Source organism: Trichosurus vulpecula, chromosome 2 (genome assembly GCF_011100635.1).
Source record: "Trichosurus vulpecula isolate mTriVul1 chromosome 2, mTriVul1.pri, whole genome shotgun sequence".
In the NCBI taxonomy this organism is placed as follows: domain Eukaryota; kingdom Metazoa; phylum Chordata; class Mammalia; order Diprotodontia; family Phalangeridae; genus Trichosurus; species Trichosurus vulpecula.
This window is the reverse complement of record NC_050574.1, coordinates 106,009,693-106,586,408: the sequence shown is the minus strand read 5'-3', so window position 1 is coordinate 106,586,408 and position 576,716 is coordinate 106,009,693. Positions and strand designations below refer to the sequence as shown.

The window sequence follows — 576,716 nt, the reverse complement described above, 5'->3', positions numbered from 1 at the left end:
CGGCTCCATTTGAATTATAATGAACTTTATCAAAGCCTGATTTTTCAGAGCAGTATTTCAAGAAATCATAATGAAAACTACATGAGATAAAGGGTTAATTATCCCAGTTTTTTTTTGGGGGGGGGAAGAATAAATAGGGAAGAAAGAAAAAACAATCTAGCCCCCAAGGTAGCTTGCAAAATATGAGCAATCAAAATTTATATTCCTTTGGGCAGTGCTTTTAGCTCTACAAAGTACTTGACATCTTCTGAGAGTCCCAACAATCCTGTGAAATGACTGCTAAATTTATCTCTATGATGTGACTTGCCCAGGGTCACACAGCCAGTAAGTGTAGGAGGGCTTATTTGAACCTATATCTTCCTGTCTTTAAGTCTGACATTCTGTCCTCTATCCAGAGGCTCTTAACCTTTTTTGTGTCACAGATCCCTTTGGATAACCCAATGGATCTGTGATCCATTCCTGTGGTACTCCCACCAATGATGTAGCTTGCAAAGTCATCCACTTGCGCAACTGGTGAAGCATTCATCCAGACCCTCTCATAAGTTCACCACAAGGGGGCAGGAGCTTGGGGAGACATGATGGCTGTCCTCAAGTACTTAAAGGATTATCATGTGAAAGAGGGAATATTTGGCTCCAGATGGCACAACTATAAGCCATAGGAGGATATCACCGAAAGGTAAATTGAGGTTTGATATTAGGAAAAACCTCCTAACAATTAGAGCTATTCAAAAATAGAATTGGCTGCCTTAAGAAATGGTGGGTTCCCCCTCACTGGGTGTTTCAAGCACAGGCTGTGTGACTACTTGCTGGATATGTTGTAAAGGAGACACTTGTCCCACTCTGGATTGGACTGAAGCATAGCTTGCCTAGACCTAAACTCTCTTTGTGGCTACCCATTCTCTGCTCCCTCATACCCATCCATGTCTGCCCTGTTCTTCCTGTATCACTATATCTCTTTACTCTACATTTCCACTGTGACCTCTGAACCCCCATCTCCTACACATACACGCAAACATATTCTTTTATTGTTAACAAACTGCCCTTCATATTAGACCTGTGCCCTCTCCCCAGAAATTACTTTATATCTGTTTGTATCTGATTTTCTATGTGCACATTATTTCTCCTGTAAAGGCTGAAAACTGCTATCTGAGTATAATTGGACAGAAAGAGGAAATAGATGAGTTTGGAAAATAGATCCTAAGTCCTGTAACCGAAGCACAATGTCTAAGTATTGTACTCAGATGACAAAATTGATTCTGTTTTTCCCTCCATCGAACACCTTCTCATGTGTAATACCAGCTCTCCTCCATTCTCTTTTACCTGTCCTGTTTTTTTTAACAAGATATAACCATCCACACCTCATTAACCTCAACAAGTCTCAGTGATAACTATGAGGTCAAATTTACCTCTTTGTTTTAGCGCTTCAAACTCACCTCCCATGTTGTCTGAACTTTGGACAATTTTACAAAGACATCTGAAGCCATGAGCTTCACTACTGACTCCACTGTAGCCATTAACTATGGTATCTAGTCTGGTGTAATAACATTAGCAGTGTCCCCCCTCCCAAACCTCTTGTTTCAATGCTTTGGATTATATTTGTAAGACACAAGGCAGATGCATTCCTATCAATGTGAACTATTATTATTACATTACTAATATGCTTTTGGATGGGGTCCATCAGCTTGGGGAACATGCTGGGTGCTCCACCAAGGCTTACAGGCAATGCTATGAGCTGGAAACCCTCATTAAACCTACTAAATGTGTCAGAGCACTTGAATCTAGTTTTCCTTCCCGTAAACAACTCAACCCTAAATTTGCCCTCAGTCATTCCCAGACTTCTTGTCTCCTTCCCAGGCCACTTGTACCAAACCACTTAAGCTGGGTCCATCCAGCTTTGAGGGTCTGTAGGAAAAGGCAATGGGGCAGTGGAGAATATCTGAACTTTACACTTTGCAAAAAAGAAGAGACCAGTTGTGCAGATTAGAGCCAGTGATGTGAAAGTCAGGTCTGGGGCTCACTACTCAGCTGAAAGACTTTTTCTGTTCTGATCAAGGACAGGAATTGGGTCAATTTAGAATGGGGAGGCAGGGGAGTGAAGTGAAAGGGAATTCTGTATTTAAGAATGATTTTAAATGCTGTTTTTACCTGGACAGAGATACAATTCAGGATTAGAACTACTGAACCAGAGGGGGCGGAGCCAAGATGGCGGCTGGTAAGCAGGGACTAGAGTGAGCTCTGTACCCGAGTCCCTCCAAAAACCTATAAAAATGGCTCTGAACCAATTCTAGAACGGCAGAACCCACAGAACAGCAGAGGGAAGCAGGGCTCCAGCCCAGGACAGCCCGGATGGTCTCTGGGTGAGCTCTATTCCACACGGAGCTGGGAGCTGGGAGCTGGGAGCTGGGAACGGAGTGGAGCAGAGCCCAGCCTGAGCGGCGTGGACGATCCAGACCGGAAGCCGGGCGGAGGGGGCCCTAGCGCCCTGAATACGTGAGCAGTTACCAGACCCCTCGACCCACAAACACCAAAGACTGCGGAGAAGGTTAGTGGGAAAAGCTGCGGGAGTGGAAGGAGTTCGCGGTTCGGCTTCCAGCCCCGGGGGCAGCGGAGGTGGGGCAGCTACAGCTGTTGTTACTTCCGGCTCCAGGCCCACCTGGTGGGGGGAGTTAAGTGGCGGATCACAGCAGGGGTGCACAGCCTGCCGAAGATCTGAGCCCAGTCTGGACTGGGGGTCCTTGGGGAAGGAGGAGTGCGGCTCTGACAGAGCTGGCACCTCCCCCCCAAACGTAGAACATAGAACTCTGTAATCTACAAGCAGTCATACCCCACTGAAAAGCTCAAGGGTCAAGTTAGTTGGTTGGGAATATGGCCAGGACGCGAAAACGCGCCCAGATTCAGTCTCAGACTTTGGATTCTTTCTTTGGTGACAAAGAAGACCAAAACATACAGCCTAAAGAAGACAGCAAAGTCATAGAGCCTACAACCAAAGCCTCCAAGAAAAACATGAACTGGCCCCAGACCATAGAAGAACTCAAAAAGGATTTGGAAAAGCAAGTTAGAGAAGTAGAGGAAAAATTGGGAAGAGAAATAAGAAGGATGCGAGAAAACCATGAAAAACAAGTCAATGACTTGCTAAAGGAGACCCAAAAAAATACTAAAAAATACACTGAAGAAAACAACACCTTACAAAATAGACTAACTCAAATGGCAAAAGAGCTCCAAAAAGCCAATGAGGAGAAGAATTCCTTGAAAGGCAGAATTAGCCAAATGGAAAAGGAGGTCCAAAAGACCACTAAAGAAAATACTACTTTAAAAATTAGATTGGAGCAAGTGGAAGCTAGTGACTTTATGAGAAATCAGGATATTATAAAACAGAACCAGAGGAATGAAAAAATGGAAGACAATGTGAAATATCTCCTTGGAAAAACCACTGACCTGGAAAATAGATCCAGGAGAGATAATTTAAAAATTATTGGACTACCTGAAAGCCATGATCAAAAAAAGAGCCTAGATACCATCTTTCAGGAAATTATCAAGGAGAACTGCCCTGATATTCTAGAGCCACAGGGCAAAATAGAAATTGAAAGAATCCATCGATCACCTCCGCAAATAGATCCCAAAAAGAAATCTCCTAGGAATATTGTTGCCAAATTCCAGAGCTCCCAGATCAAGGAGAAAATACTGCAAGCAGCCAGAAAGAAACAATTTGAATATTGTGGAAACCCAATCAGAATAACCCAAGACCTGGCAGCTTCTACATTAAGAGATCGAAGGGCTTGGAATACGATATTCCGGAGGTCAATGGAGCTAGGATTAAAACCTAGAATCACCTACCCAGCAAAACTGAGTATCATGTTCCAAGGCAAAATATGGAGTTTCAATAAAATAGAGGACTTTCAAGCTTTCTCAGTGAAAAGACCAGAACTGAATAGAAAATTTGACTTTCAAACACAAGAATCAAGAGAAGCATGAAAAGGTAATCAAGAAACGGAAATTGCAAGGGACTTACTAAAGTTGAACTGTTTTGTTTACATTCCTACATGGAAAGATGATGAGTATGATTCATGAAACCTCAGTATTAGGGTAGTTGAAGGGAATATGCATATATATATATGCATATATATATGTTTATGTATATATATAAGTGAATGTGTATGTATGCATGTATCTATGTGTATATGTATGTATGTGTATGTATGTGTATATATATATATGTAAAAGAAAGAGAGCAGACACAGGGTGAGTTGAGGATGAAGGGAAGATAGCTAAAAGAAATAAAATGAAATTAAGGGATGAGAGAGTAACTTACTGAGAGAGGGAGATAGGGAGAGATAGAATGGGGTGGATTATCTCCCATAAAGGTGGCAAGAGGAAGCAGTTCTAGGAGAGGAGGGGAGTGGGCAGGTGAGGGGGGAATGAGTGAACCTTGCTCTCATCAGATTTGGCCTGAGGGGGAATACCATACATACTCAGTTGGGTATCTTACCCCACAGGAAAGAAGAGGGAGGAAGATAAAAAAAAAAAATAAAAGGCAGGGAGATGATGGAGTGGAGGGCAGATGGGGGTGGAGGTAATCAAAACAAACACTTTGGAAAGGGGACAGGGTCAAGGAAGAAAATTCAATAAAGCGGGATGGGTTGGGAAGGAGCAAAATGTAGTTAGCCTTTCACAACATGAATATTGTGGAAGAGTTATACATAATGATACATGTGTGGCCTAGGTTGAATTGCTCAACTTCTTAGGGAGGGTGGGTGGGAAGGGAAGAGGGAAGGGAATTTGGAACTCAAAGTTTTAAAATCAGATGTTCAAAAACAAAAAAACTTTTTGTATGCAACTAAAAAATAAGATACACAGGCAATGGGGCGTAGAAATTTATCTTGCCCTACAAGAAAGGAAGGGAAAAGGGGATGAGAGGGGAGGGGGGTGATAGAGGGGAGGGCTGACTGGGGAACAGGGCAACCAGAATATACGCCATCTTGGAGTGGGGGGGGAGGGCAGAAATGGGGAGAAAATTTGTAATTCAAACTGTTGTGAAAATCAATGCTGAAAACCAAATATGTTAAATAAATAAATTGCATTAAAAAAAAAAAAAAAAAAAAAAAAAGAACTACTGAACCAAAAGAGACAGGGCTGAAGGGAAAGCAAAGACAAAATCAGATCTTCTTTGTATTCAAGAGGTTCAATCAGCAAAATTCACTGGTTGTCCCTGTCCTTGGAGCACTAGGGAAACCACAGCCTTTGGAAGAGAAGAATTAGATAATGATAATAATAATAATAGCTCCTGTTTATAAAGTTTATAAAGTTGCTCAAAGGCCCACCCATGCAGTGCATGGTAACTTTTTGCCTGTAATTTGGGTGGCTACAGATGCCAGCCCTAAGTTGGGGCCTGAGCCATCAGCAAGCAGATTTTGGCTTCTGCTCTTCCACAAAGCTGGGAGGTTTATAAAGATTTTTGCCAAATAAAAATAATTTTGCCTAATTATAGTTGCTCATGGGTGTTTCCAAACTCATCTATTTCCTCTTTCTGTCCAGTTATCCTCAGACAGCAGTTTACAGCCTATACAGGAGAAATAATGTGCACATAGAAAATCAAATACAAATAGGTATAAAGTAATTTCTGGGGACAGGGCACAGGTCTAATAATTTTGCTCATTTAGTGTTTTAAGGTTTGTAAAGTGCTTTTCTGGGAACTTAGTATGAATATTATTCTCAATGACAGATCTATGGGCCTATAGTTTCCTCCATATGGGGAACTCCTAATATGGAAATTTCTTCCATTGAAGCTGACTGGCAATTCTTCTAACAGTCTGAGAGTTGCCTGGGGCAGGGAGAGATTGGCTTACCCATGGTCACACAGTATGTCTTTGAGGCAAAGCTTGAACCCCTGTCTTCCCGACTCCAGGTCTAATTTTCTGTCCACTATATATTATTAACCAAATTTGTCAGATGAAGATGTTGAACTGCCTTGTTACTGTATATTTAAGTAATATTTCATACCATAATCCCAGCTTACATAAAATCTCCCCGTGCAAAAAAAAAAATAGAGATAGAAAAAAATACCTAATAAACATTGTGGGACTGGGGTCTGAGCAAATGGTGGTGTAATACATCATTGTGCTTACATGGCACTAACATTGGCAGAAAGTGAAAAATTCAGTAGACTCATCATTCTGTCTACAAAATATTGACTGGCTTAACTCAGATCTATATAAAATTACTTTTTTTACTGAAATTGCTGAGTTTTTAAAAAAATTAAATATTAGGTTTACATTGATATTTTATAATTATGTTTTAATTAAATATTTAGTAATGAAGTCTTTTGATTGTAATTCCAGTGTTCTTTCCATTAAACTACATAATACTCCCCAAGGTAGTCAGCAATATTTAAGTTTAAATTTCTACTTAGCCTCTCCCTTTCCAGACTTTTGATATGGCACACCTTAAATAAACCAAAAGAATGATATCAATCTTCTGTCATCTCATTTAGTACCACTGAGCAGAAAAGGAGGTAGGCAGCTCAAATAGTAAGAGTAAGGGATGGACAGCCTGCATGCTCAAATACCACCTTCTGCAAGAGGCTAATCCTGCTTCTCCATCCCAAACACTTTACCCCTGAAAGGGGGAAAACACTTGAAGTTGGTGGGATGTCAGGAGAACCCCTTCATATAGGCCTATAGTTTATGTGGTCATAGATAACCCTGCTCATGTGGGATAATTTTTAATAGTCTTTTTCCCTCCGATTATATGTAAAGACAATTTTTAGCATTCATTTTTACAGGATTTTGAGTTCCAAATTTTTCTTCTTCCCTCCCTTCCCTCCCCTCTTTCTAAATGGTAAGCAATTTGACATAGGTTATATACATGTAATCATGTAAAACATATTTCCATATTAGTCACAGTTGTGAAAGAAGAAACAGAGCAAAAGGGGGGAAAAGCATGAAAAAAATAAGGCAAGTGAAAATAGTATGCTTTGATCTGCATTTAGGGTCCATCAGTTCTTCCTCTGGATGTGGATAGCATTTTCCATCATGAGTCCTTTGTAATTGTCTTGGATCATTGTATTGCTAAGAAGAACTAAGTCATTCATAGTTGATCATCACACAATGTTGCTATTACTGTGTACCATGTTTTTCTGGTTCTGCTTGTTTCACTTTGCATCAGGTCATACGAGTCTTTCCAGGTTTTTCTGAAATCTGTCTGCTCTTCGTTTCTTATTGCACAGCATGTGGTATAATCTTGAGGGATCACTCCCAAGCCATCCTGATTCATGTATACTTGGGCAAAAGATCCAGATCTGCTAAAAAGAATGAGATAATCCTGACCCAAGAATTCTAACCCATGACTCAGAGTTCAAGGGTTTCAAAATACTAAAGTGGGTTATTATAATAATAGTGCACACTTCTATAGTACTTACAAGTTTATAAAGAACTTTCCTCATACCAACCCAATGAACTGGATAACGTCCCCATTTACCAATGAAGAAACAGGCTCAGAGAATCAATCATATATAAACTTTCTGCGTGTTTGGGGTCCACAGCAACTATCCTTCCCATCAGTGACATCAATGAGTGACACAGGAAGTCCTCAATATTATTTGTTTTCAGTTACCAATATTTTGGAGGATGTCACAGAATCACAGGGCTCCTGGGAGCTTATTTCTTCATTCACCAGGTTTCCAGAGAAGAAGATAATTGGAATCATCACAAACAAATGAGAATCTGCACTATTTAAAATTTCCATTCTTGGCATCTAGTACAGTGCCTGGGACACAGTAGGAGTTTAATAAATGCTTATTGAGAATTGAATTGCGGATGTCACTGATAGAAGGAATAATTGTCATGAACACCCAACATACACAAAAGTTTTATTTGATCGATGGTATAAAATTTTGAAAAGCATACCCTTTGACAAGAGTCATAATAACTCTTATCTCTAAGGTTTTAAAATCACTTTCCTCATAGAAACCCTGCAAGGTAGGTAGTATATATTTGAGTATCCCCATCTTAGCAGTGAGAAAATTAAGACTCAGAAGAGTTAAATGTCTTACCTAATGTCACACCACAATTAAGAGAAACCGAAAACTCAAACCTGAATCTTTTGATTCTAGGACCAGAGTTCCATTGGCTACAACAGCCTGCCTTCCAAATCCTAGAATAATGGAGATGCCTGGATTTGGCAGATGAACCTAGGACTCTTAGTTCTCAATCAAGCTCACTCTCCATTGTACTCCAATGAGGATTTCCTAATTTAGGATTTAGGGAATCCTAAAATGAAATGTATATTTGTGGGAATGGAGAGGGAGGAATGTGTAGGATAAATCCTTTATTTGGGCATCCAACATAATAGTTTGTCAACAAATACATGATTACTCTGTATCAACAAATAAATACTTGATTGGCTCAGGAGTGAAGATCATAGAATCATAGATCTAGCTAGCTAGCATTGACATAGCACTTTAAGGTTTGCAAAGTGGTTTATGTGTGTTATCTCCATGTCTTTGCCCTGCTGTCCCCTAAGCTTGGCATGCATTCCCACTTCAATTCGATCTAATAGAGCCCACTTCTTCTTTCAAGATACAAATCCGGGAGCACCTTCTATGTGAAGCTTGTCCCACCCATCTACCAGTTCTCCCCCTCCCTAACCACCCTGTATTTCACAGCCTTGTTTTTGTATTATATGTAATATGATATGATATAATCAATATAATAATATAAAAATGCTATCACCCGTAAGAGAATATAAACTCCTTGAGAACTGGGATTGTTTCATTTTTTCATATCACTATTTTCAGTGCCTGGCACATTGCCTGGCACATAGTAGATACTTAATAAAAGCTTGTTTCTTATTCAATTGATAGCAACAAAGAGTTATTGTTATTATTATTAGGGACAACTAAATGGTGCAGTTGAGAGAGCACTGGACCTGGAGTCAGGAAAATCTGAGTTCAAATTAGGCTTCAGATACTTACTAGCTATGTGGCACTAGGTTGCCTGCCTCAGTTTACTCATCTGTAAAATGTGGGGTAATAATAGCACTTAACTCCCAGGGTTGTTGTGAAGGTTAAATGAGATAATAAGCATTTTAAAACCTTAAAGCACTATATAAATGCTGACTATTATTTTGGTTGTCGCTGCTGTTATAATTATTGAAGTATGACATGACATAGACAGAAAAATCTTTTTAAGATAGTAACTGTCTACATAAAAAAACCCAAGTTATAGAAACACTACTGAGAATCCTGAAATACCTCAGAGATCTGTGACTGCATCTATATGAGTGAACCTTCCACCAGGACAGATCTCAACCTTTCTATGGCCTCGTGGGTGGTCTACATGAGTTTTTCTAGCCAAAAACCATTCATTGCTTGCTGACCTCACCCTCTGGTGATGAGCTTAACTGAATGCAGCAAATGCTCAGGCAACCAATATTCAAACCATTGCCCAACCCTTGTAAGACTGTCCAGGGCCTGGATTCCACTGGCATTGCCTTACATCACAGAGTTCCCTCCAGGCTACAATGAAGCATCAGGGCAGGGCTTTGGTGGACAGCTAAGGAAATCAAACCTCATAAAGCTGGTGTGATCAGCAAAGCTGTTTTCTGCATGGTGAAATGTTAGGAGGTGCTCCTGGAACTTGTATGTGGGTCACAGACTGTAAATGTGATGGCTGAGAACCAAAAAGGTGGGTGGAGAGAAGTTAGAGGAGAAGGAATTGGGATTCCCCTTATAGCCTCTCAGACAGCCCAGACCGGGAATCAGCAGAGACCATGAGAACTGTGTCCTTAGCAGGCAGGGAGCAAACCACAAATTCCGCCTGGGAAATTTAGCATGGTGACTCTCTCAAAAGGAGAAGCCAAAAGAACCAAGCCAACTCTGTGACCAACAAAGTCCTGGGTCCTTTCCCTTGCTGGGACAGCCAATGAGAAAAGCAAGAATGAGGTCATAGCCCCTCATCTCCTCAGATAGAGATCATCAACTCATGGGCTGGTAATTAGTTTATAGATCAACTGTTCCATCCCTCTCACTTTACAGATGTGTAACCCAAGACCCAGGAAGAACAAATGACTTACCTAAGGTTACAGGTAGTGAATTGCAGAGATGGCATTTAAGCCCAGTTCTTCTGATTCCAAATTTAGCATTCTTTGCTCTCCCTGTTTCAGATGCTGGGAAGGCCAGGACCTGGCTTCTCCACATCGTTAAGAATAGAGAAGAAAGTGATACGTACAAAAATTGTAATCTGGTTTTAACCGAGAGAGTAGGAAACGATGGAGACAGAAAAGATAAGGAGACGATGAATTTGGCTTGTCAGTCATAATGATAATAATAATAAAATAATGATAGCACTTACAGCTAGGTCCCAATTAGTGCAAATAAAGCATACTCTGAAATGGTCACATTTAAATTTGCACTGCAAATTTCCATTAGGCTGGAACTAATGAACATATTTTCCATAATTATAACTTCAGAGAGTCCAAATTCAAATATTTGCAACCACATCAGGGGATTCTTTATTTGTGCTAATTAGGGCCTGGCTATAGCACCTTAAAGTTTCCAAGGCGCCTCACAAATATTATCTCATTTTCTCCTCAGAACAACCCTGGGAGGTAGGTGATGCTACTATCTCTATTTTAGAAATGAGGAGTATGGAGCCCACAGAATTAAACTGTACAACATCACACAAGCAATGGCTGGAAGAGTTGAGATTCGAACCTAGGTCTCCTGACTCCAAAATCCAGCATTCTTCCCACTGTACCCCACTGAGCATTCTGGTGAAGAAGGCCATGACATCCCTGGCCAGATGATCAGAGATCAGACAACGATAAGAAAAGAAAACATCTTTCCCTTTATATTTTTGGGGAGGAGGGGAGAGAAGAGGGAGGGAGAATGGATATCTCCATCTCACTCAGGCAAGAAATACAAAAGCCATTCACAGGCCCAACTGGTGATCATCAGGAAAGTTTTGACCTGCTGTTTCCAGCCCGGGTTGTTCTCCTCTTTGGAGGCAGCCTGTTGGATCTCCACTCCTGTGGGCTCACCATATTGGTGTCTGACAGTGCAGATATTCAATCAACTTTAGCCCTGCTTAGGCTAAAACTCCCAAACTCCATCAATCCATTACCCTCAGCCTCCCCAGTAGTAGGTTTCACCACATACAGCCCCTTGTATCTAATCTTAATGTTATTATTCTTGATGTCTTCTCGTCAATTTTCTAGTTAATGTGAATTAGCTGAAGTTCTAATAAATTACACTGATCTTTAATAATGATAATAGCTAATATTTATGTAGCATTTACTTACTATGTTCCAGTCACTGCAAGTGAAGGGGAGTTAGGAAACAGAGGAACCAGAATCTAAGGGGAAAAAAGCTCAAAATGACATTTGTGGAAGGAAGATGTATAATCTTTCAGCCTTCCAAGTCATCAAAAACCCTTTTGATATGTTAATATGAATATCAGAAACTACTTGTGGTTCAGCATTTCTTTGATTAAGTTTCTCTTTTTGTAAGCCATAGACTTCACTTTCTAAATGCTCCTTAAAGATTAAAAGTCTTGTGTCCAATAAAACAGCTCTTCTGTTATTTTTAGAAAAAAAGATACTCAGTTGATGATGCTCTGAGAGGGCTCTCTCCTATCTCTTTTCTAAGTGCAAGGTTGTTGTTCAGTCCTGACTGACTCTTTGTGACCGTAACAATACTGTCCATGGGGTTTTCTTGGCAAAGCTACTGGAATGCTTTGCCATTTCCACCTCCAGTGGATTAAGACAAACAGAGATTAAATGACTTGCCCAGGGTCACAGAGCTAGTAAGTGTCTGAGGTCAAATTTGAATTCGGATCTTCCTGAATCCAAGCCCAGTGTTCTATCCACTGAACCACCTAGCTGCCTTAGTTTAGTAGGAACTAAAAAGCAACTCAGTTTAGTAGGAAACAAATTTGTCTTGGCATCAGAAAATCTGGCTTAGAGGAGCTAGAGCTGGGAGAGACCTGAGAATTGTTTTCATCTGAAACTGTCATTTCACAGATGAGAAAACTGAGATCCAAATAAATCATATAATTTAACCAAAGTCACACTAATAGCAAGCAGCAAAACCAGGATTTCAACCCTTTCCTGCCACTTACAGGTTGTAGGACCCTTTGCAAATCATAGAATCACAGGATTTATGCCTGGTAACTTGTCTTTCTTTGTTCCTTCATTGACCACGAGAAATAAGGGGCTTCAGAAGAGGCAATAGTCTCTTTCAGGATGTACTTAATTTGATCTTCATTTAGACCTTTCACAATGTTCAAATCTTCCTCTTTCTAGTTTTATTTTGTGTCCTGTGTGTGTCTGTAGGTCTTTTATCTTCTGCTTTTGGACATATCACATCCTAATCTTTTCTTTCACCTTTTTGCTGAACCATCTTGGCTTGGTTGGTGATCTATATCTCCCTGATGATTTGCAGTATTTTTTCTTTAACCCGGAAGTTCTGTAGTTGGGCAGTCACATCGATGAGTGTGTTTAGTTAAGAATTTTTTTAAATGGTGAAGTATGAGTTCTATCCATTTCTCCATTTTCACTTTGTACTCCAGTTCCAATGGTTCTGGGAAGTTTCATTCTATGTTTTCTTAAAATACAATACCCAAGTTTTTTGTCTCACGGGTCCCAATGATTCTTAAATTATCTCTCCTCATCCTATTTTAAAATCAGTTGATTTTGATAGTAGACATTCTTCCATGTTCTTCCAATCCGTCTGTCTTTGTTATTTCCTATTGCATTTTGAATCTAAGTTTTGGAGTTTTATCTCCATTATTCTATTTTTTTTTCCAGGCTGTCCACTTGTTTGTTAAGGTTTTCTGGCTTCTGTTAGGAGCTCTCACTTTTCCTTCCAAGTTTTTCCTTTAAGAGCTCTCATTCAATTCCTTAACTTTTCTTTCATTTAATTTTATTTTTAAAATTCTTCTAGGAGGTCTTATATCTAACACTCTCAGAGTCCACATAACCAACCTATTTTCTTTTCTTGCACTCTATTTGTAATTTTTGCATAATTATTCCCTTCTTCTAGAGTTTTATCCTGGAGTTCTCTTAACTCTCAGTATTTTTAAAATTGTCATAGGATTTCTCTTATGTTTTCTTATTGTTTTCATCTCTTTGAATCAACACACACACACACACACACACACACACACACTTAATTTTGAACTTGTGATAGCTTTGTAACCGTTAGTGCTGTTGTCACACCAATTTCTCAGTGCAGGGGCTAAAGATCCCTCGGTTTGTGAACAGAAAGAGAGAAGCTGACAAATTTAACCGATAAAAAGTTTCTGGGCCCTCCTTCCTCAGCAAAGGCCCAGCTGATGCGGAGACCAAACAAGGAAGTCATGACCTCTATGTCCTTTCCCTTCGATATATACTACATCAGTGCCACTCCCACCTTGAAATCATGGTCCAGACCCAGATTAGAGGTTTGGGAGAAGAGTAGACACTAAACTCTGAGTACTCCTTGTGGTAGCATTGTCTTAGGTAAACAACTCCTCCGTGCAGGTTCCTTTCATTCATTTCTTTTGGTTTTATGACCTTTTCTTTGGATTGGTGGTTTCTTATTATTCTTGCTGTAGTTTGAAAGAAAACTGATTATGACTGCAACTTTTCACTATTCCATCTTTATCAGAAATCCTTTTAATTGATTCAAAAAATGACTTCAGAAGTCATTAGGACAGAGGATATCATCTGTCAACAAACATTTATTAAATTTCTACTGTGTGTCAAGGGCTATGCTAAGAACTGGGGATACCAAAAAGAAAAAAAGGAAAGCCCTCAAGGAGCTCACAATTTGACAGGGGAAGACTATATACATGCATATATACTATATATGTGTATATATATATATATATATATATATAAACACACATACATACATATATGTGTATGTATATGAAATTTATATGAAATATAGATATTTGAAAATATATATTTATATGAAATCTTGCAGTTGGGTAGGAAATGATGAAGCTGCCCTACGTACCCTCCTTAAAGGGAGGATCTTGGAGGAGATCCCCAGTGTTCACCCTCTACCTTCTCCAATCAGAGGGAGAGTTGGCTCCCAGAGGTAGGCGGTACTGAGGATGTTGAGTTTCAGAGTTGACGCCATCTTGTAGGATGATGAGTTTCTGGAGATCGTGAGGCCCAGGAGAGCAGCCAGGTGAAAAACGATGAGGATACAGATGAAGAAACCGCTATCAGTTCCAACAGTGTCTCTACTTGAGCAAAACAGTGCTAAAACAAAGAATGCCGAGACCTATAAACAAAAAGTGGATGGCAACTTGTTAAGAATGTGGTCTATTCACAGTAGTCAATGACTATAGTAATCTACTCTTTGATAAACCCAAATGGTTGAGCTTGTGGGATAAGAACTCACTATTTCACAAAAACTGCTAGGAAAACTGGAAAATAATATGGCAGAAACTGGGCAGAGACCAATATCTTATACCATATATAAAAATAAAGTCAAAATGGGTTCATGATTTAGAAATAAAGGCTGATACTATAAGCAATTTGAGAGAGCAAGGAATAGTTTATTTGTCAGATTTATGGAGAAGGGAAGAATTCATGACCAAACAAGAGATAGAGAGTGTTATGAAATAAAAAATGGATAATTTTGATTACATTAAATTGAAAAGTTTTTGTACAAAGGCAATGCAACAAAGATTAGGAGGGAAGCAGAAAATTGGGAAAGAATTTTTACAACCAGTGTCTCTGATAAAGGCCTCACCTCTAAAATATACAGGGAATTGAGTCAAGTTTATAGGTATACAAGTCATTCTCCAATTAATAAATGGTCAAAGGATATGAACAGGCAGTTTTCATAGGAAGAAATTAAAGACATCTATGGTCATATGAAAAAATGCTCTAAATCACTATGATTAGAGAAATGCAAATCAAAACAACTCTTAGGTACCACATGTCTCCTGTCAGATTGGCTAACATGACAAAACAGGAAAATGACAAATGCTGGAGAGGATGTGGGAAAATTGGAACATTGCTATATTGTTGGTGGAGTTGTGAACTGATCCAGCCATTCTGGAGAACAATTTGGAACTATGCTCAAAGGGCTATAAAAATGTGCATACCCTTTGACCCAGAAATACCATTTCTAGGGCTGTATCCCAAAGTGATCATACAAGTGGGAAAAGAATCTGTATGTACAAAAATATTTATAGCAGCTTTTTTTGTGGTGGCAACGAATTGGAAATCCAGGGGATGCCCATCAATTGGGGAATGGCTAAACAAGTTGTTGTATATGAATGTAATGGAATACTACTGTACTATAAGAAGCAAGGAGCAGACAGACTTCACAATAACCTGGAAAGAATTACATGATCTGATGCTGAGTGAGGGGAGCAGAACCAGGAGAACATTATACGCAATTACAGACACACGGTATCTGTGCTAACTGATTCTGAAAGACTTGGCTCTTCTCAGCAATACAAGGTTCTAAGACAGCTCTCAAAAGACTCCTGATGGAAAAGCTATCCACATCCAGAGAAAGAACTATGGAGTCTGAATGCAGATTGAGGCAAACTATTTGCTCTCTCTCTTTTTTTCTTCTTCTTTTTTGGTTTTGTTTCTTCTTTTTCATGGTTCATTCCATTGGTTATAATTCTTCTTTACAACTTGACTATTGTGAAAATAAGTGTAATATGAAGGTATATATAGAACTTATATTGGATTATATGCCATCTGGGGGCGGGGAGGACAGGGAGGTGGAGAAAATTCGGAACTCAACTTGTGGAACTGAGTGTCGTACACTAAAAATAAAAAATAAATTAAAAAAAAAGAATGTAGTCTATTAGCCTATATCAGATTGCACATTGTCTTTGGGAGGGAGGAACAAAGGGAGGGGGAGAAAATTTGGAATTCAAAATCTTATGGAAGTTTGTGTTGAAAACTAAAATTAATTAATTAATTTTAAAAGAATGTAATCTACTGTATTCCTGTTCAAAAACGAATCAGGATCGATCAGGGGTCAACCTTTTTATGTTATGCATTCCTTTGACAGCCTGGTGAAACTTAATCCTCTCAAAATAATTACTTTTAATTTCATAATTGAAAGAAATACTAAATTTCAGTTAGTGATTAGTAAAATTAAGATATAATTTTTTGACATTCAATTTCACAGATCTCCTGAAATCAATCCACAGATCCCTTGGGGGTCTGTTTACCCCAGGTTAATAAATCTGAACTGGATGATCTCTGAGGTTCCTTCCAACTCTAAGACCCTCTGATTCTGCATCAAAACCAGGCCCTTACTTGCATGATTTTGGAAGAGTAACAATTTTTATCAGGTTTGGTTTTGTCATCTACAAAAGATATTGTTTGAGGTAGGTGAGACAAGGATTAACTTCATTTTATAAATGAAGGTGCAGCTCAGAGAGTTTCAGTGGCTTTCCTCAGTATCTTGGCTGTGCTGCTTTCTATCTGCGTAACCTTGAGCAAGGCACTTAACCCCCAGGACTCAGTTTCTTCAACTCTAAAATAAAGAAGGTGAATGAGATTATCTCCAAATTATCCTTCTTATCCTATATCCTTAAGGATCTGTCCCATGATGCTCCAGGTCATCCAGGTAGCAACTGACAGAATCAGGACTCTCTTTTATCTGTACCCTGCTACCTCCTCTTACATATCTGTTCTGTCACAATTAGGGTCCCTCCCCAAAATATAAATTAAAACAAAATAATTGGGCATGCCTCATTCCGTTCGCAATGACCATGACCTGCCTGCTCACAGGGTACAGAAATAAACACACAGGATTTGAAGCTCCCAGTATTTGTATGTATATGCTCCCAGAAATTCCATGTGCAAATAAAAAACCCCAGGCATTTCAGAAACCTTTATTTGTTTATTTATTTGGGGGCAGGGGTTTGGAGGAGCCAAATACTTAGCTTAAATAAAAACCACTCTATGAAAGTGAGGGATCAACCCTGATCCCTCAACAATACACCCTGCTGTTAAGAGAAGGAGAATAGGGAATTGGCATTTATATGTGCCATATGCCATATGTATATGTATATTTATGTGTATTTTTGTATTTATGTACATTATTTATTTATGTATATTTATACATATACTGTGTGCCATACACTGTGCTATAGTACTTTATAATTATTATTTCAAATGATCCTCCCAACAAGCCTGGGAGGTTGGTGCTTTTCCTCATTTTACAGTCGAGGAATCTGAGGCAGACAGGGGTTAAGTGACTTGCTCAAGGTCATGCAGCTAGGACGTATCTGAGGCTGGATTTGAAATTAGGTCTTTCTGACTCCAAGTCTGCTTCTCTGTCCCCTACTAAGTCAGTGCTTAGCCACAAATAGGCAAAAACCTGAATTCTGCTTATATGAGACCATTCCCCCAAGCCCCTTGTCCTCCTTCCTCAAAGCTGAGAAGGAGGTATCCATAACCCAGGGCATTTCTGGGAACACTCCATAGTCTCAGTGCCAGTAATTATTTCACCCTCATTGATACACAAACTTGGAGAAAAGACAGTAACTTGCTGTAACATTCCTGGTGATGCTAGGAACTAGGTGTTTACATCTATGACTTAGGGAGGTCTCCTGTCTTCTGGCTCCAGAAGGAAAGCCTAACTGACCAGTTGCATTTGAGCTACATGACAGAACCTGCCCATTTGTGCAAGAGAAAAGCATTGGAATCATAAAACTGAAGGGGGAGACATTTATGACCATCAGATCAACACTGTCAGGGTTCCTGACTGGTAATTGTTATCTGACTCTCTGTGACTCCATTTGGGGTTTTCTTGACAAGGATACCAGAATGGTTTGTGAGGCAAACAAGGTTGAGTGACTTGCCCAGAGCCACACAGGTTCTGAGTGGCCAAGGCCAGATTTAGAACTCAGGAAGATGAGTCTTCCTGACTCCAGGCCCAACACTCTATCCACTGTGCCACCTAGCTGCCCCGTGATCAGGCGAGATCTCAAAGATAAGGAAGTTCCTAGGCTGGTAGCCATTTTCATTCAACTAAATTTTATTGAACATCTATTACCTACAATATTACCCTGACCACTGACAATACAAAGAAGAACCCTGGACCTCAAGAAGCTTAAGAAGGAAGCAGTAAGAAAGCCTGATAAGAGACTAAAGAAAGTCTTTAATATTTGGCTACCATGCAAGGTAGGGCTTGCCAATGAGTTCTGAGCTTCTGTAGTTAAAAAGTTAGCAGAAGCCCTCAGGCAGCTGTCAGAACAGCTATTACCCAGGGCCTCCTTGACTGTCTCACAGATTTTGCCAGCTTTCAACGCTAAGTCAACATTAACGATCCCGCCTAACTAAATATTCCCTTGCTATTTAACTTCTCATAACTCAGCCCTTGAGATTATAAAATTCTCTACTGGAACCACTGACTATTACAGGTTCCTTAGACAAAAAGAGACATCCAAAGGCCATCTAGCCATCCAGTCTGTGCAGCTGTACCAAGGAAAGGTGTCCTCTACCTTTGAACCTTATCCAGGAATAGCCAATCTTTCTTGCTTCTGAGCAGAGCTGCATAAGCAAAGCCCCAACTATCACCTGGCTCTTCCTTGAATCTCCTAATCTAAGATAGTGACAAATAAGATTTACCTGGGAGAAAAACTGTAAAATCCCAGCCACAGGCCACTTATAGGTTGGGGTAGCTGGCCATTGGGGTGCAAGGGATAAGTCAGAACATCCTCGATGTGGCCAAGTCCCAGCTGTCCACCTTTGTTCAAGTCATACACAAGAAGGTCCCATCCATTTACAAAACAGAAAGCTTCCAGTGAGCACAGCTGGGGAAACTTCAACTTGCCAAAGCTTGAAAAGAAATTTCCATTAATTGAAGTTATGACATAGACCAACAGCTTTCTCCTCCTCCTCCTCCTCTTCTTTTTTAAGTGAACAAATTATTTTAGTGTGCCTGGGAACCGACACTCAACTCTAATAGATACATATACATACATAAGGGGTGTGTGTGTGTGTCAGTGTATGAAGCATCATATATATAATATGTGTGTATACACGTACATATCTATATATGTGAATGAAGATTCAAAGCCCAGATATTCTCATGGTTCCCTTGGAGCAAGAAAACCTGAGATAAAATACTGCACAGTAAATTGAGTGTTGGACTTCCAACCAGGAAGAATTGGACTTGAATCTCACTTCTGATACTCGCTACAATTCAAGGCAAGTCACTTAACCTTTCAAAAGCCTGTTTTCTCATCTGTAAAATAGAGAAAGTAATGGTTGCCATATCTACCTGGTAAGGTTGTTGTGAGGGTCTAACTGAGATGCTGTGCAAACTTTAAAGTACTCTAGAAAAATCAGCTGTTATTTAGGGCAGAGACTCTTAGCCCAGGATCCACGACCTTTTTTTTTTAACATTTTGATAATTGTATCTCAATATATTGGTTTCTGTTGTAATTTTATGTATTTTATTTTTTGCATTTAAAAATTATTTTGAAAAGTGATCCATAGGCTTCAACATATTGAAAAATGGGTACATGACACAAAAAAGGTTAGCAGTCAGGGATAGGGAACCTGCGGCCTCAAGGCCACATATGGCCTTCTAGGTCCTTGGGTGTGGCCTTTTGACTGAGTTCGTTTTATAGAACAAATCCTTTTATTAAGGGAAGTTTACATTCAGTGAAAGGGCTGTACTGGAGGACCCAGAGGGCCATGTGTGGCCTTGAGGCCTCAGGTTCCCCACCCCTGGGTTAGCTTATGGGGGAGAAAATTAGTGATCATCTACTGGGTTGTCTGCCTTTTTATAAGGCCAGACCCTTTCCCTTTAGGCAGCTAGGTGGCATAGTGGATACAGCACTGGTCCTAGAGTTAGGAAGACCTGAGTTCAAATGTAGCTTCAGATACTTCCTAGTTATGTGACCCTGGGCAAGTCACTTAAGCTCAGTTTGCTTCAGTTTCTTCAACTATAAAATGGGGATAATGATAGTGCCTACCTTCCAGAGTTTTTTTGAGGATAAAATGAGATAACAATTGTAAAGGGATTAGGGATATAATAGGCACTATATAAGTGTTAGTTAATAGTAGTAGTGGCCCCTGAGATTTAAAAATCTGAGAATAAGAAACCGAGATTGTATGGTATTTAAAATAACTTTCAGAACAATAGTAGCTCAGTGGAAGGAATGCTAAATTTGGAGTCAGAGTCCCCGGTTCAAATTCTGGCTTTCCCACTTACTACCTATGTGACCTTAGACAAATAACTTTTCTCTGGGCTTCAGTTTTTCATCAGGTATAAAATATAATTTACTGATGTAAGCATCTGGGAACATAGGCACATATTTATTTAGGTAATCACATATTTACATACATAGGTACTTATAAACTTATTTACGTATGTATATTTACATACATAGGTACTTATAAACTTATAAACCTTAGTTAATAAGGTGTTCAAATAATTAGGTCTTATATACTTATGTAAATATGTACTTATAAACTTTGGTACTTAAATATTTATGTACTTTCATACTTACTACATAGGTATATCCATACTTTGTTGCATATCAGACTCAGAGGCTGCATCGAATACACAATCATCTGAGAACAAAAAGTGTGTACCAACTCTTCCTCCACTTTAGTCTTGGCTTGTAGCCTTTTAAAGTTAAATAATTTACTGTCGGTACCATATCTGACCTTGATGCCTTTTTTTTTTGATTGAAGATGTATGACCACATCACTGAAAACATCACGCTAAAAAGCATGAGAGTAAGCACGCAACCCTGCTTTACTCCATTGGTGACTGGGAAAGTGTGAGAGTGTTGTCCATTATCCAGAACTCATGTGATCATGTGTTGATTTTGGCCTAACAATTAACAGCAAGAAAACAGAAGCTCTCCACCAGCCAACACTGCACCATCCATTCATGGAACCAGCAGTTACAGCAATTTGAGAAATTGTAAATGCTGGATAAAAAAGTGGATAAATTCACTTATCTTGGCAGTATATTTTCCAGTCATCCATATAGATGATGAGGTTGAAGCATGCATTGCCAGAACTAGCTCAGCATTTGGGAGGCTCTGAAAGAAAGTGTAGGAGAGAAGAGGTATTAGGCTGCCTACCAAGCTAAAGGTCTAGAGAGCTTTTGTGCTGACTTTATGAGTTAGGGGGGAAATCTACCGCCAGCATGTGAAGAGCTCCCTGGCTGAATGCGCGGCTAAGAACAATTTGTTCCAACAGCCATAAAGCAGGTACTGTGGCACATTTAGAGCTTGGTCAGACATTGAAGATGCCAAGGTCATTCACTTCATCCTCAGCCATATCTAGGCCCTGACTTTTGTCTTGCCCCTGCACTCAGATGACTGAAAGAGAGAATGAGGCTGATGACTTTGTGCAACTCTGCCTCACTTAAATAAAATTCGTGCAAGTCAAGATATCACCCCTTGATATCACTGGTCCTCTTCAAAAATGAAGGACAAAGAACAGAACAACATGCCTGTGAAACCTGTACAGTACACCAGCACCATGCCAGAAAATTGAACCACTTCCATTTGAATTGTCTTAGGAAGATTCTGAAAATCACCTGGCAGGAAAAGGTGCCAGACACTGAGGTCCTTTCTCCAGCTGAACTGCCAAGCATTCAAACTCTACTGCAGAGAGCGCAACGATGGGCTGGCCACGTTGTTCGAATGCAAAATGTACGCTTGCCAAAAAGACTATTTTATGGAGAACTCACACAGGGCAAGCATTCGCGTGGTGGTCAGTAGATGTGATACAAGGACACTTTCAAGGTCTCCCTGAACTAACCACTCTCTCCTCTTCTCCCCATCTTGACCTCTTGGTGAACTAATTCAAATCTATACTCTCCTCCTCTCTTGAACCTAGACTACTTGTCATATCACCAATTCCACCCAGCCAAGCCTCAGCCTTGGATCACTCCCGCCATTCGTTGCCGTCACTCCTACACACATGCTGCCAAACAAAGTTGGAGAAAACCATTCAGACTGGGTCCACTACAAATTTATGTTACATCACCTCAACTGGGCCCTCACCATTGCTAGGAAATTATACTATACTTCCTTTATCAATTCACAATCTCACTCTCCAAAGTAGGTCTTTCAAACTTTTTCACCCCATTCAAACCTCCCATGATTCCTACTGCCCAGCTCTCCACTGAGAACTTTACCTCATATTTTATAGGAAAAAAAGAATTGAGGCCCTTTACCTGAACTCCCTTTTCTCCCCTCTTCTTCATTTCCTATCACTCAGATGCCTTCTGCCGCTATCTTCTCCCCCACCCCTGACTTACATGGTGAAATGGCCTTACCAAAGTTAACCCTTCTGCTTTTTTAAATGATCCCATTCCATCCCATCTCCAATAGATTGCCTCCTCTGTCATCACCAGTCTTTCACTGAATTTAAATCTCTTCCTGTCTATTGGCTCATTTCTTACTGTCTACAAATATGTCCGAGTCTCCCCTATCCTGAAAAAAAAACCAACCCTCACTTGATCCTTCCATCACTACTAGCTAGGATTCTATAACTCCTGTCTTTTGTAGCTAAACTCTTGAGAAAGCTGTCTACAATGAGGGCCCCCACGTTTTTCCTGTCGTTCTCTTCTTAACCCCTTACAGTCTGGCTTCCTACCTTATTCATTCCACCAAAACTGCTCTCTTCAAAATCACTAATAATCTCTTAGTTGCCAAATTCAATGGCCTTTCTTCAGTCCTCATTCTCCCTCACCTGTCCAAAGCCTTTGACACTGTTAATCACTCTCTTCCCCTTGATACTCTCTTCTCTCTAGATTTTTAGGACCCTACTCTCTCCTGGTTTTCCTCCTACCTATCTGACCACTTCTCTTCTATACTTTTGCTGTATCTTCCTCCAGGTCGTACCCTCTAACTATAGGTGTCCCTCAGGCTTCTGTGCTGGGGCCTCTTCTCTTCTCCTTCCGTACTACTTCACTTGGTGATCTCATCAGCTCCTGTAGATTTAATTACCATTTCTGTGCTGATGATTCTCAAATCTACCTTTCTTGCCCCAAACTCCTTGCATCTCCAACAGCCTTTCAGATACCTCGAACTAGATGTGCAGTAGACATATTAAACTCAATATATCCGAAATGGAACTCATTATCTTTCCTCCAAAACCCTCCCTGCTCCTATCTTCCTTATTACCATAGAGGGAAACACCATCCTTTCAGTCCCTCAGGCTCATAACCCACAAGTCATCCAGGATTATTTACTATTTGTCATCCCCCTACACCCCTACCCAAGGCCTTGCCCTGCATGCCCATATCACTTTTGCAACATCGCTTGAATGTGCCCCCTTCTCTCCTCTGACACTCCTTCTCTGGTACAGACCCTCATCACTTCATGCCTGTATGTATTGATAATCGAGGTAGGACTTTTTTTACTCTTTTCTCTTTTAGTACTTATTTAATCAAGTGCCCTTGAATGTTTCTTTGATTAAATTAAGAGTCTTTGATGACATCTTTGCCTCAAGGGAAAGCCTGGTTTGCATGGGCTTGAGTGACATGTTTATGATGCCAGAGGCTTTTAGGCCACGTGGGTTTGAGTCGCACGTTGTGATACCCTTTGACCCTGAACAAGACATATAAACCCAGAGGTTGGCTTTCTCCCTTGGAGCTCTTAGTCACTGGAAGAGTGACATGGGACTCTGGACAGCCATTTTAAGAGCCCCCCACTTGTAAACCCAGAGGTTGATGCTTTCCTGGTAACTATGAATTGTTATTTAGTCTGTTTATATTGTGTATGTTTGTAATGTGTTTGTATTTGCTCTGAAGTTCAGGTTGCTGGCTTTTCCTCCTGAACTAAGTGAATGATATTTGTGTGTTGGATTAAAGTGAGATTGTTAACCCCTTAATGTTACTTTCCTTAGTAAAGCAGATCAAAAGAACCTATGTCAGCTGCCTTTTGGGTGCTAATTGTTGGTGGTTTTACACAGCCACGGCAGAGGCTAGCAGATTGTTGTTACAATGGCTTGTTTTATATGTATGCATATATATATGTGTGTGTGTGTGTGTGTGTATACATATACATATATACACATACATATACATATATATACACATATACATATATATATTTTATATATATATATATATATATATATTTGTTTACATGTTGTTCCCTCCATTAGATTATAAACTTCTTGAGGGCAGGGGCTGTCTTTTGCTTTTATTATGTATCTCTAGCACTTAGCGCAGTGCCTGGCACGTAATGATTGCTTGATTGACTGGTAAATATATAAATACTTAATGAAATCTAAATACATATTTTTTGTTGTTCAATTATGGTATCTGTGTCTGACTCTTCATGACCTCATTTGGGGTTTTCTTGGCAAAGAAACTGGAGCAGTTCACCATTTCCTTCAACAGCTCATCATACAGATGAAGAAACTGAGGCAAACTGGGTTAAGTGACTTGCCCAGTGTCACACAGCTAGTAAGTGTCTGAGGCCAAATTTGAACACTGGAAGAGGAATCTTCCTGACTTCAGGCCTGGCACTCTAACTATTGTACCACCTAGCTGCCCTTTAAGTATATAATTAGACTTCAGAATAAGCAAAGCCAGATCATTCCAAGAGCATTTATAACTAATCTGGAAAGATAAAACAGGCAAACCAAATAAAATTGATCTTTCAGCATTTCTACAAATGCTCTATTCTCCTTACTGATGACAACAGAACCGCCACAATGGGACTCCAACAAATTAGTACTAATATGCCATGGTAGGAGAATAGATAGATGGTAGAAATGCAGAAGAGATAGGTAGGTAGGTAGATAGATAGACTGACAGACAGATGGACAGAAGGATAGATAGATAGATAGCATTTACTTAGTACTTAATAAGTGTTGGGTACTGCAATAAGCACTAGGAATACAAATCAATTAATCAACTGGCATTTTAAAGGGCGTACTATGAGTTAGGAACTGTGTTAAGTACAAGGCATACAAAGAAATACAAAAAAAGTCCCTGTTCTCAAAGAGCTCAGCCTAATGGGGGGTGAGGGGGGTACAACATATGAACAACTATGTACAATTAAGATTTATACAGATAAGTTGGAGACAATCTTAGCAGGATGGCACTGGAATTAAGAGGGTTTAGGAAAGACTTCTTTTAGAAGGTGGAATTTTGACTAGGACTTGAAGGAAGCCAGGAGATGGAGATGAGGAGGAAGAGAATTCCAGCCATGGGAGATTGCCAGTGAAAATGCTCCCAGTTGGGACATTGAGTGTCCTGTGAGGAATGGCCAGTAGTGTCACTGGATCAAAGAGTATGTGAAAGGGGAATAAGGTGCAAGACTGGAAAGTAGGAGGGGGTCAGGTTATGGGAAGATTTAAAAGCCAAACAGGGGATTTTACGTTCGATCCTGGAGGTCATAGAGAGCCACTAGAGTTTATTAAATATGGAGGTGACATCATCAAATATGTATTTTGTGAAGATCAAATTGACAAGCAAAAAGAAAGCTAGCCCATGAGTTCAAAAAGCTTCCATTACAAAGGTGGGGAGGGACATGGAGATGAGGAGCAGAGATGAAATATATAAGGAAGTTAAGAAGATGCCTCCACTTGGGCAAGGTCCAGAAGTTTTCTGGGGAGTCATGGGCTGAGCTAGGTTTGAAAGTAGAAATGATGCTTAAAATGAAGTCAGGAAAAATGGCTAGTCCTAACCAAATACATGCAGAAGAAATCCACACTGGAGACAATATAATTTTTTAAATGCTTAGAGTTCAAAATATTTTAATCAAATAAGGATAAAACAGAGATATACATTTGCCAGCATCATGGAGGATGTCCCCTGCTAATTAAAACAGATGATGATAAGAAAATAATAGATCATGCTTCTAAAGTGATTTCCAATTTACAAGGTGGCTTCCTTACCGCAATCCTGTGAAGTGGATAATAACAACTAATAACAGATATTTAGATAGTGCTCTCCATTTTACAAAGCACTTGGCATATTGTTGCCTTCCATCCTTGCAACAATCTTGTAAGGCAGGGAAAATTAATGCTGTTGTCTTCACTGTACAGATGAGGAAACTGAGGCTCAGGAAGTGTCAGTAAATTGCCCTTTGTCAACCAGCTACTAAGTGGGAGAAGTGGGATTCAAACCCAGGTCTTCCAATTCTCAGTCTAATGCCTTTTTTCACTAGGACACACTGCATATACCCTACTGACAAAATTGAGCTAAGGATTCATCCCCATTTGTGATGTGTCGTTGGGCCTTGGAAATAATCCACCGGGGATTTGAGAAATTTATGAAAAATAAATAAAGCATAATTCTAGTCCTCCCTCACCTGTGACACCTTGGACAAGTCACTTAACCTCTCTAGACCTGTTTGTTGTTCAGTTGTGTCTGACTCTTCATGATTCCATTTGAGGTTTTCTTGGCAAAGATTTTTACTGAAGTGGTTTGCCATTTCCTTCTCCAGCTCATTTTAAAGATGAGGAAACTGAGGCAAACAGGGGTCACACAGCTAGTGAGTATCTGAGGCCAGATTTGAACTCAGGAAAATGAGTCTTCCTGACTCCATGCCCAGCTCTTGATCCACTATGACACCTAGCTACCCCAAGGCCTATTTGCTCATCTATAAAATCAGAGGGTTGGACTGAAAAGTCTTTTATCTCTAAATCTATGATTTTATGGCCCAGCCTCTTTACTTTATCCACATGCCTTCCTTCCTCTCTATCCTTCCCCCAATTTATTTTGTCCTCTAGAAAAGTATTTTCTTTAACCAGCGTTCTATTATTTCAGAAGTCTTTGGCTGCTTCTCTTTTCCCATAAGTCTCTATCCGATCTCAAGTTCTGTGGTACATTAACCGTTCTGCAATCATCCATCAGCTTCAGAGAAATGACACACCTATTCCTGTCTCTCCCACCTGGTTTAAGTGGAAAATTGAGATAATTATCCAAGCAATTGGTGCAAAGGCAATTGGCTTCTTGTTGAATTACCCAGCTAATTATCTCAGGCGCTATGGATCAGCCAAAGTATTTCTGAGAGCTGATTGCCAACCCCTCCCCCATGAAATGACTCTATTGAGAATTTTGTGAATCGGAGAAACAAATCTGGTTAGTTTGAGAATCTTTCATCATTCACTCAGAGGATACCTCATTAATCATTTGGGGAACAAAATTGCTTGTAACATGCCCCTCTGCTCTTTGGACCCTTCTTTCCCTTACCTTCCCATCTCAATCCTCGAATTTTAGAGAATAATTTAGAGTTCTCTGTGTGTATGTGTCTCTTTCTCTGTCTCTCTGTCTCTGTCTATCCTTTCTTGTTGTCTCTTTCTGACTCTCTCTCTCCTCCTCCTCCCTCCCCCCTCCTTCCCTTCATCTCTCTCTCTCCTTCCCTTCCTCCTTCCTTCTCTCTGTCTCTGTCTCTCTGTTTCCTCCTTCCTTCTCTCTGTCTCTGTCTCTCTGTCTCTCCATTTGTCTGTCTCTCTCTCCTCTCTCTATTTCTCCCTCTCTCCCCTCTTCCTCCTCCTCTTCCTTGTCTCTCCTCTCCTCTCTCTCTCTGATTCTGTCTCTTTCTGTCTCTCCCCTCTAAATTCTCAATGCTTCTCTCTCGAATGAAGCTGCCATTGCAGGTAATACACTCATAAAGAGGAATGAGTAGGCTTTTATTTTTGTTTCTCTTTTTTTACTGTCCCAAGCTTGCTTTCTTGGACAAAGTTAAGTGAATGTTCTGAGCTCCTTATCTGGTCTTCTCACATGCCAGGTGTAAACCAGAGCACTGGCTCAGTGCTCCTGGCAGCATGGTTCCAGGAAGGACCTTGGAGTTTCACACTAGTTCATGGTCAGATGGGGGAAGAAGCCCATATACTAGTCCAGGCTGCTTCCATCGCTTCTGCTGTCACCATTTTGCATTTTAAGATCAGGTGTTTCAGAAGAAAAAGATAGTTCTCCATTGTGCACAGAAATAGCAATATTGTATGATGATCAGCTGTGAATGACTTAGCTTTTCTCAGCAATATAATGATCCAAAACAATTCCTAAGGACTCACAAAGAAAAATGCTGTCTGCTTCCAGAGAAAGAATTGATGGAATCTGAATGCAGCTTGAAGCATACTATTTTTCAATTTCTGTATTTTGGGGGTGTTTTTTTCTCCTTTTGTGTCTGTGTCTTCTTTTACATGACTAATATGGAAATATATTTTGCATTATTGAACATATATAATCTATATCAAATTGTTTACTATTTCAGGAAAGGGGGAGGAAAGGGAGAAAGAGAAAAAATTTGGAACGCAAAATTTTTTAAATGAATATTAAAAATTATCTTTAATACTTCTTCTACCAAAGCAGATCCACATTTAGATTGTGAGCTACATGAGGGTGGGGAGTTGTGGCCAGAGTGGCCTTTGTTTTCTTTGAGTGACTCAGTTTATCTCATTGAGCCTTGCTGGGTCCTGGGTCTGCTGCTTCTCTTCCGGGGCAGGAAGCCCAGAGACCCATGCCTGGGAGCAGAGAACTTCCTGTGTGACCTCTTCCGGGGCAGGAAGCCCAGAGACCCATGCCGGGGAGCAGAGAACTTCCTGTGTGACGATTCATGGGGCTGGCTGAGGGGAGGTGTTGACTCCAGAGCCACGCTGTATTGGGTGTTAACCTAGGGGAAGGGGCCAACTCAAGAACCAATCGGCCCTGGTCATTCAGGTGGTGCTTGATGATGTCAAAAACTCTATAAGAGGGGAGAAGATGGCTTGCAGATCCCTTTTCCTTTTCCAGTTGGTGTGGCAGTGGTGGCGAGCGTGACTCTGGGCCAGCCTGAGCTCTCGGGCTGAACCTAGATGTTGGTAACTATGAATTGTATTGGGTCTGTCTGTTGATATTTGTAATTTGTATTTAGTTCTGAAGTTCAGGGTGCTGGCTTTTTCCCCTGAAGTAAGTGAATGAATCTGTATTTGGTCTGTCTGTTGATGCTTGTCTGTATGCACCCCTGAACTAACTGAATGCTGGATTAAAGAAAGCTTGTCAACCCCTTCACCTTGCTCTCCTTAGTTAAGTGGATCAAAAGAACCCGTGCTTTCCTGGCGTGCCGGCAGAAGCGGTGGGTGGATCTTACACCCCCACAGAAGTTACTAGCCAGATTGCTAAAACAGGAGTGTCTTTTACCTCTTTTTGTATCCACTCAGCCCCTAGCATAGTGCTTGGCACATAGTGTGTGCTTAATAAATGTTTATTGATTGGTTTAAAAAATTGTTTTACATGTAACTGAGGAAAAAATTTTGCTAAATAAAATACTATTCTAAAGCATAAAAAAGAAAATAAAAAGATTATTTTCCTTTCCAAAGATAAACCTTCCACCAGTGTTTTTTGGTTTCATACCCTTCTGCCTTGTCGGATAAGGACTGTGGTGGAAGACATTATTATTTCTATCTACCTGTGTGACCTTGGACAAGGTACTCAACCTTTCTAGGCCTCAGTTTACTCATCTGTAAAATGAGGGGGTTGGACTAGATGACCTCTAAAGTCAACAGTATATTATGATCCAGCTAGGTGGAAAACTGTATAGAGAGCTGGGCCTGGGGTCAAGAAGACCTGAGTTCAAACCTGGCATTAGATACTAACTAGCTGTGTGACCCTGGGTAAGTCACTCAATCCTGTTTGCTTCAGTTTCCTGATCTACAAAATGATCTAGAGAAGGAAATGGCCAAGAAAGCTCCATATGGGGTCACAAAGAGTCAGACACCACTGAACAACAATTTCTTTATAAAGACTACATGATTTAGTGGATAGAGGGCCATCTTTGCTATCACAGAGACCTGAGTTCAAATCCTGCCTTTGACAGAGAGGATCGATAAGTCATAGATTTCTAACTATAAAGGAGCATAAAGGCCATTTAATACAAACTCTTCCTTTTATAGATGAGAGACTGAGGGCACAGAGGCTAAGTGACCTAGATAACACAAGTATTAAGTAACCAAGCTAGGATTTGAACTAAGATTTCCTGACTCCAAATCCAGTATTCCTTCCACTGTACCATCCGGACAAGTCACTTAAGCCCTTGGTGCTCCCAGACAATTCTCTTAATCTATAAATTACAGACCTTAACTGGGAGTTCTCTATACCAAATAAGACCACTGGTCTGGACTAATCACCCTCACACACACACATATACTAACTCAAATGACTATGACATTTCATAAAATAACAAAAGTTAACTCTAACCATTTAAAAATAATTATGACCAACAAGAAGGATTCTGGTACCACGGAGGCCGCATTGTCTAGGGAAAAGAAGTCTAGTTCTGGAGATAGAGGACAGAGATTCAAACCTCTACTCTTCCCTTTTCTACCCTTGTGACCTCAAGAAGGTCATTTCATTGGATTTCACTACCTGCATAACTTAAACTAAGGATTTTAATTCACCTGGGCCTCAGTTTCCTCAAACAGAATGAAATTTGAGTGGGTCGGACTCGTTGTAACCTCGAAGGTTCCTTCCATCCCTCAATCCAATCTATGGTAGGAAGCAAAGTTACTCAAACTGCAGGTTCACAGCTTTTAGTGAACTGGGTAAAATAAGAGGTATTTTAATTCTGTCCATTGTTCAGCATTCCTGGATCTTCCCCTTTTCCCTCATGTTCCTGCTTTTGACCTTTGGGGAGACTTTTCATCCTACAAAAGTTACAAATGACTCTCAAAATATCCTAAATGTAGCCTACCTGTGATGAGGGTCCCTTTTCCAAATGTCAGCTTGCATCGGCTCCTATTTCAGGATGCAAATAATTTGTGGAGAAGATAAAGGTATAGAGTTGTCCATCTCTCCTAACTGAGGAATCAAGGAAAATAGGGAGGAAAGCAGATTACTTTCGCAGGCTTCTCATTGAAGGCTCTCCTATTCTTCAGAGAGGTTTGACCCCTGTCTTCCCTACCCCTCCCCTTCCCACCCCCCCCAAAAAAGAACCAACCATACTCACTTGCCTTATTTTCAAATTAAAATGAAAATATCCGGTCATTCATCTTTGTCACAATCCACCAAGTAGTTGTGTGAGAAAATGTCTAATAAACAAGCCATCCTTTCAGAGCCTGCCAGGAGAGCTCGTGTTTATATCCTGCATAGTGGTAGCAGCCCTCTTGTTAATGCTCCCCCAAACATCTGTTCAGTCTCTCATCATTAACATCTGTCACCCATTTCAAGTCCGTGCCTAGACAAAGATATGGGTTTTTTTCTCTAACAAACTCCACTTCAAATTGTTACCAAGTGATTCCCACTCAGACTAATCTTACAGGAGAACTGAGAATGCGTCTTGCTGTATCAAATTCTCCTTGGACTAGTGCAGCAGCATCCAGCTTCCAGCCGTGGCTTGAACCCAATGACTAAGAGGAAATGGACAGGAACATACTGCGTTAGTACTGAAACTCACTGTAGAAAACATCTATACTCACAGATGGAGTCAATACTTTCTGAATGGTATCGTCCCCATTTCTTTATCTTCCCTACTCCACTTAGGTCGGCAAACATATTTGGCTTAACAACATAAATGGACTTTGCCTATATCAATGATATAGACCAATATTGAATAGTGGAGGAGCTAATGTAGTATCACCCCCTCCCTCTGTCCCAGGATTTCCCCAGTAGCTTTTAACATGTTACTCTGTACAATGGAAAATTCCAGCAATGTAAAAAGCAAAAGATGTCAATATGTGTGGTTTTTAAAAAAAAACTGTTAGCTCAGTTTTTCATACCACACAATTAGGACTAGTAATTAGTGTGGTCATTGGAAGATTTTGCAGTCAGTTTTTGCTATTTTTGTTCAAACCAACAAACTTCATCTCTCCTCATTTTTTCTATTCTCCCTCCACAAGTCATTCCTTTTTAGCTAGCTGCCCACTTCATTTTCTTCCTTACCTTCCACCATAATCCAAGGAAATCCAGAATTAACAGAATTGACAGAGGAGGCAGCTAAGGTAGACCTGGAGTTGGTGGGGTTTGGCAGCAGAGGGCAGCAAAGGGCTACCTCAGGCAACACCGTTCCTGCTGAGGTAGGGTGTATGCGAAGAGAGTGGATCTATATCTATCTATAGATATAGAGATAGATAGATAGAAGATAGATAGATAGATAGACACACATACATATACATATATACGCATGTATACATACACATATGTGTATACATATATGCATATATACGTATACAGATATATACATCTATACATATACATATGTACATACATATATATTTGAGGTTTGGGATGGGTGGTAGAGAGAAAGGATGGTAGGCCAAGCTGGTTCATACATACTCGGAGGAAGGGATGAGTAACCAGAATGGGGGTCAGGGTCCGAGTCAGCAAAGCCAGCAGATGCAAGAGAGAAATCTGGAGTCACAAACCAAGATGCAATGCAGAACATGTCAGAATGTTGCTAGTCATCAAAGAACAGGTGAGAGGATATTTGTGTTGGCAAAGTACCTGCAGTGACAGGCAGGCAGGTAGTGGTATGTTACTGATAACCTCCAATAAAAAGCAATGGACTTGAAATCTGGGGAGTTGAATTTAAATCTCGGCTAACTACTTGTTTGATCTTTTGTTTCTTCATTTTGACAATAAGGGGACTAGACTATTCAATTTCTAAAATCCTTTCCAGATCCAGATATTATGATTATTACAAGCCGTCACCTCATTTGGATGGAGTAACTTGGCACAGGTGAGCTAGATCATTTTCTGAAAATGGCAATTAATTTTTGCAGAAATAATAATACTATATAATAGTATACTAGTAATATATTTAATAGTAATGATTTTAATTATTCTATAATAGTAATAGTACTTAATAATAGTAGATCCATAATAGTAAAAATTTTGTCCTTATTTACGCCAGTAACATATGGGGCCCAGAGCCCTGCCATAGAGAGTCACATCAAGAAAGAGTATCTTAAAGCTGTACCAGAGAGGCTAAGTACAGTTATAATAATCTACTTAATGAATAAAGGTGGTGAAAGTGGAAAACCAGCTCAGGGCTTGTCAAGTCATATAAAAACGCCAACCAAGGCTTCCAGGCTCTGGGCCACCATAGACCAGAAGCAAGCCCCACACAGGAAGGATATTCTGAACATGATTGCCATTTATAATATACCTTTCTTGTTGCTATTTATTGCCCATCAAGCAGAATTCTCCCACCCTTCAGTACAACATATTGAGAGTTGTCCCCCACTTTCTGAAATAGAATCAGCACCATCATCTAGACATACCTTTGCCATATGCTTGAAATGGCACCATGACCAAGGTATTCAGGACATACATCCAATAAATCCCAACTAAAATGTCACCTCCTCCATGAAGCTTTCCATCATCTCTGCTTGCTGGTAGTGAATTTCCCTGTCAAATATCACACAAGACTTTGGTACCTCTCTAGTACACTTACCATTGAAAGTTATATATTATAGTTTTCTGTGATTGTGTCTTATCCGTCTCCATCTACTAGAATAGAAACTCCATGGGGACAAGGACTGTGTCTTATCTGAACTCCACAGTTTCCCCAACACTAAGCATAATGCTGAGGAACACACAGTAAGTAGAGATAGACACACAGATAGAGAAGGAGAGGAAGGAGACTCCTAATGTAATGACAAGGGTGGGGGGGGGTGGGGAAGAGAGGGAGAGAATTACAGAAGGAAGACAAAGAGAGAGAGGGTGAGAGAGCAAACAGGAGTAACCACTCCATGCCAGACTGTAGGAAAAGATTGCATTTATTTCTACGTCATCACTTTGTCTCCTGTGATCTGGACTGAAAGAATACAACAGTAGCTTCTTCCAATGGCCATCCTTGGGTCAGCTCTACCAACTGACTTTCTTGGCCTTTTTGGAGACTCAGCTCAAATTCTACATTCTGCAGGAGGCCTTTGCAGGTACTCACTTCTCCTGATTTCCCTCTGGGATTACCTTCTATCTACTCTGTACATATTATTATGTAGATTGTTTTTCACATGTTGTCTCCTCAATTAGACTGTTAGCTCCTTGAGAGCAGGAACTATATTATCCCTTTTCTGTATCTCCCCAGGACTTAGCACAGTTGACTGCCATATAGTAAGGACTTTTTGTTGTTGTTTAGTCATTCCTGTCATATCTGACTCTTTATGACCCCATTTGAGTTTTTCATGGCAAAGATACTGCAGTGATCTGCCATTTCCTTCTCCAGCTCATTTTATACATGAGGAAACTGAAGCAAAAAGGGTTAAATGACTTGCCAACCTGAGTGGCTGCTAGAGCCCAAGGGAAAAACTACAGTTCATTTGACTGATTCTTAAGGCCCAGATATGGGTAATCCCAATCTTTCACAAATCAGTTATGTGTTCAGCCTAACACTAGAGGGCACTTAGAAGAAATGTCAAGTTCTCTGTGCTTCTCAGAGAGCTGACCAACTCTAACCCCCTAGCTCACTGCCTCCTTTTTGTCTTATTAGTCTGACAGTATGGCCTATGTGAATTTAGACAATGGACAGAAATGGTTACATGCAGATAAAGGGAGAGAAACAGAATAGAAAATAATCCTGCTGTTACTCAAATCCCATCATGCTTATGAGATGGGCAGAAATGTGTGTGAGAACACAGAAATTTGTCAAACAATATTTCATTAATAGAAAATAGCATCTTCTTATCCAACTGAAGAGAGCTGATGGAAAACATATCTTCATCACAGCTTTTTACTTCATGATGTCATAATAATATTTTGGGACTTCCTCAAGTGAATAAAGTGGGAAGGAGGGCAAATTTAGCCTCTGGTAAAATGACAGGAAAATATTGAGTCTGTTCTGTCGATAATTCAGTCAAACAGACTGTTTGGCCCCATTAGCTAGCCTCTAAATCCAAATTACAGACTTTTGGGATAATTTAGTGCACAGCTATAAGGAGGAAGCATAAGTTCAAGACATATGCTTATTAATATTTGAGCATAATTATTAATACTCCAAGAATGGGGATGGGGAGAGGGAGAAGAGACCATGGCATCTATTTATACCAATCACAATTTTACAATTGCCAGTGTTTATGAGGGAAAAGGGATCATTCTGCCTTTAAATCAGCACTTAACCAAGAGAGATTGCAGCTTTCTTTCATGCTGACATAGAGGATATTAATAGTATTGACAGACTTCAAACATCTTGGGTTAACTAGCATCAAAGAAACATAATCCAAAATGTAACCATAACGCATCATTATAAAAAGTTCACAATCCCTAGGGGGAAAAATTACAGAGATAGAGTCTTTCTGGTCTTTCTGATTTCCAGCCCTCCCTTGTGGTCTCTCAGTAGTGAAGAAGACCCTCCTATATTTCAACTGCTATTAAATATCCCAGCATTCTTCAAAATCTTCCTCTTTCCATTATCTCATTATCTCATTAGTCTCATTAGACTTGATTCTCCATTATCTGAATGACATTTAGAAGCAGAAAATGGAACTTTGGGAGACATCATTTTTTGCTGACGACACAAACACAAATGATTCACTCACAATCACTAGATTGTGAAGTCCTTGGAGGCACGTTCTATTTTTGCCTTTCTTTGTATTTTCAGTCCTTAGAGCAGTACCTGGCACATAGTAAGCACTCAATAAATAGTGCTTGTTGGCTTGACTTGATTCTGACAAGGAAGGAAGGGGTAAGCTGTCTAAAGAGAAAGATGTGGCCACACAGGGAACTCATCAACCAACTCAGATTTTCTAAAGGTGTCTATAACTGCTTATGACAACTAAGAGGAACAGTGAATGAGAATGAATAGAAAAATAAAGCAGCCTAATGGGGACTTAGAGGAAATTACTAAAAATGCTGTTAGGCTACTTTACACGCTGAACTCTTTTTTGTTTTTTAATGGTCTAGAGCTATGATTTCATTGGTAGAGAGCAAGAAAATCCCTTCTACCAGTGCAAACTAGCAACTCTTCTGCAACTTAAAGTCTTGGAGAATTGTTGAGGTGCCAAGAAGTTAAAGGATTTGACCAAAGTCATACAGTCAGTACAAGGGAAAGGTAAGGCTTGATCTAAAGTCTTCTTGGCTCCAAAGCAGATTCTCTCTGTCCACTATGCCACATTGTCTCTGCTGTTGAGAGTTACTGATTTAAATTTAATTGTTACTGAACAAGTTTAGTTGATTGCAGTAATTAATGGTCAACATTAAAATTTAGTGAAACAATTTTTAAAAGACATGTACATCCAGCATATGGAAACAAAAACAAGTGATTGCGGATTAATAAGAGTACCATAACCCAGAACAATTGGGTAAGGGGAACAAAATAGCTTTTTAAAAACTGTGACTGAGGAAACAGAAAGATGAATGAAGGTATAATGGGGCTTCAACACATGTCCATATAGCCTAAGTTGGAGGCATCCAGGTGGAAGATGTCAAAGCCCTGCTTGTGGGAGAAGCCATTCTGTGTTCCCCTACCAAGTGGACAGGAGCAGCCTTTCCCACTGCCTTGGCTGCATTGCCAGAATTGGCTGCATCCTTAAGTATACCTGATCCACCTACACAGTAACACACTCATTCTCACTCTTACTCTCATTCTTTCCAATGGGATTCAAGGGTGAAGGTCTCATTCACCCACAGTATGGGCACCACACACTAAGCTGGGTGACCATTTCCCTTCTCTTTATCCCCTGAAGCCCAGGGAAATGGGTCTGGGTTGTTGGTCTGTTTCCTTTGTCCTTTATAGTTCTAAGTGCAAGCAGTGGACTAGCTGGATCTGGAATTCTGGGAGCCAGGATTCCAGGTCAGCCAATGCTGCCAGACCAGTAGTGAAGCTCTAAGAAGCAAGAGTGCCAGGACACAATGGGGAGGGAGGGAGATACTTGGAAACTTGTGGGACTAATAATGTGTACATACAACTGAGTTAAACAGTGAACCTAATCCTCTCCCTTCCCCAGACACTGATATGGTATGAGGAGGAATCTATCCCTCCCCAGGTGTCAGAGAGAAATGTATGTTTGTTCTTGCTATACATTTGAAGTAAATTTTCCTGTGTAAAATCTAACTGACTGTTAAGTGGGTAATTGGACCTGGGATGCTTGGACCCCTAAAATTGGGGGGACATAATCAGTGGGAAATCAAACCAACTGTAGAAGCTAGACACCTACTGCAAGCCCCTTGAGGGAACCAGAGAACCCTGGAAAGAGGGATGAAATACAGCATGCTTGGTCTTCAGGCAGTGGGGGCCAAAAGTGTAAAAGTATAAGACCAATGCTTGGAAACAGGGAACAATAATAATGGATGACAGACTCAGGTTAATTGGTGTTACCTCCAGTGGTACTAGAAGGATTTAAGGATGTGATAGCTTAGCCACTGTCAATGATCTTTAAAAAAAAGTCATGGACAAAAAACTCATGATTGAAAATCCTAACCATATCCAGAGAAAGAACTCTGTAGTCTGAGTACAGATCAAAGCATACTATTTTCACTTTGTTTTTTGTTTTTTCTTTCTTGTGGTTTTTCCCTTTTGTTCCAATTCTTCTTTCACAACACGATTAATATGGAAATATGTTTAACAGGATTGTACATATGTAAAAAAGTCATGGAGAAGAGGAGAGTTGCTATAAGATCTTAGACAGGCAAATGCTAACATCATGCTCCCCAGTTTGGGAAGGGTATTGACAAACTAGATGTCTCCAGTGGAAAGTAACCAGAATAATGGGAGACTGTGCCATAAGAGAACATCAGTTGAAACCATTGGGAATGTTTAGCCTAGAGTGGTATAGGCCTGGGGAGGTACACAGTAACTGTCTTGAAATATTTAAAGAGCTATCATGTAAAAGAAAGTAGATTTGCTCTGCTCCACCCCCAGAGGACAGAACTAAAAGCAATGATGGGAATTCTGTGGAGTCAGATACAGCTCTATGTAAGAAAATAATTCATAATAATCAGCTATCCAAAAGTGGAACAGGCTACCTCAGAAGGGGAAACGAACAACCGTTGATTAAGCACCTACTATGTTCCTGGCACTGTGTTAAGTGCCTTATAAATATTCTCATTTGATCTTCATAACAACCCTGGGGTGGGGTTGGAAGGAAGTATTATTAATATCCTCATTTTATAATTGAAGAAACCAAGGCAGAGAAAAGTGAGGTGACTCGCCCAGGGTCACAGAGCTAATAAGTGTCTGACACTGGATTTGAGTTCAGGTCTTTGTGACCCCAGGCCAACTACTCCCTCCACTGCATCACCTAGCTTCCTCATAATCTCCTTGACTAGAATACATCCTGGTATCTTTTCTATAAGCATAACATGGAAGAGTTGACCACAGGCTTGTCAGGTACTTTGTAGAGGGACTGTACAGATATGGGTTAGACTAGATGGCATCTGAGGTCACTTCAAACTGAAATTCTGTGATTCCATGTTTTAGCACTATACAAGTCAGGGCCTCAGACACAGGGCTGATGTAATACCTCATTCAAGGTCACTCAGATAGTCAGTATCCTCCATAATCTTTCCAGACGAGAAAACAGAAGTAACCTCTTGCCTCAACCAGAGGCTCTGAACCTGACCTCTGTGAACTTGGGTTTTTAAAAAACATAATTTTGACAACTGTATTTTGATAAAATTGGTTTCTTTAATAACCCTATGTATTAAAAAAACGTTATTCTGAGAAGGAATCCATAGTCTTCACCAGACTGCCAAGGAGATTCATGACACAAAAAAAGGCCAAGAATCTCTGCTCTGGATAATCTGTCCTATGTCCTGACATTGGGAGATTTATTGTTTGAAGATGGTCCAGCATTGTATAGGATTGGATTTAGAGTCATGTAGGAAATGTTTGTTCTTGCTATACATTTGAAGTAAATTTTCCCGTGTAAAACCTATCTGACTGTTAAGTAGATAACTGGACCCCTAAAATTGGGGGGACACAATCAGTGGGAACTCAAGCCCAGCCCAGCATTGGCAGCTCTCCCTCCCTCGTTTCTGGCATCTGGCATAGAGAAATAAAATAAAACAAAACTTGAAAAATAGCATAACTTTGGGAAATCATTTCACTGAAGTCCCCTGTTCACAGTTTACCCCCTGAATCTCCTAAGGAACCTTCTCTTTTACAAAGAGAAGATATCATACATAACCAAGATCATGGAACACATTGATGCTATGGCTGATATTTTATGCTATGGAGACAAACAGAACTTCAGCTAACATCCAGAAATAGACTGCTATTAATGAAATCACAGATTTGGGATCATGTTTACACTTCCATCTTGCACTGTAATCATCTGTTTAAAATAGAGTTCTCCTTAGTTCATTAAGCCATTACTGTGGGAAAGCAAGAAAGAAAAAGTAGGTGCTTACAGTTCACAAAATTAAGCAAATTGCCCACTCTCCTACCTCTAGCAGGGGGCATCCTCAGGTAATGTTTTTATCGAATGACAGTAATCAAAAAGACACAGTCACAATAGAAAAAGGGTCAAGGCTTGTGAGAAGAAATTAAAATGAACAACTATATGAAAAAATGTTCCTTTATCATATGAGAAGTGTATATTTATAATAAGAGAAAATATGCATCTAGAATATGAGAAATACAAATTAAAACAATGCTGTGGTTTCCCCTCACATAAAGCTAATTGATGAAGATGATAAAAGACAGACATAGGCAATGATGGATGGGCTGCAGAAAGACTGACTGGCATACTAATATTCTGTTGATGAAGAATAAATTGGTTCCATCATTCTGGAAAACAATTTGAAATTAGGATACAGAAGTAACTAAACTCTTTACACACTTTGACCCAATGATAGTGACTGACTGAAAAACTGAGAAAGGTCCTATATATACCAACTCTAGATAGAAGCAGCTTCTACCTTACTGTGATTGATTGGCTTCAATTCTTGAATAAGGTTGACCTTTGCAAAAGAATCCAAATGTGACCAATATGGAAAATTAGAAAATTGGCCACAGTTCTGGCTTTATCAGTTTAGCCATGTCTCTTCTGGTATCTGAGCTTAAACCAAGTAAGATACTGCCATACTCTTGACCAACAGGTCAAATCAAAGTGTTATTAGGCAAAGAATGAAAAGCAAGAAGACACGGAAGCACCAGTCAACAGTAACCTCAAGGCTCCCAGGATTTCTGAAATCTGGAATACATAGCAGCCCCTCCATGATCAGAGAATTCCTCAGCTGTGTGGCTGCCAGATACAACTTCAGGGCTGAGTGCTCCCAGCAAAAATAACTTGTCAACCTGAAGAGATGACTATAAGCGTGGGCTTTCTATATAGTTTCAAGGAACATAACTAAAAACAACTCACAATCTTACACTAATCCACTTACAGCATTAAGGAAATAGCCCAAAAGGGATTATATAGGGTGTCCCTAAAGTCTGGACACATAGGAAATCTCATTAACATCTCATTAACCATTTCACCGAAGACTCTTTTTCTGGGGTATACTAAAGGAGAAGGTGTACTCAATGAAAATCATAGATGCAACACACTTGATTGAATGCATAAAGAGTGAATGTGCTGAAATTGATGGCAATGTGGAGTTACTGCATTGAGTTCACGTGAATTTGCAAAGCACATCAACCTTTGCATCACAAATGATGGAAATCACATTGAAGATGTTATTTGTTAATATTCCAGTTAAATAAAATGTTATTGAAAATTTCATTCATTTCATTTCTTGAAAATATGTATTTTTGCCTATGTGTCCAGACTTTAGGAACACCCTGTACATTATACTCAATCAAGAGTGGACATTAAGACTTGACCAGCCATTTCAGAAGTTTAATTAGGGTTTAGTGGGGGAAGAGGAGAATAAAAAGGTAGAATGGTATCCATTTAAGATGGGCAAATATGAGAAATAATTCTGGAATTATAAAATGGGGCAGGGTATATCTAGGCCCAAGAACAATTCTGAGTCATAAAAGAAGTATCTTAAGCAAGTCTCACAGACTTTGGCAGATTCTGCTATCTAGGTTATCTGGATTACCGTACTTAATTTACTATCACTTATGTAATCATCAGAGGAAGAAAGAGTCAAAGAATACTTCTTTGAAGTGAGGGGCAATGATCCTCCTTTATACGTGCCCAGAAGCAGACTCACTAAGCCTCCATTTGGGTTGATACCAGGCAAAGCATTTTGTGAATGCTCTAAGGCAGAGGGGTAACATTTTAGAACCAGATTAAAATGTAATGGGAAATGTTTAACAAAATAAATAAATATGCAATAAAAATAGATAATATTACATTTTAAAACTGTCAATATATGGCCTGCAAAGAAGCTTAAGTATGGATTAGAGGCTCCATTTCTATTTGAATTTGACATCACTCCTCCAAGGATTGGCAGCTCATTGGTCAGTCTTCCTTGTATAAAATATACGCTCCTTGAAAGTAGTGGCTTTTTCCTTTTTTTCTTTTGTATCACTGGCACCTAGCAAAATGCCTTTCTCGTTACAGTTTTTAAAGTATTTTCTCATTTATCTTACTCAGTTCTCACAACCAACAACCAGACTTATTTCACATTTCTCCATTTTGTAAACTCTGCTTTTTAGCCACATTGGCCTACTTTTTGTTCCCTAAACTTGGGATTCCATCTCCACTTTGCACAAGCTGGCCCCCATGCCTGAAATGCAATCCTTCCTCACCTCTGCCTGTTCGAATCTTTAGCTTCCTGTAGGCCTCCATTCAAGTCATCTCCAGTGGGAAGCTTCTACCAAGTTCCCTAGTTGTCGATATTGTTTTCTTTTTCAAGTTAGCCTGTATTTATCTGTCTTTTTATATACTGTATCCTTTGTTTCATAAATGTAGAGCTGAAGTGAACCTTAAATGTTATCTAATCCAATTCTCTCATTTTACAGAAATGGAAACTGAGGCCATAGAGGTTATTTGAAATAAGGTCATAAAGCTTGTAAGTTATGTAAGTGGGATTTGAACCTGGATTCTCTGACCAGTGATCTTTTCCATTATATCATGATGCCATTTACATAATAATATTACATATGTATACATAAAACAATAGATGATATTAAATAATTTCTAGATAGTGCTATTTTTATTTTATGTGTATATGTGGGTATATACATATACAATTGTATACATACATATTCTCTCCTCTGCCTGTGTCTCTGTGTCTTTGTCTCTGTCTCTCTGTCTCTCTCTGTCTCTGTCTCTCTCTGTCTGTCTCTCTCTCTCTCTCTCTCTCTCTCTCTCTCTCTCTCCCTCTCTCCCCCTTCTTCCCTCCCTCCCTTCCTCCTATATGTGAGGTACTTGAGGGGATTAGGACAGCAAGTGGTCAATCGTAGGAATTGAGTGAACCACACTGACTCCATCTTGTGACTCAATTCTGGATCTAGCTCAGTTCTCTTTCTATTCAATTATGGGTCTAGTCTAATTTCTGTCTTGTGAGAAAACTTTATTCAATTGTGGGAATTGAAATAAAACCTTATTGTTTGAACCTAGTCCTGCCTAGGTGGGAAGTTGGACCACTCCTACCTACTGCTTGGAGACCCTTAACCAAGGACCTTGCTTATGCTGACCAAAAACCTGATCAGATTCAAAGACTGGTTTAAGGAGTTTTCTTACAATTGTACATCTCAAACAACCCATGTGTCTTATCTGAAAACTGGCCCCATGTTCATCAATCAGTTATTGTTTCCATGTCCCTTAAATTGTTGACAGACACTTGGGGGGAGTGGGACACTTCTTTTTCTGAATCCAGGGAATTGCACCTGTTCTTTCTCTCCCCCTCCCAACTTGGAAAGTCCCTGATCTTTCCTCCAAGTAGAAATCAGATTACCTAATGTTGTATTGTTTCCTTTTAATTAATTGGCCTCATTTGATTAATTGTTTTAATGTATAAAAGTCTGTCTCTCCCTATAATCAGGGTCCAGCCCTAAGCTGAGAAAGGTCCAGGTTTGTTAAGCATTTGGCATGCATTGCTTAATAAATCAATATGCTCAGAAGATCAAACCTGTTTTTTACCTCAGTCATTTCTTCTTTTGCCTGCCACATAAGTTACATATCTAAACTGGTGATTGTTGGATAGAATTTCCAACTTAGAGGCTTCTATACTGAAGAAATCATGGGCATGGAATCTCTTTAAGTTCAACAACTTGTTGGTTGAGGACATAAGTAATTTTCCCATGGTCATACAGCTAGTACATGTCAGAGATTGGGTTTTAACCTAAGTCTTTCTGACTGTAAGGCCTAGCCTCTATCTATCAGACCACATTAACTCTCAAAATACTATATAAATGTCAGTTGTTTTTCTCTGACTGATTGGCTGGGTTTGAAAAGCAAAAATGTTGAAATGTCCCCTGGATCTAAAACAGAGGTGTGCCAGGATCAGCTCTAACTTGCAGCAACTGTTAAATTTTCAATGTGAACATTTATGCTTCAGAAATCAACAATCTAAAAATCAGGCTCTGATTTATTGTTTTGTGGATTATCAATATTTAAGTAGTATAAATAATAGATAATTAACTTAAAATTCTGTAGAGCCCATTTATTAAACATTTACCAGTCTTACCAAAGGCTTTCCCCCACATGTAGCATGGGGGTGTCCTTGTGTGGTTCTAAGGGAAGAAGAATAGATACCTTTAGCTTCTTCTCCTCCCAGTTTTCTCCAAGACAGATTTTATTTCCTACCAGAAGGAGACTGAGGCCAGAAACTTGCCTACTCTGTTTCTCAGAGAGAGGGCACTGGGACTGTAATTATATATATATATCTGCTTTCTTAAATGTTATTGATCTAGGGTATGTGGTTTTCAGGTTCAAGGTAACTTCTGATTGCTCTTTCATTAGTGGACAAAACAGGAACCCAAGCTTTATATCCAAGGCTTGGCTCCCTCCCCATCATATACCAGTTCCACAATGAACACACATATCAGGTAGTAAGGAAACCCATTTATCTTAATCAATAGCAAAAGACAAAAAACAGAAATCAAAGAAAGTATGCATATGCCAGATGATATAGAGTGAAGGAGCTCTCCCATTGGGAACAAGGTAAGTCAGCTCAACCAAGAGAAAGACTTCTAGAACTTACCCAAGGGGAAGTTCCCCAAAGTCTCTGGTATAGCAAGCTGGGGATAGAGATGTGATGGAGAATGCCAGCTCCTCCCATGTTAGCTTCTTCCCAAAGTCTCTTCCTTCAGCACCCTGAAGTAGAGTTAGCATCTTCCATCTTTTCTCTCTAGGCTAGAAGCCAGAAGTGTCCAAAGTGAACACAGAGCCCAAAGAGCCTGAAGAAATTTAAAAACTTGAAGAAACTGGAGACTTCAAGAGAGCTGAAGAAACCAAACTTCTCCTCTCTACATTCTCACCCACTCCACCCCTCTCCCCATACCAACGTGGGGCATCGATCTCTACCAATAGGGAGACAGTCCCATATCAATGGGATCAGGGACTGGGTCACACCTGTATTACTCCATAAGCATTACCTGAGGTTAGCAGGCATGAAGTATGAGACTCAGGGAAGGAAACTGTCACCAGATCGGAGGCCCGGTGACAGATGACTAACAATTGGCCTTTATGTGGTACTTTGGGGACAGTTAGGTGGCACAGTAGATAGAGTGGTGTGTCTAGAGTCAGGAAGACTCATCTTCCTGAGTTCAAGTCTGGCCTCAGACTCTTACTAGCTGTATGAATCTGGGTAAGTCACTTAACCCTCTTTGCCTCAGTTTCCTCAACTGTAAAATGAGCTGGAGAAGGAAATGGCAAACCACTCCAGTATCTCTGCCAAGAAAACACCAAATGGGGTCATGAAGAGTCAGACATGACTGAAATGACTGAATAACAGCAACAACACATGGCACTTGAAGGTTTGCAAAATGCTCTGTATCATTATCTTCTTTGAGACTTAGGTCCTGGTCTCAAAGCTAAAACAGTTAAGATGCCTTCCCCTTAGAGAAAAGACCATGCTACCCCTGCAAAAACACCGGAGAAAAGGGGCTTGGCAGTAATTCCAACAGATGTTAGTGCAGTGAACAAAACAGATCCCCAAAGGACCCCAGCAATCAATGTGAAGTGGTGGGGAGAGTAATAACAAGAACATATAGTTTCTATAACACTTTGAGATTTATGAAGTATTTTAGATATAACACGTTAGCTGTTCCTCACAACAACCATAGAACATGGATGCCATTATTAGAAACATTTTACAAATTAGGAAACTGAGGCAAACAGAGCTTAAGTGACTTGCCCAGGATCACACAGCTTATAAGTGTCTGAAGCTGGATTTGAATTCAGATCGTCTTAATTCCAAGTCCAGAACTCTAGCCACTGTGCCAACTTCCTGCCACCTGATGACATCATCAAATCAGCCAATGACATCATGGCTCTGCAGGAAAGCAAGCAGCATCAGATGAAGAAGAATATTCTACTGAGGCTAGGAAAGTAAGTTATCCAGGATATGTATGTTCCCTGGACATGTATGTTTCCTCACCACACATGTTCTCTGATCAGGAGCATGCCACATGCAGAGCACTCCAGTGCCTGGGGGGAGAAGCTGTGCAAGAGGGCAAGAGGAGGTCCCAGACCCATAATGGGATGGGACCAGGTGGCAGCTTTGTTACCCAGTATCCAGTTCCAGGACACAGATCTAAGACAGACTGAGGAAGGGACTTGTGCCCAAGGGTGGAAGCCCAGGGCAAAGAACAACAGTGTACTCAGAAAGGAGTTTGCTCAGATGCCAGCAGCAGAGATATGGTTCAGATCCCAGGACAAAAGTAGGGTCTCTGTTTCAGCTCTTAGGCCAATCTTAAGCTTGTAGAGAAATAATCAGACCAGGATTATCAGACAAAGGGAGAGCCTGCAGTTCTCCAAAACCAACAGAGCTTCCTAGCTGACCGAGAAGGACTGAGTCCAGCAGCAGTCTACTGTTCCTCAGACCAGGTCAGGAACCTGCAGACTCCAGATCAGAGGGACAGCAATTAAACTTTGCCTTAGATCAAACCACTCTGGGGGCATTGAAAGCTTACAGGTTCTCACCCTAAATTGTCCTTGAAATCCTGGAATAACACACTACTTAATATTACAATAAATCAGCAACCAGACTAGCCCAGACCTTACCTCCTTCCAGAAGTGCATAGAGCCTGACCCTAACATCAAATCTGAAGTCAGAAATTGGATGGAAGAATAAGCAAACAAAAAAAGAATCCCATCATAAGAAAACTATCATGGTGGCAGGGATGCCAAAGACACAAGAAGAAGAGAATGACTACAAAACATCTACAGTAAAGCCTCAAAGAAAAACACAGTATGAGCACAAATCCAACTAGAATTCTTGTAAGAGTTGAAAGAAGACTTAAAAAAAATTTTTTTTAAATTTTTTGCCAATGAAATTAGAACGTGAGGTGGGGGAAGAGGAGTGGAAAAGAAATGAGATCTAGTGAAGAAAGAAATAGAATTAAGAGTTTGGCACAAGAGATACAAAATCTTGCAAAAACAACAAATTCCCTGATAATTAGAATGGACCAAATAGGAATCAATGACTCCATGAGAAGATTTTATATATGTATATGTACGTATACACACATATATACATATATACATACATATACGTTCAAAGTTAAGAAACAAAAATATTGAAGAAACTGTAAGGTAATTCATAGTAAAAATAACTGATCTGTAAAATGGATGGAGGAGAAAAAAATTTAATAATCCTTAGACTCAACATCTTGGCCAAAATAAGGACCTAGATAACAAGAAATTTCAAGAAATCTTTTTTAAAAAACTGCCCAAAACTCTTAAACCAGAGGTAAAAATAGAAAGAATCTACTGCTCACCTTCTGAAAGAAGGCCCCAAATGAAAAGTTCTAAGAACATTACAGCCAAAAACCAGAGCTTCCAAATCAAAGAAAAAATACTACAAGCAGCTAGAAAGAAAGAATGTAAGCAATGAGGCTCAATCACAATCACACATGTTTTAATCTATCAAGGAATGAAGAGATTAGAATACCTATTCCAGAAGACAAAAGATATAGGGTTACAGCTAAGGTAACTTACCCAGCAAAATGGAGTATATGCTACAGGGGGCAAAAAAAATATAAGAAAAGAAAGGAAAAAATGGAGCTTTAATGAAATACTGGACTTCTACGTATTCCAGGTGAAAGGACCAGACCGATATAGAAACTTTGAAGTTTTAACACAGACGTCAAGAGAAACATAAAAATGTAAACATGAAGAAATAGTGATCAAGGGATAAACAAAGATAAATTGTTTATTTTCTAGTATGGAGAGATGATATATGTCCTCACTGATCCCTACCATCATCAGTATCTACAGAAGGCCTGGAAATTGTTCTGTTATGCTGTGATGATCATAAGACAAGAATGGAAAGAGAGGGGAAGAGGAATATACTAGGGGAGGTGGGGGGAAGATAGTTAGGGAAAATTATTCCACATAACCAAGGTGAACAAGTAGATATCTATACAAATAGGGGAATGAGGATAGTGGTTGACATTTGAACCTCATCCTCATCTAAACAGGTCAAAGGAAGGGTAGGAAACATTTGCAAATAGTTTGGTACAAATATATACATATATATCTCAATAGGAAAAAGAAAGAAGGGAGAGGGGGATATTAGAAGGAGGGTAGATAAAGGGAAGGACTAATCGTAAGCAAAACAAATTCCAACGGTATACAAGAAAAAATTTGTAGCTCTTTTTGAGATAGCAAAGAATGGGAATCTGAAGGATTGCCCATAAATTGGGGAACGGCTAAAGAAACTATGGTATATAAATGTGATATAATAATATTGTGCTTAAAAAAAGATGAATGAGATGGTTTCAGAGAAACTTTGGAAGACTCATATGAACTGATTCAGAGTGAAATGAACAGAACCAGGAGAACAATCAATTTATAAAACAACAGCAATATGGTAAAGACAATTTTAAAGGAATTGGGAACTCTGATCAGTGTAATCATTAACTAGGATCCCAGTGGATTAATGATTAAATCTATTACTCACTTCCTGAGAGCAGAGCAAGGTAAAGGACTGAGAGTGGAGAATGAGACATACATGTATTTGGACATGGCCAATGTGGAAATCTGTGTTGCTTGATTATACATGTTTATAACAGGTTGTTTTCTCTTTTGTTCTCAACTGGTAGGAAAGTGAGCATGGGAGGAAAAGAGAAGATTGATTTTTGTCAACTAAAAGAATAAAATATAATTTTTAAATATTACTTCTTATTTCTGCATTGCATTTGGTTGGACAATGAGTTATCATTTACTGGGGAAATGCATTGTTTACTCTTGAGGACCATAATTTGGCTTATGCATCTTTTCTCCAGGAAGATTCAGTCACTTTGAGTTCTATTGATTATCTTTAATCAGCCAGCATTAGGCCATATTTCTTGTCTTGGTCCCATATATACTCAGGGACAGGGGAATTTTGCACATTCAGTATTAGCTATAAACAATGAAAAATCCACCTTCTTTTTATTTGCTTTTACTGTGCAAGCCTCAGCTCTTTCTATAGTGTGTCAAGCATTCTTGATAATATTTTTCCAGGATCTTGACACTCCAGCTTTTCTACATATTATTTTTTAAATTAATTTATCTGTTGAACATTTATCAAGGTTTTGCCTTTTAGAGGCACTTCCTCTTAAAACAGTATTTTCTTCTCTGTATACCTTCTGGCTTTACCATTTCATGATTCCACGAGTGTGAAGAGTTTACCCAGAGAACTTCTTTTCCAGGACTTGGTTTCTAGTTCTCCCTATATGAGAATTAGAAGGACTGGGCTTTACCTGACACATGAGGGACCCAGATTAGATATGACAACATAGAGAACTGTTTAAGGTTAGAGCTAGTTCCTAAGTGAAGCTATAGAATTACCTTCCCTGGAGGTCTTTACAAACCAGAAGAGTGATACTCTATGTAGGGTCAGCCCCAATTAATGTGTTGGTTGGTTTTGCCATACTTTTATTACAAGGGAAGATGCTTTGAGGAGGGAGTGAGGGAAGGAGGTATTCAACAAAGAATGTGATATAAAAAGAAAAGGTATCAATTTTTTTAAAGAAAAATAAAGAAATTATCAAGGATGACTCTGCCAGAAAGGTTAGGATTGGTATCCTTCAGTGATAAGCTCTTTGAGAGCAGGGTCTTTGTCATATGTACAATAGAGGACCACACTGCAAATCTGGAGACCTGAGTTATATTCCCAACTCTAACATTTATTAATTACATGACCTTAGGCAAGTCATTTTAAATTTCCCAAACCTGATTCTTCACTGGCATATGGTGTGGGGAAGGGGCGTATATAACCTTTAAAATCCCTTCTGGCTCTAAATATATGATTCTATGATCCTAAGTCTTTGGAGCTGTAAAGCTATGATTTCTAAAAATAAGAAATTAAAAGGAAAGAATGAAAAATCCCTAGTAAGAGGGACCTTGGGGCAGGGGCAAGAGATTCAAGCATTTGGAAGCAATCTAGCAAAGTCTTGGGAGTGCATATAGATATTTTAAAAGGACCATTTCTTTCTATAATTATGTCATTTTTGACAGCCAGGGTGTGCCTGGTCCTTGCAGGAAGTGTGTGTAACAAGAAAGGAATTTAATGCTTTGTCACATAAAGATGGTTACATGAAAAAAGGAAGGAGGAGGTGGAATATTATTTTTGTGTACATTGCCCAGAATACACTGGAACCCAGCCTTCTCTATTGAATATCCTTACCAGAGAGACAGAAGGGTATAAGTCAGGAGACTTGGATTCAAACATGGGCTCTGTCACTACCCCATGTGAGACTTTGGACCTGTGTGCCTCAATTTTCTCATCTGCAAAATAGTGCCATCTCAGGGGGACAGAATCTCAAGAGTTAGAAGGAACTCCAAAGACACCAAGAGATATCAAAGATACAGCCCACTGTATATTTGGCCCATTGCAGCCACAAGACTCCCAGTATAGCTGGAACCAGATTAAAATGTAACTGGGAAATATTTGACAAATAAAAATACAATAGAACATAGGTAATGTTAACATGCCTGCCATAGGTATCCTTATATACAGTTCAGTGGCCCCTATTTCTATTTGAGTTTGACACCACCAATCCAGTCCAACCCATACCTGAAAAAGATTCTGCCCTGCATCATACCTGAAAAGTGATCTTCTCCCTCCCCCTCCGGCTTAAAGAAAGACCTCCAGGAAGGTGGGCCCCATTACCTCTTGGAATTAGCCCATTCCATATTTGTATAGCTCAAATTATGAGGAGATCCCCGGAGGTCTCTTCAACTTCATAGATCCAGAACTGGAAGCAGACTTAGACATCATTTGGTCCAACTGTCTCATTTTACAGATGAGGAAACTAAGGCCAGAATTGAACTCATGAAGATGAGTCTTCCTGACTTAAGGTCTGGCACTGTATACACTGTGCCACCTAGCCATCCCAGTAAGTAGTTAGTAAGTAGTAAAACTAAGTTTCAAATTTGGGTCCTATGACTCCAAGTTCAGTTTTATTTCCCCTCAGACCCTGATGGACTCATTCCAGGACACTGAGCCAAAGAGCCTTGGAGTTGGCAGTGCTTCCAGCCCAGCATCCTCTGCCATCATCCTGAGAAACAGCCTGGATGGAGCCTGGCCACTTACTCCTGCAGGTGCTACATTTGTGGCTACCAGAGACCCGCAAAAGAAAGTTCTTGCCACCAAAGTTCTTGGCACTAGCAAGTGGTTTAGAAACATATCATTTTATCAGTGGAAATGACATTAAGTGCAGAACAAAACAACTCTTAGGTACCACATCTCTTCTGTCAGATTTTCTAACATGACAAAACAGGAAAATCATAAATGCTGGAGAAGATGTGGGAAAATTGGAACACTACTGCATTGTTGGTGGAGTTGTGAACTGATCCAGCCATTCTGGAGAACAATTTGGAACTATGCCCAAAGGGCTATAAAAATGTGCATACCCTTTGACCCAGCAATACCACTTCTAGGGCTATATGTCAAAGAGATCGCACAAGTGGGAAATAGACCCGTATGTACAAAAATATTTATAGCACCTCTTTTTGTGGTAGCAAAGAATTGGAAATCAAGGGGATGTCCATCAATTGGGGAATGGCTAAACAAGTTGTGGTATATGAATGTAATGGAATACTATTGTGCAGTAAGAAATGAGGAACAGATGGACTTCATTACAACCCGGAAAGATTTATATGAATTGATGCTGAGTGAGGGGAGCAAAACCAGGAGGTCATTATACACGATTACAGACACAAGGTCTCTGTAAGGACTAACTTTGATAGACTTGACTCCTCTCATCAATGCAAGGTTCAAAGACAGCTCCAAAAGACTCATGATGGAAAAAGCTATGCACATCCAGAGAAAGAATTATGGAGTCTGCATGCAGATTGGGGCAAACTATTTGCTCTCTTTTTTTTCCTTCTTTTTTGGTTTCATTTCTCCTTTTTCATGATTCATTCCATTGGTTATAATTCTTCTTTACAACTGGACTATTATGTAAATAAGTTCAATGTGAAGGGAAATGTAGAAGCTGCATTGGATTATATGCCCTCTTGTGGGGGAAAGTGAGGAGGAGAGTGAGGGAGAGAAAATTTGGAACCCAAAAACTTGTGGAACTGAATGTTGTAAACTAAAACTAAAAAGTAAATTTATTTTAAAAAAAAAAGAACGATTAAAAAAAAAGAAATGACATTGAAGAAGAGATATGACCATCTGTTTTACTGTTGTACCCTAAGGACCACCTTCCATATATGGTGTCTCCCTCATTAGGATACGAGCTTCTTGAGAGCAGAAACTGTGTTATTTTTCTATTTATATTCTCAGCAATGAGCACAGTGCTTTGCACAGAGTAAGTGTTTAATAAATGCTTTATTTATTCATTCCAACATACCACCCTGCCTCCTAAGCCTAACTTCCACTGGTTGAAACAACTTTGAAAGACACAGGAACTCTGCTCAACACAATGACCAACCATGATCCCAGGAGAACCAAAAAGAAGCATGCTACTTATCTCCTGACAAAAGAGTGTTATTCTCAGGGTGCAGATGAGACAAATATTTCTGGAGATATGGCCAATGTGCAAATTTGTTTTGCTTGGTCATGCACATTTGTTAAAAGAGTTTGGTTTTTCGTCCCCATCACACACACACACACACACACACACACACACACACACACAAACCCTATCACCCCTCCAGTGGGGAGAGTGGAGGAGGAAAAGAAAATCAATTTTTTGTTCATTAAAAAAAATTTAATTTTTCCAAAATCCTGCCACAACATATTCTCTCTCATCTGTCCCCTTTTACCCCTCTCAATCAAGTTGTTTGAGGTCTTCATAACCTCTCATGCAGACTATTGCAATAGCCTCCTAATTAATCTTTCCTCCTGCAATACCACCCCTTTCTAATCTATTATCCACATGGCTAGCAAATTGATTTTCCTAAAACACTAATCTGTCCATGCCACGTATGTTCCCCCATTTCTACTCAAAAATTCTCAGTGGTCCCCTATTGAATCTGTTAACAGGATTTTACTGAGCCAGTCTCTGACATGAGAAACAGCAGGCCAGAGACAAAGTCCCAATAATCAGAAAGCTGTTTAATTAATTAGTTTCATTATAAGGAACAGATTTGCAAATCAGGAATTCTCTTGATCAGAATTTCACCTTGCTAAATTTGAATTATATACACAATACTAGTGGATTGTAGGATTTAGAACTGGAAGGGATTATACACATAATTATTATATAGCAGATTATATACATAAATCACAATGGGAAGGGAGGGGGTAAAGTGGATTACAGTTGTTTCCCAAGACCAGAGTAGTTTCCTATGACAAGCCCACAAGTGGAAGACAATACAATTCTGGAGTCCTGTGGGAGCAATATTGCTCAAGTCTTTGGGGGTCATTACTGGGTGGGTCACAGGATCAGAGTTCTGTGATGGAAACAGGTTCTACAATCTTTGATTGGTTTCACTTAACATACACAGGCCCAAGAATGCATTGGTTGTGGGAGCCTTGTCAAAGGTTTGATTGATCATTTTCAAGCTGCATTGCTAATTCTAACTCACAAGCTAGAAGAGGCCATTCTTGAGAAATCTGAATTATTAGCATATTCACTGCACATATCATATCAATTAATTTGAAAATCATAATTCCCTTCACACACCTAAGATCAAAGATGACAACACCAACCTAACACCAAAAGCTTTCCCCAATCTGGCTCCCACCTACTTTTCCAGTTTTATTTCACATTACTCCCTTTTACACACTCTGTATTCCACTTCAACTAGCCTAATAACCTCCTCATACAGCATACTACATCTTCTGCCTCCGCGTCATTGCACAAAGATTTTTATATTCACCTTACCAGAGCACCAGGAATATCTGGAAGAGTGAAGATAGAAATCTCTTCCTTGAGATGTCTCTGATCCTCAGAGAATTGGAGGAAGCTCATGATGAGAAAGCCAACTCAGGTTGGCTAATAGTGAGACATAACATCAGAAAATATAATTGCTGAAAGGACCTGCCGAGATTACCTAATGGAAGCTCTGTTCATTAAGGAATTTCCTTGTAACACCTACAAAGAATCATCTAGCCTCCACCTGAAGGCTTCTGATGATGGAAAACATACTATCTTCAGATATTATCCACTTTGAGGAGGCTCTAATTTTGGGAAGTTTTTTCTTCCTATTAAATCAAAATCTGCCACCATGTAACTTCCTCCTATTGTTCCTACTTCAGTCCTTTGGAGACAAGAGAGCAAGAGATAGGGAAGTACTACTGACAAAGGGAACTCACATATAGGAAACTCCCTCTACTAATTCAGGCAGGTACTTCCATCTTATGAAAACATCGTATGAAACTTCCAGTCTTAGAGAATTGCTTAGAGCTCTGAGTGACTTGCCTAGGGTCAAGCAGTTAATTTCTGTCAGATATAGGATTTGAACCCGGATCTTTCTGGCCTTAAGGCTGCCTGTTTCTCTCTATGCCACACTGTCTCTTGCGATGCAATGGAAAGGGTGCCAAACTTGGAGTCAGAAGAAAACCCAGCCCCAGCATTTCCATATGATGTATTTGAAGACAGTGTATTTCTTTCTCTGTATCCTACTTGACCCCCAACAAATGGTCTCTTCCACACCAATCATACCAGTTTGACACGGTGTCCTTTGTCAAGTTCTTTGCTGAGAAGTTGTTTTGCCATTGCCCCTGGGAGCCAACCTATTATTAAGTTTGCAAATGCTCCAAGGGTGTAGCCAGTACAGGAGGTTGCTGGAGGCCCAGAGAGGTTAAATAATTTGCCCCAGGTCACACATCTAGTGTCAAAGGTGAGATTTGAAAGCAGATCTGTTTGACTCCAATCTCAGAACTCCACCTATTATATACTGTAATGACTCTTTAGTACTTTTTAAGTAAAATCTAGAAAAGGAGAGTTGCATTAGTTATTCAAATTATTTATACTAAGTGCTTAATAAATGCTTTTTGGCCAACTGTCTTATAAAGAACATAAACTATTTATCATCTTCAAATTAGAATACAGGTTTGGATATTTGCTTGTCATTGATCATACACTTCTCATCATTGGGGTGTATAGGGTGTTCAGGATGACTAGCACTTCTGGTGTGAGGGCTTGTCAAGTCCTTTTCAAGGCTGTTCATCCATCTTTGGTGTCTACCAGGCACTCAGCTCTCACCTGTGGTTCCATCTCAACAGATGGGCTAAACCAGGTTTAGGATAATCACCAGATCTCAAATCCTTCAGTGAGTTAGTGGGTTGTCTACTCCAACCATGGGAAGACTTCTCCCAACCACTGGGTGGATGAGAACAATTTGTTCCAACAGCCATGAAAGTGGCTAAAGGCGGAGTGCATAAAGCTTGGTCAAACATCAAAGACGCCGGGTCACCCACTGCATCCCAGGCCATTGCCAATTGTCTTGACATTTGTCTTGCCACTGGACTTTCATGACTGTGAAAGAGAGAATGAAATTGATGACTTTGTGCAGCTCTGCCTCACTTAAATCTGATTCACACACACACAAGTCAAGACATCACCCTGTGATGCCATTGGTCTTCTTCAAAAATGAAGGACAAACAACAATACTTTTCATCTAATTGAACAATAGTGAACATTAAGAATAAACCACAGACAGACTCAAAGGATGTTGGAACAAGAGGAGAACTTACAGAACATACCACCTGCTCTATAGGACCGGGGAAGTCATATTCTCACACTGGACTAGTTTCTTCAATTACAAAATAAGGGGAGTCAATTAAATGATTGCTAAAGTTCCTTCCAGCCCACACATAGTTCAAATTCTTTATTTCACAGATAAGCAAACTGAGAACCAAAGAGGTTAAGATGACTTACCCTTGAACAAACAGCAAGATAAGGACTGAACCAGAGCTAGAAGCCAGGCACCCTAGGCTCTTTCTCTGCCAGTTTCACTACAGATGTTATTTTGGGGACCTAACTAGAAGTATACAGTTGGGTTATTTTTACAGCAACTAAGAACACAAAGCAAGCTAGGAAAAGAATGGAAAAAGTGCCATCCATAAGTGTCGCTGGGGACATTGAAAGAGACAGACAAAGACAGAGACATAGACCTAAAGACAGCAAAGAGATAGAAAAAGTGGGGGAAAGGGAGAGGAAGGGGGGGAAGAAAGAGGAAGGGAGGAAGGGAGAGAGAGAGGGAGGGAGGGTTGATTGGTTGGTGGTTGTTAACCTTCATTCTCAAAGAGGACCACAATGACAAAACTATGCTAGAGTCAAGTTTCAATGTGTCCAACTGTGGCTGATCAAACCAGTATGAGCTGGGAATGCTCTACCACAGGTCAGGCACAAATAGTCTGTGTGAATATTTGGGATGGATACTCTAAATTTGTGCATCCTGCATTTCCTTGAGCTGTTTCAATTCTGCTTTGCTCATAGAGCACAGCACCTTTTCTGATGAGGGCACATCATGCTGGGCGGTTCCGTGCCAGTGTCTGCCATGTCACACAATCAATTCCAAAGCTCTTAAGAGAGACCTTGAGAGTGTCTTCGTATTGCTTCTTCTAACCACCATGTGAACACTTGCCCTGTGTGAGTTCTCCATAAAATAGTCTTTTTGGCAAGCGTACGTTTTACATTCAAACAACGTGGCCAGCCCCTTGGAATTGCACTCTCTGAAGCAGAATTTGAATGCTTGGCAGTTTAGTTCAAGAAAGGACCTCAGTGACTGGTACCTTATCCCACCAGGTGATCTTGAGAATCTTTCTAAGACAATTCAAATGGAAGTGATTCAGTTTCCTGGCATGGCACTGGTAGACCATCCAGTTTTCACAGGCATACAACAGTGAGGTCAGCACAATGGCTTTGTAGACCTTCAGTCTGGTGGTCAGTCTACTACCTCTTTTCTCCCATACTTTCCTTGAGAGCCTCCCAAACACTGGGCTAGCTCTGGCAATGCATGCATCAATCTCATTATCAGTGTGCACATCCCTGGAAAGTACACTACCAAAGTAAGTGAATTTATCCACAGCATTCAAAACTTCTTCATTTGCTGTAACCAATGGTTCCACATATGGGTGCTGTGGTGGTGACTGATGGTGGTGACCTGTGTTTTCTTGGTGTTAATTGTTAGGCCAAAATTAGCATGAGCAGCAGAGAATTGACCCATACTTTGTTGCATCTCAGCTTTAGAGGTTGCACTGAGTGCCAACCAAAGGGTGGGAGGGAGGCATAAGGAGATAGAAGGAGGGAGAGAAGGATAGAGGAAAGGGATGGAGGGAGAGAAGCATAAGGAGAGAGAGAAGGAGTGAGGGAGAAGAAAGAAGAGAGAGACTGGCAGAGAGACAGATTTCTGTGGATGGCTGTGAATAGGAAGGATAGAATCTTAGGGTATCTATGCTGGAAAGGACCTTAGCTAAGCTTTTTCTTCTAAGCCATGAGGTTTATGGGACCATGCACAAGATTAAGAATCAGGACACCTATTAAGAGGAAAGCAAAAAATTGGGAGAAAATCTTTGCAACCAGTGTCTCTGATAAAGGCATCATATCTAAAATATACAGGGAACTCAGCAAAATTTATAGGAATGTTGAGAGATGGTCAAAGGACATGAACAGGCAGTTTTCAGAGGAAGAAATTAAAGATATCTATAGGCATATGAAAAAATGCTCTAAATTACTATTGATTAGAGAAATGCAAATCAAAACAACACTTAGGTACCACATCTCTCCTGTCAGATTCGCTAACATGACAAAACAGGAAAATCATAAATGCTGGAGAGGATTGGGAAAACTGGAACACTGTTACATTGTTGGTGGAGTTGTGAACTGATCCAGCCATTCTGGAGAACAATTTGGAACTACGCCCAAAGGGCTATAAAAATGTGCATACCCTTTGACCCAGCAATACCACTTCTAGGGCTGTATCCCAAAGAGATCACACAAGTGGGAAAGGGACCCGTATGTACAAAAATATTTATAGCAGCTCTTTTTGTGGTAGCAAAGAATTGGAAATCAAGGGGATACCCATCAATTGGGGAATGGCTAAACAAGTTGTGGTATATGAATTTAATGGAATACTATTGTGCTATAAGAAATGGGGAACATATGGACTTCATAATAACCTGGAAAGAACCACATGATATGATGCTGAGTGAGAGGAGCAGAACCAGGAGAACATTGTACACAACCACAGACATATTGATTCTGTGATGACGAACTTTGATAGACTTGGCTCTTCTCAGCAATATGAGTCTCAAAGACAGCTCCAAAGGACTCATGATGGAAAGAGCTATCTACATCCAGAGAAAGAACTATGGAGTCTGAATGCAGATTGAGGCAAACTATTTGCTCTCTCTTTTTTTGCCTCTTCTTTTTTGGTTTTGTTTCTTCTTTCTCATGATTCACTCCATTGGTCATAATTCTTTACAACTTGACTATTGTGTAAGTGAGTTTAATGCAAAGGTATATGTAGAACATATATCGGATTCCATGCCATCTTGAGGTGGAGGGGGGAGGGGAGAGAGGGGAAGAAAATTTGGAATTCACTAACTTGTGGAACTGAGTGTTGTAAACTAAAAATAAAAAAATCTAAAAATATTTTTAAAAAAGAAGAATCAGGAAACCTGAATCCTAGTGCCTGCTCTGCTCCTCACAAGCCATTTGATCTTGGACAAGTCCTCTTACCTTTCTGGGCCTCTGTTTTCTCTTCCATAACATGAGGACAGTGGTCTACAACACTCTCTTCTCCTGAATCCATTAATGAAGTTAAGACTGTGCCTTCCATGAAGTATGGATGAAGAATGCTTTAAAGAAAGCAATAAAGCTAACGATCTCTTCTACAGGTGTTCAAAACAAGCAAACGTAGATGGGCTCTTTTGAAATGAAAGAAGGCAAAGTGAAACCAAAGGCTCCCACCAGGGCTTGCCCTTTGGTACCTTGCTTTGTAAACCCAGTTCCTTAGTTGGTACGATTGACTATGGCTATATGATAGTAGAAAGAATGCAAAATTGGGGGGGGGCGGAGTCAAGATGGTGGCTGGAAAGCAGGGACTAGCGTAAGCTCCCTACCAAGTCCCTCCAAAAACCTATAAAAATGGCTCTGAACCAATTCTAGACCTGCAGAACCCACAAAATAGTGGAGGGAAGCAGGGATACAGCCCAGGACAGCCTGGACGGTCTCTGGGTAAGGTCTATCCTGCACGGAGCTGGGAGCTGAGTGGAGTGGAGCAGAGCTTAGCGTGGGCAGCGTGGACCAACCAGACCAGGAACAGGGTGGAGTGTGCCCTAGCACTCTGAGTCAGTGAGCTGCAGCAGTTACCAGACTTCTCAACCCACAAAGACAACAAAGAAGGTTAGTGAGAAAAGCTACTGGGGACAGAGTGAAAGAAGGAGTTCCTGGTTTGGCCACTGCCCGGAGGGGCAATGAAGGTGGGGCAGCTACAGAACTATAGCTGCAGTTGCTTCTGGCCCCAGGCCCACCTGGTGAGAGGAATTAAGTGGCGGATCAGAGCAGGAGTGAAGAGCCTGCCGAAGATCTAAGTCCAGTCCAGGTTGGGGGTTCTTGGGGAAGGAGGAGTGCTGGTGTGGCAGAGCTGGCACATTCCCCCAAGCTTGGAACATAGGTCTCTTTACTCTACAAGCAGTCATACCCCACTGAAAAACTCAAGGGTCAAGTAAGTTGGCTGGGAACATGGCCAGGCAGCGAAAACACACCCAGATTCAGTCTCAGACTTTGGAATCCTTCTTTGGTGACAAAGAAGACCAAAACATACAGCCAGAAGAAGTCAACAAAGTCAAAGAGCCTACAACAAAAGCCTCCAAGAAAAACATGAACTGGTCTGAGACCATGGAAGAGCTCAAAAAGGATTTGGAAAAGTAAGTTAGAGAAGTAGAGGAAAAATTGGGAAGAGAAATGAGAAGGATGAGAGAAAACCATGAAAAACAAGTCAATGACTTGCTAAAGGAGACCCAAAAAATACTGAAAAATATACTGAAGAAAACAACACCTTAAAAATAGACTAACTCAAATGGCATAAGAGCTCCAAAAAGCCAATGAGGAGAAGAATGCCCTGAAAGGCAGAATTAGCCAAATGGAAAAGGAGGTCCAAAACACCACTGAAGAAAATACTACCCTAAAAATGAGATTGGAGCAAGTGGAAGCTAGTGACTTGATGAGAAATCAAGATATTATAAAACAGAACCAAAGGAATGAAAAAATGGAAGACAATGTGAAATACCTCATTGGAAAAACCACTGACCTTGAAAATAGATCCAGGAGAGAGAATTTAAAAATTATTGGACTACCTGAAAGCCATGATCAAAAAAAAGAGCCTAGATATCATCTTTCAAGAAATTATTAAGGAGAACTGCCCTGATATTCTAGAGCCACAGGGAAAAGTAGAAATTGAAAGAATCCACCGATCACCTCCTCAAATAGATCCCAAAAAGAAATCTCCTAGGAATATTATCGCCAAATTCCAGAGCTCCCAGATCAAGGAGAAAATACTGCAAGCAGCCAGAAAGAAACAATTTGAGTATTGTGGAAACACAATCATAATAACCCAAGATCTAGCAGCTTCTACATTAAGAGATCAAAGGGCTTGGAATACGATATTCCGGAGGTCAATGGAGCTAGGATTAAAACCAAGAATCACCTACCCAGCAAAACTGAGTATCATGCTCCAAGGCAAAATATGGATTTTCAACAAAATAGAGGACTTTCAAACTTTCTCAGTGAAAAGACCAGAACTGAATAGAAAATTTGAGTTTCAAACATAAGAATCAAGAGAAGCATGAAAAGGTAATCAAGAAAAAGAACAAGAAAAAGAAATCACAAGGGACTTACTAAAGTTTAATGTTTTGTTTACATTCCTACATGGAAAGATGATGTGTATGATTCATGAGACCTCAGTATTAGGGTAGCTGAAGGGAATATGCATATATATAGATATAGATATGTGTGTATGTGTATATGTGTATATTTGTGTGTGTGTATATGTATATATGTATGTGTGTATATATATAGAGAGAGAGAAAGAGAGAGGGAGAGAGAGAGGGCATAGGGTAAGTTAAAGATGAAGGGATGATATCTAAAAGAAATAAAATCAAATTAAGGGATGAGAGAGGAATATATTGACAGAGGGAGAAAGGGAGAGATAGAATGGGGTAAATTATCTCGCATAAAAGTGGCAAGAAAAAGCAGTTCTGTAGGAAGAGAAGAGAGGGCAGGAGAGGGGGAATGAGTGAATCTTGCTCTCATCAGATTTGACCTGAGGAGGGAATACCATACACACTCAATTGGGTATCTTACCCCACAGGAAAGAAGGAGGAAGAAGATAAAAAAGGGGGGACAATAGAAAGGAGGGCAGATAGGGGGAAGAGGTAATCAAAAACAAACACTTTCGAAAAGCGACAGGGTCAAGGGAGAAAATTCAATAAAGGGGGATAGATTAGGAAGCAGCAAAATATAGTCTTTCACATCGTGAGTATTGTGGAAGGGTTTTACATAATGATATGCATGTGGCCTATGTTGAATTGCTTGACTTCTTAGGGAGGGTGGGTGGGAAGGGAAGAGGGGAGAGAATTTGGAACTTAAAGTTTTAAAAGCAGATGTTCAAAAACAAAAAAAAAGTTTTTGCATGCGACTAGAAAATAAGATGCACAGGCAATGGGGCGTAAAAATTTATCTTGCCCTACAAGAAAGGAAGGGAAAAGGGGCTGGGAGGGGAGTGGGGTGACAGAAGAGAGGGCTGACTGGGGAACAGGGCAACCAGAATATACGCCATCTTGGAGTGGAGGGGAGGGTAGAAATGGGGAGAAAATTTGTAATTCAAATTCTTGTGAAAATCAATGCTGAAAACTAAATATATCAAATAAATTAAATTAATAAAAAAATGCAAAATTCTAGATACCTTGGGTGGAAATTCTAGTTCTCTCCTTTACTAGCTGTATAATCTTGAGCCCCTCTCTGGGCCTCAGTTTCCATCTCCATAAAATTAAGGGTTTGGATTACAATCCCTTCCAAGCAGTAATGTAGGAAGAACCGTTCATTTTATTATTGAGGAACAATAGCGACATCTTGTGGCTGTGTGAATTAGCAGTTCAAAATAAGCACAGAACAGAAAAGGTCCCAGGTAAGTCTTGAAGGGATGATGTTTGCCAATATTTCTTCCTCTCAAAAGCATCCATTATCTGCAACATCCCTTCTCATCTGATCTACATAACAGCGTCCTGAGTTTGATTCCATTGATTGCTCAAAAGTCATTTCTCAGCCTAGTCTGGACAAGAAGTTCATATCAGGTAACCAGATCAATCACTCAGTTTGTGAACATTTACTAATTACTTGCTATATGCTCTGGGCTATGCTAGACACAGTCAAAAAGTAAAACAGCTCCTGCCCTCAAGGATCATATGGGGGAGACAAAATATATACTATATGTATACACACACACATACTATAAATATATATATATATATAATATAGTATATGCTATATATGTACCATATATGATATGTATCACAATATACAATGTTTTCAACTATATATATGTTAATTAATATTTATATAGCATTTACTGTGTGCCAGACAAACGTGCTGTGCTTTATAATTATTATCTCATTTGATCCTCACAACAGCCCTGCAAAGTAGATGCTATTATTATCCCCATCTTGCAGATGAGAACACTGAGGCAAACAGAAGTCAAGGAACTTGACCAAGGTCATGCACTAATGTCTGAGGCCAGATTTGAACTCGGGTTTTCCTGATTCCATGCCCAGTGCTCTAAACGCTGAGCCACAAGGCAATTTAAGCGACCTCCCCACTAATAACCAAGGGGGTCAGAAAAGGCTTCAAATAGGAGATGGCATTTAAACTTACCTCTGAAAGAAGCTAAGGATTCTGGGGGGCAGCGGTGAGAAGGGAGTAAATTTCCAGACATGGAACACAGCCTGTACAAAGGCTGTGGGGTGTTGTGTATGATGAACTACACAGTGTAGCTATAGCGCATCACAGTGTAGAGAGGGGAGTAACCTATAATAATCCTGTAAAGATAGACTGGAACCAAGTTGTGAAGGAGGAGTTTCTATTTCAAGAGTTCTTAACTAATGTGTATGTGTCATGGACCCCTTTTGACGTCTTGAAATGCATAAAACAAAATGCATACAACTGTAAAATAAACCAATTATATTGAATTATAGCTACTAAATTTTTTAAAAACATATTCACAGACACCAGGTTAAGAATCCCTACTGTATTTGACCTTTAAGGTGATAGGAAGCAGAAAAGTGTCATAAGGTATATGTAGAATCTATATTAGATTACATGCCATTGGGGTGGGGAGAGGGAGGGGGAGAAAATTTGGAACTGGAAAACTTGTGGAACTGAGTATTGTAAACTAAAAATAAAGAATAATTTTTTTAAAAAAAGAAATATGAGGTCTTTGAAGGCAAGAACTGTCTGAATTTCACATTTTTATCCCCAATGCTTAGAAGTATTTAATAAATGCTTATTCATTCATTAAAAAAATAGAAAAGTGTCATAGCAGACTACTTGAAGAATATTACTTTGGAAGCTGAATAGAGGATAAATTAAAGAGAGGAGAGAGACTAGAGGCAGGGAGACCGTTGATGAGGCTATTGTCATAGTCCAGGAGAGAAGTGATAAGGACCTGAACAAAGCTATGGGAGTAAAGAGAAGGGATGGATACCAGAAATATTGAGGAAGACTCAACAAGACTTGGAAGCTCACTGGATACATAGGATGAAGGAGATGAGGAGTAGAGAAAGATTCTGAACTTGGGTAACTGCAAGAATGTTAGGACCCTTGAGAGAAATAAGGAAATTTAGAAAAGGGTTGAGATCATTGGTGCTAAGATCAAAGTAACAGCCATATTAAACTGCACGTAAAGTCTGATCTTCCACTGGAGAAGTTCAATACAGTTCAATTCTTTTGTTGCTTTGGTAAGATCTGACAAGAATCAGATCTCCAAATTTCAGTGAGGTACCACCTCTCTGTGGAAAGTAGTATTATAATGTTCTTCAATGTGTCTTTACATATTTCACATTCATGAAGTTGAAGCTCTTTCCCAACCACAAATATTCCTCACTTTTTAAAAAAGTGACTGAAAGAAAGAAGATTGTAAAAATTAAAATTTAAAAAATTAAATTTAAAACAATTAAAAGTGGTAGAGACCATTTACAAAAATAATTCTATTGGGTGGCCCAAAATTCCAGATCTAATGTGCATATGAGAACACTTATTGTTCCATGATGAGCGTGTCAAGACATTCTGCAAACCTCTTTTCCCAGATATTTTGACTTGCTAGCAAAGAGAGGATAGATGGATCGATAGATTGATTGATCGATTGGTAGACAGAGCATTTATTAACTATTAATTATGTGCCAGGTACTGCATTAAGTGCTGAGGATAAACAGTTATCCCTTCCACATCTGACTTTTCCCATCATGGTTTCCATATATAAAGGGTTGGCATAAGAAATTAAATGGGAATTTGGGGGGAGTTTTGCAGAAGCCACAGACAATATGCAAAGCAGATGACATAGAAAAAGATTAGAAATTCAGAAATGCATAAAATGTTATGCATAGCATTGTACAATATCAAACATTTAATCTTTTAATACCATAGTAATTCAGACTTCTCCTCCAGCATGAAGGAAGGGCCCAAAAAAATTTTACATGGGTTTTCCAGATCGTGGGGGCATCATGTCCCTAAGCCCCAAGGTACAGAAGGGATAACTGCACAAACTAGCAAAACAATCTCTGCCCTCAAGAAGTTCACTTTCTAATGGAGAAGACAAACCATAAAAGGGGGTTTAAAAGCTGAGGGAGAGGGAGGAAAGGGTGGGAGAATTATTCAACATAGTGGCATGGCTAAAAATGGATATACAGGAAGTGAGGGTAGAAGCCTGGAACCCAGCAAGATAAGGTCAAATCTGGCCTATCAAAACCCAGGATGTCTTCTGTGGCAGATGCCCATTGTCAGGTAGGGAGAGAGCAGAGATAAATCCCTTAGCAAACCTTCACATGTGGTTCCAGTCACTTCCTCAATCCCAGAGAAGGCACATAAGGAAGTAAGGTCACATTAGCCATTTACAGAAATTTTTAAAATCTTCTTCAGCCTTCTAATTCTTACTTAGAACAGTCAACCTGAAAAATGTTTTAAACATCAATGTCCTTGCCGCCCTCATTTAGGGAAGGAAAGTTTAAGGCAAACTAATGCCCAGGTCAGACGTAGCATATTATGCGTGGCTGATAGCATCTGTTCCCAACTGGGAGAAGTCAGCAGGGGAACAAGATGGGGAAGTTGGGGAGTTACCTAGGTTCTTCCAAGTTAAAGTTTTTCAGGCTGGCTTCTTTTTATACATTTCCTGTTGACTAAAGCCAGTATATGAAAATCTGGGTTTACCAAATAAATAAATTAATTGGTGTCTTGGGTTTTTTTTTGTTTTTGCAAACACATCCATTACAGAATTCCTTCAAACAGCAAACTCCCATTGTACATTTAAAATATTTAACTCGAATAATGTGATGAGCACTTTACAGTAAGCCATGCAAAGCAAGGTATACCTGTACGTGGTTTGAAGTGCTGGGAATACCATCCTAGAGCATCAAATGCCTTATTATCACATTAAGAATAGAAGCATATTATGAAGCAAATTCTGAATCATCATTGGATTCTCTGTGTTATTTTGGATCATCTTTACCATTACTTCTTTCAACATAGATGAACCATTTTTAAGTGGTTTGAAATTCTGAATTGTCTCAAATCATAAAGAGTGAGAAAGATGTTGGATTTGGAATAAAAGGACCTGGATTCAAATCTTGGCTTTGCCATTTACTTCTTGTGTGAACTTGGGCAAGTCAATTCCCCTCTGTGGGTCTCAGTTTCCACATCTGTAAAATGAGGGGATTAGACTATATTGCCTCTAATTCCTCTTCCAGCTTTGGATCTAGGTCTCCTTCTCCCTCTGTGACCTATATGAATTCTTACAGATTGAAATCTTTGATGATCATGTTAGGAGTCTACTGTCTATGGTCTTAGGCCCCTTCCAGCTTTAATATACTGTTTCCTCTGTTCTGTTCCATGATCCCTTCCAGCTCTGTTATTTTATAAATATAGCCCACACCAGAATGAATACTGTCTCACAGGGTCTTCAGGGAGAGTGCTCTATAACTAAAGCTAAGCAGATAAAGGGCTCAGTAGATACAGCAATTAGACTTGAAGTCAAGAGGATCTGAATTCTACCACTTAATAGATCTGTGACACTGGGTAAGTCACTTAACTTCCCAGCTTCAGTTTCCTTTGCAAAAATAGGGATAATAGCACCCTCACAGGATTTTTGTGAAGGTCAAATGCATGTCAAGTGCTTTGCGAACCTTAAGACACTATTGAAATCCTAGCTGTTAGTATTAATAAGCCTTAAAGCACTTCATCCTTAATTATTATCATCCAAGCCCTTTCTAGCTTGATAAGACTTGCCAGAGCTTTTGGTCCAATTGCATTGTCTACACTGAGCCCTCAGTCGCATCCACAGTGAAGGAAGGCATATGAGGATGACTTTAATGGAAGCTGTGTTGTTTTGGCAGCCAGTAGTCAATATCATTTTGAATTCAGATGAAATTTCCTGTGAACATATGACCTTCCTCTTTTACTGAGGCTTTCATACTGAGAAACACAGCTACCTCCTTATACATACAAACACACACACACACATACAAACACACATGCACACACATACAAACACACACACATATGCATGCGTTCACTCCTCATAGACTGTCAATCAGGGGTGTCTTAAAGGAAATCTTACTAATAATCCTGATCAGAACACTTTATTTGGTCCTTGCTTTGAGGTTCACTGACTTTCTTATCCATCCTGTTAGGAGATCCTGCTGGTGGCAATGTTCAGACACAGGATCAGAAGGTTTCAAGCTGGACGAGACGACTCATCCACAGAGGTAACAATACAAAATAATAGCAAAGCTCCAAGGTTTATAGAGCATCTTCCTCTCAACAACCGTGGAAGGTGAGTAGTGCAAGAACCCAGTTCACAGGGGTTGGAGAGACTACGTGGCTTTCATAGGATCATACAAGTAGTAAGCATCAGAGCTGGGATTTGAACCCAATTTGCCTGGCCCTAAATTGAAGTCGTTTTTTATTTTAATCTCTGATAGACTCGAGTCAGAAAGACCTAAGATCAAATCCCACCTTGGACACTAGCTTGGTCTTGACCCCGGTTGAGTCACTGAACCACTCTGCCTCAGTTTCCTCACCCATAAAATGGGAACAATAATAATAGCTCCCATTTCACAGGGTGGCTGTAAGGGTAAAATGAGATAACATGTAAAATACTTTGCAGACATTCAAGTGCTATATAAATGCTAGCTATTGTTTTAGCTATTATTAATGCAAGCCCTCAACACTGGGGCCATGGTGCCATTAACTATAGGGGTCATGGATGCTGATAAGAGAAATTGGCCTGTTTGTGACTTGCCAAACCCCCTTTCTTTCCTGGTAAAGGCTTTGAGACTGCCCATTTTCATTCCAAAGAAATAATGCAAATCCAATTTAAGGAGGACTAGAGACCTCCGGCTAATTTTAATTCAGGGGCACATTTAAATGACCTATAACAACAAAGAACAGCAGGGGGAAAAAAGAGACTTTGTCATCTCATCCTTTCCAGCTGGTCTCCAGGCAGAAGAAAAATCAGTCACCTGGGACGGAAAGTTGTTTTTTAACTAAACATTCGGCCACATTAGTCAGGAATCTTTGGGAATGTTTTGAAATGAGTGAAAATATTTTCACCCAGGGAACATATTTCCCCTCACTCTGTGGTCATCTCCAGCTCACCCAGCCTGAACACTGCCATGATAATATCCCATATCTGAACAAGAGAATTTTTAGCAGGTAAATGGGATTTCTAACACAATCCTTGTTCTTTTCCCTCTTGTCCAACCAAAAATAGTGAGCAGGGGCACGGTGTTCTCTAAAAAACACTAGATTAGGCATTAGGAGACTGAGTTCCTGTCTGGCCTCTACTACTGGCTAGCTGCAAATTACTTTCACTCTCTGAGGCCAGTTTTCTCAACTATAAAATGAGGTCATCGTTGCTAGTCACTCTTTTATAGTTTTCCTCTGTTATAGTCACAGAACCTTGAGTCTGTCTTTGGCACATGTCTTCAGAAAGATATGTTAGTTATCTTCAAATAACTGAACAGCAGCTCCGTGAAAGAAGGAGCAAGCTGCTGCTGCTTGGTCCCAGAAGACAGAACTAGAAGCAATGGGTGCAAGTTATAGGGAGGCAGATTTCAGTTCAACATAAGGCAGAACTTTTTAACCATCGGGACTATCTGAAAATGTAACTGACTACCATCTCAGACAACCAGTTCCCCATAACCATGGTTGTTGTTCAGTCATTTCATTCATGTCTGACTCTTTATGACTCCATTTGTGGTTTTCTTGGCAAAGATGCTGGAGTCATTTGCCATTTTCTTCTCCAGCTCATTTTATAGACACAAGGAAACTGAGTCAAATAGGGCTAAGTAACTTGCCCAGGGTCACAAAGCTAGTAAGTGGCTGAGGCTGGATTTGAACTCAGGTCTTCCTGACTCCAGGTCTGACACTCTATCCACTGTGCCAACTAGCTGCCCTCCCCATCAGTGGAGGTATTCAATCAAAAGTTCAATTACACCTTGTTGGAGATGTTACAGAAGGAATTCTTGCATTGAATTCTATGACTTCTTGGGACTGTTTTAGCTTTATAACTGTAATTCTATGACCTATGAAGTATTTTATTAAAAGCTCCTTGCCATCTTTCTCAGCTCTTAGCCAAGCAGCCTACATGTTACAATTTATAGTTTACAAAGCACTCTACCTACAAGAACTCTGGCAGTTAGGTAATGTAGGTATTGTGATCCCCATTTTACAAATGAAGAAACTGAGACTCATAAAGGCCTTCTGAGACCCATAATGAGAAGAAACTGAGATTCATAATGACCTTCCATGACATACCTAGTGTAAGAACTAGAATTGAAAACTGGCTCACTTGATTCCTAATCCTGGGCTTATTCCAGTAGACCATAACTTAACCTAGGGTCTCCCTTAACTAATGATATTGACTAACATTTATATAAAACTTTACAATTTTTTTTTGGATTTCAAGTTTCCTTTATTTCTCTGCTGTGTGATCATGGGCACACCATAGCTAGCTTCTCACTTTTTTTTAATTTAAATTTATTTATTTTTAGTTTACAACATTCAGTTCCACAAGTTTTTGAGTTCCAAATTTTCTCCCCCTTCCTCTCCTCCCCCCTCCCTATCCAAGACAGCATATGATCCAATATAGGTTCTACATATACCTTCACATTAAACATATTTTCCACAATAGTCAGGTCGCAAAGAAGAATTATAACCAATGGAATGAACCACAAGGAAGAAGAAACAAAACAAAACCAGAGGGGGGGGGGGGAGAGAGAGAGAGAGAGAGAGCGCACAAATAGTTTACTTCAATCTATATTCAGATTCTGTAATTCTTTCTCTGGATGTGGATAGCTTTTTCCATTATGAGTCTTTTGGAGTTGTCTTAGAACTTTGCATTGCTGGGAAGAGCCAAGTCTATCAAAGTTAGTCATCACAGATACAATGTGTCTGTAATTGTGTACAATGTTCTCCTGGTTCTGCTCCCCTCACTCAGCATAAGTCTTTCCAGGTTATTACGAAGGCCGTCTGCTCCTCATTTCTTATAGCACAACGGTATTCCATTAAATTCATATACCACAATTTGTTTAGCCATTGCCCATTGATGGGTATCCCCTTGACACAAAATGAGCTGCTATAAATATTTTTGTACGTATGGGTCCTTTTCCCACTTGTAAGATCTCCTTGGGATACAGCCCTAGAAGTGGTATTGCTGAGACTAAAGGTATGCACATTAAAACTTTACAATTTGCGGTGTTTTATGTACTTTATCTCACTTGAGCCTCACAACAGCCCCATGAGAGAGGCAGATAGGTATTGTTACCTTACTTTTACAGATCAGGAAACTAAGGATCAGAGAGGCAAAGAGATTTATCCAGAATCATTCAGCTAATAAGTGTCAGAGGTAGGCTTTGAACTCAGATCTTCCAGACTCCAGGGTCAGCACACTATCTGCCATGCTCACTGCCCCACATATGTTAACATGAGCTGATGACAGACATATTCTTGATCTGTTGAGGTTTACTATCACTATACCATTAGGGATTAATAGAAAATATTATGAATGGAAGGCTCTTTTTGTCAGAGACATAGGCCTTTAGGTGAATTTCCTGGTATATGAGAAGGGAAGGTTGAATAAAATGCCTTAAAAAATCATCAGCCACATTAAAGTGTGTTAGGGCAGCTTCCTAGACCCCAGCAGGGAGTCTATGGGGGTGGGGGGGGGGCGCGGCTGCCAGATCTGGCAGATTATTGATGCTCAATGGCAATGCACTGGGCCGAGTTCAGGGCAAAGCCACTGGGGGTGGGGAAAGAGGAAAGGGCACTAATGGTAGTTAATGGTTCACAAGCCTCTGAAGATACAGGAGGGGGAGGAGGAGAATGGAGTGAAACATTGACCAGTTCTGATTTAGATGCAGGAATGTGAAGGGGAGGCCCAGGAGAGGTCAGAGAGAGATGCAGGGCTGAGCAGTCGGCACCTGAGACAGCTCCCACGGGCAAAATTCCTTTCCTCAAGATAGGGGAGAGGGCAATAAGCTAAACTTTTAAAACTTTTTTTTTTTGGGCGAGGTGTGGGGAGGAGGAAATACTGGCTTCAAAACTGGTCTGCATTGCTATATTCCAGTTTATTTCATGAGATCCTAGATCCATCACTGAGAAAAAACAGCCCATGCAAAATTGAAAAGTGAGCAAAGCTGTTGAGATTTTTTTTGGGGGGGGGTTGTTTTTTTGGAGGGAGGGTCAACTCCTCTCCTTCACTGCATTCTGGAATAGAGAGAGAGAGAGAGAAAGAGAGAGAGGGAAGGGGAGAGAGAGAGAGAGAGAGAGAGAGAGAGAGAGAGAGAGAGAGAGAATCATAGAATGATACTGATGGAAGGGACCCTGGAAAACAGAATATTAAAACATAGAATGCTAAATTTGGAAGGGATGGTAAAACAAGAATTTTAAGATAGAGAATACAGAATGTTAAAGGTAGAAGAGACCTTAGAACATAGAATGTTACAGCTGGAAAGACCTTATAAAATTTTAGAGCTGGAAGGGGCCTTCAAAATCTTCTAGCCCAATTCCTTATTCTAGAGATGAGTAACACCCCCCAAAAACAACTTGCCCAAGGTCCCCCATTATGTTGGATCTGTCCTCAGACAATTAAACCTATGTAGCCATCCCTCTGCCCCTCAAAATCTGCTCTCAGTTCCTGGAAGGGATCTGATTAATTAATTCAAACTATTTGACTGTATTCAAGTCACTTCAACAAATATTTGTTATGGACCTATCATGTGCAAAACTTTAGGTTTGGGATAGATAGTGGGATAGAGGAAGTGAGTGTACAAAGATGAATACGTCCCAGCCCTAACCCTCTAGGAAGGGGCACATTGCTTACATAAATATAGTACAAGGCAAATGGTGTGGTGAGATCCCAACAAAGAGATATCCAGGTTCAGAACAGGTAACTGAAATATGATTAGGAAAATCAGGGAAGGTCATTTGACCTGGGCCCTGATAGTCCTGTAATCTTGGACAAGTCCTTTCAACTATCTGGATCTCTATATAGGATGAGAGGGTAGGACTAGATCGGGAATTCTTAACCTGGGAATCTACAAAGGGGTGTTGTGTGTGTGTGTGTGTGTGTGTGTGTATGTGTGTGTGTGTGTGTGTGTATGTGTATGTGTGTGTGTGTGTGTGTGTGTGTGTGTAGATTCCTTGCCCGAAGTGGAAGTGACACTGAATCTATCTATCCATCCATCTGTGTATGTACAAACACATACACACACACACACACACACACACATATATATATATATACTCACATAATATGTACTATATCATGTAACATAATACATAGTGTTACATAAGAATATAATGTCATTAACATATTATCTTGTTTTAGAATAGATATTAAATGAATATGTGTTATGTTAACTATAATATAATAGCATTATTATGTGTTTTATACATATTTTAATATTACATGTGTGCATATATATACACATAAATAAAATCTGCCAGTGAGATTGTCTAAGCAACAAAGTGAAACTGTCCCTGCTTCTTTCACTTAGTCCTTTGGCTGCCTTTGACCTTCATCTTAACGCTCTTATGGCCTTTCCTCCCCTTCTTTTCTCTCTTTGAGTTTGGTTCACTTAGAGAAATAGTATAGTATAATATAAGAAGTAAAATTATACTACCAGGATTGTAGATTTAGGCACCTTGGAGGTCAACTAGTCCAAGCCCTTCATTCTACAGGAGAAGAAACTGAGGCACAAAGAACTTAAGTGATTTGCCCAAGGTCACATAGGTGGGTAGTAAGTAGTGGGGCTAGGATTTGAACCCAGATACTCTGCATCCAAATCTATCCTCTTTGCTCAGTAGCATAATTGTTTTCCTGGGATCACAGCTTGAATGCACAGTCAGGAAACCCAAGTTTTGATCCTGCCCCCAACACTAACCGGCTCTGTTTTCCTGGGTAAGACATTGGACTTGCTGAATCTTGGTTTCCTCATCTGTAAAATAGGAATGATAATAATCCTACTGAGAGACAGTGTGGTACAGTGGAATGAGAGAGGGATTTGGAATAAAAAAGATCTGGGTTCAAGTCATGCCTCTGACACAGAATAATATATACTCATGGACAAGTCACTTCATCTCTAAGAGCATAAATTATGGAAGAATTGCTGATCTTCATAGATGGAGGAAGTTTCCTCACTGGAAATTCCCTCCATTGGTGAAATATGCCAAAGAGATGGGAGGAGGCATGAAAACAAAGAAATCCCACCTCCTTCTGAATGGCTGTTACGAGGAAAGTGCTTTGTAAACCTCAAAGTACTAGATAAATGTGAGGTATTTTTATTAGCATTTTAACCTCGTTTTACCTGGCTCCAACTATTTGGGGGGTTTTTTGGGTGGAGGGGAGAGTAGAGGGGAAGAGTTCAGGATTGGTGATTTGCTCTGGGTCTTATCCCTCCAGGACTCTACTCCTGTGCATTTGTGAAGTGGGTTAAGTGTGTTAATTAAATCAGGATCCTGTGGTTGGTTTGTCTCAGTTTAGCAGGAAATGGATTCTGTAACTGTAGAAGTTTGTAAAAATACTTGACCTTGGGGGAAAGAAAAGGGGGATCTGCTTCTGATCATGCTTTGAAGGTGAGTTTTATGGTAGAAATTCAGCTTGCAGTAAAGAAAAATGCATTAAATCGTCTGGCTGGAGACCAGAATTTATGCTTTGCATAATCAGGTTTTTTTAATGATTTGACAAAAAGAGGAAGTAGACTTTGAGTTCCTTAGGCAGAGACCAAGGCTGTTCTACACTATGTTCTCCAAGCACTGAGCCTGAGTTACTTTGAGCCAAGTGTACAGGATGGACTTAGTGACCTAACACCAGTCATGCATTCTTGGGCAAAGCCTCTCAGGCTTTTAGAGTCTCTTTTCCTGTGAGTTGGAGATGATAACCTGAATCAGCATTTAAATGCAAACAAGGGTAGCTGAATTCAGTCAAATATAATCAGTGATTTAAAAATAACTGGCTCCTACACAGCAGTTTCAATTCATAGAAACTCACACTGGGCAGGGTGGCTAGATGGTCCAGTGGATGGAGTGCTGGACTTACTAAGACCTGACTGAGTTCAAGATCTACCTCAGACAGTGTGACCCTGGGCAAGTCACTTAACCTCTCTCAGTCTCAATTTGCTCATCTGTAAAATGGGGCTGATATAGCACCAACGTAACAAAGTTGTGAGGAACAAATGAGATATATAAAGCATTTTGAAGACCTTAAAGTATACACAATCATAATTGCTAGCATTATTATAGTGTTTTAAGGTGCTTTACACACATTTTCTATATTATCTTTGATCTTCACAACAACTTGGCTGGTAAGTATCAGGGGCCAATTTGAACTTGGGTCTTCCTGATGCCAAGCCTTATGTTCTTTCCACTATGCACCTCACTGCCCTTTTACTACTAAGGGCCCACCCTCAGAGGCCATGTGGGTCATGCTGTACCTGAACCGGAAGTCCTACAGCATTTAGGCTAAATAACTACTTTGTCCCTGATGGAAGACCTGAAGATCTCTGAGATAGCCCATTCTCCTTTGGGAAAACTCTGTTAGGAAGCTTTTTCTTATGTCTGGCAGGCTCTGCTTTTCTTTAATGTCTGGCCATTGTTCATAGTCCTGCTTTCTGGGGCTAGTAAATTTCATCTTTCACTGGAAAGCTCTTCACGTACTCAGAGATAGTTATCATATCCCCACTGAGTCTTCGCTCGTCCAGGCTAAATACCCCCAGTTCCTTCAAGTGCTCCTCATATATCATGAACTTTGGAGGCTTCTGACTGCCCTCCTTTGGACATATTAGGGCTTGTGAATGTCCTTCCTAAAATATAGGGCTGAAAACCAAATGTAATACTCCACATGAAGTCCAATCAGGGCAGAAGACAGCAAAACTATCACCTCCCTTGTCCTAGTCCTGGACACTCTACTTCTGTCAATCCATCACTGCCCTTTTTGTCTGCTGTATCACATTAATGACTTGTTTAAGTTGAAGTTCACTAAAGCCTCAAGGTGTTTGCTTAGAACTATTGTCTAACTATATACCCCCCCCCACCTTACACTTGTTAAATTGTTAAGTTGCATTTTTGAACCCAAATGAAGAACTTTACCTTGATCCATCTTAATTTTCATCTTATTATATTCAGCGCATTGTTTTAGTCTGCCAAAATGCTTTTGGATTCTGTCAGTCAATCTACTAGTTATCTCTCTCAGCTTTGTGTCACCAGAAAATTTGATGATCAGACCACTTTTACCTTTATCCAAGTCATTGTGAAAAATGTTGCATCACAAAGAGTGAATTGTAGATTTCTTGGTTGCCCCTTGTGTATCCAGGTTGATATTAATCCCTTCTTAGTTCATCTATATATTTTGTTGTTTGTCCTTCATTCTCAAAGGGGACCATGACATCAGGAAGGCAATGCCATGACTTGCAAGTGAATTGGATTTAAGTGAGGCAGGGCTGTGCAAAGTCACTAGTCTCATTTTCTACTCCAGAGACATCTGGGTCCAAAGGCAAGATATAGATCAGGACAACTGGAGATGACCCCATCTAGATGGGCAGCTAGGTGGTGAAGTGGATAGAGCACAGGACTTAGGGAAAGACTCATCTTCATAAGTTCAACTCCAACCTCAGATCTTTACTACTCGTGTGACCCTAGGCAAGTCACTTAACCCCATTTGCCAGTAGCAAATGTGGCTTAAACCCCAACCTGTTCTCCTGTCTTGGCCCCCACTCCCACACTTACACCTCTCTCTCCAACACCAATTGCAACATCTTGTGAATCTTGTAGTACTCCTAAAGAAAAGAACCCAGCAGAAAAGGCAATAGAGGCACCTACTGCTATCAGCCCAACACTGAATAACAACACACAGAAGCTCAGTTGAATGAATACCATTATGAGAGCCATTTCTAAGTACTGAGGATGCCGCCACATTCCAGCCAACATTCCATATTGCCATCGCTTTGCTGATGTGGACACAGTAATAACTCATTTATTTGGAGACCTGACTCAGCAGCCTCAGCTATCTGAGGTTTCTATCAGCTATCTAATACTACCAAAAACCTGTCAGTAAGCAAACAAAAAATAAAAAACAAAGTCTTTGAGTAGCTAAGATAGGAGTCATAAGATTCATAGAGCTCATGCACTTCACTCTTTAGAAAGAAGCCACTCATGCCCTCTCTCAGAGCCCATGTGTTTATTTGGTACATGGTTTTAACCATCTTGGTTATATTTTTTATTCCATAACAGATTAGAAAGGAGAGGAGAGGAGGAATACTGACAACAGCAAGAAGTACCAACAAATGCTAAAATAGAACTACTGTAAAAAGCAGCCAGAGGAAATGAAACTGCATGGCCAGCTAGAGTAGAGACAACCAGCTAGGTGGTGCCATGGCGCACAGAACACTAGGCCTGCAGTCACAAAGACTCATCTTCCTGAGATCAAATCTGGCCTCAGCCACTTCCTGGCTGTGTGATCCTGGGCAAGTCACTTCACCCTGTTTGCTTCTGGCTTGTATCGGTAAGGCAATAATAACAATGTAGATGATAATTGTCAAAGTGCCTATATAGTTCTGTATCACAAAGTATGAGAGACTCACCATAAAGAAGGCAGAAGTATAACATTTATTCAGACACCAGAGAACCTTATCCTATAACCAAATGTTCAGCTCCCACAGCCAGTTAACCTACTTTATCATAAAAGCAAGGAACCCAAAACATGATATCACAACATGGAGCCTCACCATCCCAAAACCTCTCTGACCCCCTACTGGGGTCTTCCCCAAAACAAACTCACAGTGCAGCTAAGTCAGTCTTTCAGTTCTAACTATCACGAGGGTGGCCATTAGCAGCCATTAGCAGCCATAACTATGCTCTCTCTCTCTCTCTCTCTCTCTCTCTTTCTCTCCATTTCCTGTGACATAACTTCCTTTTCCTGTCAGGAAGCTCCTCCCACCACATGTGTCTTAGGCTTCCTGTGATGTAAGCAGGTCACATGACCTATTTATGGGTGGGAAAGAGCTTCAAATATAAATCGCGACTCTTGGCTCTAACATTCTATCATTCCTTGGTGAGAATAAGAAGATACAAGAGCAGGGGAGGAAATGAGAAGGCTAGAATGGAAGGAAATAATACCATTGACTGAAGAGAAGAGTTCCCATTTGATATTAAAATATTTATGGCTAAATTAGCAATTCCACCTAGTAAAGCTCTACATGGACATAATTATCACAATTTTTATTGAAATATTTATTTATAGCATGGAACCAATGTGGATAGTGAATGCATAGCTTTGATTATGCCACACTTCTGTTCAAAAGCCTTCAAGAACTCTTTACTGATCAAACACAGAAGAGTTTCTTAGCTCGTGTGTGTGTGTGTGTGTGTGTGTGTGTGTGTGTGTGTGTGGTTGCTTTGGCAGTCTGGTGAAGTCTATAGACCCCTTCTCAGAATCATGCTTTTAAGTTATTAATGCTAACTTTCAGTGAGAGGTTAGTGAAAATAAAGATATGTTTCCCCAGTCAATTTCATGGACCCCCAAAACCTATCAATGAACCCCTGAACCCCAGCTTAAGACCCTCTGATATATAACCTGAATAACTTACACTGGCATTCAAAGCTTTCTATAAGGTTACCCCAACCTATCATATACAGTCTAAACACCTTATCTGGTCATCCAAGGCCTTCTATTATCTGGCTGCCACCTTTTTCAGTCTTACAAAACACTGGTTCTCATTTTCTCTCTTCATTCCCAGTCAAACTGAGTTGTTGCCCATTTCTACAATTTGACCCATTTTCCTCTACCTTTGTCGTATCCCTTATGCCTGATGTATATTTCTTCCTGTCTCCACCTGAGAAATCCATTCTATCCTTCAAGGCCCAGCTGAGATGCCATCTCTTCCATGAAGCCTTTTGTGATTTCTCCAGACATAAGTAAGCTTTCTTTTGCTAACTTTGCTGCACATTTTGTTTGTACTTCTCCTATCACATTCTACTTTGTTTTAAATTTATTCTTGGCCCCATCTTCTCTCTCCTACCCCACTGTAAGTTCCTTGGGTACAAGGGCCATGGCTTTTAGGCACTTAATACAGCTGTTGAAAGGAATGGAATTTAGCTGAATGGAATAACTGAATGCCAGGAAAGCTAACGCAATCATGGATGGCATTCAGAAAGGCATAGCTTCAAAAGATAAAGAAATAATGGTCTCCTTGGATGCTGTCCTGTTCAGACTGGAGCTTAGGAAGAACATTGACAAGATGGCAAGTATACAGAGCAGAGCAAGAAGTATGGCAAAAGGTGCCATATGAAGTTAACTTGAAGGACCTATGGTATTTAATCTAAAGAGGACTTTGGAGAAATGTGATAATTGTCTTTAAGAACCTGAAGAACTCTCATTGGGAAAAGGAGTTAGATTTATTGTTCTTGGCTCCGGGAGGCAGGGGTGGGGGTGATAGATAGATGTTTAAAAGAAACAGATTTAATTTTGGTGTCCAGAAAAAATTCTTAACAATGAAAGCTATTCCAAAGTGGAATAGGCTGACTTAGGTAGTGATTCTCCTTCACAAGAAGTCTTCCTGCAAAGGCTGTAGGATCACCCAGCAGTTACGTGATAAGGAGGATTCTTCTCAGGAATGAGATGTGATAGCCACCTAGCTCTTTCTAACTCTAAAATTCTCTAATTCTATAAGAGCTAGGAGGCCTTTAAAAACATGTTTCCTTTAAGTAGACTCCATCTAGTGTATAGGATATCCCAGGAAAGTGTTTTCATTCAAGATAATCCACTTCCTATGATTCATACAACTATTTACTCCTGTTGGTGCTGTTTACTTTTCAAAGCATTTTCACACACCTCAACCCATTTGGTCCTTTCAACAATCCCCTGAGATAGGCAGCATTATAACAACCCCTTTTAACAGATAAGAAAAGGGAGTCTCACAGATGGGGAAGGGACTTGCCTACTGTCATGCAGCAAGAAAGTAGAAAATCTAGAGCTTAAAAACCAGATTTCTTGCCTAATTCTTTTTACTGTGACTCTCTTTTTGATGTTTCATTTAATATTTTATTTTTTCCTCAATTACTGGTAAAAACAATTTTTAACATTTGCTTTATAAATTTTGAGTTTCAAATTTTCTCTCTCCCTCTCTCTCTTCCCCCCCCCCTCATTGAGAAGGCAAGCAATTTAATATAGCTTATATGTATGCAGGCATGCAAAACCTTTCCATATTAGTCATTTTGTGAAAGAAAATACTGGATAAAAAAGGGTTTTCTAAAATTATGCTTTAATCTGCATTCACACTCCATCAGTTCTCTTTCTCTGGAAGTAGGCAGCATTTTCATGATAAGTCATTCAGAATTATCTTGGATCGTTAGCTGAGAATACCTAAGTCATTCACAATTGCTCATTGTGCAATATTGCTGTTACTGTGCACAGAATTCTCTTAGTTCTGTTCATCTCACTTCATATCAGTTCATGTAAGTCTTTCCAGGTTTTTCTGAAATCACCCTGCATGTCATTTCTTACAGCACAGTAATATTCCATCACAATCATATACCATAACTTGTTCAGCCATTTCCCAACTGATGGGTATCCCCTCAGTTTTCACTTCTTTTCCACTACTAAAAGAGCTTCTATAAATATTTTTGTACATATAGGTCCTTTTCCTTTTTGTTTTTTTAATCTCTTTGGGATACCCTCCTAATAGTGGTATTGCTGGGTTCCAAACTGCTCTCCAAAAAGTTTGGATCAGTTCACAACTCCATTAACAATGCATTAGTGTCTCAATTTTCCCACATTCCTTCCAACATTTGTTATTTTCCTTTTCTGTCATGTTAACCAATCTGATAGACGTGGGGTAGTACCTCAGAGTTGTTTTAATTTGCATTTCTCTAATCAATAGTGATTTAGAGCATTTTTTCATATGACTATAGATAGCTTTGATTACTTCTTCTGAAAGCTGCCCATTCACATCCTTTCACCATTTATCAATTGGTGAACGGCTCTTATTTTTATAAATTCAACTCAGTTCTCTATATATTTGAGAAATGAGACCATTATCAGAGCAACTATAAGGTCATGTCCCACATAGGAGGTGGTTCTTAAGCTCAGCTTTGAAGGAAGTTAGAGATTCTACAAGGAGGGAGGGGATACAAACATTTATGTTCTAGTAGTATGTTCTAGGCACTTTGTGAAATAATTTCACTTGATCTGCACAACAACTCTGGGAGGTAGGGGCTACTATTATCCCCTTTTTTACATTTGAGGAAATTGAAGAAAACTGGGGTTAAGTGACATGCCCAAGGCTATACAGCTAGTAAATATATGAGGCTAGATTTGAATTCAGATCTTCCTGAGTACAGGCCCAGCACTCTATCTGCTGTACCACCTAGTGACTCCAAGGCTGAAGAGAGGAAGGAGTACATTCTAGAGAGAATGTGAAAAGGCACAGAGATGGAAGATGAAATGTGTTCAAGGAACGATGGCAAGAGTCTCCTTTTGGCTAGATTGTGGAGAGTCGTATGCAGTGATGCTGGAAAGGGGGTCTGAAACCATATCGTGCACAGTTTTAAATGCCAGGGTACTTTGCATTTTATCATAGAGCTAAGAGGGACCCATCAGAACTTCTTGAGCAGGAGAATGCCACAGTTAGACCTGTGCTTTAGGAATATCAATTCAGCAGTTGTGTGGACAATGGATTGGAAAGAGGGAGTGAATGGAGACAGGAAGGCCAATTAGGAGTTCATAACTTTTCAAAAAATAGAAGACAAAATTAGAAGTAGCATGACAGAAACTGGAAGGTAAAAATATTTGGCATCTTATCTGTGATTTAATTTGTCTTTTTGGAATTATTAAGTTAAATATTTGTCCTTCACCTGCCTATGTATTTATTTAGACATATATTTACTTCCCCTCCGTTCCTAGTCTCTCATTCTTTCTCTCCTCCTCCTCTTCTCTCCTCCTTTTTTTTCTCCTTTCCCTCTTTCCTTCTATGTCTCAATACCCCTCACCATGCTGTCTCTCACAAAGCATTTGTTTACCTCAAATAAGGGAAAATGTCATCTGTCCCTAGTGCTAAAAGGAGAGAAGTCCTTCTAAATCACTGGAAGCAGAATATTTTCTTACAGCCCTTTTATTGTTGGAGTTGTTTTGCCAAGCTAATGGGAAAAGGCTCCATGTCTGCCTTATCTCAGGCCAACCAGAATTTGCCTTCAGGTTTTTTTTTCCAGTCTGGTTCCTTACAAATGTACACAGAAGGTCACTCCTGGGTCCCCCTGATAGCAGTGGGTAATCAATCATGGCCAGGATATCAGCATCACAGAAGATAACCACATGAAGGAAAGGATTTGGGGAGGGAGAGGAGAAAGGGAATGGGAGTGGGGGTGGGGAACCACTGTGTTGCCCCTACATTGTCTGCTCAGGAAAGGAAATCTGATTGATCGCTATTCTAAAGCTCACTTGGATAGGCCATGATTGAATTTCAAATCCATGATCCCTTCCTCCCTCATTTTATTTTCATTCCCAATACATGAACCAAAGATGCGAGTACTTTCCAAATGATACATAAAAATCACGCATATTTAGATAATCCCTTATTATTCTGCAGTACTTTACATCTCATGTGATCCTTATAATAATCCTATGAAGTAGACCAGCAATGTAATTATGCCCATTTCACAGATTAGGAAGTTGGATCTGCCAATTCAATTGGTTAATTTGATCAAACAATTGGATTTGAGGGACTGTTTTTTTTTTCTCTGCAATTAATTGCTTCTTAAAAAGTTAATTGTTTTAATATCATGTAATCATACTTCATATGTATGTAGCCACTGAGGCCCAGAGAAGTAAAAATTACTCACCCAAGGTCACCAAACCTAAAAGTAGAAGAGTCAGGGCTTGAGTTCAGATTATCTGACTCTTTCCACCAGACCATGGAAGGAAGAAAACAAGCACTTGTTATTAAGTGCCTACTATGTGCCAGACATTATGCTAAGCGCTTCATAAATATTTTGCCAGTTGATCCTCATGACAACTCTGGAAGATAAATGCTATCATTATCCTCATTCGTAGTTGAAGAAACTGAAGCAAACAGAGGCTATGTGGTTTGCCCAGATTCACACAGCTAGTAAGTGTCCAAGGTTGGATTTGAACCCCAATCTTCCTGTCTCCAAGCCCAGAGCTCTTTCCACAACTACATCCAACCTACCAACTATACTTCCTCCTAAGAGGCAAAATCTTCTTTCAAAATTCAGCACAAGGAGGAATACAGCCATTCTTCCTCCTGGAAGAAGACTATGTCCTTCTATAAGCCTTCTGGTGAAAATCTCTCTTCTTTCAAGGCTTAGTAGAGATGTTACCTCTTCCCTGAAGTCTTCTTTAATCCCAAGAGACAAAAATGATCTCTCCCTCCTAGGATTTTCGGAGAACACTGTCTGAATTCACCTCTCCTTTGACACTATACATTCTATGTTGAATTATACTATACATGTTCCATTGACTGTATAATTTTTCTCTTTGGGTCTGAAGCATCAGACAGAGTGCCTTGTATATACTAAGCACTTGAAACATATTTCTTAACATTTGACACATATTTCTTAAAGTGAACTAGTTTTAAACTAACTTTGAAAGCACAGTAACAGTTCAGAGGCCCAGATAATCTTGCCTCAGCATTCTCCCCCAATGGAAGTTCCTATGAGAGAGAAGAAAGATCACTGGCTCTTGATTCAGAGGACCCCAGTTCTCATCCCACTTCTGATATCTGTTATCTGTGTGACCTTGGGAAAATCACCTGTCTTCCCTAATCCTCACTTTCCCAATCATAAAATGAGAGGGGTAGACTAGATAGCCTCCAATTCCAGATCTATAATCCTTTTGTCTGGTTGGGAAACCTCTTGGGCAGAGATTTCTTGAGCACTCGGTCTAGTAATTGTTAACGATCCTCAGAAAGTCTTTACTCCTTAACTGGGGTGATGAGGAGAGGGAGGTCAAAGTAAATGTAGTCCTATCGAACAAACCCAGAACCCTCAAAGGATTAGTTTCATTTTATTATTACTATTTCTTCCATTGTTATCACTACTACAATAATAATAACATTAAGGAATCAAATCTCTGAAATGTGGGGTGGGGGGGAGGAGTAGGATATGGGTGAATCAAACAAGGGAAACTAAATGTTTACAAGAGTTTTGTTTTTCTTTAGTTTTGTCCCAATGGTGAGGGAAAGAGAAAATCAATTTTGTCATTGAAAAAAAATTTTTAAACATAATGCTCAAGAACCCTTTTGACCCTGTACTATTATTTTCATTGCAAAACAAAACTGTTGCCTAGCATTCACGTCCCTCCCTAATCTGTCTTTTCTCTACACACCCTTATTTGCCATTACTTTCTCCCCTCCCCCATCTCACTTGGACTATTTCTTAGCTGGACTTCTCTTCTTGCCTCCAATCCATCTACAAACCTGTTCCCTGATTTCATTCTGCCTTTTCTGACTTCCCAAAGTACTGGGCCCCTTCCCCTACCTGGAATACACAGTCCTCATCTCTACCTACTGAAAATCTTTTCTTCCTACCAGCTACAACCCAGGTGCACACCACTTCCCCCATTAAGACCTTCTGGCTCCTCCCAGCTGAAAGCAATCAATAAACCACATATTCATTAAGTGTTTACTATGTGCGAACATTGGGATTGCAAAGAAAAAGCAAAAGCAATCCCTGCCACAAGGCACTTAGGTTCTAATGCGTGAGACAACATGTTACACACCTACGTCTATAGAAGAGTAGATAGAAAGTCCTAGGGGTCCTGGAATAGGCCTCCTGAAGAACATGCTTCTTGAGCTCAGTCTAGAGGAAAGCCAGGGATTCTAAGACCTAAAAATTAAGAGGGAGAACAGGGAAAGTGACCTTTTCTTCCTTAAAATACTTATTGCTCCTTATTATTGGAACTCTTTTTGTTCAATCATTTTTCAGTTGTGTCTGACTCTTCGTGACCCCATTTGGAGTTTTCTTGGCCAAGATACTGGAGCAGTTTGCCATTTCCTTCTCTAGCTCATTTTACAGATAAGGAAACTGAGGCAAACAGAGTTAAGAGACTTGCGCAGGGTCACACAGCTAGTAAGTGTCTGAGGCTAGATTTGAACTCAAGAAGATGAGTCTTCCTGACTCCAGGTGCATCACCCTATCTATCCACTGCCCCACCTAGCTGCTCCCAGAAAAGTAAAAGTAGGTAAAAAGCCACTGGCCATGTGACTAAAATCAGTCAGCAATGAAGGTCCCTGGAGTCAGATCACACCTACATCTTCCCTGACAAAAGGGCCCACAGCTGGGTCCTCAGGGCAAAATCAGTGGTCCCAAGTTCTCGGCAGTTTCCCAGGCCACCACAATCCCACAAAAGGTCCTTTGGGAGCACAAGCCTCTCCAGTTCCACTTTTACCAGTGTCTTGGCCCAAAATACACCTTTTCTAATACTTATTTGTGTGCTTGTCTTATTTTCATATACTAACATATAAATTTCTTGAGGATAGGGACTCTTAGTTTTTTAATTTCTAGCAGGTAGCACAGTAACCTACATGTTATAAGAGATTAATGTTTGTTTACTCATATTTCAAAACTATATGTAATGGGGTTTAGCAGGGCCACAAGTACCCTGTGTTGAAAGGATTTACTCAGGTAGAAGGCTTTTGGATTTGGCTTACCCCATTCCATTTTTCCAAAGGAGACTGTCATTTCAGTGACCCCTTTTTCAAGATGGAAATAGGCTCAAAGAGGATGAAGCAACTTTTCCAAGATGGCAAAGTTCGACTTGAACTCAGGTCATCCAACAAGTTTTTTGACCTTCATTTCCTACCAGTATAAAAAAATTATTCCTTAAGGAGTTAAAAAAAATGCAGCTTAGCTTGATATATTTATGTACCCTCTCTGCAAGGCCTCACATTTTTTATTCTCCCTTAAAATGTAAATAGATTATCCCTAGGAGATGGGTTGGGCCCTAGAGAAACATTAATCATAGTCAGAAAAGAAGGGTTTTGCTGAGCAAGATGCAAGTCCAGCATTTTGTGCACGGATAGTTAGGATTTGTAAGCATTCCCAGCATTCAGGAGCTCTTGAAAGAGGTGCATTTGTTTTCAGTTAAAACAGAAACAAATTACAGTCATTAATGGGCTTTTCTGTATGTGCCCAGGAATGGTGTCTAGAAAATGTTCCACACTGGAGGACCACTAGGTGTCAGGAAATCCTTGTTTAACAGCCACTGATTCTCGCGCACAGATTTGTGTCTCAGGACTCTGCAAGCGTAAAAAGAGAAAATGTTCAGAACCATATTTCTAAGAGCCAGAGCGTGTCTCTCAACCGCTAAATCAGTTAAAGTGTGAAAGAAGAATTAGTCTTAGCTTATGTGGCTCCAGAAAGCAGAACTGCAAGCAAGGGCTAGAAGAAGAGAGAGATTTCAGTTCAGCAAAAGGAAAAATTTCCCCGACAATCTAAGTCATCCAGTAGTAGTATGGGTTGCAACAGAAGGTAGTGAGTTCACCATAATTGGAAACATTGAAACAGAGAATAGGGATGTCATATAGAGGATTCATCCTTCAGGTAAGGGGTTGGACAGGATGATTTCTAAGGTCCCTTCCATTAAGATTCTATGACTTTTGTGTTTAGGGCTAAAATACAATTAAAAATATTGGGAGGGGGAGATATGGGAAGGCAAGGGCAGGAGTGAAGAGGTGAGGATTTTCCCCAAGTATCTTGAAGGGAATTTTGTCTCAACTGCTTTACTCTTACAGAAAGAAACTTTGCAACTATTTGCATTTATTTTTGAAAGAGGATGTTTTTCCTGCTGCAGAATAAGTCCAGGAAATGGGTGAAGCACTCAGGAAATTAGCCAAATACTGATGTAAATCCAAGTGGAAGGCCTGTTGTTTTTTTTTTTAAAGGAAAAAGAAAATTGGAAACGGTGCTCCCACTTTTTCAGACTCTTGTGTAGAACTCCAGATTTCAAAGGAGAAAGACAAGAGTAAAGAGAAAAGCCTTGTATCCACTTAGTCATCCAGTTAGGTCCTTGTCCTGATTATGGTAGCTAACAAGTAAACAGTGTCGAGAAATAAAATCTGGTTGGAAGATAAAACAAGGATTAAATTTGAACTAAAATAAGACTCTTACTATGGAATTTGAATCAGCTATTCTTAGAGGTATGTCTTGATCGGAAATTCTGAGTCTGGCAAGAACTGTTGTGCTTTCTTAGTGCTAGATAAACAACTAAAAACTAATCCTTTCCCCCAGAACCCTGTCACCTATAAGCACTGACAAATGGTACCACTCTGACCTACAGACTGGAAGGTTGAGTCACAGGCCAGGGTAAACCCAATAGCTCTAGGGGTCATTGCTTGCTCAGTGGAGCAATCTATGGCTGGACTCTATGCAAACTAAGTTGTGATTTATTCAACATTCAGAGGGCGAGGGCATAACTATCAGGTATCCCTCTGGACAAGCAAAAAGCTCTTTGTCCCCCAAAGAGGTGGCATATTAGAAGGTGAAAATTTGGCTTGGCATACCACAGAGAAGAGAACTGTAGAAACTGTTTCCTATTGGGAATATCTCAAGGAATGAATGAACCTTTATCTCCCCCAGTAGACATCAAACTTTCATTGATCCAGAATCTAAACAACTCCAAAATGTATTGTTATTATGGTCATTATAAATTATAATAATACTGGTAAATGACGTGAGGGGCCTATTAATCCCTGTTTCAGGCCTCACTGAATGTTTATATTGGCAGTATGGTTGAATAGAGTGATCTTTATAGGTGCATCTGTCAAAGAATCTTGTACAATTTTAAGATGGATTTAACAAGGATTCACCTTAACCTTTTTTGTGTTGTGAGCCTCTATGGCAGTGTGGTGAAGCTTCTGAATTCTTTCTCAGAATAATGTTTTTAAATACATTAAATACATAGAATTACAAAGGAAATCTATTATGTTGAAATATAATTATAAAAAAAATTTAAGTTCCTGGATCCAAAATTAAGAATCCTTGCTTTAAAGGCCACATTTTACTCTATGGAATAAAATGTTTTTCAGCAAAATATAGACACTGAGATTTGCTTTTTCCTGAAGCTTTCAGTTACTTCTCTGATGGAGAAAGTGTGCTTTGCTATAGAGAATTGTATGTTATTGCAAAAATCATTTTAATTATTAACATTATTCTTATTATTTATAACATGCTTTATGACCCCCACACTTATATATAGTGGGTGCTTAATAAATGCTTATTAAATTGAATTACAAAATTCTTTCACATACATTATTTCAGGCAGGGCTGGTATTATCATCCTTTCCCCCTCCCTGCCTGTTTGTGTTTTTTTTTTTTTTACAGATGAGGAAGTTGAAGATAAGAGAGTTCATGTGAAGGTGAAATCCAAGATCACACAGCTACTAAATCCACAAGTGACTGGAATTTTCTTTTTCTTTAATGAGAATCAATCAATCAACAAATACTTATTGAGAAGCTACTATGTGCATAATAAGTAAATATTCTGACCCTGGAGATATATATATAGAGGGAGAAAGAAAAAGCAACTTCCATGTCATGTCCTTGGATAGATTCATCCTGATCTCCTTGCACCTTTTACATCTATAATCCCAAACAGCCATATTTAGGATCATCATAAGGATGATGTAGGAGCATTGTAAGTTCCTAAATGTGCTTCTGAATCACTGAAGAAAGGTTAAATTCAAATGTGAATATACTTTGTGCTAAATGGACTGTTTGTAAGGTAACGAAACATAATGAATGCAATAAGCACTGAATAGGAAACCAAGAGATCCAACCTAATAGAGAGAGTCAAAGTCCTGGTTCTCTCTATTCTTCACAAGCTTTAAGACCTGGGACAAGAAGAACAAATCATATTGGTATAGTACTTCAAGGCTTCCAAAGCACTTTCTTTATAACCACAATGCAAAGTAGGTCATGCAAAGATTGTTGGCCGCATTTTACAGAGGAGAAAATTGAGGTTCCCAGGCATGTCCATGGTCACACAGAAAATTTCAGTCACCAAACTTCAAATCCTGATCACCTCCCTCTCATCGTATTCTAGTTGTATGATAGACATTTGTGCTTTTATCTTATTGTCTGTCTATCAGACTACAAGCTACTCGAGGGCAGAGACGGTGTTCTCTTTCTTCCCTATGTTCCTAGTAGCTAGAAGTGGTGGATTCTGTGTTCTTTCACTCAACACTGCTTCTTAGCTAATTTATCCGGGCTTCGGCTTCCTTATTTGTAAAATGAAAGGAAAGAAGTTTGGAAAAAGATACAAACAAACCGGGCAATTTTGTTACTATGATGTTTGATTAATATGCATGTTTTCAAAAGTACCTGTACCTTACAGAAGTTGCACTTTCATAAGGAAGGTATTGCCCTTTTCATGTTCTCATATAAAGCAGTTTGGTCTAAAAGAAGCAAAAAAAAAATTACTTTTGTATAAAGAAAAAACAACTACATCACCTGGTAAAAGATTTAAGTTGTTGTCCCTTTCATAAGTGAACAGTTTGGTGCCTGAAAAGAGTACAAAAAGAACTTTAAAAACTGCTAAAAATCTACGTATAAAGAAACAGGTTTTCAAAGAGGGTATGAGCATTTTGGTTGCAAAAGGGACAGAAAATGAGCTGTGAAGTAAAAACGGGCTCAAATCACCTTGCAAAAGATGTTAAGTAATGCTTCTCTTATATGAATAGTTTGTTGGTTTAAATGGGCAGAGAAAACACTTTTATTTATTAAAAACTGATAAAAATCAAGTTTTAAGAAATGCAGTTGTCAAATGCACGGACTATCAGATTGGACTTCTTTGAAGACTATAGAATGTTGGAGCTCCAGGACATCACGGTCCCTTGGCTCATTTGCATGTGACTATTAAAAGATTTAAGAAGGTAAAACTCACAACATGAAAAATCATATTACTGTGGGATAATTAAATAAGGATGGTTGATTTCTTAGGACAGAGTTGGTGAGCTTTTATATAAGGTGACCAAGGAAGTTTGCTTTAAACAGCTGAAAATAGAGAGTGAAAATGAAAGAACCTGGCCACTACAGTTTGAAGAAACAGCAAAGGCTAAAAGGCCACTTCTGTTGGAGCTATGTGAAAAAGTGACTGACAGAGCAGTCAGTTGACAAAAGAATTCAGCTAGTTGATTCCTAATTGGTTAGACATCGTCTAAACCCCATTAGACAAAAGCTTCAGTATCAGTTACTACCCTTCAGAACCACCTGGAGTTTGAAAGAGTTGAAGCCTTTCTGAAATGCATATTGCTCTCTGCTGATACTTCTGGTTTGAGAGGGCAAATGGATTTTGCAGCAATTGGTAGAAAGATCCATTTGCTGAAACATTATTGGATGGTGCAGCATCCTGGCTGGTTGAGCTTGTCTGCTTTGCCCAGAGAGAGTCAATCTGATAAGCTTTGTAGTTCTCTGGCTTAAAGGGAACTGCTAGCTCAATTAAGAGAATAAGACTTTCTAGGCAGCCTCTAAAGAGTGAGTGTAAGTGCAGCAGCAGCAGCAGCGGGAGTTCACAACCCAGAGATGGTAAGGGGATAAGACACTTGGTAAGAAAGAGATTACAGGGGACCCTTTGCTAGCACTGGGTGCAACTGGCATTGATTGGGAATTCTATTACCGATAAGCAGTTCTGGGTTGCAGTTCCAGGACAGAGAGGAGAGCTTGTGATCAATGAGAAGAAAGGGGGCACCCTGGTTACAGTTCCAAGACCAAGGGGAGCACTAGCACTTGTGGTGCAGGAGAGCAGGAGCCTTTCTTGGATACCAGGGCACAGACCAGAAGAGCAGTGACTACACTTCTTCCAGAACACCACCATTTTGGAAGCACCAAAAACTTACAGATTCCCAGAACCACCCTCGAAAACAGCAGCAGAAAAAATCCTGAAGGGTAGAGGTGAACAGAGCCCAACTTTAACATAAAGTTCAAAGTGAAAAAATAGGCTGAGAAAATGAGCAAACAACAAAAAAAGAACTTGACCATAAAAAGCTGCCACAAAGGCAGGGAAGACCAAAAATAAACTTAAAAGAAGACAACAATGTGAAAACAGCTACAAGCAAAGCCTCTAAGAAAAATACTAATTGAACAAAAAGCCAGGAAAAATTCAGGGAAGAGTTAAGGAAGAAAATGAAGGCAGAAAAGGAAAAACTAGGGAAGGAAATGATGCAAGAAAATTATGAAAAATTAATTAGCAATTTAGTAAAAAGAGGCACAAAAATACTGAAGAAAATAACACCCTTAAAAAACAGAATTGGCCCAAAAGAGAAAAGGGCACAAAAATTCACTAAAGAAAAGAGCTCCTTTAAAAGCAGAAAAATCCAAATGGAAAAAGAGGTACAAATACTCACTGAAGAATATAATTTCTTAAAAAATTAGGACTGGGTAAGTGAAAACTGATTCCACGAGATTTCCAGAAACAATAAAACAAAGTCTAAAGAATGAAAAAAAAAGAATAAAATGAGAACTATCTCATCAGAAAAACAACTGATCAGAAAAGAGATCAAGGAGAGAATTTAAGAATTATTGAGTTACTTGAAAGCCATGATAAAAAAGGAGCCTCGACATCATATTTCGAGACATTATCAAGGAAAAGTGTCCCAATATCTTGACTCTAGAGAACAAAATAAAAATTGAAAGAATCTACTGATTGCCTTCTAAAAGACATCCCAAAATGAAAATTCCCAGGAATATTACAGCCAAATTACATAGCTCCCAGGTCAAGAGGAAAATACTGCATGCAAGAAATAAATAATTTAAATATCATGGAGCTACAATTAGGATAAGACGAGATTTAGCAGCTTTCACCTTAAAGGAATGGAGGGCTTGGAATATGATATTCCAGAAGGCAAAGGAGCTAAGATTACAACCAAGAATAATCTACCCAGGAAAATCAAGTATAATCCTTCAAGGAAAAAATGTGGATATTTAATAACATAGAGGACTTCCAAGTATTCCTGATGAAAAGACCAGAACTGAATAGATATTTTGACATTCAGACAGAAGGCTTGAAAGAAACATAAAAAGGTAAACATGAAAGAATAATCATAAGGGATTCAATAATGTTAAACTCTTTACATTCCAGTGTGGGAAGATGATATACATGCAACTTCTAAGAACTTTATCCTTATAAGGAATAGACAAAGGATATAAGTATAAGTCAATTATGTTGTGATAATTTAAAAAAAAACATGTAGATATGAGAAAGAAGCATGCACTGGGAGAAAAGGAAAGGGAGAGGTAGAATAGGGAAAATTTCCTCACATAAAAGAGTATGTGTATATATATATATATGTATATGTATGTATATGTATATGTATACATATATGTGTATATATAGTTGAGTATAGAAATCTATTTCACCCAATAGGAAGACAGGAGGAAACAAATATAAGAGATATGCAGGAAGGGGCAGGATGATAAAAGGGAGAGCAGATAAATGGAGGCAGTAGGCAAGTAGCAAAACAGATTTTTGAGGAGGAACAAGATAAAAAGAAAGAGAGAAGGATAAACAGAAGAAAAAAGGATTAATAGGATAGAAGGCAACACAACATATAGTAATGATAACTATGAATGGGAATGAAAGGCACTAACCCATAAAACAGAAGTGGATAGCACAATGGAAACCACAATGGAAATACAATAGGTTGTATTCAAGAGGCACACTTGAAACAGAAAGATACACACAGGGTTCAAATAAAGGATTGTAGCAGAATCTATTATGCATCAGCTGAAGTAAAAAAGGCATAGGTAGCAATTATGATCTCAAAGCAAAAGCAAAAATAGACTTAATTAAAAGAGAAAATCAGGGAAACTACATTTTGCTAAACAGTACCATAGACAATGAAGTACTATCAAAACATTTTATAAGTTTCTCTGATAAAATCCTCATTTCTCAAATATATAAAGAATTAAGTCAAATCTATAAAAAAGGAGAGTCATTCCTTTTATTTATTCCATTCAGTTTATAAATGGTCAAAGGATATGAAGAAGCAGTTTTCAGAAGAGGAAATCAAAACTCTCTATATTCATATAATAAATGCTCTAAATCACCAGTGATTAGAGAAATGCAAATTAAAATAACGGGCGTATTGCCTCATACCTATCAGAAATGACAAATGAAGGAGGGGGGAAGGGAAAATAGGTATATTAATGCACTCTTGGTGGAGTAATGAACTGATCCAACCATGCTGAAGAACAATCTGGAACTATGCTCTAAGGGGTTTAAAACTGCAAATCCTTTGATCCAGCAATACCACTACTAGGCCTGTACCCCAAACAGATCAAAGAAAAGGGAGTAGGATCCATAGTACAAAAATATTTATAGCAGCTCTTTTTGTGGTGGCAAGGAATTGGAAATTGAGGAGATACTCATCAGCTGGAGAATTGCTGAACAAGTTTTAGCATATGATTGTGCTGGAGTATTATTGTGTTGTGGGAAGTGATGATGGCGCTGGTTTCAGAAAAACCGTGGCAGGACCTATATGAACTGATTCCAAGTGAAGTGAGAAGAACCAGGAGATCATTGTTCACAGTAACAGCAATGCTATAATGATAATCAACTATGAAAGATCAATACAACAATCTCTAAGACAATTCCAAAAAACGATGAGATGAAAAAATGCTATCCACCTCCAGAGTGGATGAACAACTGCTGAACTCTGAGTGCAAATTGAGGTATAATTTTCTCATTTTTTTCAATATGGCTAAAATGGAAATATATTTTGCATGTTTTCACATGTATAATTAATATCATACTGTTTGCTTTCTAAGTGAATGGGGAGATGGTGGGGGAGAAGGAGAGAATCTGAAAATCAAAGTTTAAAAAGAAAAGAACGTTTAAAATAAATAGTAAACTGAAAAGAAAATTTAAGTGAGTGTAAGTTGAGAGAGCTTATAAGTGTTTCATTCATCTGAGAGAAGAGAAAAAGATTTGCCGAGCCGAAAAGTGTCGAGGATAGAAGTGCAGCAGTTACAGAGAGAAGCAGCTTTGTTGCAGTTCAGATGTTCCCGAATGGACCAATAATTCCAAAGCCTGAAAATCAGAGTCACAAAGTCTTGAGGCACATGAGTTTCCCTCACTCGTGTGTTTCTCCGCCAGGTTTCTGAAAGTGTGTGCTCACTCTGCCTGAAAAATTCAGTGTGCATTGGTGAGTCTGTAACCCAGGTTTATGTGCGTATTACAATGTATTTATCATTCCTGTATTTGTTTTATTGTTAAATAAATGGTTATGTTTAAGATCTAAATATGTTGTTATCACCATAATAACTAGCATTTATCTAGTACTTTAAAGTTTTCAAAGTAACACACACATACTTATATACATATACATACATATATGTGTGTATACATATATTTACATATATACATACATAAAATTTGATCCTCACAACTATCCTGTGAGGTAAGCACTATCATTGTCTTCATTTTACAGATAAAGAAACCGACACTGGGAGGCTATGACTTGTCCAGGGTCACACTTCCCATAATCGTATGAGTTAGGATTTGAACTCAGGTCACCCAAGTCAGCTCATTATCCACTATTTTATCTAGTTGTGTCTAATGGCGTTATCATGAGTGGTTGATTTTGTATAAGTGGAAGTACACCAGTGGAGGCTTAAGAGCTAGAGTGACGAGGAAGAGGAGTATGTTCCCCCATTGCAAGGTTACACGGAGGATCCTAAGAGAGTTGGAATGTATATGGTGGTGGTCCTTCTCTGGGAACCTTGACCTGCCTCTGTTAGGAAAGGTTAGAGAGAGCCAGACAACTCAGAGAGTTGGTAGAAGTCCATATGCTCTGTGTGAGAGGTGTGAGGTGCTAGCTACTGTCACCCTACACATATTAACATTTGTACACCTTTTTGTTTTGTTCCTCTTTTTATTCTTTCATGTCACTCCTCACTCACTCACCCTATGTAGCTGATCAATTGCCAAACCTAATCATTTTTATCTCCACAATATCTCTGGAATCCACCCATCCTTTTCTACTCACCCAACCACCAACCTAGCTCAGGCCTTCACTGCTTCTCACCTGGGCCGTTACAAGTCAACCAATTGCTCACTTTGCATCAAATCTCTTCCCATTCTAATCAGCGCTGCACAAAATAGCCAAAGTGATTTTCCTAAAAGTGATGTGACCTTGTCATCCCCTACTCTATAAACTCCAGGGGCTCCCTATTGTCTCTAAGATCAAATACAAACTCCTCATTTTGGCGTCTAAAGCCCTTCACAACCTGGCCCCAACCTACTTTTGTAGGTTCTTTAGACTTTACAAACGTCATAGTCCATTCAAACTGGCCTTCCTTTTCCTCAAACAGAACTCTATCTCCCATCTACTTGTCTTTGTACTGCTTGAACCCTATTCCTGGAATACACTCGCTCCTGCCCTTCACCTCTTAGAATCCCTACTTTCCCTCAAGGCTCAGTTCAAAGGCTAATTTCTACATGAAAACTTTTCTGACTCCCCATCTGCTAGTTCTTTACTCCCAAAATTATCTGCTATATATTTTGTATATATCTATATTTGTACACATTGTCTCTACTAACCAGATTGTAAACTTCTTGAGGACAAGGAGTGTTTCATCTTAACCTTCGTGCTTTGCACATGGTAAGCACTTAATGAATCCCTGTTGCATTAAAATTTAAGCTCCTGGAGGGCAGAGATTATTCTTCTTTCCCATTGTATGGGTATTCCCAACACTTAGTACAGCATCTGGAACATTTGGTTGTTATTTAGTCATTTTTCAGTCATATCAAACTCCTCGTGACCACCTTTTCTTGGCAAAGATACAGGAATGGTACCTTTTCTTCTCCAGTTCATGTGATAGATAAGGAAACTGAGGCAAACAGGGTTAAATGATTTGTCCAAGGTCACACAGCTAGTAAATGTCTGAGGCCATATTTGACCTTAGGAAAATGAGTCTTCCTGACTCTACTGCAACACCTAGCTGCCCCACATAGCTCATAGTAAGTGATTTATAAATGCTTATTGACTGACTGACTGATATTCTTTATATATTGGAAGGTTTGTTGATAAATATTAAGTTCACAATAAATAATTTAAAAATATTTATTTAGTTAGATCAATATAAACAACCAAAATAATCAAATGAATGAATGAATGAACCACTCAGCTATTCCTACCATTCTATTAATTAATCAGTATTAGTAATGAATCCTATCAGATCCAGGATTTGAATGCTGATGTCTGCTGACCCTAAGTAAAAGGCTTTGTCCAATAGACCCAGTACTCATAATCCTATGTTCTTTTTAAATTCCCCAATCCTTATCTAGTATTCTGGGCCCTCTCAATATTTATTGGAAGGAGGAAAAGGAAGAAGAGAAGAAAGTATGCATTAAGATAAGCAGTCTGCAAAGCACATCAACACTAGAAACTGGTCAGAGAAACATAGAATCATAAAACTTTAATAATCACCAATTTCAGTCCCAACATTGCACAGAGGAAAAAATTGAAGACCCAAAAAGGTAAGCGATTGGTCACCCATCTCATTAATGGCACCCTGTAACCCTTTCTTGAAGCTTGAGTTTGAGTCTCTAGAAATATTACTGTGACACCATTTTTCCAGAGAATACTGGCAATTAAAAAAACACTTGGCCTGACCCTGTCATCCACTTCCTATGCAGTGGCCAAATCCATCAGTCACCGTTCCTGTTTCCCCATCTGTGAGGTATGGCTATGCAGTAATTATCCTGACATGCCTGGAGTTTTGTACGGCACTAATAAAACCTAGAGGGGGAAGGGGAGGGGGGAAGTAAGTACATTCTCAGGCCCTAAAGGAAATCAAGTCGTGCTTACAGAAACTCGGGCAATGGGCCTAAAGGAAAACCAGGCAGCAGACAGAAAGGAAGTTTGAAAATTCATCATTATACTCCTTTCCCATTCACCAAAGATCTGTGCCAGTTCGGGGAGCTTAGAATGTATTCTCCTAATGATAGGATGACAGGATTGGAAGATAATCTCGTTCAACTCCCATTTTGCCTATGAGAAAACAGCTGTGTTTCAAACGATTTGTCTAAGGTCATGCAGATAGTAAGCAGCAGACCCCAGATTTAAACCCACATCGTCTAACGCCAAAGTCAGCATTCTTTCCACTGCCCTAAGCTTCCTCACAGTGGTCACAGAAGGCAGAACCCTAGCTAGGCCAGCCCAGATGTGAGAACCACACACTCCCTTCTTTTCCCCAGAACATAGAAGTAGAATGGAAAAGGGGGAGAAGAAGGGGAAGGGAGAGAATAAGCATTTATTAAGCACCTGCCAGACTAAGTGCTTTACCAACATTATTTCATTGGATCCTCACAACCCTGGGAGGTAATTATTATCCCCATGTTATTATTCCCTTTTTTCAGTTAAAGAAAGAGGTCAAATGACTTGCCCAGGACCGTATAGCAAATAAGTGCTAAAGGTCAGATTTGAACTCAAAATCTTCTGGACTCCTAGACCAGCACTATTCACTTAGCCATATAAGCTATCTCAGTAACTGAGAACAAGTAGGAAACTCCCTCCCTACTCCTTCTGCTAGTGGAGGATAGCCATAGGGAAAAAGCCTCCAATATGTCACACCCAATCCTATCACCCCTTCCTTCCTCCCACCCATCCTCAGCCCAGGCACTGAGGCAGATACATCCAGAAATTTGGACTAGCCATACACCTAGGGACTTACACCACTCTGAATGCCCAAGAACAGCAGTACCAGCAGCAAACACCAGCCTTTTAAGCTTATTCCAGAATTTTTTACTCAGGTCTTTAAACATAGGAAGAGCTGTCACATGGAAGAGGAATTAGATGTACTCAGTGCAGCTTCAAATGGCAGAAACGGGACCAAATAGGTGGAAGCTAGAGGGAAGCTGACTTTGGCTTAATATAAAGATTAACTTCCTAAGAATTAGAGCCATTCAACTGTGGATTGTCTGTCTAGGGAGGGAATGAGTTCTGCATCATAGACAATCTTCAAACAGAGACTGGGGTAACCATTCAAGGATGTTGTCAAATGGAATCATCCATCAGGCAGGGAATTGGACCAGATGACCTCTGAGGCCTCTTCTATCTCTAGGATATGAAGACTCATTAAGGTGCCTACCAAAGAAACTGGGTATCTTCCCAGATCTCAGTAAGTTATTATTATTTTTTAATTAATTACAGACTCAGGTTACCTTTGTAATCAATTCATGGGCATTACATAAGAACACAATGAAACAAGAGGTATCATATCACTTAATGGGAAGAATCTAGAAGTTGTGTTATTGTCTTCATGTCCTCTTTTGGGTTTTTCATGGCAAACAAACTGGAGTGGTTTTTCCATTTCCTTCTCCAACTCATTTTACAGATAAGGAAACTGAGGCAAACAAGGCTAGGTGACTCACCCAGGGTCACGCTGTTAGTGTCTAAAGCTAGATTTGAAGTCATGTCTTCCTGACTCCAGACCCAGCACTCTATCCACTGCACCACCTACCTGTCTCCTTTAAAGTTGAATAGGGTCAGGTGAATGGACAAGCTAACAGCTTGCTCTAAATGTCATTCAAGGTGGCTTTGAGCAATGCTCAGGTTGTAAGCAAGGCCAGGGGCAGAGGAAATGCAAGAGCTGGTATCTGGGAAATTTGGAAGGCCAGAACAATTCAGATTTGTGTATGTTTGGGTCATGTCTCATTCCACATGATCTGGATAGTCAGTCAGGTTTCCACTGTAGCTCAATCCTCCCCTCCACTGACTAGAAAGGGGCCAACTCTTCCCTTTTCTCGCTCTCTCCTTGAGTACCAGAAGAGATTACTGTCCAATAGCAGCCAGCCTATGTACTGGTTGACTCAACACTTTATAATGCTGCTTTTAAAATGGTATTATTCCTGTTATTTCCCACCCATTGGGAAAGCAAATGTACATACAACAGAACTTGTATAATGCAAAAGAAAATCTGAAGTTAAATGGAAAATGAAGGGATAAATCTTTCTTTTTATAAGACCCTGGAACATGGAAGGTGCAAAGATGGTCATGAGGATTGACATTTTTTTTTACTTCATTTTTCCACAAGTTGTTTTGCCTGCATATTTTTTCACAACATGACTAATACGGAAATATGTTTTGAATGACTGCAAATGTATAATCTTTATCAAATCGCTTGCCTCCTCAATGCTAGGGGAGGGGAGGAAAGCTGCGAAAGAATGTGGAACTCAAAATTGTAAAAAATTATTGAAGGCTAAAAATTGTTTTCACATATAATCAGGAAAAAATACTCAAATTCAAAAATAAAAATAACAAAGTGAAGTAAGCAGAGCCAGAAACCACACACAATGACTACAATAACAAAGAGAAACTGAATACTGTGACATAATGACCCAGCTTGATCCCAAAGAGGAGGTCTGAGAATTCATCTTCCTCCTCCCTTCTTAGCAAAGGCGGGAGACTATAGGTGTGAAACACTACATATGTCAGACTTGATCATGTTTCATTAAGTTTTGCTGAAATTTCTTTTCTTCTTTGTAATAAGAGAGCCTCTGGAACAGGGATGGGGAGGTGGGGTAAATAAATATTGGGAAATGTGGGTGACAAACAAGACAGCAATAAAGATGTTAAAAGAAAAAAGATATTCCTTATTCACACAAGGGCTAATAAACAAAACTTTATTTTCCTTTGATACAAAAATTAAATAGCAAAGTTTCTTTTGTACAGTGATAAATTAGAAATTTACAGTACATACATTAATGCAGATATGCTTTTGTACATCCTAAAAAACATCAGTGTCCATTGTCTATGAAGTTCAGAAATTCATTCGGGATATGTTTAATAGACTATCATCCTGGTACCTCTATGTCCAACATCTCAGAACCTTCACAGGTTGGTCTCCAGATGGCTGACAGTATGGGTGGGAAGAGGGGATACAAGAGCTGGCTACCTGGCTACTGGCTGCAATGCCATTTACAATAGGGCTAGTCACATTTCAGTTGTCCCCTCTTCTAAATGCAGTCAATATTCACACCTTCCTTCAAAGGAGCTCAAAGGCCTTCAGTGTTGACACTCCTGAAACCTCACTCACAATATCCCTTCGAGGTAGGTGGGAGCCAGGCAATACCCAAAGGTAGCGACTCTGGCACTGAGTGGTTTGAGTAACTGACCTACACTTAGGTGCACTAACTGAGTCAATCATTCTTTCACTCAACAAATATGAAATGAGAAAGCACCTTCCATTTACAGGACTCCAGTGACAGGTGCTGAGGAAGACATGACCTCAGCCTTCATAGACTTTACAATCAAACAGTAGAAGGTCAACAACAGAGCTGGGATAAAAACATTTCTGAAACAAAGACCACCTGAAATCAAAAATGGACATCAGCCCTTCATTGGCCAGAAGCTCTCTTAATCAAAGTAGAGAGGGGACAGACGAACCCAGCAATGAAGAAACCAAAAGCACCAGTCTACCTAAATGCCACATTGAATGATGTTGATGATTTCAAACACTGTGGAAGACCAAGGAGAAATTCAAGCATAATGAAAATGAATGAATTTGAGCCAAGTCTCTCTACTCGGGGCCTACCTTGAATCAATACTGCAAACTCTGCCAATTTAAAGAGGAAAAAGAAAAAAAAGAGAAGCTTAAATGCGGCCCAAGTCACTGCCATCAGGGCCAGTTAGCCTTAGCAAAAGAAAGCATTACAGCAGGACCTTTGTTATAACACCACTCTCAAGGGCCTACTTCATGCTGTGTAAATTATGTTACCCAAGTGGCTGGCAGGAAGTAGAACTAACCAGATTGGCTGAGAAAATATTCTAGTGAAATCAAATAAATGCCACTGCTTTAAAAAATGGGCAGTATATTTACTCCCTGGTCAAGCAAAGGGTTCTCTTGGAAGCTGTAAAGAATCCCTATCTTGGGTCTAAGGAGTGGATAGCATAGGCCCTTTTCCAGGCAAGATACAAATCCAAGTTAGGGCCTGGACCCAAACACAGGAAAGAAAAGAATAAGGAGTTTGCCAAGGAATAATAAAGCATGCATATTTAAATCAAAAGCCCTCTCTAACATGCCTGTTGTAGCACAGAATAATAATAATAACTGAGATTTATATATGGCTTTAAAGTTTGTAAAGCACTTTACATGCATTGTATATCATTTGAACCTCACCAGAAGGTACTAGAGGTATTACTATTTCCATTTTGCAGATGAGAACACTGAGGTTCCAACAGGTGAAGTGACTTGATTGAAGTCAAACAATTAGTTCCCAAGCCAGAATGTGATCTCAGGTTTTCCTGACTCTAACTCCAGCGCTCTCTCTAGAGTCCCATATAGCATGCATGCAGTGTACAGAGGTTTGTGTTAGACTCTTCTTGGTTTATCCCTCAATCTTCCAGCTCTGGACTTCACAGCTCCCCTACCCTATTGAAGTATTGCAGCTGTCATTTTTATAAGCAGGCAAAGGTTGCACCATAGTGGTGAAATCTTTTTATCCTTTGGCAGTGGCTGCTCTAGAACCTAGAATTATAGGTTCACAGATGTAAAGATGGAAAAGTTCTCAGTGGTCATCTCAAAATCAAATAAAAACTAAAACCTACATCAGGATCCCTGCGGGTCTGAATACCAACTTAGAAAAACATATTAAAATGGGCTGCACGTTTGACATTTCTGATCTAGTCCATCTCCCCCATTTCACAGATGTGGGAACTGAGGCCTAGAGAAGGGGAAAAGAAGCAGGACTAGAGGACTTAATGTGGTTCTATTGATAGTAATGCAGTCTCAGGATCTGATGCCAAGAATACTGAATAGGGTGCTAGACTTGGAGTCTGGAAGACTTAGATTAAAATCCTGCCTTAGACACTTTCACCTGATTTTAGGCAAGTAACAACCTCTATGTGCTTCAGTTCCCCTATCTATAAAATGAAACAGTTGGATTCAATGGCTTTTAAGGTTCCCTTCCAAGTCAAAATCTAGATCTCCAGTATATGGGAGAATCAATGGGAAGACGTCAGGAAAAAAAAGGCAACTCATAGAAACGAAGCTTCCCACCCCCCTTTGTCCAGTTCCAGGAAACCTGAGCAAGCTGCTAACCCAGCAGCAGTCCAAGAGGACAGAAAATGGGTCAGCATTAGAGGGAAAGGATGTGAATCAAGTTCAGTCAGACTACCTTGCTCACCCAAACAGACTCCAATAGTAACTCATTCTATTCTGCCATGAAATTCATCCTGGCCTAAGGAGGGGGAGGGTGGAGGAAGAGAGGGAAGAAGCTCAGTGGAGATTCAAGAATAGCCTGGTTTAATGGTTTAGTAGATTCCCATCCGAAAGTGGATGGAGAGGCTTTGGTTTTTATAGCTAAATTCTCCAGCTGCCAAAGAGTCTTCCCAGAAGTGACAGATGACAACTTCTCCCGAGTTCCAAAGGAAGAAAAGCAGTTTTGGCTTTTTGCCAGGCAAGATACTGCCCCAACATTAACCAAGATAAGTCATAGTGAATCCCAAAACAGAGGAAAAGAAATGGAATTGCCTGCCAGTAGAATTACCTTCCCCCTCAGACCTTATTCACAAAGCACTTTGTTTGCGATTGTATGATGCATTTACCATGCAATAGTGTATATTAAAGCCATCTGGATTTGTCTTCTCCCCCCAGCAGAGGCCAGGGGCCATGCCTTATCCAAACTTTCTATCTCCCCTGTAGATGCTTAATTTAATTGAAAAGGAGGGTAAAGGATACCTGGCCTTCCTGAAACCAGCAGAGATGGATCCCAGCTTTGCAAAGGAAGGCTATTTGTATAACAATCCACAAAATTTCCCTGCAGAGTTGCTGCTGCTTCCTCCTCCCCTTCCATGCCCATGCTCCTATATTAAGGAGTGATCTTAAAAAAAAAAAAAAGAAATCACTCAGGGAAGTGAGAGTGAGTGTCAAGAATGGAAGGCCCCACTTGCTTTACTGGACTAAAAGTCTATGGAACACATGGATGGGCTTTCAGAGAAGCTCCACTCCAGTTTGCAAAATGGACAAAGCAGTTCAATAGACCCAAACAAGGCTAATATTAAGCCATCCTGTGGGAAAAATCCCTGGCAATAGAATAAAAATGAATGTGTACACCTTTATGTCAACAGAGTTCCATACATGGTAGGCTTTCTTTGGGTTCAAATGCCGAATGGAATAGAGGTGCTTCAAAGCAGATGTAGACTGGCTGAGGCTCTGGCTACAACAAAAAGCCAACTTACAGACTAAAAACGCAGATGCAAACATCATTCTACTAAAGCCCTCTGCCTGTAGTGAGAGTTCTTAATCTAGAGTCTGTGTACTTAAGAAAAATATATTTTAATAACTATATTGCAAAGTAATTTGTTGCAATATACTAACACATTGCAATATAAGTTGTTTCCTTGGTAATCTTGTGTCTTTTCCATTTTGCATTTAAAATCATTTTTCTAAGAAGGGGTCCATAGGCTTCCCTAAACTTCTGCCAAAGGGATGGGTTCATGCCACAAAACAGGTTAAGAACACCCGGATCTCAGTCTTAAATACATCATTCATTTGAAAGACAGCAGGAAAGAAACTTGGCACGGTGATCTACACAGTCAGAGTTCCAAGTCAGCAAGCAGAGGTGACCGCTACTGATTGTGGGCCTTTTTACCTTAGAAGGCAAGAGACTTGATGAGCAGCATGTCAGCACCTAGCAAATGACCAACACTCCATCATGTGAAAGCTGGTCTCCTGACTTTCTCATTCAAGTATTCTCTCTTACTGGATTAGACTGCCCAAGTCACAAGACCACTGAAATGTTAGGATTAAGAGTTATAAAATCCAGAATGTTAACAGCCAGGCATCCATACTAAGCCTTAGTTAAGTCCTTGTCCCTCCTGAGTCGTTCTTCCTCCTTTCCCGAGGCCAGATTTGAGGCTCAACTCCCTAGGCACTGGAGTAGAAGGTGAGTAAGGGCAGATTCTGCCCCTGTGCCAGCATTTGGTGGCCCTGGGCATTTATGAGAACTGCTTGTGTGCAGAACAGGGAGTTCAAGGTTATCATTCTACATGCAAAACAGTCTCTGATTTAAGTTAAGCTGATTCACGCCAGCCTTTCCAGGGATCCTGACTGATCATACCACAATCACCATGTTCAATACTTGACAGAAGTAAGCAATAAAACGAGTATCTTTTCACCAAAATCTGGTCACTTATTTGGAATTCTGAGACTCTGGATACTTTTCTATACAAAGCAGAGGAGCCAAGGCTTTCCTACTTAAAGAACAGTTTGTTTAAAAAAAAAAAAGATGAATGAACCTATGAAATGCCATTGCTAAGTAGGGGCTGAATCTAAGGCTGGTTATGAATTGGCTGGAAAGGAACAAAAGTATGCCCAGTAATGGCAAACATTGCATTTGCAGCAGACTAGAAACCTAAAGAAGGTCTTAGGCAGGTTAAGGCTTAGGACAGCTACATTTTCAAAAGAACTGCTATTTTCCAGAAGCTGCTAAAGCGTTCTCCTTCAATATGAAGCAAGTTTTCAAACAGCCCAAAGCATGGGGCTCGTCAACAATGGGGCAATTAAGACCTGTGAGTTCTCAGCACTCGGCAGGTTTATATGGTTTACACTATGTCCCCTGCTAACCAAACAAGGTCCTTGTTGGAAGTCAGGAGATTCATTAAGCACCATATAAATACTGCAGGCCATGCTGCCTCTGAGGGAGCCAGCAAGAGCCATCGCCAATTACTAGGAAACAATTGTGCACCAAGGAGTTGGATTTGCTTGCCTTAGATCCCTTTACAGAAGGGAAAACATCTCCACTGTTGAATGGAGGAGACCAGACTCTCTGATAACATTCTTACGTTTTTTTAAAAATGTGCTATCATTCTGAGAATGCAAGCTGACCGTAGCTTTAAGTCAGGCAGGGGACTATGTCATGGTCGGAGAATGTGCTTTTAATTGTAATTGACACACACAAATTACACAGTTAATCTGTGTGAGCACAAAGTTGCCAAGAAACTTAACATTTTAGTCCTTCCAGACTGGCGTCTGCAGAGATGCAATCACACAAAGTGAAATATATTAAGTCTTAATTGCTCAATGCAATGGGTCTCTGGGGTGTGTAAGGTAAGTAGACTTGGTAAATCTCGTTTTTCTCTGAATTAAGTGATTGTCAGAAAGTGAATCACCCTTAATTCCCTATTCCCCCACCCCCCGATCATGCTGTAATTTTTTTAGAATTAGCATAAAGATATGCATTTAAGTCATTAATGTGAGGTGGAGAGGGACTGGGAAGATTAACATCCTGGAACATAAGGAGATACTGAAATAGAGTTTTTTGTTTTTTGTTTTGTTTAGTTTTTTTAACCTACAAGAAAAATCCACTGGACCCTCTATGTGCTTTTACTCTTTGCCCAAACAATCCTATTTCTTGACAAAGACAACGAAATATTTTTACATCACCATTGGGCGTGTGATTGGCACAGCTCTGAGGAGCAAACTGGGCACCATGGAAAATGTTTAAGTTATGCTGTAAACACCTTTGAGAAAACCAAACTAGAAAACCCTTGTAACACTTCTCTGAACTCAACATTTCCAGTGTTTATTGGTTGGGTTACTATTTGAAAGACCTAGTTAGTATTCCAAATCTTAAAGGGTTTAAAAAGTTAATCTTTCTCCCTGCAAGTCACAAAACATAGTTCTGATGACTGCAGACCATGCAGGGGGCAGCAACTTTGCCACTAACACTGCAGGGGCTGTACACAATGTCAGGACTTCAACCTGCTAAAGTGATCAGCGGTTTGATTTTTCACAGCTTTGAAAGCCTCCATTGGCCTTTCTGTTTGGGAGAACGCCACTGCTGGCAGCAGAAATGCTGTTCTGGTTATGTTTTGGGGGCTGTTTGTTGTTGTTGGGGTTTTTTTTAACGTGTTGCATACTCGTACATACAAGCCTTGTTCAAATGGAGTTACTGTATAAAATGGGGGCGTGGGGGTGTGCGACAGACACATTTCTACCAAAATGCAAGCATTTCCCCCTTGGGGGCTTGCAAGTTGGCTGTGTTTATACTACAGTTTCATTTCCTTTCCCAGGCTTTACCCAACCATCTCCCCTCTTCTCTCGTTTTACCTTCCCTGAGTTCACCAGTCTGTTGGAGCATTTCTGCCACGTGTGGAGTGTCTTAGCAGACCAGATCCACATGCCAGAAGTGATCCCCACCAACAAAGACATAAAGATTTTCAGCATCTCAACTGCCATGTTAGAATCATCTGCTGAATAGAGGAAGAGCGTCCAGTTGGAGATCTCATAGAAATAGCAAGCAATCACACATGTGGCAGGCACTGTATATAATACTGAGAAGACCCCAATTTTGACCATCAACCTTTCTAGCTTGTCAGTTTTTGTCCCATCTTTTTGGAGATTGGATCGGATTTTGAATAAGGCCACCAGGCCAGCAGCGATGAATAATGTTCCAATCACCAAGTAAGTGAAAAGTGGTGCAACTACAAAACCTGTGAGCGCATCCAAGTTCTGGTTCCCAACATAGCACAAGCCTGTAAGTTCATCCGCGTCTACCAGTCTCATGATCAAAATGACAATGGTTTTCACTGCTGGGATCGCCCAGGCTGCAATGTGGAAATAAGAGCTATGCATTTCAATGGCCTCATGACCCCATTTAAGACCTGCTGCCAAGAACCAAGTGAGTGTCAGAATAACCCACCAGATGGAGCTGGCCATCCCAAAGAAGTACATCAGTAAGAAAATTATAGCACATCCTGTGTTCTTAAGACCTTCTTGGATGAGAACTGGTTCTGCTGCCTCTTCAAAATCGCAGGATATCCTTTCCCTGCCCACGGTCAGTCTCACAATATAAGCAATGCTATAAATATTGTAGCACATACTGAGAAAGATGATGGGACGCTCAGGGTACGAAAATCTGGATGAATCAATCAGGAAGGTCAGCACTGTGAAGGCAGTTGATATGAAGCACAGGCTGGCCCACATAGCCATCCAGATGTCAGTGAACTCCTTGGCTGACCTGCTGTATAAGCCAGCATCGTAGCCACACTTCAGGACACAGTTCAGGCTTCTTTTCACCCAAATGTACTGATCCGAATGTGTGCCCATGGTATGACATTCTTCCCCAGGCTGAATGGGTGTCTTATGGGGTAAGGGAACTTCTTCATCACCTGGACCTTCCATGCACATATGGTTATGGTCATTCTGTGGGGGGAATTTGCTGCAGTTGAGGCTGTCTGGCCAGGCGAACCCAAACTCCTTCAGAACAGGTTCACACCTCCTCTTGACTGAGAGGCACATACCTCCACATGGGCCAATTGGGATGTTTATCTTCTCTGTGCACATTGGCACATACACAGAACAAAGGAAGAACTAGATAAAAATGAAATAGAAGAAAACAATTATATTTGGCTTGACCTATACACCAGTGAGCAGAATTCAGGCAATGTACGTGTTTGTTTTTAGAATGGCCCATATTTGCATTTTATTTTTATCTCCTAAGGTAGAATAATACAGCTGGAAGGAACCTTAGAAATGGCCTGGTTCAACACATTCATTATACAGATGAGGAAGTTGAGTCCCAGAGAGGTAGGTGACTTGCCCTGGCATAGGAGAACTTGATTCCAAATTCAGTGTCCTCCCCATACTATGCCACTCCCCCCAAATAGCACAAAAAATATGCATTCTCCCAAAGTAATGTGTCATCCCTAATATAGCTTATGTACTTCTTTGCAGTAGAGAAAGGCACCACGGATTATTGAGCAGACTCTGGACTTGGAATCAGCAGACCTAGAGTCTGATCCCTGGGTCCTGGCTTAGCTACTCACTAACTTGTACAAACATGAGCAAATCATTTACCTTCGGTGAGCCCCAATTTCCTCCTCTGAGAAACAGGGATAATATTTGCACTATACAGCTCAGAAGGTTGAGGCAAAGAGTAAATTAGATAATAGACACAGAAACCATCCACATAAACCCATACAAGTTGGGAGCTGAAACGGGCCTTAGAAATCAGTTTAGTCCAACTCTCTGTTTCTACAGATGAGGAAACTGAGGCCAGAGAGACGAATTGGCTAATCAATGGTGGGGCCAAGACTCAAATGCAGCCCTCCTGACTCCAAATAGAGTACTCCACCACTGTTTTATAAACATAAGATATCATTATTATTATTATTCTAGTAGAACAAAAAAAATTGGGGGGGGCATGATTACACAATCCATTTTAGAACAATATATAAGTAAAAACCAAGCCACTCTAACTCATCTTTGGCTCTCATTTGAAAGAGTCAATGATAATCAATTTTTCTGTAGTACTTTATGGTTTTCAAACCACTGTTCTCATGACTACTCTTCGAGGGAGGCCATGCAAGATTTATTAATCCCATTTTATAAATGAAGAAATTGGAGCTCAGAGAGGTTAGCAGACTTGTCCAAGGTTACACAGAGCTGGGCTTCAAGCCCAGTGAGCCCAATTCCAAACCCATCACTCCTGCCACATACCAGTCACTTAATGCTTGTTAGTGATTGATATATTCCTCTGTCTAAATTATGCTGGCCATTATTGGAAAGAGATATTTGACTTTCTACCACACCATTATTTCCCTCAAAGTAAAATGAAATGATCTCCTTTGTGCCTCACACTTCCCAATCCCCATATCCCTCTCTTCCTAAATCATTTGCAACGAAATAGACATTTTTTGATATAAGCCTCAAACTATTATGCAATTGAGACTTTTCTGGACCCACGTACAGGACTGAAACCTAGGACTGCTGTCACAGGAACTCCTTCATAAATGAGTATTTAAAAAACCCCATCCAAAAGCCCCTAAAAACACTATGTCACCAGTAGGAGAGTATAGTCCCTGTCCTCAACTCATCCAGCCCTGATATAGTCTCCATGGCTCCTTACAGATGTTGTCTGTGAAGGCTACAGTTACAAGTGACTGTTTTCCAACATGAACAGAGAGCCAGTCCTGTCCGTCAAACCACTTGGCTGCTTCCCCAGCATACATGTAATTAAAAATACATATCCCTGTGGAAGCGTTTTCCTCCAGCAAAATCACCACTGAGGTCAGGCTATGTGTTGTTTCCAAAATAAGTGCTGGAGGATCACTTCTTAAGCCCGCATAAATTGTCTTTTAAGCCAACTCCAAAGTTCTGAATTTCCCAAAAGCAGAAAGTCAGCTCTGTGGTAGACAACTCAACAGGGAAGAGGCCAGACTTAAATATCTCTTTAAATATAAATCTTGGCTTAAATTCATTTTTTAAATTACTTCTGTAAAAAACTATGCACCTTATTCACTGAGAGGTTCTCTTTGAGCAAAGTGATCAGGGTTTTTATCCAGGGGTCCATGGACTCATGGGGCTCAGGGCTAGATTTCAACTTGGATGGGAGAAAAATGTATATCGCTATGTCCTATCTCTATGTTTCTGTTTCTTTTGTAATCATACATACATAAAAACATTATTCTGAGAATGGTTCCATAGGCTTCACCAGACTGCCAAAGGCTCCATGGCCCACAAAAGGGTTAAGAACTTCTGCTCTTTGGAAGTGAACTCAATAAAGAGATAGTAGCTTCTTGCTACCTTATCTGTAGATGTTACACTCCAGAGGCTAGAGATTTCTGGAGCTTTCAATCTGGACACCTATTATTAGGATCACAGGATCTGGAGTTTGGAGGGAACTTTGCAGTCTACCCCACACATCTGACAAATGAGGAGACAAAGAAGGTAAGTAATTTGCCATTCCTATCTAGGGGAGTGATCTCCTAACTAGTAAGTGGCTGAGCTGGAATTCGAAACCAGACTCCCAACATGTTCTTCTTATATATTAAGTAAATTTGAGCACATGAACTGCTCTAGCTTATTCTGCTGCCCACTTCACCACTTCCATCTTTTCACAAGTGGCTTCCTTCTCTTTAAACTAAATCCTTCCTGAAGTTGAGGAAGGTCTAGGCATTGCCAGTCCCTTGCAATGTGGGAAACTATCTGAGTATAACAGGATTTGTATCTCGAAGCAACCTGGGGAACATCAACTCCTGTAGTTAGTTTTGAAGAAAAGAGAATTAAAATAAGCAGGGTAACAATTTATTTAACTAATTCAGATGACCTACAAGGAGTTTCTATTTTACATGTAAAATAGAAACGGGGGTGGGGGGAGATAGAGAGAGAGGAGTCCACTAACCCTTATGTTCAAACTGAAGCTGCAACTGGCTAGGGCACTCTCTTGCACCAATCCACCAAACGGTGACCCCCTAATCTCTGGCGGAGATAACAGTCTCCAGTCTTTCCCTCACTCTGCTTCTCCGGGATTAGGGGCTTGGCCAGACCGGGTGAGAAGGGGAGAAAAACGTTAGGGCGGGGTGCAAGAGTGGGTTCTTTAACTGGCCAGATGACTTACACAATATTTGGCTTTCAGTCTCTGAGAAGGGGGAGTAAAGGGGGAGTAACTTTTCATCCAGACTTTTACCCTTTCCTTCAAGCTGCAGAGGTAGGGGCTCGATCTGGCGAGACGTCCGAAGTGGGAACGTTTGAGATCTAGCCTCTGTTCTGTGCCAACGAGGGTTGGAGGGGAGATGCGGGGGGGAGGTTAGGGCACGAGCTGGGACGGGGAGGGAATCGGGAGGATCAGCGCCCACCTGTAGCTGGCTGGAGCAGCCGTACTGGATGAGCGGGGTAAAGGTAGTGAGCTGCAGCTCGGCGTCGGTCTGCAGCTCGTGCCCCACCAAGTTGGGCATCTTGGTCACGTTGTACCCCAGGTTCTGGCACATCGAGATCCGAATGGGGTCGCAGCGCCTCTCCTCTTCGTCCCCAAAAGCCCGCGCCTGCCCCAGCAGCAGGAACAGCAGCAGCAGCAGTGCCGGCGGCGGCGGGAGGCTGAAGCAGACACCGCCGGACGCCCTCGGGACCCTCAGTCCCAGGACCCGCCGAGCCATGGCCAGGGCCAGGGGGAGGGGGAGGCGGCGGCGGCGGCTCCGGCGGCGGCTTCTGCCGCTGGCCCAGACACCCCCAGTTTGCAAGAAGAGCCGGCAGGCGAGGGAGGGGAGGGGGCCCCCACTCCGGGGTGACTGGAGCAAGAGAGCCGAAGCAAGAAGTAGGAGAGGGAGAGAGAGAGCAGCAGGAGCAGCAGGACAGTGGCTACCTCCAGGGGCAGCTGCAAGCGGCTGTGCAGGGTATCAAATGCCCCGGCCCCCGGCGGAGGGGGGGACTCCCGGGGTCATGGCTGCAAGCCGCAGCCACCCCGGCTCCGGGCTTTTAGGTTCTCGTGCTCCGCTCTGCGTCTAACTTCGCTGGGCTGCTCGGAGCAGCGCTGCGCCGCCCCTGCCCTGGACCAAGCTCCACACGGCTCTCCCAGCCCAGAGCCCTCGGCCAGGCGCTGTTTTCGCGAGGCGGTGGCTGGCACTTGACCGACTGCAGGCAGCTCCAATGGCAGGAGCCGCAGACCTGAGAAAGGAGGGGTCTGCGGGGAGGAGGGGGCGCTAGACAGAGAAGGGGGCGGAGCAACTGGGCTGTTAGTAGAAGGGTCAGTCCCCGCCACCCCCTCCCTCCCACCCTCTCCCTAGCGCTCCGCCTCCCTGCACTTTCCTCCCACCCGGAGCGCGGGGCTCTACAGGGACCAGGCGGGGATGGAGCGGAGTCGCTCCGTCCCCACCGGCCCCTCCCCCTCCAGTTCCAGATACCCACTCCTCTCCCAGGTGGGAAGTGCTTGGCTCTCTGTTCCCCACCTCCTTCTTCACTTCTTCTTCCAGCTGTCAACTTTAGCCCACTGACTCTTTCCACTCCCTCATCACTCCCCCCTCGCCTCCTCCCCCCCAAAAAACCTCCTTGGCTGCCTGGATAATCTTGAGCCCCTTCTCAGTCCCTGCTAAATTGCCTCCCCAGAGCTTTCGCAGCTTGGAATCCTCTCCCCACAACTGACGGCCTAAGCCCGAAATGGGCGGGGCGGGGGGGGTGAAAGGCGTGGGGTGGGGGGGTCAGAGACTTGGGGGGATGGGGAGAAAGGGAAAAGAAGCAAGACTGGGGAAGCAGGACCCGCCGAAGATCTTGCTCTCTGGTTTCCTAAATATATGAAATGAAATTCCACATGGGGACCCAAAAGGAAATGAGACCGGGACGCTCTGTGCTTCTCTGCCCGCCGCCCTTCCTGTCTAGGGGACGTGATTTCTAAATAAGGCTGGGGGAGGGAGAGGGGATGCTTGACCTGTGCAAAGAGGGCGATGTTTCCATCTAGGAGGAAGGGGAAAAAATATTCAATCCCAGCTTCCAGTTCTCCATCTCCTAGTCTCTGAGCCCCAAACGTAATAGATGGCTGGCTCCTCTTTCATTGTTCCCTTCAAGTTAATAATAATGATAATAATAACAATAACTCACCTTTATATGGGGTTTTAGGCTTTACAAAGTGCTTCGTTTATTACACTCTGAAGCAGCGAAGTGTAATGGAAAGCGCGTTGTATCTGCTGTCAGGAGACCTGGCTTGGAATGCTGCTGAAGGCTTTGACAACAGCAACATGATGATGGGCACAAAGTTTAAACCTCTACGAGCTTCAGTTTAGTATGGGGAGTAATCATACTTGTACTTGGTACCTCACAGGGTTATTGGGGGGGGGGGGGAGGGAACGGGCTTTATAAAACCTAAAGAGTTATGTAAATATGTATGTTGTGCCTCACTTCTAAAAGTCAAGTCAAATAGTCAGGGCCTACAAGGGCTAGAAACAGTGCTAAGCGCTGAGACTATAAAGAAAAGCAAAAACAGCTCCCTGACCTCATAACCCTACAGATAAACAATGCAGTCTATCATTGAACCCACACTTGAAGCGTCTTCAGCATGGTAGGATCTGTCAGGGCTTGTATTTTGCTGGTAAAGCCCTCCTCATCACAGGGTCTCCTGCACACCACCATGAGGCATCAGAAGAGGACAGTAGTGAAGAAGACATCCACGTGAAAAACTTACACATTCTAACGAAGGTTCACATTCTAATGAGGGAGACCAAATTTGAATAATTAATTATCTTTTAACTACTAAACTCTTCCCATAGCCGCCCTTTGTAGAAGGTTCAAAATCCCAGCCATCTCTTCATTTGCCTCTTGCTCAGCTGGGTTTCATCTCCAACATCCCTCTGCAGAGTCCCCCATCCCCACCCTCAACCCTTTGGCTTCTTTTGGCTAATTGTCTTGCTTCTCTAGGTTGTAGAGCACCTAGGTGGTCAAGTGGATAGAACCACCAGCCTGGAGTCAGAAAGACTCATCTTCATTAGTTCAAATCTTGTTTACTTATTTACTTACTAGACACTTACTAGCTGTGTGACCCTGGACAATTCACTTAACCCTGTTTGCCTCAGTTTTCTCATCTGTAAAATAAAATATAGAAGGAAATGTCAAACCACTCCAGTATCTTTGCCAAGAAAAGGGTCTCGAAGATTCAGACACTGAACTAATCAACAAACATTAGATTGTAAACTCCTTCAAAACAGGGACTGTTTTTATTTTTCTAATTTCTAATCCCAGCCCTTAGCACAGTGGTTGGCCCCAGTAAGCACCTAATAAATGTTTATCGTATTGGTATCATTTAGCCAACCCCACCTCATTTTACAGAGGAGAAATCTGAGGCCCACAGTACTAAAATACTGCCCAAGGTCACCTAGATGATTAGGACTAGAACAAAGGAATCTAAAGCATAAATGTTAACTTGAGCTACATGGTGCCATGTTGAGGTGTGTACATTTAGAAACATCTCCTTCCCAAATGTGGGACCATTTGTGCCCTTGCTATGATAGAATCTTCTGGAGCTCCTATTGGTTTGATCAGCCGCAGTGGGACACACTATACATTGGCCCGAACGTTGTGTTGTCATTTTGGTCCCCTTACAATGGACAACACTGTGGGGTCATAGACTTGAAGCTAGGAGGGATCTCAGAGGTCAACTAGGTCAAACTCCTCATTTTACAGATGAGGAATCTCTTATAATAAACACTTATTGTCTGTGATGCTTTGACATATTTGTATTGCTGGTAAGTTTTTCACATGGATGTCTTCTTCACTACAATCCTCTTCTGATGCCTCATGGTGGTGTGGAGGTAACCTGTGATGACAAGGGCTTTGCCAGCAAAATACGACCCCTGACAGGTCTTACCAAGCTGAAGAAGCTTAAAGTGTGGGTCCAGTGACAGACTGCATTGTTTATCTGTAGTCCCAGGAGGAGTTCCAATAAGTAGAAGAAGAATGGATGAGCTAATGAAAGAGTCAAAGTAACTCACGAATATCATCAAAGTCAAGGAGGAGTTGCAATCTGCATCAGTAGAGGGAGTACCCACAGTAAGGAAATCATAGTTCCTGGAAATATGAAAGAATATCTTCTCTGAGTGACAAAGTTGTAAACTCCTTAAAGGCAAAAATCAAAGTTTATCCTTTTTTGTTTTTCCCAGTGCTAGGCACATGAATATTTGGATATTTTTAAACACTAAAAAAAAATTATTTGTGAAGAAAAATCTGTTTGTTCTTTTATGCTCCACATGTGATATTGGGCAAGTCACTTCTCTGTACACCTCTGGGTTTCAGTTTGCCCATCTACAAAATGTGAGGGTTACTCTATAATATCTCTAAGGTCCTTTGCAACTCTAATAGTATATGATCCTGTATTTATCTTACAGTATTTGAAAGGTTCTTGTCTGGAAGGTAGATGGGTCTTCTGCTTAGTGCCAGAATGCAAAACTAGGAGAAATGAATGGACATTGAAAAAAGGGAAATTTAAGCTTGATGTTAGAAAAACAATTTTAATAATTAGAGCTATCCAAAAATAGAACGGGCAGCTTTGGGAGGTGATGGGCACCCCTCATGGGGGTCTTTGAGCAAAGATTGGATGAATATTTTTGGCTATGTTACAGAGGATTTTTTTCCAGATATGGGTCAGACTAGATGGCCTCCAAGTTACCCTTCAGCTCTGAAATTCTGTGACCTTGTGATCTGTGATCTTGTGTCTGATCCTTATTCAAACAGTCAGGAAGTTTCTGGACAGAAGGAGGTGGTTGTATGCCCAAGCAAGATTTGAAAATTGCATCCCTTGTTCACTGGAAGGAAGGTTTGGACAGTGACATATGTTACTTACTACACAATGCATATACCTGAGGGTGATGAACATAGGACTGTCTTGGCATGCGTTTTTTTTAATATGGACTTGTGATTTCATAAGTGGAAGGAATTTACTGTGTGAGAGCTTCCTAAATTGTTGAAGGTTAGCAATTCACCTATGATGACACAGCTAGTAGGTGTCAGAAGCAAGATTTGAACCTGAGTCTTTCTGACTTGAAGGCTATACACTATCTACTGGGCTACATGGCATGCATATTTATACAGCCATATTTTATAGGTGTCCTTTGGAGAAGCCAGAGCCAAGATGGAGGAATAAAGTAAAAAACTTACCTGAACTCTCGCAAATTCCCCTCCAAACAACTTTAAAATTAGGCCTCAGGGGCAGCTAGGTGGCGCAGTCAGTAGAGCACCGGCCCTGGAGTCAGGAGGACCTGAGTTCAAATCCGGCCTCAGACACTTGACACATGTACTAGCTGTGTGACCTTGGGCAAGTCACTTAACCCCAACTGCCCTGCCCCCCCCCAAAAAAAATTAGGCCTCAAATCAAATTTGGGAGTGGTAGAAACAACAAAAGGTTGGGATGAAACAATTTTCCAGCCAAAGACAACTTAAGAGGTTGACAGAAAAGGTTTATCTCCTAGGATGATGACCAAGCCTGAAGCAAAGTACAATGCAGGCTGAGTTCCAGCAAGCCAGCAGCAGGCCTTGGAAGTGACTGCATCAACAGTAGCAGCTCTAGGAGGTCTCAGGCCACAGACTGTAAGGGGGTTGGACAGTTAGTCAGAAGGAGATTGCAGAGGACCCTTTGCTGGTACAAGGGGCAGGGATGTGTTGCATTGCCCATACACAGTTTCAGATCTCAGTCCCAGGGCAAAGAGGAGCACTAGAGCTTATAACCAATTAGAAGTTGGGGTCCTGATCGCAGTTCCAGGGCAGAAAAAAGTGATCGTGGTCAATCACAGACCAGAACACAGGCCAGGAGAGTAGTAAACAAACCTTTCCTTAGAAGATACCACATTGGAAGAGCCAAAAACATACAAACCCCCAGAACTAGCCCTGAAAACATCAGCTGAAAAAAGCCTGAGGCTTGTCACAGTGCCTCCTCCACCCTGGGAGCAGAGACATAAAGCTCAAAGTCAAGAAATAAGCTGGAAAATGAGCAAACAAAAAAAAAGAACATGACTATAGAAAGCTTCTATGATGACAGAGAAGATCAAGACACAAAACTCAAAAGAAGATAAGGAAATCAAAATATCTACATGCAAAGCCTCAAAGGACAATGTGAATTAGACACAAGCCCCCCCCCCCCAAAAGAATTCCTGAAAGAACTCAAAGAGGATTTTAAAAATCAAATAAAAAAAGAGAAGGAAAAAGTGCGGGAAAATGAGAGTGATGCAAGAAAATTATTATTTAAGAGTCAACAGCTTGGTAAAAGAGGCTCAGAAGTATACTGAAGAAAATAACAGCTATAAAAATTAGATTTGGCCAAATGGTAGAGACACAAAAATCCACTGATGAAAAGAGCTCCTTAAAAAACAGAATGACCAAATGAGAAAAAGAGATACAAAGGCTCACTAAAGAAAATAATTCCTTAAAAATTAGAATTAGGCAAGTGGAAGCTAATGACTCCATGAGATGTCAAGAAAAAGTAAAACAAAGTCAAAAGAATGAAAAAATAGAAGAAAATGGGAAACATCTCACTGGAAAAATAACCGACATGGAAAATAGATCAAGGAGAGATAATTTAAGAATTATTGGACTACCTGAAAGCCATGAACAAAAAAAAATTGCTAACAAAAAAAACTGCCCTGATATCCTAGAACGAAAAGGTAAAATAGAAATTGAAAGAATCCATTGATATCCTCCTGAAAGAGATCCCAAAATGAAAATTCCCAGGAATATCATAGCCAAATTACATAGCTCCCAGGTCAAGTAGAAAATATTGCAAGCAGCCAGAAAGAAACAATTCAAATATCATGATGCCACAGTCAGGATCACACAAGGTTTGGCAGATTCCACGTTAAAGAATCAGAGGACTTAGAATATGATATTCCAAAAGGCAAAAGAGCTAGGATTGCAGTCAAGAATAACCTACCCAGCAAAACTGAGTATAATCCTTCAGGAGGAAAATGGATATATAATGAAATAGAGGACTTCCAAGCATTCCTGATGAAAAGACCAGGATTGGATAGAAAATATGATTTTCAAATACAAGACTCAAAAGAAGCATAAAAAGGTAAACATGGAAGAGAAATCATAAGGGATTCAATAAGGTTAAACCATTTATGTTGCTACATGAGAAAATGATACTTGCAACTCCTAAGAACTTAATCATTATTAGGACAGTTAGAAGGAATCTACAAAGACAGAGGCATTAGTGTAAGTTGACTGGGATGGGTTGATTTAAAAAAATAAAATTGAGTGAGAAAGAGGGATGCACTGGGAAAAGAGGAAAGGGAGAGGTAGGGAAAATTATCTCACATTAAAGAGGCACGTAAGGAAGAGCTTTTACAGTGGTGGAGAAGATGGGAGGGGGTGCACTACTTGAACCTAACTTTTATTGGGGTTGGCTCAAAGAGGGAATAACTTACACAATCAGTTGAGTATAGAAACCTATCATCCTACAGGGAAGTAGGAGAGAACGGAAATAAGAAAATAATGTGGGGACTGATAGACGGGAAGGCAGATTAAGGAAGCCAGTGGTCAGAAGCAAAATAGACTTTTGAAAAGGGACAGGTTAAGAGAGAGAAAGGATAAATGGGGGTGGGGGATAGGATGGAGGGAAATACATAGTCATCATAACTTTGAATGTGAGTGGGAGGAGCGCACTCTCAAAACTGAAGCAAATGGATTAAAATCCAGAATCCAATAACTTGTTGTTTTTAAGAAACACACTTGAAATAGAGTAAAAATAAGGGCAGGAACAAAGTCTATTATGCTTCAGCTGAAGTTAAAAAAAAAAAACAGGGATAGCAGTCATGATCTCAGACAAAGCAAAAATAGATCTAATTAAAAGACATAAGCAGGGAAACTAGATTAAGGCAAAAGGTATCATAGACCAAATAATATCAATACCAAACACATATGCACCAAAAATATAGCATCCCAAATCTTAAAGGAAAAGTTAAATGAGTTTCAAGAGGAAATAGACAACAAAACTATATGCTTTCCCCTCTCACAACTAGACAAATCTATCCAAAACTTAAACAAGAAAGAAGCTAAGGAAAGGCACAGAATTTTAGAAAAGTTAGACATGATAGACCTCTGGAGAAAATTGAATGGCTATAAAAAGGAGTATACTGTTTTCTTAGTGGTAAATGGCACCTTCACAAAAACTGACCATTTATTAGGGCATAAAAACCTCACAACCAGATGTAGAAAAGGAAAAATATTAAATGTATCCTTTTCAGATCATAATGCAATAAAAATAACTTTCAATAAAGAGCCATGAAGAGAGATTTTTTAATTTTAATTTTTATTAATTGGAAACTAAATAATCTAATCCTAAAGAATGAGTGGGTCAAAAAAACAAATCATAGAAAAATTGATAATTTCATTAAAAAGAATGACAACAATGAGACAACATACCAAAATTTATGGGATGCAGCCTAAGCAATATTTAGCAGAAATTTTGTATCTCTAAATGCTTACATCAATAAAATAGAAAAAGAGCAGATTGATGAAACTAGGAAAAACTAGAAAAAATAAATTTAAAATCCCCAATTAAATACAAAATTGGAAATCCTGAAAATCAAAGAAGAGACTAATAAAATTCAAAGTAAGAAAACTATTCAACTAATTTTTTTAAAACCTAGGAGCTTGTTTTGTGGGGAAAAAATAATAAAATGGATAAACCATTAGTTAACTTGATTTAAAAAGAAAGAAATTACCAGTATCAAAAATGAAAAGACTAAATTCACAACCAATGAAGATGAAATTAAAGCAATTATTAGCAGCTATTTTGCGCCATTATATTCCAATAAATCTAAAAACCTAAATGAAATGGATGAATATTTACAAAGATATAAACTGCCCAGAGTAACAGAATAAGAAATAGAATACTTAAATAACTCTATCTTAGAAAAAGAAATTGAATAAACCATAAATTAGCTCCCTAAGAAAAAATCCCTGGGACCAGATGGATTCACAAGTAAATTCTACCAAACATTTAAAAAACAATTATAATGATATATGAAGTACTCAGAAAAATAGGCAAAGAAATAATCATACCAAATTCCTTTTACAACACAAATATGGTGTTGATACCTAAACCAGGAAGAGCAAAAACAGAAAAAGAAAACTATAGAAATTAGTCTAATGAATATTGATGCAAAATATTTAAATAAAATGCTTGCAAGGATATTACAGAAACATGTCTCAAAGATTATACACTATGACTAGGTGGGCTTTATACCAGTAATGCAGGGTTGGTTCAATATTAGGAAAAGTATTAGCATAATTGATCATATCAGAAACAAAAAGAACAAAAATCATAGGATTATCTCAATTAGTGCAGAAAAAACTTGACAAAATACAATACTCATTCCTATTAAAAACATTAGAAAACAGGAATAAATGTAGGTTTCCTTAAAATGATAAGTAGTATCTAGCTAAAACCAGCAGCAAAGTGTTATCTGTAATGGGGACTGGGTAGAAGCTTTCCCAATAAGATCAGGGATGAAGCAAGGATGCCCATTATCACCCAATATCAAAGAAATTGAAGGAATTAGAATAGGCAAGGAGGAAACAAAATTATCACTCTTTGCAGATGACATAATGATATACTTTGAGAATCCTAGGGAATAAATGAAAAAGCTAATTGAAATAATTAACAACGTTAGCCATGTTGCAGGATATAAAATAAACCCACAAAAATCAGCACTTCTACATATTACCAGCAAAGTCCAGCAGGAAAAGATAGAAAAAGAAACTCTATTTAAAATAACTACAGACAATATAAAATGTTAGAGAGGCTACCTGCCAAGACAAACCCAGGAGCTGTATGAACACAATTACAAAATACTTTTTACCCAAAATCAGATCTGAACAAATGGAGAAATAAGTGTCTATGGTAGGCCAATCCTACATAATAAAATGACAATTCTACATAAATTGACTTATTTATTCAGCACATAGCAATCAAACTACCAAGAATTTATTTTATAGAGCTAGAAAAAAAAATAAAATTCATCCAGAAGAACAAGAGTTGAAGAATATCAAGGGAATCAATGAAAAAAAATGTGAAGGAAGGTGGTTTTGCTGTACCAGAGCTTAAATTGTATTACAAAGTGGTAATCATCAAAACAACCTGGTACTGGATAAGAAGTAGAGTAGTATATCAGTGGAATAGATTAGGTACGTAAGACACAGCAATAAATGATCATAGTAATTGAGGGTTTGATAAACACAATGATCCAAGCTTTTGGGCCAAAACTCACTATTTGACAAAAATTGCTGGAAAAACTGGAAAGCAGTTTGGTAGAAAGTAGGTATAGACTAACATCTTATACTGTATCGAGAGAAGGTCAAAGAGGTATATGATTTAGACATAAAGCAAATTAGGGGAGCATGGAATATTTTACCTGTCAGATCCATGGATAAGGAAAGAATTTATGACCAAATAAGAGAGTGAGAAGATTACCAGGTGTAAAATGAATAACTGTAATTACACCAAATTAAAAACATTTTCCACAAATAAAACCAAGAAGAAAGCAGAAAACTTGAGGGAAATATTTTTACAGCAAGTTTCTCTAATAAAGGCCTAATTTCTCTAACACATAGAGAAATGAGTCAAATTTATAAGACTACAAGTCATTCTTCAATTGATATATGGCCAAAGGATATGAACAGGCAGTTTTTAGAAGAAGAAATAAAAACTATCTATAGTCATATAAAAAAAATTCTCTACATCACTATTGATTAGAGAAATACAAATTAAAACAACTCTGAAGTGTCACCTCTGTAATGTTAATGGGATATGAAGATCTTCCCCACCTATTAATAGGCCTCACATGGAGCCTATTAAGGGAAGCTTGCTTAGGGGAGGCTTGCTTTTAGGAAGGCTTTCACATCTTTTGGTACTAAGGCACTGAGTCATGAGGGTTGACTCTGGCTCTGAGAAGTGTATATATCCTCTGAGTTGGTATATTGCTTTGGGGGTTCACTGATGAGAAGGATCTTTTGATTCCCTTGTCAAGAATCTGAGTAGCTATATGTTCAGACCCCTTGACTGCTCAGATGTAAAGGCTCTCTCAATCCAGTGGTGTATGTAAAGTGTATAGCAATATTGCTTTGATTGTGGCAGTCAGAGCCCTGCCTGTTGGTCTTTATGCTAATTTTTCTTCTTGTATTTTCTCTGCTTGTATTCTCTCTGATGTTCAGGGTGCTGACCTTTCCCCTGAACTAGTGAATGTAATTAAAAGTAAGATTGTGGACCCCTTTAAAATTGCTTTCCTTTAAAAGCAGATCAAAGAACCTGTGCTAGCAGGCTATCCTGAATATGCTTGCTGTTACAACCTTATACCTATCAACTGGCTAATATGACAGAAAAAGAAAATGACCCATGTTGGAGGGGATGTGGAAAAACTAGGACACTAATGTACAACTGGTGGAGTTGTGAACTGATCCAATCACTCTGGAGAGCAATTTGGAATGATGCCAAAAGGGCTATAAAACTGCATATCCTTTGACCCAGCAATACCACTATTGGTCAGGGTCACATAGCTAGTATACGTCAGAGATCTGTATCCCAAAGAGATCAAAGAAAAAGGAAAAGGATCTATATGTATAAAAATATTTATGGCAGCTTTTTTTGATGGAAAACAATTGGAAATTGAGGGGATGCTCATGAACTGGCTGAATGAGTTATGGTATATACGGTTGTGATGGAATACTATTGTGCTATAAGAAATGACAAGCAAAAAATAATAATAAAAAATTTTAAAAAATTGAAAAATTAAAAATTTTTTTAAAAATAGAAGAAATGACAAGCAGGGCACTTTCAGAAAAACCTGGAAAGGCTTACATGAACTGATGCAAAGTAAATTGAGCAGAACCAAGAGAACAGTGTTCACAATAACAGCAATTTTGTAAGATGATAACTGTGAATATCTCAGCAATACGATGATCCAAGACAGTTCTGAAGGACTTATGATGAAAAATGCTATGCTCCTCCAGAGAAAGAACTGATGTAGTCTAAATACTGATAGAAGCATGCTTTTTTAAAACTTTATTTTTCTTGGGATTTTTTTGGTCTGTATTTTCTTTTAAAACATGGCTAGTATGGAGACATGTTTTACATGACTACACATGTATAGTTTGTAGCAAATTGCTTGCTTTCTCAGGGAAAGGGGGAAAGCATTTGAAACTGAAATTTTTTTAATGTTAAAAATTGTTTTTACATGTAATTGAGAAAAATGAAATAGCAAAAAATAAAAATGTCCCTCAATGAATCAACAGTGTTATTATGTTCCTAGGTATCTAGTTCTATATGTGTTTTTTACACCTTTGTCCTGACTCTGTTTAAGGTAGGAAGGGGTAGACTTTTCTGTTAGAGATCTGATTATTTTGCAGTTGGGAAGGAATGAAGAGACCCTTCATAAATTTTTGACTTGCATAATATAAATTAAGGAGACTGCATAGAAGCTGTGTTGCCAGGGCAATCTTCATTTTAGCTCCCCTTCCCACACCCAAAAGGGACTAATGTAATTCCCTTGCAACCGAGGAGGAAGGAAGGGAATGGGGAGGTGAAAGCTTACTCATCCTGTGCAGCTTCTTCTTGGAATGGGTTTGTCTTGGGCAGGAGAGAGGGAAGTAGCCAAAACCACTTCCCAAGGCATTGTTTGACAGGTTGCTCTGTTGCCCTTTGGTTAGACTGGTTGGAAGACAATCCAGTAGGCTGACCTGCAGGATGTCATTTAAAAAAAAATACCTAACTATACTTGTGATGTCATCAGCATAGGGAACTCCCAACAAGAAACTTGTACTAATGTAGATCCTCTATTACCTGGGTTTTGAGGTTAAGTGACTTGGTCAGGGTCACATAGCTAGTATATGTCAAAGGTCAGAGTTGAACCTTGATATTTTTGAGCCAAGGCTAGCACTCAATCTACTATACTAAGCTGCCTCCCAAGATAAGGGCAATAGATGTCAGAGAGCTACATTTAGCTTATACTAGTCAGCAAGCATTTATGAAGCACCTACTCTATGCCAGGCACTTTGCTAAGAACTGAAGGTACAAAGAAAGGCAAAACAAGTCCCCAATCTCAGGGAGATTGTTGTTGTTTGTCCTTCATTCTTGAAGAGGATCATGGCATTGGGAAGGAGATATCATGACTTGCAAGTGAATTGGATTTATGTGATGCAGGGCTGTGCAAAATCACTAGCCTCATTCTCTCCTTCAGAGCCATCTGGGTCCAGTGGCAAGATATAGATCAGGATGACTGGAGATGACCCTAGATGCAACAGAAAATGTAGGCCTTTTGAAGATAAGGTCTTTCCCAGGTCTCAGTTTGACTGAGGCAACACCCATTCAGTGATTAAGGCTAGGTAAAAATGGGACCAAAAAATGGCCTCTTTTACCTACTTAAAAAAAAACAAATCTGGAGGTGAAGACCCTCAGTTTTTCTGGCCAAAGTAGAAACAATTGCTATTTACACTCTATCTGAGCTATCAGAATCCAAACAAGGACCAAGTAGGCTTGGGCTGGGATCTATTGTTGGCCAATCAGAGTGATTTGGGTTTAAGGCATGGTCCATCAAAAAGAAATCTAACCCTTAAACCCCAAGATATCTTGCTAAGTTTCTGTGATCAAAATTTATATACCTTGGGGCAGAGCACCCACAGGTAAGGGTATGATTCCCTATGTGGACAGAGGGAGAGAAGGGAGGGAGAAGAAAGAAGGAAGGAAGGAAGGAAGGAAGGAAGGAAGGAAGGAAGGAAGGAAGGAAGGAAGGAAGGAAGGAAGGAAGGAAGGAAGGAAGGAAGGAAGAAAGGAAGGAAGGAGCTGCATTGTTCACCTGGAATTGGCCAGTTAAGCCCCCAGTGGAGCAACTATTACTACTCATAGGTTGCTGTTTGTTGTTTGTCCTTCGTTCTCAAAGACGACCATGACATCAGGAAAGACATGCCATGATTTGCAAGTCACAGTCTAAGGAAAGAGATGACATGCAAACAATAAGTACAAACAAGAAATGTAAAGGAGATACTGGAAATAATCAACACAGGGAAGGCACTATATGAGTGTTGGGAAAGGCATCTTGTAGAAGAAAAGATTTTAGCTGGAACTTGAAAGAAGCAAGGAGATATAGGTGGGAAGGGAAGAGTATTTCAGGCATAGGGGACATCCAATGAAAATATCCATAGTCTGGAAATGTAGTGTTGTGGGAAGGAATAGCAAGGAAGCCAGTGTCACTGAATCACTGGAGCAATGAAGAAATAAGGTATAATAAGAGTCCTTAGATACTTATCATGCCCTAGGAACATTCCATTTAGGAATCAGAAGACCTAGACTGAAGTCTAGATCTGATACTGCTAGGTGTCCTTGAATAGGTCATTTAAACTCCCTGAGACTCAGTTTCCACATCTGTAATATGGAAATATTAATAACCATATGGGGCATCTAGGTGGCACAGTGGGTAGAGTCCTGGCCTAAAGTTAGGAAGACCTATCTTCATTAGTTAAAATCTGGCCTCAGATACTAGCTATGTGACCCAGGACAAGTCACTTAATCCTGTTTGCCTCAATTTCCTCATCTATAAAATGTGCTAGAGAAAGAAATGACAAGCCACTCCAGTATCTTTGCCAAGAAAATCTCAAATGGGGTCATGAAGAGTCAGACACAGCTGAAAAATGACTGAACAGCAATGCTCACGTGATCTACGATATAAGGTTCTTACAGAGCACTTTAGATTTAGAAATTGTCTTTGCTTCTTAGAACCTTCGTGGTTTTGAGCAAGTTGCTGACCTTTAAGGTTTGTAAAACACACACACACACACACACACACACACACACACACACACACAATCTCAATCTCATTGGATCCTCACAACCCAGTGAAGTAAGAGCTACTGTTACTACCATTTTGTGAATGAGTAGAGGGAGGCTAGGAGGGGCTTGCCTGGCCAGGTTCACTCAGCTAGAAAACATCTGCAGTGAGATTCACACAAAGGTCTTTCTAACAGAGTCCAGAGCCACCAATCAAGGATGCCTCTCACTTAACCTCAATGGGCCTCAGGCTCTTTGTAAAATGAGGACTCTAAGGACTCTGAGGTCTCTAAGATCTTTACAAAACTAGAACTCTAAGATCTTTTCAAGCCCTAAATTTTCAGTCCTAGGAAACTTGAAGTCACAATAGAAATGTCGTTTTTTTAAGAAATGTATTGCATTGTAGTTTTTGTGCCTTATCTTGCCTGATAGATTGTAAATTCTTTGAGGGCAGCCCTGGTATGGTTAATGAGTGTCTATATGGAGAGTAAGGGGCCCCCAACTGAAGTCTGGCTATCATTCAAATCTTTTCTGTGAAGGTCATTAGGAGGTGATTTCCTCTCTGCCAAAGTCAGTTAGAACTAAATAAATGTCCACACAGGTGAGAAAGATTCATTGGTGATCACAAGGAAAAGGCAACGGTAGGTAGATTCAGTGCAGGGCTGGGAGGGAAACGAGGTCAGTTTAAAAAGACATTTGTTCTTGGTACTAGGCCTCTCAGGTGGAACCCAAGAATCCAGGAGCAGTGGACTTTGGGGACTGGCATATTCTCTGAGCATGTATCAAGTTCCTTGTGGGGGAAGGAGTGTGGATGCTGGCTAATTGTCACCTACCAGGATCCCAGATGAAGGCTGAGGGTAGGACCACAGAAGGAACCAGATGGATCTGGTATCCATGCGTATGTCAGGGTTCCCTACAATCCCTCCCTGATAGAATTTCTCCCCTAGAAAGGCATTGCATTTTAACACTGCTAGACTTGGCAGCAGCCATCCTTCCCCCTTTTCTTGAGCTGACCAAAGAAATTGGAGAGGGCCAAAGATGGGATGAATTAAATTGCAGCCAGAACTAAATGGTACAGCAGCTAGCCCCACTGTACTGGGATCCTAAAGTTCTGAGTTCAAATGCTCAACTATCCCTTCAGTAGCTATGTTGATCTCACCTTTGTGGGCTTCAGTTTCCTTATTCGGACTAAAGTGATATGGAAGGGGTCCTTCCAGCTCTAATATTCTGAGATTTTGCTAAGTTAGCAAACAGTTTTTGGTCTCCAGTAAGTAACATCACAGTTTGGGGGTCTTTTTGGTTTTTGTTTTTTAAGCAAGAGCCCCAGGAGTCACATTTCCTTCTGAATTTGAAAAGAGGACCGAACCTAAGATATTTGAGAGTCCTTTGAATGGACAGGAAGTCACCCCTAGCATTTCTCACTCCAAAGGCGATATTGAAAGTTAACCTCTTAAGAGGAAAACACTCATTTGTCAGTATTTTGCCTAAGCTTTTTTTTTCTAAACTTATCCCAGCAATCTTGTGAGTAGAGCTTTCTTTTCTTTCTTTATATTTATTTCCCCAGTGACTGGCACATAGTAGGAACTTAATAAATACTTGTTAATTGATTGATGTCTGTCTCAATGATATTCATAGGCTATCATAGCACAAAGCAAACACACATCACCCTCCCCATGGAGGAGAAGACAGCACAGAAGAATTGTGCTGTCAATCAATCCAAAGGTCAGGCCATGGACACCTGGTGTCTGTAACCAGTGTCCCAGGCTCGGGCCAGAGCTTTCCACTCTGAATCCTAAGGATGGCCCTTTGGAGTGGCAATAAACTTGACCCTCAAAGGGTAATTTGGGATCTTAAAGGGGCTTTCAATTTGCATCTGAGTGGGCTGAGGTACTATTAATAAACAATGTTAATTTTTCAACCTGACATTTTCTGCCCTAATAAATTCCTGTAATAGGAAACTAAGTGTTGCCTTGGACATGGGGAGAGGAGGGAGATAGTTTGGGGGTCCAGAATCTCAGTTAAAATCCATAACCAACAAGCCAAGGAAAACTCTTTTCCATCAAATGGAAAATCCTCTCATTTGCAGCTCTTTGCTACACAATTAGGGGCTTAAGTAGCCACCCCCCAGAGCCTACTTTTTAATTCCTGTGAAACAATTCAACTAATCCATATTCAGCAGATTCAGAGCCAAGTCTTAGCTCCCACCACCCAGGAGGAAAACAGCCCCTTGAGTTCCCATTAGAATATTTTAATCTCAAAATGACACCACCTACCCCCGCCCGCTCTTCCCTACCCCCCTTCCCTCTCTTCCCCTCCCCCCCCCATCAGAAGAGCTGCCCTTGGCCTGATTAGAAAATACTCATTGGAAATAACATGCAAGAAACAACCATGTTTGGTTAGGAAAAATTCTTTGGGATGAAAACCCCACAGGGATTGGGAATGTCATCCTATCAAAACAAAGTCTTGAGACGGGGACATGGGGCTCATACCAGCATTCCCAGTTGGAAAGGGGTGCTTAGTATGGACTTACACAACAAAACAATACAGGCAGGGAAAAGGTCAGCATCTCTGGCTCATCCAGCCATGGGGCACCCTCATTCTGGTTGTTCAGGCTCAGGGCTTTCCATGGTAAAGATACTAGCATGTTTTTTTTTAATTTCTTTTTCCAGCTCATTTTACAGATGAAGAAACTGAGGCAAACAGAATTAAGTGATTTGACCAGGGTTACACAGCTAGTAAGAATCTCAGTCTTTTTAACTTTCGCCTGCCATTCTTTTCATTTTCCATACTTCTGTAATTGACTTTTTCTATCCAAGGGCAGGGCTTACATTTATCTCTATTAAATTTGATCTAGAGAAACTCCCTCCCTGAGGCTCTACCCTCCTAATTGGCGACTCTCTCCACGGCACCATGCTGCATTTCATTCACAACTCAACTCACTCTCTTGAAGTTTTCTCCTCTTATCAGCCACCTTACCCCTCTTTCCAGTTCCCCTTTCATTCATGACTTATATTTCCTTATGAGAATGGAAGTTCCTTCCTGGAGGGACTGGAACTGTCTTGTTTGCTTGTTTTTGTGTCTCCGGAGTTTAGCAGTGTCAAACATTTACTAAATGCTCCATCTGTTTTAAGCACTCTTATCGTTCACCTGCTTTTCATTCTTTTTTTTAAACATTTAAATACATTAATTTATTTTTTTAATTTTAAACTTTTCAATATTGTTTTCAGTTCCAAATTCTCTCTCTTTCTTCACCACCTCCCCCACCCATTTTGAAGGCAAGAAATATGATAATCATTATATATATATGAAGTCACATAAAACATTTCCACATTAGCCATATGGGAGGAGGGGAGAGAAAGAAAAATAAATAAGGAAAAAAATGTGCTTCAGTCTGCACCCAGAATCCATCAGTTCTCTCACTCTGGAGGGGGATAGCATTTTTCATCAGGAGTCCTCTGGAACTGTTGATCACCTCCCTTTCTAAGAGCTCATAGATCATCCTTTTAGGCTTCTTAGGAAGAATAGTCTTGCAGCTTGCAGATCTGTGGTTTGGAGCAGCCATATTCTTTTTCATCTTTAAAATCAGGACATTTGCCTTTCTCTAGGCCCACAGCACTCCTCAGTCAATCTACAAGCATTTATGAGGACTCTTGACTGTACCAGCCATTGTGCTAGCTGTTAGGGATGTAGATATAACAGTGAAACAGTCCCTGCCATCAAGGAGCTCCCATTCTATCATAGCCCTCCCATTCTATTATAGCTCTCCCATTCTATTATGGTCCTCCCATTCTATTATGCCCCCCCATCCTATTATGGCCCTCCCATACTATTATGGTCCTCCTATTCTACAAAGTTGCTCAAAGATCATTTACAGCCATTCAGCAATCTCATTTACAAATTATTGTAGGACCAGGTCCAAAGTGTTATGACCCATACTTTGAAGTCAAAGTACAGAAAAAAGCAAGGCCCCATGGCAAGAGTGAAAGAATAGCAGAGCTTGAAAATAACCTGACAGTTACTGGATGAACTCTAATTTCTCAATAGTCTTTCTGAAATGTGGGACTAGGACTGAATTCCAAATGTGCTCTGACCTTTACTCTGACCTTACTCTGGATCAATCAACAAGCATTAAGCACCTGCTATGTCCCAGGTACTGTTCTAAGTTCTGATGATTCAAAGCTATAAATAAAACCATTCCTGCCCTGAAGAAGCTTACCTACTTAGAGGGGGCAATATCATGTCCATGTCTAAGTATACGAAATTAGCACATAACAAATAAATATAAGATGATGGAGGAGTGGGGGAAGAGGGGTAAGGATTAGAGCTGAAAAGATTAGAAAAGAGCTCCAGTGTGGAAGAACCGAATTTTGAAGGAAACTAAAAATTCCTAGAAGAAGAAGGTGAAGAGAGAACACATTTCAGGCATAGGGAAAACCAAGCTTGCCTTAAGGCAGTCGAGGGTTGTATTGAAAGCCTGGGCTCTGAGGTTTAGGAGGTCCTTGGATTTGATACCATGGTAGTTAAAGGGGCATAGCTAAAGAGAGGTCCATTTGGCCAAGGATAATCTAGGAGAATAAGGGGATGTGAGGGCCCTGTCCTTCAGCAGAAGAAAAAATATGGAGGGATTCACAGTGGAAAGGAAAAGGTCACGTAGCTATTGGCAGGAGCCTAGGCCTTAACAGTAAGAAAGCCTTGGGTTTCCAGACAGGGGTGATTGCATGAATTTCCTGCCCTGCCTCAGCTCTGGCAATGAGGGGACCAGCAAAGGGCTTGGATCGGAGACAGAAACTAAAGCCAGGGCTAAGTGACTATGGATAGCACACCCATTGTATGAGTCAGTGACATCCACAGACTAGCTACTGGACAAATTTCTGAGTCCAAAAAGGTAATGGTACTTGTCGAACTTTGGAGCTGGATGGCATCCAATAGATCAAATACCCACCCACCCCCCAGACTCACCCAGACCCTAGACCCATCATTTTACAGATGAGACGAATTGAAGTCTGGAAGTGGCAAGTGAATGGTCTAAGATGGCATGACCGGATCATGATGGAGTCAGGATTCAAATTCATGTCTCCTGATTCCAAGCTCAGTCTTCCTTCCAATTCAATTCAATCCTAGTCAACAACTATTTATCTCTGCAAGGTACTGTGCAAGGTGCAGGTGATACAAAGACAACATTAAAAAAAATAGTTCACTATAAAAACAATTCATAAAGCCTACTACCTAGTATTCTGTTCATAGTGAATTAATTAATAACAATAATAGCTGACATTTATATAGTGTTTACCATGTACCAGGCACTGTGCTAACTTTATAATTATCTCATTTGAGACTCACAATAACCCTGGGAGAGAGGTGCCATTATTATCCTCATTTTACAGATGAGGCTGACAGGGGTTATGTTATTTGCCCAGGGTCATACAGCTAGTAAGCATCTTGAGGCTGGATTTGAACTTGGGTCTTCCTGACTCCAGGCCCACACCACCTAGCTACCTAATCAATGAACAAATGCTGCTTGCTGATTGATAGTATCTCACAATAAAGGTCTGCCCCACCCCACCACCCCCTCCCCCCACCACACACAGAAGAGAGACTGCCCCTAGCAGCAAAAGAAAGCCGCTTCATCTTTCTCCATTGGTTGTGGAGTTGAATGAAGAAGGCCTCATGGGTCTTATTCCAGTCCAAGGAGTCTTTGATTCAAGAGCCTGAAGTTATTATGCAAGTAGGAAGGGAGATATCAGACCTTCCAATAACTGGTGCTATATGTCCAGAAAGGGAAAGAGGGGTGCTGATCAGTTTTTTTTGTTGTAGGGCAGCAGTTGTAGGCAAAAGGAAGCCAAGGTAACTGTTGGAGATGGTCAGAGAGCATAGCATAGCTACTGTTTTAACAATGGGTGGAAGTTACAAGGAGGCTGATTTGGGCTCAGCTTAGCAATCAGTGATGTCTTGGGAAATACTGAGTTTTCTGTGACGGAAGGACTTCCAGGGGAGACCAGAGGAAGATGTGTCAGGATATCATAGAAGGGATGAAATGGTGTTTTAGGTAGAGAGTCTAACTGAATGAAACTCTGAGATCCCTTTCAACACCGACATTGTACAATTCTACTGATACTAGCTATAGATCAGGAGACCTCAATTATTTTTGCGTCATGGACAACCTCCCCCTTTTTGGCCCAGTCTCTTGACCCCTCAGAATGCTTTTAAATGTATAAAATAAAACACATAGGATTACAAAGGAAATATATATATATGTATATATATATATATATAGAATATATTGAAAAATAGTTATCAAAATATAAAAAAACCCAAGTTTCTAGTTATATCAGGTTAAGAACCCTTGCTGTATGAGATGATGACCCCACAGGTATCCTGAGTTATGTGAATAGCAAGTGGGAAGCTGGGATTAGAACCCACGACCAATACTCTCTCCAAAGGCCTACTTGCCCTATGATTCACTCTATATGAAGGTCCATTAAAGGAACCAAGAATGTTTATCCTGAAGAAAAAAAGACTCCACGTAAATTTGACAGCTGTCTTGAAGTATCTGATGGACTAGCTTGTGAAAGAGGAAGTAGACCCCTTCTATTTGGCCCCAGAAAGCCGTACTAGAAGAAAGGGCTGGAAGTTGAAAAGAGGAAAATTTTAAAACAAGCGACTTCTTAACAATGAGAATTCAATAAAAGTAGATTGGGCTGCCTTGGGAAATGATGAGCTCCCTCTCCTTGGAGATCTTTAGGCAGAGCCTGGGGTGGCTATTTGTCAGTACTGTTGTAAAGGGGATTTGGGGTCAGGACTAGGCTTGGACTAACGGCAGTTCAGGTCCCTTTCGCCTCTAAGAGCCTGTGTCTCTCTGTCCAAGGAGTGAGTCATTTCAGAAGAATTAGTATCCCCTGAGAGGTGACAGGATGTGACAATCTAGCTGCCTGATCCGAGTTGGCCCTCAGGTGTTACAGCTACTTTCAGCTGATGTTAGCATGATGGTCATGGCACATTTATGTAGCCCTTAATATCTCCAAGGGCTTTGAAGTTGATTCATTAGTTATCAAATCCTATATCAGGTTTCTGCCCAGGGAATCAGAAGAAGACTTCCGCAGGGAAGCCAAATTTGGTTGCCCAGACATTTTTATGAGATTTCCAGTCGCCCTTGGGCAAAAATCTCTGCTTTTTCCTGAAGTTTTCATTGGAGGAGTGGGGGTGGGAAATTTGGGGGTAGGAGCTGGGAAGGGAAGATTTAAGTCTCCCACCAAACACTAAAGTTTTAAAATCTTCAGCACTCCAACTCCAGGTTATTTTCTCAGTGACTCTTGGGAGCACTAGGTCTAATGCCAGCACGGATGTACTATTTTGAAACTGTAAAAGCATTTCTCAGAAAAGTTAGGCAGTGTGCCATTACATGAGTATATTTTGTATCCCTGCCTTGTCTCTTTGCCCTTACATCGCAATGCCCCTGTTGACCTCATATACTTCATCTCTTATGAAGGACATTGTGATACTTATGATCTTACATGCTAAGCATGTTGCAAATATCACATTCACACAACAGAAGGGATATTTTATTCATATGACTTTTCTCATTGCAAGATGCTTTTTAATAGAATATCAAAAAAAAAAAACTTTGAAACTAAATTTGAGACCATCTAATCCAAGCCAACAAGCATTTTTGAATACCTACTAAGGCCTAGGCCCAGGTAAGGAACCTATGGCCTCAAGGCCACATGTGGTCTTCTAGGTCCTTGGGTCCAACCTTTTGACTGAGTCCAAGTTTTACAGAACAAATCCTTTTATTAGGGAGATTTGTTCTGTGAAGGTTGGATTCCATCAAAGAGCTGAACTTGAGGATCTAGCGGCCACATGTGGCCTTGAGGCCTAAGGTTCCCCACCCCTGACCTAGGCATTAGGAGCCACAAAGACAAAGCAAAAGGAAAAACAACAAACACAACAACCTGCCCTCCATGAACTTATAATCTATGCAAATCATGGAGTTCCCAAGTGCTTCTGGGGGGACCTTGACACTTAGTGGCTGGTTTTAATTATCCTTAATGTGTGTGTGTGAGAAAACCAGAGCCCAGAGAGGTTGCTATTTGTCCAAAGTTATTCAGCAAGTTAATGATGAAAGCACAAATGAAACTTAAAATTCCTGGTAATGGATCCCTGGAGCTGAACCACTGGCACTGGTCTCTGTTCAGGACGTCTGGGAGCAACAGAACAACCAGAATTCTATTTGTGCAGTAACTTGGATGGTCTTGGGCAAGCTGTATAATCTTTCTGGGACTCATCTGTCAAATGGTCCCTTCCAATGCTAACAACGGACCTATCATTTTAATTGGAAAGTTCCCAGCGTAGGATGTCTCCAGTCTAAAGGCAACAATGCTGGATGTGGTTCAGTTTTATTTTGTGACCAATAGGCGGCACTAGAAACACCTGCACTTATTTTACCACCTTTCTTTTATTCGTTAGTTCTGGCACATATGCTGTCTGTCCCTCAGCAACATCCCAGGAAGGATGTGATTGTGAAGGGAAGCATCAGAGTCCCTGTACGCACATACAGTTAGGTGTATAACTGTATAGCTGTAGTTATGTTTCTCATTTGTTGATAAGCCCATCTCACACTGATTAGATGGGTTTTCATGTAGGGGGCAAAACGGCTTTGTAATAATAGGGTTGGATTAATTCTTAAAAAAATTTTTTGATAGTAGTTGTTTTTATATCAACTTCATTTCGAAAATATCTCCCTATCCTCCCCTACTCATCTTCCCATACCTTGCAATATTTTTTAAAAGAAGGAAAAAAGTAGTTCTGGAAAATCAATTAACACATCAAGGGAGTGTGAAAATGTATGCGATTTTTGACACCCATAGCTCCCCACTCCTGCAAAGAAGGGAGGAAGGTGCGCTTTGTCAAGGACGAATGGATTTTAAAGGAAAACAGCTATTCTTTAGAGCAAAGGCAGGAAAAAAGACGGCCGGCCTGGCTGCATCCTTTTCCCTCCCAAAACCTCTTGGGAATGTAAATGCTGAAGATGATTGGGAAATATTTGAGCAACAGGCTAAAATGTCAAGGATATCGGCTCAAACACATGCATTTCATTCCACCCTGAAAAAACACACTTGGACAAGATCCAAGGCTTAGCAAGATTGCTAGGTCCAGGGTCTGGTCCCAAAGTAGCAAAAAGGTCGCTAGACTCAGGAGTGGCCATTTTCAGGGTTACTTGGTCGGAAATGCAGAGTGAGAGTAGGTGGGAAGGGGGGCCGGGGCGGGGAGGGGGAGAGAGTAAGTTCTTCAGCTTCGGACTCATCCTAAAGTCTCAGGGATCTACTAGCGAGATCTTCTCTTCCCCTCTCCCCACCCCCAACTCCTTCCCAGTGGTACGTGTGCAGCCGCTCGCTCGGTGTCTTGTTTACTGATTGGGGCTGGGGGCGGGGCGGGGTGGGGGGGTCGGGGGGTGGCTTGGCTCAGCAGTTCGGGAGGAAGGGAGGGTAGAGCTGCCTTTGATAGAGTTCCAAAGTGAAAGGTGACACGTAGATTATACAAAGCGGAGAGCAGTCCAGTTCTTGGATTTGGGGAAAACCAAATAGCCCTGCCTGATTAGCCTTTCCTATACCTGTCGTCAGCGTATTATACTGTAAACATCTACCCTCCTGGGGTTTGCTCTTTCTAAACAAAACCAACCTCTCCTGGGCAAAATTCCTCTTGGCATGGCATCCTTCTTCACCATGCACGCTGCGAATGATTTTTGCCATCCTTACAGTTTGGTAATATGGAATAACTGTCAGGGAAACAACATTTACTTCAAAAGATGCGGGCAAAAGGATTCAATTTGCTAGCGTGCTAGACAGATGGTGGTAGGGAGAGAGATACACAGGTTAGATTAGCTATATGGCTGCTGCCCTCGAGGACCTTACAGCCTAGTAGGGGATGAAAAACTAAAAGATCAAATTGAAAAACGGCAGCACCAGATCAAGCAGTCCCCAGAATGCACATTCCAGAAAGGGTATTAAACTAGGGGCCATGGTATCATAGATATGGGGAAGGAAGCTCAAAAGCCATACTATCCAACTCCATTTTACAGATGAGGAAACCGAGTCTCAAGAGAGGTTAAGTGAATTGCCCAGGGTCACAAAGGTTGTGGAATATGAACCCAGGTCTCACTGGCTTCAGGTTCAGCATTTTATGGTCTGCCTCAAATCCATCCACTTTTACTTTCTAGGTGTGAGACCTTGGGCAAGTCACTTCAACTTTCTGATAACTCGATTTCCTTATCTGTAAAATTGAAATCTATGAGAGGCAGCATGGAGTAGTAGAGGGCCAATCCCGGAAAACCTGGGCTCAAACCTAATGCTGGTTATATGACCTTGAGCAAATCACTTGTCCCAGGCCACTCTCAAAGATGAATGAATGAATGAAAGAAGGAAAGAAAAAATGTTTATTAAATAATTGCTGTGTGTAAAGCACAGAGCTAAGCTCTGAACATGCAGATAGAAAAGCAAGACAGTATATGCTCTCATAGTTGTTAGGGTGTAGTAGAAAGAGACATGGTTTCCTAATGCATCTTCTTTAATGCTATTTTTACTTATAACACCCATGTCTGTTCAGACTTTGAACTATCTGATTGTGCCAAGGATTTTGGTGTCAAGAACTTGCTTTCCTGGGTCTTTATGGCTACTGAGAAGGCAGGGCAAGAGCACTCGCAGAGACCTTAAGCTGGCTGCAGGTCCACAATGGTTTCAGATGCCTTGGTAAAAGGAATTTCTTTTCTGAAGTCCCAGACAAATTTTTTTTTAAAAAAGATAATGATATTGGCATACCTACCTTCTTGGTTTGTGAGGATCAAATAAGATAATCTACGTTAAATGCTCTGTCAGTCTTAAAGTGCTACGTATGGTCTCTTAATGTTGTTGATTGTGATACAGTATTCTCACTGCTCAAATGCCCTTCTAGAGGTTTAAGGGGTAAGTGGATAGGAAAGGAAATTCAGTCAATACTTTAGTAGCATAGTAGTTTGTTTAAGGAAGAGGATTCTTTTCTTTTTCTCCCACTTTCCTCTCTGTCAGTCATACAAGGACCTATCCTATTCCTCCAGATTTCAATCCTGATTCATCTCCACAAAACTTTGTCTACCATCCCATTGCTACATCTTCACCCTGGAAACTCACTCCATGGGGAATCCCACGTTGGAAGCACATTGTTCTCTTTCTCTGATTGGCTTGTTCCTCCCAGAAACTCCATTTTAAAATGGCCCATGACAAAGTGTCTTCATCTGTCTCTAGTCTTCATTCATGACTTATTTGCACAGGACTTTATCAACATGCCCCACTCCCTCCACTTTCATCTTCTCCCTTCTACTTTTCAGCTCCCCTTTATGTATCACCTTTCCCCATTAGAATGTAAACTTGTTGAGGGCAGAATCTGTTTTTCTTTCTGCTTATACTTATATTCCCAGAGTTTAGTATAGTGCCTAGTACATAATAAATCCTTGCAGACTGATTATCTGTCAAGGTAGCATCACCCTGTCTCCTCATGCCTGAGGGAGTCTGTCTATGAATGGGGATTCCCTTCTTCCTGATGTTCTGAGAAGGTAAGAGTGGGAATCATAGACTTCCTTATTGCTGTTGGGCAGACTGAAGAATCTGCTACAATCCCGGCCCTAGTCTTCAAACATATCCTGTTTGCAACAAGGCTTGCAAGTGTTTCTCCTTAGGATCCTTCAATGAAATTTCTATTGGGGATGAAAAGTGGTGGGATTTTTTTTTTTAACATTGATAGGATCATGACAAGTTAGAGCTGGAAGGGAACTTAGACATCACTTAGTTAAATCCCCTCATTTTGCAATGGGGGTGGTGGGAACTGGAATGACCAAAGGTAAAGTGACTCACCCAAAATTATTCAGCTAGTAAAGAGAAAATCTGGGATTTACACCCAGGCCTTCTGAATACAAATCTGCTCTCTTTCCTCTACATTACTCTGCTGTTCACTATTTAACCCTGGGTCATGCAGAGAGCATCCTCATCCCTATCATGCTCATTCTCGTCATCATAACATTTACAAAGGTTTTAAGATTACAAAGTGCTTTATAAGCATCTCATTGTATTCTCACAATAACCCTGGGAGTAAGTTGCTATTATTATCCCCATTTTAAAGATGAGAAAACTGAAGGAGGGAGAGGTTATGAGACTTAACTAAGTCACATCGATTTCTGGGGCTGAATTTGAAATCAGTTCTTCCTGACTCCAGGTTCACAGCTTTCTCCATGCATTGAGTGGCTGCTTCTAGATGATTTATTAGAAAAAGCTGCCTGAATTAGAGCATCATAGATTGAACCCTGAGTTCTCAAAACCATAGTCAGAAATAGTCATCGCTTTCACTTAAAGACCTCTAGTGGTACGCATGGGGATGCAAATAGAAAAGCAAGACTATCATTCTCTAGGAGCTCATATTCTTTTTTCTTTACGTATAAATAAATGCAGGCTGTTTTAGTATTTAAATCAGTAGGATTTGACAATTCTGTTGTATTAATTCTAAAAAAAAGAAAAATTGCAAACACAAGTTGTTTTCTCTAAAAGTTTTGTGTTCAGATGTCCCCTTTTCATCCAATTGGAAGCTTAAGTTATATTCCAAATAGTTCTAAAACTCTAGGTAACAGTCTAGCATAACAGTCCATTTTTTTTGTTGCCCTGTGTTTTCCAGAAGTTAACTTATTTCAGAGGTAGGAGCGCATATTCTAATAGGGGAAGAGAATACACATGTATAAGAGGTTTCAGCTGCAAGTCAGAAGGAAAGGCCCAGAGGTTGTTAGAGTGAAATAAGGGAAAAAATATGGTAAGGGTGTCTTCTTTTATGTCATCGATAACACCCATATCTGTTTTATCATTATCCCCATGGTACAGATGAGGAAACAGAAGCAGAAATTAAGTGACTTAAATAAGTTACGAAAGTTTCTGAGGCTGAATTTTAAATGAGTTCTTCCTGACTCCAGGTCCAGAGTTCTATCCATGCCCACTTCAAAGCAACTACATTTGAATAGTTCTAAGTGTTAAGAAATATCTGTATTTGTGTCTGCCTCCACTAAATTCCTATTCCGGTGCCTTGTCCTGGCACAGTGATAACTCTGGGTCCTTGAAAGTTATGGCAACAAAATGCCTTCCGTGGTGGGTTTTACCAAGACAAAAAGGCTTTGATAATGGGCCCAGTGATGAGCACAGTATGCCTGTTATCTGAGGACCTGAGAGGTTAAGTGAAATTGCCCAAGATCATACTGATAATAGGTACCAGACACAGTACTCAAACCCAGGTCCTCATACTTCAAATTCAGTATTCTGCCCATTACCCCTCACATCCTCTCAATATTGAACCAGATTGTCTCAGAGCTTAAGCTACCTTCTAGAACACCTAGGTGTAGTATTAACTCTTTGAAGCTCCTGAGGTATCATTTAGTACAGAGAGGTAATAATTTACTAAATGCCACACCACTGGTTATTTTAAAAGCTGAAATGCGCCGCCATGAGGTAGCAATTTACTAAATGATACCCTAGTAGCCTAAAAATATTAAGGCCACTTTCAGAAGCGTGGAGCTTACTCTACTTCTCTTGTAGAGTCAAAGCATTAAGTGACTTTCCTTTTGGCCCTCTCTTGTTGTATATTATTGAGCACTGACAGAGGACAGGGTGCCATACAAACCTGAGGAGAGGGAAATAGTTTTCTGACCTTAGGAAGGTTACCCTTTAAGAAAAGAAAGAAAGAAAAAGTCAATGGAAAGGTATCAATTCTCCACCCAGCAGAAAGCTAACATATTCTGCAGCATATCCTTCTTTGTTTGATCTTTTTGGAGTACAAGCCTGGGTTAGAGAGGAGTACATATTTTAGTCCAAGTGTGATGAATGTGGAGATCAGTGTGGCGTGGTCTTCATTCCAGAGGAAAGGTCACGGTTTAGGGCCAGCTGGAGATGGAAGACAGAACATATCCTGAGTTGCAGCCAACCGGAGATTTGAAATTAGAATCTGGGCTAAACCTGCATCTGGGTTTTCAGAAATCTGATTGTAAGAGGATAGGGTTGTCAAATGGTTGGAAGGAAAACTCTTCGGTTTCTAGAGACCCAAAGTGACATAGACTGGATTTTGCCAAGAAAGTGATTAGCATGTTTATCTCATCATTTGAGTCACCGTATTCCCAGGAGTATGAAGAAACCTTTGAGCAGTAGGTGGGTGGAGTTAGCACAGGATTGGTCAGAAGATCGAAGCAGAGGACCCCTCTTTTGAGGGGTCCAGGTGGATGGACACTGTGGCCAATCTGGCTGCACTATCAAAGACACTCTAATAGAGACAGGCTGTCTAAGAAACTTGCCAGTTTTCCTTTTGGTTAAGCGGATGACTCTCTCCTTCAAGAACTATGGCCTGGGATCCAGCCCTATGGCTTATTTTGGAACTCGTGGTGGGGGATCATTTTTATTGGGAAATGTGGTTTGGAGTGTGGGATTTTTAAGGATTCTGTCTATCTTTGAAGATAAATGTTTGTTGGCATTCAGAGATCCTCTCTGGGTTCTTGAATACTTAACAGCTGCCTTTTCTCACTGTGATTAGAAGAGGTAAAAAACAATTGATTTTTGGGGATGCACAAGGAATTCAAGAATCTCAGGAACAGTGGCCTTTCTCAAGAATTGCTTTGGGAGAAAGAACTTGAAGAGGAGAGAATACCTTTGCTTCAAATGGTCTCAAGGGCATGTTCTGTGGTGTCGTGGGAAGGCTAGGAGTCAAAAGATGGGGTCTGTAGCCCAGCTCTGGCATTAAATCACACTGTGCTTTTGGGCCTGTTGTTTAACCCCTCTGTGCCTCAGTTTTACCCTCTGCCCCCTAAAATGAAGGTAACAATATACGTCCTATCTCTCACGAGGTTGTTGTGAAAAGCAAATAAGACAATAGACATTAAAGTACTTTTCTTTTCAAAAAAAAATTCCGTATTTATGAACACAAAAAAGAGAGATTATGTGAAAGCAGTTTTCAAATAGGTTAAGGATTCTATAGATAGAAGGTATTTATAAAAAATACTTTTTAGAGGGGAAAGAGGGAACGTTGATCCTGTAATGGAGTGCTACAGATGAATAGCATCTAAGGAAATGGTTTCTGCAAAGTCCTCACCACCAAATGTTTGACTAGTCAGTTACATTCAACAAATGTTTATTAAGGGCCTACTGTGAGCCCAGCACTATGTTTACATGCTGAAGAAAACAAAGACAAAGAACAAAATTAGTCTCTACCCTCAAGTAGCTTGTATGCTACTGAGGGTGATTAGACATGACCCAGTGAATGAATGAATGAATGAATGAATGAGCATTTATAAAGCAGTTATTAAATGCCATGCGTTGCACCTGTACATACAAACCCACAAATACAGATTAGTGAACACAAAGTATGTATAAAGTAATACAAAGTGATTTAGAGGAGAGAGCAGAAACAATCTTTGCCCTTTAGCGCCTTATATTCTGCAGGAGACACTATGCTATGTGCTCAGACAACTGGACACAAAGTAGAGTGTGGAGATTGGGAGAGTGTCAAAACTGAGCCTAGTGTATACTAAGCATGGTTTCCATGTGAGCTGGAGACTTACCAAACATCCCCGGAAACCATATGCTTCTCAAGACTCTTAATTATATTTATTTGGGAATGATAGAGAAAATAAAACCACTAACAGCATTTAAAGCACAGGCAAAAGCCCAACTGGGGATAAAGCTAGTGCTTGATTCCTAAGCAATAACTCAGTAGTAACCACAATCCCACGAGAATGAGGCTCTGCCAAGAGCCTCAACTTCAGGGTGGTGTCTTTCCACAAATGCACCACAAAATAGTGTCCCTAAACACTAGGATGGGAGTATCCAAGATGAAAAAAAAAATCATGGGATTAAAAAAAATGGAAGTCCTAAATATCCCTATGCATAATATTACAGAAAGCTCAATTTAACTAGAACTAATGGGAAATATTTGTGACCTCTTTAGCCAATTAAAAATATGAGAGAACATGTTTTGTCTATGTTTTGATATAAATACCTGTTGTTTTCATTGTCTAGCTTCAGGCCAGAATTAACTGATTCTGAATTTTCTTCTGCCGGCCACACCCCATTATCCACAACCCACATGGCTTTCTCCAAATTTCTAGAAATATGAGTTTGTCAACTCCAACTTGAGTCCACAATGGGAACCATGAATCAGTAAAGCTGGCCCAAAATAATTTGTTTCCTGCCAACTCCCAGATAATGTTGGGTATGATCAGAAAGGATAATTCTGTGATCAAAATGGCTTTCAGGGACCCTGGTTAAATAACCGAAAGTCATAGAATCACAGAATCTCAGAATTGGAAGGGCCAGCAATCATCTAAAATGCTTTGAACACCTGTTGCTGCTGGGAGAATTGAAATTTCCCTTAGGAAAAACAGAAAATTTTTTCCCCATAGATTGTATAATGTAGCAACCTTACATTTAGAGATGCTCAGGACTAACAGTTTTCACTACTATCCTTTTCCAATACCTCATCATGGTGAGATAACTCTGGGGCTCTCCATGATCATGCCAGCAGAGTGCAGGCTATAGTAAGTCTGACCATATGGTAGGTCTGATGGAGAAGCTTTGAATTCAAGCCCAGGAATATACTTTGGGTCTCTTGTCCAAGCACCAGATTGGCTAAGTTCAGAGAGAGACTCATCACCAAAAGGTTGACCACTAGGGGTTTAATTTTTTTAGATACAGAAATTCAGTAAATCATCTCCTAAAATGCAATAAAATCAGTAAACATAGTGACCCATGTACCCAAACCGTTGTTGCTGTTTGTCCTTCATTCTCGAAGAGGACCATTACATCAAGAAGGTGATGCCATGACTCGCAAGTGAATTGGATTTAAGTGAGGGAGGGCTATGCAGAGTTGCTAGCTTCACTTTCTCCTCTGGAGACATCTGGGTCCAAAGGCAAGACATAGATCAGATGACTGGAGGTGGCCCCAGATGCAGTGGGAGACCAGGGCCTTTTTAAGCTAAAGTCTTTAATAGGTCTCAGTTTGTCTAAGGCAACACCCATTCAGTGATTAATACTAGGTAAATACTAGGCAAAGAATGGCCTCTTTTACCTAGACAAAAACTGCATACACACACATATTAGTCTGGAAGGGGAAGACCCTCTGGGTTTCTGGCCAAAAAGAAACAATTGCTATTTTAATTCACTCTGACCCACCAGGGCCCAAACAATGACTCCATGGGCTTGGTCTGGGACCTACTGTGGGCTAATTTATGAAAGCCAGGGTGATTCAGGTTTAAGGCTTGGTCCTTAAGAAAGAAATCTAGCTTGTAAACCCCAAGATACCTTGCTAGGTAGCACCAATTAAAATTTACTTTTCCATGGGCAGAGTATGGGAAAGGAAGGGAAGGAAAGGAAAGGGAAGGAGCTATGTTGCCCAATTGGAACTGGCCAGTTGGGTCCCTAGTGGGGCAGCTCATGCTACTCACAGGCTGTTGTTTGTCCTTGGCTCTCAAAGAGGACCATGACATCAGGAAGGTGATACCATGACTTGCAAGTGAATTGGATTTAAGTGAGGGAGGGCTACGCAAAGTCACCAGCCTCATTTCCTCCTCTGGAACCATCTGGGCCCGGTGGTAGGATACAGATCAGGATGACTGGAGATGGCCCCCTGTACCCAAACTAATAAAATAATGAATCCTTAAGGTATTAAAATAAGTACTGTAAAAAGAACTTAGTTACTGATTTGTAGCTAAAAGGGATCTTAGAGGTCATCTAGCCCAGTGCTTCTTAAACTGTGGGTCACGACCCCAATTTGGCAACAGTTAAAGGTTTCCAAACGTATAATGACCAAAAATTGACTGAAAACTAAATGTGTAATGAATACAAGGTGTTTCTGGCAGCCCTTACCCATCTTGCATCAGGCAACTTCACTGTGGCCTTTGTTCTGAACACAAAGCATGCAGTACTTCCCACTGCGCATGCCCTAAGGCCACAAATGATGCTGAAACTCAAGAAGGGGTTGGGAGTGGAAAAAGTTTAAGAAGCCCTGATCTAGTCCAACTCTCACATTTTATAGATGAGAAAAGAAAGACTAAGAGAGGCTACGTATTTTCTCCAAGGTACCATAGATTATAAATAAGGGCACTAAGATTTAAATTCAGAGACAGTCAGAGCCAAGATGGCAGAATATAAGATGCAAACCAGCTAAACTCTTCCAATATTCTCCTCTAAACAACTTCAAAATTACTCTTTAAAAAAAATTTTAGAGTGGCAGAAAGAACAAAAGGTCTGAGACATTTTTGCAGCTTAGGATAACTAAGAAACCGGAATCCAACAATGTTTGTTGTTTGTTTGTTTTACAAGAAACACACTTAAAACAGAAAGACACAGAGTTAAAAATAAAGGGCTGGGGAAGAATCTATTATGCTTCAGCTGAAGTTTAAAAAAAAAAAAGCAGGGATAGCAATCATGATCTCAGGCAAAGCTAAAGCAAAAATAGACCTAATTAAAAGAACTAGGGGAACTACATTTTCCTAAAAGGTACCATAGATGATGAAGTAATATCAGAACATTTTGCAGCAAGTTTCTCTGATAAAGGCCTCATTTCTCAAATATATAGAGAGCAGTCAAATTTATAAAAATAGGAGCCATTCCCCAACTGATAAATGGTCAAAGGATATGAAGAGGTAGTTTTCAGAAGAAGAAATCAAAGCTATCTATAGTCATGTGAAACACTGTTCTAAATCACCAGTGATTAGTGAAATGCAAATTAAAACAACTCTGAAGTACCACCTCACACCTACCAGAAATGACAAATGCTAGAGGGGATGAGGGAAAATAAGTGCATTAATGAATTGTGGGTGGAATAGTGAACTGGTCCAACCATTTGGGGAAAAAATTTGGAGCTATGCCCAAAGGACTAACTGTGCATACCCTTTGACTTAGCAATACCACTACTACATCTATACCCCAAAGAGATCAAAGGAACAGGAAAAGAACTTATATGTACAAAAATATTTATGGTAGCTTTTTTTGTGATGGCAAAGAATTGGAAATTGAGAGGATGCCCATCAACAGGGGAATGGCTAAATAAGTTGTGGCATATGATTGTGAGGAAATACTAATGTGCTATAAGAAATGATGAAGGGAGGTTGTTTGAGGCGGGGGAAAACATGGAAAGACCTATATGAACTGATACAAAGTGAAGTGAGAAGGAAAGAGAGATCATTGGGTACAGCAACAGCAATATTGTAATGATGATCAACTGTGAAAGACTTGGCTACTCTGATCAATACAATGAGACAACGCAATTTCAAAAGACTCATATATTGGTAATTAAGGAGGACTTTTAGCACTTATTCAATCAAGTGCCCTTGAAGAGTTTGGCCTTCATTTCCTTGATTAAATTAGGAGTCCTCAATGACCTCCTTGCCTCAAAGGAAAGCCTAGTTTACATAGGTTTGAGTGACATGTCTGTGGCATCAGAGGCTTTTAGACCACGTGGGTTTAAGTCGAATTTTTGTGATGCTTTTAGGTCACATAGGTGAGTTGCATGTGTGACTCACCTTTGACCTTGAACAAGATGTATAAACCCAGAGGTTGGCATTCTCCCTTGGGGCTCTCACTTTTGGAGCTGTGTTGATGTGGAGACTCTGGGCAGCTGTAGTTAAGAGCCCTCCAGCTTGTAAACCCAAATGTTGGAACTTTGTTAAACCCTGGTAACTATGCATTGAGATTTGAATCAGACAAAATCTGTCTGTTGGTGTTTGTAATTTGTCTGTATTTGCTCTGAAATTCAGGGTGCTGGCTTTTTCCCCTGAACTAAGTGAATGATATTTGTATGTTGGATTGAAATAAGATTGTTAACCCCTTAACGTTGCTTTCCTTAGTAACGCAGATCAAAAGAACCTGTGCTGGCAGAGTTCTTGTTGTTGGGCTTATGTTGGTCCTTCACCCCCACAATAGCTGCTAGCCGGATTGTTGCAACAACTCACAAAAAAAAAATGTTATCTACCTCATTTTATAAGAGCGTGTAGAAAGCATCAGACACAGAATCTGAAGGCAGGTCCTCTGATTTCAGAGCAAGTACCTTTTCCCTTATTGTTCTGGAAATTTGTCCATCATGACTTTTTTATTCCATCTAGTCAACAAGCATTTTAAGTGTCTACTGTGTGCCAGGCAGGCACTGTGCCATGCATTGGAGATACAAAGAAAGTCCAAAAAAATGTGCTATCAACTTGCTCAGAATCTAATGTGGGAGACAACATAAAAACAACTATGTACAAATAAAATATGTAGAAGATAAATTGGAGGTAATTAAAGAAGGAAGGCCCTCACGTTAAAGGGATTGGGAAAAGCTTCTTGCAGAAGGAGGAATTTTAACTGGAACTTAAAGGAAGCTGGAGAAGTCTGGCAGAAGATGAAAATGATGAGGAAGAGCATTCTAGGAATGGGGGACAGCCACAAGAAAGGCATGGAATGTTTTGTGCAATGTATAGCAAGGAAGTCAGAGTTACTGGATCACAGCATATATGTGAAGGGGAGTAAAGTACAATAAGATTGGTAAAGGAAGGTTGGTTCTAGGCTATGAAGAACTTTAAAAGTAAGAGGATTTCGTGTTTGATCATGAAGGTAATAAGAAACCACTGAAGTTTATTGAATAGGGGTGGGGAGGCGTGACATGCTTACATTTTAGGAAGATCGTTTTGATAGCTGAGTAAAGATGGAGAGTGGAGAAGAACTTGAGTTAAGGGGATCAGCCTACCTCGTCTTTTTGTGCAAGAAATAGCAACGATAGAACCACATGTTGCTTGAACTGCAATTCCTGTTCAAGGCTATTTAGTGATGTGTTTGCTAGTGTCAAATAGACTACTCAGGCATAATTTAGGCTAGGGATTACACTATTTAGTTAACCTGCATCAAATTACCAACCATTTCATTACAGATAGTTATAATTAGAACAAGTCTAAACCCAGCCAATCTTTTTTTCCTCTTATTTTTTTCCCTTCAGCAACCCACAATAACTATGTTTCACCTGTATGTCTTCTTTCTACTGCTGCACATTCTTCCCAGATGAATGTGAAAACATGCTAAGAGGTAGGCAATTTTCAGCATAAGCTAGTATATAGCATTGAAGAAAAAGGCTCCAATTTCTTGTATGGTCCTCAAAAATATCAGTAAAACTGGGGGCAATGTCTATATGTTGCATCATTAAGTTCTCAGATGCAGCTATCACGGAAAACAAGGATCAGAACATGTTGACCATTGCTTGATGCAGAAAGCTCATTAGCTCAGAAACTAAGAGCAGAATTTCTTAATATTCCTAGACTGGAGTCTCAATAGAGCTGTTTATAACAGAGAGCTTTATTCAGATTGGTCCAATTGGAACTGGCCCAACAAAGTTTCCTTTTATAGGCTTGATAAAGCTCTACCTTCCCACCCTGAAAACAAAAGAAGTATATATTGATTTTCCAAGGGCCTATATAAGAAGTACGAGATGTAGGATGATAAATGAAGAGTTGAAAGGGAACTCAGAAGTCATTTAGTCCAATCCTTTCATTTTATAGATGAAGCCACTGAAGCCCAGAGGAGTTATCTCTCAAGGTCACACAGGCAGAAGAACTAGGAATTCAAAACCAAATTTTCTGACTATAATTTCTAGTTCAGACCAATTTTCTATATAAGGAAAGTACATTGGTGGTAGTTCAGTATAGCCCATAAAATCACCCTTATGGACTGAATTATTTCCTAAACTATATTCATTTTTGCAGGTTTGGGGGTCCTTGAGAGGAGCATGCCACACTGCCACTCTTACTACTCTCTCATAATACTAAGGGTAACCCTGGTGTAGTGGCATATGCTCCTACTACTAACATTATTGCTCCTGAGCCACCATCACTGTGCTTTCCCTGTGTATAAAATCAATCACTATGATACCACTGACTCTTAAACATGAAACATTTACTTAATAATGATAAAACAAAAAAGGAGGAATAATCATAGCATTTACTTATTGGAAGACAAAAGTAGGAATAATTAAATGCCACAGATACTTAATAGAAGTCAAAAGAAGGAATAATCAAAAAATCACAGTCTAGACATATACCTGGGTCACACTCTCCTACCAGTGTACTCAGTGTTTGTGGAGGAGAATGAGCACACATTTATAGAACTCTAGCTGGGAAGCACATGAGTAGGACCTGTGTGCACAGGGTACTCACAACTTTAGACTATAGGCCTGGATATCCTTGGTCCCTTCAAGAACAATTTGCCCCATAAAAATCCATGTCTTTGCTAGTTGCTCCTGTTTTGGTCCTTACCACTTTCTTGATGGGCAAAACTGCTCTTCCAAAGCCACTCAAACCAAAGAAGCAGTGATGTGTTATTTTCACTCACAGCTGTCATTATAGGGAGCTGAGAAAAAGTCATAGAAATCTCAAAGTGGTGCAGCCAGGTGGGAAATGAGATGTTCTTTGCTGAGCCCCTTCTTTAAATGGAGGTTATGGAGTTCATGGCTCCACCCTCCAATCAGAAGGGCAGAGGCAGTGATGAGGTGCAGTACTAAGCAAGGCTGATGGGATCTGGCAGAATGATGTTGTTTTCACAATAATGAGCTTCCTGAGGCACTGTGGAGAAGTCAGAAAAGTCCCAAAGTAGTGGGTCTAAGTGAGAAAAAAACAAAAGAGAACATCTAATATTGAGTAGAATCTTGTGCAAATCAATTTTAGCTTTGAAGAAAAAATGGTTTTTCCCCCTAAGTACAATACAACTATCCCCACTGCAATGAAACCCATGACCAGAGCCTGTTAAAAAGCCCAGGTATCATAGAGTCTGAGGTCATCTGCCCAGCTACCTTATGTTACAGATGAGGAAACAGGCCTAAAGAGGTAAAGTGATTTACCTAAAATCACGTAGTGACAGAGTTGGGATTTGAAACCAAGTCTTTTGATATCAAATCTAGTGTTTGTTCTAAATACATCACACCTAAAACAACTCAGCAGTAGGTAGGGGCCAAAATTAAAATAGGCTAAACTTCTTTGGGCCACAGAATAGTTTAGACTAGAGGCAGACTGATGATGGTTGCTGAGGGTCACATGACAAACAGGAGAGTGCACAGTGGCAACTCCACATTTTTTCCTGGGCCACCAGAAATCCGTTGGCAGGCCACAAGTGGCCCATGGGCCGTAGGTTGTGCAGGCCTGCAATACATCATGGCTAACCTGAGATTCTCCTTCATCCTCTTTCTGTTCCCATTCTTTTTGAAGAGATAATGAGTAGCAAAATGTACAAATGGCTGGAACAAGAGGAGGAAAAAGAGGGAAACTAAAAATATGAATAATTGAAAACTTCCAAGAATAAGTTGACTATAATTCAGTAAACCATGTTGAGAAATAATGTACTATTATAAAGCTAAAGAGTTTCCGTATGTTCCTTAAGATACTATTTAGACAGGGCAAATTGGTTTAAATGAAGCTAATTAGGTTACTGCCGCTTTCCCAGTGTTGTGGGAAATGTTCACTGGGCAACTTATTACTCTGGAGATAAAAATCTATCTCTTGGCAACACAGCTGTAACCAACATCTAGCCCAGCTCAGGAGAACACCTGGTTCTCTTGGGCTGGCATCTAATGGGAATTTCAAAATAAAGAATCTGCTTCTGCTTTGAGTAGCAAGCATAAAAATGAGATAAGAGGCAGTACGACATAATGAAGAGAACACTGACCTGGAATCAAGACCTGGGTTCTTATCCTTCCTCTCCCTTTAACCTTGGGCAAATAACTTGAAGATTCTTCTTGGTCTCAGTTTCTTCATCTAAAACATCAAAGTGGATTGACTAGCTTATATCTTAAAGTTCCTTCTAAATCTAAATTCTAAGACCTGAAAAAAGTCATAAATTAGGGTTCAAACCAGATTTTAAATCTGAAATGAGATACTAAAATACAAAAGAGAAAGAAGGCAGAGAAGTAGCAAGAACAATATCAAACAACCAGAGCCATAACTAGGGAGAGGGCAAAAGGGATTGCTCCAATGGCAATATTTGCAATGCACCATTCTCCCATTCCACTTACTCTTCAATGTAGTGACAGTGGCCTCTTTGCTGTTCTTTTCACAAGACACTACATCTCCAGACTCCGGGCATTTTTACTAGCTGCCTCCCATACCTCCTTTGTGTAGTGAAGTACCCTGGTTTTCTTCAAGTCCTAGCTAAAAGTCCACTTTCTGCAAGAAACCTTTCCTGGTCTTATCAGGTCTAGTGACTTCCCTCTGAGATTACCTCCAATTTATCCTGTATATATCTTGTTTGTAGGTGCCACTTCTTCCATGACACATTACCTGAACAACTCCCAGGTGAAAATATTCTTTCCTCTCCTCAAATTTTCCTAAATCATGTCTCCTGGATCATATCTTTGTCTCCTTCATAGCTTCTGTGAGCAAGAGGTTTAGTAAGTGTCTGATGAATTAAAACCAATGAAGTTTCAAAGTGCCTCCAATTAAGATGTTTTTTAGAAGGTGTACTTTAAAGTAAAGATACTGTTTTCTGCAGCACTGTTCATCAGTAGAAAAGAAGTATCCATTAATCTCAGGTCATTCATACCTCCTGGCTTCACACTTTATTGGTGATGGATACTTGTCATCCATATATCCAAAAACTGGACTTAGGCAACCAGTCCCTGCATTAAATTGTAAGTTTCTTGAGAGCAGGGTCTGTCTTTTGCCTCTTATTGTATTCTCTGTACTTAGCACAGTGCCAGGTACATAGCAGGTGCTTAATAAATATTTATTGATTGATTGATTACATAGGTTTTATTTGGCCTCCTCCATTCTCAGGTGAATTCCTTGAGGGCAGGGACTGTTTTTGCCTGTCTTTGTATCTCCACTTAGTACAGTGTCTGGCACACAATAAGCACTTTATAAATGCCTATTGATTGAATTACTGATGACACGGTGTAATTGTCTTAGAGTCAGAAGAGTTGGATTCAAGACATAGAATTGTTCTGTTACGGCTGTGGGATCTGGGCCAAGTCATTTTAACTCCTCAAGATTCTAGTTTCCTTATCTGAAAAATGAAGGGACTAGAGAGATGATCCCTGAAGTTCCTTCTGGTTCAAACGTTCTGGGATTCTTTGACAAGACACACCTAGGAACAACAAATGCTGCTTCCCTGAGAATACTCTCTCAGAGGTATTCCCCCAATCTAAAGGCATAAAAAAAAAGATTTGAACAAACAATTCTCAAAAAAATTGCAGACTATTATCAACCAATGAAAAATGCTTCAAATCACTAATAACTAAAGAAACGTACACAAAACAACTCTCTGGTTTTGCCTAATATCCATGAAGTTGGAAAGGCAATAAAAGATGAGAATGGTCAGTTGGAGGTGTTATGGAAAGATGGATACACTGATACATTGTTGGTGGAGCTAAAAATTGATACAACCTTTCTAGCACACAATTCAAAATTGTTCACAGAAAGTCACTAAAATGTTCACACCTCTTAATCCAGAAATTCCACAGCTAGACATGTACTCAAGAAAGTCAGTAACAAAAAGAAGGGTCCAATAGACCACAAAATATTTATGACAGCCTTTTATTTTCCTTTGTAGAAATGAACTCTAAACAAAATGATGTCCATTGATTGAAGAATGGCTTAAAACATTTGAGTGCATGCTTGTAATACAAAACCATAGAACTGAAAGAAACAATGAGCATCTTTTTGTAGTGGCAAAAAATTAGAAATTGTGGGGATGCCCATCAGTTGGGGAATGGCTGAATAAGTTGTGGTATATGAATTTAATGGAATACTATTGTTCTATAATAAAAGATGAGCAGGCAGATTTCAGAGAAACCTGGAAAGACTTACATGAACTGATGCCGAATGAAGTGAGTAGAACCAGGAGAACATTGTACACAGTAGCAGCAATATTATGTGATGATCAATGATAATAGACTTAACTCTTCTCAGCAATACAATGATCCAAAACAATTCCAAAAGACTCATGATAGAAAATGTTATCCACTTCCAAAGAAAGCACCGTGGAGTCTGAATGCAATAAGAAGCATACTATTTTCATTTTTTGTTGTTTTTTCTTTCTTGTGCTTTTTTCCTTTTGTTCTGATTCTTCTTTCACATCATGACTAATGTGGAAATATGTTTAACATGATTGTACATGTATAATCTATATCAGATTGCTTGCTGTCTTGGGGAAGGGGAAGGAAAGAAGGGAAGGAGAAAACTTTGAAACTCAAAAGCTTATAAAAATGAATGTTGAAAACTATCTTTACATTAATTGGAAAAAATACTTTTAAGTGCAAAAAAAGAGAAAGAAACAATGAGCATGATAGGAAGAAACTTGGAAAGACACATGAACTGAAGCAATCTAAAGTAAACAGAACCAGGAAAACAATATCAACAAAGACAATATAAGTGAAAAATAAATAAGAACAAGGCAATTGAAATTGAATGTTGTGAAAGTTTAATGACCAAACTTGGCCCCGAAGAAGAGACATGACAAGGCACCCACCTTTTTTTTTTTCCCAGAGGAAGAGGACTGAGGGTGGAACACAGCATTGTCAGGCCATTTTCTAATACTTGGGTGGTATTTAGTCTTGCTAAACTTTTTTCCACTTCCTTTTCTTCTTTGTTATAAGGGATTCCTTTCTGGAGGGGACAGGGCAGAGATACTTTGGGAAATGTAGATGATCTGAAAACAAAAAAAAATCAAATTTTAAAAAAAGCTAATGCACATACTTAAAGAAATGTTAAGGAGCTCCTACATTTCTAAATACAATTAAACCCATAGCTTTAACAGGAATTTAAAGTTCACAACACTTTGGAACACTTGTGTGATTACTTTGCTGAGTAGCCAAAGGTATATAAGATGCCTTGAGGAATGAGTTCACTGGTGAAGTTTACAATCCAGTTGGGCAAAAAAAACATACGAACTGGAAGCAACTAAAGAACAAGTAGAAAAGAAAACTGCTATTTTTTTTCAATTTTTCAGTTATTTTTCGGTTGTTTTCTACTCTCCATGACCACATTTGGAGTTTCCTTGGCAAAGATACTGGAGTGGTTTGCCATTTCCTTCTCCAGCTCATTTTGCAGATGAGGAAACTAAGGCAAACAAGACTAAGTGACTTGCCCAGGGTCACACAGCTAGTAAATGTCTGGGTTTGCACTTAAGAAGATGAGTCCTCCTGATTCTAAGCTCAATATTCTATCCATTGTGCCATCTAGTTGCCTCATGCTATTTAATGGGTTGGGGGTTTTGTTTGTTTATTTGTTTTTTGAAATAGCAGTCTAATTGCAATTCTTTCACTCTGGGCAAGTAGTAACTTCTCATCCTTAGTTTTTCTTATTTATAAAATAGGATTTCACTTTGCATTTTGTTACATTAAAACTATGCTGTCCAAGTACAGTTTTTGATAATGACAATAATAAAAATAAATATTAGCTAACATTTATATGCTTGCTATGTGCCAGGCACTGTGCTAAGTGCTTTATAATTATTATTTCATTTGATCCACACAACTGTGAGACATAGGTGCTATTATTAGCCCCATTTTACAGATGAGGAAACTGAAGCAGAGGTTAAGTGACTTACCTAGGGTTATACAACTAGTAAGTGTTCCCTTTTTCTATTCTGCTTTTGAGTGCTCCACTCCATTGTAAGTAAGCATTTGCTCCCTAATTGATGATAATTTCAAGTGGACAGGTGGGGTGGGTTTCTTTTGGTGTTTTTGTATTTTGCTTTTCTTGGTACCCCAGGTACTAGCCTAGTACTAGTCCAGCAAAGCACATCCATTCTTTTCCCTACTTTCTTATCTTTGGTCTCTCCTATCTACTCTCTCCTTCTTCCTTCAGGCGTAGAATTATTCCCATATCTCTCCCATCCTTATAAAGCCCTCACGTGATCAACCATCCCAATCCTTTATCTCTCTTCCCTTTTCCAATAAACTTGTCTACTCTGGGTGACTCTACTTCCTTTTTCTTTCACTGGCTTCTTAACCTTCTGCACCTAGGTAATTTCTGACTTCAGGATTCAACAAAGCATCCAACCTTTCCAAAGTTGCCAATGATTTCTTAATTGCCAAATCCAATCTCAATTCTCTTTTTTTTTCTCACTCATCTGCAATATTTGACAGCATATTGATCACCTCCTCTTAGATACTCTTTCTTCCCTAAATTTTCATGACACTTCTTTTTCCTGGTTTGTGCAAATGTTGCTTCTGTCTCCTTTACTGGCTCTTTATGCATTTCATGTCCACTATCTCTGAGTGTCCTCCACCATGGCTCTGTTCTGGTCCCTTTTTTTTCTTTTTGCTCTATATTATCACCCTTGATGACTCATCAGTTCCCATGGGTTTAATTATCATCTCTATGCAGATGATTTTCATATCTATATATCTGACTATATAGCTCCTAAACTATAGTCATGAATTCCCACTTCCCCTTGGACATCTTGCAATGCATGACTTGCAGGCATCTCAAAGTCAACAAGGCCAAAAAAGAACTCATGATTTTCCCTCCCTACCCAAGCCCTCCCCACTTCTGAATTTCCCTGTTTCTACCAAGGGCACCATAATCCTCTCAGTCAATAGACCTATTATCTTAGAATCCTCAATGTTATTCACCTCATATATCTAATCTGTTGCAAAATTTTGTTTCTACTGTTATATGTCTTAGATCTATTCCCTTCTCTTGATTTATATAGCTACAACCTTAGTTCAGTCCCCATCACCTCTCTCATGGATTACTGCAATAGCCTTCTAACTTATCTCGCTACCTGGTCTCTCCTCACGCCAATCCATCCTCCACTCATCTGTCAAGGTGATTTTAATAAAATGTAGTCTGACAATGTCACTGTCTTACTCTTGGAGTTCCAGTGACTCCCTATTATTATTATTTTCTTTGTTCAGTCATTTTTCAGTTGTGTCTGACTCTTCCTGACCCCATTTGGGGTTTTCTTGGCAGAGGAATGGTTTGCAATTTCCTTCTCCAGTTCATTTTGCAGATGAGGAAATTGAGGCAAACAGTACTAAGTGACCTGCCCAGGGTCACACAGCTAGTAAGTGTCTGTAACCAAATTTGAACTCAGGAAGATGAGTCTTCCTGACTCAAAATCTGGCACTCTATCTACTGTGCCACCTAGATGCCCATTCCATATTATGTACATGATCAAATATAAAGTCTTCAGTTTGATGTTTAAAGCTCTTCATAACTTCATAACTTGATCCCTTTCCTACCTTTCTTACACCTTACTCCCATGGATACACTGCAGCATTCAGCTACCTTCCATCTTCCATCTTCCATCTTCCATCTTTATATTATTGGCTGTCCTCCACTCTTGGAATGTTCTTCCCTTCACCTCAACTTCTTCATTTTCCTGGCTTTCTTTAAGACTCAGCTCAAAGTCCATCTTTTACAGGAGGGGTTTCCTGGTGCCCCTAACTCAGGGATGGGGAACCTGCAGCCTCGAGGTGGCCTTGAGGCTGCAGGTCCCCCACCCCTGCCCTAACTGCTAATTTGGATCCCCTTTTGGACTGTTTTTTATCCAGTCTGCATGTATCTTGTATGTACCTAGTTATTTACATGTTGCCTCCCCCATAAGAATCTGAGCTCCTTGAGAGTAAGGACTGTTCTTTTTTTTTTTTGTAACTTTCTTTTTTTCCCCAGCACTTAGCACAATGTGTTGCATGCTGACTGACTCACCCAATAATATACATAGATTTGGTGGAGGGAAATAATGGGGGGAAAAGCCAGAAAATTTAGCCTGGAGCCAAGTAGAAGAGTTTGTATTTCATCCTAGAGGCAATAAGGATCCCTTTTTGACAAGGTCCTTCCATTTGGAGTACATGATGCAAGGTCTGGGGATCTTATTAGATCTGGACATGCAGTAGCCAGAAAGGTTACAAATGCCCACCTCTTTTCCAATGAGTTTTCATCACTTCTTTCAAGAATTGAAACTTAGCTCTGCCTAGAAGCTCCTCCAGCTAATCTTTTTGATCTCTTCTTCAACTACAAAGACAGTCATGGCCAAGGTAGGGTGAAGGCAAGTTTAATTTTCTAAGTGCTTTTACACTGATCTCACTTGATTTTACAATATCCCTGTAAGGTAGGAAATGTAGGGTTTATTAACCTATTTTATGGATGAGAAAAACTAAAGCTGAGAGGTTGCTATTTTCCTAAAATGACAGAATTGCAATTAGAGTGCTATTTTAAATAGGATCCCTTCAATAGTGAGCTTCTCTTCTACTTGTCCTCTAGGTTTTTCCTGTTTGTATGTTTTTTTTCTTTTATTTTTTCTTTCCTTTTTTTTCAGTGCCCATCTAGTCTTTTTTTTTAGATTTTTTATTTTTAGTTTACAACACTCAGTTCCACATGTTTTTGAGTTCCAAAATTTCTTCCCTTCCCTCCCCTCCCCTTTCCCCCCCACCCAAGAGGGCATGGAATCTGATATATGTACTACATATACCTTCGCATTAAACTTTACACAATACATTAAACATTACACAACAGTCAAGTTGTAAAGAAGAATTATGACCAATGCAATGAATCATGAGAAAGAAAAAACAAAACCAGAAAAGAAGAGAGAAAAAAAAGAGAGAGCAAATAGTTGGCCTCAATCTGCATTCAGACTCCATAATTCTTTCTCTGGATGTGGACAGTCCTTTCCATCATGAGTCTTTTGGAGCTGTCTTAGAATCTTGTATTGCTGAGAAGAGCCAAGCCTATCAAAGTAATATGTCTGTGGCTGTGTACAATCTTCTCCTGGTTCTGCTCCTCTCACTCAACATCATATCATGTAGGTCTTTCCAGGTTATTATGAAGTCTGTATCTTCCCCATTTCTTATAGCACAATAGTATTCCATTACATTCATATACCACAGCTTGTTTAGCCATTCCCCAATTAATGGGCATCCCCTTGATTTCCAATTCTTTGCTACCACAAAAAGAGCTGCTATAAATATTTTTGTGCATATGGTCCCTTTCCCACTTGTTTGATCTCTTTGGGATACAGCCCTAGAAGTGGTATTACTTGATCAAAGGGTATGCACATTTTTATAGCCCTTTGGCCATAGTTCCAAATTGCTCTCCAGAATGGCTGGATCAGTTCACAACTCCACCAACAATGTAACAATGTTTCAGTTTTCCCACATCCTCTCCAGCATTTGTCATTTTCCTGTTTTGTCATGTTAGCCAATTTGATGGGAAAGATGTGGTACCTAAGAGTTGTTTTGATTTGCATTTCTCTAATCAATAGTGATTTAGAGCATTTTTTCATATGCCTATAGATATCTTTAATTTCTTCCTCTGAAAACTGCCTGTTCATTTCCTTTGACCATTTCTCAACTGCAGAATGGCTTATATTCCTGTCAATTTGGCTCAGTTTCCTGTATATTTTAGAGATGAGGCCTTTATCAGAGACACTGGTTGTGAAGATTTTCTCCTAATCTTCTTCTTTCCTCCTAATGTTTGTTGCATTAGCTTTGTTTATACAAAAACTTTTCAGTTTAACATGATCTAAATTATCCATTTTGCATTTTGTAATGCTATCTCTTGTTGGGTCACAAATTCTTTCCTTTCCCATAAATCTGACAGGTAAACTATTTCTTGCTCTCCCAAATTGCTTATAGTATCAGCCTTTATTCCTAAATCATGAACCCATTTTGACTTTAGTTTGGTATACGGTGTAAGATATTGGTCAATGCCCAGTTTCTGCCATACCATTTTCCAATTTTCCCAGCAGTTTTTGCGAAATAGTGAATTCTTAGCCCAGAAGCCGGATTCTTTGTGTTTATCAAAGAGTAGATTGCTTTAGTTGTTGGCTACTGTGTCTTGTATACCTAACCTATTCCACTGATCCACCACTCTGTTTCTTAGCCAGTACCAAATAGTTTTGATGACTGCTGCTTTAGAATACAGTTTAATATCTGGTATGGGTAGGCCACCTTCCCTAGCATTTCTTTTCATTAATTCCCTTGATATTCTGGATCTTTTGTTCTTCCAGATAAATTCTGTTATTATTTTATCCAGCTCTTCAAAATAATTTTTTGGTAGTTTGATTGGTATGGCACTGAATAATTAAATTAATTTAGGCAAAATTGTCATTTTTATTATATTAGCTCAGCCTAACCAAGAGCAACTGATGTTTTCCCATTTATTTAGATCTGACTTTATTTGTGTGAGAAGTGTATGTTCATATAGGTCCTGGGTTTGTTTTGGCAGGTAGACTTTCAAATACTTTATAGTGTCTACAGTAACTTTAAATGGAGTGTTTCTTTCCATCTCTTGCTGTTGGGCTTTGTTAGTAATGTATAGGAATGCTGAGGATTTATGTGAGTTTATTTTATATCCTGCAACTTTGCTAAAGTTGTTTATTATTTCAATATTTCAAGTAGTTTTTTACTTGATTCTCTAGGATTCTCTAAGGAAATCATCATATCATCTGCAAAAAGTGATAATTTAGCTTCTTCTTTGCCTATTCTAATTCCTTCAATTTCTTTTTCTTCTCTTATTGCTAAAGCTAATATTTCTAGTACCAAATTGAATAATAGGGGTGATAATGGACATTCTTGTTTCACCCCAGATCTTATTGGGAATGCATCTAGCCTATCCCCATTACATATAATGCTTGCTGATGGTTTTAGGTAGATGCTATTTATAATTTTAAGGAAGACTCCATTTATTCCTGTGCTTCCTAGTGTTTTTAATAGAAATGGGTGTTGTATTTTGTCAAAAGCTTTTTTTGCATCTATTGAGATAATCATATAGTTTCTATTAGTTTTGTTGTTGATATGATCAATTTTATGCTGGTAGTTTTTCTAATATTGAACCAGCCTTGCATTCCTGGAATAAATCCTACCTGGTCATAGTGTATTATTCTCATGATAAGTTGCTGCAATCTTTTGCTAATATTTTATTTAAAATTTTTGCATCGATATTCATTAAGGAAATTGGTCCATAGTTTTCTCTCTGCTTTGACTCTTTCTGGGTATTAGTACCATATTTGTGTCATAAAAAGAATTTGATAGGACTCCTTCTTTGCCTATTTTCCCAAATAGTCTAGAAAGTATGGGAATTAATTGTTCTTTAAAGGTTTGATAGAATTCACATGTAAAACCATCTGGCCCTGGAGATTTTTTCCTAGGGAGTTCATTGATGGCTTGCTCAATTTCTTTTTCTGAGATGGGGTTATTTAGGTATTTTACTTCCTCTTCTGTTAACCTGGGCAATTTATATTTTTGTAAATATTCATCCATTTCCCTAAAGCTGTCAAATATATGGGCATACAATTGGGCAAAATAATTCCTAATAATTGTTTTAATTTTCTCTTCATTGGAGGTGAATTCACCCTTTTTATTTTTGATACTGTTAATTTGGTTTTCTTCTTTCTTTTTTTAAATAAGATTGACCAAGGGTTTATCAATTTTATTGATTTTTTTCATAAAACCAGCTCTTAGTTTTATTTATTAGTTCATAGTTTTCTTGATTTCAATTTTATTAATCTCTCCTTTGTATTTAATTGGGGATTTTCAATTTGTTCTTTTTCTAGCTTTTTGAGTTGCATGCCCAATTCATTGATCTCCTTTTTATCTATTTTATTCATGTAAGCATTTAGATATATAAAACTTCCCCTAAGAACTTCTTTTGCTGCATCCCATAAGTTTTGGTATATTGTCTCATTATTGCCATCCTCTTGAATGAAGTTATTAATTGTTTCTATGATTTGTTCTTTGGCCCACTCATTCTTTAGGATTAGATTATTTAGTTTCCAATTAATTTTTAGTTTATCTTTCCATGGTCCTTTATTACAAATAATTTTTATTGCATCATGATCTGAAAAGCAGGCATTGGACTATTTCTGCCTTTCTGTACTGGATTGTGAGGTTTTTATGCCCTAATACATGGTCAGTTTTTGACTATGTGCTATGTACTGTTGAGAAAAAAGTATATTCCTTTTTATCCCCATTCAGTTTTTGTATGTTTTTCCTAACTAACTGGTCTTAGTGCACCGGTGTACTCACTCCTCAAGGCATCATCCATACCACCGGCTACTCAGGAAATGGTGACTGTATAACAGAATGAACACTCTGCCAACTCCCCTGGATAGATATGAATGGACCCATAATTACAGAGTTTATCAATATGGTTAACACAAATGGTCAGCCACCTGTGACCAGATAGTCAGTCCCCTATAGGGGTGACAGCAGTAGCTGGAATTGTGTCAGCCATACCCTGACTGGCTGATGATACAGCCATTATCTTTTAATTCTGTGACTTTTCCATCACCTTCCTTGCAACTTGGAGTCTCTAGTATGACCCTCAGATGAGAAGGAGAGAAGAGAAGAAAAGAGCACATGTTGGGCTCAGGATAAAGGGCAACAGTTTGTAAGGAAGAAGAGGCAAGAACCATCATAAAGGGCCTTTTTTAGGGGACATCCATCCAGTGGTGGGATTCAAATAAATTAAGAACTGATTCTCCATGGAACAGAGCCAAGGCACCATCGCTGTCACCACTGATGTGGTGGGGCACACAGCTCCGACCCCGCTAACAACGGGTTTGCCAAACTCAACCTAAAATTAGGTACTGGTTCTGCCAAACCAGTGTGAACTGGCTGAATCCCACCACTGCATCCATCCCTTTTCTGTATTCCATGAATAGGGCTCCCCTCTGGTTTCCTGGCTGTGTAATGAACATGAAGAGGAATCTTGAGGAGCTAGAGACCTTTAATTCTTTTGGACCAGCTAAATTGTACTTGTGGATGACTGACTGCCACGTACACTGATGATTTTATTTTCATTCCAAGAGATAAGAATTTGCATACAAATCTTGTTCCCAGTACACTCTAGGGTCTTTTTTTTTTTTCTCCTCAGGGGGAAAAAAAAACACTTTCTTGTTTTGAAACTGTTCATTAAATGGTCATTCTTTGTCCTGGGATCTTATCTGAGCCTTTCAGCCAGAGGTGTCCTTTTCCTGTGTCTGTCTGGTCAGGCAGGCATTTTAAAGGACAGCTCCAGCATTCCAAGCTATTCACATCAGATCTTCAATGTTGAGCCTGGAGTCATAGGTGCAAGACAAAAATAACAGTGTAATCTTGCCTCCATTCAATGCTGCTGGACCAGAAAAAAAGCCAAATGGAGTTTTCTGGCTTCATGGCATGTACCTTGTGCTTGTTCCATTTCCTTCCGTGTTCCAGGTTCCTTATCTGAAGCAACCGACAAATCAACAAAGATAGAGTCTGGGGGACTGCTTATCTGCTGGGCTGACTCTTTGAAGAGCTGTTAGTAAACTCTAACTGTGGGGGCAGATTCCATGAGTAAAGGAGAAACAGACCACAGTGATTTGTGATTAATCAAATAAATACATACACACATACAGACTAAATATACCCATTTGTTGTTAAAGTAATTCTAGGATCAATCACCCAACAAGCATTTGTTAGGCACCTGCTATGTGTTAGGCATTGTGCTGTGCACTAGAGATGCAAAGACAAAAAAGAAAAAATCTGTCCACAAGAAGCTTAAGTTCTATCTGACCAATCTTTTAAGTTTGTTTTGATGCAAATTGTATCCTAGCTACTCCTAACAATGCAGAAGTACCATTTTTCATGAATTGTGAAAACAAAAATGACTGTAGAAATGCTGACATAAGTGGTAGCTATTAAAGGAAAAATTTTTATTAATAAAATCAAGAAATTATTTATCAATATTATTCATTTTATCTTTACCTTATCTTCTAAAATTATCTATTTTTGGTCCAGGAGCTAAGTGTGTTCCACAGTCTTGAGCCCTTTCCTAGTTCTCCGTACTGTTTCTTATAACTGGTTTTAGGCTTCCCATAGGGAGGCTCCTAGCTGGAAGGTTAGCTGGTTGGTTATAGCATGTTAGCCTATAGTGGAAAATGGAAATAGAGTATTTGGAAACATTGAGCTGCATGAACCTTTTTAATGCTGAACATGGCCTGGGAAACAGAATTTTTACTTGCCCTCAAATATGCTTAGCTTTACACCACTTTAAAATAATTCAGAGATGATTTTTTCTTGTTTTGTATGAGCCCATATTTACATAAAATTATTCTTTGTAAACATAATGCCTTTTTCTTGAAATGCTAAGGTCTAGATAAAAAAATGGTTAGGCGAAAGTAGCAATGATGACCCTAGAAAAGCATGTGTTGAAACCTGGCTTGATCCTTTGAGTAAAATAAATCCTAGGATTGGGAAAGGAGGGAGGGTTGGGGAGGGGTTACTTCTGTGTATTAGTGAAACTCAAAAGATCATGAAAACTTGATTCTTCACTGATTGGACAGGACCAAAATTCCTCCCCAGGTTATCATCACACTAAAGTTGTTGGCAATAAACTGTTAAGGAAAAGCAAGCCCCAAAGGCCTGCAAATGACTGAGGTCACTTTCCACATCAAACTACTTTCATGAAGATAATGACTTTTGACTTGAATGGTAGTTTTAACCATACAACTTTTAGAAAGCTTTGTTTTATTTATATAGTGGCCATTGATCATTATGGATGTATTATTTATGAACACTGATGTAAAAAAAGTTTTTAAATGACTTGCTGAGTTGGGAAGTTATCATGGCAAACCCCACAAACTTCAATAGAAATGACGATCATCAGACAGAGTATCTAAGAACTATGTGATAATCTAGACTTTATCATTTCAAAAATGTTTTTTAAGAATATACATACAAGGGGCAGCTAGGTGGTGCATAGAGTAAAGCACCAGCCCTGAAGTCAGGAGGACCTGAATTCGAATCTGGCCTCAGACACTTGGCACATTACTAGCTGTGTGACCTTGGGCAAGTCACTTAACCCCAATTGCCCTGCCAAAAATACAAAAAAAAAAGAATATATATACATGCCAAAAGTCTTTTTCAATGATTAGTAATATACATTTTATGACTGGAAACTTTTTTGTACAAGACATTCCAATAAATGTTTCAAGTTTTAAAAAAAATTTATTTTTATATGTTTGATAATATATATTACATATTAGAATAATCATGTATATAATTTATAAATAAATATACACATATTTGGAATATGAGCTAAACTTTTTTTTACTGATGGGGTATGTGATCAAAAAAGTTTGGAGAATACTCCTCTAGAATTCTGAAAGAAGTGGTATAAGGAGTATTATGTTTCATTCTGGAGACTAGCTTTAGGAAGGATATTGACAAATTGAAACAGACAACCAGTATGGTAAAATAGAATATAAATGATAGCTAATGTTTATCTAGTTGCACAATACTTTACTTTTGAGCTTTATAATAATCCATTCAAAAGCTGACAGTAATAAGCTGAATCTGAATAAAGCATGAGATCCCATTTTGGTAACATCAGTGTCATTAGGGTAGGGGAGAGCACTAAGCTGTTCAAAGCAGACTTATATTGTGCTACCGTTATGGGCACACAGGAGTAATGTAGTTAATGATGACCTCTATGTGAAGACCATATCTGTTAAATTCTCTTCCTTTCCCCTCCCACTACACACACACACACACACACACACACACACACACACACACACAGAGGCATCAGGGTTCTCTGGCTGATTTGAGGTTGTCTCTTTTCTCTGCCATCAGATCGAGCCATTGTCTGCCATGTTCCCCCCATTTTTATGGGCCCAGTGACTAGCACCCCAATTTAATTTAATCATTTAAACATAATAGGATTTGCTTTTCCAAGGGATATTTATTTCAACAATATAGTAAAAATATGAAAGCATTTTCCTTAGTACCTCAGGGGCATAATTTTCCCTAAATTACTCAGTGTGAGGGGAATAAAACTTAACTCCGTTCATCTATTATATTGGACCCAACACATTAACATCAATGCCAGCTTCTTTTGAGTTGAAGTCCCAGGTATCACTGCTGGGTTGGCTACAACCCTGACATGGATTTCTTAGACTCTTGAATCCTTGTGGCTCAAACTCTGCTCGAAGGACAGAAAAAAAAAACAAATGAAAAAGTCAAAGACCATTTTTAGTGACCAGATGGTGGGGAGAGATGGACAGAGGCCCAAAGGCCTTCCTCCCTTGTCTCATGGTCTTGCCAAATGGGTAAAGTTCTCCTTTGAATACAGGCATTAGTTTCATTGTGCTTTTTTTTAAAAGTTTTTTTTTTAAAGTTGCAGGTTTGTGGCACCCAGCATTAAACAAGTCTATTGGCACCATTTTTGTAACAGCATGTGCTCTGCATCACATTTTGATAATCTCGCAGTAGTCTAAACTTTTTAATTAATGTGAATTCAACATTGCAATTCAATATTTCAACTTTTTCATTTGTTATAGTGATCTATGATCAATGATCCTTAATATTACTATTGCAATTATTTTGGGGTGCCATGAACTATGCCCACATAAAGACTGCAAACTTAATCAATAAGTATTGTGCATTCTGACTACTCAACTCACTGGAACATTCCTTTCTCTCTCCCTCTCCTCGGGCTGCCCTATTCCCTGAGACACAACAATGTGGAAATTAGACCAATTAATAACCTTACAATGGTCACGAAGTAGTGAAGTGAAAGGAGGAATCAATGGATGTGGCAAATTTCATTTCATTCAATCTTATTTTAAGAAGTTGCCGGAGCCACCCTAACCTTCAGTAACCACCACCCTGATCAGTTGGCAACCATCAACATCAAGCCATTAAGCAAGACCCTCTACCAGCAAAATGGTTATGATTCTCTGAAGGCTCAGATGATGGTTGGTATTTTTTAGTAACAAAGTATTTTAAATTAAGGTATGTATGCTATGTTTTAAGACATAATACTATTGCACACTTAAAAGATTACAATATAGTACAAATATTACTTTTATGTGCACAGGGAAACCAAAATATTTCTATGACTTGCTTTATCGTGATATTTGTTTTATAAGTAGTCTGGGACTGAACCTGCAATATCTCCCAAGTGTGCCATACTGTTTATTCATATCCTTTATCAATTGGGGGATAAGATTTATAATATAACATTTATCAGTTGGGGGATGGCTCTTACTATAAATTTGAATTAACACCTTTTATTTCTTGGAAATGACATTTTTATCAGAGAAACTTGCTGCAAAGATTTTTTCCCCCATTTAACTGTTTCCCTTCTATTTTATTTGGTTTTGTTTGTGCAAAAACTTTTAAATATTTTGTCATCACAATTGTCCATTTTATCTTCTGTGATCCTCTTTATCCCCTTTATGGGGCCAATGACTAGTACTACCAAGAAGGCAGCTTCTTCTTGGCTTCTCCTATATTTATGATTTGACTTTTTGTGCCCATGTATCCATTTGGTGCTATATGTGGTATCAGGTGTTGGTCTAATATTAATTTTTACCATACTGCTTACCAGTTTTCCCAGAAGCTTTTTGTCCAATAGTGACTAATTGTCAGGCTAGTCAAATAGTCAAATAATTTATCCCAATAGCTGTTATCTTTGAATTGAATATCCTTAACAATTCTGTGAGGTAAGTAGTGTCAGCTTTATTATCCTATACCTCTCTGCTTCCCCTTCCACAGAAAGCCATCCCATATAACAAGTAATTTTCTTAAAGAAAAAAAGAAAAAGAGGTAGGAAAAGAAAAAGAATCAGTAAAACACACAATGTTCCACATCCATGAATCTCCTACCTCTGCAAAGGATTTGGGGGAAGTATCTTCTAATATCTCTTCTTTGGGGCCATGCTTCCTGAAACTTGTGACTTTTGGAGACTGAGCAGAAATGTAAAAGTGACAGCAGAGAAACAGGTGAGTTTCAGGTGAACATCTTGTCCTTCTTTGTAAATCATTCAGTTCCAAGGACAATGATCCTTGTCGACCTGGGCCCCAAACAATAGATTCCTGAGCCAATGAAGGGAAACAACAGTGGTGATCTTTAGTAGCTTTCTGGTTATTTTTGGTGATTAACCTTATCCTATTCAAACATGAATACCTTGGAGTCCATGAAAATCTCTCTCTTTGGGGGCTTGATCTCTAAGGTAGTCAGGATGGATTTTTAATGTGATATTTTGTTATAATGTTTTATTATAATGTTTGTTCTTCACTGGGGCTCTAAAGTGAAAATACACAGAAAATACAAGCCTGGTGATGCATCTGGATAGTATAAAGTAATGGAAAAAGCACTGAATTGGGAGTCAAGAGGTCTGGGTCTGATCCCTGGGTCTAATATTTATTTACTGTACCTATGTGAACTTGGATAAATCACTTAACCTCATCTGCAAAATAAAGGTGTTAGATTAGCAAATCTTTTAAGATCTCTTTGAGCTTTAAATCCTTTACGATATTGAAATTCCACATCAAAATTTTTATAATTTAGGACAAAATAATGTTCCTTTTTATTCAAACTTGCTGAGTAGCCAAAGAAGCCCCCATTCAAGGCATTCTCTACCAACAGAATATGTCAAATGGCAAAACTTTTACTTAAGAAGGAAGAGTAAAGTAATTAATAAGGGAAGATTATTCCATATGAAAAAGGGCATAATTTCATATAGATTGTCATGCTATTGGTTGGAGATGGAACATTCTTTGGAGAGCTCACTCTCACAGCTTAATCTCCTTTGGAAAATCCCACAGCTCCATCTTCCAGAAATTGTCTGTACATCCTTGCAGTTCCATTCTACCGCCACTGTTACTCACTTCTCTGCCTCCAAAGCTACCTCTCGGGGCTCCCCTACAAAACTGCTACTGTTAATCTATTGATCATCTTTCCTGCTTAGTTGTTGCCATATGCTGAGTATTTGGTTCTTAGGGTTTTTTCTTTTTGAAATAGAGTGAAAAAGAATTATCACTCTTGTGAGATTATCCATCCTTAGGGTCAATCAACACATATCAGCTCTTTTGTTAGCTGGGCCTACAACTGCACCCAGTGTCTTCAGACTAAGCTCGTTCTTTTCCAACTACTCTTCTCCCCTTTACTTGGAATTTCCCTAGATCTTCTTGATATTTAGGTTTTGGTAAGCAAATCCCTTCTTAACTCCCATTACAACCTCTAGCAGCTATGACCACAGCCCTATAAATTACCTTGGAATTTCAACAAACCTAAGGAGTCAGTTAGCAGCACAGGAGCACTGGTGACCTCTGCTTTGCATTCCTGCAGCTACACCCAGGTTAATGTCCTCTTTATACTAACATCCATGAGGAATAACAAAACACTAGTCTGTGCTCTCATGGAAAAACAGCAGGTCATTATGTTGTGGGGAAGACAATCCCCAGCTCTACCACTGAATGCTGGTCTGATTCCAAAGCCCATCCCAGGATATAGACCTATCCTAGGAGACTGGGAAGAAGATTTGCCTCCAAGTGTGATCTTAGGGAAAAGGCTCACCACAAAGTAGGACTGAAGGTTCATTTTGGACCAGAACTCTGGGTCTACTACAAATTTACTCTAAAATATATCTGAATTCTTAGTCCCAGCACCTATTGACCTTTTTAAGAGGTATTTTGTAGAATGGTTATCTCTCAGCAATGCCAGAGCTCTCAGGCCTGCCTGGATCTGACCATAACTTCCTTAGGGAGTGATGAGGAGCAGGAGACTGTGAGAGTTTTTCAATACCTCTTTCCTCATAGGCCCCATTTTGAATATTTTAATCATAATCTGTCACTCCTCATCTCAGGACAACTGACATCTAGCCCTAAGTACTGTGCTCTGTCCTATCACCTACTTAACTTTATCTCAGTAACCTCTTTCCTTGCTTATTGTGATTCTGGCTTCCTTCCTTTTTAATCACAAAAGGGAGACAAGCCGGTTTGTGGACTTGCAACCCTCCTACTGAGCTAGAGAGTTTGTCTATCTGAGTGCATGCACATGTGTATTTCCATATGCATTGGCCCAAACAGATTTCTGTTTGGAAAGGGCAGCCAAAAGTGTGATTTTTATTTCTTAGTATGAAACATAAGGGCCTCTGTAATAAAGGATATTCGCTTCTGGAAAAAGTCCAAGGTTCTACAAACTACAAAATATTACTGTGTGAAATAAAGTGTTCACATGGCATAAATTGCACAGTTCATCCAATATTTATTTTGGAAAGTATTACATCTGGCAAATGGGAAATATTCCAGAGAATTCCCTTACCTTGAAATATCAGTAGACACAAGGGTATTTTGAGATAATTTCTTGCTTAAAAGTTAGCAAGTAATTTGTGTAATTAGAACACATAAAATAACTTTCAGTAACATTAATAAAGTGCTTGGGTACTTAAAAAGAAACCTGCCGATATGAAGAAATTCAGGCAAAAGGATGGAATTCTGACTCATAGAAGCAAATTTTCAAATGCTTTTCAGTCCACTCCCCATTTGACTCTCATTGTGAATGTCTATGCTATTCACTGAGGATTAGTAAGCCTTCTTTCTTTGGCCAACATTTAGCTGCATTCTTTATTTTAAAAAGATTATTTTTTCTCAATTACATGTAAAAACAATCTTTAACATTCTTTAAAAATAATTGAGTTTCAAATTCTCTTCCTCCTTCTTTACTCTCCTCCATTATTTGTAAGATAATTCGCTATATGTTATACATGTATTGTCATGCAAAATATATTTCCTTATTAGGCCTGTTGCAAAAGAAAACAGACCAAAAAACCCCAAGAAAAATGAAGTTTAAAAAAACCTGAGCTTTGATCTACATTCAGACTCCATCATTTCTGTATGTGGAGGTAGATAGCATTTTTCAAAAGTCCTTTAGAATTGTCTTGGATCATAGTCACTCTCTGCTGATTATCATACAATATTGGTGTTACTGTGTATACTGTTCTGGTTCTGCTCATTTCATTCGGCATCAGTCTATGCAAATCTTCTGAGGTTTTTTTTTCATAAAAGCTTCCTCCTCCTCATTTCTTATAGCACAATAATATTTTATCGCAATCATATATCACAACTTGTTCAGTCATTCCCCGGTTGATGGGCATCTCTTCAATTTCCAATTCTTTGCCATCACAAAAAGAGCTGCCAAAATATTTTTGTTCATATAGGACCTTTCCCTTTCCCTTTGATCTCTTTGGCATACAAATGTAGAAGTGGTATTGCTGGGTCATAGTTTTATAGCCCTTTTGTCATAGGTGCAAATTCCTCTCCAGAATGGTTAGATCAGTTCACAACTCTACCAACAATGCATTAGCATCTCAATTTTTCCATATCCCTTCCAACATTTGTCATTTTCTTTTTCTGCCATATTAGCCAATCTGATAGGTGTGAGGTAGTACCTCAGAGTTTTTCAAACATGTATATCTCTAATCAATATTGATTTAGTGCATTTTATATGACTATAAAAAACTTTAATTTCTTCTAAAACCTGTCTCTGACCATTTATCAGTTGGAGAATGACTTGTGTTATTATAAATTTGACTAAGTTCTCTATATATTTAAGAAATGAAGCCTTTATCAGGGAAACTTGCTTTAAAATTTTCCCCAATTTTCTATTGTTCTTCTAATCTTGGCTGTATTGCTTTTGTCTATACAAAACTTTTTAAAATTTAATGTAATTGAAATGATCCATTTTCTATCCTGTAATGCTCTCTGTCTCTTGTTTGGTCATAAAGTCTTCCCTTATCCATAGATCTAACAGGTAAAATAGTCCATGGCTCCCTGATTTGCCCATCGTATCAACCTTCATATCTAAACCATGTACCCATTTACCTTATCTTAGCATATGGTGTGGGATGTTGGTCTAGTTTCTGCCAAACTACTTTCCAGTTATTCCAGAAATTTTTGTCAAATAGTGAGTTTTTGTCCCGAAAGCTTAGATCTTTGCATTTATAAACACTAGATCACTATGGTCATTTAATACTGTGTATTGTATACCTAATCTATTCCACTGATCTACCACTATATTTCTTAACCAGTACCAGATTGTTTTGATGCTTACCACTTTGTAATACAGTTTGAGCTCTGGTACTATGGCTACATTCTTTCAAAGTTGTTCTATTCTTCCTACACGATGTGCCCTGCCTACAAAGAGGAATAAAGTATCCCTCTGGTTGTACATAGGAACCTCAGTTGTCTTGGCTTCAGGAGGTACCTGGGGGAACTCCTTTCATACTCCCCACACCAATGAGCATCTTATTCCACAAATGATACCACAACCAGAGAGGACTGAGGGGTTAGTTGCACACTGAGGAATCTTTTGATGCTCTTCTCTCCTTACACTGGAACATCTCCTCTGTGCCTGGTATAGTAAGCACTGAGGGAAGTCAGGAGCAGAGTACAAAATTTCTTTTCTCTCCAAGTTTTTTCTTTCTGTATGTTCTTTGAAGCTTCACATTTCATAGTTTCCTTTTGTAGAAATGGAAAAATGTAGCTAGATGTTTTATATGTTTGAATAGAAAAACCCCTCAACCTGGTACTTAGAGCCTTCCATAATTTGGCTCCAGACCACCTTTCCAGGCTTATTTTGTATTATTCCCCTTCATGTACTTCACATCTCCACTGAACGGGTCCCCTCGATGTTCTCTAAATTTGACATTTCATCTACCATCACTGTCTTTACACAGACTGTTTCCCATGCTTGGAATGTGGTCCCTCTTCACCATCATTTAGTATCTCTGGCTTGATTCCAAACTCGGCTCCTGTAGTATCCCCTGGGAAGCCTCTCCTGATCCTTCTAATTGCCTATTCTCTTCCTCCTCAAAATTGTCATGTATTGATATATATATATATATACATATATATATATATATACACATGCATATGTATATATACACACACAAACAAATATATACACATGTATACATATACACACATATATAATTAGACATTACATAGAATGAAAATTCCTTGCAGGAACTTTTTTTTTTCTTTTCTTTTATCTCCCCAGTTTCTTGCATTGATTTGGTTGGTGCTTAGTGCAGCAAAGGCTCTATCTAACTTCAGTCTCCCAGAGAAAGACTGACTAAATCCCTATTCTCAGGATTCTAGAGCAACTCTGAAGGTTTGTGATATCTCTTCTCTAATGCTATCAGCTTGAGCTCCCATTTTGATGTGTTCCTGCTACTAGTCCCCCAATTACATTTAGCCAGTCGATTTCAATTAGCTTTTACAAAAGGATACTTACTTCAAAGACGAAGCAAGAACAAAAGTACAGACTCTTAGGGATACACTCTTCCTATATCATCTCAGTCTCTCTCGAGATTGGGCTTAGACTTGATGTAGTTCCTACACAGCATGGGTCTTATCATATGTCCAAATGCAGCATCACTGCTGGATAACAACCTGTCTTAACTAGCACTAGGTTGAGTCCCAAAGACTGAAAGTTGCTCCTTATTCCCCAGGGCCTTAAAGCTGGTCTCACTGGCTATAAACCCCATCATGGACTCCACTTCGGGACGTTTTGATAGCTTATTCTCCTGATGTTTTGAAACTGACCAAACCATAGCCTCCAATCTCCTTCACCTAAAATGAAAGACACAATGCCTTAGCATTGTAAAGAACCAAGGTCTGTTTTCATGGGCCACATATTGACCTCAAATAGGGAGGGCTCAAGGCATCTCTTCTTATAGCAGCATCCCTCTTCTCTCACCAGAATGGTACCAGGAAGGAAGAAGTCATATCAAGAGAAGGAACAGGTTCTGATCAACCTGTACCTTTTTTTGATTACATACCCAGTTTGACTACATAGTCAATCAAAGAGGCCCCTCTTCACCTTGAGTTAGTAGACCAGATCTAGTTACAGAATGTCTTTGTATGCTCCAAAGTCCATGTGGAATTGCATCAGCTGAGCACTCTGGGTAGGCTCACAAGGACTGGGATTACTTGCAAGTCCCCTGTTACACTAGTAAAAGCTTATTGATTATATTAGATTATTGGATATCTGGGTAAGTTTACTATCCTGAAAAGTTATAAGGTGGTGATTGGGCTGAATAGTGGTAAGTTGCTACCAATATCAATGCCAGGCTCTCAGATGTAATAGAGTGAGGGGAAAGAGCCCACCCTTCATGAAGCCTATTTCCACCACAGCATTCATGAAGGATAATATTCTATGGAAGATCCATAGAAAACCATGGACCAGAAGCACAGAGGTTGAGAGATAATGGATAAGTTCCAATATGCCCAAGTAATATCATACATCTATCAAAATTCACAATGAGGCACTAAGAATACAAAATTTAAAAATGGCATAGTCCTTTACCTTGGGAAATTTACATTCTACTGAGAGAAGGGGAAATAAAAATTCAGCTCTGGTGAGATCTGAATCCACGAACTTTGATTCTGTTAAACTTCAACAGACATCAGAAACCTGAAGCTAAGAGAGGTACAAAGCATTTTCCCTACAGTACCACCAAGAATTAGGTAGTGTAAGTATTATCATTACCATATTACAAATAAGAGGAGTTTAAGTGACTTGCTCAGTGCCACTACCTAGTAAGTGTCACAGCTGGGCCAAGTCTAAGACCCTTTCTACTATATTATACTGAATGCCCAAACTACTGCCATCCAATAATTTATCTGGCAGGTGCCTTCTTGTTTCCTGTACTGAAGAGGAGTAGGGAATTAGAGGCTTTCTATCAAAGGGATCTAGATGAGATCATCATCTGAAACCAGAAGCTCCATATGTTTTTGAGGGTTCTTTCTGGGCCCCTCAAAGGGCTGCAAATAGATTGAAGCTTCATCACAGCCTTACATGCTTTGTGTAGCCACAATCATTGAGAAGGCTCTAGTGGTACTTGGGACAGGTTTCCCACCCTGGAGTCCTGGGAACTACACATTTTTATCAGTAGTTCATCCTATTATTTGAGACTAAAGAAGCTCCTTTCTCAGGTATAGAAAAATAAGCTTCCTTTGAATAGATTCTCTTCCAGTCTCTTCAAGTCTTCCAGATCTGGCTCCTCTGTGTAATTCAAACATTCATCCTGCAGTGTTCTAAAGCTGTGGATGCTTTAAGGGGCGCAATAGATGTAGCCATTTATAGAATTGCAGGAACCCTCCATGAACCTTTTTTGAGCATGGGCTGAACTTAAAGTCAGAAGACCTGGGTATGAATTTCCACCTCAGACATTAGCCAATGTACAACCCTGGGCAAGTCACTTTGACCTCTCTCAGCCTCAGTTTCCTCATCTGTAAAATGGAATAATAGCACCTACACCTACTTCACAGCATCTTTGGGAGGCTCAAATTAGAAAATATATGTGAAATGATTTATGAATCTTAATGCACTATATCAATGCTAGCCATTATTATTACAAGGACGGGGATTTTCCCCCCTCAGAATGTACTTCATTCACAATGACGATAAATGGAAGTAGTTGTTATTGTTGTGTTCTTTATATGTTCCATGTTTGCCACAACATGTTACTCTAGGGAGATGCTGGCAATGGAGAAGAAAGTGGCAGTGATGGCTAAAGGAACTATGAGCCAGTAAGGCAGCTCTGGAGACATGATATCATTTACCATTTACTGTTTTTTGTCACTATAGCAAGAATCTACTAGAATCTCCCCTCTTCCAAAGATGTGAAGTCTACCAACTCTGAGTCTGCCATTTCCAAGCAGTCTTATTCTTTTCTCATTTCATTATGAGGAATGATATACTACTACAGACCTAAATACACCGGTGGATATTCTTTGTTGCAGCTTAGTGCCAGACAAAGTGGATGAGCAGAGACATGCCAAATCGCTCTTGGTTTCCCAGGTCCTCATCACTTTCCCATTGACTCTCTCCCTTTGGGGTTTTAAATGCTTCCAGGAGCAGGTAGTGGTTTGGCTTTCCAGATGCATTACAGCATACTGCTGGCATTCTGGATGTGGTGCCACTGAGACCTTCATTAGGTGACATCATCATAATAACACTTTGTTGGATCCATGATCTCATCCGTTGGGGGTGTTTCCTCCAATAGTGCAGACACTCATTCATTAGAATAAGAGCTAACAATTATATAGCACTTCAAGCATCCCATAATGCTATGCATCTTATCTCACTTGTGCCTTACTACAACTCCATGAGGTAGGCACTGCAGGAATCTTATAGATTGTCTTATAGAGGAGGAAACTGAGACTGAAAGGTGAAGTGACTACTTTGCCAATGATCATACAGCCTTGTCAGCTAAGATTCAAACCCAAGTCTTTCGATCCCAACCTAGCATTCCTTCCAGTGCTAGAACTTGTCTTAGCTGTAATCTGTACTGCCTTTTCATTGGTTGAGAAGGAATATCAGCTTTTTCAGGGCTTTGTCCCTCTAATTGGGGATTTATGGTCATAATGGTAGTGGTAGACCATTTCCCCAAATTGGGTAGATCCTTGGGCCTCCAGGATAATTATGGTGTATAGGTTGTCATCATACTGTTGAAGGATACACAAGCTGCCAGGAATACATCTTTAATTTACAATAGTCTACCATCATCAAGCAATAGCTTTAAATTTAAATATATATTTTTTGTTCATTTGAGTTCCAAGCTATTTCCTTCCCTCCTTCCCAACCTTGCACTAGAGAAGGCCAACATTTGACACAGATATATATATATATATATATATATATTTGAAACTATATAAAACATAGTTCCATATATCAATTCTTTCTCTGGGGGTGAATAGCATCTTCCTTCATAGGTCCTTTGTAGTTGATTTGAATATTCATTTAACTCAGAATAGCTTAGTCATTCACACTTATTCTTCAAACAATATTGCTATTCCAATGTTCTCTTTTTTTCTGCTCATTTTGCTCTTCATTATTTCATGTAAGTCTTACCATGTTTTCATAAAATTGACCAGTTCATCATTTTTTTACAGCACAGTAGTATTTCATCACAATCATATGCCATAACAGATCCAGCCATTTCCTAATTAATGGATATTCCCTTGGTTTCTAGTTCTTTGCCACTACAAAGAGAGCTGCTGTAAATATTTTAGAATATCTAAGTTCTTTTCCTTTTCCATGATTACCTTGGGAAGCAGACCTAATAGTGGTATTACTGGGTCAGGGGGCACACACAGTTTTATAACTCTTTGGGCATAATTCCAGATTGCTCCCCAAAATGGTTGGATCAGTTCACAGTTCCACCAACAGTGTATTAGTGTCCCAGTTTTTCCACATCTTTTCCAACATGTCATTTTCTCCTTCTATCATTTTAGCCAATCTGATATGTGTGAGATGGTATCTCAAAGTTGTTTTAATTTGCATTTTTCTAATCAATAATGCTTTAGAGCAGTTTTCATATGACTATATATATACATACATATATACATATATATACACATATATGCTTGATTTCTTCCTCCAAAAACTACCTGTTAATATCCTTTGCCCATTTATCCTAGAGATTCAACTAAAAAAGCTAGTTGAAACAATAATTTTATAAATTTTATGCTTTTTTAGTTGAATCTGTGGGGTTTTCCAAGTATGCAAAAGAGAGATGATTTTATTATCTCAATGCCCATTCTGATTCCTTCAATTTCTTTTTCTTTTCTTATTGCTATTGCTAGTATTTCTAGTACAATATTGATGTACATTGTACATGTGCATGTACATTCTAGTACAATATTCATGATAATGGGCATCATTGTTTCACTCTTGATCTTATTGGGAAGGTTTCTAGCTTATCCTTGTTACAGATAATATTTGCTGATGGTTTTAGTTAGATGCTTATCATCTTAAGGAAAAATCCATTTACGCCAATGCTTTCAAGTGTTTTTTAATAGGAATAAGTGTTGTAGTTTGTTAAAAGCTTTTTCTGCAGCTATAGATATAATCATGTGATTTTTGTTACTTTTGTTATTGATCTAATTAATTATGTTAATAGTTTTCCTTATATTGAGCCAGCCCTGCATTCCTGCTATAAATCCCACTTGGTCTTAATGTATAATCTTTGTGATATCTTACTGTAGTCTCCTAGCTAGCATTTTATTTAGGATTTTTGAATCCATATTCACTAATGAAATTGGTCTATAATTTCCTTTATTTGTTTTTGCTCTTCCTGGTTTAGGTATCAACACCATATTTGTTTCAAAAAGGAGTTTGGTAGGGGCAGTTAGGTAGCACAGTGAGTAGAGCACCAGTCCTGGAGTCAGGAGGACCTGAGTTCAAATATGGCCTCAGACACTTGACACATGTACTAGCTGTGTGACCTTGGGCAAGTCACTTAACCCCAATTGCCCTGTCCCCCCCCAAACAAACTAATGAAAAGGAGTTTGGTAGGACTCCTTTGCCCATTATTCCAAGTAATTTATTTAATATTGGAATTAGTTGATCTTTAAATATTTGATAGAATTCACTTGTAGATCCATCTGGTCCTGATGCTTTTTTTCCCCTTAGGAAACTCATTTGTGATCTGTTTAATTTCTTTTTCTAAAACAGGTTTATTTAGTATTCTACTTCCTTTTCTGTCAATCTGGGCAGTTTATGTTTTTATAAATACTCTTCCATTTCACTTATTGTTAAATTTATTGGCATAATTGGGCAAAATAACTCCTAATAATTACTTTAATTTCCTCTTCATTAGTGGTGTATTCACCCTTTTAATTCTTGATACTAGTGATTTGGTTTTCTTCATTCTTTTAAAAATCATATTAACCAATACTTTATCTATTTTTATTAGTTTTTTCACAAAACCAGATCCTAGTTTTATTTCTCAACCCAATGGTTTTATGTTCCATTTTATTAATCTCATTTTTAATTTTTAGAATTTCCAATTTGGTGTTTAATTGGGGAATTTTTTTAATTGGGAATTTTTAATTTGTTCTTTCTCTATTTTTTAGTTGCATACCCAATTCATTGATCTGCCCTTCCTCTATTTTATTGATATAAGCATTTAGAGTTATAAATTTTTCTCTGATCACTGCTCTTGCTGCATCCCATAAGTTTTTATATATTGTCTCATTATTATCATTCTCTTTAACAGAATTATTTATTACTTTTATGTCTTACTCTTTAACCCATCCATTCTTTAAGATTAGGTTGTTTAGTCTCCAACTGATTTTAATCTGTGTTTCCATGGTCCTTAATCAAATGTAATTTTTATTGCACTATGATCTGAAAAGGATGCATTTAATATTTTTGCTTTAAGTTTTTATGGCTTAATATACAGTCAGTTTTTGTAAAGGTACTCCCAAAATATACTACTGAGAAAAAGATACTTTCCTTTCCTTTCTATTTGCATTCAATTCTCTCCAGATATTTATTATATCTAGCTTATCTAAGATTCTATTCATCTCCTTGACTTCTTTTTTTATTTATTTTTTAGTTAGATTTATCTATTTCTGAGATGGGAAGGTTGAAATCTCCCACTATTATAATTTTGCTATCTATTTCCACCTGTAATTAATTTACCCTTTCCTTTAAAAATTTGAATGCTATAGCATTTGGTACATATGTGTGTAGTATTGGTATTACTTCATTATCTATGGTATCATTTAACATAGTTTCCTTGCTTATCTCTTTTAAGTCTATTTTAGCTTGAACTTTGTCAGAGATCATGATTGCTACCCCTGCTTTTTTTTTGGCATCAGCTGAAACATAATAAATTCTACTCCAGCCCTTTATTTTTACTTTATATATATCTCATTTTTAAATATGCTTCTTGTAACTGAAATAGTAAGGCAATAAACACAACATCAATGATAACCATGAATATGCCTATGTAGTTCTGTATCACAAGGTATGGCTCTCCATAAAGAAGGTAAAAGAAGTACAACATTTATTCAGACACCAGAAAATCCTATCCCATAGCCAAATGTTCAGCTCCCACAGCCAGTCAGCCCACTTTATCATAACAGCAAGGAACTTAAAACACCATATCACAGCCTAGAGCCTCGCCATCCCAAAATCTCTCAGACCCCTTGCTGGGGTCTTCCCCAAAACAAACTCACAGTACAGCTAAGTCAGCCTGTTCAGTTCTAACAATCACAAGGGAGGCCATTAGCAGCCATAACATCTTTTTCTCTCTCTCTGCATTTCCTGTGAGATAACTTCCTTTTCCTGTCAGGAAGCTCCTCCCACCACATGTGACTTACACTTCCTGTGACATAAGCCTATTAATGGGTGGGAAAGATCTTCAAATCTAATTGCTACTACAATAACATATTTGAGTTCTGGATTTTGATCCATTCTGCTATCCATTTCCATTTTAAGAGTGAATTCATCCCATTCACATTCAAAATTATAATTACTAGTTGCATATTTCCCTCCATCCTATTTTTCCTCACTGTTTATCCTTCTCTCTCTCTTTTTACTTTACCCCTCCTCGGAAATCTAATTTGCTTCTGAATTCTGCCTCCCTAATTTGCACATTCTTCTAAAAGTCTCTTCCTTATCCCTTTGCTCTCCTGTTTCTTAATCTTCCCTTCTAAAAGTCTCTCCCTTATCCTATACCCTTGCCCTCCTATTCCTCTGTAAGTTAAGACTTTTATACCCTACTAATTATATGTTATTCCCTCTTTAACCCAGTAGCAATGAAAATAAGCTTCCTGTACTATCTGCCTTCCACCCTATTCTACCCTCCATCGTAACAGTTCTTCCATTCATGCCTCTTTTGTATGAGATAATCTGCTCTATTTTACTTCTCTCTACCCAATTTTATTTTTTAGGATCATCCTATAATAATTAGCTCAACCCCAAACCATCTATCTATGCAGGCCACATATTGACTTAGAAAAATCACAAATTAATATTACTTATGTTGTATTATATTTTTGTTTATTTTGTTAAATATTTTCCAATTCCATTTTAGTCTGGTTCTGGCCACACTCAGAGTTTTCCCTGAGTTTAGACCTCTCCATATTTGATACTTCTGCTCTAGACAACTCTCTAAGACTGTGAGTTGCATAGAAGATGCTGACCTGAATTGGCAAAGGGATTTTCCTCATCCAGGAGTTCTATACATTAATAAAATCATAGGCCCAGTTCTTATCTCTTTTAGTTTTACAAAGGGCTTCATAGGCATTATTTAGTATACCCTTCACTATGGGCCTGTAAGGTAGAGTACCAGTATCATTTTCATCATTTTACAAATGAGCCAACTGAAGTCCACAGATGTTAAATAACCTTAAGTTCATGAAGCTAGCAGATGCAAGAGGTAGGACTCAAACCCAGGTCTTCTGCCTCCAGAATGAGCACTCTTTCCACTACATCAGGCTGCTCTTCAAAACCATAAGCCATTTTTTATGTTACTTCATGTCCCAGAACAAAATGATAAGATCATAGATTGATAGTTGGAAGGACTCTGAGAGGTCCTCAGTCCAACTCCTTAATTTTAAAGATCAACAATCAATCTACAGATATTAAGTGCCTACTATGTGCTAGGCACAGAGCTAGGTGCTGGGCACACAAGTAAAAAAATGAAATAACTCCTACTCACAATGAGTTGACATCCTAATGGAGGGAGACAATAAGTACATGCCCCATAAATAAAAAGTTAATACATACATATCATGTGTGTGTGTGGTTGGTTATTGTCCTTTGTTCTCAAAGAGGACCAAAATGACATCACCATGCTTGCGTCAAGTTTCAGCGTGTCTGACTGTGGCTGACCAGACCAATATAAGCTTGGAATGCTCTACCACAGGTTGTACACAAACAGTCCCTGTGAACATTTGGGGTGGATACTCCAAACTTGCCCATCCTGCATTTCCTTTGAGCTGTTTCAATTCTGCTTTGCTCACAGAGCACAGCACCTTCTCTGATGTGGATATACCATGAAGAGCAGTCCTGTGCTAATGTCTCCCATGTCACACAATCAATTTCAAAGTTCTTAAGACAGACTTTGAGAGTATCCTTGTATTGCTTCTTCGGACCGCCATATGAACGCTTGCCCTGTGTGAGTTCTCCATAAAATAGTCTTTTTGGCAAGTGTACATTTTGCATTCAAACAATGTGGCCAGCCCATCAGAGTTGGGCTCTCTGAAGCAGAGTTTGAATACTTGGCAATTTAGTTTGAGTAAGGACCTCAGTGTCTAAGACATCACCCATTTTGTGTGTGTGTAAGTGTATATACAAAGTAGTTAAATACTAGATAATTTGGGGGAAGGACACTAGTAATTGGGTGAACAAGAAAAGGCTTCATGCAGAAGATTGTATCTGAGCTGCATCTGAAAGGAAGAGAGAGCCTTTAAGATGCAAAGGTAGGGAGGAAGTGCATTCCAGTAAGGTGGGATAGCCAGTGCTAAGATGCAGACATGAGAGATGAAGTGTCATGGGTGAGAAACAGAACAAAGGCCAGTTTGACTGGATTACAGAGTGTAAGTAATAACTAGTGAGGCTGGAAAGGTAGATTAGGGCCAGGTAGTGTAGGGCTTTAAAAGCTAACTAGAAGAATTTATATTTTATTTCAGAGGTAATACAAAGCCAGTGGTATTGGTTGAGAAATTGAATTGCATGGTTAGATCTATGCTTAAGGAAACTTTCTTTGACAGCAGGGTGTTGAATGGACCAGAGAGACTTGAGACGAGGAGATGAACTGGAAGACTATTGTAGTAATAAAAGTGAGTGGTGATGAGGAGGGCCTGAACTAAGGTGGCTTCTGTGAAAGTGGAGAGAAGGGCTCAGATGTGAGAGATGTGAAGGGAGAAAGTGAAGGATTTGGCAACTAATTGGAATGTGAGGTAAGGGAGAGTGAGAAGAGTGAGGATAATGCCAAGCTTACGACTTTTTCACGCTGGAAAAATGATGGTACTTTTGACAGAAACAGGGAAGTTTGGAAGCGGGAAGGAAAGATAAGAAGAAAGATAATGAGTTCAGTTTTAGACTTATTGAGTTTAAGATGTCTCTGGGACATACAGTTTGAAATTTCTAATACTCTATGTTTTGCTCAAGGAGTCATGGGTAGTAATTAACAGAGTTTGGATTCAAACCCAGGTCTTCTGACTCCAGAAGCGTTACTCTTTCTAGGACATCGTGCTGCCAAATAAGATAGTAAGACAGTTTTGTGTAGCTATAACTCACAGAAACAATAGGACTGGCCCTTGTGTTTGTCTTTGTTAGAGTTTACCAAAAACAGCTCTTTGTCCTTACTGAACACTTGCAGTAAGTACTTTGATGACAGTCTCCCCTAAATCTCGATTCACAGAATTTGAAAGTTGGAAGTGGCTTCAAAGGCCATGCGGCCCATCCAATACATGAAAGGATTTCTGCTATGACATCTCTGGCAAGTGGTCGTCCAACTCCCTTTTATAGACCTCCAAGGAGGCCCACCACCTCTTTAGGCAATACTTAACCTCTTTTGGACAGCCCTAATTATTAGGAAATTTTTCCAGACATCAAGCCCCAAATTGGCCTCTTTTCTACTTTTTGTTCATGGCTCTGCCTTCTGCTCAAGTCCAGTCCTCTGTTATATATGACAGTCATTCAAATATTTCAACATAGCCATCATGGCTATGGCTAAACATGCCCATTATCTTCAAGAGATCTTCATATATCATGGACTCAAGGCCCATCACGGTCTTGATTACCCTCCTTTGGACACTCTCCAATTTATCAATGTTCTTTTTACCTGTAGTGCCCAAATCTGAATGCTATGTTCCAGATGAAATCTGATAAGATCAGAGTACTGTTGGACTAGCACTTCCCTATTCCTGGAAGCTCTGCCCCTCTTAATGCAGCCCAAGACAACACTAGCTTTTTTGGCTGCCACATCCTGCTACTGACTCATGCAGAGCTCAGAGTCTACTAAAATCCCTAGATCTTTTTCAGGACTACTGTCTATCCATTCCTCCCCCATCTTATACTTGTGAAGTGTTTTCTTTTTCCACTTAAGTGTAAGACTTTCCATTTATCGCTATGGAATTCAATTTGTATTAGATTTAGTCTAAATGCTTTAGCTTGTCAAGATCTTTATGGATTCAGACTTTGTGTTAACACCAGTTGTAAGGTATATTTCTCAGCTCAGTGTCACCTGAAAATTTGATGAGTCAACCCAGTTAGGGAAAGGGTGTGTGGTGTCAGGCATATTGACACAGATGGCACTCATATTTGATCCAGGAAGGTTGAAGTGACTGGTGCCAAAGGTTCAAGAGCATTCTCCTTCCCACGCCTACATTTTATCTTCATGAGGGTTATTGCTATATAGTGTAATTAATTTTTCCCTCGCAACAATCACCCATCGGGCACATATTCATGAGGTAAAATTTCTCTTCTCATTCTTCCTCCTGACAGAAACAATTGGTGAAAAGATTTAGCTCAATTCTTTTTTATTTAGTCATTTTTAAAAGTTCTCAGATTAGTCTCATCCAAACCAGTAATCCTGGATACATCCAATAAGAATGATTTTTATATGACCAGTGCTAATGTGGCCAATCATCTGTACTTTATTAAGTGATTGACTAGAAAGGTCAGCAACTTTAGAATAGGTTCTGGGAATTATATGCATCCCCTGGTTAGTTGCTCAATTCTATCATGAAACCTGGATAATACTAACTTTCATCTCTAGTAACTGCAATCTAGTAGGAAGGGGACTGGCTGACAAGGAATAATCCTGACTGAAGCTTGTTGCTGACATGGCGATGGTGATATGCAGGGCTAAGTCCTCAATGAAAAATGCTGACAATCAGCTGAGATCCCTATGTATGCTTCCACACTATTTCATTGGCTAATTTATTCCCTCTCAGAACCTGTGTCATGATCCTTCTTTTCCCAGTATAAATTTGTGTATTGAATAAATGAATAAAATGAAAAGGTATTTATTAAGCATTTACTATGTGCCAAGTACTACGTTAGGTACTGGGGATCCAAATAGAATACTAAAGATTGTCCCTTTTTCCAAAGAGCTCAAACTAGAGGAGACAACGCATCAAAGAAATTTCAGTTACAGGGCAGATGTTTTGTCCAGGGCTTGTAACACTGACTACTTGCTTTAGGCAGGGTTTTATATCAATATTTCCTGGACTAAGGGAAGGGGGAAGGGAATAAGCATTTATATAATGCCTACTATATTCCAGGCACTGTGCTAAGAGCATTACAAATATCTCATTTTATCCTCACAACTCTGTGAGCTAGGTGCTATTATTATCCCCATTTTACATTTGAGGAAGCTAAAGGTGATGGAGGTTAAGTGACTTGCCCAGGGTCACACAGCTAGTAAGCATCTGAGGCCACATTTGAACTGGGGTCTTCCTGACTTCAGGCCCAGTGTTCTGTCCACTGTCCAGTGTTCTATCCTAGTCATCTGGGTCAGTTCGGAGTCTGTGCTGTCTCCATCAGAGTCTGAGAAGACACACTGGACAGATTTATTGCCCCACATCTTCTCAAAATCACAACATCCCTAATTCTGCTCTTGAGGTATAAACCATCCAATTTGGGTGGTTTTGACATCCATTTCTGATTATTTCCTTGTTTTCCACACTTTATCCTGGTGACTATATTGGCTTACCAACATATGTTCATGAAGCTGACTCTGCATTGCTATATTAAGTATTGATAGCAGTGACCACCTGTCTGGTATCCTGCTTTCTTTCATATTTTTGACCCACCTGTCAACACAAATACTGGCATTGCTATTTTAATAGACTTTTAAAAAAGTGGCTCTAGGAAGTGGGAAGATACACACTAATGTACTGTTTGAGGAGCAGTGAACTAGTCCAACCACTTTGGAGAACAAATTTGAACTGTGTCCAAAGGGCTATAGAATTATATACCCTTTGTCTTAGCAATACCACTACTATGTTTATGTCCTGAGGAGATCAAAGAAAAAGGAAAAGGACCCATGTGCACAAAAATATTTAAAGCATTTTTTTCATGGTGGCAAAGAATAGGTAACTGCGTGGATGCCCATCAGCTGGGGAACAGCTGAATAAATTATGGCATAGGAATGTGAAGGAATACTAGTGTTGTAAGTAATGATGAAGGGGACTGTTTCAGAAAAACCTGGGAAGACTTATATGAACGAATGCTAAGTGAAGTGAGCAGAACCAGGAGAACAATGTACACAGTAATAGTAATATTATAAAGATAACAAATTGTGAAAGACTTAATAACTGATCAATATAATGAGTCAAGACAATTCCAAAGGACTCATGATGAAAAATGCTTTCCACCTCCAGAGAGAAGATTGATGGACTCAGATCACGGAGTGAAGCATATTTCTTCCTTTCATTTATTTTTCTTGTCTACCCTCTGCCCTCCCCACCTCCATGGCAAATGTCGAAATATATTTTGCATGACTTCATATATATATATAATCGGTATCATTTCATGCCTTCTCAATAGGTAGAAGGGGTTGAAGGAAGGGAGAGAATTTGGAATTGAAAATAAAAATAATTTTTTTTAAAAAAGTGGCTCCAAATGGCATATTTACTGCTAACAAGCTTCTTTGTACTTAGCTAGGATGATCATCAGAAAGCAGGTATAGTCTGTTACCAGGATCATAAGTTAAACCTTTCTAGCGTGGCAGAACTTGCTGGCATTCCATTGGTATGGCCTTCAGGAACTCAGAGTCATCTACACGCTATGATGAATCACTGTTGCAGGACTTTGTGGAGCACAGAGATCAGCCTCCTGTCCTCCATCCCAAGGTTACTAAAATGAATGATGGAATCAATGGTTTATTAAGCACGTACAATGTGCAAAGCAATATATTAAGTGTTGGGGATACAAATAGAAAAGCAAGACAGTCTTTGCTTTCAAGTTGCTCACATTTCAATGGGGGAAACAACCCATAGAGAAGGTTTCAGCTGCAAGTCAGATGAAAAGGTCCTATGGTTCTAAGGGTACAGAGGCAAAGTAGATGGCAGTGCCATTTCCACTGATAAAACCATATCATTTTCTGATGTTGAACTATTTAACAGTGCCAAGGGCTTTAGTGACAAGAATTTTCTTTTCTGGGTCTTCAGTAGCACCTTTAGGAGCAGTTGCCAGGCTGCATCTCCACAGGGGCTGCTGCCCAGAATGATGGCTTCAGACATTGGGCTGGAAGCATTGCTAGTCCCAGGGCTCTTGAGCTCACAGTCAAGGCTGTCTCCATCAGGGTCTATGGGGAGATGGTGTTCAAAGTGTGGTGGTGGTTTGACTTGCCTGGCACATGCTGCTTCCTGTCTCTTCTTTGAAGTGCTTTGCTGCTTTAGCTAGGCTGGTTTGCGCGACCTGTGGGTGGCCGTTGGTTGGCATTTGGTAGGGAGGGCTGGCCCATTTTTCACTGGTGTTATTTCCTCAGATGATAGCTGTTAGGGCTAGGATAGAAACAGGGACTAGTCATCTGTATGGTACTACTGCTCCCAGGGTTACTTGTGCCTAGCTGGTGATACTTGGTCAGCAATTGTTGGTGATGAGGAAAGTAGGCTCCTCTACAACAATTTCTCCTGTGATGGCAGCAGGGAGTGGGCTAGAGGCAGGTCTGGTGGTTTGGGGAACATTGGCTGTAATACTAATAAATAATAATAGCTGGCATTTTTTCTAAGGCTAAGGAAGGAGATAGTATCAAGCAATAGCATCAGTTGCCTCAGGGAAGACAACAATGTAGAAGACAGAAAGAGCAGTTTCACTTGAATGTTGGAGATGGAAGCCAGATTATCATGGGCTAAGGAGAGAATGGATGGTGGGGAAGTATTGAAATTGAGTGTAGGCACCTTTTCAGGAAGTTTGACAGTTAAGGGAAGCGTTAATATAGGATAGTTGCTGGATGGGCTGAAAGGATCAGGTGGAAAAGCCTTTTCTTTCTTTCTTTTTGGACTGAGGAGACCAGACCAATTTGTAGGTAGGTGGAAAAGATACTGAAGATGCATGAGAGGATGATTGCTGGAACCAGATCCTGGAAGAAGCAGGATGGTAGGGGAGAAAAAGCATGTACAGATAGATTAGGTTTAATAAAGAGTGGATAGCTCTTCCAGAGTGACCAGAGGAAAGAAGAAAACAGGTTAAACTGAGAAGTTTTGAAGAATGGAAGAGCCGCGGCAGCTTACAACAGAAGGTCTCAACCTTCTTAGTGAAGTAGGAGTCTTCCATCTGTTAATGTTAGTTGAGGAATGGTTGCTAGGCTTATTTAGTTTGGATAAGAGAAGACAGAATGAATGGTAGTACATGACTATTGTCAGGAAGGGTTCAAAGTGTTGTCACGTAGCACAGGAAGTAGCCTTGTGGAGTCAGCATCATGGGGTGGAAGTTATGCGCAATCAGATTTCAATTCAACATGAGCAAGAACTTTAGTTTAAAAAAGCCCAAATGCCCACTACCAAACAGGTCTTTTACTAGCCCAATGATGGTTGCCTCAAATGGTAAAGTTCTTCACCATTGCAAGTGTTCAAGCACAGGCTATGTTGAAAGGCAGTGTGTGTGTGTGTGTGTGTGTGTGTGTGTGTGTGTGTGTGTGTGTGTGTGTTAGAGAAGGGGGAGTGCTAGATTTAGAGTTGGGAACCTGAGTTCATATTTTAGCTCTATTACTTAAAACCTGTGTGACTTCAGTCACATTTCTTTATATCCCAAATGTGGGTGTTGGACAGACGAATTACATCAGGTCCCTTCCGGTTTAAAATCTGATATTATGATAGACACTTTGTTCTAACCCTCATAGTTTAAAATCTACTGAACTGGACAGGCCATTGAAGATATTTAAATGATGGGTGAAAAAAGTTTGAAACCAAGGTATTATTTAAGCTGTTTTTGAGCTTTCTGACTCCCTCCCCTCCAAGATTATCTCCGCTTTATCTTTTATTTATTTGTAATTTATATGTAGTTGTTTGCATGTCTCCCATAAATAATTGATAAGATTTATACAGCCCTCAAAAGTTTACAAAGCACTTCATTAATATCTCATTTTATTCTCACAACAACCCTGGTCCTATATTATCTCCATTTTACAGATGAATATAAACTCCTCCTCCAGGCAGGCACCCCCTTTTTTTGTATCTCCAGGGATCAGCAAAGTGGGAATTTTTGAGATGATAGAGAGCATAGTTCGCCTCAAAAATTCATTGAGTTGGATGCCAGAATATGGAAAGAGCTCTTTGTCCCCTCCATAGGGGTTTAAGTGGAGTTCGTTTTTTTTGTTTTAATGCCACCTCTTTCAAGAACCTTTCTCTAATTTTCCCACAGCAAATGAGTAAGCCCCTCAGAGCTCAGTCAGTCAACAAGTACATGTTAGGCACCCAACACTGCAAACAAAAACAAAAAGCAGGGTCCCTGCCTGGAGCAAGAGTTCATTTTCATCTGTAAAATGGAGATAATACAGGTCTAGGATTGTTGTGAGGATAAAATGAGATATTTGTAAAGTGCTTAGTAAACCTTTAAGGGCTGTATAAAGCCTATCTATTATTAATGGGAGACGTAGCCGAACTGCCCTCATTTAACAAAAGAGGAAATTGAAACCAGGAAGTTAAAATTGATTTACCGAAGCTAATCTATCTATTCAGCTGTCAAGGGTGATTTTCCTCAAGCATTTCCCCTCTCTACTCAATAAACTCCTGTGGCTCCCTATTACCCCCCAAGACCACCTATAAAATCCTCTATCGTGGATAGACCTTCATCAGTAGCGCCTCCTTCCTTCCAGTTTTCTTTCACCTTAGGTGACCCCACCCCCCCACTCTTGGATTCAGCGACATCCTGAAACCAGACACCCCGCTGGAAGCTGGGGCATTTTCATTGGCTGTCTCCCATGCCTGGAATGCCCTCCCTCCTCATCTCTGCCTTCCTTCACAGCCCACTGTAACCCCGCTCCCCTTCTCCAAGAAGCCTTGCCTAATTCCACTTTAATTTCTAGTGACTTCGAGATTAGTTCTAATTTATCCTGTGTATAGACTTGTTCATACACAGTTGTTTGTGTGGTGTCCTCAGCGTTTAGACTGTGAGCTCCCTGAGGGCAGGGCCCATGTTTTGTCTCTCTGAATCTAAAGCTTAGCACTGTGCTTGGCACATAGTAGGCACTCAACGTTGACTGGCTGACTACCCCTAAGAACACACAGCTAGGGAGGGGCAAAGCCTAGCTTCTTATTTCTCGGTCTGGGGCTCGGGTGGGGGGAGGGGTGCTGGAGAGGAAGCGGACCACCCTGTCCTCCTCCCCTGTCCACTACAGGGATCCCAGGAAGAGGTAGCCGTCTACCAGGAGGGGGAGGGGGCGGGGAATGAGGGAGACGCGCTTCCGCATAGCGTTCCTAGCGAGCTCGGAGGAGGCGCGGGGAGCGCAAGTTCTCTCCTCAGCCCCCCGCCAGGAGGGACGACCCGCGGGGCAAGGGAGCGGGGTGGGGGTGGGGGTGTCTGAGTAAGAACTACACTGCGCGCGCTCGCGCCTGCGGAGGGGGCGGGCGGAGGGAGCGCGCACGCTCCGCCTCCTCCCCCCCTCCGCACGTCCCTCCCCCTAGTCCTGCGATACGCCGAGCGCTCATCATCCGAGGACTTTGGCCCAGAGTAACCCCTCTCGCGTGACCTTTCCCCTCCATTCCGCACCTCCCGCGAGCCGGCGGGGCTGGGCGGCCGTTGGGTTCTCGTTTCCTTCCCCCTCCCTCCCTGTCTCCGGCCCTCTCCCCCCGCCCCCACCCCGCCCCGGTTCCCCGACGGTGCTTCCAGACATGGCGGCGTTCAGCAAGTCCATCCCTCACAACTGCTATGAAATCGGCCACACTTGGCACCCGTCCTGCGGGGTCTCCTTCGTCCAGATCACCAAGGGTGCCTGGGAGGAGTCCTTGAAGATCTATGCGCCCCTGTACCTGGTGAGAGAGCCCGGCTCCCGGACCTCGCTCCGGCCCCTCTCACCCTGGCCTGGCGTAGGGTGGGCCGGACCCGGCTAGTGGGGGTTGGAGGGGCTGAGCTGGGGATGACGCCCCTCGCCCGAGGGTCCGCCCCCAGCCCCGGAGCTCGGGAGCGAGCAGGCCGGCCGAGCTGTCATTCATCCCTGGGAGCTGGGAATGAGGAAGGGGACGGAGAGGCTGGGGTATGGGACTCCGTTACGAGCTGCCGAACATAAATAATGAGCTTTGGACTTCTGAGAAGTCTAGGTGAGGGTTCAGGTCCCTGCCTTTTAAATCGTGCGACTCGATGTATCTACCGTAGGCTCCAGGGCTGTGTCTTTTAAAAAGTGTAAGTGAGGGTTTGACCCCCTGCCTTTTAAATAGTGTCACTGGTACCTACCACCGGATCCAGGTCTGTGTCTTTTAAATAGTATGAAGGTTGCAGCCCCTGCCCTTTAAACAGTATAAATTGCTGTCACACTGTAAGTGGCGGTTTAGGTCCCTGATTTTTAAGTAGTGTGGATTGCTGATAGACCTACCCGGAGCCGGCTCCCTGGCTTTTAAATAGTCTAAAGTGAGGGTTTAGGTCCTGCTGGCCTTTGGGTGTATCCTGGGATTCAGGTCGGTGTCTTTTAAATACCGTTTGTAAGGCTTCCAGTCTGCCTTTTAAGTAGTGTTAATTGCTGTATCTAACCCGAGATCAAGGCTTTTAAGTGGTGGGAGAGTTTAGGTCCTTGCCTTTTAAGTAGTATGAATTGCGGGATCTACCCTTACCCAAGTCCATGGCTTTTAAATAGTGTAAGTGAAGGATCAGTTCCTTGCCTTTTAAATCGTTGCTGTGCCTACCCTCGGATCCTGTGTCTTTTGAATAGCACTTTTTGTCTTTGCTTGTTGTGAGAGAGAGGTGGTGTTCTGTAGGTTCAGGGAAGCCCTGAGAAGGATTAAGAATCCCAGCTTGGTGTTACAGGAGTGCTGAACTTGGGGTCATGGGACTTGAGTTCACATTCCATTTTTGTCACCTTACTGCCTGTGTGACCTTGGACAAGTCACTTCGCCTCAATCGGCCTCTGTTTCCTCTCTGTAAAACAGGGAGGATGGATTCTATGACCTTTGAGGACCCTTCCTGTTCTCTATCTGTCCTTGACTTTTTGCAGTGCGTGAGTGTTGGGTGTACTCTGGGATCCTGGCCCATGCTTTTCAGGTATTATATGAATGAAGGTTTAGGTTAGGAGCGTGCCACAGTTTTGTTTTTGTTTCCTGTGAGAGGTAGTTTTCGAGGGATGCCAGGAGGCCTTGAGAAGGGGTAAGCATCCTAGTCTGGTTGGTGGTGGGGAAAGGGTGCTGAACTAACTCATGGGATCAATCGAGTTTGAATTCTAGCTGTGTCATTTTACTGCCTGTGTGACTTTGGACAAGTCACTCCACCTCTGTGGGCCTTATTTTCCTCATCTGTTAAATGAAGAAGTTAGATAGTTGACCTTTGATGACTTCGGAAGTAGTTCTACATCCGTAGTCCTAGGTATTTTGCTTTTTCTTTGCCCGAGTGATTTTCCCAAGGCCACTCTTGCCAGGCAGCGTAGGAAGATCCTCTTCTCTTAGTTGACTCACCGGTTTGTGGTGCTTGGAAATTTTGCAACTGTTTCTCCAAGTTCACTGACTAGACTAATTAGTGTCTGGGAGTTTGAGCGCTGTTATGTAAAACTTGCTTAGGGTTATTCAGTGTGTAACTTCTGAAAGTTGTTCAGGAGGTTTTGCTTGGTATTACCCAGGATCTATTCAGAATTCAAAACTGCTTCATGTAGGTGCATCCAGAAATTCATATGAAGATGAATTTCACAATAAAAACACAATTTAAAAGGTACTCTTAAACATGAAAGTTCCTCTCCTTTCTTCACACATTACCTTCCTTTCTAAAAGAAATACAAGTGTTATTTCTTCACTTCTAATGTCTTCTTGCATTCATTTTTCTCTGTATTCTTTAAAATAGTGCAAAGATTCATTTGGATGGTCAATAAATACTAACTCCCTGTTAATTCAGATGTATGGGATGGCTTGGTATAATGGAGCACTAGGGCTTGAAATCAAAGGACTCTAGTTTCAGCTTCATCTTTGCTTCTTAGTACATGTATGACTTAGAGGAAGTCACTTAATTTATCTGAGCTTTGATTTTCTCATTTGCAGAATGAGCTTGTTATCTTTGTAGTTCCTGATCCCGTGAATAATTCACTTCAGCAACACTTGGTGAACTCCTTTTATGAGCCTAGACCTTGTAGGTATGCTTATTAGAACAGTGACCTATTGTGGTCCAATCTGTGAGCTCCAGAGGGAAATGGGTTTAAGGTTTGATCTTTGAGAAAAGAAAGAAGGAAAGGCAAGAAGGAAGGGAGGAAGGAAGGAAGGAAGAAATCAATCTAGCTAGTAAACCCCAAGTTAACTGGGCAACTTCCAGCCATCACCATTTACCTTCCTTTGGAGAGGAGAGGAGAGGAGAGGGAGAAGGAGAAGGAGAAGGAGAAGGAGAGGATGATCTGAGTTACCCAACCTGCTAGGTCCCTTCAGGCAGCTTGGATTACTTACAGATTGTGTTTGTCTTTAGTTTTCCGAAGAGGACCATAAATCAGGGAAATGATGACATGACTTGCAGTTGACTTCGATTTGAGTGAGGGAGGGCTATATTTTGGGCCTTCCTGACTCAGAGTGAATGTCAGTAGTAACTGTTCCTCTTTTGACCAGCAACCCTGAGGGTCTTCCCCTCCTAGTTTAATTTTTTTTTTTTTGATTAAAGGGGCCATCCCTTGATTTGCTTCTTAAAAGGGCCTATTCACTGAATGGGCATTACCTCATTCAAAGTGAGAACCTGAAAAGATCTAGCCTGAAAGGGACAGGGTCTCCCATTGCATCCTGGGCCGCCATCTCCAGTTGTCCTGATGAATATCTGGCCACTGGACCCAGATGGCTCTGGAGGAGAAAGTGAGGCTGGAGCCCTCCCTCACTCAAATCAAAGTCAAGTGCAAGTCATGTCATCATTTCCCTGATGTCATGGTCCTCTTTGAAAATGAAGGACAAACACAATTAGAACAGTATTCCTCCTAATAAGGACTTAAAATCCAATAGGACAGGGGATAAGACATGTTCACAAATAAATGTAATACAAAATAGAAATGGAATGTGAAAATGTGTAAGAGAGGAGTTAAAGTACTATTAAAGGATATAGGGATAATTTCTAACTCTGAAGGATCCAGGGAGGCTTCAGGGATGAAGTAGCATTTAACTTGGAATGAATTGTCAGAGATGTTGGGGTGTAGGCAGAGGCATGAAGAAGAAAAATATTTGGGGAATGACAGGTAGTCTGTATTAATAAGAGTCTAAGATAAAGTGAATAGGGTGAGATGAGATTGGAAAAGGAGGAATTGGACTATTGAGGCAAGAGTACTGACTCTTGAGTCTGAGTTCCTGGGTTAAGCCCTAACCTCTTAAACTACCTCACTGTGAGACAGGACTAGTCACTCTTCCTCCCCTCAGCTAAAGATTTTTTTTATCTGTGAAATAGAAGGTTTGACTAGATGGTCTGAGATTACTTCAAATTCTAGATCGATGATCCTCTGATAAGGTTAGAGCCAAGTAACTATCATAAAAGTTTTTTTTTTTGAGAAAATTTTGAATTTTGGGAGTTGTATTTTGTTCAGTAGACAAAGGGGAATTAGAATTAGCACACTAATCTGTATGTGGGAATATGCAGTTTTATTAGTACATGGTTATCTCAGACTCCATTTACCCAAAACAGAATTCATCTTTTCTCTTAAAACTCCCCTCCACAAAACTGTTTCTTCCATGATTTTGTAGTTACTTCTCTATATACCTGTTGTTTCCTTCAAATGGAATGCAAGCTCATTGAGAGTAGGAACTCTGTGTGTGTGTGTGTGTGTGTCTGTATTTGTATTCTAAGTACCCTATAGCGTAGTGCCTTAGTAGGTACTTAATAAATATTTAATAAATTAAGAGTCTTTTTGGGGCGCAGTTTCCAAGTAATTTTATTCAGAATTTGTGTTTTCTTTTTCTGAATCAATAAATATTATTCAAAATGACAAAAATGATTACTTTCTCTCTCCTGCTTCTGTTATCTGGAGAGGACCCAGTGCACTGAGACTTTTTATCCCAATGGACAAATTTTGAACAGAAACTGAGAGTTGAGTGGTCAGAGTCATGGACTCTTTCAGTTACCTTTTGGGAAGAAGTATTTGGCTGCTGGGAATAGAGGGCAGACTGGCTGAAACACTGAAGTGTTGATTAGCATTTTGGAGGAAGAAAAGCACTGGGTAAGTGCATAAGTCTGCTACAAAGAAAAGAGTATGTAAATATTCATAGCTCCTTTTGCCTCAGAAAGTGACATTTATTCAAAGTTTTAAAAAAAGTTTTGAAAAAATGATAAAAGTATTCATCCCTTTTCCTTTCCTCCCCTTCCATTTCCCTCTCCTCTCATTTCAGAGAGCAGAACCTTGGGTTAGATCAGATGGAGAAACCCTTCAGATGAGGTTAGCCACATTGAAAGGTATCTTCTCAATGGAGGTGTTTCAGAAGGTCTTGATATCTTGGGAGTCTCCTATCTTCTGTCACCATGCTGTCACCCTCCCCTTATAAGGAAAGTAACCCTCATAGCCATTTCCATGAATATAATTCTCCTGGTTGGTGGGAAAGTCATAGCAACCAAAGATACTTGTGGCATAAGGATGTCTCTAGGCATTTTTTAGTTCTTTAGTTGGTGGGGTAGCTAGGTGGCACGGTGGATACTATGCTGGTCCTGGAGTCAGGAAGACATCTCCTGAGTTCAGATCTGTCTTCAGACCCTCACTAGCTGTGTGACCCTGGGCAAGTCACTTAACCCTGTTTGCCTTAGTTTCTTCATCTGTAAAATGAGCTGGAGAAGGAAATGGCAAACCATTTGTCAAAACTCCAATTTGGGGTCACGAAGAGTCAGACACTACTGAAAACCAACAATAACATTTCTTTTTTTTATTATTTTAATTTTAATTTTTTTTTGAGGGGAGGAAGGCAGGGCAATTGGGGTTAAGTGACTTGCCCAAGGTCACACAGCTACTCAGTGTGTCAAGTGTCTGAGGTCATATTTGAACTCAGGTCCTCCCTCCTGACTCCAGGGCTGGTGCTCTACTCACTGCACCACCTAGCTGTCCCCAACAATAACATTTCAAACACATCATGCAACTTCCATCATTTTTGTTCTAAATTTATGTTAAACTGATGAATGCTTTCCACTGTCAACTACTATTTTTGACTAGAATCCTGTTAACATCCCTCACAAACTTTTTGGTCATTCCTAGGACATCTACTAAGGGTGTGGTAACTTTTTCCAGACATTGCTACTGAGTTTCTGGGATATGTCATAGACCTGGTCCTTCAAAAAATAGCTTAATGTTTAATCATCTTTATTCAGTATAGACATCTTGATATGCTTTTCAGATTAAGCATGTCAGAGACACAGCCTTGGTGCCCATGATGATGTGGGGAGCTTCCATCTACATGCTCTGAACCTTAGCCCAATGTTTGTTCCTCTAATGAAGGCATGGAATGAGGCATCCACGCAGACTCCTAGTATCATCACTATATTTTGGATCTGTGGGACTAGCTCTATGGTGGATGCTAAAACCAGGGTTTTTATGGCCTTTGAGTCTAGTTCAATCTGTTGCAAAGTGGGAATTGCAAAGGAAGCAGTCTTTCCAGTCCCAGACTGGGCTTGAGCAATCATACCATAACCCTTGAAAGGAGGAAAAATTGCGTTTTGCTAAATGACAAGATGATTCTTCAAAATCATAAACGTATAGACATATATGCTGGAAAGGAAAGGTTTTGAGAAATTCATATCAAAGCTATTCACAATTTCATTCCAGTTTCTTTTGATGCCACCATCAGGGCGCATGCCATCAGGACTGTTGTGCCTGGATCAGGAATCCTAACTAGCAGACATGGTATTGGCAACTAGCATAATAATAGTTTGCATGATTATTTGATCTGTGCTCTCATTCACGTGGGTACTTGGATACCTCGAGGTTCAGGTGAATGATAGGATTGGTGCTGGTATTGTCTTCAGTGGTGCAGATCACAGTCATCCAAGCCTTCTAATAATAATAGCAACAACAACGACGATCGGTAATATTTCTGTAGTGCCTTAAGGTTTGCACAATGATTTCTCTATATTTTTTCATTTGAATCATCCTAACCACCCTGTGAGGTATCTTTTGTGATTCTTGACCATACCCATCCAACATGTTGGGGTGCAGATGCCTATTGGCATCCTATGGACCATGCCTATGATTTGTTCCCCACCCTAAATACGTGACTGACTTACGTTCTTTTCTGGTCATATCTCTCTCTGATAGCATCCTTCATCCTATCATTTCTGTACAGTTTGTCATTGGTAATATGTTGAAATCTGTTCAGTCCTGCCACGTTCCTTTTGAGTGATTTTCCATAGTGAATGGATGAAGTCTATGGGTTGGCCGTTCAGTTAATCAGAGGATCATTGAACAGATATTTCTTTAAGGAATCTTAAGGGATTTTGACATATATATCAGAAATACTTTGTTGGCAGCTACCCTCTAAGGTAGTGTTTTGCTTCAAGAAATCAAATTTCTTTCTTATAGTCAACAAACAATAAACATAATGAAATCTTGTGTTTTTCATTTTATTCTCCTGACAACCATATGAGATAGATGCTGTGATTTCTCCATTTTACAGTTGAAGAAACTGAGGCAAAAAGGACCCAAAGCCACACAGCTGATAATTGTTTGAGGCCAGACTTTAACTAAGGTCTGTGCTATGCCTGTTATTCAGTTCTTCTGGTAGTACATTCATTGTCCACTTATCTCACATTTAGAGTTCTTTGCAATAGATGGTAGCATATAAGCCACATTTATTTTAATAATGTTTTTTCCTCATGTAGTTTATGAACATTGCAGGGGAAGGTGACCAAGTGTCAATGAAGTGAAGTTTCTTATTGTCTTTGATGGTGCAATGAAGTCGACTGGACAGCTCCTTTATTTGTTTTCTTGGCAAATGTGTGAACTTTCCTACTATTTAGTTGCAACCTCTTTATGTTTTCTAGTTTCATTTATAGTAAGAATGATGATAATTATATACTTAATACAAGCCTTGAGTTTTGTGGGCCATCATTGTAGTACAATTTGAAAAAAAAGTTATCTTTTAACATTGAGCTCAAAAAGAGCTGCCAAGTTCCTTTGTTGTTGTTTCTTAATTTTTTCATCAAATAGAGTAATCGGTTAGGTAGCATATTCTTATTCATGGAACTGGAAAATTCAGACTTAATTGTGTCTGGCACAGATAGACTGTTACTCGTTTGTTCACTTAGATGATGGCACTCCTGAAACATGGTTTTCTTTAATTAATAATAAACCCTTATTGAGCTGCTCTTTTTCCGTAGGTAATTCTGTAGGCTTTGGGCATTACCAAGGAGATAAGACTGTCTTTTTTCTCTAGAGACTAATCATCTTATTTGGGAGCATAGACTATCTTGTATTGTTATTTATCTGTTATGTGTATACTTTATTACATACAGAGAGAATGATAGAATTTAGAACTAGAAGGACTTCTAGTTTAGCCCACCAACTTTTTAGATAAGTCAGCAGAGATTCAGGGTCACCAGCTAGTAAGTAGCAGAGCTGGGATATGGGTATGCTTTTGTGTTAATTTACACACATATATATGTATATGCATGTGTGTTTGTATCTATCTATGTGTATAGATATAAACTCATAAATAAATAGATATACACATATGTATAAATACAGCCATAGGCATATTTGTGTATCAATATTATATATAAAGTGTATGTACATAAATATCCAAAAGCAGAATTATATGATGGGGAAAACCTGGTTTGCCAGTAGTTTCAACTTGTTGTACCTTCAATATTTGCTAATAGTTTGATATGAATGCTAGAAAAGTTAACAAAATCTTAAGTTGAGTTAAAAGAAATATAGTGTCCATGAAAGGGAGGTACTAGCCTATCATACTCTGTGCTTGTGAGGTCATATCTAGTATATTTTGTTTAGTTTTGGGTGCCATACTTTTAAGAGGGTCATTGATTAACTGAATTAATTAACTGAAACAGTATAGTGCAGTGAAAAGGAAGCTAGATGGCTCAGTGAATAGAATACTGGGCCTGGAGTCATGAAGATCTGAGTTCAAATGTGACCTCAGACACTAGCTGGGTGACCCTGGGCAAGTCACTTAACCCTGTTTACCTCAGTTTCCTCCTTTGTAAAATGTGCTGGAGAAGGAAATGGCAAATCACTGTGATATCTCTGCCAAGAAAATTCCAAATGGAGTCATGAAGAGTTGAAAATGAATGAAATGACTGAACAACATTTCCCTTGTGAATGATAGCTCTCTTACGACTTTTTTCCTACATTAAGACTACATTTACAGCTTCTACCTATTGCTTCAGGTTGTATTCTCTGTAGCGAAATAGAGCTAGCCCAATCCTTCTTTCATTTGACAACCCCCCAAATACTTGAAGACAGCTATCATTCCTTTCTACATTTTGTCTTCTCTAGGCTAAATATACCCATTTGTTTCAGCTGATCTTAATATAGCATGAATTTGAGGCTCTTTACTGTTCCAATTGCCTTTCCATGGACAATCTCCAATATGTCACCATTCTTCCTGAAATGTGCTCAGAATTGTGTTTACCTACATCTTAAACTTCCAAGAGAGCCTTCAGCTCATTTTACTGAATTCTGCAGCTCTTTTGTCACTCTCTCTATAACTGCATCTGCATGTGCTCTTTTTTTTAACATCAAAGTATTTAACACCTCCTCTTAGAGTGCTTCTACCTTAGTGGTTATGCTTGTGTTTTTTAGAATATTTAGAAATGTAGATATGCCCTAGTTTATAACAGCACATTTTTGTTTAAGAAAAGGTAATTCAAAGTTTTCAGTCCTATTGAGTAAACTCTTTTATTTCTTACATCTCATTAAAAAATAAACACAGTACATAATAGCCAAATAGTCTTTGTGTATGCACTGTGTTTGACATTGTTGGTCCCCTTCTCCTCTTGTTTTTTTTTTTTTTTTGTGGGGGAAGATGAGCTCTGTGTTAGAACTATAGAGTTTGAAGTGCCTATTGTGGGCCGCAAAAATGTCGTCTACTATAAAAACCACTGAGGCAGAGCTCCAAGCCGATAACCATTAATTAAAGGAACATGGCCTAATTTAATGAATGGGACCTTAGATCTTCCTCATGATCTGAGATGCCCCCTTTCTCCAGGGCCATAGTTTTATAGTGCTCGATTCCCATATGAAACAGATGAATCGAAGTAAAATACAGAGTCTCACCTACATCTTAAACTTCCAGGAGAGCCTTCAGTTCATGTTTACAGTCAGTGACTGGTGGAGGATGTCTAAAAATGAGCAGAGATAATCATCATTCAGTCGTCCCATGTTGGGCAATAGAGAGCCGTAGGAAGCTCTGGCCCTGTGAAGACCGGGTCACCTGTTGGTCAAGTACTTATAGGCCTGTTGGCCAAGTGCCCATAGGTCTGTTTCCCCATCCAAGGGATGATAAGGGTGGAGGGACAATCAAGAATAGCTGGAGGACTTTCCAGGCTTGGTCACCTACTTAGCCAGAAGAAAGGGTGGAGGTCCTCTAGTTAGCTTCCTATGATTATGCAGGTGAAGTTCATAACATGCATGTGAACTTATAATCTTGTAGTTTAAAGTATGGGGCCTATTATAAGAGAGAATCTGTCTAACCTTGTCTAATTATTTCCAAATATAATATATGTAAATATGTTTTAATACTAGTTGATTATACTGATTAAATGTATGTACCAGACAAGTATAACAGAAATGATTATTTTTCCTATGGAATCACACTAAACTGAATAATACCGATTGGAAATAAGGCCTGTATAGGCACCATTGAGGAAGAGATGTCCAGTTGGCACTTCATACAGCAGGACTGTATTTCTTTCCAGTAGCCCAGTTTTGTACCTTGGAGTATTCTTGTCAGTTGCTAAATCTTGTTGACTACCTCCATGTATCTCACCATTCATATAGGCACCAGCCTACTTAAAGTCCTCTTCATCTTTTTCCTGGATTATTATAATAGTCTTCTGCTTGGTCTCTCCGTCTCTCCTCTCCCCTCTCCAATTCATCCTCTAATTGATATTCCTAAAGTTCAGGTGTGACAGTGTCAGCCCTCAGCTGAAGAAGCTTCAGCAGCTTCTTATTGTTTCTTGGATAAAATTTAACCTCACGCATTTGGCATTATTTATTTAAATTTTTATTAGAACCTTTTCTTTTTATATCACCTTCATTTCTCAATGTTGTTCTTTTCTCCATTTCTTGAACGTAGGATAAAATTTTTTTTTTAAAAAGCTAGTCAGCAAAACTTAAGACATCAAACTGAGTCTATTAGTATATGTAATATTCAATGCCTAGAGTTCTATGGCTCTTCAAAGAAGAGAAAGAGGTGCATTGTTTCAAATCTTCTATGGCTCAAGCTTGATCATTATAATTACAGTGTTTATTACAGTGTGAGTGTCTGGAAATGTTTGCCTGTGTCCACCACCTTATGGCTGAGAGGAAGGACATAGGCTTCCTCATTCCTTCGAAGTTATAGATTAGACACTGCATTGATTGGAGTTGTGAAGTTTTTCAGTGTTTTCTTTTGCATTATTGTGGTCATTGTGTAAAATTGATCATCCAATGAATTTTTTTTTAACAGTACTCTATTAGTTCTATATACTGGGAGATCGCTATCCTATTCCTGCTGTTTCTCTTTTCTAGGCTAAATATCCCTAGTTCTTTCAACTGTTACCATCCTGGTTTTCCTTGTCTGGACTTTTTCTTCTTCATCACATCCTTCTTAGAATATGGTGTCCAGAATGGATACACTGTAGTGTGTGACCAGTGCATCTTAGAGCAGTACTACCATCTCCCCAGTCCTGGACACTATATTTCTTTTAGTTCAGTTTAATATTAACTTTGTTTTCCTCGTTGCCACATCATACTGTTGACTGAGTTTCAAATTCATTAAAAACTATTTTTAGATCACGTGCTGTGTAGCTTTATTTCCTCTTTCTGCTCCTTATGAAGTTGATTTTCAAGCGCATTTTATCTTGTTACATTTGATCTGTTGTTTAGTTGATTAGAATCTTTCTGGATCCTTACCTTCATCTGGTTTATTTGCTGTTCCTCCTGGGTTTGGATCACCTTTAGATTGATAAGTATGCCATATTTGCCTTTATCCAAGTCATTGCTAAAAAGGTTAACTAGCACAAATATAGATTCCTGGGGTTCTGTATTAGAGTCCTTCTAAGTTGACGTTAAACTTTTAATGACTACTTTTTGGGTTTAACTGTTCAACTAGTTCTTGAACCATCTAATTATACTATTGTTTAACTGTGTCTCTCCATCTTTCCCACAATATAACATGAGAAGCAATTTAATAGGTGCTTTACTGTTATTGATTTGACAGGGGGCAAGTCATTTACCTGCCCCCAGGCCCAAGTTTCTATATTTGTAATATGAACAGATTGGACTAGATGACCTCTGAGCTTCCTTCTAGTTCTAAATTGGTGATCCGGATGTAGCTAACATCTAGTTTTTAATTCTTCTTCATCATTCAAGGAGTTAATGACTGTAGTCCATTCACCTTAGTATGTAGTAGGAACTTAATAAGTGCTTGTTGACTTGTTGATTGATTGAGAAAAGGAGATAGGATTAGTTTAGCATAACTTGTTCTTGATGAAACCATGCCAGCTTTTTGATACAATCACTGATTTTCCTGTATGTTCAGTAACTGTACCATTAATACTGTGCTCTAAAACAGACCTACACAACTCGGTGGTAGGTAGGGGCGAAAATTAAAATAGGCTAAACTTCAGGCCACAGAAAGGTTTTTAGTAGCTTGTTTTCCAGGTAAAGGTATAATTAATGATTAAACTATTTTGCAAATAAACCATATTAAAAAAGAGAAATTTCAATTAATATAAATTAATTACACTTAACTACTAAAGATTTTTATATATCATGAAATCACATTAATGTTAAAAATCATTTTGCTAAGAGGTATAAGTTTTAATGCATTTTTCAGATTTTCTTACTGTTTACATTTAGATAATGGGACATATTACACTTGTCAGCAATCAGTTTATTGTGCTTTGGAATCATGTTTGAAATCAATTTCTTTAGAAATCTGAAAACTAACCTTAGCCACCTCATTTCTGAGTTTACTTTCTTGAAAAACCATTGTTCCCCACTGAGATTTTTCAATAATTTGGATGCTTTAATTTGTTTTTCATTGGTATCCAATTTGCTTAAGTTAGTATGTTTTGATTTGAAATGACGACAAAGATTGTATTCCTTTGGAACAGTTATTACTTCTTGGAAACAAGTCACAATATTTTGTTTCTCATGTAAGTAAACAAGTATATTTGTCCACTCTGGATTAAACACTCAATGTTCTTATTTGATCTTCCATTTCTTTTTATCACCCATTCTACCAAGTCACACCCAAAACTTTCATGTTAGAACCAGAAAATCTCCACAGCAACTACTCATATACAGAGAAATACTGAACTGAGTGTCTGACCTTGGAGAGAATTCCAGAGACAAATGTAACTTGGAGGGCAGCAATGCATCGAGGGAAGAGAAGCCCTCAAGTTGTTGCCGCTCATCGCATAGTATCGCATAGTGAGCAACTGCTGCATTGGCGCATGACTGCACTCACTTTGTCACTGTTCAACACCAGTAAGGACAGAAATGGCTCTTGCTCCTCCCAAACTAGAGACAGAGTGACCATGGTTGGTTGCCGTGGGTCATATGACAAACAGGAGAGAGTGCATGGGCACAATAGTGACTAGTGGAAGGCAGGTTAAGTGGGGCATGGACAGAGCACTAGGTACATCTTTCCTTTTTTTTTTTTTTAAAACATCCTCTACATTTTCATGGGCAGGCCTGATATCCTTTGGCTGGCCAGGGCAGCCCACAGGACATATGTTGTGCAGGCCTGCTCTAGAATTTTGTTAGCAATTTAATTGGAGCTTACTAGCCTATACTTTACAGGTTCCCTTCTTTTCCCTCTTTCTGAAATGAGGCTGTACGTTTGCTCATCTCTAGTCTTGGCATAGCTCTGAAAGTTCTTCAAACCACTGATAGAGAAGCTCAGGTTTCACATTTACTGTTTCTTTTGGTACTTTAGGACAGAGGTGTCTGGTAGCAAAACTTCTTGGGGTTAAAACAGATTAAAATGTAATTGGGAAATGTTTAACAAAAATCAACAAAAATGTAATAAAACAATGTTAATTTGTGGTTTCTAAAGTCAGTATGTGGCATCAGTGTTCCAATTCCACTTGACTCCACTGCTTTTAGGATGTATTTCATTTGGGCCAGGTGACATGAATTCAGGAAGGGTAACTAGGTATTCTCTCACTAGTTTCTTATTTACCTCAGGTATCAGTTTCTGGAGGTGACTTGTCAAAAGATCATAAAGGTAGTAAGTATCAGAACCAGGATTTTAGATTTGAATCTCATTAAGTACATGGTTGTGGGGTGGTCATGGGTGGCCTAGGGAGTGGAGAGGAGAAGACAGAGAGGGTACATGAAAGTGAAATTACACATTTTTTTTCTTATCCCAGGTGGCAGATGTAGGAGCAGTGGGAGGATGTTGCCAAGAAACAAATTTTAGGCTTAATGTCAGTTAAAAAAAATTGCTATTTATTACCGCTATCCACAAGAAGAAAGGGATTCTTTGGGAAGTCATGGGTTTCCCTTCACTGGATGTCTCCAAGCAAAGGCTGGATGGCCATTTATTGAATATGTTATAGCAGGTATTCTTTTGGGAGTGGAGGTCTGAATAAGTGGCCTCCAAGGTCTCTAATTCTTAATGTAGGATTAGGAAAATTGTGTCACGTATTCTGAATGGAAAATCAAAATGAAGTCCCATTAATGCCATAACAAAGAGGACTTTTCTTCATGTATGCACTTGACTAGAGAGACAGCATAACATAGTAGATAAAGTATTAGACTTGCACTTAGGACCGCTTGAAGTCAAGCTTCACATCCAACCTCAGTGACTTAATAGCTTTGTGATCCTGGATAAGTCTCCTAACTGATCTGGGCTGGCTGTCCTCATTTATAATGTAGGATTGATAATGACCCCTACCTTACAGGGTTGTTGTGAGGGTCAAATGAGAATGTAAATATGAGCTATTATGATAATGTCATGATGTGCACTTAGGTTCCTTCCATCTCTTAATTTTTGTGATTTCTGTTCTGTCTTTTCAAATTGAAAGATATATTTATAACTTCTTCCAATTAATCCTAATTTGTCTTAGGGAAACTGATTAGGAGGCTGTTAAGATAGTCCATTTGAGAAGTTATAAAGGTGGTGGCTGTGAGGAGCCGTCCAGATGTGACAGGTTTGAAAGTAGAGTTTATCAGAGTTGATAATTGATTGGATGTGGAATGTAGAGGAGATGAAGATTTGAGAATAACTCTGAGGTTGTGAACTGGGGCACTGGAGGGATGACTTCTTGACAGAAATAGCTTAGGAAGAGGGGTGGGTTTTTGGGGCAAAATAAAGACTTCAGTTTTGGATGTGCTGAGTTTGAGATACTTCTGGGCCCTCCCAGAGAGATGTCCTGCATGGTGTTGATGTTGCAGACCTGTGGGCCTGGAGGGAGATAAGGGTTAGTTATGTAGATTTGGGGGTCGTCTGCATAGAGATGATAATTCAACCCATAGGAGCTGATGTTATCACTGAGAGGGAGTATACATGGAGAAAAAAAGTAAGTTTTGGAATTGAGTCTTGGGGGCAAAATCATAGTTGGAGTAGAAAAATTGGTTTGATTAGGTAAAAGAACAAGAAGAGAGCCAAGTCAGGAAAACAGGGAGGAACCAATGCTAGCTGGATCATGTTCCTCAGAAAGATCAGGAAGGTCAGTGCAGAATGAGACAGAAATCATTGATGTCTTTGGAAAAAGCAATCTTGATTGAATGTTGGAAGTTGGAAGTTGGAAGCCAAACTGGAACAGATTGAGAAGTGAGCATCGAGGAGGTACAGGCATCAAGTATAGATGGCTTTTTTTTTTTCCCTCTAGAAATTTGACTGTGATTGGGAAGAAGAGATATAGGCCCATAGGTTGTGGGGATAACAAGGTCAAATGAAGATTTTTTTTAAGGATTTAGGAAACCTAGGTAACAGGGAAGGGGCCTTCAGATGGTGTTGAAAATTAACTAGATTGACAATTAGAGCAAAGGATAATAGGAAGAAGATGGTGTTAAGAGTACAAGTAGAGGGGTTGACCTTGGTGTAGAAAGCCTACTTCTTATCCTAGGTTAGAGCAAAGGAGAAGGGTGTATAATGATGAAGAGTTATATGGTATAGACCAGTAGAAAAGACAGTTAGAATGAATGGCTTCTCTTTTCTGTTACATATTTAGACAAGGCTCTTCATTGAGATGCCACAAGTGGGAAGCCACAAGTGAAAAGAACTGGATTGATGATGCAAGACACTCTTCTCCCACCCCCTTTGTGTCTTCCTTTTCCACAAACTCTATTCTTAATCTGTTCAAGAAAAGGTTGTATGTTAAAAACCTTTCTTAACAATGATTCATTTTTGAACTTGTTGACTTCTGGCCTTCAGACCGTGATGCCATAAAAGATTATGTCATGAAACAGTAGAAAGAGCAGAAATCCAAAATACCTGGGTTTGCCTCCTGGTTTCCACCTCTAAACTAGCCATGTGAACATTTGTAACCTCTATAGTTGAAAATGGAGATAATGCTTGTACCGCCTACTTTATATGGTTATTGTGAGGAAAGTGCTTCACGTACTGTTTTTAAATTTGAAAAAATATTTACAATTTCTTTGGGTATAGATGTTCCCTGCCCTGAAGCAGATCTCAGTTCCTCTATGTGTTATTACAGGGTTTTATGAGTTGCAGAGGTTAAAAAAAAAATCATGTGACTAGCTTTCTGGTGATGAGCTTGTAACTGTATATAACAAATATGTAGACTTTTGCTGGGTCTGTATATATGCTTTTCAGTTTAGTAGGAACTGTCAAACCTTATGCCATCCTGCATGAGTCTGAAAAACTCAGGATCATCTTCTTTGGAGTAGAACTTTATAGAGTAGTACTTTACTTCTGGAATAAATTTGAGCCTTTGTGCTTATTATTGCCAGATATTAGTTTTAGAGAGTCAGCAAGTTATTTGACCTTCCCAAACCTTAGTTTTCTTATTTAAAATGGGGATAAAATAACCGTTCCACACTCCTCACAGTGTTGCTATGAGGATTCATTGAGAGAATGTGTATCAAAGTGCTTCGTAAACTACATATCACACTATACATAGGTAAGGCATTATTATTTTTCCCTCCTTCATGCTGTCGTGGTAGACCTGAGTTCCTTAGTACCATGCTAGTGTAATTAATGTTCAGATACAGCCTACCAGCCTGGAGAGGCTTTGGGCTTTGGGACAGTGGTGGACTGATAGATGGTAAGTGTGTTGTCCAAGTACTGAGTTTGCTGAAATGGGAGAGACTTGTTAGTGCCTGTGTTGGTGGTAATGTGATGAACCTTTTCTCTGCAGCAGTTTTAACCTAGTTAAAATAACCATTTTTTTAAAGGACGTGAGCAATTCTCAGTCTGCTAATAGAGTTAGAGGACTAATTAAAGCATTATGCAAGTTTGCTTACATATTTCTGCATATTTTATTAGCTGCCTACAAGAGCCCTGGGCTTGGAATCAGGAGACTCATTTTCATGAGTTCAAATTCAGCCTCAGACACTTACTAGCCGTGTGACCCTGGGCAAATTACTTAAGCCTGTTTACCTCAGTTTCTTCATCTATAAAATGAGCAGGAGAGGGAAATGGCAAACCACTAGTATCTTTGCCAAAAAAACCCCAAATGGGGTCGCAGAGAATCAGACATGACTGAAATGACTGAACAACAACAACTCCTTTTCCTCTTCTTCCTCCTCCTCTTCCTCTTCCTCCCAGGCACTGGGAAAGATACACAGTTTAGATAAGGCTCCTTGAATGGAGGTCTGGGGTGTGGCATCTTTGATAGTGTTGCTTAACTTTTCTTATGTACGCTTGAGCATAATCTATATTTCTTTTAAAATATTTTGTAATTTAAACCTGTCCTCAGTTTACTTGGTCTTTCTTTCTTTAGGATCTCAAGTCACCCCAGGGATCCCAGGGCATGAGATTTTACTGTTTCTTCACTTAACCAACAGGCTTTTATTGAGCACCAATTTTGGGATATGAAGGATATTAATTAGGTTCCATGGATTACATAGAAAAAGCAAAAGAAGTAATTCCCATCCTTGAGAAACTTGCTGTTTTAGTGAGGTGATGAGACACTTTGGAAAACTAGCATACAATATAAGTGAACATATGATCCAAGATATTGCTTATATAGTTTTGTGACTGTGGCATATAATTAGGGCTATAGGGCTTCAGAGAAGGGAGAGCTAAATATGGGTAGGAGCAGACAGAGGAGAAGGCTTCCTGGTGAGGAGGTAGGATAGAAGTGTAGAGTCCTAAAGAATGTGTAAAATTTCAAGAGGGGATTCCATGCGATTAGAATAGCATGTACAAAGACAGAGAGGCAGGAATGAATATATTGTGTTTATGAGATGGTTGAGAGGTTGACTTAAGTAGAAAAGAGGTGTGTGTGCAGGAATTTTGGAAAATGAGATTGAGTAGGCAGTGTACGTTTAGATCATTTCTGGAATGTGGTATCTTTTTTATTGCTGTTTAACTTTTCACATGGTTATATTTTGTCTCTAACATATTAAAGTCAGGGATAGTGTTATGCTTTTTTTTTTGCATGTTACCTACAATACCTTACATATAGATGTCCAGTTAATATTTATTGGCTAGTTAATTGAGGAGCTGGGTTGAGGCGTTTATACTTGATGTGGAAAGAAACAAAAGGAATCAGGAATAGCCTTTTTTTGGAGAATAGGTGACAAAGTAGATATAGTGTTCAACCTTTTTTTTTTTTTTTTGGCAGGGCAGTTGGGGCTAAATGACTTGCCCAAGGTCACACAGCTAGAATGTGTCAAGTGTCTGAGGTTGGATTTGAACTCAGGTCCTCCTGACTCCAGGACCAGTGCTCTACTCACTGCGCCACCTAGCTTCTCCTATAGTGTTCATCCTTATGTCAGGAAGACCTGAGTTCAGCTTCTGCCTTCTACACAGACTAACTGTGGTCTTGACCAAGTCATTTAACCTGTCATAACCTCAGTTTCCTTATGTGTAAAATGGGGATAATAACAGCACTTACCTCACAGGGTTGTTGTGCGGATCAAATGAGATGACATATATAAAGCACTTTGCAAACTAAAAATTATATAAAAGTTATTATTATAAATTATTCTAATTCTGCTTAATTCCCTGTATTGCTTCATACAGCGTTCTCAGGTTTCTCTGAAGCCAACTCTTTTATCATTTCTTATGGTATAACAGTATTATATTCATATGGCATACTTCAATTAATGGACACCTCTTAAATTTTTAGTTCTTTCCCATTACAAAAAGAGCCACTATAAATCTTTTTTGCATACAAGTCTTTTTCCTCTTTTATCTCTTTAGGGAATAGGTCTAGTAATGGTATCATTGGGTAGGTCAAAGGGGTTGCACAGCAGACAGTTTTCAATATAAATTCATTCTTTTTTGTATTGTGCTTCTTAATGGATCATATCATACCCTAATTTCCTATTCATGCTTGTATATTTTAGGTGGTTTTTGTATGAGTGTGGTGAAGAGTAATAAGGCCAGTTTGGCTGGATTGTAGAGTGGATGAACAGGGCAGTAATATATAATATGGCTGGAAAGTAACGTTAAAGTCAGATTGTGGAGAGCCATAAGTGCCAAACAGAAGATTGTATATTTGATGCTAGAGTTAATGAGAAGCCATTGCAGTTTATTGAGTAGGAAGATGACTTGGTCACCTTGTGCTTTTAGCAAAGCACTTTGTCAGTTTGGTGGAGGATGGATTGGAATAAGGTGAGAGTTGAGGCCTGAAGCCCAATTAATATGAATCCAGGTGAGAAGTGATGAGGATTTGAGCTTAGTTAAAGGCTGTGTGAATGGAGAGAAGGAGTGAATGAGAGAGATGTTATGAAGATAGAAAGACATGAATTGGCAACTGCTTTTATTTGTGAGGTGAGTACAGGTGAGGAATGGAAGATGACTCTGAGGATGACTAGAAGAAGGGTGGTAGTGCCTGTAACAGAAACAGGGAAATTTATAATTTGATTCGTATTATATTATCATATCATATAATATATACAACTATATAATACAACAATATATAATATGAATAGTATATAAATTATAATTTAAAAATAAGAAGTGCAGGGAACTCTCACCTGCCACTGCCTCAAGGTACAGAACTTATCTTCCAAGGAGACCTCTTATAGCCATAGGTGATATGGGGGCAGGAGCTGCATATGTTACAATAGGAGGTTGTGGGGGACAGGAAGAAGATTTTCCCAGTGGCAGCTGCTGCTGTGGATTCCTGTCCTGAGTGTATGACTCTCCCTTCCCTCCGGCCTCCACAGACACACAGCAAGGAGAGGTTGGGAGCTCACAAGATGAGGGAAGAACAGAGTGGAGTAATAGTATTGGGGAGATACGGGTAAAGGGTGCTGTGATTCTGTTAGAGACAAGACACAGGGTTGACGATCACAGAGAAAGTGTGATCCAACCCATCTTTTCAACCTCTGGTTGATCACATAGTTCCTTGGAGTCATGCCTTGGCTCTCACATTGGAGACCATCTGTTTAGACTGATATGCATGAATGGAAAGCTCATAGAATTGGTCTTTTAGTTCACTCATCTTAGACAGACATTTCAGTTGATCAATGAACTGGCCAAGAATTGAATAGGAGGAAGAACACATGCTTTTTGCATTTAGAAAATTGCAAGAGATGAACATGGGCCCCTTTACCACACATCCTGCTCTCTTTCCAGTATACTACAGTGTTTCTCTTGGCAGTGTGTCATGGTGGAGACAGTAATGGGTTCAGAGCCAGAATAGCTGAGTTTGATTCTAGGCTGGTATACTTACTCTACTAATGCAGATCAGTGAAATTGGCACCTCTGTGCAAAGTATAATATTAGAAAGTTTATTGGGAGATAAAATGACTTGCCCAGGGACGAAAAGCTAGCATGAATTAGAGATGCCACTTGAACCCCTGACTTGAAGGATGTTTGTTTGAGCCATTGTGTTATCTTGCCTCTTAACTCCTCTAACTGCTTAGTATTTTAACACCACCGCCATAATTTGAAAATAATGAAAAGCGCTTCTTGCTGGAGAAGGCAGAATTGCGTAGTGAAAGAGCACTGGGCAAGCTGGTACTTCTAATGCCCGGATTCTAGTTCTATTGGTACTGCTGTATGAGAGCACTTAAACAAATCAAGTGACCCATGTGGGCCTCAGCTTCCTCCTCTGTAGAATAAGGGCTTTGGATTTGATCATATCTAAGATTCATTATAATTCTGATCTGCTTTAAGCATTGTACTTTTTTGTTTACCTACTTGGTTAGATCCCTGTAGCATTGTAAAAAAAATAACAGTGCTACCAGGAGACCTGGGCAGTGACTGAGCTCTGCCACTAAGTAACTTTGTGATGTTGGGCAATTCACTCAACTCCCCTGGGCCTCAGTTTCCTCAGAAGTTTCCTTAGAAGGACGGGGTTGGATTAATGGTGGCTGGGCAGGGGTTAAGGCAGACGGTGGTAGGAATTACACGTTTTGAATTGTCTATGAACTTAACTGTTGAAGCTGTAGTGTGATATCCTTGTCTGTTAACCAGTGAATGAATGAACATACTGTTGCAGGAACTGAGTTGTATCATGATGGAGAACTGAATTTGGAGTCACAGATCCTCTGTTTGGCATTTAAAACTTTCATAAGCTGGCCTTTTCTACCTTCCCTGTCTTCTTACATCTTACTCTCCTCCTTACCCTCTGCAATCCAGCTTCACTGACGACATTGCAGTTTCACAAACATGTCACTCCATCTCCTATCTCCTTGCCTTTGCACAGACTTTTTCTCCTTTCCGCAGTGCTCTGCTCCCTCTACTCCACTTCTTAGTTTTCTTGGCGTCTTTTAAGGCCCAGCTCAAAATGCACTTTTTACAGGAGGCCTTTCCTGGTCCCACCAGCGGCTAATGCCTTCCTCTTCCAGACCACTTTGATCTACTTGATTTATATAATTTATTTGCATGTGCTTAGCACATAGTGAGCACTTAAAAAAAGCTTGCTGTCTATTGGCTGACTCACTGGCTAATTTGCTGTGCGTAGCTCTGGTATTTACTACCTACATGACCCTACTTATGTGTCACTTAATCTTTTTGGGCCATAGTTTCCCAGTCCTTAAGATGAGGAGGTTATACCCTTTGACCCAGCAATACCATTTCTAGGGCTGTGTCTTAAAGAGATCACACAAGTGGGAAAGGGACCCGTATGTACAAAAATATTTATAGCAGCTCTTTTAATGGTAGCACAGAATTGGAAAATAAGGGGATGCCCTTCAGTTGGGGAATGGTTGAACAAGTTGTGGTATATGAATGTAATGGAATACTGTTGTGCTATAAGAAATGGAGAAGATATGGACTTCATAATAACCTGGAAAGACCTACATGATGTGATGTTGAGTGAGAGGAGCAGAACCAGGAGAACACTACACACAACCACAGATATATTGATTCTGTGATAACGAACTTCGATAGACTTGGCTCTCCTCAGCAATATGAGGTCCAGAGACAACTCCAAAGGACTAAGCTATCTACGTCCAGAGAAAGAACTATGGAGTCTGAATGCAGATTGAGACAGACTATTTGCTCTCTTTTGTTTTTTTTTTCTTTTTCTTTTTTCTCTTTTTTGGGGGTGGTTTGTTTCTTCTTTCTTGTGATTCATTCCATTGTTCATAATTCTCCTTTACCACTTCACTGTTGTGTAAATAAGTTTAATGGGAAGGTATATGTAGAAGATATATCAGATTCCATGCCATCTTGGGGGATGGGAAAGGGAAGGGAGGGGAAGAATATCTGGAACTCAAAAACATGCAGAATTGAGTGTTGTGAACTAAAAATAAAAAATCTTAATAAAAAAAAATGATGAGATTATACTTGAAGACTATACTCTCTCTCTTAGCCCTTTCACCTCTAAATCTATGATTTTGTTTCTCTAATGTGCTATTGTTCTGCAACTACTGACTGCTGCCAGGGTTTTGCAGTCTCAGATTCGTGGAAAATAAGGAATATTAGGGGAGGGGTCAGAAGTTGTTACTAAAAGTGTAGTTATCACTGGCTTTGTAACAGTGTCATAATTCCCTAGTCCTTTTAATAATGTTTTCTGCTGAGGATCTTGAGCCTCTCAAAGTGCAGCCCAATTCACAATATTTCCCCCAAGGAAATAAATATGCACATAGATTTTTAGGAAAAGCCATCCAGACTTACTAGAGTTACCAAGACTTGAGGATTCACGTGTGCTTCTTGCCTTCCTTACAGTTTATAGTTTAAGAGGCAGTTTAAGGATCCCCAACCTAGAGACTTGGCCTCTTCCTCTTTTTATGTGCTACTACCCACCGGCAGCCTCAGAGTGAGAGAGGTTGAATTTCTCTTTAGGAATATTTTCACAACTATTGCCTTTCTGTTTGTAATTTTATGAGTCCAGGACTGTGGTGTTAGTGAAATTGAAGTCTTGGTTTAGTTTTCATATGGGCTGTTAACATCTTTCTGCAAGTAATGTACGGCAGAAATTTGGCCTGATTCTAGTCCCTAATCATAACAGCTATGAGCATAATAAGCAATGACAATAAGCTTGATTTTATGTTGTTTGCCTTGGTAAGGGTAGAATGGGAGAAAAGCTGACATTCAATTCAACATGAATTTATTAAATGTCTGTTGTGTGCTGGGCATAGGAGATGCAAGCACAAAAATGAAAGTTAATGCTTTCAAGGAGCTTAACATTTTGTTGAAGGGGAAGAGAAACAACACATAGAGTTAATTAGGTACAATATTTACAAAGTGATTTTGTTAGGGTTGGGAGAGAGAGCACTGACAACTTGGGTGACCAGGAATGACTTTATGTTGGAGATGGCAATTGAGCACAGCCTTCAAGGAAGCTAGGGATTTGAAGACATGGAGGTAATTAGGGAGAACATTCAAGATATGAGAGATGGCTTTTGCAAAGGCTTGGAGGTGGGACATATGATGTTGCATACCAGTAAGAAGTAAGCCTGTTTGGCATATAGAAATGCATGAGGGAGAATATTGTGAAACTAGCCTAAAACAGGAGTTCTTAACCTTTTTTGTGTCACAGGGACTCCTTACACGGACTGGTGAAACCTAATATTATTGTGGTTTGTTGCCTACATTTATAATTGAAAGAAATGCTAAATTCCAGTTAGAGGTTAGTGAAAATAAAGATGTAATTTTTTTCCTATCCAAGTTTGTAGAACCCTTGAAATCTAAATTAAGAAAGATGGGTTAAAAGCAGAAGGCAAAAGGCTTTAAATGCAAACAAATGAGTTTGTATTTTATTCTAAGAGAAATCAGCAAGCCACTAGAACTGTTTAGAGCAGGAGAATGATGTGGTATATAAATTTGATTGGAGGAGGAATTGGAAAGAAGAGAAGGTGGAGACAGTGATTATGATTCAGGTGTGTCATAATGAAGGTCTCTCCAAGGATGGTTGGTGGCAGTGGGTATACAGCAGATTGAATGAACTTGGAAAATGCTTTGGATTTGGAAATTACTTGGATATGGGAGATGAGGGATAAGGTCAAGTCAGAGGTAACACTGAATTTTTATATATGGGACACAGGATTATTGGTGTGATCATTGACAGAAATAGCAAAGTTAAAAGAAAGAACAAGTTACCTATAATTATCCACCTTTGGATATGTTCCAGCTTCTTAGTGTCCCTCCCAAAATCTGATATCCCAGCACTGAATGTACTTGATGCTTTACGAAGGGTACAAGCAATAGGTAACTATTTTCAAATATTTATTAGGCTTGCACATGTAGTTTGGTGAAGAAATCATCTTGACTTCACTGGAGTGAGGATTCTTCACGTTCTTGAAGAAATTAGTTTTTTTTTTGTGGCAGCCATCTTCTTTTGACTTGAGTCTTTTTACGTTAGTCTAAAGCATGGGAATTTATTTTCCTTTGAAAATTTGTGTTGTTAAAAAAGATGCTGTTCTATTTTAAAACATAGCAAAAGAGGAAGAATTTTTTTAAAAAAATATTTAATATTAGGTTTTCCATGAGTTTGGAGTTAATAGTAATGTAAAGGCTAAATGATTAAAGATAATTAAGTCTTGGTCCAGAGACTTTGAGATTTAAAGATTTTTTTGTGGGTAGTTTATACTCCCCCTCCCCATTCTTTTTTTTTTTTTTTTTTTGCTTTTTTGGCAGGGCAATTGGGGTTAAGTGACTTGCCCAAGGTCACACAGCTAGTACATGTGTCAAGTGTCTGAGGCCGGATTTGAACTCAGGTCCTCATGACTCCAGGGCCAGTGCTCTGCTGACTGGGCCACCTAGCTGCCCCCCCCCTCCCCCCCACGGTTCTTATGTGAATACATTTTTGTTTTGACATGGCAGACACTTCTCTACATTTTTCTCCCTTTTCCATAAAATCAATTACATGACCTAATATAGTAATTGCTACTCATAGTAAATGCTATTTTCCATTTTGTAGTTTTAACAGTTTAATAACAGAACAATGTGGACTTTTTAATATTTTGCAGCAAACGTGTTTTGTATTTAATCGCAGTTTTGTTGTGGGGTGTATGGGGTATTTAGGGATGACTAGTACCTCTGGAGTTAGGGCTTGCTGAGCCCTCTTCAGGGCCGCTTGTCCACCTTTGGTGTCCCGTCTGTCTCCCAACCCTCACCTGTGGCTCTCAAGAAACTGTTGCATGTTCAGTGGCTGCGCTCTGGTAAAATCATCTTGGCAAATGGGCTAAACCAGGTTGAGGGTAATGATGGGCCATGAACTAGTCAGTGAGTTGGGGGGTATCTACCCCCAGCAGGTGAAGATTTCTCCTGGTGGAATGGGCAGATGAAAACAGTTTGTTCCAACAGCCATGAAGGTGGCTGATCAGGCAGCGTGGAGCACTTAGAGCTTGATCAAACATCAAAGACACCAAAGTCATCCACTGGCAGTTGTCCTGAATTTTGTCTTTCTACTAAACTTAAATGACTCTGGAAGAAAAAGTGAAGCTGACAACTTTGTGTAACTCTGCCTTACTTAAATCCATTTCATGAGCAAGTCAGGACTGGTGCTCTTTGAAAATGAAGGGTGAACAAGTTTTGTTGTCTTTCAGTGTTATCTTCATTTCACAGTGTTGTAGTCACTGTATGTATTGTTCTTTGGGTTCTGTTCCAGTTCATGCAAGTTTTCCCATACTCTGAACTTTTCATATGTGTTGTTCCTTATGGCACAGTAATATTCAGTTATTGTTTCTATGTCCCAATTTGTCCTTGGCCACGTGATTTGTTTCTAGCTTGTTGCTATTACAGATAGTGCAGTTATAAATATTTTGGAATATGTTGGTCTTTTCTTTCATTTCTTGATATTTTCTTGGGCTGTACATTTAGGAGGGAGATCACTGGATCTGAGGGTAAGAATAATTTAATAACTTTTTCCTTCATAATTCCAAATTGTTTCCCAGAAGGTGAATTAGCATGTTTGTCCTCCCATCATTCCTCCAATATTGGATTTTTCTATCATTTATTGTCTTTTTTATTACCAATTTCATAGGTATAAAATGATATCTCAGAGATGTTTTAATTGCATTTTTTGTACCAGTGATTTTGAACAGTTTTATAAGTGGTTTTTGATAACATTTTTTCTCTTAAAAACTGTTCATGTGTCATACTTTTATGACTTGTCTGTTGGGAAATAGGTCTTATTGATATGTGTCAGTTCTCTAGATTTTTAATGTCAGGAAGAAGTTTGAATAAACATCAGAGATTTTTGATTTAAAGAACCCCTCCATCTCAGTTTTTCTTCTAATTTTAGTTATATCAATTTTGCTTAGTTATGTCAATTCATTTTCAAAGTGGACCAGTGACATCACAGAGTACTGTCTTGACTTGCACATGAATTAGATTTAAGTGAGGCAGAGTTACACAAAGTTGTTCGTTTTTGTAATAGAAAATGAGTTTGTCTTTTATAACTGTGTATCCTGTGTGTGGTTATGAATTCTTCCTGTAGCCACAGTTGTGAAAGAGTGAACTTGACTTTATACATGGTATGAGTTTGCATATTTGATTTTTTTAATATATTGGAATTTATAATGGTATATGCTATAAGGTGCTCATCTAAACTTGTTTTCCACCAAATTGCTTTGTAGTTTCTTTGGAGGCTCTTGTCAAATGAAAAGTTCTTCTCCTGCTAATTTTTGTTCTTGGGGATAATAGACTGTTACAAGCATTGGTTTTTAGGTCTAGCTTATCTAATCTTTTATTTTTATAGTTTTATCAAATATAAAATACTTTTGACACTTTCTAATTTGCAGTATAATTTGATATCTGATAACTCTTAATTCATGTTTTTTTTATTATATCCCTTGATATTGTTAGCCTTTTGTCCTCGAAATTTTGTTACTTTTCTCTAATTCTACAAAGTATTTTCTTGTTAATTTTATTGGCATAATACTAGATTTTTAGATTCATTTATGTAGTTTTTATGATGTCGATATTGTCCAGCTACAGTCATTGAATATCTCTTTAGGTCTTTTGTCTTTTAAAACATACTGCTTTATAGTTGTATTTATATAGGTCCTGGCATTTATTGTTAACTTAGTTTTTTTTTTTTGTATTTTGAAATTATTTTAGGTCAAACTTCTCTCTGTATGTTTTACTCCTGATTCTTTATTATTAATGTATAGAAATATAGGTGATTTTTGGTGGATCCTTAGAAATCCATTTGGTAGGGGCTACAGAGGCCACCAAGTTCAACCTATGCCTGAATGAAAATCCTTTCTATAACTTACTCAACAAGTGATCATACAGCCTATGGTCTTTTATTTTGCTGATGCTCTTAATTGTTTTGATTATATTTTTCATTGATACTTAAGGATTTTTAAAGAAACTTTTCTCTTTTCTTTAGATAGGTATATTTTTCCTCCTCTTTGCCAATTTTCCCTTAATTTCTTTTTCTTGTCTCACTGCTATCATTGCTGGCACTATATCGAATTATAATCAAAACATTGAGTGCTCTTTATTGGATCTTTTTGGAAAAAATATTCTAAAATTTCTCCATTATAAGTAATGCAAAGTCTTGTTTTTACATAAATGTTTTTTAACATATTAAAGAAAGGTACTTCCATTCCATTTTTTTTCGAGTGTTTTGCCATTCATTAAGGGTTTCTTCATCTGTTGATTTATGCTGTGTATTTTTTGTTGCTAATAATGTGATCAATTATGCTAATAGTTTTCTTAATATTGAAATGGCTCTGGTGCTCATTACCTGTATGACCTTGGTCAAGCAGCTTAATTTCTCAGGCTTCCATTTCCCTATTTGTAAGATGAAGGCATTGGATTAGATGGCTTCTGAGTTGTTTTCCATCTCTACGTTTGTTATCCTGGGAACTTTGCTGTTTTTGTGTCCTTATCACTATCCTTCTAGTTCTTCACGTTTGTAACTTTTGTCATCCTTAATTCCTTGCCACGTATAGCCAATTGGGTGTTCAGTCAGTTGTCCAGTCTTGTTACTTCTCCCTCCACATCTGTCTAGTAAGTCCCCTGTTCCCTATTTACATAGCCAAATTTTTAATCCAGATTCTCACCACTTCTCACCTAGACTATTGAAATTGTTCTCCTAATTGGTAGCCCTGCTTCAAATTTTTCCCCATTCTAATTCATCTAATTCATCCTCCATAAAGATCCAAAGTAATTTCCTTAAAAACATATTTGATTAATGTCAGTTTCCTACTTAAACTGTAGTAACTCCCCAGTGTTTCTAGGATAAAATATAAACTCCTTTGTTCGACTTTTAGGTTGTGGTCATTAAGCCTATGCATACTTTGAGCCAGGCACTGTGCTAAACTCTAAGAATACAAAGAAAGGCAAAAGTAGTCCCTTGGCCTTCCTGAGCTCACATTGTAATGGAGGAGACAACATATAAATAACTAGGTACATACAAGATAACATATAGTGAAGATGAAACTGTAGTCTCAGAGGGGAATGCACTGATCATTGAGGGCCACCAGGAAAGCTTTCTGTAGGAGGTGGGAGCTTTCTAGAAGGTGGGATTTGAAGGAAGCCAGAGAAGCCAAGAGGCAGAAATAAGGAGTGGAGAACATTGTAGGCATGGGGGACAGTCAGTACAAAGGCAGAGGAGTAGGCCAGTTTGAGCAACTACAAGGGGCTGGATTGTAGAGTATATGGAAGGCAGGGAATAAAGTAAAAGAAGGCTGGGAATGTAGGAAGTCCAATGTTATTTGAACAGTTACAGGGCAGTTGATTGCTTCGTTGTGGAAGAAGAGTTTCACTAGCTTGGTGTATTTAGAAACCAGATTGTAAGGGATTGGGGAGTGAGTGGGTTGGGAGAAGTAGAGTTACAATGTAGACTATTTTCAAGGAGTTTAACAGTTAAAGGAAGAACACATTTAGGAGAATTGCTTTGAGAGGATAATAGTCAAGGGAACTTTGTTTTAGGAAAAGATAGACCTTCCGTGCCTATTTGTAGATGTTTTTAGGCATTGGGGAAAGCCAGTAGAGAGAAGAGGAGACTGAAGCTGCATGATATGAGACAACAGTCAAATGGACTAAGCTCTTGAAGGTGATGATAGTATAGGATCAGGGGTATATATGAAGGCAGGGTTAGCCTTGGCAAAGAGGAAATCCGCCTGATATTGGAGGAAAGGAGAAAGGCAAGGATGACTGAGGACATAGGCTTTGAGGAGCAGAGGGTAGATGGCCTCAATCTAGTAAAGCAGAGCAGAGAACTATGCAGGATCATAGGTTGAGCTAAAATAGGGACTTAAGGAGAGAATATAACATTTTGGAACATCTGTTGTGAAATATGTGATGAGAAATCAATTTGAAATTAATAAAAGATTTTCATTAAGTGGGGAGCACTTAATCCAGTTAGTTCATTTTTTTGGCTTTATATCCAGCAGCACTTCTTACCTAAGGGGTAAGAGCAGTGGTGGGATTCACATAAATTAACAACCGGTTCTCTGCCCTAATGACCGTTTTAAGCATAGAAAAAGATATACCGAAAAATAGTTTAATATTTCAAGCATTTAATACTCAAATAAGAGGTACACAAAACTAGATTATGAGTTTTAAAATATTAATAAAAATATTAAATAATACCTGACAAAAAATGTATCCTTATAGAGCGAAAGCAGCCACATGACCACAGCAATTAATGTTGGAACATATGCAGAACCAAAACTCATTCTGTTGAGGGTGAAAAATCCAGGTATTCAGCAATCCCAAAACCAAAGTTCTCAGGGCAAGGTTGCCTGGAATGAATTCATGGACCCAAGCAATCTTTAAGTCAAGTTGGCAAAAGTTTCTTGTTACACTTTATAGCGGGTAAGAGTTCTTAGGGAACCTGTAATCTAAAAGGGGACACAATTATACATTATATAGGACATTTTGCGGGGGAACATATGTCAAGTGTCTTGATTAGTTGTTTTGGGGTGGGATTCGGGAGTGGTTAAGGTGTGGTTAAGGAGTGTTTAGTTCTTTTTTTTTTCATTTCTGATGTTTTTTATTTTTAGTTTACAACATTCAGTTCTACATAATTTTGAGTTCCAGATTTTCCTCCTCCTCCTTCCCCCCCCTCCATCCCCAAGATGGCATAGAATCTGATATATCTTCTACATATAACTTCACACTGAACTTATTTACACAATAGTCAAGTTGTAAAGAAGAATTATGACCAATGGAATTAATCATGAGAAAGAAGAAACAGAACCACCCCCCCCCCAAACAAAAACAAAAGAGAAAAAAAACAAAGGGGAAAAAAGGGGAGCGTAAAGTGTGCTTCAATCTGCATTCAGACATCATAGTTCTTTCTTTGGATATAGATAGCACTCTACATCGTGAATCCTTTGGAGTTGTCTTTGCACCTTATATTTTTTTAAAAAATTTATTTAATATTTTTAGTTTTCAGCATTGATTTTCATGAGAGTTTAAATTACAAATTTTCTCCCCATTTCTATCCTCCCCCCCACTCCAAGATGGCATATATTCTGATTGCCCTGTTCCCCAGTCAGCTCTCCCTTCTGTCACCCCATTCCCCGTCCCCCCATCCACTTTTCCCTTACTTTCTTGTAGGGCAAGATAGATTTCTATTCCCCATTGCCTGTATATCTTATTTCCTAGTTGCATGCAAAAACTTTTTATTTTTAACATCTGCTTTTAAAACTTTGAGTTCCAAATTCTCTCCCCTCTTCCCTCCCCACCCACCATCCCTAAGAAGGCAAGCAATTCAACATAGGCCACATGCGTATCATTATGTAAAACCCTTCCACAATACTCATGTTGTGAAAGACTAACTATATTTTGCTCCTTCCTAACCTATTCCCCTTTGTTCAGTTTTCTCCCTTGACCCTGTCCCTTTTCAAAAGTGTTTGCTTTTGATTACCTCCTCCCTCTATCTTCCCTCCCTTCTATCATCCCCACTTTTTATCTCCTTCCTCCTTCTCTCCTGTGGGGTAAGATACCCAATTGACTATGTATGGTATTCTCTCCTCAGGTCAAATCAGGTGAGAGCAAGATTCACTCATTCCCCCTCACCTGTCCCTTCTTCCCTTCCTACAGAACTGCTTTTTCTTGCCACTTTTATGCGAGATAATTTACCCCATTCTATCGCTCCCTTTCTCCCTATTTCAATATATTCCTTTCTCATCCCTTAATTTGATTTTATTTTTTTAGATATCATCCCTTCATATTCAACTCACCCTGTGCCCTCTGTCTATATACATACATGTATATATATATACATGTATGTATATTCCCTTCATTTACCCTAATACTGAGATCTCATGAATTATACACATCATCTTTCCATGTAGGAATGTAAACAAAACAGTTCAACTTTAGTAAGTCCCTTATGATTTCTCTTTCTTGTTTACCTTTTCATGCTTCTGTTGATTCTTGTGTATGAAAGTCAGATTTTCTATTCAGTTCTGGTCTTTTCACTGACAAAAATTGAAAGTCCTCTATTTTGTTGAAAATCCATATTTTGCCTTGAAGCATGATACTCAGTTTTGCTGGGTAGGTGATTCTTGGTTTTAATCCTAGCTCCATTGACCTCCAGAATGTCATATTCCAAGCCCTTCGATCCATTAATGTGGAAGCTGCTAGATCTTGTGTTATTCTGATTGTGTTTCCACAGTACTCAAATTGTTTCTTTCTGACTGCTTGCAATATTTTCTTCTTGATCTGGGAGCTCTGGAATTTGGCGACAATGTTCCTAGGAGTCTTCTTTTTGGGATCTTTTTCAGGTGGCGATCTGTGGATTCTTTCAATTTCTATTTTTCCTTCTGGCTCTAGAATATCAGGGCAGTTCTCCTTGATAATTTCTTGAAAGATGATATCTAGGCTCTTTTTTTGATCTTGGCTTTCAGGTAGTTCAGTAATTTTTAAATTATCTCTCCTGGATCTATTTTCCAAGTCAGTGGTTTTCCCAATGACATATTTTACACTGTCTTCCATTTTTTTCATTCCTTTGGTTTTGTTTTATAATATCTTGATTTCTCATAAGGTCACTAGCTTCCACTTGCTCCAATCTCATTTTTAAGGTAGTATTTTCTTCAGTGGTCTTTTGGACCTCCTTTTCCATTTGGCTAATTCTGCCTTTCAAGGCATTCTTCTCCTTATTGGCTTTTTGGAGCTCTTTTGACATTTGAGTTAGTCTATTTTTAAGGTGTTATTTTCTTCAGTATTTTTTTGGGTCTCCTTTAGCAAGTCATTGACTTGTTTTTCATGGGTTTCTCGCCTTACTCTCATTTCTCTTCCCAATTTTTCCTCTACTTCTCTAACTTGCTTTTCCAACTCCTTTTTGAGCTCTTCCATGGCCTGAGACCAGTTCATGTTTTTCTTGGAGGCTTTTGATGTAGGCTCTTTGACTTTGTTGACTTCTTCTGGTTGTATGTTTTTGTTCTTCTTTGTCACCAAAGAAAGATTCCAAAGTCTGAGTCTGAATCTGAGTCCATTTTCGCTGCCTGGCCACTTTCCCAGCCAACTTACTTGACCCTTGAGTTTTTTGTTGGGGTATAGAGTACTTTGTTCCAAGTTTGAGGGGCTGTGCTGTTGTTTTCAGAGCTTTTTCTGCACAGCAAGCTGTGCCATGCCAGTGTGCCTCCTCCACCAAGAACCGCCAACCTGGACCTGACTCAGATCTGAGCGGGCTCTGCACTCCTGCTCTGATCTGCCACGTAATTCCTCTCACCAGGTGGGCCTGGGGCCAGAAGCAACTGCAGCTGTAGTTCTGTAGCTGCACCACCTCTGCTGTCCCCGGGGCAGTGGCCGAACCATGACCTCCTTTCATCCTGTCTCCCCAGTTTTTCCCCACTAACCTTCTCTGTTGTCTTCGGTGTTTGTGGGTTGAAAAGTCTGGTAATTGCCACAGCTCACTGATTCTGGGTGCTAGGGCCTGTTCTGCCGGGCTCCCGGGTCTGGTTGGTTTGGGCGCAGCCCATGCTGGGCTCTGCCCTGCTCTGCTCTGCTCCCAGCTCCGTGAGATAGACCTTACCCAGTGACCATCCAGGCTGTCTTCCCTCTGCTATTTCGTGGGTTCTGCAGTTACAGAATTTGTTCAGAGCCGTTTTTTAATAGGTGTTTGGAGGGTCCTGGGGGAGAGCTTTAGGCACCTCCCTGCTTTCCAGCTGCCATTTTGGCTCCTCTGAGTGGTTGTTCTTTAAGGAACATGCACATTTAGTATAGCTCAAGGTGGGGCTAGGAGGAGGTATCGTTTTGACCCTGAAACGTCACTAAGTCAACTAATGGTCAGGGCTGACTGGAGATATCCAGGTTGCTTCCATCAAATGTCTTGTCAGTCAAGATTAATGTAAGGGTGTACACATTTGACTGTCTGGGATACATATCAGTAAGGTCAGTAGGCAGTAAATATTTTTATGTCCCAGTGAACAGCCAATTAGCAGTACATAGGGAGTCAGACCAATAAATTCGATAGGTAGGCACAGCTGGCTACTGTGAAAGGAGTAGAGAGAAGTATTCTGCTATGGCATGCTGCCCTTGAACTAGAGAGAAACTGTCAAGAGACAGTATTTTGAACCTAGGGAGAGATGGGAGAGATGTGATTTTAGAAGTGGATGTGGTTTTGGAATTGGGGTTCACGCACAGGCACCATAGCAGAGGCTGTTAGAATTAGGGTCCAAGCACAAGCACCCAAGCACCCCATCAATTGTACCTATTGTAATTCTTTTTTTCTTCTACTTCCATAACTTCCAAAATGGGAGGTAAGATAAGCCTTGAAATCTACATTTCTATTGGTTTATTGTGGCCCAGCTTCCTATTGGTTTCATCGTTTAGGGAATACCAGTGCACTCATAATATCTTGGGGGAATTTTGGGCACAACACAAAGCAGAAACAAATGACAGCTTGTCACCCCCTGGTTGTTTGGTACTTTTTCTCTTTATGTTATGTGTGTTTACTGAAGTGACAAAAATGAGGGAATTAAAATGTAGTATTTCATCAAAGGTAGGAGTTTTAATAAATGAATAAATAAATATTACAAGCATAGTTGTGTCAATTTTTTTCACCTATGGATGGAATGAGCATTACTGTGGGTGCTAAAGAAAATGCTCTTGTGCACATGAACGTTAAAAAAGAGTAAGGAATGTAAATTTGTGATTTCCACATTGGGTGACTGCCCAGGTGCCCACCTTAGAGAGAACCTTGATTACAAGTGCCATTTTAACAACTGGTTCACTGAACTCCGCATAAAATTAGGTATTGGTTCTGTCCAGTGGGTGTGAACTGGCTGAATCCCACCACTGTGTAAGAGTAGATATAACAGATGCTGCAGGAGATAAAAGGTTTGAGGATTATCTTCTAGGGGAAGGTGGGGGGAAGTGGTATGAAAGAAGGGGAAGCAGGTCAAGGAAGTTAAAATACTGATCTATTTGCTTGCTGTTATTATTTCTAATGTGCTTTGCTTTTATCTTTTCCTGCAGTTTGGTGTGGTGGTAGCAATGATTTATTTAGATGATCTGGTTAAGTGAAAAAGTTTTTGCGCCTCTTTTGAATTTTACCTCTCTTTACAAGGAAGTATCTTGAAGAAAATGATTTTCCTAGATGATATTTTTAAAATTCCGAACTTAAATACAATAAAAGGAGCATTTCCATATACCCAACAGAACACCAAAAGAGAATTGTATATGAAATTGAATCTCTACTTTATGTTGCTTTGCTTGGTTTTTTAAGGTATAAAATAAATTCCACTTATCACTAATTTTTTTTTGCTTTTTTGCTTCTCAATTTTTCTAAACTTTATTTTGTTTCTTCCCATGCATTTAAAAAAATTTCAATTCCTTTCTCTTGTTTTATTTTATTAATTTTTTTTTTGCATCATTATTCCTTCCACTCAAATTCAAGGTAACTTCCTAGGTGTCTCTGGATTTTTATGATTATATTTTGAAGTTCCCATTGAACTCTGGTTTTTAATTCAGAACTTCTCCAAAGCATTACAGGTCTATTTTTTCCTCTGTAGGATTATCCTCAGTTTTGCAGGGTAAATTATTCTTGGTTGTTAGCTTATGTCTGTTTCCTTTTTTGTAGAAGCTTAGAGGTCTTGCAAGGTCTTGTGTGATGACTGAGGTTTCTTGGTACTTGAACTACTTCTTTCTAGTTGCTTTCAGTATTTTTCTTTGATATGGGAGCTCTGGATTTTTGTTCCTGGGATTTTTTCTTTTGGAGTTCCTTTCAAGGGAGGTAATCATTGTATTCTTTCTGTTTTTACTTTACCTTCTGGTTCTGGTAGATTTGGGCAGTTTTTATTTATGATTAAAAAATAGAGATACACACTGTGTCTAGGATTTTTTGAAAAATCGTGTTTTTCTGGGAGTCCAGTTATTCTTAAATTATTGTTCCTTGACTTGTTTACCAGGTCATTGCTTTTGAAATCAAATATCTTATGTTTTCTTCTATTTCTTCAGTCTTTTTATAATCCAATATTTATGATTTATATTTGGTCTATTACAGTTTCAGGGAGTCTGTTACTTGGGTAAGAGTTGTCACTTTGCTCTAATAAACTGCTTTTCTTAGTTTTTTCCCATAAGTTTTATTTCATTTGTTGTTTCTTGTTTCTTTAAGGCATTCATATCTTTGTGGAAAATAACCTTTAATCTTTGCATTTCTCCGCTTACAGTTGTTATATAGTTGCTCTCACTGTTTTGGGGATTATTAGATTTATAATAATTTTTTATATTGATTATTATCTTCTTTGGTTTACTCATTTCTCCACCTTTAGTTCCTGAATTGGGGTTTTGTGTGTCAGGGCCATTCTCTTGCTGTATCTGTGCTTTTGGGTTGAGTGGTCTGCCCTGTTTTTTTTTTTTTTTCCCCAGAATCACTTGTATTTTTGGATCTCCCTGCATCTTTGAGTTTCAGAGTGCCAGCTCTCCAGATCCCTCTATGGTCAAAATGGTAACCCTTGGAGCCTTTGGCCATTTGGGCAGTCCTGGTTTTAGCTGTACTTACACACTGGTCACTGCCATTGCTTAAGGTTTCCAAGGACCTATTATGGGTTTCCAACCCTTTGGATTCCCTGTGGCTTTCTTGGGGGAATCTTCCACCCTTTTGCCTACATATACAGAGACTCGTTGGCTACTTGTATCTTGGTCATGTTGAGAGGCTGCTGACTTGTTTGTTTTCTCTAGCGATAGCTTTGCTCGTGGCCCCTTTTATATTGACTATGGTCCTTTGATGTTTTGTGCATTTCTGAGGTGGAAGTTGTAACTTATTGTAATTTCTCATTGGATTTCTTGATTATTATTTTATCTCGTGGGAATTTCAGGTTTTAGCTAGGGGTAGGTAATATGCCTTCTGTTCAGGCAGCCAGCCAGCCAGCCAGCTAACTTGGAATTTCTATAGCTTAACACCTAAGAAAATTGAATATCGCTAGTATAATTGGCTTCATTTTGATTGATTTCATAGTTGATAGTTAACATTGATTTGTTTTGATAGTACTTTGATGAGAATCTTTGAATAAACATTTGTTTGCCTGGCATTTTCTTTACCTTTTGGATATGTTATATGTAGGTAAGGGACCCTTGTCCACTCAGTGTGCTATAGTAGGCATTTCATACTTTCTCTTGACATTTTGGATATACTTGGAACTACATGGGCTGTCCACCAATCCACCAGTCTATCTTCCTTTTATGTCATGTATTTCTTTGATGACATCTTTTATTTCAGTTTTTGTTCAAGTTCCTGAGGTATTGTGTATCACAGCATGCTCATGTTCATTATGTGCCTCTACATTGTCATTAGAATGTTACTTATATTTAATTTGTCAAAGATTGTAGTGCTATATAATATACTGCCATTCAGCAGTACCAGTAGAATACTGACATTAGGAAGATGGACCTTTGTTTTAGGTAGAAGTTGGGGTTCTTAAAGGAACTTTGCAATTTCCCAAAAGCAATCTATGTACTTTACTCTCCCTGTTAATTCATCTTCATTGTCTACAGGAGATTTATATCTATCAGTGTCATATATGTCTGTGTGTGTGTATATGTGTGTGTTTGTGTGTGTGTGTGTGTGTGTGTATGTATATGTCTACCCGTAGCTGTGTGATCTGTCTGTATTTTGATAGACAAGCTCTGTAAATTGTCCATCTAGCTGCATATCTGCAAAATAAATAATTTTCATTTACTTTTTTAAACCCTTCCTTGTGGGTTAGACTGTTTTGAGTGGTTTCATCTCTCTTCTGAGAAGTCTTACAATGTTCTAAGGTTTGATGAAGCCGATATGTCATCTGTAAAGAGCTGCATTTGGAGTACTCGCTCTTCAGTTTGTGCTATTCAGTAGACCTACTCTAAGATAACTATTGAACAATGAACATATGTCTTACTGCTTTGTGCTTCAGCTGATTTTTTGAACATAGTTATCTCTGTTATATCTTAAAAGAAATATTGAATAGTTTTGGTGTATGAATGAATGGGAGACACCTTGGATAAGTGCCTCTAAGACAACGTTTGGCTCTCCTAAAGAAAATATATTAAATCATAATCAGTAAAAGCAAACTCAGTGAGCTCTTCTATTCTCTATCAGTATAACAGTCACAGATTGTATGTACCTTTCAGTCAGTTTTGTGGTAGCAAAAATGTGTTGTATTCTGGAATATTATTTGTGGAAGTTTCCCTGTTCCTCCTTTCCCTATAGAGAATGACCTCGATGCACGTGTTGATTATTCTAACAAAAATTTTTTAAATATACAGGAAAGTAGGCATATTAGTTAGTAATTGATTTTTTTTCTCATTATCTTTTCAATATCAGTAAGGTCCTAAATTCCTTGCCTCCCCCCGTGCCTTTGGTATTTTCCCTTCTTTCAGATACCTTGGAATCCATCTCTTAATGCCCTTATGATTGTATTGTTCCCAGAACTTACATTTAACTTCTCTACCCATTTGTGTTCTCTTTTGTGACTTTGTTTCATCTACTAGTATGTCTGTACAGAGATGATAGAGCCCAAGTACTGTGGTTCTACCATCTACAATTGTTTGAGTAAAAATTGTTATTAAAATCTTTGTCGATATTTTTTTCTACTTTTCTTCTTTTGTCCTATTTTCATCCTTAGATGGTCCTTGGTTGTCTTTACTTAATTGAATCTCTCACTAAGTTTTCTCTGAACTGGATTTTCCCTTTATTGCCTTTCTCTTCTTTATGAAGTGGTACTTTTCATAATCTTCTATAGCTCTCCTCCATAAGTTTTTATAAAAAGGTTTACATTTTAAATTGGCATGGCACTTGACTACCAATATCTTTCTATTTGGGAAATAAGTCAGGTTCTTGCTAACACTTTTTAAGGTCTTTTAGTCTCCGTATGGCAATTAATTTATGTTAGTTAAAAGTTCTCTATAGAATTATTGTAGTTTGTATCCATGTCCTGATTTCTTCTTGTATTCCATTTTTTATCATCAGTAACTTGTTTAAATAGGTAAGCCATGGAGTTACTTGTATATGGTATGTTTTTCTCATTTTTATTCTGTTTTTGTACCAATTTTGATTTTTGCCCCCAGAAATTGGTGAGCTAACTCCAGTTAACTAATTCAGTAATGATTCTCATGTCACTAGTATGTTATTTTGTTTCTTAAAATATAGCGGTTTGAAATGTTATTGTGTGATAGTATATTGATAACCCTTTGTAAGTACCTCAGGAACATTCTCTTCTGATGGATGTACCAGATGTTGAATTTATCCTTACCTGTAATTACTTACCCAAGTATTATTAAACTACATATTGCTCCATAAATTAATTACTCAATAATTACTCAATAAAAACAAAGTTTTAAAAGACTGAAAAAACACAGGTTTTTTTTTGGGGGGGGGGTTCCGTTTGTTGTTTGGTATTCTCCATTTCCAGTGCCTTCTGATTCTATTCGCACAGATAGAATGCATGGCATGTGGGTGTGAAGTTTCTCATAGTCTACATGTGTTTGGCCTCTCTTAATCCTTATAGTGGTTCCATATTTTCCAATATATTTTTCACTAGCCTTATTTATATCCACTTTGGCATTGAAGTCACAAAGCATTAAAAATATGTCATGATTTAATTTTTATCAAGTTTTTCATAGAATTTATCCACCTCTTCATCCTCTGCAACAGGATTAATTTTCATAGGGATCATTTTGTAAATACTCACGAGCATTGTATTCAGTAGAATATGACCAGCTAGGCATGGTGGTATACACTTGTCTTTCATACCACTGGGGAATCTGAGGCTGGTGGATCTTTCGTGTTTGGGACTTCTGAGCTGCAGTAGGGCTAAAGACCATAAGATAGATGTCCACTCTAAATCTGGTATCAATGTAATGAGCTCTTGGGAGTAGGTGGAGGTACCAGCCTATCTAATGCGGGGTGAACTGTACCAAATTGCAAATGACTTTCATGTCAATCAGTGGTGGGGTTCATGCTATGAGTGCCCACAGTGTTTCCAATGTGAGTGAGATAGGGAGATTCAAACTCTCTCTCCCCCCAGTAAAGAGCAGTTATTGCATAAAATTATATTGTCTTCAGGTACATGGTTAATGCAGCTCTTTCAGTTCCTTTATTTGCCTCTCTATGGTTAATCTGTGAAGCCACCCTTCTATTTAGTAGTTTTAACTTCACCTTTTTCAGTAGTGAAAATGTCACAGTTGATATGATCTTCTTCATGTCTATTTCTGGATAAGGATCTTAGTACCAACAGCCAAGTTAAATTTTGTAGATAATCTAGAAACTGTGTGATGCTTGGTACTCTGCCCCTTTTTTTACCACTCTGCTACCTTTACTGCAGAATGGATTAATAGACTGAGGGCCTTTTTTCATTTTTCTTTGTTTTATGGTTTGACATGACCAAATAATTTATCAGTATATAACCAGACTGCTGGTGATAAGCTTTTCAGTATTTAGTTACAGTGGTCCTTGGCAAGCAGACTCAGTGAGGGAACCTTGGGTGTGGGGTGGGGGGATTGTGGGGGTGTGTGGCAATAGAGTTGAAGCCTTCATGGAATTGACCACAAGGGTTGTGTCATCAGCCAGCTGCCTCCTACCCATAGCCCTAGAGGCCTGTGTCCATCATAGTTACCCTTATCCATCCTCTCCCTCCGCTGGCCTTCTTGGGCATGGGACCCTCAGGAAGGTTATAACCTTACTCAACTCAGTTGTGGGCAATTTCTGTGCTCCTTCCTCCCACCCTTTTCTTCATTTACCACAGTGGTGGGTACTTGAGGTAATGACCAGGAGTAAACCATCCCCCACCTTTCGCTTTTTCTTTTCAGTGGGAAAGAATGAGGAGCACAGGATGAATGAACCCAAATGGATGTTATGTGATTGCATTATTTCTTCCTCTTCCCTCCTACAGTTTCCAGTCAGAGAGTCTCCATTCTTCTAGTCTCCCTAGTTCTCAACCTCTTCCTTTACTTGGCTCCTAATTCTAATGAAAGTATTCTCTTTAAAGTTACCAGCTAGTAGTGGTACAGTGTGGTTAGAGTGCTGAACCTGGAGTCAGAAAGATTGTAGTTCAAATTCAGCTCCAGACAATTACTAGTTGTATGCCCCCAGGCACAACTGTCAAATGGGCATAATAATAACTTACCTCCCAGGATTCTTGTGAAGATAAAATAAGATAATATTTGTAAAGCACTTTACAAACCTTAAGGCATTATAGACAAGCTAGCTATTATTATCTGTCTTTAAAAAAGAGTTCACCTCAAATATTTTTAAAGCACTTCATATTGCAAGAGTTTAGGTACTAGGGAAAGATATAAAGTGTAAGCCTTTTTAGTTTGCTTTCCTGGACCTTATAGCCCATATGGTTAGGACACCACAAATTACTATTATATAAAATGTAGTTAAAATAATGGCTAACATAATATTGTAGGGCCTGTGACTTCCATATAAATGTTTTCTCTTACAGGTCACATAATTATCACAAAAATAACACCATTTAGTAGTTCTCTCAATAGACTATGCCTTTCATGACTCACTACTTGGCATTTCAGTCTCTGGCAAGTACTTGACCCAAATACCAGTGGTAATTAGCCATTTCATTCTGATAATACTATGAAGGAATTTACTAGATTTTCTGATTGCCAGTATCACTAGCCCCTTTCACAGTCATGGTTTCTGTATCACCAATGGCCCATTGGTAGCCACCAATTGGACATTTCAAACTAGATATTCCAATGATATCTGCAACTCAGTATACCCAAAGGCCAAATCTCACTATCTTTCCCCCCAAACTCTCCCTTTTTCCAGGCAACCTGTCCTTGCCCTGTGTTCTTCACACAGAACATCACTGTTTCTTCACAGTCTTTGTAGGATTGTCATCCCTGTCATGTTCCCCATCTGGGTGTGTAACAAGGCTTTGTTCAAAGTCTTTGTCTCTCCACATATTCTCACTTAGTGACTTTATCAGCTCTCATGGGTTGGATTATAATTTTTATGCTGATGACCCCTAGATCTATATACAGTTTCAGCCCTGCATCATCTGCTACTTATCTAGGGGCCATTTCAAACTCTTTTAAAAGCCTCTCAAACTCAACACAAAATTCATTACTGAACTACAATTCATTCTTGTCTTAAACAGAATTCCTTATCTGCCTCCCCCCCACCCCACCCTACAATCCACCCCTCTTCACCTTTCTTCCAAATTTGTCTATTTTGGTTGAGGATACTTAGCCACCTGATTTTGCAGCCTCACTCTTGTAATTGAGTCTTTACTTTCCCGTATGGCATATACTCAAAACAGTTGCCAAATGAAGTTGTTTCTATCACTACACCATCTCTTATATCCGTCCCCTTTTCTTCTCTTATCTTTAGAGCTACCACTTCAGTTGAAGCCCTCATCACCTCTTACCTGGACTATTATTATAGCATCCTAATTGATTTAAAGTCTTTCCCCCTACCAATTCATCCTCCATTCTGCTTCCAAAGTGATTTTCCTAAGGTATAGGTGTGACCATGTTCTTCCCCAACTGCCAGTTCATTAAGCTTCAGTGGGTTTTCTTTGACTCTAGGATTAAATATTATTCTATCTTCAGCTCATCCTTTAAAAAATTCTATTTTTTTGTGTTATTACATATATTATTAGTACAGTAGTACTTGTATATAATTTATAAATAAGTAAATATACATGTGTTAGGGGTATATGCTCAAATTTTTTTTTAATTGATGGAGGATTATGATCAGTTAGGAGATAGTTGTACTAGAGCTTCCACTCTACTAGCATACTCTACAGAAGCCCAAGGTCACCCCCTTGCCATTATGAAGCATCAGTATGTAATTTTCCAAAGATTGAGATTTTCTAACTTTTTTGGTGTATTTTCTAGGATTTTTAGTATTTGTATGTACTTTATATGCTCTGGCATAGCATATAAATGCTATGGGTTATTTGGCATTTCACTTTTTAGTTTTCTCTAGAATATTGTGTAGTTTTAAAATTCAAGTTTCTGTAGTAACTTATCTGCTCCTTTCTTTGTCCTTCTAAATCTGTACAGCTTGTTGCATATAACAGAGGCACAACTACCTTACCACCTTCCTACCAAGGTTGTAGCAGCTTGATCAACATTTAGTGGCCCCTGTACCAGTTTTTATGGATTTTACAGAACTATGTTTCAAGGCCAGAGCTGGTTTGTGGCCACATTAATTGGGGGAAACACTGCTATAAGGCATGTCAGATTGGGGATACTGATGAAAAGGGGAAATCTCCAGTTTTCTTTATAATTCTTGAAGCACTTGTCTTTTTGTCTAACTGCTGCTTTGTTAATAATCAAGACACTGGAGAATCAAGTATCATTATGATACCTGGTATCATTCACACAAAGAGCTTATTTAGTACTGACTTTTATTAGACATTCTTGACTGCATAATTGTATTGAAGTCCTGGTTCTGGTGCCCAGTTGTGTTTATTTCTGTATATCATTAGACAGATTTATGTCTTAAAAATATTGTCTATCTTTTGTAGACATATGTATTTAGAACTCTGCATACTTGGAATTACATTGTAGAAATTGTAAAAAATAGCTTTTAGAATAAAGGAAATTAAGATTTAAATTCTCTTTATGATAAATCTAGAGTAAAAACCAGTATTATTGAGCATCTCAGTAGTTAAGAATAAGAACTTATGCTTTTTGTAGTAACAGTGCTTTAGAATATGCAATTTTTTCTCTTGGGAAATACCCATTGAATTATATCATAGTGTTAGCAATATCTCATTTAGAGTAGTTGAATGGTTTTGGTAGGAATCATAGATTTAAAGCTCACAGAAACTTCAGAGGTTATCTAGTCTAGCCACCTCATTTAACAGATGAATCATCTGAGGCCCAGAGAGGTTAAGTTACTCGTCCAATATCACATAGTTCATTGCCAGTGCTGAGATTTGAGTCTATTTCTACTGATGTGAAATCCATTATGTTACAGGGCATTCCTCCCTTTTTATTTTAAAGAGAGAAAGGGAGACTTGAGATAGGGATAGAGGCAATGTATTCATGGTGAATAATGAAGCCAGATATTTTTGAAGATGTTAATTCAGTAAGTTACTTTTTTTCCCTTAAAAGTAAAGAATTTTAAAATCTTAGCAAATATCAGAATTTAGAGAAGGAAGAGTTTTAGAAATTTTCCTCCTACCCCCTCATTTTATATATGAGAAGAATGAGATGGCTTGTGCAAGATCACGAGATGGTATATATCTATAGATCTGTATGCTTATATGCATATATAGACATATGTATAGCCACATACATATACATGTTTCCTTTCCCCGCCAAAATCCTTGTATTGTTTCATCTTCTACTTATATTCTCCCATCTATCTATAATTTTCTTTATGCCTCCAATTTGCTTTTCATTGTCAGCCCTCTAAATATAGACCTCTAACTGACTTTCTTCAGTCTCTTTTCTTATCCCGTCAAAGTATCATTTCTGACTCTGAATTCTTCTTGTCCTTACTCTTCCTGACAGAGGAAGCGGGGAGAAGGTTCTTTCTTCTCTAGGAGTAATTTCTTTATCCTTTTTCAACCTTATTCCCTCCTTTTTGGATTTGGCCTCTTCAGTTCTCTCTCCTCTCTAGTATCTTCAGGGTTTCCCACTTTCCTGGCTTTCTCTTTTCTGTCTCTAAACATACTCAGTTCTTTTCTGTCCTAGGGAAAAAAAAAACTTTCTTTTGGCCATCTTGTACTTCAAGCTGCCAAACTTCCCCTATGAGTATAGATACAGACCCCATTTCCTCAACATTTAAAAATTCTAGTCTGGCTTTCATTCTTATGACTCTACTGAGACTGGAAGAATTTATTTTCATGCCTCAAAAGCTGTCATGCTATTTATCGTGGTTATTGTACATCAGGAAGTATATCTCAGTCGCCAAATTCAGTGGCCCTTATTCAGTCTTACTCTTTTTCACTTCTTATTGTCTTTTAACATTTTTGATCACCTGTTCCTTCGTCCATTCCATTCATTTCAATTCTCTTTTGGCTTTTACAACATTCGTTCTCTATCCTTGACCCTTCTCTTTTGTGTTGTGTTGTCTTAGCTGATTTTTTTTTGGTGTCTTACACTGTTCTCTATGGCTGTGTAATATAGAGTTGTAGGGATATTGCAGGGTACCTTATCCAAGCTCTCACTTGATGCATGAATCCCTTTCAGAGTACCAGTGAAAAATTCATTCAGAATCCATCCATCAGAGATGTGAAATTTATTACTTTGTAAGATAATCTGTTCTGTTGTTGGGCAGTTCTAACTATTTGAAAGTTCTTTTATTGCACATCTTCCTGTCTGTCTCCTGCAACTTGTACCCACTTACTCTATTTTTTTTTCTGGAGATGCATATAATAAAAAGTTCTTTTTTATTTTTATTGTCTTTACCATTTTTCACAAGTCTTAGCCCATTCTGAACTTAATTTCCTGTTACTACTCTTAGGAATATGTGCCATTGTTTTGTGTACCCTTGGCCATATGCCAGTCCTTTCATGGTTTTTATGTATTCTTTCCAAATTGGAGGTATTCAGATAACTCCTTGTGTAGTCACTGAATTTTTCCACGCATTTCCCTTTTTTCTTCCTAATTGGGTTTATTCACAGTTTTGTAATAAAAGTTTTGCTTTTTAGAGCCTCCTAGCAATCTGGAGCTTTATTTCCTGGTAGAATCCCTGTCTTTGGGATTATACCTGTCTTTGATTTGAGTTCTTGGAAATCTACTTTCTTATGGGCCATAGGAGCATATTTAAAGCTGAAAGGGACCTTAGCGGCCAACCCTGTCATTTTACAGATGGGGAAATTGAAGCTGAGTGGTTAAGTCACTTGCCCAGTCACATAGGTAATACACCTGAGACAGGATTTGAACTCAGAGCTTCCTGACTATCAAGTCCTTTGCTCAATTTTTTGCATTACCTACCTCCTTTAGTTTACTGACTAAAGTACCTTCCTAAGAGAGAGAAGCAGTGTTAACTAGTCAATAGTTTGACAGCTTTTGAGTCAGAAGACCTGAGTTTAAGTCCTGTCTATTTTACATATATGCTGCCTTTGTAACACATTGGCAGGTTGTTTAACCTGTTGATGCTCTAGGCAGTTCTCAAAAACTTTATAGGTTACTGAGCAGATACTGAACTATACCAGTAAAATCACAGATTTGGGCTACATGTCCCAGAATTCCTTCCCTTCACTCCAGGATGATGTTGCCATTTTCATTTATAGCTCCCTTAAAGGTTTATTTTCACATTAACTAGTTCTTCACAAGTCCAGAATAAATAGCAAATTGCCTTATTTCCAGTACTTTCTGTGTGATGTAGTTGTAGGATCATAGGATTTAGAGTTAAAGGGAATTGATGATCTCACCACTGATTTTACAGATGAGGAAATTGAGGCCCAGTGAAGGTGGGTGACTTGCCCAAGATCATTCACAAGGCAAATCAAGAATTTATTAGAAACTGGCTTTTTCAGCTGAACTAGACAAAATGTCCAGATTGCTAAGGGTCCCTCACCACCTTTATATCTCTCTTCTTTGCTATTAAAAAAATCTATTTTATTCTATAACCCTGATCTCTATGTGGTTGTAGTAGGAATAATAGTAATAGTATAAAGATGGATATCTTCTTAACATAGAGTGTTGCTTCTTTTTTATGAGAGCTGTTTCTTTTAAATAAGGTTTACCCTTTTGTTATTATAATCCGTTTAATGAAAACAAAACAAACCTCTTCTATTTAGAGAGCATAAAAACTGAGCACTTGAATTGGAATTCATTACAAATAATTTTTGTTGTTTAGTCATGTCTGACTCTTCATGACCCCATTTGGGGTTTTCTTGTCAAAGATGCTTGAATGGTTTGCCATTTCCTTCTCCAGCTCATTTTGCAGATGAGAAAACTGAGGCAAACAGGGGTAAGTGACTTGCCCAGGGTCACCCAGCTAGTTTCTGAGGCCAAATTTGAACTCAGGTCTTCCTGAGTCTAGGCCCAGTGTTCTATTCACTTCACCACCTAGCTGCCCCATTTCAAAATAATATATTAGAGATATTTTTATTTTTATATTCTTCTTAAGCGATTCCTCTGATTAACCACTGTTCATAAATTTTATTTGATTCTCCTTTTTTTTTTTCGGAGGGGGGAAGGAAAGGCAACTAGGGTTAAGTGACTTGCCCAAGGTCACACAGCTAGTAAGAGTCGAGTGTCAGGCTGGATTTGAACTCAGCTCCTTCTGACTCTAGGGCTGGTGCTGTATTCACTGTGCCACCTAGCTGCTCCTGATTCTCCTTTTCATTTCTTCTTTTCCTTCTTTAATGTGTATCTTTTCCACAATGTCTGGTTCAAGAGAAATTTTTTTTTCTAGGCAAAACCTATACTGTTATCAAGATTACAAAGTATCAAAGTTTACAAAATTTTACTTTGAACTATAGCTTCTGGTCTTATAGATTTTTGGATATTTTTATTTAGGATTCTTCTTGTTTAATTTTGACTAAGTCAAGCTTTAGAGAAGAAGAGATGTTTTATTTCAGCTTTTAGGGGAAATTATATTATTTAATATATTTTCTAAATTAAAATATCTTAAAATTAATTATTTTTGCTTCTAAGGTTAAAAAAAGTACTGTTTTGAAATCCTCAATAAAATTTGCATGTACTTTTTATCTCTTTTTTTAACATAAGGAGTTACATTGTTAGTAATTTCCACATAAACAAATTAAAATGGGGAAAATCTATACTGTATTAATAATCTTTCTCTCTTCAGATTGCAGCGATTCTCCGGAAACGAAAACTAGAGTATTATTTACACAAACTACTACCTGAGATCATACAGTCCTCTTCATTTCTGACTGCTAATGGAGCCTTATATATGGCTTTGTTTTGCTTTTTAAGGTTGGTACTCAGAATCACTATTGAAAGTTTATGCAAATGATTGTTAAAACTGGAATGAAGCAGAATGTTCATGTGATATTGTATAAATCATTTAAAAAAAGTGTTCATCACTAAAATGCTGTTTACTTATCTCAAAGAAATCTTAAGCTAAGTGCTGTGAACTTTGAATGAAGGTACAATGTGAATTTAGATTATAATTATGAGATTAGATAACTGCCAACAGGAATCACTTTCCAGTAGTAAAGACATGCTCTAGTGCATCATTAACTTACATATATATATTTGCCAAGAATTTGATCAGGCGTTTTTAACTATCTTTTTTCATACATGAGGAAATTAAAACAATTATCCATCATATAGACTGAGTCTTGGTCATAATCCAGTGACGCGGATTTTGGTCTTGATTCATTTTGCTTAGGGTCAGGTAGACCCTGTTTGGCATGTTTGACATAGTAGAAGAAGTGCAGTTAGTATCTATCTGTGAACCCTGTGGCATGATGCCTTTGTCACTCAAAGTCATTTCCTCAGAAATCATTTTCTTTTAAAGGAACAGCTTCTCCCTCCCCTACTCCCAACTCTAAGTCTTAAATTATTTGTTGCAAATTATTGAAATTCCCTGCTGGGTTAGCACAGTAATTCTGTTCCTATATTTATACATGTTGAATTTGGGGCACTGGTCAAATGGCATACTTAAACCCTAGAGTAAAGTGATAACAGATATATTATAAATGAACTTTTGACCCTTGTTTTATGTCCATGTTAATACTTTTTTATGTACATTCTAATAGTTGAAAATTGAATTCCCAAAAAGCCTTTTGTGATTTGATCGTTAAGATAATTAAACTCTATGAACTTTGAGATCAGCCAAAGAATAATTAATATTATTTCCATTTCTTATTTAACTGCTAAATCAACCCTGGAAATTGCATAAGGATGTATTCTAACTGCTAACAGAAAGGCTATATTGTATGGATACTTTGTTAATACTTGTTAAAACTTTAAATTTAATCTTCAATGTTAAATAGGTTTTAAACATTAATAATGACTTGCTGTTGCAGCATTTTGAATTATCACGTGAATCCTTTTAAGTCATGAAAATTTAGAATACTCATAGTTAATGTTACATCACATACTGTTCCTATAGCTGATTCATTGAGTTCAGCTCTTTTAAAATTTGCTGTCATTCTTCAATCACTTGATAATTTCTTTTTGGCTTTGATGACAGAGGAGGAATCCTAGCTTGAATTTTCTATCTTCCCAGAAAAAAGACTTAGATGAAAAAATTATTAAAATTAGAACATTATTCAGATGATGTTTTACCCTCAACAAGAGTTTCTAATGCTTTTTGTTTAGGAGTTCTGTTTTAGGGGAATTAGTTCATCTCAGCGTCTTGATTTATGCCTGTGGATGTGTTGATTTTTCCTGCCAAGGATCATTTAGTATTTGACTTTGGTCATATGCTTCCTTACATTTTTTTCCGTGCAAATTGCCCTTCAATCATTTTTATAGTCCACTGTGTCATAGTTGACTTGGGAGTCATAATATGTGGGTTCAAATCTTTCCTCAAATACTGATTAGTTGCGTGACCTGGGGACAAGTAACTTAATTTTTCTTTGCTTAGTTTCCTTATCTGTAAAATGGGGGTAATAATAGCAGCTACCTCTCTGGGTTGTTGGGAGGATCAAATAAGAAAATTTATGTAAAGTGCTGCAAACCTTAAAGCACTACATACATGTTAGGAGTTGTCGTCGTCGTCGTCATCATCATCATCATCATCATCATCATCATCATCATCATCATCATCATCATCATCTTGACTCTGTTTTGAAACAGTCAGGAGCTCTAACATTTTCTAGCTTTTGCTGCTTCTATCCCCAACTTTTCTCTGGAATTATTTTCTATCTTGTGCCTCTTCTTCATTATCACAGCTTTCTCTTACCACATTTGTCCCTAAAGATAAGATCTTATTTATATTTGTTCATTTTCTAGGAAACAGACCCTTCTTTAATGACATGAGCATTAGTATATAGAGCTTGCATACCACCTCTCCTATATTTGAAACTAACACTCCTGCCTATTATCATGCTATGGAGACATTGTTCCTAAATTATAAATCATGTGACTTAACATCACAAAATAAGTACTCATATTCCATGAAGAGCAGGACTAAATGGTTCTCCAGCACATTCTTCACAGCAGCTGTCTTAGACCTTTTCTTCTCCCCTCAAACTTCCCACACGAGTCTCTCCTTCCTTCCTCTCCCTCCTTTTTATTATTATTTTTTGAAATTGGGTCTCCTTATGCTACCTAGTCTTAAGTGCACTGATCACTTGCAGCCTGCCCAGTCTCACTGTTGTTGAGTGGCATGGAAACTTTGATCTGCTCCATTTTGGACCTGGGTTGGTTCACTACTCCTTGGCCACTTAGTGGCTTCCCTCTCCTAAGGGTCTTGCCATATTGGTGACAGATTTAATGTGGACATCTGATAACCTTTACTGTAGCTTTGAAATCCTGAACTCAAGTGATTCACCAGCTTTAGTGTAGCACTATGATGGGTCCCTCCTCTCTCCCAACAGAATAGCTTGCCTCATACTTTACTGAGGGAGGTGATTGGCTATGAGCTCTCTCTTCTTATGCTCTACATCTGAAAATACCTTGACGTCATCTCCCATTCTTCCCTCCTTTAATAGATAGGCCCTCTCCTTGCCAAGGCCAATTATTATTACTTTCTTTCCTCAGTAGACCTTTATTTCTTAGTAGTGTCTTCCTTTTTTCCCCCAAGTACATGTAAAGATAGTTTTCAACATTCCTTTTTGTAAAATTTTGAGTCCCAAATTTTTCTTCTGCTCTGCCTCCCATCCTCCCTCTCCAAGACAGCAAGCAGTCTGATATAGGGTACACGTGTACAATCATGTTAAACATATTTCCACAGTAGTCATGTTGTGAAAGAAGAATCAGAACAAAAGGGAAAAACCATGAGAAACAAAAAACAAAAAAAATAGTGAAAATAGTGTGCTTCAATCTGCATTCAGACTCCATAAATCTTTCTCTGAATGTGGTTAGCCTTTTCCATCATGAGTCTTTTGAAATTGTCTTGAATCATTGTGTTGCTGAGAAGAGCTAAGAATAGGCCTTTTTCCAGTGATTGATACTCTGCCTAGACTTATGCCTTATTGGTTAGCATACTTCTACACTCCTTTTACTCTTCCCCCTCCCAGTGATTCTGACCCCCAGCTACCATTATATCAACCCTGTTCTCAATACCAAATGCCAACTTTCTTCTGTCTGTCTCAACTCTACTCTCCTTGATACTGCCTCCCTTCCCCCCCGCCCATGTGCCTCTCCAAATCTGCCTGACTCTTCCATAATGCTCTTTCCTGAATTCTTGTTCCATATCACCAACTGACTATTGGACATTTTTAACTAGATGTCCAATAGGAATCTCCAAAACAGAACTTATCATCTGTCTTTCCTTCCAAACCTAGCCCTTTTCCTAACTTTGCTATTTCTGTTGATGGCACTACCATTCTTTTTCTAGCCCAGGTTTGAAACCTCAAAATCATTATCAACTTTCTTCCCCCAAGCCCTCATCCATTCAGTTGCCCTCATCCCCTCTTACCTCTCCTGTTATAACAGCCTTCTAATTGTTCTATTCTTTCTCCAGTCCATTTTCCGTATTGCTAGTACAGTGACTTTCTGAAGTATAGTTGTGGTCTTGCCATTCCCCTGCTTATGAAGTTCTAAAAACTTCTTGTTTCTTCTAGGATAAAATACAAACTCCTCCCCAGTTTGGCATTTATAGCCCTTCACATTCTGGCTCTTCTTTCAGTGATTATTTCACATTATTTCTCTTCATGCCTTCTGTTTGGGGCAAGCTGGTAAACTTATTCCAAGTGCATGACATTTCATTCCTTCTTTGGACCTTTAAGTGGTCTGTCCCATAGGCTTTTAGTTCAGTTCCTTTTCACCTCTACCCCTTGGCATCTCTGGTTTCCTTTAAAGTTCAAGTGGCTCAGGTGATGCTTCTGGATGAGGCCTTTCCTCATCCTCCCTTCTTCCTCTCACCCCAGATTACTTTGTATTTCCTGGTAGGGATTTTGTATTTACTTTTCTGTATTCATGTTGTTTGCCTTGATAAACTGTAAATTCCTTGGACTGAGACTCTTTGCTTTTGGTATCTCTAGTGCCTAACACTGTATGTATGTATGTATGTATGTGTTTAATAAATACATGTCAAGTGATTGCTGATGCAATAAAGTACAAATTACTTTTCCTAGCTTTTATGAATCATAGAATTTCTAAATGTTTGCCTCCTATGAATTTTTGAGTATCTTAATTGCTATTTTTCCCATACCATAACTACTTATTATAGTATCTCATTTTCAGAATCTAACTTGTTTTTTAGAAGTATTTCACATTACTTCTTTCATGTTTTCTACTTTGTAGCTGTACCAGTTAGTAAACTTTTTTTGAGTTTGTCTTGCATTCTCCTGATTCTCTGCATTCTTATTGTCTGTTTTCTATGTTTGGAATACACTCTTTCTAAATCTCCGCCAATTAGAATTCTTTTCTTCCTTCTACTATTAGTTTAGATGCTATCTTTTCCTGTGTCCCTGCCTCCAAGCTGAATGTGATTGATTTTTCTTCCTTCAGATTTTCTTTTAAAGATTTTTTTGGTGGGATTGCCCGTATCATAATCAACCTTATGTTATTCTTGTTTTTATATAGTATATACTTCTATTAGATTATAAGTTTCCTCAGGGCAGGGACTGTATCAGTTTCATTCATTCATTCATGAATCGGCATCTTTTAAGCACTGATTAAGCATGTACTGTATGCCAGGCCCTGCTAGGTGTTTAATATACAACAATAACAAAAAAAGAAATAGCCCAGGTTCTTGAGGAGCTTACATTGCATTGTAGGAAAAACATAGAAAGTTAAATACAAAATATATGCAAAGTAATTTCTGAGAAGAAGGCTCTAACTGAGATAAACTTTGGAGTACATTTCATTTTAATATTTTTAGTGCCTAGAACATCAATGCTTATGTTGAATTGAATTGTATTAGACTGTCTTCATCCATTATTCCTTCAGACATGAATGCTGCATATATGTGCACATTTCGCTTTTTAGGCAAAAATTCATGCTCGAAAGAAATTATGTATAAAAAGTTCCTTGCTTTAATGATATTTCTAAGTGTTAAATGACTGTCAAATTTCTGCATTATATATGTATTCATAGTTTGTAACAAACAGATTTGGTTTTGTTTTTATGTAAACTTTCAATTTGAATTTCAGGAAGATATTTGGAAAATTCTACTCCTGGAGTCCTGGCTTTGGTGCTGCTTTACCAGCTTCTTATGTGGCTATTCTTATTGAAAGAAAAAGCAGGTATATTTTATCTATATTCTTTGTAGCAGCTCATTTTTAGATTGAATCCTCCAACAGTAGTTTTTATTTATTATTTATTGTGATTTTAATGAGTTTCTTCTGTTGACAAAAAATGATTTTTGTCTTTTATAAATGTTTTTGTTAAGCATTAAATTTATTTGAAGTTTCATCTTTCAAGTTTCTTTCTTCAAAGTTGTAGAATGCTAATAGCTGCGGATCTGCTTCCTGAAAAATTAGAGACTTGGTACATCTGAATTCTCATATTGCTATTGCTTTAGGATGAGTTAAGCAATTTGGAAATAATTTGATTTTATATGATTTATCCCTGATTATAAAGTATTACATTGTTATGATTGAATGTGATCTTGTAGGAATTTTCAAGAGTTTTTTATGTTGCTGCAAATGATTTAGTTAGTTAAATGAGGCCACAGTTTGGCATAGGAGCTATGGGCTTTGGAACCAGAAGGCCAGGGTTCATACCCCCATTTGACCCTTTTTTGGTTGACCTTGGCCTTGGTTGGCTAGGGCACTTAATCACCCTGGACTCAGTTTCTTCAGCTGTAAATGGAGGGGCTTGGATTAAATGGCCTCTGAGGTCTCCTTCAGAGAGACAACCTTTTGCTTGGTGGTTTTATAAGAAAATATTTAAAAAACAAATAAAAAATTTAATGCCCTACAACATTCTAGCTACTCTGAAGAGTAGCTACTGTATAGAAAGAAAAAGTAACAACGGAGATAGCCTCTAATTTACAGGAGAAAACATCCAAGAAAGGAGCCAGTAATAAAACCTGTGGCTTCAAATTTCCACTCAGAAATAATGGGTAATAAGCAAAATGAACTAGATTCTTATGCAAGGAGGCAAATTTGACCTCTAGGTATTTTTTTTAAATTAAAAAACATTTTAAAAAATTAAAAAAACTCATTAAAATCACAAATAAAAACGTAATGCTTAGCGTTGAGTTTTTATTCAGAACTGTTTTTGAGTTCTTTTAACTATGGCAAAGCCTTAGATTTAGATAGCTAATTAGCATTGTATATTATTAAAATGACTATAAACATATTCTTTTAAGGAGTTTTTCCTCAGGTGACAAAACCCTTGCTTAAAATGACTGAAATTATGCTTATTATATACTACTATTAGTATCTAAATTGTATTTTTCTTATTCTGAACAACTTTTCCTTTTAATTAAAGATTTTTTTTTTATTACTGGAAAGAGATAACCATTGTAAATTGTATAGCAGAGTGTTAACCATTAGAAAAATTGCAAATTACTAGATAAAGGATATTTTCCCAGATAATTTTAATAGTTCTATTTCTGCATATTGATTTTATTGATAATGTAATCACATGAGAAATTAAGCATCCAAAGTTAAGTGTGCTAATTTTTATTAATTGCTGACATTTAGGTTGCTGTGAGTGGTGTGATATTTTTTAGGGAGAATTAACAGTATTTTTTTGACAGTATTTTTTTGAAGTTATCTGCATTGTGGGAAGGATAAGATTTATCACTTCTAATAACTGACTTTTCTTTGATAGTAGTCTATAGTGTTTCATTAAGTGGTTAAAAAAAGTTATTTAATTAAAAAACATATGTACTAATGTAATGGAGTTGCTTTTTTTTGTTGTTTTTTTTGGAAGGGGGAAGGCAGGGCAATTGGGGTTAAGTGACTTGCCCAAGGTCACACAGCTAGTACATGTGGAGATGCTTTTTTTTTTTTAACATGTGCCACCTTAGCTATAAGTGTGGTGAATTTATTTAAGGTAGCCAAAAATTGTTCTTTTCTTAAAAATGCTATAAAAATTAAAATATTAATTTGTGATTAAGTATTTTTATTTACATGACTTATCTTGTTATTTCTCTATGTGTTGTTAACATATAGATGTGTTCCCAGTAATTCTTCTTTTGTATGTCATCGTATTTTACAAAATAGCCTTACAGATAGTGTCAGAGCTATAATCATTTAGTGTTTTTGGAATAGATGAATAGTAGATGAAGTACTTTGTGAATGTAATCTTGAAAGTCATTGATCATCAACTCTGAATATGAATATCAATGTTGTGGATTTATGCCTGGGAGTTTTCTTTTGATTGAATGACTTTTGATTTCATGTACGGAATATAAAATCTTCTCTAGACAAGGTTACCTAGGACTTATTCATTAGTTTTAAAATATCTCTACATGTGGTTCTTACTTCAAGATAATTGGATATAATACTTTGATACTGTAATTCATTCATTATTTCATGAATGTGACACTTCTTATACTAGTGAGATCAAAGTTCATCTATCCCTTCCCATTGCCTGTAATTTTCTTTCTATAAATCCTCGGTAGAGAATATCTCCTATGATTTGTAGGACTGTTAGGTCTTTTAATAAATATTTTGTGGATAAAAGTGTAACAGGCTTTTCATCTGCTATTCCATGGTACTATGTGATACGACTAGCTTATATTTTTTACTCACTCATGTCCATGTTCATATCTTTTCTGCTGCTTCTTACATAGAAGTCATTGTTGATAATATGCTTATAATTACCATATGTCTTTCCTTTGACCCCTTTGTAGTTCTCTTCTGACTTCATATTTGTTCCAGTTTACTACATTGGTTTTGGCACTTTCAAAGGAGCTTCACAGAATAATTAGGTTAGTCGTTTAACATTGAAGGCAGTAGGACGTTTTTGATTGTTTTTGTAACTCACACGATGGAAGGCTGTGTAGCAGCTTTACTTGGGGCACGTAAGGGTGTCTCATTGAAGGGGGAACATCATTCCTCTATGCGTCCTTGGGAAAAGATGGAATGTACCTAATGAGAGCTGGTAAAAGAAGTTTTTATATTAAATTTTATAAATTGAATTCAGAAGGACTTTTAAGCTGAAAAAGAGAGATCACAAGAACTGCCTAGGTACCTACAGCAATCTAGCTACACTAAAGAGTAGTTATAGTATAGAACGAAAAAGTAACAGTAGTGATAACCAGTAATTTACAGGAAATGACATTCAAGACAGGAGCCAAGAATAAAACATGTAGCTTTAAATTTCCATATGGAAATAATGGGTTATGAGCGAAATGGACCAGGAATCCCTGAAATTTGGTAGGATGAGCCCCATGCCTGGACTATGGTTCTGGAAAGGTAGTGCTTAATCACAACGACCAGAAGTGATAAAACTGTATATGTGAATACGATGCAGAGTAACAATATAGTAAAGAAATATAAATGTGAATATGGATGAGTGAAAGGAGAAACAAATAATGTCATGAGAATATGTTACAGGTTGCCTGAGCAGAAAGAGAAAATAGATTTTGAGAGCTGTAACACAGACTTTTCAAGGAGATATTAGTGGAAGTATGCAATAATTCAAACATCTGCTGAAGCTCTCTCTGCCTAAAGCACAATAGTTACTAATATTGTTTGTCATGCCATAATGATAATTTTATCCTTCAAATAAGCTAAATTTCTTCAGGCTGCAGATAGGTTAGACTAGAGATGGACTGACAGTGGTTGTTTGCTGAGAGTCATGTGACAAACAGGAGAGTGCAGAGTGGCAACCCCACATTTTTTGAAGGCCCCTTGAAATCTTTTGGTAGGCCACAAAGCCATATGTTGTACAAACCTGGTATATAGGAAGAAAAGAGGATCTAGGACACAGCCTTAGGAGACACCCAGGGCACAGGTATAGGAATGGTAACTGGTTGAAAGGGTGTGCACAGAAAAGTAATTTTTTTGAACATGATTCCAGATTGTTTTTCAGAATGGCTGGAACAGTTCGTAAGTATACTGATAGTGCTGTAGTGTGCCTATAGCTCCCACAACTGCTCTAACACTTGCCATTTTCCTCTTTTGCCACCTTTGCCAATCTGATAGCACTCCGTCTTTCATTTTTGGTCCTTTACACTAGCTGTCTTCTATGCCTGGAATTTCTGCCTCCAGACCTCTATCTCTTAACTTCCTTGACTTCCTTTAAGATGTAGCTCAAATCTTAGCTTCTGTATGAGACACTTCTTGGTACCCCCCAGATGCTATTGCTTTCCTCTTTGAGATTACCTGCCATCCTCTTTGTATTTTGTATGTACCTAGTGATTTTTATGCTTGTCTCCCCAATTATACTATGAGCTCCTTGAGGGTAGGGACAAACATGTTTTTGTATCTCTAGCTAGTAGCATAGTGTCTGGCAAATAGAAATCACTTAATAAATGCTTGTTGGCTGACAGAGGGAGCTCCCTTTATGAAATCATAGGTCTAGTTTATATTATTGGTACCAATAGATTCCAATTTTGGTTAGCAACCTACAGACACTGCAGCATATATCCAAAGTAATATATTATACTATAAATATAGCCAAGCATTAAACATTTCTCACAGTTTGGAAAATTATTTGCTAAGAAATCAGGGTACTTTGCTAGCATTTTTCGGGAAAAAGTTTCGACTTAGGAACTGCATACTTCTTTTTTTTTTTTTTTTTTTTGCAAGGGGGAAGGCAGGGCAATTGGGGTTAAGTGACTTGCCCAAGGTCACACAGCAAGTAAATGTGTCAGGTGTATAAGGCCGGATTTGAACTCCTGACTCTAGGGCCGGTGCTGTACTCACTGTGCCACCTAGGTGCCCCTTGGATACTTCTTTTAAGTGTTCCAGGTGTGACAAAATTAACCTGGCCCATTTTAAACCACTTAAGTATATTTGACAGCATTCTAATAAATAATCTAAATATTCTTGAATTAGTAATTGAAGTGTCTTAAATTGAAATAAAAAATTAGATTGAAATATGCTTTGGAATAAAATATATTAAGTATTTGAAGTATCTCTATGAGGAATGAAAAGAAATGTGCTTTAAAATTGAATATACAGGAAGCCTATGTGGACATTGTTAAGCTGAATCAAACTGAGTTTAAACAAATAGACTGTACTTAATTTAGATTACAAATACTCAGTGTTGTATTTTTACTTTAAATCATAGTATTGTGTACATGTTCAGGAAATACTGTATATTCTATTCCTATTTCTATCTTTTAAGCTTAAATTTGAAATTCTCTGCCTGTAAAACCTAATATTTTGGAGATACAAAAAAAGTTCAGTACCCGCTTTCCCAAAGGTATTTTATTTTGTATTTTCAGCCTTTTTGTCATAGTTATTTTAAAAGACTGGTTTTTGTTTGAATTCTGTGTTTTTTTTTCCATCTGTTTTAACTTCATAAGAAGTAATTTGGCTTTCCCATTTCATTATTTAAAAAAATTCACCTAGTTCCATAAAGTTTGATAATCTTATAAGCATTTGGTATATTAGAAATTCTTTTTCTCGTGGATTCCCTTAATGTAATGTTGCCAAAACACTGTGTTCAGCACCTGATTTTTGTTGATTGCTTTCGAATGTGACATTACTTAGTGATTGGCAGATTTGAGTGTTAAACTGCTTAAGTCAATTTTAGTCAGTGTTTATTTCCCCCAGATTCATATACTTCTTAATTTTTACCTGGGGCTGGATTTGTAAGGACCCAAATCTCTGAATTAGACTGTTCTCATAACATTAAAAGTCTAATCAAGATTATCATATTACTGGAACTTTATTAGAAAACCTGCTGTTGTATATTTTCTGACTGAAGATATTCAGATAGGCTTCCTGGTTCCCTGGAGCATTTGTATTTTCCAGTAGGTGATTCTTTTGCCAAGAAGTTGGTGCACTCTAGCAAAATTAACCAAGTTTAGAAGCTGATGCTTATTTGCCGTTTCCCTTTACCTATTTTGTTAATCTTTTGTCGATTTCATTAACTGAGTATCACTTGGAAATGAAGGGTGAGGATGGGATTCACAGGGGAATGGAATAAAGGTAAAACTAAAATAGATTAATTTAGGAGCCAAGCATAACTTTTTTTTTTTGAAAGGAGCTATAACACTATTGGCAAAAATGAGATTTGGGGATCTGCAAATTTGGATTATTTTTTATTAGCTCAAATAACCCAGGATTTCTTGTGCTTTTTCCACCTGATTTCCTTTCCCCTCCCAACCACAGTCGCTAGTCCACTTTTCATGGTCAGGAAGTATTATTAGATTAGCCACTTGCCCTTGTGGACTGGGAAGGCAGGTGAGCTTCCCTTTCCACTTCTCTGGTATTTAATGTCAGTTGCATTTATATATGAAGCCAAGTTCAGTATTCCTCTCCCCCACCCCCCCACCCCCCGCATAAGTAGGTAGGACACCTTTTTAAGTATAGATTTATTGTTTATAGGAAAAATCCTTTGCATAAATATCGGAGCCAGAGAATGTGGCCTGTATTCTGGGATCATAGATTTAGAGCTGGAAGAGATGTTAGTCCAGTCTCTTGATTTTACACATTGGGAGACTAAGGTAAGTGGTAAGTGATTTGTCCAGTGTCACCCTAAGGGTAAGTGGCAGAGTGAGGATTGGAAACCAAAGTGCCTCCAAATCCTTTTCTACTGTAACATGAGATTTCTGTGAAAAAAACATGTTCTTCACTCCAGACCCTTTTTTGGGGAGTTGCATAAAGTAAGGTACAAGGACACATAAAAATGGTTGGAGGTTACATGAAGGAAGGGAAAAATCCTATTTTTTCTTTGCTTTTTTCACCAAACACTTCCCTCTAATTTTGACTTTTTGTCTAAGGTTGTGTATCTCAGTCTTTGTGATAGTGACACGTAGTAGGTGCTTAATAACTGCCAGTTGACTGATTGATTTTGTTGCTATCCTAAGAGACCATTATTAGTTGATTTAGATGCTAATGTTGTATAAGCCATATTAGGGCATGTTGCTATGGAAAGTATATAGAGAAATTACCTCAGGACCACAGATTACATTTCTAATCCTGGCAACTACTTCCCAGATTCATGTTGCTAGGCCTGTGTGGACTATACTATAAAATACTGCTGGCCCTTTACGTATATTAGAAAAACAACTCCTAGGCCAGCCCTGCTGATAGCTGACTCTCTCAAAACCCAGATGTCCTTTATAAATAGCCTAGGATATTGATTATTAATGAAATGTATTCTGGGTGTCTGAACAGACTTTTTTTTTTTAGGAATGTGTTCCTCAACCTAAATAGAGAATGGGCTCACAAAGAAGGCATGCTTTTCAAAGGTTCACATCACATTAAGTTGAGAGAAATGGCCGTAATAACACAAATGGGACCTTCCCTAACATGTCGACTACTACTACTACTGCTAATAATAATGATAATAATAATAATAATAATTATAGCTGGCATTTACATAGTGTCTTAAAGTTTGCAAAGTGCTTTACATATGTCAGCTCATTTGATCTGCTATTAAGATAACTAGATTTCAGACTTCTTTGGAGACAAGGACTAGGTTTTTATTTGTCTTTTCATTTTCCTCAATTCCCTAGCATTTTGCTTTGCACATGAGAGAATTGGAATAGAAGCTCCATGAGGTCAGGCAGGTACTGTTTCATTTTTATCTTTGTATTTCCAGTGCCTAGCATATAGTAATAGGTACTTAACAAATGCTTGGTCGATTGAAAAAATTATCAGATAGGCTCTTGAAAGGAACTTTAGAAATTATCTAGTTTAATGATTCTCAAACTTTTTGATTTCAGGATGCTTTTATCTTCTTAAAAGTTATTGAGGATCCCGGAGAGCTTTTGTTGATGTGGGTAATATTACTCAACAATTAAAATGTCTTAGTATTATTACAAAAGTACTTTTGGCCTCACAGACCCCCTGAAAGGGTCTTGGCACCCCTATGGGTTCTCAAACCACTCTTTGAGAACTGTTGATCTAGGCTAACCCCCTACTTCTGAAGCACTTTAGGTACTTTGTGATCATGGTCAAGTGCTCTCAAATCTCTATGGAACTTCTCTTAGACTTATCTAGAGTCTTATGAATGTTTTAGATGACTGTAGAGAAATTGCTAATCCTTTATTGATGGATTGATTTAATTAATAATGCTTTATAAATGTTTACTGAATTAAGTATTTATTATAGAGCAGCAAGACAGGTTAAATCATGCTTCTGATAATTAAGCTTCACAGAGTGCTTGACACATGATAGGGCCGTAATAAATGTTAATTGACTAACTGTATGACTATGGGCTAGCCATTCTCTGGGCCTCTACTTTCTCATTTATAAAATGGGTATAACAGTATCCATATTGTCTTTCTAATAGTGTTTTTATAAAGTTAAAATGAGATAGTATATATAAAGCATTTTGCAAACCTTAAAAGCTATACACTTAGAAACTTTTTAGAGGTAATATAGTATTATAGGAAAAACACTGAATTTGGAATCTGTAAGACCTGAGTTTTGAATTCTGCCTCAGAATTTAGACACTAGCTGTATGAACCTAGGCAAGTCATTCAATCTTTGAGTTCAGATTCTTCGTCCATAAAATGGGGATAGTAATAACACCAACCTACCAGAGTTGTTGTGAGGATCATTTGCAAACTTTAAAACTCTACATAAATGTTAGTTGTTATTATTATTATTATTATTATTATTATTATATTTTGGACCGTGTAGTTCCATAGAGATAATGTACACAAATATGCCAGAAACCTTAAAGCACTGCAGAAGTACTGGCTATTATGATTATTATTACCATTAAGTATCTACTCTGTGCAAAGCATTATTCTGGGCTTGAAGATAAATGTGACTTACACCTTTTTTCTGAAAGGGTTTATAGGGTAAAGGACAAATATACAAACCACTGTGCTACAATGGGGAATGACACAAGTTCAGAGAAGGTATCTAGGCAATGTGTTTTGAGAAATTATAAGGGCAAGCAAAGTGGGATTTTTTACTGTTTTTTCTTTTGGAGTGCTTCTCGGCACCAAGGCAATCAAGTGCCTTTGATTGAGTCTTGCCTTTGTTTGTAGGAAGGCCCACACCCTTTTGCTAGTCAGGTCATGGGAAGTGTGAAACCCTCGGGAGGTGTAAAACGCTGTGACCTTGAAGAAGGGTATGAATACTCTTGAGGTTAGCATTTTGTTTGGGGCACACTCATTGAAAGAGTGTTGGTGGTGAGACTCACATGTTGGTGTTTCTCTCTGGTAACTATATATGTATTATGATTTGGTCAGACAGATAAAAGCCTATCTGTTGATTTGTTTGTAATTTCTATTTGTATTTGCTCTGAAGTTCAGGGTGCTGGCTTTTCCCCCTGAACTAAGTGAATGGTATATGTATGTTTAATTAAAGTGAGATTATAAACCCCATGAAGTTGCTTTCCTTAGAAAAGCAGATCAAAAGAACCTGTGCTAGTATCTCTACTGTGTGCTTGTGTTACTGGGCTTATACCTCCACAGCAGCTGCTAGCAACATTGTTGATACAGAAATTTGAGTCAGATAACCCAGCTGTGGATGCTGTTATTCAGGTGGCATCTGAATTCAACCTGAAGCAAGGGAGTTGGTATCATTAATCGGAAAGGGTAGAAGAATCCATTTTAGGCATAGCAGGAATGGCAGGATGAGAACAGGACATGTGTGGTAAATAATCTAGTGTGACTAGAATGTTGAATATGTGAAGGGGCAATTATTGGGTAACCCAGTGTGAGATGAGGCTAAAAAGGCAGGTTGAAAACATATTCTAGAATAGTTGAATTTTTGTGCAGAGGGTTTATCCTGTCTTTATTAGGAAGTGAGAATCCATTGAAACTTTAGGCAGAAGCATGGTCAGGCCAATAATTAATGGATACTACTGTACAGTCATGGACCACCTAATAATATACTTGTAAGAGAAACTGCTTATTACATAGTGACTGTAGTTGACATCTACCTAAAATTAAAATTTTACAGAAAGAGGCTACGATGTGAATAAGTAAAATGCAAAGATAAATAATTAGTTCACCAGATCTTTTTGAGAAATCTAAAAATGTTAATTAGAAAAGCCCTACTCTAGTTGGAATACAATATGCTAGCATCGTAGAATACTGATCTTGGAAGAATGAAAAGTAAAAAGTAAGTAAAAGGACAATGGAATGGATGCATAGTGGATGTAAATGGACTTGCAACATGTTACTAATTATTTTGTATAGCATTTAAAGTTTGCAAAACACTTGCTTCATACTGTTGACCTGGAAGTTTGGTTAAAGAGGCAAACAAGCTAGGTAATATATATTTATATCGTTTATTCCCTTAAGTTAGCAGAATACATGTATGTACATAGGAGCCAGAAGATAATTCTGACTCAGAGATAAGCAGGATGAGAAGACCTTTTATACATTTAGAGCAATCCTGACTCAGGATGTCTGTGTCACTCAGATTTATGGTCTCCATGTGTGTTTGACCATAGCATGAGAAAGGAATTTTCTTAATTGAATAGGTTGTAAATACAATAAAGTAAGAGAATGTCAAGGTGTCAACTGAAATTATAGATCCAGGATGTCTGTGTTTCCCGTCCATAGCATATGTCTATAAAATACCAAGGTAAGAAAAGTCCCACTATTCAAGACAGTGTCTGAGTCAGGGCACCTTGTCCTTAGTGGTCCTAAACCGAAGAATGCTACTGGTCAGGAAGGTGCATTTTGAGTTCACTTACAGAGCAAAGAAAAGCATGTCTGTTAGGCCAAGGTTCTTCTTCTGGTTGATTAGTTCAAACTTTGGCCCTTATTGGGGCTCAAGGGATCTTAAATGAATATCAGTAGTTTACCTATGAGATAGATGGTTCAAGTGTTATTATCCCCAATTTGTAGGTGAAGAAACTAAGGCTTTGAGAGTTAAGTGATTTTACTGAGGAAGTGTTTGAAACTGGGGCTTCTGACTTCAAATTCAGTACATTTGTGCCATCTATTCTGTCTCTTTGAAGACACAGACAAGGATGAAATACTATTAAAACAGTTTGGGGAATGATATGACGAAAGGGATATGCACTTGGTATCATTTTAAGCAGTGATATGGATAAAGGTATGGATGGTTTTCTCATCAAATTTTCAGATGACACAAAGCTGAGACAGATTGCTAATAAATCAGATGACAGTCAGGATCCAAAAGGATCTTGACAGGCAAGAGTATAGGGCTGAATCTAGTAAGATGAAATTCAGTATGGTTAATAGAAAGCCTTACATCTGAGTACAGGAAAAATCAACTTCACAAGTCTACAATGGGAGAAACATGGGTAGGTAGCAGTAGCTCTGTAAAAGATCTGGGGGTTTTAGTGGATTACTATCTCAGTATGAGTCAGCAGTGTAATGTGGCAGCCAAAAAAGCTATTGTGACCTTGGGCTGAATTACAAGGGGCTTAGCTTTCAGGACTAGGGAGACCCAATCAACTCTGTCCTTGTTAGACTTTATCTGGAGTGCCGTATTTAGGTCTGGGGGCAGCTAGGTGGTAGAGTGGATTGAGTGCTGGGCCTGACGTCAGAAAGACTCCCTTTTCCTGAGTTCAGATCCTAGCCTCAGACACTTATTAGCTGTGTGACCCTGGGCAAGTCACTGAATCCTATTTGCCTCAGTTTCCTCATCAGTAAAATGAACTAGAGAAGGAAATGGCAAACCACTCTGGTATCTTTTCCAAGAAAACCCCCAAAGGGGTCACCAAGAGTTGGACATGACTGAAAAACAACTAAACAACAACAACAACAACAACAAAATTTAGTTCTGGACCTCAGGATTTAAGAATGACATTGATACACTGGAGAGTGTCTAGAGGAGGGTGACTAGAATGGTGAAGGGTCTTGATTCCATGATATTTGGGAATCCGTTGAAGGAACCAGATGTGTTTATTTAGCCTGGACAAGAGAAGACCTAGGGGAGGGGGGGGGAGTGATTTTGACCTTTAAGTACTAGCATGTAAAGGAGCCATTAAACTTGTTCTTTTTGGCCCCAGAGGGCAGAACCTGAAGCAAGTTTCAGAGGCCAATTTAGGCTTGATGTCAGGAACAACTTCCTAACCGAGATGTCTGTAAGTGGAATGGGCCACCTTGAGAGGTAGTGAGGTCCTTGTCCTTGGAAGTTTTCAAGCAGAGGCTGGCTGACCACTTCTTGAATATATTAAAGTAGGGATTCCTTTTGATTATGGCTTGGAGTATGGTGTGTTTTTGAACTCAAATTCTGTTAGAGTAGTAAGAATGAGAACTATCAGATAGGTCCTCTTTGTGATACAGTATTATCATGAACATACAAAGGTAAGGCCTCCAACAAATTGGGTAGATTTTCAGTGGTGGATATATCAGGATAATGTATCAGAATTTCATGGGGTGACCAAGTATAGGAGCGGTTGTAATTTGTATATGTTTAGGAAGCAGCCATACCAGTGAAATTTTGCCAAAGTAAATATTTGTTCAGAATTATGTATTTAATGTTTGCAGAGCCATAACAAGGAAATAGTGTGAAATGTGCCAGGAACAACTGGCATGAAGTACACCCTTCAGAGATGCTGGATTTGGGGAGCAAGCGGACGGCAGGGTCTGTCAGGGGGACTTAGGAAGAATTGCATCCAAGGGACAGCTGCTGAAAAGGACATAGCTGGTAGCTTTCTATTTTAACTACAGTTTTTGTCACTGGGTGTGAAGTTCAGTTGTTGGCTCTGTTGCTAAAGGACTGCAAGTTGGGTCTCCCTTTTTAAGACTATTTGTAGGAATCAAAGAAAGCAATCTCACCAGAACAGGTTCTGTTGAATAAAGATAAATGCCGAGTTAAAGGCCTATAAAATTACATTTTTGTGATTCGATGTAACCTTAGTCTTTTTTTTGCAATTTTTTTTTGCAATTTTTGTAATTCAAGTATGAATACCTGTTAAAGTGAAACCTATATTTTAAAATAATAATCTAACATATAAAATGTGTATTTCTGATTCATTTTGTAATATCAGAAAACTGAGCAAATATCCATTATTTTATGTTGTAGAGCCTTTAGTGCTCATGAAATTAGCAAAATGTGACATCTCTAGTTTCAGAGTTATAATTAGTTTTACTTTCCTATATTAGCAGTTTGATTGCAGTCACTAAAAAAAAGAGATAGCTAAATTTTTATATTTAACTGAAGCATCATGTTTACGTTTCTTCAAACAAAAAATGCTTATTTGAACAAAATAAGCACAGTGCTCCTGACTTTATCTTGCTATTAAGTATCATTTTGTCTTTAAATAGCAATCTAGGTTAGGAATTAAAGCCTATTAAATATCTCTCTGATACTTTATGGAATCTTATTGACTCTGAATATTGACTGTCATCGGATAGACTGATATAGTTTCATCTACAGTGAATATTAGTGGAACATCAAAACTAAATCATTAATAGCTTATGTTTATAAAACACTTTACAGCTTCATAGTGCTTTCACATATGCTATCTAATTTAATGCCCACAAAAAAAACCCTGTGAAGTAGATTGTATATATGTTATCATCATTTTGAAAGTTGAGGTAAGAGATTTCAGAGAGAGGTAGTACTTTGCCCAAGTTAATAGAGCGAGGAAACGAAATAGAAGGAACTTGAATTGAGAGCTTCTTTCTGATTCTAAGACCAGGGCTCTTTCTACCACCCTCTGCTGACAACTTGTCAGACAACTCTTTAGAAAAGCTACATAAACATAAATTCTTAAATAGTTCTTAATTAGATGTCATAATCCCTATTTCATAATGATGTCCTTGAGCATTACTTCAAATAATTTAGTACTTCAAAAGATCTATGATTTCAACAATGTTGGTTCTCCCTCTCATGGTACACATCGCAACCTTTATATGCTTTGGTTGTTGAGTTTGAACTGCTATGGCCAAAACCTCATTGTCTCTAGCCCCCCCTTTGCTGAGAAACCTCTCTCAATTTAGTACCCAGACCTTTGGAGTAATCCATTGCTTGGCCCTTACTCAAATCCTTTCTTGCTTGTTGTGTGAGACCTGTTAGATCTTGGCCTCTTTCAGGATAGCCTTCAAGAACCAAGGGTCATCACATGATCATGATTGTGTTACAGTGAGATGTGGAAGTATTAAAAATATACTGTTAAAAATCTATCTTTATGGAAGTTTAAAAGAAACAAGAATATTAAAAATTTGGTACAAAACCTCTTCCCCCTTACTGTTTCTCTTTATGATAGCCAGTATTGGCCAAATTCTCTCCTGTACTTTGATAATAAATGTAATCTATTTTATAAGAAAACTGAATAGATGTTCCACATTTTAAAGCACTTTAAAAATAAAAGCTCCTATGTAAGTGCTATTAGAATGTACACAAACATATATACATACAGAGTATAAGTGTGTGTGTATGTATATAAATGTAAATTACCTTATTATATTTGATGACATTGACCAAGTTTAGAACTTTTCCTTGAAATTATCTACATTCTTACTTGTTCATCCATTGACATCATATTCTCTTTAGTATGGCTGATTCTTATAAGTTTTCTGATGCAGTTTTTATTAAATAGCTTTATTTATTTAAAAAACAAATTTATTTATTTTAAACATTCTTTTCTCTTTCAATTTTGAGTTCCAAATTCTCTTCCTCCCTCCTTCCTACTCTTCTGTCCACTGAAAAAGCAAGCAAAATGATATCACTTGTACATGTGAAATCATGCAAAGCATATTTCCACATTAGCCATATTTCAAAAAAGATGGCAAAAAAAATAAAGTGAGAAAACTATACATTATTTCACATTTTCACCAATTCTTTCTGGAGATGGATAGCATTTTTTCTTCATGAGTCCTTTGGAATTGTCTTGGATCATTGTATTGATCAGAGTAACTAAGTCTTTCACAGTTGCTCGTCATTACAACGTTGTTATTGCTATCCACAGTGCTCTCCTGGTACTTCTCACTTCACTTTGCATCAGTTCATATAGATCTTGTCATGATTTTTCTGAAATCTCCCTCTTTGTCATTCCTTTTAGCATAGTAATACTCCATCACAATCATATGCCATAATTTGTTTGGCCATTCCTTAACTGATGAGCATCCCCTCAATGTTAAGTTCTTTTCCACCACAAAAAGAGTTGCTATATTTTTGTACAAATAGGTCATTTTCCTGTTTCTTTGATCTCTTTGGGGTACAGACATGGTAGTAGTATTGCTGGATCAAAGGGTGTGCACAGTTTTAGAGCCCTTTGGGCATAGTTGCAAATTGTTCACCAGTTCACAACTTCACAACAGTGTACCTATTTTTCCTCATCCCGTCCAGCATTTGTCTTTTCTGATAGGTGTGAGATGGTACGTCAGAGTTGTTTTTGCATTTCTCTAATCAATAGTAATTTAGAGCATTTTTATATGACTATACGTAGCTTTGATTTCTTCTTCTGAAAACTGCTTCTTCATATTCTTTGACCATTCATCAATTGGGAAATAGCTCTTATTTTTATAAATTTGACTCAGTTCCCTATATATTTGAGAAATAATGCCTTTATCAGAGAAACTTCCTGTAAATTTTTTTATATTACTTCATTGTGTTTTTATCTTTTATCAAAATGTTGTTTCCCTGATTCTCTCTCTCTCTCTCTCTTTTTTTTAACTTCACATTGAATTAATTTATACACTAGTCAAGTTGTGGAGAAGAATTATGACCAATGGAATGAATCATGAGAAAGAAGAGACAGAACAAAAAAAAGACAAAACCCCAAAAACAAAAGAGAAGAAAAAAGGCGAGCATGTAGTGCGCCTCAATCTGTATTCAGAGTTCTTTCTCTGGATGAATATAGCATTCTCCATCGTGAGTCCCCTGGAGTTGTCCTTGCACCTTTTGTTGCTGAGAAGAGTGAAGTATGTCAGGGTTGGTCCTCACGGAATCCATATATTTGTGGTTGTGTACAATGTTCTCCTGGCTCTGCTCCGCTCACTCAGCATTATGTCGTGTAGGATTTTCCAGGTTGTTACGGAGTCCGTATCATCCCTATTTCTTATGGCACAATAGTATTCCATTACCTTTGTATACTACAGCTTGTTCAGCCATTCCCCAATTGATGGGCATCCCTTTGATTTCCAATTCTTGGCTACCACAAAAAGAGCCACTATAAATATCCTTGTACATATGGGTCCTTTTCCCGCTTGTGTGATTTCTTTGGGATACAACCCTAGAAGTGGTATTGCTGGGTCAAAGGGTATGAACATTTTTATAGCCCTTTGGGCATAGTTCCAAATTGCTCTCCAAAATGGCTGGATCAGCTCACAACTGCACCAGCAATGTAACAATGTTCCAATTTCCCCTCTGAAAACTGCCTGTTCATATCCTTTGACAATTTCTCAATTGGGGAATGGCTTGTATTCCTATATATTTGGCTCAGTTCCCTGTATATTTTAGAAATGAGGCCTTTATCAGAGATACTAGTTGCAAAGATTTTCTCCCAATTTTCTGCTTCCCTCCTAATTCTTGTTGCATTGGCTGTTTTTGTACGAAAACATTTCAATTTGACATTATCAAAATTATCCATTTTGCATTTTGTAATGCTCTCTATCTTTTGTTGGGTCATGAATTCTCTACTGTTCCATAAATCTGATAAGTAAACTATTCCTTGCTTTCCCAAATTACTTATAGTATCAGCTTTTACTCCTAAATCATGAACCCGTTTTGACTTTATTTTGGTATATGGTGTAAGATATTGGTCTATGCCCAGTTTCTGCCCTACCATTTTCCAATTTTCCCAACAGTTTTTGTGAAATAGTGAATTATTAGTCCAGAAGCTGGCCTCTTTGGGTTTATCAAAGAGTAGATTGCTAAACTTGTTGATTTCTCCTACTCGTGTACCTATCCTATTCCACTGATCCACACCCCTGTTTCTTAACCAGTACCAGGCAGTTTTGATGACTGCTGCTCTGTAGTACAGTTTAATATCTGGTTTGGCTAGGCCACCTTCTCTAGCATTTCTTTTCATCAATACCCTAGCTATTCTAGACCTCTTGTTTTTCCAAATGAATTTTGTTATTATTTTGTCCAGCTCAGTAAAATAATTTTTTGGTAGTTCGATTGGTATGGCACTGAATAGATAGATTAATTTAGGTAAAATTGTCATTTTTATTATATTAGCTCGGCCTAACCATGAGCAACTGATATTTTCCCATTTATTTAGATCTGATTTTATTCGCGTGAAAAGTGTGTCATAGTTATGTTCATATAGGCCCTGGGTTTGTCTTGGCAAATAGACTCCCAAATATTTTATAGTGTCTACAGTAACTTTGAATGGAATTTCTCTTTCTATCTCTTGCTGTTGAGCTTTGTCAGTAATGTATAGGAATGCTGAGGATTTACGTGGGTTTATTTTATATCCTGCAACTTTGCTAAAGTTGTTTATTATTTCAAGTAGTTTTTTACTTGATTCTCTAGGATTCTCTAAATAAATCATCATATCATCTGCAAAAAGTGATAACTTAGTTTTTTCTTTTCCTATTCTAATTCCTTCAATTTCTTTTTCTTCTCTTATTGCTACAGCTAACATTTCTAGTACCAAATTGAATAATAGGGGTGACAATGGACATCCTTGTTTCACCCCTGATCTTATTGGGAATGCATCTAGCTTATCCCCATTGCAAATAATGCTTGTCGATGGTTTTAGGTAGATGCTATTTATAATTTTAAGGAAGGTTCCACTTATTCCTATGCTTTCTAGTGTTTTTAATAGGAATGGGTGTTGTATTTTGTCAAAGGCTTTTTCTGCATCTATTGAGATGATCATATGGTTTCTGCTAGTTTTGTTGTTGATATGGTCAATTATGCTAATAGTTTTCCTTGCATTCCTGGAATAAATCCTACCTGGTCATAGTGGATTATTCTTGTGATGAGTTGCTGCAATCTTTTTGCTAATATTTTATTTAAAATTTTTTGCATCAATATTCATTAGAGAAAATGGTCTATAATTTTCTTTCTCTGTTTTGACTCTACCTGGTTTGGGTATTAGTACCATATTTGTGTCATAAAAAGAATTTAGTAGGACTCCTTCTTCACCTATTTTCCCAAATAGTCTACAAAGTATTGGAATTAGTTGTTCTTTAAATGTCTGATAGAATTCACATGTAAAACCATCTGGCCCTGGAGATTTTTTCCTAGGGAGTTCATTGATGGCATGCTCAATTTCTTTTTCTGAGATGGGGTTATTAAGAAATTTCACTTCCTTTTCAGTTAGCCCGGGCAGTTTATGTTTTTGTAGATATTCATCCATATCTCTAAGGTTGTCAAATTTATGGGCATACAGTTGGGCAAAATAATTCTTAACTATTGTTTTGATTTCCTCTTCATTAGAGGTGACCTCACCCTTTTCATTTTTGATACTGGTAAGTTGATTTTCTTCTTTCTTTTTTTTAATCAAATTGGCCAAAGGTTTATCAATTTTATTGCTTTTTTCATAAAACCAGCTCTTTGTTTATTAATTCAATAGTTTTCTTGGTTTCAATTTTATTAATCTCTCCTTTGGTTTTCAGTATTTCTAATTTGGTATTTAATTGGGGGTTTTCAATTTGCTCTTTTTCTAGCTTTTTCAGCTGTATGCCCAGATCATTGATCTCCTTTTTCCCTATTTTATTCATGTAGGCATTTAGGGATATAAAACTTCCCGTAAGAACTGCTTTTGCTGCATCCCATAAGTTTTGGTATGTTGTTTCATTATTGTCATTCTCTTGAATGAAGTTATTAATTGTTTCTCTGATTTGTTCTTTGGCCCACTCAGTCTTTAGAATTAAATTATTTAGTTTCCAATTAGTTTTCAGCTTATTTTTCCATGGTTCTTTATTAAAAATGATTCTTATTGCATCATGATCTGAAAAGGATGCTTCGACTACTTCTGCTTTTCTGCACTGGATTGTGAGGTTTTTATGCCCTAGTACATGGTCAGTTTTTGAGTATGTGCCATGTACTTTTGAGAAGAAAGTATATTCCTTTTTATCTCCATTCAGTTTTCTCCAGAGGTCTATCATATGTGCCTTTTCTAAAATTCTGTTTACCTCCTTAACTTTTTTCTTATTTATTTTGAGGTTAGATTTATCAAGTTCAGAAAGGGGGAGGTTGAGGTCTCCCAATATTATAGTTTTGCTGTCTGTTTCTTCCTGTAACTCCCTTAACCTCTCCTCTAAGAATGTGTATGCCTTACCACTTGGTGCATATATGTTAAGCAATGATATTGCTTCATTGTTTATGGTGCCTTTTAGCAGGATATAATGTCCTTCCTTATCTCTTTTAATTAAATCTATCTTTACTTTTGCTTTGTCTGAGATTAGGATTGCTACACCTGCTTTTTTTACTTTAGCTGAGGCACAATATATTTTACTCCAGCCTTTTACCTTTACCCTATGTGTATCCCCCTGTTTCAAATGTGTTTCTTGTAAACAGCATATTGTAGGATTATGGTTTTTAATCCATTCTGCTATCTGCTTCTGTTTTATGAGAATATTCATCCCCTTCACGTTCAGGGTTATGATTTCTATCTGTGTCTTTTTCTCCATCCTAATTCCCCCTGTTTATGCTTTTATTTCTCCCTTTCCCCTTCTCCTCCTAAACAAAGTTTTGCTTTTGACTGCCGCCTTCCTCAGTTTACCCTCCTTCTTTATTCCCCTCCCTTATCTTACCGTTTCCCACTTGCTACTTCTCCTCTCCCTTCTGACCACCCCCCTCCCTTTTTCCCCCCTTTCCCTCCTACTTCCCGTAGGACAAGTTAGTTATCAGGGTATGTTATTCCCTTCTTGAGCTAGATCAGATGACAGTAAAGCTCAAATACTGCTCTTCTCCTTCCCTTCTTTCCCTCTACTATAATATGTTTTTGTGCCACTTCATTTTGTGTAATTTACCCTTTTCTTCTACCTCCTTACCGCTTCTCTCATAGCCCTCCCTTTATATCTCTTACTTATATTTTATATCTTTACATCAGTTAATTTATACAGGCATTCACAACCTATGTATATCCCTTTCAATTTTCATAATAGCTGTACTATTCTCAAGACTGACTTATATATGTGTGTGTATATATATATATATATGTGTGTGTGTATATATATGTGTGTGTGTGTATATATATGTATGTGTATATATATGTATATATATATATATATATATATATATATATATAAAAACATACATAAGATGATATAATCCAACATAAAGATGTAAACAGCCTGCCCTTATTGGTTAATAAGGTTTGTGGGGTTTTTCCCCCTGGTTACCTTTTTATGTGTCTCTTGAGTTTTGTATTTGGAGATCAAATTTTCCATTGAGTTCTGGCCTTTTCATCAGGAAGGTCTGGAATTCCCTTATTTCATTGAATGTCCATCACCTTGCCTGAAAAATTATGCTTAGTTTTGCTGGGTAGTTGATCCTTGGTTGTAGTCCCAGCTCCTTTGCCCTTCGGAATATCATATTCCAATTTCTCCTGTCTTTTAATGTGGAAGCTGAGAGATCCTGCGTGATCCTGACTGTAGTTCCGCGATATTTGAATTGCTTCTTTTTGGCTGCTTGCAGTATTTTCTCCTTGAGTTTATAGTTCTGAAATTTGGCTATAATATTTCTTGGTGTTTTCAATTTGGGATCTCTTTCAGGGGGTGATCAGTGAATTCTTTCAATGAGTATTTTGCCCTCTGGTTCTAGGACCTCTGGGCAGTTGTCTTTGATAATTTCTTCGAAGATACTGTCAAGGCTCCTTTTTTCATCGTGGATTTCCGGTAGACCAATAACTCTTAAATTGTCTCTCCTGGATCTATTTTCCAGGTCAGTTGTTTTCCCAATCAGTTATTTCACATTTTTTTCTATTTTTTCATTCTTAACGTTTTGCTTTACCACTTCTTGGTGCCTCATGGATTCATTAGCTTCCACTTGCTCAAGTCTAATTTTTAATGAGTTAGTATTTTCATTTTGCTTTTGAGTCTCCTTTTCCAATTGGTTGATTTTTACCTCTCATGGTGTCATTTTCTCTCTAGATTCTGAATATCCGTAGCCATTTCGCCAATCTTTTTTTCCATATTTTCTTTTAGCTCCCTAATTTGGTTTTTAAAATCCTCCTTTAGCTCTTCCAGCAGTGCTTTTTGGGCTGGAGACCAGTTCATATTACTTTTTGAGGTATCCGATGTATCTACAGTGTCATTGCTCTCCTCTTCCATATTGGTCTTTTGATCCTGCCTGTCTCCATAAAAAGAATCTATTGTCCTAGGTTTTTTTGTATTCTTCTTCATGTTTGTTGTTTTGCCTTTTCCTGGCATTACAACAAATTTCCGCCTTTAGGCCTCAAGGCTCTCTGTCCCAGCTTTCTTATTCTGGGGATTGTGAGTCTAGAATTATAGCCTTCAGTTTCCTGGGGTGTGGGGGAGGGGTCTGGCTCCCTGGCGTCTTACTCCCTATGGGTGCTCTCCAGCACTTGCTTTTCAGCAATGGTCTCAGCTGTTTGTTGTTTGAGCTGATGTCTGGCACTTCCCCTGGGGGAGCAAGATTACGTCTGGGCTGTTGGCGATGACCCCTGCCGACTCTGCCCCTCTGGGACTGATGAACTTCTACTATTTGACCACTGAAGCCCCACTACTTTCTGCTTAGTTCCAGCGTTCTTTTTTTTTTTTCTTTTTTTCCGAGGAATTCTCTGGGTGCGGAGGGGAGGGATTAGAGCCATTTACCTGGCCATTATGTCTCCCGGAAGTTCAAGAAGCTGAGTTTCTGGGCTGTAAGCGTCAGGAGTTGGTGTTTGCCGGCTGGTGGTGTTGTGCTGCCTCTCGTCGCTTCCACAGACTGCCCTCCTGTGTTGGGAGTCCTGGGGATCTCCATCGGTTTCGGGCGCCCAGCTTTCTCCCAGCCTGTCTCCCACGTGGATTTCCCCACCGGTCGCTTCCGCTTTGGTCTGGAGCAGCTCTGCACCGAGCACTCTCCGAGTCTACAGGTTCGTGCCTTCGGCCTTTCAGACTCTCCCGGGTTGGAGATTTGTCCCACGCAGACTGCTCATGGTTTCTAACTCTCTCAAATCTGCTCAAATTCACTTTTTTATGGGAATCTAACAGACCTTGTGAGAGAGCTCCGGTAAGACGCTGCCTTCATGCGGCCATCTTCCTGATTCTCTCTTTTAATTAAGTCTGTCTTTGCTTTCGCTTCATCTGAGGTCTTAGTCTCTACCTCTGACTTTATTGCTTCAGCTGAAACGTAATTCTACTTCAGCCCTTTATTTTAACTATGTGTGTGTCTTTCTGTTTCAAGTGTGTCTTTTGAATGCAACATATTATTGGATTCTGTTTTCTAATCCATTTTTCACTTTGAACTTTATGTTAAAGTTGGGCTCTTCCCACTTAGGGTTGGAGAGATACTATCCCAAGCTTCGGGCTGTTTTAGTTGCTGTTTTTAGAGCTATTTCTGGGGGTTCACATGTTTTTGGTGCTTCCAAGATGGTGTTAGCTAGGGAGTAGTGTGGTCACTGATCTCCTGATCTGCATTCTGGTCTTTATCCAGGAAGAGCTTCTTTTCTCCTGAAGTCATAAGTGCTAGTTTCTCTCTGTCTTCAAACTGTGACTAGGGCCCCTGCTGCCTTGTAACTAATCACAAGAGCTCATCTTAGCCCTGGAACTGTGACTCAGAGCTCATGGACAAAAGAGTTGATAATCAGTGCCAGCTGCACCCAGTGCAGCTTTTTCTGACCAGTTGTCCAGTCCCCCTATTGTCTCTGGTCTAAAAGCCTCTGAAGCTACAGCTTTCTGCTGCTCACCTCCTAAGTTATCTTAGACCAGAAAGATCTTTCACTCTGATCTTGTATTTGTTCTCCTGCTCCAAAACCTGATTTGGGGAGTTATTGTGAAGTTCAGGAGGGAATGTTGGGAGAGTTCAACTGGGTTGCTGCTTGTACCCCAACATCATCTATTAAATAGTTTTTAAATTTAATATGAAAGCTTTAGTTATAACATCATAGATTTAGAAGTACATGAATCTCTAATTCATCAAGCAGTTATTGAATACCTTTTATGTGTCGTGTATTTTGTTGGAATCTGGCTTTACATAGAAAAACATCCTTGCCTTCAAGGAATTTACATTCTATTGGGGATGATACATGTTCACAATAAGTAAATACAGGATATTTTTATGATTCAGAATATACAAGTCATACAGTTCTGAAGTCTCATAATTAGAAATAGAACTTGGGACTGCTTGAGTCTGAATCCTGTGTTCTTTCCTCCAGATCGCATTGCTTTTGACTATATTGTAAAAGCGGCAGGTTTGGCAGGATTCAACCTGAAGCTTACAGTATTGGAAGATAAATTTGAAATTTCCACAGGTTAAGTGATAATATACATTAGCTAGAAAAGTTGTGAGCACTCTTTGATTTGTGTTTTATGAGACATACTGCCAAACTTAATTTTTTTCTATTAATTAATTTTTAGTTTTCAGCATTCACTTCCACAAGATTTTGAGTTCCAGATTTTCTCTCTACCTCTACCCTCCCCCCCACCCCAAGATTGCATGCATTCTGATTACCCCTTCCCCCAGTCCGCCCTCCCTTCTATCACCCCTCCCCCACTCCTCTTATCCCTTTTCCCTCTATTTTCTTGTAGGGCAAGATAGATTTCTATACCCATTCCTTTTTAAAACTTTGAGGTCCACATTTGGAGAGAAGAAGAAAGGTATAGATAGAATGGGGTAAGTTATCTCACATAAAGGTGGCAAGAAAAAGCAGTTCCATAGGAGGGAAGAGGGGGCAGGTGAGGGGGAATGAGTGAATCTTGCTCTCATCAGATTTGATCTGAGGAGGGACTACCATACACACCCACCCCCATTGAGAAGGCAAACAATTCAATATAGGTTATACATGTGTAGCCATGCAAAAAACTTCCATAACAGTCATGTTGTGAAAGGCTGACTATATTTCCCTCCATCCTATCCCACCCCACATTTATTCTATTCTCTCCATTGACCCTGTCCTTCTTCAAAAGTGTTTGCTTCTGATTACCCCCTCCTTCCATTTGCCCTCCCTTCTGTCATTCCCCCCCTCCCCTGCCCCTTTATCCTCTTTCTCCCCTACTTTCCTGTAGGGTAAGATAGATTTTCATACCCAATTGAGAGTGTATGTTATTCCCTCCTTAAGCCAAATCCAATGAGAGTAAGGTTCACTCATTCCCTCTCATCTCTCCCTTCTTCCCCTCCATCGTAAAAGCCTTTTCTTCCTTTTTTTATGTGAGATAATTTACCCCATTCTACCTCTCCCTTTCTCCTTCTCCCAATATATTCCTTTTAGTTTTATTTTTTTTAGATACTGTCCCTTCATATTCAACTCACCCTGTGCAACTACCCTAATACTGAGAAAGGTCTCGTGAGTTACAAATATCATCTTTCCACGTAGGAATGTAAACAGTTCGACTTTAGTAAGTCCCTTATGATTTCTTTCCTGTTTACCTTTTTATGCTTCTCTTGATTCTTATATTTGAAAGTCAGATTTTCTATTCAGCTCTGGTCTTTTTATCAAGAATGCTTGAAAGTCCTCTATTTCATCAAATGTCCATTCTGCCCCCCCTCCCCCGAAATATTATACTCAGTTTTGCTGGGTAGGTGATTTTTGGGTTTAATCCTAACTCCTTTGACCTCCAGAATATCATATTCTAGGTCCTCCAGTCTTTTATTTTTTTAAAAATTTATTTATTTAATTTAATATATTTAATTTTCAGCATTGATTTTCACAAGAGTTTGAATTACGAATTTCCTCCCCATTTCTACCCTCCCCCCCACTCCAAGATGGCATATATTCCGGTTGCCCCGTTCCCCAGTCAGCTCTCCCTTCTGTCACCCCACTCCCCTCCCAGCCCCTTTTCCCTTCCTTTCTTGTAGGGGAAGACAAATTTCTATGCCCCATTACCTGTGTATCTTATTTCCTAATTGCATACAAAAACTCTTTTTTTTTTTGTTTTTGAACATCTGTTTTTAAAACTTTGAGTTCCAAATTCTCTCCCCTCTTCTCTCCCCACCCACCCTCCCTAAGAAGGCAAGCAATTCAGCATAGGCCACATGCATATCATTATGTAAAACCCTTCCACAATACTCATGTTGTCAAAGCCTAACTATATTTTGCTCCTTCCTAACCTATCCCCCTTTGTTGAATTTTCTCCCTTGACCCTGTCCCTTTTTGAAAGTGTTTGTTTTTGATTATCTCCTCCCCTTATCTGCCCTCTCTTCTATCATCCCCCCTTTTTTTCTTCTTCCTCCTTCCTTTCTGTGGGGTAAGATACCCAATTGAGTGTGTATGGTATTCCGTCCTCAGGTCAAATCAGATGAGAGCAAGATTCACTCATTCCCCCTCACCTGCCCTCTCTTCCCTCCTATAGAACTGCTTTTTCTTGCCACCTTTTTGTGAGATAACTCACCCCATTCTATCTATCCCTTTCTTCTTCTCTCAATATATTCCTCTCTCATCCCTTAATTTGATTTTATTTTTTTAGACATCATCCCTTCATATTCAACTCACCCTGTGCCCTCTGTCTATACACACACACACACACACACACACACACACACACACACACACACACATGTATATTCCCTTCAGCTACCCTAATACTGAGGTCTCATGAATCATACACATCATGTTTCCATGTAGGAATGTAAACAAAACAGTTCAACTTTAGTAAGTCCCTTGTGATTTCTCTTTCTTGTTTACCTTTTCATGCTTCTCTTGATTCTTGTGTTTAAAAGTCAAATTTTCTATTCAGGTCTGGTCTTTTCATGGAGAAAGCTTGAAAGTCCTCTATTTTATTGAAAGTCTATATTTTGCCTTGAAGCATGATACTCAGTTTTGCTGGGTAGGTGATTCTTGGTTTTAATCCTAGCTCCATTGACCTCAGGAATATTGTATTCCAAACCCTTCGATCCCTTAATGTAGAAGCTGCTAGATCTTGTGTTATTCTGATTGTGTTTCCACACTACTCAAATTGTTTCTTTCTGGCTGCTTGCAATATTTTCTCCTTGATCTGGGAGCTCTGGAATTTGGCGACAGTATTCCTAGGAGTTTTCTTTTTGATATCTTTTTGAGGAGGCGATTTGTGGATTCTTTCAATTTCTATTTTACCCTGTGGCTCTAGAATATCAGGGCAGTTCTCCTTGATAATTTCTTGAAAGATGATATCTAGGCTCTTTTTTTGATCTTGGCTTTCAGGTAGTCCAATAATTTTTAAATTATCTCTTCTGGATCTATTTTCTAGGTCAGTGGTTTTTCCAATGAGGTATTTCACATTGTCTTCCACTTTTTCATTCCTTTGGTTCTGTTTTATAATCTCTTGATTTCTCATAAAGTCACTAGCTTCCACTATCTCCAATCTCATTTTTAAGGTAGTATTTTCTTCAGTGGTCTTTTGGACCTCCTTTTCAAATTGGGTAATTCTGCCTTTCAAGGCAGTCTTCTCCTCATTGGCTTTTTGGAGCTCTTTTGCCATTGGGGTTAGTCTATTTTTTAAGGTTTTTGTTTTCTTCAGTATGTTTTTCAGAATTTTTTTGGGTTTCCTTTAGCAAGTCATTGACTTGTTTTTCATGGTTTTTCTTGCATCATTCTCATTTCTTTTCCCAATTTTTCCTCTACTTCTCTAACTTGCTTTTCCAAATCCTTTTTGAGCTCTTCCATGACCTGAGACCAGTTCATGTTTTTCTTGGAGGCTTTTGCTGTAAGGTATATGAAGTAGACACTTTGGTCCTGCACAAATGATAAAATGCATGAACTTCTTATGTAAGTAAAGGTCGATTTTTTTCAACTAATACAGATAGTTAGGAATTGTTTTATTCTCTATGCCTAATACAGGAAACTTTCTTGGAGTGTTGACTTGTGCAGAATGCCATATAGTAGGTATTATGTGGATATGAGCCATACACACACAAGAAGTAGCAATTAGAGGATGTGCCTTGTTATGTGCCCTTGTGAGCTTAGAGCTTGGAGCTTGAAATCTGGGGAGACATGAGAACCTGAGGTGATGTAAGCATAATGTAGAGCACCTTAAGTACAAGTTAGAGATAAAATGAGTTCACAAGTGCTTTGGAATGTAGGTGGGATTTTTGTCAAGGTGTGAGGACAATGAAGAGGAACATGATGTCTGCGAGTAGGCTGCAACATATAAGAATTCTGAAGAAGAATGGGAGTAAAAGGCATCATTAGTGGATTGTATGATAGGATGAAGAGGTGGACTGTTCATGTGGTAAGGGGTGAAGAATGACATGTGAACAGTTCAAATGTCAAGAGAAAGTGAGGAAGTCCACATGTTGGGTCGACCCCAGTGGTAGACTTTTGGAGGGACATGGGGAAGAGTTGAAGGGGATGAGTAGATTTGGATGGGTTGTAATCTGCATTGTTGGAGGGAAGTCCTGAATCAATGTGATTGCAGATTCATTGAATTATTTGAGAGATAGATATTGATGAGTGGGATGGAGAGAGAAGGGCATTCAAGGTTGGGAGTAGCATCCTGTACAAGACAATACTCAGACATTCTGTGATTCTGGTAATGGCATGTGAAGTGCCTGTAGGTAAAAATTAGAAAACTGTTTTTGGCATTTTGTAACACTGTTGACTTGGATTGATAAGTATCACATTTGTTCAGAAGTCAGAGTTAAGGTTAAGGGAGTTTGCAGTTGATAGAGGCCTTGGAATCATAGGCATAAGTGTTTACTTAGTTTTCTACTTTTAGGCAGTAGGCTTTTGAGGAGAATTTATGTGATGAAATAGGGCTTATATCTCCCCTCTATTTGTGCTACTTTTCAGGGTGGTCATACCTCAAACCTCCTCCTTTACTCTCCTCTTCCTTATTTGTACTATACCTATTTGCCATCTTTGTGACTGCAAGTCACTCAGCTCTAATCCATTTAGCTTAATCAATATATGGATTGATGGCAGGTCTATGACCCTGCAATGTTGTATCATAAAAATATGCTTCTATCACATTTAATGATAAAGAACATTTTTAATATCAGCAAAATGGTCTTATTTATCAAGGGAGAAATTCTCTTTCGGAGTTAAAATACAAAACTTTTAAGGAGGCAACGATTCAGATAAGTTGTAATGAACACCTAGACTTGGGTCATGATAATAGGAATAAAGAAGGGACAAATTTGAGAAAGGTTATGGGGGGAGAATAAAAACATTATGTTTGTGGGAGGTTTTTAAATAATTTCCCCTAGCATCCATGACCTATCAAGAGATTCTGTGCATCTCAAACTCAGTTAAACATGTTTTGTATCTTTGTGATATGTTCTGTTAATCACTTTATGATGTGTTTTATGAGTAATAAAATAGTATTTATATAATGCATTAAGGTTTGCAAAGCACTTTAGGTAGGTATCTCATTTTATTGAATATCAGTAGTCTGTTTGGAGCCAGGTAGATTATTAAATGTCTCTTGACATTTAAAAATACTTAAAATTTTTAATTATTAAGATAGCTCAAAATATACCTTTAATACGGAAATTAAGGAATAACTTTATGGCACATAAAGACCAAAGAGAAGTTTTTAAGAATTTAGGAGGTAACATGCTTTTTGATCATTGGTTTATCTCTAGATTTAATGTTTATTGCTCAAATATGGTATAGGAAAACATGGTACTTTTCACTTTGGAAAGGTTAACTGCTTTTATTTCTTTTGGTGAACTTTTGCATTTGTGTTTTACTGTTGAATTCCAGCTGTTGCTAGGAAATTAGTGAATGTGGGAGATTAACCATAACCTAAATGTTTACTGTCGTACTTTTGTTATTTTAAACTCAGTCATAGAATTAATATCTAGGATTGATCTCTTGGACTAATTATAATTAATACATGGTTGAGCTACTTGTGATTTATGTGTTTGATTTAGAATTGTAGTTATAGTCATATGTTTTATAGTGGGGTAAAAAGTTCTTTCCTTTTCTTTTTTCACTTATTTGGCCAACCGTATACTGATATTGTGTAATAAAAGGTATTATTTAATTTTCCTAGCTAGTATTGCCGTAACTAAAGGCAAAGTTAATTTTTTTCTTGTGCTGAGAAAGTAGTTTATGCTATTTCTTTTTAGACAGAAATATATGTTACCTTAAGCAATACTACTATTAAAATATGTATTAACCAAACAATTAATTAAATTCTGGAGAGGTTATTTGTTAAAGTTTCTGTTTCTTTGTTTTACAAAAAAAATTTACAATAGTATTTCTTTAAGTGACAGAATTCCTCAATATAATGCTGATAGATATACCCACACTTGCCCTTTTTTCCAGGAACACATCCTGCTCATCGAAAGAGGCATATCTGTTTTATAATTCCTTATTTTGCAGAATCACAGACTTTTAGTCCATTAGAGAGATTCAAATAAAATGTAACCTGAGATCTGTTTGGAAAAAAGCATTTTTAATTGGGAGTAAAAGTGGAATTCAAGTGGAGATAGCATCTGAGTTGGGATATAGAGAATAGGTATAAAGTAGGGAAAAATGAGGGAAAGACATTCCAAGTGTTGGAAACAGGATAAGCAAAAACACAGGGGCAAGTAAATGCAAGGTGTATTCCAGGGACACCTAATAGTTCATTTAGGCCAAAGTCTAGAATATGAAAAGAGGAATTAGTATTAGAGAAGGCTGAAATGCAAAGGGAAGGGAGGCAGATTGGGGAGGACTCTGAATGTGAAGAGAGAATTTCTTTTAAGTTTTACTTGCTAGGCAGTGATAATGGTAATAACTCGTATTTATATGCACTTTAACATTTATAGACAGCCATCTTTATCCCCCTTTTACATTTGTTGAAATGATGAGCGTCAGAGAGGTTAAATATTTTACCTGTGGTCCTGACGTAAAGAAGTATTGGAGGAGGACATGAACTCAAGTTTCCTCATTCTATATACACTGTTTTTTCCCACCAAATAAGGCTGTCTTTTCAGAAGAAAACCACTGAAGATTTTAGAGCACAGGATTTGTGTATGAGTTCAGTTAATCTGGCAAGGAATGAAGGTTAAATTGGAAGGGGAAGGGAAACAGAGGTGAGAAGACTTCTAAGGAAATAATTATAATTATCTAGTTAGGTGATAGATAATAAGGACCTAGATATGGGATACGGTAGTAAGAAGAAAGGAAGGGACAGATGTGAGAGAGACTGCCAAAGTAGAATCAACAGACTTTGACAGGTATAAAAAAGTATATTAATGGAATTTAAAAAAATTTTTCTTTGGCACTTTTGATCTACAAGGACATTCCATGTACTCCAAACTCAACTTAAACAAGCTTTCTGTGTCTTCTCCTCAGTTAATCAATGCTAATTGAAATGTTAGGGCAGAGGAAAGGTTCCTGTTTCCTCTAAATAGAAACTTGCTTTCAGGTTGTTATTAGATCTACTAATCAACTGAATTAACCAAACCTGTGCAGTTAGTCAATATTTGTTAATTGCTGGCATTTATATAATGCTTTAAGCTTTGCAAAGTGCTTTGCAAACATTTCATTTGACCCTTAACAACAGCTCTGGGAGTTAGGTTTTATTATTAGCCCCATTTAGAGATGAGGAAACATAGGCAGATACAGGTTAAGTGACTTGCTCTGGGTCATACAGTAACTGTCTGAGGCAGGATTTGAACTCAGATTTTCCTGACTCCAGGTCCAGTGCTCTATCTACTGTGCCATTAAGTGCTGGGAATTCAAAGAAAGGCAAAAGACAGTCCCTTCTCTTAAGAAACTCACAGTCTAATTGGGGAGATAACATGCAAACAACTGTACAAATAATCTATATATAGTACCAGTCTCCTGCCTTTGAGGTAGGTGGAGAAAACACCATTCCACTCCAGCCTTCCACTAGAAGAGGATAAGCACCATTTCATTACACATAAGTCTCCTTCCTTTGCAGTGAGGGAGGAAGATATCATTCCTGTCTATTGTGCCAGGTCTCCTGCCTAGTCTTTTGAAGGAAGAGGAGAAACACTATTCCATTGAGCCAGATCTCATGCTTGCTGTCGTTCAAATTCTGTTCTCTGTCCTAAAAGGCCTGATCCCTGTAATGTTAATTGGTGTGTGGGTGTGTGTGTGTGCACGCACTAATGAGTCAGGTTGCGATACCTTCTGGCTGTGAGCCTATTACCTGAAAGAGTGTATATTGAGAGGTGAGCTTTTGCTTTGAAGGCTCACTTGTGAGAAAGCTGTGATTCTGTGGTCAAGACTCTTGAGTGCCTGTATGTTCAAAGCTCCTTGACTCCTCAGAGGTAAAGGCTCTCTTGATTCAGTGGTGGATGTAAAGCTTTAATTCAGGCCATAGAGCCCTGTCTGTTGGTCTTTATTTCTCTTTTCTATATTTCCTGTGTTTTATTTTATGTGATTAAAAAAGAAAGATTGTTGACCTCTGAAACAGCTATCTTTCCTTAGTAAAGCAGATGAAAGAACCTGCACTAGCAGCCATCCTGGGTATGCCAGTGTGGTTGCTGTTACAATCCCTTAATCTCATTCTGCTCAACTCAGTCCCCCACAATTTCCCATTCTAAAGCTACCTACCCCTTCCTCTGTGCTTTCTGGAATGCCTGCTCTGTATGTAACAAACTTGCTTTTATCTTTAATATTTTCCTTCCCTACTCTTTACATTTTTGGCCCTCCCTGAGACCTTGCTTCCCTTGATGACAAAGGTTCCCTGGTCCCCTTTCTAGTGTGGTTGCACTTTCATACATCTCCTGTGACATTCTCTCTCCTCTCCCTGCTCCCCCCACCCCCAGTCTTTTACTAGTTGAATTAGGGGAGTTGAAATACTCCTTGCTCCCTATTGCTACTTCCTCTGTCAGCATCACTCAGTAACCTCTCCTTTAAGGTTCATTCGATGAATATTATCTTCTGACCTCTAGGATACTGTGTACTGTTGCCTCCTTGTCCCATCCCTATAAGTTTAGTGCTTGGCTCACAGTCTTTGTCCCCTTACCAACTCCTGCTCTCATAATAGGGGGCTTCAGCATACATATTAATACTTCTGAAAGCACTCAACTCTCCAAAATCCTCAACCTACTCATTTCACATGGCCTTTTTCTCTACCCTAACTTGGAAACACAGAAAAAGATGATTATTCTCTTGATTTTCCCATCACCCACAAATGAACAACTTTCATGTTTATGAACTCTGAAATTCCCTTTTTTGGTCACTTGGTTGTCATTCCAGCTCCCCATCTTCTTTGGAATCCTAGACCCTGTTCTTCATTCACATTGTGGCCTCAGCCCCTCAGTTCTTTCACAGGCTACTGTCTTCTCCCTTTCTCATCTTAACCTCTTAATGAACTAGATCAACTCAACACTGTCCTTTTCTCTTGAATCCCTTGTTCCAAGGACAAGATTGTATTACTGATCCTGCCCTGTCAGGCCTCAGCCTTGAATCACTCTGCTCATATGTCACCTTCGCTACTACACACATACTGTGAAACGATATTGGAGAAATCATGAAACTCTTCTGACTGAGTCCGTTACAAATTTATGTTATGTAACCTCAACTAGGACTCCATTGCTACAAGGCAATCCTTTTGCATGTTTTTAATTAATGCTTTTTCCTAAAGTGCCATTTCTAAACCTATTCATGTCTCCTGATCTTCATGCCCCTTCCTCATCCCCCAGTTTAGAACCCTGTCTTATATTTTACTCTCAAAATTGAGACCATTCACTAAGAGCTGCCTCTGTTCCTGTCCTTATATCACTTCACCCACTTACCTTCTGTCACCATCTCTTCCTTCACCTTTATCTCTGATGAAGAAGTGGACTTTATTTTTTACCATGGTAAAACTCTTTACGTGTACAGTTGACCCCATTTTATCGTATCTTCTCCAATAGATTCCTCCTGTGCCATCCCCACTCTCTCTTTTATCTTCAGTCTTTTCTTGTCTGACTGCTTCACTGCTTTCTACAAACATGCCGGTGTCTCCCTATCCTCTAAAAATTCGCACTTGATTCATCCATCCCTGCTATCTCTTGTCCCTTATATCTCTTACATTTTGTGTCTAAACTCCTGGAAGAAACTGTCTACAATAGCTACTTCCACTTCCTTTCCTTTTACTCTCTTCTTGGCTCGCTATTTTCTGGTTTCTGATCTCATCATTCAATAGAAACTCTTTCCTCCGAAGTTTCCAACATTCCAATAATCGCCCAATCCAATGGTCTTTTCTCTTTCTTGCCCACTCTGAAGCCTTCTTCTTAACTTCTCTGTTATTGTAGAGGGTACAGCATCCTTCCAGTTCCCCAGGTTTGCCACTTAGGTGTTATCCTTAACTCCTCATTCCCTCTCACTCCCCCCCCCCATATCCAGTTTGTTTCTAAGTCTTTTTTGTAAAGTACCTTTTTTTGTAAATGGTCTTCTCAGGTTCATACTCTCAAGGAATTTCTCCATAAAAAGAAGAGATAGGGGATGATAGTTAGTAGGCATGGATGGATCAAGTGAGGGTTGTTTAAGGACAAGGTAGAATGGGCATTTGTATGCATTACCAGACTTCAATCTTCTTCATCATGTCACAGAAAAGTCTCTATCTTGGAAGATCATTTCAGCTCTAGAATTCATTCCTCAGAAGTACCCTTAGCCCTTGCAGTCCCTCCTTTCAGTGCCCAGGCTAGCTATTCATTTCTTACTGGCTCCTGGATTGTTTCTTCCTCTTACCACTCTCCTTTTCAGTTTCCTTTTATGTGTTGTTTTCCCCCCTTAGAATGTAAGTTCCTTCAGAATAGGGGGCTGTCTTTCTTTCTATTTGTGTTTATATGCCTAGCCCTTAGCACTGTGCCTGGCACATAGTAAGTAAGCATTTAATAAACGCCTGTTGACTGATAGTAGTGAGGTAGCCAGTAGACAAGGAGAGATTGAAGATAAGTGAGAAAACAGTGATGATAGAGTGAGAGAAGACAGGATCTAATAGGATCACTTGTCTATATAGTGGGTTTTGCCTTGGCAAGGAGAAATGCTGCCTCATTATGTGTGATGGGGTGAAGGCAGAGACAATAGCAAAATGCATCTGGGAGATAATGAGGTGAGGAAGATAGAAGAGGAAGCTCTTGGAAAGTGACCACAATTTTTTCAGTGGAACATGAGTCAGGGTTCTCAGCTGAGAGGGTTGGGGGAGGGGAACCATGGCAAGTTTAAAGAGGGATGAAAAAATTTGGAAGAGCTGCTTGGGAAATTGTGAAAGTGAGCCATTTAGGGAGGTATAAAAGTGTTGAGGTAATGTAACAAATTTGTAGTGGATGCAGTCAGCACAGTTTTGGAATTTGCTCCTGCTTTGTTTGGCAGTGCATGAGCACAGACAGTGCCTAGCCAGAGCAATAGAGGACTGAGGCTTTTCAGGGCAAGATCAGCAATAGGTTAAGGGAAGTACAAGAGATTAAAGAGCATAGGACAGTGTAGAGTTGAATTGATTCATTTAAGGGTCCAAAATAGGGAAGGGAAGATAGTGTAGCCACTGTTGGGGTGATGACCTGAGAAAGAAATAATGAATTGAGATTGGGAAGTAACATTGTGAATGAAGAGCAGGGGTTGGGGTTGCAAGGTGGATGAAGAAATAGATTATGGTCACAGTAAGGGAATTCAAAGTTCATGAACATGGAAATGGTACATTTGTGGGACATGACAAAATCAAGAGTTTTTCCATCCTTGTGTGTGGCTGAGGGGTAGTGGTAGAGTAGGACATTGTAAATGAAATTGCAAGTCGAGGGATTGAGACTTGGGGGTGTTTGAGGGATTGTCACCATGTATGTCAAATTTCCCCTAACGTGAGGGTAGGAGTTGAGGAGAAGAGAAAGACTATGACTTAGGCACCAAACTCATTGAGGAAAGAAAAGGAGTGTTTTTGAGGTCTGCAGGCAACAGCCTCCAGGATTTTGATTAAGTGGTAGATACTTCAAAGGAGGAAAGATTACTGATTCATGGAGGGGTACGGAAAGCCAGGCAGACAGAAGCAAGGAGTATTCTAGATCTTCTCCCCTTGACCAGAGACAGGGTAGAGTGAAGGGGAATGAGTAAAGTACAACCAGTGTTGAAGAGAGAAGTCAGTGAGACTGTGTCATCAGGACAGCCAAGTCTTAGCTGGGAGTCAGAAGATGAGATTAGTGGAAAAAAGAAAAGATTTAAGAAGAAAGGGAGTTTGTTACCTATAGAGCAAGTATTCTAGAAAGCACAATGAAAGGGGTGGGTAGCTTTAGAGTGGGACATTGCCCCTTAACCTCTCTGGCTGTTGGTTTCCTTCCCTGTAAAATCATCTTGGACAAGATTACTTTTGAAACTACATTTTTTTACAAAACAGTGTACTATCAGCATCCTTTATGAGGAGGCAATGTGGATTTTGGAGTCAGAGGCCCTGGGTTGGAATCCCAACTGAGATTTTGGGCAAGTCATGTGGCCTTTCTAGACCTTAGTTTCCTCATCTTTAAAATGAGGGATTGAACTAGGTCAGGGGTGGGGAACCCTGCAGCCCTCTAGGTCCTTGAGTGTGGCCCTTTGACCAAATTCAAACTTCACGGAACAAATCCCTTTAATGAAAGGATTCGTTCTGTAAAATTTGGGTTCAGTCAAAGGGCCTCATTCGAGGACCTAGAAGGCCACATGTGGCCTCAAGAATTCACATTCCCCTACCCTGCACCAGGTGATGTCAATGTTTCCTTCCAACTCTACATAGGTCATAAGTAGCAAAGCTGAGATTCAGGTCCCATTCTCCTTTCCACACTCTTAAAGCCCAATTTTGATCATGTTACTGCTCCATTCTGATGTTTGGAAACAACACTGTAGATTTCATCTACCAGGATAAAGTTTATTAAGATTATCATCTCTCATTCCCCAATTGATAGATGGTCAAAGGATAGGAACAGGCAGTTTTTTGATGAAGAAATCAAAACCATGTGTCCTCATACAAAAAAATGCTCCAAATCATTACTGATCCAAATTAAAACAACTTTGAGAGCAGATTGGCTAAAATGATAGCTACTCTCTAATTGGGGAATGGCTAAACAACTTGTGGTATATGATTGTGATGGAATTACTACTGTGATAAAAGAAATGACAAGCTGGTTGATTTTGGAAAAACATGGAAAGATTTGGACCTATGAAGGAAGATGCTGTCCACCTCTAGAGGAAGAACTGACAAATAGAAATATGAACAGTATGGTCTTACATATATGTATATATATTAGTCTTTAATTATAGCCCTTTCTAGGGTGGTGAGGGAGGGAGAAAAAAATAAAAAGTACATAGCAGAGAACAAAAGAAAACTTAGAAGGAAGCACAGAAAAGCTGGGTAGCTTTGAAAACAGTATGTACTATTTATTGCATAGGTTTTCAAAAAAAAGTAAACAGTTTGAAATGGAAATTGATTGTTTTCTGTTGAATCCTCTCTTTATGTTCTGCTGTGTGCATAGAAATGTTTTTTTCTTGTTTTAAGTTTAAAATGAATAAAAAAAAGAATATCACCTCCTTATTCCTAGATGCTGTGCTCCTCTTAATGCAGACTGAGAGACTGTATTAGGTTTATTGCCACTTTATTGCACTATTGATATTGAGCCTATAGTACACTAAAATCCCCAGATAATTTTCAACTGTTGTCTATCTATGCATACCCCATTTTGGGTTTGTTTTTTCTTTTTTGGAGGGGGGAAGGTAGGGCAGTTGGGGTTAAGTGACTTGCCCAAGGTCACACAGCTATTAAGTGTGTCAAGTGTCTGAGGCTGGATTTGAACTCAGGTCCTCCTGACTTCAGGGCCATTGCTGTACTCACTGCGCCATCTAACTGCCCCCTTGGGTTCTTTTGTGATCCCCTTGTCAGTGTTCTCTGTCTCTTTACCACTACCAGCATCAATCGCTAACTGCCACTGATGGGCAGGTAAACCCATAATTCTGGGAATAATAACACCTCCTAGACCACTGGTCCCACTTTTACCCATTGTCCAAGGGCTTAGCCCTTGTGGAGAAGGGGCTTATCATCCTTATAAACTGTTGACCAGTTGCCACTCCCAGGGCAGGCAAGCCAGTCTAGCTCAAGCATCCTGAGGGAGAGATAGGAGACCTATGCAAAGCAAGTTAAACCACCAGGGGAAGGGAAGGGGAAGTAGAAGGGGAAGGGGTAAGGCAATAAGCATTTATATAGTGCCTACTTTTGCCAGACATTGTGCTTTACAAATATTATCTCTTTTGATCCATCACAATAGATGCTGTTATTATCCCCATTTTACAGTTGAGGCAACTGAGACAAACAGGTTAAGTGACTTACGCAGAGTCATGAAGTCAGCGTCTGAGGTCAAATTTGAACTCAGATCTTTCTAACTCTAGGCCCAGCTTTCTATCCACAGAACCACTTAGCTCCCTTACCACCATCATCTTGACTACCATCTGCCCTCAGACCTGGATGTCAACAGTTTAGGACTCTGAGCCTGAGAGCTTTGGGCATGGCTTCATCCCAGCTGCTATTTGATTACCAGCTCAGCCCTCCTCGGCTTCAACCCAGGGAATCAACCCTTGTAGGGATGCCACCTGGCACCTGCCTCTATAGGTTCACAGACCCTACCTCTTAAGCAGCCACAAATACAGAAAACCTGGAAAATAAAGTTGTCATCACCACCAAAGTCCTTGGTACTGTCAAATGCTTCAGCATCAGACCATTGATTTGCTTTTATCAGTTGAAGAAGATACATTATTACGTACTATCTGCTTTTCAACCATATTGTAAATCCTTTCCATTTACCTATAGCTGAACCTCCTCTATATGTTGTCCCCACCTTTAGAAGGTGAACTTTTTTTCAGTCTTTATTCAGTATTTTATTTTCCTGCAGTTATATGTAAAAACAATGTTTAACATTTGTTTAAGGTGATCTTCTTAAGAGCAGGAATTACTTGGCTTTTCTTTTTGTATTCCCAGTGCTTAACACAGAACTTTTCACATGGTAAGCATTTAATAAATTGTAGCCAGAATGGACTTTGTTTTCTTTGAATGACTCAGCTCCCCTCGTTGAGCTTCCCTGGACGCTGGGGCTTGCTCTTCCGGGGCAGGACCAGAGCTTCCTGTGTGATGAGTCGTGGCGCTGGCTGAGGGGAGGTGTGTTAACGTGGTCTACGCTGGGGGAGGGGCCAAGTCAAGAACCAATCGGCCCTGGTCGTTCAGGCGGCGCTTGATGATGTCAAAAACTCTATAAGACGGGAGAGGACAGCTTGAAGATCCTCCTTTCCTTTTCCGGTTGGAGCCAGAGACACCTACAGCCGAAGCTGAGCTGCCGGTAGCAGAGCTGACTAGAGGCTAGTGGGTAATCTTCTTACCGTAGAGGGGAAGCATGTATACGATTTTGCCTTATACCATCTCGCTTCTCTGTGGCCTTCTGGTTACCCTTGTAAGGTGGACTTATTGGGCCTGGAAGCTTTTGATGAAAATATCAAAATGGGGACGCTGGTATGTGGGCTTGTTATTGTGGAGTGTAAATACATGCTTTAGTTCTCCTGCCTTCTGCCTAGAGAATTCCTTATGTCCTGCGGTTCCGGACCTTTTAGGCACATATGAGATTCTCTTTGAAATCATAAATTCTGCCTTCCTAATATATAAATATTCATTCATTCATTCATATATTGGTTTTCCTTGTTATATTTCCCAGTTCGTGTCCCTAATGTTTTTTGCCGAATAGGTACTTCATAGATGTTTGTTGAATTATTTTGTTAAATGTACTTTGGCCTTTATTTTCATTTAATGTTATTCTGTAAACTCTGTTGGATTGAGATTATAATTTTCTATGAAAGTCTTTAATTATGAGAAGAGAATAAGTGTGATGGTAGTAAGCTTCTAATGGAAGGGAAAGGAAGCATAGGTAGTGTGAGACTGGGGAATGGTTACTGGCTGTGGAGTCAGATGACCTGCTTTGGAACCTAACAGTTACTACTTATGTGATTGTGGCCAGTTGGGCCTCAGTTTTTTCAACTTTCAGTTGAAGAGGTTGGATTTCTAGAATCTTGTTTTCAAACTTGAAATCCTATGAAGTTTTTTAAATACTTCAGTATATCTGTGATCTCGTTGATGTTTTTCTGTTGGAAAACAAATTTAGCTTTTGGTAACTCACAGTTTTAAGCACAAAACAAAGGCAGGGCATGTGCTGCTCACCAGTTTGCTAGCTAGATTAGACAAGTGTCTAGTGATAAATTAGTGACATTTAGCTTTATCGTGTTGTTCCAGGCATTCAACCTACTCTCCAAGTTTTTGCAGTGATAGTCATTCATTTTAAACACAGCTTCAGCAGAATCCTTGCAATAAATTATTGAAAATAATTTTTTGCGTCTATTATCTAAATGTTATAGCATTTACCATCATATGTTAGGCTCACAAGTCAATATGGTATAGTCACACACCAGAAGCCCTCAGTTTTGAATTGCCACCTTTTAGCTGTTTGATATTGGGCTAGTTAAGTTCACATTTCTCAGCATCCTTGCTCCTTTGAAAATGGAGATAGCAGTGGTGGTTTTTTTTTTTTTTTAGTACCTACTTTATGGCATTTGTGTGAGTTACACATGGGACAAAATTTGTTAGTGTGTTTTATAAAATCTGAATATATGTAAGATGTTGTTATCATTATTATAAACACAGTCCTGGAAGTAGAAGTCGTCTCTGAAAGATGATGGAGTTTAGTAGTTTATTTTCAGTTGTTTGCTTGTGAAGCTAACATTGTATATACATTTTGATACTTAGATGTCCCAAATCTAAACCTACTAAAGCCACTTACTAGCAAGGATTCTTTTTGGTTTGACTTTTTATTTTTGAGGGGCACACTTAGGTGGAGAGGAACAACAAAATATTAGGTATAAAATTAGCGTAGTGGGACAAGTATTTTTTTTAACTAGCTCAATTCATTTATTTTTATTAGTTTGAGGCATATAGTGAAATACCTGTAGGCTAACTCTCTAGAGTTAATATCTAGAGCAAGCCCACAGAACTCCTCTAAGTGGGCCTGAACCAGATTAAAATGTAATTGGGAAATGTTTAACAATGAATAGAAATCCAGTACAGCGTAGATAATGTTAATTTGTGGTTTTTTAAGTCTGACACGTAGAGGATGGGGATCCATTTCTGTTTGAGTTTGATACTACTGATGCAGAGCATTGTTTCCATTTAAGAAGTTGGATTTAAGATGGGTATGAAAGCAGGTCTACCTTATACTTTTTTTTAACCTAATGTAACTCATTTTTTAGATCACTATTGGAATCAATTGATATTTTTTCTCATGTGCCTGTGTTATTCCTAGATATTGTCTGAAAATTAGTTCAACATTTTTCTTGTTGGTTTATAATGTGAAATAAATTTGAGTGCTATCAGTACTGATAAAACTTCACGTTCTTTTATATTGCCATTTTCATATATTGGTGAAATAAATTCAATTAACTGTGCGTTGATCAAGCAAAGATTTTGGGAACATTTTGGTGTTGATCTTATTGTTATATTTCTCTCACATCTGAAGATTTTTGAAGATTTGTGCCCACTGTTAAATTGTCAGAATCTGTGGTGTGATTCTGGGAAGGCCTGTTCACGGTGTGTCAGTGACATGGACAGAATTTTATAGAGATTAAAAAAGCATTCAGACATTATATTATAGTGGTGACATTCTTAAAAAAATTTTGTTTTTGTATCACCTACATTTGCCACTGTATTCCTCTCCAGAAAGTCATTCTTTATAGTAAAGAATTAAAAAGAAGGAAAAAAGTTCAGCAAAACCAATCAACATTATGAAGTCTGATGCTTTATTCAATGTTTACACCTGTGGTACTCAGCTCTGGGAAGGAGGTGGGGGCGGGGGATTATTCTCTCTTGAGGCCAGGTTTCCTTGTTATAATTTCACTGCAGTCAGTTTTGATTGTTTTGTTGTTGTTGTTTTTCTTTCCATTTACATTGTTTCAGTCATTGTGTATATTGTATATTAGGGGCATCTAGGTGTCACAATAGATAGAGGCCTGCACCTGGAGTCGGGTCAGTTACTAAACATTTCTGAAGTGCCCACTAGGTGTCAGGCACTATGCCAAGTGCTGGGATACAAAGAAAGGCAAAAGGCAGTCCCTGTCTTTGAGGAACTCACAATCTAATGTGGTAGACAACATGCAAACAATTATGTACAGACAAGCTATATACAGGATAAATAGAAAATAATCAATGGGAGGAAGGGACTAGAATTAAGAGGGTTTGGGAAAGGCTTCCTGTACAAGGTGGGGTTTTAGCTGGAACATGAAGGAAGCCAAGGCCTGAGTTCAAATTTGACCTTGTATGACCCTGGGCAAATAGCTTATCTTCTGTCTGCTTCAGTTTCTTCAAAATGGGAATAATAATAGCACTTTCCACCCAGGGTTATTGTGAAGATCAAATGAAGTAACATTTATAAAATCTTTGGAAACTTTGGAAACACTGTATTTATTCTAGCTAATATTATTGTTGTTGCTTTTTTGGTTCTACCTACCTTACTTTGCATTTCTTCATATAAGTCTTATCTAGTTTTTTTGATTTAATCATGCATTATTTCTTACAGTACAGTAACATTTCATTACATTGCCACAGTTTGTTTATTATGGGCTTCTATTTTGTTTCTCATTAACTGCTTCTCCAAAAAGTGCTATTATAAATAATAAATCTTGGTATCCTGTAGTTTTTTTTTCATTGACCTACTTGGAGTTTATGCCTAATAGCGGAATCTCTATTCCTTTTTTAAAAAACTGACCTTTTAATCATTTTCTTTGTGTAATTCCAAATTGCTTTCCCTAATGGTTGCTCCAATTCATAGCTTTTCCATCAAAGCATTACTGTGCCATGGTGGTTAAAATGTGAAGAATGGTGACTTAAACTCAATTTAAATTCCCGTTAGTTATTTATAGAATTCCTCAAATTCAGAAATGACCAATGTAGGTATTTTAATAATTCAGAATATATGTACAGATACACATCATATATGTATATGTATGTATGTATATAAAATGAGGGCTTGCTTTAGGCTCTTACCTTAGTTATTTTTATTTGGGCTAAGGAATTTCTTTGAAGGGGTTATAACATTACTCATGCATTTTCACAGGGCTTTCCCTTTACCTAGGACATTTACTATATTTCTGTGTACTGAGAGATCATGCAGCATCAGTGAATTGTGTTTAACCTATGTAGCTGTGATAGTTACTCAGTTACTGAGTTTCTTCTTGAATGTGAAAATCAGAATGAATGAATGTTTAATGTAATGTCACTATATATAATGGATTTCTACATTTAGTGTATCAGTGTACAGTAAATAAAAGTATTCCTTTTATTTTTGAATGCATTTACATATGGATTAAGTTGTCTTAACTCTTGAGTTTTTGGACAAGGAATAAATTATTTGATTTTTTTCTCAAACTTTGAAACTTCTAGCATAAATGTACACCAAGAACAAATTTGATGCTATACCCCACAGCATTTTAATTAGTAAGATTGATTGCTTAAGTACTTTTCAATAGTAAAAGTTCTTTTTAGTTAATTTTTCAGAATTTGTATGAATTACTGCTAAACATAATTTATTCAAAAATTCTTTTAATCTAATTGCAAGAATTCCAAAATCAGTACTAACAATTTAACTCTTTTGGCAGTCAAGAATATTTAAGCACCTGTTATTAATCTTGACATAATATTCCACTATATCACATTAATTTATATTAATGTGAAGTCAGATTGATACTGAATCTCTCTCTCTCTCTTTTTCCTTACAGGAGAGGTCTGTTAACAATTTATATGGCCAACTTGGTAAGTAATCTTTTCATTAAGGCTGATGCAAGTGATCTGTTTTTAAAAATCCATCTTAATTGGCTAAATAGCCCCACCTAAGTCTTACAACATTTTCCATTTTTGCTTTCAGTTATTTTGCTTTAAATAACAATCCTTGAAAAACCCTCTCAATTTACTATTCAATTTGTTTCTGTTCCATATAGTCTGTTTCATTTTCTAGACTTGGTGATGGAGAGGGCTGAGCTTTTTTGATGGATTTATTTTATACCCTGAAACACTTATACTTTGGCAATTACATCTTGGGCACATTTAATAACTACAGCCTGTCGGGGGTGGTGGTGGTGCAAATTGAAGAACTTTTCACTAAATTGAAATTCTGCAGTTTTGTCTGGCCTAGTTTATATTGTCAAGCTAATACACTGAAAAATACTAACTAAAGATAAATGTTTGTATTGAAGAACTTTTAAGGCCATTTTTACAATATTTATCTAAATTCTAAAATTAAGTAAATTGCTGATAAGACAAGTTAAAGAATAATACATTAACCATTGGCTAGGCAATATTACCTAATGTGTATTTAAGAATTTTGTTAAATTAGATACTATAGTGAGAGAGCACAGTACTATAAACGATTTTTTTAAGGACTTCGAAAAATATACCAGCACTGTGGTTAAACAGTTGAGGAAAATATGAAGTGGGTAATGTTGCTTAGGATTTTCATACATGCCTTTGGAATCAACCAGATATTCTATTGAAAAATACTTTATGAATCAGAAATGAGATCACAAGGATTGTTATTGAAAATGTATGCTAGAATTGGGAGCTGATTATGATTTATTACTTAATACTTGAATATTATTGATGATTACTATAGTCACCAGATCACATACAACTGCAATCCTTTTCTAAGCTATTTAGCACATATTGTAATAAAAAGTCATTTCTAAAATGGTAAGTAGTGTCATTATAATATATTTCATATAGTCTCAAAACCATGGTGGAAAGTGAAGTTTAACAGTAATAAGAATAGTGTAGCTTTATATAGCATGTGAAGTGCATATGTTTATTATCTCATTTGAGCTTTACAACCCTGTGAAATAGCCAGGAGGCAAGTGTTATTTGAAGAAACTGAAGCTCATCAAAGGGAGATGACTAGTCCAAAGTCAAACAGCTAGCTAATAAGTAGAGAGGTACTTATAGAAAAGTACTTCTTTCATCAGAGACATTTTATCAGAGTTGTAGATGAGCAGCAATAGTCCTAGGCAGTGATTGCTTATAGATACGGTGGAAAAACTTATATATGAGTAGAAAAAACTAATGGGAAATATGAGGGGGTTGATTTACTGTATAGTAAAATGTAGTATATGTAGGATGAATCACTTATGGACAACAAAAGCACAAGTAGCTGTTGGAATTAGAGTTGTAGAAGTATATTGTGGGAACAGACCCTAGAAATTTTCTAATTTAGTGCTCTCATTTTAAATGAGGTTAAATGACTTTAATCATTAGTGACTTGAAACTTAGATGACCTGCCTCTTCATTCCCTGCTTTGTCCATGGACTAGTAGAAGAATTTTGTTGTCAGAATAGTCCAAAGTCTTAGAAGAATATGTTGGTCTTAAGAGAAATTTTTTATTATTTATTATTGTGGCTAAATGACTGTTAGATGGGGCAGTTGAAGGTAACCAGAACCTTGAGACTAAAGAAAGTCAGTAAAAACAGGGTATGCAGTCCAGAATGGACCCAGTAGTAGACACATCAAGGAAATCTTGACAGATGGTTGGAATGTCTGAAGTGTGGTAGCAAGCATTAGTTGGAAATCTCAATGGGCGTCTTAACAGAGGTAACAGTGGGCAGCAGGGGAGTTTCTTGGCAGGCATGTGAAATAAGTTGTCGGGGTGGTTCCAGAGCAAGTACTTCTGATTCAGATGCAAGTAGTCAGTGTTTGTTGGTCTCCTAGCCAGTAATGTGGCCCTAAATATATAGGCTGTGATACAGAGGAATTTACTAGCCTCTGACCAGACTGATGAGACCAAGAGGGGACCCTTGGTTCCAGAGGACCTGAGTTCTTGGGCAGGACTGTGGAAGAGGAACACATTCATGATGGAGAATGGGAGTTGAGAGTAAAATAAGACAGAATGCCAGTATTGGAAACAAGTTGAGGAATAAGTTCCAAATGAATAATACGAAATTGATTTCAAAAAAGTCAGACTAGGACTAGTTACAGAACCATATTGGCTATGAATATATGGATTTTTAAGTTTTCTTGGTGCAGAGTTGATTGGTTGGAAGCATATGGGGTCAGGGAACCAGGCTATAATGATAATAGTTTTAAGCTTCATGCTCAGAATATGAGTTAGATGTATTCTAATCAGTTTTTAAATGAGACCATGCCTATAGAAGCTATCTCAAGATGAAATCATGGATAGATTGAGCTGTCCTAAAGATAATTTTTTAACAGATACTTGAGAAAGCTATCAAAATGTACTTTGGTGTTTGTTTCTTTAAAGTATCATCTCCTTAAACTGCTTAATATTTAATATTAAGCTGTTGTAATAAACTTGTAGTTTTAAATTTCAAAAAGATAAAATGTGGCAATATATTTTATAGGAGACACATTTAATCTGGAAAGCTCTCAATAGATTAAAAAGAAAAGGATTCAGAATTTACAAAAGAGATGAAATTTTATTTATTTGTTTTTGAATGGAACATTCATGATTATGATCTGGATCTCAACTAAAGCATTTGCCTTGCAATTTGGACCATATTTATTAAGGGGCTTACAATGCTTTGATGACAGTATACTCTGATTATAGGAAAAATAAGTGAGATAAAATTCTCTATTGCTGAATTATTAAGCTAAAGTTATAACCTCATGCTAAATGTCAGTTGGTTTGTCAATTAGTAACATTTATTGAATATCTACTATGTACCAGGCACTGTGGGATTTAAAGAAAGGCAAAAACCAGTTCCTGCCCTTGAGCTCATAATCTGATGGAGAAACAACTATGTACAAACAAGTTATATTCTGGATTAATAAGAAATAATCAACAGAGGGAAGGTACTAGAATTAAAAGAGATTAGGAAAGTCTTCCTGTAGAAGCTAGAATTTAAACTGGAATTTGAATGAAGAAAGTCAGGCAAGCCAAGAGTTGGAGATTAAGAGAGAGAGAGCCTTCCAGGCATGGGGGACATCCAGTCAAAACACCCAGAGCTGGGATATAGAGTGTCTTGTGTGAAGAAGAGCTAGGAGATGGTGTCACTGGGTTCAAATGTACCTGGATTGGGGTGAGCCTAAGAAAACCTGAAAGATTAGGGGAGGGGTTAAGTTATTAAAGGCTTTGGATACTAAATAGAAAATTTTGTATTTAATCTTGAAAGTAATAGGGAACCAAAAGAGTTCATTGAATAGGGTTGGACCTGCATTTTAGAAAAGTTACTTTAGTGGTTGAGTAGATGATGGACTAGGGTGGGGAAAGACTTTGGACAGGCAGATTGACCAATAGGCTATTGCAGTTATCTAGGCACGAGGAGGTCAGCGTCCATACTGGCAGGGTGGTAATAGTATCAGAGGAGAGGTATGGGTGTATTTGAGAGTTGTTCAAAGATGAAATTAATAGGCCTTGGCAATAGATTGGATATGGGGGAAGGGATTTAATAAGGTATTGAAGATGATACCTAGGTTCCAAGCCTGGAGGATCTAGGAGGAGGAGGAGGAGGAGGATGCCCTTGTAACAGGACAGTTTGGATCTAGGGAGGGTTTGGGAGAGGAAAGATAATGGATTTGGTTTTGGACATGTTAAGTTCAAGATATCTATTACATCCAGTTTGAGATATCTAATAGACAGTTGGAGATGTAAAGCTGAAATTCAGCAGAGAGGTTAGGGCTGGATAAGTAGATATGAAAATCATAAACAGAAAGATGATAATTAAATCTATAGAAAGTGATGATATCACTGAATGAAATAGTGTAAAGGGAGAAGAGAAAATGGCTAATGATAAAACCTTGTAGGACACATGTGCTTAGTGGAGATGATCTGAATGAACAGCCAGCAAAGGAGACTGAGAAGGAGTGGTCAGATAGGAGGAGAACCAGGAGAGAGTGGTGTTCCAAAAACTTAGAAGAGAGTATCAAGGAGTAGAGGGTGATCAGCAGTATCAGAAGCTGCAGAGAGATCAAGAAGGATGAGGATCGAGAAGACAGTTGAATTTGGCAATTCAGAAATCATTGGTAATTTTGGAGGGAGTAGTTTCCATTGAGTGATGAGTACAGAACCCAGACTATAGAGAGTCAAGAAAAGAGTGAGAGGAGAGGAAGTAGAGGCACTTATTGTAGACAGAATTTAGACAGAAAAGGCAGGAGAGATATGGAACCACTTAGTGGGGATGGAAGGATCAAATGAGGTGGTTTTTTTCTCCCTTGGATGAGGGAGCCATTGGCATGTTTGTAGGCAGTAGAGGAGCCAGTGGACAGGGAGAGGTCCAAGATAAATTAGAACATGAACGTGAGAGAAGGGGCAGTCTGCTGCAGAAGACAGGGTAGAATGAAATCACTTCAGATAGAGGGACAGAGGTATCAGAACATAAAATAGGCAGTATGATATACGAAGAATGTTTTGCCTGGAGTCAGGAGAAACTTGTGTTTGATTTATTCTAGTTATCTGATCATGTACAAGTTACTTAACTTCATCTGTGAAATGGGAATGATAATATAGGTAATACCTTCCTCACAGTATTGTTGTAGTGGTCAAATGAAATAATGGTTAAAGCGCTTTGTGTGCACTAGTGCAGTACAAATCTCAGCTTTAATAGATTGATATTTATTTTTTAAAAGTCTTTTGACACCAGTAAAAACATTCTTAACAGGTAGTGTTTAATTTTCCTTGGAGCTGTTTTGATTGCATACTTAAAAAAATTCACTGTGTTTCTGTTTTACTGTTAATTTGCCTTTGATTTTCAAATTACCCATATTAGTAAACTATCATCTGGTATCTGTTGAAATTTATTAAGTTTCGTTCTTTTGTGGTATTCAGTGTTCACGTGACTACCACTGTCTTTCTTCTAGATGGAAAACTTATGATATAAAGGCATGAAGCTTCTGAATAGCCGGCATACCTTTGTTTTCTTCTGTGTTTTAATCCTAACCTATCTTTTCCCTGCAAAGTAAAAGTGTAAACTGTAAAAGCAAAAGCATTTTATTCCAGTTAGACTAGGACACATTCTAAATTTTCATGAGGCCATTTCTTGAAGATATTAAGACTCCCTATGATGAATATATAGTAGAAGAAAATAAGTGGTATATTTTATGTCTTTACCATCAACTTTATCATTAATAGCAGCAAACATTTATTGATCCTCTACTTTGTAAAAAGTACTGGGTAGAAAGAGCTATGGAATAGCAAGGAATGTATAACCTGATTGGGAGTTAGGATACAGAGGGGTGTGTGTGTGTGTGTGTGTGTGTGTGTGTGTGTGTGTGTGTGTGTGTGTGTGTGTGAAGATCACTAATGAGATAGCTCAAGGTAAGGGCCAAATGAGTGGTACAGGCAGTAAGTGCTTTAGGAATCCAGAGGAAGCAGATCACTGTGGAATGAGGCATTTGGAAAGGGTGTAATGAAGAATATAGGACTTGAGTTTGACTTTGAAGGGCAGAAGAATTGCTACTCATTAATGGACTTCATTTGTGGTGCCTCTTCCTAGCTCCCTTCAAGGTTCAGCTCAAGTGCTACCTATTACACAAAGCTTTTCCTGATCCCTGCCTGTCCCCAGCCCCCACTTGTTTGTGCTCTTTCTTCCTCCTGAAGTTACTTTGTATATTTTTTATAATAGTTATTTGTGTGCATCCTGTCTTCCCAGTAAAATGTAAGCTCCTTGAGGGCAGGATTATTTAATTTTTGCCTTTATTTACATATCACCTAGCACAATATATGATATATAGTAGGTATTTAATAAATACTTATTGAATTGAATTAAGGATGCATACCCTTTTGTTTTTGTTTTGTTTATGGTGCCTCATATCTACCTATTGGCCTGAACAAGCAAAAATGAGAAACAGTGGGTAGTTGCCACTTGTCAGGGGCTTTCGTGGGTGAGGTTAATTTGGGTAACTCTGGGAGACTGGGGCTTGAGAATACATACATTTAATATGGGTTTTTTCTTTTCCTCATGAGTAAAAATTATCTTGCTAAGCTCTTCATGATTTTACATCTGACTCCTGGAATGTTAGGAGGTCTTGACTGCTAGCCAGTGTAATGACTGTCAGTTATTACATTGATTACTTGCATCCTTAAGGAAAGTTATCAGCTGAAGTTTTCTTTATCTAGTAATAGCAAGTATTTTCCTAAAGAGCCAAATGAAACAAATTGTACTAATAACTGTTATCTTTATTAACTTTGTTCAGGGCTATTATCATTTATCATATGCAATTTATTATGCTTGGAAAAATGAACAAATTTAAAATGATACTATTTCAGACTCAAAATTGGTAGGGATTTGGCTATGAAAAAATAAAAAAAATGAATAAAAGGCTTTAGAGAAAAGGTAAGAAACTGTGGCTTAAATGTTTTCTTTGGCTCTTGCCAAATGTCTGGCCCTAAAGTGGTAGAAGAAGTTTCTTGGGGCTAACATGCCAAAGCCAATTAGTCCTGTCAGTCCACAAGAATGCCAGCTGCCAGCATTGAACTTTGTTACTTTATGATTTGAAAGTGAAGACATAAGCAAAGTTTGAGTTCATATGACTTTCCATTTAAAAATCACCTGGAAAGATTTATTATGCTAAGTCATGACAGTGACCCAAGGTTTTCAGTCTTTCAAAGTCAATTACAAACTGCTACCAGTTACCTAGAATTTGATGTCAAATATTATGTTAATCAAATGATGCCTAAAATTATGTTTAGAACAGTTATGAGAAACAGTACTTTAAGACATCTTTGTATCCTGTCTCTGAGTGAGAAACCATGTATTCTGATATTTTCATATTTTAATCTATGTAGTATTCTATTCAACCATATTATAAAAACATCTTTCCAAGTGGTATGTCTGTTGTTAAATTATAATACATAGGGTATTTCAAACATTTTTGCCATTGTAAAAATGGTACATCTTTGATTATTTTAAGCATCTGTATTTGATTTTTGTAAATACAAAGTATGAAAATGATGATCATATGCTATGTTTTCTTACAAAGTCACATTTTTTTTAGTTCATCAGATATTTATTTTGTTATTGCTCAGTGTTCTCTAGGCCATCTGGAAGATTCAGAAGGAATATAATGCATCATTTTCCTCCTCAAGAAACTCAGACTTTAGTAGAAAGATAAAACAGAGAAACAAGTATCATTTAAAAAACAAAGCAATTCACTCTATGATGAGGTGCTGGAATGAGTGCTGTAGACAAGAAAGCACAGAGTGGAGAGAGCTTTGGTTTGGAGTCAGTGAATAAGGATTTCAATTCTACTTCTGCAGCTTACTAATTTTGTGACCTTAGGCACATCATTTAACCTCATTGGGCTTTGTTTGCTTCAGTTTAAAAATGGAGGATTTGTATTAAAAAATTTCCAAATAGACCTATAATTATAGGAGGTCAAAATAGAGAAAATATCTTGGTACGGCTAGAGGATTAGAAAGGCTCTGTGGAAGTGGTGGAAATTGAGTTGAAGCTCTGATCAATGAAGACAACTTCTTGTCACAAGGAGGAAGAAGAAGGTTGTTTATATAGAGAGAAATAGCTCAGTGCCTGGTACATAGTAAGTGCTTAATAAATGCCAGTTGACTGACTGACAGCACAGGCAAAGCCTCTGAGGCTTGAGTAAGCCTAGTTTCTTCAGGGGACAGTGAGGAAATTAGCCTGACTGAGGCATGGGTGTGTGTGTATTTGTTATTTCGCCTTATGGCAAGTATCCTTCCTGAGGGCAGAAACTTTCATTTTTGTCTTTGTATCCCCAGTGCCTACATGCTTTATGAATGTTATTTTTGTTCGTCCTTTGTTTTCAACATCACAAGGTCATGTCTTGACTTGTGCGTGAATTGGATTTAAGTGAGTCAGAGGTGCACATAGTTGTCAGCCTCACTCTCTCTTCCAGAGTCATCAAAGTCCAGTGGCAAGACAAAAGTCAGGGCAGCTGGTGATGGCCTGGGATGCAGTGAATGACCTTGGTATCTTTGATGTCTGACCAGACTCCAAGTGCTCCACAGTGCCTGCTTCGGCCACTTTTGTGGGCTTTGGAACAAATGGGAAATCTTCACATGCTTGAGGAAGATGTCCGCCTAACTCACTGGTAGTTTGAGGCCTTTCGGTTACCCTCAGCCTGTTTTAGCCTCTCTGCTAAGATGATTTTACCGGGATGCGGCTGCTGTGCGTGCTATAGCTTCTGATTGATTGAATAAGGTAGGTCCCACTAGGTGCTTTTGCAGTTTGTTCCCCCTCCCAAAATATACTCCCTCCTCAACTCTTCTTTTCAGAGTCCTTAGCTTCCTTTAGGGAACAGTTCGGTTGCTACCTCCTTGATGAAAATGTACCTGTTCCCCTAGTTGTTAGTAGTCTTTTTCTCAAATTGTTTTGTACTTAGTTTTCTCTTTTGCACATTATATCCTCTAATAGAATGTAAGATAGAGAGTGAAGACTGTTTTTAATTTCCTTTTTCTTTTTTCTTTGTATCTCTTCCATCTAGCAAAATGTCATGCACTTAGTGGGTGTTTAATAAATGTTTGTTGAATGAATTAATGCTGAGAAAGGCAATGATAAAGATGCCATCTTGTAGGATAACTTACATTACTTAGCACAGTGCCTGATATATAGTAGGTGTTTAATAAATATTTTTTGCCTGATTAATTGACCTGAAATCTAGGGAAGGAATTTCTTTGATTTAGGGAAGGTCAGGTAGAAAAGATCCCTTTTTATTCAGATTTCTAATGACTAGGACTTGCAAGGTCCAGAGCAGTTATGGAGCTGTAAGTACCTTGTCACCTGGGTTCAGAGATAAGTATTGGAAATAGGCTTTAAAAAATTATTGCTATATATTTTAAAAAAAATTTCCCACTTCTACCCTTTTTTCTTACCCCTCCCAGTAAGCCATTCCTTATAATAAAAAAAATAAGGAAAGAAAAATTTGGCAAAACTAACCAATATATCAAAAAAATCTTCCCATGTGAAGTGGTCCGTACCCGTTGTTCTCTACCTCTGCACGGAAGTGAGGGCAGTGAAGGGAGTGAGGTGTTTTCTCACCTCTCTTTTTTGAAATCAGGCTTGGTTGTTATAATTCTGCAGCATTCAAGTCAGTTAAATCTACAAGCATTTGGGGATGCAAATAAAGTTAAAAAGGCAGCCTCTGTCCTTAGGGAACTTACATTTTAATGGGGGAGATGAATTGTAAACACTAGGTTGAACTTCAAATTCAGTTTAAATTATTGTTTTTAAATTTCAGTTATTGTACACACACACACACACACACATATGTTTTGGTTCTGCTTACTTTACTTGGTATTATTTTGTCTTCCCATGATTTTCTGTATTTATCATATTCATCATTTCTTATAGTACATGTGAAGTCAAAAAATATTTAATATGTGCTTCCTATGTGCCAGATACTGTGCTAAGCATTGAGGATACACAGAAAACCTCCCTTTCCCCCCAAAACATTCCTACTCTCAAGGAGCTCTTATTCTAATGAAGGAGACAACATGCACACAGTTAGATACATGTAAGATATGTAATGTAAGTAGAAGAAAACAGTACTTTTGTACTTTTTTATGTATCATCATTTGTTTAATCATGCCCCAATTTAGGAGGACCTGTTTTGATTCCAGTGCTTTGCTGCTGGAAAAAGTACTACTATAAATATTTTGTTATCTCTTAGGTTTTTTCTTTGATACTGGCTTCCTTTGGGTGAATTGGGGGTATATGCCTAGCAGTGGAAACTCTGGACCCAATAAAATTATTACTATTATTTTTCACATGATTACAAATTGCTTTTCAAAATGATTGGACCAATGCACAGCTCCATCAATAGTACATACCCATCTTTCTATAACTCCTCCAATATTGACTATTCTTATCTTTGCAAATTTTCTGAGTGTAAAATGAAATTCTGGGTTCTTTTTATGGGCACTTCACTACTTCATAGTGAATGATTTGGGCCATTCTTTCATTTGGTGGGTAATAGTTTATAATTCTTGTAATTTCTGTTTATCACTGTTGTTTTGCTTTCTGCTATTTTGACAATGCGACTGGAACTCTTGCTTTTTTGGATGTACCTTATACATAGTAAATTTATTCCAACCTCTTATTTTGATTCTCTTTGTTTTTGCTTTATCCGTTTTTTTTTTGTCTTTATATAGTTAAAGACATAAAATGCTTTGATACTTTAAGAAGGTGAGAATAAGTCTTAAGAAGACCTTGAATAACCTAGAATGACTGTTGATTAGAATAGTATTTAGATTGATTGAGGAAATTTACTAATGCCCAGTGGATCTATTTTAAAATAACAGAACAGATCAAAGGAGGAAGGGAGAGGAAGACATTGGAACATCTAGAGCTGAGTTGGAAAGAATTGGCAGCTAATGGACAACCAGAAAAAGGGAAAGTAGAACTGAGTCTGTCATAGAAGGGATCCCAAGAAGGACAGTGAGCCCCATGGGCCTCCTACAGCAAAATATGTTAGCTGACACTATGAGTTTGACTAGCTTCTTCAAGGACTCTGTAAGGCTCAAGAAACAGTCTACTCTTTCTTGAACTTTCCTTCCTGGGGCCTCTCTGCCAACAGACATAATAATATGCTGTGCTGCTTCTTTAACTAATGTTTCTGGTAACCTAAGTTTTTGCCTCAATCACAGGGATTAACTAGAGAAAGACAAATGTAAATTAAGATAGATATCCACACTTTCCTCTGTGAAAGAATTATCTTCATACTGGAAAGGGTACAATAGATGTGGCTAAGAAGAAATTCAAGCTTGAGATAAATGAAGAAATTAGGAAGGAAGGAAGCACCCAGCTGCTTCAGATAAGCTCATGTCTTCAGGCACAGACATACTATATCCCAGGCTTTCAGGACTCATCATTATAATATCATGATAAAAAACAAAAGCATATATTTTAGCTACCATTAATTCATTAAAACTTGTGATGTCAAAACTAAGATCATGTCCCTTTCTGATACAGTATATCAGAGAAATGGTATAACCTTACTGCATATTTCAGGTAGATATTCGATAAAGTATTTTAAAATATTCTTATGTACAAGCTTAAAATTATGAACTTGGTATTATTATAATTAGATGGATTTGAAGCCAGTCAAAAACCATATCCATAGAATGGATTGATTTCATTCTGGATAGAGTTCTATTGTTACGTGCTATAGGACTTGTATAAAAATAGGCTGTTTTGTACCTGAAAATAATCCATATGCTACTCTTCATCTGGTGGCAATTTTTTAATATCCTTTGGAACACAAAGAAATGGGTTTCGCAATTTTTAAAATGTAAACTTGTAAAATGATTGTCTGTTAGTCACCTTGCTTAAGTAGAAGCGAAAATCTGGAAGATAGGAGGCCGTTCCACGTCTTCAATCTCAATTAAATTGTAAATTAGGGTTACAGCAATGAAATTTTGAGAAATAGCCACCATTATAGTGTATTTCTTGTCATGACTATTACATGGCAATAGTCAGCTTCATGTGTGTTTCCAGCACTACCTTTGGAAAGGAACAAAATTTAGGTCTGTTTTAGGAAGAAGTTCCCAACTACCCAAGAGTAGAATGTGTTAACTTGGCAGAGTGAATTTCCCTTAGTTGTAGGTCGTGAAACAATAGTCTGTGGGTCAGTGGATTGAAAAAAAAATTCTTTTCAATGAGTTGGTGTGGATGGTCACTAGATTCTCTTCTAACTCTGAAGTTATGTGATTTTGTGATATGAGAATTCAGAAATGACATAAAATAAAGAATATTGTGTCATTGAAATTAAAGGGCAAGAACTTAACAATTGTCATTGTTTCTGAATGTATACTTTTGTTTCTGATATATTTTTATTTGTTTTATTTTGAGTCCCATTAAAGTATAAAAATGGCAGGGACCTTGTCTTTTATTTACCTTCAGACTTTTTGCAGTGCTTCCTATTGCAACAATTTGGCTAGCAGCTGATGTGGGGGTGAAAGACCAACACAAGCCCAACAACAAGAACACTGCCAGCACAGATTCTTTAATCTGCTTTACTAAGGAAAGTAACGTTAGGGGGTTAACAATCTTATTTCAATTCACCATACAAATATCATTCACTTAGTTCAGGGCCCTGAACTTCAGAGCAAATACAAACAAATTACAAACATACATTACAAACAGACCAAGTAGAATTCATAGTTCCCAAGAAGCCATCAACATCTGAGCTCAGGAGCTGGGGAGCTCATAACATTGGCTGGCCCAGAGTCATGCGCCACTCCTGCTGTGGCTCAGAGCCCCAAGAGAGAACGCCGCCCTTTGGGTTTATATATCTTGTTCAGGGTAAAGGTGAGTCACACATGCAACTCACCCACGTGACCTAAAAGCGTTACAAAAATGCAACTTAAACCCACGTGGTCTAAAAGCCTCTGATGTCACACACATGTCACTCAAACCCATGTAAACTAGGCTTTCCCTTGAGGCAAGGAGGTCATCAAGGACTCCTAATTTAATCAAGGTAACAGAAGCCAAATTCTTCAAGGGCACTTGATTGAATAAGTGTTAAAAGCCCATCTTAATTACCAATACACTTCCTAGTATTCTTCATATTTAAATGATAAAATAATATCTTGCATTTTTTATAAGGCGTTAGAGTTTTTCTCCAAGATCCCTTTGGATTTTTATGGCCACTTTTGGATAGATAGTATTGGCCTACATTTGCTCAAGGATTTTAAAATGATTTGTCTCATAGTTAGTAGCTGAGAAAAAGCACTGGCTTGGGAATCAGAGGAATTGTCTATGAATCCTCTCTCTAGTGCTTACTATCTGTGTGACCTTGGGCAAGTTTGTTAACTTCTGTGGCCTTCAGTTTCCTCATCTATAAAATGAAGGGGTTGGAATAGATGGCTTCTCTAGCTCTAGATTCCTGGTTCTATTTGCATTTCTGGCTACTCTTGTTCTTTGATGTCATAATGCTCCTAAATTGCATGACTGCTGCTTAGATTCTGGATATTTCATAAAACATTATACTTCAGTGGGTCTGTGACCTCATTGGTGCAGTACTCTCTTCATTGTTATAGATTATAGTTTACCCACACCTTTATGTCCTGTGCTGTTGTCCATGTAATTGCTTTAAAGGAGGTCCATTCGTTATGTTCAGGATCTTTCTCTAGATCTCTTCGTATTATGTGGCTTCTGTGGCACACATCAGCTATCATTTGTAATCCTTGCTTTCGTTATATGCTATTCACATATGAGCCCATTTCCTTTTCCCGTTATATATCTCTCTGATTGTATATATACTTCAATCAAAAAGCATTTATTAAGTGCTACCTATTTTCCAGGTATTGGTGAAAAAAAGACAAATAGGAAATAGTTCCTGTCCTTGGACAGCTTACATTCTGGTGGAGGAGACAATATATAAATAGTTGTGTAAAATAATTATAAGATCATTTATTCGTTGTTGGGGAGGAGGTATTTGAAGCTTATGGGAACCAGGAGAAGCTTCATATAGAAGGTGGTGCTTGAGTTGAGTTTTGAAGGAAGCCAAGGATTCCAAGAGGGATTCTTTATATCACTTTTCTTTTGCTAGTCTTCTTTGGCAACGTGTTACAACCTATGCACATCTACCTTGTACCTTGCCATGCGTTTGGCCAGTGGATAGAGTGTTGGACTTGTAATCAGGGAGACCTGACTTCAAAGACACTTAACCTTTGTCTCAATTTCCTCATCAGCAAAATAAGGATAATGACACCTACCTCACAAAGTTATTATGAAGATTAATCAAGTAAGATAATTTTTAAAAACACATTTAGCGTAGTACCTGGCACATAGTAGGTACTATATTAATTCCTACCCCGCCTCTACCTCCCTTTCCTTTCAGTTCCCAACCCCATTGTCCTCTGGATGACCTGAATCTTTAATTCTACAGGGACCAGTATTCTGTAACTTGCAGCCAAGAAGCATAACTAGAAGAAAAATAAGATGGGCCTTTGTTTTAAGGAGAATCTTGCTGTCATTAAAAACACTGGGCAGTTTCCCAAAAGGCAATCTGTCCTGTCATTTCTCCTCCTGTTCAATTCTGGGCACATTTCATGTTCTGTCCACAACATCTGCCCAAGTTATACGTACTGACAGTCAGCTCTATGCATTGTTCATCTAGCTGCAGCATGGTCTTGATAATATTGATTCTTCATCTACTTCATTTTAACGTTTTCCCTCTGTGGACAATTAGGCTGACTACTTTTTTCCTGATTATATATCTTGCTTAGGAGACTGCACTATTCAGGAATTGATGGACTCAGTCACTTACCGCAGGAACCTGTGGAAGACCTTACAATCCACAGGAAATCCTTCTTTGATTTGCATTCTTTGCTTGACAGTTAACTTTCATCCTCCTTGCTTTATCTCACCATTGATGTTAATAATTAGAAGGTTGTAAAACAAAGTCATCTCTGTTATATCTTTCTTTCTAGGAATCCTGTGTGATTTTGATATATATCTTGGAGAATACTTTTTGAAACATAACTTTTAAGATGTTGGTCTATGAATGGCCAAAGTCTGGTGAAGCCTGTGGACTCCTCAGAATCATGTTTTTAAATGCATGAAATAACATAAATACAATTCTAAAAGACAACCAATTATATTGCAAGTTATCAATTGTCAAGATATTTTTTTTGAAAAATTCACAGACCTCAGGTTAAGAACCTGGAGACTATCATACCTCCATCAAATGTGTTTTTGATATATGTGCATGTACATATTATTTTATGCAAATTTTTGTAGAGATGGAAAAATAAACGTATAGTTTGGGAGTTACTGATATTTTTCAGTCATTTTCTTTTAGTGGCAATAAGGTCTGAGATGTTAATGAAGTTTTTAGTATCCTCCCTTTTTCAGATGTCTTGAGTTGCTAACTCTCAGAATTTTGTTTCTTGCATTGTAGAATTCCTCTGTGTGTTCTTGGAGTAGTCCTGTTGCTTGTCTTATTTTTAGTACCATTTCTGTATCCTCATTAGAGTTGAAATGTGGTTGTTCAAGTTTTATTGATGAAGAAAAGAGAGTGTGTTCTAGAAATCATAATAAAAGATGGAACTCAAGAAATAATTGAAAAATATAGCAGCAGTTGCAGTGCGGAACATGCTCATTCCATTTATGGCCTTTAATTAAAGTTTACATCCGGAGGTCTGGCATGTAATTATAGTGTTTTAAAAAAATTAACACAACTTAGAATGCTTCAGGCTTGAGACTTGGAATGTTAAGTTTAAACACACTGTGGTGATCATGCTTGTATCACATTAGGAAAATAAATGTTCAACTAAACTTAAAGAAGTTGAATTATTTATACGTTATGTATATCTAAAACCAACTAAACCAGTATAGTTAATAGCTAATTCATTACATTGTAAGAAATGTAATTTCTTATGCATTATCTGCATCCTTTCACATATAACCAGATTCCAAAATAACCTTTTGATTTTCCTGTGGAACTTTTCCATCTTATCCATAACCAGTACTCAAGGGATTAAATAAGATAAGTTCTAAGTCCAAATATAAACATGCCGATTTCAAAGCCATTGTTGTTACTCTTTGGAAAGCTGTGCTTTAGCATATCCTTTGGTCGGATTATCTTATGTTCTGTCTAAAAATCTTAAAAAGACAGTTTTAATAATTAAGACTTTCTGAGTGTGGCACTTGTTTTGTTTTCCCTTTTTAAAAAAAGAAGAAATAAGCCTCGTCTACATAGTTGATATAAGAAACTTTGGAGGTAAGAGTGAACAACTTATGTTTATTTCGGAGCTTAATTATGGTTTTAAATAATTTGATGTAGTAGCAAACATTCAAATTAGAGTTAGAAGACCTGGGGATGAAATAAGATCATACGCATTAAAGCATTTTCTAAGCTCCAGATCAGGGCAATATATCATTAAAAGATTCTGAAATTTATTTCTTTTGCTTGAAAGAAGAAATGAGTATTGGAATGGCAAGTGCCCAATCCTCCTTAATTCTAGTCCCTTTCCTCTTTTGGTTATCTCCATTTGAACCTTTATATAGATTTTTGTACATAGACATTTACATGCTGATCCCCTCCCCCCCCATTAGACTTTGAGGTCCTTGAGAGCAGAGACTCTCTTTTTACCTTTCTTTGTATCACCAGTGCTTGGCACAGTGCCTGGTACATTATAGACACTTAATAAATGTTTATTGACTGGCTGACTGACTGGTAACTTTCTTTCCTTCCCTCTCTCTCTCTCTCTGTCTCTCTCATATCATTGAGTGATAAACTTGTGGCACATTTTCAGAAACAAATCACAGATTTACATTGATAATTAGTTAAGCTCTACCAATACTAAATTCATATTTTAATTTTCTTTTTAAAAAGTATCTTTTCTTAAAAGAAAATAGATTTTAGTATTTTTTTTGTGATATTATATGTCATTAAATAGATTCTGAATATACTATAATAAAGCAATGGACTTGTATGAAGTGACAATTGCCAATGCACTGTCTGTGAGATGCTCTGCAATTTTCCCTTAAGGTAAAGGTGTACTTAATTTGCCTTCAGTGAACTTACAGCAGTTATTTTTGATAATTGCATATCAGTATGATTGGTTTCCTTTATAATCCTATGTATTTTATTTTATGTATTTAAAAACATCCTAAGAAGGAGTCCATAAGTTTTGCCAGACTTTCCAAGGGTTCTATAACGTAAAAGAAATTTATGAGCTCTCTTGCCCCCCAAGGAACCGATAAACAGTACCAGGAGAAAGTTTAAATCACACACACACACACACACACACACACACACACACACACACACGATAAAAGATTCAGAATGTGGGGTGGAGTGGAGCATTTGTAATCTTGCTTGTATGACATCTTCCCTGTGCCTTAAAATAAGGTCATTCAAGTGAGAACATCAAGAACCAGCATGTCTCATAAATGTCACCTTTGATAAGAAGACAGTTACTGTTCTTATGGCCACTCTTCTAGTAAAGTGTTCTTGTAACATCTTTATTTCCTTTTAAAGCTCAGCTCAAGTGCCATGAGTCTTTTTGGATCACCTCAGCTGCTAGTGTCCCCTTATATTACTTTATATGTATTTTTTTATTTACATATGTATTTGTTATTTGCTCTAATGGAACATAACCTTCTTGAGTACATGAGCTGTTCTGCTTTTTTGTCTTGTACTAGTGCCTAGTGTATAGTAGATGCTTAATAAGTGTTTGTTGATTGAGTGATTTGAGATGGTTGGTCATGCATTTTCTTAGACCTGTTCAAAATAATAAAGAAAAAAATTCAACTTGAATGAAAATAATTAAGAAAAAATAATTGAACACTTTTGCTGTTTATTATATTATTCATTGGTTGTAATTGCCAGATTTACAACTAGTAACATCTCATTTTGCTTCAACAATTATATATCAAGTAATTGCTATGTACAAGGTTCAGGGTGCTGGGTGTACAAAAATAAAATGAAAAATAACTCCTGCCTTCCAGGAACATGCATTCTACTAGGAGGATAGAAATGTATGCTAAAGTAAGGAGGTAGAGCACATTGACAATGTAATAAGAGGACAGACTTCTTGTGGGAGGTCATTCAGCCAGTCACCAGTAAGCCAACAAGCATTTATTAAATGTTTCCTAACTGCTAGGCACTTTGATAAGCACTGAGGATACAGAAAAAGGCAAAAATGACTCTTGCTTTCAAGAGCTGACATTCTAATAGGGAACACCACATGTAAACTGTTAGATATATATACAAGATACACACAGAACAGATGGAAGATAATCTTAGATGGCAGGGTGCTGCAATTTGGGAGAAACCTGAAAAGTCCTGAAAGTCCTCATTTAGAAGCTGTGGTTTCAGCTGAGTTTTGAAGGGTGCCAGGGAAACTTCAGTGTGGAGGTGAGGGTGCATTTCAGGCGTGGCAGACAGACAGTGCAGTCATGGAAATGGAAAATGGAGTGTTGCTGTATCAGCAATGGCAAGTAGGCCATTGTTGCTATATCACAGGTTTCATGGAAGGGAGTAAAGTATGTAAGAAACTGGAAAGTTAAGAAAGGACCAGGTTGTGAAAATTAATGGAATTAATTAATAGGGAGCCATTGGAGTTTAGTTAGTAGCAGAGGACATGATCAGAATTGAACTTTAGGAAAATTACTCTGTCCTTTTTTTGCCCAGCATTGTTAGTATGCTCTACTTCCTCAAATCAGCTTGCATTTGTATTTTCTCGGGGATTGTTTGTTCTTTGAAGGCAGAGGATACTTTTTATTTTGACTTTGTATGCCCATTGCCTAGATGACTGGAGGATTGATTGGAGTGGGGAGAGACTTGAATCGGGGAGACCAAATGGAAGGCTATAGTACAAGTACTAGGTAATGAGGGCCTGACACGAATAGTAGTTCTATGGGTGAAGAGAAGGGGGTGTACATGAGAAATGTAAATGTAAAAAGGATAAGATGTGTTAGTGGATTAGGTACATAGGGTAAGTACAGATAAGGAATACAGGATAACACCAAGGTTACAAGCCTGTGTCACTAGGGGGCCGGTATTGTACTTGACAGTAATAGGGTAGTTGGGAAGAGGGAAGGACTTGGAAGAAAGGTTGAGTTCTGTTTTCCAAGGCTTAGCTTTCAGACTTAACATTTATTAAATGCCTCCTAATTTACAGAGTTTTGCCAAGTAATTTGTAAGTAATCAAATTTAAGGTTCACAAAATGCTTTACATACCTTATCTCATTTGACATTTAGCTTTTACAACAACCTTTTATTTAGCATATGTATCAGATCAATCACTCCTCAAACATTTATTGTCTGCTATTTGCTAGGAACTGTACTAATTGAATATTGATCTAGTCATTAACATGCTGGGGAGTGAGGAGGCATTGTGGTATAGTGAAAAAGAGCACTGACTCAGAGTTAAGAAGACTTGGGTTCAAATCATACTTCTGATATTATCTACCTGTCTGAACTTAGGCAACCCACCTGTGCCACAGTTTCTTCCTCCAGTCACCCATAAAATGAGGTGGTTGGACTAGATGGCTACTGAGATCCCTTTTAGCTCAGTGAATGAAAAAAAGATTTGTTAAATTCTGCTTACATGCTGGCACCATGCTGAGCTTTGGGGATACATACAAAGATTTAAAAGGAAGATATTCAAGGACCTTACATTCTAATTTGAGAAAACATATTAGAAAGGATGATCAGGGAAGGGATTTTGTTTTGGTGGGAGAAGATGGCACACATGGCTGTCTATACATCTGGGTGGGATGTGAAGCTTGTAGCATTTTGTCTTAGACTAGCCAGTAGACAGAGCAAGCTACTTTTTATACACTCAGTCACCATTCAGCTGGTTTGGGTCTTAACATGGGAATACCAGAAAATTATTAACTTCCCTTGGGATTGGGACATGGATATTCAGGAAGCCAACTTGGGTATTGAGGTCCAGGTCTCAGGTCTGGTGTGGAGGGTACTGTTACAGATGAGGAAGAACATGTGAATAGTGACAGGCTGATTGTGAGAGAGCCTGGGTGGATTTCTGGGTCACTAAATGGGATGTGAAGCTCTAGATCTGTGAGCTAGAACCTAGCCTGTCTTGATTCTGAGTCTAGTATTTTTTCTATTCTACTACAGTTTTTTTCTGTAATGCCATGCTATTATGTTAAAAGAACCCAATTAATATTGAAAACCTAGTTTGCTTTAAAGCATTTGGATGGGATTTTAACATTTTGCTAATATTTAGAATTTGCATATTTTAATGGGAAGTTGACATTGAAGGACTTTCTGAGGTATAGTAAATGTCAATGAGGTTAATACTGGAAATTTGTGGTGGTTGCTTTGTATCAGGGATTTTTCCACATTTAGGAAAAGGAAAACTTCAGGTATCCTAGGGTAGCTTGTTTAGGGTTTGCCTTAAAGTAGTGCTTTGTGGAGTATTTTGTGTACTTTGTGTAGTACCATCAAAATTGGCTGAGATAGTTTCGGAGATAAAGGAATTTCTTTCAACAAATTAAGTACTTCAATGTGCTTTCATTGCCTTGCATTTTCTTCCCTATCCAGGCTAATTGGTTCATGAAACTACTTCAATATGAAATGTTGATTATATTAATAACAATGCAATGAGCCATTAAATCAATTGGAAAGGACTTCAAATCTAATTCAAACACTACCACGAATCTCACTTTTACAGATTTTCAGACAAATAGTCAGGGACCTGCTGCTTCAAAACCTTAATGTTAGGGAAACAACTTATGACTGCATTGAGTTTGTGGATGACTTTAGTCGTTAGGTCTTTCTTGTTTTTGTTGGGCTGAATTATTTCCTACTGTAGTTTTCTTACAGCCATTGATCACTGTTCTGCCCTCTACAACCAAGTAGAATCTTGTCTAATACTTCTTTTATGTGACAAGTCTGAAAATAATTCTAGACAGAGATCATATGCCCCACATGTCTTTTGTTCTTTATACTAAACATTCCTCGTGTCTTAAAACCATTCTTGTAGCATGTTTTCAGATTTCTTTGCTATCCTGGTGGCTTTCCTCTGGGCAGGATCTAGCTCACAAACATCCTTCCTAAAATGTCTTCACATCATAAGACTCTATACATGATCTGACCAGGATAGAGTAAACTATAGTAGGCCTGATTTTCTTTGTATCCTGGCACATGGTAGGTTGACTTGACTGTGATGTTTATTTTTCTGGATACTGTAATTCATTGTGTGTATAATTCAATTGAGTTAATGTTTATTAAATACTAGGTGTAAGAGTTACAGAGACTTACAGTTACTAAAAATTATGCAGTCCTTGTCCTCATGAATCTTACAATCTAATAGGCATCTACACAGATAGATGTAATATGAGGTAGAATATGATAGGGCAAAAACAAAATGAAGTTCATTAGGAAGATTTGGGGAAGGAGAGATCAGTTTAAGTGGAGGGAACAGGAGTGCCTGAGAATGGAGGGTACAGAATAAGTGGCCTTTGAGCTAGGCCTTGAAGGAAGAGAAAAATTTCAGTTGGTAGAGTTAAGGGCAGAGGACATTTCTAGAATGGAGACCTGCACAGTGGTAGGAAGACTGCTAGACTTGTGGAGGCAACAGTTGTAGTCCAGAGTAGAACATAAAGCCCCTGAAGAGGAATAGTGTAATAAATAATAAGGCCTGAAAGGTTGGGTCTAAATTATGTAGAGTCCAAGGAGTTTATATTTTATCCTGTAATCATTAGAAAGCATTGAAGATTTTGATCAATGAAATAATATGGTTGTATCTGTGCATTAGGCAGATGATTTTGACACTTCATATGGTGGGTGAATTGGAGGCAAGGGAACCAGTTGTATAAGTCTAATAAGCAAGCAAGCAACAAGCATTTAAGTATCTGCCTTTAAGTTAGGCACTATGCTAAATTCTGGGTAGACCAAAAAAAGGCAAAAAACAGTTCCTGCCCTCAAAGAGCCACAGTCTGATGGGGAGAAATAACATAGAAACAATTTTATGCAAGTAAGATATATGCAAGATAAAATGGAGATAGTATCGGAGGGACGACACTAAGATTGAGAAAGACGGAAAAGCTTCTTGCAGGATTGTTGACCATGACATGCATGTGAATTGGATTTAAGTGAGGGAGGGCTGTGCAAAGTCATCAGCTTCACTTTCTCCTCCAGAGCCATCTGGGTCCAATGGTTAGATATACATCAGGATGACTGGAGATGGCCCCAGATGCAATGGAAGACCTTATCCTTTTAAAGCTAATAGCTGAAACTTGAAGAAGGGTAGAGAGGGGAGAAAAGGAGGAGAGAGACTGGAGTTTGAGATAGAGTGCTGATCCTGAGGTCAGTGTCATACTCTGAGGAGTGTTTGGGGAGGAAGAAAGGAGGATTAAGGTGTAAGAAGATTGTAAAGGTGGTAAGGGGCCAGATTATGAAGGATTTTAAAAGCCTAACAGGATTTTTGTATTTGATCCTAGAGGTAATAGGGAGCCTTTGAAGTTTATTGAATGGTACCAGGGTGGTGGTTGACATGGACAGATTTGTGTTTTAGGAAGATTAATTTGACAGGTCAGTGGAGGACGGGCTGAAATGGGAAGAGAGAGTGAGGCAAGGACCAACCATCAGGTTATTGCAGTAGTCCAGGCATGAGGTTATGAGGGCTTGTACCAGAGTGGTGGCAGTTTCAGAGGAGAAAGGAGGGCATATATAAAGGACATTATGAAGCAGAAATGACAGGACTTGACAATTATTGGCTATATGTACAGTACGGGAAAGTGATAAATCAAGGATAACACCTAAGTTGCAAGACTGTGACTGGGAGAGTGATGGTACTCTTCACAGTAATAGGGAAGTTAGGAAGAAGGGATGGTTTTTGGTTTGGTTTTGGACATATAAAGTTTGCAAAGTCTTAAGAGTCATCCACTTTGAAAGGTTCATTAGGCAGTTGTAGATGTAAGGCTAGAGGTCAGGAGAAAGTTTTTGTTGGTCATTTGTTTTAGTCATATCCAACTCTTTGTGACCCCATTTCTCAGCTCATTTTAGTAAGTGTTGGAGGCCAGATTTGAACTCAGGAAGATGAGTGCTCCCGATTCCAAAGGACTGCATTCTATCCACTATGCCACCTAGCTACCCCAGGAGAAAGGTTAAGGCTGGGTAAATCTGGGATGCTTCTATACAGAAAAGGTTATTGAATCATCGGAACCTGATGAGATCACCAAGAGATGGTGTAGAAGGAGAAGAGAAGAGGGCCAGGGCAGACCCTTTAGGCACCCACAATTAGTAGGTATAACTTGGATGAAAATCCAGCAAAATACAATGAGAAGAAGGGATTAAAAAGGTAGAAGGAGAACCAGGAGAGATCAGAGTCGTGATCATGTACAGAAAGAGAATCCCGAAGAAGGTGATAAAGTTTCAGAGAATGTAGAGAGGTCAAGAAGGATGAGGATTGAGAAAAGGCCATTAGATATGGCAATTAGGAGATCATTGGTAACTTTGTAGAAGGAATTTCAGTTGAATGATGAGCTGAAAGCCAGACTGCAGAGAGTTTTTTTCTTATGATTATGGGATCATGGATTTAGAACTCAAAGGAAACCTAAAGGCTTTCTTAGTTCAATTCGCTCCTTTTTATAGATGAGCTGATTCAAAGAAAAGTTAAGCCTAACAGTGGGGGGGGGGGGGGGGGGGGGAGGGGGGAGGGGAGGAAGGGAAGGGCATGCCCCTTCTCCCCCAGGTCATATAGGTAACAGGTATTAAAACTAGGATTTGAAAGTCCTCCAACTCCAAATGCAGTGAACGATGTCTGGTGATGGTCATTGTCTTTCCCTTTGCTGATTTCTCTTTTGGAATGAATTGTTTGTTTAAACTAGAATTGAAGCTATTGTAATTTCATTCAGTGCCTTCTCATCTTACCCACGCACCCCCCCCCCCCCCCCCCCCCCCGCGCCAATTTGGTATTGATTTTGACCTTTGCTCTAACTAGTTGATAAACTGGCAAATGATCTGGGGTTTTTTTTTTTGTTTGTTTTAAAAGGATTTATTTCCTTTTCTTTCTGGGCGATTTTGTTTAGTGCTCAGCACATTCAGTGTCTTTTGACTTTTTTCTTGAAAAAAGTATTCCTGATATTCAGAGATGAGGCTTTTAAGTAATCTAGAAGCCTTTAGCTTTATTAAGTTCTTGATCCTGAACTTTATTTTCCAACTTAGTTTTTGCCGTTTTTCCCTGTGTCCACCTTTGCATTGCAGGCATCAGTACTGAAGTTCGTAGGCTCTGAACTGGAAGGGACCTTATGGCAAATTAATTGATCTTGCCAATTTCTTTTCAGAAATTCTCTCTTTCTAATCATTAATCTATGTTGATACACAAACTATTATTATTTTTATGATGGCTTGCTTTCTTTTTTTCCGTGTTTATGCTATAAGGCAGGACAACCAAATGTCACATCCTTTTGCTGTTTTTGGAACCCTGCCCAAATCATTTCTATTATTTCTTCTCTTCAGCAAGAAAGTGTGAGTCACCCTTAATTTAGGTATAATTTCTTTATGTACTTAAGCTTCACTTTTTGCAATAATGTCAGTGTCAAAGTGATGCATTTTCTTCAGAAGTGTATTAGCTTCTTGTTTGTTTGTTTTTTTCCAAAATCACGTATACAGCATTAGAAAGCTATTACAGTACTATATAGCAAGGGATGATGAGGGCCTTAAATATGGTGGTGAAATGTAAGTGGAGAGAATAATGTGTATATAAGAAATACTGTGATGATAGAAATGACAAGATTTGGGAAGGGGATTTGGATATGTGGGGTGAGTGAGAGTTAGTTGTCAAAGATGACATTGAAGTTGTGAGCCTTTGTGGAAGATTTGTGGTGCTCTCCACAGTAATTAGAAAGTTGGGAAGAGTTGAATATGAGGATGGGGTGGGTGAATAGAATGTATTTTGTTTTGGGCATATTGAATTTGAGATATCTAGAAAGGCAATTGATGTGCGACTGGAGCACAGTAGGGAGACTAGGACTGGATATATAGATCTGGAAAGCATCTGCATATTGAGATGACAGTTGAATGTTTGGAAATCTTTTGAGATGATCACCATGTGATAATATGGAGATATGGAAGGAAAAGAGAAGAGGCATCAGTACTGAACCTTGAGGTAAACTCCTGGTTAGTTGGTTGGATGAAGAACAAGCCAAGGCAACTGATGAGTGGTCAACCAAGTAGGAGCAGAACCAGGGGAGAGCAGTGCTATGAAAACTTAACAGAAGAAAAAGTATACAGGAGGAGAAGGTGATGAGTAGTTTCAAATGCTGCAGAATGGTTAAGGATAAGGATTGAGAAAAAGCCATTAGACTTGGTAATTAATAAATCACTGGTAATTTTAGAGAGTGTGAAAATCTCTTATTATTTCTGAGTTACATTTGAGTTATTAAATGTTTATAATATTAGAGTTTGAAGGCACTTTTGAGATCCATCTTATCGCTTTCATTTTCCACATGAGAAAACTGAGACCCAGAGAAGTGAAGTGAAGGCTAAGATAGAGACAAACCAATACAAAACTTACGTAGTCCATGGCAAAGATTCGGTTCCAAACTAGTTGTATTGTTTTTTTTTTTAACAAAAAAAAAATCATATTTTAAGTTAACAATATGTAGATCAGAGATTATTTTAGCTACTTTAGAACACTTAAAAGTTAAAGATTTATAAAATAACTTGGTTTTCCTACATCTGATAAGAATTAAGAGCCATTCTGTTGATGGGGATGGGTGTCTACCTAGCTTTCAAAATTATTTATATACAAGCCTATAGTCATTTAAGTTAAAAAGTCAACATTGTGTAGGTGTGGAATTAAGACATCACATCGATTGTTGATGGGCATTATAAATTCAATTTTGTTGTGCTTAAAATGAGAAAACTTATTGATATTGATGTGCCTGTTCATCTTTAACATATGGCTTCAATTTGAATTTTAATTAGAATATGGAAGTAATTACTCTGACATCTGAAACTGAGGTAGCAATAAAAAATTATCACAAACAAGACAGCAGACACAAATTATTTTGTGTTTATTACTGGGTGGCCTTCTTGAAACTTTCACAACGTTAATTGGTTCCAGACATTAGAACATTGAAATTAAATTATGACATTTATTTTGGTCATGTTTAAGTTGAGCTGCCTTAATAGAGGTGGTAAAAAGTTGCTAGTTGTTAGTATCAGTTTTAAAGTGTTGTAGTAATTGTAGTCCTATTTGAGCATCAATTACCATGAAAAAACTCTTTAAAATCATTCTTGAAAAACTGCATCTTATTTATGCAGTGATAACAGTGCTACCATTCTTTTAAAATTTGGTGACCAGTATCAAAATGAGTTAATTAAAAAAGAAAATGTTTAAGTGAGCAATGTGTTTCATGTGTATATGTATGTGTGTATATGTATGTGTGTGTGTATATGTATGTATGTATAGGAAATATCTTAGCCCTATAGTACTTTAAGGTTTATAACTTTTCTTGTAACCACCTCTGAGATTGATGGTGTAAGTTTTATTTTTCTCATTTTACAGATGACAAATCTGAGACTTTTATTGGTTAAAAGACTTCCTTTGGGTATGGAGCTACCAACTTATGCCATAATAGAATTTAGACTTGAAAGTGACTTCTATAAACTTCTAATCCATGCCTTCAGTGTCAGGGCTAGGACTCAATCTCAGTTTTTCTAACATTGAGGCCAGTGCTGGTGTGTGTGTGTGTGTGTGTGTGTGTGTGTGTGTGTGTGTGTGTGTGTGTACTCACAAACATGTAGACAGAGAATGAGAATTAATTTGAGTGAATATATATGTACGCACTAGACTGGGCAGTATAAAGATCTGGTTCAAGTTGTATGCCTGACACATGCTCACTGTGTGATTCCAGGCAAGTCATTGACCCTTTCAGTGTCCCCAGCAATTCTCGTAAGTCTGTAAGTTGTAGAGCAGTTGCATATCTTCATTTGTAAATTTCATTACACAATTTCATTTCACCAGAATTTCCCTACAATGATAAATTCAGTGATCTAATACATGTGTTTATAATACGTATAGATGGACATGCATACACATACACATGCACATAGTTATATATAGGTGACATACAAATTCAGTTCTCATCCTTCTTAATCTCTCTTCTCCTTGAAACTCTCTTCTCTTTAGGTTGTTTGTGACACAACTCTCTCCTGGTTCTCCACCTGTGTGACTCTTCTCAGTCCTTTGCTGCCTGTTTATCCAAGTCACTCCTGCTGATTGGGGGATTGAACTGGGCTCTGTCTTGGGCCCCATTTTCTTTTCCCTATACTATTTCACTTGGTGTTCTTATCAGCTTTCTTGGATTCAATTGTCATCTCTATGCTGAGGATTCTTAAATCTACTTATCCAGCCCTAACCTGTCTCCTGATCTCCAGTTTTGTATCTCCAACTGCCTGATTGATCATCTTGAACTAAATGGCCTGTAGACATCCTAAACTCAGTATATCCAAAGCTGAACTTATTATCTTTCCTCTCAAATCCTCCCACCTTCCAAACTTCCCTATATTATTGAAGGTACCATCATCTTCCCAGTTATCCAGACTCACAACCTACATGTCATCCTTGACTCCTTACTCTCTCTCACTGCCTGCAATATCCAATCTGTTGCCAAGGCTTGTTAAATTTGCCTTTGTAACACCTCTCATATATTCCTTCTTCTCTTCTCTGACCATGTCATAACCCTTTGAAGACCTTCATCAGTTCATGCCTTTCCTTCTGCCTCCTTGTCAAAATTAGGGGTGAATTGGTCTCCATGAGGAAGGCAAAAGTGTGGGGGGGTCCTGTTTGGGATGGTTCTGATTTTCTAGCCAAGATTGCTAGAGGCAATTGATGCCTGTCAAGACTTTTAACATTGCTTAATTGCCAAAGAGAGGTGTGATCATCCACACCTGAAGGGCAGCCAGTCTCCTCTTCCTCATGTCTACCAATTGAGATTGTTTTACCTTTGTCAGAGGAGTTGCTAACGATGTACTATCACGCCAATCAGAAAGTAGACACAGCCAGGTTTGAAAGACCCTGTCAGTCTTCACTCAGAGCTTTCCTTATTGAGAGAGGCCATTGACCCAATTTACTGGTTATTGCTGGCATAACTAATACATTGATCATTCTCCGGTCCCTGGCCTTTTGGCTGAGATGGCCAGCATGACCCATTTTACTAACACTTTATGAGTCATTGTTAATAAAATGTTATCTTGCCCTGGAGAAAATTGTTTCGCCCTGCCTTTGTTGCAATTTGCTTGCCACACTAGCTGTCAAATCACTTAATCTTTGCCTTGGTTTCTTCAACTGTAAAATAGAGATAATAATATCACCTGCCTCAGAGTTGTTATGAGGCTTAAGTGAGATAATATTTGTTAAGTGTTCAGCACAATTCCTGGCACATAGTTGCTGAGTGCTACTATGAATTTATGTTATATGTGGGACCTTTAGGTCACGTTCTTCTTTTGGGTATATTCCCAGTTGTAGAATGGCTGGGACAAAGTGTTCTTAAAAAACAGCATCAAACCCTTAGTTCACTTTTCTTCAAATCACTTCCGAAAAGGTTGATAAATTTGCCTCTATCCAGAAGTTTTCCAACATTGACTGTTGTCCTTTTTTAATTCTTTCTGCCAGTTTGATGTTTGTAAGGGAAAACTGCACAATAATTTAATATGTATTTTTCTTATTGTTAGTGATTTGGGATATTTTTTTGTTATGGTTGTTGACCTTTTGCATTTCTTAATCTTTTAAAAAATATTTATTTTGTTTTTAATTTATGAAATAAAACAAGCATTTCTATAACAATTTAAAAAAGATAATCGCACAGATAATATCAGCTCTGCTTTTTAGATATATACTTGTTATCACATTAGAGAAAAACTTTTCTATTCTTATGGCATGAAAAAACCCATAAATGCCTTTTTTGGGGGGAGGGGGGTGGCAATAGGCTCTATTTAATATAGTCATATGGTTTTTATTGTTTATATGACTGTTAATTATTTCTTAATGTTGGAACATTCCTTGCAACCTTCATACCTTGATCATTATGAATAACTGTCTAATATTTTCTTTTTGCAAGGATGTTTTTTTTATTAATATTTATTTGTGAGATTGGTCTATAGTTTTTTTGGTCTATAATTTTCGGTGCTTAATTCCTTCCTATTTTTAATTAATGAATAAAAAAGCATTTATAAGACATTTAATGTGTAGGAAATATTGTACTAGTGTTGGGGATACAAATTGAAAAGTAAGACAGTTCCTGCTCTCAAAGAATTAATATTCTAATTGTGGAATACAACACATGTAGGAGATTTTAGCTTCAGGGTTGATGGAAAGGCCTGGTAATCTTTAGGGTAGAAGACAGATTATCAAAGGGAACTGAAGGGGTGGTGGTATGGTGGTGGTGGGGCGTGTGTGTGGTAGTGGTCAGGGATATGGAATTGCAGAGAAAGACCTGTGCAGATGTTTTAGCAGTACAGTTTGGAGAGGACTTAGGATTAAGTTTAGGGTTGGGGTTAGGGCCTCCTCCTTAAATTTGAAATTCTGGGAGGGGCCTGCCAGTCAAAGGGTGAAGCTGGAGGGAATTTCCAATATGGGAAGTATCCTGGGTGGAGTAAGCCTCCAGAGTGAAGAGGTTTTGATGGCATGATAGATAAAATCTTGGGGTGATATATGCAACTTAGATAGGAATGACTGACTGTCCTTAGTGTTCGGTAGCAGGGCAGATAATAAGTCTCGGTCCTCCATCTTGCTGGAAATATTGTAGTTGGCAACTCTCTGCTATTCCAAGTGGTATGAGTGGTTATGACCATCCTGCAGCTCAGTAGAGGAGTGCTCTGGGCCTTCTTTGGGTGAGGGGAAGGGTGGGGAGGAGTGGGAGGGGGCAAGGGTGAGGGATGGTATGGATTAAGGGACTCTTTCCAGATGGGGTGTCCAGTCAAGAGGGGGGAAAGGGATCTTTGACTAGAATGCTGAAGGAAAAAAGAGATCCAGTGGGCTCTCTCCCACTGGGTTCATTCTGTCTTTCATTTTGGTTTGGATTTCAAGACTATATTTATTTCTTTAGATATTGGTAGAATACCTTGTTTCTCAGTTATTGACAATAAATTTTATAGTTGTGGTTTTAACTTGTGCTATAAATGTTTGTTGGAATTCACTTTTAAATTTATTTGGATCAAAGATTTTTTTGGTCTTTTTTTCCCTCTTTGAGAATGGATTAAGATCTCTATTGCTAATATTGTTAATTTGGCTGTTTTATGTATTTGTAGGTAATTAGCCATTCATTTCCTTAAAATTATCAGTTTTTATAGTGTTTAATGTACATAGTAGTTTCTGATAACTCTTTTTATTTTCAAGATATATTATTACAGATATGCTAGTTAACTTAGCTTTCTTGAAAATTAATTTTTTGGGGCATATTGACTATACAGACAAAGCACATGGCATTGTTTTCCCATTTATATACACTCCCATTTTATTCTCTTTATATTAGGAAAAGAAATGAGAACAATTTTTATTTGATGTCAGTATTGTTCTGTAAATCCTCTCAAATGAGCATTATTCAACATTTACTGATGCAAATCTCTACAGAGTCATATAGGGATGAATTAAAATGAATGATTTTTGTCATTCTGTTGTCCAGACATGTATCAGTCTTTAGTTTCTTGGACTGGAATTTTGATGTGCAGATGTATACATATATATATATATATGACATATTTATTCATTCCTTGCTTCCTCTTTTATTTACTCATTCCCTCTTAGATGTATTCCTTTCAAAATAGAGCTGTTTATTAGAGACGGGAAATTTTAGAGTTTTACCTCTTTTACGTTCTAGTCTTGTGATCCTGAGCAAGTAGCTAACTTCATTGAACCTCAGTTTCCTTGTCTGTAACATGGGAATAATAAATCTGGCCATAGAGTTCTTTTGCTGGTTAAATAAAAAATTACTTTATAGTTTATGATATTATAAAGCAAAAAGATAATATTATTTTAAAATATCATCTATGACTAAGAAATAACTTTCTGACTTTGCTTCTCTGGACAAAATTTAACATAATAATTATTTCACTCTTTCCCTTTTTTTTCCCTTGCTGAAAGGAGTTTGGGATGAGAAATTGTTTGTAGTTCTCTACGGAAAGACAAATGTCTTTCTTGTTCAATTTCTTAGAAATATATACATTTACTTTCAGATTAAGGAGCCTCATAAATTTATCATAGATCTCAAGGTGAATGTTGCTTTTTAGTCTTGTCTTTTAGATAAAATTCGTGGTTTTGAATTTGGGCATTGAAAAATTGCCAACTAAAAAATGAAAAAAAAAACAAACATGTCTATATAGTGATTACATAACATTTTAGTTATATGTTATATATAATCATATAACATTTTTTATATAACATATATTATATAACATTTAGTTATATTTAAGTTGAATCAGTTATTAATTGTTGGCAGAAATAGAAAGTATTACATTTGAAGGGGAGGTGGTTTTAATTACTAAATTAGGTGTATATACTGTATGTGTTGTTTGTAAAATTTATGTTTGGGTACTAAAATGTATTAGAGTAATTTATGATGCAAATAAAAGTTGGCAGCAGAGGTAAACTAGTCTAGGAAATGGTGTCAAATTGTGGAATTCAGGGAACCTATTAGGAATTAAAATCTCTTACCTTATTTCTTAAGAACACAGATACAATTGTAGGTCAAAAAAAAGTACAAGTTCATTTACAATATATTTACTAACAGTTGCAGCCTAGTCAAAGCACAGTCCTTGAACAATTTTGGATGCCTTCCAACTCTTGCTTAATTTGTAAAAAAAATCAGTAATGAGGCAAGCTGGTTCATTTTGAGTCAAATAAGACAAAGAAGTCAATATTGAGGTACTGTTTATAAGGCTGTTAAAATTTTTAGTTTGGTGTCAGAGGATAATGTTTAGCATTGTGTTCAATTAGTGAAAACTAACCAGTAAGAAGTGCCAGTTTCTGAAATGTCTTAACTTCAATTAATATAAAACACTAAAGCTTCCATTCATTCAAAGTTACTGGCTCCATAGGTACCAGCCCCACAGTCTCCATAAGCTGGTATTTCTGGAGACTAATCAAGATTCATGGCCTCCAGGTTTTGTGGCACTGGCATTCCATAACCTGGAATGTCACCTTTAACTTTCATACAGCCTCCTTTTTAATCCCTAGACCTGTTTCCCATCTTTACTCATATATATAGTTGAAAGTGTGTAATACCTTTGGGTAGTTGGGAATGATCCAGATTTTGTTGAGGATTCTGTGAAAATTATTAAAATAAATAAGCCTAAATAGCCATCTATAGATTTTAGAAATACTCGCTTCTATATTATGTTAGATCTTGTAGAGAAAGAATCTGTTTTTTTTAAAAGGCAATAATGCTGAAGTGTATGTCCTTCTGCCTTTCTTTTGAATATCTCTTTTCTGTTTTTCCAGATCTTCCCCTTGATACCGTTTGTCAACTCAACTTTCTCTCAAGTGTTAGCTTAAATATCTCAAGGTGATATTGCTAAAAGCCTTTTGGACTCGAAAGAATTAAAATGTAATAGTGAAATTTTAGGTTCTAGAAAAGGCAATGGGGCAGATACTGGTATGTGGGGGAGATGTAGGGATAAGAGGGAATGTTTCTGTAGCCTATAAAATGTATAGTGTAGGAGGATGACTGCTCTGACCAAATGTAAAACTAGTAATTCTAACTGTGGTAGAAACTTATATTGGGCTCATCGATTTTCTTCAGACAATTCTTTTGTTAGTTTCTAGGGTCTCAAGACAGGTAATGGGGCATATAGGAAAGATTGTAGACCTTGCCTGGTAAACCATGGTTTTTAGGCTTCACAAACATCTTGTTACAGAAATCAGAACCAAGAAGGTAAAAATTAATTTGTATATATTACAAGACCCTCATAATATCCATCGTCTAATTTAATGCTGGCAGAAGTCCTAAAATGTTGCCTCATCAGACATTGTGGTGGGTAGATTAATTCAGAAAAAAAGGTGAAATAGGGTTACAAGTTTTCTAATTAAACAAACATACAACTAACTCATTCTCTATTGCTTTTAAGGATTGGTAAATATATATTTGGCTGTAGTACAGGATCTATATTCAACTAATCAGAATTTTGATTTCACATTTTGGTTACATTGCTTCAGATAATAATTTGGCAAAGATTCTAAAAAAGATAAGATAATTGAAACCTCTGAGGAAAAGTAACTGAGTGTTAAAAGTGAAATTATCTGCAAAGTTTCATGTAATTCACAATTATACACTGTATACTTTAATTTGATATTATATAAATAGGGTGCTTCCTTACATCTTTTGGTCGGAAACTCTTATCCATATTTTTCAATTTATCATTTATCTGGTATGCTCCAATAGAGTATTAAGCTTGGCGTCAGAATGTACTGGTTTCAAATCTTGATACATTACAGTATTAGCTGTGTGACTGACAGCATGGAATGGGAGTGCAGTATTTTGTTCAGTGAATTCAGTCAGTGGGTCAACAAGCATTTGTTACATGTTTACCTTACGCCAGACCCTGTGCTAAGTTCTGGGGCTGCACAGAAAGGCAAAAAACAAAACATACCAACATACCAACAAACTCAAAACATATTCCCTGCTCTCAAGGAACATATATTTTAATGGAGAAGATAATATGTAAGTTTCTAGGTATATACAAAAGATGTACAGAGTATATAAAGGTAACCTGAAAGGAGAGGGCATTAACAGAGTGGGGATGGGGAGGCAGGAAGGCCTCTTTTAGGAGTTAGGATTTAGCTGAAGTCTCTGAGGAAGCCAAGAAAGCCAAAGGGTGAGCATTCCAGGTATGGCATCCAGCCAGTATAAAGACAGAGTTAGGAGAAGGGAGTGTTATGTCTACGGAATAAACAAGAAGGCCATTTGTTATTAATTGTAGAATGTACAGAGTAGAGTAAGGTGTAAATGCTAAACAGGTGACTTTATATTGATCTTGGAGGCAATAGGGATCAATTGGAGTTTATTGAGTCAGGAAATTACATAGTCAGATCCATGGTTTAGGAAAATCACCTTGGGAGCTGAGTGAAGGGTGGATTGGAATGGGGAGACAATTGAGGTAGAGAGACTAGTCAGCCAGTACACATTTTTTTAAGCATCTGTGTGCCTGACACTCTGCTAAGTGCTGAGGATACAAATGCAAAAAACAAAGACAGTCTGTGCTCAAGGAAGTTACAATCTAATAGGGGAAAATAACACATTAAAGAAGCTGAATAGGGCAGGGGGAAGGGAAGGTAGAATCAAAAGAAGTGCAGAGGGTGGGAAATGAAGAAATGACTGGCTTGGGTACTCTCTTTAAATGGATGTTTTTGGGAAAAGCTCTTTGCTCTCCACCCTCTAATTGGGGAGAGGGAGGAGCCTTAGGGGTAGAGGATACTGATGATGTGAGTAACCCGGGTGATGTGATCTTATGTGATGATGAGGGTATTGGAGACATGATGGAGAAGTCCAAAGGTGCTACTAGGTGGGAAATAGAAATCTATTGTATTCTGGGTCATGTCCAGTAAGATGGAGAACTACACATTTTCCCCAATCTCACTACCTCTAAGACATTTCAAAAATACGAATTATTTTCAAATGACGAAGTAATTTCAATTGCCTCCCTTTTATAGATCACCAAGTACCCAAACAAGGTAAAACACCATATAAATTGACAACAGAGATTCCTTAACCTTTAATGTGCTCACTCAGAACTTTTTCTTTCACTACCCAACTCATTCCAGCATCAGAAATGCACAACCTAACTCATGGCCTTGAAAAGAACTCAAGTCTATATTATGATTCTTCCCCCTCCCAGGGCTAGGGAGATTGAAATTGCAGAAATATACATATGCTTTGATGTCTTTGTGTTAGCTCTCTGTCCTGCCATTGAACTTGGCCAAAGAATGGAGGAACAGAAAAAAGAGGCAGGAGATACGTATAGCTGTTGGTACTCCACTCTAAGCCTGAGAAAAAGAATATGGCATCTTGTTGGGGCCACTTCTGTCTACCCAGAATTCTCTTAGGGTTGAGACTTGAAGCTGTTGCTGAATTGCTTAGCATAGGGGAAGGCTGAGATGTTTTGAGATGCAGGCCCTAGGGGAAATACCATCAAAAGGGGGAGAATCAGAAAGTGAGAAATAGGGGGGAAAAAGATTACCAAATCTCTCAGGCATCTATGTTGGCACAATGAATAGAATGCTGGTCCTGAACTCAGGAAAACTCATCTTCCTGAGTTCAAATCTGGCCTCAGACACTTACTAGGTGTATGACCCTGGACAAGCCACTTAAACCTATTTGCTTCAGTTTCCTCATCTGCAAAATGTGCTGGAGAAGAAAATGACAAACCACCTCAGTATCTTTGCTAAGGAAACCTCAAATAGGTCACAAAGAGTTGGACACGATTGAAATGACTGAAATAACCAAAGCCTTCAGGAGGAAGAAAACTCAGTTAAAACCTTGAGATTAGGCAGATAAACCAACAGGGAAGACCTTAAAAACAAAATGTAGTAGGTCTTTCAAACTACTATAAATAAATATCGGAAGACAAAGAATGAATCAACACCTGATGAGGCAGAGGACCCTGTATATTCCCGAGACAACATGAAACCACCCACAGCAGGATATTCTTGATGGTTTAAAAGAGAAGTAAGAATCTTAAAAGTAGAACTTATTGCCTGCACAGCAGAAATAAATGGCAGAATAGAAAAGCTTGAATCCATTGTGGCAAAACTCACAAAAGAAACAAGAGAGTATCACTGATTCGGGATACAAATATACCAAAGTGAAGGATTGTATACATTCACTTGCAAAATATTTCTTAAAGAAATAAAGAACAATTTAAATAGCTAGAGAAATATTCAGTGTAAATGGATGGGCCTTGCCAATATCATAAAAATTACAAGACTACCAAAGCTATTTTGTACTTTTAATGCTATACCAATCAAATTAGTTCAGTTGACTTAAATGACTGAAATAATGCAGTTAGATCCAGATTGCAGAGGTAGTAGAAGAGAGTACAAATATATACTTTCTCAAGGAATTTAGCCATAAAGGTGGGAGATAGATACAGGACAGTAGCTAGCAGGGATGATTGCATGAAATGAAGAGTTGTTTTTTTTTTTAAAATTATCAATAATCCTATGTAGAAAGTTCAATTAAAGTAATGCATAATTACAACCCATTTTTCTTCACACCCCATTTTTCTTTCTTTTCATTAGTGGCTCTCAGTATAGAGAGTATATATATTTGGATGACTGAATTTATTTAACTGTAAGTAACATCTATACTATGAATAAGGCATCACTGCTATTTGTTAGTAACTTTTGAGTTATAGGGAGGAGTAGATGGGGGTGGGTATATTGAAATTAGTGATTATAATTAGAATTTGCATAATCAATACATTTTAATTACGTATAACATGCTTTCCTTCACTGCTGTTATCCTTGATAATTGAGAACTGGTCATGTTTTTTTTTTAAGATGGATGCTTAACTTATAATCGTGGAATATTATTAGCACTGAGAGAATTGAGCTTAATAGCCATAGTTCCTCTGAATCATTTTAAAGTATTTAAAGAGCAAATTATTTTAATTTCCAATTTAAAAATCAAATTTTGATTTTTTTTTTACTTACTGATTAGGATTAGAAATATAATTAAAAAGAACATAAACAATTAGTTTATGCCATTATTTCATGTCACCTTTTTTTTTAGAGGGAATGAAATAATGAGGTTGGAAAAAGACAATTTAGACCAGAGATTCTTAACCTTTTTTGTGTCATGGACCTCTTTGACAGTCTGGTTAAGTCTATGAGGATCCATTTTCAAGAATAATGTTTTTAAATTCCTAAAATAAAATGTTTAGGATTATAAGGGAAATAAATTTTATTGAGATGCATTTATCAAAATATTTTTAAAAAGGGAAGTTTATGAACACCAGGTTAGGAATCTCTGACTTAGATGATAAAAATAATCTATTTTTATGATTTGATGTCTTATTCATTATACTTTCATTGATAAAATAACCACAAAATTAATCAAGGAGACATTTTTAGGAAACTGTTCTACACAATCCTTAAACATCTGGAATCCAGAACTATCTAAGGAAATGTTAAATAATTGTTTCTACCTAAGTTTCTACCTAAAAGTTTCTACTTAAAGAACAAAAAAGTCTATTGTAGTGAATTGTGATGAGAGTTTTCTCCTGTGGGTCTATTCTTTCAGTGAGTTCAGCTCAGTATGAATACAGAATATTTGTTCTTATTTTTATTCAGAGGCTTATTTCATCTTTTATATTTTTTAAATGTTTCAAATATGAGGTATCAATATAAGAGAAAGGAATCATTCTACAGTTTAGTTCCTGAGTATGTGTAGTAATCTGAATTTATTGCAAATAATAAAGCCAGATTTTCTCATCAGTAATTACCATAATGTTCCCATTCTTAGCTGTGAATGCGATTACCTAAATCTAGGGTAAGGTAAGTAAAGTAGAGCTGATTTTTATCATTTTAAACACAAGATTGCTGTGTAATCATTCTGTAATTTCCTGATGTAGTAATCAGAAACAGAAATACAAAATACTAGCTATGTGTGAAATTCCTGCTTTCTGTCTAGACTCTTGTCTGAAAAAGACTGAATGATTTTTTTGATAAGATGTTTGTCAGTCTCTAATTAGTTCAGTGTTTACTTGTGCATATCACATTTAGTTATATTTAAATTGAATATTAACAGTTATTTGAGGATCAAAACTACTTAATATTGAACAAGTTGATTGTTAAGTCCTGTTGGAATAACATTCACATTCATATTTAGTCAGGAAATCTAAAAGAATTTGTGTTTTCTTTAATTTTTTAGTGGTTATTTATACATTTTATTTTATTTTTTTTTTTGCTTATATCAAGTAAGAACAATTGGGTTAAATTCTGTATAACTTATAAATATTTATGGAGAATAAAAGTTACCACATATAAGTCTGTAAAGTGAAGAGGAAGGAAAATTTTTTGTTGCGTGTAGTATAGCTGACTTAACATCACCGACTCCCTACCCCTAGATAATTTTTTTGTTTGTTTGACTAGGTCATACAACACATGTAGAGAGTTACACATGTATATATGTATATACACATGTGAATGTGTATATATATATGGATGTGCATATATACATATATACACATACTACACATATACACATGGGGATGTATAGGAATAGTGGGGTAGTTTAGATTGGAAATGAAATATTTAGGCAAAAATATTTAAAATGAGTTTCATTATACAAATTTATACATTGATTTTGCATAAATAATGCCAATTAAGCAAACAAAGGTGGTAAGAGAATTCTCTATGACAAAAGTGTTATATTAAATTTCAAGGATCCATGTTTTTTTTCCCATTAAAGCCTAACTCTCATTCCCATATTTGCAATGAGAGATCAGATGTTATGGGTAAGAACTATTAAATCTTGAGAGTTTTTAATAGCTAAAGAGTTTAATAGTTGGCAGAGTCTAATGTATTTCCTAGACTTAAGGAGGAGAGCAGGGTCATTACTGTAGTGAGTGTCTGTCTAGGTAATAGGCAGCTAGGTTTTGAATATTAGGTATTGAATATGGTCAAGACAATATAGTAGCTGTGGAGTGATACAGGGTGTCAGCAAACCAAAGGATCAAAGAATAAATGAATCACAGTCACATAAGAATGCAAGTGGAAGAAAGAAACCAAAGTTGAACTGTCATTGAAGTGAGCCAGGGAATTATAGAAGTTTAAGGCAAACCAGCAAGTGGAGAGCAAATAATCAACTAACTGATAGTTTTAACAGGTGTGCCCTGGTTTCACCTCTCTATATCTGTGTTTTTGCGCGTATGTAGTGCCTTCTCATCACATTTATGTCCTTCCATAAATCTTACATAGAGGATCTACCCAATAAGCTAACTTCCCTTCTTTGGTCATCTCAACTGATTTGTGAGTGGAACAGCAGTTATCCCTTATATTAATATATAAATATTAAATTAATATATAAGTATTAATATGTAATAGCTTTTCCTTTTTTGGTCATACATGTTGATGATGATTTCTACATTATTTAAAATGTGCAAATTATTGTTGGTAATACAACTTAAATACACCTATTGTATGTCTCTCCTTTGCCCTTGGAATTCCCTGCATTGTTGATTCTTATAAAATCTTGATATTCCATGACTCACAACTATATAACATCACCAAGAAAATTTCAATTTTAAAAAGAGAGATTTTATGATAGGGGAATGAGAGCTAGCATTTATATAGTGCTATAAGGTTTTTAAAAGTGCTTTATATATTCTCTTGTTTGATAATCATAGAAACCCTGGAGGTAGGTGCTGTTATAATCCTCATTGTCTGGATGATAAATCTGAGGCTCAGAGAGGTAAATGTCTGAGGTAGGATTTGAATTCAAATTTTCTTAATTCTAAGTCTAGCACTCAATGTCCTAGCTGCCTAGGTGCTTAGAATTTTAGTGTCATTAAATATGCTGCTTCCTTAGTTAGCTAGGTGGCACAGTGGGGATAGATTGCTAGGCCTGGAGGCAGAAGACTGCAGTTCTAATTTGGCCTCTGACACTAGCTATGTGACTCTGAGTAAGTCACTTAACCTTATTTTCCTCAACTGTAAAATAACAATAATAAAAGCACCCACCTTGCTGGGTTGTTTTGAAGGTCAAATGAGATAATATTTGTAGAATGCTTAGCACAGAGTCTGGCATGTAGTAGGTACTATATAAACACATCCTCTTCTCCTTTCCTTCTGTTCCCTTTGTTCCTTCCCTAATGTTGTCCAGTCATGTCTTTTCCTCTTATTCAGTTTTAGGCTAGTTCATTGTCCATTTGCAGTATCTTTCCATGACAGCTTCTTACAAAATATATACACACACAATCACACACAAATGGATTAAATGAGCTTCATGTTCAGTTGTGTGATGTATTTTGCAATATAGAAATAGGGTTAGGGATTGGACCAGTGATTTCATTAGTATGAAGACCTTCTGGGTGACAAAACTGTCCCAGTGCAGGTCAGCACCTTCCCTACAACTTAGAGTCTGGGAGAATTTCCTAAGAACTGTGACATTTAGCTGCACAGAGTCAGAAGTTGACCCTGAGTCTTTTGGCTCTTTTCCTAGGTCTCTATTCACTATGCCACACTGCCTCATGTACAAAATAAATACAAGATAGTTTTGAGGGGAAGATACTAGCAAATTAGAGTAACAAGAAAGAACACATGTAGGAGGGGACATAATCTTCTCTTTGAAGGAAACTAGAGATTGCAAATGACAAAGGTGAGGCTATTTAGCTGTAGTTAAGTATAGTCCATGCTTTGGGTTTTGCCTTTTCACTTTGCATTATTTCATAAAGGGCTTTCATATCTCTTTGGATTCCTCATTCTTGTCAGTCCTAATTACACCATAATATTCCATTAAGTCAATGTACTGCAATTTGCAATTGTTGGACATTTAGGTTGCAATCGTTTTTATGCAGTCAACATGTAAGGCTGCTGTGAAAAGTCTTAGATAGCTTTTTTGTCTTATAAAAATGTCCAGGATAAATTCTAACATAGTGTTTTATGTACTTCTAACATGTCTGGCAGGTATATCTTGTAAAATGTATTTCTTTATCAACTAAATTTTTTTTTAAAGAAATCAGTAGCCAAAACAGTATTTAATATTCTCGGCCTCTCAAATGCCTGATTCTGAAGATGTGGTATACACTAGAAAAGTTGACAGTTTGTCAAATAATATTTTTAAGTGCCCATTAGGTGCTTGGCACTATACTGAGCACATAGTGAAAGCCCTCTCCTTTTGCTTTTTTATATTTTCTTTGTGTGTGGTTGCAGCAGTGGGGGTGGGGTGCAGTATGTGGGGGAATAGGCTAGGGATGCGATGTTATTTGGTCAAGGCTAGGTCTTCTTCCTGAATATATCTTTCTACTTAGTTGTAACTTCTTTTTGTCTTCTGCATTCATTTATAGTGAGAATGTCAATAAAGATATGGCTCTATTTCTCTAATAATGTTAGTGCTTTCATCATTAGATAATGATTACACAGCAGCTACGTAGCACAGTATATAGAGTGCTGGGCCAGGAGTCAGGAAGACTCATCTTCGTGAGTTCAGATCTGGCCTCAGACACTTACTAGCTGTGTGACCCTGGGCAAGTCATTTAACCCTGTTTGCTTCAGTTTCCTGATCTGTAAAATGAGCTGGAGAATGGAAATGGCAAACCACTCCAATATCTTTACCAAGAAAATCCCAAATGGGGTCACGAAGAGTCAGTCAGACATGACTGAAATGACTCAATACTTTAAAAGGACCTGCTGGTTAAGTTAAGGTTTATAGAATTGTAAGAACTATCTTACTACTTGTGTCCTTTGGCCTCTTTTCTGGCAACAGTGGTGTACTTGGTGTACTTGATGGAATTTTGAACTTGGAGTCAAGAGACTTGGGTTCCACTCCTTCTTCTTTTAGTTATGTAACCTCAGGAAAGTCAGTTATCTCCTCAGTATACAGTTATCCCTTCCACATTGTGTTGGTTAGGAGTGCAGTGTCCCTGTGACATGAAAAAGCTACGTATAACTTTTTGGGCCTCCCTTTGTACCAGAGAAGAGGTCTGAATTTTTCTTTTTCTTTTATGGGGTGTTTACAGTACCTTATTGTAAAATCTGGGTTAAGTATTTGATCAGACACTGTATGTAGGTCGGTGTTAAGTAAAAATACTGTACATATATTTCATGCATTTCTGAATTTCTGAGTCATCTGTGGATTCTTCAAAACTCTCTCCAAATTCTCACTTAATTTCTTATACCATTCCAAGATATATCAAAACCACAGTGGGATAGGTCGTGATGTGGAAGGGATAAATGTAATACAGATAATAATAAATAAACTAGCTATCTCACAGAACATTTTTGAGTGCGATGTAAATGACTTGTAAACTGGGGTCCTATTGTACTGTAAGAAATGATGAAAGAGATGGTTTCAGAGGAACCTGAAGAGACTTTTATGATCTGATGCAGAGTGAAATGAGCAGAAGTAGAATAGTTTATATTATAACCTCAGAATTGTAATCATGACCAATTTTGAAAGACTTAAGAATTCATGATTCCAGGAGAATAACAATAAAAAACTTTAGCCATGATCTGTCAGAGAAACAAGCAATGTAGAATGTGTGTAGAATGAGACCCTCAGTTTGGGCATGGCCAATGTGGAAAATTGTTTTGCCTATGTTTATTTGTTGAAAAGGTTTTGTTTTTGTTTTTGTTTTCCATGGCAGGTTGGGGAGGGAGGTGATGGGGAGGGAGTGAGAAGAGTGAGGAAAAAATAAAAGCTTAACATTTGTAAAGAAATAAAATAAAATTAAAACATTATCTGTTATATATTTAGGTATTTTTGAATTACTTATTAGTTACCTTTAAAGGAGATACCTATGTTAATTTGTCATCGTCATAAGGTTATATTAAACGTATTTGGCAAGACTGTTGGAAATAGCATTAAACTGTCTATCTTGCACTCCTGTGGTACAGAAATGCCATTGAAAAGTTACTCAATTCTCTAATTATTTTGGATTTCCAGAATATGTATATATTTAACATTTAATATTTATGAACATTTTTGTATCAGTCATTTTCACGTGCAGCTGAGAAAAAGACAGACAAAAATATTCATATTGTTTATGAGATGTCATGATACTTGAAAGATAGTTTAAATTTATACAATTAAATTTTTTTTAGCGATAAATGGATTTGTTTTTTAAAATGTAAAACATTTATCTTTTTTTATGGTTGAAAGATGGCACTCAAGTGAAAGCCAGGATCTACAAATGAGAGACAGAAACAGGTGACTTGTGATTTGCCTCTATTTTTAAAAAATGAATTTACCTTAACTTAGGTGAGATTATGTTTCTTTGTACTAAAACTCTTATGGTGATTTTAAAAAAAATTTGAATATTGGCCATAAATAATCAGAGAAAAGCAAAATTATTCATGTGAATTACACCCAAGTATAAATGATGTATTTTTCATATGTGTAAGTATGCAGTTGAAACAGATTCTGCTTTAGGTTTATTGCGAACAAATAGATTTTTAGGGCCTTATGTATAGAATACTGTTTTAAGTTGGCACTTCATTTCTTTAGATAGTTAAACCATATGGTTTTAAGCTATCAGTAACTTAAATTTACATGCAGTGGTTTATTTTTCTCCTTGTAATGTCAAAATCAGTCATTGTAAGTTATTTTCACAATATCCATGAATGATAGCCAGCTGACTGATGTGATTCATATTTTACAGATAGGCAAACTCACCCTGAATAAAGAAGTGATTTGCCTGATGTTAAATATTTAGCTAGTATCAAGACCTATAGAAGAGCCCTAGAACTTTGACTATACATTCAGTATTTTTTTTTGTAAAGCTAGGCAACGTGTCTGACATCACTGGTGGAAAAGTTTTGCCTTTCCCCCCCTTTTCTTTAAGTTTCATTATTTTCAAAGAGGTAACACAGAACATAACACAGTATATTACTCTGTCATGTCACATCAAATAGAACACGACAGAACATAGATTTATAAAAACATACACATTTTGTTTGGAGCCAGATGACTGTTATCAATTTGGAAACACATATTCAAACCATCTGCTTACAGTTTAAGTTCTTGTATAACTTACTAACCCACATCTCTAAACAGAGGTAGCATTCTCTGTATCTTTAAAACCACTGTGTAGTTTCCACATAGCTTCCATATGTAATGCATATTTCAAAGTGGGCTGAATCAAAAGAGATCGTGACATTTACTAACTCTATAAAACAAGTTGATTTCATTAAACGTTAACAACTAACAGCTTTAGATAACAAATTATACTTCCTGTGTCTGACACAATTGGAATACATAGTACAACATAGTTATTCACACTTTGGGAAACCCCAGAATTCTCAGAAGCATCACTTAATATGCAAACCAGTCACTGGTTTCTCTAGTGTGTGAGGTGATATATGTGTGCTTGCAAGTGAGGTATTATATAGTACTGCTTATGATGTAGCATTTCTGGCACTGTTGAATCATGGATTGAAATTTGCACATTTTTGTTAGGAAGTGAGAAGTTTAGTCATTGAAAAAGCATTCTTTCATTCTGCTAACATTTATTATGCTTTTGCTGTTGTATGGAGCACTGTGATAGGTTCTGGGGGAGATACATAATACATTCACGTATTCACTTAAGTTCTTTGAGGAACTATGATTTTATTGTATTTTCTCCAGCAGTTCAGTTCAAATCACACCTCCCAACACATCTTGTAGATATAGTAGGTATCTTTGGAGAGCTGCAGGGTTTAAAAAAACTCATTGACCTGTGGTCAAGTTGGTGATGTTTTTCTTTGAAGTTATCTAGATAGGTTTGTTCTTGGACAGCAGACATATGTTGTGTCACCAGGCATATACATGAATACTTTCCAATGTAATATGATTTGACAGAGGATGCATTCTTCTTAGATAGTTTTCCAGAAATTATGGTCACCTCCATGCTACAGTGAGGTTTTAGAATTAGATTGTAGTAGAAGGTTCTTATAACATTTTACAACATGTTATTTGATTTGTGAAGTAGAATAACATTCCTTGTCATTCTTCTGTGTCTGATGAATGTTGTAAAGATTCAAAAATGACTGTAAAGCGTGTTATAAAAGCAAAAGCTTTAAAGAGGTGTTGTAGTTCATTTTCTTTTTGGTCCTCAGTAATTTAAAGTTGACTTTATGTGTTTATAATGGAGAAGAGGTCCTGCATCTCATCATCCCTGCAGATATCACTATTTTAATTAATATATTGCCAAGTTGCAAGTGAAGTGTGACCTAAAATATTTTTAACCAGGTACATTGCTTAATAATTAAAATTCAGTGTGAAAATATTTATTAATTGTGACTTTTGTCCTTCTACTCTGCCTCCGTTTCCTGTGCATGTATTAGGTTGGTTGCAAACTGAGTTTTAAGTTTAGGTTGTTTGCAAATAGAGTAACTTAGTATTGATAGGATAGGCTGAGTTATTATTATCTGAAGTCTCTCAAATGAATAAACAAAATAGAAATAGAAATATTTATTTCACATTGTCTAAATGTAGAGGCAGCATGGAATAGTGGATAAAGCCTTTACCTGGGGTCAGAAAGACTTGGATTCAGATCTTGCATCTTCCACCTGCCCTGAATGTGAGTCCTGGCAGGTCACCTAACCTCTCAGTTCCCTGTACCACTGTCATTTATATCTCTTTGAGATGGTAAGGAGGATGGATAGATTGGGAAATGTGAGTGCAATAAAAACAAAAGATAGCAATCAAAATGTATTTTACAAAAATATAGGATCCTTAACCTATATAGGAATGTTCACATTTTAAAATAAAATTATTTCTCTTTTTAAGTAAGTTTTTATTGATGTTCTTTGTCTGTTACATCATCATAGTTTATCCCAAGAATCCCTCCTGTTCTACCTTCCAGAGAGTCATCCCTTATAATTTAAATTTATTTATTTGACATATTTAGTTTTCAGCATTGATTTTCACAATAGCTTGAATTACAAATTTTCTCCCCATTTCCACCCTCCCCACCCACTCCAAGATGGCGTATATTCTGGTTGCCCTGTTCCCCAGTCAGCCCTCCCCTCTATCAACCCCCTCCCCTCTCATCCTCTTTTCCGTTCCTTTCTTGTAGGGCAAGATAAATTTCTACGCCCCATTGCCTGTGTATCTTATTTTTTAATTGCATGCAAAACCTTTTTTTTTTGTTTTTGAATATCTAATTTTAAACCTTTGAGTTCCAAATTCTCTCCCCTCTTCCCTTCCCACCCACCCTCCCTAAGAAGTCGAGCAATTCAACCTAGGCCACATGTGTATCATTATGTATAACCCTTCCACAATACTCATGTTGTGAAAGACTAACTACATTTTGCTCCTTCCCAACTCATCCCGCTTTATTGAATTTTCTCCCTTGACCCTGTCCCCTTTCCATAGTGTTTGTTTTTGATTACCTCCACCCCCATCTGCCCTCCCCTCCATCATCCCCCCACTTTTATTTTTTTTTTATCTTCCTCCCTCTTCTTTCCTGTGGGGTAAGATACACAACTGAGTATGTATGGTATTCCCTCCTCAGGCCAAATCTGATGAGCGCAAGGTTCACTCATTCCCCCCTCACCTGCCCTCTCCCCTCCTCCCACAGAACTGCTTCCTCTTGCCATCTTTATGCGAGATAATCCACCCCATTCTATCTCTCCCTATCTCCCTCTCTCAGTATGTTGCTCTCTCATCCCTTAATTTCATTTTATTTCTTTTAGATATCTTCCCTTCATCTTTAACTCACCCTGTGTCACACATATATATATACATACATACACATTCACCTATATATATATATATATATACATAAACATATATATATGTACATATACATATATGTATATATACATGCATATTCCCTTCAGCTACCCTAATACTGAGGTCTCATGAATCATACATGTCCTCTTTCCATGTAGGAATGTAAACAAAACAGTTCAACTTTAGTAAGTCCCTTGCAATTTCTGTTTCTTGATTACCTTTTCATGCTTCTCTTGATTCTTATGTTTGAAAGTCAAATTTTCTATTCAGTTCTGGTCTTTTCACTGAGAAAGCTTGAAAGTCCTCTATTTTATTGAAAATCCATATTTTGCCTTGGAGCAAGATACTCAGTTTTGCTGGGTAGGTGATTCTAGGTTTTAATCCTAGCTCCATTGACCTCCGGAATATTGCATTCCAAGCCCTTCGATCTCTTAATGTAGAAGCTGCCAGATCCTGGGTTATTCTGATTGGGTTTCCACAATACTCAAATTGTTTCTTTCTGGCTGCTTGCAGTATTTTCTCCTTGATCTGGGAACTCTGGAATTTGGCAACAATATTCCTAGGAGATTTCTTTTTGGGATCTATTTGAGGAGGCGATCGGTGGATTCTTTCAATTTCTATTTTGCCCCGTGGCTCTAGAATATCAGGGCAGTTCTCCTTGATAATTTCTTGAAAGATGATATCTAGGCTCTTTTTTTGATCATGGCTTTCAGGTAATCCAATAATTTTTAAATTATCTCTCCTGGATCTATTTTCCAGGTCAGTGGTTTTTCCAATGAGATATTTGACATTGTCTTCCATTTTTTCATTCCTTTGGTTCTGTTTTATAATATCCTGATTTCTCATAAAATCACTAGCTTCCACTTGCTCCAATCTAATTTTTAAAGTAGTATTTTCTTCAGTGGTCTTTTGGACCTCCTTTTCCATTTGGCTAATTCTGCCTTTCAAGGCATTCTTCTCCTCATTGGCTTTTTGGAGCTCTTTTCCCATTTGAGTTAATCTATTTTTTAAGGTGTTGTTTTCTTCAGTGTATTTTTCAGTATTTTTTTGGGTCTCCTTTAGCAAGTCATTGACTTGTTTTTCATGGTTTTCTCGCATCCTTCTCATTTCTCTTCCCAATTTTTCCTCTACTTCTCTAACTTGCTTTTCCAAATCCTTTTTGAGCTCTTCCATGGCCTGGGACCAGTTCATGTTTTTCTTGGAGGTTTCTGTTGTAGGCTCTTTGACTTTATTAATTTCTTCTGTCTGTATGTTTTGTTCTTCTTTGTCAGCAAAGAAAGAATGCAGAGTCTGAGACTGAATCTCGGTGCGTTTTCGCTGCCTGGCCATATTCCTAGCCAACTAACTTGACCTTTGAGTTTTTCAGTGGGGTATGACTGCTTGTAGACTACAGAGTTCTATGTTCCACGTTTGGGGGGGAGGTGTCAGCTCTGCCACACCAGCACTGCTCCTTCCCCAAAAACCCCCAACCCGAACTGGGCTTAGATCTTCGGCAGGCTGTGCACCCCTGCTCTGATCCGCCACTTAATTCCTCCCACCAGGTGGGCCTGGAGCCTGAAGCAGCAGCAGCCGTAGCTGCCCCACCTCCGCTGCCCCCGGGGCTGGAAGCCGAACCTAGAACTCCTTCCACTCCCGCAGATGTCCCCACTAACCTTCTCAGCAGTCTTTGGTGTTTGTGGGTTGAGAAGTCTCGTAACTGCCGCAGCTCACTGAATCAGGGCGCTAGGGCCCCCTCTGCCTGGCTTCTGGTCTGGATGGTCCACGCCGCTCAGGCTGGGCTCTGCTCCACTCCGTTCCCAGCTCCCAGCTCCGTGCAGGATAGACCTCACCCAGAGACCATCCAGGCTGTCCTGGGCTGGAGCCCTGCTTCCCTCTGCTGTTCTGTGGGTTCTGCCGTTCTAGAATTGGTTCAGAGCCATTTTTTATAGGTTTTTGGAGGGGCTCGGCAGGGAGCTCAGGCTGGTCCCTGCTTTCCAGCCGCTATCTTCGCTCCGCCCAGAGTCATCTCTTATAAGAAACTATTTTTAGAGAGGAAAATAAAAAGCAGTCAGCAGAACTGAAGATTACATTGAAAAAGTCTGAAAACATGTGGAATGTGTAGCACCTGTGGACCTCCCACCTTCATGGGGGGATAGGTTGGGGGTTAACATCTCACATCTCTCCATACAAGCCCTGCTGGAACTTTATAATTTTGTTACACTCAACTTTTGATTATTTTTTGTGTGTAATTCTTTTCATTTGCATTGTTACTGTATATATTGTTATATAAGTACAGTAACTCTAGTTACTGTATATATTGTTTTCTTAGCTCTACTTAACTTTACGTCAGTTCATGTAGATCTTTTCTTTACCTTTGTATTCATCATACACATTGTTTCTTATGGACAGCTTGGTGGTACAGTTGCTCGGAATCTGGGTCCAGAGTCAGGAAGACCTGAGTTCAAATTTGGCCTTGGACACTTAATAGCTGTGTGACCCTGGGCAAGTCACTTAATTTCTGATAGTTTCAAGTTTCCTCAACTACAAATAAGAATAATAATAGTACCTACCTCTTGCAGTTGTGAGGATCAAATGAAATAATTGTTAAGTGCTTACTACAGTTCCTGGCACATATTAAGTGCTATATTGTTAGCTATCATCATCATCATCACACAGTAATATCTTATTACTTTAAACTTCTGTGATTTGTTTAGCAATTCCCCAATTGATGGACTTGTGCTTTGTTTTTAATTCTTTGCTATCAAAAATAGTGTTGCTATAAATATTTTGATGTATATGGGGATTTTCTTCTTATCAATGACTTCTTTGGGGTATTACCCCAGTAATGTAGTTTTTGATTCAAAGGGTGTGAACAATTTAGTCACTTTGTTTGCAAAATTCCAAATTATTTTCCAAAATGATCATATCATTTCACAGCTTCACTAACAATGTATTAATGTGCCTGTCCTACAGCCCTTCTAACATTGACCACTATGATTTTTGTCCATTTACAGGGTGGAAAGTGAGATGAACCTTTGAGTTGTTTTGATTCACATTTCTCTTATTACTAGTGATATAGACCTTTAATCTTTATATCACATTCATTTCTATATTCTTCTCCTTCTTCTACTTAGTGAACCATGCAACAGTGAATTAGAGAGAAAAAAATTAATTCAGCAAAATCAGTGAACACACTGACCGTCTTATAGCTCAGCAACATAGGAATAGAAGTGGATTCAACTACTCAGGATTCAATTTCATTTTAAACTCCTATTTGTATCACTTTTTATTGTTGATGTTGTTTTTCTAGTTCTGCTTACTTTAGTGTGTATTACTTAGTATAAGTCTTCTCATTCTTCTCTGAATTCTCCATAGTTGCAGTTTTCAATGGCATAGTAATATCCCATTATGTTCTAGTATCAGAATTTGTTTCACTATCTCCCCATTGATAGGCACCAACTTTTTCCTGTTTTTTGTTACCACAGAAAAATATTACTTTCAATAATTTGATATATGTCGGATCTTTCTGTCCTTAACATCTTCATGGAATATAGCTCTCAGTGGGATACAATACAATACAATATTTTAGATACAATAATTTTAGTCACTTTTTAAAAAACGTAATTTCAAGTGGCTTTCTTGAATGGGTGGAGCAAATCACAATGCCACCAATAGTGTATTAGTGTCTTAATGCTTTCTACAGCCTATCCAACATTGACTGTCTTTTGTCATTTTTGCCTATTTGCTTGGTGTGAAGTGAAACCTTAGATTTTTTTTTTTTTGATTTACATTTGTCTTGTTTAGAGACACTTATTAGAACACTCCTTTAAATGGTTGTGAAAATGTGCAATTCTTTTGATAACTTTATTCATATTCATTGACTTCTTATCCATGGAGATGGGTCTTCTTATTCTTAGATATTTGTATTAATTCCTCATGTATTATGAAAATTAGATCCTTTTCAGATATATTTGATGAATTTTTTTTCAATTCATGTTTTCCTTATCTTGCAGCATTGATTTTGTTTGTGCAAAAACTTTTCAGTTTCATTTAGTTATTTTGTCTCTTGTGATTACCCTTATCATGGCATTTTCTCTGTCTGTCCTCTGTGTCTAGAATGCTCTTCTTTCTTAACTCTGCTTGCTGACTTCCTTGGCTTCTTTTAAGACCTTACTAAAATCTCTTTTACAAGAAGCCTTTCCCAACTCCTCTTAATTCTATTTTCTTTCCTCTGTTAATTACTTCTTATATATCCTATGTATAGCTTGTTTTGTACATATTTATTTGCATTAGATAATAAGCTCCTTGAGAGCAGGGACTATCTTTTGCCATTTTATATCGTCATTGCTTAACACAGAGTCTTGCATATAGTTGGCAATTAACAAATGCTAATTGGTTGATTGAATTTCCATCCATAGTCATAGTTGTGAAAAATACCTCTATCACCTTTTCTCTAATTTTTGTTTATGTGGCCTGTTATATTTGAATATCCCTTTTGAACTTACTGAGTATACTGTGTAAGATGCTAGTCTAAATTAATTTTTTGCCAGACTCCTTTCCTAATAGTTCTTGTCAGGGAGCTCTTCCCTAATTAATTTATATTTTTGCAGTTATCAAGTACTTGGTTATTGAGGTCCCCTCGTACTTGATTCTTGCTTATTAGGTCTTTTTCACTGATGTACTTCCCTAATTTTAACCCACTTCCAAATAATTTTAATAATCTTTCACTTATTTTGAGCTCTTTTCACCTTTTTTTTTTTTGTTTCTGGAGGTAATTGCGGTGAAATGACTTGTTAGGGTCACACATCTATTACGTGTCTGAGGCAGAATTTGAACTCAGGTTCTTCTGACTCCAGGGCTGGTACTCTATCTACTGTGCCACCTAGCTGTCTCCCACTCACCTTTTACCTAAAATACATTTTGATACACTCAGATGAGTAAAAATCTACTTTATTCCCTGGCAAGGAAATTTTTAAAAAGATATTAACAGCTGATTTGTTTAGTTAATTATTATTTATTTATGTTTTATAATTCTGAGGTTTGTACATTTATAAATATAATAATAACTATAAATATAGTTATAATCTTGTTCCTTGATAATTTTAATAATAAACTAAATTGCCATTTTAATGTATTGGATTTCAGAAAATGGAACAGTTATAAGTATAATAAAATACATTTCTTTTTTCTCATAAAATTGTCTGATGACATGCCTTATTGGTTTGCTGGTTTTGCTTCTTTGGAAAAAACGTTACATTGATAATTGGTACATTTCTTTTGCTAGAGATACATCATTGTCTCCTTATTGTCTCCTGCATAACACAAACACTTTAAAAAAAAAGCATTGAAAGCCATTATCCTCTTGTTCTATTCAGTAATTTACATTGTAGTTAAAGTGGGTCCATTCCTTGTTTCCCTCTCAGTCTTATCTATCTTGCTTCTGTGCCTGTGCACTCACTGTGGCTGATACCTAGAATGGGCTTCCTTTTCGCTTCCATGTCTGAAAGTGCTCAGCTTCCTTCAAAGCCTAATTCAAGTTGCCATCTCCCTGATTTTCCCAAGTTTCTAGTCTCCTGTACCCCAAGTTAATTTGCATTCACTTGGCATATAGTTTGTATCTACTTCTCTGGGTACATGTTTTTCCTGCTAGTCAAATATAAGCTCCTTGAGGTCAGGCACTGTTTGGTTTATGTCATTAGAATTATGGTGCTTATTATAATGTTTTGCTTATAGTGGAAGCTTAATAAATGCTTGATGAATGAATCAGTCTGTGACTCTTTCCTCTTGGCTTTGTGAGGTGACTTCATTTAAAGGTCCATAGTTTTGCGTGGTATCTTAGATTTCATTATAGCAATATAAAAGAATACAGTGGTAAAATGTGAGAAAGTTAAACCTTTTGTGGTTAACCTAATTCTGTTAACATACCTCTTGCTATGTGGTGTTTGGCTATCCCTATTGACAGAACAATGATTTAAACCTTTACTTCAGGAAACACTAGGAAATTATAGTAAAAAATTCATTATTTTCAGATAACTTTTCAAATAATTGAACATTAATAAAATATTTTTAACAGTATACCTGTACTGAAGAAACTTAATTTTTCTTTGATCATGTAGAACTTTGCCTTGATTGTAGAGTTATTTCAGATTTCATTCTAATTAACAGAATTTTGGATAGATCAGCTTTTATTGTAATTTGTCTACAAATTTGTTAAATTAGCCCCTTTCAAATTTGTCAGTGATATGGTACTTTGAAATATTATGACAACTTAAAAAGTAGCAGTGTATTAAGGGGTTACTTTTTTGAAATTAAATTTTGCAATAATAAAGCAATGGAATTACTAGACACTAAGAAGAATAACCAGTTTAATAAATTTGACTACTGTCTAAATATAAGGAAGCTATGTAAAAATATTATATTTTATAGATGACACTTTCTGTATTTTTTTCCTTTTAGCCTACCTAAGTGATGTTATTTTCAAGGGAGCTCCTTTTCAATCAGTCAAGGGTTTCTGGATAGCTTCTTACTTTCCTTTGTCCCATTTTAGCAAAAAGCTATGTTCCTAGTATTAATCTCATTAGTAGTGCTAAATGTGTCTTGAGGGTAAAGTTTCAACCAAGAAATTTCTGATGCTAGATGTAAGTTACAAGTGCCAAGGTTTAGCCTTGTATATCAGTATGTCTTTGACATTTCTCAGTAGTTGTGTGAGAATAAGTATATTAAAGGAAATATCTGACTAAGGTGAAAAGAAAGTTGTGCAACGCATTGCTTTTCTATAGAAACAAAGAAAGCTTAGTTGTATTAACACAACGTTCCGTTGCATGAAGACACTTTTCATCAGAAAGAAGCCAGTTCTGATGGACATGAAAGATTTAGTGAAGTCCTTGGTTTCCTTCATCTTTTGAGATAGTGAAGAATTCATGCACTGTTTGGGGTGTAAGCAGTTTAATAAATTCTAGGCTGTTCTGCTCTTGTTGCTTACTCCTATAAACATTTTTTCTTCCTTGATCTCTGTCTTTGCATTCCCAATACATACAGTTTTTAGACTTCAGTAATATTGATTAACCATTGTATTTTTTAAAAATCAGACATGTAATTTAGATTCAGTACATATTAAGTTCAATTTAGCAAACACTTGAATGTCTATTAGATAAGATAACATGACATGGCTATTAAAAATAATATCTATATAATTGTAAAAAAATATTTAATTGCTGTGAAGTCCTTGTTGTAAGATACCTACTTCATTCAGCTAACCAGTTACTCCATTCATTCATCTGGTATTGACTAAGCATTTAATACTGAGGAAGACAAAAAGATAAATGAGATACATAGCATGTCCTTAGAGAATTTGCAGCTTAACAGTGGAAATGAGATGTGTACCTACATAACTCTTAAAGAAATAATAGAATATCTTAAGTGCTCAAAGGAGCTACAAAATGCGATTCAAGTTCTGGGGGAGGGGAGAAGATAATTTGAGCATCTAGCTTAATCATAGAGTAATAGATTGTTGGAGCTGGAAAAGACTTTAGAGATCATCTGGTTTAGGAGGCAGCATGATGTAATAGAAAGACTGTTGAGCTTGGTTGGAGTTGGGAAATCTGAGTTTCAGTATTGGCTTTGACACTTATGTGAGTGAATAATTCAGTTAATCTCTTCAACCCCATTTTCTCATTTAAAAATTGGGGTAATATTACTTATGTTATAAGGTTATTGTGAGGAAAGCACTTTTTAAAAACTGTATAAATATTAATCTTACAGATGTGAATCATGTAATCCAATTCATTCAGCATCCAGTTGAGGAATCCGAGCCCAGAAAAGAAGGCACTGTGGTATAATAGTAAAAAGAGCAGACTCAGCAACAAGGCTCAGATTAAATGACTCTTACATGAGACCTCTACTGATCTCCTCCATTTCTGATATTCTCAAAGCAGTGACTATATTTATTTTGCATATATTTTAAAATTTACTTCATGTTGTTTCTTCCTAGAATAATTTAAGCCACTTGAAGTTAGGGCAATTGTGTCTTATCCTTTGCATGTAGCAGAGAGTCTAGGGTATAGTAATTTCTTAAAAGAAGTTCATATATGTGGGAGCTCCACCAGACCTGAAGGAATGGGGACTGGCATCTAGCTGTGACCGTTTTTGTACCCTCGTAAGTTACTTGGGCAGAGACTGCGAAAAATGAATTCCTTCGTGTGAAGGAGAATGAGACAGCTTTGAGGTGCAGCCTGTAGGGAAACTGCCATCTAAAGAGAAGGAGGAAAAAAAGTGAGTGATAGCAGAATATGAAGAAAAATGACTGAAATTACCAGAGATCTCAGGAGGAAGAAAATTTGGTTAAAGATTTTGAGCAGGAACAGATATGCCAAATGGGAAGATATTGATAAAAAGGGAATATAGCCTCTGACTCATCTATATGAATCCAGATATCTCTGAATAAATATTGGAGGACAAAGGAAAATGAGGCAGAAGGTCTAGCAGACTTTGAAGAGAGGATGGAAACACAGCAAGATGTTCCTGAATGACTTAAATGAGAAATAAGAATTATGAAAGCAGAATTTATAGCCTGTTAGCAGAGCAGGAAAACTTGAATACACGGTGGTAATCTTCACCAAAGAAACAAAAGAGTGAACGACTAATTGGGAATGCAAATACATTGGTTGTAAAGGACAGTTTGGAAGAAGAGAAGCAAAAAGAAATGACATTAAAAGAAAGTAATCTCTATATAAACAAAACATTTATTTCAAAGACTGTGTGATTCAAGACAACTTAAGGATTTATAGGTTTCCCAAAAGAACATAAGTCAAAAAAACCCAAATATAATGCAAAGAATGAGACAAAAAAAAAAAAAACCTGGCCAGAACTTCTGAAAGCAGAAAACAAAGTGCCAATCCAAAGAATCTGCAGATTTCTTCCAGGAAAAAAAAATACCCATTATTTCAAACTCCAAGACATATAGTGGTTGAATTGAACATTTCCAACAACAACAAATTTTGCAAGCAACCAGAAGAGACTTTTCAAATATAAAGGAAAGGAAAAATTCTAATAACACAAGACTATATACTATATTCACCAGAAATTGTACAGAGGAGTGAAACGATGTGTTCTCAAGAGCAGAAGAGCTCAACATGCAACCCAAGGTGTTCTACTCTGCAAATGAAAAGGTGGTTGATCAGTTTCTTTTTAAAGCTAGAGACATTTGAAGCATTCCTCTGAAGAAAGTAGACCTGAAGTAGCTAGCTTTTTTGCTTCTTTTACCCTCTAAACAAAAGAAGTACAGGAAAGGTAAACAGATAAAACAACCAATGAAGGTGCAGGTAATTCACAGGTAACAGAATCATTTAGTTATCTCAGAAAAAAAGGTAAAATAAAACTAGAAAGAGAAAGATACCTTTAGGGTTAACAGCAACAACAATGACAAAATAACAGAGAATACATTATGAAATTTCTGTGTAAAAGTAGAAAACCAGAAATAAAAAATTATGGTAGAGAAACAAGCCAGAAACATCATGAATTAAACATCGCAATACCCTGACAATGGGTGAATCAATATTTTTTGTGAAAATGTTGTCACCACCATCCTTGTTTTCATATTGGCAGTTATAAGCTACCAATTAAAACTCTTCCTACACCTTCCTCCAATAAGATAAATCTTTGGGGGGAGGTGGCACTAAGAGCTGGAGAGATCAGGAAATTGCTAGTAAAGGATGTTATATGTGAGCTGAGCCTTGAAAGAACCTAGGTGGTGGCAGAGGTGAAGAAAGGAGTTTATTCCAGGCACAGGGGACAACCTTTGTAGTGAGGGTAGACCAGGGGTAGAGAAACTGGGGCCTCAATCTAGGTCCTCAAGGGCAGCCCTTTGACTGAATCCAAACTTCACATAACAAATCTTGTTCATAAAAGGATTTGTTCTGTAAAACTTGGACTCATTCAAAAGGCCTCACCCAAGGACCTAGGTCACATGTGGCCTTGAGGCCACAGGTTCCCCACCCCTGGGTAGACTTGAATGCATGAAAAGGGGAATAATACAGTATATCCTCAAAGTTTCAGTACAATTTAAAAATATTAATGTTTAATATTTATTTAATAGCTGTTAAAGCTTAAATAATATTTAATCTGATGTCATTTAATTATCAAATGTAATATCAAGTAATTATTATTGATATTTAAATAACAATTCATTATTTACTTAATAGCTATCAAGTCTTAAAAGCTGCTCTAAGACTTTTCTGGGACTCCTAGAAAGGTTGTAGTCAGGTTGTGAAGAGCCTTAAATACCTAACAAAGGCAATAGTATTTCCTCCTAGGGGTTACAGAGACCTGTTTTTATCTTAGTTTTACTAATAATTTATGTAACCTCAGATAAATCGCTGAATTTCCTTGAATCTCAGTTCCCTCATCTATAAAATTAGAGGTGATTTCTACAGTTCTTTCAGATGTACTGTTATGCTAATGAAAGCAGAACAAATGTTTATTAAATGTGTATTACGTGCCAGGTACCATGATAAGAGCTTTACAAATGTTGTCCTATTTAATCCTCTTGCCAACTCTGGGAGGTAGGTGCTTTATTATCTCAATTTTACATTTAAAAAAAACTGAGGCAGACAGAGCTTAAGTGACTTGCTCAGGGTCACACGGTTAGCAAGTGTCTGGTGTCACTTTTAAACTCAGGTCTTCTTGAGTCCAGGCCCAGCACTCTACCTTGTGTACCACTTAGCTTCCTCTGCAAAAAAATATTATTGAAGCTGAAATTTCATTCATTTTGAGCCCACCATAATGTCGCAGAATCAGAGTTAGAAGGGATTCCACAGGCCATTTAGTTAAACCTTATCTGAATAAGACTCTTCTGTACAGTGAACTTGATAAGTGATTGCCCAGTCTTTGATGGCCTCCACTGAGGGGGATCCCAGTACTTCCTGAAACAATCCATTGTACATTTTAGGTAGTTCTAATAGTTGGGAGGTTTTCTGTTACTTTAAGTTTGACTCTTTGCAACTTCTATCCATTGCTTCTATTTCTGTCCTTTGGGGCCAAGTACTATATAATTTCCTTTCCTCGTGACATTCTTTCAGTTACTTGAAGATAGCTATCATGCATAATACCCAAGTTGCCTTTTCTCTAGTTTATATGTTCCTAGTTCTTTCATTTGATATTTATATGAGATGATCTCTGAGACCTTCAGTGGACTGCTTGATTCTGCTAGATATTCTCTAGCTTATCAATGTCTTTTCCAAAATGTGGAATCTGAAACTGAATACAGCCTGCCAGATGTGGTCTACCTAGAAATGAGTATTATGAGCTCTCCAGTCTTGGATAGTATGCTTTTCATACAGCTTAAGATTAGATTAATGATTGCTTTTTTGGGGGGAGGTCATATCCTTGTCTTCATAATGAATGTTTAGAGGGCTAAAAATGAAGATTCCTTTAAGATGGTCTTCTTTCTAGCCCTGCATCCCTGATCTGATACTTATATGCATATTTCTTGAGCCCCATGTTCAAGACTTAAAAGTTAAGAGGCATAAGTAGTCTCGCTAGTGCCATCATTTTAGTCTATCAGAAGCCTTTTGGATCTTGACTATCATGAAATGTGATAGGTATACCTCTCAGCTTTGTGCCATTTATAAATTTAATTAACATGCCATCTGTGCATTACTTCAAGTTATTGATATCATAGAGGACAGAGCAAAGGATGGTTGGAAACTCCACTGAAGACCTTCTTCCAAGTTTACATTTTTGGTTTAGCCATTTCAACTAGTTCCACATCTACATAACTATATTGTAGTCTAGCCTACATATTTCCATCTTCTCCACAAGAGTAGAATAAAGGATAGATGTTGAGCCATTCAGAATTTTGTCTTTTAATCAATTGATGTGATTAGAACCAGGGATACTATTCTAATCCAGAGTTTCTGATTCTTATGCCATATAAAGTTTGTGATGTGTGTATATATTATGATATTTCTGAGTAAGTTGTTGTTGATAACGATTCTTTTATGAAATGTATTGATATCTTTTTATATCATCTTCATTTCTGAATAAATGTCCCATCCCAGAGAGCTGTTAAGGATAAACAAATCCTTTAAAAAAGAAAGTAAAAACAGTTCAGCAAAACTAAACAACACTATAACTATATCTTAAGGCATTTGCAGTATTCCACCTGTATAATCTTCACTTCTGCAAAGAAGGGAGAAGGTTCGTTTTCTCATTTCTTCTCCAGGGCAGAACTTCTCTGTTAATATAATTATACAGCATTCGCTTTGATTTGTTGTTCTTTCCATTTCTACTCTTGTACTCTTTGTGTATATTGTTTTCCCTAGATCTGTTTTTTTCATTCTATACTACTTCCTATAAGTTTTCTATATTTTTTGAATTCCTTAATATTCAGACTTTCTTACTGTGCAATAATAGCCCATTAATTTTATGTGTCACAATTTGTTTAGCCATTCCTCAATTGATGGACTAAGTATCAGTGTCTTTTGCTTTTTTGCTAGGTGGTTTTTATTTATGTGTATTTTATAATGACAAAAACTTTTTATTTTTAATAACATCACATTTTATAATATTACTTCTCTTTTCTAATTACAGGCCACAGAAACATTGTTTAGAATGGGAGTAGCAAGAGGAACCATCACAACTTTAAGAAATGGAGAAGTGAGTTCAACATATTATTTTACTTTGAAATCTCAGTTTGTCAAATAGCATTTTCTTTCTTTGATCTATAATGAGTTGCATCATGATTTCTTGGATTATATAATGCAATAATAAGTCCTCTCTTTGACAAAGAACAGAAACCAAGTATATCAGTAATGCAATAAACACAACATCAACAGTAATTGTGAATATGCCTATGGAGTTCTGTATCCAAATATGCGAGACTCTCCATATAGAAGGTAGAAGAAGTAAAATATTTATTCAGATACCAGATAATCATATCCCATAATCAACACAACCAGTTAGCCCACTTTATCATAACACCAAGAAACTTAAAACACAATATCACAACATGGAGCCTCACCATCCCAAAACCTCTCCAACCCCCTTCTGAGGCCTTCCCAAAAACAAACTCATGGTACAGCTGTCACAGGTTGGCCATTAACAGCCATAACAGCTAGCTCTCTCCCTCCCTCTCTCCCTCTCAAGATCTTCAAATCTAAATTACTATTACACCAAGGTACTTTTTAAAAATTTGTAAATGTCCATAATTCTGACATTTATGCTTTTAAATTTGATTGATGCCTTTTTTGTTTATACCAACTTAATTTCAGCCCTAAATTGGACAAATCTTGTGACAAATAAAAAGTTAAACATAATGCCTGATATTTGATGGTATATACATTATTCTACCCTGGTAGTCTCCTTCCACCTCCCTTTTCTCCTGATTAGGGAAGAAGAGAGAAGGTATATATTTCATTATCTTTCTTTTGAGAGATTCATTGATTTTTCAGTTACTCCTTCTGACTTTCTTTTAGCAATTTTTTTCATTTACATTTTTGTCTGCTTGCATATTATTTTCTTAGTTCTAATTTTGCTCTGCATCAGTTCTTACAAATCTCATATTTCTCTGAATTACTCATCTCTTACTATTCCTTCAGACATAATAATGCCATATTTGATTACATTTATTCACCTTAGTTTTTTTAGCCATTTTTTACTTCAAAGACTGTTGCTATGAGTATTTTGATATATATTAGACCTTTGTTTCTTTAGAGTATATGTTAGGTAGTGGGATTGATAGAATGAAAAATATAGACAGTTTAGTCATTTTTCTTGCAAAGTTCCAGATTAAAATCCAGAATGGCTCAACCCTTAAGTAGATTCTCCCAGAACTGCATTAACCTGCTTGGTAGAGGTGGAGGCAGCTTCTGCTAAGAAGAGCTTTTTCAATATTGACCATTTCCATCTTTTATATATAATATGTGTATCTGTATACATATCTGCTAAAGTAATATTCCTGAAGTATAGATCTGACTCTGCCACTCCATTGCTCCATAAAATCCATTGGCTTCTTATTACCTATAAGGCCAAACTTAAAACCCTCTGTTTGGCATTTCAAACCTTTCACAGCCTGTCTTTAGTCTGTCTTTGCATCTAGATTAGACTTTGTTCCCTTCTACATACTCTTCTGTCCAACTCAACTGCCCTTATTGCTATTCCTCCCCTAGGCTATTCTATCTTCTTTTCCATGCCTTTGCATAGGCTCTCTTCTATGCCTGGAATGTAATAGCTTCTCACCTTGCTTTTAGAATTCTTGCTTTTCCTTCAAAATTCAGCTTAAACATCATCTCTTACATATGACCTTTCCTAATTACCCTAACTACTAGTTTACCTCTCCATTTACCTTATATTTATTTTGTTTATTTTTGAATATTTTTTGTTTATTCTGTTATGTATACATATTGTCTCATAAAATGTTAGCATGTTGAGTGTGGGGATTGTTTCATTTTGTGTTTTTTAGTTTCAAAACTTAGTATGGTTTTTGGCATATAGTAGACACTTAATAAATGCTTATTGACTGATTGGTAATAGTACCAATATTTATATGCATGGTATAGATATATACATTATATATGGTTTTATGTAAATATAAGTATGTATTAATTTAATAAGTATTATTAGAGTTTCTACAGTGTGTCTTGTCTTGTAAGAAGCAATATACAGTGATTAAATCCATGGTTTTCCTAGGAGGAAGTTATAGTCTAGTTGTAATTAGGAAACAATTCTTCTTCTTTGACTCTACTTCCTGACTTCCCTTACTTCTTAAAGACATAGCTCAAATCTTGTCTTGTGGAAAATGCCTTTCCTCATGCCCTTCCCACTTCCTCAAATGCCTTCCCTCTGAGATTATCTCCAGTTTATCCCATATGTATATACTTTATATGTACACAATTGTTTGCATATTATCTCCCCCATTAGAATTGAGTACTTGAGGACAGGGACCACTTTTCCCTTTGTATCTCCAGTGCTTATTTAGTACAGTGTCTAGCACATAGTAAGCACTTTATAAATGCTTGTTGACTTGCAAAGTAACAAAAACAGACACGATAGTATGGTATACATTATACAGGTCAGAGTGGCAAGAACAGAACAAGAATGTAGTCAGAGTGGAATTGAATGAATCAAGAAAGGCATTGTGGAAGATTCTGAGTCTTGAATGAATAATTATTATGGGAAACATGTTAAGTATCTTGCATAATGATTTCTGAAGGGTCCACTTTAAGAAATTACTGTCTTAAAAGTATTATTTTAGCTTTTTTTGGTTTAACGAACAATAATATTAATAGCTTCTGTTATATAGGCTTTACAGTTTGTACCATAATGTAAATATTTGCTTTGATGATGATAATGAGGTAGATAGATAGAGCATACTCTAAGCACATACTGTGTGCCAGGCACTGTACTAAGTTTTGGGATACAAAATACAAGTAAACAAGATAGTACTGACCATACAGGAGTTACATGTTCTAATAATGGAAGACATATAAAGGGCTGCCAGAAAGAGATGGGAGAAAGGTTCCTGAGGTAGGGATACAGTGAGGAGAAGTTCAGGAAGTTTCATAAAGGGCTGGGGTCCTAGGAAGATGAGAACCACCTATTTGAGAAAAGGGAGACTAGTTTTCTCATGGGATGAAATTACTTGCAAAGTAGGGATGCTGTCAGCCCTGAGGAGTTATATCAGAATGAAGGCTAAAGGATAGATTTTTAAAGCCTTTGAGAAAGTTTTTCTTGGAAATTTTTTTCCTACTTTCTTTGAGCTTCTGTGCTTTGATAGAAAACAAAAGGATACATTACCTTTCTTTCCATAATTTTCTTATCGATGCCTTCTATTTTTAGTTCCTTCCAACACCTCCTCCTGTCTCTACAACATTCATATATTTTATAACAGAAAGACTCAGATAAGCAAGACCAACAGAGAAAGTGATTATTTTATACTACTTGCAGCACTCTTCTTTCATAGTAAAGCATCAGTCTACAGAGAGTAGGGAAGTATGCATCATCTTTGTTGCTCTGGATTCAAGTTTAGTTACTGCATTTAATCTGAACTCTGATATCCTTTACATTTTGTATTTTTGTATTTATTTTATTATTGTCATTTATGTTTTTCTCTACATTTAAAAAAAAGCTTTGCATCAGTTCATGTTCCTCCGAATTTGTTAATATTTGACATTTCTGGTGATATATAGTAATATTCCATTACAGTAATTCATACAATTTATCAAGCCATTCTTCAACCTACTTTTTTTTTCTAGTTTTTTGCTTTTACTGAAAGTGCTGATAGATATTTTAGAATGTATTTTTCTGCCTTTGACCTCCTTGAAGTATATACCTAATAGTGGAATTTCTGGGTTAGAGAAAAAGACAACTTTATAGTTCTACCAACAGTGTATAAAAGTGTCCGTCATTTTACAGCTTGTCAGCTTTGAAAATTTGCTTTTCTTTTATCAGCTTTTCTAGTTTGATGACTGAGGTGATTCCCTAATTATTTTAATTTAATTATTTGTGAATTAGATAATTTTTATGTGGTTGTTGAGATATACTGTTCACTAGTACATTTCTTTTGAAAATTCTTCATATTCTAAGTCTTATACTGCATTTCTTTATATCATTATGTATCTTGAGCAATATATTTTTTATCAGAAATATTTCATATAAATACTTCCCTTACACTTGGCAGCTTTTCTTTTCATTCTAATTGTTTTTTATTTTGCAACCTCCTTAGTTCCTTGCAGCAAAAAATATTTAATATGTACATGGCTATATATTTTTATGCATCCTTCCTTCCTTCCTTTCTTCCTTCCTTCCTTTCTTCCTTCCTTCCTTTCTTCCTTCCTTCCTTCCTTCCTTCCTTCCTTCCTTCCTTCCTTCCTTCCTTCCTTGTAGTGCCTGGTACCTTGTAGGCACTTAATAAATACTTGCTCAAACAAATATTGTTAAAACAGATTTAAAAAATACGTATATTGTAGTCTTGCTCTTCCTTGTCCCACATAGTCATAGAAAATATTAAACTTTTCAAAAAAGAAAATAATATTGTCATGTTATTAATATAAAGACCAAGAATAGTACTGCCTAACACAGTTTCAACAATCATTGTCTTCTTACATCAGATAAAATGAACAAATAAATATTGAATGCCATTGAAGATGATGTTCATATGTACTCAAGTAGGCTTATATATTATCTTGTAAACTATTAGAGTTGAAAATAAAAATAGACAAGATTTACAAATAATTCTGATTAGGAGACATATGAACAGTAATACTGTTACCGTAACTCTCTGTTTTGGTAAACAGAAACTAACAGTGCCCTCTCCAGTTTAGTGTTTGTATGACATCATACCATGCAAACAGATCATTTATTCAAGAACATCCCTTTTTATATAAAAGGAATATGCTGTCACAGTGAGAACAAAAACATACCAAAGTAAACTTTAGATTTATATTGTAAAATGGACTACATTAAATATTTTCTGTTGATGCAGTTGTCCTAGTGATTAAAAGATTCAGTTAGTGAAAAAAAAAAATATTCCAAGTATGACCAGCTCCTGGCCTCTCAATGTTCAGATTTGGGAACTTTGCTCATATCTTGTCTTACAGAGTCAGATGATATTTTTCCCCCTCAGATTCAGTTTTTGAATGATAATAAATCAGAGCACTTTGGAATTGAAAGGGTCCTTTATCATTTTAAAGATAAGAAAACTGAGGCTCAGAAAAAGATTAAGTGATACTCCCCAGTTCACAAAGGTATCTAGTGTTGCTGCCAGAATTTCCATTCATACCCTTGAATCTGTCTGGACTCCTTCTCCTTTACCTTTGGAAATGACTTAACTTTTGAATGACTTAGAATCTGGATTAGGGGCCTTTAAATAGAGTTTGAAAACTAATTGCTTGAATTCATTCATATTTTTATAGATGCCTTATATGGTTTGGAGTTAAAATTATGATTATTGCTTGTTTAGATTTTGTTTTTTTAAATCACTACAGATTGTGAATTAAGAATTAACTATATTGGGTTTAATGCTATAATAGAGTGATTATCCAAGGTGAACAACATAATTCTGGACTAAAACACAATTAACAGCAGATTTTTACTTTTGGACTTCTTCATTTTATTTATATATATTAGCTGAGGTTGGTGCCCATATCTAACAATTGAAGAAACTGAGGAGCAGTGAGATTAAGTGATTTGCTAGTGGTCATAGAGTTAGGCAGCATTCCCACTCAGCTGCTTGGCTCTAAGTTCATTGTTCTTTTCTGCCATGCCACATTACCTCCACAAAGATCAGTAACTCAAGGCAGTAAGTACTACATTCAGTTTGAGATATACAGACTATATAATATAGGAATACAAAGGAAGACAGGATCCCTCCCAATGAGAACATTAAAGGCAAGGCTTGATCATAGAGCAAGTGGCAGATGCAAAACACTTCTTCATAGATGACTAAAGCCACAATATCTCCAAGTTGGCAGTTTGCAAATTTACTGATTTAACTTAAGTTTAACCTTAATTTAACCTAAGCATTAAAGAAATTGATTTGCCAGTGTTACGTTTGAAAAGAATAAAGATTCGAGATGCCCATTTTTACATTTGTACCATTGTTCTGGTTTGCCCTTTTAAGAATAAAGCAGAACTAAACTTTTACTTACAATATATGCACAGTATCAGATGATCTTTCATTAGAAGTATTTGTGTATGTCTTGTTTTATCCTATTGTGAGCTCTTTGAGAACTAGTACTATGTTTTTTTTCATTTCCTTATCCTTCCCAACAGCTAGGCTGTATAGAGGAGATAGGGGCTTTGAGTTAGAAATACCTGAGTTTGAATATTACCTCAGATACTTATTAGATGTATGACCCTGGACACGTCACTTAATAGCTGTTGGCCTCAGTTTTCTCCTCCGTAAAATGAATCAAAAATAACATCTATCTTATAGGTTCTTGTGAGAATCAAATGAGATAATATTTGTACACCTTAAGGTGCTGTATAAGTAGTAGGTATTACTATTATTTCAGATTGTTGGTTGCTGAATAGATTAGTATTGATTGGTTAGTTGGTAGAATGAATGAAAGAAATAGAAAACAAGTTACTGTGATAATTTATACTTTGCTTTTTTTCTCCTTCTACTAAGTACCAATAAATAATCTGTACGTTTCCTGTACCCCCAATTAGGATGTGATATATTAATAATGGCTGAATCAAGTTAAATCTTTATATAAAGTAATTTATAATTGGATTATCTGTGATGGGCTATATTCGAAATCTCAGAGAGGACTTGGATCTTTAGTTTGTCCTAGCTTTTAGAATTCCTTGTCTTCTTGTTGTTTCTTGTTGTTTTGGTACTCACTGTCTCCTAAGAAGATCCTCAGTATTGGTCTTCATTTACAACAGACTTACTTAATGTTGACTTTCCAACTGCCAGAGATCCTGTCATTCTAGTCTTCCTTTTCACACAGCCATTAGAACTCAATTTTTAATTCATCCTTTACTACTTTTGTCCTTGGGATTTAGCACATTAACCTGAGTTAACCTTCTCTAGGCTTTTTCCTTTCTCATGCAGCTGACAAAATAATCTTCCCAATACACAAATCTGACCATATCACTCCATCTCTCAAAATCCTTCAGCTGCCCCCCTATTGCCTTTAGGATAAAATGAAAAGTCTTGACATTTAAGGCCCTCTGCAGTCTATCTTTAATTTATCTTTCTAGTCTTATTTGGCATTTCCCCCCTTCATGCATATATACCACATATCAGTCAAATTGTTCTTTGAGTTGGTTCCCTATATTAGATGTGCCTGCTTTTACACAACTCTGAATTTGCAAAAGTTTTTTTTCCCCCATGCCTCAGTCTTCTCTTCTTCTTTCAAAACTCAGCTCATGTGCTACTTCCATATTAGTCTATCCTTGATCCTACTTGTCTTTCTAGTTTCCCCAGTGTTTACAGTACTCTTTTCCTAGAGCTTTTTGTCTAGATCTCTCATTTTCTTTCATCATGTTCTGCTGTAGTATATGTTACTTGTGTATGTGTGTTGTCTGTTAGTCCTCACCTCTCCAATAACAGACTAACTTCTCTGAGGTCTGTTGATTTTTCAGTTTTTAAAAAAATATTATATTAGTACTTTCTAACACAGTGCTTGGTAAATATTATGGACTTCATTATTCTTTGTGTTGAGTTGAATTTCAAGGGGATTGTAGAATTGCTGTACTTGGAGATCTTCAAAAATGGGATTGACAGTTGACAATAGGGTGGTGTAGATTTGACTTTCTAGAAAATAGGAAATTGTATTAAATGACTTCCTCAGAATGTTTTAGGTTCTCATAGTTATTTTCAGAGTTTTGCATCCAGGCTGTTTTTTCATACAGAGTAACATGCTTTAGTACTTCCAGTTCATTGTCCTTGCTGATGTTCCATGAACAGATAACCTCATTTTCAGCATCAGCATACTGCTATTATAATGTAGAAATAAATGGGCAAGTAGTGTTTTCATAGAGTGTGGGCAAAGCAAGTGAATGGTTTAAATAGGATTTTTAAAAATCAGTTTGAGAATCCCTTGCTTTCTTGTTTTTGCCAAAGAAGTGTTCAATGATCATACTACATGTCTTTCTTTCTAGAAGTGGCTACTGAACTACTTTTATTTCCTTTATAATGGCAAGTCTGCTTTTGATTTGAGAACAAAAATAAATGTGCCATGATTTTGTCCCTAAAAGAAAACAAACAATATCTCACCAATATCTGGCTAACCACAGAACATTTAGGTTTTTATTTTTCAAAATTTGGAAGGTTTCTTAAGATAACATCAGTTTGTTTTATCCTAATAGGAAGAGTTTTAGGGCCAGGAAAGCAAGTATTTCCACATGGCTATGTCACTCCTAACCTCTCTTCATCTATACATTATCAATTTTTGTTGTACAACCAAATCCATACACTTTAGAGAAATAAATAGCATTTGCAGTGTTTTGATATACTTGAATTACTAGCTAGATTTTAAGGCAGACAGGTCATTGGAACACATAGAAAATGTTACCTTCTTGTTTTACACATCGTCAAAGGGATATTTATTTCTAAAACTTTGGAGAATGCAGCAGTGAATCGTTCAATATTTAAGAATACTAAGTAATATTTGTATATATTCTACAAGCCCAACTCTTAATTTAAACTTTTATTGAACATATTGCTAATTTAAGTATTAGGACAGCAACAAACTAATATTTAATACTGTTAGTGTCATAATAGCTCTGTATTCCATGGCTCAGTGAAATAAAAGGAAATTGAGGGATTTTTGTGGCATAGTGGCTAGAGAAATGAGGATAAGAAAGAGGAGTAATATTATTTGAAGGGGTAGAGTAGGAGTATGGTAATATAGAGAAAAGAATTCTTGTTTTGAGGGAGATGAAGAGAAATAAAAAGGTCCAAGAAGAGCTATCACATTTTGGAACCCCGAAATGGGAAAGAGTAAAATGAGAAATGAGAGAAATCAATGAGGAAGCTGGCAGCAGTATGACTCAGAACAGAGGTTAGGATTTTCAATATGCCTTTGCCTCTGCTTAAGAAGCCTGCTGCTACTCAAGTGCTCTGTCGTTTTGTTCCTTCTTTCTTTCTCTGGCTTAGTGAAACAGCCTGTTCCGAAAGTATGAGGAAAATTTCTCAGCATTTACCACATGGACTAATTAAAACTGGAAAAAATTCAAGTACACCACTCTTTCTGTACATGAAGACCAAGAAGGATATCTTACTTTGTTCACTTGGACACTTGAACTTTTTGTTCCCTTTTACTTTTCATTGGAGGAAGCTCTTACCTCATAATTTCACATTCATTTTAGCTTGTGACGATCTTTTTTTCTTTTCTTTTTTAAACTTGGCCTTTGACATGGTAATACAGAGATTCTTTTCTGTGTATTTAATTAGATATAAAATGTATGACATCTATGTTGTATGAGAAAGTGCCAGCAAGTTTTATAAATTACTGTGCCTTTAGTTTGTGACAAAAATAGTATGAGTCTCAAAAGTCAGTTTGATTTTAGGCACATTTTATTTCCCATGTTTTGGAGCTGAGAGGCGTTGCCAGCTCTAATCACTTCCAGGCCCATTGTAGGACAAATATGTGATGCCAGATATTTGATACGATTATCTATCACCCATCTCCTACCCAATTCATTAACATTCAGGTGACAAAGATGTTATTGGCATCAATAAGTGTCATAACTACTTCCACAGATTGCTTTGACATTTCTGATTTCTATTCTCTTGTTTCTCTGTTAATTTCCTTGGGAATTGAAGATTTTTTCTATTCAATATATTACCCCCTTCCCTTGAATTTTATTCATAACTAGAGCATAATGGCTGTGACAATGTTGTCATGTTGGAGATTTTTTTTTTAAATCCTATCCTGGAGTTCTTTCTAACTTTTTTTTAAAGCTATATTTTAATGACAGTCTTTTTCTTTTTCTTTTCACTTTTAGCATAGTGCCTGGGATATAGTAGGTACGTAAGTGTTTACTGACATTTAAAATTTTTTTTCATTAATTTTTTTTGTTTCTCATATCATCATTGAAATAACTCTTCTTGTCCCCCTCCCTGGGAGCCATCCTCCATAATAAATAGTGTATTTTTAGAGAGGAAAATCCCCCAGCACTATACATAATTGAAAAAGTCCAAAAACACATGAAATGTGCAACATTTGTGAACGTCCTACCACCGCAAAGAGATAAATAACTCATAGCTAGTCATTTGAGTCCTGCTGGAGCTTTATGATTTTGTTACATTTCTTTTGATTTTTTTGGGTTGTAGTTGTTCTTTTCACTGACATTGTTGTAGTTATTTTGTATATTGTTTTCTTGGCTCCACTTTTGTTCGTAGAAATCTTTCCCTCCTTTGTATTCATCACACATTATTTTTTACAGCACATTAATATTCCGTTATATTCATATATCACAATTTGTTTAGCCATTCCCCAGTTGATGGACATCTATTTTGTTTCTTATCGCAGCAAATGCTGCTATAAATATTTTTGTGTATATGGGCATTTTTCTTTTTATCAGTGGCTTCTTTGGTGTGTAAACAAAGTGATGGAGTCTTGAGTTCAAAGAGTATGAACTCCCTTTGACTGAAGGCCTCCCAGCAATCTCATATCTGATCATATTCTTCATATCCTGGTGGCTCTGAACTCCTGTGGATTGTCATCTGAACCACATTCCACATCCCCCACTACCCACTTCATTATTCCAATTCTCCTCAATTCTCCCACCCCAAATTCTCAACCTAACTCCACTATACTCTCTGGAATTCCTGTTACATATGCAGCAAACTTCCCTTCATCTTAAATTTTTCTTCTTGCACTCCTTTCTTCTACTAGTTCTTACTGAAACTTCACCCCCTGATTACTTAGTAATCAGGGGTAGGGAACTGGTGGCCTCAAGGCCACATGTAGCCCTCTAGGGCCTCAAGTGTGGCTCTTTGACTGAATCCAGACTACACAGAACAAATCCCCTTAGTAAAAGGATTTGTTCTGTAAAATTTGGACTCAGTCCAAAGCCATACCCAAGGACCTAGAAGGCCACATGTGGCCTTGAGGCCTCAGGTTCCCCACCCCTGATTAGCCTCTCTGATCACCCTTTCCAGTACTGCACCTTCTCTCATTCTCCTTGGCTTATTGGTCAAGGCAGAGGAGTTGGGATACTCTTTGCCACTTCTATGTTTTCCCTCTTCCTCCATCACTCAGCAACCTCTTTTCCTTTGAGGTTCATGCAATTCATGTCTATTACCCAATCAAAATCCTGGTAGTTGCTGTCTAGAGTTCAAAACCTGACTCACAGTTTTTGTCTTCTTCCTAGCTCTTGCCCTCATACTAGGGGACTTCAACACGCCATATTTATTCTCTTTAAAATACCCTAACCATTCAGTTCCTCAACCTTATCGCCTCCTGTGAACTATACAAAGATGGCCACATCCTAGATCTTGTCATTACCCACAAATGTACCACATCTGTGTTAACAAATTCTGAAATCCCCTTTATCTGACCATAATCTATTGGTTTTTAACCTTTCCCTGTGCCTTCCTTTGTAAAAACCCTACTTTTCTGCATCATGATCTCTAATCTCTTGACCATTCAGTTCTAAGGAGATCTCTGTTTGGCCTCCAGAGCCCTTCATAACCTAGTTCACTCCTGTTCTAGTCTTTATACCTTACTCCCTGACACATACTCTTCGAACTAGTGACACTAGCCTTCTGGCTCTTCCAGGATCAAGAAACTCTGTCTGTTGGTTCTGGGCATTTTCTCTGACTGTTCTTGCACTCTCCATATGCAATCTATTGCCAGGTCCTGTTGCTTCTATCTTTATAACATCTCTTTTATATATCCCCTTAAATCCTATGACACTGCTACCACCCTGCTATAGACCCATATCACCTCCTTCCTGGATGGACTATTGTTTTGTTTAATGCCTCTCCTTTTTACCTCCAATATCAAATATAAAATCCTGTTTTGCTTTTGAAGCCCTTCATAACCTTTTCTATGTTTCAGTCTTCTTATGCCTCTATGTCCTATTCTCCATGCACATTTTACATTTCCATGTTCTCTACAATCCCAGTAACACTGGCCTCAATGCTATTTTTTGCACAGGACATTCCATCTCCTCATTCAGTGCATTTTCTCTGGATGTCCTGCATGCTTGGAATGTTCTTCCTCCTAATCTCAGCCTCTTGGTTCCCTTCAAGACAAAGCATCTTCCTTCCTTTAACTCCAAATTACCTTGTGTATGTATCTATCTATCTGATATATAGATAGATTGTTTGCATGTTGTCTCCCCTGTTAAATTGTGAGCTCCTTGTGGACAAGGGACTATTTTTGCCTTTCTTTATCCTCAGCATTTAGCATGTGCCTGGTACATAGTAGGTGCACAATAAATGTTTATTGATGAATGTTATGGATTTTTTCCATGGAATTTTTTTAGTTGTGCCTCTCTTTAATAGAGCCCAAAGTCCCATTAGCCTTTTGGCCATATTATATTATTGACTAATTGACCTTACAGTCTGTTAACACCTCCAGATCTTTCTGAGACAAATTCTCTCTGGCTGTAACTTTACAGTCTTGTCTTTGAAGTGTTGGTTTTTGGAACCCAAGTATAAAACTTCATCCCTATTAAATGTCATCTTTTTGTATTGGGACTAACATTTTATGTTGTCTTTATGGATCCTGCCTTTCTAATGCCACAAACAAATTGCAGCGATTGTTGTTTGCCTTTCTTTGAATCCCTACACTTGGCACAGGGTCTGGCACTTAATAAATATTGGTTCCTTGACTTGACTTATAAAGCTGACTTCTCTCTCTCCTTTTATTCCAGTCATTGATGCAGATGTTAAAAAGAAGAGGGCATTGCCTTGGAGGCCTCACTTCTTGTTGACATGGTATCATTAGATGGTATCATTGGTATCATTGCTTCATGTTGAGCCTATTGTTTAATCATTTCTCAAACCCCCTGATTTTATTATTGCTTAGCATTCTGGGAGTTTGAGAGACTTCACCACCTAGATTTTGGTAAATGTTTTCTTCATTCCTCTGTTCCTGGATTTAGTAACTTTTTCCTAAAAGGAAATGAGGTCAGTCTGGCATGAGTATTCTTTACAAAGCCATGCTAGTTCTTGGTGATTTTTGCTTCTTGTTCCACAAATTCCATGGGCTGCTCATGAAGACTTTTCTGATCTCTCCCTATCCTCAGGCTTTAGTGTTCTCTTCACATCATGTTCATTTTCTCATCTGTGAATATGTTCTATCTCTTCAGTAAAATGTAAGCTCCTTGAAGGTGGAGCATATTATTTTTAATCTTTGTTTCTCCAATTTATTATAGTGCCTTTCAGATTGTAGGCCCTTACCAAGCCTTCACTAAATTGAATTTGATAGATTCCTTTGAAGAAGTAGACACCTTGTTTTCCTATTGTGAGAAGGGAAATTTTTGTCTTTTTGCTTGAGTGTGTTTGTGTTTAAAGGGAGGAAGAAGTAGCTAGACTGGTGTTCAATCAGTCCTGGAATTGTAAAGTGTTTTGAGTTCAGATCTGGGCTCAGACACTTAATAGCTGGGTGACCTTGGGCAAGTCAGGTGTGTTTGCCGTAGTATTCTACTCTGTAAAATGGAGATGATAGCAACTAACTACCTGGGTTCTTGTGAGGATTAAATGAGATAATAGCATAGTACTTGACACATAATAGGTACTATATAAATGGAACTGCTATCATCATCATCATCACCCACACGGTAGAGGTTGGTGGATTCTTACAAAAACACTATATTTATTTTACTAATCTTCATGGTTTTAAATATGTAATGGCATTTGGCAGTAATAAGAAATTTTTGTATAAGTTTTTGCATACAAACTGGTTTTGTAAGTTTACCTGCCAAAGTGAAATGTATATATGTGTGCTGTATTCTCTGTGAAGAGAGGGTGTATACTGAGTACATTGTTTAGGCTATAGGAAATTTCTTTTATTTCCTAGTTCATTCAAATTAGGAGGAAAATAAATAAAAGCACCCTCTCATAAAAAACTTGGGTTTATTATTCACTGCTTTGCCCTGGGGCATTAGAGGTGTGTCTCTGTTGAAATTGAAAACAAGGTAGATTAGCATGCATGTCTAAATGAAGTTCATACTAAATGAGTGACTTCCCTTCTCTTCCTCATCTTAGAGCTCTGTCATCTTAAAAGCACCATTTATGGTATGTGGGGTTTTTAAAAAATAGAAAGCTAGAATTAAGTAAATTTTTATTTACAAAAAGAGGTTATATTAAATACATTTAGTATCAAAGGAGAAAGAGGTCCAGGTTTAAAGTTAGGAGAATAACACACAGGATAAAAACTTAAACCAAAGAACCCAACAAGTCAAGGGAAGAATCAAGATTGGAAACATAAGTTTTGGCATGTTTGAAGTTTGTCAAAGTCCATCTTTGAGATAAAATCCTAATTCTTTTGAAAGTAGGTGACAGTGGATGAAAGAGCATTCAGTAAAATCCAGGTTGTCATACGACCCATTGGAGTCTGACCTTTCAGGATCCTAGTATTCACTTTTCAGAAATTTTTTTTGGGTAGTTTTGGTTATCATTGCCTTCATTTTCATATATTCTCTGAGGCTATCTTACCTTAGCTCTCTTCCATTTCTAGATTCCTTGAAGCGTACAGAAGCTTCCAAAACATGTGTAGCATGTCACAGTTTCATAGGAGATAATCATACCTTTTCAGATTGTAGGTTTTGGATGCATAGGTGTGTGTGAGGGTTTACTTCTGTTCTATGAAGAATTGTTTTGTCAAAGCCTTTTTGGTAGTTAAAGCTGGTAGGGCTTTAATTGCTTGCCTTTGTGCCTGAATGGTAACAGGATCTATTCTTGGAAGGAGGGAAGCTGGATAAAAGTTGGGTTTCCAGGCATTTGTTTTCCACCTACATTTGTTCATTTTATTACAAAGCCACAAATTTTTGTTTCTGTTTCTACTGTGAATCTGACTATTGGGATCAGCTACCTCAAGGATTGGTAATAAGAAAAGGAAATTAAATGTAAAAAAAAAAACCAACCCCTTATTTGCTTGTTATACCTGTTTCTTATTGGCATTTGTATAGCACATTATCTTGTGGTCTACATAGAAACAAAGAAGAGGAAAACTGAACCAGGAAAATTATATCCTTCCTGAATCTGTCACATAGTATATTGGCAGTATCAACCTCTAAGTTACATTAAAAGTCTACAAGAGTTTCTGAATACGGATATATATTTAATGTATTCTTTTCAGATGCAATATATATTCTCTTCTAGAACTGCAGGTAAGGAACTGTATAGACATACCTCGGAGATACTGTAGGTTCTGTTCCAGATCACCACAATAAAGCGAGTCATATGAATTTTTTGGTTTCCTAGTACATATAAAAGTTATCTTTATACTATACTGTAGTCTATTTAGTGTGCAACAGTATTATGTCTAAAAAACCCACAACAATGTGTACACCTTAATTAAAAGATACTAACCATCATCCAGGACTTCATGAGTTATAATCTTTTTGCTGGTGGAACGTCTTGCCTTGATGTTGGTGGATACTGACTGATCAGGGTGGTGGTTACTGAAGGTCCATGTGGTTGTGGCTAATTTTTTAAAATAAAATAACAATGAAGTTTCCTGCATTGATTGACTCTTCCTTTCATGAAAGATTTCTTTGTAGCATGCAGTGCTATTTTGATAACATTTTACACTCGGTAGAACTTATTTCAGAATTGGAGTCAATCCTCTTAAACTTATTGACCAAGTTTAAGTAATATTCCTTAATATTGTTGTGTCTCAGGTAATAGGGAGGCCCATGGAAAGGGTGAGAGACAGGAACGGTTGGTTGGTGGAACACTCAGGACACACACAACATTTAATTAAGTTTACCATCTTATATGGGGGCAGTTCATGGCACCCTAAAACAGTTTCAGTAGTAGCATCAGAGATCATGATAACAGATATAATAATAATAAAAAAGTTTGAAACACTGTGAGAATTACCAAAATGTGACATAGAGACAATGTGAGTACATGCTGGAAAAATGTTGCTGATAGAGACTTGTTGGATGCGGGGTTGCCACAAACCTTCAGTTTGTTTAAAAAAAAAAAACCCAAAATCTATGAAGTGCAATAAAGCAAAATGCAATAAATAAAATGAGTCTTTTACAATGGTCTGCTGTAACACAGCTTTGTGAACAATTTCATTATTATACTATACTATACTATACTGATGGGCTGTAGTTGGAAGAAAAGTGGGAGAATTAGTCATTTTGTTTTATCTGTCTGTCTAATTCTGAATTTAATAAAACAAGCATTTCCATAAGAAAGTGAAATAGAAAAAAAGGACTACACCTGAAACTGCAGATCCATTATGTACAACTTACTATTCCTTTCAAATACACTATAAAGTTATCATGTAACTTTTTTTTTCCTCCCCCTCTCTTGAGATGGCTACCATTAGAGACGTGTGTGTGTGTGTGTGTGTGTGTGTGTATGTATGTGTATGTATGTGTGAGTTCTTTCTCTGGATGCAAACAGCATCTTCCTTCGTAGGATATTTGCAGTTAATTTGGGTGTTTATAATAGGATGATTTGGTTGCTCAAAATTGTTCTTAAAACAATACTGCTGTTACTTTATACAATGTTCTCTTGGTTCTGCTGATTTCGCTCTTCATTATTTTGCGCAAGTCTCTCCATGCTTTTCTAAAATCATCAAGCTCCTTATTTTTTATAGCAGAGTAATATTCCATCACCAACATATGCCACAGTTTGCTTAGCCATTCCCCAATTGACAGGCATCTCCGCAGTTGCCACCAAAAAAAGCTGCTATAAATATTTTAGAATATAGGGGTTCTTTTCCTTTTTCGCTAATCATCTTGGGAAACAGACCTAAGAGTGGTATTACTGTGTCAAAGGGTATAGGCAGTTTAATAACACTTTGGGCATAATTCCAGATCACACTCCAAAATGGTTCCATCAGCTCACAGATCCACCAAAAATGAATTAAGGTCCCAATTTTTCCACATCCCCTCCAACATTTGTCACTTTGCCCTTGTATCATTTTAGCCAATCTGATAGGTATGAAATGAAATCTCAAGGTTGTTTTAATTTGTATTTCTCAATAACGATTTAGAACAGTTTTTCATATGACTATAAATTGTTTCGATTCCTTCGTGGGAAAACTGCCTGTTCATATAGCTCCAAATGCTGTTTCTAAACAGTATGGGCTCAGTCGTCTTGGGAGAAGATTCACTTAATTCTCAGTGTAAAAGAACAAAGTTGTGCTTCATGTAGGAACAGTTTATTAAGCCACTGTTTAAAGGTAATTACAGCTTATGCAATTGAAGACAGCCATTATTTCTTTGCAGTAAACATTTATGGATACTATTTTTTAAAATTGGTTTTTTTTCTATTGCATAGGCAAAGCTAAGGGTAAGTACATGGAGATCCTAATAGATTTTGCCACTTGACTTCAATTATCTTTTCCTGACACTCCATTCTTTATATAGTTACCATATCATCCTTTGTTTATATATTGATCTGATTGTGCTGTTTCCCCCACTCTGATGTCATTTTTCATTTCCAGGTTGATGATGATGACAATGATAGCTGATATTCCTTTAATGTTTAGGATTTGCAAAGATCTTTGCATATGATATTTCATTGATCCTCCCAACCCTGTGAAGTAGGCGCTATTATGATTCCCATTTTCCAGGTGAAGAATCTTAAAACTGAAAGAGGTTAAGTGACTTGGCCAGAGATAAGTAAGGCGGTATTTGATCTTCCTAATTTCCTAGCACTCTATCCATTGTACCACCTAGTTGCCTATACTACAGTATGATCTCATCATACTTTCATCTACATGTGAATGGGTGAATGAATGAAAAAAAAGTTTATTAAATTCTTACTGTATTCAAGTGAGGAAGCTGGTGGTACAGTGGATAAAGTGCTAGGCTTGGAGTTTAGGAAGGCTCAGTTTCCTGAGTTCACATTAGACCTTAGACACTTACTAGTTCTGTGACCCTAGGCAAGTGACTTAACCCTGTTTGCCTCAGGTTCCTCATCTGTAGAATGAATTGGAGAAGGAAAAGGCAAACCACTTCAGTATCTTTGTCAAGAAAACCCCAAATGGGGTCATTAAGAGTCAGGTACAACTGAAAATGACTGAACCGAACATGTATCAAGCACTGTGCTAAACTCTAGGGATGTGCACACACACACACAAATAAGCAAGATAGTTCCTTCCCTCAAGGAGCTTATATTCTAAAAAGGGAGGATAATATTTTTAGGAAAGTAGTAGTAAGGGAGTGGAATGCAGATTTTGGGAAGTCACCGTGAAGATTGAATCAAGTACAAAGTATTTGTTATGTGCCTCCTAAGTTTCAGATCCTAGAGATACTGAGACAAACAGATTAGAATTTTTTTGCAAATAAGGAAACTGAGGTTCATGGGTTATGTGACTTGCCTGAGCTCACATATTTAGAAAATACCAGAGCCAGGACTTGAACCTAATACTATAATATGGTAATATATACTAATAATATAGTGCCATGCTGCCTTCTAAGAACCACATTATTTATTATCACTGCAAATTTCATTATCCATATTCTATTTTAATGTCTTGTGAACAAGTGTTGCTAGCATTTTCTCTTGAGAGAAATTTCCATAATTGTTGAAAAACTTTAAAATTATTGAAAACTTTTTATTTTTTTAAAATTATAGTTATTTCTAATTTGTTTTTTGGACCCTATTTAAGGGAAATCCTTTACTTAAGTCCTCAGCTCTTGTTTCTCAGAAGACTCTACCTTTAGAGCATTAGTAGATCTTATCAAGCAGGAAAGTAATTAAATGTGGGGTCAGCGACATAAATATGGGATCATTTCCATCTATTCGTGGTAAAATGTGTCATGCTCCAAGTAATTATTCACTGAAGTAAAATCTGTCTCTGAATTCCAATGATTTATTACTAATAGCTATTTGACTAATTCATGCAACAGTATTGGTGACCCTAGATGGGACTATCTTAGACCTTCTTAAATTCCCATCTCTAAGAAGTTTTCAGCATGCACCCTTTGAGTTTACCAGTTCAGTAATTAATAGAGATGAACTGGGAGGGCTGATAAAGTTGCAGTCCAACACCTTTTTGCTCTGAATGGAGAGATCGACAGAGATGGGTTAGTGTTTTGTGTATTTTTGTTCCGTATTGTCAGTCTGTTCCTTTTTCCTCCTGGCAAAAAAGCAAGAGACTTAAAGGAAATAAACAAGAAACTTGTTTGTCCATTTGTCTCTCATTAAGTGAGAGTCTTATGTTGGCCACCCTTGTTTAAATTTTCTGTTCAGTTTTTGACAGACTTTATATCTTTCATCTGAGGAACAGCCTAGATAAGATCAAAATAGCATGGCCACCAGATAATGGGAAATTTTGAGCATAGAAATAAATAAAATTGCTTATAAGATTTGGAGAGGTATGTAATAAATAAAGGGAGTTCCAACTCCAAAGAGGTTATTGTGGATTATTTGATATATTGAATTATTATGAGGAATATTTATTTATAATTTGGATCAAAGGAATGCATTGAAAAAATTGCAAAATATTTTCTTTATTATAGTCTTTTTCCTTATAATTGCAACTATAATTTAATCATTTATCCAGAAGTCAGAAATTTGTAATTATACTATTACTTTTGTGCTGTAAAGTTTTTCATTTTCTTCATTGAGACTGTAATTCTTGAATTCCAATAGATTGAGAATGTAGTTGGAAAAAATAGTTATTGGGAAAAAGAGATATGGTAATTTGCATTTTTGACTGAGAAAAAGAATTTTTGGTTAAGTTTTAGATAGTAAGAAGGGTCTGTATACATTGGAGTGTTTAAAATGTCAGTAGCAACAAAGGATTTGTTTCAAACGGTTCAGACCCAGTAACGCAGTTTCTAGTTCTGATTTTACTGCTTTTCAGAAACTACTCATGTGTCTGTTTCTAAGTGTTGGTCATAATTCATAATATTGGTTCTGCATCTTATATTTTCTTAATCTTTATTGTTTGGACCTTAGGAACCATGTTTTTATTGCTTTAAACAGTTTTTCCATTGGAATATAAGAACTATTTCATTTCCTTGTATTCCTAGTGCTTTACTTGTATGTGGTAGGCACTTAATAAATGTTGCTTTAAAATGTTATTTTTATAATTAAATTTTCACCATCATATTAAAGAAGGTATTGAGATTACAACATGTAAAAAAGCAGTCAAGTTCTGGTATATTTCTGTATAAAGAAACCTGAAATACAAAAATCCGGATTTGCTAAGTAGATTAAAGTGACTCCTTTTATTAAAAAAAAAAAATGAAAAAGCAAAACTCTTTGATTTAGAAAATTTATTTCAAGCCACCTTGAAAAACATTTATACATTTAAGAGAATATGTGTCTGCTTTATAAACATGCTATTAAAAATTTGCTTTTCAAGAACATAGCTCTTCTATATAGTGAGATTTTTTTTGTTGTTGTTCAGTTGTTTCACTCATGTTTGACTCTTTGTGACCCCATTTGGGTTTTCTTGGCAAAGATACTGGAGTGGTTTGCCATTTCCTTTTCTGGCTTATTTTACACATGAAACTGAGGCAAACAGGATTAAGTGACTTGCTCAGGGTCACGGGAGCTAGTAAGTGGCTAAGGCCAGATTTGAACTCAGGAAGATGAGTCTCCCTGGCTCCAGGCCCAGCACTCTATCCACTGCACTAAAAAATCTTTCTTCCATATTATAGAGTTTTAAATAAAAAACTTGGTGTAGATACTAATCCAACTCTTATATGTATGTGATAAGAAAGATTTTCCCAGGTTTATAAATGAAAAAGCAAATATTTAAAAGACAAATTGATTTTTTCTATTTCTCTTGGTGAGATTTTGAGATCAGCAATATAATTTAGATCATGTGTCTTGTGATGTTCTGTTTACAAAGTAGTACAGAACTTGAATTATTTTAATAATGTTAAAAATCATTTTGAGAGAGAGAGATAAGTGTCGTGAGCTTGCAGTAAGTGCTTGGTAAATAAGTGGTTGTTTATTGATTGATTTGATTTGATATAAGGAACTCCCTAATGAAGATATTCCCTCTAGGAATTCAGGTGTCTACGTTTTCTGCCACTTCAGTGTGTAAGAACACTGGGGAATTCAGTGATGTGCCCATTGTCACATAGCCAGGACATGGTACCAGTAAGACTTGTACCTGGGTCTTTTGAGCTCCAGAGGCCAGCTCTCTGGCCTCAAAATATGTTGCTTGTCAGAGAGAACACATCATAATTTAGTGTATGTATTTTTTATAAGTTAAAGTTTAAGTATAATACATTATAAAACACCACTTATTCAACAACCATTTATTAAATATCTAAAATGTAGAAAACTGTGATTATTATAAAGCATCATGTACAATATATCTTTTATGGTTTCTCATTAAATGAGTTGTAATCAAAATAAATACATATATGAGGTCACTTAAATCATCTCCCTGTATATCATCTTTAACACTCTGAGACTTTGAAATATGTTAAGAAAAGTCAGCACTTGATTGGTATCTCTTAGGGAGGTATGTCAGACTATTATTATATGTTATATAACAAAATGCTTGCATTTTTCCCCCCCACAGAAATTTAGGTTACAGATTAGCAGTTACCTAGAGGTACCTCATCATATATTTTTTAACAGAATAAGTTAGAGGACAGACAGGGGAAACTGAGAACCAGAGTTCAGGCCCTGATTAATGTGTACATCTTGCAATGAATACGACGAATGGAGAAACAGTTATTGTTCATTGTGATACTTGTTGGTCTGGAACAGTGTAACTCCCAGGAAGGAAGAGATCCTGTTGAACTCTGTCTAACCCTCCCAGAGGCTCTCACTCTGCAGACTTCAACCTTAACCACAGTGGAGCCTCTGGTCACTCCCTGACTCTGAGCTATGTCAGGAGTATGGTCTTCTGGAAGGGCTACTGTAAGACTTACATAGAATGTGCACTTTACATTTCTTTGTTTTACATTTGATCTTGTGGTAGTTTTGTAATGTTAATGATTTGGGAGTGTTTTTTAAGTTTGAATTTTGAAGTTTTTAGCCAGTCAGGTTGTTTGGAGGTACAGAGAATTAGCACCTCATGACTTCCAGCAGCCTGATATCTTAGCACTTTCATTGGATACCTAGCAATTATAGTAAAAGCAAAAATAACTTGCTTTAAGACCCTCCTAATCGCTGAGGTAGGTAAAATAAAATCAACACTTTTTTTTAACCGTTTACTTATATTGTTACTGGCTTGTACCTTGTGGTGTTTTATTCATACATTTTTAATATCTAAACTTTTTTTTTAAATCTAAAGTTGCTTTAAAATCTTCTTTAGGTAGTAAAACTGTCCAGGACAGCAGCCTCAACCAAACCTTACAGACAAACACAAAGGCAACTGACTTGTTAACAACATCTTTATCTGAGTGTTCAAAAGCTGCTGTTAATGCTGCAAAGCATTTTTCCAAATTAGTGCATTTATTCAGAACTCCTGGTTAAAACAAATTCAGAGTAGGCATATTTCAAGGCACCCTAATTAAGCCCTTTACTGATAAGTTGACTGGAAACTTCATCTGCAGTGAATTAGGTCTTTGTGTTTGTTGACTGAGCTCTTGGAAGTAGGAAAATAGTTTTTCTGCTGTCTCAGACATGTACATTTCCCCTCACTATATCTTGTAGTAAATAATGTTAATCAAATGAAACAAGATATTTGTGCAGATTTATGGCCACAGTTTTAATGTGTAGAAGTGATTTTGCTCAGCTAGGTGGTGCAGTGGGTAGAGTGCTAGGCCTGGAGTCAGGAAGACTTACATTCCTGAGTTCAAATGTGGCCTCAGACACTAGCTATGTGACCTTGGGCAAGTCACTTAACCCTGTTTGTCTTAGTTCCTCATCTATAAAATGAGCTGGAGATGGAAATGGCAAACCACTCCAGTCTCTGTCAAGAAAACTCCAAATTGGGTCACTAAGAGTTAGATACAATGAAATGACTGAAACAATAGAGGTGATTTTGGCAGTTGAAATTGAATCTGTTTGCAGTACTCTATTCTGGCTGGGAGATGATGCTAAATTATTTAAGGTTATGCTAATAGAGTACATTTAGTGCAGTATGATTACATTGATAATATTTATTTGTCTAATAATTTGCCTACTTCAGATTTTAATATTATTTCAATACTTTAAGAATTTTATTGGTGTGAAGTTTTTATCTACCTGCATGCCTCAGTACTTTATACTCCATGAAAAGTTTTGATGAATTACTGTGGCTGAAAAATTCATCACCCTGAGACAGTGGCTTCCAATTTAGGCAAGTTCTTAGATGATATATAATCTGTTCATCACCAGGTTAATACTGAAAACCTTTCCCACTTTTAGGGCCCATCAGAGTTTGTGCTAAGGTTTTAATGCTATCCTAAGAGAAACATCTCTTTGTTCAGCAAATATTTATTGAGCACCTGGCGTGTTAAGGTGTGGCTAGGCCTTGAGGGGAATTAGAAAACATCACGATTGGCTTCTTGCCTCAGTATTGAAAAACATGGATATTTAAGATTATAACCTTACTGCAAACAAGGTGCAATGAAAATTCAAATATTATTTTTATATGATGTTTTTATTATATATGTTCCTTCTAGCCCCAATTCCGTCTTCTTTATGAGTCTTTCCCTGACCTACTTCATGCTGATCTCTTCATTTTTTGAGCTTCTTTAGCACTTACAGTACACAGCTTTCCCTCTAGCATTTGATTATATGGTCTTATATTGTTCTTTAATTGTTTCACATAGGTCTTATCCCCCTAGCAAGGCTGTAAACTTCTTGAGATTGGGAGCTTTGTCTCCCTCTCCTCCTCTTCCTCTTTCTCGTGTTCTTACTCTCCTCTCTTCTCCTCTCCTTTTGGTTTAGTGATTTCCTAAAAGTTACACTGATACTAAATATTAGATATTGTTTAAATTCATGTCCTCTGATTCCAGATTCAACATTCTTTCCATTGTACCATATTACCTCTCTTGTAACTTGTTATGGAGAAACCAAAATTAACTCTTTTTTAGTGAAATTTTTAGAAATTATTTTCAAAACATACAATAATAAATAAGTACTAGACTAGACGTCAGAAGGTATAGGTTCTAGTCCTGGCTGCACAAATTACTGGGTGAATTATAAACTTGGTCAAGTTATTTTAGCTTCTCTAGGCCTCAGTTTCTTCACCTGTAAAATTAGGATAATACATACTTTACTACCTTATAGGTTTTTTTTAAAGATGATTAAATATAATGTATGAGAAAGCATTTTAAAAACTTAAACTTATATAGAATATTGTAACATTTAACATAACTATCATTTTGTTCTTTCTGACTATACATAAATTAGAAATCCTTTTCAGAACCTTTTGTTAAGTCATTGTTATACATCTTTCAGGATATACAGTTCCTCTGCAGGAGACAGCTATCTCACACAGACTAGCTGTACTTACTACCTTCTTCACATAACCCCTCTTGAAATCCCAGAAATTCTAAGCTACAACATAATTATATAAATTTGCTAAGAGTTTGGAAAGTGACCAAGATACCACCAAGAACAGTCTGTCTCACATGTGGATTGTCTTTTTAGCAATACTTATAAGTCAAAGTATTTCTGGGACTGCTTATTTTGTACTCTGAAGAATAGAATTCACTAAATCATTTGGAAAGACTAAATGAAGAAAATGGTATTTAGAGTCAGTTAAGAAAAATTAATTATTTAGGATAGCAGAGTTGATACTGCCTTTAATTCCCAGGGAATTTGTTCTGCAAATCTCACATTATTTCATAAACCTATCAAATATGACTAAGGCAGTTCCATTCATAAATTTTTTCTTGCTTAGTTACAGATAATCTCTAGGCTTCAAAGATTTATTCCCTGATAAAGTTAACTGTCATCTTAACAAAGTGCTGTCACTTTGCCTAACTCTAGTTTATTTTCCACTGCTTTCTGGGCAGGCTTTTATTGATAGTTTAGTGGAATGGAGAGCCATATGGTTGTATTAGAGAATGGTAGTGGGGTGAGGGGTGGGGTGTGGAGGACTGAGAGTGTTTTTATAACTACATAGCTTCAAGTTGTTTATAGATTCTGATGGAATTTTAAAAAGTAAAAGATTTAAACCTGATTTTTTCTCACGTAGAAGAAACTCCTGAAATCACAATAGCTCTTTTGTGATTTGAGAAATAAATGCTGTTTTGTTTATAGTTATTAGAAATTAGTCTGCACTTAAACTTTTTGACTTTAAAGGGGTCGATAAAAATTACTAGGCTTTAATGTTGTGTGAGTGATAGATAAATCGAGATTACTTGAAGTTATTAATGTCAAAGAATCACAGTAAATAGCTACTTGGAAAATGAACTAGCATTTTCTGAGAGTCCTGAGTCTCTCTCCAGTTGTCTGATTGATACATTGTATAATCAAATCTTTTAATGCCTTTTTTTTCTCAAATACAAAATCCTTTGGCATTCATAGCCCTTCATAACCTAGTCAGTCTGTCCTGCCTATTTTCCCAGTCTTCTTATACCTTAATCTCAGCAGCATACTCTTAGATCCAGTGACACTAGCTTCTTGGCTGTTCGACTAAGAAGATTCTTCCCATTTTCTCTGATTTTCTCCCATGTCTGCAATGTTCTCTCCCTTTATCCCTGCTTCTTGGCTTCCCTCACATCCCAGTGAAAATCTTACCTTCCACAGGAAGATTTTCCTAATCCGTCAAACTCTAGCACCTCCTCCCTTTTTAATTATTTCATATTTCTCCTATATTTATTTAGCTTGTTCATACATATTTGTTTACTTGTCTTTCATTTGACTGTAAGCTTCTCAAGGGTAGAGGTTATTTTTTGCCTCTTTTAGCAACCCTTGTGCCAGACACATAGTAGGTACTTAATAAATGCTTATTGACTAATTTTTTTCTTTGTGGTTTTATTTTTCTGCCAGGTCTTGTCAGGCCCATACTTACTTTGCTTTATTGATATGTTATTGGTTCTCAGTGGATATATATTATTAGCTGAATGCAAATGTTTGTAACTAATGTTTGCAATTAGGCTTACTGCAACGTTTTGTTAGTATACACTAAAGTCAATAATTGACTTATATGCCTCCTTAATAAACACTCTGAAGTGATAGTCCCCATCAGTCCCTCAAAATTGTCTATTAGGGTTCTTGATAAAGACTATTAACCTGAATTTAACTTTGTTACTTTGCTATATTCCTTAATTATTCCATGGTTACAACTAAGTTTTCTCTCATTTTGCTTTGTATTCCTAGATGTTTTATTTTACTTTGCATTCCTAAGTGTTTCCAATTTGGCTCCATTGAAAGGTGATGTCTAGTTTATCTAAAACTGTTAAGTCTTTACTATTTACTCTCATAGGATGATTTACTGAAAATCTACATTTTTATTTCTCATCACATTTTCAAATTTATTTCCTACCCACTGAGATTACCTTCCATTTGCACTGTATACATCTTATATGTACATTTTTTTTGCATGTTGTCTCCCTAATTAGAATATAAGTTCCTTGAATGTAGAGACCCCATTTTCCCCTTTCTTTGTATCCCCAACACTTAGCACCGTGCCTGGCACATCCTAAGCACTTAAAAATGCTTGTCGTTTATGACGACAGTGATGATGATATGGAGATAGTTTACTTTTACTCCAGATTATGTAGGGATTCCCAGTGGTTGGGGAGGTCTTCTAGATCAGAAATGTCAAACATGCTGCTCAGGCAGTAGGTTTCTGGAAACAATATCTAGTGTAGCTCCAGCCAGATTAAAATGTAATTGGAACAAAACTACAATAAAACTTAGATACCAATACATTTTAAAACTAAGCTAGTATATAGCCAGCAGGAATCCTTATGTAAGGATTAGTAGCACCCCCTTCTACCACCACACCCCACCTTTTCTATTTGAGTTTGACACCATTGTTCTAGATGAACTTTGTGGATGATATTGTCCTGATTGCATCAAGCCCCAGGATTTTGCAGAGCCTTTGGGAAAAGATCTATAATCATTCAAAGGAGTTTGTCCTAGTCAGTCACACAGAAAGGATGAAGTAGATGCATAATATCTGTTGCCCAGATTTTATTTGAACGAACAGCTTACGGAGCTTTTACATCAGTATCTGTAAAAGAGGGGTGGATAGGTAGTGTTAGACCCTGAGTTGAGCTGGAGAAGAGCAGGTTGGTTGTCTTTGGGGAAAGTCCACAACTCTTTTACTCACCCCAAGCTTCCCATGAAATAAATGCCTGTCTTTTTAATATCAAACCCTGGAGAAATTAACTCTTTCATGCCTGAAGCCACTGCTCTGGAGGCCTACTGTCCTGACCAGAGGTTGCTTAAGTTGCTTACTACATCAGTGCCCTATCTGTGGCCATGCTGCATTTCCCTACCCAGACTTTTCCTCAATAGTTGCCATGTCTCAGCATGTATAAGAAAGCATAAAGGGGATTAGGGTATGTGCTCTTGTAGGGAGTAACCAGAGTAACGAAAACATGGATCTTTTAAAGTTTATGTGAATATACACACACACAGAGCACTATTTTATTGCTAGGTACAGAGCAGATTGACTGGAGGGGCTGGACAATAGACATAGGTGGTAACCAAATATGTGATTTTAGGTAGTTTGGTGCCTTGTTCTTTAATGAGTTTATTGTATATTGTGGCTAATTAGTCTATCTAGAATAACAATAAAGTCTTTAAGATAGGAGTTTCATCCATGATAATTGAAAGGATGAATTGTATGTATAAGCTTTCACTATCTCTAATAAGATATTTGAATTTTAGAGTTGTTTTCAGGCCTATTTACTCTTTTGTGTCACTTTTTTTAATATTGATTATAACTCCTATTGGATTTCTGAATGCTTATTTCTTTTTGAAATTAGTGCAATCTGGGCAATTGATTTGCGTAAACAAGTAATGTGAAGATTGTGGCTTATTTTAAATATTTTCAATTTACAATATTGACAGCATATGGTAGAGAGATTTTAAAAATATGATCGTCTGTAGTTTGTCTTCATTTTTATATTTGCACTATTAACATTTTTCATTTTCTATCCATTTTTAGATTTTACTTATAACGTCTTAATATAGAGCCTTTTTTTTGCCAGATCTTTTTTCTTCTACTTGTTTTAATTGACTTAAAAAAAACTTAAAAAGGAAAAGAAAAATCAAGCTCTAGTCTCAGAAATAAAGTCCAGACCCTACTGACATCTCAGAACACTTGGAATTCTCCTTATTCTCTTAAGAGATCTGGAGTCAGAAATTATTTCCTTAACCTTTCAAGTTTCTCACTTATTTTATTAGAGATAGTGAAAACTTATAATACAACTGATCCTTTCCAGGTTTTTCTGAAATCCACCAAATCACCATTTTTTAGTTAAATTCAATCATATTACAATCATATGCCATGACTTCCGCAATAATTACTCCCTCGAAGTTATGTAGTTTGTAGCAGAGTGGGTGGTTGGGGGCAGGAGGCTTGGAGTACTGCTGTTTCTAGATTCATTACCTCCTTCTTTCTCACCTCACCCAAAATGAAAAAATGTAGGTCCTTGTTGAGTCAACTGCTTCAAAGCCTATTTTATTTTGCAATCAACAAAATAAAAAGACGTTATCCATAAGACAACTGGGGGGACTGTGGTTCAGATTACAATACATATTTCCTTCCCCCGACCCCAAATGCTGTAATTTCCTTCTCCAGTAAACTTGGTATTATCCTGCAGACTTTAAATAAAAACTTTCAGTCCCTTCTTAGGGCAGAGCCAATTTAGAAAGATTTCTGCTATGATGCATTTATTTCAAATATTTTTGGCATCACTTCTATATTTCTATAATTTTATTTACTTCAACTGTAGTTTATTCTCATTAAAAAAGAAAATCCAGCTTAGAGAAATTACTTTTAATTATTGAGAAAAACTGATGTCTAGGCAACCATAATACAGAAAAATATGGTTGCTTTCTTAATCCCAGCATATTACACTTAGGGCAAGATTCCCATTCTATTTCACACCCTCTCAGCTCTATGTAGAGAATTTTCTTTGAAGTCACTGAGAGCCATGAGCATGGAAGATAAAGAGAGAAGTAAAAACCTGAACCTCTGTACTTAGAGCCCTCATGTGAGTTGATGACAGTTCACTGTGAACAAATGTGTCTCACTTTCAGAGCTGAAATAGCTATAAGGTACAGCCATGCAGTGACATGGTATGTGATATGATATAACTTTTCAGAAAGTTGCTTGTTATCTTTTCAGTTTCCAGTTTCTGATTTATATTTGTGGTTAAAATATAAACATAAATGAATGAAATCAATTTAATATAATGTCTTATATATACATACATATATACACACATATGTATATGTACCTATATTATGCAAATATGCTATATGCCCAATATAGTATATCATTTGTTCTATAGTATTTGAAATCATACTTTTTATTTCTTTATTGATTATCATCAATTAATACAAAGTAATCTGTAAAGTATTTCAGCTTCTTAATGTGTGGAAGTTATAATACAAAGTAAACCTTATGTGATTTTTAAAGTAGATTTGTTACTATATAAAATGTCATATTTCATTTAGAAACATTTGTATTTTATTTAGCATACTATAGACAAATGGCTTCTTGTGAATAATATTAGTAACTACAAACTGGACATAGGGTCTTTTATTGACTGTTTGTCCTATGTATTTCAAACATGATCCTACCAATGTTGAATATTTTTCCTAAGTGTCTGAAAAAAATCTTTCCACACTGAGTGCAAGCGAAGTTATTCTTTGATTTGAGACTATAGCAGTTATTTTCAGATTCTGTGTAGTATTTCTTGAAACTACATGTTAGATTTATGTATATTTATTATGGCTCAAAACAATATTTGAAATCAATTTAAAACATTTGAAACATCGAATGTAGTTATACAGCTTAGAAATGATTTTTATGTCTTTAGGCTGTCCTAATGAATATTAGAAAATTTGATTCAATTTAATCAACATTTTAAAAGCATCTACTCTATCAAAGGACAATAGGATATTATGTAATAAATACAGATTGATTTGATAATACTGCAGTCAGATGGATTCAGAACTGGTTGGGTGACTTGGACTTAAAGAGTAATTATTATTGGTTCAAATGCAGTTGTGGCAAAAAATACCTAGTTGAATACTCCAGAGATACGTATTAACCTTATGCTGTTTAATGTTTTCATTAGTGACTTGGAAATGAGTTAGGTGCCTTTATCATCCCTATTTTGCAGTTGAGGAAACTGATTCAAACATAGCTTAAGTGATTTCCTACTAAGCGTCTGAGGCTAAATTTGAACTCAGGTCTTCCTGACTCGAAGCCCAACTCAATATTTACTGCACTGCCTGCCTGCCTATGCCATACTTCAGAAGGTATGCTCGTCATATTTGTAATTGATATGGAACTTGAATGGATAGCTAATATAGTGGATGACAGAATCAGTATCCAAAAGGATTTTGACAGGCTAGAGCATTGGACTTTGTCTTCTGTTTTTTCCAATTATCAAGCATTCCCCCCCCCCCCACTTCTCTTCCCACCCTTGGAAAAAACAAAGCAAAACAAAAATGAAATATTTGTAACATCTATGCATAATCAAACACATTCCTGTAATTGTCCACGTCCAAAATTGTGCCTCATTCCACATGTTTAGTACATCGTCTCTGTCAGGAGGTGGTTAGCACTCTTTGAACCTTTCTAATCATGGTTGGTCATTTTGTTTACAGTATTATTATTTTTATAATGTTATTCTCTTATGAATTGTTCTCCTAGTTTGGCTCAGTTCACTCTGAATCGCTTCATTCATGTCTTTCCAGATTTCTCTGGGAAACCATCTTTTTCATTATTTGTTATAGCCTAGTGATCTTCCATTACAATCCTGTCTCCTGATTTATTTATCTGTTTGTCTCCTGATGACTACATCCTTCCTTTCCAGTTTTTTTGCCACTACAAAAAGCTTCTATCAATATTTTTGTGTATACAGGTTTTTTTCCTTTTTTCTTTGATTTCTTTGGGGATATAGACAGTAATTTAGTATCACTAGATCAATCTGTGCAGTTCAGTAACTTTTTTTTTTTTGGCATAGTTCTAAGTTGTTTTCTATAATGGCGTTACCCATCCACAGCTGTACTATCAGTGTATCAATTTGCATATTTACTTCTCTCAAAATCTCCTAAACTTGTCATTTTCCCTTTTTGTCTTTACCTATCTGATGGTTGTGAGGCAAAATCTCAGGTTTGCTTTAATTAAATTTCTCTATTAGTGATTCAAAACACTTTTTTTCATAAGCTATCCTTAGCTTGGATTTCCTTTCCTTGAGAACTGCCTGCTCATAGTCTTTGGTCATTTATCAATTTGAGAATAACTCATATTATTACAAATTTGAACTGATTTCCTGTATCTTGGACATGAGCCTTTTTTCAGAGAAGCATATTGGAAAGATTTTTTGCATTGTGTATGTTTATGTGAAATGTTTTAAAATTTAATCAAAATTATTCATTTTATCTTGTGTGATTCTTTGTAGTCTCTACCCATCCCCAAAACTGTTGAAGTTTCATGATATGTTGTAGTGGAACTATCTCAAAGAATTCAGAATTAGACCACCTCTAATCCAAGTATAGGCATTTATTGAAATTGATGCCTCTCATGAAGCGGGCTAAGTTCCAAGAGGAACCAGCAACTTCAGAGAAAGCAAGATGGATTTTTATAGGGTGAAGATGCAATTACACAATCTCTTTGGAAGTATTCAGGCAGAGACTGAATGATCTTTTTTTTTTTTTAAATCAGGGAGGGGGATTCCTTTAGTTTAGTGGTTAGTCTAGATAGCCACTGAAGAAATCCTTTGTCAAATTCTGTGATTTCTCTGTTTTGGAGTGGCAAGACTGAACTTGAATATAGGAAGAAATCAGTACTGCATTCCTTCTCTCATAATTAGGAAGCTGGCATTACAGCATGATGATAGTGGTGAGGACTCTTGTGTAATGGCAGTTTAATAGTTAATCCCACAAACTGAAACGTACCCAGAAGACATTCTACACAAGAAACCTGCATTTGACTTTGTGTCAGGCATGGTGCCCTGCTTCTTTGGGAGTTTATTCTAGTTTTTGAGGCTGCTAGTTGAAGTAGCAGTTGACCTTTTCTTGGGGTTCTAGTCTTTCTGTCGCCTGGCGCCATGCTTTTGACTCAGATGATTACTTGAAAACAAATCAAAGTACTCAAAACCTTACTCAGTCCTGCAAATGGGTAAATAAAATTATGCTAAAACTCTGCTTTCAAGAGTTTTTCTTAAAAATGGATATGTGGTCTATGGAGATCTGTACTGTACCCTATGTTGTTTTAATAAATAAGGATTTATAAAATTTTCATCACTTTAAAATATATGAGAAGTGATTTTCAAGATGCTGATTTCTAAGTTCTTTTGGTTCATCTAAATGATTATTCATTTAAAATTAAATAAAAGTGTCAAAAATTAAGAACTATCTATTACTTTTCTATGATACTCTTTTATTTTTACAGCCGTAACTTTTCGTGGAACAGATGCTAATGGAAATAACTTAATTAAAAAATGAAGTCACTGAAATCCATTGTTGTATTATTATTTTTAGGATATGCCAGTCTTTCTGGCCTGATAATTGTTTTACTTTGACCATATCTGGTTTGCATGCCTTGCTGTTGTTTTTAAGGAAAAAAACATATTACATTGTTGAGGCTATTATTTTATTTATGGAATTTGGTGGAGGTTATCCAAAATTCAGTCTTAAATTCTTTTGAGAAGAGTCAGGAAACAGATCAGAAATATAATTGCATAAAAATTACCTTCTTACTTAGAACTTTCAGTTAAAAGTTAAGACTTTGAGTGAGTGCAGTTTTTGTGAAGACCTCCCTTTTTAAATACTGATTTATATGCCTAACTATAGCATACTTTGTCATTGCAATTTAATAAATCCAGTCATTTTGTATGTGTGTGTAATAATGAAGGAAGTCCATTGAAAATGATTGAGCACCTTGCTCAATGATGCTAAAAATTATTTGTCTTCCTAAACTTCTCTTAACTTCCTGGGCATGTGTGATGTTACTAGATGTAGTTTCTAGAAGTCATATTGTTTTATGAACTGAAATAAAAAGACTTTGGAGCAGTTATCTGTTGAAAAGAAAAAAGAATCTGTTTGCAACACCCATTGCAAATAAGTTCATTAATTTTCAGGCTTAGGCTTTTCCTATCTTTTGCTGTTAAAAAATTTATACTTCTTTTGGGTGTTTCCTGATGTAAACAGAAGGTGCAGTAGAGTCAGTAGTCCTACATGCTCTTTCAGTTAGGTACAGGAAATAACAATTCTCAGCATCAGAAGTTAAGTATAAAATGGCAAATACACAGCCGACTGTCACACTAAGGATATTTCACAACACAGAAAACATTTTATTCCCAAGAAGCTAGATGACTAAATATTTGCATTATAGTTTTCAGAAATGACTTGGTGACATAATTGAACTCTGAAACTACTTCTAAGTTACTAGGAAAAAATGGTTCCTAAATAGATTCTTAAAATTAATAAGATGGGGACTTCACATTTCATTCAAATAATGCTTCTAGAATGCTTTGGTAATTCTGGGTTTTCCATAATTTTCCTTTCTTGTTTTGAAATATTACTTTGGAAAAATATTAATACATATATATTTTTAAAATTTACTTTTTCTAGTATCAGAAAGCATATTTCTTTTGCTGTTATGCTCTTAGTTTATAACTAGACTTTTTAATGGCTGAAATATTGAAAGTTACATTAATGTTTTTAATAGTTTCTTTAAAAATCACTAACACAGGCCATTATAGTACACTTTAATTGGCAAGTTAAACTGTAGAATTATATGGTGGTTTAAAACTAGTCAAAGGAACTCACTAATAGTAGTATATTTGTTATTAGTTAATTATAAATTTAACCTTTTTTTCCAGTATTGGAAAAGGGCTTTCAGTTACTTATACCATCTGGTTCCTTGAGGATCTCAAGAAACCCAGTTTTATCCGTAATTATTTAATGCATGGTGTAAATTAGAATTGCCCTAGTTTGTTTTTTGCTTTATATAATAGTTTAATTTCAATTAGAATTATTTCTCAGTCATGCTCTGGGCACATACAGTATTCTATAAAAACTATTTGATTATGCTTTGGAACATTAGGGAACAATCCATTAAAAAATAAAACCATGTATTCATGCTGTATAGGCCAAATACTATTTGAATTTTGAATGATTCTACAAAGATATGGGAGTCAGGGTACATTAGATTTAAATTTATTCAGCACTGTGGGAAAGACCGCATGATACAGTTTAAAGAACACTAGATCTGTACCCAGTGGATCTGGGTTCAAATCTTGTCTCTGATGCAGAGTATCTTTGTGGCCTTGGGCAAGTCACTTAATCTCCATGTGTCTGGGTTTCCTCATCTATAAAATTAGGAGGTTGAGCCTCTAAGGTCCCTTGTACCTCTAGCTCTGTGTTCTTATGTTAGAGGACCTACTTCATGTAAGGTACTCTTCTAGATTTCCAGAAGGTACAAATTTAAAACTACATAGTACCTGACCTCAAGGAGCTTTATGTCCTATTATTATTTATATAAGTGTTTAGTCTTCTAAACTTCTGAGTATGATTCAGTTTGGAAGATGTATTAAGGTCTTCCCTGAGTTGTGAACAGTCCATTTTTGATTATTCATGTACATATATGGCTAGTCCATGCCGTATTGTGGATGAAGTTATTTCTCCTGAAATGTTGGAGTATATGAAACATTTCTGAGGTCATAGGTATTTTCTTGTACTTGTCAATGCTGCCCCAAAGTTGCTGAAGCTGGAGTTGAGACCAGGAAAAAAAATTAATAGTTATAATATTTTCTGGCATTTTAAAAATGCTTTACCATTTGCAAAATTTAAAGTTTATAAAATAACATCTCACTTTATCTTTACTATAACCCTGTAAGGTAGGTAGTGTGAGGATTATCCCTATTTTGTAGACTGAAATAGAACTGACAGATTTTTTTTACTTATGGAATATCATACAGCTACTAAGGGGCAAGAATGGGATTTGATCCCATGTCTTCCAAAACTCATATTGTTTTCCCTATGCCATACTACCAGTTCCATTTTATCCCATTCTCAGGACCCTTGGTCACTGTTTCTATTAGGTATCTGCATTTCTTATCCACAGTGGTCTTTCCTTGAATTAAATAACCATAGGCAAAAACATTCACCTAACCAGTCACATTCCATTCTTGTGGCAAGGTAGTAACCATCATGGTTCTGCCTGAAAGCCCAAGTAATATCCAGAGCCACCTGGTTCCTTTTTTATGTGGAAGACAGTTCGTGTAACTTTAGCTAGAGGCACAGTGTTTCACAAACTTTGTTTTCTCTTCAGCCTGGCTTATGGGCATGGCTATAAAGACAGGTGTCTCCCATCACTATATTCCCTTCAGTCCGGGAAATCCATTTTCCCGTACAGTGTTATTTATAAATGGTGGTTACATTGTCACACAGTTCATGAAAGTCTGTTTTTAATTCATAAAGAAGCTGAATGATATTACTGCTCATGGGTACAAATAGCCAATTAAGAAATGAACTTTTGGAATACAACCCATTTATCCCATTTCTAAATTGGGCACTTCTGTATATGTAATATAATTGTAGTACATGAATATAATATATGTGTGTGTATGTGTGTGTATAATTTGATTGCACTTTTTAACCTTCTAAGTTCTGCCTGTTTCTTGGCTAAAGTGATATAGTTTCAAAATTTCCCAGCATATTTTTAGCAGCAGAATAGAACCTATTTTGTAACTGGTTTTAAAAATAGAAGTAGTTAAACACTTTAAAACCATGACACTTAATGTAATTTAAAATCCATATCAAGAACAGCACTAAAGTTAATATCTCAAGATGGTATTTATAATGGTTTCTATTTATTTTTTCTGGAGTTTTATTGCTATACTATCTGTTTCAGTACATAAATGCGTACTATGTTTTTCTAAATGACATCATTTCTATCCTAAAGATGTTCTTTAAACCCCACCTGCCCTGGTCAAATCCTTGTAGGTGTTTGTTCATTTCTTTTATTTTATTATTATTTTTGTTATTTTATTTATTTAATATATTTAGTTTTCAGCATTGATTTTCACAAGAGTTTGAATTACAAATTTTCTCCCCATTTCTACCCTCCCACCCACTCCAAGATGGCATATATTCTGGTTGACCTGTTCCCCAGTCAGTCCTCCCTTCTGTCACCCCACTCCCCTCCCATCCCCCTTTCCCTTCTTCTCTTGTAGGGCAAGATAAATTTCTACGCCCCATTGCCTGTGTATCTTATTTTCTAGTTGCATGCAGAAACTTTTTTTTTTTGTTTTTGAACGTCTGTTTTTAAAACTTTGAGTTCCAAATTCTCCCCCCTCTTCCCTCCCTGTCCACCCTCCCTAAGAAGGCAAGCAAGTCAATATAGGCCACATGCGTATCATTATGTAAAACCCTTCCACAATACTCATGTTTTGTTCCTTCCTAACCTATCCCCCTTTACTGAATTTTCTCCCTTGACCCTGTCCCTTTTTGAAAGTGTTTGTTTTTGATTACCTCCTCCCCCTGTCTGCCCTCCCTTCTATTGTCCCCCCTTTTTTATCTTCTTCCTCCTTCTTTCCTGTGGGGTAAGATACCCAATTGGGTGTGTATGGTGTTCCCTCCTCAGGCCAAATCCGATGAGAGCAAGATTTACTCATTCCCCCTCACCTGCCCCCTCTTCCCTTCCTACAGAACTACTTTTTCTTGCCACTTTTATGCGAGATAATTTACCCCATTTTATCTCTCCCTTTCTCCCTCTTTCAATATATTCCTCTCTCATCGCTTAATTTGATTTTATTTTTTTAGATATCATCCCTTCATATTCAACTCACCCTGTGCCCTCTGTCTATACACACACACACACACACACACACACACACACATACATGCATATATATATATACACGTACATATATACATAGACTGTCATATGTGTGTATATATATACATACACACACACATATATATATTTAAATATATATGTATATACATATTCCTTTCAGCTACTATGATACTGAGGTCTCATGAATCATATACATCATCTTTCCATGCAGGAATGTAAACAAAACAGTTCAACTTTAGTAAGTCCCTTGTGATTTCTCTTTCTTGTTTACCTTTTCATGCTTTTCTTGATTCTTGTGTTTGAAAGTCAGATTTTCTATTCAGCTCTGGTCTTTTCACTGAGAAAGCTTGAAAGTTCTCTATTTTATTGAAAATCCATATTTTACCTTGGAGCATGATACTCAGTTTTGCTGGGTAGGTGATTCTTGGTTTTAATCCTAGCTCCATTGACCTCCAGAATATCGTATTCCAAGCCCTTCGGTCCCTTAATGTGAAAGCTGCTAGATCCTGTGTTATCCTGATTGTTTTTCCACAATACTCAAATTGTTTCTTTCTGGCTGCTTGCAGAATTTTCTCCTTGACCTGGGAGCTCTGAAATTTGGCAACAGTATTCCTAGGAGTTTTCTTTTTGGGGTCATTTCGAGGAGGTGATCGATGGATTCTTTCAATTTCCATTTTACCCTGTGGTTCTAGAATATCAGAGCAGTTCTCCTTGATAATTTCTTGAAAGATGATATCTAGGCTTTTTTTTTTTATCATGGCTTTCAGGTAATCCAATAATTTTTAAATTATCTCTCCTGGATCTATTTTCCAGGTCAGTGGTTTTTCCAATGAGATATTTCACATTGTTTTCCATTTTTTTCATTCCTTTGGTTCTGTTTTATAATCTCTTGATTTCTCATAGAGTCACTAGCTTCCACTTGCTCCAATCTCATTTTTAAGGTAGTATTTTCTTTAGTGGTCTTTTGGACCTCCTTCTTCATTTGGCTAATTCTGCCTTTCAAGGCATTCTTCTCCTCATTGGCTTTTTGGAGCTCTTTCGCCATTTGAGTTAGTCCATTTTTTAAGGTGTTTTTTCTTCAATATTTTTTTTACGTATTTTTTTGGGTCTCCTTTAGCAATTCATTGACTTCTTTTTCATGGTTTTCTCACATCATTCTCATTTCTGGCCCCAATTTTTCCTCTACTTCTTTAACTTGCTTTTCCAACTCCTTTTTGAGCTCTTCCATGGCCTGAGACCAGTTCATGTTTTTCTTGGAGGCTTTTGATGTAGGCTCTTTGACTTTGTTGACTTCTTCTGGCTGTATGTTTTGGTCTTCTTTGTCACCAAAGAAAGATTCCAAAGTCTGAGTCTGAATCTGAGACCGTTTTTGCTTCCTGGCCATGTTCCCAGCCAACTTACTTGACCCTTGAGTTTTTTAGCAGGGTATGACTGCTTGTAGAGTAAAGAGTACTTTGTTCCAAGCTTGAGGGGATGCACCATTGATTTCAGAGGTATTTCTGAACTTCCCCAAGAACTGCTGGACCTGATGCAGATCTTAAGCAGGCTCTGCACTCCTGCTTTGATCCACCACTTAATCCCTCCCAGCAGGTAGTCCTGGGGCCAGAAGCAACTGCAGCTGTAGTTATGTAGCTGCACCACCTCCGCTGCCCCTGGGGTGGTGTCTGAACCGTGAACTCCTTCAGCAGCTTTTCCCACTAACCTTCTCTGTTGTCTTTGGTGTTTGTGGGTTGAGAAGTCTGGTAACTGCCACTGATTCAGGGCGCTAGGGCCTGTTCTGCCTGGCTCCTAGTGTGGTTGGTCCTGCCACTGCCCACGCTGGGCTCTGCTCCCCTCCACTCTGTGCATGATAGACCTCATCCAGCGACCCTCCAGGCTGTCCTGGGCTGTATCCCTGCTTCCCTCTGCTATTTTGTGGGTTCTGCAGTTCTAGAATTTGTTCAGAGCCATTTTTTATAGGTTTTTGGAGGCACCTGGCGGGGAGCTCACGCAAGTCCCTGCTTTCCAGCTGCCATCTTGGCCCTGCCCTGCTCATTTCTTTAGATATTATAGGACAAGGAGGATTTGACTATATATAATAAGTCACCTTGGTTGCAGTAAGAACTTAAAAGGAGATCTTTTAACATTAAGCCTCAGCTGGCATATAGTTTTTGACATGTGATGAAAAATAACTCCTTTTCCCCCTGGAAACCTCTCCTAATAAGACAGCAATTGAATACATAGATAGATAGATAGAAATGGTCCTTTTCTAATAACTTTCAGGAGAGAGCCATATGACCAGAATAAAAATATAGGACATATAGGGCTTTGTTTCTGTTTTGGTTAAACATTGACCTATAAAATAAGAATTGATCTAGAATTTTTCTTTTGGGCCTATAGAGCAGAACTGGGTACAATGAGTAGAAACTCCATTATCAGATAATTGGCTTAATATGAGGGAAAAAAAACTTTCTAATAATTAGAGTTTTCTCAAAATGTAATATAAAGATTCAAGATACATTCTATCTTCTATTCCCTTTGAAGGTCCTGTATTTGGACCTTAAAAGTTTGGAACTTAATCTCCCTGCCAAGATATAGTTTAATTTGTAAAACATTGTACAAGACTTGTACTGAAAATTATGAGTGGCAAGAAGCTGTTTGGTATGACAGCTAAGTCAGATGAATCCATGGAATATTTGTAGCTGAAAATGTAGGAAGAAAAACAAACAGATGTAAATTAAAATAGACCTGTCATTTCTTTAGTGATCTATTGTTATCAGCAACATAAGAGGAAGTGATCTGTTTGGGCTGTATTTTCTCATTTCTTAAGCTACTTTTTGTGAGGATATGGGAATGGCATGTAAGATGTAGTCAGGAAGAGAAAATGGACCTGAAAAAATATGCAAAAGAAATATGTGCTGGAGGTGATAAAGTTTTAATGGCATCTAGATTTTTACTTTTAAGATAGTTTGGTGGTAAGGGTAGGGGTGGGACAGAACCAAGATGGTGGCTGGAAAGGAGGGACTTTCTTAAGCTCTCCCCCAGGTCCCTCCAAACTCCTGTAAAAAATGGCTCTGAACAAATTCTAGTGCTGCAGAACCCACGAAATAGCAGAGGGAAGCAGGGCTCCAGCCCCGGGAACCTGGATGGTCTCTGGGAAGGGTCTATCGCATGGAGCTGGGAGCGGAGTGGAGCACAGCCCAGCATGGGGCACCAGGACCAAACAGACTGGGAGCCAGGCAGAACAGGTGGTAGGGCCCTGAATCATTGAGCTGTGGTAGTTGCCAGACTTCTCAACCCACAAATGCCAAAGACAACAGAGAAGGTTAGTAGAAACATTGCTAGAGTGAAAGAAGTGCACGGTTGGCCCTAGCCCCAGGGGCATGGAAGTGGTGTAGCTCTAGGGCTGCTTTCAGAACTCTAGCTGCAGTTTCTTCCAGCCCCAGGCCTACTCTGTGGGAGGAATTAAGCAGTGGATCACCTCGGGAGTGCAGAGCCTGCTTGGATCTGGGTCATGGTCTAGGTCGGAGGTTCTTGGGGGAGAAGGAGTGCTGGTGTGGCAGTTTGCTATGTAGAAGTAGCTTTGAAAACAGCAACACAGCCCCTTAAGCTTGGACAAAGTACTCTCTACTGTACAAGCAGTCATACCCTGACAAAAAGCTCAAGGGTCAAGTAGTTGGCTGGGAACATGAACAGGCAGCAAAAACGGACTCAGATTCAGACTCGACTTTGGAATCTTTCTTTGGTGACAAAGAAGACCAAAAACATGAAGCCAGAAGTCAACAAAGAGCCTATGGTAAAAGCCTCCAAGAAAAATATGGATTGGTCCTAGGTCATGGAAGAGCTCAAAAAGGATTTGGAAGAGCAAGTAAGAGAAGCAGAGGAAAAATTGGGAAGAGAAATGAGAATGATGCAAGAAAATCATGAAAACAAGTCAACGACTTGCTAAAGGAGACCCAAAAAACTATTGAAGAAAATAACACCTTAAAAAATAGACTAACTGAAATGGCAAAAGAGCTCCAAAAAGCCAATGAGGAGAAGAATACTTTGAGGAGAAGAATACTTTGAAAGGCAGAATTAGCCAAATGAAGAAGGAGGTCCAAAAGACCACTAAAGAAAATACTACCTTAAAAATGAGATTGGAGCAAGTGGAAGCTAGTGACTCTATGAGAAATCAAGATATTATAAAACAGAACCAAAGGAATGAAAAAGTGGAAGACAATGTCAAATATCTCATTGGAAAAACCACTGACCTGGAAAATAGATCCAGGAGAGATAATTTAAAAATTATTGGATTACCTGAAAGCCATGATCAAAAAAAAAAAGCCTAGATATCATCTTTCAAGAAATTATCAAGCAAATTCCCCTGATATTCTAGAGCCAGAGGGTAAAATAGAAATTGAAAGAATCCACAGATCGCCCCTTGAAAAAGATCCCAAAAAGAAAACTCCTAGGAATATTGTCGCCAAATTCCAGAGTTCCCAGGTCAAGGAGAAAATACTGCAAGCAGCCAGAAAGATACGATTTAAGTATTGTGGAAACATAGTCAGGATAATACAAGATCTAGCAGCTTCCACATTAAGGGATCAAAGGGGCTTGGAATATGATATTCTGGAGGTCAAAGGAGTTAGGATTAAAACCAAGAATCACCTACCCAGCAAAACTGAGTATCATGCTCCAAGGTAAAATATGGATTTTCAACAAAATAAGGACTTTCAAGCTTTCTAAGTGAAAAGACCAGAGCTGAATAGAAAATTTGACTTTCAAACACAAGAATCAAGAGAGGCATGAGAAGGTAAACAAGAAAGAAATCATAAGGGACTTACTAAAGTGGAAGTGTTTTGCTTATATTCCTGCATGGAAAGATGGTATGTGTAATTCATGAGCCCTTTCTCAGTATTAGGGTAGTGGAAGGGAATATACATATATATAGACAGAGGGCAAAGGGTCAGTTGAATATGAAGGGATGATATCTAAAAAAATAAAATCAAATTAAGGGGTGAGAGAGAAATATATTGAGAGAGGGAGAAAGGGAGAGATAGAATGGGGTAAATTATCTCACATAAAAGTGGCAAGAAAAAGCAATTCATTGGAAGGGAAGAGGGGGCAAGTGAGGGGGAATGAATGAATCTTGGTCTCATCGGATTTGACTTGAGGGAGGGAATAACACACACACCCAATTGGGTATCTTACCCTACATGAAAGTACGGGGAAGTGGAGAAGACGGGAGGATGATAGAAGGGAAGGCAGATATGAGGAAGATGTAATCAAAAGCAAACACTTTTGAAAAGGGTCAGGGTCAAGGGAGAAAATTGAAAAAAGTGGGGACAGGAATAGGATGGAGGGAAATATAATCTTTCACAACATGACTATTTATGGGAGTGTTTTGCATAGCGATACATGTGTGGCCTATGTTGAATTGCTTGCCTTCGTAGGGAGAATGAGTGAGGAGGGAAGAGGGGGGGAATTTGGAATCTAAAGTTTTAAAAGAAGATGCTTAAAAAAAAGTTGTTTTTTGCATGCAACTGGGAAATAAGATATACAGGCAATAGGGCATATAAATCTATCTTGCCCTACAAGAAAGTAAAGGGAAAAGTGATGGGGGGAGGGGGAAGGGGGTGACAGAAGAGAGGGCTGACTTGGGAATGTGGCAATCAGAATATATGCCATCTTGGAGTGGGGGGGAGGGTAGAAATGGGGAGAAAATTTGTAACTCAAAATCTTGGGGAAATCAGTGCTGAAAACTAAAAAATATTAAATAATAGAAAAATAAAATTTACACAGAGGAAAGAATAAAAAAGTCTAGAAAGGAACACAGACAAAGCAGGTCATTTTTTCCTATTACTATGTTAAACTTAATACTTTTAAATAATTGTACATAAGAGAAGTTGATCATTTTACGTACAGTCATCTTCTGTTCTTTGTATTTCAAATGCTTGTATTCAAGTTCATAGTAAAAAATAAAATTTATATTTTAAAAAAAGATAGTTCAAAAGGGGAAATTTCCAAATGAATGGAAAAAAATTATAGCAGAACTCATTTTTCTCCCCCAAATCCTCTCTTCTTCATGCCTCCCCTATTTCTGTCCAAGACAACATTATCCTTCCAGTCATACATATTTATAACCTTGATGTCATCCTCAGCTATTTATTCTCAGCCAACTCATATATTTGGTTAGTTGTCAAATCTTGTCCTTGCTACTTCTCCAATACCTCTTGCACATGACTTTCTCTCTCTAGCCATAAAACTGCTAACCTTTGTCAGGTCCTTATATTGCCTCTCACTTCAACTGTTGCAATAGTCTCCTAATTAATTCATCTCACTTTCTTGATCTAAGCCCTCCCAAACTTTAATCCATTTTCTGAGACATATCTGCCATAGAAATTTTCCAGAATTGCAGGTCTGACCATGTAAGCCCCCCTTCTCATAAAACTCCAGTAGCTCCCTCTTACCTCTAAGTAGGATCAAATATAGATGCCACCATTTGGCATTTAAAATCTTTCACAACCTATCCTTATGACACTTCATACTTCCCCTTCATACTTCCTATAGTTGTCAAACTGTTCTTGTTATTGTTCCTCATGCCCAACACTCCTTTTCACAACTCCACGTATTTGCTCTGGCTGTCCTCCATGCCAGGAATGTACCCTTTCCTCATCTATACCTATTAGAATCCCTAGTCTTCACAGTTCAAATATTGTCATCTTCATGAGTATTTTCCTGATTGTCTCAATTACTAACATTCTCCTTATCAAAATCAAAATCATGTATCTGTTTTATAATTGTGTGTTTGCATAGACACACACACGTTGTTTCCTCTTTGAGAACAGTAATTGTTTTACTTCTGACTTTGTATCCCCAGCACCTAGCCCAGTGCCTAGTACATAGCAGGATCTTAATAAAGGCTTGTTGTTTTATTGATTGAGTGAATACTAAATGACTAATACAAAGCCTTTCATTTGAGGGAGAAATTAGACTGGAATAGTTTGAGGTTTCATGGAAGAGTAAAGAAGGAGGGATTTGAAGTGGACCTTGAAAGACTTGGGAAGATTTAGATAATCACACAATTGTCTGAATCTGTCCATTGTTGCTGAAGGACAGTTCTCTTCTATCATTGTACAGGACACTTAAAACTGGAGGAATAGTTTGAGAAAAGGGTTTGGTGGTAGAAAAGCAGTTATGTTTTTCAGTATAGACCACAGCAGTTTGTCTAGGGGAAACTGTAATCAGGTTGTTATTAGGAAAGAATGGTACAAAGAGGCAAATTGATGCTAGTTGAAAATCTGTTCCTAATATGTAGTGCTCTAGGTTATGCGGTTACATCGTCCATAGTAGTACCCTATAGGCCTACAAACATACTTTTGTATATCCTGCCTTTTTATTGGCATGTCTCAGAAAATACCATATTATATACCTTTATTCCAAGACTTTAGGCAAGTAAAGGTGTTCAATATAAATGAAATTACTCTGGGCATTTCCAAGGAAATTTTTTTCATTTTGCATTTCTTTGTGAGTATAGGTTTTCAAACTGGATTCCTTATGGAATTAGTCTGAAGGATATTTTATATCTTTAGTTTATGGTAACTACATCAAAGTAGTAAAACACTTCTCACAAATTATTTCTTACCTGTTCATAGTTCAGTCAAATCAGCAGTCATATTCATTTATAGCATTTAATCAAAGAGGGAAGCAGAATTAAATAAATAATAAAATATTCAATCAATAAAGATTCATATAAAGCACTAAAAAGTTTCATTTTATTGGGGAGAATACTGTTCTTTTTAATGCCAAGTTAACCCATAGAATTTGCTGTTTTTATTTTTCCTATCTGCACGTTTCTTCCTTTGCCTTACTGTTTTCTTTACCAAAGATTTATAATTCATTTGAAGAATTAGAATATAGATTATGCCTTTCTTTATGGTACTTATAAAAGGACTAGTCTGAGAATGGGAAGAGAAACACTGTGTTTGTAGCAGTTCCACTTAAGTACCTGTTAAACCTGCTTTGACAATCGCTCATTTGCCCTGCCTTTTCTTTCAAATCAAGAGTGTGAATATTTTGATCATACAAGACTTTTTTTTGAGTTCCTACATCATAGGAAGGTCTCAAATAAAATGCAAGTAGACAAGTTTAAACAATTAAATGCAGATTCATTGCATATTCAATGGAAAAGTCTCAGACTATTAAACAGAATTTTAAATCAGTTATTCTAAACTTACCCAAAATTTGGAACAGAAAACAATTAGATTTAGTGATAGAAATATGAACTCTGATATCTAATTAACTCTCCTTAAAATTATGCTCTCGTAAACCAGCTGTGAAAATCTGTAGTAAGACATCAGTGTAGTGACATTGCCACCCGAAAAGATATTCCAACAGTCCTAAACAATTTAAAATTGTGGCAATTGATTCCGTTTTAGTTTAGTATATACTCCTGTTGTTATTAATGAAGTTTTGTTGTGAATTGTAGGCATATTGAAGATCTCAAAGAGCTTTTCAAAAACAAATCCATAGTTTTACTTATTTCTCCATATCTCGGTTCTTGGAAAACTGATAGAATATGATACAATATGAGCTGTTAAGATTTTTTTCAGTGTTTGGCAGTGATGACACATAAGTTAAAAAGGCCAGATTCTTAATTGCAATCTTTTTTTCAAAAGCAAATCTTTTGAAATAGTTATTTTTACCTAGATAACTGCACAGATTCCCCTCCCGCCCAGTCTGTTTTGCAGTTAACCTTTTGTTGGACATCTTTTTCAAATTCTCCTAATCTTGTGGAGTCTTAAGAAATTTAGCAGTTGTTTTAATAGTTTAAATCTTTACATTTTCCCCATGAAGATAAAGAATAAAAAGTTTATGCTAACTTGAATGAAAAACTTTGGACAGTTCTTACACATAAGGAAGTAAGCTCACAGTGAGGGCAAAGAAATTCCACATATTGGAATGGAAAGAGCAATCACTGGAATGTGAAGATCAGGATTCATGTATTCACTATATCATATGCAAGGTCACTTTCCTTAACTGTGATATAGAGACAATATGACTTTTCCCATCTCATAGACTGTAATGATGGTCAAATAAGAAAATGCATGTGAATCCTTTATGATCTGTAAAACAGAAAAGGCTTTTTCTTACAGGCTACAGTAATTTACAATCATGTTGCATTTAAATACTAAAGATAAATATGTTAACATGTTAAAATCCCTATGGGGAAAAGGCCCATTTGAAATTTTTTTTTTTCAAAAAAGCTAATGTGGTATTTTAGAGTCTTAATTATGTTAAATTGAAGAAATATTTGAAAAATTAACTTCATTGCTTTTTAATTTTTTAATCCCGCTTTTCTTTGTGGTTGATTTGGGCTGGTCTCCAATGTTACAGGTAGACTCCCCGCCCCTCCCCGCCACAACCCTTTTTGTCAGAACTTGTGATTTCACTCCTATAGACAACTCCCAGTGATTAAAACCCACCCCCCCAATTTCTCCAATTACATGCAAAGATAGTTTTCAGCATTCACTTTTACAAGATTTTGAGTTCCTAATTTTTTTCTCCCTTTCTCCTCTCCCCCCTCCCCAAGACGGCATAAAATCTGAGATAGGCTATACGTGTTCAGTCATACTAAAGATATTTCCCATTAGTCATGTTAGGAAAGAAAAATCAAAACAAAAGGGAAAAATCATGAGAAAGGAGAAAAAAGAGAGAAAATAGTATGCTTTGATCTGCATTCAGACTCCATAGTTCCTTTTCTGGATGTGGATATCATTTTACCTCATGAGTGCCTTGAAATTGTCTTGGGTCACTGCATTGCTGAGAAGAGATAAGTCTATCAAATTTGGTCATTGCACAATGTTGCTGTTTTGTACAATGTTCTCCTGGTTCTGCTTACTTCACACAAGATCATTTCATGTAAATCTTTCCAGGTTTTTCTGAAATCCACCTGCTCATCATTTCTTATAGCACAGTAGTATTCCATTACATTCATATACCACAACTTGTTCAGCCATTCCCATTTGTTGGACATCCCCTCAGTTTCCAATTCTTTGCCACCACAAAAAGAGCTGCTGTACATATTTTTGTACACGTAAGTGCTTTTCCCTTTTTTATGATATCTTTCGGATAGACACCTAATGATGATATTGCTGGATAAGAGGGTATGCATGGTTTTATAGCCCTTGGGGCGTAGTTCCAAATTCCTCTTCGGAAAGATTGGATCAGTTCACAACTCGACCAGCAATGCATTAGTGTTCCAGTATTCCTACATCTTTTCTAACATTTATCATTTTCCTTTTTTTTTTAATCATATTAGCCATTCTGAGAGGTGTGTTGTGGTACCTCAGAGTTGTTTTAATTTGCATTTCTCTAATCGATAGTAATTTAGAGCATTTTTTTCATATGACTATAGGTAGCTTTAATTTCTAAATCTGAAAACTGCCTGTCCGTGTCCTTTGACCATTTATCCGTTGAGGAATGACTTATATTCTTATAAATTTGACTCAGTTCTCTATATATTTTAAAAATGAGGCCTTCATCAGAATCTCTGGCTGTAAAAATTGTTTCGCTGCTTTCTGCTTTCCTTCTAATCTTGGTTGCATTGGCTTTGTGCAAAATCTTTTTAATTTAATTTAACTAGTGATGAAATCTTAAGAGTGTTCCCTGGAAAGGTAGGAATGCAGAGAAAACAGCACTTTCAGATATCATTAAGCAACAGTAATTGAAATCATTTGGCATTGATTAAAAGTTAAAAAATAGATCTAGACTAGAAGACAAGAATAATTAGAAACAATTGAATTCAGTAGCCCCAATGTTCAATAAAACTACAAAATATAAAACTCCTAGCAGAGAATTCTCCATTTGTTAAGAACTGCTGAAAAAATTGGAAAGCTAGTTGGTCAGAATTCGTCTTGGACTGATATCTTATACTACATTCCACAATAAATTTAAGTTTTCACTGATAAAGATTTAATATTCAAGATATAGAGACAGCTGACAGAAGTATGTAAGCCCAACAGCCATTCCCCAGTAAAGAGTGGTCAAAGGATATGAACAAAGATCTTCTCAAAAGAGGAATTGAACACTCTTAGCAACTATATGAAAGAGTGTTCTGAATCACTAATAAAGGTAATACAGGTCAAATCAATCCTGATGTTTCACTTCACACCCAGTGAATTGGCAAAGATGGCAAATAACTGATTGTTGGTGGAGGTGTGAACTGGTACAACAATTCTGGAAAGCAATTTGGAATTATACAAACAAAATGAAGAAAATATCCATACTCTTTCACTTAGGGATCCTGTTGCTAGATATGTATACCAAGGAAGTCATTGATAAGAGGAAAGGCTTTATATACACTAAAACATTTATTATAGCCTATTTTGGTGCTAGTCAAGTAGTAGAAACAAAGAAGATGCCCATCATTTGGGGAATGCCCAAACTAATTGTGGTAAATGAATGTAATGCAATATTACTGTGCGAAAAGAAATTATGGATGTCATTAATAGAAGCATGGAAAGATGATTTTAAACTTATGCAAACTGCAGTAATCAGAGCCAAGAGAACATAATACACGAGTACAATAATGTAATCAGAAAGAACAACCACAGAACATTTGAAACAGAATCTTGTGAAAGTGTAAAGAACAGCTTTGGTCCCAAAGAAGCTCCTTATTCCTTTGTAGAAGTCAGGGTCCACAGGAATGGAACATTGTAAATGATGTTTTTACATTGTATTCATTGGTTTTGTGAATACACTTTTTTCCCCTCTTCTTCCTCTTAAACTTTTTTTTTAATGAAGTATAACATTTCTAGGAGGAACAAGAGGACAGAATACAGGTGGTAATCTAGGTGATGCAAAAACAAAAGTTATCAATAAAAATCTATTTTTTAAAAAAAGAATGTTGCCTGGACCTTGTGAAGTTAAATGAGTTGCTTCAAGTGACACAGTCAGTGTGTATAAGAGGCAGGGCTTAGACCCAGGTCTTCTTGACTTGGAAGCTAGCTCTACTATGTCAGAATGTTTCTTTGATAGATTTAGCTATTTGCAAATGGGCCCTAACAGTGTCTGTATGTATTTGTGTCAAGCCTCTTTTCTCTGCCTTTACATAAATACTGTTATACATTTATTTTGTAATTTTTATAGTTAACTTGGCAATTATAGAAAACTTGATGGTTTTCGGTCAAGGTTTTTCTTTGGATAAGAACATCAGAAATATTTTACATTGACTAACAAGAATTGTCTGACAAAGAATTTCAGTACCAAAGTCTATTTATGTTCAACTGAGATGGATTCAAAAAATGATACTTTGTAACTTGCCAGCATAAGAGCTCAGCAACTTTTTTCCCCAAACCTCAGCATGTTTATATAAGTTTAATTAAAAAAACCCCTTTTTTAGTATCTACATGTATTTCCTAGGTGTACTGAAGATAATTCTAATATATCTTAGCTAATATTTTGTGTTCCTTTTCCTTAACTTCTTTTTTTTTCTGTTTTGATTAATGTATTTAAATTTTAAGGATGGAAGAAACTTGCATCCTACATTTACAGTAATCATCCTGAAATTCTTTTGTATCTCTTGTATCCAGAAGCATGATGCAAGAGAAGACATATTTGGAAATGTTTATTATTGCTTTACAATTTGCTGCTTGATTTTCTTTCGAATAACCATTCACAAATGAGCAAAGCAGGCATAACGAAACAGAACATTCTTTTAAGTAAAAAAGCTGTGCTATTACAAGTGGTTTAATGTTTCTCTATAGAGGAAGCTAGAGGGAGTGTCAAGGGGATGGAGACTTCCTTGTATTGACCTGAGAAAGTGCATTCATGTAAAAAAAAAAAACTCTAATCAAATGCAGCTGCAAGATTGTGTGGGAAGCTATAAATGCAGAAAGCTGTGACCTCCCTACATCTCTTTTCCATCTACAAGAATATTCTTTGAAATCACTAACTAGGATCTTGAATAAACAATTGTAGTAGTGACCATGGTAGTAGTAGTTGTACTTATTGTCATGTAGTTTGGGATAGGACTTAATGGGGAACACGGGGAATTTAAGTAGTATGTTCTCGTAATGAATGTGAGAAAAGTTGAATGTCTTGCCAAATCTTAGAATTCACATTTTTGTGCCCTTTTATTTGTGTTCGATTAGATTTTTAAGGCCAGATACAATTTGTTTTTTCTTATACTGTTTCCTTAGACAGCTGTTAAAAACCATTGTGGAAAATGGCATTATTTTACCTACTACAGGGTTCAAAATGGAAAATTTGTTAATTTGGACTCAAATTGTGTTTTTATAATTGTAGAATAAAATATCAGATGATAATTATTTCTAGAGACATGGCAGAGTGGATTGAGAGCCAGGCTTACAGTCTGGAAGACCAGGGTCTAGCCTTGTCTCTTGGACGCATACTGGCTGTGAAATCTTAGAAAGTCTCTTCTCTTGGTAGTGCCCCCAGACACTTCTCTATGATGATCAATTGCATGACAGTTGCAAAACTGCGTGTGTGATTGTTCCCTCACCAAGGAAATTGCTGGTCCCAGTTCTGTCCTCTCCCCAAAAAATTTATAAGAGAAAGTGGGTTAGATACCAAAATATTTGTAGATTTCCCAGGGTTGTTTAGACATACAGATACATGACAACAAAAAACTAAAACCTTGATCTAATTCCATGCCAATTCTTTTTTTGTTTGTTGTATTTCTTTTCCTTTCCTTTTCCTCTAAGTACAGTGCTTAGCATAGTGCCTTTCTCTCTCTGTCTCTCTCTCTCTCTCTCTCTCTCTCTCTCTCTCTCTCTCATTCACTCACTCATTCTGTAGACATAATGTATCTAATATATTTCATTAATATACTCATTGTTAATTATATACTATATTATATTAATATAAATGAATATATGATTTTATTACATATGTATATATATATATATATCTCCTACTGTGCTTAGTACAGTACCTGTCATATGGTAGGCATTGATTGATGGATCCCCTTTATTTACATCACAATCATTCTTTGATTTTGGTTATTCAGAAAAAAATTTTTTTGTTTCTTTTGTGTTTTTGCACCAAAGTCACTTCCCCAGACCTTCTTCCTCATGTTAAAAGAAAGAATTAAGAAAAACTTTCCATGGCTGAGCATAGATGCCACATTGCTTAGTTGATGGCCTTAACCTCACTGCTCATTGGGGTGTGATAAATTTCGTCCTCTTCTCTCTCAGAGGAGTCATTATTGAAAAGTCTGGCAAAACAGAAGAGCAAATTCTACTTCACCGTATAAAAGATAATTGAGAATTTTTTAGGACAGGTGAATTTAAAAAAATGTCCCATATACTATCAATCTGGATACAATTTTTAATCTGTGACCTTCTCTAAGGATCAGATAGTAAATCTTCAACCTGACTTTGAACCCTTCACAATCTGGCTCTAACCTGGACTACTTTTCTAGCCTTCTATTTCTCCACTTCTTGTACTCTCTATTCCACAGTCTGGCAGACTGCTGGCTCACATCTGGACACATAATTCCCACTTTCTTTTCTCAATCTTTGTGCATTTGTACCCTGAAGAATGCAGTACACTCCCCCACCCCTCCCCACCTTGTAGAATCCTTACCTGCTATGAGCCTCCTCCTCCTCCATGTAGGAGGAGCCTTTCCTAAAATCCTTCCAGTTGTAAGAACTCTTTCCCTCTTGAAATTAGTTTTTATATACTTTGCATTTATTTAATTAGATATATTTTGTATTTCATGCTGTCCTCTGCCTCCACTCCACTCTTAGCTCTTATGAGAACTGGGGCTGATTTGTTTTTGTCTTTTTATCTCTAGTGCCTGGCACACACGATAAGTGCTTAATAAATTTTTATTAAATGGAAGTTGCAGAACAAAGTCTGACTTTTTTGTGATTTTCATGCTACAGTAACATTTTTCTACATATGTTGTAATATGTAAATAAATTGTAAATAAGTTGTCCTGAGAGACAAAGATGCAAGTATCCCAAAAGTCTTAGTGAACTTTTAAGCTATTAACATCTAATAGTTTTATGTTTTAAGCAGTGCAATTTTAAGCATTAATAGCTTAATATTTCACTAAGACTGTGGTGACATTGTATATCTGTTTAAAGGTATTCGGCTCCTTTCCCCATTTAGTTTTAAACTAGTATCTTCATAGTTATAATTTAAATGTTACTAACTTAGATTTCATTCATCACATAAAGTGCTCCTTTGCTTTCGCCTTTGTAATTTTGTGATTATTTATCTTTCTTGATATAGTCAGAGAATATAACATGTTAATTGTTAAGAATCCTTATTACCCGGAGGAGTTAATTTTATCATATGATGACAGCTAGTGTCAGCTGTACATTAGGAAGGCTCCTGCCCTGGGAAATGTGAGAAGCAATTTAGGCTCATACTTAACATGCCTTTTTGTTTTTTTCTTCCATATTCTCAGGAAACTGATACTTGAAAAAATTACATATACTTAATGATTAGATTGAAAAATCTGGCTTAGTTGAAATTATGTCTGCTAAAAAATATTTGAACTAAATCTGTGTTAAGCCATTCAGGAACTTAGTTTTGGGTACTATTGTAAAAGAATAATTTAACATGCATGGTTATAGCATGAAATCAGTCAACTGATTATATTTGCCAGTAGATTCTAGAAAGTAAAAAATAATGTTCTTTAGCTTTTATCCTTTTAAAAATAAGGTCTAAAATGCTTATTTTAGAATTAAAAGTGGATATTTTCAGCTGTCATATATTTACTATTATATAATGTGATATCAGGGCTTCAGGTAGGGTTGAGAATAGCCAACCCTCCTAGCTGGAAGTACAGCTGGAGTAAAGAGATGAAGTGGAAGTCTGCATGCCATGCATGGTGTAGGAGACCCAATGTAGAAGACCACTGTGATGGGAACAGGGGCTTCCGGAATGGAAAAAAACTGAAGACTTAGGGTAGTACCACCTAATGGAGGACCTCAAAATACAAACATAGAAGTTTGGACTTGATGAGATAGCTCACTACAATAGGAATATGTCATAATGAGATTCTATGCTAGGCACTGAAGGAAACACAAAATGAAAATTAAACATTCTTTGTCCTTCTAAGAGCTTAGATTCTACTGAGCATTAAGGACATGTACACAGATAAACATAACATAAAATAGATAGTAAAGGAGGTGCTAAAGTTAGCTAGGGGTACAGTTGATAGAGCATGGTACTTGAAGTCAGGAAGACCTGAGTTCAAATCCTTTCTTGGACACTTAATAGCTATGTGGCTCTGGTTTCCTTGTCTGTAAAATGAAGATAATAATAGCACTGACCTCACAGGGTTATTGTGAGCATCACATGAGATGACATATGTTAGTCAGCCAATAAGCATTTATAAAATACCTCCTATGTGCCAGGCACTGTGTTAAGCTCTGGGGATACTAATAAAGTCAAACTAAAGTCTTTTCAAAGCATCTTACAACCTAAAAGGGGAGAGATAACATGAAAACAACCATGTGCAAATGAAATATATAGAGGATAGATAGGAGATAATCAATAGAGGGAAAGCAGTAGCAATTAAGAGGGATCAGGAATGTCTTGTTCTAGAAAATGGGAGTTTAGCTAGGACTCGAAGCCAGGTTAGGCAGGAGGTGGAGATGAAAAGGGAGAATATTCCACAAATGGGGAACAGCCAGAAAAATGCCCAGAAACTTGAGTTGAGTTATTTGAGGAGGCTTTGTAAACCTTACACACTATATAAATGCTAGCCGTTACTACTGTTCCGACTGCCATCACAACCACCTTTGTTGCTGTCACCATTGCTACTACTACAACTAGAGCTAACAGTTATATTGTATTTTTAAGTTTGAAAGCACTTTATCTACAGTATCAGATTTGCTCTTTACAGCCACACTGTGAAATATATACTACAGGTATTATCCCCATTTTACAAATTGGAAAACTGAGGCACAGAGAAGTCAAGTGCATTTTCCCTATAGTTACTCAACTAGTCAATAGTAGAGGTGGAATTCAAACCAAATTCCCCTTGGGTATAAGTCTGATACTCTGTCTATTCCACCATGCTAATCAAGGAAGACGCACTAACAGCTTGGGAACTGGACAGATCAAGCAAGGCTACAAGAAGAATGAGCCGCTGTAGCTGAACTTTGAAGGAAAATAAGGAATTTGAAAAGAGGGAATGCATTCTAAACTTCCAGTACTCATCCCTGGGACTCCAGGGTTAGGGCTCCAGATTAGAGAATTCACCATATCCAAGGGTTCCTGACCCCTGACACTATGCCCATGCCACACTGTAAGGAAATCAACACTACCATTCTTGAAAAGAATGTGCCCAGTCTGTGACTCCCCTGTGACTTTCCACATCAAAATACATTGGCCTGTACCATCAGTCTTTTTCCTTTATTCAAATGTAAACTCCTAGGACCTGTCCTTGTGACTCACAGCTGAAACCTTCCATATGGATCATCTTCCCTGGTAGAATATGAGCTCCTTGAATGAAGAGACTACCTTATTTTTTTTCCTGTTTGTATTCCCAGTGCTTAGCACATAGTAAGTGCTTGATAAATGGTTTATTCATTCATTCTTTTGTACATTCATTCAAAGCCAAGTGTTCTATCTTGCCTCTGTTTAACTCATTGCCTTAAGGAAACTAATTAACGTAATGTAGACAGTAATTATTTAGGACTAAGATTTAAAAATGTCTAGTGATTGCTTTTAATAGCTTTTAACTTATCTTTCACATGTTTCTCACTCTTTGAGGTATGGTCTAGAAAAAAGTAACTCATTTATTCTCAGCTGGATACATATGCCTTTTTTTTGTAAAGGTAAATATAGAATTCTTAAGAGAGTTCCCTTGTACATACTATTCCATAATAACATGGTATTTGATGAGGGGGAGGGAGAGGCTGATAATGATTTATTTGGTCTATATGCCTGATTTAATAAATGAATAATCTCCCTTTACTAATTCAGTCAGTTAAGTCAGTCAGCTAGCATTTATAAAGCATTTATTACTATCTACCCACTCTGCTAAGAACACACAGAATGCAGAAAAACAAAACGAAACAAGACAACAACAACAGCAACAACAGAACACATGCAAACTCCTAAACAGCAGGGAATATCTTGCTTTTTACATTTGTAGCCCCGGAGCTTAGCCCAGTATGTGGCATATAAAAGTTAAATGCTTTTTCATCACTCATTCATTCATTCAGGATGACTTGAATGCAAGAAGGTGAGAAAATGTTGGAAACAAGTTAGCTAAAACAGTCAGTTCTGCTGTAGCTCAATATATACGTTCCTAAAAATCAGAGAGCTATGTAAAATTGCACAATGAAAGCCATAAGGCTTATGGGGAAAATTAGTTTGATTTACAACACTCAAAAACTTCATCAGTGCCAAATTACCAAAATACATAGGAAGCTAATAAAAATGGTAACACAGTTATGCATATTAAATGGTTAAGAAATACATAAATACTATAATAAATAATGATAGCATCCTTAATCTCAGGCTGTTGCTAGCCTGTACTCTGGTTTTGGGGAATGTGGTGGGGATGGCATGTGTGGGTGTGGACCAGCCTTCTTCCACTCACAATTCACCTGAAGATATACATCATATATGCAAAAGATATTAAAAAATACTTTACCTTGAAAAAGACCTATTATTGGAAGAGGGCATCCTGCATAAAGTAACCTCAGCCTGTACAACAGGAGGAACCTCCACTGTGGAATCTGAGTCAGCGACAACACTAGCCCTTGCGCTCTAAGGGGCATTGGTCTGATTGCCCTATGACTAGGAATGTGGGATAGGTGGTGAGGCCTCCTCCATGAGGTGCCATGGAACTTAAAGGGTGTGCCACAACTGTCTGTGACTAGGCTTTTCCCTTGGCAGGTGATTTTTGGGTGCTGAGAGTCAAAGGGGCTGGGTCATCTTAGTGTTGGCTGGGAAGGAAGCTGCATTGGGGTGGGGCTTCTTCCTGTCTTCCTTTTCTTTCATTGTTCCCCTCGCCAGGCCCCCACCTCTCACTGTACTAGTATTATTGCCCCTCCCCCCTTCTGCTATCTAGTGTTTCTTCTACTCTCCCAATAGCATTCTTGGTTGAGGAAGGTGACCATAGCAGCCTTTTCACCAGCCCCTACTACCCATACCCCTCTCAGTCAAGGTCAGCCTCCCATCCTCACTCTACCAATGTCTGCCCTACCACTGTGGTTCAGTTTCTCTATAAGAAATTCCACATAGGCACACACAAAATTTGCTTTACGGTCAAACTGTTCCATATTATATCAGTTGTGTTAGAACAAATTCACTGTTTCAGAAGAAGTGTTATAACAGAATTGAATGTAATGTGAAATAAGGCTGGAAAGGTAGACTGGAGTCAACCTGTGGAAATTCTTAAATACTGAGCTGGGAGGTTCATATTGTTGTTATTTATACTGTGGAACCTTGGCTTTTGAGCAGAAGAGTAACAATGTTTTGGCAATTAAAGAGAGTTAAGTCAAAGGAAAGAAGAGAAAAGGTTATAAATTCACATATGAAAGTTTTTTTAAAGTATAGTTACTTTGATAGCAGCTGTATGCAGAATGGATTGAATAATAATAATAGCTAGCATTTATATAGTACTTTAAGGCTTGTAAAGTGCTTTACACATTGCCATTTGATCCTTAGAGCAATCCTGTAAGGCAGGTGTTATTATTTTCTCTATTTTACAGATAAGGAAACTGAGGCAAACAGAAATTAAATGACTTAACCCAGAGTCACACAGTAAATGTCTGAGCCAGGGTTGAAACTCAAGTGTTCCTGACTCTGAGTACCCATGCTGTATCCATTGAGACACCTAGCTATCAAACTAAAAGGAAGAGCACAATCAGCAAGAAAGCATGAAATGATAAGGACTTAAAGGGAATAGCAAGGGGAAGGAATTGAGATGATAAATGTGAGAAGGGTCTGGAAGGAGGCAGTGGGATTAGGGGGAAAGAATGACTCTGGGGACATAAAACAGTACTTTGTGACAAAGTAGAGGTAGGGAATGAAGATGTAAGAATCAAACATACAGAAACACACATATGTAGGTGATATATTTTTACACATATATAATTATATACACATATATGAAATTATCTTGATTCCTTCAACCTACTGACTTCTGTCAGTCATTGTTTTTCCTGAACTATAATTGAGAAGACTATATAGGTTAGTACTTAGATGTTTTATGATTTTTTCATATTGTTTAATTTTGTGTTTCCAGGCAGCTAGATTGTGAGCTGCTTAAGATCAGACACTTTCTCTGTGTCTCCTCTATTGCCTGTCCCAGAGCTGAGGACCTACAAGGCAATTACTCTAAGAATATTTTTTTTTAAAATTAATTCCTCTAGAAAGAATGTATTAAAACTTTGTGTGCATTTTGCCATTCTAGGTATAACAGTGTGTTCAGAAGTAGTGGAGAGAAATGGCCCTCAGTTGAACAGACAAAACATATATAACATGGTATCTAGGGGGAAGAAAAAGAAATGTCTGGAAATGTAGTCTAAGTTATATATAAAATGCTGAAGGACCGTGGATTAGGGCTGTAACAAATATGAAGTTGGGATAGTCAGGGAAGATTTTTTTTTTATAGGAGACAAGTCTTAAGTTGAATTTTAAAGTAATGATGGATATTAATTGGCAGAGATGTGGACAGGTCAGCCATTCTACGTGGGGAAAAAAACTATGAGCAAAGAGGAGAAGACAGTACGTTCACTCATTTAATTATTTTATTATTTAGAGAGGAAGCATAGTATAGTGAAAAGAGCAAAAACTTAGCACTTAGAAAATATATGTGACCTAGGAAAATAACTTAAGCTCTTTCAGGAATTTCCTCACTTGTAAAATGAAAAAAAATTACTTGTACTTCACCCTTTGAGATTGTTGTAAGGATTAAATGAGGATGCATATAAAGCTCTTTTTTTTGTTAAGCACTGTTTGTTGTTTACAGACATTTATTGAGTATCCACTGTTTGCCTGGTAGTAGTGAATAGCATCGTGGGAGGTAGATACAAAGCTAATAAAAGGATAATTACAAAACACATAAGGGGACCCTGTTGGGATTGGGGTCTGTTTTTTGGGGAAAACAGAAGATAAAATTGTGGAAGGGCATGGGATTGGTTGATGGAAGATCTGGAATGCTAGGCTAGAGAATTTAGATCTAATCTAATAGGCAGTGGGGAGCTACTGTAGGCAATTGATTAAGGGGAATGGTATGATGAAAGCAGTGCTTCTGAAAAATTAATCTGTCATTAGTATGCCAGATGGACTGGATTAAGGGATACCAAATGGAAGAATCCTGGCTAGAAGGTTATTGCAGTAATCTAGGTATGAAGTAGGAATGGACTGGATAAGGTAGCAGCCACAGAGAATCTTTGTTGACAGAATTAGTCCTTGAGAATGAACCTAGAAGGGGGTGAGGACAGACAAAATTTGACTGATGTGTTACCTGAATCTGTGATGGCAAGCCCTGTTGTAATGGGTTTTTCATTTTCTAGCATTTAAGGTCTTACTCTAGACATCTTTGTCTAGAGTTTTCCAGGGCAACTATACTTGATGTTTTAAGAAAATCAAACATAATGGCATCCTACATTTTCCAAGTTGATAAATGAGGTAACTGATCCCATTATGATTCATTGCAGAGTAGTTCTTGTAAATAAAAAAAAATCTTCTAATGCATTTAAAATATGATTCAGTTTGCACTAATTTGACAGAAATATAGCCTTTCCGCTATACATTTCATTAACGTGCATCTTTCCAGAAACGGCCATCCACCTATTCCAGATTGTTGGTAAAGCCATCAGAAAGTTGTCATTATTCCAAATTATTGGTAAAACTATTTCTGAGTTGTCCTTAGTTAAAGAAAAAAAATTGAGTGTTTACCATGTGCACTTTACTGGGGGAGATACAAATAAAAGACAGGCATTCCTAAGCTCAAGGAAATGAAATTTGAGTAGTAAAACATATATGTAGATAAAACATGCCCACACATTATATATACCCACATGCATATATGTACATTACAAATTAGCATGTGATAAAGTGTATAATAAATACAAAGTGCTAAGATCATATAAAGTAGAAATCATTTCCATCTGGGGGGAGTGGGGGAGGGCCAGTAAAGTGAAGGCACTAGAATTAAGAAAGAATAGAAAAGATCAGTTGGATTTCAGCAGAGACTTTGAAGGAAGCCAAGGAAGTCAGGGGGCAGAAATGAGAAAGGAGAGAATTCCAGTCATGGGAGAAAGCCAGTGCCTGGATTCAGGTGATAGAGTGTCTTGTTTAAGAAGCCAAGTTATTAAGGAATTTGAATGCCAAACAGGATTTTATATTTGATCCTATAAGTTATAGAAGCCACTAGAATTTATTAAAATGGGGGGACTGGTAGAGGTAGCAGTTAGGTTAGACCTGTGACTTTTCAAAGATGACTTTGACTACTGAGTGGAGGATGGATTGGAGTAGGGAGAGATTTGTGACAGTGAGATGAACTAGCAGGCAATTGGAATGGTCCAGGTGTGGGGTGATGTTTTCTGGTGCTAAATGGTGAACTAATGAGACAACATGTATTTGAGAGGGGAAAGACATCCATTAGGAGGCTGTTAGAGTAGCCCAATTGAGAGGTGATGAGGGCCTCAAAATAGGGTAGTTGGAAGTGTGAGTATAGTATTAGACAGATATGAAAGTGAGTGTGGATATAGCATAGCTAAAGACTTGGCATCTGATTGGGTAGATGTGCTTAAGGAGAGAAAAGACTCAGGTGACAAGAAGCATAGTGATGCCTTCAACAAAGAGAGAAGTTTTAAAGAGAGGAAAATATGGGAGTGGGGAGGCAAGATAATGAATTCTTTTTTTGTTGTGTTCAGTTTGACATACTAATGGAACATCCAGTTAGAGGTGGCTCCAGAGGCAGGTGGCAGTGTGCAACTAAGTTAAAAAAATTAGGTCTGGCTACATAGATTTGGTAGTCCTCTCTATAGAGGTGATAATTGCACTGAAGGGAGTTGCTGAAATCACCAAGAAAGAATAGAGAGAAAAGAGAAGGAAGGAAACTCTTTTGTTAACCCTGTGGGACACCTTCATTTAACATACAGGCATAGAAGATGATCCAGCAAAGGATGCTCAGAATAAGTGATCAGAAGTGTGTGTGTGTGTGTGTGTGTGTGTGTGTGTGTGTGTGTTAAAAGAGATAAAGATGCTCTACAGTGTCACAAGTTACTTTGTATGTGTTTTGAATATGCCTATATATGTATGTGTGGACTCCCTTGTTAAAACATAAGCTTCCTGAAGTACAGAATTGTTTTGTCTGGGTATGCCGGTGTCTACATGGTGTCTAAATAAATTTCTGCTTGCTCGATTGATTGCTTGGTTTCTTCCTCCATAGGCAGTAAAGTGTGTCAGCCTCATTGTAATTAGCCAGATCCTTTCTTTTTTGATAAATTAATTTCCTTTTGCTCTACACTAATAGTTTTTTTTTTAAATTGTGATAATATTACTCTACTAATTTCTTTTCATCCAAATACTTTATTTCCCATAAAAAGACTTTCTGCTGCAGGCTTCTGACCTTTTTGTTGTAATATATTCTACTTATAAGTGTCCCAACTTATGCATTAGGTAACTAGTATAATAAATTTAGATAACTAAATGGTTCTACAATATATAGGCTTGCTTTTCTTTGAAAATAGGAACAAAAAGTCGATTTCATTTTAAAATATTTTTCTTATACCAAAAGAAAATGGATAGCATGAATGTTTATGAGACAAAAGTCTTACATGGTAGTAATTATAGTATTTGCTTATTAAAATGACTTTATTTCAAATATTTCATACTTTTTCTCCTTCCCTATCATATCACCGTGGAATGTTAACAGAAGTGGAAAACCTGATTTTATGGTTCACTTGGACAGACATGGCTACTAAATTGCATATTTAATAAGTGCTTTTTTCTGGCTCGATGTTTTATATATAGTAGATGATATGAATGTGTGAGGAGCCAAAACATACCTATTTGGTTATTAAAATTCATGGGGCAGCTAGGTGGCGCAGTGAGTAGAGCACCGGCCCTGGAGTCAGGAGGACCTGAGTTCAAATCCGGCCTCAAGACACTTGATACATGTGCTAGCTGTGTGACCTTGGGCAAGTCACTTAACCCCAATTGCCCTGCCAAAAAGCAAAAAAAAAAAAATCATGTCCATATAGATTTATGTTGTGCACATCTGACTTCCTCGCTATTATGTTATTGGAAATATGGAGAAATGTGAGTAATGAATAGATTTGGTTATATTGCCTACTATATTTTAGGTGTATTTTTAGGACTAGAAAATTAGGTATAGAAAAAGCTTGACTATCCAGAACCCTTAGAGGAAATCATTCATTTTAGTTAGGTACATTTTCCAAATAGATTTAAGCCCTCAAAATAACCATTTTAGATAGAAATCATCTGAAATTGTGTTATTTATTTTCCTGCCTTTTAAAATAATGTATTCAATATAGTTTAATGTTTGATGATCTCATTAACTCATGGTTAACTCAATGATTATTTCTTTCATTCCTATATATGGATATATATTATATATGTGTATTTTGTTGTTGTTCAGTTATTCAGTTGTGTCTGACTCTTTATGACATGTACTTCTATCCTCCACCATCTCCCGAAGTCTGTCCAAGCTCCTGGTCATTGCTTTCTTGACATGATCCATCTTATCCTCAGCTATCCCTTTCTACTTTTTGCCTTCGGTCTTTCCCAGCATCAGAGTCTTTTCCAATGTGTAAACAAACATACATAGACACACAGATCTCTCTGTCTCTGTTTGTCTGTCTTTTTCTAGGTGTTTTTTTCTAAAGTTTAGCTCTGATTATATCAGTTTTCTGCTCAAGGAAGCCCAGTGACTCTCTGTGACCTCTAGGATCAAACATAAAGTCCTCTATGTGACATCTAAAGTTCTTGAAAATCTGGCACTTTCCTATTTTTTTTTCATCCTCCTTATACCTCATTTCCCACCACATGCTGTCATTCTGTGGCCAACTTGCAGTTCTTCAAACGAAACGCTACCCTTTCCTGTTTCCATGTCTTTGCACTCGATGTCCCCTATGCCTGAAATTCTTTCCCTTCTTATACCACATCATAATTTGCTTGGATTCATTTGAGACTCCGCTCAAATCCCACCTTATGCAGAAGACCTTTCCTGGTCCTCATGGCTACTAATGCTTTCTCCTTTCAAATTGCTTTCATCTATTCCGTATAGAGCTTGTAGGTACCTGAATATTTAAATGTTATCTCCTCCATTATAATGTATGAATAGAGGTTGGTTTTTTTTTCCTTTTCTTTGTTCATCTTGTGCTTAGCACAGCTCCTCACACTTAATAAATGCTTGTTAAATAATTTTCTGGATGACTTGGGTCATCATTATAAACATCATTTTTGTAGTATTCTATAGTACAGCAATATTCTCAGATTCATTTGGGTTATGTAGAGCCATTCATTCTTATACTAAGTCCTAGAATACTGAGGTTTTTGAGTTTGTGTTTTTTTAAAAGCATATTTTCCTGTCCCCTTCCTTGTCTTCAGGCCACCAATTATTACTTTTTGTTTCTGTTTCCATTCTGCTCCCTCTCATCTGCAGGAAAGCTAAACAAGAGTTTAACATTGAGTGAAAATTAACCCTACGCTATAGTACCTAGAAGCAACAAATGTGGTTGAAAAGAGCACAGGGTTGTCTAAGGACCTCACTAAAGTCCTATCTCTCTGTTCTTGACTAGTCTTATAACCCCAAGTACCTCACTTCCCTGAGTCTCTAGTTATAAAATGAAAACATTGGACTAGGTGATCTCTAAGGTTCCTTGTAACCACAAGCTTTCTGAGCCTGTGGAGAGTATTCTGCCTTATTGGGGAGGAGAATCTAGGTTCTGACAGGTTATTCCAGCAAAGCATAAGACCTGGTGGAACTTACCAACCTGGAACTACTTTAAGTATGGGTCTGACCCTGGGCTGTATCTGTTCTCAGAGACCTATCATAACTCAGTAGTAAAGGCTGATCATCGAAGGTGTTGGTTACCACATAAGCTTGTTTTGGGCATAAATTCAGGAATTGTTTTTACTAAGGTATGAAGGGTTTGCAGTTTTTATAAGTGGATAAAAGTAAGTATAAGATAAAAGTAAGTAGGTTCTGGAGTGACTCTTATAAGAAAAATATATGATTTTTTATAGTAGGAATTTAGTTAGTTTAATTTATTTTTAATTTGTGAAATGAAACAAGCATTTCCAAAACATAGTACACATGAAACTGCAACTCTGTTTTATACAACCTGCTATTCCTTTTAAATATATAATAAATTTATCATATAAATTTATTTTTTTCCTCCCCCTTTGCCCCTTGAGATGGCTACCGTTAGCCACAAATATGTATATATATCTAAAATCGTTCTATACGTACTTCTTTATCAGTTCTTTCTCTGGATGAAGATAGTGTCTTCCTTCATTTGTCCTTTGTTGTTAATTTGTGTATTTATAATAGTTAAAATGACTTATTTGCTCAAAGTTGTTCATAAACAGTATTGCAGTTACTGTGTACAACATTCTCTTGCTTCTGCTCATTTCGCTCTTCATTATTTCATGCAAATCGTTCTATGTTTGTCTAAAATTAGTGAGCTCATCATTTCTTATAGCTTATTGCATCATGATCATAAACCACAGCTTATTCAGCCATTTCCCAGTTGATGAGCATCCCTGCAATTTCAGGTCTTTGCTACCATAAAGAGAGCTGCTATAAATATTTTAGTTTAGGAATTTAGTTTTATACTTATTTTTGCCGTTTAGAATCATTTTTCATTTACTTATTAGCCTTCATATATCTGTCTTAGAAAAGTAGAGCATTATTATGCCATTTAAAAATATGTATTTTAGAGATAATGAGATTTTAGTAGTTTATAAAAACATTTTGGTTGATTCATAGTTAACTTTAAATGGGAATTATTAATTGCTTTTTGGTTTTGCAGTTATTAAAATTAGTATCTATGTATCTATCTGTTTCTTAAAACTCTTTTATTCCAGCACTCAGGAGATCATCTGCAACTGAAAATAACCCATCTAAAATTAAAGTCCAATCTATATAAGCAATGTTACACTAAAATATATGCATATGACTAATATGGAAATATGTTTCATATGATTGGGCACATATAATCTATATCAAATAGCTTACGATCATAGGAAGGGGGAAGAGAAGAAGATAGGGAGAAAATTTGGAACTCAAAATTTTTAAAAAATGAATGTTAATATTTGTCTTTACATGTAATTGGAAAAAATGAAATGCTATTAAAAAAGAAAAATATGTATGTATACATATTATTCTTCAGGAAAGGAGTAGTGTTATTTTGATGGTAGCATCCTTTCATTTAACTGTTCCAAACTGACGCTTAATATCTTGTTGCCACATAAATATGGATAAAAATTCATATGTAAAAGAGCAATGAAAACAATCAAATGTATACTAAGGATATGCTTATGACAGCCTAAGTGAAAAGTTACGAATGTAAATCCATCTAAGAAATGGAATATTGTGTCATAGAGAATCCAGGCTTCTAGTCTTGGGTCGTATATAGCTCCCTTTTTAGAATATGATAGGTTATAAGTAGTTTATGGAAACTTCTTAAGAGTTCCGATCTACTACTAAGGATAAAGAGTGTCATATACTCTTGAGGAACCTAATTGTTCATTGGAATCCTAAGTGGGTCTCCATTGGAATCTTCGGTTGTTTCTCATTTAGGTCTTCATATAAATTACCAAACCTGGAATAATTTCTATAGACAGCATTCACAGAAGTATGAAGTAAGAGGATTTGCTTTCAACAGCTCCTAACCACAGGATGCTTGCTTCCAGTTCAGGGTAAGCACATAGTGCTCTTCTGTAGCCCAGTGCATCTTTCTGTGCCTGGATGCTACCTGGTCTTGTTCTCTGCAGTTACCATTTTCTCCTCATTGAAGCTTCCTGGCCCCATGTTATAGTTTCTTCAAGTACTGGTCTTTCAGTTGTAGCTAATAAAATAATGAATGAATCTATCTAACTTTAAATCAGAAATCAGGGCTTTTTTTTTTAAAGAAATTATTCTTTAGCCCCCATTCCTTAGAATATATACCCTCCTCATCTTTAGAAAGCCTTTTTGAAATCTTAGCTTGCTTCAAGGCTTGGCATTACATTCCACCTCCCAGAGGAAGCTTTTCCTGATCATCTTAGTTTCCCCTACCCCATCATTTCTCTTGTATGCATATGTTCTTATCCTGTATCTGCAAGTACCACATACATTTCTTGAGGGCAGGAACTACTTTTCCTTTCAATACCACAGTACATATTTAGAAAGAAAGAAACCTTAGAAGCCATTGAGTCCAGCCTTCTCCTTTTGTCAATGACAGGCTCAGAGTGGTTCAGGCTCTTTTTAACTTTGTATCCCCAAGCCAAAAATGATGGCTAACACCTTTAAAAACCTTTTTTTTCTTCCATTTTTTGGTTTACACTCACTATTTCATTGGAATAGGGAGTTCTCAGGAGGAAACTTTTTCTACCGATGCAGATTTGTAGTCATTCTCTAATTTCCAGTCTTAGAGGTTTCCATGGAGCTCTGAGAGCAGTTAAGTGACTTGTCCAAAGCTACATGGACAGTATGGGTCAGTGGTAGAACTTGAATGGTTTCTGTGACACCTAGAGTGGCTCTTTATCTACTATAACATGATTTCTACCAAATAGGTGTTGTCTTATTCATAAGGGCTTGTTGAATTAAACTGAGATATTTGTTGATTAAATGATGTCAGTGTTCAAATCACAAAGAAGCAAGTGCCTGTTCATAAGACCAGTCCTTTTCCTGGTGCACTTTTATACCAGAAAGTCTTGTTTGTAGTAATCCTTTCATTTTTACTTTTCAGCCATTCATTCTCCAGATATCTTATTTTTAAGTCAAGCTATCAGATTTTTCCATGCTCATTTCAAATGATCTTAACTAAAGAATATAAGTAAGATACAAATAATGCTTGTGGAAAGTGGTTTAGGAGCACATTGGTTAGAGCGCTGGGCTTGGAGTAAGGAAAACCTCATTTCAAATCTACTCTCAAACACTTACCACCCAGCCAGCCTCCCAGTAATACCTTAGAATTGTCAGTAAAAGCACTTTGAGTAATGAAGATTAGCACTAGAAATGAGCTTTTAATCATTAAGGTGACATTGTTCCTACAGATCACTGAAGATTATGACATAGAACCAAAAAGAATTGTGTTAAATGTTAGTTTTTTGAAAAATAACATGAAATGGAGCAAAATAAGTTTCTCTTTCTATTCTTATAAGAATACATCATGTAATACACTACAAAGAAGAAAGTTGCATAAAATCATGTAAATGACAGTATCATTTAAATTCATATTTATTGACTCAGCTAAAACTTCACATTGGAAGTGCTGCTAACATCAGTAAACCACTTTTTCTGTTTGTGTGGGTTGTGGTTTTTGGCATAACAAGAATCTAAAATGGAATTTGAATGGTAGAGTATTATAATGTGATAGGAGCAAAAACTTCCTTTAAGCCATTTATCATTTCATTAAAAACACAGTCTGTTTCTAACTTTAGATTCATTTGTTGGAAGTTCTAATTCTTTGGCCATTGCCATCACCCATTACCCCACCTTGGCTTTTCAAAATATTTGTTCAGCTAGGTGTGAAGATTTTTTAATTCAGTAATCATCATTTTTTTTCTATTTGTGATTTAAGAATGTATCATTGAAGCATTGCAGTTATTGCCATTTTCCCCCATTTAATTAAATCCCACCTTTATTATTCTCATGTAACACTTTTACAGTTTCAATCTTAACTTGATTAAATTGAAGGAATGCAGCCATAGGACAGCTTAAAGTCAGATAGAGTTCCTAAACAGTCTACCAGGAACCACCTGCTTTCCTCAAGGGCATTTCCTATTACAACATCAACTGGATTGTTTCTTGTTCCACCCAACATTTCTGTGTGAAAATTTTGGCTGACACAAATACATATTCCATTTTTGCCATATGCTATATTTAATACACTTAAAAAAAAACACTTAGAAGACCACAGATCAGTGGAATTTTGTCAACTTCCTCCCCCCAATTGGTTCTGTTTATTGTGACTAATTAAATCTTGAAGACTAAGAAAGCCAAACCATTTCAGTTTCTAAGTGACCTGGATATTGTGAGGGATTACATGTTGAGGGTATTACTCTACTTCATTCCTAATGATCTTCCCAGCATGACATTACTGAGTTGTTCTGCCATGCTGAGATTTTGTTTGTTCATCTCATTCCAACTTTTGGGTGGAGACAACATTGGTATTTAGCCATGGTTAGACTGACCTTTACATTGATTTACTAGTGTTTTGGCAATATCCCAGAGAGGATTTTCTATAGCCAGTGCTTTGTAGAATTTTATATAAGAAGGTTTTAGCCTTCTGAACTGCAGGAAATCCCTAAAAGTAGTCACTTAAATAAGTTTTTTTTTAATCCAACCAAAATTATGTTAAAAAACATCATTAAAGTGAAATTTTTTCTTAATTATGGAAACTTCTTATGCTTTCACAAGTTATCTGTTATACAACTGAGATAGTATTGGATTTCTTTCTGGGCATTTGTTAAATTTTTGACAAAGAATAGTTAAGATTGATATATTCATAAAGCAGTAAGTTTTATAATCACCCAAGAAGAAATAAGCTAATAAGGCAGTTCCTTTTTCTTGTTGCTATCCCTTTTGCTCTCAAGCAAGAGTACAGAAAGCTTAAAGATACAATTCTGACTGAGCAAGTTTAAAGCTTAGTTATTAAAAGGAAACGGGCAGTTCACTGAAACTGGAAATTTTATACTTCATACCTAAATAACTTAATTACTGAGACATTTATTTCAGCTTTGTCCATTTCCAATTCTTCAGTGAATATAAGCATCAAGTTTCCACTGTTTTTCTGAAAATACAGTAATTAGAAAAAGCCCGTTCTTGCAAGTCTTCCTATGCCTTTTAATTAAAGATTTTTTTAGGAAAAGAAAAGGCTTATGTTTTCTTTCATGACTATTTTTGGATTCAGAAATAGTTCTATTAGAATGGAAGTTTGGTATAATGAAAACATAATACGTTTGAGTTAGTAGCTTGGTCCACATGAAGGACTAAAGATTTTCTGAGGATCATGTTCTTTGTCTTAGACCTCCTACTGTTGTTAGATGTTGAAATGTTGAAAAGACCTGGGGAACAGAAAAGATGGTGAGATTGAGTTCTTAGTTGAAGAATCTCTCCTTTCCCCAAGATCCAAGGATCTGATTCATAGTAAATTTTATTTTTGTAATTTTAAAATAAAATTTTCTTATTTACTTCTTCACAGAAAGAAAAATAAATTGAGGGTGGGGTGAAACATTCCATTAACTGGTTTTTTTTTTTTTGTAAATTTTAGCTTTCCTCAGTTATTGCTTTATTTTCTCTAAAGACTGAAATAGATTTTATCTTTAGTTGCATATGAACTGCAGTGAGTTTATTTGATCTTGCCAAAGTTCTTCATACTATACTATGTAGTAAATTGACATAATGTGATGTTCATAACTATAATGAAATCTCACTATTTTTATATTTTTGAAAATTTGAACAAGGACAAAGCTTTTATATTCTACCAATGAAAAGTGTCTGTAAGCAAATTAAAATTTTCAGCAAGGCTGAAAGGTGAATGTTTACCTACTGAAGAGACCAAAAAGTTTTCAAAAACTTTTAATATTCTCATTTGTATATTAGATAATATCTCTCTGTACTAGATATGAACTATTCCAGTGTTAAAAAGTAACATATTCCAGAATATACTTTATATGCTAATGACAACTTTTCTCAAATTATATAACAAAATTTCTGTTATCATTTATTAGGATTATTCAAAAAATATTTTAGTGTCAACTCTATGCCTGATATTATACTCAGTGCTAGAGTCAAAAGAATGTAAAAATGACATAGGTCTTGCCCCCAAGGAACATAGTATGTACATGCAAAGTGGAATATAATCGAGGCAAAGAGTGCTCTAGTTAAATTTGAAGAAGGAGCAGTTTCAGCAGAGGACTTGTGAAGGCTTTGTGGAGGAAGGACCTTTCTGATCACCTGAGCTGTGCCTTGATTAAAGAGCAATTTCAACAGACAAGTATGTGAGAAGGAATGTTTTTGGTGGGGAAGATATCCCATGTAAATACATGGAAGTGTAATCAAGAAAGGTTAGGATGAAATCAAGGGATTACTAATTGTGGAGGACTTTAAATGCTAGAGAGATGAATCTGTGAGTTAATCTTGTAATCAGGGTTGAGTCACTGAAAGGTTTTGAGGAGAAAAATGACGTGGTTAGACCTATGCATTAGTATGTTTATTTTGACAGCTGAGTAATGGATGATATGGAGAAGGGAGAGACTGGAAGCAAGGAATCTAATTACAATACTCCAATACTCCTCTGACCTACCTTACTTTCCTCCTTAATACTAGCCTTAACACTAAAATTGACCACTTCTATTATACACTGATTTCTAACCTTAACCCTCTGTCTCCTTAACCTGTTGTTGTTCATGCCTTGCTAAACCCAATCCTGGGTTTTCATCTGCTTTCTTTATTATAATTCTTACTGTAATGGTGCTAAAGGATGTCATATAACCGTATGACCAGGTCCACTCCATCAGTGTTTTCTAATGTCTACTGGACCCTCCCTGCTTCATGACTCTGCTTCACACTCTTCAGTAGCTCCCTATTACCTTTGGGATAGATCATAAAAAAAAAGTTCATTATAATGTCATTTAAAGCCCTCACAGTCTGGCTACAACTTATATTTCTAGACCTTTCTCTCCATTTCATTGTTGCCCTCCCATTATTCCTTTTACACTGTGTCCTGGCCATTTTGTTGTTCTCCAAAGTGTAGATATTATGCCCCCACTTCTGTGTCTTTACACAGGTTGTCTGCCACGCCTGGGATGCGCTACCTCTCCTTATTTCTCCCAGCTTCCTTCAAGGTTTAGTTCAGGTTTCTTCTACCAAAAAATTTGCCTTATCTTTAGTTTTAGTCATCTCCCTATTCTCAAATTACCTTGTATTTACTTATGCATAGATATTGTATCATTACTGTAGAATGTAAACTTACTAAGTCTTGGTCTTTGTATGTTCAGATGCCCAGTAAGTACAAAACCTTTTGTGTGGTAGATTTTGTCAAAAAAATTTATTCATTTTAAACTTAAATACATAATGAGAAAATAAAAAAATGAACATTGCCATGTACACAGCAGAAAACATGATAGATGTTTTAATAAATTGCATGTTGGATTGAATTAAAGTGAATTGAACTGTAATCATGCAGGGGAGAACTTTAGCCATTAGTATATCAGAGAAATGGCACTGGCCCACTTGAGATTGCTGCTGCTGCCCTTTATGATGATTACTGGTTTGCTTTATTGAAATGGGAAACTACAGGCAGAAGTACCGCTAGGATATAATGATTTGGGACAGTACTTTGTGTAGTAGCATAACTGGGGAAGCAACTGAAATGGGAAAATGATTTGGTTCTGGGAACTGTTGTTTAAAAATGAAATTCAAAAAAAAAATCTCTCTGAGCTTCATGGACACATCTTTCTGAGGCAAAGTTGGTAGAACTGTCTCTTCCTCCTTCAAAATATACCTCTCAGATTATTACCGTTCTGTGGTTTTGTATCATTTATGGGTGATTTAACTTGTACAAAGAGAAAAGTATATTCATAAAGCCCATACCTAAACTGGATCAAACAATTCAGAAATGAATATGTATTCACCATAAGACAGACTAGCATGAGGATAGAACATTGTATTACCACACAGGAAAAATAATCCCAAGTACATTCTCTTTTGTTAATGGTCCACTAGGAGAATGAGGAGAGAGGTGTCTTGGAAACTAAGGAAGGAAAGACTTTCTAGTAGAGGATGGAGTTGGGGTGGGAGTTGGGGAGCCAATAATGTTAGAAGTTGTAGAAAAGTCGAAGAGGAGGAGGGTGTAGAAAAGGCCCTTGGATTTAGCAACTGAGAGATCTCAACTTTGAGAAAGCAGTTACTTAAGAGTGGTGAGATCAGAAGTCAGATTTCAAGGGGTTGAGAAGTGAATGAATACACCGACTCTTTCTAAGAATTTGGTAGTTAATAGGAGTTATGTCTCTCTCTCACCTGCCCCTTAACCCTCCCCATTCAGTTTTTTATCTTTCCCTATTACCTTGTGAGTCCCCTGGGAGTAGGAATTGTCCTAAGCCTTTCTTTGTATTTTTAGTGCTTAGCACAGTGCCTGGCACATAGTAGGCGCTTAATAAATGTTTCTTAACTCTGATTCTGACAGAGATAATGCCTTACAAATTGCAAATTAAGGAGCACATGCAATGCACACAAGTGTTCTTTCACAGAAGAGTCTTAACCAAAATAGTTCTCTCTGACCTGGTCTTCTAAGCAGTGCTGAAGAAAATCTGAAGCCATGTTAATTGTGTCTGCTATAAACTCTTGCTTTAACTTCAGATGAACTCTCGTAGAAGAGACCAGAGAGACCATCTGATCCAAAACCTTTATTTTACAGATGCAAAGACTGAGTCTCAAAGAGGTTAGGTGACTTACCCATGGTTGCATAGATAGTGAGCATGAGGTGGGATTTAAATGAATGTTCTTTTAACTGTTCCAAACCATTCTTTTCAGTAGTCCTTGTATGCATCTCTTTTTGTTCTTTCTTGTTTTCTTCCCATTGTTTTAGACCTCCATAACAACTTTAGTGTCCTTCGCCTGATTCATTGTTATCAGATGACTTCACCTTCTTCTTTACTAACTAGAGGTCTGTTTGATAGGAACTCTCTCAATTTCCATTCTCTTCTCAGAATTTCTTCAGATATCTTTGCTTATACTCTGCCTTACAGGAGAAAATCTACTGTCTCCGCTTCCTATATCCTTGACCCCATCTCCTTCTCACTGTTTCAGGGGCATGAGCCATCAGTTATCCCCTCTCTTTCTAGCATCTTCAACCTCTTCCTTTCTGCTGGGTCCTTGCCCTCTGCATGATGATTGCTTATATTTATTTAATGTTTCAAGTTTCAATTGCACATGGCTACAGACATGCTCATTAGCCTTCTTGCAGTTACCCCCTATAGAAATCTTTCTCCATCTTTTTTTTTTTACTCTAGGAGTAAATGTTATTTTTTATTTTTAATTCAGTTTTATTTTCAGTTTGGAATTCTCTCACTCCCACCTTCCCCCATTGAGAAAGAAAAACAAAACCTGTTGCAAACGTGCATAGTCAAGCAAAACAAATTCCTACATTAGCCACGTTCAAGTATATAGATACACACATACACACATATACATGCATCTCTACATAATACATAGCCCCCTCAGTTTGCACTCTAAGTACATTGCCTCTGTATCTGGAGGTGGGTAGCATATTTTCTTACAAGTTGTCTGGAATTGTGATTGGTCATTTTGCTTATCAGATTTCCTAAGTCTTTCCAAGTTGTTTGTTAACTAGTTTGTCAGCACTGGGCCTGGATTCCTGAAAACCTGAGTTCAAATATGATTTCAGAAACTAACTAGCTGTGTGATCCTAGGCAAGTCATAAGTGTCTGTCTCAGTTTACTCAACTGCAAATGGGAATCATAATAGCACCTACCTCCCAGGGTTGTTGCAAGGATCAAATGAAACAGCATTTGTAAAGTGCTTAGCACAGGGCCTTGCACATAGTAGGTACTTAATAAATGTTTGTTCTCTTCCCCTTTAAAATATTGTTACTATATAAATTGTTTTCTTGCTTATTTCATTTTGTATTAGTTCATGTGAGACTTTCAGGCTTCTGAAACCATCCTTTTTATTGTTTCTTACTGCAGAATTATTCCATCATATTCATATTCCATAACTTGTTTAGCCATTTCCCAGGTAATGGGCACCACCTCAGCTTCCAATTGTTTACCACCACTAAAAGAGCTAATATGTATTTTTTGTATATATGAGTCCTTTTCCTCTTTCTTTGATCTCTTTAGGGTATAGATCTAATAGTGGTATTGCTGTTGAAGGTTATGTACAGTTTAATAGCTTTTTGGGCATAGTTCCAAATTGCTTTCCAGGATGGCTAGACCACTTCATGGCCCCCCCAACAGGGCATTAATGCACCTGTTTTCTTACAGCTCCTTCAGCATTTGTCATTTTCCTTTTTTTTTTTTTTTTTGGTCAACTTTGCCAATCTACCAGATTTGAGATGGTAGCTTAGAGTTGTTTTAATTTGTATTTCTTTAATTATTAATGATTTGGAGGGATTTAAAATATATATATATATATATATATACATATATATATATGTATGTATGTATGTATATATGTATAGATGGATAGATAGATAGCTTTGATTTCTTCTTCTAACAACTGCCTGTTCATATCCTTTGACCATAGCAATAGGGGAATGACTCATTCTTATAAAATATAAGTTGATTCCCTATACATCTTAGAAATGAGACCTTTATCAGAGAAACTTGCTGTAAAGACTTTTCCCCAATTTCCTGCTTTTCTTTTTAGTTGCATTAGTCTTGCCTGACACTTAATTTTTAATTTTATGTAATCAAAACTGTCCATTTTATGTCATGTGAATTTTTTCCTTGTTTTGTCATGAGCTCTTCTCCTATCTATAGATCTGATAGATAATTTTTTCCATGTTTTTCTAATTTATTTAGGATATTACCTTTCATGTCTAAGTTCTGTGCTCATTTGGTGGTTGTCTTGGTATATGATATCATAGATGTTGGTCTCTACCTGGTTTCTGCCAAACTTTCTTTCTAGTTTTCCCAGTGGCTTTTATTGAATAATGAGTTCTTGCCCCAGTTGCTGGTGTCTTTGGAATTATCAAGCACCAAGCTACTTTGCTCATTTCCTTCTATAGGTTGTATACCTAACATATTCCACCAAGCAACATCCCTATTTCTTACCTAGCACCAAATTGTCTTGACCATTATAGCTTTGTAGTATAATTTGAGATCTGGTTCTTCTAGATTCAACATGTTCAAAACAGAACTATCTTTTCTTCTAAGCCCTCCCTTCATTCTGATTTTCCTATTACTTTTGAGGGTACTACCGTATTCCCAGTTACACAGAATCACAACCTAATTGTCATCCTTAACTCTTCACTATCTCTCACCTACCATATCTAATCAATTACAAAGTCTGATTTGTTTTTTGCCTTCATAACATCTCTGTTATATCCCTCCTCTTCTCCCCCGACATTGTCAGCATCTTAGTGCCATTAGTTCATCATTGAAATATTGGAAAAGTCTTTTGGTTGGTCTCCCTGCCTCAAGTCTCTCCCCACTCCAGTGTATCCTCCATTTAGTTGTCCCGTTGGTCATTTCACTCTCTCCACCCTGCCCCACCTTCAGTCATTAAACTCCATTGTTTCCCCTTTACCTCCAGGATCAAATATAAGATCCTTTTTTTTTCCTTTTAAGGCCTTCATAACCTGGCCACTTCCTACCTTTCCTCCATGGACACTCCATCTTTCAACTCTGTGCATTTTCCCTGGCTTTCCTTCATGCCTGAAATTCTCTCCCTTCCCCTGTCTCCTAACTTCCTTGACTTTCTTCAAGTCCCAGCTAAATTCCCGCCTTCTGTAAGAAACTTTTCTCAATCACCTGTAATAGTAGTGCTTTCTTTCGAAGATTACTTCCAACTTATTCTGTAAATGTTTTGTGTATAGCTGTACGCATGTTGTTTCCCCATTAGATTGTAAACTCCTTGAGAACAGACTTTTTTGTTGTTACCTTTCTTTGTAACCCTAGCATTTAGCACAGTTACTAGCATATGATAGTTCTTAATAAATGCCAATTTACTGACTGACTGAAAATGTTGGGGAAGCTGGAGGATGATAGGTATACTGATATTGTGATGGTGGATCTGGCAAGTATGTCCTCTATTTTGGGTTTTAACTTGGAATTCTGCCTGAAAAATAATTAAATGCTCCAAATTCCCTTTGACTTAGTGGTTTTAGTGCTTGGGCATACATCTCAAAGAATTCAAAGTCAGGTTGACATCCAGTATATACCAGAATAATCATAACACACTTTTTTATAGTAGCAAGGAACTAGGAACAAATTGGGTTTCTTTTGTTGAGAAAAGTCTGAAAAAAACTTTTATGAATTTAATGACATAATACTGAGCAATAAGGTATGAAAAATATGAAGATTTCAGAGAAACATGAGATTTTTTTTGAACTGTTGCAGAGCAAACTAAGCAGAACCAAGAGGGCAATGTACCTAATGACAAAAATGTCATTGAAAGAATTTTGAACTCTGAGTAACTGAAACACAGTGAAACTCCTAGAAGATAGTTACTTTTTTGGATGTTTTTATAAGGGAAGGTTTAGGCAGGAGAGTTGAAATGACTGTACTATAAAACAAAAAATACCTATGAATTGGTACAGTAATTCTGGAAAACAATTTGGAGCTATGTCCCAACAGTCACTAAACGGTATACAGCTTTTGACCCGCAGTTCCTCTACTAGGCCTAAGGAATCATATGTACAAAAGATTGTAGTAGCTCTTTCTATAGTGGCAAAGAACTGAAAATTAAGAGGGTGCCCGTCAGTGGGGGAATAATTGAACAAATTATGATATATGAATGTAATGGAATGCAATTGTATGATAAGAAATGACAAAAGGGATGGTTTAGAGATATTTGGAAAGACTTGTATGAAGAGTGAAATGAGCAGAACCAAAAGAACAGTTTATTATATCACTACAACGTTGTAAAGATAAAATCTTCAGAAGACTTAAGAACTCTAATTCCTATAATGACCAACCATATTTCATCAGAAAACTGATGCTGAACTACACTATCCATTTTCTGCTAGAGAAGTGAGATGATGAACTCAAGATATAGAATTTGGATATGACCAATGTAGGAATTTGTTTTGCTATGCATATTGCTTAAAATAGTTTTCTTTTGGTGAGTGTGGGAAGGAGAAAAATAAATGCTTATTAATTGAAAAGTAAAGTAAAAATTTTAAAGAAATCAATAAAACAAACCTGTCTGGTTTGTCTTTATCCATCTGCTTTACTGGTAGTTTATCCTCATCCTGTCCCCCTCAAGACTCTGTCCTAAGCCCTATTCTCACTTTGTACTGTGTTCAGTTATACTTTCTATTCTGTCGACTCCCAGACCTATACACCTAGCCCTTATATTTCTCTTTTGCTCTATTTCTTCATTACTAATTGCCTATTGGACATTTACCAGTGGATATCCTGTAGATACGTCAAACTCAGTATAGTGTGACCAAAACAACTCATTCCCACATATTCTTTAAACCCACTGTTATTTCTACCTTCGCTGTTTCTTTTCTAGAGTACCACCATTTTTCAGTCACAGAGGATGGCAATGTTGGAGTCATCCTCAAATCTTCCCTTTCCTTACCTCCTCATATCCAAACATTTGCAAGTCTTGTAATTTTTTAGCTTCTGTAGCTTTGGTGTCAAACTCAAATAGAAATGGGGGCCACTAATCCATCCTTGCAGACCACATATTGACTTAGTCTTAAAATGTAATGTTATCTATGTTTTATTGTATTTTCATTTATTTTGTTAAGTATTTTTCAATTATATTTTAATTTGGTTTGGGCCATACTCCAGAATATTGTAGGCTACATGTGGCTAACAGGCTATGGATTTGACACCTCTGTTCTGCAGCATTTCTTGAATCAGGACCTTATTCAGGACCTCATAATCTTTCACATAGTATGTTACAGTAGTCTCCTAATTACTGTCCTTCTAATCCCTGCTCCCCTGCCCCCATCTTCTACCCAGCTGCCCAAGTGATATTCCTAAAGTACGTCTGAATTTGTCCCTTCATATTATGTTATGTTAGAATAACATACAGATTCCTTTCTTTGGTGTTTTAAGTCCTTCACAGCCTTGCTCCAGCCTACCTTTCCTGTCTTATATTTTATTCCCTTTTACACACTCTGTGGGAAAGTGAAACTGGCCTACTTGCTGGTCTTTATTCACGGCATACCATCTCTTGCCTCTACTTTTGCACAAGCTGTGCCCCATATCTAGAATCCACTATCTCCTAACCTTTATCTCTTAACATTCCCAAGCTGCTTTCAGTGCTTTAGCTGTGTCCCTTCTCACACAAAACCTTTTTTACATTCCCAGCTACTAGTATAGTGATTACTTTGTATTTACCTTACTTTGTATTTTCTTAGGAGAAAATGTTTTTTTTCAAAGAGAATATAAATTTTGTGAGGACAAGGACTAAATATTTTTTTCTTGGTAGTGTAGTGCCAGTCTTCAATACATGCTGGTTGATTGACAGCATAATTGCTAAAATATCTTCCAACTCTGATTCTGGTAGATTTTTTTGTGAGAATTATTCATCTCTACCTAAGGAAATTTTTGCTGGCAATGAAATGTGAATTTGTAGAAAGAAATGCACAGCTGTAGGGGAGGGGTGAGAACCAGGCCAGATATGAATTACACCATACATAATCAGGAAGAGGATTTTCTCTGAATTCTGGAATTAGCAGATGCATGAGGAACAGCCTGGGTATGGGCACAAGACATACCACTTGTAAGAATTAGTCCCACCTATGTGTGTGTGAGTGACATATGATGCTCCTGTTACATGGGTGAATCACCCATATATACTGCCTTTCAAATGAATAGTGTTGAAAATATTTTCAGTATGGATAGTGTGTCTGAATTGCTAAGGTTCTTTTCTCAAGGCTTTTTATTAGGTCTGAATGGATACTCACACATGTGGAACTCAGCTGGACGGCAGCTGTTGGCTTCTTGACAGTAGCTGCCTGAAGCAGTGAATGCTGTCTTCCTAGTCAAATATAGTAAGAAACAATATGAAAGTTTCTTAAAATATAAAGCTATTTAGTAAAGCTATGCTGTGTTTGTAGTGGCACTGCTGTTGCCTATTGAAACTACTTTAGATAACATTTTTTAAAGAGTCGTCTGGGCTGGGGAGTAATGCCTTAGGCCTGCTTCTCATTCCTACTTGAGGTTAATATGAATGTCACTGTTCGGGTGAGGATAAGGTTCCCCATCATTTATCTGTATGTAACTGGAATGCTCCATCTAGATGACTTAGCTACTTTGCCCTGCTGAAAACACAATATTTTTTCAGCTTCTCTGTGCTCTGAATTTTACGTAGCCTCCCTCACCACCTCCCCCAGCTGCTAAATGACATGCACGTTTTTTTTTTTTGGCTGAATTGCATTTTGTTACATTAAGTAAAGGATTGGGATGCTCACATCAGTTATGTAAGCCCATTTCCAAATTGGACAACAGTAAACTCATATTTTGGTATTGAACCAAGAAGGCCATATGCATATAGGATTTTCAGGTAATTATGTTTGTTAGCTAACTTTTTTGATACCTTAACATTTTTTTAAGTTGGATATGCCTTTTCTCAATTGATTAAAATTCTATATACATTCTCAAGGCTACTTAGTTTTCCCACTGCACTAGATTAGGGTCCATGCTTGTATCCTGACCCTTTAAATCAACAAGATCTAGTTCAGTTTCTGATTCATTAGTTGGAATGTCTTGGGTTGCTTTTGAACTGATCCATTGGTTAAAACTTTCCTAGGTTGTAGGAAAGATTAAAGGATAAAGTGGAGGGTGCTATAGAGATTATACCCTCCTCAAATAAGCACCAAGGATTGGACCCAAATTTAACAATAATAAAAGCTTCCCTGGTCCTTTTATCTTTCTCCAGCTTTTCCATTCCCTTTTTGTTTTTAGTCACTTTCCATACCTCCTTTCAGTCTCTTCCTCCGCCCAAGCAGTGATTCCTTTCCTCAACTTTCTTGGCTCTTCCTTTCTCTTTAAACAGTTACCTTCTCCTTCTGTTTTTTGAGATGTATTTTAATGACTTGTCCAAAACAAACAAAAGAGATGGCAAAGGAAGAGGAACAAAGGAAAAAAAAATGTAGTTGAATATTACTGCAGCTTTTAAATACAGATCGTTGACTAACCTTTAACTTCAATAAATTTCTGCTCCTGTCTGCTTTGTGTTTTACTTGTTTATGGGTTTTGCTTTTTTATTAATACTAGATTTTCCATCTACCTTCTTATCTATTCTTTTTTCCTTGAGAAGTCATTTTAAAGTATTTAAATGATTTTTTTTAAAACAAAATCTACCCTTAGGATTTGAAATTGTATAAAGATTCTATGTTCTGTGTTATATGCATTAATTACTAGGCATTTACATAACCTTGGTGTCTGTGAATGGCTGTCTACCTTTCAGTAATTTAATTTTAGGTGCTTGTGATATAGCTTAACTACTTTCCATAAAAGGTCAGGATTTTGAAAATATAGCCTTTTCAACCATTTACCTGACATTTCTGTTTCTACAACTGGAAAAAAACTTAATGTTAATATGTTGCCAAGCTCTGCTTGTTGATCCTTTGGCATAAATCAAAAAAGGTGAACCATATAAGGAAAAATTGTGGGAGCACATTTCATTCAGTTAGAACAACCAATTTTCTTCATCTGATTTTCACAATCCTAATATTTCTTTAATATAATTTTGTTATATATTGAAAAATTGGCAGTAAAGTATGCTTTTCTTCTTGTTGGTTATTATTATTCTTTTGAATATTGGGAGGTAAAAGAATTTCAATTTTAGCAAAACTTTCCTAACGTTAAATGTAAGGACCTTAAAAAAAAAACCCAGACTTTATATTGACTAGATTTGGATTATGTTCAGTTTTTTTTAAATTAAGTAGCCATACAATCCTCTAATTAACTTGAGAATAGCCATTGATCTGATTATACATGCTCTGAAACAGATAAATATAGACCTAATAAAGTTTTCTGGTGTGTAATATGACATGTAATACACAATCTAAGTTTCAGTGACTTTTTTCATCTACTTTCTGAAGTGGATTCAATTGATATCTTTTCTGATTACTCCCAAATCTATATGTTCAGCTCTTATCTCTCTTGTGCTCCTGAATCTCCGGCTGGACATATTTATCTAGATTAGGTATCTCCTGCTCAACATGCATAACAGAATTCATTATCTACCTAAAACCATGTCTCCTCCCAAATTTCCCTTTTTCTTTTGAGGGTACTACTAGTCTTCTAGTCACACAGGTTTATAAGATTCTTCACTCTTTCTCCCTATGCCCATCCAGTCAATTACCAAGTCTTATTGATTCTACTATTTCAAAATCTTTCATATCCCTTTCTCTCTACTTATACCATAATCACCCTATTTAAGATACTCATCATCTTTCTCTTGAACTATTTTAATGATCTCCTAATTGCTCTTCCTGGCTCCAGTCTGGGAGGGAAGCCTCACCAATCCATCTTCCACACAGTTCACAAATTGGTATTCTTAATGCATAGGTTTGGCCATGTTATTCCTCTGTTTAAGAAGCTTCAGTGACTTCCTGTTCTCTTGGGATACTTTCATGGGGACATTTGGAGGCCTTCACAGACTGCCTCATTTATCTTTCCAGATTGATTTCATATTACTCCTCTCCATAAACTATGCTTCTACTAAACTGCCCTCCTGTTACTTGTACATGATGTTCTGTCTCCCTCTTTTGTATCTTTGAACAATCCATCTCCTTCATCTGAATTGTTCACCTTCCTCAACTTCACCTCTTGTATCCACTTCAAGGCTCAGCTCAAGTTCCACATACTTTGAGAGATCTGTCCTCACCCCCACACACTTGTAGATGTCCCTTCCTTTCAAAATATCACTGTCCTTTATTCGAGATATATCATGTATGTACTTATCTGTAGACATGTATGACGTTTAGCTCCTTGACGGCAGGCATGGGTTCATTTTTGTCTTTGTATTCCTACCACGTGGTACAACATCTAGGAATTTGCAAAATAGTTTAATGTCTTAAGTAAAGGCCAGAATTATCTTCCATTTTAAATTCATATTGAAGTACTAGAACTTCATATTATCATTATCATTTAAAAGAAAATCAAGACCTTAACCTATTTTGATAGCCAAGTTCTGAATAAAGTTACTTCCTTTCTCTCTGGAAATTTAGAGTCTGCTATGTTCTGTAGTTCAGCCAAACCTAAATAATAACAGTTGAACAAGCCCTGAATTTTGTACATTAAACAACATATGAATAATCTGTGCAAGTATGGGATAGTGGATGTATACCAGGTCTCAGAATGAACAGAAGTGGACTCAGATGCTCTCTTTGACAGATACTGATTGTATGATTTTGGCTTAGTTGCTTCACTTTCAGTATCCCAGGCAACTCTGTAAAGACTTCAGATTTCTGCATTTGTAAATCTGCATAGCTAGAGTGTCCTCCCCATCAATTCCTTATAGCAATGAAATGGAAAGTTCATACAGAGGGGTTTTAATAACACAGAAATCAAGAAGATCCATGTTCAGATACTGTCCCTTCTACTTACTGCCTTTTTAAATTTGGGCAGATTTCTTAATCTCTCTGGGTTTTAGTTTCTTGTCTGCAAAATGAAGAAGTTGTTCTAAGGCAGGAGTTGTTAAACTTTTTATATCCTGACCCCCCCCTTTGGCATTCTGGTGAAATATGTGGGTCCATTCTCAGAATAATGTTTTAAAATGCATAAAATAAAATATATATGATTACAAAGGAAACAAATCATATTGAAATACAAGTACAGTTATCAAAGTATTAAGCAAACAACTTCATGAACCCCGAGTTAAGGACCTCTGCTCTAAGGGATATATAATGGCCCTTCTTAGCTCTAAGTCCTATGATTTCATGATCTTCCAGTTAAGGAGAGAAGTGGGGAGCTATTTGATTAAAAGAAGAGGGATTGATGAGTTGGGGAAAGGACATAGTAGTTTTTTGAGGTGTGCTTTGGGAGAAAAAAAAGGGCTAGAGGTCAGAGAAAGCTGAGAAATCTAGGGGTTGAGTAGTAGACCCACTATGATGTAATGGAAAGACTCTTGGAACTGGAGTCAGAGGACCTAGATGTAATGTAATCACTCCTACTTACTTACCAATGCGACCTTGGACAAATCACTTAATTTCCTTGGGCCTCTCTTTTCTCTTAAAATGGAAATATTGTACTTAATTGTCTCTAAGGTTCTTGTTAGCTCTAAATTCTTTAAATTGTGCGACTAGTATCAGTCACTTGGTCTTTTTTTTATTACAACTTAAAAAGGCATCTAGATCATGTTTTAATTGTTTTGGGTCAAAAAACAAAACAATACTGTAATTATAGCCTTTGACAAATATGGTCCAGAGTCAGTAGTATTCCAGATTCACATGAATGTAAGCTCTTGAATGTGTGTGATTGTGATAAGAAGTTGAAAGGTATTCGTATGGTATGACTCCAGTTCTTTGTTATTGGACTGGGTGAGACTTATTTTTTTTTATGTAATTCTTACATGCTATGGTGATGACAGCAGTAGCACTGTATTTCCTGAGAGTTATACAAACACTATTGCAGGAAACAATGTATTATTAATTCATCATTTCCTTCATACTTTTTGGGAACAGAAGGGTGCTTTTCAGTCAAATGAACATCACTTATTGGGCTGCTTTATAGCTATTACATTGCATCTTGGCTTGGTGAATTATTATGCCTAACTTCACCTGACTGCTTTTAATTTACTCCCTATTTTCTATATATTTTAAGCTTGATAGATAGGAGAAAGAAAATAATGACAGTTTAAATAACTGTAGTCTGTAGTAAAATATAGAATCTAAATCTCTACCTAAAAATACTTAGACTTACTTAGTTTTTGAGAGATATTTAACTGATCATGTTCATGTGTGAACATTATTTGCAAATAATTTATTTTCTTCTGGTTTTAGGTCCTTTTATTCTGCATCACAGCTGCCATGTACATGTTCTTTTTCAGGTATGTTTTATTTATGATAAATTTTGCTATTTGTAATGCTTTAAAATACCAACCATTTCAGCTCGTCTCGTAACTTTACTTTATTTGTAAAACAAAAACATGTCAATTATTAGCAGTGTAGGAGATGGTAACATGGTAGAATGGAAAGCATATATTATTGGATTTGAAGATAGAGTTCATGAGTTTGAATTTGGGCTCTGTTACTTATGCCCTGTGTGATGTGGGCATAGTCACTTACCACCATTTATGAAAGATGAGCCTATATTTGATAATCTCTTAAGGTCCATTCCAGTTGTAAGGCCTGTGAACCTATTTTTATGTTCATTAGGATGTAGATATATGACATTAGTTCAATGTCCTTTTAGGAGAAGTTTTAGATAAAGCATATGCAAACTTCTTCTTTGCCCTTTCCTATTAATTTGTTTATTCTCTCCTCTGTGTATTACACACACATTTGAGAAGAAAATAAAACAACACACAATTTAGTTTCCCTAAATAATTTTCCGCTCTCTTATGCCTCTTCAATATGTGTATGGCATGTTTTTTTCTCTTACTAGGGCAAAATAAGGTGAATCCCTATTCTTCATAAAATGAAAGTAAGGATTGCAAAAAATAATTAATGAAGTATGATTTCTACACCTTCCATTATCCACGGAAAACCCTTTGGAGACCTGAAATAACATAATGTGTGAGAGTAAAGAACTGTTACAACAGATAAAGAAATACTACCTTAGGTTGGGGGTCGAAGAAGTGGGTTATCACTTGAATGTCTCAGCAGCTTTTTTCTCTCTAAGATTGCAAGCAGAGATGCTGTTCTTGGAACATTAAATATTTGGTTTAACACTGTTCAATTCTTAGAAATGAAATTTTCCCCCATGAAACTGACACACTTCTTTTCAGATGTTATTTATTGTCCTTACAAATAGTTCGGGAGACATTTATTTAGTCTGTCCATAACCATATGTTACACTAGGTATTTGGGTGTAAATATGTAGTCTAGATAAGATGTAGTCTTTTTCTTCTTGTAGCTAACAAACTACTGCAGGGATATGCCACACATAAATAACTATAATGTAAAATAATGCATGATAAATTAATAAAAGTGCAGAAAAAGTACTATGTGAGGTCTGAGGTCGGGGTGGGAGGAGGTGATTCCCAACTGGTAGTAGATGGCTGCAGTGAGTGAGATAGCAGGGAAATACAATCATGGATTGCTTAATGTTAGAGATGGCATATGAGTTGCACTTTTAAAAAGATAGTCAAGAATTTACCAGATAGAGGTAAAGAAGTCATTCTAGACACAAGGAATAACATGAGCAAAGTCACAGAGTTAGAAACTATATGGTGATGAATGAATAGTTCAGTTTGGCTAGAATATAGAGTTAGACACAAGAGAGTACTATGAGCTATGACTGGAACACAGACACAGCCTGGTGGCACCAGATTGTGAAATGCTTCAGGTGCCAGACTATGGATTTTGTACTCTATTAGTAGATAGTTGAAAACTGTGGAAGCATTTGAGCAAAATATTAAGACCAGCTCTATGCATATAAGGAAGATTAGTCTACAAATGTATAAAGAATAGGTTTGGAAAGGTGAAGGAGGTAAAGCAGGAGGACTTCAAAGTAGGTTTTTGGAAGAGTCCAGGTAGGTGTAGGCTCTATACTTGGGGAAGGTCAATTAGAATAGAGGGAATGGGCCAGATATGAGATATATTGTGGAGGTAGAATGAATGCAACTTGATAATAGATTAGAGAGAGACAGACATTTGGACAGACAGACAGAAAAGAGAAGTCAGAGAGAAAAATTATAGTTTGGGAGAAGAGAAAAGGGATGATGATTAAACCTGTGGAATAAGATGAGAATTAGAGAAAAGGCTGGTAGAAGATAAGGTTGTATATCTCAGAAGCCAAAGGAGGAGTGATTATCCAGAAAAAGGAGTTGGATATTTAGCTGTGTCATAAGATGAGAAAAGAGCAAGGGGAATGAAAATTGAAGAGGCCATTTGCTTTGACATTGGGCTCTGGTGACTTTTAAGAATGATATTAACATAATGGTGGCATTGGAAGCTACATTACAGAGGGTTGTGGGGAGAATGGGTGGGAAGGATGTGTAGACTTTGGAGATATTTCACTTTTAAAAATGTTTGGCAGTGAATGGGAGGAATCAGATGACTTGATAGCTAGAAAAGTTGGAAAAACCAATGGAAGTTTATTTAGGATTGGGGCAAAGTGAGCCTATGAGAAGAGGACTGTGAAGAAGATATTCAAGATACCTGAGAGAGAATGCATCACTGCTAGAGCAAGGTCTTAGAAGGAAGGAGATAAGGATTAAATAGAGGAATTAGTCTAATAAAGATTTATGGATATCTTAAGTAAAAGAGAGAGGCAAACATTCAACATTAACCTGTTACCAGGGCATCCATCTATCAATCAATTAACAAGAATTTATTAAGGGCCTTCTGTATGCCAGGGCCTTGTGCTAGGTGCCTAGGATACAAATGTTTAGTGATCCCTTCCTTCAAGTGTCTTACATTGTACTCAACTGTGTAGGGTCGGGTTACTAGAGTTTGTAGTAGGAAAAAAGAACAGTCAGGGAGTTAACATAGTCTTAGGATACATGGAGAGGCACAGAGGGAGGTAATGGTACTGCTTTACCATGGCCAGATCATGCCTAGAGTACTGGGGTTGGTTCTGAGTACCATATTTTAGAAAAACATTGGTATATGCTGGATTTTGTCAATTCTAATTATCTAAAAAGAGTAGGTGGCTGAAATATCAGAGAGACTGTGCCATTGACAAACATAGGTAGAGAGGTAGGAGGGGAGAGGCAGTTGGGCCTTCAGGAGGGGATTATCTGTTAAAGAAAGCTTGCTTTTGTAAGTAATGAAGAGGAGCTCAACATCATCAGCTGCTAAGTGTGAGACTGCAGTTGTCAATTAGAAGAGTCCAATTTTCACATGGGCTCCCATTCATGGTACTCACTGCACCAATTTCAACAGTGCCTTCATAGATTTGTCACAGAATCATCATTTACTAAGGCTCAATCTTTGGGTGGTTTGTTTATCCAAAGAAACAAGAATAAATATATTTGCAACCAAGACATTAATTCAATCACTGTGTTTGGTGTTAGCTTTTGAACTTTTTTTTGCCCTCTTAAGTCAGCCTACCAAAATCTTTTAAGAGGTTACCTCCTGTAGTCTGGCAAACCCCAGCAAAATTTTTTGAAGTTGCTTGTTTCAATTTTTAATTAATTTGCCTTTTGGAAGAAGGACTTCATGAAAATATGAATGAAATGGGTCTGGGTGTTTTTTCTGATAAAGAAGTAGACTAAAAACAAAAATAATATATAAAGTTTTGAGATACATGGAATCTTAAATTCAGAAGGATGGTAAAGGGATTGTATTTTATGTCAGTCACTAGTGACTAAACATCATTGCAGCTGTTCAGTGGTCTCTGAAATTTTATAGTCTTATCTCCTCTTAATGAATATGTCTCCATTACCAAATAGTCTATTATTACTCTTGCATTTTCAATTATAGAAGGAAGGGTCAGGAATAAAATGACCCTTTGGTCTCAGCTATCTTTAAGAGTCTCTCTGCTGGTTATGCTCAGGAACTTTCTTGGGATAATGTCAAAAACATTCACATTATTTGGATTTGTGCTTTTTCTAATCAGGATGATTTTTTAAAAGGTCAGGAAGGGAAATTTTATTTGGGAAGTAATAGAAAATTAGATTATGTCATATGTTTACTGTACTTTATGTTAAGTTATTAAAGAGCAAAGTTCACAATACCAAGGTCAGTAAATTAAATGCGTTGTTTAATGCCATTATTTTTATAGCATGTCTTTACTGAGTCAAACTATTTAGAACTAGGAGGACCCTTATAGATTATACCATCTAGCCAATTCTTTTGTCTAAACTAATGACAATTAGATTTGAACCCAGGTCCTTGAATTCAAAATCTGCTGCTACTATCACCGTACTACATTGCCTTTATGTGACTGACATTATTTTAGTCCTTCTGGATCATGTAAAGTGTTTTGGATTTTTAATTTATATGTGTAAGATATTTGTAATATTGAAATTAAGGCATTGAGATTAAGAAATTATATTCTGAAAACTGTTGTCATGTATTTAATTTCAGTGTAGCAATTATTTATTTAATCACTTGCCATGAGGAAGTCATCATGATAGAAGTTTAAGATATAGAGGAAAAATTATCTCAGAATCTCTTAAAATCAAAGAATTTGTTATCTAATAGAGGATTACAATCTAAGTAGGACAGAAAATAGATAGAACTAATGTGATCTATGAAAATAAAAGATAGATAGCAGATCACTACATGAGATCAGGAAACATGAACCTTGTATGAGTACAAATATAGAATGAGAACGAAGCCTACCGTAACAAATGTGTTCTGATGCAAAGCTACAAAATATTTACCCCAGTTTGCCGGAAATTGTTTTCTTGTTACGGTCACAAAATGCTTCTTCATAATAACTTTAAAATGTTTTTCAAAAGGCCCAGTACTGTGTACATAGTTATTTAAAATGTTATCTCCTTCCACTAGGTTGTAAGCTCCTTGAGAGCAGGACTGTTTTGCCTTAATTCTATCCCATCATTTAGCACAGTGCCTGGGATATAGTAGGTATTTGATAAATGCTTGTTGACTTGGTGCTCATATTACTGTCTTTGTGATTAAAGGTTCCATGAGAAGGTAACAGTTCTCATCCTGGCACTTAGGGTTAGGAAGTTCTCTGGCTCATGATGGAGAGAGCCCTAGGGAAGTTTAGAGTTTGGCAACAGGAGAGGATCCTCAGATATATCTTCAGTGGGCATTGGGTTGTGTTTGATGAGTTCTTGGTAGTTGTTACTAGGGAATCTCTCAGAGGTTTCACATCCTAGGGTTCTTACCAACAGATCCTAGGGCAGAGTTGTAGGGGTGGGAGTGAGGGGAGAGAGGAACCTCAAGCATCGCCAAAAGAATCTTAAAATGATGTGGCAACTAGGAGGGGCCTTGGGTCAAAGTCCCCAGTCTTGTGACCATTGTCCTTAGGGGACCCTTGTTGTCCAGGGCCCCTAAAATGTTTTCAGTCAGTTGGTCCTTGGGAACAAGGTTCTGGATTGTGGTTGGTGCATCCTGGAAGGTTGGTGGGTTGGAAGGGACCTCAAAATCTATGAATCCTATGATAAAATCTAAGCTCCTTAAGGCCAAAGACTTTCATTTTGTCTTTATATACTTCACACCTAGCTTATTGGATTGCTTCTCTAAGAAACCTAACACTTGCTCTAAATTATTAATGTCCTTGACAAGGTTTGGTTTAAATAAATCCCAGAGAAAGATTTTTGCAAAAAATAAACCATTATAAAGTGTTGCCATCCCCAAAACACTATGATGTGCAGGCCAGATCCTTCTGTGAAACAGGACAGTGTCTTCCTTCAGAATAGTTCACACCACTTGGTCAGGCAAAGGCTGGCAGAACAGTTGATCCTTATGGTTGTACTTCAGAGTAAGTGCAGGAATTTGACACAATGTTTGTTCAAAAATATTTTAGAAATTCAATGCTTAAGTAGGGGAAGATATCAGCTTAAGTCCAAAATGGTATTTTATATCTAGCTTTTAAGCTTGCTTTGAGGAGAGGTAAATGACAAAGTTTACATATGGTGAAAGGGATTGTACTGTAGCGGCAAAAAATATTATCAGAGAAGAAAGGAAAGCGAAAATTAGTTTCATTGAAGAGAAATTTGGGAATAGGTTGTTCTTTTGAAAGACAGTCCTTGAGATGTTAGGTTCAAACTTTTCTTCCTTAAAAAATTTTGTTGACCTCTTTTTTATATCACTATCATTTCCAAACATATACTCTCCTGCCCTTCTAAAAGGAGCTTTCCATTGAGGAAAGAATTAAAAAGAGGGAAAAAGAAATTAAATAAAACTAACCAATACATTAATTATCTCACAGTATATTTCATGCTATAAACCCATAGTTTATCCCTACTTCTGAAAAAGAAGGGAAGGAGGTGTCCCCAAATGATTTTCTAAAACTGACAGATCATGAAGAGTATTAATTATCTATATATAAAGTACAGTAATCTTAGTATTTTGAATTTCAACTCAAGGGTCAGTGTCTAGTATTGTAAGGCTTCTCAGGAAATCTGTCCCCAGATTTCTATAAAGAGGGAAAGATTTTGCAAACTATGGGAAGAGTATGACTCTGTCATTGTGTTTCTTTTTTTTTTTAAAGTATGGTGAGTAGATACTACCTTCACATCCCTCCTCATCACCCCTGTCTTGGGCATTCTCCTTAACAATCCCAGGTCTCTGTTTAGTTACTTCATCAGTGTGTAACAGAAGTGTCATAATTGACAGCTGGGCATAGAACATGGTTTGCTGTTAAGTAATTAAAACCAGACATAAAACCAGGACTGAGAAAAAATGGGAAAGATACCTAAGGACAGTGTTGTTTATTGGGTTTTATTTTTGTTTTAGAGAAAGATATTTTATGTGGATAATAGTTATGTAAACATTTTAGGGAAAATAAAAAGCAACATGGTGAAATGGATAGAATAATGGTCTTAAAGTCAATAAGATTCTTCCTATGCAGTCTTTTTTTAAATGCTGACATATCAGAATCACTTCATAGTTTTCCATTGATATATAAAGCAGATATTTTATGGAAATAAGCTTTCACAGTTATCCAGAAAGTTATATTAGACCATTTTAAGCTTAGTATGTTTATTTTGAGCAGTTTTGCATCCAGCTATCATTCAGAGCATTCAATCATACATGCTTTAAATGTCAAAACCTTGGGCCCTATTAAGTTGAATTATTGTAGACTCATAGATCTAGAACTTGTCTCAAAGCATTAATTAATTAGTGATCAGTTCTAGTTCTTGAGAAAAGAGAAAGCAGCACAATTTCCTTTGCTCAGTAGAGGTGGGGGCTTTAAATGGGATATTTTGCACATACTCTTTGCTTTGCCTGTTAGCTTTTACTTTTTTTTTTAAGGTTTTTGTTGATATTTTTGCGTTTTCTTTCTCTCTCTCTCTCTCTATTTTTTTTTTGGTTACCAGAAAAGCTTAAATGATGAAGGTGTAGATATTTGGGAAATTATTCTGATGTTAAAGATAAAAGTGCACATTAATTGGAAAAATAAAAGATGAATGGCATTACAAAGTGTGACAATGTCTTCAATGTAATTACAATAAGTAGATAGAAACTCTCCACATACCTCTAGAAAATCCAACAATTTGCTCAGAGTTATATAGTTAAAGTCCCAGACTGGTTGTCAAGGTAATTAATCCTGAGACTATATAGGGCTATTTCACAAAAGATGTCTTAATTCATTGGCTCTAAACATTGGAAAAGCTGCCTTTAAATTTACAAACCACTATAAACTCAAAAATTATTTGCTATATTATGACAGACTTTCAGGGGGAAGGGATATATTTAGCAATCTCTTCTTTGGATCAAGTCCAAGAAATGGATTTTGTTGTTGTTGTTGCAGGGTACACATTTTGCAGTAATTATTAGGTCAGGGAGCCTGACATCTTTGCAAGCTGGATAACCATTAATGGATTCCTTAGTATTTTTAGAATTATTTCAAAACTCAAGGTAATAGAAAGAAAATGAGAAAGGCCTGGCCTTCATACTGCCTTGGGTTCAAGTGAAAAGCCTTTTGTTTCTTAACAGAAAATTATTCAAATTATTCTAAGGCTTGATACAGCAAAACACCTTTATATTGAGATTTGAATTTTGGGAAATCTTAGTCTAGAGGCTGCAGAAAGGTTTTAGTGTAAGATTTTCTATGTCTGGCAAAAATTTGAAAAAAAATTATCTGACTTATAGAGTACTTTTATATTCTTCAGAATATTTAAATGTCTTTGAAATTAGTATAAATCTGGGCTCACCTGCCCAAGTCCTCTGAGGACAGCTGGCTGCTTTTCCTCTCAGTGTTTTAAGGGTAATCTTTGGGTCTTGGGGTATGGTTTTTCTATTTCTATATAGCCCACAAGTCTCTTGGTGTGCTTTCTCCATTGATTATCAGTTGGTATCAATTAACCAGATAGATTTTATTAACTTTTAGCAAAGGGTATTTACTAAGATGCTATAGTAAAAAACATTTGGTACAAAATATCCTACCAAAGCAGGAGCATGCATTCCCCCAGTATATACACTGGAGCTCAGAGAGTATATGTGACAAAGGGGTAATGCAGGTCTGGAAGTCCTTTGTGGGATTCTCATGAAGTTCCCCTAAAGCATGGGATAGCTTTCTGATGGACTTTCTGTAGAGTCTTGAAGCTACCTTTCCTCAGTATGTTGTCAGCTCTTCCAAGGATGCTGCTAGGATACCTGCGGCAAGTCTAAAATCTTTTTACCTTTTGAAGTTCACATGGTCTTCTTCTAATTACAAGGGATGGGAAGGAGAAAGGGGACTCTTTCTCTATCCACTCCCTCCCCCCCCAAATGATTTCCTCTCAGGAAGTGCTAGACTGCTCTCTCCTTTAGTTTAGCCTTTCACCAAGGTGCTCAGACTATGAACTGGCTTAGTATTTTATACAAAGGGCCTATATATTTTATACAAAGATGCCTATAGGGCATCGCTGAATCTCCTTAACTAACCCCCACATATTTCACATATTTCCTCTGTAGTCATTTGATTCCATCCATTGGTTTTCATTCCTTTCAAATTGGTCAGGGACTTTTGGTTGATTAATTGACTCATATAATAAAGGTATTCTCACATGATTAAGCTACTTTGGTAGAGTGATTAATTCAATCCGTTCCTCCCTTTACACTAGCTTAAGCTGTTGCTGAAGCTGTGAATTGGGTCTGTTTTTTTGAAACTCATGAGCTATAACATTGTTCATATTCTTTGATCCAATGAAACTACTGCTGGATTCTACTAGGTTGGAGTTAAAAGACCTATGTATATTAAAAAAAAATAGTCACCATTGCTACACTATTGATAATGGCAAAAACAAATTGTTCAATAAACTGTTAAACAGCTGGGGAATAGCTGAACCAGTTATATTACATTAATATAATTTAGTGTAATTGTACTGCAAGGAAATATGTGTGTGTATAAATTTAAAGAAATATAGGGATACTTACATGAAGTAATGCAGACTGGGGAAAAACGAACCAGAATGACCACAGTCATGTAAAGATAAGAGCCTCAAAACATGGCTAAATGCCCAGAAGTCAAGTTCAGAAGGTGTCATAAAAACAATCTTAGTTTGTTATTACTTCTGTTTAACAGTCACATCTTTTTCTTTTAATAATCCATAATTAAGCTTATTATTGCATTTAAAAATAGTTTATTAATGCATTTATGTTATATTCACTTCCTAATAATTCTCTTTCTGACCATAGTCTTATGTGTTACAGAAACATGGAATGTATAATTTTCTCATCCAGTATTTCACTCTCCCAATGTAGTCAGATAGCATTGTCAGGAATAAGGCTTCTCGACTTGGCCATTACATAGGTGTTAAGTGACTTTGTCAACTTACATGGGTAGAATTATAATCAGAATTTGAACCCAAGTCTTCCTGAAGCCAAACGTAGTACTCACACTACCTCTTTATAACAACCCCCCCCAAAGACACAAACATAACAGTTAAGTAAAACTGCCTGAGAGAGTAAATGAGAGTTACAGAATAAATGCCATCCCTATATCGAAAGAAAAGTACAGTCATCTGGAGGCAATATTGAGCATTACACTTGATATGAAGAAGCAGGTACATAGAAGTTAAGTGACATGGCAGCAATTTCATGGCAGACTAGAAATTAGAACCCAGCTCTCATGACACTCAGTCTGGTGCTTTTTTTTTTTAATGTTTTGCCACCTCAACTGAACTTTGACTTGCAAATAGTTGGTGTTCTCTGAGTATTGTTATTTGCCTGATATCTAAGTGCCAGTCTAAATATTTAAAATCCATACTTTTTTTAAACTATGTTTTTTGTGATATTTTTGTATTAGTATTATGGTACTTTTGGGGTGGGGGGAGTCATTGAACTGAACTGATCATTTCACTAGCTTTCTTTCATATACAGGGACAATGTAGTAAAAGTTGATTTTCAATATTTATTATATCCAGGTATCTCTAGGAATAGAAGATATAAATTTAAAGTATCTGAAATGTGTTGAAATTCTCCCTTAATTCAATATATACTCTCTCCCAATTTATAATTCTCAGTTTAGTTCAGCAGATATTTATTAGATATCATCTGTGTTCAAGGCACTATGCTGACTGATAGGTATTTTTTTTTCAACTTTAACTGTCAGGTAGCACTGGAGGGAGAAGATAGACACACAGATGATGGTGCTCTAAGGTTGCAGTGATAAGTGCAAAGGAAAGGGCCAACCACAATGCTGTAAGTGGCATACCTGCATGTTCTTTTTCATGGCTTAAGCCAGAGAAGATGTACACCACCTACAGAGAAGCTGTGCAGAAATTATAGCAGTAAAGAAGACTGAGAATATATTTTCCACCATTATCAGTTTTCAGCACAGATTCTATTTCAGATATGTGACTGAGTCAGTGAACCAAAGGTGTTTACCTGCAAGGTGAGCTAGTAGAAATGGGAGAAGCTTTTAAGTTCTAAAGTTTCAGCTGTCTCTTTCCAGAGCCATCCCTGGAGGAAGGAAAAGTGGGTCTCCTCCCCTTTTTAAAGTTTCCTCTGTCACACCACGCCTCTTTCCTGGTAGGGCATTGATGGGGACTGTGCTTTGGCTGTTTATCATGTTCCTGTCATCCTTAAAATGCCGAATAAAAGGGGGAGGGGGAGAATAGCTTTTGGTTCTCAGGCCTTGGAGAATAAGTTGCTTGTAGTTGTGTGGGACCTCTGTATCCCAGCTGCCCTGGAATGCTTTCTGAAGTGATTTGATCACCAACAATGTGGTACATAACCCTTATGATTTTGAGCTCCTAAGGCACTGTTTAGAATAAGGCTGATATTACAAATCAGATGATGGAAAAGCAATCGAGCTTCACGGATTTGATTTCTCTCTTTGATCCTGTCACAAAAGCTCTAAGCTCTTAGGTTGGAAACAGTTGCAGCCTTAACTTCCAGCTATTTTCAGTCGTTGGGAAGAACAGCTTGCATTTGGTCATTCTATTTTATTATATTTCTGAGCTGTTTTTGATATGGTTGGTTCTCATTAATATTTATAAAAGAAGTGATATTGTCCTCCTTTTCCAAAGGTCTTAAAACTATCAGCTATTTCTGTCTCTCAAGAAAAAGTGACTCATCAACTTGTCAGACTTTGGAAGGAGGTTTGTTGGTGTAGGCAAAGAAATGTTTGATTATTTTTTCTTCACTTTTGTCTGTATTTCTATTCTCCTTGTGGCTGGAGTTTGGGAAAGTCTTGGGAAAGTTCTCTTGCCTTTTTATGATGTATAACAATTCTATATTTGAATTAATGACAAAACACCAAATTATTAGAAAAAGGATCATAAAGAGGAAGTGTTAGAAGAATTATGCCAAACAAGACTTTATGAGTTGCGTAGCTGTATGCGTTAGACTCAGGAGGTTAAATTGTATTATTGGTGTTTACTTGTTCAGTGTAGGGATATATAAGGTTTTTCCAGTTATTTTTTTTACACAAAGCTTTTCATTATCTTTTAAAAGAAGGCGGGCCCAAGTTTTAAAGAAATTTTTTTTACTGTTCTTCTTAGATACTTGTAAAATCTGAAACAAGAGGCCTAATGAGAAAGGAAAAGCAGGTTTTTGTTTATCAGATGAGATATTTCTTTCTTTTCCCCAGGTCACTCATGTACAGCTTCATAAAATCAATGTTTATCAATTGAAAATATAGCATAATAGTGTTGTAAAGAAATCTTATAGTCAGAGAATTTGACTCTGCCCACTCAGTTAGCAATGCATTCCAGTGGCTCATAACTCTTAAAGAGTCAAAACATTCTTTCTGTCATCTACCCTAAGTTTCTGCTACTGCAGTGTAAGCTGATTACATCTTTTCTTATCCTCACTGGAAACAGAAAACAGCTGTTCATACAGTCTCTCCTCAGGTGCTCGAAGGTTGCTACTAAGTCCTAATAGCCTTCCCTAAACCAGCTTCCTTTAATTTTTCATCATATAGGCTGATAATGTGCTATTCCAGTGTCATATACAAATTGGAATTTAAAAGTAGGTCCATAAAGACATTTCTCAAATTTTAAATCACTGACCTTGGAATTTTTTGATCTACCAGCTCCTAGTTTATACTAGTGTACAAAAATCTAAGTGTTAGAGGGATCATATTGCTTTGGATGGATAATTTTGATACAGTCTCGGTCATAGGGACTAGAAATAAAATTGATATTCACAATTATGAAAGAAGAAGGGTCAAGTTATGAAAGATCTTTTATCACCATCAGTGTTAAAGGGCATTTATTAAGTACCTAATTGTGTTTTAGTCTTTAATATTAATTGCTATACGAAAGAAGTGATCCTTTCTGAAGCCTAAAATATGATACTGAAAGTTGACTTTAAACGACTAACATTTGCTTAAGTATTTCAGTGATTTTTATAGATAATAGAGGAATCCTTTGTTTTATAGAGCAACTTTCTTTCACTGTAATCTCTAAAGCAGATCCTCACTGACCTTTTTTAGATATATAGTTGGACCTATGCTTTTCCAAATGAAAATTTTCAAAAGTTGAAAACTAATGGCAAAAAAAGATCTCCCTGCTAGATGACAACATTGGGGACAATAATTAGAGTGCATTCTCCCCATTTGTTGTGCTTGATTCCCTGCCCTTTCAGCTCAAAGCATCTCACTGTTCTTTACCTCTGGAATTTCTTCTTTGTCTGGAGATCCCCTGATTCCACATTTAAATGTTTCTCCACTTAGCACCAGGTATCTCATACTATCTAATGTCAACAGTTTCACTCTTTGCTAATATAAGCCACTATCTAACGTGACATTGCACTTTGAAAATGACTTGAATTCAAGGCTCCAGATACTGAAAAATCATTTAATTGGTTCTTTGAGTATGAAAATTCTGTAAAACCAAATTTACTTCAAATGAGTTATACCTATACTAATCTTTCATAAAATCATATTCTTAAGAAGTGAGATGAGACTTTAGAAATAGCCAGTTGTAACTCTCTCATTTTTAAAGTGAGAAAACAGAAATGTAGAGAAGTTAAATGACTTGCCCAAGGTCACAAATAAATTAATATTAAAGCCAAACCTAAAACCCAAGTTTTTCTGACTCTCAGTTAAGTCAAACTAAGAAGTAAATATTTATACCTACAGATACATATCTTGATAGACATGTAAGAGATTCAGTGTAAAGAGTGGGTATGGTTGTTAGGTTGGGAAAAGCCTAGTGATGATGGGGATACCTGAGAAAAGTGTTGACTGAGGTAGAGCCACTAGTGAGGCATCATGGTGAAGTAAAAAAATGACCTGACTTGGCATCTGGAATTTCTGAGTTCTCATCTTGACCCTGACATTATAGCTCTATGACCATGTCATTTAACAAGTTATGAACAAGTTATTTGTTCATATTTGGTCACATATGAACAAGTTATTTAACCTCTTGGTCTCTTTAGCTGTAAAATGGGAATGGAAATACTTATAGGATCTGTACCTCACAATATTGTTGAGGCTCAAATGAAATATCTATTTCTATAATATTTCTGGCATTCAGTGAAATGAACACAGTCATCTCCCTAAAAAAAAAAAGGAGTTTCATTTAATATGAGAAGGGCATAGAGAAGGTTTCACAAATGATTTTCCACAGCCATAATTGACTGGAAGGTATATGTGATCCTGGTATATTTACTATATAGTGCTTGTTTAAGATTTTTAACTTGGAGAGCAAAGTGTGGCTTGAATACATTTTCTTCCAGTGAAATGTGTCTCATATGCATTAATATCATACAAGATTCCTTGATAAATGCAACCACAGTGATACTTTTGTTCAAAGGTCCCGTGATTAAGTGAGATGTTTAAAGCGTTTGCCACTGTTGTGGACGATATTTTGTGCAGAGTCCAAATGGAAAAAGAATAGTCTTAAATGGTGAGGTCCTCTATATGTTCTTGTTCATGTATTAGTGAATAAATACTAGTTTTTGTTACACATATTTATTTAACTTTTCAGAAATTACCTTTTCCATAGGGGAGATTAAAATTAAAATTTAAAAATTCATATTTTAATTTGAAAGTATTTATAGTCTTAACATTAACATTAGGAATCTTTGGAATTCCCTCTAAAGAAGAAATTGTGCCTTGTAAAGATTAGCACATACGGGTCTTTTTGTACATTGATGCATAATTACAGTTAGTTAATATAATGATTTTGGGAGACTTTGCTTATGCAAAATATAAATAGATCTTTAAATTACCATATAAATATATATGAAGTTAATTAGAATGACAATTTGGACAGTTCTGTCCATATAGCAGATATTTTAATGGTGACCATAATAATTCAAATTCACAAGGTACAATTAGTTCTCATAGCATAAAATGAAAAATACAGGATAAATAAATGCCTACTGGGAAACATTTTGAAATAATGATTTTTTTCTATGTGAATATTGGAGATTGTACCTTTTTAATAGACTTGAGGTATTTAACATTAAAATTTTATGTTGTTGAAAAAGTAATTGCCCAAATTGTTAGTCATTTGTAAATTCTAGGTTGTTTTTGCTTTTCCACTGTGATATGTATATAAAATTCAACTAGATAAATTTTAAAGTGCTTTGTAGAAAGCTAGATTCTGGCTTGTTAAATGTATTAAATGAATGACTATGATAATGAAATATATTTGAAATTGGAAACTTTGACATAAAGACTTTAGATGTTAGAGCTTTAGTCATAAAAACTAGCTAGAAAAAAGCTAGCTAGAAATTCAGGTGGTTCAGAGAACCACATTATCTACTCTTTCCTTATCCTTGTTTCTTTAATTTGAATACTACTTAGACATTATTTTTAATCCCCTAAAGCTTAGTTTTGAATAATACTCTATTGTTCTGTACATAGGATCATAGAGGTAGTAGGGTGTTGTATGGTCTGGTCAGAGGTAGTAGTGGTGTTGGTAGTCTGGCAACTTCTGCTTTAGCTTTTAGCTTCATCCTATCTCTTATTAGCATTCCTTCTAAACTCTTTTTTGTAGGGTTTTTTATTTTTGTTTTTATTAAAATTTAAGATTTATTTTTAGTTTTCAATATTCATTTCTAGAAGATTTTTAATTACAAATTTTCTCCCCACCTCTACCCTTCCCCACACCCCAAGGTGGCATGTGTTCTGATTGCCTCTTTCCCCAGTCTGTCCTCTCTTCTATCACTCCCCACCCCCCATCCACTTTCCACTTACTTTCTTATAGGGCAAGATAGATTTCTATACCCCATTGCCTGTATATCTTATTTCCCAGTTGCATGTAAAAACAATTTTTTTTTAACATTTGCTTTTAGAACTTTGAGTTTTTTGTATTGATGACTTCCAGGTCTGTTATTCTTTTGACCTCTCACCCTCTTTCTGGTTCTATATCTCAGACTCTGCTACATAATCTGACTTCTCATTGCCATTTTTTTAATGGTGTATAACCAATTTTTTAAAAGAGCATGTATAACATCAGATTTGTACTTTGTCCTTAACTTTTCCAACTAGCTCCAGCTTGTTTGGAACTTTAGCAGTCCTAATACCATTCTCACAGGGCCATACCATGATTTTGTATTCATCCTGTGTATTGTGCCTGGCACAAAATAGGCACTTAATGAATGCTTTCTTGCCCATGATTGTATCTTCTTTTTATATCATTTGAAAATCTAAATTTGGTAAATTCACTGTCGAACCATATTGGAATCTGCAAACACCTCTCTTTCTTCCTTTTCAAAATTGATTCTCTTTTTGTCCCCTCAGAATTTTGACTTCAGAAGAAATTCCATGAGATTGTACCTAGCTTCCCTCTGAACCCTTTGAAATCTGCTCTCTTTAAATCTGTAGTGCGTGAGAAAATATACTCAGCTTTACTTACTTTCTCTGTCATAAATTAAGCAATTGGTCACTTTTTCCATGGTTCCTAGCATTTTGATTTCAGAAATCAGTTCTTCCTTGTGAGAATCAGATTCAAAATAGAATTTCCGCTTGTTGGTCCATCTGTATGTTAAAGAGAGAGCTTATTTTTTAAGGTAAGCCAAAAATTATAAATAGATCTTCTTTTTCCAGAGTTCTCCACTAGATATCTGGATAATTGAAATTCTCTATCACTACTATATCATGCTTTTGCCGTGTCTTTTAAATCTAAGTTTAACTACCTTTTATTGCTATTTTCATTGTAATCACTACATATACTGCTGTTGTGATTCTTCGTTGTGAATCATTTAGTCTTTCCATACTACTCTGAATTCTTTATATTTATTCTGTATTAAATGTAATAATATTCATTTGTATTCATATGCTATAATTTGTTGAACCCTTTCATTGGTCAGTGATTAGTTCTGTGGTACTACATGAAATGCTGCTGTGAATATTTTGGATATTAGACTATTGTAATTGCCTTCCGATTGTTCTCCCTGCCTCAGACCTCTCTCTACTCTCGTTCATCTTAAACTTAGTTGTCAAATTTATCTTCCTAAAGTGCAATCTGATCATGTTATATACCCACCCCAACCCCCATCCATAAACTCAGTGACTCCCCAGTATCTTCAAGATCAAATATAAAATCCACAGTTTGCCTTTGAAAGACATTTATAATCTGGTCTCATCCTGCTTTTCTGATCTTACACTTTACTCCCTTCAACACGCTCTCTGTCCCAGTGACACTGGCCCCAGTGTGCACACGATGCACATTCAATCTCCAGACTCTGGATATTTTCACTGGCTGTTCCCCAAACTTAGAATTCTCTCCCTTCTCATCCCTGCTTCTTCCTTCAGGTCCCAGCTAAATCCCACCTTTTTAAAGAAGCCTTTCTTAGTCTCCCCTAATCTTAGTGCCTTTCCTCTAATTTATCCTCTAAATATCTTATTTTTACATAGTTATTTGCATGTCGTCTCCTCCATTAAACTGTGAGCTCTGTGAGAAAGGGGACTTAAATTTTTTTTTGTATCATCAGCACTAGCAAGTACATGGCACATAGTAGACACCAAGTAAACATTTGTTAACTTGACATAATTAGTCACTGTCCCCTAAGGGGGGGACTATTACCATTTAGGAGATTGCTAAGTCAAAAGGTATGAACCAGCATAATAATCTTTCTTACATAATTCCAAATTGTTTTTCATGACACTTGTACTAATTGTTAGCTCTACCAAGGGTGTGTTAGTATGCCTCTCTATATATAATTTCTCACATCTGTCCCTTTCTTTTCACTTGTATAGCTACCGTTGTGGCTAGGGCTTCATCATTTTTCTCCTGGACTATTTACAGCAGCTTCTTAATTGGACTATTGGATTCCAGTCTCTCCTTTTCAATATTTTCTTCTCATAGCCTCCAAAAGAGTATTGTTGGATCTTATTGGATTACTTCTTTTCCCAGAGCCCACTCAACAGAGACTGTCCATCTCTTGGCAGTTTGATTGGTATGAGATGAAACCTCAGGGTTTTAAAAATTAAAATTTCTCCTATTATCTTAAGCATTTTTCACATGGTTGTTAATAATTTGTATTTCTTTAAAAATTATTCATATCCTTTGACCACTTATTTATTGTGGTATAGACCTAATCTATGCTTTTTGCTTGTCTCTAGTGGATTCTTGCTGTCTTGAAAAGATAGAGATGAATTCAAAACTTGTGAATAACTTAGGTATTTTTAGGCTTGACTTAATTTGACCCAACAGGATTAGTACATTCCATTGAAATATAGTATGTGGGATGAAGCCTATGCTTGAATAGATTCTGAAAGTCTGTTTGGGGTTTTATTTTACATGTAATCATTTTAAAATGGTATTACATCAATCACTATTTATGACCACCATATAAGTTTAGAGTCTTCTGTAAAGATGGATTGGTGTTGCCAACTGTGTAAGAATATCCTTGTTTTCATACTTCACTAGAAATGATTATTTGACCATAATTGTCACTCATCTGAAGTTTGACTTTTGTAGCCTGCATACATTTTACACAGCTTACTTTATGGTTCCTTCTTCTTTAAAATCTTAAATAATCCAAATCTCTTTTTTTGATAGCTTGACCTAGTAGGCAAAACCCATGAAATATGTTAGACATTGGTTAGATTTTTCATGTCCTTTTTTTGTGACAATATTATCAAAGACCTGATATCTATTTTATTTGAGTCACACCAATGATAAAGACCAAGTTTGAACTCTTTCATTAGCAGTACCTTGAAAATACTGCTTTAGTTGAAGGGGGAAAAGTAGGTTAGGCATAAACTAGGAAATGAAGTTGTTCATTCCTTTTTGGTGGGGAAACAGAACTGTTTAAATTAATTTTCTATACAGCACATTCAAGCTATTTTTAAATGATTAAAAAATTTAAGAGCTAAAAAATAAAACCCAAAAAGTTTTGTACTATGAGTAACTTGCTGTAGTAACAGGTAGCAGTCAGAAAATGCTGATTAAGCATTCTCTGAGTAGAGGGAGTTGAGATACACTTTTGAGAGTTTAGATAGACTTAAGCAGACTTACTTAAGCAGATCACTGATACAGTGATCCTGATCTAAAAATTATAAATGTATGGGGCATAATTCAGAAACCTTTTTTTAGTTCCTTTAAACTAGAAGAGCAGCAGACCCAGCTCTAGTTCCCCTGATCTCAAAACAGTTAGAACTGATAGACTAACCAGTCACTATCAAGCAACATTTCTTAAGTCTCTAGGAGTATGGAAGGATCTTGGATGTGGTCCCTGCTTTGGAGAAGCTATTTACTGAATGCCTTCTACGTGCATATCCACTAATTGGTTACTCGAGAGAATATGAAAATGATTTAATTTTGCTGATAAAACACCAATTTACAAGTATTTATCAAGTGCTTTACTATGTGTCTAATGTTGTACAGCAATGAATTTAAAGAGATATAAAACTATGTGTCTGTCCACAAAAGAATTTACCATCTTGTTGAAGAGACAAAATTTATTTGAAACACTTAATGAACAAAGTTTGTGATGACATACTAATGTTTTGATTATACCAAATATATCAAAAGATATTAGAGAAGGGAATGAATGAATACGAACTAAAGTCAAAATAGAGAAAGCAAGTTTTGAGCTGGTTCTTGAAGGGCAAATTAGATATGCAGAGGTGAGAAACATAGAAGAAGATTTCAGCCAAGTCACAAAACTACTTTAGAATAAGACAGATAATAAGTTTTATACATATTCTGTATAGCCTATAACACTTAATGAGTTAATAAATAACTGAATCCTTAAGAAATTTTCTTTACTTTGAGTCTGTATTGTTTTTTTTTTAATAACATAAGCCAATTATTCTTAGTTCTTCCTTCTGGAACCAAATAGAACAGTCTAATTTGACCTCCACAAGGCATCCTTTTCCCTAACCCTTGAGTCTTCTCTAGACTAAATAGCCCCAGTTTATTCAACTAGGACTCATATTGCATGGTATAAAGGCCCCTTCATCATCCTGGTTGCCTTCCTCTGAACTTCTAACATCACAGTGTTCTTCTTAACAAGTAAAATCCAAAATCAAACACAATATTCAGATGTGATCTGACCAGGACAGAGTATAGTAGAACTAATCATATCTAGGTCCTCAAGTCTGTCCTTTTTTAATGCAACTGAAAATCATATGAGCTTTATTGACTACCGTATCACACTCTTGATAATTTTGATCTTCTAGTCCACCAAAAGATAAATTCCAGTCTAGCTACATCTCTCCTATTTTGTACTTGTGAAATTAATCTTTCAAACCCAAGTGTAAAGTTTCACAATTACCCTTATTAAATTTTCTAATATTCCACCCAACTCAATGAATCATTTTTGGGTTTTTCCTGTTCTTTGTATCCCCATTGCCTTATACCTATTAAACAATTAAAAAGGTGCTTGCTGATTGATTGATTCATCAAGATTCAAGCCTGTTGAGTTTATTTTGACACTGGCACTCTCATCCAGTGCATTAACTATTCCTTCTGGCTTTGTGTCATCTGCAAATTTGATAAATATGCATTTATCTAAGTCAGTAAAATGTCAAACAGCACAAGACCGATACAGATCCCTGGGGCACTCCCCTCACTGGCAACCTCTCTCCAGATTAACTTTGAGCTATAAATGACTACCCTTTGGGTCCAACCATCCAAACAATTCTGAATTTGCTCAGGTGTGCTGTCATCTACCCCATATTTCTCTATCTTTTTCATAGTATAGTTTTATGAGTTTCTCTCAAATACTTGAGTAAAATCTAGATAAACTATCTACAGCATTGCTCATACCTGTCAGTTTAGTTATAATAGCAAAAAAATGAAAAAAAATATTCAATTCAGCAAGTATTAAACTCTTATTATGTGTAATGTACTGGGGATAAAAAGACAGAAATAAAAGTCTTGCCCTCAAGGAATTAACATTCTATTGAAGTGATATAATTTTTAAAAAGAGAAGACTATATGAAATATGCAAAGTAATTTCAGTGAGGAAAGGCAGTAACAACTAGGAGAACCAGATAAAGATTGATGTAGAAAGTAGCACTTATGCTGAGGTTTAGAGGGATTATAAAAGGCAGAGATGAGGAAGGAGAGTTATTTCTTGTTCTTTGGATTAGTAGTTATTATCATTATTTCTAATAATGATAATAATTTAGTCAGAGTTCTCAAAACAAATAATTTTCCTGTGAAATTGGACAGTAGTCATTGGTCCCTTCTGTAGCCTGCTCTTAATAAAGCCATATTGGCTCTTTGTGATCACCACCTCCATTCCTATATGTTTGCTTTCTAGATGTTCTTTTTAATAATATATTCCAGAATTTTATCAGTACCTTGCAGACTCTGTATTTTTATTCCCTTTTTGAGAATTGAGTCAATATTTGCTCCTCTCCTGTTCTGTAGCACTTCACCTATTGTCCATGATCTTTCAAAGATCACTGTCAGTGATTCAGGAATCACACCAGTCAGTTTTGAGGTTGAATTCCTTCAGGTCTGGTGCCTTGAACTCAGCCTTGCATTCCCTTACCATCTCACTGATTAGTTTGCATTTCAGCTTCAGCCATCTCCCCCCACCCACATCTTTTCCAGTACAGAGACTCTCCTCCTTGGCAGGGAAAATAGAAGCAAAGTAAAAATTAAGCACCATGTCCACCTGTCTCTTGTCAGTTATGGTTGTATTAACTACCTAGCCTGACAGTCTTATTTAGCTAGTTAGTCAACAAACCTTTACTCTGTGCCAGGGTAGAGCTCACATTCCAATAGGGGAGAATAATTTGCAAAAAAATTGTACATGTAATACACACACACAGACACACACACACGCACATATATTCTTTTCCTATTTTTGTTTTTAAAAAGAAAATATCCTTTTGTGATTTGTACCATTTTTTCTCAGACTTAGCTCATTTTGAGCTTTATATCCTTGAAAATATTCTTAGCAAATCATGCCATTCTTTTGCATTCCTCTTCTGTTACCTGTCTTTGCTTCTATCCTTTGTAAAAATCGTAAGTTCATTGTGAGTGACCTTGCACATCCATGAGTCTCTTTAGAAAAGAGACTTCCCTGTCTTCAGAAATTTCTTCTCAAGAGGTTCAGATCTTTCCTGGATTGACTCCTTGGGTATAATTTTAGTCCATGAGGTTCAACCTATCTTTTCTCCGAACCATTGAGTCTAAGAGTTCAAAACTCAGAGGCTAATTAGCCTCTGAACAAAATCTGAACAAAATACTTTGGAAATCTATTTTCTGAAGATGTTGTGAGCATGTCACACTTTGTCTTTCCTTTCCTGTTGTAGATTCCGAGATGTCGTATTTACTTCCCCCAAGATATCCATTATTTCTTATTCAACAACTATTTATTTCCTCATTGTTGGTGAGACTAAGATCCACAGTAGCAGCTTCCTTCTTGGCCTTATCCACCTTCTGAATGATGAATTTATCTGAAGAAAAGCCAAGAAATTACTAGGTTCTTTACTTTTAAAGGAGAAGGGATCATGTCAAATATCTGGATAATTCAGGCTTAAGTTAACTTTACTGAATTCATTTATTTCCCTTTTCTGTCTAGTTGGTCAGTAGTATGCTCCAATAACAATTTTAGATAGACACCTGAACCTAGAGTCAGGAAGACCTGAATTCAAATACAGTCTCAGACACTTCCTAGCTGTCTGACCGTGGGCAAGTCACTTAATGTTTGTCTAGGTTTATTCAACTATAAAGTGGAGATAATAATAATGCCTACCTCACAGCATTTTTCAGAGGATCAAATTAGATAATATTTATAAAGCATTCAGTATAGGGCTCTGTCACATTGTAGGCACTTAATAACGTTCCCTTTCCTTTCCCTTCTATTCTGTTTTTATCTGTTTTTACTTACACATGTAGCATATGCTCCTCCATCCTGCTTCCCACCTCTAGTCCCTAGGTTTATTCACATGAATATCTTTTTTATGTCAAATGCCGTTTCTCCACACCATCTTTCAGATATCTGTGTCTTCCAGATCTACATTATCCTTGTTGGTCCCATACCACTGAGTCCTCAAATTTGCTTTCTTGATTCCTATTTCACCTTGCTTTTACCCATGCTTTGTACATTTATCTGTAGATATCTGAGTCCATGGGTTTTATTGCTGACTCCTTTCTTCATTTTGGCAGCCTGTGAATTTCTAGATGTCTCAGCTGCCATTCTTTCTCCGTTATAGCTGCCGTCTTTGATGAATAGTGACTGTATGTAGATTTTCTTTCTTACTCTTCTTTAAGTTTAAAACCCATCAGTAAGATTTAGATTTGTTAAGACTCCCAAGAAACACATATTTACCAGCTCTTTGGTTAGATATCATAATAATGAATTATTTTGTAGCCAGAATTTTTCCAACAGTAGGTACTCATGGCTTAAAACTCGTAAGAATTATATATTTCCAATAGGTTTTGTTCTTGCCTTCTCAATGGGTAGAGGAGGAAGAAGAGAAACAGAGAGAATTTGGAACTGAAAATAAAATAAAACAGAATTAAAAAAAAAAACATAAGAATCAGCAGGAACCATAAACATTTAGAGGTATTAAGGGACCCTACAGAATAGTTAGTCCAAAATTTATTTAAAAAAAAAAGGCTGTCAGAGTTAGGACTTTAGTGTCTACTTTGTCCAACCTAAGCTTTAAAAATAATTTATTTTACAACATATGCCACAAGACTTCCAATGAGGGGAACCTACTAATTTCCAAGAAGCCCTTTGACAGGGCAGTTAGGTAGTGCAATAGATAGGGTTCTATTCTGCATTCAAATCCATCCTCAGACACTTATTAGCTGTGTGACCCTGGGCGAATCACTTAATGATGTTTGCTTCAGTTTCCTCATCTGTAAAATAAGCTGGAGAAGGAAATGGCAAACCACGCTAGTATCTTTGCCAAGAAAACCCCAAACGAGGTCATAAAGATAGACACAATCAACTAAACAACATTCCCCTTGTGGATAGCTCTGTTAAGACTTTTTTCTTACATCAAGCCTACATTTACAGCTTCCACCTTTTCCTCCAAGTTGTGCTCTCTGAAGCTAAATAAAGCAAACCCAATCCTTCTTTCAAATACTTAAAGACAAGCTATCATGCCTTTCCACAACTTGTCTTCTCTAGGCTAAATATTCCCATTTGTCTCTTAATATAGAAATAACTTGAGGCCCTTCACCATTCTGATTACCCTTCCTTGCACAATTTCCAATTTATCATTCTTCCTTAAACGTGGTGTTCGGAATTGTAAACAACATTCAAGTTAGAATGTTCTCAGGACAGAGGACAGCCAGGACTGCCATGTCTTTGTTCCTGGATACTGGACTTTATTAATGAAGTCTAAGATGGCAGTAGTTTTCTTGGCTTCTTGATCACACTGTGAACTCATGGTACATTTGTAATATACCACCCTTCATCTCCAGTCTTTTCTGCAAAACTGCTGTTTTATCTGTTCCAGCTCCACTTTTCCCCCACCCATGTCATATTTTTGATGACCCAGAGCAACTAAGTGACTTATTCTTCAGAAAGAATAGGGAAAAACAGGCATATTGAATTTAACAAATTTTGACAAAAATAATTTAAATAGGATATTTCTCTGTCCATCTTTCCAGAAAGGAACATATTTTTTTTTTGCTTCTCTATTAAAAAATTAAATTCTTGTATAATTCAGTACTGCATTGGATTCTGGGTTGGAATCCCTCCTCACCCTCTAGTTGCCTGACCATGTTCAGGTCATTTAATTTCTCTGTGTCTCAGTTTCTTTACCAGTAAAATGGGATGATATATCACCTTACCTGAGATTGTTTGGAGCATCAAAGGAAATAGTGTGTGCATAGCACTATACAAAATCTCTTAAAATGCCCATTATTATTGTTATTCATTGTAAATTAATATAGTTTGTTGCTTTGAACCTAAACTATAACTTGTTTTCCTTTAGACTGAATGTATTAACTTAAATCCTTGTTTTTAATCAGTGGAATGATTTGATTTTTATGGTTACATTACTTCTGTTTTATTTGCTTATAAATTTGCTTATTTGCTTATAAATACATTCTCCATTTCATTTAAGAATCTTAAATATATTTTACCTTGGAATTTTAAAAATTATGTAATAAAAAACCCTATTATTCTGTTTGGAAAAGAAGGTGTAGCTGTGACATCCAACCAGCTGCAGGTAATCCTAAGAATAAAATCCTCTAGGGGTTGACCAAACATCTGAATCAATGTGTAGTCTCTGGAAAATAGCCAGTTGGAGCTAAAGCATTTCCTCATAAATGTCGTATTAACTTTCTGTAGAAAAAGTGTTTCACACTTATCTCAGCCTTTTTGGAATAAGGAAATTCAGAGGTAGAGCAAATAATATTTAATGCTCATTATGTAAACCAATAATGAAAAAGTCAGTTAGGATCCAAGATTTTTAGCTCTGAACATCTGGAGGTGATGATTTTGGAATCCTTTCACTCTGACAGCCTGTCTTTGTTAATGGTTCAGAAAACTTTCTGGTGGACTCATTAAGCAGGTATAGAAGTAATTTCTGAGTTGAGAAGAAACAAAGTATCTCTGCCATCTGTGAAAGATACTGGACTATGGGCTCTTTAAACTTCCTGAACCTGAGAAACTGCTTTGGCTGGTTTCATGAATTATTTTCCAGGAAGCCATCTTTGTCATGTCTGCCTGCTAATGGAGTAAATTACTCCTCAATGTTTCCTCCCCTGAATTATTCTTCCTTCCCACTACTCTTTGTAAAAATTTATTTTCGTTGGCTTAATTGTGGCTACTCTGTTCTTAAATGGAATCAAAAAGGGGCTTGAAAGCCTCCAAAAGTAACTAATATTTAACTGATAGGTTGTTAAGTAAAATGTTCTTCAAAGTAAGAATGTTTGATGAAAGTATTACATACTGGATAAAAAGCCGAACAGAGTTATTAGGAAGAGCTACGGTTAAATTCCATCTCTGACATCTGCTAGCTGTACATGTTAAGACATGGGCAAATAATTGAGTCTATTAGTGTTTAAACTTTCTAAGGCTATGTATTACAGATGATTTCCTGGAAAAATTAGTGTAAAAGGTTTTTATACCTGAAGTTTACCATACCAATAGGCTCTTAGGTTGATTGTCCTTGTAGAACTGCTGGTCAATGATGGTGGTGGTGCTGGTGGTGGTGGTGATGGTGACAATGTGAAAATTAGATGGTTTGGGATAGCCTGCCAGATAGCTCAGTACCAAATTACAACTAAAATAAAAATAGAAATATAGGATTTTTAAAGTTTATTTGGCCCATAGGTCATAGTTTTCATTAAAACACTATACAGATGTTGGAGGAGTTATGAGAAAACAGACACAGTAATGCAATTAATGGAGTTGCAGATTGATCCAGGAAATAGTTTGGATTTATGTTAGACATATGCACCAAAAGGATCAAAGGAAGAAAGAACCTATATAGAAAAAGATTTATAGATGCTTTTTTTGTGGTGGCAAGTAAATATAAATTAAAAAGGTGCCCATCAGTTGGGGCATGACTGAACAAATTTTGGTATATGAATGTAAGAGAATACTATTTTCTGTAAGTAATGATGGAAATGATGGTTTCAGAGAAACCTGGGAAGACTTGTATGATCTAATGCAGAATGAAGTGAGCATAACCAGAGCAATTTATATAGTAATAACACTGTAAAGACAAACAAATTTGAAAGATTTAAGAAGTCTGATCAATGTAATGAATGAATAATTATGGTTTCAGAGGACCAATGATAAAGCATCCTACTCACCTCCTAACAGAGAAGTCTTAGGTTATAAGACATATAGATAATAGATAGATAGATAGATAGATAGATATGACCAATGAGGGAATTTGTTTTGCTTGACCATTTACATTTGTTTTAAGGACTTCTCCCTTACCTCCCAACCCTGATGGAAGGGTAGAGTGGAAGGAAAGAAAATAGATTTCTGTTCATTTAAAAAAAAACATTGTAGAAACCATCAGCAGTCATTGAAATATACTGAGCTTATGTTCAATTGAGAGGCTACCCAGTATATTCAAAGTCATCTGTGTCTTTAATCTTGGGGAGATATGCTGAAAAATCTATTGAATATGTAGAAAGATGATTAGAGAGGTTTTATTGTAACTTTTTCTGTTTTGAACAAAGATGATTGAATCATTTCTGTAACTTGGGAGTACATAAGATGAAAATATTTACTTTGAGAATAAGCCCATTTTTTATATTTTTGACCTATCACAGACCACCCAAGTCTGAAGCCTCCTGTTTATGGTTATGGATCTTAAACCTAAATATGCTTATGACAGATTGAAGCTGTCTTTGCTCCATCTAAAATACTTTGTGTCTAAAAAGAGTCATACACAATTCCTCTTTTTTTCCCATTAACAAACATTTATTATAGGTCTACTAGGTGCCTGGTGCTAGGTACTGGGTTGCAGAGACAGAAATAAAGAAATCCCTACCTTTGAGGAACTTTCTATTCTATTAGGGAAAACACCACATAAACATATAAATTTATACAATATTAGCATATCTCTTTTTTTGTAAATTTCCTATTCCTTTCCACCAAAAAAAAATTGTTACATACTGTCACAAATTGAAATGTTATAGATTTTTGAATAGTGATGTAGTAGAGGCTCATCTGTCAAACAGTTATATTGGTCTTTAGTAATTCATTGTGGAATAATTTTCACAGTAAGTTAAAACAAAACTCTTCCTTTGTGTATTTGCGTATGATACGATATATGATATTATTTCTTTTTGGCCACGCAATTTGAACTTGAAGTTCTTTGAACTCTAGCAATTTGAGGCAATTACCATTTTTTCAGGTTCATCGGTGTAACACTATTATATATATATAATATAATAACATTATTATATATATATATAATAACATTATCAAAATTAAACCATTAAAATAATCTTAACCTAAACCAGAAATGTGAATGTTTAAACTAATTTTATTGTTTGTTTCTTTTTACAACTATAACCCATACTGTCCTTTATAGATGCCAGATACTTTATGTGCATTGTTTTCATTTTATCTGCAAAACAACTCTGACAGGGTAGGTAGATTATGTACGTATTGTAATATATAATATTACATATTATATTATATATAATATATAATAATATAATAAATATATATAAGTATTACTATATAAAATTTAAGAGATGAAGAAACAAGCTCAGAAAGCTCAAGGACTTACCCATGTCCCATAGATAGTACAGATAGTAAGTGACAGAATGAGTGAATCAGAACTTTCTTCCCCCTGACTTTTAAGTCAAGTGTTACTTTTACAGCATCATAGTACCTTTCCTGGCCATTTCAATTACTAAATGATTGCCATCTGTATCAGTAGGTAAGATTTCACGACCTCGAAGGATGACCAGGAGCATGCCAGAGATTAATTCCCAAACCACTACACTCCAACCTGACATAGCAACACTTGTATCCCAAAGCCAGTAAGTTCATCTCAGTATAACAACAAGGAAATTATAACAGTATTACTGCAAAGAACCAGTCATCCTGTAACCTTCCCCCCCTGCTGGGGCCTTCCCATAAACACTCATGAATCCAACGTCTGCACTCTCTCTCCCTCAGTTCTCTGGTCTCTGAAGCTTGAGCCCTCTGGTCTCCACTCTCTGCGCTGCACTGCCTCTGACAGCTTTCTCGTATCTCTCTGAGTTCTGTAGCTTGCTAGTCTGCAGATTCTCAGTTCTGTTGTCTCAGAGTTCTTACTTCTCCTTGAGCTGAATTCTGACCTTAATGGCTACCTTCTGGGTATTACACTCTTCTTAGTTCCAAGGGGCTCACGCCCAATCAGCTAAAGGATGTAGGCCTGGGCTTTAGCACTTTGTAAGTAAAGGGTGTAGGCCTGCCTCTCTAATCAAGCCTCCCTTAGCCCCACCTGGGCCTATTGAATGGGGGTGGGGGGGGGGGGAAATCTTTAATCACTGATTGGCATCACATTCCTCCAAAGATCTTTCACATAGGCACTTGTGTCTGAATAGTGACTAAGATTTCTTGAGTATAACACAAATTCCCTCAAATAAAGAAGATTATATTTGCAAAATACTTAACATAAACATTTCATCAACAGAGTGGCCATGGGCTTACTGTCGGCCCCTACGTCTTTGTATCCATAACATAGGTCAGTGGGAAATTGGTTCCAATAATACCATAACAGTATGACAATACAATGAGGATAATACAAAAATAGTATACAGAACAGTATCATTCCCCCCTCAATCGCATGGGGCTCAAAATCTGGGGTAGGGCATAAAAGTCTCATCCTCCATAGCTTCTTCCTGCTGAAATTGGATGTAGAGGCTGTCCCTGCCCCAAGAGGTCAAGAGTCCTGTTCGAGTGGTCAGTTCTTTAGCAAGCTGGCACCTGGAACTTGATTGAACACCAGGTGCAGGGGTGACACATCACAGCCATGGACAGTGGGTGATGTCCATCGTAAGCAATCAGTCCCACAGGAGCTGGCTGCTCCTGGCTTCTGCCCAAGTCCCTGTGCAGGCAGTTCTCCGCTTTTTCTCTCACCTTACCAAGTCTGAATACAGGCAGTTCTCCATTCTTCTGAGCTCTTGGAAGTCTCCTTTGCGCCCTTGGAGGCTCCTCTGCTCTCTCAGAAGGTCTCCTCTGCACTCATGGAGGGCTCTTCTTGCTCCTGCTCCATGGCTCCACAGAATCATAGCTACCACAACTGGGAAACAAACAATTATCCCAACCCCCATACTTTACTTTTAGTTTGCAGATCCTGCTGACTGCACCATTTTGTAACAACAATGCTGCTAGCAGCTGCTGTGGAGATGTAAGACCAACAAGAAAACCAACAACACCAGCACACAGCGGGGCTGCCAGCACAGGTTCTTGATCTGCTTTTCTAAGGAAAGCGACTGTTAAGAGCTTTACAATCTCACTTTAATTAAGCATATATTTTTCATTCACTTAGTTCAGGGGGAAAAGTCAGCACCCTGAACTTCAGAGAAAACACAAACAGAAATTACAAGCAGAAATTATATAAAGAGAACAAATAACACAGATCAGCAGACAGGGCTTCTAACCATCTGTCCATAGCAATACATACATAGTTACGCTGGGGGCTCCTTAACGGCTACCCAGAGTCTCATCTGGCCAAATTGAATGAACACTCTTCCAATGAGTGAGCCCCCAAAGCAAAATGCTAACTTCCCGAAATGCTGACTTCAGGGTCAGAGGGTGTCACAACTGTGTAACTCAAACTCATGTGACTTAGGCTTTCTTTTGATTTAAGCAGGTCATCAAAGACTCTTGATTCAATCAAAGACTTTTGAATGAAACAAAGGCAAGACTCAATCAAAGGCACTTGATTGCCTTATACCATCGTGGGGAAAGCAAAAGATATGTCTCTTCTATCCCTTTTCTTCTCAATGGCATAAATTGTGTTGATCATGAATGTCATGAATAAATATTTTTCAAAAATGATAGCTTCATGAGAGTCAGCCTGCCAAGGAATAATCAAGACTTAAATGACTAATATTACAAAACATTAGTTACAAAATAACAGAAGAGTTTAATAAATGAAGAGCTATTCATTTTTCATACTTGAGCTATGGCCCCTAAAATAATAATGCTGTTATTACCTGAATTAATTTGCCAACCCAGTACTCTACCAATCAATCTGCCAGCATAATTTTCTTCAGTTCTTCAAGGATCTGTTATTTAGTCAGTATAGTCCCCCACCAGTGCAGACTGTGAGTCTGCTGTAACTTAGTAGATTACTTAACCTCTTTATGATCAGTCATTATGTTTACTTAAAACAGAATTTTGACATCTCCTCATCTATTTCTGTATCTTTGCTCATAATGTCAAAGTAGGAAGAAAATCTAGCTTCTACTTGTCTTTATAAAGCTGTGGAGCTGGCATAACTGACTCATAACTATGTCCTTCCCAATTTTCAAAGAATAATAATGTCTTACATTTGTGTAGGATTTAGAGTTTACAAAATGCTTTCACATGTATTATTTCATTGGATCCTCTCAACTATGCTCTAAGTTAGAGCAATAGATGTAGGTAAGGTAACTGCATACAGGGAAGAGTTAAGAGGGTAAACAGTAGTTCATCTGAATTAGATCGGGGGCGGGGGAGGGGGTGTAGGTAGACTTCAAAGTCAACATGAGTCATACAGTTTGACCTGGCAGTCAAAAAAATTAATGTGATATTCAGCTGCATTGAGAGTCAGTACTTCCAGAAGTACGTTGCTTATAGTCTAGCTGTCTTCAGCCTTCATCAGATCACATCTGGATTATTGTGTTAAGGTTTTGGATGCCCAGTGTAATAAGGAATCTGATACAATGGACAGTTATCCAGAGGAAGGCAACAGGGATGGGGAAGGCCTTGAGTGAATGCTGTATGAAAATCAATTGAAAGCACATTTTCTAGCTTGGAGAAGACTCAAGGGGGAACATGATGGTTGTCTTCAAGTATTTAAAGAGTTCTCACCTGCAAGAGGAATTAGACTTGTTTGTTCTTCATGAAGGTTGAAATAGAAGCAGTGGGAGGAAGTTGCAAAGAAGCAAATTTAGACAGAGCTTTCCAAAATACCTCAGTAGGTAATGGATTTCCCCTTTATTAAAAGTTTTTCTGCAGGAGATGTATAACCATTTATGAGGTAAGTTGTACCTGATCAGTTTTTCAGATATGGCTGCTGAGGTCCTTTCCAGTGCTAAAAATCCAATGCTAAAAATTCTGTGATTATGGAATGGTTAGCAATACTGGAGGCAAGGAGAAGGTTTCTCTAAAAAGTCAGCCTTCTAGATTCTCAATAATTCTTCATTTGTAGCTTTGTTTTGTTGTTTTTCCCCATCCTTGACCCTTTATGGCAGTCCTGTAACACAAGCCTCTTAACTACCCATCTATCTCTGCATCTATTTTACCTACTTATATTCACATGGGAAGTACCTTAGAGGAAAGGAAGGATCCCAAGAGGTATTGACAGAGGTCGTAAAGAGCACATTGCCAGAAGGTGGACAGCTTGTGGGAAGGTACAAAGATGGGAATTTGGATGGGAAACTAAGAATAGTGAAAAGCAGGTCATTTTGCTTGGTATATAGAATGCATGAAGGGAAGCAATGAAGCTAAGAAGGTGGGTGTGCACTGTCTTGTAGTTTGTAGTTTATCCTAGAAGCCACAGAGTCATGGAAGATTTTTAAGTCAAGAAGTGATGTGGCCAGACCAGCGTTTGGGTAATTTGGTTGCTGAAGGAGGAGGGATTAGAAAAAGGGTGAGACCAAAACATGAAGACCGATTAGAAGGCAGTCGCAATAGTAAAATATAGCCGTGATTGCTTAGTTGATTGGAGGTGCAGAGAAGGGTACAGATGTGAGAGGTGGTGTAGAAGTAGAATTGATAAGAAACTTAGTAACTGATTGGATATGGGAACACAGAGAAAGAAGAGTCACAAATCAAGTTCTGAACCTAAAGATAACTGTAAGGATGGTGGTACCTCAATAGAGATGGCGAGGTTTTGGGGAGTGGTGAATTTAGAACAAAAAATGATGTGTTCCACTTTTGTTATCTAGATGGAGATATCCAACAGATAATTGGTGTTGTGGCACTACAATGCAGGAACAAGATTAAGCCTGAATATAAAGAATTCCAGGTCATTTGCATGGAGTCGTTCCCATGTCTTTCCTTCCTTTTATAGTTCAACTCTTTGAGAAGGTCATCTACAAGAGGTGTTCTCTGTCACCTCCAGGAGCAAAGATAAAATGTTTGGTTATTATTATCCTCCAAACCTGACCCTTTCCTACATTTCCAGTTTTCTTATACCTTATTCCTTTCCACATAATACTGATCCAGTAACAATGGCCTCCTTGTTGTGCCTTGCACAAGATGCTCCACTTAGAGTTTTCAGGAGCCTGTCCTAGCCCTTCTTAACCTTAGTTCTTTCCCTCTGAGATTTTCTTTTCTAATTTTTCTTGTATATACCTTTTTTTGTACATAATTTGCATATTTGCTCCTTCAGAGCAGGTGCTGTTTTTGTCTTTCTTTGTATGTCCAGCACTTAGCACAATGCCTGGCACATTGTAGTCACTTAAATGCTTCTTGACTCGACTTCATTAACATAAGTAGAGGGGAAGCAGAATTTTTTTCAAATTTTTTAAAAAGTTTTTTGATGTTTTATGAAAATAATAATTAAACTTGAAAATTAATGAATGGTCCACATGTTTATTTAGACTATCTTCTGGTTTTATTCATATTGCTTAGGCTTCTTAGTTGAATTTTTTGGTTCAATAAAATTTTAAAAATTGAATATATATTCATATATTACCTGTATTTAGAAATAAAATGTTATGATTAGTTGTGTACAAAATAAGATAAATTTAAATAATTTCATTTAAGGTAGTGCATGTGGGGATGTGTAATGATAGATATTACCAATAAATAAAAGTTCTGTGATTTAAAGAATTTTATTTTTTAGAAAGTTGTTACTCTTTAATCCACATTTGTCATATCAGTTCATCATGAGTATATACAATATTAAGTGACTTAAGATCCTAACAAATAATTAGAGTTTGTACCAATGAGGCAACCTTCTGTACCCTTTTTGAGAGAGTGATTAGAGAGCAAAGTTTATGACCTTAAAGGGTCAAGGATATTGTGTGCACTGTATGAGAATTGTGGATTTAACAGAAGATTCCATTCTTTTTCTTTTCTCCTATTGAAATTTCCCTCATGCAGTACAATTAGTAAGCCTTGTTTACCAGGGATGCTAATGTTCCTTCCATATTTTGTTTGTTTCGGTTTTGTTGTGGGTTCTGATTAGAGTTTTTTGAGGGTAGAATTCAGTGAGAACTGATTTATTTTGTGTATCTAAACTGGATTCCAGCTGTTTGAGGGTTTTTCCCCTTCTGAGGTCTTGAGTTTCAGATAACATCTAGAGTGGCAAGACAATGACATTTAGGATTCCCATTTTGAAGAGTTTTTAAGGTTTTAAAATGTCTTCATTTTTGTTATTTCATAATAATATAGACAGTTGTTCAACTTTGCACAGTATTTTAACAATGACCACTTATACTTAATTTAATGTTCTGTTTTAGGACTAATATATTCCAAAAGCATGTTTGCCTAATAATACTTTCATAGTACTGTTTTTAAAGTCAGAATAAAACATCTAACTTTTTCTCTTAAAGATTATATATAGCTATGAAAACTAGTGGCAAGTTTTCAGTTTAGTTACATTCTGTGCTCTGTCAGTCCAGAAAAAGTCTTGAAATATCTGACAAAAGAATGTGCCCTTGGTGCTTCTTATTCCAAAATTACAACCTCTATTGACATGAAGAAAGATCCTATTCATATGTCCACACTTTGTCACCTCTTGAGTCTTGCCATGAATCCTTGCCTTGTTCTTAGGTTCACCCAAATGTGAGAGCTTCACATTGTAGTAATTCTGGCTCATATTTTTCCTTAAGCTTCTGCTTTTTAGCGTTGTAAGTATTGTCAATCTATTTCTTTAAGGCCGTGAATTTCAAAATTTTGTGAAAGAGTAACATTTTTCCAAAATCCTTCTGTTTAGATATAGGCCATCGTTTTTCTCAGACCCCATATTTATTTTGGCCAGCCCCCATGGTTCTTATTTGAAAAGCAGCCAGTCTATTTTGGTTTTATTTCTATATGTGCTTGAAGGAACATTTATAAAAATGTCCAGATAGTTTCTGTTTTGTGAACCATAGAGGAAATTCACCATATCAGGTTATTTAACAGTTTTCTATTAGAAGTCAGTTTTTTTTTGACTGCACCAAAACAAACAAATACTTTTTACAGTTTCATAACACTTCTTTTTGCCAGTGAAGTCATATTTGGCCAGAGAATGAGTGGTTTTAGTTTGATCAGTTTAATTATTCCTCTATCTTTGCCGAAGCCAAACTGACTGTAGCTTTATATAGCACCAGAATATAATTTAGTTCATTAACTAGGAAGATGAATTTAGAGCTGGAATGACTCTTACAGATCATCTATTCCATTCCTCTTCCTCCACCATTTTTACAGATAAGGAAACTGAGACCTATAGCCTTTTCAAAGGTCAGAGCTAAGTGAGCAACAGAACCAGGATATAGCTGAAGTCCTGCACTCTTCATGCTATATCAAATCTTTTCATATCAATGAAGGAAAAAAGTTTCATCTTATTTGCCACCAACTGTGTGAACTTGTGCAAGTACCTATACTCCCTGGGCCTACATTTCTCCACGTGAAAGAATAGAAATGTGTACTATAAAGATTTCTAATGCCTCTTTAAAGTTATGATTCTATGATTTCTTAGTTCATTATTAGCTAGCTTGCATTTATATAGTGCTTTAAGTTTGCAAAAACACTTTTCAAACATTAACTCATTTTATCCTCACAACAATCCTGGGAGATAGGTGCTATTATTAACATCCCTATTTTCCCAGATGAGGAAACTGAGACAGACAAGCTGAGTGATTTCCCTAGGGTCATACAGCTAATTAGGTATCTGAAGCCAGATTTAAATTTAGGACTTCCTGACCCCAAGTCCAGCACTCTGTCCACTGTACCACCTAGCTGGCTTTCATTACTAAATTCTTAAATTATATGATCAATATATAGTGCCTCCATTTCTTTACTGCTAACAAGATCTTACCTTGAATCTTTGTAGTATGACTTCTGTTTTTACCAGTCTGTTCATCAAACTTCAAAGCCGGATGCAATTTTTTTCTTATGTTTCTCGTGGAAACTCTACTGTTGACTCCACAGACACAGTATTTGCCAAGGATTCATTATGCCTTTTTGCACACTCATAGGTTCATGAGGTGCAGGGCAGTACCCTAGAGCTTATCTTGTCTAGTCCAATCCCCTCATAAGTCCAGAGAAGTTAACTAAGTGACTTATCCAAGATCACTTAAGTAGTACATAGCAGATCTGGGATCTTAACCCAGATCTTCTAACTTCAAATCCAGGAATTAGCTGATTCTTTTTTCAATTCTTTCTCCTTCCCCTCCCTATTAATTGTGGTTAAAGTCCCTTCATGCCTCATTTTTTGGGCACTCATGGTTATTTTATTTCAATTATGGAACCCTAGAAAATACTTATCATAAAATACAAATCACATTTGCAAGTTTGAATTTTATATTTCTTGAGGTCATGAGCCCAGGAGAGAACTCTCCAAACACCTGAAAAATAAGTCAGAGTGATTTAAAGAATTCCATAAATTATAGGAAATGTGGGGTATTAGGTCATTTAATTCAACCTCTGTCATGAATTTGATTTCCCTCTCCTAAGTCAGTGTTTACTAAATGCTAGTTTCTAGGCTAGGACTAGGGAATGCAGCACTCTAGGGACCTCTCATTGCCCAAACTAGCAACGTTAAAGAGACTTCCAGGTCAAACAGCAGCTGGAGAACATGGATGGAGCCATTCTGTTGAATGCTTGGTTTCCCCCCTCCCCTGCTCTCTTGGGGCCCTAGCTATACCCTTCTGCAAGCTGTTCATCTTACTGGTATGCAGGGTTAAAAAAAAGGTTGTTTCAAGTCAGTGCCTCATGAAATCTTTGGGGGTCAAGTTAAAGTCTTGAAGACTGGGGCTTACATCAATCTCTGGACATTGTCCCAAAAGCTTTTCACTCTCTGTACCTTCTTGCTGCTCTTTTTCCTTCTCTTGCATCTCTAGTACTTATATTTCTCAGATTCTACTTTTAAGTTCTTGTTACCCTTACTGTCTTTCTTCCTACTGTATAAAGGCAAAAATGTGCATTAAAACTCTTTGTGCTTTGGAATTCTTCATCGGAGATTGTGAGCTGGCTTCAATGTGTAATAAGTAGCAAGAGTGAACAAACTTTTGAGAAATAAACACCATGTTTTCAGCCCAGTGCCCTAAGAATAAATGTGTCAGACAAGAAATATACAAATATGGACTGTATGTAACTGGTGTCTAAGGAACTTTTTTTCTCTCTCAAGGTCTCCAAGAGACATCTGTTGTATTCAAGAGCAAATAACCTCTAACCTCCCTGCTTTTTTTTTGGTTCTTATTTAAATGAATGAATGTTTGGGGAGCTTCTTGTTTCCGTGCTGAGGCCACTTCAGAATATAGCCATAAAGAAACATGCCATATCAAGTGTTGCTTTTACTGTAGTAACTTGATTGCAAATTAAATACATGAAATAATGTTATCCTCTTTTATATTCGTGTTTTGTTTTGTTTGATATTAGTGATATTTGTGATTTCATTTGACTCCCTCACTTGCCTCTTGGAATTATGACTTTAAAACTTGAATTCCTATCAATGTTCCATCCAAAAAAAGAAAACCTCTCAAAAAAAATGAGGAATGCTGAGCAAGGAAGTTGAATACCAGCTCATACTTTTAAATTCTTGTAGCCATTACAGGCTTCTTAAGGCTGAGGCCTGCCTGTTAAACTCTTAGAACATATGGCTACACAATACCTAAGAAAATAGATACTTGACTAACTTTAGGGATTTGGGGTGTTGGATTTTGATAAATGTTTCCAAAAATAGGCAAACAGAGCATTGAAGGTCTATTAACATTCATCTAGCAAGTTAATAAAAACTGAAAATATAATCCATACATGCAAAGTTGTTTGAAGATAAAGTATATTTTTCAACTATTTATCTTTTCAGAAGAAGAAAAGCCAAACTAGTTGGGGTTTATACAATTATTTACTCCTACTTTTCCCCAGTGCAAAAGCCCAAATATTGTGGCATTTAAGATGAGATTCTTTTCTAGAATATTTCTATAGTCTTCAGTATTTCTATTAACCATTCCCCTGTGTCATCTTCATTCTCTTCCATTTTACTGACTTCTTCCCTTCTATCAACATGTTTCCTATTTTAAAATCAAATCCCCCCAAATTCAGAGCACTTTCTTTTTTCCTTTCAAACTACAGTTCTGTCTATGCTTTCCATTTCTCTGCCAAACTTCTAGAAAGAATCTATATTTGCTGCCTCAATTTCCTTATTACCCATTCATTCCCAGACTCTTTGCAGTCTGGTTTTAATCCGTACCAGTGTATTGAAACATCTCTTTCAGAAGTTAATGTGTTCAGGTTCTTTGCAATGGCAATGCAGTAGCTTCCTAGATATGGAAGGGTGAGACAAACCACCATCCTTCTCACACTTGCTTCTCCCCTCCTCCTTGACATTCTGATTCCCTCGCTGCTTTTGGGGCTAATGCTGACGTTGGTATTCTAGTAAATTTTTCTTTAATATCATAAAGCTTCTGTCTTCCTTTCTCTGATTAGGTCTTAGAATGTGCTTTCTTTACCCTGGAAAGTTCTTTTCTAGGGCTCTGATAATTTACCTTAACCATAGACAGGTATTAGAAGGTAATGATTTTCATTCCTATTCTCCTTTGGCCCCTTGGTACCTTTTGACACTATTCACCACTCTACTCCCATGTCCTCCTTTGGATTCAGTGATGTTACACCGCATTATGAGTTTTCCCATTAGATGGTGAGCTCCTTGAGGACAGGGACTGTTTTTGCCTTTCTGTAGTATCCCTAGAGCTTGACACATGATTGGCACTTAATAAATGCTTCTTGACATGACTTTGATTGTTCTTCTGTTTCTTCCATTATCTCCTCTTCCTTTTTCTAATTGGTAAATGTAGGTGGGGCCTAAAGTTCTGTCCTTATCCCCCTTTTTGCTCTTTACATTGATGATCTTACCTGTTTCCATGGCTTCATTTGTCACTGCCCAAATCTAGGTCTCCAGTGCTAATCTCTACCCTGAGCTGCACTAATGCATGTTCAGTCGCTTAATGATATCTCCATCTAGATTCCCAATTGGGACTTGAAATTCAACATTTCCAAGAGAATTATTCACCTTCCCAACCCTCCAAAAATTATTTGCTTCCCGTAAGTTTTGCTGCCATTACCCTTCTCATCACTGAGTATTAAAACTTTTGAGTCATCTCATTCTTCCTTTTTCAGTTCTCATGTCCAGTTGGTAGCCAAAGTCTATAAATTCTGCCTCAGTAGTATTTCTTGTTTCTGTTCTGTCTTCTACCTTCATCACCATGGTTCAGGTGCTCTTTACCTCTTGTGTGGGCTTTTATAAAGGCATCTGGCTCATTTCCCTGTCTACATTCTTTCTGCCTCCCTACTACACATACATATACATTTATGCCTCATAACCCTTGTGAAGTAGGAACTACAAACATAATTATCTACCTTTTACAAATGAGGCAGCTGAATCCCAGAAAGTTTAAATGACTTAACCATGATCAGCTAATCAGTCATTAAGCCTTTACCATGTGCTCTGTGCTGTGAACAGACAACTTGCAAACAACTATGTATTTGCCATATGTATATGTATATGTATATGTATATGTATATGTATATGTATATAATGTGTGTCTATATAGATGTATATATTTATGTATATGCATATGTATGTATATATGCATATATATAAAAAATGGGAGCTAATCTCAGAGGAATAGTACTAGCAGTTGGGAGAATGAAAAAAAAAAGTTTCTTGCAAAAGGAGGCGGAGGAGGGAGAGCATTCCAGGCATGGAGGATAGCCAGGAAAAAGTTATGGATTTGGGAGGTAGAATATCATGTGTCAGAAGTATTAAGAAGTTCAGTATTGCTGGATCACAGCACGTGGAAGGGAATAAAGTGTAAGAAGATTGGAAACATAATAATAGGGAGCCACTCGAGTTTATTTAGTATGGAAGTGATATGGTGAGACCTGTGATTTATAGGAAGATCACTTTGGCAGCTAAATGGAAGATGGACTGAAACTGGGAGACATCTTGAGGCAAGGTGACCAGTGAGAAGGCTGTTGCAATTGTCTAGGCACAAAGTGATGAGGATATATATCAAGGTGGTTGTTATGTGAGTGAAATGAAGGGAATGTATATAAGAGCTGTTGTATGAAGGCAGAAACGACAAAATTTGACAATAGATGGAAGAATATGAGGGAAGAGTCAAGGATGATACCAAAGTTTTGAGCCTGGGCAGCTGGGAGAGCGTTGGTGTCCTTGACAGTAATAGGGAAGTTTGGGAAGAGTGGGAGGTTGGGGAGGGGGGACGCCAGAAGATAATGAGTTCTATTTGGGCATGTTGTGTTTTAGCTATCTACAGGACATGAAGTTTGAGATATCCAATAGGCAGTTTGTTATTCAAGACTAGAAATCAAGACAAAGGTTAGGGCTTGATAAGTAGATCTGAGAATCATCTTCATAGAGATGATAATTGACTGATGGAAGCCATTGAGATCAACAAATGAGGCAGTATATAGAGAAGATGGCCTGGAACAGAGCCATGGGGGACACCCATAATTTGTGACATGGAAGAAGATCCATCAAAGGAAATTGAGGAGTGGTCTTACTGGTAGAAGGAGGACCAGGACTGACGAGTGTCTTGAAAACAGAAGACAGTATCCAGAAAGAGGATGCTTGACTTTGTCGGAATTTTCAGAGAAGCCAAGAAGGATGAGGATTGAGAAAAGACCATTAAATTTGGCAATTAAGAGATGGTTATTAACTTTGGAGAAAATAGTTTCAGATAAATAATGAGATCAGAAGCCAGACTGCAGAGTGTTTGAAACAGAGTTAGAGAGGAATTGAAGATCCTGATGGTAGAAATCTATTATAGAAATTGTAGATTGTAGAAATGTATCTATTTCTCAGGGAGTTTAGCTACAAAATGGAGAAGAGATACAGGACAATAGTTAGTGACAATGGTCTGAGCAAATGAGAGAGAGAGAGAGAGAGAGAGAGCGAGAGAGAGAGAGCGCTTTGCAAAGTGATAAGAAAACATTTATTTAAATTGAAATATGTACACCCCTCTGTTTAAATGAAACAAAAACAGCAATTTGCTAGTGCTGTAATTGAATTCCAGTTTCAGTTGTCTGAGATGAATTAATGTAATACTGTTTTCCTCTGGGTAATTTGCTCTCAAGTATGGCGCAAAGGCATATAGTGATAGAGGACTTCAGTTTTCTGGACTCTCCTGGAACTCTGTCTCACTGCTGAAAGCAATGCTGTTAATAATTTTTTAACTTGCCTTAATGTCAGTTTAACCACTCACAGAGTGGAGGATCCAACAAGGGAAATTAGATTTTTTTTTCTTTTTTTGCTGAAACTCTCCATTTATTCACATGATATGTGGCATTCACAGTCATAGACAGTCATACACACACATGAATGGTATATATGACATTCAAACAGAAAATCCAGAATGTATGACTCCCAAAAAGACAAGACAATAGATTACTTTCACAGAAGAATCTACTTGCTCCATGATACTATACGGGATGGAACAATCTCTCCAAAGCTGGTAGAGCAAAATTCTTAGGGCACCACAGTGCTAAGTAGAATTTGTCAGGATACAGGCTACATTTACTCTTATTCTAACCTTGGACTATGCCACCTAGTCCATGAGCTCTTTTCATGCTTCTCTTGATTCTTGTGTTTGAAAGTCAAATTTTCTATTCAGCTCTGGTCTTTTCACTGAGAAACCTTGAAAGTCCTTGATCTTATTTAAAGTCCATAGTTTGCCTTGGAGCATGATACTCAGCTTTGCTGGGTAGGTGATTCTTGGTTTTAATCCTAGCCCCATTGACCTCCAGAATATCGTATTCCAAGCCCTTCAATCCCTTAATGTAGAAGCTGCTAGATCTTGTGTTATTCTGATTGTGTTTCCACAATACTTAAATTGTTTCTTTCTGGCTGCTTGCAGTATTTTCTCCTTGATCTGGGAGCTCTGGAATTTGGCGACAATATTCCTAGGAGTTTTCTTTTTGGATCTTTCTCAGGAGGCAATTGTTGGATTCTTTCAATTCCTATTTTACCCTCTGGCTCTAGAATATCAGGGCAGTTCTCCTTGATAATTTCTTGAAAGATGATATCTAGGCTCTTTTTTTTGATCATGGCTTTCAGGTAGTCCAATAATTTTTAAATTATCTCTCCTGGATCTATTTTCCAGGTCAGTGGTTTTTCCAAGGAGATATTTGACATTGTCTTCCATTTTTTCATTCCTTTGGTTCTGTTTTATAATATCTTGATTTCTCATAAAGTCACTAGCTTCCACTTGCTCCTGTCTAATTTTTAAGGTAGTATTTTCTTCAGTGGTCTTTTGGACCTCCTTTTCCATTTGGCTAATTCTGCCTTTCAAGGCATGCTTCTCCTCATTGGCTTTTTGGAGCTCTTTTGCCATTTGAGTTAGTCTATTTTTTAAGGTGTTATTTTCTTCAGTATTTTTTGGGTTTCCTTTAGCAAGTCATTGACTTGTTTTTCATGGCTTTCTCGCATCCTTCTCATTTCTCTTCCCAATTTTTCCTCTTCTTCTCTAACTTGCTTTTCCAACTCCTTTTTGAGCTCTTCCATGGCCTGGGACCAGTTCATGTTTTTCTTGGAGACTTTTGTTGTAGGCTCTTTGACTTTGTTGACTTCTTCTGGCTGTACGTTTTGGTCTTCTTTGTCACCAAAGAAAGATTCCAAAGTCTGAGTCTGAATCTGAGACCGTTTTTGCTGCCTGGCCATGTTCCCAGACAACTACTTGATCCATGAGTTTTTTGTGGGGGTATGACTTCTTGTAGAGTAGAGAGTACTTTGTTCCAAACTTGAGGGGATGCGCTGTTGTTTTCGGAGCTATTTCTCACAGCAAACTCCAGTGCTACTCCTCCCCCAAGAACCGCTAACCCGTACCTGACTCAGTTCTTAAGCAGGCTCTGCCCTCCAGCTCTGATCTGCCACTTAATTCCTCCCTCTAGGTGGGCCTGGGGTGGGGAAGCAACTGTAGCTGTGTCTCTGTAGCTGCACCACCTCCACTGTTCCCAGGGTGGTGGCCAAACCACAAACTCCTTTCATTCTGTCCCCGCAGCTTTTCCCACTAACCTTCTCTGTTGTCTTTGGTGTTTGTGGGTTGAGAAGTCAGGTAACTGCCACAGCTCACTGATGCAGGACCTGTTCTGCCAGGCTCCCGGTCTGGTTGGTCTGGGCACAGCCCATGCTGGGCTCTGTTCCACTCTGCTCTTAGCTTCGTGCATGGTAGACCTTACCCAGCAACCATGCAGGCTGTCCTGGGTTGGAGCCCTGCTTCCCTCTCCTATTTCGTGGGTTCTGCAGTTCTAGAATTTGTTCAGAGCCATTTTTTATAGGTGTTTGGAGGGTCCCGGGGGAGAGCCCTAGGCAAGGCCCTGCTTTCCAGCCTCCATCTTGGCTCCGACCCCCGGAAATTAGATCTCTTAAAGATCCGATTCTCACAAAGCAAGAAGAATTGATTGCTGAGGTAGAAATATTAGAAATCAGGGAACAAGTAACTCTTATACTTTTATGATAGAGTTAGTCTGACAAGTATCCTTGATTTTGACAGAACATATTTTAAAGACTTCAGAGAAAAGACCCAATGACCTAAAATACTATTAGAAAAGTCAGCTTAGGAAGGATGAATTGGAAGCTCTCAAGAGTGAAATTTTGAAGACATAAAGAATAGTTCTGATGAGGAAGAGGAGGAATTGTTTAAAATGATTGACATAGATTCCCAGGAAATTCACTAACTACATTTTTTGGGTCTTTTGGGGAGGTCTGGATCTTGGAGTTCATCAGAAACCAACTTATATTTTAAAAGTTCTCATGTAGTAGGTAGAAGTGAGGACAGGTAACTGAGGATGAATACAAAGCATTACATAGTCCTGTAAAAAATCAGGAATGCTAAAGTTTAGAATGAGATGAAGCTTGAAATCTAGAGTTAGGAAAGCTAACATTTTTTTTAAAAGTCAGGTGAAAGGTTTTAAGTGTTTTGGGGTGAATGGGTTTGTCACAAGTTGTAAGGGCAAGCAAAGTGGGACTTTTTACTGTTTTTTCCTTTTGGAGTGCTTCTCAGCACTAGTGCAATCAAGTGCCTTTGAGTCTTGCCTTTGTTTGTAGGAAGGCCCACATCCTTTTGCTGTTTAGGTCACAAGAGGTATGAAGCCCTTGAGAGCTATGAAGCTCTCAGGCCCTAAACAGGGTATATATACTCTGAGCTTAGCATTTTGTATGGGGCTCATTCATTGGAAGAGTGTTCATGTGGAGACTCTGGGCAGCCATTAAGGACCCCCCTGGCTTTGAAAACACAGATGTTGATGCTTCTCTCTCTGGTAACTGTGCATGTAAAGTCTTGGTCAGACAGGTAGAAGTCTGTCTGTTGATTTGTGTTATTTGCTCTGTTGATATTTTTCTCTGTTTGTAATTTCTGTTTGTATATTCTCTGAAGTTCAGGGTGCTGACTTTTTCCCCTGAACTAAGTGAATGATATATGTATGTAGGATTAAAGTGAGATTATAAAGCCCTTCGAAAAGCAGATTAAAGAGTCTGTGCTAGCAGCCCTTCTGTGTGCTGGTGTTATTGGTCTTGCACCCCCACAGCAGCTGGTAACAACATTGTTGTTACACAAGTGACAAGGAGACAGAGGTGGCCAATCTTTGTTTCTATTTTTTCCTCCTTCAAAGGAGATTGGCCCTCTGTGGCCCTTGATGAGTTTAGGTACCTAGCACACATGAACCATATCCTTCAGTATTGGAGGAACTGGCAGATGTGATAACTAATCTTTGAAAGATTGTGGAGAAAAGGAGAGACACTTCAGGATTAAAGAAGATCAAAGCTTGCTTGAATATTCAAAAAAAAAAGAGAAGTTAGCTATTAGGTCAGAGATTTAGAGCCAGAAAGGATTGTAGATGTCATTTAATCCAACCCTCTTGTATGTCAGGTTATTGATACATATAGATGTTGAATAAATTAACTCAGGTCACACAGATAAGGAGAGAATACAATCCAGACATGAGGAGGGCCAGCTAGTAAAAAGGCACTAAGGCTGAAGATGGAGTGTCCTGTGTGCAGGAAAGCAAGTAGGCCAGTGTGGCTAGATTGTTGAGTTAATGGAATCAAGGCAGCTAGGTGGTGCAGTTGATAGAGTACCAGACCTGGAGTCAAGTCAAGAAGACTTGAATTCAAATTATACCTCAGAAAGTTATTAGCCGTGTGACCTTGAGAAAATCAATTAACTGTGCCTTACTTTCCTCATCTGTAAAATGAGGCTAATAACAGCCCCTACCTTGCAGAGTTTTTGCGATATTTGTCAAGCACTTTGCACACCTTAAAGTACTCATGTGAATGAATACTCTCTATAATAATAGTAGTAGTAATAATATCTTATCATGTATAAGGAGATGGAAAAAGTTTGGAAGGATCTATTTTATAAAACAGAGGAGTTTATATATGATCAGGAGCAACAGGGAGGTACTGGAGTTTATTGAGTAGGGAAGTGGCATAATCATACCTATGCTTTAGGAAAATAAAAGTGGTGGCTCCATGGAGGCTGGATTAAGGCAGAAAGGCCAAATTCAGTTCAACAAATTGTGTCATGACGTTCATCAAGTATTTGGAAAGAAACAAAATTTATATAATGTATGATCTCTCCTCTCATGCAACAGAAAATCTAGTAAGCATTTTGGTGTGTACACAGATAACTGTAGTTCACAATACTACATGAGCAATATTCTTGAAAATTGCCAAACAGCATGCCCTATGAGATTGAAAGAGGGAAATGTTATCTTGTTGGCTAAAGAAAGACTTCACGAATGAGGAGGTAATGGATAAAAGTTTTGAGGACTTCATAGTGTATATGGAGAGAGTAATATGAGATATGACTGGAAATGTAGAATGGTGCTGAATTCTAGAGAACTTTAATTACCTAGAAAAGGTGTTAAAGCTTTATTGAGGATTTTTCAGCGGAGTCATATTGCCAGATCTATGAAACTAAGAAAATTAATCTGACAGCCAATGAAGAATGTATTGATAGAGGGGAAGTCAAAGCAGAATGATATTTTAAGAGGTTACATTTGAGCCAGATGGCTGGTAATGAGGTCCTGTTTGCTAGGATGATTTCACTGACATTAGAGGAATGATGAATGATGTTGCAGATGGTTTGCAACATGATTGGTTTAATAGAGGGTAGGGAGAGAAAAGAGTTTTGTGGTTTTAAACATGGAAGACCAGGTGAATGTTAGCATTACTTACAGAAATATTAAAGTCAGGTGGATATCAGATTTGGTGGAAAAAATAATAATCTTGGTTTTGAATTGCTTAAATTAGTAATACTGAATTGACATTTATTGGTGGTGGTGATGTTTCTTGTCATTTCAGTCATGTTTGACTCTTGTGACCCCATTTTGGAGTTTTCTTGGCAAAGTTACTGGAGTGATTTGCCATTCCCTTCTCTAGCTCATTTTATAGATGAGGAAACAGAGGCAAACATGGTTAAGTGACTTGCCCAGAGTCATAGTAAATAACTCAGGCCGGATTCAAACTCACGTCTTCCCAACTGTAGGCCTGGCACTCTATCCATTGTGCCACCTAGCTTCCTGTCTTTACTAGTATGGCCTTATGATAAGTTGGAAAAGCAGGTGTATAACCCAGCATAGAGACATGGCCCAGGCATATAGATTTGGGAGTCATCTTTGTAGGGGCAGTAATTGAAAATCTGTGTCGATGAAATTCCCGAGGATGAATATGTGGGAAGAAAAGACAAGAAGGCCAGGGGTAGGTTCTTAAAGGATACAAGCAAAGGAAAACAGACAAAGGGTGATAAGAGAGGAAGGAGATGAACTCACGAGAATCTGATTTCTCTCTGAAGCCAAGAAAGGGAAGATAATCCAGTAAAGATGGGGAAGAGGCGGGGAGGAGAGGCGGTCTACTTGTTGTATAGCTGTCAAGTAGGATTAGGACTGAAAAATTTCCTCTAAGACCCAGGACTATTAGGTCAAATCCACTAGTCTTCTTTTTTTTCAGTCCTAATCCTACTACGAATCATTATTGTTTTCCTTAGATGATACTGAGAGCATAAATTCACATGTAATTTTTTCTTTGTAGTCTTAATTATTGATATTTCTTGCTAAACTCTTCTCTCCCTAAAGAATATCCAGTCACACAGAGACAGCATGCAGAACAAATATCTGAGAATGATTACTGTCTTGTCTAAATGTTGGCCATTCTTAATCTCACTACCTTTCCTCACTCAACATGCCCATTTGTTTGCCTGTGGTCAAGGCAAGTCAAATCAGGTTGTTGTCTGAAAACTTCTGGGAAATGAAAAGCAGCTTTTCTCATTGGAAAGCTTTGGGTGACCTTGGTCTCAATGTAGATAGCTATATCTCTGTGTAAATTCACTACAAATACTAGTACAAAGGAAAAATAAATGTGAATTACATTAAAAATAATCACTGGAATACCTTACGAATACTGATATATAGTAGATTAAAAACAAATTTGTTTAGAGCTCTGCTACATAAGTTCTCATTTTTCCCCCTTAAAAATAAACTTAATTTAAGAAACTTTGCCCAAAATGAACATATAATTTGCTATGGCATACACATCATTTCCATCTTCTACTCAAATCAAAGTGGATATGCATAGAAGTCCTTATTATTAATGAAAACATTAGGATTGAGCTATCAGTTTAACTACACATATACAAAGTTACAAATACACATATACAGTGTGTGTAATCCTACTCCTGAAACTAATATGAAGAAAAATTTTTATAATTTAACAGGCTTAAACCGAATGACTAAAGCTTATTGTGAGAACCATTAAGCAGATGGTTGGATTTTAGGAATAAAAATGGAGTTGTGCTACAGATTTCTTTAGAAGTATGAAATAAGTCCATTTGATCCTTAACGGATATATGCTTGCCTTTCAGTCTTTATTCTTAGAGACTTTAATAATGCACAAATAGTCTAACAGCTAAACACAAGAGATACTTCTTAGTTCCTCAAAGATCAGCTGTTCAAATCCCCATATCCCAGCACTTAAGGGCCCACAGTTTGCAGAAGAATGGAGCCTTGTTCAAGCCATTACAGTTCAACAGCATTTAATGAGCTCCTACTTGTGGAAGGCCCTGTGCTGGAGATACAAAGACAAAAAGAAAACAGTGCCTGCCTTCAAGAAACTTCTGTTCTCCTGAGGGGAAGAGGGAGAATACAGCATAGAAACAGAGCAGTAAATAGGAAGTATGTACATATCTACTTTTGGTTGAGAAGAGAGCAAGCAACAACTGTGAGGATCCATAAAGGCCTGCCTGACAGGGGATCAGCATGGAAGAGGGACATGGGATGTCAGGCATGGTTAAATAAGCCAGAATGTCCTTAACAGATAAAGCCAGAAAGATACTGAAAGAAAGGCTTTAAATGCCAACTAAAGAAGTAGCTGATTCAACAGGGTCAGACCCACCTATACTTTAAAATGATTTTCACAGTTAGGTGGAAGATATATTGGAGAGCGGAGTCATTTGGAGTAAGGGAGGCTCTTACGGTGGTCCTGTGGCTGGTCATGATGAAGGCCTGAACTCAGGGTAGTGGTCATGTTAATGGAGAAAAGAGGATAGATGAGGGGAAGCTGAAGATAGAATCTTCTAGCACTGGCATCTGAGTAGATAGAAGGCTTGAAGAAGTAGGAAGAGTTGAGGATTTGTATTTATTTTGTATTGCTATTTAAATATCTGTGTACATAATGTTGTCTCCATCCTATGTATTTCCTCACTTTTCTCCCAAATCCTTGAAAAAGCTCTCTACACTCTCTGCCTCTGATTCCTTTCTGACTCATCAAACAGAAACTTCTCTCTCCAAAGTTACCAGTGAACTCTTTAATTGCCAGTCTGGTGGTGTTTTCTTAGTCATAATCCTTCTCTGCCCATCTTTTGTATTTGACACTGCTGACTACCATTCCCACCTGGATACTCTCTCCCAGTTTATAGTCTCATTTGCTGGCATTATGGTCCTTAATTATGGTTCTTCTCTAAGATTTTTTCTTAGGCTCTCTTCTCTATCTATACTCTCTCTTACTCATCTCATCAGTCCTTATAGGTTTAACCTCTCTGTATGTTCATGACTCCCAAATCAGCATGTCCTAAACTTCAGCCCTGTAGCACCAAATATCTATTTGTCTTCATATAGATTTAGGACATTTTAGAATACCAAGGTCCAGTATATGAGAGGATGACAATCTCACTTAATTGCCACTGGAGAAGGTAGAGGAAAAAGCCAGAAGGGCAACATATCCTTGGTGTATGGGAAAAGGTGTCTGGTGTCTGGGGAAAAGCCCTGATGCCTCCTGGATTTGATTGGTGATTCTGGAGCCATCCCTTTTGTTTTATATTCCCTAAGTCAACGATTGGGGATATAGACCTTACCTTGATGCTTCTAATTAAAGAGCAAGAGTAGTTGTGACAGAGAGCACCACTAGCAATCCCAGCATGACACAGCAGACAGAGAAAGGGAAGCCAGTATGCTTTATTGAGCGAAGATACCCATAAAACAAAGGGGCAGTCAGGAAGGAAGGACACAGGGTCATCCATTGGGATCCTGCATGTCCAACCAGGACAAGGTATTGGAAGCAGAGAGTAGGGAGATTGGAGCTGACACGTCAAGTTGAGATTCACATGTGGTACGGACTTATTCAGGGGTGAATTGGAGACTGGTTGCTGTCAAACACTGCACATCTTATTCTGACAAAGTGACTTAGGGGTTTTGGTGTGTCAGGGATACTATAGTATTCCTTACGTTATTGAGCAGGTCCAAAACCGAACTCAGTATCATTTCCTTGAAACTTTACCTTCTTTCAGGCTTCTATATGTTTGTTGAAGGCACCACTGTCCTTCTAGTAGTCTCCTACGTATATGACCTCAGTATTAACCTTGTCTCCTTACTCTCCCTCACTTCACCTGATACTCAGTTGCTAAATCCTGTTATTTCTACCTTCACATCTCTTATATCTGACCCTTGTTCTCCAATAACAAAGCTACCACCTTAGTCCAGGCCCTTATCACCTCTCACCTGATTATTCCAACAGCCGCATAATTTCTCCCTACTCTGGCTTACCTCACATATTGCTCTCAAGGCAATTTTCTTTTAGCAATGATATGATCACGTGACACCCATATTCAGTTGACTCCTGTGATTGCCTGTTACTTCTAAGATACAATATAAATTTCTCTGTTTAGCTCTTTAGTTAAGCCCTATACAACCTGGTCCCACCCTGTTTTCCCTGCCTCACTGGACACTTTATGATCTTACCTGGCTAGTCAGGTGCTTTTCAGAAGAGACACACTGTCTATAGTGTCTGTCCTTTACACTCCCATTTCATATGTCTTTTTCTTTACCTCTGTCCTATTGAGTACCTGTCTTCCTTTCAACATGTAGCACCAATTTCTGTAAGAAGCCCTTTCTGATTCATGTAACTGTGAATGTTCTACCTCACAAACTATCTTGTATTTAACTTATTTTGTATATATTTGTATTAAACTTTAAATTTATCCTACACAAACTTTTTTATATCTACTTATTGGCTTGCCCATTAGATTTTGAACTCCTTGTGAGTAGGAATCATTTCATTCTTTATACTTGTATTTCTAGTACCTAGTATGATGCCTAACACATAGCAGATGCTTAATAATTACTTGTTGATCGATTAATTTGTATACCCTTTGCATAGCACACTGATCTTCGCAAAATAGGTGCTCAATAAATGCTTCTTGATTTGAATTGAAATAATTTCATATTTCCAAGGCTATGAACCTGGGTGATGAAAGCATAATGGTACCCTCAACAGAAAAAGAAAAAATTAGGAAGAGAAGAATATTTAAGATGAAAGTAAAAAAAAAAACACCAAAATATATTGAATTTGATTGGCTTGTAGAATATTCAGGTGGAGTTGTACTTGGTGATAACTCAGGAGATAAATGAAAGTTGGTATGTAAACTTAGAGTTGATGAGACCCCACCTAGAGAGAGATAAGAGAACAAAACAGAATCTTGGACAAAATCCTGGAGGACTACTACATTTAGGGAGATGGATGGTGATTACAGATAAGAACCTTAAGGCCTCGAAGGAGGGAGGGAAGGAAGAAGGAATCAAGGGAGGACTTATTAAGTGCCTCCTATATATCAGGCACTGTGCTAAGTGCTTTACAAATACTATTTAATCCAAACTACAACCTTGAGAGGTCGGTGCTATTATTATCCCCATTTTACAAATGAGGAAACTGACAGACAGAGGTTAAGTGATTTGCTCAATGTCACACACTAGTAACTAAGTTTCTGAGGCAGGATTTGAACTCCTCTTCCTGACTATTTCTAGGATTTTCTTTGTACTTACACAAAAGGTTATTATGACCTCATTCAGTTGTGGTTCAGAACATTTATGAAGTCCGATCTTGTTCTTTTTTTTATTGACTGGGAGCAATTTTTTTTCAGCTTACATTCAAGGAGAAGACAATTTGCTTTTACATGTTTTAATTTATAATACTGCCATTATCAGCTCATTTTAAGAGAAAGACATCATCATAATTAATCTGTATTTTTTAGAAAATGGTCTAAAGGTGATTCTCAGTTCCCCGGCAATTAAAAACATCTTGGAGCATGACCTTTTTCAGTTTGTATTTTAAAACAAACGCAGTTCCAGCTTTTCAAAGTTTAAATAGGAATTTGATTCTGTAGGAATGGTTACTACAACTTTAGCCCCAACTGTTTCCAATTTATAATTTAGAGAACACTAGAAAATGAGCATAGTAATCAGCTGAGGCCTTACAATCATGCTAGATTAGACCTAACTACCTGTTTCAACTCTTTTTCTTAGGCTATAGAGGACAAAACCAAACAAGGGAAACTTTTTTCATCAGGTTGATGTGGTCTTGAATGAAAAGATTCATCAAAGTGCAAATACATTGTTACTCTATTAGAGGAGGCCATTACTTAAAGAATCAGATTCTGTAGTAAATTCTTTTGAATATTCAATAATTCCTTTCTTTGTAAGGCAAATCAGCACCAAGTCTTAGTACTCTCCTTTCTTCCTCATTTCAAAAATGGGGATGAGATTTTCCCTTCTCCAGCCCTGCAGTACCATTCCTTTTCCCCCACAATCAGAGATCACTCACAGTGGCTCAGCAGTTACTGCTGTCAGTATTTTCACTACTTCGAGAATGTAATTTATTCATCAGATACAAGGCTGAATTCATCCTTGGCCACTAGCTGGGTCCTCTCTTGTAGTCCTTATCTTGGTTATCAACACTATATTAGCAAATTTTGTTATGACATTTTCAGTACATAGGTCATAGACCTTGCCAATTGGAAGGGACCCTAGAGGTCATTTGTCACTTCATCTTAAAGTTGAGGAAACTGAGGCCTGTAAAGGTTAAGTGACCTGACCTAGATGACAGAACTTGGAATTAATTAGTACAGCTGGAAGAGAACTCAGTTTCCCCCTCTTCACTGCTCTTTCCATTGCATCACCCTGCTCCTCCCCATCAGATTATTTGTTCTGATCTCAAATTTTTATTGATATTTTTCTTGAGATGGTGAATAGAAGGAATTACTCATTTCTCAATTTTTCATCAGCTTTTAACATTAATAATTTGTTTTTGTTTGGGTCCAGACATATTTTGAACTCTCTTGATAGTTGACTTAAAAACAACAACAACAACAACATAACTTTGACATTTAGGGTATTTTAAAAAATACTGTGTTTTACCAGGAAACATTTTTCCTCAACTCAGAGCCTAACAAATACATGGTTCTGACAGGCATTTATTTCAAAGCAGCTGCACTATTAATTTTATCATTTATTTTATTTCATTTTTATAATGGGGTATTTGGATAATTTCCTTTAAAGTTTCACATTTGATTTTCTGTTCATTTGGTATTTTTAGCATCAAAGACAAATTATTAAAATTTCAATGAATTATCAAAATAATAATGACATGAAATTACCATTAGCAGTTAAGCTCAGGTGTCATCCTTTGATACCTCCTCTATAAATGCTCAGATTTAAACTTTTCAAAGTTCCTCTTCTGTCTTTCACATTAAAAAAAGACCCACATCTTTTTGGTTTTTGAAACTATACTTAATTTCCTTTTAGGATTATTTTAAGAATATATTTTGAGGGGGTGGAGCCAAGATGGCAGCTGAAAAGCAGGGACTAGTGTGAGCTCCCCTCTGAGTCCCTCCAAAAACCTATAAAAAATGGCTCTGAACCAATTCTAGAGCTGCAGAACCCACAAAATAGCAGAGGGAAGCAGGGCTCCAGCCCAGGACAACCTGGATGGTCTCTGGGTGAGGTCTGTCCTCCATGGAGCTGGGAGTGGAGCAGAGCAGAGCCCAGCGTGGGCGGCGCAGACCAACCAGACCAGGAGCCAAGTGGAGTGTGCCCTAGCGCCCTGAATCAGTGAGCTGCAGCAGTTACCAGACTTCTCAACCCACAGACACCAAAGACAACAGAGAAGATTAGTGGGAAAAGCTGCGGGAATGGAAGGAGTTTGCAGTTTGGCTACCGCCTCGGAAATAGTGGGCAGCTACAGAACTACAGCTGCAGTTGCTTCTGGCCCCAGGCCCACCTGGTGGGGGGAATTAAGTGATGGATCAGAGCAGGAGTGCAGAGCCTGCTGAAGATCTAAGTCCAGTCCGGGTTGGGGGTTCTTGGGGAAGGAAGAGTGCTGATGTGGCAGAGCTGGCGCATCCCCCCAAGTGTGGAACATAGAATTCTTTAGTCTACAAGCAGTCATACCCCTCTGAAAAACTCAAGGGTCAAGTTAGTTGGTTGGGAATATGGCCAGGCAGCGAAAACGCACCCAGATTCAGTCTCAGACTTTGGAATCTTACTTTGGTGACAAAGAAGACCAAAACGTACAGCCAGAAGAAGTCAACAAAGTCAAAGAGCCTACAACAAAAGCCTCCAAGAAAAACGTGAACTGGTCTCAGGCCATGGAAGAGCTCAAAAAAGATTTGGAAAAGCAAGTTAGAGAAGTAGAGGAAAAATTGGGAAGAGAAATGAGAAGGATGCAAGAAAACCATGAAAAACAAGTCAATGACTTGCTAAAGGAGACCCAAAAAAATGCTGAAAAATACACTGAAGAAAACAACACCTTAAAAAAATGGACTAACTCAAATGGCAAAAGAGCTCCAAAAAGCCAACGAGGAGAAGAATGCCTTGAAAGGCAGAATTAGCCAAATGGAAAAGGAGGTCCAAAAGACCACTGAAGAAAATACTACCTTAAAAGTTAGATTGGAGCAAGTGGAAGCTAGTGATTTTATGAGAAATCAGGATATTATAAAACAGAACCAAAGGAATGAAAAAATGGAAGACAATGTGAAATATCTCCTTGGAAAAACCACTGACCTGGAAAATAGATCCAGGAGAGATAATTTAAAAATTACTGGACTACCTGAAAGCCATGATCAAAAAAAGAGCCTAGATATCATTTTTCAAGAAATTATCAAGGAGAACTGCCCTGATATTCTAGAGCCACAGGGCAAAATAGAAATTGAAAGAATCCACAGATCACCTCCTCAAATAGATCCCCAAAAGAAATCTCCTAGGAATATTGTTGCCAAATTCCAGAGCTCCCAGATCAAGGAGAAAATACTGTAAGCAGCCAAAAAGAACCAATTTGAGTATTGTGGAAACACAATCAGAATAACACAAGATCTAGCAGTTTCTACATTAAGAGATTGAAGGGCTTGGAATACGATATTCCGGAGGTCAATGGAGCTAGGATTAAAACCAAGAATCACCTACCCAGCAAAACTGAGTATCATGCTCCAAGGCAAAATATGGACTTTCAATAAAATAGTGGACTTTCAAGGTTTCTCAGTGAAAAGACCAGAGCTGAATAGAAAATTTGACTTTCAAACACAAGAATCAAGAGAAGCATGAAAAGGTAATCAAGAAAAAGAACAAGAAAAAGAAATTGCAAGGGACTTACTGAAGTTGAGCTGTTTTGTTTACATTCCTACATGGAAAGATGATGTGTATGATTCATGAGATCTCAGTATTAGGGTAGCTGAAGGGTATATATACACACACATACATATATACATACACACACACATATATATGTTTATGTATATACATATATGTATATGGGAGTGTGTATGCATGTATATATGTGTATGTGTATATATATATATATAGAGAGAGAGAGAGAGAGAGAGGGCACAGGGTGAGTTGAAGATGAAGGGAAGATATCTAAAAGAAATAAAATCAAATTAAGGGATGAGAGAGGAATATATTGAGAGAGGGAGTTAGGGAGAGATAGAATGGGGTGGATTATCTCGCATAAAAGTGGCAAGAAAAAGCAGTTCTGTAGGAAGGGAAGAGAAGGCAGGTAAGGGGGAATGAGTGAATCTTGCTCTTATCAGATTTGACCTGAGGAGGGAATACCATACATACTCAATTGGGTAACTTACCCCACAGGAAAAAAGGAGGAAGAAGAAGATAAAAAAGGGGGGGATGATAGAAGGGAGGGCAAATGGGGGTGGAGGTAATCAAAAAGAAACACTTTGGAAACGGGACAGGGTCAAGGGAGAAAATTCAATAAAGGGGGATAGGTTAGGAAGGAGCAAAATATAATGAGTCTTTCACAACATGAGTATTGTGGAAGGGTTATACATAATGATGCGCATGTGGCCTATGTTGAATTGCTTGACTTCTTAGGGAGGGTGGGTGGGAAGGGAAGAGGGGAGAGAGTTTGGAACTCAAAGTTTTAAAAACAGATGTCCAAAAACAAAACAAAAAAAAGTTTTTGCATGCAACTAGAAAATAAGAGACACAGGCAATGGGGCGTAGAAATTTATCTTGCCCTACAAGAAAGAAAGGGAAAAGGGGATGGGATGGGAGTGGAGTGACAGAAAGGAGGGCTGACGGGGGAGAGTAGAAATAGGGAGAAAATTTGTAATTCAAACTGTTGTGAAAATCAATGCTGAAAACTAAATATGTTAAATAAAAACAAATTCTGAAAAAAAAGAATATATTTTGAGAGTATTGACATTTGAAATAAGATTTGGGTCTTATTTATTTATCTTTATGTATCATAGATAAATTTGAAGATTAATTGATGTACTCTATAAGAATAAACAACATTCAAATTCATTGTGCTCCTGTATATTTTTTCTTTTTAAATATGATGAAATTTTTAACATATGATAATATTTGATGAGTTTGCAAAATGTTGGATTAGTAAAATTAAATTAATCTATCCCAATAAAATGCCAGTCAGTGCTTTCAAGCCATGTGGAGCAGAATTAATCTTGGAAATGCTGTAGTTGGTCTGCTCATCTCCGTATGTTCTCATTTTAGAGCAGGCTCTTAACCTTTTTTGTCTCATGGATCTTTTTCTCAATCTGTTGAAGCCTCTCTCAGAAAAAAAAAATGCTTTAGATTCACAAGATTACAAAGGAAACTAATTATATTGAACTACGTTTATCAAATAGTTATTTTAAGAAGTTCATTAATGCCAGACTAACAGCTCTAATTATTGAGGGATAGATAAGAGATACACACTATTTAAATTTGTAGGATCATTAATGTCATAGATCTAGAGTTGGAAGATACTACAGAAGTCATTTGGTTCAATTACTTCCTTTTAATGATGAGAAAAGTGAGGCTCAGAGAGATTAAGTTACTTGGCCAACATCTTATAACTAATGATCAGAGGTACTTTTTTAACTTGGATCCTCTGATGCCCTAACCAGTGCTTGGTTCACTGAACTAATTTCTTTCTAACCACTTTAAAAAATGAAGGGGAAAAGAAATAGTGACATGCTTATACCTGGTATTTTATTCTCTGCCTCATCACTTATATGGCATTTTATTGTTTAAAAGGTATTTTATGTACATTTTCTTATTGGATCCTCACAACAGCCATGTGAGACGATATCGCCTCCACTTATTGATAAGAAAACTGTGGTTCAGAGAGAAGTGATCTCCCCAGGGTCACACAGCTAGCAAATGTCAGAGAAAAAGGATTCAAACCTAGTTCTTCCTGATTACTGGGTCTAGCACTGTATCCACTACAACATGCTAAATCTCATTTTGTCAATATTTTCAACTTGATTATTCATGTTCATTGAGGACAATAGTAGTATCAGGTAATGAAAATCTAAATTCCTTTTAGTTGGTAATTTTGGCTTTTTCCATATGTGACCTTTTGGCATTATGGCTAATTTGTACCATTGACTGATTTATATACCTTCTAATTCCCATAGTTGTGATGAAGGAAAGATCATGGATAATCTATAGACCAAATAACAGCTCCTGAATGATCAAGACTTGATTGTGTGGTTTAAGTTATTCTTATAATACTGTTATGATTCCTCACTAGGCCTTATTTAATTTTAACAATGTTATAAATTTATCGTACTAAAAAAATCAACATTTATAACCATTGGCACTATCATTAACTTCCAGACAATCTTAATTATTTAGAAAGGTCATTGTTGATAAATATTTTGGAGAAATTCATTTTACTGTATCGCATTGTAAAGAATCAGTTCTTAATGTTGCCTCAACTTCTTATATTGTTCTACAGATATCACCTACTAAATGCTGTTATACATTATGGATCATATCTGTCTAGATATTAAATTATTACAGCTAAGACTGGTCATTCTCCAAGATTATAAATAATAATAAAAAAAATCCTTAAATTTTACTCTGAAATATCTACTGTCTTAAAACTTCAGAGTTGAAAAGACCCTTAAAAAGGTTGTCGTAAAAAGACATATAAAAAGGCTGTGTTATATAAAACAAGGATTCAGGTAGCAGACATGTTTTAAGCACCTAGTACATGTAAAACACCTTGGCATATATGGGATATAACAACAAAATGTTACTGCCTTCAGGGTATTAGAGTCTTCTGAGGGGATTTACAGGTAAAGGAATATAATATAATTTGAGGAAGAAGAACATAAAGGAACCCTTGTAGTCTTCCAGTAGGAAATAGCACTGAAATTAGACATTGAAGCTTAAAATCTGAAGAAGTGAAGAGGGGAGGAACGTGCATTCCAGGCATGCTGGCAGCCACAAGATTGAGGCTGTAGTCTGGAAAGTAACTTAACCAAAAAATCAAATGAGCAGTTTGGACAAGATGATATATTTCCAATTATTCTAGCTTTTCACCCTCTACTCCAATCTACACATTTTACAAGTGACTGAGGTTAAATTACATACCCAAACCTGTTAATAGCAGAGCCAGGACTAGAACCTAGGTTTTCTGACTTCCCTTCCCGTGCTCTTTTCTGCAGCTGTTTTATACCACAACTGAAAGAGTCTGGGTGCCTTTTAAAAGATGTGTGCCATCATATGCATTTCATGCCAAATTAATTTAAAGTGAGGAGGGATTAGAGGCAGGCAGTGTGGCTTAAAATATTACTGGATTTGGAGTCATAGGACCTGGGTTCCAATTCTAGTTCTCCTACTTATGTGACTATGTGTGTAATCTTGGGCAGATCTCTTCACTTTGCTGTTCCATGTTTCCTCATCTCTCAGATGAGGGAATTGGACTAGACAACCTCTAAGTTCCTTTCCTTCTCTAAATCTTATGCTTATGATTTTAAAATATATCACATAAGAAGATGTTTTGAGAAAATATTCTGTCTAGTAGGGACTGTATGGTAAAATATCACATTGAATTTTATTTCAACTTTTGAGTAAAGATATGCTAAAACTTAAATCTTTTTTTTGTTTGTTTTATGGACCCTTGAATAATCCAGTGAAGCCTATGGAAGGTATAAAATGCATGGGATCGCAAAGGAAACCAAACATTTATTAAAATATAGTTATCAAAATATCTTTAAAAAGTTAACAGATTCCAGGTTAAGAATCACTGTCTTAGAGCATTTTAATACTTTGTGAAATAATAAAATCTAGGAACTTTTATCTTCCATCTTATGGATTTAATATTAAGAGATCTGTATTTTTCATAAACTTAAGTGATTTGATTAAGCATAGCAACATTTACAATGCTTTGGGATATATTTTTTGAAGGAAAAGTCTACAGAGAAGATTTGTTTTTCTTTTTAACTTGGAATTAGACCTACATATGCTTTCAATAATAGTTTACTGGGGACATCTACTGGGGACTTGTATTTAATGAATTCATGGACATTGAATATAGGAAAAATACTTTTTGTAGTAATATTTCTCTGACTCATTTTATGTCTTTTCCTAAAATATTTGGTTTCTTTTTACTGTTATTTCATCCCAAAGTATTATTTTTGGTTAAATCTAATCTTTCCCTCTAATATTTTAAACAGTTTTTTTTTGCCTGTTTGTATTCATGAACTACCTGCTTGAATTGTGCTTTTAGCTTAAATATATATCTCCCTTCTATTTAGTACTTAAAGCTAACCTCTTTTTCACCATTTCCTATGCTTTTTTTTTTTATTATGCTGTTTGACAGTAAAATAGTTCCATGATATTGGAGACACTGAATAAATATTTTCTGAACAAATGAGGGCAGGAAGGAAGGAAAGCTAGAGACTTTAAATTAATTTATGTCTTACCAGATTCTAACTTTGGTAGATATTTTGTGTTTTTTTTTCCATGTTCATACTTATAAATTGAAATGTAATTTTTAGTGTGATTGAGATTGAGAGTAAGGTGTTTTTTTAAAGAATATTTTAAATCTTGTCTTATATGCAATATATTAGAGTCTTATTATAAAACTGATGTTGGAGAAAGACATTATTATAACCTTTCAAGCTATAGAGCATGGAAAGAGATATGCACTATACAACATTGTACTAATAAGAAACCTGGTTTAAATCAAATATAACCAAATCTATGGCATCGTAAGGCATTACGTAATGGCCTTTTGAAACATAGTAGTAAATCTTACATCTAATATCACATTTAACTTTAGGTTTAAAATTGTGCCACATCACATATGTGATCAGAAGTTACTCCTAAAGGCAGAGCTAGAGCCATATATGATTAAGAAAATTTTTTTGGTAGAAATAATTGCTTTTTTTGTTCTCTTGCACTTAGACATCTGACCCTCAGTTACATTAAGGGACATTATGCACATGAATGGAAAGAAGAATAGCCCCCTTTGAAAGTCCTCAGACATTCCCTATATGAAGCACTTCCCACAGGGTCCTGTAAAAAGAACCAAGCTTCCATTATAATGAAATTGCAAATTCATTTGTAGAAGCCCTTTTTATTTTTGAAAGCTACTTTTTGATGTCTTGAACAGCAATTAAGTTCATTGTTTAGGGTCACAAATCTGGAGATACTAGTCAAAATCCTTTACTCAGGATTCTATCCAGATGAATTGCTATCTTTTAACAGTAACTTACCAAAACATATTTTGTTCCCAGATAATCTTCTAATCACCTTCCTGCTTTCTGTTTTCCTGTCTTTAGGCCTCTGGCTCACTTCTTTATTCTTACTCAGATGTTACCCAATTACAAGTTTTGACTATGATATAGAAATCCTGCCTTATGGGAAAAGTTTAGTTTACTGGGTTTTTTAAAATGCTAATATTTCATCTTTTCAGTAATATATATATATACATATATATATATATATATATATATATATATGTATATATATATATATATTTCCTACCTCTTCTCTTATTTTCTTGCCTCATTGTGTGTAGCCATAGTATATGAAATATATTCTGTGCAGTGTGAGTAAACTAAATTATTTTAAAATAAATTATTGTTTCTTGATAAAACCATAGAAATGCTTAGTATGGTTTCAACTAGATAAGCATTTCTTATGGATTAAGAAAGAATTTATATATTTTCTTAGATAAAATTAATTTCTAAAATGTCTTGCCCTTTTAAAAAATATTTTGTTAGTGGAAATATATTAACTTAGCTTTCCCTTGAAACAATTTCATTGCGTTTTTGGCAATGATCAACATAGAAAAGCGACTAAAAGAATCGATAATTAGATTTCAGATTACTTTTCCCATAATATTAAAGTATAAGAAATAGGAAGAGGGGATGAGAGGTTAGTGATTTTCATTTTGGAACATCCAGTTTCTGGAAAGTAAATCAAAGTGAATATCACTGTAATGCCATTTGCTATGTCTGTATGTAAGGAGTATGGTTTCTAAAGTACTAAACAGCTTTATAACCATCAAGCCTCATTTAATGGCTTTATCTACTGGATCTTCTGGGACTGGCCTGATATCAAGAAAAGAAATGTACTTTTAATGTAACTTTACAAAAGCAGTATCCTTTGTCAGATTCTGTCACCTGACTTTTGGCTGAGGAAATATGTTCACCATAAGACCCCAATCATCATATTATAATGAGGCTCTAGTGTAATAGAATGCTGTTTTATAAAAGAGGTTTCTGACCTTATAAGTAATAATTTGAATCAGCCTTGTGCACTGGATATGTATATTCCTTAGTCATAAGCTAGGAGAAGACCTTTCTTCTCCCTTATTCTTCTTGACTTATTTTATCTGCTTTGCCTGGTCTCTTTTGGAGATGAGAACTATTTTAACCAGAGTCCCATTACGTGTGACTGCCCATTTGGACACTTCTATGTATTCAAGGAATTAAATAAGGAACAGTCAGGTCTCCTGCCCCACCCCCAAGTGCACAGAATCTTGATTACAAAATTTGCAATGAGTGTACAGGGCCTGATTCCTTCCAGCAAATTGTTATCATGCAAATGCTTAAAAGTGAAAATTCTGCCTTCCTACTTTAAGTAATGGAGAGAATTGCCCCAAATGAGTCATTCTTCAGCCTGTAGGTTAGGTTCTAAATTATTTTGGCTTTCTAAGTGGAAATATGTTTACTTTAAGAGAGTTGGACCTGGAGCTAGGAAAGGATAAGGCTCAAATCCTGCCACTCTCCATAGTTAAAAGCCATATTAGCCCGGGCAAGTCTACCAACCATTCTGAATTTTAGGTTCCTTTTCTGTAAAGTAGGGATGATAATACCTTTGGCAATACTTGCTTCTTGGGTTGTGATAATCAAATGAAATTATGCATATCTTTATTTTGCAAATCCTAGGGGGTTCTGTAGATTTCAGCTGTTATTGTTACTATAAGGTATAATTTTGTTTCGTTGCTCATCCTTTACTGTGCCAGTTTGTAAAGAGTTATTCCATACTTCATTAATAGTTCTTTTCTAAAGGAGCAAGTTCACATTTACATTTTAAGAGAGGAAACAGTGGTCAAATTAATAAAATGCCAGACTTACAGCCAAGAAAACCTGGAGAGTTTCAAACATCAAGAAAACATTTGGATACCACCTCAGATACTTATTACCTCTGAGACAGTGGGCAAGTCACTTACCTTCTGTCATTCTCAGTTTCATCCACCTGTAAAGTAGAGGGTCATTATGAGGATCAAATGAAATAATGTATATGACATATAAATGAGAATATACAGATGAAATAGTTTATGTGATATTTAAATAACATGTAAATAATGGATGAGATATATAAATTATCAATAATTGTTTATAATATGATTATTTCCCATAGTATACTCATTTATAATAGTAAATTTTTTATGTTTTAGGTGCAAAGATGGTTTAAAAGGATTCACTTTCTCAGCACTTAGGTAAGTAACATTTTATCTGTCTTTATATTAAAAGATCATTTCAAACTTAACCTCCTTTTTCTTTAAAAGTAATAAAGTCAGTCACTACCAATGATTTTACTTCAAGGATCAATATTTTGAAGATTTGTTATTTCCATGGTATGAAAATAGTACCTACCGGTGTTAGAACACAACCTAGGTAGGTCCTGCGCTGGACCTTGGAGTATTGAACTGAGAGTCAGGAAGGTAGGTCCTTGTACTGGACTTGGAGTCAGGAAGACCTGAGTTGAAATCCTGCCTCAGACCTTTTCTTAGCTACTACCCTCAGTTTCCTCATCCGTCAAATAGGCCCTAATCTCACAGGGTTATTGGGAGGATCAAATATTAACTTATTATTATTAACATAATATGCTTAATAAAAAGCATTTTGCGAACCTTAAGGCACTATATAAATACTAGTTATTATTGTTGTTGTTATAGTAGATTTTTTTCATGAATTGGTATAATAAAAAAATCTACCAGTTGGTGGCCAATTTCTGATTCCATTTCTGTGTTTAGGAATTCTGAAATCCCTTTATCCAACCATCATCTATTGTTCTCTCCAACTTCCCTTACAAAATCCTGCTTGTTGTCTGTACCACGACCTCAAATCTCTTGACCCCTCGTTTCTCTCTCTGGTCACCTCCCCTGTACTAGCCATTCTCCTCTCTTCTCAACCCAACTTGACCTCTTAGTGAACCAATTCAACTCTGTACTGTACTCCTCTCTTGAATCATCCCAGCCCCCTTATCATATCACTTCTACCCAGTCCAGCCTCAGCCTTAGGTCGCTGCCACCATTAATTGCCTTTATTCACACATACGGTGCTGCTGAATGAAGGTGAAGAAAATCACACAATCATTCTGATTGGGTTCACTACAAACTTATGTTAGTTGAATCTCAACTGGGCTCTCATTGCTACTAGACAATCCTACTATACAAACTCTCTTACAAACTCACTATCCCTCTTTCCTTAGGAACTCTTCCATACCTTTTCTTCTGTCCTCAAACTACATGGTTCTCCTTCCCCCCACTCTCTGAGCTGAGAACTTTGCCCCATATTTTACAGAAAACATTGAGGCCATTTGTTATGAACTCCCTTTTCTCCCTTCTTCATCTCATATTATTCAAATGCCTTCTGCCACCATTTCACACAATGGAGTGGCCTTACTCCTTACCAAGGTTAACTCCTCTACTTGTTCGAGTGATCCTATTCCATCCCATCTCCTTCAGTAGATTGCCCCCCATCATCCTCACTCTTTTTGCTGATTTTCAATCTCTCCCTCTCTACTGGCTGATTTCCTACTGTCTATGAAAAAATTCTCACTTGATCCTTCCATGCCTGCTAACTAGTATCTTATATCTCTTCTGCCCTTTATAGTCAAATTCCTCAGAAAGGCTGTCTGCAGTAGCTACCTCCATTTTCTCCCCTCTCACTGTCTTCTCAGCCTCTTACAATATGGTTTCCAGTCTTATTCCATTGAAATTGATTTTTCTAAAGTTACTAATGATCTCTTAGTTGCCAAATCCAATGGCCTTTTCTCAACCCTCATTCTCTTTGACCTCTCTGTGGTCTTTGACACTGTTTATCCTTCTGTCTTCCTTCATACTTTCTTCTCTCTGGGCTTTTGGGACACTATTCTCTCATGGTGGTTCTTCTCCTACCTAGTTGACCACTCCTTTTCTGTCTCCTTTGCTGGATCCTCTTCTAGGTCATGCCCTCTAATTGTAGATGTCTCTCAGGGTTCTGACCTTGAGCCCTCTTTTTTTCCTCCCTCTCTGCTACTTCACTTAGTGATCCCATCAGCTCCCATGGATTTAATTACCATCTCTGTGCTATGATTCTGTAGCCTAGCTATCCTGTTGCAGTCTTTCTGCTGATCTCAGAGCTCACGTCTCCAATTACCTTTCAGACATCTTGAACTGAATGTCTGGTAGACATCTTAAAATTCAATATATCCAAAATGGAATCCATTATCTTTTCCCCTAACTCCCTCTCTTATTTCCCTTCTTACTGGGAATGGGAAAAAAAAAAAAACAACTTCTTAACTAGGATAGCAATAGGGGATTGAAAAGAAATACTCAGATAAGAGGAGACACAACAAAAGAAGAGTCCATAAAATTTGGAAACTGGTTGGATATTAATGGTCACGAAGAATTAAGAGTCAGATAATTCTTAAGTTTTGAGACTGAGTGACTAGCAACATGGTGCTACCATAAAAGTAAGTCTGAACATAGGGGTAGAGGATTTTTTAGGAAATGATTGTAGTACTGTAGCATTTGTCAAAAGCTCCCAAGATTATCCAGAAAATATGTCCTCCCATGAATTATATTTATCAGGGAAGCCTATGTTAAAAGAAAAAAAAAATCATTTTTGAAGTTTAACAAAGACGCTTCTTTTGAGATAATAACCCCCATCTGTCTCTGCAGTATTATGAACATCTCTGCTTCCACAAGTGGAACAAAAACTGTATTCTATATACTGTTCTTCTGAACTAATTCTGTTCTATCTCCTAATCAGAAAGGTTCTGTTGCTTTGGACTTTTCTTCATATATTTCCTTGTAATTCTCCCTGCACAAGAGGAGGTAGAATCTTCTAGACAAATTTCTTTTGTTGTACCAACATTGCTTTTGTGCCCTTAGCATTTCATTAAGTTTATGTCTTCATCTGTGTTTGTATTGTATACTTCTCTCTAGTAAGCAAAAAGCTTAACCAGGTTTTATTTCATTTCATATTTTCCACATTGTAAATGGATTATCTTTATGGTTACGAAGCTTGTGAAATGTTACAGGAATATTACTAAAGCCAAACTTATTTATTATTGTCAAATTTCCTTGCTAAAAGATAATGTGGGTTAATGTAGGTAGGTTTTATAGCTTTCCAAAAACAATCTGAAAAATCTAGTTTCCTTCTTTATGATTGTAGTTTTTATCACAAACACATTATATATATGCATGTGTGCGTGCGTATATATGTATAAATATGTGTGTATGTATATATAAGGAATGTGACACATAAGCATTATTAATAACAGCATTCTCTCATGGTTAGGGTTAAAATATTATTTATTATAACCCAATATTATATGGCTTAGAGTACTAATAATAAACTTTAGAAATGTAAAAATCCATATTGAGGTAGTAGAGTAATATTAAAGGATCTCAGCAGAAATAACTCAAGGTCCCTTTACTAATTAGCAGATTGTGCTGTTCTTATTAAGTGATCAGTAAAAATTGTTGATTGAAACTTTAGAGACTGGCTTCTTTTTTGTCTAAAAGCAATTTTTTTGAAAATGAAAAATGCCTTAATATACATATGTACATGTGCTTACAAAGGTGTGTGTGCGTGCGCGCGCGCACACACACACACAGTTTTAGATTTTGGGAAAAGTTGCCTTTATTTACCAAATTACTTAAGTTTAATGCTATCAAAGTAAATAAACATAAAGTAAAAAAAAAACAAAATAGATAAAATAAAATGTTATACCATTAGACATTTAACTCAACCCAGATCTATAGGCCTAATACTGATGAACCTATATTTGACAAGATGTTAAGGCTGTAGGAAAGTGAGAATTTTTATTTCAAATAAAATATATCTATACTATTATTACATTTCTTATAATTGATGTTACAAAATTATTATGTGCTTATAATGCATCAAATTTATTTGTAAAATAAATATATTATTTAAATGGTACCTTGTTGACTCTCATTGAATAATGAAAATTATCATATTCTTTATTAACTAGTTTTGAGATATCTTTAATTTCAGTTCAATAAACATTTATTAAACTACTATGTATAAGGCACTGTGCTAGGCATTGAAGATAAAAAGGAAAAAAAAGAAAAAAAATTACTGCCCTCAGGAAGCTTATATTCTGCAGTGGGATAGGATATGAATACAAATATGTAAATACAGGCTAATTTGAGGAAGCAGACTAACACCTGGGGAAACCTAAAAGGCTCTGTGTACGCAGTGGCAGCTAAACTAATCCTTAAAGTAGGACAAGGACTATGAAAGATGGAAATGAAGATAGTTCATTCCAGAGATAAGGGACAATATATGTGAATGCACAAAGATGGATGATGGGATGTTGAGTTGGGATAGTTATTAATCCATACTGGCTAAAATGTTGAATATGTGAAGGGGAGAAAATATGACAAAAGGCTGAAAAGGTAGATGGGAGCTAGATTGTGGGATTTGAATTTTATTCTATAAGCAATAGGGAATAACTAAAGATTTTTGAGCAAAGGTGTGAAATGGTCCTGTGCTTTAGAAATGTTCATTTGTCTGCTGTGTGGAGGATGGATGAAGAAAGTAAAGCCTGAAAACAAGGAGATAATTAGGAGGCTTTTGCCCAATGAGAGAAGGGAAAGGTAATGATTTTCATTTTAGACATGCCAAGTTTGAGATTCCAATAGGATCTGGGAGGAGATATTTAGTAGTTACTTGTCTATCCTGAGCTACAGTTTAGGAAAGAGAATAGCACCAAAGATGTTAACTTAGGATTCATTGCTTAAGATGAGAATTGAATCCATAGGAGCCAGTGAGATCACTGAGTGAAAGTATAGAGAAAAAAGAGAAGAGGGCACCTGCATAGTAGGCAGGAAATGATTGTTGTTTTAGCAGAGAGTCTAGAAAGGACAGGGAGGAAGAAAATGAGGAGAGAAGAATGATGTGGAAGCCAAAGAAGGATCAAGAAGGAAGGTGTGGAGAAAAGTGTCAAAAACCACAGAGAGATAAAGTAGACCAAATATTGAGAAAAGGCCATCAGATTTAACAATTAAGCAATAATTATAATTGTTCAGTCATTTTCAGTCATGTCAGACTCTTTGTGACCCCATTTGGGGTTTTTCTTGGCAAAGATACGACATTGGTTTGCCATTTCCTTCTCTAGCTCATTTTATGAATGAGAAAGTAGTGTCAGTAGAATGTGGGATTGGAAGATATGTTATATCTGGAAAAAAAGATGAGGAAATGTATTTAACAATTAGATACCTTTTTGCAGGAGTTTATCTTATAAGAGAATCGTAGAATAATAATAGCTTTAGGAGATTGCAGGATGAAATGAACTTTTTTAAGGACATAGGCTTGGGTTGATTTTTAAATAGTATGAAAGGATTCAGTGAATAAGGAAAAATTGAAGATGATTAAGTAAGGGGATATGATTGAGAAGACATTCCTAGGTAAGATGAGGCCAAGGGCACACATAGGTTGCCTTGGAATAAGAAGAGATACCTTAGTAAAGAAAAGAACTGAAGATAATATAGAAATGTTTTGAGGTGTGGAATGGGAGAGGAGTTAGTTCATGGTGGGTGACCTCGATTTTCTCAGTAAAGGAGGAGAAAAAGTCATCTCCTAAGCAGGATAGAAGAGGTGGTAAAGGAAATTTGAAAAGTTTATAGCCACTGTGTGGAGTGTGTTAAAGGGTCAGTCAAAGAACAATGAAAGTCTTACATGTAGCAGAATGATTCAATTGAGTTTAGATAGCAAAACTTTCAGAGGACCTAGCCAGCATGGTTGTGTGACTGTCATTTGACAGGTTGTGAAATATATTGGGGGAGGTAGATGGTGGTTGGGGTTGGCAAGGCATGAACTGCAGTAGGACATGGTGGCAAGGGATTTGAAAATTTTAGAGTTGCTAATGATGGAATTAGTATAAGTATGGGTCCCTAGAAGCAGCTGAGGTTATATGAGTTAAGAGTGATGAATTAATCAGACTAATGAACAGATATTTATTAAGTGTCTGCTCAGTGCCAGGGACTGTGAAACATTGAGGATACAAAGACAACATAAAATTCTGCCTAAGGTTGTACATGTACAGGTAGAAGTATACACAAAACACATACAAAGCAGATGCCCTTGAAGAGGAAGACATTAACAACTAGGGGAGGGAGGAGAAGAAGAGGAAAGGCCGCATGCATAAGGTGGCCCTTGAGCTGAGTCTTAAAGGAGACCTGGGATTACAAGAGTTGGAAGTGAGGAGGGAGAACATTCTAGGCATAGGAGACAGGCAGTGCATTGACATAAGATAGGAGATGGAAAATTATGTGTGAGAAATGCTGAGAAGATGGTAACTATAGAATGTTGTGTGTGAGAAACACTAAGATGGTATGGCTGAGCTACAGAATGTATAGAGAGGAGTAATATATAAGAAGATTAGCAAGGTATGAAAAGACCAGGTTTTGATGTTTTAAATGCTATGCAAACAGTTTGTATTTGATCCAAGAAGTAATAGGAAGCCACTGGAGTTTATGTAGTAGAGAGGTGACATGATCAGACCTTCACTTCAGGAAAATGACTTTGACACCCATATGGAGGATATATTAGAGTGGTGAGGGACTAGTAAGCAGAGAGGACAAGTAGGAGGGTACTGCTCTAGGCCAGAGATGATGTGCACCTGAATGAGGGTTGTGGCTGTGTGAATGTGGAAAAGGGAGCATGTGTGTTAGACAATTGTGGAAATAGATATGGCAATAGATATAAGAAATGGGGAAATAAATCTATCAACTCACATGATTATGGTTTTAGGAGTTGAAGATGACATCAAGATTGTAAATTTGGGCAACTAGGAGGATCATGATACCCTTGACAGTAATAGAGACTTTTAGAAAAGGATAAATTTGGGAGGGGAATGAGTTCTTTTGTCTACATGTTGAGTTTGAGATACCTTATGGGACATCCAGGTTGAAATATCCTTTCAGCAGTTGGTGATATGGGACTGGAGCTCAGGAGATTCAGGCTCTCTCTCTCTCTCTGTCTTTCTCTCTCTCTGTTTCTCTCCCACTCTTACTGCATATTTATACACATACACATGCGTGCGCACACGCGCGCGCGCACACACACACTCACATGCCTCTAAGAATTATCTGCAAAAAGATGAAAATTAATCCATGGAAGCTAGTCAGGTGAGCAACAGAGAGAGTGTAGAGAAAAAAGAAAGGAGGATCTAAGTCAGATTCACCAGTGGGTATGACTTGGGTGATAATCCAGCAAAGGAGATGGAGAAGAGGTGATCAGTAGGGGGAAAACCAAGAAAGAACAGTTTCGTGAAAGCCCATAAGAGTCTAGGAAGAAAGGGGAGTCAATAGTGCCAAAGGCTGATAGACAAAGAGATTGAGGAAGATGTGGATTAAGGAAAGGCCATTAAATTTGGCAATTTCTAAATCATTAGTTACTTTGGTGAGAGCAGTTTCAACTGAATGATGAGGTAAAAGTATTTAGGAGAAAGTAAGAGTAGAGGAAGTAGAGGCAGTTAATATAGATAACTTTTCAAATCGTTTAAGAAAGAAAGGACAGATAAAAGATGATAGCCAACAAAGATTGTGGGATCTAGTGAGGGTTTTTTTTTTTAAAGTTTGAGATTTCATCTTGTTTGTAGACATCAGGGAAGGATTGAAGATTAATGAAGTGATAGGCCAGGGTGTTCACAGGAAAAGCAACATGTATATTGAAGTCCCTGCAATTACGACTTCATAGTTTGGGATGAAAAAAAAGTTTGTGAGCCAGGTACTGAATTTCTTATGACAGGAAGAGGTGTGACTTAGTGGCCAGTAAATGACAGAAACAAGAATCTGAACTAATTGAGAATAGACAGATGAAGTGTACCTCAAAGGAGAAGTTATTTAATAATGGTAGTAAAGGGAGGGTCTAGAAGTGTTAGTATGCCTATTCTTCCTAGCCTAGTATGTCAGGAATATAACAGAAGAAATACCCATACCGGATAGGTCACTGGAGATCTAGTATCTTACAGAGGGAGCCAGGTTGCTGGGAGTACCAAAGATGAAAAAGAATATGAAATGAAAGGGATTTAGTTGCCAAAAGAACAAGGATTCCACAAGGTGCAGGGGAGGTGGAGGAGGATGCAGAGTGTAGGCAGTGTGGTATAGTGAAAGGAGCACTGGATTTAGTAGTAGAAGACTTAGGTTCATATTCTGGCTCTGCCACTTACTATGTATGTGAGACTTGGGCAAGTCACTTCACCTGAGCCTGTTTCCTCCAATTGTACAATGAATAGGTTGGACCAGTTGATCTCCAAGGTCTTCCAGATCTAAGTATATGATCCCGTGATTCTGTGATTATAGAAGAATATGGCTAAGATGAATAGTGACCGTCAGCCTCACAGCCTAACAGTTTTCATCTCCTTAGATGGCATTTATGTCCCACAGAGGCAAAGAAGGAGGAGGTGGGAATTGACAGAGAATAAGGGAAGAGCCAATTGATTACATGCCCATCTTCATGGAGTCATTTATTACCACATGATTGTGAAAGAATGGGGCAACAGCTTGTTCCAGATATTGAGGAACTAGGAAATGGAGGCAGGAAATGGAAGGGACAGTTTAGTCTAATGGTTTGGCTTAATAAATGCCTTGATATTTAGGTCCCTAATGCTATACTAAACTCACCCTCATCACTAACCTTATAACCACGACTCTTGGCAGAGGATAGGGTACACCTAGAAAATATGTCTCTATATGTGCAGCAAATACTTGATTCTTGGTATCTGAGTCTATAGACCTTAAATATAGTGGAATGATACTTGGAATTTCTAATGGATCTGCTCCAGATCTCTAAGGGATGTTAGTCCCTTTGGTGTAGAACTTCTACTGTCTCTGGTTCCTTGAGTCTTGAGAGCTCTCATTAAGGTGAGCATAAAAGTAGACAATTTCTTAGGTCACTTTCATCTCTAAAAGTTTTCGATTCTCTTCTGCTAATGACTTCTCCAAGATCAAAAAACTAGTAAGAGGAGCTCTCATTTGGGTTATGTGACTCTGATTCTAGGACTCTGTCTTCTATACCAGTATATATCTGAAAACTGCAAGAGTGGTGTAACTCTAAGAGTCGGGGTGAAGTGCTCATACCCTTTGTGCTCTTAGATCTCTTTACACTTTCTGTAAGTGATAAGTTGATCATCTTCAGTTTATTTTGTATATAGCTTGTTTGTACATAGTTATTTGCATGTTATCTTTCCCATTAGACTTCGAGCTCCTTGAGAGCATTGAGAGGGAGCAGGAATGGGTGGGCGTGGAGTTGAGACTGGAGTAGACAGATTCCATTCTCCAGGGTTGACATCAATGCATCAGTCACAACTTTGTAAGTCTTATTATTGAACCAGTTCTGAATAGACCACATCTCTCTATCTTGTCCATAAGGAAACACAGCTATACAATTAATTCTAATCTAATAGCTGTTAAAATAAGGTAGATGTGCCACCACCTGTTTTGAATGAGTGCATGCTGACTCTTAGTTATCACCATTTTCCTTTTCTAAATGTTCACAAGCCATCTTTTTATTAAAGGTCTTAGTGTTGAATGATTATAACATTTCTTTAACTGTAGGAGTAGTCTGAAGTAGAATGGTACCTCCTCTGAATTGGTTTTTTTTTCCCCAAGAAGCAGTCAGATGAATGGAATTGAAAACAAAAAGGAAATTCATTGAAAATTATATGAGAATTAACTGCAGGCTTTTTGTTCCCTTTTTTCCTGTTGTATGTTAGTTTTTCCTTTCTATATGTGTGTACACATGACCCACTGCTGCAATGCAGCTGCTTTAGAGCCTAAGGGAATGTTATATGGTAACTTAGGGCAGGAAATGGAGAACCTCTCCAAATGTACTAAGCAGGATTCAGGCAAAAGATAATTACTGCAATTGACCAGTAGAACAGAGTTAATACACCTGTTTCTGCTAGGAGTACTTTAAGATATTTAATGACTTTAAATGCTGAATACTTAAATGTAAAGTCATTTCATAGATAATCTTCTTCTCTCCTACCCCATACCTCATGTAATATTTTGTCTTATACTCCTACATATATATATTGTATTGAAAGCTATAATTTTCTGTGTTTCATATATGAATGTGTTTGCGTATTGCCTCTACTAGACTCTAAGCACTATGCTTAACGAGTGTTTGCTGAATTGAATAACAATGGCTGTTTCTGTTAAATTATGATAGATATTTTTGACATTTTCAATAAGAAAATTGAAAGCTAATAACATAGATTTACATTTTCCTTTAAAATTTAAAATTCCGCCAGGCAGAGCCAAGATGGCGGCTGGAAAGCAGGGCCTCACTTAAGCTCTCCCCCAAATCCCTCCAAACACTTGTAAAAAATGGCTCTGAACAGATTCTTAGAGCTGCAGAACCCACATAGCAGAGGGAAGCAGGTCTGCAGCCCAGGACAGCCTGGATGGTGGCTGGCAAGGGTCTGTTGTATCGTGCTGGGAGCAGAGCCCAGCCCAGTGTGGGCCATGCCAGGATGAACCAGACTGGGAGTCAGGCGGAGCAGGCCTGAGGGGACATGAATCATTGAGCTGTGGCAGTTGCCAGACTTGTCAACCCACAAATGCCAAAGACAATAGAGCAGGTTAGTTGCAAAACTGCAGGATCAGGGCAAGAGCAGTCCGGCTCCAGCCCCGGGGCCAGCGCAGGTGGTGCTGCAGCTATGGCAGCAGCAGCAGGAAGTTCCTGCAGCTGCTTCCAGAGCTCCAGGTATGGCAGCTACTTGAGTCCCTGGCTTACACAGTGGGAGGAATCATGTGGCAGATCAGAGCAGGAGTTCAAGGAACGCTTTGCTGGCAGAGAGGCAGGTTTTCTTCCTTTGCCCTGCGTGGATCTAGGTTGTGGTCCTGGTTGGTGGTTCTTGGGGGAGGAGCGCTGCTGTGGCAGAGCTTGTGGTGACAGTGAAGTAGAAGTAGCTCTGAAAACAGCAGCACAGCCCCTCAAGCTTGAGACAAAGTACTCTCTACTCTACAAGCAGTCATACCCTGACAAAAAGCTCAAGGGTCAAGCAGTTGGCTGGGAATATGAACAGGCAGCGAAAAAGGATGCAGATTATTGAATCTTTTTTTTGGTGACAAAGAAGATCAACACGTACAGCCAGAAGAAGTCAACAAAGTTAAGGAGCCTATATCAGAAGTCTCCAAGAAAAACATGAACTGGCCTCAGGCCATGGAAGAGCTCAGAAAGGATTTGGAAAAGCAAGTAAGAGAAGTAGAGGAAAAATTGGGAAGAGAAATGAGAGTGATGCAACCATGAAAAATAAGTCAACGACTTGCTAAAGGAGACCCGAAAAAATGCTGAAGAAAATAACACCTTAAAAAATAGACTAACCCAAATGGCAAAAGAGCTCCAAAAAGCCAATGAGGAGAAGAATGCCTTGAAAAGCGGAATTAGCCAAATGGAAAAGGAGGTCCAAAAGACCACTGAAGAAAATACCACCTTAAAAATTAGAATGAAGCAAGTGGAAGCTAGTGACTTTGTGAGAAATCAAGAAATTATGAAACAGAACCAAAAGAATGAAAAAATGGAAGACAATATGAAATATCTCATTGGAAAACCCACTGATCTGGAGAATAGATCCAGGAGAGATAATTTAAAAATTATTAGACTACCTGAAAGCCATGATCAAAAAAAGAGCCTAGATATCATCTTTCAAAAAATTATTAAGGAAAACTGCCCTGATATTCTAGAACCACAGGGTAAAATGGAAATTGAAAGAATCCACCAGTTGCCTCTTGAAAAAGATCCCCAAAAGAAAACTCCTAGGAATATTTTAGCCAAATTTCAGACTTTCCAGGTCAAGGAGAAGATATTGCAAGCAACCAGAAAGAAACAATTTGAGTATTGAGGAAACACAATCAGGATAATACAAGATCTAGCAGCTTTTACATTAAGGGATCAAAGGGCTTGGAATGATATTCTGGAGGTCAAAGGAGCTAGGATTGAAACCAAGAATCACCTACCCAGCAAAACTGAGTATCATGCTCCAAGGCAAAATATGGATTTTCAATAAAATAGAGGACTTTCAAGCTTTCTCAATGAAAAGACCAGAGCTGAATAGAAAATTTGACTTTCAAATACAAGAATTAAGAGAAGCATGAAAAGGTAAACAAGAAAGAGAAATCATAAGGGACTTACTAAAGTTGAACTGTTTCTTTCCTACATGGAAAGATGATGTGTGTAATTCATGAGACTTTTCTCAGTATTAGGGTAGTTGAAAGGAATAGATAGATAGATAGATAGATAGATAGATAGATAGATAGGGTAGTTGAAAAGAATAGACAGACAGACAGACAGAGGGCGCAGGATGAGTTGAATATGAAGGGACGATATCTGGAAAAATAGAATAAAATTAAGGGGTGAGAGAAGAATATACTGAGAGAGGGAGAAAGATAGAGATAGAATGGGGTAAATTATCTCACATAAAAGTGGCAAGAAAAAGAAATTCTGTTGGAAGGGAAGAGGGGACAGGTGAAAGGGAATGAGTGAATCTTGCTCTCAGATTTGACTTGAGGGAATAACATACACACTCAATTGAGTATTTTACACAGGAAAGTAGGGGGAAGGGGATAAAAAAGGGAGAATGACAGAAGGAAGGGAAGATAGGGGGAGGAGGTAATCAAAAGCAAATGCCTGAAAAGGGACAGTGTCAAGGGAGAAAATTGAATAAAGGGGGAAAGGATAGGATGGAGGGAAATATAGTTAGTCTTTTACAACATGATTATTGTGGAAGTGTTTTGCATAATGATACATGTGTGGCCTATGTTGAATTGCTTGCCTTCTTAGGGAGAGTGGGTGGGAAGGGAAGAGGGAAGAGAATTTGGAACTCAAAGTTTTAAAAGCATTTGCTCAAAAAAAAGTTGTTTTTGCATGCAACTGGGTAATATGATACATAGGGAATGGGGCATAGAAATCTATCTTGCCCTACACGAAAGTGAGGGGAAAGGGGATGGCGCGGAGTGGGATGACAGAAGGGAGGGCTAACTGGGGAACAGGGTAATCAGAACATATGCCATCTTGCAGTGGCGGGGAGGGTAGAAATGGGGAGAAATTTTGTAACTCAAAATCTTTGGAAATCAATGTTGAAAACTAAAACATTAAATAATAAAATATGAAAAATAAATTTAAAATTCCCTCTAAAATATTCACTTACAAAATTCTTTCATGTACACTATTCATTTGATTTTTTTCGAAGAGCCTTGTAAGAGAGACTAGGGAACATTTGAATGGACCCTCATTTAACAGATGAGGAAGTTGAGTACAGGAGAGCTTCAATGATTTACCCAGGGTCAGATAGCTGTTTTGTGGGATTCTAGCCCAGGTTTTCTGCCTCTAAATCCAGTGCCCTTTGTATTATACTTTGTCTGTGTCTTTTTTCTCAAATAATGAATTTGTTCAGTATTTCTATAGAAAATTTGTATAGAAAATCAAATGTGTAAATCATGAAAATGCTATTTTAAATGGCAGGAGTTGTGTCTGAAATTTATTTGCATCTAAGTAAAATTCCCATATCTTTTTGAAAAGTGAGAAATGCCACATGTTGTGTCTTTTTCTTTAGATTCATTGTGGGGAAGGAAGAAATTCCCACACATTCATATTCACCAGAGGCAGCATATGCAAAAGTCGAACAAAAGAGAGAGAAGCATGAGGAGAAATCAAGAAGAATGAACATAATTACTCTAGCCAGGAAACTTGTGGATTCAGTGTGAGTTCTTTTAAAAATATTTTAACTCTTTATCCTAACAACCTAGCATATCTGTCACTTTTTTATATATAAGACCAGTGTTGGATTATTTTTGTTTTCCATTGAAATAATAAGAATTATGTATGTATCATTCAAAATGCATAGAAACTTATAAGAGGAAAATTTTTGTAATGGTATGCAAAAAGATTTATAATCTCTGGCATAAATGAAAACTTTTATGGAATAATACACAAATTCAGAACATATTAGCTTGAAAACTGAAATATTTTGCCATTTAAAAACTAGGTGAGTTTACTAGAATCTGGGATAGTATATTGCAAGAAAAAGATGGATGTACTTTAATTGAATATTCCAGCATAGGAGGGAACAAAACAATCAGAACTTTTTAGTGACTGAAGAAGACAAAGAACAGCTAGAAGTCAGTCTTAATTAATGAAGATTACTCTGTAAGGAAGACAATGTTCAGGTCTTTGGAAGTGAAACAAGAAATCTTGATTTTTAGTGAAAGAAGAAAAAACCAATGTTGCTCTTTAGGAATATGGATGACAAAGATAAACTTTAGGATATCTGCAAATAAAAAGAGTATTAGCAGTAGTCATTTGAGTTGAATGGAATAGATGTACGTGGGAAATGAGGGAGGCCCATGCAGAGGAGACCTTGAACATCCAACAAGAAAAAATACCTCATCTTAGCATAGTAATCTGTGGTAAGAGGGTGAGAGCAGGTGACAGAGAAAACACAAAGCTACAAAGATAAGGACAGAAATATTATGGCTTGTCTAACTGACCAGTCAAATGAAAGATCTGAAGAGGTATTCACTTGTGTTAAAAAAAAAAAAAAAAAAAAAAAAAAAAAAAAAAAAAAAGGCAGGTGGAAGCAGTGGAAACACTCAAATTTTAAAGTAGTATCATACACCATCAGAGAGTGGGAAAATTGTTCTAAAACAAAAAAAAAGGACCCAAAAAAAGTCAACGAGGGATGACAATGTAAGAACAATAACAGAATAAGAGAATGGCAGGAAAAAATGAGAAAATGAGACTGTCCAAGTCACGGCGAGCAGTTTTAGTATGAGGATAAGGAATGGTTAAATGACCAATTGGTCTGGTCAGTATCAAGTATCAAGTTAACAGCAGACTCAAAGTATCACCGGCCAGTAGAGTCCAAGAGCTCTAAGGAAATTGTGAGGAGAAGTCTTTGCAAATGATACCTTGTGGCTGTGGGAGGTCTCTTTCTTTGATTTTGTCCTTCTCTTGGCCTCTACCCTAATCTCTCCACAACTCCATATTACCCAATCTTTCATATCATGCTGATGACGTAAATGTTATGGTGAATGTGAACCATTGCCTTCATTGCTCTCCCCTTTCTAATGAAAAGTGGTGTGTAAGCTTCAATATACTTGTTGGGCTAAATTGAGAAAAGGACTTTCCATATCATTTTGTGAATAAGATGAGAGAAATCCAGGACCAGAAAGTTTTCCCAGAAAATTATTTTCACAAACAGGAAGAGGTTTATGTGCATCAATACTGCCAACTTACTAGTCTAAAAGAGGTTATAAAGGTCAGTTATTTGGGAATGTAAACTATCTCCCTACCCAGCTCACCCCCCACCCAAAAAAAAGCCAATAAGATGAAAACTTAACTAATTGATGCGTGGAACTTATATTCAAAATAGACATTCTTATGTAAGTTCTTTGAGTCTACTGTGATTAAGTACCCCTGCAACTAACATACTGCGTAATTAAAATGAGACTTGAATAGTAGGTCCTCTAGCATAATTCTGCTAAACACTTGAAAGTGAAATGACTTGAAAATCAGCCACAGATAACCACCCTCCTTTAGAATTCCCAAATGATCTATTCCTGCATTTACGAAAATATTGAATGTTTAATGCTAATACTATATCAAGTTTCTCTTCCATATGTTTCCTTTCAAATGTAATTAAATATAAATGCCTGTAACATGAGCATATTTTCATTATGATTTTTGCTACATGAACTGACCTCATAGATGATTTATGCCCAGTACACTTTACAATACATAATTCAAAACTCCCAAAATATTTTACTGGGTATGTAAATTATATAATTTACTTCATATAAACCACAAATACTTGGCAACATTGTTTGTAGAACCTGTATGAAATTACCTTACAGTGATTCTGGCACATACGGTGTTTTATGGTTAAAAAGAAAAACCCACAGTCATTTCTCCTTCTGTATGCTTCAAATAATAAAAACATCGAAATACTCCAAAAAGGATAAACAATATTTTCTACTTTTTCACACAAAGATATGCAGACTTGTTTAATTTAAAGCATTAAAAAATTAGAATCTTTTTTGTCCTCAAGCAGTTACCTTCTTTCTTTCTATGTGAAAGAAAGACTATTAGATAGTCAAAACCAGCACATTTCAGGTGCTGCCATTCTGAAGCTATCCATCTCTGTGTTTTCATGATTTTATTTATGTAGGTACTCTCTCCATTGTTTCAGGTGATAATCTATCCATGCCATATTCTTTGCAGCTTTTGTCCATATTTTCCTATTGATCCTCCCACAGAGGAGCTAACCAAGTTCTAGGCCCTTCTTCAGCTTTGGACATTTTGTGGTTACCAGTGGAGCACTTTTATTTTGTGTCTCTTTTCCCTTGTTATGGTTAGACCACCTACTTTTTCAATACTATGGGGCGGGGGTGAGGAGGGGGGCAGAGAGAGAGAGAGAGAGAGGTGTCTTTATTTCTAGATATAAATATATGTTCTTTTATGAATTCTTTCACATTTATTAGTGTTTTTATACTGCAGCCTGCTTGTCTCCCTAACCCCACCCCCATGCATTTCTCTGTTGCTGAGTCATCCATAATTTTGATTCTTTGGAGATTGTGTTATCTTACTCCTAAAAAAGCTCATTTCTATCCATAGTTAAGCTTTAGACATAACACACATGTAGAAAAGTGAGATATGACCCATTTAGAAAAACAATACCTTACATCAGTGGTGTCAGACTCAAATAGTAAAGGATCCCAGAGGCATATTGACTTAGAAGACCGAATTATCCATGTTGTGTTGTATTTTTATTTATTTTAACATTTCCCAATTATATTTTAATCTGGTTTTGCCCTTGTGCTCTGGAGACATTACATACATATTACATACATACATACATACACACATACACATACACACATACATATAAATACATATGTGTGTATGTGTATACACACACACACACACACACAGAGTGCTCAACATAAACCAAACCAAAGTAAATGTATAAATCCTTTTTGAATGTCCTGATTTGTTAGTAGAAATGGATATGTTTTGGTGACACAAATAAAACAATTAGTAATCAATAATTTTAGTAAGATGAAGCAGATGACATGAAACAGATAAACACTGAAATACTGTTTTGCCATTATAATTTATTGCTGCCAGGATGATGAAACAAACTTAGAGCCTGGTGTGGTTTGAATTCAGTAAATATTCTGAAGGCCCAAGTGCTGGAGGTACAACCATGAAAGATAAATTTTTGCTCTTGAGGAACTTGTAAAATTTAATTCGAATAAAAGTTTATTTAAGCTAATTTTGCGAAAATGAAATCAGGTTGTTATTTTATATATTGTAGAACAAATACAAAGGGGCCTTAGCTTTTGCAGTCAAGTGTCTTCCTTTTATGCTGCACTAAACTGATTTTAAAAAATTAATTTTAATTAACTCATCTTTTTATATGTACATCTTATAAATGGCCTAGTAGACGGTTTTTACTTCTTTTCTTTAATAGATTTGGATACTGGCATTAGAAATCAGTGTAGCATAGTGGAAATAGCACTGAATTTAGAATCACATGAACTGGGTTCAAATCCTGACTGTTATTTATTGCCTTTATGACTTTGGGCAAGTTACTCAGTCTTTATGAGTCTCCAAGTTACTCATTTGTCAAATAAGGGGATTAGGTGTCAGGGGTCCATTCTAGCTCTAAATTGATGGTGTTGTGGTCTTGGGACCTTTATCTAATCAGTTTGTATTTTTTGGATTCAATTTTAGATGCAAGCATGGACCAAGGCATAGATGTTGCAAGCACTATGAAGATAACTGCATATCTTACTGCTTAAAAGTAAGTCTATAAAAAATGACCAGTGGTAATTGTGAATGGAGATCACATAACACAATATTAGATTAGAGAAAAATGAAAAATACAATTCTCACATGTTAAGGATTATCATTTCTTTACATGTGATTTGCAAAGCTAGACACTAATGGACAACAACAAGCACGTTAGTCTTTTTGAATGTACTTTTAGAAGATCTTTAATTCATGGTGTTCGTGTTAGCTTATTTAAAATCAGTGGAAGACATGAGAGAGAAAAAAGAGAAGTCAGCAAGAGAGAGAAAAATATGTAATTCATTTAGTCCCATTACAACCCCACCCTAAATAGAGTACCTGGAATGTGACTTTGGATAAGTAGTTATATACATACAGCTGTGCATATCTGGTATCCTGGAATGTGACTTTGGAGTTGCAAAGTTGTTAAATTTTTTTAAGGGGATGGGATAATGGAAGATTGCCCACAGTTGCTACATACTGAGAGAGCTGTCTGCGTCCCCTGGCACACATTACCCTTTTCCCTTATATGCTTAGTACACTTCCCGCCCTTCCTCTCAAGCACAGTCCTCTGTGAAGGAGATTGTTTTGGCTGGAATTAGTCTGGCACAGGTGGTACCACCTGCTAAAATTTTTAAATTTTTAGGTGGTTTTCTTAACAGATCTGACTCTCTTTTTTAAGTTTACATTTTTAAAGAAATCACCAAAATGTTGTTGCTGGTTTTTTTATATGTCTTGCTTCTCAGTCTGGAGTATGAATAGATTTGTAAATTTTTGAATGGAAAGCCCCCATGGTTTTCTATAAGAGAAGAGAAGATCTCTTTATGTATTTCAAATTGTAGGCCTCTGTGAGTAGGCATTTGGTTTTCTATGCAGTGCTCTGCATATGAGCCCAGATCAACTTATATATATATATATATTCTCCAAAGATAGGGAAAGGGCAAGGTAATGAATTATATAATTAATATAGTAACTGAGTATTTTTCTAGTTCTATAGTATGGTAGAGCTACCCTTCAGCAACAGATTTCATGTACCATTTTAAAGTGATGAAAGTTCCATCCTGGCAGCCATGTAGGATGCTAGCTCCTGGAGAATGGTTATCCCCTTGAAGTCCAGCATGATTATAGTTCAGGAGGATCAAAAAAAGGAATATGATTTATTAAGTTTTTTTAAAGGAGACAATTGGAATGTTAATCCGCATATACTGTGGCTGAGAAAATGATGTTATAAGCAGCAAATCCGTCGGTGGCTAGTATTGAACTTAAAATGTGGCATATTAACCCTTGGAATAATTTACATGTGAACTTAAAACCGTTTGGAGAACAATAGTTGGAAAAATTGGCAACATAAATGTGCTCCTTGCTGTTCTATGGGCTCAAATTCACTACATATTAGTTCATGTCCTCCCTGCTAACATTGTAAGCAGATCTTTCTCATAATATGAAATATTGATAATATAGATGGTTTTCTCTTCTTTTTGACCCAGTAGGGTTCTGTATACTTGGAGTTTATCGATGGTAGGGTATATATGCCTCCATCAATTTTAAGTTTCCCAAGCATTTTAACTAGATGATGAACTGTTTTGACTTCTGTAATAATAACAGTAAAGGGAAGCTCGGTGGCTCAGCATATAGAATGCCAGGCCAGGAATCAAAAAGACTCATCTTCATGACTTCAAATCTAGCCTCATAAACTAGCTATGTGACCTTGGGCAAGTCACTTAATCCTGTTTGCCTCAGTTTCGTCATCTGTAAAATAAGCTGGAGAATGAAATGGCAAACCACTTCTAGTGTTTTTGCCAAGAAAACCACAAATGGTGTCATGGAGAGTCAGACACAACTGAAACAGTTAAATAACCACGAAATTAATAATAGCTGCCATTTATGTAGTCTTTTATGGTTTCCAAGAAACTTTACATATATTATTTCATTTGATAATGACGAGCTGCCCATCATTCTTTAACCAGGAAAGATTTTATTGTTGTTGTTATTAAAGTTTGAAATATATCATAGGTGAATTCACAAGAATGGTATCTAAGGAAACTTTATGGTATTCCAAACAAACCATAATTGGTACATATGTGGGCCTAATAAAAGTAGGGAATCTTAAATTGATCATAGAAACCCTAAGAATTTGGGTCAACCTATAACAGATACTGATGGTGTAATTTAATCTTTTTCTTCAAAAAAGAAAGTAAGCTTGTACATTTTGCAAAAATATTTTTAAGTACTAATACAAATCTGGATTTTCATAGTAATAGTTCACAATATCTTATTCTACAGACTACTACTACTCTGGTAACTTATCATGGAATGGAGGTGACATTGGTTCTTTATATATACTAATGGAGAATGAGATAATAAAATTATCTCTTTTTGCAGACAATATGATGATATACTTGGAAAATCCCAAAGACTCAACTAAAAAAGTTAATTGAAACAATAATTTTAGAAAAGTAGCAGGATAGAAAGTAAATCCACATAAATCATCAGTATTCCTATATATCACTTGCAAGAAGAGATAGTAAGAGGTAGCTCATTTGAAATAACTCTATAGACCGTATAAAATACCTGAGAGTACATCTGCCCAAACAAACCCAGAAACTATATAAACAAAATTATAAAAAACTTTTTATGCAAATGAAATCAGATTTAAATAATTGGAGAAATATTAATTTTCATGAGTAGTCAGGGCCAATATAATAAAAATGACAATTTTACATATTCAGTGCAATCCCAATTAAATTACCAAAAAGTTATTTTACTGAATTAGAAAGAATAATAACAGTTCATTTGGAAGAACAAAAAGTCAAGAATGTCAAAAGAAATGATGAAAAAATATGTAAAAGGAGGTTTAGTAGTACTATCTGATACTGGCTAAAAAATAGAAAGGTAGATTAATGGAACAGAGTAGACATATAATACACAGTAGTAAATGATTATAGTAACCCTGTATTTGGCAAACGTAAAGAATTGAGATTCTGGGATACTAATTCATTATTTTGTAAAAATTGTTGGGAAAATTGAAAAGCAGTATGACATAAACTGAGCATAGACCAATAACTTACACAATTTACTAAGATAAGATCAAAATCAATACATGACTTAGGTATAAAGAGAGATATTACAAGAAAATTTGAAGAACATAGAACGTATCATTTGTCAGACTTGTGGATAGGTGAACAACTTCTGAATGAATAAGAGATAGAGATCAATGGGGTAAAACAAAAGTAGCCAAGATCAGAAGGAAAACAGAAAATTGGGGAAAAATTTTATGGACAGTTTCTCAGATAAAGGTCTCATATCTCAAATATATAAAAAACTTTCAAAAATTCATAGTAATATAAATCATTCTCCAGTTGACAAATGGCCAAAGGATGTGAATATGAAGTTTTTAAATGAAGAAATCCAAACAATTTATAGTCATATGAAAAAATGGTCTAAATCATTATTGATTAGATAAATGCAAATTAAAACAACCATGAGGTATCATTTTACTCTTATCAGATCGACTAAAATGATTGAAGAGGAAAATGATGAATGTTGGAGGGACTGTGGAAAAATTGGGATACTAATTCCTTGTTAGTGGAATTGTGAACTGATCCAACCATTTTGGAGAGCAATTGGGAATTCATGCCCAAAGAGTTATTAAACTTCCTTTACCCTCTGACTCAGCAATACCACTACTGGGTCTTTTTCCAAAGATGATTAAGGAAAAAGGAAAAGAACCCACATATTCTAAAACATTTATAGCATTTCTCTTTGTGGTGGCAAAGAACTGGAAATTGCAGGGATGCCCATCAATTGAGGAATGGCTGAACAAGTTGTGGTACATGAATGTAATGGAATGTTACTTTACTGAAAGCAATGATGAGCTCAATGACCTCAGAAGAACATGGATAGTCTTGCACGAAATAATGAAGGACAAACTGAGCAGAACCAAGAGAACGCCGTATATAGTAACTAACAGCAATGTTATTTTAAGAACACCTTTGAGTGAATAGGTTATTTTAACTAATATAAACACCCCAAAACTACAAATGACATATGAAGGAAGACGTTATCTGCATCCAGAGAAAGAAATGATAAATAGCAGTATGTACAGGATGATTTTACACACATTTGTGTCTAATAGTAGCCATCTCTAGGGTGGGGGGAGGAAGGGGGAGAAAAGAAAAAAATGTACATGTTATCTTTATTATCTATTTAAAAGGATAGCAAGCTGCACATAATGGATTTGCAGTTTCATATGCAATCATCTTTTTATTATACTATGTTATGTAAATGTTTGTTATATTCCATAAATTAAAATTTAAATAAATAAAATTATTTTAAAAAGGTATATACTTGTGGAACATAAGCTCTAGCTGATTCTACTGTGCTGCAAAGGCTTTGAGTATAGCCCTGATAACGGACTGCACCTTCTAAGGCTGGGCTACTTGAGTATAGAAAGGTTCATCATCAGCAGGCTGGCCATTTGGTGGTGAGCTTATTTAGCCATAGCAATTCATGAAACAAGAATACAAAATGACCTTTAGTCTTCTATGGCCCCTTATGTTTCAGTGGTAATGGTGACTGATAGAATGGAGGAAAAGAAGGGGAATGGCTTTTAGATAATTATGTGTAAACTTAGCTATTGCTACTTAAATGTCATAATCTTTGGTAAGTGTCCAACCAGTAAACATACTACTGGAGGAAGTAAATCATACCAATTTTGAAATTCTTTCTATAAGTGAAACCAGAAGACAAAAGGAAATTGCAGTTAATGAGAAGTAAAGCTCAGAGGTACTCTTTAGAGAAAGAGAGAAAGGAATTGGTAGAGTTGAAGCTATTGTGCTTCCAAAGGCAGCATGAAATATAATTTCATGAAACATTTGGTCATTATATATCACAGCATTCTCCATAAGCATTTGTTCTCACATACACACACACACACACACATACACATGCACACACCTTCATACTCTGTGACTTCAGTGAAAGGGGAAGAAAATGAAAAAAAATACGTGTGTATATGTGTGTTTGTGTGTGTTAGGAAGCATAGTTTAGGAGTAAAAAATAAGAATGGCCAAAGGCTTAGGGACTACACAGAAACTTTATACCTCTCTGTCATGATTACATTTTTGAGAAGAAAGTCAGGGAGTGCTGGACATGATGAGCACCAAATAATATCACCAAAAATAAATGACATTAATATTATTTTAACAGCTAGGAAATTACTAGTTACTGATATTAGAATCATTTTTTATTCAGTGATCTATATACACTAGACCATCAACATGTTAGAAAGATCAAAATCAATACTAAATTATACAAAAAAGCAAACCAGAGAAAAATGTCATGAAATAGAGGTAACTCCAACCTCCTTGTGTGATCTGTTAACACTGACAAGTGGGAAATGGATAAAAAATAAATATCAACATAGACTATCACCTAAGGAATTTTGGCTTGTATAAATCACCATAAGGAGAGCTAATGGGCTTATTAACTTCCTCATCCAAAAAACATTCGATCTCCTTGACCTACAAACTGATATGGTAGCCAAAGGCAACCCTGATTTAGAAAATAAACTTATTTTTACATCAAAGAACAGCAAGATTATCTCTTCTCTCTCCCCCTCACTTTTCCCACCTTTCCCACCTTTCTGGAAACAATGCCACTCTTAACATCAAGAGTACATGAAATACGTGGCAGTGGAAACTTTGCCCCTCTGTTTCTCAATATCAAATGAAGTATAAAGCTGAGACACATGATTCCCCATGTCACGAAGGATATACCAAGTAGAACTCAAATGGTAAGGAACCTCCCACTCCTGGTTGGTAGAGTTGATACTGTGTTTATTATATAAAGCCCCAGAACATTGCAGTTTCCTAAATTAGATGCACAATCACCTAAGAGTTCAGTCTATCTATATACAGAGGATAAATCTGTTGGATGCAAAATGCTTTTTGGCCAGACTATGATGTGCAAGTTGGACTGCCAGCTCAGATAACTGTTCTGTTAGTATGTCTATCTTAAATAGACATTGTGAATGACCTGCTCCCAAAATTGAATAGGAGAACACAGGGTAGTTTTGAGTGATTTAGGCCAATTACATATTGAATGACCCTTCCTCCCTGAAAGAAAGGCTTGCCTTTTAAAAATCAGTGTTCTCGCATAGCTAATATAAAGATATGTTTAATACGATTGTACATGTATAGCCTTTATGAGATTGCATGCCGTCTTGGGCAGGGGGGAGCACAGGAGGGCAGAAAAATTTTAGAACTCAAAATCTTATAAAAGTGAATGTTGCAAACTAAAAATAAATAAATAGATAATTTTTTTAAAAAAAATCAATGTTCTCATGATGCTGTATGGCTGTGAGTCATGGAATACCATGTAACATCTGAGGAATTGATGTTGAATGTCACACAAAGGGTCTGGTGTCCACGAGTTTCCTTACCTGTAAAGTGAATAGATTGGGGAAAAGCAACGAAGGTCCCTTAAAGTTGTAAATTTAAGATCATATGGTCTTAGCATGGGAGTTACAACTAATATGGGAGAAATTATATAAAGGATGCCATCAGAAAGATGTATAACTAGAAAGGGATATGGCCCAGTCATGTGGCAAGAATGAAGGGTGACAAATGAATAGTTTCTATGCAATATTAAGAGGTCTAGAGGAAGATCCCTCCAATTCATGGAGTAAATGGATCATACATAATTTCAAGTATTCGTGGAAGTAGGTTCTTATTTCTGTAACTGCTTTAAAGTTTACAAAAGGTTTCCTTACAATATTCCTATGAAGTAGATAGTGCAAGTATAATCCTCATTTTACAGATAAGGAAACTGAGGTTCATAGAGATGAAGTGACTTGCTCATGGTCACACAGCTAGTTGTGTAAGTGGCAGAATTGGGATTTCAACTCACATCTCCTGACTCCAAGACCAGGTGTTATTTCCTCTACACCACCATACCAGGCAAGTGCTCTTATTAATGTAAAAACTAGATTAAATAAGGAGGAAGCATTTATTCAGCATCTACTATCTGCTAGTATACTATACCAAAAAGGAAGTTAGGATTAAGATATGTTGATCAAATGGTATATGAACACTTTTTACCAGCCTTCTTTGTACCAGTTGTTTTCTAGATATGGTGTGCCAGATTGGCCTCAGTTTTAATCACAGAAAAAAAAATTGGCAAACACTGGTTGTTTCCTAATCAGTTCCATTTGGGGCTATAAGCATTTACAGGAAATATAGAGAAATGTTGGTTGTAAATATATCATTTTTTATGGCATTGACATTTCATTTGGGTAGTGTGCCATAAAGCTGCCATCTTCTTGTGGTTTTCAGCCTGACGTGATAGATCAGTAAGAGAAAATTTACATATAATTGTTTCTACATCTATAAATTTGTTCTGATGTATTTATTTATTTATAAATTTCTGTTCCTGTGGTCTTTAAAAAGGTAAAAATTGATTGTCTATCAAAAGAATGCTTGCCTTTTCCAATAATTCAGGATTGTTGGCTATATTATTTTCTAAGTTTCCTAAAGTACTTGATTTTGCTAGGATGTGGGTTTTCACATTTCTGCTTAGGTGGGCTCTTTTTTCCTCACCCCAGTACTTTTCTTTCTGAAACCAAATGGTTTAAAAATTAACAGTTCCAGTCGGATAGAAATATGAAGAAACTAATTATTAGAATATGGATATACTTAGTATATACTTTGAAAATTTTTAAAATTTACATATTAATAAAATGTATTCAATCTAAAACGTCTGTTCTTTAGTAATAAGAAAAGTTTATGATTATGTAGTACCTTACAGTTTACAAAGTGCTTTCCTCACAGCTCTCTGAAGTAGTAATACAATTGATATCATATTTACTGTAAGGATGAACAACAACTAAGGTTCACAGAGCTTAATTAACTTCACATGGCTGTTAAATGGCAGTGTTAGGACTCTAATATAGTCCTTTTGACTTCATGTCCAATGCTGAATGCACAAAAATATTTAAAATTGTAAGGAGGATTTAGTTCTGAGGATGTCTATAATATGAATATAAATGCTTTTTGGTTTAAGATCTTGAAATTGAATTTGCTATTAACATTCAATAAATATTCAACTAGTACCAACCTTGTTCAAGACACTAGGAAGAATACAAAGATGCCCAGCACATAGTAGGTACTTAATTAAAGTTTGCTCAACTGAATTGAATTGAAACATGGAAAAGTGAAACACTCCCTACCTTTAAGAAGATTACGGTTAGTAAGGGGGAGATAATAGTGAACAAGTAAATCAAATACAAGGTAGAATGTAATAAGGACAAAAGAGCAATATACAGTGAAATTGCTATAGGAAATACCAGGTTATAAGTCACATTTCCTCCTTCTTTCTCCCCTCCCCCACATGTTTTCTAGGGCTTCATCAGAATGTTTAGTGTTGGTTACTTGATTCAATGCTGCCTTCGAATTCCCTCAGCATTCAGGCATCTGTTTACACAACCATCTCGGCTACTTTCTCTCTTCTATAACAAGGAAAACTTTCAACTTGGAGCTTTTCTTGGCTCTTTTGTCAGTATATATAAGGTAAGTTTTTCAGAAGGGAAATGGAGGGTGCAGCCTATGGTTATTATCAAAGTATATTAATGCCTTTATATGATATACTTTTTCGTAAGTGTTCATAATAACTTTGCCAAATCCAGATGTGGAGATGAAATTAGTAATTTAAGTTATAATTACTTCTTTATAGTTTAAGATAGATAAATGTATAAAAGCAGTTTACTCTTACATATGCCATAGAAGATTGTCAAAGACTTAAATTCACCCTCTCTTCCACGTGGCAGTGTCCTTTCAAATGTTTTTAAACAATGTAATCTTTATTTCTGAAGTTATATTGGGTGATGGAGATAGAATTGTTGTGTTCAGGTCTCTTTAGTTCAATAGTTATTGAACCTAATGAACCAACTAAGAGCTTCTGATAACTATTGAAACTATAATCAGGACACTTAAATTGTTGACAGACCCATTAGGACTTTTCTGCAGTAGACAGTGATAGCTTGTTTGAAGGAACCATCTGATATAAAAATCAGAGCGTTTAAATGTTTTATTAAAATATCAAAAGCAAAACTGTGCTAATGAGGTCAGCCTATGTTTTTTTGAGTTGGCATCTAAACAATTCTGGAACAGATGAATCTCTAGGCTCTTGTAGACTTCAGAGAATATAAGGTTTTTAATAATAATTTTCTTATGAAAGGTAAGTTTGTTTTAAGGAGGGGAAATTGGCAGTTGTTGGGTCATGGATTATCCATAATATCTATAATTATAGATAATTTTCCACTTTGTTCAAAACAATAATGCTGAAGATTTCATTTTTAAGCATGCCTGCAGCAGGGAACCATTGCCACTTTGTGAGGTAACAAACTTGTGACTTGAGCATTCTTATAAACATTTCTTTTCAGCTCTTGTCTCATAATTCATGTTATCATTATAGATATCCAAATGTGAAGTGTTCATAGCAACATTTGTAAACCCAGGCCCATTTTCCTCTGCTGACCAGCACACATCTGGGCTATCTTCCAACTCGTTTGTTAATTCTACCAAAAAATGCAGATGGTATATTTCACAGCCATGTGTAACTGATTCTTTTGGATTAACTTGGCCTTTTGCATCCCTAGATGAGCATGGTGTTCAAAAGATGGTCAAGTTATGACCATATATTTCTTGTTTAATGCTTATTTAGATGCTTTGCATTTGGTACCAACTTTTACCTCTCATTCTCAAATTGTTCTTGCAAGTTAGGAAGATAGAAAGTTTTGTAACTGTAAAAACTAAGATACATGAAGGCTAAATGCTTTCTCCTAGTTTAAGTAAAAAGGCTTCCTAACTCCTTTTATTGAGAAAAATGCAATTCTTTAGCCCAAATGTAATGTAAGACCATAGTCATTAACGAATATTTGTTGAACACTAATAGTACAAAAGGAACTTTTCATTATAGATACTCCAAAATCCTGGTTAATGGGGACAGCTTGTATTTTTGTTGTACATCTTGACAAATGTGTGTGTTTTTAGCATTAACTTCTTTAAAATGTCGAGCTGAATTTTTAGCTTTTCTTAGATTTCAGAGATTAAGTATTTTTCTTTAATAGTAATTTACCTACTTTTAATACTAGTTTACATTTAATCCCAGAATTTGCCTGGGATGGCCTAGATTTATTGGGGAACCACAATGTATAAACTCCACTGAGAGTAAGCTATTCATCTGTATTTATAGGTCAGTAAACCACAGCTCATGGGTCAAATCTAGCCCATTGCCTGTTTTTATACAGCCCTTGAGCTAAGAATGATTTTTACACTTTAGAAAATGTAGCCATTTTTAGCTGCTATACTAAAAATAGGCAACGAATTAGATTTGGCACACAGGGCAGAGTTCACTGACCTCTAATCTATATGAGTGTTCTAGAGCACAAGTGTCAAACTCAGGGCTAGAGGGACTCCCCAGTGCACAGAAACCTGATTAACATGTAACTTGGAATTGTTTAACAAAATAAATAAAAATATAATACAACATAGTGTTGATTTGTGTTTTTATACATCACTATGCGACCCACAGGGATCTGTTTCTATTTGAATGTGATACTATTCTTCTAGAGTAATTGGATTCCATTTATTCATATTTTTTTTCTGTTTATATTGTAAACCCCCTTTATCTTGGATCTAAATTGAAACCACCATATTAATGCATCAGTTTTCTTATATCACATATTCACTTGTTTTCTAGCTTCCCATTGGTTGTAAAATCAAATCCAAACATCTCTTCTGAGCACCTCAGCATAATCTAGTCCCATTTTACCTATCCAGTGTTATATCCTACTATTCTCCAACATGTCTGTGTATAACCTAGTCATTCTGGTCTCTTTACTCTCTACTAAAATATTGCTCTCTTTTTGGCTTTAGTGCTTATGCTTTTCCCCAATGTGGAATGTGCTTTTCATTTGGACATAGCCTTATAGGCCTCAAGAGCCCATATCCTTTAAGAAGACCTTCTAGTCCACTCTCACCTATATTAATCTCTTCATGCCTGACCTCAAACTTCACATTTAAACCACATTTGGCCTACATAATGTAATTTTGGTATGTGATAGAAAATATAAGATGTTGAAATAAAATAAGCACTTCAATTACTCTCTAAAGCATAAGCATATGTAATTATAAGACTAACTATATGCAGTATCATCTGCCTCAAATTCGCCATTTAACTTTAATATAGCTACATATATTGGCAATTCTGTTTTGAATTCATGTCTCCAACATCTTCCAGCCTCAGTAATACTTTTTTCAAGTGCCTATGAAAATAACTTGGTGTTGATTAAAATATTCAGTGTCGGGGGCGGAGCCAAGATGACAGCTGGAAAGCAGGGACTAGCTTGAGCTCCGTACGGAGTCCCTCCAAAAACCTATAAAAAATGGCTCTGAACCAATTCTAGAACTGCGGAACCCACAAAACAGCAGAGGGACGCAGGGCTCCAGCCCAGGACAGCTTGGATGGTCTCTGGGTGAGGTCTATCCCACACAGAGCTGGGAGCTGGGAGCTGGAAACTGAGTGGAGCAGAACCCAGCCTGAGCGGTGTGGACCATCCAGACCAGAAGCCGGGCGGAGGGGGCCCTAGCGCCCTGAATCAGTGAGCTGCGGCAGTTACCAGACTCCTCAACCCACAAACACCAAAGACTGTGGAGAAGGTTAGTGGGAAAAGCTGCGGGAGTGGAAGGAGTTTGCGGTTCAGCTTCCAGCCCGGGGACAGCAGAGGTGGGGCAGCTACAGCTGCTGCCGCTTCTGGCCCCAGGCCCACCTGGTGGGAGGAATTAAGTGGCGGATCAGAGCAGGAGTGCACAGCCTGCTGAAGATCTAAGCCCAGTCTGGGTTGGGGGTTCCTGGGAAAGGAGGAGTGCTGGTGTAACAGAGCTGGCACCTCCCCCCAAAACGTGGAACATAGAACTTGTTAGTCTACAAGCAGTCATACCCCACTGAAAAACTCAAGGGTCAAGTTAGTTGGTTGGGAATATGGCCAGGCAGTGAAAACACACCCAGATTCAGTCTCAAACTTTGCATTCTTTCTTTGGTGACAAAGAAGACCAAAACATACAGCCTAAAGAAGACAACAAAGTCATAGAGCCTACAACAAAAGCCTCCAAGAAAAACATGAACTGGTCCCAGGCCTTGGAAGAGCTCAAAAAGGATTTGGAAAAGCAAGTTAGAGAAGTAGAGGAAAAATTGGGAAGAGAAATGAGAAGGATGCAAGAAAACCATGAAAAACAAGTCAATGACTTGCTAAAGGAGACCCAAAAAAATACTGAAAAATACACTGGAGAAAACAACACCTTAAAAATTAGATTAACTCAAATGGCAAAAGAGCTCCAAAAAGTCAATGAGGAGAAGAATGCCTTGAAAGGCAGAATTAGCCAAATGGAAAAGGAGGTCCGAAAGACCACTGAAGAAAATACTACTTTAAAAATTAGATTGGAGCAAGTGGAAGCTAGTGACTTCATGAGAAATCAGGATATTATAAAACAGAACCAAAGGAATGAAAAAATGGAAGACAATGTGAAATATCTCATTGGAAAAACCACTGACCTGGAAAATAGATCCAGGAGAGATAATTTAAAAATAATTGGACTACCTGAAAGCCATGATCAAAAAAAGAGCCTAGATATCATCTTTCAAGAAATAATCAAGGAGAACTGCCCTGATATTCAAGAGCCACAGGGCAAAATAGAAATTGAAAGAATCCATCGATCACCTCCTCAAATAGATCCCCAAAAGAAATCTCCTAGGAATATTGTTGCCAAATTCCAGAGCTCCCAGATCAAGGAGAAAATACTGCAAGCAGCCAAAAAGAAACAATTTGAGTATTGTGGAAACCCAATCAGAATAACCCAAGATCTGGCAGCTTCTACATTAAGAGATCGAAGGGCTTGGAATACGATATTCCGGAGGTCAATGGAGCTAGGATTAAAACCTAGAATCACCTACCCAGAAAAACTGAGTATCATGCTCCAAGGCAAAATATGGATTTTCAATAAAATAGAGGACTTTCAAGGTTTCTCAGTGAAAAGACCAGAACTGAATAGAAAATTTGACTTTCCAACACAAGATTCAAGAGAAGCATGAAAAGGTAATCAAGAAACAGAAATTGCAAGGGACTTAATAAAGTTGAACTGTTTTGTTTACATTCCTACATGGAAATATGACATGTATGATTCATGAGACCTCAGTATGAGGGTAGCTGAAGGGAATATGCATATATATATATACATGTTTATGTATATATATATAAGTGAATGTGTATGTATATATCTGTGTGTGTGTGTGTGTGTGTGTGTGTGTGTGTGTGTGTGTGTGTGTGTGTGTGTAAAAGAGAGAGAGCAGACACAGGGTGATCTGAAGATGAAGGAAAGGTATCTAAAAGAAATAAAATCAAATTAAGGGATGAGAGAGCAACATACTGAGAGAGGGAGATAGGGAGAGATAGAATGGGGTGGATTATCTCACATAAAGGTGGCAAGAGGAAGCAGTTCAGTGGGAGGAAGGGAGAGGGCAGATGAGGGGGGAATGAGTGAACCTTGCTCTCATCAGATTTGGCCTGAGGAGGGAATACCATACATACTCAATTGGGTATCTTACCCCACAGGAAAGAAGAGGGAGGAAGATAAACAAATAAAAGGGGGGGAGATGATGGAGGGGAGGGCAGATGGGGGTGGAGGTAATCAAAAACAAACACTTTGGAAAGGGGACAGGGTCAAGGGAGAAAATTCAATAAAGCAGGATGGGTTGGGAAGGAGCAAAATATAGTTAGTCTTTCACAACATGAGTATTATGGAAGGGTTATACATAATGATACACATGTGGCCTATGCTGAATTGCTTGACTTCTTAGGGAAGGTTGGTGAGAAGGGAAGAGGGGAGAAAATTTGGGACTCAAAGTTTTAATAACAGATGTTCAAAAACAAAAAAAAAAAGTTTTTGCATGCAACTAGAAAATAAGATATGCAGGCAATGGGGCGTAGAAATTTATCTTTCCCTACAAGAAAGGAAGGGAAAAGGGGATGGGGAGGTGATAGAGGGGAGGGCTGACTGGGGAACAGGGCAACCAGAATATATGCCATCTTGGAGTGGGGGGGAGGGTAGAAATGGGGAGAAAATTTGTAATTCAACCTCTTGTGAAAATCAATGCTGAAAACTAAATATGTTAAATAAATAAATTTAAATTTAAAAAAAGTAGTAACAGATGAAAAAAAATGGGGAAGTTCTCAGGAGGATTTATGGTAGAGAAGATCAGAAGCAAACCACAACTGAATGAGACTCCTTTGAAGGAATGACTATTATCCTGAACGCCTAGAACTCTTCCTTGCTCACTGATATGTTTAGGGAGTGAGCTGCTGGAACAGAATTTGCTGTTTGGCCAACTGTACCTATTATGGATCTATTGCAAGGGTTAGCAAACTAAGAAATCCAGCTCACTGCTGCTTTTGTATGCCAAGCTTGGAATGGTTTTTACATTTTTAAATAAAGTTTTATTATATTTAAAAATGTAAAAACCATTCTTAGCTCTGTGACCATACAGAAATAGTCAGCGGGCGGGATTTGACTCTTGATCCATAGTTTGCCCAAGCCTTGCTCTTTTGGAACTCAATGAATTTTCCACTCTCCATTTCCTCTGCTTTCCCTGTAATCCCCTTCTTTGTTCTCCCCCTTCTCTACTTACCAGGGTATGCCAAAACATCATTACCTTTTGGAATTTTGTGATCTTTTAAGGCTTATTTACTATTTGTACTTTTATATGTGGTTGTTCTTTCCATTTATATTGTTATAGTCATAGTGTACTTTGTTTTCTTGGCTCTGCTTGCTTCACTCTTCATCAGTCCATGTAGATCTGTTCATGTTTCTCTGTATTCATTATATTATTTCTTACAACACAGTAGTATTACCTTACATTTATATACCACAAATGGTTATCAATTCCCCAATCAATGGGAATCTACTTTGTTTCTAATTCTTTGCTATTACAAAAATTGTTATTTATGAGAAATAAGTATATTCTTTAGCAGTTCCATTTAGAAGGCACTATAAGTTTGTAACCCAAGTCTCTCCAGAAATTAGTTCATTTCTGCATTTTCCTTTTTTATTTCACTTTCCAAAACTAAGAGAAAGATATTTCAGTTTATTGTCACTCCTGTATTATTGTCTATGTCTTCTTGTAGTTCAGTTACTATTTCCTTTATTAATGTAGATGGTAAAGAATTTGAAGCATATAAGTTTAATATTGATATTGATTTGTTGTTTATATAGTTCCTTTCAACCAAATGTAATTTTCTTGTTTATACCTTTTAGTGTTTTGAATGTTTGTTTTTGCTTTGTCTGATAGTATGATTACAATATCTGCTTTTGTGGATCTATTTGATAAAAAGTTAGAGTAATACAAATACAAAATAAGATTAAGAACCTGGATAGAGAGCTGGCCTCAAATCCAGGGAGACTGGGGTTCAATCCCACCTCTGACACTGTGTGGTCCTGAATAAATCATTTAACCTCAAAAAAAAAATATTCAGTGTCATTCCACCATTTTGAATTTCTGATTCTTTTACCTGTGGCCTAGTTCTTATCATTGTATACATCACTAATGCCAATGATGTTTTTCATCTCTCTAATTATCACATTTCTAGAGTGACCTACATGTCTTCTCCACTTTAACACTGCATATGCTTTACAAAGATACCCTATCCACCACCTATTTTCCAGCTCTGTCTATTGAGTTTACTAAATATTTAAAGAGTTCAGTAGCTGCTTGATGGTTGAATTGAATGTGCTGTTCATTCGTGGAAGCAGAAAGTGACTATTGCTTGGTCTTTTCCTTTGCACTAGCTTCCCCTTATCTTGTAAGGTTTACTATGTCAGTAGTGGTTTGTACTTTCAAGACAGACTTGAGCCTTCTACCAACTTGTTTTGCATTTTTAGTGAGAAAGTGTTGTCTAAAAGATCACAGGATGGAAGCATCTAAAATATTTCCATAAAGTAATTGGAAAATTAATTTATTCTTCATAAACTGCTACTTTTGTGAATGGAGGCCATTAAAGTCCTGTCCTTGAAACTCTGTTTTTCTTTTGTTTCATTTGCTTTTCATGACCTAGTACCCATTTATCATAGAAATAGATGAGTTGCTTATATCACTATTTCAGTATTGATTTTCAATATGATACTAAATTACTTGGGACTTATTCATTGACATTCTAACAAATGTTTTCAAAAGACAGCAAATTTTATTTCCGGCAATGACTGCCACTATAGTAATTTCAAAAAATTGCTAAGTGTAAATATTTTTTGGTATTCTTTTTATATGCATATGTATCCTAAGACTGGGAAATATATGGACTTGAAAACAAAAGAACTTTAGAGAACATTAACTCTTTTTTCCCCCATTGCCTTGAATAACTTCTCAATATTTCTCCTGTCAGCAGTCTAAATGTGAAGCACCAGGAAATAAATAAAAATTATATGCTTCTTGAAGAAATATATATGAATTTTTCGTGGAACTTATAGTTATTTATCTTTTTGTGCAAATCATACATTAGTATGCAGTGATCTCTCTTAAATGGATTTTTATGTTAATTCTCATATAACAAGCCGCAGTAAATAATAGGATCTGATATTATTTGATGTGGATTAGATTTGTTCCCATGATAAAAATTATCATGTAGAATTCTGACCAATTCAGATCAATGTCATTAAGATGTTGATGAGTCCTCATAACTTTTCCAACTACCTAATTATTTTGATTTTTACATTATGAGCAGTTGGAATTGGTTAAAGATATTCTTGTTTTCATGAACTTCACCTAAAAATGTAAATTAACTAAAATATTATGTTTTTCTCTTAATATAGGGTACTAGTTGCTTCCTTCGCTGGGTGAGAAACCTGGATGATGAACTGCATGCAATTATAGCTGGTAAAGCAACAATAAAACACTAATATTTTTATTTTACCAACCTGTGGGGAAAGTGACAATAAAAACACAGGAGCATAGGTATGAGCCTCGTAGATCCCAGCATTATAGGGTTTTAGACGGTATCAGAATAATAAGTTGTAGTATCGTTAAGTTTTCTTAGAACATTTCTTTTGTCACCATGAGTAAGAATGTATATTTTCTAGGCATTCAAATAATTAAAAAACCTTCTTAAGGATATTTTCAATAAAGCACTTCAATGCAAATATATTTTTTACTTAATAGGAGGTCTATTTAGTAAGAAATTAGTAGCCTTATTCTTAGTATATTAAAGTATATTGAGGTTATGTTTGTGTATTATATGGATTTTAAGAAAAAGTATATGTGTGTACATATAAATATATGTGTATCCATATATATTCAGTTCCTCTATATATAGTATATACATAAAATACACACACTCTCTCTCTCTCTCCCCCCCCTTTCTCTCTCTCTCGCGCGCACACACACACACACACACACACACACACACACACACACACACACAGCCAGTGTACTTTTTGTAACAGACCATGAGTCAGGCAATCAAGTGGTACACATATTAGTTCAAGCTTCATCCCTTTGACCAGAGACAAGTCCAAAGAAGATCAGTGTTAGATAGGACTTAAGAGAATATCTCACTTAACCTATACCTGAGCAGAAATTGCTAATGCAATACCCATGGTCACTTAGCATCCACTCAAAGACTTTTAGTCATAGGAATCCCACTGTTTCATGACTCCATTCCACTTCCTAGTCTTTGGGAAACTCTTCCTTTTAATTGAGTCAAGTTGTTTTTCTGCAGCTTCCATCCTTTGTTCCTATTTCTGCTTCCCGGGGCCAAATAAAATATATCTAATCTTCCTTTCACATGACAGCCTTTCAGACCCTTGAAGAGAGCTATTATGTCCTGCTTAAGTTTTTTTTTTTCCTGTAGACTAGACTTCCACAGTTCCTTTAATCCATCTTCATATTTTACAGTTGTTATCCTGTTTCTTTTTAATTTAAATTTTCATTATGAACATAACAAATTCTGCTCTCTCCACCTATCTCCTGGTCTACCCTGCCAGCAGGGAAAAGAGAAACATCATTCCATCAGCTCTCCTCCCCTTACCCTCAGCTGTCTAACACCCTAAGAAGATTCTACCCTGAGGTCAAACCCCTGATTATGTTAATTATCCACTTGAACTTGTTCATTAATGATTAATAAACTCCTTCCCAGTCATAGACACCCCATTGCAATGATTCTGAACTCCAAGTTGTTATTATTCAAACCCTCATATCCATCCCCTCCTATTCTCTCTTTCATTCCCATCCCTCTTAACCCAACCCCTGCTATGTCCAACTCTAAACCCACACACTCCTTCCACTGTGCTCTCCATAATGCCTGTTTTTTTTAGGTAACAAGCTTGCTTTCATAGTAAATCTTTTACTTTCCCACACCTTCCATCTTTTGGTTCTCACTGAAACTTGTTCCCTCCTGATGCCACCCTTCCCAGCACTGGCATCACTTTTACTCATTAACTAATTCATTGGTTGAAGTGGGAGAATTGGAATATGCCTTGCTCCTATTGCTACTTCCAAACACCTTCTATCACCATCAAATAGTGACCTCTCCTCCTTTGAGGTTCATTCAATCCATATCAACCACCCAAACAAAATTCTGGTAGCTATTGTCTGCCAAACTTTAGGATGCTTCCCTTTTTCCTTAAAGAATTCAGTCCCTGATTCATAGTCTTTCTCTCCTCTCCAACTCTTGCCCTTGTACTAGAAGACTTCAGTAAAATTTTTTTGTTGTTGTTTAGTCATTTCAGTTAAGTCCATCTCTTTATGACCCCATTTGGGGTTTTCTTGGCAAAGATACTTTAGTGGTTTGCATTTCCTTCTCCAGCTCATTTTACAGATGAGAAAACCGTGACAAAAAGGGTTAAGTGACTTTGGCCAGATTTGAATTTAAGCCCAGCATTCTAGCCACTGCACCACGTAGTTGTCTCTTGATATTTACTTGATTTTCTGCAACCTTCTCTACCCAACCTGAGCAGATCTTATTATCATGCTTAAATGCACCACTTCCATGTTCATGAATTCTGAAATGACCTTATTACAAACTGTTGTGATTACATCTCTCTCTCCGCCTTGAAACCTTAAAACCTGTTCCTCATCCTCCACTATGACTTTCAGTCTCTCTACACTTCTGGTCTTTCCTAGACCATCACTCCAGCAATAACTACATTCTCCTCTCTTTACCACTTTGACCCCTTAGCAAGCCAGTTCAACTCTGCTCTGTCATCTTCTCTTGAATCTTTTGCCCCCTTATCCTATTGAATATCTTGCTGTGCTAAACATCCTCCTTGGATGACTTCTGCCTTCTACTGCTTTCTCTCCTACTCACTCATGTTCACTCATGTTCTGCTAAACAAAGCTAGGGAAAATCATGAAACCATGCTGACTAGAACTGTTATCAGTTTGTGCTATGTAATCTTGATGGGGCCCTCAGTGCAGCAAGGCAATCCTTTTACGCCTTCCTAATTAACCGACTGTCTCACACCACCATGACAACTTTTCCAGACCTTTTCAAGCCTCCTCATACCTTTCCCTCCCCTTATCCTCTGTACAGATAATCTTTTGTGTATTTCACTGACAGAATTGAGATGTTTTGCTGAATTCTCTCTTCTCTCCTTCATCTCACATTACCCAGGTGCCTTTTGCCACGATCCCTTCATGTCTGTCTCACATAAAGAGGAAGCACTTCTCCTTGCAAAGACAACCCCCTCTCCTGCACAAATGATCCTATTCCATCTTGTTTTTGCCAGCACATTGCCCCTTTGTCATCCCTGTTCTCTCTCCTGTCTTCAATTTCTCCACGTCCACTCACTACTTCCTTACTCTTTACAAACATACCCATGTCTTCATCATCCTTTAAAAAAACCCATTACTTGAGCTGTTCCTTATTTGAACCACTTTTCCCCATCTCATATCTCTCCTCTTTTTTGTGGCTAAACTCCTTCCATGAGGAGATCATCCACAATTGTGGGCTCCATGGCCTTTCCACTCACTCTCTTCTTGTCTACAATCTGGCATCTGACCTCCTCCTTCAGTGGAAAGTGCTGTCTCACCTTAAGTCCATCATGTTGGCTAAGATGACAAAAAAAGGATAATGACATCCTGGATGGGCTGAGAGAAAACATAGACACTAATACACTATTGGTGGAGCTGTGAACTAGTCCAAACATTCTGGAAAGCAATTTGGGACTATTCCCCAAAAGCTATTAAATTTATGCACACGAAAAAAAAAATTATGCACACCTTTTTACTCAGCAATATTGCTACTAGATCTATACCACAAAGAGATCAAAGAAAGAAGGAAAGAACCCATATTTTGTGTGTGTGTGTGTGTGTGTATGTGTGAGCTCTTTTTGTAATGGCAAAGAATTGGAAATTGAGGAGAAGCCCAATCTGATTTGCTAGTCTGCTGTAATCTGATGAGGTAGGCCTCAGAATTATTTTAATCTGAGTTGTTTATTACTTGTTATTTGGAGCGTTTTTTTCCTTTGGTGGTTGAGGATTTTCATTCCTTTTGTAAACTGCTTGTTCATGTTCTTGGACCATTTATCTATTGGACAATGGCTCTTGCTCAATATGTACATATATATGTATATGTATACATATGTGTGTATATGTATATATGTATATGTGTGTGTATATATATATATATATATATATATATATATGTATCAATTCAACAGTCAAGTCAGTAAGCACACTTACTATATATCATGCAGTATGCTGAATGCCAGAGATATAAAGAAAAACAAAAATAGCCCCTACGTTTAAGGAATTGACTTTCTAATGGGGAAGACCATGTACAAATAACTCTGTATGTACAGGTCATATACAGGGGAAATTGGAGGAAATCTTAGAAAGAAGACACTAATATTTGGGTGGGAGACAGAGAAAGGCTTCTCAGAGAAGGAAGAATTTGAGCTGAGTTTTGAATGAAGCTAGAGAATCCAGGAGGCAAAGGTGAGCAGAGAGAGCGTTCCAGGCATGGTCACAGTCATTGAAAGACACAAAATTATGAGATGGAGTGTCATTTTGTAATGAATAGCAGGAGATCGTACCAGATTAGTGCTATACCAGTCCCACTACCAAAGGACATACTAGACAAAATGATAAAATTCATTTAGAGAACCATAATATCTACAATATTGAAAGAAATAATGGGAAAAAAGTATAAATGAAGGGGGATAGAACTTTAAGCCCTCAAATTATAAAGCAGTATTCATATAATCTATTTGATGCTGGCTTAAAAAATAGAAAACTTAATCACAGGAAGACATCAGACAGGGAAAAAATACAAATGATTGAATTCAACCCACTCTTCAATAAACTTGAGAACATAAATTTTTCTGGTAAGAATTTCAATACTTTACATTATTCATAATAAAAATATAGTGGATATTAAATATTAAACTGAGTATTGAATTTTTGTATTAAAGTTTATTGAATATTAAATTTGAATTTTAAATGGTTGGTTATTAAATATTAAGTATTAAAGTTCAGACCATAAAAATTAAAACCAGTCCAAATCAAGTATCTTTCTAGCTTTGGCTAGGGAGAGCATTTGTAACTAAACAAGAGATTGTAGATAAAACACATATTTTAAACTTTAAATCCATAAATATTTATAATTATTTCGGCTATATGAATTTGAAAAGCTTTTATATGAACATAATTAATACAACTAGAATCAGAAGAGACGCGGGCAATCTTTGCATCAAAAGAAGATTATCCAAAGAATATAGGGAACTAAGACAAATATATTATACCAGTAACTATTCCCCAGTAGATACAAATTCAAAAGCTATAACAGTAATTAGCATTTCTAAGGCATTTTATGGTTTGCAGAGCACCTACAAATATCTCATTTTATTCTTAACAACAACCCTGGAAGATAGGTACTGTTATTGTCTCCATTTTTTTCAAATGAAGAAACTGAAGCTGAGAGAGATTAAATGGCTTGCTCAGGATCACATAGCTAAGAAAATATCAGCTGTTGGATTTGAACTCAGGTTTTCCAGACTCCCAAGTCCAGTGCTCTATCCACTGTACTGCTTAGCTGCCTCAACAAACTGTGTTTAAAATAATTACATGCTATTATTAACCTTAGGAAAGATTATTCCAAATCACTAACAATGAAAAAAATACTAATCAGAAAAACCTTGAGGTTTCACCTCACAACCAGAAAATTAATAAAGATGATAACAAATGTGAATAATTGCTTTTGGAAGGGCTTTGGAAAAGCAGTTACACTAATACACTGTTGGTAGAATTATAAAATGGTCCAATTGTTTTGGAAAACAGTTTGGAGCTAAGAGAATGATTAAATTGTCCATACCCTTGGATCCAAAGATCACAATGCTACACTTACACCCCAGGGGGGTCAAAGATTTAAAGTCTCAGCTGCACCAAAATATTCATAAGTAACACTTTCTGTAGCAGCAAAGTATGGGAAACAAAATAGATGTCCATCCATTGGAGAATTGCTAAACAAATTATAGTACATCAATATAATGGAATATTAACATAATGGAAGCTATTTTGAACATAAGGAATATAGATAAGCATGAGAAAACTTGTGGCAACCCATTCATAGTGATGTAAACAGATCCATGGGAAAAATATACAGTAACTACAATAATATAAATGGAAAGAACAAAAAAATGCTAATATTACACACCATGTAATATTGTGTAATATTAAACACCAACTTTGCCTCTAGAGAAGAATTGAGAAAGCACACCTTCCTGGTTTCTTTGCAGGAGTGAAAAATTGCATATACTATCAGACTCAGTTGATATGTAGGATTAATGTCACCAAACTTTTTATTCTCTTTCTTTGTTAATTCTTTGTCCCAAGTAATAGAACTCTAGTTATGAGAAGAGGGAAGGATATATTTGGAAATATAGGCAATATAAAAATGAGATAGTTTTTTTTAAATTCAGAAATCAAAAAGATTTTTACAATATATAAAAAGGTATTTTGTGTAAATGAAGATGAATTATTGGCTGATAAATTGATTTTACTAAGTTTAATATGAGATGCCTTCTCTCTTTCCAAACTTTAACCTCATTCATAAGTGCCCAGGAATACTGTTATCAAGATCTGCTACAACTACAAGTAGCAATGTTTATGATCTGGGTAAAATTATTGAACTGTGTCAAATTAAACATTTCAGAACTTTCTCAATATTTCCTTTGTGGTTTGTTGTAGGGTTTTTGGCAGGTGTATCAATGATGTTTTACAAAAGCACGACAATCTCCATGTATTTGGCTTCCAAACTTGTAGAGGTAAGCAAAATTCTTTATGTAGATTATTCTAAAATATGTGTTCTCGGTCTGACCATTGAAGCATGAAGAAATTGTGTATCACAAGCACAGATTCCAATGACTGTCATGAAAAAACTATAACAGGGTTTTACTTAAAATTATTTTAAGAATTTATAAATATGTCCTGTGTCATAGGAGCTCAATATAAACCTATTAAAGGATGCTTTTCTTCTTTTTTTTTTTCCTGTGACTGGCTAGTGTTTTAAACCAAGCAGTAGCATATTCATTTCCTTCTTTTCATTGTCATATGATCTTCTGATCTGGGCATAGGCCATTAGCCCAAAAATGTGTACTAGAAAAGGGGTTCTCCAGTAGTGGAATCTCTGGAGCATTTAATTTGTGACTACAAGGAATTTTGAACTATTTCTTTCCTGTAGAAATAGGACTTATTTTGTATATTTTCATTAATATGTAGCACAGAGTTATCAAATTCCCTTTACATACTTAAAAAATAGTTTTCAGCATTCTTTGATATGATTTCCTTACATAAATTCAATAAATAAATAAAAGCTACAATTATGTAGTGAAAGTCAGTACTGTGGTCCTAAAATAGCTATAGGCATAACTAAAATAGCTTTATATGCAATGTTTTTTAGAAATCTATGAATCTGTCCATAAGTATTTCCTGCTTACTATGTGACCAGCACTTTGTGAGGTGCAAGAATTAGAAAACCTTAGATTTGGAAGAGCCTCAGGCAACTGAACATAATCTCCTCTCAAACATCCTTGACCTGGTGTCCTCAGGACTCCCCTTGATGTCCTATAGAGATGGGGAATCCACCACCTGTCAAAACCACCTGTTCTGGTTTTGAACACCTCTAATTTTTAGAAAGATTTTCCTCACATTAACCCCACATTTGCCCCCTCTTTAACTTTTACTCATTAGTTTTACTGAGTTCTGCCCAAACAAAACAAACCTTTTCTACATACTAGTTTTCTAAATACTTAAAAACAACTAACATCTCCTCCCTTCCATCCTCCCTCTCCCATTTCCTCTGTTCTTAGTCACTTAATCTCCATTTCGCTTAATGATCCCTTACATAGTCTAGTCTAGTCTAGTCTAGTCTAGTCTAGTCTAGTCTAGTCTAGGGTCTGCTCACCACCTTCTCAGTGCTCTCTAGCTTATCACAGGTGACACCCAGAACTAAATTCAGTACTCCACTGTAGCCTGACCAGGCTGTATCACCTCTTTGTTCTGGATACTCTGCTTTTTTGTAACATAAGCTAATATCACACTAGCCTTTGAGGCTTCTGTGTCATCGTGTTTACTCAGAGATCATATTCATGTAAACTGTTTTTGTCTAGCCAAACTTCCTTTAGCCTTTGCTTGTGAAGTTTCCTTTTTAGTAGAAGTATAGGATGGTCCTTTGTTTGTTTGGACCTGCATTCCCTGGTATACAGAACTCATGGTAAGGAAACTCCTTCTCCCAGTGCAAATCCACAGCTCTTGTGTAATCTAATAATTTTAGAACACTGAGAGGGTAAGTGGCTTACACAGAGTTATACAGTAATGTATATCAGAAAAAGGGCTTAAATCCAGGTCTTCCTGACTCCCAGGCCAGATTTTTAGTTATACTTTTGTTTTTTGGCAGGGCAATTGGGGTTAAGTGACTTACCCAAGGTCACACAGCTAGTACATGTGTCAAGTGTCTGAGGCCGGATTTGAACTCAGGTCCTCCTGATTCCAGGGCCGGTGCTCTACTCACTGTGCCACGTAGCTGCCCCAGTTATACTTTTAATTGTTAAATTTTATCTGTTTTTATTAGATTTGTCTATTGTCCTAGTCTCTTTTGGTATCTGTCTGTCACCCAGGATATTGGTTATCCTTTGTAGCTACATGTCGTTTAGAGATTTAAGAAGCAATATTTCTAATTTCATCCAAGTCATTTCATCCAAAAAGAGATCTCTGGGGTGATCCACTAGAAGTGTAATAAGACTTTGGTCCTTCACTTGGAAACTATATGATCTAGTTGGGCAAACAAAGCTTAGACTCAAGAAATAATTAGGAATCCATTCATTTTATATCCCAAGGAGTTTCAGCATTTCTTGTAAATTATACTTTTACCAAATTTATTTCTGCATCTGCATTAAATGATTCATTAATATAAATGCAATATAATCCTCCACTTGATTATCTGCAGCCTTATATTCTCCTTGTTTTGTCATGTGGAGCTTTACTTCTCAAATAAAATCTGACATCTTTGTAAAAAGGGAAAATTTTGATGCTCCTTTTTGTACTTCTTGCCCATAGACCAACCAGACTCATATTAGCAGTTTGACAAAGAAGTGTTGTTATTTTTTAAAATTACTGCTGCTTGCAATGTTCTCTGTTTTTGTTCATGGTATATTTGTGTCTCATGAGGATTTTTGAATAGCAAAAAGTTTGTGATATCACAACTAATGTCAAACATGGTACTATTTTTATTTAAAGTGGCATCATTTATAAGCCTTGCATTGTGATTATTTTGTAGACCATGTATTTCAAAGGCATTGAAGCGGGGAAAGTTCCTTATTTTCCTCATGCAGATACCATCATATACTCCATCTCCACAGCAATTTGTTTTCAGGCAGTAAGTATGCCTTTTGAAATGGGAAATGGGATTGTTTTAGTTTCTAATACTTATTACATCCAGTAGAAAAACCTAGAATATTACCAGACATGCATGGTTTCACTTATCTTCCAAGCTAAGGACAGGAATCACTAAGAATATGAAATATTTTCCTGAGTCAGACCTTGTTATGTGAATATGCTGCTTCTTGAATTGATATTAAGTTCAGTGTGAAGGTAGTTTAGAACTCTCCTGTATTGAATAGTCCACTAGGAATAGAAGAATTTTCTTGTGCTTTCCAAGCCAGTAGAATATTCCCAAAGGGACAATATTGGCAGTATCACTGTCATACCAATAGCGTACTCTAGTACTGCTAGCAAGAAAATTAAATTTTATAGAAATAACGGCTTTCATTTTCTTGTTCCTATTCTCCCAAAGTTCTGAGACCACTTTTATTATTATGTTAAGGTAATTGCAGACCACCTTTGGAGGGGGTTTTGTTTTGTTTTTTGAATTGAGGGTACATTGATTCATTTATTGCAGCTAGTAAAGTACTGAACAACCAGTAGTTGCTAAACAAATACTTCTTGAAGTTGCTGACTACCAGTTTAATTGTTTTCTAAAGGAAATATTTAAAGACTGTTGGAATCCATAAAGAGTATCCTCGTTATCGTTAGATAAAACACTTAATAGATTTAGCATTGCTATTGTTGTAGCTATTAATACTAAGGTGTCTTGAATGCAAAAAAAAATTAAAGCTAGGCCTGCCACGTCTTGTAAGCCTGATTATATTTTTGTTATATCCTGCAAGAAGTTTGATGGTCAGTATTATTTTCTTAGGCTGTCATGGAAGTTCAGACCTTGCGACCATCTTACTGGAAATTCCTTTTAAGGCTCACCAAGGGCAAGTAAGTGACTAACATAATTTAAATAATTTAAATATCCTCAAAGGGAAAATTCTCAGTTCTCTTATATAGAAAATTCATAGTTCAGATGGATATTTCATATGGTTCAGATCAGCTAACCTTATCGTTTCTCCACTCCCTACCCAAATTAACTCAGAGAATAAACAAGATATGCATTTAGTGAACATGATTATATCTTTCCTCATCCTTATAGATATTTCAGAATTGCTATTGGTTGTAGAGTAATACAGTGTGATTTTACTGAAAACTATTATATATTATATACAAAATATATGCATATATGTAACAAATATATTCCTAATTTCATAAATACAAGGCTTCTTTTTCTTTAAACTTAACATGTTAAGAATATTAGTTAAAACTCTACATCCAAAATTGTACTAATTAACAATTTTAGAAGAAATATCTCTAGTTCTACAAACATCCTTCTGAACCACATTTGACTTGTTCTGTTCCATTCTTTTATATTTTTAAAGATGGACACTATACACCCTTCTTCAATAGGTTTAAAATTGAGTCACTCATACGGTATAGCTATCTCTTTTACAAAATTAAGCCCCTTTTCTTTAATTCTTTCCCTTTGAAGATAGAGAAGAATGGCAAGTAATGTTCTCTTCTTGAAATCCCCTCCAAAAATGTGAATGTAATTATTAATTTGACCCTCAGTATTCTTTTTTAAGCCTAAGTTAACGCAGCTCCTTCAATGTCCCTTCATGTTTTCAACTGTTTTTTTTTTTTTGAGGGGGGAAGGCCAGACAATCGGGGTTAAGTGACTTGCCCAAATTCACACAGCTAGTAAATGTGTCAAGTGTCTGAGTCTGGATTTGGACTCATCCTCCTGACTCTACTCACTGCTCCACCTAGCTGCCCCCTTTTCAACTGTTGTTATATTTTTCTCTTGACCTTTTCTGATTTCTCTCCTGTTCTTTCTTAAAATGTAGTGATGTGGACTAAGGGGCCAAACTAGGTAATATAATATTAGCCTTTTAAAAATTGCAAAATGGTTACAGTCCAGGAATTCAGTACGAAAGTAGTGTTAGTACACCCTATTAATTATTTTGGTGTTCTTTATTTGAATTGTTTATGTTTGTGTGTGTATTTGTGTTTCTTTTTAAATAACTTTCATTATTAAGTAATAAACAATTATCTTTGTGTTTCATCCAGCCCTTTTTGCCCTGTAAGCCTACCTTGGTTTTGTTTTTTGTTTTTTTTTTTCCTTTTCAGTCTTGTTTTCTTAATATCAACTTACGTAGTTCATCAAACACAGCTTGATGGTCCAACTGCGTATTTATAGCCTTCTTGCAGAAGCCCTTGACACAGTTTTATGGGTCACTATCTCCTAATTATATGCTAATGCTTAGTGTCCATGCCGTGATCATCTGATGATCATGTAGCTTTTTGAAACATTCTTTATTTCCTTTCTTCCACTAAGAAGTAATTTTCTGCTCATAAGTGGTTGTATATAAGCAAGTAGAATCCGAAATGAAACCATGACTTATTTCCACCAGAAACTTGGATTCCACCGCTCCAACCGCATTGGACTCTGTAAGGGGTGCTTTTGCCTTATCTTGCCCAGACTTCTGTCTCTTTTCTTGGTGGTCTCCAAACTCCAAAACTCCAAGCTATGGCATGTACCGTGTACCTCCCCCTACTTCCAGCACCCCTTTATCTGTTATCCCATTAGAATTTAGCACAGTGCCTTCTCCCACTTCCTTCCCTTTTCCGTTAATTGTTAGGTTATTCAGATTAAATGATACTAATAAAAGGCAGGTATCTTTTCTATAGTCTTACATCCCTTAAAAGTTGAAAATCGGAGCAGCTATGGGGCCACGCAGTGAGTAGAGCACCAGCCTTGGAGTCAGAAGGACTTGAGTTCAAATTCGGCCTCAGACACTTGACAAATCTTGACAAGCAGGGCAAGTCACTTAACCCCAATTGCCCTGCCTTCTCCCATCCAAAAAAAATTGAAAATCCATGTTTGCTTTTAGTGCCACACCAGGAGTTAGGAAGACTACTCTATCAGATTTTAACTCTGGCACTCACTTGCTGTGATCCTGGGCAAGTCACTTAACTCTTTTTGCCTCAGTTCCTTCATCTCTAAAACGAGCTGGAGAAGGAAATGAAAAACCACTTCCAGTATCTCTGTCGAGAAAACCCCCAGGGTCATGAAGAGTCTAACATAACTGAAAACAACTGAACAACAACAAAAATATTTGCTTTGACTTTAAATATTAACACCTTTTTTTTTGAAAGAGAATGAGAAACTATTAATATATCTGTAAAGACATTCATTTGTTAGAATGTGCTTAAATTTACCCTGTGAGCTCATTGGAATCCTAAATTTAGAATCTCTATTATTGCTAATTTTTAAAAAATATGATGCAGTTCATTAGAAAGTTCTTCAGTTGAGATCTGACATCTGATAGAATTGTTGAGTTTCAAGCATCTTGAGATTCCATAACTAATTATTTCCTATATAAAGTATTAGTTAGTTGATTAGGAGAGAAGAGTGATTTCTGATAATATTTGTAAAACTGGCACATAGTAGAGTAGGCCTATTCCGTTCCCATTCCCCTCCATGTTTCTGCCATTGCCTGTATCATTGGCCAGCTTAGCCTCAATGTAGCTCTGTTTCTATCAGATGAGCAAAATGAATCCAAATGAAATATTATGAATAACTTACTCGATAGTGGGATTCACAAAGTGCACTTGTTTACACTCTCACCATTCATTTTCTAGGTTTGCATTGATGAACAGAAAAGTCCTTGATGTGTTTGGTACTGATGCATCTAAGTACTTCCAGGATTTCACACCCCAGTTGGATCCAAGATATACTACTGTGATACCAGACCTACCCATGGAGCTTTCTTGAAGATTATTCCTTACTATGACTAAATGTGATTATCATTTTCATCTGAAAAGTTGATTGAGTTGGACAGAAAGAAGAGGGCCCATGTTCCACTTCAGTGTTATTTCAATGAGAAATGCTTTTTATTGATCATAAATACTGAAGCTTTCTAGGAAGGTGTTGCTTAATAATTAAGCTCCCTCCATAGCCAGAATATGATTGTGGATCATTGTAGTATTCGACAGTATGGTAGAATCTTGATTAAATTATGTCCGTGAGTAATGGTAAATGATCTCGAGAGAAATGAAATGACATAAAAATATGCTTAAAATAATCCTTTACATGTATCTTTAGTTCATTCCAATATATTTCTTGGTGAGCCTAAGAGTAGTTCCACATTTGAGAGTTTATGAAGGATCACGAGTACACAAATTCGATCTACTGTATTTCAGTTTAATTTTTCATTTGGCAACTGGGGTGGTGAATGCCCCATATTTAAAATAATTTCAAAAGCTGCTACTTGGTCACTAAGTAATTTAAGGGAAAAATGGCCATTTTGTTTCAGGGTTACAGAGGTATCTTTTACCATCTGATTAAAAATGGCAGTAACATCATCTTTAAAGCTCTGTTGTTAACACTGATAACTTCACCCTTCCTGATGATAAGATGGGCCATTTGGCAGTCTAGTTAACACTTGATCCACATGGAAGGAAATCATAGTTTGTCAAGTGGAAATTGTCATATCTGAGAAAGCCGAAATGCAGTGTTTGAATATTTATGGAAGCATTGCAAGTAAACACTAAAGAAGTTACTTTTAAAAGTACCAGCTTCCTGTAGATTAATTGCACTCAAATTTGTTAATAAGGATTGTATTCTTCAGGGCTAGGTTTTAATGCCATTGCTGTTCCAGAAGGGATCAAAATATTGTGGAGCAGTCTTCTAAGAAAACCAGCTTAAGCAAATTCCTAAAGCCGTGTTTGTTCACGTTCAAGTGTGTCACAAAGGCAGTGAGTTGTTTTATATTGATAATGACAGCTACTGACAACGTGAAATGCCACTGGTTGCTAAAAATCAGTTTCTTGACAAATTTGCTTCAGATTTTGTACTGCCTTTTTCCCATTGTCACCATGTTTTTCTGTGTTAGAATAAAGTAGTGACAAAATATAGTCACTGCTAATTATGAAAGTTAGTTCAGAACAGCTGTGGCTGAAATATGATCACTCTTTAGAGCTTTTCAGGGAAAAGTTGAACTTTTCTGAGCTAATAAAGCTTGGACACTTGTGATGTCTGCTGTGAATGGAACATATAATAAGAATGACTATATTTTTTTAATACAATTTAGTTGCTGAAAAGTTTGTAGCCCATTGTAAATTAATTATGGAGTAGAATCTGTGTTGCGACTGGAATTGTAACCCTGCCTTTAAAATACTTAATCCCACATATTCAGTTTCGTAAGGCCTGTAACTCCATCCTCTGTTGTTATAGCAAACTGAGACCCAACAGAAATCAAGACATTGATGGTAACATAGTAGAGATCTACATTGGTTTCATCTAAATACTTTGTTTTGATTAACTCTGTAGAGCTGAGTTGTGCCATCAGGACATTCTAGTAAGAGATTGTGCCAGTTTCTGACTCCAGATTGTATTAACATAGTTTTAAAGTTTTTCCTCATTGGAATCAACAAAATGATAGACTCCATACTAGGAGTTTAAAACTATTAAGCGTTGCAATAACCAAGAAGCATTGCTGTCTGCATCTCTTGTTTCTTTCATTCAGAAGCCTTGGTTATTATGCTTTTTTGTCATGTAAAAATAAAATCCTTTTGATCCGTAAGTTATTATTTTCATTGATATAAAAAGATCATTTGTTGGAATGACTTAAGTCCTACTGTAATTTTCTTTCTGAGATTCTAGAGTAAAATATTTGCTGCTTATAAAGATCCAACTCTGTGATTTACTTTTATTAATAAAAACTAGTAAATAGGGGTTAAGTGTTAGTCCTAAGTCCTGTACATCTTAAGTGTTCCTTGGAGGGAGGGAGGAAGAGAACAAGCCTGTGAGTGTTCAGAAGAGTTCTGAGGAATGTGAAAAAAAGTTAGGTTGGCCTTTTCCCTCCTGTACTTCACTGAAAAAATGGCCAAAGTGATCCATTTGTTTATTATTTTCAGGGTTCCAAGGTAAAAATCCTCATGAGCAAAAGTCATCCTATTAAAAAAGTTTCCCTAAATTCTAGTAATAAGACATTTGATAACCTTCACCATTACCTAGAATCCTGTACCATTCTCTGTGTTGTTCCTTTCTCTTTTACAGATACTCCTTGCATAGGAAATAAAGATTAGGTAACTAACTGACGCAGGTAGGGCGGAGGTAGAAAGTAAGATATGATTGTCCAATATGATCATAGTAGAGATATATCATGACATATTTCAACTTGGTGAAGCAGCAACAACATTAAGATCAGTCTGTCTTGGGCTGACAGCTGTGATGAAGAAAGAAAGGCACGTGTGGTTTAATGTTGCCATTAGATGAATGAACATGGTTAACATGGAATTTTGTGTGATATCCTGCGATTGAAACACTTGACATGTTGAAAAGAGCTTGTGAAGATGAGCTAATTGGTAAGGTAAGAGTTTTGGATGGCACCTAAGGCTTTACAGAAATGTGGGAAAAGACCAAATCTGACCCTGAAGAAAAAGAAGGATTTCCCTCTCTCCTTTCCAGAGATGGAGGACTGTGAGTATAGGACACTTCATGTAATGTAGTCTCAGACTTGGTTGATGTTTTGTTTTGCTGAACTGGGTTTTTCCCATTTTTTATTCTTTCTTATGAGACAGGGGTTCTTAATTTTGGCTCCATGAACTTGATTTTTAAAGTATTTTCATAACTATATTCCAATATAATTGATTTCCTTTGTAATCCTGTGCCTTTTATTTTAAGTATTTAAAATCACTATTCTGGGAAATGATCTGTAGGTTTTACCAGACTGCCAAAGGATCTGTGACATAGATTAAGAAACTGTTATAAGGGATGGCTTCTGAGGTTGGAGGTTATATTGGGAAATGAAAATGACATGCTCCTCTGTATGAGCATGGTTCAAGTTATTTAACTTCTCTTAAGGTTTGGTTTATTCATCTGTAATATAGAGATAATAACTACCCTTGCAGGATGGCTGTGGAAAAAAAGCACTTTGTAAACTACAAAACACAAGGTGATTTTTTTAAATGTTACTGGGCTCAAAGGAGCCTTGAATGCAATTTTAAGGAGTTCCAAAACTGTTTTGATGCAGGGCATCATCATTGCAATTAGTCTACATACCAAAAGCTGAGCTTTCTAAGGTGACTGCTTCGAAGAGGGCAGCACATTTTTATAGACACAGTCTAATATACCTGCTAATAAATATCTCCTTCCCTTTTCATATTAGAATTCTTTTGTTTGGCCCAGTGATTGAAGGGCCTGTTATGATAGAGGACCAGCCACTGGAGCCCAGATGATCAACCTTCCCTCCTGTGGAGGTTGGAAAAGTGCTGGATAAATACTAGATTAGAAGCTTTTCTACTGAATTGTAATCACCTTGAGGGTAGGGTTCCTGTCTTAGTCATCAATATGTCATTCAGTAAATACTAGAATAAATTAAAGCAGTGCTGGCCAGTACATGCAGAAGGGAGTAAGTTTCACTGTTGAGAGTGAGGGAAGGATGCTATATGAAGTAAATCTTTTAAAAACATTTTTTTTCCAATTAACAGGAATTGATTTTCTCTTCCTTCTCCCACCCCGCTAGTGAAACAAAAAAGAAGAAAAACCAAATCCTTATAACCAGTATGCTTAAATCGAGCAAAGCGAGTTCCCACATTGGCCATAACCAAAAGATGTCTCATTCCTAGCACCCTAAAACCTGTAGTGTTCAGGCAGGGTGCTTCATCATCATATCTCTAGAATCATGTTGGCATTTATCAGAGTTCTTAAATCTCTCAAAGTTGTTTATTTTTATGATGTTATTTTTATGGTATAAATTGTTCTCCTTATTCTGTATAAGCAGTAAATTTTAATCAGTATGTATTCGTTACTTCCATGATATCTATCCATTTCATCCTCTTCTGATTCCCTTCTCCCTTTGCCTTCAATCTTTCCCAACTTTGGAGTCTTTTCCAGTGAGGCATGTCCTCTCATTATGTGGCCAAAGTATCTAAGCTTCCGCTTTGGTAGTTTACCTTCCAGTGAATAGCCTTTTTTTTTCTTTTTTAATTTCTTTTAAATATTAACTGATGTGACCTCCTTGCTGTCTAAGAGACTCTCAAAAGTCTTCTCTGGCACCACAATTCAGAAGTGTAGATTCAGCATTGCTCAGCTTTCCTTATAAGTACACCTCTCATAGACATACATTGCTACTGGAAAGACCATATAGCTTTGACTATACAGACCTTTGTCAGCAAGGTGATGTCTCTGCTTTTTAGCATGGTGTCCAGATTTGCTGTAGCTTTCCTTCTAAGGAGAAAGTACCTTTATTTTCATGACTGCAGTCACTGTCTGCAGTGATCTGTGAGCCCAAGAATATAAAATCTGACACTTCCATTTCTTCTCCCTCTATTTGTCAAGAAGTGATGGGGACCAGTTGCCAATATCTTAGGTGTTTTTATGTTAAACTTCAAGCCAGCTTTCACTCTCTCCTCTTTACCCTCATCAAGAGGCTTCTTAATTCCTCTTCAGTTTCTGCTATCAGAATGGTATCATCTGCATATCTGAGATTGTTGATATTTCTTTCAACATCCTTAATTCTGGCTTTTGATTCATCCAGCCTGGCATTTCATGTGATGTAATCTGTATATTAAGTTAAATAAATAAGGTGACAATATACAGCCTTGTCATACTCCTTTTCCATTCTTAAACCAATTAATTGTTCCATGTTTGGTTCTACCTGTTGTTTTATGGCCTGCACAACAGGTTCCTCAGGAAACAGGTAAGATGATCTGGTACTCCCATATCTTTGAGGACTTGCCACATTATTTTGTTGATAGATATCTATAATGAAGGGGATCTCAATGAAAACTGGAGTATTTGGTGGAGGAACCATGAATTAATTACCTAGGGGAAGGGAAGACTAACAGTACAAAATGAGGCATACGCTTTTCAGACATGGTTAATGTGTTGATATGTTTTGCTTGACTATACATATTTGTTATAAGGGAGAGCTCGAAGAAGCAGTGTAGTGATAGAGATGGGGAGGAAAAAGAGGGAATCAGTAAAACAAAAAAATACAGAAAAATACCAAAAAGTTCAATGAGACAAAGAGGGCAATTTTGTTATTACTTTGTTAACTTTAGTAATAGACTTTGTTTAAAGAAATCACAGGGGTTCGTAATTTCATACATCACTCTTTTGGGTTCCTTGTATATTGGAATATTTGTATTTATTGATGATGGCTATGCTCATCATAAAAACTAATCCATTTTCTTTAAAACCAAGAGAGAAAATGCAGCATGTGTGTTGCCTCCTCAGTCGTTCTTTAAGATTTTACCACCACCAGTATGTCAGCTCTCTGGAAGAGAAGAACCTGTGGAAAATGGGAAGAGTTTTTTGCCTCCCCACCTTGCCCTCCCCCAACCCCCATCAAATCTAAATTGCGGATGTAGTTGAACTCTCCTGCTCCAGTGGAGAGGCCCCTTAAGAACGGCTTTATGGAATAGCTGTGGAGCAAATACTGCCCCTGGCTTTTCCTACCAGGGCCTGGAAAACATTATAGCTTGTAAGATTTTCTAAGTGTTCCAGGAAATTGGCTCCCAATACCATTGTAGCAGCAGTGGGAGCCAGGTTGGTTTAAGGTCTCGGAGAAATGATTGGTCATCCATTTCATTTGTTTGCTTTTCCCTTAGAGAGCTGGAAGCCTGAATTCTTCCCCACTTACACAACCAAAGCTCAGGCCAAATCCAAACCAGAAGCAGACAGGGCAGGACAAAAAGCTTTTCCTTCTCAGTCAGTTTCATGGGGTGAAAAACTATAGGCAGTTTGCCCAGATTTAAACCCCATATCTGATTTTTCCAGAGAACATTCTGCCAAACATGAGTGACTGTATCTCTTGCTGAGAGAACTGTAATCACTGATAGTGGAAGCCCGAGACCAAGACTACAAATACAAAATTGGCCCCAGCAAATATTTTCTTCTACTGGACCAGACTTAGATGCATGAAAAGAAATAAAATCCTGCAATCTTACATCGTTAAGAAACATAGCATCTGAGAATAAGGGGTCAAAAGTCCACCTGAACTCTTGGTCATACATACCACGAGTTCTGTGTTCAGTTCAGTTCTAGGGACTACAGAATGGGAAAGACTTTGATAAATTGGAGTGTGTCCAGAGACAAAGTCAGAATTGTAAGGCCTCCAGTCCATACCATATGAGGAACAGTTTAAAAAAAACCAAAACACTGGGAGATGTTTACCCCTGGAGAAGGGATGATTCAGGGAGGACAAGTTAGTTGCCTTTAAGTTATCTATCTGAAGGGCTATTGGGGTCAGGGGAGACAGGGTAGAAGAGGGATGAATTAGGCCTATTTGTCCCCAGGTGGAAAGCACAGAGGCAGATAGATTGAGGATTGATGTCGGGAAAAACTTCCTAACAATTAGACAGGTGGAATGAGTTACCTCAGGAGGTGATGGGTTCTTCCTTACGGGTGGCTTTCAAACAAAATATGGATGACCACCTGCCAGGTAAATCACAGAGAGAATTTTCATATATGTATTGTCACTGAGCATACAGATGGTCACTGAGGCCTCTGAAGTCATGCGACTTTATAGTTTTGCAATTAGACACATTTTATCATAATTACATATATAATTATATATCATATATAATTATACCTATGATTTTATAATACATATTTTATAATTATATATAGTATAATGGCATGTATTTTTTTAAACGTTTACAAGTATTTTTTAAAACAAGTTTTTTTTACATTTGTAATCTGTTCCTCCTGCTGTCGTTGATCAACAACAGAAAAAACCCTCTCATCATAAATACGTATAATCCAGTGAAAAGGGGGCATGTATTTTTATAACCAGCTTACAGATGAGAAAACCGAACCTTAGGCAGGGTCGCACAGTAAGTAAGCTGCAGGAACAAAACCCCAGGTCTCCCCCTCCTCCCCCCCCCCCCGCCCATTTTGTGGTAGCACCATTGAGTTGCTGAAGTTGTGTCACATGGTGTGGTGGATAGAACGCTGGGTTTGGGGTCGGGAAGACCTGAGTTCAAATCCCAGCCTCAGATATTTACTAGCAGTCTGACACTGTGTGAGTCACTAAACCCTGTTTATTCCTGCTTCATCAACTATAAAACGGCCATAGTGACAATAGCCCCTACCTGCCAGAGTTTGTAGTGAAGACCAAAGAAGAGAGTATTTTAAAATTACTCAGCATAGTGCCTGGAATAGAGTTGTTCAGTCACCTCCGACTTGTGGTCCCGTTATGAGTTTTCTTGGCAAAGACACTGGAGTGGTTTGCCATTTCCTTCTCCAAGCTCATTTTACAGGTGAGGAAAGAGGATTAAGTGACTTGCCCACAGTCACCCAGCTATTAAGTGTCTGAGGCCAGATTTGAGCTCAGGTATTCCTGACTCCGGGCCTAGCTCTCTGTCCACTGAGCCACCTAGCTGCCTCTGGAACTGGGGATATGAAGACCAAAGTGAAACAGTCCCGAGCTTACATTTTGTCAGGGAAAATAATATACACACATATAAGTGCAATATCTATTGTGTGTGTATAAATTTTGGGGGAGGGAACATTAGGAGTGACCAAGGATTCTAAGAAGCAGAGGTGAGGAGGACATCTATTCCAGGCACAAGAGCCTGTCTGCCAATGCAAAGGCAAAGAAGGAAGAGCTGGAATGGCATGACAGGAAAGCCAATTTGGCTGTACCTAAACAGTATGACAGGGAGTAATGTGGAATAAGCCTCGAAAGGTAGGTTGGAGCCAGATTTTGTAAGGCTTTACATGCTGGAAGAGTTTGTTTTTGCCTAGAGATAAAAGCCGATGGATGAGGCCTAAATGCCACGAAAACCTATGATGCAAACTGACTTCAGAGTGCAAAGTATCCTGCATGGGATGGGCAATGAATGAATGCTTGAGTTGAACTTTTGCAGATTATATTACTTTTTCTTTAAAACACGTGTTGACTTTGGATAACAGACCTTGGGACACTTCCCTCCGGTTATCTTGGTCTGTGATCGATAAGCTTTTTCCGGTATTGAGATCTTGACCCAGCTGGGCTCCATTTTCATTCACATGAAGGATCTGGCCTCCCACAATGGATCTGCATCTTTCTAGATGCTTTTTACCCATCCTTCTTACCCTTTCCTTTATCCACAACACTTGTTATCAACTCACCTCTTCCATGAAGTTCCCTGATTGGCCCCAGATGCCGTCACAGCTCCTGCGTTTGGCTGCCTCCTAACCTTGCCCTTGTGTCTCCAATGCATTCACCAGCCTCTCTCCCCGGCTTTCTGCTATATTACATCGCTCCCAGCCTTTCAACAATAGCGAAACCCAGCTCTATTCAAAAGCTTTATTCCCAGAATGAAAAGGACACAGTACTTGAAGCCAGAGGATTATAGATCCGGAACTAGAAAGGGACCTCAGAGGCCACTCAGTCTAATCTCCTCATTTCCCACCTGGCTTCCCTCCTAGACTTCATCATTGTCTCCAGAAACTCATCTTCAAGATTACATCAACTCTGAAACTCAAACCTCCTCAGGCAGTACCTCCTACCCCTTATTGGAAAAGGTGTACATTAGAGACACCCTCCCAAATCCTGCACTTAAGGAAAGGGCCAAAGGCAGCCATCTCTTCATTTTCTGGGTTGGGAGTGGGGAGGTGCAAGACTCAATCAAGCCCTGAAGCCAAGGACTGTCTTTTGTCTTTCTTTGTATCCCTAGGAGTTAGCTCAGTGCCTGGCACTGGGCACTTAAATGTTTATTGACTGACTCATTTAACAGATGAGGAAACTGAGACACACAGAGGTTAAATAACTTGCCCAAGGTCACATGAGCAGAGCTGGAGGCAGAAACCATTTCTGATTCCAGAATCCATGCTGTTTCCCATAGTTCAAGACCTGGGTCCTGATCCTGGCTCTGCCACTAACTAGCTGTGTGACCATCAGTAAATCACTTACTTTCTCTGGGCCTCAGCCTATCTATAAAACGGGAGTGGGGGGAGTTAGACTAGAACAAATCTGGGATTTGGATTCAAAGGGCCACACTTGAGGACCTAGAGGGCCACATGTGGCTTCAAGGCCCTACGTTCCCCACCCCCGGACCAGATGCTCTTCAAGATACCTTCAAGCAATATGCCCTATGACCCTGTGACTCCACCCAGTTTCCAACTCTTCCCCCATCTCTGTTAACCCCAAACTATCCCTACACTTTCCACCACCACGTATGTTTAAATGCTCATATCAATGAGGATTTTCTATGTGTTTTCCTTATTTTTCTCCATCAAAAATATAAGCTTCGGTCAGATAGTTCTATGCACCACCTTCAATAAAGACCTAGCAAACAAAGAAATTATCTGCTGACACTTGGGGACCAAGTGAGTAAGACCACAGATATCTGGTATTGTATTTCTGTCAGGATGCTCTCCTGACTCCAAATTTTCTCTACCATGCCAACACCATAGAGCCCTCTTCTCCTTGTCAGCTTGCTTCATTGGCTGGTTCCTCCAAACACCTCCTTTAAAGAGGATGCCCAGGCCAGCCATGTCTTTATTACTCTCCAGACTGCCCTGCTGACCCTGCAGACTTTCTCTTCTATGTTTAGAGCCCTGCCCCAGCCTCACTCCCATCACCACTGCCAAGTACCTGGATCCTTCCCTCTCCCTTTTTCCGGCTTCCTTCTCTGTAATTCCCCCATTGAAATGTAAGCTTCTCAAGGCGGGGGTGGGGGCGGGGTGGGGGGGGGTGGGAGTGGGTGTGGGGGGCTGTCGTTCTGCTTGTCTTTGTATTCCCAGGATTTAGCTCTGTGACTGGCACATAGAATGCACTTCATAAATGCTTGGTAAACTTGGCTTGGTGACCAAGGGAATAAAAATAGATACACAGCCCACAGAGGAATAAAATAAATTTCTTCCTGAAATTTAAACCATTTCCTTTTATTCTGTGTGGAGAGATAAAGAGCATTTGATTTTCCTCTCCTAAAAATTTCCAACACAGCCTCTGTCTCCTCTCTGTCTCTGTCTCTGTCGGTCTGTCTGCTTAATGACAATACTCAGCCATTCTTTTCTTCTAGGTCTTATTTTCAAAGTCTATCATTATCTCAGCTCCTCAAGGTATATCCCAACTACTTTATGTCCTTCTGTAGCTATGGGGGCCCAATTCCAGGCATACTCTAGGAGGGGTGTAATGCTGAGTATAATAGAAAGATTACCCATCAAATTTCTCAGTCCAGGCCAATAATAATAATAACAGGTAACAATGATGCTGCATCTTAAGGTTTGCAAAGTGCTTTAAATTCACTAACTCTTTTGTCAGCAGGGTACTGCTGGTAGTATTGTGCATCTTTTATAGATGGGAAAACTGAGTCTCAATTTAACAGAACAAGTACTTATTAAGCACCTATCTTATGCAAGGCATCAAAATAGTCCCATATATCTATGATATATATAACACAATATAACAATATAACACAATTTAACACAATATAACATAATATAATATAATAATATGTAATATAATACAATATATATATATACATATATATATATATGAGGAGCTTACATCCTATTAGAGGTATTTGATACAACACATATACCAAAAAGTAAATGATAACAATTCCAACAGCAGCAGCAACACTAGCATTTGTATGGTGCTTTGACATTTACAAAGGGTTTTACACTATTATCTCACTTTATCCTCACTGGGGGATGGGTGCTATTATTATCCGCATTTTGCAGACGAGGAAACTGAAGAATAGAAAGGTTAAGTGATTTGTCTAAAGTTATATAGCAAGTAAGTGTCTGAGGCTGGATTTGAACACACTACCTCCTGACTCCAAATTCAATGCTCTGTCTCGTGTAAAATGCATACAAAGTAAATACGAAACACATACCAAGGAAATAAAAAGTTATTTCAGGGAGCCAAGGAAAGGACTTAGGACTGGGTGGGGTGGGGATTTAGGGAGGCAGATTTAAAAAAAAAAACCACCTCATAGAAGAGGTGGCACAAGAGCTCTGCTCCAAAAGAAGATATAATAGGTATTCTTTGAGGTGGAAGTGAAGAAATGCATTCCAAACATAGAGAACTACCTACGCAAAGGCAGGGGGGATCGATATGGAATATCACGTGGAGGGAGAAAATATGTCTAGAAAGATAGACTGGAAACCAGACTGTAGAGTACTTTTAATGTAAAACTAAGGCTTTGGTACTGGGTGGTGGTGGGGATAGGAAGCCACTCGAGATGTTTGAGTAGGTGAGTAACGTGGCCAGGTCAGTGTTTTAGTGGTAACAGTTTGGCAGTTGTGTAAAGAATGGAGTAGAGAAAGGAAAGACAAATTAGGAGGCTATTGAAGTGGTACTGGCAAGAGGTGATGAGGGTCTGAACAGGGGTAGAGTATAATTAATTAATATAATTAGTATAATAATTAATATTCCTTAATTGCTAAATCCAGCAACTTTTGTTCCTCTCATCCTTCTTGAGCTCCCTGCAACATAGATAGCACTGATTGCTCTCTTCTCTCTGGGTTTTCCTAACATTTCCCTCCCCACGCTTTCCTCCTCCTACCTGTCTAACTGTTCCCCAGGCTATTCTCTCAGGTCCTTATCCTACTCCCTTTCTTAAGATATACCCCAAGGCTCAACCTACACACTCCACCACCCTCACACCTCACCCTATCCTTTCTCAAGGATCCTATCAGCTTCCATTTCAATTATCTTTTCTATGTAGATGCCTCCACAATCCACACATCCCACTTTCACTCTATCATATCCACCTAGATGGAGTAAAACTCAAATTCTCCCCAACAATTCTATCTTTCTCACTAAACTCATCTCACTTCCCAACTTTCCTGCTCCTGTTCCAGGGCATCTTTCTAATCACTCAGTCCTTTGTCTTTTCACTCTTGCTCACTCCCCGGCTCCCCATTCCAAGAGTTGCCATGTGTTTTTCTTTCTGCTCCTTCCATATTTCTCGTATCCATCCCCTTCTATGCACTCATAGAGCCACAATTTGAATTCAGGCCCTTATCACCGCCTCTTCTCTGGACAATTGTAATATCCTTCTATTTCTAATTTTTTTTCCTGTCTCCAACCTAGGGCTCAACAATTAACCAATTGGTATTCCTAAATCATAAGTCTGACCATGTCCCTCCCATGACCAGGAAGCTTTCATGGATCATTGTCACCTCTAGGATGAAATAGAAACACCTTTGTTTGGCATTTAAAGTCCAAGAGTATGGCACCAACCTATCATTATTTGTTTATTTATTTAGGTACTGATTTCACTTTACTCCTGTAACATATTCTACTGTCCAACTAAACTGACTTGTGTTATCTTCCTTCTATGTGGCATTCCATAGCCCACCTCCATGCTTTTTTACAGGTTGCTCCCAAAGCCTGAAATGTTCTCCTTTCTCTAACTTTTGTGAACCCTTTCAAGATTTTTCCTCAGCCCTCCCAGCAGTTAGTATTATCTACCCATCCTTCTCAGGGAAATAGTTTTGTGTTTACTTTGTGTCTTTGTAACTATTAGTTATATGTGTACGTGTTGCTTCTCCTCAATAGTATGCATTCTCCTTGAGTGAAAATATTTGCCTCTGTATCCCCAGTGCTTGACATTTCCCAGCAAATTGCAGGAACTTAATAAATGCTTTTTGAGTTGAATTGGAGAAAGAAGGATATGAATGTCAGAGATGTGGGGAAAAAACAGACAAAGCATGGCAACCTGGCAACTGATAGTAGAAAGGGGATGAAAAGGGAAGGATGTTTACCAACTTGGATGACTGGAAGGATAGTAGACAGTCATGCCCTGGAAAGAAATAGAGAAATATGGAGGAGGGGTGGGTTTGGGGGAAAACACAATGAGTTTTGTTTTATGTATGTCTTGTTTCAGCTCCCTAGAGGATATCCATAAGGAGATATCTAACAGGTTGTTAATTCTGCAGGCCTGGAGTGCAGTAGAGAGATTAGTCCTTGATACAGATTATTAGAATAGAGAGGAAAGTCTAGGTAAGAAAGTGGAGGCAACAGTCCATTAGATGGTGAACTCTGTGAAGTCAGGACCTAGTTTTGTTTGTTTTGGATTTTTGGTATATCCCCAGTGCCTAGCACAGTGTATAGCACATCGTAGGAGATTAATAAATGTTTACTGATCTTTCCGTGGTGGCAAAGAATTGGAAATTGAGGGGATGCTCATCAATTGCTGAACAAGGGAGAGAGAGAAGGCATGGACAATTGTTCTGAAAAGGGAAGGAATAGGGTCAAGATCACAAGGCTGGCTTTGGTCAAGAGAAGGGATATTTCGTCATTAAAGACTAGAAGAAAGAATGATGGATCACATGTCAGATTTAGACCTTGGAAGTAACCTAGTCCAGCTCTTTCATTTTAAAGATGAAAAAAGGGAGGCCCAGAAAGGAAGTGACTTGCCTACAGTCATATAGGTAGTAAGGAACAGAGCCAGGATTTCAATCCTGGTACCCTGACATCAAAACCAGTGGTCTTTTTACTGTGCAGTGGGATGCATTCTGTAGCTTTAGAATCACCAGAAAGCTCTCATACTCAACAGAATGGAGTTGACAAAGAGCGTAGATGGATAATAGTTAAAGTGAACTGAAGTTATGTAGAATAGTATATTCTATCAGTTTCACATGAAGATAGGGACTTTCCATCCTACTGCTTATCATCTCTGCAAATCAATGCATGAATACCAGTTTTCAAAAGGGGACTTTCCTTCCTAGAATTCCTTTTTAAGTATCTACAAACTCAACAAGTGAATTATGAAGTTATGCCGTCCACCAAGACTTTCAAATTCCTGTCCATAAATGAAGGCAGTAGGATTAGCCAGAACACTTCAGGTATTTTTTAGGGGGGAGGGTAGCCTTTTCCCCATAGCCTTTCCCCATAGATTGCTCTTAAGTTTTCTGAGTCAATAGACTCATTTCACCAACAGAACAAGGTTTTCCTTGATGTCTCTCCCAATATCATGCAAGCTCCTTAAGGGCAGGGGTTGTTTCCTTATTTACTTTATATCCTTTCAATGGAGCAAAAGTGCCTAGTATATAGTAAGTAGCACTTAATAAATTCGTGTAGATTGATTGATGCTGCTTATAAGCCAACCAAAACTGAAGGCACCCTGAAAATCATATACAATACAACTGTGTGTCAACAACTTTCCTTTTTGGTCTTCCCTCCCTTGGAACGAACTCCCACCTCTAATAATACATCCCACTTATCTCAGACCCCTTCCTCTTACATTCAAATCTTCTATCTTATTGCACTTTCAGAAACCTGGCTTCCCAGAAGAGCCTACATTCCTGCTTTAGATGCATGTTCTTCCATGTATCATGATGCACTGGGTCAGGTGGAGTGATAGGCATACTCTTTACTCATCGTTGTTACTTCAAAACCCTCTACTGCCTTCATTCGGCAACCTCTCCTTCTTTGGGACTGACACCACCAGACACCTAACAGCCCTCTGATCCTTCTCCCTTTTTTTGTCAAGAATATCACTACTACTTCACAGGTATCCTTTTTACCCCAGCTGCTACCCTTGATATCCATCATGGTATCCCCTCCAACATCTGAGCACCTCAGTTTTTCAAATGTAAATCCAACATCATTCATGTCCACCTCAGCTATGCACAAGAACAGTCGTGCCCTCGATCTAATTATCACCCATAATCCCTTTGCCTAAGTGATTCCGAACTCTGAAATTTGTAGCCCTGACGACAACTGCCTTTTCTTCCATTCCTCTTAGTGCCTCATTCTCCGTAAAGCTATTATTCATACTCACTGCTACTTCCAGTCCCTCCGGGAATCCCGGTTCTCCCAGCCCATCAACCCTGTTTTGGTCTCACTTTTCTTCACTTTCACTCTTGACTCTATCCTTAGCCAGTTCAATCATATGCTATTCCCTCCTCTCAAATACCTTTCCCCATTGTCTTTATGACTATCTTTCCATGGAACTCCCAGCTGCATCTGTTCCAAACTTTTTCTTCTCAAACCTACTCCTTCTGAGATCTCTATGAGAAAATAGAGACCCTCTACCATCTGTTTCCTCTTTTTTTTTCCTTTTCTGCAGCTTAAAACCCTTTTACATTGGGCACTATTTTCTCTTTTGCTTTGTCTCTTTTTGAAGAGATGGGCCTAGTCTTTGCCAAGGCAAACCCCATTACTTCTGTTCTTTATCTGATCCAATTGTTCTGCTCCAGTTGTTTACCTCTTTGATCACCTCTCTGCTAGCTACTTTGCAACTATTACGTATTGACTGCTCCTTCCCTGTTGCCTGCAAACATTCCCAGATCTCCCCTAGTTATCTTCTGCCTGAAGGTTCTTCAGTGATGGGAAACCAAGCACCTGAACTAACTCATTCCACTTTGAACAACTCTTAACTGCTAGGAAATTTTTACCTTACTTAAAACCATTATATTCCTCTATTCTGGTCACTTTTTGTTCTGTTTTATTTTAAGAACAGAGTTACAATGCTTACTTAACTGCTAAAGGTTGCCCTGTCTTCAACCATACTCACAATGAATGCATAGATGAATGAGTAAAAAAAAAAAATCCCATTTATTTAGTGGTTACTATGTGCAAATATCATGCTGGGGAACCTGACAAAAAAGTATGGCAGTCTGTGCACCTCAAGACATTCACTATCTAAAAGGGGGACAACACACATTGGCAGGTTTTAGCTGCAGATCAGATGGAAGGGCTCCATGGTCCTTAGGGTCCAGTGGCAAAGAAGATGATAATGTTCTTTAATGTCATTTCCATTGATAAAGTCAGGCAAGTTTCTGATGTTGAACCATTTGATAAGGTCAAAGGTTTTGGTGATAAGAAATATCTTTTCTTGATCATTAGTAGCACCTTCAGAAACCATCAGGCCACATCTAGCCACGTCAGGCCACAATTGATCTCCACCCCCAAGATGCTGGGCTTGAAGCATGACTAGTAGTATAGGCATTTTTTTTGAGGTGTGTGTGTGTGTGTGTGTGTGTGTGTGTGTGTGTGTGTTTGGGGGGCCTGGGCAGAATAGATAGATAGTGACTCATGTGCTTACCTGTCTGTTGGTTAGCAGTTAGTACTGGTGATGTTGGTGAAGGTTATCCGCTTCTCCAGTGTTTCTCCCCTCAATAAAGGCTTGGGGTAGAAGCTGGTGTGTTGCCTGGAGGGAATTGCTCTTCCTAAGACTTGTGATCTATCTTTATTGGGCTCTTCTGGAAGGCTATGGTTTAATTTGCCCGGCACAGGCTGCCTCCTGTCTTTCCCTCAGGGTGTTTTGCTGCTTGGTCTGGAAGGGACAATAGGATTATAGGAGCTCAAGGTGTAAATAAACATCTAGTCATTATCCATTTTGCATAATTTGATCATCTTTCCTAGAAGCATGAAGAATTATCTGAGAAACCTAAGCTGAGATTTTAAGTGTTCTTATGATTCAAACAATTAAAAAAGAAACTGATGTGGAAAGGTTCCTATTACACCTTTCTAAAATTTAAACAATCCTTTTTTGTCAGTTACTTTGGAACAATTAGCCATGTTCCCCAATCAATGACATATTTCCTGGAAGCCATTTGAATGGAGGTGGTTTTGCATTCTGAAAGACAATGGCCTCAAATCCTTTTTTTTTTAACCTCCTCTTTGAAATGGAAATTTTCACTGAAGGGAAGTTTTAAGAACCAGGGTATTTTGTCTGCTTGAGCTGAGTCCTGTTCCTACTACTGTATATCAAATACATCTAACCCTCCCTTAAAGGCTCCATCCATCCCTGAACTCTAAAACCATGAATATACCTGCTTTGATCTAGGAAGGCTTTAATAAGACCAGGCTTTGCCTTGACTCAAAGAAAAGCAAAGAAGTGAGGGAAGAGAGTCGAAGTGAATTTAATGGACTAGGGTACAATGTCACTCAGCCTTTAACCCATGTTTCTGTATTAATTTCCAGTGATTCCAAATATTCTAACCAGGAGTAGAAGGACTACTTTTTAGCACACTAAATAGCCTTCTCTCAAATTAAGAAATAGGGTAAGATTGCCTTTATGTCCTTCCTTGTTATTATGACCTATTCCCTTCTCCCATTCATATCAAGAATTGTGCTGGTGCTAGAGATAAAGGGTGCTTAGAAATACAGTGTGAACTTCTGATAGTAAAAATATTTGGGGTAAGATAAATTTCCCAGAATCTCAGAGTTGGAAGAGTCCAGCTCACTCCGGAACAGTAATTCCCTCTACAATATACTCAACAAATGGTCATTTAGGGAGGGGAAACTGACTACCTGTTGAAGCAGATACTTCTGATTGGTTCTAATTGTTAGAAAGTTTTTCTTTACATCTTTTATCCATTGTTCCTAATTCTGCTTTCTGGGATCAGGAAGGTCAAGAGGAACCTCTCTCAAACACCCCAACACTTCAAATATCTGAAGACAGCTTCCACAGCTTCATTAAGTCTTCTCTTGTCTTCTTTTCTCTTTTTTTCTCTCTGCTTTTGTTCTCATCCTTGCCATATAGACAAACTGTGCTCTCATAGTTTCTTACTGTAGTAGTGATTTTCTTTTCAGGACTAAGGAATACTGAAAAGTATGTTTATATGTGTATATCTGTGTACACATGTAGTAGGATAGTCATGTATATATATATATATACACACATGTATATGTGTGTGTGTATGTGTAATTTTTCCAGCCTCTTTCTTGACTTTGGATTTTATTTTAGAGTTGGGCCCTAAGGGTCTCTGGGGAAGGGGATGGCTAGCCTGAATTTCTATAGCTAGTTCTGGGGGCCTAAAGATTTTCCGTGTTTCCAAGGTGAGGTGATCTAGGAAGAATTCTGATCACTATACTTTTTGTCCACATTCTGGTCCTTACCCAGGTAAGGTCTCTGTTCCCTCATAACGGCATACTATAACCTCTCCTCTACACCCTGGAACTGCAACTGATAACTTGAAAACACCTATAAGCAAAACCTCAATAAAAAATGCATATTGGACACAAGCCCAAATAGAATTCTTAGAAGAGCTTTTTTTTTTAAAAAAAAAGAGCAAAATATGGTTTTAAAAAATCAAATAAGAGCAGTAGAGGAAAAATTGGGAAAAGAAATGAGAACAATGCAAGAAAATTATGAAAAGAAAATGAACAGTTTGGTGAAAGTACAAAATATCCCTGAAGAAAATAACTTCTTAAAAATTAGGATTGGGCAAGGGAAAGCTAATGATTCCACAAGACATCAAAAACAATAAAAACAAATTTAAAATGCTGAAAAAAGTAGAAGAAAATGTGAACTATCTCTTTGGAAAAAAATAACTGACCTGGAAAATAGAGAGATAATTTAAGAATTCCCTTCCTTGGAATGAACTCCTGAAACCCATGATAAAAAAATAAGTATAGACATCATATTTCAAGAAATTATAAAGGAAAACTGCCCAGATAGCATAGAACCAGAAGATAAAGTAGAAAATAAAAGAATTCTCACATCATCTCCTAAAAGAGAGCCCAAGTTGAAAACTCCCAGGAATGATTGTAGCCAAATTACAGAGCTACTAAGTTAAGGAGAAAATACATTAAGAGTCAAAAAGAATTAATTCAAATATCACAGTGAAGATCCTACAAGACTTAGCATCTACCATTATGATGAAAGAGTGGAGGGCTTGGAAATTGTATTCCAGAAGGTAAAGTTACTAGGACTACAATCAAAAATAACCTACCCAGCAAAATTGACTATAATTCTACAGGGAGGAAAACAGAAAATTTAATGATATAAAGGACTTTCAAGCATTCCTTATGAAAAGACCAGAGCTAAATAGAAAATTTGATATCCAAACATAGTTCAAGAGAAGCATAAAAAGGTAAACATGAAAAAGAAATCATAAGGACCTTAATAACATTAAATTGTTTACTTTCCTATATTGGAAGATGATACATGCAACTCCTAGGAACTGTATCTTTATTAGGACAGCTAGAAGGAGTCTACATAGACAGAGGGTATGGGTATAAGTTGATTATGTTGGGATGATCTCAAAAAATATATAATGGTGAAGAAAGAGGGGTGCATTGAGAAAAGGGGGAAAGGAGAGGATGAATTGGGAAAATTACTTCACAAAAAGAGATGCAAAGAAGAGTTTTTATAGTTGAAAGGACAATTGAGGGGAGGGGACAATGCTTGAACCTCACTCTCATCTGAATTGGTTAAAAGAAGGAATTCTCTCTCTCCCCTCTCCATGTACAACACACACACATATGTACATATATATATGTATATATATAATACATACATTTATACACACATACACACATGCAGTTGGGTATACAAATTCATCTTACCCAACAAGGAAGCAGGAAGCAAAAGGGAGGAGTAAAAGGGAGGGTAGATTAAGGGAGGCAGTGATCAAAAGCTAAAAAAAGGAGAATGATAGGTAGAAGAGAATGGGATGGAGGGAAATACATAGTTAATAATCATAACTGTGAATATAAATGGGATGAAAGCACCCATAAAATGGAAGTGGATAACAGAATGGATTGGAAACCAAACTCCAACTATATGTTGTTTATAGAAGACACACAAAACAGTAAGACGCATGCAGAGTTAAAATAAGAGGCTGGAGCAGAATCTATTATGCTTCAGCTGAAGTAACAAAAGATGGAAGAATCAACTGGAGAGTAATTCTATTCTGGATCTGATTCTTAAAAGCCATGTTATTGGAAGGTGAGGTGGAAATGATGGATATCTTAGGGGAAAGTTCCTAGCCCATTTTTTAATTCATGAAAGAAGAGAGAAAAGCCAGAAACAGTTCCATTTTGGGAAGAACAGATTTCAAAAGACTTAGAAAAAGCATGAAAGGAACCCCATAGAATAAACTTCTGCAGGGGAAGTCTGCACAGGAGGAATGGAAACTACCAGGAATGAAATTCTGAAGATCACAAAGAGTAACAATTTTGATGAGGAAGAAAAGAGAGAGTTTCTAAAGAGAACAATGTGGATGAATAATAGAGAACTCACAAACCAGTTTAGATTTTTTAAAAAGATATGTACAGGAGCAGCAATGTAACACTATAATAAATTTCTAGGAAAAACCTGGGTTCAGGTCCCAATTCTGATACATCTTTGCTGTGTGTCCCTGGGCAAGGAATCATTTAACCTCTTAGTACCCCAAGTAACTCTAAGACTATTCAGTACAAGAGGAGTTGCCAATCTGCATCGTTGGATAGAGTTTTCTGACAGGAAACTCCCTATACCAATGAAATCACAGATCTATACATGCACGAAAATGTACCAAAGATGGACACTAAGGCAACTAATAGAGGACTCATACAAAAGCATTACATGATCCTATAATTATAATGTCCAGATCGCTTAAGTTCAAATTGAGCTGAAATTGGTGAAGAAACCAATGGACTAAAAAACAAGTAATTAAAAAAAAACCAATATTGGGAGAAAGGGGAGGATCAATGAGATACTGCTTAAAGAAGATGGAGTAATAGTTATAGACAATGGAGAGAAGAAAGAGCTGTTTTTATTTTCTTCCATTTTCTTTGCTAAGGAAAATGATCTTTGGACTGGAAAGGACTGAACAAAAATGGCTAGTAGGAAGGTAATACCCAATATGAGTAGGAAAGCAGTAAGACAGAACCTAGTGAGTCTGAGTTGAGCAGAAGAACTGTCAGAGAGGAAAAAGGCAAATATCTGATTTTGAAAAGGGGGAAGACAGTGGCATCTGAAAACTATAGATCAGTGAACTTGATTTTGGTTCTTGGCAAAATTCTCGAGTATATTATTAAAGGGATGGTTAATTAACCTTTAGAAAAAGAGGTGGTGATTATGAAGTGACAGCATGGCTTCACAAAGAATAGGTCATGCTAAAATAATCTTATTTCTTCTTAGGGAGAGGTTTCTAGACGAGTAGAACAGGAGAAAACTATAGATGAAACTTACCTAGATTTTGGTGATTCACTTAACAAAATGCCTCATACTATTCTTGTGGGAAAATTGGAGAAATGGAGGCTAGGAACAGGCAGGTCTGAGCTGGTTGTATAGCAGGACTCAAAGTAGTTTGATAACAACTTTGAAGGAAGTCTCCTCTAGGAAGTACAAGGGACAAAGCTTAGCTTTGTTGTGTTTAACATTTATATCGATGACTTTGACAAAGGCATAGACGGCAAGCATGCCAGGGTCTTCCAGTGCATCCTGGGCCATCTCCAGTCATCTTGATGAATATTAGGCCACTGGACCCAGATGGCTCTGGAGGAGAAAATGAGGCTGGTGACCTTGCACAGCCCTCCCTCACTCAAGTCAAAGTCAACTACAAGTCATGTCATCATCTCCCTGACATCATGGTCCTCTTCGAGAACAAAGGACAAATACAAAAACAACAACGAGAGGGCAGGCTTATAGAATTTTCCTGACACAAATCTGTAAGGGATAGCTAACATACTGATTGACAGTCAAGATTCCAAAACAATCTTGACAAGTTAGATCATTAAGCTCAATAATCTTATTTTACTGATGAAGAAACCAAAGCCTAAAATTGTGGAAAGACTTATTCAAGATGACATTTGTAACAAGGGCTCTTTCCACTGTACCACATCTATTATTTCTAGAATCATGAAGGTTAAATGGGAAAATACATGTGAATTTCCTATTCAATTCATAGAAACACAGAATTTAGAATCAGAAGGGACCTCATTGACCATTTGGTTCAACCCCTTCCTGATATGGAACCCGCACTAGAACATGCCTGACAAGTGGTCATCTAGACTCTGCTTGAAGACCTCTGAAGGGATGGGGCGGGGAACCTGCTCCCACTGGAGGAAAGTCATTTCACTTTTGGACAGCTTTAATAGTCAGGAATTTTTTTTTCTGGTATCAAGTCTCAATTTCCTCCGCAGCATCTCCTACCCATTGCTCCTGATTATGCCCTCTTGGGCCAACGCAGATGAGTCTAATCCCCGTGCCATGTGACAGACCCTCAAAGACTAGCAGACAGCTAGGATGTCCTAACACTTCTTCCCCCTGGCCTGGAGAACAGTTTTCTTTTCTCTAGGACATATATTCCTAGCTCCTTCATCTAGTCTACAAATCACATGGGTTCAAAGCCATTCACCATCCTCATTGTCTCTTATGGACGCTCTCTAGCTTATAAATGATCTTCTTAAACTGTGATACCTAGAACTGGTATCAGGTTCTTTTCCAGGTTTTTTTCTGACTGGGGCAAAGTCCGTTGGGACTATGGCTTCCTTATTCCTAGAATGTATGCCTCTCAATGTAACTCAAGATTACATTGTTATTATTATTAATTATTATTGTAATTATTACTGTGACATCACTCTACTGACTCATATTGTATCCACCAAACCCCTGAACTTTTTTGGATAAACTGATATCCGATTGTAACTCCCTGATCCCACACTTGTGAAAATCATATATTGACCCTCCACTGTAAGACTTGACGCTTACCTCTACCAAATTTGGCTTGGGAAAGAACTGAGAGGTGGAGGGAATGGAAGTCATAAGGAGGATGAAGAACAATGTTCAGAGTCACATGTGGATAGACAGACTGGCCTGGAGTCAGGAAGACCTGAGTTCAAATCTGGCCTCAGACACGGACCAGCTGTGTGACCCTAGGAAAGTCACTTAACCCTATTTGCCTCAGTTTTCTTATCTGTAAAATGAGCTGGGGAAGGAAATGGCAAATCACTCCAGTAATATCTGCCAAGAAAGCCCCGAATGGGGTCACAGAGAGTCTGAAATGACTGAACTACAACAACAACATAGATTGTGATTCTGAAAATTGGATTGGAGAGCAGATGGATAAGAGCAGAACAAAGAGAGTGTGAGAAAAGAAGGAAGGCTATCTAGGATGGTTAACCATATAAAAGGCTGTAGAGAGGTTGAGAAGAATGAGGACTCAGCAGGGGACATCAGATTTAGCAATTGAGAGGTTGCTGATAACCTTGGGGAGAACAGTTTTAGCTGAGTGATAGGGAGGAAGCCAGATTGTAAGGGGCTGAAAAGCAGTGGGAGGGAAGAAAGAAGAGGCAACAAATATTGATAGATTGGGGCTGCTTTGGTAGCGTCAAATAAAGAAGTTTACTTTGAAAGATGGGGGAAATCTAGATTGTGTTTGTGGGCAGGAGGGAAAGAATCAGGAGAGGGGGAGAGCCAAAATTACACAGAAAGAGGGGATGATTTAGTTCCCTAACGTGAAAGGAAGCTAAAAGATCAAAGGCACAAGTAAGGAGGTTAGCCATGGCAAGGAGAAGGGTCACTTCTTCCTTTAAAATTGGAGCAAAGAAGGAGAGAGAGGTGGATTGATATTGAGAAATTCTCGGGTGGAGAATTTGCTAGTAGATAGGATTCGCATAGGATTGTCCCGATTTTCTCAGGTATGTGGCTTGAGATAAGAAAAGGTTTGGACTAGCCTCCCTAGGGAGCGAATCAATCAGGGAAAAATTAAAAGATCCCTAAATACCTGTGACATAAAATCCTCATTGTCAATTGTAAGCTGGGGATGGCTACCGTTAATTTCGCAAAGGCCTCGAGAGGTACGATGACCACCAGGTGGCGCTTGATGCTCATAGTTGGTGATCTCAGGCTGGGTGGGAGACCTGGGATGTTGAGAGATGGTGGGATGGAGCAGGGGCTTTCTCAGCATTCCTGGGAGACTCTCTGGAGGATCTGGATGGCTTGTTAATCTGGGGCTCAGGGAGCTGACGCTGAATCGATTCCCAGTGTTCTCAGGTCTGTCCTTTAGCCCAGTTCTATCAGAGGGAAGTGTCTGCTCAGGTTGGGGGAGGAGGCACAACTTATCATTCCCTCCCAAGGAGATGTATTTGCCCATCTTTGACTGTACGCTAGTCTGCAATGGGAACCCAGAAAGAAAGGAAAACAGCCCAGGCAAGAACCTCGTTTACAATTCTGGTCCTGCTGTGACCTCAGCCTCATTACTTGCTCTGTCTCGGTGGGTCTAAATTCCCTCATTCACAAAATGAGGGAGCTGGATTCTTATCTCCAAACTCCCCTTTGACTTTCAAACCTATGACCCCTTTGAATTGCTAATTTTTGTCATTAATAATGCCTTATATCTACAAAGCTTTTTGTTTATTAAATCTCTTTCACACTCATTGTCTCACCTCTGCTTCAACCTAGATTGGGCACATTTTTATTCCTTTGTTTTACTAGAGTGGGAAATGGGAAGAACCGAGGCCCTCAGGAGCTCAAATGACATCTTAGACCTCCTCCCACAATTAGTGACAGAGGTTGGACTAGAACCCAGAACCAGAACTATAGTTAATATTTCTATAGTGCTTACCGTGTACTAGGTATGGTGCTAAATGCCTTATAATCTCATTTAATGTTCACAACAACCACAGGAAGTTGTGCTAGGTGGTAGGTGCTGGGTGCTAGGTAGGTAGGTGCTAGGAGGCAGACCCCCATTTTATAGATGAGGAAACTGAGGCAAACAGAAGTTAAGTGACTTGTCCAGGGTCAAGTGTCTGAGTTTGGATTTGAACTCAGTTCTTCTTGACTCCAGGCTTGTTGCTCTGTCTCCTGCACAACTTAGCTATCTCTAATTCTTTGGCCAATGCCCTTTTCACTAAATACAAGTGTCCGAACTTTTTTTTGAGAGTCTGTATAAAGTCATCTAAGGTCTCAGGAAACCTGTCCTAGTACTGAAGCCTGGCCCTGGGACAGATTCATTTTCCTGCTCTTACAACTTCCCTAGAGAAGCTGAAGACAGGATGGGAGCCAGAGAAGGAGGCCATGGAGAGGTCTAAGCATCCATTTGGCTACAGCCAGATTCCCAAGAAAATTTCCCTGGGGTGGCCTTCTCCTCAAGGTCAGCTGTCTTTCCCCTTACTCATTCAGTCTGCCGTGGGAGGCAGGGAGAAAAAGCTTGCCAAGGATGCTTGGCTAGTTCCCCTTATTTACACCCTCCTAGAATGTTAGAGCATAGATGGAACCTTCGAGATAATTGTCTACCCTCCTTATTTTTCAGGAAATAACACTAGTAGCTGGAATTTCTGGCTGCGCATTAAGATTTCCAAAGCACTTTTCTCACAAAAATACCATTAGGACGGTGATAACAATCAGGTCTACTCCCAGATGAGGAAAGAAGGAATTTAACTGATTTGCCTAAGGTCACACGGATTTTAAGTGGCAAAGGTGAGATTTGAATTCATTTTATCTGACTCTGGCTGCCATGCTTTTTTGAATGCTGCATCTCCATCCAAGGCCTACAGAGGTGAAAAGACTTGATCAAGGTCACACAGTGAGCTTGCATTAGAATATAGAGCTCTTGACTCATTTTTAAAAAAACCCATCCCACTTGATTATGTATGACCCTCTAATTGTTTCATAGAGGTAATGGTCTTATTTCTCTAATCAGATGGTAAATGTCTTCAGGGTAGTGGATGAATCTTCTTTCGAATCCCCCTTAGTGCAGGACCAGTGATAAATATTTAATAAATCATTATCAATTCCTTGTTATATGGGAAATGGAGTGGAGAGAGACAGCAGGAACCCGATTAGACATTGAGGTATCATTAAAAAGGGCCCAAATATGGAGTCAGAAAACCTAGGTTCAAATCCCTGCTCTGCCCCTTACAAGATATATGATCGTGGCCAAGAATCTTCATGTTTTGTAGTTTTGTTTTCCACATATATAAAAGAATAAGGTTGATCTCCAATTTTAAAGGTCCCTTCCAGCTCTGACAATCACTAATTCTGTGGTATCACTCCCACCTTCCCTGCTCTAACCCTGACCAAGCTGTCCCACCTGTTTCCATGTCTCCCTTCCCCACCTTGAAAGAGGTTCCAGGACAACTGGGGGATGGGCCTGGAGTGAAGTGGAAAAGAATCATAAGATTTAGAACTGGAAATGACTTTAAAGATTAATTGCTCCAACTCGCTCATTATACAGAGGAGGCAACAGGCCAGTAGAGGAAATGGGACTTGACCAACTTCTCCCAGGCTGTAATTTAGAGAGCTAAGATTTGAACCACAGTCGCTGATTGCAAATGTTATGCCTTTCAACCATACCATGGATGTTGACACTAAGCCCCTCAACCCCCATGGCAGGTTTCAGTGTCTCTCACCCAAGTTAACACAGGCATTTACCAAGAGTAAAAATGCCTGGAATTCCCATAAATCTAAACTACCAGGAAAATCAAATTAACAGCCAACAGAAAGGAGAGACAATGCATCTCAATATCTTTTTGGATGGCTGCCTGATTTCCTTTGGGATTTCCCTAAGTTCTTAGCAAAGTTCAAATTTCTGCAAAATGCACACACATTCACACAGAAATTGCAGGATGGCATTCTGTCCGTCATGGCTTCTGATTCCCCCCACTATCCCAGGATGACCCTCAAGTCCTATTTGGAAGAGAACACTGGCGTTGGGGAAAGGTGTTTTAAGATTTCAGAATTAATAGGCTCAGATTCAATCTAGCTCAGACTCAGTCTGCTTCAGATTGATCTGGCCCTCTGGCATTAGCGATACAAATGCTCAGGCTCTGTAAGAGTATGGCAAATCTTTAATAAACTGTTTTTCTTTGGCTGAAAAAAAAAAACACAATAGTCTAATGCCTCAACAAGACACAAGAGGGCGCTGTGATGCAGCGTGGTTTAATATAAATCCACCCCAGGCCTTGATCCACTGATTTTAAGAACAAGACAAGAAAATTAGCATTGTAGCATGCCAGAGCTGGTGAGAACTTTAGAGATCATTTGGTCCTAGAATCTGAAGATGGAAGTGTACTTAGAGATCAAATAATCCAATTCTCTGCCCCCCCCCATTTTACAAATGGGGAAATAGAAGCCAAAAGAGGACAAGTGACTTACCCATGTCGCGCACAGCTATTGGGTGGCACAACTGGGATTTAAACCCAGGTCCTCTGACTGCAAATCCCATGCGCTCTTTCCATGCTTAAACTTGGGATCATAGGAAAACAGAGTTAGATCTGGAAGAGATTTTACAGATGAGGAAACTGAGGCCCATGAGGTTAAGTGACTTGCTGGGAGTGGGAGGTGAGATGGTTCATAGGAATTTGAATTAAAACTCTAGATTTTTATACAGGTTTATAAAGCACTTTATTTTTTTTTTTTGGAGAGGGGGAAGGCAGGGCAATTGGGGTTAAGTGACTTGCCCAAGGTCACACAGCTAGTACATGTGTCAAGTGTCTGAGGCTGGATTTGAACTCAGGCCCTCCTGACTCCAGGGTCAGTGCTGTACTCACTGTGCCACCTTGCTGCCCCATTTTTTTCCTTAACAGTATTTTTCCCAATTATATATAAAGATAGTTTTTAACATTCAAATTTTTCTCCTTTTCTTTTCTTCCCCTTCCCCATGGCAGCAAACAATCTGATATGGGTTATACATGTTAGATCTATACATATCTATACACTGGTATTTAGTGGAAAGGGCATTGGCGAAAGATTTAGAGGTACCTAAGTTGTGCAGGAGACAGAGCAACAAGCCTGGAGTCACAAAGATCTAACATCTATACATACAATCGTATTAAACATATTTCTATATTAGTCATATTGTGAAAGAAGAACCAGAAAAAAAAGGAAAAAGCATGAGAAAGAAAATAACAAGAAACAAAAAAAGGTGAAAATAGTATGCCTCCGTCTGTATTCAGGCTCCATGGTTCTTTCTTTGGATGCGGTTAGCGTTTTCCATCACCAGTCTTTTGGAATTGTCTTGGATAGTTGTATTCAAAGCACTTTCTTAAAAGCCTGTTCAGGAAGGCAGTACAAGTATTATTAACTATTTTTAAGATGAAGAGTCACAGAGGAGTTAAATAACTTATATAAGGCTATGTATTTGTAAATGCAAAGGCTGGGATTCGAACCCCTTTCTCTTGACTCCAGATTAAGTGCTAGGTAAACTTAGTGGCAAAAGCCACTGAGATCATCTGTCCAAGCCCCTTGTTTTACTCATGAGGACACTCAAGTCCAGAGAAAGAAATAATGTGCCTGGGGTCATACAGATGATGAGTGGTAGAGTTGAGATTTGAACCTAGGTCTTCTGACTCTGGGGCAGCTAGGTGGTGCAGTGGATAGAGCACCAGACCTGAAGTCATCTTCCTGAGTTCAAATCAGGCCTCAGACATGTACTAGCTGTGTGACCCTGGGCAAGTCACTTGACCCTGTTTGCCTCAGTTTCTTCATCTGTAAAATGAACTGGAGAAGAAAATGGCAAAACTATTCTAGCTCTTTGCCAAGAAAATCCCAAATGGAGTCATAAAGAGTCAGAAATGACTGAACAACCATAACTTCTGATTCCAAAACCAGCGTTCTTTCTCCAGCTCCTGGAGATTATTGCAAAGGCTAGGGAAAATTTGATTGGTTTAGAAACTCAAGTCTTTAAGAGTTTATGCCACACTTTGAAGTGGAGGCAGAGGCTGGAAATTATGGTTACTGGGGTAGGAGAGGTGAAGAGAAGGTATGAGCCTGAAGGCTGTGGCTCCAGGTGATAGGACAAGAGGAAAGAGGTGATGTTGCTGAACACAAACTCTGCTTCCCTCACTATTTCCTGTCTGGAAATGAGAGTAACAGGTGCAGGCAATCAGCACCTCATAGCATGCCAGAACAAGAAGAAAATCTGAGAAAACACCTAGGCCGATCCCAGCTTTCTGCCAATAAAGAGACAGAGGCCTGGAGATGTATGCTCATATAGCTAGTCGGTGGCAGAGCCAGGTCTCAGAACTCCCAGTCAGATGTTCTTCCACTACTGTGGCATCAATTCATAGCTAGTCGTAGAGGACCTACTATGTATGGAATCCTATATTAGGTTCTTGAGAGCTAGAAAGACATAATCCCTGGCTTCCAGGAGGCCTATTTCTCTAATCCAATATAGTAGAAAGATCACTGATCTTGGAGTCAGGAGAGAGCTGAGTTTGAATTTTGGCTCTAATACTTACCACCTGGGTGATCTCAGGTAAATTGTTTTTCCTTTTTTGACCTTAATTTCCTTATCTGCAAAATGGGTGGCCTTTTGGTCCTCTACCTTCCTCATGACAGTGGCAGGGAGTCAGGGAATTGCATCGGTTAAGAAGGAGATATAGCTTCCAGCTCATGCTCTTCCTTTGACTCCCAGGTGTTACAAGTAGCCTTCTTTTCATTAGGCTTCCTGTCTGGGGTGTCCAAGGTTTGGCGCTCCTTGCTTAACCCCAGTGGCATGGTAATTGCTCCCATATGGCAGCAGGAGCAAGAGGCCTCAGCTTGTTGAACTGAAGCCCTGGGCCTCTGGGTTTCCCTTCTGCTCTTTTGTTTCTTTCCTGAGCATATGAACTGAAGATTGATCCTAAGCCTTTACAGCAACCTTATGATTTCAAGAAGACCAGAGATCCTGAATCCATTTATCATAGTTGGCCAGGTGGCAGAGAGAGTTTCTGCATAGGTGTGGACACCATCAATGGGGGAAAGAAGAGATCAACCTCAGTGTTAGATTGCTGGATGACATGAATTAACCTTCTGGGAGAAGATAACAGTAGTTGCTATTAAGTAATAATGGCTAAGATTTCTGTCAAAAATTGACAATGAGTCTTGCATGTTGAGTATTCCTTTTGTATGTAGGTAATAAATAGCTGTCCCATACCTGATTATATTATGCCATGAATTCCTTTCTACTGCCTTCTTTGGGAAGACCCTAATCACAAACTAAATCTAAGCTTTGAATAATTTTCTCTGAGGGCTCTGGAATAGGGGTTTAATGACCTAGAATGTGAGAAGAGGAGCCTCACCCCTCTCATTAGAGTCCTAGTTCCCTTAGGACAGGATATTTCACAACATATGTAGTTCCAGAACAGAAAGGCCCTTGCTGGAATGGGGGAAGGTACAATGCCTAAGCCATCTGGGTCCAGCAGCAATTCTTATAGCTAGGTATTCTGCCAACTCTTGAGAAAGACACAAGATATATCTTTCTCACAGGGAAAGAATGAATACTTCATAAACTCAGAAAGTCAGGGCTGAAAGGAATCTTTGGGACCAACTAATTTATCCTCCTCCTTTCACAGAGGAAAGACCTGATCTTCAGAAAGGTAAAGGGATTTGCCCAGGAAACGCAGCTGGGTTAGAGGCAGATGTAAGATAAGATCCAAAGTCTCTTAATTCCCAGTCTTATGTTTTTCTCCCTCTATCATTCTGCCTCCTAGATGTGCTTAGAGATTCATAAGAAGGGCTCTACTGATGTGAGGCATTAGTAACAGTGGAGACTGATGTTACCCAAGCCATTATGCTATGAGTACACTGTGTTTGAATGATACTTTAAATATTGACTTAGAATTCAATCAGGTACAACTTGAAGGTAAATAAAATAAAGCTTGAAATCTGTTAACTGAGTCCAGAACCCTGCCTATTTTAAAATGTTCTCCGAATACTTTAAAAATCTACCCTCCTAAAATCTGGGATATACATCTAATTATGTTCTGCTTTCCCTCTGTATCTATTGCAAATTCTAAGATCATATGGAAACTTTCAGCTCAGGTTTGTGTCATTTCTCTTTATCAACCACAGCTATGCTTTCATTGGGATAGAGAACTCCAAGTGTGAAAACCCTTTCTAATGATGCAGATGGGAAATTCATATGCGACATGTAGTCTGGCATTTACCTTCTTCTCCCAGATGTGCTTTCTTCTTCATGTTTTTGTGACATGGCCCTTTTCTGGTGTTCCTACCTGTCTGTCTACTCTGTCTCTATCTCCTTTGCTGCATCTTTATCTGTGCCATGCCCACTTATTGGGGGTATCCTTCAAGTCTCTGCCTTGTGGGCTATTCTCTTTTCCCTCTCAACTGTATTACTTGGTGATTTCATGAGCTCCCATGGGTTCAATTATTATCTATATGCAGATGAGTCCCAGATCCATGTACCCAGCCCTAATCTCTCTCCTTTTGCACATCTTGAATCGGATGTCCTGTAGTCATCTCCATACTGAGTGTATGCCCCAAACAGAATTTATTATCTTTTCTTCAAACCCTTCCTTATTCTCTCCTTTCTTATTACCATCAAGCAGACCACCATCCTTCCAGTTACGTAGGCTCACAATCTGGCTGTCATCTTTGATTCCTTGCTTCCACTCACCCTGCTTATCTAATTTGTTGTCACATATTGTTTAGAACTTCATAATATCTCATATACATCCCTTTTTTCCCATTCACTTACCAATAACTCTTGTCCAGGTAGGTCCTCATTACCTCATGTCTGGACCGTTTCAATAGCTTTGTCACCGGTCTCTGTGTGTCAAGTCTCTCCCCACTCCAGTCCATCAACCACTCAGCTGCCAAAGTGCTTTTCCTAAAGCATAGGTCTGACTCTGTCACCCAATACTCCACAAACTTCAGTGGCTCCCTACAATCCCTTGGGATTGAATATACAATCTTTAGTTTTTAAAGTCCTTCCCAATCTAGCCCCATTTTACTTTTCCAGTATTCTTGTACTTTATTCCCCTCCACACCCTCCATGATTCAGCTAAACTGGTTTGTTTTCTGTTTCTCACACAGGACTCCTGACACATCTCACACATCTCCTGATTCTGTACTTTTTCATTGACCGTCTCCCATTTCTGGAATGTTCTTCTGCCTCATCTTCACTTCCTGGTTTCCTTCAATATTCAGCTCAAATTCTACCTTCTATAGGAGGTCTTTCCTGGTGCCCCATGCTGCTAATTTCTTTCCTTTGACGTTAGCTTCCATCTACTCCATTTCTCCCTTTTCCTCTAAAAACACAGTATTATGTCTCCAGTTATTTTAACTTAATCTACTTTAAGACAAGCCTATTCCTACTGCCTCTCTCTGTTTTACCGTGCAGCACCTCTTGCCCTCCATTTTTCACACCTTTCTCTAGTTTTGCTTACCTTATTAGTTGCTTTTTATTTATTTAATCTAATTATTTAATTCTACCCCTCTTTTTCCCTTCTTAGCAAAGTAGTAAAATTCCCCCTGTTCTTGTCTTCAAATGATTTTGTTCATTAATTTCTAAAATTCCATTTTCTGCACCATTTTCTAAAAAGGATCTCCTTCTCTCTTTCTCTTCCCTTTCTGTGTATTCTAGGTTTTTATTGTTTGATTCATGGTCCTTCACTTATTTATTTCTTTTTTAACTTCTGTATTGTTAAAGGAATTAAAGCTTCTAAAGTACCTATTTTGGGGGCCTTCTATAGTGTTTCTTTATCATTGCCATCTAGATCTTGCCCCTGACCCCCTTTTTCTGTTGTGCCTCATTAGGTGATAGAGAAGAGATTGTCCTACGGTAGGAATTTCCTTATGTCTCTGTGCCATACCCATGATCATTTTTCCTCATTTTCTTTGAAATCTTTCTTAGTTCATGCCCTCCCACCTTTCTGGGCGGCAGTTACTCTCAGAAATTTTGATCCTCCTTTTTCTGAGATAGGATCAGTGTTCTCTTTAAATACCAGTTCTCATTGTAAGGTGCCCATCTCCCTTTATAGAATAACTTTCCTCTCTCATAGATGAATTCATCTACAATTCTCCCTCCCACTGCTGAAATAAGATTTCTTTGTTTCTTTCTCCTTTTCCCAATTCCTCCCTTTGCTTTCTCACCTACTTTTCTGAAGGCTCTCTTCTTCCTGGGAAAATGCAGGTGTTATTTTCTCTTTATTGTTGACCTTTGAATGGTTAGGATACATAATATATTCTCCTCCTCTCTTTTGTGAGTACTCCCAGGCTATAATTTAATCTTACAAGAAAGAAATTATTTGTCTGTAGGTGGGATATTGTGAGGTTTAGTCCACGAAGTTTCAGGCCTATTTCTCCACCTTCATTTCTATTTGACTCCTTTCTCTTTTTGTGCATTTAGAAAGATACCTCTTAGTGTTCTCTCTATTGTAATTTTGTTTTCCTTGGTTGTTGTATTTATTTACCTTTTTTTTATATCTTTAGTCTGAGGTATTCAAAAAACAAATAATTTCTTCAGACCTGGTTTTCCTTCTAGGATGGCTTTGAATCCTTTTTATTGAATATCCATTAATAGGTTCAGCTTTGCAGAGTAGGTCACTTTGAGTTGTATCTTAAGCAACTTCGCTACTAGGAACACATAATTCTATTCTTTCCTGTACTTTCTGGTGGTTACAGAATAGTCTTGTGTTATTAAGATTTCCTTATCTTTACATTTGAAGGTCTTTCTCCTGGTTGTTTGCAGAATTTGTTGTCTGTCATTGGAAATTATTAACTTTAACCACTGTATGTCTTGGAGTTTGCATCATAGGGTTTTTTGCTTCTGCTTTTGTTTTTTGGAGGAGATGTGTGGATTCTTTCATTGGCTTCTCCACCCCCACCCCCATTCAGAAGTTCTGGGCAGTTTTTTTGTAGTATTTATTGCATTATGGTGTTTAGGTTTTTGACTTATGACATTCTTCTGGTAGACCCCTAGTCCTTAAGTTGTCTCCATGCATACTTTCTTCAATATTAATATGTTTTGCTTGTGTTGAGATCATGTTTGCTTTTAACTTAATTGCTTTTTGCTTCTCTTCTTCCAGACTGTTCTTCACTTCTATGAATTCCCAATCAATTTTTTTTCTTTCTTTGGTGGGACCTACAACTCTGGAGCCCAGTTTTCCTAATCAGCTAATTATTTCTGCTGTGCAAACCGTGCATTTCATACTTCCAATTCTTATTTCTTTTTTTAACCAAGTAGGAACATCCCATCACAGTTTTGTTTTCTTTCTTGGGAATCCAGGGTCTAAAGTCTACCATCTCATCAAGTGTTGATTTATTTTCCCTTGTCTTGCAATATTTATTCCTGAATGTTTCAACTCTTTTAGCTTATCTTGATGCTATATTCCCCTTTGTTATTAATATCTCCCATGTGGATTTATGTGTTTAGATTCAAGGTCTTTAAATGAGTTTTCTTCCCCTTGAGATCTTTGGTAATGTTGGTCCTTTTAAAAAAAATTGTTTTCCACCCATCACTCATTTTCTGAGTCTTTCCCCTTTTATTGTGGTTTCCCTTGGGGCTGGACCTCAAAGCCATCTCAAGTTCATCCCACACTGGACAATTCAACTCAGTTTCTGTCCTGAGTGACATCTGAAGGGATAGAACTGGTCCCAGTTGAATGCTAGGTTCTTTCCCTGGGACTTAGAGGAGGGACATTCAGCCAAATATACATGTCCTGCCCAAGTTCCCTCTGTTTCTCAGTTTTCTAACTGAGGTCTCTTGCAGCACAGAGTGCTGTTGCATTGGCAATCCAGTCCAAGCAAGCTTCCATCTTTTGGTTTTCTGTAGCACTAACAAGGAGAGAAGTCTAGAGTTTAGTTCTGTTGCAAGCTTGTGTGTTGGCTTCTGCAGCACTGTTGCTGCAGTGTGGTTGGTGGTGGGTCTGGTTTTTGAATGAATGTATTAGGGGTTGGGGATTAGCTTTGTCTGCCTTTGATTGAATTGGTACTTCGCTTGGGTTCTTGGTGTCCTAGACTGACAGCTGAAGTTGCTTTATATCTCACTAAAAATTCCTAATTTGGAGAGATTTGAGAGGTTTTGAAGATTGGAGAAAATGTCATCTTCCATCTTGTTGGTCATGTGATTGATAATAAACTCCTTCTACTCTGTATATATCTTGTATGTCCATAGCTATTTGTGTATTATCTCTACCATTAGCATATGAGGTCTTTGAGGGAATGGGCTAGGTTTTTGCCTTTCTCTTTATCTCAGGTACCTCCTGCAGTACCTGCATATAGTAAGCACTGAATAAATGTGTGCTGATTTACGGTGAACATACATTCATACACATATTCATGCACATTCCCACATCTCCACATACATAGCCCTCCACAAACATACATATATTCCTACGCGCACACACACACACACGCACACACACACACACAAATACACACATCGTTATCAAATCTGAAAATATATTTGAACTCTTGCTCTCCTTTTATTTTTCTCTCCCTCTGGTGATGTTTTCTAGAATTACTGGGGACAATTTTCAACCATAAAAACATACTAATAAACTTCCCCTATGTCAGATAGCTTTGGCTCTCCCCAAGACAGGGGCCATATCTGTGGGATTGCCCTTAGTCTGCTTTATTATTGGAGTCAGATTTCTTTGACCTCCTGGTCTGGCACCAGCTGATGCACAAGCAGGTCTCCAGTGGCATTTAGTCAAAGAAATCCTGCCTGCTGGCTTCCAGGAGCACCTGTAGCCTGAGGAGTCCTTTAAATCTTGGCCTAACAGACTTAATGGCCCCATCCCTCCCCCATGGCCATCTTGACGAGGGCAATTTTTCTCATCAAGTTAAAATTTATGGGATCTCTGCTTGGCCTGGCCCAACTCTGATCCTCCCCTGCTATTCTCAGGACCCTTTTGTGGGCAATGCCAAGCTCCAGGAAGCAGATAAGTTAATATCCTGGCTATGCTTCTAAGGTGGGAATATTCCATAGTTGGGAGGACATGTATTGTAGTGGAAAGAACGCCGACCTTAGGTAAGTGACTGCTTATCTCCAAGACTCAATTTTCATTTCTGTAAAATGCTAATAATTTTGTTAATACTTATATTCATCTAGTATTATAGAAGGGACCCTTTTCTTGAGTAAGAGATTAGACTAGATTAGGCGTTCTTAACCTGGAGACTGTTAACCTCTTTCGGGTCCATGGATATATTTAGGGGGTCCGTGGACTTTGATGGGAATAAATCATATCTTTATTTACATTAACCTTTAATTGAAATATAGCATTTCCTTCATATTATTATTAGGAGTAGCTAGGTGGCACAGTGGTTAGAGCATTGGGCTTGGAAGTCAGGAAGATCTCAGTTCAAATCAGGTCTCAGACACTTACTATCTGTGTGACCTTGGACATGTCACTTAACCTCTGTTTGTCTCAGTTTCCTCATCTATAAAATGGGGATAATAATAGCACTTTCCTTCCATGGTAGTTGTAAGGATCAGATGAGATAATAATTGTAAAGTATTTAGCACAGTGCCTGGCAACATAGTAAGCACTATAAATGTTAGTTATAATTACTTAAAGGACAGCTAGGTAGCACAGTGAATAGAATACAGGACCTAGGGTCAGGAAGACTCCTCTTCCTGAGTTCAAATCCAGCCTTAGACTAGCTGTGTGATCCTGGGCAAATCACCTAACTCTGTTTGCCTCAGTTTCCCCATCTGTAAAATGAGCTGGAGAAGGAAATGGCAAACCGCTCCAGTATCTTTGCCAAGAAAACCCCAAATGCGGTCATGAAGAGTTGGACACAACTAAAACACAACTGAACAACAACTGTTATTATTTAGAAACATTATTCTGAGGAGTCCGTTGACTTCACTTGACTGCCAAAGAGGTCAATGTCCAAAATCAGATTAAGACTTGCTGGACTAGATCTCTAAGGCCTCTCTCGATGCTAAGACTTTAGGTTCATTACAGATTCTAAAGGTGCCTCCTGAATGCTGGAAGGACTCAGCTGTGGTCAGTGTGGGTGCCGTGTTGAGCATGCTATTGTACTTGTATTCTGAGTCTTTGGAAATCGGTCATCTGTGTGTGGTGCTTATGATGACTTTATTAGCTACATTATCCTATTCCCTGTCCATTCCAGAGAAGCATGGCTTATTAGAGAAGGTCCTGGAAAGGAGACAGGAAGGACTGCAAGTTCTTCTGTGTAGGTAACAGATGGGTCCAGTCGTACTAGCCCACTAGTTGCTTCCTGAGGGCACCTGAGATTCCTGATTAGCTCAGACCAGCCCTTTGATTCCTTCCTACAATTTATATATACACTCAGCATTGAGGTCCCTTTGTTATTTTTCAGTTGTATTTGACTCTTCAGGACTCCATTTGGGGTTTTCCTTGGCAAGGATACTGGAGTAGTTTTGCCATTTCCTTCTCTAGCTACTTTTACAAATGAGGAAACTGAGGCAAACAGGGTTCAGTGACTTGCCCAGGGCCACACAGCTTTTAAGTGTCTGAGGTCAGATTTGAACTCAGGCCTTCCTGACTCCATGCCCAGGGCTCTATCCACTGTACCACTTGGCTGCCCATGTTGAGGTCTCTAGCAGGGATCAATATATTCTTAGGTATGGATTAGATAAAGTGCTCTCTTTTGTGTTGGTACCTTAAGGTGATGATCCAGAAGTAAACAAAGGCAAACTTTGGCTAACTACTGTATTCTGTAGAGAGAGAAGTCAAAGGGGTGCCAGGGTCAGCAGGTACTTCTTTCTTCTCTATATCCAGAGTCATCATCTGTGATAACTCCCCAGAAAGTCTAGAAATGGTCAAATCAGGATCACTAACACCAGAAAATGCCCAGGGCAGGTTGATTTTGGCATAACCTTATTGCTTCTGGACATAGGTGCCACCCATGTGCCCATGGCTCCAGCCATGCTTAATAGGAGCTTATTCACAGGCTGCTCCATCTCTGTCCCTGGGCCCCAGGTTTCTTCTGCTGTGGCCTTTCAGAAAGTGGTCAGCATTAGTACAATAGCTAAGGGAATCCATGGGAATCATGGGAGCAAACTGAAGCATGTTCCAAGATGAAGCAACATCCAGTTACAATGATTTGCTCATTTTAAGCCTGGGGCAATGTAGCAGCCCTTCAGGACTGCGTGGTTTCCTCCTTTGCTTCTTTAGGGAGTTTTTATTGGATAAAAACTTAGGACTACAAGCAAAATTTCTCTGAGCACTGGGTTAGGAAGATTCCTAACATTTAAGCAGAGTTTTGATTTTCTGCCTTAATTTACACTTATGGTTAGTAGGTTGGTTGTTGTCCTTTGTACTTGAAGAGGACCACAATGACATCACTTTGTTGGAGTCAAGATACAGTATGTTCCATTGTGGCTGATCAGACCAGTAAAAGCTCAGAAGGCTCTACCCCAGGCTAGGCACAAATAGTCCATGTGACCATTGGAGCAGAGATGTCTCTAATTTGCTCATCTCATATTCTTTTTGAGCTACTCCAATTCTGCTTTGCTCATAGAACACAGTGCCCTAAATTCACATTTATAATAATGATTACAAATATAATAATTCACATTTATTTACATTTATGATAATTATTACAAGTATAATACTTTGTTTATAATAATTATTACAAATATAATACTTTGTGCCTATAATGATCATTAAAAATAATAATTTGTGCCTGTAATAATTATTACAAATATAATAATTTGTGCCTATAACAATTATTATACATATAATAATTTTGTGCCTACAGCAATTGTTAAAATTATAATAACTTAGGTTTATAATAATTATTACAAATACAATAATTCAAATTTATGATAATTATTACAAATACAGTAATCCAAATTTATAACCACTACAGATATAATAGTTTGTTTTTATAATAATTATTACAAATATAATTCACACTTATATTTATTACAAATATAATAATAATTTGTAATAATAATAGCTAACATTTCTATGGCACTTGCCAGGGTCTTCTTTGTAGTGAAGGGAAAATCCAGGTGACTTGAACTGTCTGGTTAAAAAAGTAGTCTAGTTTATTACTGTGTCTGTTGCTAGAAAGACCCAGGGAGGTGAGGCTGAGGAAAAAGCTAGGCTGAGAACTTCCCTTAGGATTTGAGAAGGTGGGTAGTACTGGCCACGTCTGGTTCATAGGCCCTCCTCGATGTCTCTTTTCTTTTTCCTGCCTCAGCCTTTGTCTTTTTCCTTTCGTTGGCTGCCCCAGGGCTGCAGGTTCTCTCTAGCTCAGCTCTGCAGGTCCCCTGCTCCTTCGTCTCCGTGACCAGGTGCTCTAAATCTCTGAGGGGCCCTGACAGATGGCAGAGCTGGAGGGGCTGTGAAAGAACTGACCTTGGTGTTGCAGGGAGGAGAACAGGAGCACAGATTTGAGCGTCTTGCATCTCCTGGTGCCCCCAGTGTCTCACAGGAAGCCTCGCACGTGGCTGGGAGTAGAGCAGGCTTACACCCCAAAGGGGAGCCCAGGGTATGGAGCATGGGGGCCCACGTGGGGTTTCAGTCCTTGCAGAGAATATGTGGGTTCAGCAGAGAGCCCACCAATCAGGTAGAAAGAGAAACAAAGGACAGGAGAAACAGCAGGAGGAACAAGGCATGGGGATATGGCTTTGGAAAGAGAATGTTTGTTTGGGAAAGGGCATCTCCTGATCCTTTGTACTAAGCCTTGAATACTTTGCACAAGTGCCTCAGGGGTCAAAAATGGATGACTCAACCATATGGTATTGTTTTGCTCAGGCACAATAACTGGGCCCATTGCCCAGTAGTGTGCTCAACTCTTTGTGACCCCATTTGGGGTTTTCTTGGCAAAGATACTGGAGTGCTTCACCATTTCCTTCTCCAGCTCATTTTACAGTTGAGGAAATTGAGGCAAACAGGGTTAAGTGACTCGCCTGGGATCACACAACTAGTTAGTGTCTGAGGCCAGATTTGAACTCAGGAAGATTAGTCTTCCTGACTCCAGGCCAGGTACTCTATTCACTGCACCTGCCCTACACAGGCTCAAATTGGTTTGATATTTTATAGACCAGCCAATCAGAGGGAGAGGCTGCAGGAACAGAAGGTTCTTCCAGTATGAGAAGTAGTGTGTGGGTGGCATAAGCTTCCAGACTTACATAGGTTTCCAAGTAGATGATTTTTAAGATCCCCAACAGCTTTAATTTTCTATGAATCCATGACTGTCTGTCTCAAGTCCCCCTGATAAGAAGACTCTTCACACCTGTTAATGAGGGCCAGTCTCCGTAGAAAGTTAATTTAGTGTCAGTGTGGTCCATGCATGGCATTAGTTAACCTCAATTGCACGTCATCACCTTCTGCTCCAACCAGAGATGGGCGGTCATTATCACATGTCCAAGGGAATTTTCAGTGTTGTTCTGCAGCAGACATTCATTCTAGATTCTTGGTCTGTGCACATTTCTTTAGATCTTAGAGGAAGTAAGGCAAAGTGGATAGAGTGCTGGCCTGCTAGTGATGAAGCTTGGGTTTGTATTCTTTTTCAATTACGAGCTATGTAACCATAGACAAATGACTTAACTTCATAGGGTGCCATTGTTAAATGTGGATACATAGCAATGTACATTGTATGTATACTACCTGCCTCACAGGATTGTCAATAAAGTGCTATAATATTATCTTATTCTCACAGCAACCCTGGAAGAGAGGTGCTATTATTACCCCCACTTTATAGATGAAAAAACTGAGGCAGCCAGCAGTTAAGTGACTCACATAGGGTCACATAGCTAGCAAGTGCCTGAATCTGTGAGGTACTGTGGTTATCCAACATACCCGGTCATAGATGTATCATCATTGTCACAAGATCAAGGAAATTTTCAGTGTTATTTTGAACTGATCTGTGCACAACATCAGAAAACCTTGGGTTCATGTATTGCTTCTGACATCTTAGCTGGCATTGATGAGCTTGGTTTTTCAAAAATATTTTTATATCAATATTTCAATATAACAAAATAATAAATCAAGCCCTACTTTGGAGCATTTGTTGATTTCCAAAGTGTAAAGGCTTATATTGAGGACTTAGCAATTGGTGGCATTGGTAAGCTGGTAGAAGCTGGCTCTAGCACACTGCTATTTTAAAAAATGCTATTCTTAAATTTTTATGGCTATATGATTATGGGCAATGGTTCTGTCTGTGATAATGGTGTAATTCTAACACAATTTATCTATTAAATTCTCCAGGACATTTTGAAGTCTGTATTTGTAGTACAGGCATTTGCCATCTGTCAGCCCATTAGAGGATAGCTAGATGGCTCAATGGATAGAGTGCTGGACCTGGAGTCAGGAAGACTCATCTTCCTGAGTTCAAATCTGGCCTCAGACATTTACTAGCTGTATGACCCTCAGAAAGTCACTTTACTTCTGTTTACCTTAATTCACTGGAGAAAGGAATGGTAAACCACTCCAGCATCTTTGCCAAGAAAACCCCCTGGCCAGTATGGTCCATGAGGTTGAAAACAATAACCATCACCACCCTACCCATTGAATAGGCTTCAGGTGGGGCCAACAAAGGGAGGCCTGATTAGAGACAGGCCCATACCCTTTCACTAACTATATATGAGGCCCCAGTCTAGCTAGCAAACTAGTTTGCTAGTTTGGGAGAGGCATGAAGCCCTTAGGGCCCTAAGTGGGGTTGCTAAGACCAGAGCTAATGGCATGTTCACCCTAGTTCTAGTCAATCAGATGATGCCTAGGATGGTATAAAAAGAGGGTCCAGAACTGGGATCCGCAGAACTGGGAGCAGCAGAGCTGAGAGTGGCAAGATTCAGAAGTAGAGAGCCAGTATTGAGACAGTGCAGAGTAGAGAGTGCTGAACAAGAGAGAAGTTGTGGAGATCAAGGAGCTTGGAGTCAGCTGAACTGCAAGAGAGAGTTAGGATTCATGAGTGATCATTTTCTAGGATGGCCCTAGCATCGAGGGGAAGCTACAGTATGACTTGGTTCCTTGCTATAATATTTTGTTATAATTTCCTTGTTATTACAGTAAGGTGGGCTTATCGGTTTTGGAATATTATTGCTATGATATCAAATTGGGGGCATTGGTCCTTGGATCTGATCCTCTGGAGTCTAAATAAATGTTATACTTCCTCTGCCTTCTACCTAGAGAATATACTTCGTGATTCCGAACCACTCAGGCATGTCCATGGCCCTCTCGGAGGTCATGAATTTTGCGTTGCTGCAATAAGTGGTTTCCCAGTTTCTCTTGCTTCCTTACATAATCTTCATTGATTGCTGAATCTAGGCTACTTAAGAATGATCCTTCTGTGTTTTCTGGTTATGACCATGTCCTGAATTATTACTGTTATTATTATTGCATTTGTGTTCCTGAATGTTTCCTCATCTATAAAATGAGGCAGTTGGAATGAATTATTTTTATGACCCTGACCAGTTCTAACATTCTCTGACTCTATAAACCTTCTGTGCCAAGCTGTGTTAAAAGTTGTCTGAGGTCTGGGATATGGAGAGTGGCTAAGGGTAGGGTGAGAAGGAGTTACAAAATCAACAGGAGCGGCATCCTATGCAATACCTCGAGTCCTTTCTTATTCTCTCAGGTTGGTTTAGTCCAAGGTTTCAGGATGATGACCATGCCAAGAGGAGCATTCCTTTATTCATAGGATTATGAATTGGAGTCATAGGATTCACAGGGTTAGGCTGGCAGCATAAGGAGAGAGAAAGAAGATATTTGGGGAAGGGGCTTCTGATTTTAGTTGTGGAAGCTATTACTCAGCCTCAATGCTCCACACAGTGACCAAAATGCCATCTAGTGCTCCTGGTCTCCATGGCAGTTTCTGATTTGGACAAGCCAGTTAATGTCCTCACTTGTCCTGGCCTAGTTTGTAATGCTGGTATCAGGGTATGTCAGTAAGAAATGCTAATTTTGGATTCCAAAGGCCTGGTTGCAAATTTTAGCACTAGTACTTAGTCCATGTGTGACCTTGGGCAAGTCACTTCCTGGACTCCTTTTCTTCATCTTTATCTGTGAAAGGATAGGACTGAACTACATGATTTCCAAGGGCCCTTCTACCCTATGATATCACCTTTGCACCCTGGGTTCCTCTAAGGCAGAAGTATCAACAGTTCTTCACTATGTTCTTAAACTGAAGTAATCCCAATCCCCAAAATGTCTTTGTTTTGGTCACTGTTGTTGGTTGGGAGTATGTGTTGATGAGTATCTGCTTCTGTTGACCAAGACCTCTGAATTTCCTCTGTATACATTCAGAAGAGTAATTCAGTTTGAATGGAGAGTCGGGGATCAAAATGCCTGTCACAAGCAAAACGCAAATACAGTTGCTTACTTCTCGATCAGTTATTAAAAGATTCCCTCTACTATAAGGGTAACCTTCATTGGCAGGGAAGGTGTGGAGCAAATAAAACACTTTCAGAGAGAATCAGTTATTATTTTAAAAATTGCATATCTATTTATTTATTTAGTCATATTTGCCTGCATCTGTGGGTCTAAGTCTGTCCAAAGAAATCTGCGAATTACACATTCCTCACTGCCTGTGGTGCTGTTAAAGTTATTTCCCTAATGGGAGCCATCAGTCAGGCACTGAGTCTGGGGAATCGAGATACTTACAGGGGTTTTATAGGTTACTATAACCCTCCAAAGATCAGTTGGCCGGGTGCAAAGAGGGGCATTATCACAAAGTTAGCCTCTGAGAGATGACTTTTTATTTTCTTGTAGTAATTCACGCCTGGTATACTAGATGGACTGCCAGATTTGAACTCAGGAAGAGCTGAGTTCAAACCTCATTTCTGAAACCAGCTAGCTGTGTGATTGTGGGCAAGACACTTGCCCTCTCTGAACCCGCAAAATGGGGATAGATAATAATTCAACACACTTCTTTCACAGGGTTGTTGTACAATGAGTTAATGTGCATTTATATATACATAAATATATACACATACATATTACATGCATCTGTTATGTAAAACTTAAAGTGCAACCTAAGTGTATAAGTGTTATTTCTTCTTCATCTTCCTCTTTTCTCTCCTCTTCCTCCTTGTTTTATTATCGCTAAAGGTAGGATCTCTGTCGGTTACAGGAGGACAAATGCTGATGAAATCAGGAGAAATTCTAGGTTTTCCTTGCCTACTATTTTTGCTGTTTATTTTTTTGGGGGGGGGTGAGGAAGTATTTTTAAAAGGGGCGATTCTCCAAAAGACATGCTATTGGGAAGAATATAAACAGTAGAAGCAATTGTAGATATCTTCCTGGCTTCTCATAAAAGGCGCCTGTTCTCGTTAGGGGCAGCTGGGTGGCGCAGTGGATAAACGCTGGGCTTGGGGTCAGCAAGACTTGCTTTTAAATCTGACCTCAGACATTTGCCAGCTTATGTAAGACCGGGTAAGTTATTTAATCTCTGTCTCCTTCCGTTTCCTCAACCACAAAACGGGGATAATGATAATACCTACCTGACAGGGTTGTTGCAATGATCAAATGAGGTAATATTTGTGAAGGCACTTAGCACAGTGCCAGCACATAGTAGGTGCTTCATAAATTCTTATTTCCTTCCTTTGTAGGATTTTAGAACTAGAAGCGACCATCTAGTTCAACCCACCAATTTCAAGACAGATGAAAAAAAGTCTAAAGATTTGCCTAAGGAGCTGGATAATTGGTGATGGCATTTAGTTATCTTCTGTTTGTCGAGACTTGGATTCCAGCTCTGGCACTCACTTCCTATGAGAGCTTGGACAAAATGAAGGGGGTGTATTAAATAATCTCTAAGGTCTCTACATCTCTTATGGTCAATGATTCTATTAATCCAAACTCAGTACTTTTTCCAATAGGCTGTAATCTCTCCCCTCCCCCGCTGCCCAGTATCTGAGCACGTGAAACAGTTATTGCCAAACGCCTGTATTAAGTGCGCCCTTTATTCCCTAAGTTCTTATTTAGTCTTGTTGACTTGATGTTAATAGTCTTTACCAACCTTGGTTTTTTGATATTCTGACCCAAATCAGATCAAAAGCAGACAGATGGAGCTTGGCAGACCAAATAATGGCTATTACTATTTAAGTTACTATTTAAAGCATGCACAGTAATAACCAGGGAGAGGGACAATTAACAGTTTGGCTTTAAAGAAAGAGACAGGGAAATTAAAAACTAGTCACAGAACTTTAATTGGGTGTCCCAAAAGTCTTGGTGCAACCTTGTAAGCTTTAATAACTTTTTCTTAACTTAAAGCTACTAAAGCTTAATACAGTATTAAGACTTTTGGGACATCCCTTATAAGAAAGGACATTCTTAACGTTGACCCTGAAGGTTAAATTGTACTCAATGTTTAAGAAGGCAGGAAAGTATGTATACTGTTATATCAGTCTTGATACAGGCAGCACTTTTCCTCAAATCACTGGCTGGTTAAAAACTGGGGTGTGACATAAGCTTTTTTTTGGTTATCATACATCAATGTACTTTTTTCCCTTTCAAAGAGATCTCATTTTAGGAGTGTGGTCTATATTTGGGAAGGCCAATGTCTGGACCAATATGGTGTATATTCATTCGATAAAGTCTTCTTCTGACACCTCATTGTCTCTTTGCCAAGGTCAAGTTTGATCATTACAATTGCTCTGTTCAGTTCTGTTGTTGTCACTATTTTTTCTTTTCCATTTCCATTGTTATAGTAATTGAGAATGTTGTTTTCTTGGTTCTACTTCTATGTCACTTTGTACCAGTTCGTATAAGTCTTCCCATGCTTCCCTGGATTCTTCACATTCATCATTTCTTCTGGCAGTATAGTATCCCATTACACCCCTGTATACAATTTATTGAGTTTCTTTCCAGTGGATGGGGTTTTGCATTGTTTCTA

At 37.7% G+C, this 576,716-nt stretch overlaps 2 protein-coding genes and 1 pseudogene across 2 annotated transcripts; 1 reads left to right on the top strand and 2 right to left on the bottom strand.

Annotated features, from left to right (window-relative positions):
* Positions 1-97,723: 97,723 nt before the first annotated feature.
* On the bottom strand, positions 97,724-109,408 carry FZD4 (frizzled class receptor 4). Its single transcript, XM_036747190.1, has 2 exons — positions 108,695-109,408; positions 97,724-105,428 (listed from the first exon to the last, which is right to left on the bottom strand). Exons 1-2 carry the CDS (start codon positions 108,989-108,991, stop codon positions 104,100-104,102), a joined length of 1,626 nt encoding a protein of 541 aa, XP_036603085.1. The 5' UTR covers positions 108,992-109,408; the 3' UTR covers positions 97,724-104,099.
* Positions 109,409-185,311: 75,903 nt separating this feature from the next.
* TMEM135 (transmembrane protein 135) lies at positions 185,312-533,225 on the top strand. Its single transcript, XM_036747191.1, has 15 exons — positions 185,312-185,666; positions 232,657-232,784; positions 238,082-238,174; positions 280,635-280,668; positions 339,261-339,326; positions 421,993-422,039; positions 483,926-483,967; positions 497,329-497,475; positions 501,510-501,579; positions 509,966-510,133; positions 518,480-518,543; positions 524,853-524,929; positions 527,440-527,538; positions 528,358-528,425; positions 531,183-533,225. Exons 1-15 carry the CDS (start codon positions 185,526-185,528, stop codon positions 531,313-531,315), a joined length of 1,377 nt encoding a protein of 458 aa, XP_036603086.1. The 5' UTR covers positions 185,312-185,525; the 3' UTR covers positions 531,316-533,225.
* LOC118839855 lies at positions 185,706-191,664 on the bottom strand (annotated as a pseudogene).
* Positions 533,226-576,716: the final 43,491 nt, after the last annotated feature.

Excerpts from the sequence above, each read along its gene's own strand:
- TMEM135 (XM_036747191.1), top strand. The coding sequence starts at position 185,526 with ATGGCGGCGTTCAGCAAGTCCATCCCTCACAACTGCTATGAAATCGGC. Across the intron at positions 238,175-280,634 it reads CTTATTGAAAGAAAAAGCAG|GAGAGGTCTGTTAACAATTT; the intron begins GTATATTTTATC and ends TTTTCCTTACAG. Across the intron at positions 497,476-501,509 it reads AGGAAACTTGTGGATTCAGT|ATGCAAGCATGGACCAAGGC; the intron begins GTGAGTTCTTTT and ends ATTCAATTTTAG.
- FZD4 (XM_036747190.1), bottom strand. The coding sequence starts at position 108,991 with ATGGCTCGGCGGGTCCTGGGACTGAGGGTCCCGAGGGCGTCCGGCGGT. Across the intron at positions 105,429-108,694 it reads GCTGCTCCAGCCAGCTACAG|TTCTTCCTTTGTTCTGTGTA; the intron begins GTGGGCGCTGAT and ends ATTTTTATCTAG.